Source organism: Mastigoproctus giganteus, chromosome 3, assembly GCF_048544385.1.
Source record: "Mastigoproctus giganteus isolate SK-2022 chromosome 3, ASM4854438v1, whole genome shotgun sequence".
In the NCBI taxonomy this organism is placed as follows: Eukaryota; Metazoa; Arthropoda; class Arachnida; order Uropygi; family Thelyphonidae; genus Mastigoproctus; species Mastigoproctus giganteus.
In genome coordinates this window covers 61,715,430-62,292,145 of record NC_143577.1, presented here as the reverse complement: position 1 = coordinate 62,292,145, position 576,716 = coordinate 61,715,430, and the positions used below count along the sequence as shown (strand labels likewise).

At 37.0% G+C, this 576,716-nt stretch overlaps 2 protein-coding genes across 2 annotated transcripts; one reads left to right on the top strand and one right to left on the bottom strand.

Moving 5' to 3' along the window:
- Positions 1 to 233,029: 233,029 nt before the first annotated feature.
- On the top strand, positions 233,030 to 234,369 carry LOC150088048 (trithorax group protein osa-like). The gene is given in 2 exon segments (XM_090369992.1): positions 233,030 to 233,337; positions 233,415 to 234,369. Coding segments are annotated over 2 exon segments (1,263 nt in total).
- Positions 234,370 to 331,930: 97,561 nt separating this feature from the next.
- Positions 331,931 to 572,780, bottom strand: LOC150088047 (glutamate receptor 1-like). The gene is made up of 16 exons (XM_090370548.1): positions 572,575 to 572,780; positions 459,823 to 459,975; positions 428,852 to 429,103; positions 393,226 to 393,476; positions 386,427 to 386,591; positions 379,770 to 379,970; positions 372,568 to 372,675; positions 371,771 to 371,881; positions 366,704 to 366,919; positions 365,014 to 365,369; positions 357,340 to 357,538; positions 353,781 to 354,031; positions 343,472 to 343,580; positions 342,927 to 343,064; positions 341,907 to 341,981; positions 331,931 to 332,136 (listed from the first exon to the last, which is right to left on the bottom strand). The coding sequence occupies exons 1-16, from the start codon at positions 572,741 to 572,743 to the stop codon at positions 332,056 to 332,058; spliced, it is 2,835 nt and encodes a 944-aa protein (XP_090226674.1). The 5' UTR covers positions 572,744 to 572,780; the 3' UTR covers positions 331,931 to 332,055.
- Between the last annotated feature and the right edge of the window lie 3,936 nt (positions 572,781 to 576,716).

Here is a 576,716-nt window from a genome sequence, read left to right as displayed (position 1 = left end):
GGAATCTGAGGAAGGACGCTATGGTTGACAAAGTGGAGTATAGAGTAGTGATCAAGTTCCTGCATTTGTAGGGCAAGACAGTTCAGGAAATTGACGAAGAAATAAATTTTCCATCCTATGACACTAAAAAAAAGTGGAAACGGAAAGTGGTAGCTAAAAAAAGTGGAAACGGGAGTTCCAGTGCGGTCGTACAAGTGTCTGACAAGCTAAGAGAGGGAAGGCCATCAACGTGGCGCCTCCGTAGCCAGGTGGGAAGGAGCAGCAGTGCTTAGCACACGCTTCTTGATTAGACCGGGGTTCGAGCCCGTCACCACCAAATACGGAGGATGCGGAAAGGTCAGGAAATGACCACCGCATATCCCGGAGCAAGATGGCCTTAGTTGCTAATGCTCCTAAAAACCAAATAACAACAACAACAGCCATCAACGTCCACAGACAGTGAGACGGTTGCAAAGGTTGAGAAGCTGGTGCTGAGTAATAGACGACACGTGACAATTCATTTCATCGCAAATGCAGTGGGGATTAGTTATGAGTCTGCCCACAGCATTTTACATGACCACCTTAATGTCTAATGTTTCCGCACGATGTGTTCCAAGATTGCTGATGCCTTTGCAGAAACAATGTTGAATGCAATGTTCTCGCCAACTGTTGAATTTGTGTAATGTGGATGTTGAGAACATCCGCATTTAGGATAAACCCACCCTATTCTCCTGACCTATCACCGTCAGACTTCTTTTTGTTTCGAGAAATGAAGAAACCATTGCGACGCCGCCGCTTTGATTGTCTCAGGAAGTCACCAATGAAGTTGAATCGTGTTTTCTGGCAAAAAGTGCGTACTTCTATGATCAAGACATTAAACAACATATCCATAGATGGGAGAAATGTGTTACTATACATAGGAGTACATAGAAAAGCGTTAACGTTCCTGGGAAATTTCACCTTTCTAGGGCTATTATTTCTAGGTAAGGGTACGAACTTTTTGATACCCACTCATAAAGTCACTTATGACAGTTGGACGAAAATCTTTGGATGCAGCAATTTATTGTTCTTTGGAATAGGATGGACACGAAAAATTAGTCATTCTGATAACTTGAGATATTAATTTACTCAACCGAGTTGCCTAGATTATAACTGGACGCTGATACAGACATGGTGCGGATATTTGTTTAGCACCAACGGCAGTATAAATGATGACTTTTATGAAACTTTTAAGCAAGACTCTTGATTTTTAGGAACTGAAGAGAAAGGGATGATCTACGAAATCTGTAGCAAAAGTGCATAATCTGATCAATCCAGGAGGGAATGTTGGAGTGATCGATTGTTGGCAGTCGCCTTGGTTTGGCACTGCTTCCAATTGGACATTTCTTGACCAACATTGAAACAGGTGAGGCTCAGCTAGCCTGAGAATATAGAAGGGGGGGGGGGCGTAATATCCCATTGGTCAATTCGAAAGAAAAAGGCAGCAAGCTTTTGAGATTTCGAGTAAAACACGAATTTCTTATATTGTGGATTAGAACGATTAGAAGGTGTTACTTAATTCTGGTTATAAAGTTAACCACGAAGGCAAAAGGGGTGACTAGAGAGTGACAGTAGATAAATGGATCAGTTGAAGGAGGTCCGTAATTTCTAGATTTATGACTATCTCATATAGGTAAGCAGGTATGGGGTAGAACATGGTAATATCGAAGCGACCAAGATCTTACATCTACTCATTTTCAAAATAAAGTGGACCAACCAAAGATGAAGAGAAGGTAAAATCCCAAAAATGATGGCATGGCCGTTTTTTGGAACTGAGAAGAGGAATCAGCCTTAGATACTATCAAGATTAGCGGAAATAACTGGTTGGACCAAATAAACGATAACAAAGGTGAACCTGAACCGATAAACAAATAAATTTGTTCATAGGTAAGATAATGTTTACATTTGAAACACTAATGCGATTTCTGCATTTTAATGTCGAATTTTTTAGTCCTCCAAGATGATAATTACTGTTTATTCAAGATTATAAATAGTGATGTAAACACATCTGCCTCATCCAGGAGGAAGAGGAGAAAGGCATGACTCTCTCCCACTCAAATAATCAGCACACAAAAACGTCCGAAGGATAAACAGGTAAGCTTCCAGGTTTGTCTTTTCTTTTTTAGTGTCGATACGTAATGGAAATAATACCTGTTCAGGTTGCTAATTAAGGGGAGAATTCAACGGGAGAACGCCACCTCTTCCGGGGTGGGGTTCTCCCATTGAATCCGTACGTCTGTATGTTCGTCCGTTATAACTCCCATTGGACGGAATTTCACAAATTTTTATCTTTAGCTGTCATAGAAAGGTTTGTTGGGCCATTCCAAATTTAATCAAAATTGGACAGATATAAATGCGGCCATTACTATTTTTTTCGTAGATATCACATAGACGGTATATTATGTTTGTTGTCATGGACTCATTGGTGATATAAATGGGAAATATGGCAGATTAGCATTAGTAGAGGCATTTGATGCAAGAAAGCAAGCTTATGCAGCATCAGCCAAAAAAAAAAAAAAAAAAAAACCCACTTCCACTTCACCCCTCTGTTCGTTCAAAATACCTGTCCAGCTGAGCCTTAAACTTATTTAGGCTATCAGCCGACCGGGCTAGCCGAGTGGGTAAAGTACCTGCCCGGCAACCCAAAGGTCGCGGGTTCGATTCTCGCCTCGGGCTTGGATCAAAGTACTGCAAAAACCTTGGGAGGTGCAATATGGCCACAGAAGCCGATGCGCCAACAACTATCAAATCAATCAAAAAAATTTAGGCTATCAACCTCCACCACAAGGGATGGAAGTCTGTTCCATTAACCAACTACCCGCTGGCTAAAGGCAAATTTCCGCACGTCTATCCTACATCTGTCTTTCCTCAATTTGAATTTATGCCCTCTCAGGTGATTTTTCTGAGCTAGAAGAAGAATCCCATCAGCATTGAGCACGCTTAAACCATTCAAGGCTTTATACACCTCTATCAGATCACCTCGCTGGTGCCTGATAGAGGTGTATAAAGATGCGCAGAAAAGAATCATTCTCAGGCTTTCTTTTGTTATTAATGCACTAAATACCTCAATCATGAATTATTACTATTTGCGATATTATATTAATCACAACAGGAGCTTGAAATGCGTGGTGTTATGTTTTAAATGTTATTTAAATCGAGGAAGAATTAAGTAAACTACGTTACAAAAATGTTGACCGCATATCTGAGGCACGTGTTGCTATTTGTTTATTTTTTAAATTATAGAAGATCCATGAAATATGTCTTGCACTTCAGTTTTTTAATTCCAGAAAATAAAAGTATTACAAAAGGGATGAGTGAATATAAGGTGTACAGTGAACTGAAGGCAATTTTTATTGTCTTTAGTTCACTATTATTAATTCTATTAATCACAGAAAAAAAAATACTTCAATTTATTTAAGAAATAAAAATCGAACGCTACAAAATGTAATGGATCTATCTACATTACCTAATTTATTTTCGCTGTATACCTGCTTGTTTTAGAGAATTTTGTGCCATTCACTTCCATTGGCAGTCTAGTCCTTACTCAATTCTGGAAGTTAGCCAATACTTTATAAACATTCTGAAGAGCACTTTATGGATGCTGTTTTTTTCTTTTTATTATTCATTCCGAATAAATGCCCATGTCCTCTTGGCTTTTATTTCATTTTCTAGTCATTTATATAAAAATGCGTAACAGGAAGGCTATATCTTCAAATTGATTTCGCAGTCATTTTTCAGGGGTGTTCACTATTTATGTAATACTGACGTCATCTTCTTATTTTTGTGTATCTTTTTATTCTGGTTCAAGTTGCTCTTTTACTATTACTGAGCCCAATTTATAAAATAGGGAAAAATCAATATTACCTGAAATATGAGAAGAAAATATAAAAGCCTCGAGTTTTTTATTTTTATCTCGCTTTCGTTAGATTGTCAGATAGATGATATGCCTTAAACTTCAATGGAATGCAATAGTATAGAAGAAGAAAGTAGTTAAAATACAATTTTTAACACACACTTCCATCATCAGTGTGATTTTATTTACCCATAAAGTTGAGTTTTTGGCTCTGTACGCTATTCTTCTAACCAGTCTTCAAATTTTTAAATTGCATTTTTCGGAGAATGTTTTGCCAATCAGTCATTATTAGAAAATTAGGTGAGGGTTTTGCTAAGTCATTAATATTTACAGATTCTTGTTTTAGTCTTTGATTTATTAATTTTAAATCAGGAAGGATATTAACAAAATGAAAATAAGAATAAAATACTATCAATTTAAATTCAAAATTTAATCGATGTAAATGTATTATCCAATGAATGACAATATCTTAGTAAATTAAAAGTTTTATTCCAACAGACCATTCACCTAGATCCATTAACAAAACATTCGGACATTTTCTTATAAAATACAAAATTATATTGACACTAATTGCCCAGGAAGATGGTGTCACGTAAAATTCTCAATGCAAATCTATCAACTTGGAATATAGTCACTGTTAATTCAAAGGATTTTGGCGAAATTTTAGTATCTAGAGCTCTTAATAAAATTCGTTGACTGCAATTGAATTTAATCCACGTAAGGTCAATTGGAATACCACTTTCCGAAATTTCCAATTATTTACGCAACTATTTTTCCAACCAGAAGAAATTTTCCTCCAACGGAAGGAATCTTCAATATGACAATTATGCGAATAAGTCAATTTTTACGGTTTATCTCCTTCATCCAACTGCATTGTGAGATTTTGAGAAATGAATGATGGAGCTTAAAAATTATATGTCCAGTATATAAATACCAGAACGAGTGTATATAAATTACGAGCCTGTCATTATCCTGGTTGTTGTTATTGGGTTTTAGGAGCATCAGCAACTAAGGCCATATTGCTCCGTATATAATGTTTATGAATTGCGTATGTTCTGTGGTAGATTTTCTGTTGGCTGGATTAAAACCCCTAGTTTTCGGGAGGGGGAAAACCATGCTACCCTAGCCTGATACCGATTAAGTCAGTCCCATTATTAAAAAAAGGCCCATAAACTCCTCTCTTCATCGATGGGACTCGAAATGAGGTCTCTTCCACCCGGTTTGTGGAAGACAGATTCTACCAACTGTGCTACCCATGAGGGCCATTATCCTGGTTACTTGTTCTTGGTGCCACATAAGTAATACTTTTGTGAACACAGCGGAGTGGTTTACTACTGTCCTTGCTTTAAATATTTCGAGCATAGCCTTTGAAGAACAGTCAAAAAAAAAAAAGATGAGTATAATAACCAACTAAAGTATGTACATAATAACGTAAGGAAACAAATGTGGTTATTTTCTTCACTTGCAAAATGGACAGAAAGGTGACTCCTCATAGCCTGAGTTCCGCTGTTGCTCAATTTAAACACACTCGCAGTTGCCGATAGATAAGTAGCTATTTTTCGAAATATTCACCGACATGTAAGTAAATTGACGACATGTTTGGTCCTTGAGGTTGTCACAGACATTCTCTCAGATATGCCAGACAAGCTGTTCTTGCTACCTGGGAGTCTAAAACGCTGATGGAACTGATATTCGGGTGACACTCAAGTCAAAGTGGACCCAATTTTGGCAAAGTCCGGACGGTCTATGACAGCCAAATCCTCTGCTTGCACCTTCAAGATGGTGGGACTGTTAGTAATCCTGGGTATAACCTTCATGCACAAGTACATGGTGGGTGACCACCCAGGTGTGAACCAACGTAAGCAGGGGTCGAGGTGTGGCGCCCACACCACATGGAGGAACGCCGCCCCTCTATGTTACCAGGCAGTACTAGGTGGTAGATGACTCTCATCAACCGGTGAAATACCACCACTTTGCTTATTGGAGGCTTGAAGTGGTGGAACCCATGTTTAGTCTCTAGAGCTAAGTTCCGGCCAACCCTTCCCTATCTCTTCCATCATACAGTATGATTGATGATTTTTGAGGTTATGATGAATGTCGTGGCGAGCTCCAATATTCCTTACATTTCGAGGGTACAGCTCTAAAACGGTGTTCGCAGGCCGGCCGCTAGTTAGTACACCGGACTGAACCTATTGGTAACTCTCTAGGAAGTTTCCGGATCAGCTAGTGTATAATCTTGCTACCTCTACTCTGCCAGATAGTGACTGGAGGGAGTCCGAGTAGTGTGTATGCGGGGAGCATTGTCGAGGCCACGTTATGTCAAGGATCTGGGTATATTCTTACCACATGTACGCCATATCCAAAAAATTTCATTACTTCATACAGCATGTCCCACCCACTTTTTCTTACTATTGAATATGCCATGAATTGTCAAAATAATAGAGCAAGCTTATCTGCGAAAAGATCTAAACCTCCCAAGGACTTCCTAATTCATTTCACAAATATACGTGGTCTCAATTCTAATCTCAACGATGTCCATTTCCATTTGCAGTCTTCCAAACCCCATGTACTTTTTCTGACTGAATCTCAGTTATCAGTTGATTCAACTACTGCTCATCTCAGATGTTCAAATTATTTGCTGTATGATTCCTTTCGCCTCAAAGGTGGTACTTGTGCATATGTCCGTTCTGATATTCCCTGTCAGAGACTTGGCAATTTGGAATCTCCTCTCTTTGATCTTCTCTGGCTTAAAATCTCTCTACCTCATTGTGTAAAATTCATCTGTTGTCTCTACCGTTCTCCCAACTCCACTAATCACTTGGAGCTCTTTGACTTCCTCTCTTTGCAACTTGACTTTCTCCAGTCCAACTTTCCTAACAGTGAGGTAATTTTCCTTGGTGATTTTAACGTTCACAACTCCAGCTGGCTTCCGTTTTCTAGTCACACCGACCCAGCAGGTCGAGATGCTGAGGCTTTTGCAATTTCTAATGACCTAGCACAGATTGTTCATTTACCTACAAGAATACCGGACAATCCTAATCATACAGCCAATACGCTTGATCTTTTTCTCACAAACAACCCTTCTAAGTATAAGGTTGAAGTGAGAGGTCCTTTAGGCACTTCAGATCACAACTTGGTGATTGTCTCTTCTCCAATGGAACCTTTATCTCATGGCTATTCCCAACATCGTATTGTTTGGCATTACAAGAATGCAAAATGGGATGACCTGCGTGACTTCTTTTCTTCTTTTCCTTGGTCTGATTACTGTTTCAAAACTTCTGATGTCAACGTTTGCTCAGATCGTGTCAGTGAAATTATTCTTGCAGGAATGGAATCCTTTATCCCACACTCCACTTTAAAATCTCGTCCTTTATCTAAACCTTGGTTTTCCAATAAATGTGCTAAGGCTGTCCAAGAGAAGAACGTTGCATATCGTAATTGGCTTGTTTCTAATTCTTCAGTTTCATTTTCTGCCTACACCAAAGCTCGCAACAATTGTAAAGCAGTTATTAATCAGTCCAAACTAGAGTTTGAACAGGCTAAGAGTAGAAAACTTGCTTCTTGCCCTAATGGTAGCCGAGCATTCTGGTCTCTTGCCAAAGCTATTGGCCGCAACTTTTGCCCATCTCTGCTCCCACCTCTGTCCAAACCAGATGGTTCTGTTGTCACTTCAGCCAAGGATAAAGCTGACCTGCTAGCATCCCATTTTTCTTCGAGCTCATGTATTAATGATCTTGGTAAAACACCTCCCACCATTCCTAACACGCTCCATTCAATGCCTCCTGTGGTCTTCCGTCAAAAGGATATCAGAAGGATTTTGATAAATCTTGATGCTAAGAAAGCTCCAGGTCCTGATGGTATTTCTCCACTTGTTCTCAAAACCTGTGCTCCTGAACTTACTCCTATTCTTTGCCGCCTTTTTTCACTTTCTTATTCCAAAGGTGTTTTTCCTTCTGCTTGGAAATTTGCTCACATCCAGCCAGTTCCTAAAAAGGGTGACAAATCCCTCCCATCCAGTTATCGTCCCATTGCAATTACTTCTACTCTTTCTAAAGTAATGGAGAAATCAATTAACCGCCAACTCTTAAACTACCTAGAAACCTTCCGTCTGATCAACGATCGCCAGTATGGATTCCGTCAGTGTCGATCCACTGGTGATATTCTGGCTTATGTTACCCATTTATGGACTAATTCAATGGAAAGGTTCGGTGAAACACAAGTAGTTGCTCTTGACATCTCAAAGGCTTTTGATCGTGTTTGGCATAAAGGTCTTCTAAACAAGCTTCCATCTTATGGTTTGCCAACTGTTTTTAGTAATTGGTTATCCAGTTTTCTCTCTGATCGCTCACTGAGGGTGATGGTAGATGGCTCTCTGTCTTCTAACTTCTCCACTAATGCCGGTGTCCCCCAAGGTTAAGTTCTTTCCCCCACTCTTTTCCTCTTGTATATCAATGACCTTCTCCCATTGACTGGAAATCCTATCCATAGTTTTGCCGATGATAGCACATTGCATTCAACTTTCCATTTTGAGAAACCTTGTCCAGCTCAATCAGCTTCAAGTTCTCGAAAATCTGCTGCCAATTCCTTAAATGCCGATCTTCAGGTAATTCTCCAGTGGGGCAAAGACAACTTAGTTGATTTCAACCCTTCTAAAACTCAATCTTGTCTTATATCTCGCAAAAAGGATTCTTCTGCTCCTATGCTTATCTTTAGTGACACTCCGATTTCTAGGCAAAATGATATATCTCTTTTGGGGATTACCCTGACTTCTAATCTCTCTTGGCACAAGCACATTAGAAATATTGCTTCCTCTGCATCTAAAAAACTTGGTTTTCTCTTTCGCTCTCGGCGTTACTTTTCTTCCAAACAGCTGCTCACTCTGTATAAATCGCAAATCCGCCCTGCCATGGAATATTGTTCCCACATCTGGGGTGGTGCCCCCAAAAACTCTGACACTGACATCCACAGGAAGATAGCAGTACAAAATTCCAGCTTCCAGCCAGACAATATGGAGGAACCATTCACAGAGGAAGAAGTCGATGCAGCAATTAAAAAAATCAAAAAAGGTAAAGCTCCTGGTCTGGATTTTATTGAAGGCGAGACTGTGCAACGTCTCTGGGCCATAGCTCCAATGATACTTCTTCAGCTCTTCAACACCTGTCTGAATGAGGGTAACTTTCCATCACGTTGGAAGCATGCTAACCTGAGGCTCTTACCTAAGGATCCCACAGGTACCTCCAAGGCATATCGCCCGATTGCGCTGCTTCCCATTCTCGGCAAGGTTTTTGAGAGACTGCTGCTCTCCCGCTTCCAACCCCGATATGAAGCCAGTGGTTTGGCATCCTCGCTTCAATTTGGATTCAAACAAGGGTGCTCCGCAATTGATGCTCTATCTAAAACCCTCAAAGTTGCAGAACAGTCGGATGCAACTTATGTACTGGCAATCTTCATTGACTTCAAAGGAGCTTTTGACACAGTGTGGTGGCCGGGCGTTCTTCAGAGGGCCAGAGTCTCTAACTGCACTTGGAATTTCTACCACTGCCTCAAAAGCTACTTCTCTAACCGCAAGGTCAGCATCAAAACAAAATATCACTGCATCACCCGACATCTAACCCGAGGCTGTCCCCAGGGCTCCATCCTGGGGCCAGCTGTCTGGAATATGATACTCGACGACTGGCTCCTGAGGGACTACCCACACACTACTCAGCTTTCTTATGCCGACGACATGGTTATTATCATTGAAGGCCCCACCCGCGCCACCATAGAAACCCAGGCTACGGTTGTTCTCGCTGCTCTGTCCGTATGGGCCACGGAAAATAAACTCTCAGTCTCCACTGAGAAGAGCAAAACCCTCCTATTAAAAGGCAAACTGGACTTCTCCAGACCTCCTACCATACGTTTTAATGGCCGCCCACTGAAAAACTACCGATCGGTGAAGTACCTAGGAGTAATTTTGGACGACAGGAGAACTTTCATCCCTCATATCCAAGCTATCAAAGAAAAGATAAAAAAATACATCAGTATGTTAACACGCTTTACCCGCAAGGACTGGGGTCTTAAAGGACCAACTCTACGCCTTTTATACTCAGCAGTATTTATACCAATTGTCACATATGGAGCTGCAGTATGGTACCACCGAATGACTTTAGTGCATGCTCAACGTAAAATTCAGCAAATTCAACGACTTATGCTACTACAAATGACCCGCGCATGTAGAACGACATCAACTGCCGCCCTACAGCTACTAACAGGCCGCCTCCCTTTGGACCTCCACGTCGCTTTTATCGGACTTTCTCATGCCATCAAGAAGAATAAGGAAGCTGAATTCCTCACTATTCAAACCCGTACCGATACCGACATCAAACAGGAACATAAACGTGTGTGGCTACAGTTCATAAACTTATGGCAAACCCGCTGGAATAACTCCACAACTGGTGCAACTACTAAACTTTTCCTTCCTGTGGTAACCTACATCAACAAGCAACGTTCCACTTGGTTCTTCCCTAACGTCTATGCTTCCTTCCTATTAACTGGCCACGGGTCCTTCAAGAGACGCCTTCTAGAGTTCGGCCTAGTCGAGGATGCCCTCTGTACCTGCGGAGAACCTGAAGACTGGGATCACGTAATGCACTCATGCAACGTATACCTAGATCTAAGAAACCAACTACTCCTAGACCTCCAGACTACATCACTTCGGCCAGAAACCAAGTTATTGGAATCTAATGATGCCTTCCGTGCACTGACCAGTTATGCCAACGAGGTCTTTCGTCGTCGCTGGCATCACCTGCAACTCCCGAACACTAATCCTGGATAACCTCCTCTAGACAGCAACTGATACCCAGCACCGGAAACTTCCAGACATTAAACTGCAAATGGCGGACAGCCCTGTCGACGCCGCTCCGTGATTCTCCATTGTGACGATCCTGGACTCTTTAATCTGAACTTTACCTATTCTCTTCTTCCTACCCACAGTCTTTCTCCAGGACTCCCACAACTGCACCTAGCACTCTTCCTGCTCCGTTTCGCCTGGGAGGATGCCTACGCTCTGTCATCCTCGCTATCTTGTCTGTCTTCCACTTTCCTGTCTCTTCTCCGCTCTTTCCTTGGCCTTCCCCACTCTCGCTCCTGCAAGAGTGTGGACGGCCCGTCAGATGTCTTTTACTCCCTGGTCCGGCTCCTCGTGCCAGTGGACGGATGCTGGGAGGCTCCTTCCTGGTGATCGCGCCTCCCAGTAACGAAGAGGCCAGTCAAACAACACAAACAACACACTACTCACACATAACCCACACTGACTGGCTTTACTATGTTAACAGAGTATTTAAGGCGGATTTGTGGGAAACCACGGGAACCGCATAACAAAAAACACTATGTCCACTATGTCCACTATGCCCCCAAAACCTCTTTCAGGCTTTTTGATTCCATTCAGAAGAGGGCAGTTAGGTTAATTAATGATTCATCTCTAACAGAGTCTCTCCACTCGCTTTCTCATAGACGTACTGTTTCTGCTGCATGCCTCTTCTACAGATACTTCCATGGGCACTGTTCTTCTGAATTGGCTTCTATAATTCCCGCTCTCTCTTTCAAAACAGTCCGAACACGTGCCGCCACCAGCCAACATCCATTTACTGTCCAACTTCAAACCCACAGAACCAACTTTTCATCTTCCTCATTTATTCATTCAACTGCCGTTTTCTGGAACAACCTTCCTTCATATGTATTTCCTGAAAATTACAGTCTACAGAAGTTCAAGTCCAATATCAACAAATATCTTCTTTTGTCTTCTCAACCTCCAACCCAAGTACGGTACTAAGTACTATAGGTTATAATACCTCTCGTGTTTGGGGTTCTCATAAAAAAAAAAAACGAGGGGATACTGCTCTTATTCTTTAAAATTAAAACGAGCAAACAATTTCTATAATTTTATTTCTTTTCTTGCCTTTATCACACTCCCTGCAATTACCCTGATTAATTGCGATATCTCGAACTGGGTTCAACGAATTAAAATAGTGCGCAGAATGCCATGGTAATAATTTTCGAAGTTTACTCTAAAAATTGAATTAATTACATCGCTATCAGACGATTTGCATTACAGAGAATGTTTAGCGAGTAAACACAGTGGTGTAAAATTTGCATAATTACATCTCTTTTCTTAAACCAGTTCGCTTTCTACAGTAACACTTGTAGTTGCCTTCATTAACGGGGATAGGGCAATCTTAAACGTTATTAACATAGGATAAACTTCTTAAAGATAATGTTTGTCTAACAAACTTGGGGAAAGCTGTTCGGTATAACACAACCCTGGAAACTAATAATAAAATCTCAAGTCTTTGAACTCAAGTCGATAGAAAAGAGAGATCGTTTGGTCACATAATCTGAGTGGATATAGAATTTACATACCATTATGAAAGGATATAGAGAAACGATGCGAAATATTGATTTTTATATTTTAATTAATTTTTCCTTATGCATTTAATTGTAAATTATTTACTTTTTAATGTAATCAATATACAAAATTATTGCTTTATTATTAATATAATTATTCGGTAATTAACTTAAATATTATTTTAAAATAATTCGTTACTTTGAACATAAAAATATTCGAAATGTGTATGGTGTTAAAACAAAACTTACAATAAAAACATTCGTGTAAGCAGAAGGATACAAGAAGCCAGGCTTCTTTTGCTATATCAGCCAATAATACCTTCCCACTGCCAGAAAGTGTCCATAGAACTTTTCCTGAAATTTCATTAGTTTTACCGACTTTGAACACACAGGGAGGCGTTTATTCCGATGGTCGACAACACACTGACCAAACTTCTTGAGGACCAGATATTAGTTTTACCCATCGGTTTATAATATTCAAGTTTAACTAACTTCAATATGAAAATTCTACCATTATTTCTTCCTCTGCTTTATGCGACAACGTTCACCCCTCCTCGAGATGCCTACTTTCCGAGCTCGCATCATATGAATATCCTTTTGATGTGCTCATCCGGCGGGTTAACCGTTTAACCCTTACAAGAGCATCACCAGCATCACAGTTTCTTTGAGACCCCCCCAGGACTGAACACTATATTTCAAATGTGCCATACCTAACGACTTCAATAATGCACTGTTTTCTCCTCTTCCCCCAGATGCAAAGGTATGGAACATCATTGATGAGACACCGTGTGCCTTCTTGTCTGCCTATTTGCAGTTAATGGCAACCTTCATTTCTGGCTACATCACAACACTCAAGTCTTTCTCCTTATATATGTCCTTCAGCTTCCCTTGAACCCAGAGTATAAGTTTTCTCTGGTTGTTATTTCTGAAATGAATCTTAAATATACCAATAGTAGAATCTTACTAGTAGCACTTTAAACGTAATTTATATTTCTCCCGCATCCTGCCGAAATCATTCCTAAGGAGCGTAGTCCGACTTGCATTGTTAACTGCCTTCCCAACCTTCTCATCTGCAAATTTCAACATCGTATTCTTTATTCCCCTCGTAGATTTCATTGTAGAAAATCAAAAACAAGAGATATCGATTCTTGACAAAAACTGCACATATAATCCTGTTCCACTCTGAATAGTGATCATTTACAACAGCTGCCATTCTCCTTCAATCCATCTCAGGTTCTTGCTCCGTAATCGCAGTATGCTCCAGTTTGTACAGCAACCTCTAAAGGACTGGGTCAAATGCTTTGATAAAGTCAAAATATATATTTTCAAAAGTGTTCGTCATTCACCTCGTGTGTGACCACGATTCAGTCAGTTCCCGAGGTGGCCTTGTCCACTCTCGAGGTAATTAGTGTTCCTCTTATCACTATCTCTTGGAGCATTATAGCCTTAGTTGCTAATGCGCCAATAAAATCTAAACCAAAACCAAACCAAATCTTATCACTATAAATCTCACTATTAAAGCTTATGTACCCTAGTATATATACTTCTACCTCAAAGAAATCTTCTATTGCGCAGATAATTACATGTCTATATAGCTCCAGCCACTATCTATACCACTGCTGCAAAGGTCTTCTTTGATTTACCGCCTTACTTTTCATATCTCCACAAGGATGAAATTCTTTGTCCACACATTCAATTCTTTTGGCTTGTGATCACTGTACCCAAATTTCGTCTGTCAGACCCCATCTATGTTTTTTTACAAACCAACTTGCTGTATAAATTGTTATACGAATCAGGTTCTTCCACCGCCGCAACTGTTCCATGCCGCCTTCTGTTTTATCAAGCTTGCTAAATCCAGTGTAATCCATCCTGGCATTCTCCTCATAGAATCAGTTGACCTAGCCATTGAAAGATTCTTTTAAGTATTGCTAATAATACATACTTGGCAAGTATGTATTATTAAGAAAGAGAATGGTGAGCCAGGCAAGTATTACTTGCCTGGTTCAACATTCTCTTTCTCCTCTAATGACAGATTTTTTTCATAGAAAACTTCGGAGCAAGAAGCGGTCACTGTATCTCTTTAAAAACATCTTATGGATATGCAGGTAATGTGTTTTTAGTTTTGAAAATGATGAGATTAACTGCAGTTCATGCTTCATAAATACAGAAAAAAATTATAGCTTTCCTGGTATTCATCCATCTAAAAACCATGGAACTGGCAAATTCTTAACATCCTCTTAAAAAAAGGAAAATAGCACCACCTACCTATCTAGCAGCAAAGAAGCTGCGAATTAAATAACTGAACATTACTAAATGAATTGAATAAAAAAACAATGTTTAACAACACAATTTATTAAAATCATCTCGAAGGAATTTTATACAAAGTTGGAAAATACTGTTCGATTTGCCTTTTTCGGTTAAACAAAGGAAAGAAAAACGTTTCTATGCACTCTTGAGACCAATCAACTCACACAAGAAGTGAAAAAAAAGCCCACAAGTTCTTCACTGTATTTATCGGATTCGAAACAGGATCTTTTTCCACCCGGTGTGGGGAGGATAGTGATTAAACCACGGTTTTTCTGCGTAAACAATAGTCTTATCCAAAGGGATAACAATCTTTTCCCTACTCGCAAATGTCCTATATGTCAAAGAAAAGACACCGTCATGTGCCTTCCTGCCCGACTATTTACGCTGCACTGTAAATTTCATGTCTGACGCATTGAACTCCAGTTGCGATTTTTAAACCACTTGCCCAAACGATCTCTCATTCTAAAGTAAATTGCTATGGCCCAAGTTGTTAACCACTTTTGACAACTTCCCCTGCACTCCCTCATCAAAATTATTAAGGAAGATTACAAACAGAATTTGCCCCCAGCACCGGTCGCCACTCGCTACACTGGTCCACCCTGAGGCATATGATTTTTGACTATTCTCAGTCTTTTTAGCCAGCCCTTTGATCCAGCACAGGATCTTACTGTTAATTCCAATTTGCTCCAGTTCGTATAATAGCCTTTCATGGAGAAATACTGAAGTCGTATTCTTATTCTCTTAGACGACCCTAAACTGTGATACATCAGGGGAAACTGCATTGTTTATATTGCTTCAAATTGAATTGACTAGCAAAGGCTTATGTACTTCATGAAATCTATCCTTCGCCCGGCCATTAAAATATCATTTACTGACTCAATTGAACTTATATCGTAATATCAGTAACCTATCCGTTCCTCAACAGTATCTGAAAAAGATCAGAAATTCTGTTAAAACCTTGGAGTTGTTGTGTTTATTCTAAAAGAGAAAATGGATGTTTGTAGAAGACTAAAAAGGCAACAAAAATTGTAATGTACTTGGGAAGGAATGTGATCATGGCTTTTCAATTTGTGATAAGGTTTCAATAATAAGAATGAGTGAAAAGAAGTATATTAGGCTAAAGTAGATAAAGTCTAGTTGCGAAATTTCATACTATTATAAAATGACGTAGGATCCAATTACTATACGAGTAACGCTCATGCACTGGAAGATCCAAACAACCGCTACCCAGTCCGAATTCCCATACAATATCGGAGAACTAGGCTCTTAGGGTAACAGATAACTCTAAAAAAACTTATTTAAACGGCAAAATAAATAAAATCTTAACATGTTTCAATTTTTCGATATTTAGTTAGTTTAACAATCAAGAAAAAGAGGACAAAAATTTAAATAGGAGAGAGAGAGAGAGAGAGAGAGAGAGATTAGGCGAATATATCTTAATAACTGTGACACGAATCACATGATTTATGGACATTTTTGATTATACATTTATTTCAGATAATAGCGGAGGTATAAATAAAATTGAGGACATTCCACAAGCTTAGCAAATCTGAATATGAAGTGCCGACAGGATACCGTAGGTGTTGCTGTACGCTACATGTCTCAATATTCCGAAGACATCATAGAGGAAGATAGTTGAACATAATAGGAAACCCCGCAGTTTTACGATAGACGATTGTCCACCAATTAGTCGTGTTTTCCAAAAAAAAAAAAAAAAACTGAACCTAAAGTTGACAATAAACTAATGGATGCTATAGACGTATTGTACGAGGGGGTATCAAAATGTTCGTACCCTTACCTAGAAAGGTGAAACTTCACAGGAATTTTAATCCTTTTTTATGTACTCTCCATGTATAGTAACATATTTCTCCCATCTGTGGATTAGTTGTTTAATGCCTTGATCATAAAGTCCGCACTTCTTTCCTGAAACCACGATTCCACTTCATTGATGGCTTTCTGAGACGAATCAAAGCCACTGCTTTCACACGTCTTTAGTCACTGGATCATACAGGTATGTCCAGCATTCGTCATTTGTCCCCAACCGATCAAAAGAGTTCACAATATCCGCATTACACAAATCCAACAGTTGGCGAGAACATTGCATTCGACTTGCTTCTGCAAAGGCATCAGCAATCTTGGAACCCATCGTGCGGAGACCGTTGACATGTGCAGATGGTCATGTAAAATGCTGTGGACAAACCCTTAACTAATTCCCACTGCATTTGCCATTAAATGAATTGTCACATGTCTGTCACTCAGCAACAGCTGCTCAAACTTTGCAACCGTCTCTCTGGATGTTGATGGCCTTCCTTCTCTTGGCTCGTCAAAGACACTTGTACGACCGCACTGGAACTCCTGTTTCCACTCTTTTATAGTGTCATAGGGAATATAGAACTAAACACACGGAGAAAACCGTCATTGAAGAACACGGAGTGAATTAATTTCCTGATTTCAGTCAAGCATGCCATTCCTTGAGAAATGCAATCCCATTTAATTTGGTCAGTATTGTTCGAATAGTGTAAGATATCGATTTGTATTATTATTATTGCAATAAAGATATATAGCAAAGAATATGCATTATTTAATAAATGTTTGTCTTTAAGACTAAGCGAAAATTGTGCATTTTGCCATTTAATGAAATTTCTTTCCTTCCACATTATTAATGAACATTAACTGAAGGGATTTAATATGTTGTAATTAATTCTCACTCCCGATGAATGTTTTATTAATTTTTCACGGTGTTTCCCTTTCTTTCGTCTTTATTTCTACAGATTTTACGGTTTCCAGTAAATACTAATGACTTTGTACTGATCAACTTTCAACAATCCGCTAATTTTCAAAGGAGATTGTGAAACACATTCAGGACTTGACGACCTTATTGGTAAGTGAAGTGATATCGCTGCCTTCCCTGCTTTAGCAAACACCCCGAGGAGTTCATTTTGTATCAACAGAAAAGCTGTAGAATTAGAGATGAGATTGCATCGATTTCTGAGCAGTCAAAATATTTCTCAAGCATGTTTAATAACGAATGGATGCTGTACGTGGTTTAGTTAGAATGTGCTAAGAATCGATCATGCATAATAAAGCTGTTCAGCAATAAATTACAAGGATGCTTGCATTTCACCACTGTTATACCTACTAAAATTAACTACTACAGTTTCAGCGTTATTGTTTAATGAAAGCAGCGGGTATGAATGCTAGTGCAATTGTTTCAAATGTTTATGAATGCATAAATAGTACTAGCGTAATAATATTATCATTCTCGTAAGTGGTATAAGCTTCCTGCAGATTTTAATTTGCTTTAAATGCGTAATACCAGTTTCAAAAATAATTAGCCAAGCTGCTCATTTATAAAGCTATATTCAATAATCGCATCTGTTGACTGCACATCTCTATTCGTATTTATAATGAAACTTCCTAATTAAAATATTAAGAGCTTGTGTTTAATACATTATAGATTACGAATGGATGCTTTCATGGATCTATCTTTCTGAATTAAGTATTTTGTCAAATAAACCAATTTCCATCATCCAATAGTGTTCTGTTTTATCTTATCGAAGTAATCACCTCGATAGAGCTTTAAAAGACTAAAATTGTTTACTAGGCCAACTGCATTTTCAAGGAGAATTCTTTCTAGAGCACTCAATCTTTAATTCTAATTTCTTTACAGTTTCTTCTAATTTTTGTCTGGTCATCGCATTCGCATTTTCTGATATGTCCCTTTGCCACTTTTTTGGTGCATCAGTGTTCACCATCTGCTAAATTTTGCGAACTGACCATAGAATACACGAATTTACTAAAATAATACACACTGGTAAATGAGAATTCTTGGTTGGTCCTAATATGACAGTTTTGTGCGGGAATTTTTACAGAAAAACACTACAAATCGTCCTTTGATGAGGACATGCTATGATACTGCAAAATTCCAGGAAAGTGGCCTGAAAGGTTGGGTGCTTTACAGTGTTGAAGATTCTGACAGGAAAGAGGTCTACTGCCTTTAGCTCGGCCGTTGAGATTTTGTGTATGGGAATAATATCCGATTATTCAATTTTCGAGCTTTTAATTATTTAATTTTTCACTTTTATAGAAAGAATTTTGATACCATCTTGAACCAATTTTGATTTAGTTCCTTCAGCTCAAAATCTCCCAAATTTTCTCGCATTAACTGCTATATGGCAATATTCTGGAAAGAATAACATGTATAGGAGAGGGTATCCTTACTAGGCGAATATAATCACATTTTTCGTCTATTTCTATAAGATGCTTTTCGTATATATTTCTAAAACTTCATGAAAAACAGTGCTATTTCAAGTTTAGGTATTTTCTTTTCTCTCTACATCCAGACCGCGCTTTGGAATAACTATAAGAAATATTTTCGAAAAATACAGTAAAAGAACTTCTAAGATGACTTTCTCCGGCTCTCCGAGGTACGGTTTGATGGGTTAATAGATTTTTACAAGGCTGTTACTCGGAGGTGCTAAGAATAATTACTCTAATAGACGCGCTATGATGAGGGTTGCTTAGCAGCTGTTGATGCACCGGGAAAACATTTAATAATTAACTACTTAGGCATCTGCTCTTTATCACATTTTGGTGACAGCAGATGGGAGAACCAACAGCGCTTCAGTGGTGAAAAGAAAATGTAAATACGTTCTGCAAGCAAGTGGTGCCGCTCCCGTCTGGAGTGTGTTCCTGCAAATTACGAGCATATCTGTGATATATCATTCCGGCAGTCAGTCGCTACAGATGGTGAGAAGATTAACGTCTCGAAATTAGGCTTTTCGAAAGAAGACCCGCTGAGTGATAACACCTTCCGAAAATTATTTTAGAATGAATGAATTTACTTTTCCTCCACGTTTTAGGGCACGAAAGATCCATGAAAGCTGATAACCACACAAATAGCAAGAATAAATTAAACTTGGTGAAGACAATTTAGCATAAAATCGTTACTTTTATTACACGGTCATTACCATTTAAATTAATAGATTCGCTGATTATTAAAAATTAAGTTCCTTTAATCAAAATTTCTTATTAATCTTAATGGTACTGTTATTCTTTCTGACAAAAGGTGTTCTGAAGTTTGAAGTATATTGATATATTCTTAGAGGATAAATGCTTAAATATTCTGATCGAAGAGACGTTTTTAAACAAAAAAAAAATCTCATTAGCATTATTGCTGTTAATAATTTTGTTTATTATTTGCAGTAATGGTATTGTGCGTGTTGCATTAAGAAAATACCATAACTTTACAGAAACAATTATTGCGCTTTTATTGATGTGAGGTTTCACTATTAATAAATGTATATTTTTGCCCCCAGAACTTTGTTATCCTGCATTTTAAATAAACTATAATTATTTCTGTTAAATAACATCCATTTTATATTTCAGAGAAACTTTGGTCAAGTAGACCTGTTTGAAATTACGCATTAACATGCACAAAGATCTTAATAACCGAATTAAATGCATTTAAGTATAATCTTTCAACTTCCCTTATTTAAATAGGCTCTTGACGTTGCTGTCCAAATGCTTCTAATTCAATATAGAATTTTTCAATAGAGTTTTAATACACAGTATTATATACAACATTCATGCTAGTGATGGATCGTTTTTCTTCATAATAGCAGAGGTAAAAGTTCTGTTTTCAATAAACGATAACACCGTGCTGTCATGAATAATGATATATAAACAATCATTGGGTGTATATAAATGAATTTGTATCAATTAACTTCGAAAACCGACAGTGTTTGCAACAATAATTCGTTGCATTAATTTCGCTCAGCTCTGAAATGTAGTGTGAGGAAACTTACAAATTCTTCCAGCAATCGCTCTACGGTAGTAGCACTAAATCCTTCAACTTCATAGTAAAGATAGAGCGCCAGGTTTAGATAAATTGTAATAACCATTTTTCTTCGTTGACAGAAAGGAGAAATTTATTAAAGAGGACAGCCTTCGTAATGATTAATTGCAACTGAAAGAAGATATATATTAAAGTTGAAAGGACGTCGTAACTTTTAGAAGGCCAAAGAAGTCTTCCTTCGTTTTCATCGATTGAAGAAGTTATGAAGCTAGCATTGGCTACTAAAAATAATTAAATTTGATACCTGCTGAATGAAGAGTTCTGAGTTTCATCGACTCTCGTGCATAGGAGCTAGCTGATAAAGAATTGTTTTAGAATAATATGAATTTCTTTACAAGAATGGAGCCGACCGGGCTAGCCGAGTGGGTAAAGTACCTGCCCGGCAACCCAAAGGTCGCGGGTTCGATTCTCGCCTCGGGCTTGGATCAAAGTACTGCAAAAACCTTGGGAGGTGCAATATGGCCACAGAAGCCGATGCGCCAACAACTATCAAATCAAAAAAAAAAAAAAAAAATCAAAATTTACAAGAATGGAAGTTATTTTCCATAAATCTGTTATGAACATAATATCCAGATACTTTAAACAAACATTGAATTTTTTTTAAGTTAAAAGCTTTAAAAAATTAATTCGAATTTCGGACAAACGTTATTAAAATCCTTTAATAGTCTTAACTTCTGTTTTTAAGTAGTGCAATACCGAGACAACTTGTTGTGGTTGTTGAGTACTGTAATTTCATATCGGTATCAGCGACATTTTGCAAATAAAATATAAATAAATAAAAACTTATCTAACTTAAACTTCAGTTTTAAGCGTAGGGCATAAGATGCATTTCTACTTGGAAAGGGAAAAACCAAAAAAACACGTTTAATTGCGAACGAACGAACCATATGACTGTTTTGTGGTGTTTATAAAATAAAAACAGAAACAAAAGACAGTAGCATCTGAGCGGAGAATAATAAAAAAAGAACGATAATGATGGCATTATTATTTATTATTCATTTTGTTTCATGTGATCAGTATATTTAACTCCAGGTATTAGTTTGTGTGTGTATGGCCCAATATTTGGTTAATATGCTGATATTAAACAAATTTTAAGTGTTTACACCATTTAGCTATAAAATGCCATCTTATCTTATACTGTTCTGAGTATGTTTTACGTGGAAGCTATCTATTTTTATCCATTCTTTTACACCTGCCGTTTAACTGTATTGATCTAGATTGAATTACTACACAGAGATAACCCTGCCAGTTTTGGGTTACTTTCTCTGATCTCCATAGACTATAACATTTTTTTTTAAACCAAATTTGGCAGTTTTATCCATCATCTCAAGCGTTAATCTACTCAATTCCAAATAGAGGCCGTGTGGGGAAAGAAGTAGGGTTGGTCCGTCGTTATTATAATTCTCTTACTGAATGTATTAGCAGGATCTAAACTTACCAGGAGCGAAATTCCATCGTCCACCTTAGTGTACGGCTTCATATGATCTGATATTATGTACATAAAAGGTATTAAAATATCTTTCATTATAAAAACTGTAGCTGTGGTTGCAATTAATACGATTGAAATGTGAATATGACAGCAGCATCATTTTCAACTTAATTGCATAACCAAAGAGAGGCCTGCTCTAAATGATCTTCAGCTTAATTAATTTATTGATTAAGCATGGTTCGAGTACGAAATATGTAGCATATACACATTAACATTTCAACGGTGAATTAGTGTAAGGTCGATATTAATTCAAATCAATTAAAAATTCTTCATTTAAAGAGTTAACTGAAACAGCTGTTTTCCCACAAGTTAATGGAATTGCATTGATTTTGATTGAGAAAACTAAAAGGAAACTTAAATCAATTTACTCGGGTTTAACTCGTAAATGCATTCTGTTTACGCAATCTGTTCCGCTCTGGAGAATTAGCTCATGCTTTCATATATAAAAATCTTCCCAATTTAAATTTCTTTGTAATAACACACTACTTATGATTATTCTACGCATGTACATTAAAATAAGATTTTCGGGAGAATATTTTTCAAAGTAATTTTAGTATCTTTTTAACGTTAAATTTTAAAACTTATGTTTAAGAGGGCCCTAAGTTTATGATGTAATTCTATATCTATAAGTAATGCGAAAACATCAGGAAATTTCGGAATTAAATGGAGATCCTAAACTTGTCATGGAGGATCATGTATTCGGTATGTATCTTGCAATATCGTGTTCTTAAAATTTTCAAGATCCACTTGGATTTCGACAGAAATGAGCATTCAGTAATTGAAAATGGACCCCTTAGAACTTTTAATAAGAGGTGATTGTGGAAAAATGTAATTTGTTTAATTCAATTATAAGGAATGGTCCGAAGTAAAACGTACGGTGGTGTTATGCTCTACTCTTGTAACTCGTTGATTTTTAATATCAACAAATTATTATTCAATTTGTGGACGTTAAAACAAATATCTACTGTTTCTAATCTCCCCTAGTACTTCATCTCCTTTCCTTTTTAACGGAGATTAAGTTAACATAGTATTGAATCAATCAAATGGAACGTATATGAACATTTCTATTTTTATTTAAACCGGACGGATTTATATCTGTTCATTTGACTTTATATATATCTTTCTTCTAGTGGTATATAAAATCAATTTATATGGATAAACATTCAACAACTGTACTCTTAATATTTACGATAAGTTTAGTATTTTATCAGCGCAATTTCATAAAACAGACGAATTTCCTCTGTTTGAATTCCTCTCACTTTCATTGTGTAGTTTAAATTTTATTAAAGAATACTGTGTTATTAATAAAAGAAGTTTTACATTTGGCAACGCATCTCTTATTTTCGTGCTTATATCTGTACACCGTTGTTACTGTCTAATTCGTTGGATTTCTCACCAGTTCACTCGTAATGTAGAGTTAATGAAATGTGCTTCAAGTTGGTTTATTTAATTTACTTCAATCTTTTTCTTACATATAATACATTTTACCTTATGAAAAGAATAAAATGCAGTTTTTATATTTGTCTCCCCAAAAAATATTGCGACTTAGCAAGAAGGGGGTTGAAATTTTTAAGAAACCAAAAACCAAAAAAATATATTTATTTAACCCAGTATATCAGGTATTTATACTTACTCTGGATGTTTTCAATACGTCTCATTCAATTTTTATGCAAGCTGAGGGAGGAACAAGTTCATTTCCACAAACATGTGGGTATCTTTATTTGAATTTGTGTGGTGACTTCCTTGTATAACTAGGATGTAATGCAGTGAACCTACATATCAGGTTTTATAATGACTAGGTTAGGGCTGCTCAATCTCAAGGCCATTAAGCAAGTCAATAAAAATTACGTGGAGCGAAACAGATTAATTTATCGGCTAACCCCTTATTTACATTGGTAGGGCAAATTAGTGTAAGGAAGCGCAGTTTTTCTGCATCAAAATAATAACAATAATAAAATAAAATAGAATATTATTTGAATCCCTCTCACTTTGAGAGCTGTATCAGAGGTAATCGGTCTTAAGTTCAACCTCTGCATTCAACTTAAGATCAATTACCTATGATACACCAGGAGACAATTTATTCTAGTGTTCTAAAATCTGCTGCCCATAGAACAATTGCATGAGATCTATCCTTCAGCTATTACCTGATATATTGCATTTCTGTTCCCTAATTTTTGGCTTATCTACAAGAGGGAACAGGGCCTTCCTTATTCAACCCTTTTAAGCACTTTATGCTCAATCAGATCTTCCTTTAGATGGCAATTTGTCGAACTGTGCAGTCCATACCTTCTTATCCGTTCTTATTTTATGCATCGACTTGCAATCCTCACTAATCAGATCTCCCTTCTTTGAATCCTCTGCAGAAGTTCTTTTAATATGGAGCTTCCATCCAGAAGTGAATACAAAATTCCAAATTCGGTGTAGACATCGCATGATGCAGAGGAATAATGACATCCTTCTCCGCTGCTTCCTATAATTTATGAACAAGACATTGTGCCTTCTTCTGCTGAGTGTTTAAACATTTCATGGCAGCGTGAATCGTAATTGAGAGGTATCAAAAGCTTTAGTAAAAGTCTAGATATATAATGTCAGAATTGTTACCTGCATCCAACTCTTTATTAACTATGAGGGCAGGTCAAAAGTTTTGCATTGAAAAAACTCCTCTTGCTTTTCCCATTACATCGATAATATTCCAGTGTGCCCTTTCCTTCTTTTGGTAGAAATCTGATTACTGATGTAGCAGACGCTTAACTCATGCAACTATTGATGGATGATGTTCTCCACAGACTCTGCACTAATTTGGAGACATGCTGCTAGTTCTTTGACGCTAGTACGGGATCTTCCAGAATAATGCCTAAATTTTTGCAACACTTCTATTATAGCAGTTGCTGAGCGTATTTTGAATTCTACTTTAACAATTGGACACTTCTCGTCATTCAGCGCTGCAAATAAAAAAAAAATTAATTGTTAGATTTAAATCAAAATTTGCTTGGTTGCTACAAAAAATTTCAAGGTTTCGACAAAAATATCGTCTTTCCATCACTCCTTCTGGGTGGATACAAATATATTAACCCCCCCTCGTACATCATAGCAATTTACCATATTAGTTATGAATGATATCCCCTTAACAGACTGGTGCTAGGATCTATTTAAGATGAGATTCTTGTCGAGTTGGTCTTGAATCGCATCCTTAACCATAGATCCCATGATCTTCCTTACCTTAGTGGCCAAAATCTTTAGCGCCCTATTTGTAGACTGGGAGACATTAGCACTTTGCCAGGAGAAGGAGTAGGAGATCTTTTCGAAGCCTAATAGCGCATTAATCAACCTTCCTATCAGTTTGATACACTGACGTGTGCAGCACTTTTAATTATTACTGAATATATACTATCTTTCTCTGGATCCCTGTCCTCCTTTAATTTAAGCAGTTTTTCTAACAGAAGCAGCTTGCTACAAACAGAGTTAGTTTATTTTCCAATAAACCCATCAAACTCCCATTCAAATTTTATACTACTAAAGTTCTTCAGCATTACAATGGATTTAATAAATTTCCATACTATAAAAGCCAGATTCATTTAAATGTTTTGAACGAAAATATGAATTAGTATCATCTTACGAAGTTTTAGAATTACTAGGCTTCTGCCGAGTGCTGAATGACTTTTCTTCTTGAAAAGTGAGAAATTCAGGCAAATATAATATAGAAAATTGGAATTTACATAGGTACTATACTGCTTCGACGAAAATTAAAAACTGACCAACGAAGTAATCCATTTTATTTGTTATATTTTAAAGACGTATAATACATGCATGCCGGTTGTGTAATTTTGGTAAACATAAGCAATTCATACAAATCCACATCGACAGAAACACTGGATTCTTCCGCATGCACTACAGTGGTTTCTAAGTTACACTCGTACAGATTCATCCATACTAGTTTGTTCGTAACGATGCCATCATGGCATATTTCCTGTTCCAAAGCGTATCTGTAGGCTTTTTTTCTCCTGATATTTGCTGTGATACTGTTTGTTCATCATAGTTTGGCTAATATAAATCGAGATGTTGCATAAATAACCTCCGATTAATTTTCTTTATGCGGCAGCTATGTTCAAAAACAGCTGCAGAACACTAACACTTCGTTGAGAAGTGGTATCATGCTTATGAGTCAGGATAGAGAGCACAGTGGTTATAATTACTGTCCTTCTAAACTGCATGAAAAACATCTAAGTTTGAATTTCGTCAATGTTGACAATTTTTATGGGCTGATTTTATAAAGTGGTTTTATTAGTCGGTCTCGGGCAAGGGTTGCTTGGTTTCTCTCTTGTGAACTCTGGTTTTTCGTCCAACAAACAGGCAGACTGATCAGAGAACACATATTATTTATAGAAATAAACATACGCCTAAAATCGTACAAATCCCTTTGTGATGAACTTGGGAAAATATGGGCGCTTCGTAATATTTATCGTTTTTATGAAGGAATCCTTGAGACAGTAAACACAAGTAAAAGACAACGTAATTTGGAATTCCTATGGGTTGCAGTGAAACATAAGAATGGGACTAAAAAGGCAATTGTTTCCCTTAATGAAATGTTCACGGCAATCCTTTTCCTGAACTATAAATAAAACGGATATTTGTCATCTAGATGTGCAGATAACCTTATAGCATCTACTGATTTCGCTCCACTAGAAAATCGTGATAGAATTATGTCGCTTTGGGCTCTCGATTAATATAGTGGATATAATCATCATCCTTTCCACAGCGTGTGAAAAATGCCCGGGTTCAAAATCTATAAGAGACGAAAGGAATTTTTATGGGCTTTTTTTCAACGTGGCTGAGTTATTCGGCCTGAAAGGTTTTCTCTATCCCGAAAACCCTGCTTTTTGTGCATAAAACTTACAAATCGATCCCAGAATACACCATTTAATTCACAGACACAATATGCTATGCACACTTAACACTCAATAATTTCGCTCCATATTTGATAATAGTACAGAAGTTGATGATACTAACTTTTCCCAACCAGAAAATCTCAGTTGTGGACCGCAAAAAATTTACATGATGCAAACCTCAACTATCTGCTGAAGGACTTGGATCTGCTGAAAAATTCTGCAGCGAGTTTTCCTCAGGAATATCCTTTCATCAAAACAGAAAGTGAGACAAGATTTATTCTATATTTTCTCAGTAAGTTCTATTTTAGTACCATTGGTGAACTAATGTGTAGTTTAGGAAATGTTTATTAATAGACTGAGTAGAGGAAACCCAGCGACAGCCAGAAAATCATTCTCCATCACAAAATTAGTAATGTGTTTCTGTATTCATCTTTTTGAAAGACATAAAACCTTGAACTCTTCTTGAAAAGACTATATGAGTAGGAATGAGTTATATTGGTAGATCTGGAAGTTTGGTGCATGCTGCTTAATCAACAATTGGTACACATAAAATACCGTGTTTTTCATGTTATTGCAAGACATTTTCTGTTTCAGCAATTAAATCGATGACGTGAAAAACTTCGTTTTTCACAATGTGGCTGAATTAGTGGGTCACAGACGAGGGTAGCATGGTATTTAATTCTTGAAACTTGTCTTTTTCGTCCAACAAACAGCAAATCGACCAAAAAATTAGACATATTATATACGGCGCAATATGGAATAAGTTGCTGATGCACCTGAAACGCAACAACAAAGAGAAAATTTGAACTTTATCGTAACTATAGCTTCCTGATGAGGTCCCAGAAAACCATTTTTAGGACTCATCTCATGTCCAACTAAAATTAATCTTCGAGAGACCCAGCGGGTTAACATTCTGGACGGATATTATCTGTATATTGTAAGTTGATTAATCGGATGGACTAAATTGAAAGATAGTGCTGTTCGTACCGAAAAGTTATGAACTTTTTTGGGGAAACAAGGATCCAAATTCCAAGATTATCATTGAATAAATGTCAAAAGTCAGATTATAAAATGATCTCCAAGATGTGTTCTTTTTAACATTCATATTTTGATTACTTTCCCGATGATTTTGGTGCAGTAAGCGAAGAACAAAGTGAAATATTTTATAAGGTCATCTGGAGAAACACCTTAAAAAGGATAGATTTAATTCCATGTAATTCATAAAATTAAGAAAAACATTCTCTTAAAATAAATCTTTTGATCATTATAAATGTTTGAGACGGCATTATAATAAACAGAACTTAGTCCAGGAGTTGAACTCCTGGACTGAGTTCACTGATGCAAATTGATTCACGGAAATTCATCGTACTTTGAAGGTGTGGTTGGCTGTCAAAATGCACTTCTTGAATAGTACAATTACTCTACAAAACTTGTCTCTTTTTCACGGTACAAAATCTTTTAAGTATGTTCTTTTTTATTTCTGTTTTTTGACAATTAATAAATCAAAACATAAATTTATTCCATACAGTTTGGGAAGAAAATTTATCAAATCCATTAAAAGCGAATATAATTTATATTATCAATAGTTATTTTCATATTAAAGTTTTTTTGTTTTTTGGGTATAGTTTCTCTTGAACATCTGTGCCTCAAAGTTTCAATTATTTTAGTTGATTGTTCTGGTATTTTTCCATTTCCAAGTTTTAGTGTCGTAACTGCGAACCAATTTTTTTTTCTGATTTATTAAGTGGATAGCTGTTTTATATCCCCTGAATTACGGAGGACAAGTCTAATTCATTACTAAAGGCTCTAAAGGGATTTCCACGGAAGAATGTAGGAAAAAAAATCGATGTCCTCTTTCATCAACAGAATTGCTTAGATGAAGAAAAGTAGGTCAGGTTGCTGCCTACTCCATTAACTGTGGATGGATGGAGACCAATCCATACTTGTTCCATAGTTTTTGCCCAGTAAATGTCGAAAAAGACAACTGTCCTTTCTTGGTATGGGGAGGGGGGTATGACAAACGATTTATATAATCAAGACAGCCTTTAACGATTTAATGTCCTGGAAATGTCTTATTCATGAGAAAATTCTTATTGAATTAATTCATTGGTCTCGACTAGAGTTAAATACGAGAATAACCTTCTTAACATAACAAAAGACACATATTCAATTACAATATCATGTAGACTTTTAAATTTTATTTACTACCTGATGTTACTAGGGCATATGTTAAACACCGGGGCTGTTTAGTTAAGTGCAAGAAGAGTGAGCGTGGGAGGTACACTACCAATGTCAGTCATATGAGCAACACAATATAAACACTAGTGTTGTAGTAACGGAAATAATGTGGCCAAAGTTCATGTAACTGTATAAGAGCACGTGCTCACACTGTAAAGGTGACAGGAAGTAGCTTGGTTCACTTTCCGGACTTTGTGCAGAGCTTTATAATCGTTCACTCTGAAGTGCACGCAAGTTACACATAAAACACATCATATTAACTTAGTTCTGTGGTAGCGCATTAAAACCATTGGGAAAAACTAAACAATTTGCAGTACGGGAAAGGCGATTGTCATAAATTTAAGTGTACTAAAGTTCAGTTAGTTAATAAGTCATCAGAAGCTTTTTCTGCCGTTTTTGAATGTAATGAATGTCTTCGCAGTTAATTAATTGGCATGAAACCATACTAAATCAAATCATAACAGTATGTAAAATAAGTGAACAGGTAACTGAAGTAGTTTAAATCTTAACTGATGTGAGCACCACAAAAATGGTTAAGGCAGGAGCTAAAGATGAAGTCGAAACAGTTGGAAAATAAGGGCAGACATTACGTTGACAGTTTCTCCAGATATCGTTTATCACGTTACAGTTCATACGGCCACCCTCAAAAACAATACAATTTCTAATTTTCCTTTTACGTATTTTGTTTATTTTTTTTAATGATAACGTTATTTTTAGATTTTTCTGTTTCCCTCTTTCTCATATTTATTTAAAGAGAACTGATTTTTATTTGTTTTTCTTTCTCTTTGCAAAGTTCTTTGTAACAGAAAATCGCATTTAAAGCGATCAGACCTCCACGACTAGCATTAAAAGATTCTTCATTCGCACTTTCGTTAAACTTTTGGCTTACACCAGGAGCTATCTAACCTTAGAGAACTCAATTTTAAATTTTCATGTGCGTTGAACAACTGGAAACTGAACAAAATTGGAGTTTTAACATAGTAATCATAAAAATAATTGTATAAGTGTATTTTTACTTTTTTTTCCAGAAAATAGGTAACAAAATTTTGTTTTTTTTTTATAAATTTGCACTTTTTTTGACGAAAGTGGAAACTAATTATGAACAATTTCGTATAACTCTGAAAGCGCACTGATGAAAACAATAGACTATTTATATTAACTTCATTAATAAAATAAGTGTATTAAAAACTCCTAAAGCTATTTTTGGGTTTTATATCACTTTTGAAATTTTTTTAAAATAATTTAAAGTAACATTAACGTTGCAATAAAACTTAAGAAATTGTGATATTTTATAAATAACAAGGCAAACTGATTTAGCAGCAATATGATCTGCTGTAGGCTATCACAGACTGATGTTTATGTGATAGACAAATAGAGAATTGAACGATGAACGAATTGAACAATGTGGACTTACTGTATACAGTATATGCAAAAACTAGCTGTTGCGCTTTAATTAGCTAAACTTCCTGGTGTGTAACGATTATAATTCAGTTATTAAAAATTGTATGACTCAATTAAAGAAAAGTATTTCGTTTTTATATTTGGTGGTTTGGGAGATCCATTTATTCCGTTAACGTAAAATCTAAGTTCAGCAAACTTGAATGCAGTGAGCAGCAGTCAAGGCGTTAGAATCTGTATTATATATATTTATCTTGATGAAGTAAATATGTTTAAACCAATTATTTTGTGTTAATTCCCTTTCAAAACTAAGCAGTTTTACAGTTCCTTTCCATAAGAATGGGTACATATGCATCATAACGGGAAAACTAAAAATTGGAAATAATTCAAATTATTATTTTTGTTAAACTTTTCTTGTTTAAAAAATTGGCGTAGTTTTTTTATTTATATATAACCATAAAATGCAATTGATATTATGTTAAATTTACAGAAGTATTTAGTAGAACGATTCAATAAGTAACGGACTGGCATCGAAGTTTGACCCTGAATTTAAACGTTTCAAGCTAATCTTTTCTTTTAATAAATCTTCAAGCTACGAAAGGTATGCAACTATATTAAATTTTGTGAATTCCATATGTGCTTACAAAGCAACCGAATTTCCGCATAATGACTACGCATGTAATATTTATTAATATTTTTTTATTATTAAATTCTTTAATAATAAAAAAAATTAATTAAAAAAATAAAGAATTCAATAACGCATTTCTGATATTCCGCAGTAATCATCAAAAATCTCAGTTACTTCTGGCATGTGAGTCAAATTACGAAAACTAGGAAGGTGAGAAACTGTACCGAACTAAATGCGATGGTCTTAATTCCTTACAGCAGAAGGAACACAAACTTTACTAAGAGCTGCCTTTTTAAGTATTGTACTACTACTAAAAAATTCCAGGTAGTTGCTAGAATTCACATCTGATGAGGGAACCGCTGGGTCATGACTAGGCTATAATAGCAACGTTTCAGCTTCTAAATAAATGGTAAATTAATCTTTAGACTGTTTTTATGCAGTACGAAGCAACTAGTGGTATTGTGCAAAGTTCATCTGCATATAATCTCTTTACTGCAATATAACATGATTAATAAAAGAAATCATTACGTATGGTTTCAGTAAACCCATAATGGCTAGTAATTTACTGTGCCATTAAGATCACGTTTTATAAGAGTTTTATTTTATACCAATATTATTGGTATTTTATTAGAAAATGAAATAAAAAAGCTTACTAAATGACCAGTGCGGATTTATTATTTTAAGAGTCCAAGAGGTGTTTCTAAACGGTGGGAAAAAAAAGTAAGTTTAGCGACTATTTACATACGCATAAGTGTCTGATACAGGCAGTTTAATATTTATAGTATTGAGACAGCAAAAAAATAGATTATTAAAACGCGAATGAAAATTAAGTTTAGCGGAGGAGGATTTCAATCGATCTTTCATCAGTACAAGATATATATATATATATAATATTTTCTTATATACAGAACCATACCATACGTGGAAATCTGGTTATGGAATATTTCTGGCGAAACCAGCAATATGGATTTCAGCAATATCTTATCTTAATCTCATTATTGCAACATTTAACATAAATATTAAAGAAAGATCCTTAAAATTGCGACATGTTCATAGCGGCTAAAAAAATGAATAAATAAGTAAAAATAAATAATTTTCAAAGCGAAAAATAAGGACAATGCTCTGGTATTTTATTTTTTTTAGGTAAATCTCAAACATAAAGGGTATCAAAACCTATAGTACATAGCACCATGCATTGGAGGGGGGAGAAGGATGCCATACGGTAAGAGATACGCTAAATCGATATATATTATCTAGTTCCTTAAACCATCGATACGGTGATGAGGGTGTTATAGTATCCCCAAACATTTGTCACTCAGCGTTTGCATCTTCTAACGGCAGAAAAAAATTAACTAACTAGATTCGAATTAGCGAGCCCACTGAAATTACAGTGCGAACAGTTTTTTTCTGCATGGCTTACTTCAATGTTGTTGTAGTATGGTTTTAGGAGCATCAGTGACTAAAGCCGTATTATAACCGTATATACTGTCCGTACATTGTGTGTATTCTGTGGTCGAACTTCTGTTTGTGAGACAAAAAAAACCAAATACCTGAGACAAAACCATGCTTCTCTCGCATGAGACCGACTAGCTCAGCCATGTTGTGAAAAGGACCCATGAATTCCTCACGTCATCGATGGTACTCGAACTCGGGTCTTTTCCGACTTGTGTGGGGAGGGCCGCAATTCTACAAATTATGATATCCACGAGGGCCCTGTCTTCAAAGAATCATCAATTATCGGAATACAGTCTGTGAACCTTATTTGCCATTTGGTCGGGGAAATTGTATGGATAGAGTTAACTGGGCTAGATTTAAAGAGTATCTGTAATCTACTTTTAGTGAGGAGTGTACTGAGGGTCTTGCCTTAATGTCTGTGACTGAGTGTTTTGATTATATCCAGTCTTCAAAAGACGAATTGTAGTGCGATCTACTATGCATTAAACCCAGCTCATTATGCTGGGTTTGGTTTGGATGTTGACCGGCATTCCAAATTTAAATGGAAGATAATGCGTCTGTCCTTGAGGACATTGATAAGTTAAACATGTTCCAGGAGTTTTCAATTGCTGTCTTCAAAAGACGAACTTTAGTGCGATCTGCTATGCACTGAACCCAGCTCATTGTGCCGAGCTTCGTTTGGATGTATTTTGAACTGTGATATTGATTGTGATCACTGAATTTTGATCTTGAACCTGGTTCAAGATCAAAATTCAGTTCTTGGTGATCTTCTGTCAACTGAATTTTGTTGTCATGTCTAGCCTCTGTTTATTTACCACCTTTTTTTGCTCTCAGGTTTCGGCGACCTGAAAGCGGGATTGCAGGCACCCACTGGTATTGCAGTACTTCCTGTGGATGCGGTATTCGTGCTATATGCACATACAGTGCTAGTAAACCAGGGCGCAGCTCATACTTTTATTCTCAATAATCCTCAGGCTGGCTATGTAGTTGTTTTTATAACAAAACAGGTTATCAAGGTGAAGATGGGTTTATGCCTGGGAGCCACCCCGATACAAGAAACCACACATACATGAATTAATAAGATTTATACAGAGAGCACATTAATGTGTGTATATAAATCTTGTATATAACATTGAGATTGTATAAATTGTGTGTAAAAAAAAAAAAATGAAGGAAAAAATTTTTTTTTCGGTAGCCTTAGCCTCAGCCTCAGAGACGTTGACAAAATGGATGGACAGGCCTTAGCGGTTGAAGGGAGAGGAACCTTGCTGGCATGCATTCCACAAAGATTATTATTAAAATCAGTTTATTCCCCAAGAAACCTTGGGTCACCCCGGGACGGCTCTGTGCCAGAAAGGTGTGAATTTTGACAGACTAAGGTGCGAGGAACACAATGTACAATAAATAAGAGTACATGCTCGACCCGAGACTTTTACAGGATTAAATATACAGTAATATACAAAATATGATTGCATGAAGACAAAGTCTTTGTAATATACAAATAGGCAAGTTTAAAAAAAAAAAAAAAAAAAAAAAAAAAGCAGTCAGTCCTGTCCAGGAGTAGGTGAGTATTATAGATTCATTATCTGGTAGCAGTTCTTGAGGATTTCCTTCCTGTAGGGCTTGTCTTCACAGAACCTATCAGGGTGGATCCTAAATTTATTGAAGATCCGAAGACAGTTGGCTGGAAACATGTTCCTCAGGGAATCAATGCTTGGCAGCGTAAGACGCAGAGGGAGACAGGAGACGGGGTGCTCTCCTCGGGCCAGAGATTAATGTGGATACCGATGGAGCATCAATTCGCCTCGTTATAAACCGTCCAAGCGTGAGAACATTTTTTGTCATGATGATATGTCTCCAGGGAGTGGTGCCCAGATTTGCTTGTAGGATCGATCTGGAGATAGTTAAGGGGTGGCCTACCACCCTGTTCATCCATCTAAGAAACCAGTACTAAACTGAGATACTTCTGAAGGTATGAGGCATGGGCAGGTGACCAAATTTCTGATGCATAAAGAGGAATCGGCGTAATACACCTCAGGATATGCCGAACAAGCAGCGCTGGCTTGATGCACACCAACGAGCTCTTGACGCACTGCCCAAAGAGCAACGTACGTCTTCTGCCTCACACTGAGGCAGAAGATAGTGTGCTGATGGCTCCTGTGAACGTATTTACCGTTGTTAAGATGCAATGGATTCTACCCAGCTATATTTGCAAAATTTGAAACAAATATATCCTCTTTATTAGCACGTGACCTTGTATTTCTTCTTAAAATATCTTTTAAACTTTAGTCTTTACTAAATTAAAAGCATTCAGATTAAATAAATAGTGTATTAAGTAGAGCATTTCTTAAAATTGATAAATATAGTTAATACTATAATTATCTTCTGGTAAATTTTATAATATAATTTTTATTCAATTTTGACGGCTATAACTGTGTAGCTCTTCAGTCATTCTTTTATATTATAGAATCCACGTTGAAGGATAAAAGAACTTACCAAGTACATAAATCACGAAAGGTACACTATTTTTATCATATAATGCGGTTACAACCCTCCCTTCTTTTTATGACGTTTATTTGCATTAAGCAGTGGTACTTCCCAAATAAACGGACATCAACTGAAAGAAAATTATTCACAGAGTACATCAACAAATGGGAAAACAAACATAGAATTCAATTGTTAAAATCATGTAGCCGTTCAAATATGAATGTTCTATAGTTAAATTCCTGAATAGCGAAGATTAGCGTTGCCTTTGTATAAAAGATTATTACTATATATTTTGTTTTTGTGATGACAGTTTCTACTTTTAACTTTCCTTTTAAACTACTCTCTTGAATGTAAGGGACAATTGTAACCCAAAACGAAAGCGACTAATTTCAATATATAATTTATCTTTTGAAATAAAAAAAGGCAAACAATTCTATAGAGTTTTCTTTTGAGAAACTGCTTTCCCAATTGGTATTCTATGTGCACGGGAAATTAATTCGATACCAAATGTGTGCAAGTTAGTGGGAAGACGGATGAAGATCATTTGTTGCGCCATTAGTTATTCCTTTCCCTGTACGGCATTTGTAAAATTAGTCAGCCAAGTATGTAGCAATTTTTCAAGTAAATGATCCATTAAAATGAACGAAACTACCTAATGTTCAATAAAAGCTTTTATTTATACGAACAGCAGCGGACGTGGGAAAGAAATATTTTACATTAAGGCTAAAATACAGTAGCATTCTTTGCATGAACTCTTTGAGCAATTGGGAAGCAGAAGCACGCTTTTTTCATTAAATAAAAAAAAGTTTAATAATTTTAAAAATTGTCTGAAAGTTCAAACCCCCTAACGTTCTATGCAGATTTGAAAATGAACGTATTTTTTCTTACTGGTTTTATTAAAACGTATATTAACCACACAGGTAGAGTTATGGAAACACGTTGGACATTTAATTTTATCGTGGAATAATGGGTTAGACTTGCAAATTAAAGGGATGGCTGGCTTAGACATAGCTAAGTTTATGGTAGGTATATATCCGAAAGGCAATGTTAAGAACATTTTCGGGGAAAAAACTTAACTATGCCATTTAGATCACGTTTTATAAGTTGTTCTTTATTGGTGTTTTTATTAGAAAATTAAATAAAAAAGCTTACTAAATGACCATTGCGGATTTATTAGCCACATAATAGGGAAATTTTAACGTCAATAAATTTCCTATGCAGTTTTAACGTATTGAAGCGTAATAAACCAGAAAGCTTATCCTTACATTAACTTAATCACATGTTCGACAATTATATTATGAATTTCCTGAAGAAAAAAAAAACCTTTAGGATACACTGATTTAAAATATTCCTATAAATAAAAATTAAGATAAAACATCTTAACGTTAATATATTGCCATTTATATTTATAAAGTGTAAAGAGACCGATGTAGCTGGATTTATGTACTGATGTTATTTCATACAACGAAAACGTACTAAAATGCCAACTGTATATAGTTTATTAAAAACGAAATATTAAACAAAGCGCGAAGTTTTAAAAATAAAATTATTTTGCACAATAGGTATATTTTTCAAATAACAAGAAATTGTTACACGAAAAACAATTTCGCTTCTTGATTATGTAAAACTTTAATTTTAACATTTGAAATAATACCGTTTTAATCAACTTCAAAAAGAAATAATCTACAATTTCAGCTAATAATAGACATTCACAAAATACTAGATATTCTATGTATTACGCGTCATTCTTTTCAGAATTAATTAACTGGATTTTAAATTCCATTCTGATTGGATGAACTTTTGCATACGTTTTATTCTGGGCCCGCAACGTGGAGAGTGCTGCACTAAATAAGACTTTATAAAAGCCATTCCCATTTCTAGTTGAAAAACAGTTTATGCCAGTAAGAGCCGATTCTAAAATATATATATATGGATACAGCCGGATTAAAAACTGAGTTATACTTGCATTAGCAAAACCTACATAATACCTCACAGGGCCACCTTCTGCCCTAAATTCAGCCTGTACACGTTTTCCATTCCAAAACGCACGGTGTGTTGTGGCAGTGCTAACCAGATGTTGCACGATGTGTTCAGTAATGCTCCCACAATTTCAGGTAGATGGTTGCAGCATGCAATGTTCTTTTCATTAAGTCGCAAACATGATCAGTTCGTTTGGGATCGGATATGCTGGGCGATCATGGTAGAACAGAGAATTCATTGTCATGTTCTTGTAACCAGTTAGCAGCTTTGTGACATGGCCCATTGTCTTGTTGACATACGTCAGAGTTGTCTGAATACACTGTGATTATAAAGGAAGGTACGTGTTCGGCGACGATAGAAAGGTCGGCGTTCCCATAGAGCCGTGATTAACGGTAATCAGATGACCCGAGCATGTCACAAAAAGTTCCCAAACCATAATACCATGACTTGTTAAATCACTTGCCAACCTGCCGGGCGCCTCCGTAGCCAGGTGGGAAGGAGCAGAAGTGCGTAGCACAGGCTTCTTGATTAGACCGGGGTTCGAGCCCGTCACCACCAAATACAGAGGACGCGGAAAGGTCAGGAAATGACCACCGCATATTCCCGGAGCAATATGGCCTTAGTTGCTAATGCTCCTAAAAACCAAATAACAACAGCCAACCTGCCAAATATCATCCTCTAAAAAATCAACAATGCAGTCAGGCGCGATGGAGTCATATTTCCAAATTCAGATACGCCCATCAGCATGATTCATCAGAGCAAGCGACCGGTTTCCACAAGCTGATGACGTGCCCGTTCAAGGCACGGTTTCTTGTGTTTGGCTGTGAGTATGGGTACCCGTGACGGCCATCGTGGAACACCAGTTCCCTAGATTAAGAGGCCAAATAGACAACGCAACCTAACACTGCATGACGCTAACCACACAATACGCACACTATCTGGCCTGAGTTTGATTGCGTCACAACGATACAATACGATTTTTGGGGGAACCTCCGGTACCGCTTCACAGAAAGGATAAGACTGTGCTGAATTAATGCTGTGCTAAGACAGGAGATACACGACGCTAACCATGAGCGTCGACGACATATCGCTGTCCCATGTGCGCCCTTTCACTGGTTGCTCGACTGCTGTTGAGCCAGTCAGAGTAGAATCGTAACAACACAGAACGGAAGCTTGTTGGTTGTTCTCGAGATAGTGCCACCTAAACGTCTTTTCCCCACAATCACTCCACGTTCGAGATCAGAAAGATCTAGAGACCAACCCATTCTTCCTCAGCTCAAAAACTGATTACCACGTGTTGAAACTTTATCGTATAGCAGCTGTCCCCGATTTTCAGCCTTCACCAGCCTCAAAGCAGTCCATTCCTACACAAGGAGTGTTGATAATGCCAAGCCAACTCGGTATAGCAGGCGCCTCCGTAGCCAGGTGGGAAGGAGCAGCAGTGCGTAGCACACGCTTCTTGATTAGACCGGGGTTCTAATCAGTCACCACCAAATACGGAGGATGCGGAAAGGTCAAGGAATGACCACCGCATATCCCGGAGCAATATGGCCTTAGTTGCTAATGCTCCTAAAAACCAAAATAACAACAACAATCCATGGCTAGGCGGGAAGGAGCAGCAGCACACGCTTCTTGATTAGACTGGGGATGGCCCCGAGTGCCAAGCGATCTTTCTAGTGCGATTTTCTAACGATTTTCCTAGGGCGAGTACTAGTGCTGTAATAATCCCTCCACCGCTCGCAACGTTACTGCCTCCCTCGCTGAGCAACGTTACTGCTAACCCCGCTTGCAACGTACTGCTCTCCTCTTCTGCTGATCGCTTGGTCACTGGTTGGCACAGCTGCTGTCTCCATGTGGCGGGGTCGGTAACCTGGGAGAAGGAATTCCTTCTTCCAGGGCTAAAAGGAGCAGCGATGGATTGTGATATATATCCACCGCTAGAGCCCACGGGCTCCAGACCTGTCAACTCTGATTCAGAGCGATGACTTGAAACGTCCGAAGAGACAGCGGACTGAAAAACAGTGCGTAGATATGCCAGCATTTCTAATAATGCACTCATTATCCACACAACCTGTCGGCAAATTATCGCCATTTCTAATACAGAAATGCTTAGAATCGGTTGTTGGATCTCCTAAAATGGTGAAGCGTCTCCAATCTGGAGACCTTCTAATTGAAGCTTCCAAGCCATTCAGAAAAATTGTTAAAACTGACAACGTTTAACAGCATTCCAGTGTCAGTTACGCCACATAACACTCTGAACACCTAAAGGCGTCATCAGCGAATGGGACTTACTGTCTCTGAACAAGAAATAATACAAGAGCTTAGTGAACAAAAAGTGACTCATGCACAGAGAATCATGACCGAAAAAGATGGAAACCTACTACCAACCAGGTCCATCATTTTAACATTCAGTACACCGACTCTTCCATCTTTTGTTAAAACAGGTTACCTAAATTGCAAGATTCGCCCTTACATTCCAAATCCCATTCGCTGCTTTAAATGTCAGAAGTACGGTCATTCTCAAACAGCCTGCCGAGGCGATGCTGTGTGTCCTCTTTGTGGTTCCAAGGAGCATTCTCAAGAAGACTGTACAGCTTCCACTCCTATTTGTCCAAACTGTAAGGAAAACCACCCTGCATTTTCTAAAGCATGTGACCTTTGGAAAATAGGCAAAAAAAATCCAGAAATATAAAGTGGAACATAAAGTCACTTACCCTGAAGCAAGAAAGCAAGTGCTACTAACCATGCCTAGCCGATCATACGCATCTGTCACCAGAACCAGTCGCTCAGCTGCAACTCAAACAGTTGTGTCCATAGAACCGAGCATTTCCTTTGCCACCTGGGCCAAAACTGTGTTATCATACAGTAAGAAACCTACAGTCAACGAAACCAGTAATACGCCGATCTGCATCCCAACTGATGCTATCTCAACCTTGCCCGAAACAACAAAATCAACTACCGTTGAAAATCAGAAAAGGGTGAAGCCACGAAATAGCAACATGGAAACTGATGTTCAATCAGAGGATGACAACACAGTACTAGAGTTACATGCTAGTGATATCATGGATACAGGACGCCCAATCTTTACCAGAAATGAAAAACCAAAACCAAGCAGACAGAAACCTTCTCAGAAAAAGGAGTCAGATCAATCTTCCTCAAACAAATCCAACCAATGAATAAATTCGTACAATGGAACTGTAGAGGATTACGCAGTAATATAGACGACCTCAATGATTTACTAACTCAAACTAATGCAGTAGGTGTGTGCTTACAAGAAACATTTTTATCACCACAAGCTTCTGTCAAATTCAAAAATTATGCAATGTTTAGGCGAGACAGGGTTTCTAACTCTCCTGCTCGTGGTGGGGTAGCTATACTTGTGAAATCTACAATTCCCTCAAGACATCTCCAACTGCAAACCTCCTTAGAAGGTGTAGCAGTCCGGATAGCAATGGAAATATCGTTATCACTTGCATCCATCTATATATCACCGAATTATCCTTGCTCCCAGACTGAACTGGACAGTCTTATCACACAATTTCCACCTCCCGTCTGTTTACTTGGTAATTTCAATGGTCACCATCCATTGTGGGGATCCTCCACCATGGATAGTAGAGGAAAATGAATCGAAACATTCCTGGATAACCATAATCTGAGTCTTATAAATTCTGGCTCTCCAACTCATATTCAACTACCTGCTGGTTCTTCATCCGCCATAGGTCTATCCATCTGTTCAGCATCTCTTTTTCCAAGCATGGAATGTTTAGTGCTAAATGATCCATTCCACAGTGACCATTTCCCTATCATCAGTTCAATTCAAACAGGTCGTGTCATACCCTAAAGGCCCTACTTCTTGGAACTTCCAAAAAGGAGACTGGAAAACCTATTCCAGTTGTGTTATACTTGAAAAGCAATATGTACAGCAATAGAATCTTGATGACGTAACTGACCACATTACCAGCCACGTATTATCTATCTGCAGCAGAAATTTCCATTCCAAAATCTAACCAGCGCAAGAGTGTACAGAAAAATCAGTGGTGGAATTAAGAATGCATGCTCCAAAGTATCATAAAAACCGAGCTTGGAACCACTTTCGCAAATTCCCAACTACCGCCAACCTAATTGTTTACAAAAAACTAGGAGCTAAAGCGAGGCAAATTAGAAAAAAAGCAAAACATGAATCCTGGATTAACTTCGCCTCATCCATTAACAAAAATACTGACACTAGAATTATTTGGAAAAAAATACAAGCACTCAATGGGAAATTTCTACCGCTGCAATCACCAATAATACAATGGAACGGGCAGGAATTATCTTCCCCTACTGATATTGCAAATGCGCTATCAGAGTCTTTTTATAACATTTCCGCCTCATCCTCTTATGTGACTTCCTTTCAACGCATTAAAACAAATGAAGAACGTCATAAATTGAATTTTAAAACTACTCTCTCACTTCCTTATAACCAGCCTTTTACTCTAGTTGAGCTCAAGGAATGCTTAAGCAAATCGTCAAATGGTGTAGCAGGACCAGACGGTATTCACTACAGTATGCTGCAGCATCTATGTGAAGCTGACCTGGGCATATTATTACTAATCTATAACCGTATCTTTTCAGAAAATACTTATCCTTTGTCCTGGCCGCATTCCTATATCTATGCTATTCCAAAACCAGGCAAATATCCCACTCTGGTCCAGAACTACAGACCGATATCATTAACAAGCTGTTTAGGCAAAATATTTGAAAGGATGGTGCATAAGACGCTCACCTGGTTTCTAGATTCTCAGAATCTTCTTTCTAATCACCAATATGGCTTCCGTAAAAACAGATATACCCTAGATTTACTTGTAAAACTTGAATGAAAAATACGAAATGCCTTCGTCATGAAACAGCACCTAGTGATGGTCAACCTAGATATTCATAAAGCATTCGATACCACCTGGCATCATGGCATTATTAAAGATATGCATCAGTTGGGGCTGAGAAGCTATCTTCCTCAAATCATCCAGAACTTTTTAAAATTACGCACCTTTCAAGTCCGATATAAAAACGAGCTGTCAGCAACTCACATTTAAGAAGAGGGTGTCCCGCAGGGTTCAATACTGAGTGCTACCCTATTTGCGATTCGAGTCAACCAAATATTGGAAGATCTTCCAAAAACCATTCAAATTTATATGTATGCAGATGACCTCACTATATCCTGCCAATCACAAAGTATGTATACTATCGAAAGACAGTTGTAAATTGCTCTATTCAAAATAGAAGCCTGGACCTTATGCAATGGATATCGTCTTGCTGAACATAAATCCACCACTACTCACTTCTGCAAACTACGATCACTTCGTCCTGAGCTAAAGATCAATAACATGCCAATACCTCTTACTCACACTGTCCGTTTTCTTGGCCTGGTGCTAGATAGGAAACTAAACTTTCAAGCACATGTGAACTACCTTCGGACTATCTGCTTGAAGAAATTGAATATCCTCCCGTGTGTGTCATCTATGTCATGGGGCGCTGATCGACATACCCTCATCCATCTTTATCGAGCTCTCATCAGGTCCCGTTTAGACTATGGCTCACCAGTGTATGACTCTGCTAGGAAAACTATTTTACATCGATTGAACACGATCCAACACAGTGCTCTGAGAGTTTCTCACGTTACTCAACTTCTAATTTCGTCTGTCATAATATACACTGATTCGCTCATTGCTGTCTCTGCCAGAGCCTTTACATTGAAGCCCACGAACCTCCCTTACATCTTCGGAGGAAAACATTGATTTTGATGTGTGCCGCAAAAATCCGCAGCCTTCCATCTCATCCGAATTGGAGATGTCTGTACAATACCGAATGGGAGTCATTTTTCAACAGTAAACCAAATGAAAACAAACCTGCTGCACTTAGACTTAAAGAACTAACTCAATCGTGGAATATAGAAATCGGCAATATATATCAGGACATGACACCGCCTAATCCACCGTGGACAAATATCCCTGCAATTTATGATGACTATTTCCAACAGTGGGGAAAAAACACTGTCTCCCTTCAATATCGCACAGTTACATGAAACTCATTCTGCTTCTAATTCACAGGCCTGTAAGATTTATACAGATGGATCAAAAACTGAGACCCAAGTAGGCACTGCGGCAATCTTCCCGTCATTCACTACTTCTGTATCATTACCTATAGAATGCAGTATCTTCGTTGCTGAATTTTACGCTATTAACTTAGCTCTAGATCACATTACTCAACTTCTAATTTCGTCTGTCATAATATACACTGATTCGCTCAGTGCTGTCTCTGCCAGAAATAGTAATACCACCTCCTCTCACCCTGTTATCAAACAAATCCATTCTAAATTACTTGTGTGCAATGAGTCAAACCAAACTGTGGCATTCTGCTGGATACCAAGGCATTTTGGTATAGCAGGAAATGAAAGAGCAGAACTTGCAGCCAAACAACCAGATACCTCTATTTTACAGAACTGTCAAGTTCCGTATTCCGATTTCAAACATATCATCCGTAAAGCATGTTACAATAGCTGGTCACTGATCTGGAGAGGTTATCCAGGAAACAAACTATACCAAATAAAACCAGAACCAAAGCTGTGGCTCTCCTATTTCCAGAAAAATAGACGAGAAGAAACAATTTTAGGAAGGCTTAGGATTGGGCATACTCACCTCACTCATCTGTATCTATTAACTAATGACAGCGCTCCCCAATGCACATCATGTCAAGTTCAACTGACCATTCGCCATTTGCTAGTCGACTGTCCCCACTTTCTAACAATCCGAGTAGACACCTTTAAGTCAATTTCTAATACGCAGTCATCAATAAATTTAATGCAGATTCTGGGAGATGATCCTAATAAAAAGGAACTCTTTACTTTCCTAAATCGGACAGGAATATATCATAAAATATAGTTATTGTTTCATATTCACCATTAGAAAGACACAAAATGGCCCCAGCAGCCTATGTGTCGTTAAACTCAACAACAATAGACCGGGATTCGAGCCCGTCACCACCAAATACGGAGGATACGGAAAGGTCAGGGAATGACCACCGCATATCCCCGAGCAATATGGCCTTAGTTGCTAATGCTCCTAAAAACCAAATAACAAATAACTCTGTATAGCTCACTGTTCGCATTTGTATATTCTCTTATATGATATATTTCAATTGGCAAAAACTTTAATTAAACCTTGAGCAAAAAGAACATTGAAAAATAAAGTAAAGCTTGAATCTCAGAGACTTGGACAAGAATCGTATATACTTGCAAAACATAATTTATTACTGTATTTAGTTCGAACACAGTATACTCAAAGATCTGTTAAAACCTTTAATATATCGAAATAAGTAACAACTACTCTGACTGAGCTGTACTCAAAATTGCAACATAGTACTTACAGCAGGTATTATAGCTTAATGCAAATTAAAAAGCTATTGCATACCTTTCAAAATGACTTCATTAACTCCTGTGGACAAGGAGCAAATAATAATGCGTTCATATGTACAAACCTTTATATTAGTACTTAAAAATGAGCTTCCATGAAGTACAACATAAAATGAAATTTGCCTAATAATAATACAAAAAATTAATAGCATTGAACAAAAACGTAACTTCCAGTAATAATAATTATAAACTTTCTTATGTATACTTCATTACAGAATTTCACAAATCGCCGGTTTCTTCAGATTTTTACTTCGCGTATAGACAAAGTAATAAATATGCCACACTACTTGAAAATAGCTTTATTTTAATGATAATTGTTATCATTAATATAATTTTTGTACTACAATAATATTTCAACTATATTATTATGGTTGTGAGATTTAACAGTGACCCTAGTTCAAAAATTACGCGCAATAAGATTTAGATACCATTGATAGCAAAGCATCATGATATGTACACCAGTTGTAAAAACATATGCACACCAATTGTAAGGAGCAGCGTTTTGTAATTTGATTCTGACAGGCTTAACTGCGTATAAAACACTTCTTTCTGTGGATTTGTTTTCACTTTTCTCCACTAAATTACTTTTATGTTTTGCTGCTAGCTTAGTATGCATATTTCGTTCCAATCTTCTGAAAATCGTTTTCAATAAATGTTTTTCCAGCCATTCTGTATACTCTAAGGAAAACTAAATATGTCGCATCACTTTATATAATTAGTACCTACAGTTTTTGTAATAGGGAAACTGTGTGCTTCTCAAGGATCAGTAAAGTGGAATACTCCACGATGGTAGCAAAAGTTATATTAACGCCATACAGCTATTTAGTTGGAAAAAATAAAAAACGTTAATGCATGCAGTGCGTGACATTTCCAGTCCATTCGATCTTTCTTTTTTAAATTAGTTTTTTTAATTTCTGTGAAGAATAACAAAGTAATTCATGATTTATATATTTAGTAAAATTAATCCAAAAAATAAAAGAAACGAGCTCATCAAAATGCAATAAAGTTTCATATGTGTTGAACCGAAAACATTTATTTATTGAAAACTTAAATGAGACCAACACAACAAGGAGATCAACTTTAACTGCATATTCCAGGATTAGTAGAACAAACATTTTTATGAATAGTAATTATAGGAGCAACTTTTTTGAAGAAAGCATGTTTTTTAAGCCTAATTTACGAATAAACATTTAGAGATCGAGAGAACCAAACGCATCATGTCAATGAAAGATGGCAAATATATTTGTAATTTCAAAGGTCCAATCAATAGAATTAATTTCCAAGCGATAATAAAGCCTTATAGACTTCTTGTGGCAGTCATAAGAAAGAATAAAGCACTTTTCTAAGTTCACAGGACTATTGGTGGTGGCCCAGTTCAACACATGTTCACAAGCCGACTGAAGATTCATGCAGTCGGACAAGGCAGATGTAGAGAAGAAAATTGAAAGATGCAGGGAATAAGAAGTGAGATATTAGGAGCCTCCCAATTCAAGAAAACACCATCCAAAATAAATCGAAACAAAAGTGAACCCAGGGCAAGAACGCTGAGGGACGCCCCTGCTTGATAGGCCGTAGCACTGCAATGTATAGAGATTACATACAGCTATCTAAAATATATGCCAGTCAGTTACGGGTCAAATCTTTGGTACTATAATGAGATAGTTTGGTTAAAAGAAGATCAATACAGAACAGTATCAAATGCTTGACTCAAATCAAAGTGTTAAAAGATTGTGTTAAACTGCAGGTTACAATCAATAGTGCGTTGCAAAATATTATCAAAATAAAGTAGATTAGTTATGATTGATCTTGTTAAAAAGCCATGATGTTCATGGAAAACAATATGAAAAAAAATTTCTTCAGAAAAGAAATTTGTACGATTTTAATAAAGACTGGGACGACTTGACCCTTTATTTTACCCTTTATTTATTTATTTGTTCAATTGATTGCTGGTTACAATCGCCCCTTGTACAGCATGCAAGCCAGAGGGAGACAAAATTACAACACAGAGAATAAACTTGCTCTTAGGTATTGACAGTTTAGTAAGAAAAAAAAAAGTTCATCGTGCTGGGTTTACTCATATGAAAATGACTCTAAAACCGTCTCCAAAGAGGAGTATCCACATGTCCCAGTTAGTATTGATGTTATATCAGTTATAATTGATGTGATTCAGTTGTTTGTTGAAAGATAGTCGTTCTGTAGGCCTTACTGAAGCATAATATTTCAGTTTACTTGAAACTGGTTCAGGATTTACACTGTATTAAGCGGGAACGTTCTTTTTATACTTTTCAAGGAGATTAGGTTGGAGCGAAATGGCTTGATTTGGAGACTGCATGATTGCCTCAGACTTCGTGGGTGCGAAATGAGGCTGAACAGGACTGGTTCGTCATATCTCCTTGTCAATAACTTCACCGGGTTATGTATATTTGTCCTGATAACAATAAACCTTCATGGGGTCCACTCCATATTTGCATACAGAATGTCTCTTGATACAGAGAAGGGAAATTGGAAGATTCGCTTTAACCACCTATGAAGTCAATATTCAATGCTTAGGAAGGTTTTAACATACGTTTCTGGAGTTAAGGACAAAAGTATATAAGGCAACCAGAGCAATGCATCTAGCAATGTATTCTTTCACCAGTTGAGCATTATGGACCCCAGCTAATCCTGACTAAAAGTGACAAATACAACATTTAATGAAATTAGGTTCACTGGGAGTCCTCTTGATATACAGGGTGACATTGTGAAGACATGGCGCTTTACTCATGTGAGAATGACTCTAAAACCGTAGCTATTTAATCGCGTTGTTCTATCTTCTGTGAAATACGTCTCGCGAGACATATCCATCATAGTTGAATTTGGGTTAATGCATTTCAAATATCAAATGAATTTATAAACTAACGATTGAAGTAAAAAAAAAAAACCTTTTTTTTTTCTATTAAAGGACAAAACATTATTTTCTGATCGAAATACGGAGTTTCTATTTATTTCGCATTACTCTAGATAAAGTCTGCTTCAGTTGAACAGTTCTCAAACATGTACATTAACGACTCTAACCGTCTTTGATTTAATAATACTCAGCTTCATTACGTTTCGAAGATCGAGCGTATGGTTTTTCGGTTGAAGATGATTGTTTCTGGAAATGCAGTAAGGAAAATAAAATAAACGACCTTTCGACAATTCCATCATAAGGAACGCATATTTCATACGACAACACAAGTCCATAATCGACATAACGAATGCTACGGTCCGCGAGCGCAACAGTACCAGCTGATCAATCATGAGCAGTGTACCTGTGCTATTGACAGATGCATTAGCTTCCTATCGATTCTCATTCATCAAAGGGGAGCAGCTGGTGACCGAGGTGAGATGAACTACGTGTTTTAAATTCTACTGGAGACATACCCATTTCTTTTTGTTCTTCTTAAAAGATAAATATGTGATGGTAATGTAATCGCTAAAATTCCACCATTAATTGGATTTTTTGAGAAAGTAATAACAAAAATCATTTCAGTTTTTTTTTTTTTAAATTGTTATTAAATTATTTGTTTAATAACAGTTGATATATTTTATAACAATTGTTATAAAACAAAACTATTGTTATGAATGTCTGTTTTTAAGGATTCGATCTTCAGCGATTTTATTAATTTTATTGTTCTTAGTTAAACACAGTACTATAGATCAACCAATTTGATAAAATTGTATTCTTATACATTAACACACCATTCAACATAAAAAAAGTCGTCTCTTAACTTTTAATTATATCATTTCTTCAAAAAAAAGGTGTAATAAAGATTGTTTAACTATTTAAATTTGATTTCACCTAATTTTACATGATATTAACTTTTATAACTAACAACATTTTTCTTTATAAATTGTTGTAAATTATATATAAAAAATGAGGTTGCTGCATTTTTTCTTAAAAATTGGCTCAGAATGCTAGAAAAAAATATTAGGCGTCCATTAATGGCTGGTTATTCAAATAGTTCTTCAGTGTTTGTTCTAAAACTTTTCAATTCAGGTTTAACAAATGTTAAACGGATTAAAAATAAAATATCAGAAAGCAGTTAAATTTCTGACGAAGGATATCCGCGAATGTATGCTAAAGAATTCCTTTTATTCTTCGCTGTTAAAAGATTACTTTCTGAACAATGTGAGCAAGGTTTATTCAAAGATGAGTATAGTTCCTGTTGGATGTGATTGATGTGTGTCGAAACTAACGAGATTCCTTTGAAGACTGAAGCATAATTGCTGTTAAATGGATTTTAAAATGTTAATGAGTCATAAGATAAAATGAATGATTTTGTTTTATAACAGCCCTGATATTTTATCAATGGATTTACCCAGTTTGCTTTTCTCTTTAAAGATAATCTGTTGCTCTCGTCAACAAAACAACAGATAATATCAAATCATATTTTGAATTGAATAACTATCGATTCATTTTCGAAAAGACATTCAGTAGAACCAAGCGGATTTTTCGAAAACGAAAGAAGCAGTGACATCTCCCAATAACCCCGTCCAAATTTCGGCATTTTTCATCGATAAACGTTTTGTTAAAGAGACGGTAGGCCCTCAGATGACTTTACTCTTCCGTGAACAGAATACCCAATAGGACTAAAATGCCCATCAATACGCGGAATCAAAAAAGAAATAAACTGATATGGGATGGTTCCAGTAGAACTCTACTTTATCACGTGTACGACAGTCAGCAAAGAATAATCTTTCTTCAGAAAGTACCTACAATTTAAATGAATATATTAATTATAATTAATAACTAATGAAATTGTAATTAATGAGTTCACTATCAACTCATAACGAAGATTTCAGAAAATTCATCATTATTCTCAGTAAAATAGACCATATCAGGTATGCATCATCATTTGTCCTACATAATACAAAACTAGCAACTTCGGGTTTCGAATCATTTATCCAAAGGGTAATTGAAATCTGTCTTATGTGAAAATTATTCCTTGGCTTCTATTTAATAGTTTCTTCAGGTTTGATTTTCACTCAGTTACCTGCTTAAGGAATAAGTTATGGATGCTGACAAGACGACAATTTGTCAGCAATTGCCGCGGGTTTTAAGATAAGAACTTCATACTTGTAAAAATGAATAAGGGAAGCTGAAATCGGAACCCACTTGTATGATGAGGTAAAAAAAAAATGACTGGTGTGAAAGTGGAGGGAACTTTGTGTTAACCAACCATTTTGCACCTTAATATCACAAATTTCGATATGCTTGCCTGCCAGATTAATTTCGGAGTTGTGATGGGAACTAAAGTTGAAGACGGCGACTATGAAGTCAGCGTTCTTAGAAGAAGAAAAAACGCACGGTTCGAGAAATCAGAAATTTCCGAAATTTTCATTTCGGAAATTAATCGATGAATTCATTAATTTATAATAGCTTCGATTGCTATTTTGGGACAAAATTAAGAGTTATTTTAAGTAAATTTTAAAACTAAAATAAGTATAATAAAAATAAATGAAAATAATGCAATAAAATATTAAACATGAGCAGAAGTCCTTACTCCTTTAATTGCATTACTATAGAAGTGTACTAATAAACCCTAAGACATTACGAGTAAATTCAGACTGTATTCGAAGTTTGTTGATAAATCTGTAAAATTAGATTCTCTTCTAGGTTAAGTATTCATAGAGAAATTGTATTCTATACATAACTGAATAAAGGGAAGGCTGCATTAAATTTATATTGATATTTTAGACAATAGTACGTACAGCAAGAAGTGGTGAAACCCACGTTTCACCACTTCTTCAGACCAAAGCTCTGGCAACCCTCATCCCTTTTATCATTCAGTATAACTGACGTCTTTTGAAGTTAGGATGGGCATCATGGTAAGATCCAATCTTTCAAGGGTACGACGCTAAAACGGTGTTCACTATCATGTCGCTAGATAGTCCACCGGACCTATTGATAGTACTCTACGAGGCATCCAACCTATCTTGAGAACAGAAATCCGGATGGGATTCTGTTCTTAAGCTTGGTTTTTATAGTCTGGAAACGACTGGATCTTGAGGAAGTACCTGAGTGGGCCTCAATTTACAACTTTTCTCAAAAGTCCAATTGCCTCTGATATAGCAACTTGTATTGAGAATAGAATTGTATTCATCTGTTAGGAGTAGCAAACGTTTTAAACCTAATCCGAAATCTCTTTAGATCAGATAAATCATGTTTGTTCCCTACTTATATTTTTCAGGTGGCACCATAACTTTCCAAAGAGCGACTGGAGCACAATGCAACATATCATTATACTTAATGCTTCGGTGTACTGCAGCTTGCTCCCTGTACGAGTTTTGTTTTAAACACTGCTTGTATTCTCCATACAGTTGGAAACATTCTTGAAATAGTCGCTATAATTTTCTCCGAAGTTTTTGAAGCTTTAGAGAAAGACTCTCTTAAAGGAGATTTTATTCTTGCTAAGTTTGATATTTCTGTAAATAAAGATGTTTTCCACATCGGAGTTGTGATGGGAACTAAAGTTGAAGACGGCGACTATGAAGTCAGCGTTCTTAGAAGAAGGAAAAACGCACGGCTCGAGAAATCAGAAATTTACGATGGAGCCTCCTCAATGAGAGGCAGTTCAAAATACTTTAATTCTTAGACAAATCAAAAGGCAAAATTCTGCTTGTCTTTCTAAGTGAGTAATCAACAGTGCAAGTGTAAAATGTAGACCATGAGTGTTAAAAAGCTAGATTCCTAGCTTAATTCTTTATTATGATACGTGCGATTGACTTTCAGTTCGATTCAATAATAATGTAGTTGTAAATTGATGTTAAAATATTGATATATAGCCTGTTTACTGATTTTCAAGAAGTAAGAATCACTGATACAAAACGTGACCAGTTCTGTTCTGCAATTGTCCTTCGTTAGGTAGCCTGGAGTTGTATACAGGTTGTTTGAATTAAAAGCCACCGGGATCTATCTCGTTTACTTTTAGATTTATGCTATTTGTTATATGGACCTTTTTTTTTTTTTCCATTTCAACCGAATTTTTGAATTTCGTAGTAAAATTGAACTAAGTGTTACCGTTTAGATTTTCCTATTTCTAAATTTAAATTTTGCTTAATCAACCGCTTTTCTTCTCAATGTCAAAGTTGTTCCCCGACCTTGGTTTAGTATTTGAATTTCAGGTCCCTAGTTCTTGATTCATTTATAACAGTGAAGATGCCAACTCATTCATTTCACTTACACCTCAATCATGTCTCCTATGAGGTGCCTCGTTACCAAGCATCATAGCCCATGTATTCGAAGTCTTTCCTCACATGTGGCGCATAATAGCCACTGCTGTTAATGCGCCATAAAAATTTTTAACCAAATCTTTCCTCATAAATACAGTTTTTGTGATCTCACTAGAAGATATGCCTGTCTCTGGATCTTTTCAAGAAGTATGATGTCTTGTATGGTAATATGACCTTATCTCTGCAATTAAATGTTAAATAAATCATCTACAGGACAACCTGGGCATTCCTTGCCTCCTTTCTGCAGTGCTCGGAGAAATTCATGTCCAGGCTTATCGTAACTCCCAAATCCTCTTCCTCTACTGCTTTTAGTCTAAGCTCACCAAATATATAATTTATTTTGGTGTCGCGATTCCCCAAGTGTAAGACAATTTTTTTTTAAAATTAAGATATAGTTGCTATTTCTCGGACAGTTCTGAAGTCGATCTCATTCTGATCAATAACCATCTTACCGATCTTTATATCATCTACAAATTTCGACATCACATCCTCTATTCCTTCGTCGATATTATTTAAGAAAATCGAAAACAACAATGGTTCTAGTACGGATCCTTGAGGAACCACACCACTTATTTCAGCCCAATCTGAAGAATATCCATTAATAACAATCTTCTGTCCCCTGCCCTCCAATCAGTCTAAGGATTTCAAGCGATTTCAAGATGTCCCAGCTTATATAGTAACCTCTCATTCTGGAATGAATCCTATACTTTGCTGAAATCCAAGTAAAAGTAATATCGAAATTATTTCCTACTTCCAGCTTACGAGTGATTGTCAACATACAATCACGTCTCCTGTGTAGATAACATAAATCATGTTTAGCCAACCGGGTTATCTTTTTGCAAACCCGTGCAGTGTTTAATTTGGAATTCCATTTCTATGTAAGTGATCTTATATTATACTCTTAATCATTGCATTCTGATTTTGCCTACCACTGAAGACAGACCGACTGCTCCATAGTTGCTCACTTTTAGAACCGAATGTATGTATTGGCGATACATTAGCACTTTTCCAAACCCGACTCCAGTGATCCTTTATAATTAACCTTAAAGGTTCAGTGAAGGCTCTTGTCACCTCCCTCAAAATTACTTGTAATATGCTATCAACTCCAGTAGCCTTACTCGCCTTTCAAAGTTTTTCTAATAAATCTTCTGAAATTTCAATATTGCAAATTTCATATTTTTTTCACTTCACTTGAGCAGTTTCTCTTCATGCTTTCTTTCGTAATTTTAGGTGGAAAAAAAAAATAAATAATGTTTGTATGCGATGCTCGTTCTTCAGTACGCGCATTTGGCTATGTGCAACTGCTTGAATACCCAAGGACAGTTTGTATCGCCTTTGCAAACTACCCTTGTAAAGGCGATAAAGGGTTGTTTTTTTCTTCAAATAAAACCAGCTTTCCATCCTTTTTAGAGGAACATAATGGTCATTTTTGCGTAAACAGGGGACGGGGAACAATTTTCCCATTGAAAAAAAAAAAAGAAGATGATTAGGTGAAATTTCTAAGATTTCAGCTTCAATACAACAAAAATGTCCAGACGACAAGTAGTCTAAATCTACAACCAATTCAGATAGTTCTCGGTTCCTTTTAATTCAGACATCCTGTATAATTTCTTTAGCGTCGAGTAGTATTCTCAATGAGAACAAATCTTTCAGGATCAATCTGAATAAATGTATTCTATTCTAGTACGCTGTTTGGGAATAATAAACTCAAACATTTGAAGTTTGAAAGTCTGCTTGTAAAGCGATGTTCTCTCCTTATTGGATCATATGACAATATTTTTTCCTGCAGATGTATCCAGGTGTTGGGTAATTTGTTTCTCAAATAAGTTTGAATTCTTAAAGACAACAAGATATTTCCTTGTGTATTAACAAGAAGCAAACGGTTTCATTATCGCGAGAGGACTGTCCAAACCCTGATTTAGATTTCTTGTGTTATAGTAGCAAGGCATATGCACCATTTTGAAATGTAGGTGCAGATGTCCAGACCACGATGCATAAATAATGGAGGGGTACACGTGCAAAAGATATTGAGCAAGTAGCTCCTGGTCTGTAACGCCTATTAGTTGGTTCTTGAGACTTCATCGTATGGCATAATTTTTCAGAGATCACAGAAATGATATTGAAATGTGAGGTTTTATTCAAGTTAAACCCAGATCGTTATGTCTATTTTTGAAATGTTTCGTCGTGATCTTCGGCTGGTATTTATAACTTTCCTTCCCAAAATAAGACGTCCATTTTTGTCCGCAAAAAGTCAAAACAAGAATGATTTACATTTATTTGTAAAGCGCAATTGTCTGATTATCAAATCAATGCTATAAATTCACTTGCACATCGTTTTAGAAACACTGCTGCGGTTTTAATGACTGAAACTCTTTTAATAATGATGGAAATTAAATTCTGTTTTTTTGTTGGCTGCTCTTACTTTCAGCATCTCTCAGTACACATGCAGTTTTGTTTATCTTTACTCTTAGTGATACAAATAGTGGTCAAGAGTCTGGGGAAATGGAAGTAAACATAACAAGAGACAATTACACGGTGAATTTAAAAACAAATTGTAGGAAGGAACATGCCGCAATGACGGCATTTGAGAGAAACGCATTAGAAAGACAATAAATCCCTTACAGTTATCTGGTGAAGTGCTTGCCAGAAACAGATGCATTACTTTTGTTCTTTCAGTTCATCATAAATCATCAAGAGAATTAGGAGAACAGCTCACTTAAGGAGAACAAGAATAGAAATAATTATCTTTAAAAGACGTTGTTATTAGCTAGGTACGCACTAGAAAGCATTCCTGGCTATGCTAAAGATTTGAATAACAGAGAAATCATTTGTAAAATAAACTATTTCATTTTAAAGAAAATATAGGAATTTTTTCCGATTAGCTTATATATTTTAAGTTAAAGAAAATAAATAAAATAAAAACAAATTTTATTTCTATCAAACAGCGTATGTGATTAATAGTGTTAATGCTTGTTTACTGAAGTAATAAAAGTTAGGTAATAATAGGGATTTAATGGATTATGTGAAACCAAAGAATGTTCCCTTGTGAATTATAGTATCTCATTAAAAAAAATAATAATAATACAACTTATACTGATTTATTATGCGATTGTGAATTATGTGATTGTCTGTATTCAAATTGAAAGCTGTTTGCAGGACTATCAAATATTTTCGTCTGCTTTTGCAGTATTTAAACTGAGTTTATAATGGAGTGGTCTTAATTCTTACAGTAGAACAAACTTGCTTTTACAACGATTGTCCTGGTATTGCCTACTTTTAAACAGGGGCCTTGCCAAAAGTTTAATTGACAATGCTATGATAAACTGTTTCTGGTCTAATCGGTCTCTCATTAGATAACAGGGAAACAGATAACTTTAGCTAAATTAAACTTTGAAATCTTTCGTACACCGAACGGCAGCTCACATTGAACAATTTCTTTACAGCTGTTAGCGTTGCTACTACAGGCCAGCTACTATCTGATGAGGAACCAGTTTGTTCTGAAACAGGCTGCCATAGCAGTCTAATCTTTTTATTCAAAAGGCGGTTAACTTTCAGGCTTGGTCTTCTGTTTGAAAGTGCAGTAGAGTGTCAGTTATTCGGAATAATTGATGCCAGACTTCTTCCGGATACCCAAGTCTTCTGCATAATCGAACCGGTAAATTTTTTCGGTAATATTAAATAAATTTAATATCTTACCTTACGATTAAATAAGATTAATTAAACAAAAAATATATATAAACCAATCTCGGAAAACAGAAGCATCCATCCAGGCATTTTTATGATTTTTATACAAAACAGGAAAATTAGAAAGATTTTTAACTGCTCTCGGTTTTTTAGACTTACCGATAACGAGCACGGAAAATTTGTGCGCCCCAGTGGCATTTGCACAAGCAATCGTAACTCGCTCTTTTCTCATCTTAAAACCTGATGCGGGCGTTTTTCTTTTAGTGGCCAGGGTTTTTCACGGTAATGCTTTTCATAATAAGCCCGTCTCATCAACATTATAAACGTTTTCTTTCTCATAATTTGCTATAACCAAAGCGAACTTACTTTTCAAAGGATACCGCTGCCGATTCGTCTTCAGAAAGTTTCTCGCCTTGAATATCTATTTCACGTATACAGTGTCTCTCAGTTTAAAGTTTTTCAGCCAACCTCTGCTTACCTTAAAAGCTTCATTACCTATTAATTTTCGATTAAAATCCAATGCTCTTTCACACAACTTTGGACCAGCACTGGTTCACCTAAACTTCGCTTCTAAAGAAACCACAAATAAAGTGCACTCTCTAAAGCCGCATTTTCAGGTTTCGACATCGTCCTTTTCCTGCTAGATTCTCCTTCACTATCCATAATCGACACAATTTTCTGTAATAACATTGGAATTTTTCTTGTAAATTGTTGAAGTTCCCACATTAAACCCCTTGGAGAGATTTCCTAAATTTTCACCTTTGCTAATTCTATTAATAATTTACGTTTTTTGTTGCAATGTTAAAACTTGAGTTTTTTTTTTTTTTTTTTTTTTTTTCCCTTTTCATTCACCTTTCACCGCAAAAAAAAAATGAGAAAAATAATAAATGGCACAGATTCGGGCTGATATTATTCTAACCAAATTTGGAGCTAGACTAATCTCAAGGGCCATTCTCTACTCAAACCTTAACATCACACCCTGGATGCAGCGGACAATTAACAGGAACATACACACTCTCGCACAAATGCTCACAGGCAGAATGGATGCTCCAGTCCTGGATAATATTCTAGTTAAACCGCGTGCCACTGCTAGACGTTGCGGAGAACTAAATAATCCACTGCGTTCAGTCCTGAACAATCTTAGTAGCCTGCAAAGATTCTTCCCATCAAATGCAGCGAGAATATTTAACTCACTACAGATAGATGCCGAAAAACTGTGTGAGGATGCAACATACCGGAAAGTGATCTTCCAGGATTCGTACAGACTTACTGAAATATGAATCGGCTGCAAAGTACTAAAGAATTGTGAATAAAAGTGAAGCTTTCTGCTTTAAGAACAATAATAATCTGTTGACTATAAAAATATACCTTCTGTAACAGTTATGTTAATATGTAAGTTATATGTGGAATTATTAGTGAATTGTAAATATATGAGCTGTATATTGTATGTACAGAATGATTAATGTGTAAATACTGTATATATTAAACATAAAATGTGTATAAAATGTATTTCGGGACGAGACTACGTGTTCAGTATATGTAACCCACTGCACGTAGTATCTCGTACCCTGATATGTACTTAGCACCCTCCTGGCACTTTGTCGTCCCGGGGTGGTTTCCTTATGGAAATAAACAGATAATAATAATAATAAAAAATTGACTCATAGTTTCCGAGAAAACCCAGGTCTCTGTGATATTTTTCTAAAGGACATTTCTGAAGGTCACATAGAATTCACAACCATAAAACAAAAACAAAGCATAACAACCTCTCCTACCATCCGCATTATGTTCCAGAATATCAGGTCCGGAACGAACTCAATACACTGGAAGAGGTTCTACTTTCAAACTCCTTTGACATCTTGTGCCTCGCTGAAACGTGGTTAGAGGCGAACCAGGCAGATATGAGCTGCTCCATTCCCGCAGGCTTTCATGTACTGGCTGCCTCCCGCGATAACCGCGAAGGGGTAGGGGTTGCTATAATCTTCAATACGGCAAAGTTCTCCATTGTACGCTGTCTCAAGCACGTCTCAAGACGTGGAAGTCTTAATGATAACTCTGGAACATCAAGATACTACTACAGACGTCGCATCCCTGTAACTTCCTCCAGCGCCAACTATAATGGCTATCGACGAAGCCACAAACTGGTTAATAAATAATATGCACCCAGCAGCCACTCATCGTATGTGGAGACTTCAATCTTCCGCCATCTACCCAACACTTCAAAAGTCGGCTCACAAAATCTCTGCAATCATTCCAAATTAACTACCTGCCAACGATAAACCAAAACCTGCTGGACATTTGGAGTTGACATATCGCCGAAGAATAGACTAAATCACAGGCGACATTTTCAACTAGACCACCAACCAATCATATTTACAGCTCTTCTACCCAAAAAATACTTCAATATCCCCAAAACCAAATCTGTGCAAAAGGTCACTGCCACAAAATTTCTGAATCCAATGCGCTGCATTGAAGCTGCATCCACAGTCCCGTGGAACATCTTAGATGGATGTGAACTGAGCCTCGCAATCGATCTAATGACCAAATGGATCAATACCATCGCCTTTCACACTGCAACCAAAATAGTCACCATCCCTCCGCGCTCCAGAGCGTGGTGGATTCCTCAACTCAACCAAAGTTTCCACTACAAACAATCACTACACGCGAAATGGAAAGCTTCTGGCAATATCCAAGACCGCAACGCATTCTCAAGACCCAGGCCGAATTCAACAGAAACAAATCAGCTGCAATTAAGAAGCGCCTCGAAAGAACCCTAAAAAAAGGGGGGAACCATTCTACAGAACAAAGGCTAGTTCTTCTAGCAACATTGATCCGGTTGACTGGCTCGACTACGTTGCGAGATTTTCTAAGCATCCTCCAGCTCTACCCAACCTGCCACTTTTCAGCCACCCTCATCCCACTGATAGTCTCACTACGATTCGAATTTCCAAGCAACAACTAATGCAGGCTATTAACACTCTTCCTCTCACAGCAACCACCGGTGACGATGGCATCCTCCAGTTCATCTTGTGCTTAAGCACCTTCAACATCGATCCACTCCTCAATCTATATATAAGAGATGCCTCAAAGTTCGTTACTTTCCATCACAGTAGTACAGGTACTCCACCTGGCCCCTTCCTAAGCACGAACAATTAACTCTGGGTCCAAGATGGGCTCAAACCAACATAGGCCCATCGCTTGCGCCACTGTATTGCTAAAAATTCTCGAAAAAGCACTGCTACCATCCATCACCCATCAAATTCTCTATGGCAGTCCTCATCAAATACACTATGGGATATAGGAAGGTCAACTGTAACTAACCTTGCAACAACCACACTGCACATCTTAGAAACCTTAGAACAAAGACAGGAATTGTCAGTTATATATCTTGACATCCATTTTGCATTTGATGCCATCTATATACCCAACCTCCTATATCTCTTAGAAAACTACAATTTTCTCGGCGATTTTCTCTGGCTCCTAGAATCTCTCCTATCCAAGAGGACCCTTGTGCTAAAGATTGGAACAAAGACCTTCCAGCGTCACATAACTGCCGCTGTGTCTCAAGGGGGGGTGGTTTTGTCTGGCGTTCTCTTCACGGCAATCATGGTGCATTTGTGGCCAACAAATGCAATTCGATAGCATATGCAACGAGCTGCTTACGTACTGCACTATAACGAGTTGCACTACGTACTGCACGATATCCTAGTAAGGAACTTGACGATGTCAAGCTCCTTACTAGGATTTCGCCATCCGAAACCACTCAGCAAATCAATAGCAAACTACAGGACCTTAATGCTTTAAACTTCCCAATTAACTCCCTAAAATCGGCACAAATAATTTATTCACTAAAAGGCAGCCCAACAACGTTGGAGCCTGTGCTCAATAGCTCCTCAGTTCCAAGTGTTCAAACGCACAATGATCTGAGGGTCGTTTTCGACTCCAAGTTATCCTTCAATGATCACATAAACTTCATACAGTCGAGACTGACTTCACTACGCTGGGTAGCCAAACAACAGCTGCTCCACAACACCGACCCAAACCTGGTAAAAAGATGCATCGTATCAAACCTATACCCGACAATACTGTATGTTTCAGAGATATGGGCCTCGGCTGCCGAATACAACATTAAAAGAATGTTGCGAGCCGAATTCTGGCTTCTAAAATGGGCTAACACCAAACACCACCTTCCCCCAGCTCTCGGATCAACGCAGTTAGCAGATGCCCTTCAACTGCGCAGGCCTCGATCCTACATCGGTGAAAGAAGGCTGCTGTTCACCATAATCTGCAGATTCCTGCCAAAGCAAATGCTGTCCTCACTGCAGCGATCGACGGGAACCTGCAAGAAGTGGTCGTCGACAATAAAAGAAAAAAAAAAATGGAAGGGAATCCTCGTCGAACTGAAAATGCAGAACTGCTTTGTTGCCTTCCAATAATTTGGATTTGCCATTACATATGTTTTTCTCACATGTATCTCTTTTGTAAATATGTATTGTAGACCCCTGGCACCACCATGCCGTTACGAGACTAATTGTTTGTACGTCATGCTGCAATTAAAGCTTCCATTCTATTCTATTATCAAAATTCGGTTAAAGTTTACAAGCTGGTACACTCCCGGTTGATCGTTGTGAGTAGCAGTAATCGATATGCCTAGCCCGCGCTATGGTTAGTCTTAGTTAGGGTGTTTATCCCCCGCCCTACCGCTGTTTTATTAGCATAAACCTAATTCCCTATTAAAACAGTGGTAAGGGGTGGGTGAAGATAAACACCCTAAGACTAACCATAGTTGGCTATTCATATGCAGTGACGTCACGCCTCCTCGCAACGATCAACCGGAAGGGTACCAGCTTGTAAAGATTAACCCAAAATTCAATTTGCAAACGTGATCACTATAACCGGAGCTTACTGTACTACCGTTAAAAAAAGAAAGATCAGCCTTTCAAATTATTTCGGATAACAGACGTTTTACTATAGTGCAGTATGTCGGCAACTCGTTGCAAAGTCAAATTTGTTCAATTGCATTGTCCATGCAGTTTAAACTGCTTTTGCGGTCAGAAAGTTTTCGAGGACGAAATAGTACTGAAAACCTCTGGTAAAGAAAAATGTTTTCTCCACCCCCACCTTATGCATGAAATCTTACAGACAAATGCGATTCTTAATAAATTTTGGATTCTTTATGTGCAGGATTTTAAAAAATTCCGTATTATAAAGTGATGGATGTTACAGTTTGCAGTATGCAAATGCTGTGCCGCTTAAAATATACACTCTATTTGTGGGAGAAAAAAAAAAAAGCCTGGATCCGCCATCGGGAACACCATAGTAGATTCCAAAAGGGCCTTTAAGTGTAAGACTCAAGGACATCCCATAAAGTTACTTGCCATTCCTTAGGGAAGACTGGGTATTGAATCTCTTGCACCTTCAATGACTAATCATTGTTTCACTTAAAATGTCACTCGCTGCCCACTAGTAGCATGCTTGAATGATGACATTTTCGAAGTGACTCAATTGATTCGAATCAACCAAATGCTCGTTTAGCCCCTAGCTGATAATACTTTTTATAATGCGAATGTAAATAATTCATATCCATAATTATTCGTCAATTTGCTTTACTAACCCAATAAATGCTCGTAATCATAAATTTAAACTAATTTTTCCGAAAGCTGTCTTAGCTAAACTAAGAATAATTAATAATGTACATAGATATTTGAGATAAGCTAAGCCAGGGGTGACCAACCTGCCGCCTATTAATCTGGAAAAATAATAACGTAAAAAATTAAACTATTGATTTGAAAAATCAGAGATTAAGATACATATGTATTTAACCTTTTCACAAGTGTGCACGTGTATGCGCACGCACGCACATTTTCTCCTGTGTCGAATACACACAAATGTATCGTGCGTGAAGTACATAGGTATATATACACGATTTAAGTTGTGACTCTGCACTTCGTGTAGAGTCGCAATTTTACAGAAGTGGAATATAGCGACTGACTCAGAGATGGCGAAAGTGCATAGAAGATCAGTGACTTTAAAAAAATAACACTGTGCATATAACACAATCCATTAATCCTCAATCATTGTGTATAACACAATGATTGAGGATTAATTGATGTAAAAGGCGTAGTGTAGAAATTAAAAATTCTGAGGATAAAAAAACAGATTATAAATATTTAAGTAGCTTTTGCCATATTATGTTTCCAAGTGATTGTAATTGTATAGACAGTTTATAATAGTGTAAGAAATATCTTTGAAAATCTATACAGAATTTCGAATCTGCTTTATTTGTCCAATACGGGTAAACAAAAGACGTAATAGAATAAATTACCTTGATTTCCTATCTATAAGTTGTTTAAACTAAAACAAATGATACATAATTATGTATAATTATATATTATTTGCTTATTATATAGAGAGAATATTATTTCATCAAAAAATGAATAATAGGCTTTTTATTTTTCATGCTTTTTCCCTAAAGATATTTTTTAAATTATAATTTGATTTTCGCAATAATCTGATATTGGACAGTCAGTGCGAGCCAAACATTAAAAAATTAAGCCTGAAATAGGTTTAATCGCCTCATTAAAGGCAATAAGTATATAAAAGGAAAAATATATGAAAAACGTACAGGGTTCTTATGTACACCTGTAAAATTACCATACATGCTACTTTCATATATTAAACTTCTTTTATAAAAATGTTTTCATTATTTTATTATTTCAAGAATTTCTGTTTAACTAGCATGAATTTAATTTACATAGCTAGCAAAATATAAGATACTTTTTGGATTACGAATCTGAAATTGCAGTCTGAAACCTTTTTATTTTGCTCTCCCAGATTATTTAATATTGTCTTGTGTGGCACAATACACATTTCTAATATACTACATGGCAAATTGGAAAAAAATGATAACCACCCCTCAGCTAAGCTAATATTAAAATCGCTTCATGATAAACCAATGGACAGTTACAATATAGCTAAGAAAAAATAAATTGCAGCTCTGTAGTTGACAACAAATAATTATGGTGCATAATGTTAAAAAAGGTCCATCTGTTTTATAAGAAAAGTGCCAGTTATATTCATTATTTAGCTGGGGGGGCGCGCGGTTAGGAAGCACGCAAAAATTTGATTCCGAGGGGATAACTGATAATTCCGAATTGTCTTATGGGTGTAGGAATTCAACATTAGGAGAACCAAGGACTTCTTAACATTGCTAGTTTGTAAACTAAAGAAAAGTCTTCTTCGAAATTGGAAGGGACGTGTTTTCCAACTCGTTCTCTACGTGCACTCCTGATTTAGCTGCTGCCAGTGAACATAATACTTTCCTGAACTCGTTTACTGTGGCTCCGCATTATTGCTCTGTAGATAATAGATATATTAACCATGGATATTCAATCCATACTGCCTGCCTAATAAACAGTAATGCGCTTTCCGTGCGTTTCTGAATGCTGCAGTTACCAGCGAACCTCTCTAATTTCCTTATAACACAGAAAATTCCGTACTATTATAGAACTGATTTTGTTTTGCATCTACAGATAGTTGGAAAGATCTACGCGCTTAAATGTTATGGAGTTACAAAACTCAAATTACAGAATCCATTTCTATAGTTTTGTGTTTAATAATTTACCTATTAAATGAACATAAATTTGCTTTCTGATTATTTAGCAGTGATTTGTTTATTCGGCGGGCCAGCGCTACAGTGGCGTATATATATATAATAGTAATCGCTGTAATGCATTCAACAACGAAACGTTGTGGCGAATAAATCAAAAGAGCTCGCTAAAACCGAATTATTGAAAAATATTAAGCCAAATTATTCCACTCTGATCTCATTTCATAATTCCACTGTCTTCTAAATGATCAAATTTCACTAGCAACATTTATATGCATTCTGTATCTTGACGCAACATAATATAATCAACTAATATAGAAACTATTCTAAGTGTAGCGCTGCACTGATTAGCATCATTTCTTCTCTGTTTAGGTCGCATTAATTTCATAATAGGTTATCGATAACGAAATTTGCAAGATGGAGAGGTTATCATTCAGCAACCTCCCCCTCCCAATTTTTCGTTTTATTTTACTCTAAAAACTTTGTTCAAGTGTGCCACTTTTGAGTTAACCAAGGAACTGAAAACGCATCCTACAAAGACCATGCTAGTTCTGAAATAATGACTAATTCTTGAGCGGTATCGCATATAAATACTACAAACATTTCGTGGCTTTAATTTGAAGTCAAGGGTATGGAATACAAAATTATCTGTTTTGGGTTCCAGTGGCAGCTCCCTCGCCTTATCAATTTCTACTATTTTGGTTGCATATTACTTAGAGGTAATTAGGATATCCAAACCGTCGAAAATAATTCCTGTTAGTATACATTTGAGATCTGAGTATTAGCTTAAGTATCATGCAATGGCTGCGGTATTTATTGCTTCTTCAAGTTGAAAATTCATAAACGGTTCCTCTTTAAGTACAGTTAGTACTGTGTACAGGATACAAACCACAGTACTGAAAAAAGGTATTCTGTACCCTTTTTTCTGTAGAGAGGAACACTGTTTTTCAGGTCAGGGCAGTAGCTTCAGTTTTATTCATATTTATGAGCAAGCAAGGCTTACTGCTAGATGCATTGGCCTGTGAAAGGAGGGCGCTGACTCTCTTCAAAAATTACAGCTGTGAATTACAGGTTCCGAAAGAGCGATAAGTGTTTGCCTTTTTATTTACCTATTTGTTATTTTATATTGTACTTTATACGTAGTCTTATAGTTATAGTTACGCTGGTTATTTTTATTTTTTATTTAGATAAAGAGTTTTTGTAGATTACTACTTAATATACATAAAACCGTATTCCGTTCGAATCTTGCAGCCATTGTTTTTGTATAGAGTAGTAGGGAATTCAAATTTTAATTGCGGTAACTAGGTGGCTCTAACGTATAATTATACAGCCTAATACGCATCACTGTTTCTATTAGATAGCGTAGTATTGATATTTAATAAATTAAATTTATTGATCTTATTAATTTGAAATATCATGCCCCAGACTAGAGCAGCAAATCAACGGACACAGTGGTAGCTGTGACTCGGGGGAGAACTGAGGGGGGCGATTCTCCAACGCATCACAGCCTAAAAAAATGTGAAACTTGTGAAATGTTTGCCAAACTCTCTCGAACGGAACATGATATTGCCATGGGGGATGTCTTTGTGTGTGTGCGCGCGATGTAAGGAGTGTAAGGAAATCAGGCGACAACTCAGCGTTGTTATGGGCCTATATGAGAGCTTGAAGGACAGGGTGGATGCCCTCGAAGGGTCTAAATTGAGGGGCCCATCAAGCTCTCAGCTGCCCACATCAACGCCAGAGCTTGCACTTGGTCATCGCGCGACACAGCGGCAACCCCCAAGGCAGAATGCGCTGGTACCACAGGAACTCGTAGTTGTTGGTGACTTTTTTGTCAGGGAAACTGGGAACATGCTTTGTAAAAAGGATAGGTGGAACAGGACCAGGGTATGTCTGCCAGGGGCAAAGGTTGATGACATTGTGGAGCGGATATCATCTTTTAAGGGCACAAAAGGTGATATAGTTGTACACGTTGGCACTAATGATATTAAGAGTAGGAGACCGGCAAAATTACTTAAAAGTACAGGTCACTGTTAAAAAAAAAAAAAGCCAAGAATTAGGGTTGAATTTGAAAGTGCCTGCAATTCTGCCCAGACACGATAGGAGGGAGTACATGATGAGAGCCTTGTCGATCAATTCGGCCCTGGAAAGACTGTGCAAGGCTCAAGGGGTAGAATTTTTTTCAGCTTGGTCTGTACTTGTTAACAGGAGAGACTGCTTCTACAGGGATGGGGATACACTTAAATAGAAAGGGTGCAAGAATATTTGCTGATGCTATCGAGGTAGTGTTAGGTGGGTCGGAAAACTGCTAGCTTGGGGGGGGGATACAAGGACTAATAGTTTAACAGTAGCCGCAGGCAGAGGTGAAGGTGATTCTTGCACAACTTCTATTAGAATAAGTAGCGACCTGGAGCGAGGGGTGTTGGGGATTTCAGGGACGGATGGCAGTCATCGTGAAACAGGTGGGTATATGAGATGTGTTAGGATTACTAGGAACAGGTGCATGTATGCTTGCATGTATACCAATGCTATAAGTATAGTAAATAAATTCGAAGTGTTGGTCAAGACATCAAAGGCGGATATTGTTGGGATAGCAGAAAGGTGGTGTCACAGAGAAATAAGGAATGCAGAACTGGAATTTGGGGAGTACAATGTGTAGAGAAAGGATAGAAAGGGAGGAGGTGTTATGCTGTTAATTAAGAAAAACATAAAATCAAAAGAAGTGCATCCAGTTGATATAGATGAACAGTGCACTGTTGAGTCAGTTTGGTGTGACATAAGCACTGCGAAAGCAAAAATAAGAGTAGGAGTGTGTTATAGGCCTAATGACTCGAATGAGTACAATGAACAATTGTACAGAGAAATAGAGTGGGCTAGTAAATCGGAATGTCTTATAATGGGGGATTTTAACTTCCCAGAGATTGACTGGAACTTGTGAGTTGGTCACTCAAACACTAGTCAGACTTTTGTGGATTTATTAGATTGTTTTCTGAAGCAGCATGTTCGAGAGGCAACCAGAGAGTAATAAGACTTGATCTGGTTATCAGCAGTGATCATTCGTGTATTAAGAATTTGCAGATACAGGAACCACTAGGTGGCAGTGATCACAGTGTACTGATGTGGGATTTACTTAAAGATTTAATTACCATCAGGGGTAAAGGAAAGGGTTTTTGTTTCAGTAAAGGTGAGTACAGTGGTCTCAAAGTTTTTAAATTCTGTACAGTGGGATCAACTGACAATGTTACCAACAGTAAATTCTAAGTGGAGGGCATTCAAGGAATTAATCGTGGAAGCTACTAAAAGTTTCATACCTATTAAGAAATACTGTTCAAGGTTTAGGCCTAAATGGTTATCAAATGAACTAATGAGACTCGTGGCAGAAGAAAAATGCATGGGATGCATATAAATTATCAAGCGACTCAGAAGCATATGGCAGATATAAGCTAGTCTGTAATCAGGTCACAAAGGAGGTTAGGCAGGCGAAGGCAGATTACGAGAAATCCTTGGCAAAAGATGCTAAGAAAAACAGCAAGGATTTCTTTATTTATATAAACTCTAAAAGGAAGGGGATGAATTTGATTGGTCCACTTGACATCGATGGTTCGACTTTTGATGATCCTGCTCAGATAGCAAACAAACTGAATGTGAATATTTTGCATCTACATTCACACATGAGGAATTATTAAGGTTTGAAAATGGCAGAAGGTTATCAAATTGTAGCAGGGTGTTTAATGATTTTGTAATAACTGAGAGCAAAGTGGAGGAGAAATTATTGAAGTTAAACATAAGAAAGGCACCTGATCTATCCAGTTATATTAAAGGAGGCGGCAAAGCAACCCCTTAGCCATAATTATGAGATCATCCTTGGACTCAGGGGAAGTTCCCACTGACTGGAGATGTGCAAATGTATCCCCAATTCACAAAGGGGGATCGAAGGGTGACACGAGTAATTACAGACCAGTTAGTTTAACTTCTGTTCCGGGTAAAATAAGCGAGTCGCTGGTTAAAGATGCATTGCAGGATCATCTAGACAAGACTGCAGCAATAATTCAGACACAGCATGGGTTTGTTAAGGGAAAGTCTTGTCTGACAAGTCTGATTGGTTATTATGATGTGGTTACAAACGAACTGGATGCAAAAAATAATTTTGATATCATATATTTGGATTTCAGGAAAGCTTTTGACACTGTTGCGCATGGAAGACTATTGTACAAATTGGACCAGAATGGTATTAAGGGTAAGTTGCTACAATGGATAAAAGGATGGTTAAGTGGGAGAAGACAGAGGGTGGTAATCAATGGGTGCTGCTCTTCGTGGACTAAAGTTATTAGTGGAGTCCCACAGGGTTCGGTGTTGGGTCCACTGTTGTTTTGTATATTTATCAGTGATATTGATGAAGGTATATCAGGCTTAGTGTCAAAGTTTGCAGATAATACAAAGATTGGCAGGGTTGTTAATGACATTAATGGCAGTGTGCTACTGCAACAGGATCTAGATAATTTTGGCAGATGGGCTAAGAAGTGGCAACTGAAGTTTAACCTTGACAAATGCAAAATACTGCGTATGGGTAGAAGTAACCCCAGAGAAACGTACCAACTGTGTGGTACTACACTTAAGGTGGTAGAAAATGAAAAAGACCTGGGAGTAATTGTGCAGTCAGATATGAAGTTTTCTGAGCAATGCAGACAGGCTGCCAGGGCACGTCATGGGGTTTTGTCAATGATATATAGGATTTTTGCTAGCAGGGAAAAGGAGGTGATTATCCCTCTGTATAAGGCAATGGTCAGGCCACGCCTTGAGTACTGCGTAGAGGTCTGGAGGCCTCATTTTAGGAAGGATGTAGATTTGCTTGAGCGTGTACAGAGAAGGGCAACAAGATTGGTGAGGGGAATGAAGGGATCCTCTTACCAAGAGGGGCTTAAGTTCTGCAAATTGCAGCGGCTGGAGACTAGGCACCTGCGAAGTGATCTGATTGAGGTGTATAAGGCCTTGAATGGGTTGAACACGCTGAATTCTGATGGGATTCTTCCACTTGTTCAGATTACGAACCTAGGAGGGCATAAATTCAAATTAAGAAAAGACAGATGTAGAATAGATGTGCGAAAATTTGCGTTTAGCCAGCGGGTGGTTAATTGTTGAAACAAACTTCCATCTGTCGCTGTGGAAGTTGATAGGTTGAATAAACTTAAGGATTTGATTTTGGTAGTTGTTGGCGCATCGGCTTCTGTGGCCATATTGCACCTCCAAAGGTTTTTGCAGTACAGTGATCCAAGCCCGAGGCGGGAATCGAACCCGCGACCTTTGGGTTGCCGGGCAGGTACTTTACCCACTCGGCTAGCCCGGTCGGCTAAACTTAAGGAGGAACTTGACAGGCATTTGAAGGGAATTGTGTGGTTTTTTTGGCTAATGCTGTATAAGCTCATACACTTGCTTTCTTGCATCACATGCGACTACTACGTTTCAGATCTGAGTATTAGCTTAAATATCATGCAATGGCTGCGGTATTTATTGCTGCTTGAAGTTGAAAGTTCAAAAACGGTTCCTCTTTAAGTACAGTTAGTACTCTGTACAGGATACAAACCACAGTACTGAAAAAAAGGTATTCTGTACCCTTTTTTCTGTAGAGAGGAACACTGTTTTTCAGGTCAGGGCAGTAGCTTCAGTTTTATTCGTATTTATGAGCAAGCAAGGCTTACTGCTAGATGCATTGGCCTGTGGAAACACTCGACCACTTCGCTATGAACTTTTGAATAAAATAACTGCTTTAAAAAGAGAAGATTATCGTTTTGCCTTGTCAGAATGTATTGTGATTACGGTGGGGTTAGGAAGGGATGGGATTGTAGTGTGGAGCTGTTTCTCAGGGTATAGCTATTAAGCTATACCCTGAGAATGGTTGCCGGGGAACACCACGCACACTGATACTCTTCAAAATTCTGGATAATTCCATGCATCCTAGGTTGTGGCGATTATTTTATTGCATAATAATATTTACTTCAACAGGATAATGCTGAAGCCACACAGCCATTGCTGTTCGATAATGTTTCATGGACATGAATGAACAGCGCAGCGGCGTCGTGAACTTTACAGGACGCCTACGAAATGGACTCTAATGACAGTTGAGGTACCAAACCAACACTCCCACATCATAGCTGAACTGGTCACTGTTCTGCAGGTGAGAAAGCCTACCCAGAAGGGTGGAGTATGTCATACCGAGGAAAGGGGACGCCACACGCCATGAAAGACGTGTGTCCCGATACTCTTTGGAGGACAATATAAACATTTTCCCCCTCCTCTGATTTTTCTCTCCATAGTAAGGCCATTCATAAAGTAAAATGTGTAAATGCATAAAGAGTACTGTTAGAGATAGTCTTTGCTTAGCATAATTTTTTTTATTAATATTTGTTATGTACTATCCCAAAACAGAAGACAAATACCACAAAGAAAGATTGGGGAGCATGTAATGAAGAGGAGGAATAAAGCACTTTACCTTGGTCCTTAGTGATCCCCGTTTGCATTATGAACACAGTTTTGTTTTGGATATAGAAGAAATATGTAAAGATTTGTTATGCTTCTACCCACTTGCCAACAAAGACATGGAGGGCGTATGCAAGTTCTAAGAGATAATTAATATGCCCCGAGGAACTGTGTCATCTGTGTAGACAGAATTGAGTATTACAACCATTTCCGAGTGTTATCAAGCATCTTATCATGCTCCGTAATGCTGAATATGATCCTTCAAAAATTTATTGGCAGAGAATAGCTTCCTCCACCCTTTTGCTGGATGAGTTCCCAAACTTCACATAATTGTTTTGAAATATTATTCTACGGAGTTAACTGAATCATTTGCATTCAAGATTAATTCAAAAATACAATTTTTGTAACAAATTATAATTTCCTCTTTGCCTACCACATTCTTTTCTCAAAATTCGGTTACAAAGTCAGAAAACGACAGCAAAAAAGCAGCTTAATCCAATCGCCCACCACACATTTATTTTCATAGACTTCATAAAAACCACCAGGAAACCTCAACTCTTATTCAAAATGAAAAGCGGTCATTTTGACTGTACAGAAGAAACAGTGAACTACTCATGAGGAATTTCCAGTAATATTTCATGTTGAAATTGCCCTAATAACATTTCCGAAATCCTCAAAGCGGTGGCATTAAAAAAAAAAAAGCACGATTTGAATTTTTCTTACGTAAAAAGTTTGATTCCCAGAATGCCTTATTGATTTTGCTTTTATATACGGCGCTATATAAGAAGTGTCAACGTTCCGGAGACGATGAATAAACATGCACAAAGTTTGTTATGTATCGCATTTTTTGTTCATTAGTGTACATATTTCAAGTAAACTGCACTAAATCTATCTAGAGACACAATTTACTATCCCATTATCTCAGTTAGATAAGCTTTTAGAACGAATGAATAACTTTGGCTAATGTACGCGCAAAACACAGGAGGTAATACCAAGGGGCACGGTGTTGACTCTGATAGTCGGAAGGGATCATAAAACAATTCTCCGGAAAGCGCGTGACGAACGACAACCCTGCATTCTTAGGACGCCCATAATAATATATTATGGCCGGTGTTGTGATGCCTCAGCAAGACAGCAGCTGTCAGACTGTCAGGACAGATGCATATTGATGACTCTATCATCAGCTCTTCTTTACTCTATTAAAAGATGACGCGGACCCGTGTTTTCCCTTACTATTTAGAGAAATTGGCATCAGGAGTAGTGTCGCCAAATGATAGACCATGCCTTATTGAAAGACAGACCATGCTTTCGTCCCAGCCTTAAATAGGTTCATGACTACGTCATTTTTGGATTTAAATCACGGATTCCTCAAATCATGAAGATTCAAGAAAAGGGACGGGAATCTGTACTGGCTTTACCAACGCCTGTCATATTGACGCTTGTCAATATGAGAAATGGAGATCATGAAAATAGTCATTCGTTTGTATTACTCGTTAAAGAAAATAATTGCTTTGCTAACTATATTTGATATAATATTAACAGTGCTTTTTTATACAAATAAAAAGGAGTAGGTTTGGGTCATAGCTATATTTCTATCACCAGAAAGTACAGGTATGTCAGCTCCTGAATGGAAACACTGTCCCAAAATAGATGGACTTATATTCTGGTTATCTTAAGTTCGGATTGTAATGGCGAAGAGATGGGCCAATTTTAGTTGGTGGACTTTTTGGGGTGTACAATTCCTTGGTTTGCTTTAACAGACAGCAGTAACTATAAAAACAGCAGTGGTGCGTAGAATCCTTGATAAAGGGTTAAAAAAGAATTTAGCCACAACAACAGGGTATGCGAAAAAAAAAATTAACACTTTCTCCCCTGAATCTGTGGAGAAGGAGAGAGAGCGCTCTAACGCCTCCTTCCACATGCCTATCTGTACATTTTCTGCAATTAAACTCCACCTTTTCTTCCTCCTTCATTTAAATGGGTAAAATACAAGAAAAAATTTAGGAAGCGGTCAACGATTACCTGTGATACCTAACTGTGTGTAATCGGAGACCATGTCATCTGTTGATGCTATTAGGTGAAAGACAGGTTACTGGAATGCTTCAAACATTTGGCGTAGTTTGACACCATAACAATCAGTCAAGAACCAATCAATGGTTCAGTAAAGCATGTACAGAATGTATTATCCATACGGTGATAATAGTAATTCCTAAAAGATTTACTCTATTCCCACTATTCCAAAACCACGGCGAAATACAGACTGTACAGCAGAAATAAAAGAACAAAACAAGGCTTGGGAAAGGATATTCCGACGATATCCCAAAACGGCCTGTTTCTTAGCTTTTAAAAGTGCTCGTGTCAAAGCATGTTATGTTCAACTAAAAGGGATCATGGATGCGCTTTATATATGATTCGATCGATCAACATAAAGGCCAGATGATATCCATTATCAAATAATTAAACATCTTCCATCAAAATCTGTGGATCTTCTGCTCTTTCTTTACAACAGTCTATCTTGAAGGGTAGTTTACGAACTCTTATCATAAGGCAATCGTCCTTTTCCTCCTTAACCAAGAAACTGTTCACAAAAAAAAAAAAAAAAAAAAAAATATATATATCCGAACAACTTCCGTCCTATGGTTCTGATATGGTAAAGGTCAATGCTCGCCTTTTCATTACACAATATGACTTACGAAGGATCAAGTCAACACTCGACCCCTTAATTCGACGGGACTCTTCTATTTGTGATGCGTGTCTCAAACGCCAGCACTTGATGTCTCTTTTCTTTGATATGGAAAAAAGTATCACACGGCTTGGAGATTTGGTATTTTAAAAGATGCATGATCTTGGTCTTAAGGGGTCTCTTTTTTTTTTTTTTTTTTTTTTGCTTTAACTTCCTCTAGTTGTAAAAACTGGGCTATTTGTTGATGACTACAGCATATTTTCCGAGTCATGTGCAACATAGGAATCATCAAAATACAACCATAGTAATTTATTGACCATCTCAACTTGTTGCAATATCAAATAGTTTCAGCTTCCCCTCTCAGAAGTGCGTTTACGTACACTTTTTTCGCAAGCAGAAACCTCATCCTCAATCAGAAATAGTTCTGACAACATTTCGATAAAAAATTCTTTTTTTTTTTCTACACATCTTGTGGGTAATAACTGATTGAGATGTCCCGGGTGGTTATAAAATAAGTTTCCCTATTCAGGAGACCCTAGTGTCAAAACGATTAGAGTTAGCGCTGCGAAAATCGGTGGGTATGTCATTTAGGGTATGAGGAAGCAATTTGTTGAAGAAAAATTAGTTAAAATTTTCGTCACCACGGGAGAACGGCGCTGCACATATGTAAAAGTTGTCATTTACTTCAAGACACGCTGCATACGCAAATGGCATCCTGTTAGATAAAAGCAGAAAGGACAACGCTACCGTTAATACCATTAATGGCTCTTCCAAAAAAAAGAAACTTGCTCTTTTAGTAAAACTGTTCTACCAGAATAATAGTAACGCTAATGCAGTGAAACTTAAAGGTTTGCGTAAAGGACCTTTGACATTGTCAATGGGGCTTCCAAAACTAATAAAGAAATTTGAAACGCCCGGGCGGGGAATTAGGTGTAATTCCAGGCAGGTGACGACCACGTATCGGAACGGAGGTAATGGACGAAGTGGCGGTTGCAGTGGTCAGAATGCGAAACACTACCAGCCAGTAGTGCCTGCCAGAGGTGTGTCATGAGATTTGATCCTTCCTTGGTCTACGGTAACTAAAGTGCTTCGAATAATTTTACGCTGGTTCCCGTACAAGATTAATGTAGTGCAAGAACTAAAGTCTTGTGATCAGCAACAGCCAATAGACTTTACTCTACGATTTCTGGCTTTTATGGAACTTGACAATGCATGGGCTCGAATGGTATTGTGGTCTGATGAGGCATATTTCACTCTTCATGGGGCTGTAGATGCACAAAACTGCCGAATATTCTTGTCCATCTACTGTGCATGAAAGACCACTACAAAGTCCATACATCACAGTATTGGGTGGGTGAGGAGAATTCACGGCGGAGTTTATAATCGAACCATTTTTCTTTGAAGAGTCTACACCTCATGGCACCGTAAAGTGTACGATAACTAGTGCACGGTACTGCGCTCTTCTAAGAGATCACATTATTCTCGGTCTGCAAGAAAGGTAATGCTTGGAGACCGTAGTGTTCATTCAAGATGGTGCTCCTCTCCACGTTGGTCGACAAGTGAAGCAACTGCTCTGTTCAAAATTCGGAAAATGATTGCATCATTTGTAGACACTTTCTGCTGTTCTGGCCAGCCCGATTAGCAGATCTCAATCCTCCTTATGATTTCTGGTTATGGAATACCTGAAAGACCGTGGCTGCATACAGACGCTTGTCGATTTGAAAGCAAGCATTAAACAGCATGTATCCAACATTCCCAATGAGATGCTACGCGAAACTTTGTCGCAAGCAGTCCTCCGTTTTCAGAATGTCATCTCAAGTGAAGGAAAGCACACAGAACAATATCTGTAGATTTCTACGTTTGATATTAAAATCATCTAATCCTAAGTTAAGTATTCCATCTCATGTTTACAGTGCCAATTTCTCCCCATGGTGGCAGAAATTTGAACTATTTTTTTTTTTCCTTCTACAGATTGCTTCCCCATACCCTAAACGACATACCCACCGATTTTCACAGCACTATATCTAACCTTTTTGACACTAGGGTCTCCTGAATAGGGAAACTTATTTTATAATCACCCGGTATAAGGACCTGAGGAGAATCAGTGAAATAAATTAGAGAAATTTGATTTCGCTGATAGGATAACAAAACCTAGGAGCCAGAAATATGAAATCTTAGGGTGGAAGAGAAGGCTGAATCGCTTGAAGATTTCATTGGAGAGTTTGTCGAAGGTAGGTGGAATAAATTACCGGTGATTGAGGCGGAAATTTTGATAATGTTATATAAATGAAGGAAGTGGACTTTCATTTTTAGCGTGGGGAAATTACGAGTGATTTCGGATATTTTTATTTTTTGGTGCATACAGAAAAACTTCCCCTCGTATTATTTAGTCATACTAATACCAATAATACCCGGAACAGAAGTTAGTTTAACTTCTGTTCCGGGTAAAATAATGGAGTCGCTGGTTAAAGATGCATTGCAGGATCATCTAGACAAGACTGCAGCAATAATTCAGACACAGCATGGGTTTGTTAAGGGAAAGTCTTGTCTGACAAATTTGATTGGTTATTATGATGTGGTCACAAAGGAACTGGATGCAAAAAATAATTTTGATATCATATACTTGGATTTCAGGAAAGCTTTTGACACTGTTGCGCATGGAAGACTACTGTACAAATTGGAGCAGAATGGTATTAAGGGTAAGTTGCTACAATGGATAAAAGGATGGTTAAGTGGGAGAAGACAGAGGGTGGTAATCAATGGGTGCTGCTCTTCGTGGACTAATGTTATTAGTGGAGTCCCACAGGGTTCGGTGTTGGGTCCACTGTTGTTTTGTGTATTTATCAATGATATTGATGAAGGTATATCAGGCTTAATGTCGAAGTTTGCAGATGACACAAAGGTTGGCAGGGTTGTTAATGACAGTAATGTCAGTGTGCTACTGCAGCAGGATCTAGATAATTTGGGCAGATGGGCTAAGATGTGGCAACTGAAGTTCAACCTTGACAAATGCAAAGTACTGCATATGGGTAGAAGTAACCCCAGAGAAACGTACCAACTGTGTGGTACTACACTTAAGGTGGTAGAAAATGAAAAAGACCTGGGAGTAATTGTGCAGTCAGATATGAAGTTTTCTGAGCAGTGCAGACAGGCTGCTAGGGCGGGTCATGGGGTTTTGTCAATGATATATAGGAATTTTGCTAGCAGGGAAAAGGAGGTGATTGTCCCTCTGTATAAGGCAATGGTCAGGCCACGCCTTGAGTACTGCGTACAGGTCTGGAGGCCTCATTTTAGGAAGGATGTAGATTTGCTTGAGCGTGTACAGAGAAGAGCAACACGATTGGTGAGGGGAATGAAGGGATTCTCTTACCAAGAGAGGCTTAAGTTCTGCAAATTGCAGTGGCTGGAGACTAGGCACCTGCGCGGTGATCTGATTGAGGTCTATAAGGCCTTGAATGGGTTGAGCACGCTGAATTCTGATGGGATCCTTCCACTTGTTCAGATTACCAACCTACGTGGACATAAGTTCAAATTAAGAAAGGAGAGATGTAGAATAGATGTGCGGAAATTTGCCTTTAGCCAGCGGGTGGTTAATTACTGCAACAAACTTCCATCTGTCGTTGTAGAAGTTGATAGGTTAAATAAATTTAAGGAGGAACTGGACAGGCATTTGGAGGGAATGGTGTGATTTTTTTTTTTTTTTTTTTGGCTGATGCTGCATAAGCTCCTACACTTGCTTTCTTGCATCGTGTGCCACTACTACTACTACATCCATTAACAGAGGACAAAGTGCTGAGGAAGTCTAAATGTTCTGCTTGCTGTTTCATCTAACAAGTGAGTTCAGCACCACCTTATAATTGCACCTTATAAGGTGGTACTGGACCTTATTTCGAGTCTACTGAGTACTCAAGATTAGATTACGGGTACCCAGAACACGCATAGGTTAGAAAGGGCGTATTGCGATGGCTAGACCCAATAAACCATTAGGGCATTTGTATCGCTACAGTAGCAATACAAACATCTGTCTAGAGACTATAGATCAAAGTAACCGAACCGCCTTTGTTGCTTCTACTGAGGCAATGGTCATTACAGTATGCTTATAAACCGAAATCCCTGTAAGATAAACTCACGTGGATATCCGTATTTCAGCTATGATGGGAAAATCTCTGTTTACTCGCTAGATGCCAACCGGCCCTTAATATTTGTATGCAAACTACTCAAATAGCTGCGCATCACGATAGGGAATATTGAAACTCTATACTCTCCATAGAATCGAATACTCCACCTTCTTGACTGTTTTCACTGATGGTTGAAATCGAAGTCAGAGTCATCAGTGGGATTTGATGCAGGGTTCCCATGCATTACTATAATCTGAGATGATTACCCGCAAATGCAGTATATACGCAACAAAGTTGTATACTATACAGTTAGCTTTGGTTCACTTCAACCCGTAACTTGCTAGGACACCCCAATTTCAAGACAGAACTTTTTTTTGATCACACCTTTTATTTGCATCCAGCTTTGTTAGCATGATTTTTAACGAGACATAATGCCCCTTCTAGTACAGCCAAGATCAGCGCCCGTACAGTGGGCAACCTATACTTTTTGTAATAGGATGATCTGCAGATTTTGTGGAAAAATCTGATGTACCTCAACGGAGGAAAACTCCACATTTCTCTGAGATTGACTAACTACAACCCTAAATGCAAACTCCTTTATAAGAAATTTCTTATTCACCGACAGAATTGAACCCATCTATTCCAGCTGATCGTTTCAGCGAAGTCTTTTGGCTGTTAACAGCCTACATTATGCTATAGTCCTATTGTATGTGCGCATTTTATTGATTTTAATGTGCAATTAACCATTTTAAGTAGTTGGATTTGTTTAAGGCGAAACGAATTCTAAACTACAGGAAATATTCGCATCATAGTTCTACATTAATACAGTTTGGTGGAACGTTGATTTTTCCCCTCCAAACTGCCTAGATTATACTGAATACATTTTTATGAACAAGATATACCTTCTGATGTTTCATGACCTCAGTTGCTTTTGCTCTTATTTAAAACGACGCAACCAAACTGAAAATGCATTCCTTTTTATATGAACTGAATTTCTTTAAAAACTCCAGCAGCAGTTTTTAAAACAGTCAGGTAATGCAGGTTTTAGCTTTTGACTTCTAACACAATAATTTATCTGATATTTATTGCTGATCTGAGTATCCACCTGAGAGATTAACTACTGCCTTCGTAATCGGGAGTTGGATTTCTCAAGAAAACGAGACATGAATTCCAATGAAAGTTTATTGAGTTGTATACTGGGAATAAGATTTAGTCTCTGTGCTCGGACGTCATTATTCTGCGTTTGTTTCGTCTGAGTAAACAAGGTCCCGCATGAGGAAACCAATCATCAAGGGATATCTTTAGTCAGCATAGGTAATTTAAAGTTCTGCGCTAGAAAACTGAATGCTTAAAGTCAAACACCAAGTTTTAGTTACAGTTTGTTTATCCTGCTCTTTTATCTACTTTATGGGGTCGTTTTCTTTAAATTCCAATAGCTCAGCGCAGGCAATTTTAAGGCTTATATTGAAACTGTATTGTCTGTTTTGTACTGAAGTAATTTAAGCATTTGAATTGCAAGCGGAGGAAGAACGACATTTCTAAAAGATATTATTTCATAATTCACTGCCTTAGGGATTCGTTTTATTAAATGCGATGGTCGTTTAATGAAGACAGTGTTTTTATATACACTCGTTAGTCAAAATATCGAGGACTCTTGGAAAATAAAGAGATCCCATTGCCTGATTGGGTTAATAGCTATGCCGAGATGACCGTCGATTTAGAAAAATACTGTCCACCAATTCCACACTATAATAGATTCTTTGAGTAAGTTAATAAGATGTTTGCTAATGAAGGATTTTGATGGGATAATGATTTTGATTATTCTATTATTACCATGAAGGAATATTGATACGTTCAGGATGATAATGCAACCTCATTAGGTTTATATAACCCGTGGCTGGCTTCCATCTCAATGGTCACCTTAATTTCAATCCTGAGAATGCACTTACTGGTTTCAAAAGTCGGATTATTATTTTTTCTTTTATTATTAAATTCATTTAAGTTGACAATTTTTCTGATAGAAAGATGACAGTCGACAAATAGTCAAAACCAATGTTTTATTGAATGTAACAACCTGCTTTTAGTCTTTTAAATTTCTCGCTAAATTATTTAAATATGATAGGTGAAATTTGAATGTATAGTTAATATTAATTTAAGTTTCTTTTCTTTTTTTTTTTTTTTTGTTCCCTGTTCCTTACATCAGTTAGCTGGAGAGAGGAGAGAATGGATTTCGATTTTTATTCTTTCCTCCCTTCCTGTCATGACTTCAAGATCCTCCCTCTAAGGGTTATTGATAAAAAAAAAAAAAAAAATAAAGAGCCTGAAGATATCCTGATACTCATCGATTCAATCTCCACCTTCCTTAAAAGGGAAAGAAATCGAAATGACGTGACCCGAAAACAGATTTTTGCTCTTGAAAATTGTGCTTTCATTCTATTATATCAGTATACGTTTCTTAAATTTACTTTTCTAATAAATCCATGCAATTCTAAAAAAATTATATATCATTTCCTTTTTGGCTAGTAGGGTGGTTACAGTGATCAAAGGAAAGCTTGAGTTAAATTACTGCCCAGATAAGAAAAAAAAAATTTTTTTTTTAAATAAATATAATGTGGCTGAATTAGTCGAGGGCACGGTTTATCATCCTGAAATTTGGCTATATTGTTTCCAGAAAGCAAGGCAAATCAGCCGAAGAATGGCGCCTCCGTAGCCAGGTGGGAAGGGGCAGCAGTGCATAGCACACGCTTCTTGATTAGACCGGGATTCGAGCCCGTCACCACCAAATACGGAGGATGCGGAAAGGTCAGGGAATGACCCGCATATCCCGGAGCAATATGGCCTTAGTTGCTAATGCTCCAGATAACAAACAAACAAACAACCGAAGAATACACGCAAATACAAACACAATATACTGACACATCATGCCCTCAGTTGCCTTGTCGCTTAATACCACACGCGCGCGCACCTAAAATTCTAGTGGTTATTCTCTCTGCTTTGATTTGAATTTCGAGCGCTTGGCATGATCTTAACCTTATGTCCTGTAATTTGTATTACATTTCGCCTCTCATTAAACAAACAAACAAACAAAAAAACTCATCCTTCATGGGCCAAAGGAAGTAATGTTCGTGAGTAACCCAGATTTATTGGGATCAGTGGCAATCTCAAATTCCAGTGGGGTGGTGACCAGACACAATACAACAGTGATCGTGCAGCCTACTGCTCTCTGCTTTGAAAAATTAAATAAAAGCCTTTGGCTTTCCCTTGTATTATAATACTGCCAAATCATAAAATAAAAAAAAATAAAAAAAAACCTTTTAAAAAGCGCTCAGTTTTGGACAGAAATCATAAAATTATACATTTTTGTCAAGAAAGGTAATAGAAAAGTATGGAATTTGATAGGTCTCAAATACTAAGCTGCACTACACCTTTGGCTTTTGACAAACTTCGAGGAATCTGGTATGGCTGCTTACCCTTCAGAGAACAAAGTGGTGTTCATATGTTCAATAACCTGACTGATAAACCACATAAAGACTTGCTTGGCGAACTGAATGGTGTGTAGGAATTAAGCATAACTGCGCACATTGATTAGTGTTACTAATATCTGAATCATTACTTTTGTTTCATACTGTGAAAAAAAATTTATCCAGCATCTTTCAAGAAAGATGGGAATTTACATAACCCAATACCTTGTTTACACCACCGGTTGAGCTAATAAATTTAGGCTTAACTAATTTGTTTTGTTTTTATGCAGTAACCAAACTATGAATTTTTAACAGCTGATCAAAAGTAACGTTTATTAATGATGTTCCCATCAAAATACTTTTACGTTTAAATTGGATTATGAAGTGCCTAGTGTTTATTATGTTTTTATTTGAACAACGCTGAGAGGTTTCTCTAGAGCCCGGGTTCCCAACCTGCGGGTCCCAAAGTGTAGTCCTGGGGATCGCCGCGGTTATTTTTAGTTGCAATGATGTAATTCAATAATGTCCGCGATAGGCCGTCTAATGCAAACTGGAGCGAACTTAGTTCGCCAATAGTCAACCACCATGTTGGCACCATGATAGAAACCAGCCACTCGCTGTCGAGCGCGGATTAGCTACTGCTTGCACTTTCTAAAATCTAAAGAGCGTCAGAAGGTCGTCATCTGTCCTTGCTAAATCCGTACCCATGGAGAAAAAAAGTAAATATTCAGAAGTTTATTTAAAATTTGGCTTTGCCACCTTCATCAGCAATGGCATAGAGAAGCCACAATGCGTTTTGTGCAATCTCATTCTCAGTGCTGAATCTATGAAACCTTAAACTGAAAACATCACTTAGAGACAACGCATTCAGAATACTAAAAAGGATTTGGAGTTCTTTCGACGCCATGAAACCGGTCTCAGACGTCAGAGACTTGATCCTACAGGAAGTTTTCAGCAACAGAGCACAGCAGCAGTACGAGCATCATATGAAGTCGCATTGGAAATTGCCAAACAGAAAAAAAACCCTTACACGATTGGAGAAACGATCATCAAACCCTGCATGTTGAAGATGAAGTTAATTCTTGGGGAAGCCAGCGAAATAAATATTCGACAAACATCTGTGACCAATTACACTATTGAGCCGCATTTCAGATATGTCCGTAGACGTGAAAGAGCAAGATTTGAATGAAATCAAAGTTTCTCCATTGGTTTCTTTTCAAGTTAATGAATCAACGGACGCAAGTTCATGTTCTCAGTTGCTTGTCTTCGTGAAATATATTCATTCAGATGACATCAAAGAACAGTTCCTGTTTTGTAGTGCACTTGAAACTACTACAAAAGGCGAAGATATTATGGAGAAGATAAATACATTTTTTTGAAGTTGGAGGACTACAGTGGAAAGTCTGTGGGGTTTGTACAGATGGAGTACCAGCTATGCTAGGGTCAAAGTCGGGCTTTCAGACAAAAGTGAAAGAACTTGCTCTGCAAGAAAAGGGCATTCACTGCATGATTCACCGATAGGCTCTTCCCAGTAAGACTCTTCCAGGTCCTCTGCAAGAAGTACTTGATTTTCTGATCAAAATTGTGAATTACATCAAATCTGGAGCCCTCAACACCCGTCGGTTTAAAGAACTCCGTAAAGACATGAATTCTGATCACGAGGTTCTTTTCTAAACTGCTGTACGCTTGTTGTCGAAAGGAAATGTTGTCGATCGTGTCTTTGAGTTGAAAGATGAAATCAAATTGTTCCTGGAAGTGCAAGGGAAAAATGAACTTGTGGCTTACTTTAATGATGAAGCTTGGAAGAAAAGAGTTGCTTACCTAGCAGACATTTTAAACCAGCTAAATAAGCTGAACCTGAAACTTCAGTGAAAGGAAACACACATTATCCAATTTCAAGACAATCTTCAGGAATTTGTATCCAAGCTGCAAAACTGGCGTCGGAAAGTAAATCTTGGAAACATTGCCATGTTCGAAAAACTCTGAAGTGTGGTAGAGGAATCTGAAGGAGAGCGTCCTTTACTACAGAAATCAATGTAAATAATAACACTTATGTATTAATAATACATTATAGTTATATAAATGATTACCACATTTTCAGTGAAATCATTAATTCTATATGAAACTGTTCCAGTTCAAGATGACTGTACACCAACTAGTTTTCCAGAAATGAATAAATAATAAATGTCACTAGATGAGAATCAAGAAATGTACCTTCTCCTTAAGATTTAATGCCTATCTACAAAAAGATCGATAAGGAAAGAAATTACCTCAGAAATGACATGTAAATGACACCTCTGAGACTCCTGTTCTGGAGGTATTTATATTCAACACGGAAATTTCCATTTCTTATTTCCCATAAAATATTAAACATCTTTCAATTCTATCAAGTCATTACTATTTTAAATATCATCTCAGACTGTCAGTTATATAACTCTAAAGGCGCAAAAACAGTTAGTGCTTGGTTGAGTTATTTTTGTTGTCATGCACGATGATAAATGAGACAAGAAAGAAACGCATAAACACCAAAAGGAAGTTGATTAAATCCATTGTAATATTTTAAAAATAGCAATTTATCATATTATTCAATTTATGTTTTTTATTATAACGATAATATTAGATTTCCTGTTTTGAAGAAAATTATTCTCGTTACTCGAAACTTATAAATAAAATATGTACTATGTGTAAAATATGTACGAAATTGTGAAATCCCGAACTTTACAGTCATAATTCTTCAGATTCTAGCACTGTTTTTTATAAAAAAAATTAACAGTTTGAAAAATTAACAGTGGGAAATATTAACAAAGAAATTCAGTTCTCGTATCATGTATAATGGTTGCATTTTTATTTGGAAATTCGTGCCAGACCAAAAAGGGTGATATTTCTCTCGATTACCGCAATCGCAAATTCTATAAACTTAGCGAAATGCTTTTACAAATTACACGCACTTGCGAAAAAAAATACGAACCTTTTATAGTAAGAAAGTCACAGACGGAATAAATTCAATAGATGCAAAGACAATTGTGACGTGAGGGGTGATGATGTGTTGACTCGTTGAGTTTAAAGACAGCATCTATTTGAAGCCAGAATGGGGAAAATATAGTGATCTATCAGATTTTGAAAAATGTCTTAATTCAAGAAACGAAAGACATAACTGGTTTCTCAAAAATATCCACCCAAAGGTTTTTAATGACTGGAAAGCAAGCGGTTCATCCACATCTCAAAGGCGTGAATATGGAAAAAAAAAAAAAACAATACTTGACAAGCGAAGCCGTTGGTGGCACCTAAATTTTGGATGGTAGTAAAATCAATTCTTCACCACGATTTTGCGACGCGGAAATTAGTCATGACGTAATTTCCGTTTCATAAAGAAAAATTGAGTCGGGAGGAGGGGATCGTGCAAAGGATCACGAGAGGTGATATTGGATGTGCTCAGAGCTGGCATAAACCAGCTGGTTGCAGAAAAACGTTTGATTCGGGTCATACCACTTAGGTGGCTTTGGGCTAACCATTGCCACCCTTAGCAGAAACCTTCTGATAAACAGAAATGGATATCTGGAGGGGCAGTGGTCTTGGATGTGCTTAGAGTTGGCATAAACCAGCTCTGAGCACATCCAAGATCATTACATTATAAGCGTTTCAGCCTTAGCAGTTGAAGCGTATGTAATGTAGGCGTTTCAGTACCCGTCTGTATCACTGAAGCGGTTGTATATTTCCGTCAAGAGGCGAATCATAAACGTTTTCCTGCAACCAGCTGGGCTGGTCAAGAATTGAATCTTTTCGCGATTGGGAGATAAGACTCCAAATTACATGTATGAGAAGAATCTTTTGTTTGTAATTGGCCATTCTCATTACGTTGCAGAAGTCGTCGTTTTCCTGTAAGGAGGAATGTACGAAAAAATGGGACATCCAGTATATAACGCTGAATTCAACCAAGCCCAGAACTGCCCTATTTAAACCAGTGACATGCGCAGGGAATTGATGAAATAGGATATTGGCAGTCCCCTTCCTACTCGGAAGCCACTTGTTTTAGAAAACAAATATAGAAAATCCGCTTGCAAAAGTACTGAGAACGTTGCGATTGGGCAGTGGAACAATGAAGAAAATCATGTTGTCAGAGGAATCACGATACACTTGTTTTCACTGATGGTAGGCAGAGAGTGTGACGAGAACCTCACGATGGACTCTGCTTGCCTTGCTAAGACAATCCAAACATCTGGAGATGGTATTATGGTATGGGGAATGTTTTGTTGGCACGAACTTAGTCTGTTGATATCGGTGGAAGGTCAAATATCATCCAGGGAGTACCTGAATTTTCTAGCAGATCTTCTGCGTCCTGCAATGTTACACTTTTATCCCGAAGGCGGTGTCCACTTAATGGATAAAAATGTAACAGCGCATTGCACCACAATCGTGCAAGAATGGTTTGGAGAACATAACACGGATTTCCACGTTCACCAGATTTCAATCCTATTGAAAATCTGTGCGGTATGCGAGAGAGAGAGCGCTATTCAGTAACGAAGTCTTCCTTCAAATTTTGTCGCAGTTACATGGAGGAATGGTTATAACTAAACCAAAATGTACTAAAACCAAACAAAATCCATGCCGCACGCACACTTTCTATTTTTCGAAACAAAAGGCGGCCCGATTCGATATTGAATAAAGATTCGTATTTTTTGGCCAGTGTGTTATATCTGTGGCTGACCACACAGCTTGTGAGCCGATGAGCAGTTTAAAGTCACTTCAGAGCAGATGAGAGCGAAGAGATGTAGAAAATTCCTAGTGTGGGTACAGTTGGAAAAGTGAATGCTTCATTAAATCAATGGGTAATCGCTTCCATAAACAGTCATTTACTGACGCGCATAGGGAATATGTTGTAGAATAGATTAATGAATTTAATACCAATAAAACGTTTGTCTCCGTTAAAACTAGTCATACAGCTCGTTCATCAAAATTTAAGGGGAGATATCAGATTTATAAAACAAAGCGTACTAAAATCATAAACCGGTTCAAACTTAAGTCCTTCAATAGAGCAGTCCTCTTTATTATAAATTTGTACAGAATTTTTGGATGAAAACTTAGGAAAAGATAAATTTTGATTTTTCTTAATTTATCATAGAAAATCGATTTTTCCCTTGAAGTTTGACGAATGAGATTTTTTCCCAATGTGCACCCAAAATAAATTATCTTTAAAACTAATGTCAGCAAGGCAATAGAATTCCGAAACAATATGCTGTTGCAGCATCGTAACATCGAAGGATAGCCAGGTGTTTGTGCCACCTGACAAACTGCCCATGTTCCCCATCAAAATGAATTGCTGAAAAGCAAAGGCTGGAAATTTCTCATTACTGCCTACCAATGGCTTTCTTATTTGTAACAGTAGACTGAATTATCTCATGATGGAGGTTCTCATTTTCGATTCTCCATACCCACATGGGTCCATTATCTGAACAGTGTCACGAGGTGACTCATCTACCGAGATAATAGACTGAGAATATCAGGTGATTAAGCATCCGTGTCAGCTGTTTGCTGTGCACTAGCAGAATATCGGTTTGTGTGATGAATGACTGCCACCGAATTACCTGTTTACCGACACCAACGCAAGAGGTGTTAATCGAAATACTGTCAGAAACATCTCCTGCCATTTAATGTGCACAGTTAGATCGTGGAGTTCCCAGGTGATGGTGCAGCTCTCACAATATGTGTCACCAAACCTGCTTCTCTCACTTAATAATCTTTTCGTTGATTGACTTCAGTGTTCTATTAAGTAGGAAAGTAAGCTATCAAATATTGTTAATGGTATTTTGAGCAGCTGATGAATTTATTAATGGTGAAATCGGGAAAAAAGGTGAAGTATTTTAAATACGCAAATTATTAATTTTAATTGTAATAATGGAAAGTATAATATTCTTAATAAATAAAATATTTTCGTTCTTTAAAGAATTGGAGACTATTTAAGTTAGCAAACCACCTACTTTTCTACATAAATCGAATATATATTACCTTTGTGCTGATGAATATGAAGTTGAATAATAATTCTTTTATTATTTGCTAACATAATAATTGGGTATGAATTCATCTCAAGAGAGAATAATTTTAAAAATATCTTTTTCAGATTAAGGAAGTGATTTAAATGAAAGTTAATTGCTGAATTAGCACAAACTGAACTTGAAGCAGGTAGTGCAATCCCTTTTTAACCTAATTTGTTTGTTTCTAAATTTAGCCTTTTGTGTTATGTGGACCTATTTCTAGCACACCTGAAGACTTGAAAAAAGATATTTTTAGGAGAATCCGTGCTTCCACTCTTTATTCGAGATAAGTGATGACAGGTGATGACAATTTAGAAGGAGAGTTACCGTATTTTGTTTTCCCCAGGAGGGTTGGCCTGAAAGTTATGAGAGAAGAGTATATAAAACATATCAATAAATTATGGAATAGGTTATTTTCATAGCTTAATGCCTTATAAAAATGATGTATGTCAATGTCGAGCATCTTTCAGAAATTAAAATTCACAAAAGAAGGCAGAAATGATAAAGAAATCCATGGACGAATGGCTAAAGTATTTGGAAAGGTATCACACAATTATTCTAGTGTTGCAAGATGGTCGGAAAAGTTCAAAAGTGGACGCAAGTCAGTTGATGATGATCCATATAGTCGGCCATCTGAAGCAAGTAATTCTGAAAGAATTGGCATCATTGAAGAAAACATTTTAGAAAAGAATTATCTGAATTTGCAAAAAAAAAAAAAAATTTAAAAATAATTTCCCATGGAAGTATTTTTACAATAATAGATGAGCATTTCGGAATGTCCAAAGTTTGCCAGATGAGTTCCCTGAAACCTTTCATTTATGACAAAATCAGAGGGTGGAGCCATCAAATGAAAATTTCAAATTAATTCTCGCTAATCTAGATTCATTTTATCTCTTTTTCTGAATGGTTACAAAATTGGGCTATATTTTTATGATCCTGAATTTAAATTAGAAACCATGCAGCGGAAGCATAAGGGATGATCTCCAATCCGAAAAATGCTTCGAACCCAACCATCAGCTGGAAAAGGGTTGGCCTAAATTTTCTGGGACGCAAAAGGATTGTTGTTAATTGTGAATACCTTGCACCTAATACCACAATAACAGGGGAATATTATGCCAAAGTTAAAAACTACAATTCGGAGAAGAAACGAAGATTCACTAATTCATCTGGTTTTGTTTTTCCATGACAATACGTTCACGCACAAGCCTGGGTTTACCAGGCTAAAATCCATGGATGTGGATTTAAATTTAAACCACTCCCGAATACATCCCGGATCTGGCCCCAAGTGACTGTTATATTTGTTCAGATATCTGAAGTCATGTATAAATCGAATGATACATTTAGAAAAAATCACAATCGAATGTAAATTTTCTGTGCGATGATTAAAAATACTTCTATATTTTCGAACAAAGATGAGAAACTCTGACTATCATGTAAGATGCTAACTACAACCCGAATCACGATGATAAACGAAAAATTATAATTTATAAAAATAAAATCTGTCTCGGAAAGATGTGGGCTTATATTCACTCCGTCTCTTCCAACATTTTATACTATAATATTCATGTTTAATTTCTGCGTGTTAATGAAATGTCAAAAGTTCGCTTAACTTCTCTCTCCTATAAACACGAGTATTATTTTGGATTAATGTGTCAAATGAAGTGACGTTCGCTTTTATTATGGATGATATTTTATCTTTAGAACCCTTCGGGCTTGCACTAGGGTACAGCTTTCTCTCTCTTAATTAAATCAGTCATATTATACACAGACGCAACACACATAAAGGAGTTATTTCTTTCATGTAGAGATTACAACAAAATGCTATTCGCTTCATTCGTCTCTAAAGGATATAATTAGTTTTTTTGCTAACTTTCTTTGGAATTCTAACCTTCCTTTGGAAATGCAATGAGATCATATATCACAAAATAATGAGCTGACATTCAAGTATGATTAAATGTAGATAGGTTGACTCTGCGAGTATGTTCATTGCACTTTATTCAGGGCCTCGCTGAGAATTAAGTCGATGAAGCTGTATAACTACTTCATCAAACAGTAACAACTTTCACAATATCAAATGTCCTACACCTTCGATATGCATCGCTGCCTAAAATTCTATTGTAATTTTACTTTTTATTTCAGAAACAAGTCAATTGACAAGCTCAGCGAATTTATGTCAATAACGGATGATTGGAAACCGCATTTCCTTCATCCAGTACATCTAAGGAAAAAGAAACAAAAATATAAGAAAATAAATGATATTTGGGTAATACTATTAAAGGCTAAGTAAATAAATAAGGTGAATTTTAATATTGCTTCGTTAAGGCTAATTCTATAAATATAAGAATGCCCTGCATTTCACTTTTGTTTTGTTTTAATTATCGCCTGCCTCTAGATTTATTGTACCAATTTAAAAGCTTTTTCGACTATGTATATAAAGTGCTTAGCATCATAGCTTTTTCGTTATAAGCTTTTTCGTTATAAGAGAGAGAAGAAAGTGTTTGGTAATCAATGTAGGCAATGATACATCGTATTTTGAATTTCTAGTCGTCCCTGATTTCAGTTTATAGCCAAAAGCAAGTCCCTCGACAGTCACTGTCTAGTGGATTCAAATTAACGTTAAAATAACTACTTCGGTATTTTTGCACAAAATTCTGCATCAAATAGTGTTAAAACCTTTTCTTATTATCAATAAAGTTCTGTTTATAATCCGTTATGACCACGAAGTCACAGAAGATCAGAGTTAATCCTTTCAATAGTCAATACAATGGATAACCGTGTTTAGCGATTATGCGAACTTGAACTAAAAACGTACAATCAGAATTTATTGTTACTATCAAGTTTTGTTTATTCAAATTAGGTTAGAAAATTTCATCCTCTTGTATAATCTTAGCGTAATTCTCAAAAAAGCATACGAAAAACAGCTATCAGTATAATTCTCCATCAGTTTTTACATAAGTAGACTAAGTTCGTTTAAGATGATATGAATTATTATTAATTGTCGGTGAGGTTGATTAAAAAGTAGGAATTACTAATAGTGTCGAACCTTGGTTCTATGTTTGTTTAAAACAAGAGACTTTTAGCAAATGAAGGCTAAAAACCGGAAACACCGATGGACTACGCGTAGCCATTCTCTTAAAGAGATAGAGGCTGGTTAGAAAGAGAAGCTTCAAAAGAACTGAATTAATAAAATAAATAAAGAAAAGGGCGACCACATTCGGAATGGAAAAAAATACATTTAGGCATTGGGCCAGAGGGATAAACTTTCGGCTGTGGATCGCCAGGAATGTGTGAAAAAACTCGGGCTCAAAATAAAGTACAACAGGACTCTTTAGCAACGTGGTTCAATTGTTTAAAGATTGATATCAGTAAGGCAAAGAAGCGGACTTTTTCTGCATCACGGAAAATAATAATTATAATTATTATCAATAAATAAAGTATAACAGCACATTCATTACAACCACAAAATCAAACGAAACAGCCTGTGGCGATTTGCATAACTGTGGCCGTTCAGTAGAAAGCTGGTCACATGCAAAAATTTGAATCGTGATGAGAGGGCTCACATAAACAGATAAAAGCAGCAGTTATGTGCAAATTACCGAATGGTGAGCACGATTGTTATAGACGTTCGATTGATTTCATACAGTGCTACAGACAACGAAATGGCCAGTAGACAACATCTGGATGACTTTACCCGAGGTCGAATAGTTGGGAAGTGCGAGGGTGAGGCTGCAGAGTTCGGTATCGCCCGTAGCATCGTCTGACATGCCTGGTAGGCCTTCAGAAAGACAGGTACAGCTGTTCGAAGGACCAGTGGTGGTCGTCCACGAAAACAACGCCCAATGATGACCGCTATATATCCGACAAGCCAAGAGGGACCGACACCAGACAGCGGGATCCATTGCAAACCAGCTGCACAGGACGCAGGATATCGCGGTTTACTGTGGCCAGGCGACTTCACAAAGGTGGACTGTTTTCCCGACGAACGGTACGCTGTGTCCCTTTAACACCTGCCCATCGGAGACACCGTTTACAGTGGTGCATCGAACACAAGGACTGAATAGCAGCGCAATGGGGTAAGGTACTCTTTACTGATGAGAGAAGATTGTCTCAACAGCGATTCTGGACGTCAGCTAATCTGGCGCTAGGTTGGCACACGGTATCAACCCGCAAGCATCACTGAAAGGATCGATATGGCTGTCGAGGTGTTCTCATCTGGGAAAGCATTATCTTGGATGGACGTACACAACTCCAGATGGCGCCTCCGTAGCCAGGTGGGAAGGAGCAGCAGTGCGTAGCACACGCTTCTTGATTAGACCGGGGTTCGAGCCCGTCACCACCAAATACGGTAGATACGGAAAGGTCAGGGAATGACCACCGCATATCCCGGAGCAAAATGGCCTTAGTTGCTAATGCTCCTAAAACACCAAATAACAACAACAACAACTCCAGATACTGGAAGGCGGTACTGTAACCGGAGCACGCTACTGTACTGAAGTAATATTTCCCCATCTGAGTCTGTTTCGAGGTGCCATTGGCCCTGAGTTCGTGTTTAAGGATGATAACGCCACACCCCATCGCATTACAGCTATTGTTATGCTTTTGGAAAGTGAGGACATTGTTCGTACGGATTGGATTGCCCGTTTCACCGATCTAAATCCCATCTAACACATATGGGACGCCCTGGGGCGTCCCATATGTGTTCACTAGCTGAAGATGGCGCTGACAGAGGAATGGACGATGTTACCGCAAGAACTTATCAACAACATTGTTATAAGTATGGACAGGCGGTGCAAAGCCTGCATCGACATTAGGAGTGATCATATCTCCTACTGAGGACCACCTCTTCCCTTTGTTCCATCTTTGGCAGTGATGCATCTGTATTATGGCAGCCAGTGCTATTTTTGCCATTTTTGAATAAAGTCCCTTTGTACCGTTTTGTTTCCGTTGTTCTGTCGATGTTGTTTCCTTCATCATTTCTGTACCTCACGAGGTTCCTTTGGTATTCTTTTCCCATATCCAGGCCACTCCTATGAGAAGCTACAGGTGAAAACCTGACTGGTCCTTAAAACTTGCACACCAGTGTACTATTCCATTCCCACATTGTAATCATCCAATTCAACGTTGAACTTAGCCAGACTCTTCTCTTCCGCCACGTTATGATACAATTTATTCGGGTATTTAACAACCCGCCTCCCATAGCTGAACTATGGGAGGCGGGTTGAAGATTTAATCTTCTGTGATTCTCTAATAATTTATATTTGTATCCCTTTGTTCCTGTCTCACAAAGGAGAAGAGACCTACCTCAATCATTTTATTCAGTCCGCTCAGCGAGCGCTCTATACATCTCAATCAAATCTTCCCTTAGATGTATAGTTGTCAAACGTTGCATTCCATACCTTCTAAGCCGTTATTCATATGGCCACCGATCTGCACTAATCACTATGATTGCCTCTCTTTTGAACCCTTTAAAGTTTGTCATAACGAATTTCTGATTTGAATTTTAAAGATAATCAATGTCCACACTGTTGATGTTTTGTAAGATATAATTCAAAATATAATAATACCTCTTTGCGCCAGATAGTAAGAAGGATGTACATTGATTAATATTTACATTAAAAAGTTGTACCATATGTACAAAAGGTAAACAATAAAAACTGGAGAAAATACAATTAACTAATTTACAGTACGTTCAGAGCACTTATTATTTGTGCAGTATGGTTTAACTTGAAAGTTTGCAGTGCAAAACGTTTTCTTATTATTTTAATTGAAAATAAATTAATTTACGAAGAATATTAATTACTGTTTCTCTAGAAATATCTGTAAACCATTAAATAGTGGCAAGACCTGTCTTATCGATCAATAATCCAACCTATCAGACCCGGATGGTGGTGTTAACCAACTGTCAAGACCGGACTGTTACATTCATCCTTTTATTTTTGAGTAAGCAACACCTCCTATAGTTCATTCGTTTGATTTCTCCATCTTTCAATAGAAGCATATCTTTCTGGCGTATTTCTCTTTGGAATAACGCAGTAATAAGTACAAAATATTGAAAATGAAACTAAATTGATTGAAACTGTTGCTTTCCTTTCTCATGAACTTTTTTCGCCCAAGATAAATATGACCTTATCTTCCAACCCAAAAAAAGTTTTTCGTATTTTTTTAATGCATGTTTCGGATACAACTGTCTTTGTTTGTGAAGACAAAAATCTGGCGACACTTCTGGAAATTACCATCTTGTGATAGCTCTGGGCGAACTTCATAGACTTCTTAAGCCTGTTTTAGAAAATCTCTCAATTTCAAGGAAGCAATTTGCATGCGTTAATAAGACATAAACTTCTAGACGGAAGACGTCTAAATCACAGCCCTATCTCCCTCATTGTCTTCTGAATAGAGTGGTAATGGGATGAAAGGTGTGATCATTGGGAGCCTTGCTTCTGTCAAGTCTTGAAAATTTCAAACAAATCACATGGAAAGCATTGGGACAACAGTCTTTTAGTTTTGCAAAGAAGCCAGTGTCGGATAACGACGCGGATAATGTATTCTTCGGGTCTCAAAACTTTGGACCGAAGTCTGTTGTGAAAAGATACGAATACGGTATTTTTACAGAGCGCTCTTATCTAAGGTGCAATTCCTATTCATTTCTTTTTTGTACACATTCTTTAGGCTAAATGATGTGCTGTGGAAAAGAAACTAATGAGAATTCTTTCTCTCAACGTCCGTTCACGTATGTCATCCGAGGCATACAAAGCCAGAAAGCTGTACGAAAAATCTCATGTATTATACATACAACTTCTTACCCTGTATTAAAATTTCTTTTGAATATATATATTCAATTTTACATTAAATATATGTTACTGTGGCGTGTTCTTCATTACTATTAATTTATACGATATTTATATATCTAAATGTATACCGTATTTTTAAATCATAACACGCATTTCTTTTTCAAAACAAAGAGGATAAAATTGCTCGTAATAAGGTTGTCAGAAATTCCCTCCAATGCCGAAATTACAGAATTTTTTCCAGGTTTCCTCAAAAACGCCTTCATTTTTAGTAATGATATGACGAAGCATTCCGCTTTTATCATTTTATCTTGACGTTAACCCTTTTTCTGTCGATTTTACCTTTCACTTTAATTTTAAGATTTTTTTGGTATTTTATTTATGCCAATATAATCATTATTTACTTAAGTTTTGGGTTTAATTTTTGTGTTTACTGATTTTTGAAGGAAATCTTTTAATTCCATGTATCCCGACGCCCACCGCCTTTCTTTGATGTTACCAGTAAGAAGTAATACCGAATTTACAAGGGATGGAAATATTTAAGTTTACTTACAGACTCCTAGAAATAAAGTTGAGAAGAATCACGAGAGTGAGAGAGAGGTGGGGGGGGGGGCAAGTAAACATGACATACTGCACATAACTATCTTAGATATTAGTGTTCTGTGGAACTGCTGTTGCCCAACGAAGCAGGTTTTCTTCACAGGTGCTTTTTAAACACTGCCTTTCAGTAATTTTCTGCACACAATTTGTCACAGGTCCAACTGCAGTTCAAAAGTTTTTGCCTGTATGCCTCATCTGTAGCGAACATTGCCTAATCTGCATCAAGATCCTGAATGTTCTGAACGAGTAGGTTTGGTTAGAAGTCTGTCTGCCAATGCAACCATGTCCTCACTGCAGAGAGTGATGGATCTGCCCTGAGAGGATCAGAGAATCTGCCAGCCACATTCCCATCCCAGCATTTATAGCAGAGATGAGCCCTGTCAGCGTTTTAATTGCAGTAAGCTTTCTTTTTTTAGAAGTTTGGGATGGTTAGTTGTTGTAGAGTTTTAGGCGCATCAGTAACTTAGGCCATATTGTGCCGAATATGTTATGCTGTGAATTGCGTGTGTTCATTTTCTGTTTGCTGGACGAAAAACAAGAGGTTTTTGGGGGTGGGAAGAAAAATAATGCTTCCCTCGCACGAGACCGACTAACTCGGGACGTTGGGAAAAAGACCCATAAAATTCATCGCGCCATTTACAGGATTCAAACCCAGGTCTTTTCTACTTGGTGTGGGGGAGGACGGTGATTATACCCAGAGCTAAATGGATTACCAGTGCTAAGGCGCTGTGAGAGTGTGCCATTGGTACTTGTATGCCACCCACCTCGTATTGTTTCATCTCTCACCTTAATCGATATTTTCACATCAAGCCCTTCTGGTTGCATCTGAAGACGGCTGTGAAACTGTTGAGTTGAAGCAAAGGTTAAAACCAGATCAGCATATTCCTTTGAGAAGTGTATTTGAGTTCCTTGTATTATAGGAATTGGTAGAGCTGATTTGGCCGACTGGATTTGTAGGTCAAAATGGACGAAGTAAGTTGGTATTTGGTTTCAGCTGATGGTTTATCTTTTCTATGATATTTTAGTTGTAAGACCTAGTGGGCTTTTCATTAGGCAAAATCAGTTTCATATCATCTGCGTAGACAGCATATGGTTTCTATTTTAAGCGACGAGACGTTCTTAACCGCATCCCAGTACGGCATCATTTTGCGTAATAAGGTTATTCTGTATTGATAATACAATATAAGTTTGGTAGCCTATAAATAGTTTTCATGTTGCTGAATTTCATTTCTCTTTTTTTTTCATTTCTGTGCGCGCGAGGCTTCTTAGTAGCAGTTTTGAGCTTCTGGGATTACCAGCTGAGAAACCGGGCAAATGTTTGACTGAATGGGATATTCATTTGAAAACAAAGTCCACGTTCTGAAATGTCAAAATATTTACCGAGATTAGAAAGACTGTCAGAAGAACGCCAATCAACAGAAGCAAGTTGTTCTATAATGTCTGACTAGTTAGGTTTCCTATAGTTAAGGCTGCTTTTTTTTTGGCTTCGTATTGCTTCTGTTTAAGAGAATTTCAAACTTTAGTGCTTCACAGTAAAATGAAACGATGTTTTTCCTAAATGAATTTCTGTTGTGACAAGTAAAGGAAAGTTTTGTAAGGTAATTGCTTCCAGGAGCGATTAGACTGCAGTGTTGTACGAGACGCTGTCAGTATTAACGGATTTAACACTCCGCGAGTGACTTTTCATTAGGCAAATTCACCATTATTTATCAGCATTATCTATCTGTTTCTGAATTTCTTGAACACTTTTTACACGCACGGATCAAGAGATTCACAGCTGACCGAAGGAGGGTATACAAGAATGGAGAATGCGGCCAGTTGATCATTCCACCCCACACTAGAACACCGCCTCCACCGTAAGTGTACTTTTCTCTGATGTTGGAGGAATAGTAACGAATTCCTCGTTGTCTCCAGATGAAATGACGACTATGATCTGTTTATAGGTTAAACTGGGATCGTCAGAGAACAGAACTGTAGCCCATTTATCAGGACTCCAAGTCACACGTTCATGGTACCACTTTCGACGTGCTCTGCGATGGTTTGGAGTTAATGATGGTCAATGGGATACAATCACTGGCTTCCTTGCGTAGAGTGCATTGAATTCAGTCTTCTTAACGCTCCATTCAAGAGTAAGTTGAGATGGCAGTACACTGTAAGGCTTAATTGTAGTCTCAAGAGAACAGTTGATGACAGGGCATCGTAACATTCCGTGTTGCTGTTAGAATCTGATAGTGGTCTGTTCTGGTTGAGGTAGCACTCGGGAAACCTTGGACAGCTCCTAATGGGTCCTGTCTCTCCAAACTGCTTCATTACACAAAAAAAAAGCATTAAACTATTATTTATGCTACCCTCGCATGAGACCGACTAACAATCCACGCAGTGAGAAAAGCCCATAATTTCTTTCAACGTCGATGGGACACGAACTGGGGTCTTTTTCAGCCGACGTTGGGAAAAAGGAAATTCTACCAACAGTGCTACATACGAGGGCAGCAATGAATGACAATTATATCGTGTCTGTAACTGCGCGTGTTCTTCGGTCGGTTTAATGGACGAAAAACCAAACCAGAGTTTAGTTTTTCGCAAGAGTTTCCGAGATATAAAACCATGACACTATTGTGTAAGACCGACTAACTTAGTAACGTTGTAAGCAATACTCATAAATTCGTCTCGTCACTGACGATATTCTAACCCTTTCCAATCAGTGTGCAAGGATAGTGATTATGAATACTGTGATACCCGAGGGAGCATTTTTATTTACGTAGCGAATTTAGAATAATTTTAATATACTAAAACAGTTACGCAAATCCAGAGAAAGGCTATTAGTAAGGAGCCAGCGAACTCTAACTTATCAGTGACTCAATTCATCATTCGATTAATTCTCCATTAAAAGAGATGAATTATCCAATACATCATAATAAAGAAGAATTAAAAATCCATCATTATTATTATAAAGATTAAAATAACATTAAGTTGAATCAACAAATCCATTTTAATTAATTTTTTGTGAAGTTTATAAAACAGAATTATGCCACATAAAAAGTGTTAAATGCAAATAATAACTGTGGAGTCTGGTGACGTACCAATCAATATCAAAGGTTTTCGCTTCATTCACAAAATAATAATAGTATGTTTTTCTTATTTTAATTTTGCGAATTGTATTGCGCTTTTTAATATGGGAATAGTCATGCAGTGTGGAGCAAGTTCAGATCATTTATATTCTAATATATTGTAGTATATTTAGGCCTTTAATCTGCTAATTTGAGTTGTTACTTTTTTGTGGTTTTTACGATGGACTTAGATCGCTCAATGATGAGAAAAATAGCTGACTTTAGCGTAGAAACAAGCACTCCTTACATTCCAGTTCCTCTAATTGCTTGTAACTGCAAGTAAATATCTGGAAATATTAAATAATGACAAATTTAAGGTTTATTAAAGGGGTTTAAAGTTTGTCCTTCAGGGACCAGGGTTGAAGATGATGTTACGTTTAGGGAACGTAACGGCCCATCCTTTCTGGTGAAAGTCATGGTAACTGTAAATAATGTAGTATTGGTAAAGATTACGGGGAGGACTTGTATTAATTTATTATAATTAAAGTAACGGGTATTAGATATGGGGGAAATTGCTCACCACTCCTACAGTTGCTCAAAAGCCGCTGATTGAATTTTATTATGGATTAATTTCTGTGCTTGAATAGCCGACTATTAAAACATTACTGGTGTCATTTATTATTTCGCTACAGTGTAATGAAACATTGAACTAATGTGGCACCTTTATTCGCATATCGATCTTTTTCTTTAATTAATTATAGTACAAATGACTATAACAGAATTAATTATCTGGTTCAGCGGTTGCTTCCACTTTTAATCTCTCTACGTATGTAAAGATAGCTTTTCGAAATTCTCGACTAATGCTTGAAATTATGTCCTTTTAACTCATCGTTTTCTCGCCTTTGTAAATCGGTGCCCTTCATGTCTTATCCTATTCATCACTTTGCAATCTCAAAAATCCCAAACAGTTTTGAAAATTAGTGCCTTATATGTCAATTCTTCAATGGGGAATTAAGGTAAACTGAACCTGCGGTGGAAAATCGGCATTTAAGGTATTTATCTACACTACCATTGCAAAATCACATTACCAACTTCCATTCTAGTAAAAGTCATCTGTTCACTCCATTATTTATATTCCTAGTTCGACTTTTCTCTGCCATACCAGTCAGAATACGTGTATCAGCTAGTTCACATCAGCTTTAATCTATGTAATAATTTGTTTATGTCCTTCTGTCCGGAGAGCTCTTTGAATAACTCAATGAATAAACAACCTTTTGACCTGAATTTGGCGAAATATTCGCTATGAGTACACAACCAGTGGGCCCTTCCCACTGAAATCTTCGGAAACTAGGTGGCAGGGCCTGCCAGAGTACTAAATAAATCTTCCTGCTGGGGGCCTGACCTGTCTCCTCCTGGCAAAGTGTGGCCAACGGTGGGTCCCACTAGGAGCCCAACGGCTAAAAAGGTCAGAGAAACAATAAACCACGACATTACACTACAGAACAAACCCCTACACTTTTTTGTAAAATATCTAGCATCCACAGAGTACTGTATCACACAGTGTATACAACGTGGAGATGGAGGAAACGTCTGGTGCCGTTAGACCCCAAACGCTTTACGAGTACACAGTTATCAAATAACATTTTACATTCACTCATCCCTATGTTTTCGTTTTGTTTAACAATTTCTCTTTATAGATATTTCTGAAAGTGGCCTTAAAAATTTAAATCCAGTGTTACAAAGTTCTATTTCCCCCAAAACGTCCCTGAATTATAGCTAAACTTGTACTCCTTGCATTTCGTTCGGTTACCTAGGACGGTGTGGGTTCTTGTAGTTTTTGAGGCGCATCAGAAACTTAGCAACTCCGAATTGTGCAGCATATAATATGTCTGTGAATTGCGTGTGTTCTGTAGTTAATTTATGTTTGCTGTAGAAAAAAAACTGGAGTTTCAGTTTCAAGGAAAAGAAACCATGCTTCCGTGAGACTCACTAACTGAGTCATGTTTTGTAAAAGGCCCATAAAGTTCCCCGCGTCACCGACAGGATTCCCTCGTGAATAGCACAGTTGGTAGATCGGCCATCCTCCCCACACGGGGTAGAAAAGACCTGACTTCGAATCTCGTTGATGACGGGAGGAATTTATGGGCCTTTTTCACAAAGTGGCTGAGTTCGCCGATCTCAGGCGAGGGTAGCATGGATTTTCTCCCTGAAATCCTGGTTTTTCGTCCAGCAAACCGAAAAACGACCTCGGAACACACGCAACTTACAGACAATATACACGAAGCAACATGACCTTAGTCGCCGATGCTCCTGAAACCCAACAACAACTGACAGGATTAGAACTGAGGTCTCTTCCACCCGGTGTGGAGAGGACGATGATTATACCAACTGTTCTACCAACGATGGTAGGGAAGTGTCCTGACGATTTTATGCATTTTTGTATTTTGAGCGTCTGCCATATTTAGAGAAAATTACGAAACTAACTCCTTTTGGATCTGTAATTTTGAACATCTGAAATTGCCTTTGGATTGAATTGAATTACTTAGAACAAATAGCGACAACCAAGACGATGAGTGATCAACATATCGTATATGTAAATGCGTGTATTTTCTATGATTGATTTTTTTTTGTTTTGTGGGACGGAAACTCGAATTTTCAGAAAGAAACTTCGAGTTTTCATCCCGCAAAACAAACTTATGCAACCGTCTGTCTTGAGCGATTAATTTAGCTAATCTTAAAAAAACAAAAAAGGTTAAATGTTTCTGCCATCCCAACGGAAGTTATTTTTCAACATCGAGCTGTGCTCTCCACACTGTACAACAGAGCAAGGATCTATTCAAAGGGGTCTTTAAATTCATACTAACGTGGACTGGAACAATAATTCCAGCGAGAAAACTTAATAATGAAAACAGTTAAATTCTGCATGGAGATCACGGTTTCCTGTTACGAAAAACAACTTCAAGTAAATGTTTCCTTAAGTATTACTCTTAGGCGTGACGATAGAAAATATCTGCAGATTAGTTTTACATTTTCTCTCTTCGACTGGCATGTTTCAGAGATCGTATACTGGAAATCCAGTTCTTGTAAAATAGGATAAAAGTCCCGAGATGGGTGAAAAACTCGATGTTCAGAATAAACGTGGAAAATACGAAGGAAATGTATTACTCAGGATAGAAAAAGAAAACGATCTAGTATGTGTTCGTCAGGTCCACAAGGACCTACGGGTCTATCACTTTGAGTAAAAAAGTGAAAAGAACTCAGAAAAAAAAACTTTTATCTGTCGATAGGGAAACCTACTGTCATGAGATAAATGATGAAAAATGATCCCTGTGAAAGTGGTGTGTGAGCTTGAAATGTACCCGGAACTGATAAACTATAGACAGATATAGACTAGATGGAAGGTGTCACAGTTTCCGATATTTCTAGGATAAAAAAAAAGAAGATTTTGAATTTAATTCAAAACCAAACTCAATTATTTTTAAAACTGAAAACAGGTGTTTTAATTTAATTTTTTTAGATTTTTCGCTCTTTCTAGTGAGCCATTTTGCGTTCTGTGATTTTTTTTCTGTTGTTAAATAGAGGATCCAAAGTCGTGTACATAAGCAGTGGTAGAACAAAACAAAGAGTTTTCAGAGGTTCTTTGAAAGTCGTTTTTGTTATGCACAATGGCGAAAGAAATAAAGGTTCGCTTAATACAAATACACCTAAGACAAGATTCTAGTCATTCAGACAGAAGAAATAGAAAGAACAGAAGGTAAGCTATCTTTGTTATTTTCCTTAGCGTAACTGTGGACAGCCTGAAGACATCTTTGGTTTAATGCTACTGTTCTTTTGCAATCTATTTTGGCTGGTGAATTAAATTGACTTAATGAGAACGTGTACAAACAGTGTGAAGTGGTTTAGATTATTATTAAAGAAAAAAAGGAACACAACCTCATGACTGACATATTTAAGTTCAGCAAATGTGCTGACATTATTTTTCATATAACCTACACCATTGACTGAAGATCTTATTGCCTGAAAAGATACAGCAGATAGAGCTTATAACTTTGCTTCAGCTATGTTTTATATACTTTTTTTAAGCTGATGCTTTATCATTATCCTCGGTAGACTCTTTTTGATCACGTAATTCTTGTCTACTGGCTTCTGGTAAGGGAATTTAGGGAAACCACAACAGGATTGTCTATTTGAGCTTCCATTTGACAGTTTGATCACACACACACACACACAGTTGCTTTGTTAAAGACATCAAAAAATTCAATGAATATTAACGAATAATATCCGTTCAAATACAGGGTATCGCTTGAGTATTCTTCTGAACTTCAAAACTAAAGAAATTTCGGAAAGGTTTACTTTCATTTCAAAGGATCGATTAAAGTTTCTGAGTAGCAAGATTAATGTCAATCGTCGTAGATGTATTTATATATTATTGTGTTTTTTTTATTTATTTAAAAAGAATAGTTTCTTTGAAAGGGATGGAGCTTAAATAAACAGTAGACATATTAGCTCTATAATACATTGATTTTGTACGTTAAGAAAAGAAGTTCAGTTGGAACTGTTATATCTAAGCGCTTATGCTTAATAACATATGCATGGAAAGTACTGACTCTGATTATATCCGCTGTGCAACCATTGCGGGTTGCGCAGGGGATATAACCAGCTTCTCCCCGCACCGTCTAGAAAAGGGCTAGCCTCCATTGCCATCAATGAAGACGTGAATTTTTGTAGGCTTTATTTCCAAATTAGCTGTGTTAGTCAGTCTCAGGAAGGGGTAGCATGTGCTCCTTCTCCCCAACCCTCGAAACTAGGATTTTTGTCCGGCAAATCAACTATAGAATATACGAAATTTACGGACCCAATATACTGACCCCTTATAGCCGTAGTTTCCTTGGCACATAACACTCACACAAAAGCGTTTCAAATATTCACATATAATAGAAAACGTATGTCATGTCTTCTTGCCGTTTAAAAACAATTTAAGGCCAACATTTACTGAAACATAAGAGGGCGAAAATAGAGAATCTCATAGAACACAAGCAAAGGAAGAAAACTGGTAGTCGTCATCCGACAGACCTATAATAAGTGATTGGGGGAGAGGAATTCTTTTTCATAATGTACGTTCTGCTGAACCCAATAGATCAATTCAAAGAAATCTTAACGGATATAATGCATTCTAAATGCTTATCCAAAGATTTGCTTCTTTAAAGGGTTTCGTATTATATATTAAAGCCGTTATTAAAAGTGATTGATTTAGAGGGGATTTAAAGGTGGCTGCTGCATACCTTCTTTTTCGAGAAGCAGCAGCAGCCACGAGAATCTTAAATTCATTAAAGTTTATAGCAAAAGTTAAGATTTCGTTACACATTTTAGCCAACTTTTTTTTTTAGAAAACGGCTTATCAATTTGCGCCTGCGAACTTGTTTCAAGACAGTGGACACTCAAACTGCCCTCATGAGCAAAAACATTGACCACCCCCTGTCTCCAAGAGTGGACGCATCTCAAGGCACCTAGGACTGATTTCACCGACTGAGGCAACATATACAGTGACGGCACGGGTAACACAGTCACTATATATGGGGGAAGGAACTGAAGGAGTTTGAACGAGAAATGACTTGCGGCACTACGAAAGCGGGGCCAGTTTTTCAGCAACTGCAGGCACTGTAAGCTGTTTGACAGTCGACATAGTGAAGATGTGGCAGGAGTGGCCCGAAGAGGTACACACACGATTACCCAACTTGCAGGGATGGGGGAGATTATCGCTGGTTGACAGACGGAATAAACGGCGGTTGGGGCGTGCTGTCCAGGACAACACACGGCTCATGTTCCCTCAATTAACGGAAGACTATAACCGTGGCGCACAGAGAAACGTTTCCGATTACACCTTAAAGAAAATACTTTTGAGTATAGACCTACAGAGTAGGCAACCTGTTCATGTGCCCATTTTGACCGACCATCATGGACACAAGCCTGCAGTGCGCATGGAAGCACAGTTCCTGGACAGTGGACGACTAGAAAAGAGTCGCTGGTCCGATGAATCAAGGTTTCAGCTCCATATCTATGGACAGATGTGTATTTGGTGTCAAGTAGGTAAGTTCTATGTGGTTATTTATGGAAAGTTTCTGGGATGCGGTGGAATGCAGCATTCGCCAGTATCTCGCTCCCTTTCCAAATTCCGGGACGTCCTTCTGTCCAGCTGATCCAGGATACTTGAGCAAGCTTCCGCGGTCTTTTGAAATCGATGCCACACCGGATGCAAGATGTTATCAAGGAGAAAAGGTGGCCCAACACGCTGCTAGATAAGTAATCATAATGTTTTGGCTCATGAGTGTACGAGTACGCAACCACACCTGTAGAACTCACGTTCACAATCTGAGCGAACCAAATAGGAAAGTAAATAGACTTTATCAATTCTACTTTTGTAGTCGCCTAGATACGGGGGTAGTGTGCGCCTTAGAAATTAAGTTGAATAAAATGAAAGAAATTTCAACATAATGGAGAAAGCGTTTTGAGTCGAATGATGTATAACTAAAAAAATAAAATTAAGAGAATATACATTTTTTTTTATTTTTGAACAATAGTTTCACCTTTTTCTTGTACTGTAGTGGTTCCACTTTGACTGCCTTTAAAACATTCTTGCTTACCAAAGACAACTTAAGCTGTAGCTATATTTATTTTCAACTTATTTTACAACGGAACTCATTTCAGATTCTTCTTTTTGGTGTTTTGAGTTTCAAAATTAGATTAATCAAATTGACCAGATGTATTTTAAAACTGTTATTGCTTATAGCTTCTTCAAACCATTCATTCAATCGAAGTACAAGTTCCTCCACCAGAAATATCTGTATATAGATTACTCTTGATTTGTACATTGCTAAAGAACAACCACTATTTCCCCTGATAAAATGAAATGCTATTAGTCGTGTGGAAGTTAGAAAAGAAAACAAAAAAAAACGAATCTAAACGAAAAATACCTTAATACAGATGAGTTTTTTATAAAAAAATATTTTGAATTATTCTAAAAGTAACATTTTATATTACTTTATCTTAAGATTCTTGTTCTTTTGATCTTAAATTTCTTTTGTATTTCGTATGTTTTATATTTTTATACGCTCCTGTATTATTACATAACTTTTGATGTAGAGAGTTGAGGGTAGCTGACATCTCTATCCTTTCTCTAAGAAAAATTGCTTGAGTTTATCGGATGATGCTGATGATAACCTAAGCATCTTAACAAAACGCTACCGGTAGTGCCGACACTAAGTGCTCGCTTGTTGATGTCTGATCTCAACCGGAAGGTCTGGCCTTTGTAAAAGAGTTTTTTTTTTAAATCAGGGCATGCACGTGCGATTAAATTACCTTCGCTTCGCAAATACAGACGAATTCTTCTACATCTCTACTTTCTCAGATTCATATTGCGCATTTTAGGGCGGATTTGTCAACATTGCCATCTTTAAAAAGCTGTCCTCATTACCTCAGTTTTTTATAAAATTAATTTGATCATATTTATAAAGTTCAGTAATTTTTCATAACACTAATCACTAAAGTGGTGTGATGCCACTAAATATGTTACAGGGTTCCACACTTAGGCATGCAATGAATTATGAAATTCCTCATTTTGCGACACTGTTCTTAACAGATATGACATTATATACTTTGTGGCACTTTCGGTGAAGGCCTCTGACATTTTCACTTGCTGTTATTATCGTATTTTTGACACCAAGGTATATGCGAAATTTGTTTTTCCTGAGATAATGTGCTCTGGCTGTACTCTCCTTTGCGAAAGAAAAATCCCTTCCCTTTACCATTGATGATAGTTACATCTTAAAGTAAATTCCACATCAATACTCTGTGATATCTCTCTCTCTCTCTCTCTCTCTCTCTCTCTCTCTCTCTCTCGTTGCCTCTCTTACGTGCTTCTGTAGAAAACAATCGTCCAAAGTCTTAGTAGCCTGTGAGTAACTAACCCATAAGTTCCAGTCAATATCTGGTAAGTTAAACTCCCATAACACATTCTGATTTACTGGCCCACTATATTTCTCTGTGCAGCTGTTCGTTGTAACCATCACATTCATTCGTCCTACAACACGCTATTAATAGCATTTTGTTTTCTCAATACTTATATCACAACAGACTGACTCGACATTGCACTGTTCACCCACAACTGGATGCACTGCCTTAGATTTTGTGCGCTTCTTAACTAAGATCTTAACCCCCCCCCCCAATCCTATCCTATTTCTCCTTTCTGTCTACACCATACTTCCTATATTCAAATTCTGGATCCCTTATCTCTGAGTGACACCACTTCTCTGATATCCCCAAAATGTCTGAATTTGATGATCCCTACTTCAAATTCATCAAATTTATTTTCTTTGTTCCTAACTTTGGGGCACAATGCAAATATACATACACCTGTTTTTGCCCTTAGTTAATACAACCTAACCTAACACAACTCATGTATTTTCTTATTCTGTGATGACCTACAGAAAGCCTTGAAATCCCCAGCAGCTTACCATGCTACTGCACCTTCCAATGGACAGAGTGCAAAATCACTTTCACCCCTGCCTGCGGCTGTTGTTAATATATTAGTTGGTTTAAGCCCCTCCCCCACAATCTAGCCGTTTTTTTGACCCACGTAACGCTGCCTCGATAGCATCAATATCCTTGCACCCTTCACATTTAACATGTTGGACAGACCCCTTGTGTGATCGAGACCGCTAATATTAGCGGGTCTCGATTACACAAGTTGTCTAACCAACATGTCTAGTAAAGTTTCGAGACAACAGGATTCCCATAATGTTTTTATACAATGCCTTTTCTATTTAAGTGATCCCATTCCTGTAGAAATACTCTCTCCTGTTAACAAGCGTAAACTAAGCTGAGAAAAATTCTACTCTTTGAACCCTGAACAATTTCTCCATGGCCGAATTGATAAATAAGGCTCTCATCATATACTCCCTTGTATCGTGACTGGGCAGAATTGTAGACACTTTAAAATTTAACCTTGCTCTCGACTTTTCCTTGACATTAACCTGTACTGGTTAAGTAAGTCAACAGATCTCCTACTCTTAATATCATTAGCGTCAACGTGTACAATAATATAACCCTTTGTGCACTTATAAGATAATCCGCTGTACATCTTTTAACTTTTGCCTGTGATGGACATATCCTGAACCTATTCCACCTATCTTTTTGCACAATGTATTTTACCCGTTTCCCTGACGATAGTCACTGACAATAGCTACCTTCCGTCTGACCAGCTCATTCTGTGTTGGGGGTCGTATGATGCCCAAGTGCAAGTTGTGGCTTTGAGGTAGGCAGCTGAGAGGTTTATGACCCCAACTTAATTCCTTCTAGGACATCCACCCTATTCTTCAAATTCCCAATAGAAATCTGTATTGACGCCTAATATCCTCACATTCTTTACATCGACCACACACAAAGACGCTTGGCTGTATTACGGCGGCCCGGTTCGGATCCTTTCGCAAACGTCGAACAAGTAGTACATTTCGTGAGGCCGTAATTTGGAGGACACTCCCCCCCCCCCAGTTCTTCTACGAGCCGCATTACTCACTTTGTGCCCTTTTTCTTTGTTGCTCTGGTCAGAGTCATGGTTTCTGTTCACAATAAATTTAATTGAGACTATTACACTAAAGTAATATACTTGAATCTAATATAACGCTATGCATTAGTTGTGCAGCAATAATACGTTTAACGCTGTAAAGTTTACGTTATTAGATACTTATTACGATATCGAGTTTGTGCTATACCATTAGGCTTGTAAAGCTATAAGTTAATTATAATTGCCAATAAATTTATCTATTAACGCCAATCTAAGTGATTCGAACTTTTGACATGCATGTGTTTATCACAATTAAGCCACTAGAATTTAAACTTTATTTAAAAATAAACTAACGAATGTGACTAGGACTATAAAGCTATTTATACAATATAATTTAATATGCTAATTAGGTAAATAAAACGATTAAAAAAAAACGGTCCCAACAGCTCAAACTTCGACTGGTATGTGTATACCTTGTCCCTGATATTACCTGCGCACTCTTAAGCTCGTTCCTGCTTTGTATACATCTTGTTCGCAATGAATTCTTTTTGGAGGGCAGTATGTGTAGTGAATCGATTGTTTCCCCACCTCGATGATGAGGAGCTGAATAAATGAAAACAGCCGATTTCTGCAAATGTGAAGTAGATTCGCGTAGAACTCCAATAGCAAATTCCCAATGACACAACAGGACATGACAAATATGCTTCTACTCTGAGTATCAAGCCCCGTCTCTTTTCTGTATCATGAAATTATGAACGTCTAGACTGCTAAAATAAAAGGGAGTGATGCAAGTAAACTTAACCGATAGACAGATACAGACAAAGTTGGTTCTCTTTCATATGCTAATGTGTAGATCTGTCAAAGAGGCTTTCGGCTCGTACAAGACAAACTCTTGGTTTCTGTATGCTAAGTTTCGAACTATTTATTTAGTACAGGTATAATTTTGCATTGCCATCTCCATTTCCACTAATTTTGGTAATGCATTACTATGATAAAAGCAAGAGAAGCAGTATTGTTAACGGTCAGACATCAACAAATTATACTTAGAGCTTTAGGCTTTCTCTGAATGTAAAATGCAGATTGTGAATACACACTCCCTAATTTACTAAAAGCGGACATGAAATCTTTTCCATAAAGTTCCAAATATCTCAGAGCTGTGAATAAAAAGAATACAGAACGTTTACAAACTTTATCCCCCAAAAAGGTAGCCTTTTTCGCGAATGTTTGTCAGCAGTTTTGTCATTTAGGTCACATCCTCCCCTCAGGAACAATAAATTGTTCTAAGAGATCTAGTTGGTGAACGGGGGAGTATTTGTGAAACTTTTCTCTTTGTTGACATGTCACTTTGAGTTTTGGATGCACTTTTACCAGTCAAAATTGAATCTGCGTTGTCCTGCAGAATTAAAGAGAGAATTCTGCAACATCGCTATCCTACAGCCAGGTATACATACACGCCCAATTTGTAGCTTCAAAGGATAGTGTAAATAGCATCTATTTGTATGGAATCGTCATACAAATAGATTTGACGACAATGGAGGTTCTAGACACTATGGCCATCTCTACCAGTCCAAACCACTATAAGTAGTTACCTTCCTCCAAGCTTTACTGTTGAAGAAATGTTCCAATAAGGATAAGTAGAGTCCGCCAAATTCCCATTAGACATTTTGCACTACTTCGAATAAGTAACACTTCACCGATGGAGAAGACTACTGTTACTTATTCTAGGCGGATACCACCACCCAGACGGCACCGTTAATATTGCCACTCGAACCCTTCTAAGCAATGTTTATAATTCACTACAGTTCAGTCGAAGTTGAGCTGCAGCTCTACTGTGGAAACCAAGGTCTGGCAGTTATCGATGGATAGCGGATCCTATTGGGGCGCTGCACTGGATATCCAAAGAGAATTGATCAACGAATCACTTGACTGCCAATTAAAAAAAAAAAAAAAAAAGACGTGGTTTCAATCTCCTTAAAAGATTAAAATTTATAGGAAGCTTCTCTGGCGTATGAAAAATCGAACGGCCTATTATTGCTTTAAATAGTTCTTTACTGGCGTTACAAACATGCATTTTTATAAATAGAAATGTGTATTTTACGAGATACAAGAAATAAACTCAAGGAATCTAACGTTAACTATGATTTGATAGAAATCATCTGTTTTATTTCGTGTTAGTAAGTTAGATAGTTCAACGAAACGTTCCAGAAATACTTCGGATACTGCTAGACCGGTAACATACAGGTTTCAGTTAGATCGTACATTTGTGACTTTATTTTTGGATTCCATTTAAAGGGATCAGTGAAGAAAGATCAGATAACCTAGAGAGACTGATGTGGGAATTCGGAATCCTTTTCATTTTATCCTTACTTTTGTTTCACCAAACCAGCGATGATTAAATGTGTTTTATTGTAAAAGTCAGCTCTCTGCGAAGTAATTTGATCGTAAGCTGAACACTCAGAAAAGACGTGAGAATGTTGGTTGTAACAAAAGGAATAAGTTTATTGAATTTTCTCTTAGGGTAAAGAGATTGCCTTGCTTCTCTCTCTCTCTCTACGCATATGCGCTGAAAGTAAATACCAGTTCATTGAAACCGCAATCGTTCATAAACTACCTTTAATGCATATGGTTTAAGATTTTTGTTTATTTTTAAAGGAACAACAAAACTTAAATTCAAGTTTGAATTAATTGTTATACGTTGCGCATAAAAACTTTAAAACAGAAGCGCATAAACAAATCGCGAGATTCGAGAATCACCTTTCTATCTAAAAGAATTAAAGTGAACCCTTAAAAGAAACCTTCGTTCGAAAATTGGGTATAACTGTGTTAATGACCACGTTGAGGATGCCGACATCTGTAACTATTAATATCATGTTATATAAATGTAATCTATCTAGCGACATATAAACCAGCTCAAAGCTATAAAAAAGTAAAAAATGAATTAATAATATAGATATTTCAGTTGCATAGCTTTGGTTTGCGTTTGCAAATCTAAACATTTTCAATTTCAAATACAACCATTTTAAACGAATTATATATATAAAAAAAGAAATTTTATGTCAATTACATGTGACAATAGATGCCACAGTTCTTAAAAACTAAACAAAATTATTTCTAATAGTGTAATTCAATTAATATTTCATAAATAAAAAGGTATTTTAAGTTTAATTTAAATGGCAGCTGAAAAGTAAGAACAATTTTATGTAGATAATTTTAAACAATTATAAAATAACTTCAAAAACATTATTTCATATGATTCTTATTTAAAACAGAGTAATGTTGTTCTTTATATAATTTTTCTCAAAACAAATGTTGGTTGTTCAGATGATTCCTCATAGTTAGTTGAGTCCATATATTATCGACGATGTACATTTTTTGAGGATCATTTTAATGATATGATCCTCATATGCGCCCCTACTTTTAAATAAAGATATATCAACCTAATGTTAACCATAAATGATTGTTTTGTCCACTGCTATATTATATAACTTAATTTGAACAGCTAAGAAGATTTATTTATTTACTTATTAGATCAATAACATTACGGAAGAAAATTCAAAAAAACAAAAAAAGGTGGAAAATATATGTAAATACCATGTTAATGATTTCGGATAAAGGATTAAGTGTGAAAATTTAAGATTTTTTTTTTTTTTAAAGTGTTCCCAAAGTCTAATTTTAGATTTTTACAAGCCCTTTTAAAAAACCAAATGGGAAATTTATCATTTGTTAACGGTCTTATTATTTTAAGATCTCTATTTTATATTGGGATAAGTTATTTTTGTTTGTTTTTAATTTTTTTCAATTCCTACTATTAGTTCACACTCTCCCTATATATATTTATATATCTTGTTCAAATTTTCAATCGTTAATAAAATACTTTTTATTCATCCACTCAAGTTCAAATACATTTTTTAAACTTGTAGTGGATGACACTTGATGTTAATATAGTTTTTTCAAATATTAATTAATTAATTTTAGTTTTATATGGGAGAAAAAAAAATTTATCTTATATAAGATATTTAGCAGGATATAAATTTAGGAATAAAATTGAAATCAACAGGCAGTAGCTAAATCGGTAAAATGCAAGGATTTCAGTATTTTTCACGTGAAGGTGAAGAATGCGAGTTCAATTCTTGCGAAAATCAATAAATTTTTGTTATTCATCCACTCAAGTTCAAATACATTTTTTTTAAACTTGTAGTGGATGACACGATGTTAATACAGTTTTTTCAAATATTAATTCATTAATTAAATTTAATTAATTAATTTTAGTTTTATATGGGAGAAAAAAATTTCTCTTATATAAGATATTTAGCAGGATATAAATTTAGGATTAAATACAGTCAGTGGCGAAGCGTGTAGATCGCTGGAAAAAAATTTCTTTTTCAGATTCTTTTTTCATTCTGGTTTCTAGTCTGAGTCAAGGAGGGAACAAAATGGAAAATGAAACATGTGAATAAAAATAATAGTCCAGCACCATATATAGAAAGGAAAATGGAAAATTGCAAGGAAATTCGCTTTCTATTTTGCCACTTAATATTGTGATTCTGTCATATGAATATACATATTTATATTAATTGTAATTATTTAATAAAAAGTAACTAAAATAAAATTTTTCTTTGTTGACCTAATTAGGAATTGACTTAAATTTTTTTTTTTTATTACTTGTTTTATAAAGTTATTTTTGGTTGCAAGTCATTATGTATTCAAACAGAGATGGAGAATTAGTAATTAATTAATTAATCAATCTATTTTAATAACGAATAGCATCAGTTTCAATCGTACCCATCTACCAAAGTAGTAAAATTAATTAAATTGGCATCGTTTTGATTATATCTCATATTGTGACTGCCTTCACAACGAGTTGCCATGGTATTGTACTACTTCGAATAAGTAACACTTCACCGATGGAGAAGACTACTGTTACTTATTCTAGGCGGATACCACCACCCAGACGGCACCGTTTCAAAGCTTCTTGACTTCTCCTTGGTGGGTGGGCAGGTACCCTGGTATTGCAATAGTGATAACGCAGTTATGAAATCAACCGGTGAAATACCACCACTTTGCTTATTGGAGGCTTGAAGTGGTGAAACCCATGTTTAGTCTCTAGAGCAAAGTTTCCGGCATCCCCCTCCCCCCATACTTCTCCTTCAACCCATGCACGGTACTAAGTACTATAGGTTTTGATACCTTTCGTGTTTGGGGTTTTCATAAAAAAAAAAAAAAAAACTTCACAATATGAAAGATGCCTTATGCTTTTGCACTAACCTATACGTTAGTCATTTTACCTCCTAGCATGAGACCTTTGTCCTTAAATATTTTATAGTCTACATCACTGTACACCATTAGGCATCTCTCATATTGTGAAATTATACTTCATAACTGGATTATCACTATTGCGATTCCAGGGTATCTTCCCCCCCCTCACCCACTGAGGAGAAGCCAACAAGTTTTGAAACGGTGCCGTCTGGGTGGTGGTATCCGCCGAGAATAAGTAACAGTAGTCTTCTCCATCGGTGAAGTGTTACTTATTCGAAGTAGTAAAATACCATGGCAACTCGTTGTGAAGGCAGTCACAATATGAGATATAATCAAAACGATGCCAATTTAATTAATTAATTTAACTACTTTGGTAGATGGCTACGATTAAAACTGATGCTTTTGCACTAACCTATACGTTAGTCATTCTACCTCGTAGCATGAGGCCTTTGCCCTTAAATATTTTATAGTCTATTTCAATAGTTAATGAAACTGTTTTTTAATTAATAAGAAAGTAGATAAAATAATAATATTTTTACAAATTTTATCCAGAACTACTTTCTATTCTATCTAGGGGTTTTCATTACTAAACAGCGCTCTCAATGAATACATAATTACTCTGTTGCTATTTGGAAAAATTGATAAAAAGAAACAATATCATCCTTCTCTCATTACTAGACTGACAACGTACCTTTTGTATTGAAAAGAGAAATGTGTTTTCGGTTTGATAAAGGATACGACACTGCAAACCAGGGCAGTGCTTGATGGAACTATCCTGGTATTTATATGCCACAAATCAAACTAAAAATAGTTCGACTGCCCTTCAAGAATTGTCAGCGTGCAATTGCACGCTGATGTTCTCTCTAATAGAAATGCAGTTAATACGGATTACCTTCGCACTTTGAATACTTCCCATTCTCAGAGAAATGTAATAAAGCGAAATAATTGATAGCAGATCTCAACTGGCATTATTTCGCTACTAATGTACAAAAGGTTATTGGTGTACTCATTTGTCAACACATTCGGATATGCTAAAACCTTGAGATGCATTAGGATGAATACAAGGTGTCCTAGTTGCCAGTCCTTCTTGATAAATGTTTCTCTCGTGATGAGATTATTACACTCGCTGCGATTCCCCAAGAGTGATTTGTGAGAGTTTCTGTTATTGGCAGCTTACAGTACAGAGAGAATGTTTTAGTAAGGAAACGGGAAGTTACTCGCACTTCACCTGTGAAGCATCTCACATATAGTCTAATATATGATTATAACACATCACCCTTAACCTACACCAGACATATAAGTGGAAACCTCTGTTCGTTACAGCTACTAATGGATGATAGCACTTTGCTCTCAGCTACCGGCGCATCGTTGTCATAAGCAAAGTGTGTGAGTAAGATTAGTTCAGATGGTTCGTTTCCACTGTCTCATCTCACGAGACTTTCGTCATCAGGATTTTTTTTTATGCAACTCTTTCCTGGGTGTGTGAATATGTGAGCATTATCCAATATATTTACATTAATTCTGACTTTTTCTGTCCACTTTTGAATAATTTGAACGGTAGAAAATGCACTTGAAATTTAAAATAATTAAGTAGTGTTAATTTAAAATTATATATATTAAATGTTATTTGTTTTAGATGAAACAGTTTTTTTCAAAAAGTCTAAATCACAGGAAGAAGTTTTAAAAACATAGGTTAAGGTCTTCCCAAGTACTTTCGGATCGCCATCAAAGTTTAGAGGCTTTGATAAGTTTGATGTTACTTATTCGTGATTTTCTTTCAGTTTTTGTCTACAGTTAGTGGCCACTGATTTAGGACCACTTCATCACCAAAAATGTTGAAATATCTGGTTTCAACAGGACAGTGCTACGGCATGTACAGCAAAATTTTCCAAGGACACTTTAAAGCAATGCTTCAAATCACACTATGCCCAATTTTGGTAACATAAATTTCCCCACGATCATCAGACGTTTGCGATTTCTTTATATGAGATTTGTTATAATCCAGAGTCTATGTAAACTATCCAAGGACACTTGGCAATTGAAACAGAACATTCGTGATGAAATTGAAAGAGAATCACCATAAATATTACGCAGAACATTGGATAATAAGAGTAGAATATTGTATTCGTTGTGGTGATTGCCATTTAAAGAGCATCAATTTCAAAAACTGAGGAGAGCAACGTAAATATTTTGATGTTTATTATTAAGAATTAGACGAACCAGAAAAGTAGACATTTCATTTATATATTACGACCATAAAGAGCAGTGGAATAAGATGAATCGCCGGCTAAATTGTTAAATTGGGAAATTAGTACAATTTAAGCGGTATATTTATACGTAATGCTATATGCAGCATCCTGTGTGTGTGTGTGTGTGTGTGTGTGTGTGTGTGTGAACGCACGCGCTGTCTTCACAAAGCGCTTGCATGTGGAAGACAATTTATTGACCAACGTCCTTTGCGTGGCAGATCACAAAAGTGAAAGTTTGCATGGTCCTTAAGCATGAAAGGTCAACTTACTTTAAACAATGTTAGCCATTCAAGAGTTAAAGTGAAGTTAAGAGGACTTGGCCTCGACTTTCTCATTGCTGTAAGCAACTGTTAAGTATACTGTGTTCGACAATTCAGCTCTGTAGAAAGCGGTTCCAGATGTAGTTAACTAGGTACACAAAAGGGGTTAATTTATTTGCACATGCGGAAAGCACTTAATTTCAGACGTATGCAAAAGCCGGAAATAGAACTGCATTATCCTCGTGAAAAGCGAAAAATCCAAAACGCCATTATTAAAGTAAACCAGTCTTGTCTGGTACTGTTTAATTTGGTTATCTGCAATCCGATTAACGAAATAAAATGTGTATTTTAAGTTCTACCGTATACCTGTTTTTAAAATTAATAATTAATTAAATCATGTATTTGATTCAGCAAGTAATTAATAATTTAATTTTTTCTCCTAGACACTTGATTAACACAAATTTTTGAATAAAACCATCGATTGTAAACTACAATCATATCCTGGAAGCGAAAGTTAAATACAGTAATTTTTATTAGTTTTCAGGCAGATCAGGATATATGCATAATGCCCCTGCTGTCTTCACGATATTCGTCTGTCTATCCGCATCCGCAGCCCTGCACAACCTTACCATTTCAGGAGAGAAAACAAAGTCCATACTCCTTAAAGGCAGACTACAAATCACAAGACCACCTACAATAAAATTAAACTTTATGCCCATACGGCTGCACGCTGAAGTCAAGCTCCTAGGTATCTTCTTAGACTCGGGGCTTACCTTCCACCACCACCTAAAGTATCTAGCCAACAAAATTCAAAGGTACAGTGCTATGATAAGGCGGGTCAGCAGGGCAGACTGGGGGCTGAAGCACAAAGCTCTTACTCTGATATACCAAGCGGCATACGTGCCAATTGTCTGTTATGGTGCCTCCATCTGCTACCGAAAAGCCATCCTAGCAAGAAATAAACGTAAGCTGGATTCAATCCAGAGGTTCATGCTCCTTTCAATTTGCAGGGCATGCCGCACCGTCAGCACCCCTGCTCTGCAGGTATTAACTGGATGTCAGCCACTATACTTAGAAGTGGTTAAAAGAGGGCTTTTTTATCACTTAAGGAAGGGAGTTCCAACCCAACTGCTAAATTTTCAACTTGACACCACAAACGGCACCAGGCAGGAAAGACAACGGATAACCAAACATCTACAAGAGATATGGCAACATGACTGGGACACTACAACAAAAGGGGCCATCACAAAACGATTCCTTCCATCCATAAGTTCAACTCACCCAGAACCTCCACCCTGGTTTTCGCCTGGCCTCCATGTGACCTTTATCATCACCGGCCATGGATCCTTCCAACAAAAACTGACCGCCATGGGAATCGAGAATGACCCACGTTGCCACTGCGGCGAAGAGGAGTCCTGGGGGCACCTCATGTATGAGTGCCCCAGCTACGACAACATTAGGCTTAAATTCCTCACCACAATACAGAGAAACCCTCGCAATCAAGAATTCACTCTGCTACTCGAGGAAGATACCTATAAGGCATTAACCACCTATGCACAAGAAACATTTGCACTTAGGCGAGCTAAGATTGCAGAACTCAGAGCCCAAGAACTAAACCGGACCGGCGTGGGATAACTCTCCATTCCCCCGGAAAAAACGCAGACATAATTATGCAAACCCTAATAGGGTAGGATCCACTGCAGGCACCATCCAAGGTGCGGGATGCTGGCACTCCTCGGAGTGCGGGATTTAAAAGTCATCGCAAACCCGAAATGGGTAGGATATACTGCTGGCACCGATCTAGGTGCGGGATTGCTGGCACCGATCTAGGTGCGGGATTGCTGGCACTGACCTCAGTGCGGGATCTACAGGCACTATGCCATTGACAATTACACAGGGGCACCTGTCCCCTGTGACTTTTAAACCCACACTCTTTCCTATACTTCGCCTAAATTAGGGTGGATTTATTCTCCCCTGTCAACCCACCCAAATTCATTCTCCCTCAAATCCTCTCTTTTTCTATGCTCCTCTCTCTCTCTTCCCTTTTTTTTTTTTTTTTTTTAATCTGTTACTTTATTTTACTTAATTTTTTAATTAATTTATTTATTATTTTTTTATTTTTATTATTATTATTATTTTTTTTATTTATTTATTTTTTTTATTTTATTATTTTTTTTATTTTTTATTTCTTTTTATTTATTTATTTACTTATATTACTTTTTATTTTTATTTATTTTATTTATTTTTTATTTTATTTTTTTTATTATTATTATTTTTTTTTTTTATTTTTATTTTTATTTATTATTTATTTTTTTTTTGGCTCCGTCAGGAAGCTCAGGCAACCCTGGCGGAGGCCAGCCAGAGTATAATGGGCAGCCTGGCTCACCTCCCAGTGGTGGTGGCGGGCAACGTGGGGTTCCCTTAGGGGCCTTGCGGCTAAGCAGCCAGAGACAGAACAACAGAACACAGCACAACTCTGTCACAAACCAGACACCACACTGTTTCTGGCTTTTACAGAGATTCTGTAAATTCTTCACAAAGTACCATGGCGCAGATGTGGGAAACCACCGGTGGCGCCTTCCACAAAACACTATGCCACTATGCCACTATGTCTATCCGCATGTAACAACGCGACTTCCGGTGGATGGATTTCCATGAAATTTTAAACATAGCTCTCTTGGACAGACATGTAAAGCCATCCCAAATGTCATTAAACTCGGACCAATAGAAATTTGATATTTATTATTTGTCTATCCGTCTGCATGTAATATTTCGATTTCACAGTGGACTGACCGATGCGCAGAAATGAAATTTTCTCTGGTTCGCGCATTAAAGTTGTGTTTCTGTTCTGTTTTTATTAAAAATCATGTATTATTGTTAACGCGTCTGAACTGTAACTTACCGCGTATATTTAATTAACTTATTTAAATGATGTGTAGGATTTGGAATAACTATAAATTCATAATTTTACTCTGCAAACTTAATGATTTCTGTATTAATTGACTAAAATTATTCATGTTTTAGCTCAATGAAAACAGTTTACAGTATAAATAAAGGAAAAGTGTATTCATGTAGAAATTGTTTTCATGTTACTTTTATTTCTTCTTCTTTTTTTATATTACTTTGTTTCTTTTCGTTGATCCATTTTGTTATATTAGTTATTCGGCCGTATAGAGCGTGCCACTTGGAGTAACACAGCAATGAAGTATCTTCCATAACAAGCAGGAGGCTAACAAGGTGGTATAAGATAAATGATCAACGGGTTATATTTTATTCTTCCCTTTTACTCTCGGAACAAGCGGATATGTACGTGACTTCCCCGATCTCAGTTAGGCTGGAAACTGTCGTGGCTTCTTTTTCCTTTTATGACTTTGAGTGATAGCATCCACTGCAAGTGGGTATAAACATCTTATGACACTAGCAGCTAACCGCTATAGAATGTTACACATCGCAAAGTGCCAAGGGTGCGGTACCGCTGTTTCCGCGTATGGCGGTTGAATGATTGTAATAAAAGCGTTGGCAACAGCCAAAGTGCATTCTCCCGCATTACCTCAATAGCAATTCCGCTCATTCCACCGACATCGTAAAATCGGATAATTTTATAACCAGCTACTTTTCTGGAAGGATGCTCCGAGCATCGCGTCTTAGAGTAATTTTAACGAATACAATTCTAATGTGATTTCGGGGTGTTAGGAGAGCACATTTAACAAAAACGTTTTCTTTGAATGGGAGGACGTGAGGCCGTGAAAAGGCAGGAATGATTTAAGAGGCAGGCACCTGTCCTCTAGGTGGCAACAAATGTCTCTCCAGCCGTGCTGCCTGAAAGTTATTAATTATTTTAATCATCAGATTCTGTCATTAAAATAGTTACTTCAATTGTAGTAAAATACAGTCTTGTATCGAATAAATAATTGTATGGACGGGAGACGAAGAAAACGGCTTAAATTACGGAGAAATTTGTTTGTCATCGAATCTGGAAATAATTGCGTGAATCCTTTATTAGAATTTTGCTGAACGACACGATTTTAAATAAATAAATTAAATGTAACGTTTAAAGTAAGCTGTTGTATATTCTGTATTTAAGCTCTTGACAGAAAAGAAACTACTCATAATAAAGGGTTATTAATATTTTATTTTCAATTTTAGATTAAACACATCTCCTAATAGAAGCCATTGCATCATATACATGTATTAAATATTTCTTTACAAGAAACTGTATTGTGTGGTGGAACGCTGCAAGATAATTTTTGTTCTGAAGTTTCTATTATTTTGAAATATTCTTATTTTTGTGGAATGTATTTATGACAATGTATACTGTCGTTAATATAATAAATTAAGTCTAAAACGCTTCAGATTGTGGATAAATTCAACTTTTATAAGTGTATTGATGTCTGGCGACACAAGGATTTCCCCCATCCCGGCGTTGCTTTCATTGTAGGTGTACCAGTTTGGTGGGAAGGCCACAGTTTTAAGAGTATATGGATTTTGTACATGTGTAATGTTGGGTATCGTTGTTCATCTGGCCGTTTAGCCGCTGGACCCCTGCTGAGGCCCAACGTTGTCCACACTTGGTCCCGTGGGGCAGATCAAATACCCATTAGTTGAAGTTTTCACTCTGGCAGGCCCTGCCACTTAGTTTCCTGAGATTTCAGTAACTAAGGCCTATAAAAAAAAAAAAAAAAAAAAAAAACGATAACGTTGAGCGCTGGGAAAAAAAAAAAAAATCCAAATTAGGTTTATGCAGTTTAATTTGGACAAAATTAAATTTTGCAGTCTCTGTGGGGTATACGCTGGAGTATTAGGCAGAGTAGAGGCCTGAAGGCTGCGGGGGAAAGACAAGAGGTATGGGGACGATAGAGAAGGCGATCCCAGGATTGTTCAATGAAGCAGGCCCGTGCTCCAAAGGAGAAAAATAAGGGAGGGCAGGAGACACGACTGGACTGTCTTCCCCCCGGCAGTGGAAAGGGAGTAAGGTACCAGCCAAGGGAGTCCCGGTACAGATTGCCATCAGGCATTGGCAGTAGCGAGCACGTTGACACTATTGGTGAAGAGTCCAAGTTGGGTATCTGGTCCAATCTGGTGTCATTCATGGAACAGAGGCCCCGTACGAGATAGATTAATGATTAGGGCAGTCTTCAAGCTCGTACAGGTGGGGGAGGATACGGAGAGAGGACCCCCATGCCAGGGCAAGGGATTTAGAGCGAACCAGGTTCGCTCTAAATCCCTTTCGGATCGCCAAATGGCGCTCTGGCAGCAAAGCTGCGAGGTATCTTCGTTGGTGATCATGTTCAATGTAGGAGTCAAATCCAGTCATAAGGTCATACGGGAGGCAAGTCTTGTCCTATGGGTTGGTCATGTAACTGTTCAGGTCGCCCATATGCATGTTATGAGGATTCTGCCTTGAATCCTGGTGATATCATTTTCCTGTGCACTTATTTCGTGCGTTGGTGATTTGGATTAGCCATCCAACTAGTGGTCCAATGCGGATAATTTGTATCTAGTTCATGTGAAGTCCTGTGCCAGTTTGGTGCAGACGTAGGTCTTCCTGGTTGTCAGTTCCATCGTAAACCAGGATAGATGATGGTCAGTGTTCATGATTGTAAGTTATTTTTATATGGTTTGTTTTCTTGCGTGTTCCAGTTTTCTCCAGTTCTAGTTTCGTGATTCATCATCATTTTGAAACGCTTATTATTTCAGTGCTTTAATATTTTACAATTGTTTTACAAGTTTAGTCTGTTAGTCGCTCATCTTGCAAACTGAGCTCTCTTCTACTGTTGTTGATTGCTCACTATTAGTCTTCGGCAAGTTGAATTATAATATTTTTCCGTCGAAGATTTTTTTTATTTTTTTTTTTTTTTATGGTATATGGTGAAGAATGGCGAAAGAACTATTTTAGATTTAAAAATTTTTAAAATTGGAATACTAGAAGCTGAGATTTTGCTATTTAAAACGTAAACATGACATGCGTGCGAGTTACACCGTGGCCGGGCTGTAGGGGGTACTGATTGCGTTATAATTGCTCGTGCCTGGTACGGAATAGTACAATGGTGGGGGCGATGAATCATTTTGGTGTCGCATTTTCGTGGCGATTTTTGTCAATCCCCGAACGCAAGTTACTCCCATGCGAATACTGTCTGGGTCGTGCCTAAAGAATTTCACTTCAAAACTTACCATAATTGTCTCTTTCGTGCAACAAACCAAACACTTCTCTTGTAATTTCTTGTTGTGTTTTTTTTTTTTTTTTGTTTATTTTCGCACTCCAACATTACAACTCTTTTGTGTAAGCGGAGCGCCTCCAAAAGTAGCTATTTTCGTGTTTACACTTTCCTTGCTAAATGTCGCCAAATTACCTAAAATTGGCCACATTAGCGCGATCTTTTTCGATGTCAACACCACATTGTCCCATCGCTCCCTGTTTTCGAGCTGCGCAGCTTACATCAAAGGTGCTTCATAACTTGATCCTATTGTTTCTACTTAGTAACCCTTTCTCGTTCGTTCGCAAATGACTACTCCTTCACTAGTATGAGCCACTGTTTTGTTTATTCTCAGTTCGCTCTCTTTGAATTACCTGTTTCTTTTTGTTTCTATTTAACTGCTATTTAATACGCACGTTTATAATCTCCCTATTTGTAATACAAAAAATACTGAAACCTTAATATTTACCACATTCAAACAAAATATTCACACCTTAATAATAATTCCCACTTTTCTCTGCCCTTCATGCATTTAATTCAGATAAGAAAAGTATTTTAATTATGAGACCGGCTAACTCAACCGCAGATGCGAAAAAGTTCCTCGCGTCATCCACTGGGTTCAAATTCAGGTGTTTTATGTCCAGTGTGGGGAAGACTATGCTTGTATACACTTCACTACCCGTGAGGGTCCGTACTGCTAGGTTATGCTAACTAATCCGCTTTCAGTTTTAATTATCATTGAAATATTACTAAACTACCGATATAAAGTACCACTGAACTGTAATATTATTTACAAAACTGTTCTGTTTTGATGTCAAAAATCAGAGCTAGCAACAGCTTAATTAATCCAAAAAAGTAAATCATCAGAAATATTTGTTTGCTTTCGGTAATAAATGCAGCCATTTGATCAAGGATATAAAAATTATAAGAGAAATAAAATTTAGATCAGATAAAGAAAAATGCCTTTAAAATTCAGCCAAAACGCATTATTTTGACTGGAATCGAAAAGGAGTACAAACGATTTCAGTCTCTATAGAGCGCCCTCTACTATCATCTCAATGTGTTAGTCAAAATTGCAACCAGAGGAAAAGAGGATTTCAAATCATTTACTTCCCTTGCAACTGCAGCCTTGTTAATAGTGCACTCATATGCGGGCCGTAGTGAATAGGATTGCATAGCACTTATCTGGGTTAATACCCAGACTATTGACAGTGACTCATTTAACGAGTACTTCGAGATCGACCTGGAGTTTGTGCGTGTGCATATATGGTACAGTTGATAGTGGAGTATAATTTCACATATTCGATAGGAGATTCATATTCCATAACCTGCTTATTCCGATTTACTCTGTTCAACAAAATTAACAGAACACGTAGAAAACGTGGTGTGACTCGTGCTGCTTGCGACGAAGCGGAACAAAATTTGGTATGGTAGGGTACCATAGAATAATGATGAAATGAAAAGACAGTGGGGAACTTCGCACAGGAATTATCAAAAAAGCCACATTACAGAAGTCGATGCATGCTTGAAAATATGATCAAATGATATCAGTACTGCATATGATCCCCTACAACGGCTATAAAGGCCTGATAGTGGTGAACTATGCTAAATATAAAGGTATCTATAAGATTCTGCGTCAACAGATCCCATTCTGCCACCAACGCAGACCTTTAGTTCACCAAAGGACTGAAGAGTCGGCCGGCGGCGTTCAATGCGACATCCCACACATGTGTGATCGGATTTAAGTCTAGTGATCGTACTGGCTACGGTCTTCGTTGGATTTCTTCAGTTTCAAGATATTCCTCCACCACTTGAGCTCTATGTGTAGTGGTGTTGTCGTGCATGAAAAGAGAATCTGAGTCAACCGCACCCCTAAAAAGTCGCACATAGGTTCTGTTCTCTGTACCTCTGTGCAAACAAAAACATGGAGTGTGGCCGTTGATTATTATACCCCCCCCTACAAGAGAACACCATCTTCACCGTAAATGTCCCTTTCTCTGATGTTGGAGGGATGGTACAGCATTCCTCCGTTGTCTCCAGATGAAATAACGACTAGAATCAGTTTGTGGGATAAAACTGACTTATCAGAGAACAGAACTGTACCCCATTTTTCAGGGCTCCAAGCCACATATTCATGGCACCAGTCTCGACGAGCTCTGCGGTGGTTCGGGGTTAAATGGATACAAATCAATGGTGTCCTTGCATAGAGTCTGCTTGAATTGAGCCTTCTTAGCAGAGTTCGGTTGGAAATGTTTCACCTGTCTCTGTCAGTTCGGTTGGAAATGTTTTCACCTGTCTCTTGAGGTGGCCGTGGCAACCTCAAGGGACAGCTGATGACAACATCGTAGATTTCCGTCTTGCTATTAGACAGATAGCGATCTGTTCATGTTGACGTAGCTGATGGGAGACCTTGACCGGCTCTTCTTGTAATATATACTGTCTCCTGAAACTGTTTCCACACTGCAGAGACGATACTTTGTGACACATTAAGCCAACTTGCCGCCTGCGACTGCCCGGCTTCAAGTCGTTGAACGGCCTGCCATCTCAAAGAATCATTTGAAGGACGATGACTTGCTATCCTCAGTACTGGAGATGTGGCTATCCCACTGAGCAAACCAAGAAATGGGGATGAAGTGATGTGGTCGCAACCTATGTTTTCAAGAGCATGAATTATTTGCAAAATGTGCGGCTGTATAAGGCAGTAAAAAAATTTCTCTTAGTCACGGAATTTGCATGCCATGCAGAATGTCTGTTATATCAACTATTTGCCTTCAGCCACACTGTTCACAATAAAATATTCATGAAAAACATTTGTTCTGTTAATTTTGTCGAGCAGTGTAGTTGACATTTCGTCATGTTGCTGTCTCTTCCGTCTGGCTTGTTTTCCATTCTCGCTGTTGCCTTTCTCATCAAGAACCATCTAAATGCCATCTTTTTATGGCAAGAGAGCAAAATGAAAGTGTCTTTTTAGCAAGGAGCTTCTTTGACCTCAGTGCCTGATTGTGGTGACTGAGCATGTACTCATTTTCGAATGAAGTAGAATAGTTTAAATAGATCTTCATAGCGAGTTTGCTGGACCTAAGTCTTATTGGAGATGCATAGAATACTACTGAAACAAAGTACATGCCTTCAACCACCTCTATATACTATTCATCTGGGATCTGTTGCCTCCCACCTTGGTTTAGAGCAGTACTTCATATTTACTTCCTCAAGGAGTATCAGCCAGAACACACTTTCTCGTTTCATGAATAATTATAACTCCTTTTTTTACTTCCTAAATTTATCCTTTTTATACACTTATCGATTATAAACTATCTCTCCAAAATTTTCATTTATAAATCTAACATTATTGATGGATAAAATTAACTGATAACTGCCTTTTGTAAGAGGATTCAAAGTTGCATAAAATGATGGCCGAGTACAAAGATATGAATAACATTTTTCTGAAGAAACATGAAGCATCGAATATCTAACACCCATCTAGAAGTATTATAGATCCACCCTGAAATACATTGATAATGAAAAATTGCATCATTCGGTGAGTGTGTGTGTTTGGTCATTACCCTCATTATACGCAACTTCCACAGCTAACGTTTGCTAATTATAAAGAGAGAATTAACCACTATTTCATTTTCTAAAGAATGATCCTTGAGAGAACTTCCAAGCTGTTGCCATGAATTTGTTTTGCTCTAAGCCATTTAGTTAATTATCCAATGTTTTCTTGGCTCATTATCGCCTTATGACTGCATTAAGAAAGTGGATTTTAGGCTAATCATTCTAATCAGCATGGCGTTAGAAAGCAAAACTCTGCAGAAAAATCTGAACCCACTAAAATGACTTTATTTCTCTCAAAATTTTATAATTTACTATAAAGGTTATTTATAGCAGTAAAGTCGTCAGATAGGAAAAGGGTGTAATTTTCAACAGTTAAACTTTTAACAAATCGAAATACCTCTTGATTTCTTCAACTTCAATCTTAGTTAAACCATGGTGTACCTTGAAAGTTGAATTTATTTGTACTATTTATGGATGCTAGATAGTAATAGGCGATAGACAGCAGATATGTGTTTATTACAGAATGATAAACTACCATATCCTGTCTATTCTGAAATCTCAAGGAAGCTGCCACAAGAATATTTCCTTGACCTTCTTTTTTTGCCTTATATACAAGGTCATTATCTTTATCTTTCGCAATTTTAACAAAGATAATCGCATAAACACTTCCAGCAAACATTCATTATCCTAGAAACCGTACAGTACTTAAAATATTCTAAATAGATTATCTGTTTTGTCAGTAGACAGCCAACATTTCCCTTTGTTTGGAAAACAAGCAGGAAGAAAATTTATCGCACTACATGTAGCATATCGATCCTACTTGAAGTTCAGCAAAACAAATCCGTCATAAATATGTTCTTTGTCATCGACCAATATAAGTGTCGTGCGTTTATTTACCAAATAAAAATGGAAAGCAGATTGTTACTAATATTACCTAACCAGTTAATACATTTTTGTTTTTTTTATTATTATTTATTGGTATTATAAAATTTATTCTTTCTTTTCGTATAATGTAAGCGTCTTAACTGCTATTTTAGCATTTAAATGTTTTCATTTCTTTTTTTTATCTTTATCTTCGGTAACAAACATGTTTCCATCTCCTACTGGTTCATTACCTTCTGATGTTGCGCAAGTAGCATACCTTATCTTGGCAACCGTTATTGGAGGAACAATGTTTCCTTCTGCTCCATTTCCCTCGAATGATTCTCCTTTATTTGCCTTACTTCTGCAGAGTTTTCCTTCAAAATTCCTCGACCTTTCAGCTATTTCTTTTAGCGAAAACTGTTTCACCATTGACTTTATTGTTTTCTCGTGTTCGCTGTCATACTTTGGCTCCAACGCCCTCATTACCAAGTAACCTTTTACTTGAAGTGTCTGGTTACTGGATCTTCAAGAATAACTTTTATTTCATGATGTTCCTTTGATATTTAGATTCAAAAGTCATTTGTAATTTCATCTCTAGAGAACTGTGGGTCGACTGTTTCCTATCCCCTTGGCTGCCCAATTGGATGATCAACTAGAATGAATCAAAACTTAAATGAAAGCGCTAAACAAACTTAGATTTGAGCGTACTTGCTTCCAAGAATTTTGTAGTCTGTCCTTAGCGAATTATTGCAAAGACTTCTGCGTGAATTATCTATAACCTGTATACGTTCTTAACATTAAAATATAATGTAATCTGCAAGAATAACATCAAATATTGATTGTTACTATCTTTAAGTTATTTCAATTGGAATTTAATAAATATAAGTTCCAGATTTTGAGTCTTTCCACAAATCTCTGATAATCTAAAGAAACTGAATAACTTCATTTTGCAGTTTCATCCATTGTGATTGTCCACGGATGTGGAAGTCCATGGTTGAAGAGACTGATTTAATGGCTATAAAAGTAAACTTTGAAGTTGCGTACGAGAATGGCAAGTAAATAATCTGTGTTTTGGTTAATAAAAATATATCAAGGAAGGATACCCTTTATGTGTAAGCATCGATTGCGAAAATAATGATAAATCTGTAAAATTATTCTCCGTAAATGCTGTAGAAACTTTAAGAAGTAGGTTCAAACTGCGGTACCGATTTAATAACGATTTTCAAGAGAAAAGAGAGATTTTCGATTACTATGTAGAAATGTTCTGGAAACATACTACATTTATCGATATTACGAAACAATGAGGAAAGTACCAAAACTTATGATTGTTTTTTTCGATATCTGGAGGACAAATTTATCGCCATCTGGAGTCATAGTTTGTAAAGAAGATAAAATGAAAAAGGAAAGACAATATCATTGGCCCAAGGAGTTCGTGAATAGTGTAACACCAAGTGGATTGACGCTATGAAAGCTGATATTGAAAAACAGGTTTTATCGAATTGGAGGATCTTGGTCAGGAACCGGAGTCCAGGGTAAGATTAGTGATCGGTGCAGTCTTATTCTCAAATAAATGCACGATGGAAAGTCAGGCCCGTCTCCTTCAACATGAAACTGCTCAAAATCCCTTATTTGCCTTGCCTTTACAATTTTCATCACCAAATCTTAGTGTAAATTCTCGAGAACGTATATTAATTATTTATTCGTTGTTATTTTTGTCAGAGCGGTGTTTTACGATTCACTGCATGCTGAAGTGTTAAGATTTTGAAGACTTACGTAGTTGTGACGAAGATGAAGACGGGCGCCTCTGAATGGCTAGCAAAGCATTTGCACGAAATGCAATCTAGGAAGAATTTTTATATTTAAGAACTATTTCAAGAAGAAAACTTCTCAGGGTGCAACCCTCTCTTTTCCAAACACTCCACTGTTAACTGACACATATTTCCTACCACAACTGAACTGTCCATGTTACTCTTCTTTTTACTTATCTCGACGAAAATCTCGACTGCTGTGTCCGCTGACTATTTCATTTTCCCTAGCACCAACAAAAACTCAACTTAGAATCCCACTAACCCATTTTCCTAAACACCCACATAACTCAACTCGGGGATCTGTCACTAACTCATCTTCGCAAAACACTCCCAAATTTTCAACTCTGTGTTCTTCTCTGCCCGTTCACTCACTTTTTGTTCATCTCCTTTTCTGTACCGCCTACATATGTCAAAGTCGCCCTAGTTTTCTGTTTAACCAATCTTACTCATTTTATCAACTTCCACTCTCTTCTTATTTGCCCATTTTATTTTCTCAAGCTGATTCCTTGTTGCTGGATCTAACTTCTTATTTTAAGAAATTTGTAAACTTTCTCAGGCTCTCAGTACCTTTGAAGTCAGCCGCTAATAGTTATACAGTAGCAGACTAATTTCCCACGATCTAAAAACTTGCCATCACCGAAGCCAGACTTAAATCTAATTCCTAGCATTTGTTCCGTTTTTACCACCTTATTATCCTCTTCAGGTGTTACCGATTAAAGAAATGTCCGGACAACACATGGTCCACCGCGCTATTGTTTACCAGAGTTGACCCTTCTACTCATAGCAGTTGCTACTAGTTTCTATTGTTTGGTTTGTTTGTGTGAGCTGAGAGTCCAAGTGTCCCTAGGTTGCTAATAGCTTTTCACTTACCGCTCTCCTTGTATAGACGTTGTCTAATTTAATCCCTTGGGTGATCTTAGTAATATTCTTGACGTATGGTTTCGCTCCCCCATATTGCCATATTATAAGTTTTACTTCAAATAAATCTCCCTCCTCCACAAAATATTATATTTGTAAGATTTTTCATCTTACAGACCATCCACCCGAAAACGTGCGAGCATTACTGGAAACATTGTACAACGCATTGCGAAGCGGATACCACAAGACAGCTTACAACACTTTATGGAGTTCTTCCAAGACGCGTTAAGTTTATGGGCTGTAAAGATATTAGGGAGGTGCTGCTAATGCAAAGCCTATTCAGTGTAGATATTGTAATAACCTACATGTAGTTGTATGTCTGGCCTTAACTCTCCAATCCATCTATCCCGTTGGATTGTAACAATTATCCAGCAGCTTATCGTCTCTATTGTACTTCGAATATTAAACACCTTAAGTTGGAAGAGCATGTCAGATGTGTACATATTAAACGTTCCAATTGGGTAAATATTTTTATTATTAAAGACAGTGGAGTAAATATTGCGCAGTTGAGTCGGAAGGGTCAAGAGGATCTGACTTTTGATATTCAAGTGCGGAGATGGCGTTTTGAAAATCCCCATACGGACACAATTTGTTGTTATTCTTCTAGTACAAATGTAATATAAGAAATAAAATAGGTTTAAACTTTAAAAGAAGAATAAAAAGAATAGTAGCGAACAAGGCAAACTTCCAGAGCCAGCCATTAGGGCAGCTTTAGGAATAGTTTATACAGCAGTCGGAATAAACTAAAATAAATGCATATGACTTCTGAAGGAACGGCTTTAGGGCAAGTATTGGGTGGAGAAATGTGCAGCAGCTTAGACACATAGTAGAAGAGACCGACGTAAGGATGTAAATAAACATAAGACACTTTCAACAAACAAAACACACAGTAAACAAATAAATCTGAATACTGCACTCATAATATTTACGATTTAGATGAACAGGAAAGGGAAACTTCTATCTAGCAATAGTTCTCATTGGGAAATTTGTAAGTGATAAGAAGAGGGTTATGATATTTTAAAATGAAGTAAATAATAAATGAAATGAAAAAAAAATCCCTCTGCGAAATGGAGCAGTGTGGAATATTCTAAAGTATAAATCTTGAAGAATGAAGACTTAGTAAGAGTGCAGGCACGATGCATGCACTCTTTAATATTCGGCCTTGCCTCAGGTAGAGAAAAGAAACAAAAAGCAGCATTTAATAGTTAGCAGTAGTGTTAATAATGATAGGCAGTACGTAATGGTACTTGTTAATAATGAATGAACAAATTCATGGCATGAATTTATTCATTTTCACAATCAGTAAGAGGGAAGAGAAATGTAGCTAAAGTGAATGGAGAAAGAGTTGATGGAAAGAGGCAATCGACAGTCAGAATCATGATGTAGCATTCCATTTGCAAACTGCGACTTGTTGCCTATTATGGGCATCATTGAACTAAAATTGCTCAAGCGTCTAGCGCTATCAGAAGATTTGGAAATGGAGAACTGAAAGTTTAAAAGTCTGTGTACAGATTTCTATTACAAAAGATTTACCTGATGAGGGGAAGTAGGCTAAACATTAGATAATAGCAGTTGATCTCCATTCAACAGTTATGGTAATTCCAATCAAGATTGTTAGAGAATCGTTTCTCCAAATTATACCTCATTTCAGGAGTACACAGATAGATGGAAAAACGTTCCTGTATTAGATAGAAGCAGTGAAAAGAAAATTGCAAATCCTCCGAACTGTCACTAATAGAGTAGTACGGTGAAAGAACTGAAGTAATTATAGAAGAGAATACGCTAATGTATATTTTAGTGAATCAGAAAGCGAATATTGTATCAGTTATCGGTTGACTGGATATTTTAAACCATAGTTAACATGAAAACTGTGTTTATAATTATATTTTTTAATTCACATTCTTGGCAATTTCAGACTGAAACTCTCCTTACTAATATAGTCAGAAAGGTCTAACGTTCCCATGGTCAACTCCTAATTATTCCGATGTTGTTTATATAGATGCCACTTACACAGCGACTAATTGATCAGAACTCTAGTCACGTAGTAATTAATTTTCCAAACAGCTGCTTAATGTGTACGAAGTTGACGCATACCTGTTAACTCAGGTCTAAATCCATTAGCGCCCTCACACACCAGCTTTCATTGCTCATATTAATAACTAAAATGAGCCACAGGTTGTATGCTAAGTAGTAATCGTACACTATATTAATCACTTAAATAATAATAATGGATTATTAATATTTTATCAATAATCAGTTAAGTATACTTTAATTATTAAACCTGTTTTTCACATAGGAGTGAATTAACTAGAAAATTAAAAACGCCACATTCATAATGTTTAATTATATCTTTAATCTTAATCCTTGTCTAATCCTTCATATGTTTAATTATCTGTTTAAAAGTACTAGATATTTCTTGCTCTTACTAGATGGGGACTATACTTTTATTCTTAAAGTTACTCTGCGAAAGATTTTTTGATGTGATATGAACAACTTGCAGAACTCGTCGACATGGGAAGCCTTCATAAAACTGGATATGTGGAAAGGTTTTTGACAAGACTTTGGTTCTGTTGCTGCAAGAATCACTCTAAGCAGTAGAATGGTAATTTATTTATTCTTCAGATTATGCTACTGGAAGGCAAATAGCTTGTAGACGCGATTAGCGTGAAATATTTCTTAGAACTGCGTAATCTAAAACATTTTAAAAAATTGATGTTTTGCGTAGAACTGCGTGATAAAAAAAAAAAAAAAATACAGTTGAAAAACAACTGTTAGTTAAGCCTTTTCACTCTGGAAGTTTTGAACTTTCTCTTTTTCCACCATAACAGGAGTTAGGGATTCTTTCGGCATTTTATTTTTGTTCCTGAAATCCAAGTTCCAGTCAGTGACCTGTCCCATGGAATCAAGGAATTATGTAACCCACAAGTAGTAGAAATCATGTGAAAAACCCCCTTGTATTTAAAGCAATATCCGATTGAGTATAAATTGTTCTTGGAAGCAACCTCAGGATTTTAATTTTGTGCTGAAAATGAGATTTAAAAAGCTGTCTGAATAAACTGCATTCTACTGGCTTAACTTTTTTTTCTTAATAGTTTGTCATCATTTTTCAAGACAGATAAAATGTTTAGAAAGAGAGAGAGAGAGATGCAATTATAAGTTTCATTTCCTGTGTTCGCTCTTTCCTATTTGTTGCAAATATTACCACTACTAAGATATGCATTCAAATTCCTCAGATTGATCCTTGCATAAACACTTCTAATTATTCACGTGTCTTAAATGCGCTCTGAATTATCTCCCACTTTAGCGGAATGTAAATCTCATTAATATGTCCATCAACTTTGTTTAACAGACAACAACCAAAGGCTGCAAGAATCACACTGAGCAGTGGAGTGGCAATTCATATATCCTTCAGAGAATGCTACTGGGCGAAATAGCTTATAGAACTCGATTAAGTAAAGTTTCCTAATGTTTCCTTTATACATGAACAATGCGGCTAAGTGAACCCATTCCTAATGTCTCGCTTTAGTCTGATTGAAATTGCCACTCATTTCATCTCAGAAGTTGGAGGCATTTAACAGCTGTATCGTTCTAATAAACTAAACTCATGAGTAAAATTGCATATGAACGTTAAATGATGGAATGTATATATGTAGTGTCGACGAAGTTTTCTTATTAGTTATCATGAGTATACTAATTTTAATATCAGTATGTTCACAAAAGTTTGGACTATATACTGAATGTCCATTTTATTAGGTACACCTTAATGATAGCAAGTAGGTCTCTCCGCCCTTTAGGCCTTAGAACACACTAAATGCGTTTCTTCCAAGTTTTCTTGTAAATGGGATGGTTTCGGATCTTCGCTCCAAAGAGATCGTTCCACCTCATCCCATAGTTTTTCAATAGATTGAGGTCTGATGATTTAGAAGGTCATCGCGATGAGCCGAATACCCTATCATGTCCCTGGAACTAATTCTCTAAAAGTATGGGCCTAGAGATGGCACTTCATTCTGTTGAAGAACCTATTCGCAGTCAGATATACTGTCGTCATTAAGTGTATACGTCTGTGAATAGGTGAATGCGCCTGATCGCAAATAAAAAAAAAAATCCAAATGACCAGTGGCATACAAATTTTGCTCCACTGGAATCAAGTTCCAGTTACTCCACACCATTATACTGCCTGCATTGTTGAAAAATACAGGATGGGTTCCATGAGTCCGTGTCGTTTTTCGGCATATTCTGATCCTCCCGTCGTTATGAAACGGCAATAACCGGGATACATCAGTCCAGGAAAAGTTTTTTTTTTTTTTTTTTTTTGTTCAGTCCTTCAATGGCAGTGTTGGTGTTCACTGTAATTGTACATTCTTGTTTTTTGCTGTCAAGAGACGAACCAGGTTCGGTTTTTGATTGTGATACGCCATCCTCGACAAGATACAACCAGTTGTACGTTCTGAAATGTCTCTTTCAGAGCTTTAGCTATAATTATTACACTGGATCGTTATTTGGTTGTCTGTAGCCTTTTTGGTACCCTGTATCTTATCAGCGCCTGTTGGCTTCTGCCATTAACCAGCTATTTTTGATCACAAGATCGCCATTGGATGTTATTGGATTTTGGACCAGTCTTGATACATCTGACACATTCCTACATGAAAATCTAAAAAGGCTGCATTTCCTTCCTAGTACTCATTCTGGCGCCGACTGCCGTGATACTTTCAACGTCGCTTAAATATTTATTCTTACCCATTTTCGTTCTGATTTGCATAAAAACAGTATCTGCCCACCTTCTTGATAATTAACAAGGATGAAAATAACTCCAGAATTGGCCGCCATAGTCGAGTGGTCAGGCAGAGGGTACATAAGTACGCATACCTTGAGCGAACGGGGTTCAAGCCCATGACTGCTGAATACGGTGCTGTTTGTTGTATTCTTTGTCTTGTGAACTCTTCTGTGTGGTCTTCCAGGAGTATAAAAACATAAAATTGTAAATATTCAAAATAAGTTCAAAATAATACACATCCTCAATTCCAGCTCGTACTAGGATTTCAGCCTTTTAATGTGGTCTCTAATGACAGTTTTGGTTTTGCAGAGAATTACACAAGGGCGAGAAATCTTGAGAAACTGTTGTAGATGATCAACTGTAGATAGTGACAGATCCAGAAATCATAGTACAGTTCGAGCATAATTTTCATGGCACACCGGACGCCTCTCAGCAAATTGAGCAGATGAATGTTTGACCCTTATTAAAGTTGCCATCTCGGTTTGCCATCTCGGTTTCTGTTAGTGCAGTAAGAGGTTGTTTATAAAACGTCATACTCCGAGCGCAGTATTATTTTTTTTTTATGAAATATTCATAAAGCTTACTCCTTTTTTATAATGCTTTTAAACCCTTTGAGAACTTACCATTAAGAAATATTTTGTACTGAGGATTTTGTTATGAAAAGATATTTTAAATATTTTTTAATCTTACTACAAAAATAGCAATGGGATCCTTACGAGCGAGATGTGGAAGAATACAAAACTGCAAAGCATTCAGAAGGATTTTAAAATGATTCTTTTAGGTTCTATTGGAATCCGATAATATCTGAATAGTATGACAAAAGGCGAAGTCAACAGTGTTGTCTCCTTACTCAGGGATTTTCACCCTTCCCATCATTACAAACATTGCAAATCCGTTTTTTTTTCTTTTTGTTTTCTACTTTTAAGTAACCAATGCAATTAACACCCATTCTTCTCTTGAACAATTGATATAACGACGCTACTTTTTTGTTACTTTTATTCTGTACATGTCAGCCTGTGGTCGTTATAGTCAGTGAGGCATATAATTTACTATAGTCGCTAATTAGGATCCTGAACCTTCTCGCAGTCTTTCGAATTTACTGATGCCCACCGCCTTTCTCATGTAAGATTAATTGTTTCTTCTTAAACAATTCCAGTCTTAATATATTCTAACTCATGTCTAAAGAAGGGAAGTCACCTCTTAAATTAATCTTTCCTCTGTGGTAAACTCTCTTTAACAGTTTTGGAAGACGGTTTCCATTTCAAACGCGCACTTGTACTGTTTTTCAAACCTTTGTGAGCATACATTGCACTTCAAAGTTGAGTAGTAGTACAGGTTTAAATAGATCTTGTACAATCTACAATGAAAGGATCTTTAAAAATTAAATAATTTTAGAGAAAACACGGAATTTTTAATTTAAATGACATTGGTAAGATAAGCGTCTTAGTAATTGAAATAATTAAACTGAGAATTTACAGTCTCTTGCTAAAGCACTTTAAATGCAATTAAAAGCTTATCCCGCAGTAGTTTGTTTATAGCGTAATGCATTACACAAAGAATTCAGAAGATTATGTAGTGAAAACTACGGCTTGGAAAATTATAACTACTTGAATAAGAATGTCTAAGCAAAAAGCCAGCAAGCTGTGAAACTTTTCTGAGTGAGTGCAAACAAATTTCTGACAAAACGGAAAATACGGAATCACTAACACCCAACAAAACAATTATAACGAGGTTTATTTTGAACTTTTCAAACCATCTTTAAATCTTGTATTTATGCTTAAATAATATCGTCTTGGAAAGAAGAAATGGCGTTTGAATAAATTTTTCGATATTTCAGTTATTAATTTACTATTGAATCTACGGTATACGCGAGGAGTCAACTCGAAGAGATAGGTAATAAATGTAGTGATATATGGTAAGGTGAAGTGACTAAATATGATATGAAAATGCGACAAATAGTTGGCAAAACAAGACTACATTGCAGTGTCTTTTTACAATTTCAATGTCTTCGTCAGAGGTCATCCACTGAAATTATGAGAAAGACAGCAATGTTCTTGCTTCTGTTTCCGACATGCTCTGTACGCATAGATGAACACGTGTTACGAACGAAATTTGAAAATTTGCGGCAAGCATAAGGCTCAATAAATTAAACTAATAAATGTAATTATAAGTAGGGCATACATATCATGGATGCCCTTACAAACGCAAGCAAAAAGAATTGAAAAAAAAAACTGAAGTAATGATATCGAAATGTAGGAGTAGGCAAGAAGGGAACTTCCGTTACCTTGTAAGACTGAAAATGGCGTCGCGCCTGTAAGTTTATGTATAGGTTCACTAGCGGTTCCTAGCGTTAGAAAACAGCAAAAAAAAATTGAATGCTGTAGTGTTTGTAAACTAGCTGGATGTATAAAAATCTAAACGATATATATGATGATGAACACTGTTAAATACATGGTGCACAAACTGCCTAGGATAGTTGAGAGTTATAATCGCTTACAAAGTAGCAGCGAAAAGCACCAAAATTTTAAGGCGAAAAATAGATTTGGTAAAAGAAGATGGTAGCATCCCGCATATTGCGTTCGTAAAACTAATGGCTCACAGGACATAAGAAGTAGGGATAAGTAAAGCAGAAAGATGAATTAAGTAGAGATAAATAGATAGGCTTGGTAGTTCAGAGATGCAAGTCCAAAGAGATGCAATTCAGAGATTAAGTTAGGACCTTGAACGAATGTCTGGGAGTGGTGTATACATCATGTATTTAAGGTCAGTTGTGTGTGAGTAAGAATAATAACGTGATAGATAATGAAAATTAAAATAAGTATAAATATACACAGAGTTAATACACTCTAATTGGTCAATTGGCAGGTACAGGTTTTCTAAGTTGTAAGACACCACAGAGGCCAACTGTATTCTTAATACACTATTTACAAACCTGATGGATGTGGGTTATTGACATCAATTATTGCTGATTATGTTTATGGCATCAAAAATAGAATGCACCCGAAATGTAAAGTACTGCGTACATTAAATAACTTATTTATGTACAGGTTTATAACAAATATTAGTCTGAACACAGCTGGATGCTACTCCAAGCGTCGTGTTCCTTTTAAACAATTTACACTATTTGAACTTTCAAAAGCAAGTAGATTAGTGGAAAGCTATTTTCCATAAAATGAGGTGGAATCCAAATACTTCTGTGTGAAAATTTTCATGGCATGTAAATTTTAAATGGAACAAATAATAATATAATGAAAAATCTTAAGTTCAGTTCTTTTAATTTGGAACATAAAGTCATGTTCTTGTATATGTAAATAATTACGTTGATATGATAAAAATTCAATTTCACAACCAGGAAGTACATAGAACTAAGGTAGAAGGTCAAAGAAATATGGCATATGGAAGAAGTAACGACCATCACGACCACCGATTTCGTGTCATAAGAGCCTACCAGCAATAGGACTCCCAGAGAACACCTACAAGGAATTCCAGAAAGAAGCAATACTAAACCTGTAGGATAGTCAGAGATTTCTTGGACCAACAGTAATAACGGCTAGACATAACAACCACCCTGTGCACTTGTTACCAGTACCCGTCATTTGGTGGAACCCTCCCTCATCAGGGAGGAAAAATAATATAATGATATGTTATCTTAATTATTTCCGAAGTTTTAATTTTGTGTCATTTTACTTCATTCTTTATTGGCATCTCACTAAAGGACGAACCCGTTAAAACAGTGATTTCGATCAAAATTTAAATAAATTTTGTTATTCTTGATTTTAAAACGTCTGCTATTTGGCTAATGGCATAGTAATATCAATTCCTCGCGGTAGCACACAGTAATTTAATCCCGTCATCCCCATACCTTGTGGAAAAGATCTGGGTCGAAATCCGTCAAATGATGTGAGGAATCTTTAAGTGCCTTTTTAAAAACCTAGTTGAGTTACTATCTTAGGCGAGGATAGGAAGTTTATTTTTCCCGAATTCCAGGTTTTTTGTCAATCAAAGCAAGAGAATAGAGAGCAAATACAATTCATAGTATAACACACATAGGTGTTTGAGTCTGTTCTTTTGGGTAAACCTAATATGAAATGTATTATTAATAATATTCTTATTGTTATTGAAATATCATAGAAAAATGTTCTACACCTATTAATTTTTGTTCCCAACTTTTCAAAGTTTAATTTGATAAACCGGTATGCAAGTAGGTCGGAATTCATCATCGTACATGGTCAATCGACCAACTTCGGAATATTTGTTAGGAATTCATTGTGCGCTTCTAACTATCGAGTTTCAATTTGTTTTCAATTTTTGATTAGTGTTTAACAAAACTGTTCCTGGCTAGATCAAGTTGTTTTCGCTGAGTGTGAAACAATGTGTTGCTTCTGAGGGAATACGAAATAAAATTTGTTCTAGAAATTCTGGTTCTTGAATTTTGCCTAACATTATTTGAAGAGACTTATGTCCAGAATAGCCCTTCTCAAGTGGCATAGGTTTACAATAGCGACAAAGCTGTCTGTCATAAAATATCGCTCCTTTAAGAAGGTATCTAACAAACCTCCTCGGTACCTTATAATTGCCAAAGCTTAAATGTGGTTGATTGTATTAGCTCCGATTGGACTCCAAATCTGGAGGCAAATTAAAGCATAGGTAATAGTAATGGTTTGAATAATAAAACTGCAAATCAAGGAGCTTTGAATTGAATTGTTTATTTTGATAGAGCTTGTTTACCTAAACTCTTCGTGTACCATATTTGAAACGTGTTTTGAAGCTCGCTAGAGCATCGAGAAAAATGCCAAAATCCTCTGCATTTGCAAACTTTTTTTTTTTTTTTTTGGAAGAAGTGAATGTCCTTATTATTTGGGTTCCGAGAAAGACATCGAAACTTTATTTTCTTAGGTTTGACTGCTACACCATTTTTAGCCCATTCTACGAAGGTATTTATTAATTGATCGAGTGCTCTTGAAACTGAATTAGTTTCGATGAATGTATAGAATTTGCATTGTCTGCAAACACAAATGGTCGTATTCTGCAGTCGATGTTTCCAAGGTCGTTGATAAAACTACAAATATTAAGTCTCAGAAAGAAGCTCAGTTGGATTCAACCCAACCGAGCTGAACCCATGGAAATAATGCTATACAATTTGTGAGGAAAGTAGTGGGATCCATAGGGGAGTACCTTGATTATTTATTATTATTATTATTATTACTTTTTTTTGGCAAGGGTTTGTGCAAGACATTATTAAATGCATGCGCAGGCGTTAGAATAACGTCCATTTACTAATTACCGTGTTCATTATTAAAAAAAAAAAAACCTGCCAGGCTGGTGGTAATTGACTTGACTGCTTTAGAACCCCGTTGGGCAGGTGTGATGAGTGAACTGATGAAATGTGATATGTGCAATTGTCAAAATTTTGCAATTAAGTTCATCGATAGGCATATATTTCCCATCTTTTCTTTCTTTAGCACCGGCTCTGAAGATTGAAATTGCATGAACAATATCGAACTCTTAAGAATTTGCCCTCTGCTGCAAAACATTATAGTGAAACTGTCTATAGACAACACCCAATGTTGCAAGGTAATCTCGATTGGAGTCCCTCAAGGGGAAGTAATATCTGGCCTTTTCTTCACTGTCCATATTGCCTCACTGGTAGTCATGGAGCTGAATACCCTGGTTTATGCTGATGACTTAAATTTATTCCCACCAATTAAGGCAAACCAAGATCCTCACTAAATCTTAGAAGAGCTAAGCTCCACACTCTCATCAATATCTACGTGCCGCAAGCAATTTGGTCTACGCATCAATCCTGAGAAGTCAGAAACCATAGTTTTCTCACTCAAACAAAACCTAACAAAAATCCGTCCCACCCTCAATGGAGCTTCGATCCCACTTGTTCAAAATCGCATTGACCTAGGGATCAGATTCGACCTAAAGCTTTTGTTTGGCCAATATGTAGACATGCTTCTCACAAAATCCGCCAGACTGAGATGGTTACGCAAGCAGGACCTGCAACAGACAAATCCCCCATGGTCAGATACATCACAATAGTTAATCCCCGCTTCTCTATGCTGCAGAGACTTGGCCATCGGCATCTCCCTTTACCACCAAATATACTGAGTACTGGCTCCTCGAGTGGGCTTGCCACAAGCTGAACCTACCTCCCCAGCTCCGAAACACCGCTATGGCCAACGCACTTGAAATCCCAAGGTTTACGTGGCTCATTGACAAAAGGAGCCTCGTCATTACGGTCAAGCTCATTACTAGCCTCATCTCCTCTCCTTCCTTTTGGGACAACTGTGCATGGAAGTTCCCAGTGGCGCATTTGCAAGCAACTCCACAGCCATGCCCTCTTCGAACACGCCTTCACCTGTCAGACCGGTTCCTTCCTCAGCAGATGTTAGCACGTGTCCAGGATCTAGATGTCGACTTTAACAAGTTCAGTCAGGATCGACAATACAGGAAAAGAATATTCAGTGATGGGTGGCCAAGGCTACCACTATTATAACCTGGCCGCTATTAATGCACTCTATTATTAAATTCAATACAATGTATACATATAATCATGAAACCCAATGTATATTATATGTAATGTTTTTTGTAACCAGGGGTGTGTATAATCACTTAATGTCTAGTATATACTTAATTATTTATTGTTAATAATTATTATTAGTTTATTCATTATTATTTTATGCTATTATCCTTTAGATTTATTCAGGCAACCTTGCCTTCATATTACTTTGTTAACCCCTGGCCACTGTGCAGTGACGGCTAGTCGCAACTACACTATTATGTAATCATCTGTGTTGCAATAAAGATTTCTCTCAATTCCGATTTGAAATTAATATATGGGTAAATTTCAAAAAGGCTTTATCATCGCTTCATTCCATATTGTCGTAATTACTTAAGATAGGGAGCGTTGGTTTTATTTAAAACAAGTGAGTTGCGTTTAGTCACATAAGCAAATAGTAATAATTAATTATTTATAAAAATAAAAAGAGCAAAAGGCAAAGAGTTCTATGCGTCAACTGAGAAAATTTCGTTTCTGCGCATGTCCAAACATTGCCCATTCATTCCTCCAACCAGCGCTAGGCAACAAATATAATATCCAGTGCTTCATTTATATATTGTATGTGGATAGCCTATGTAATATGTATGAGGGGAAAAAAAAACATACATACATATATATATATATATATATATATATATATATATATATATATATATATATATATATACACACACATCAGGTTTCCATTAGTAATTCAATTTGCGATGACTCAACAAATTAAAACTTCACAAATCTGTGCACTAAGAGTCAATTTATTATCTGAAGATTGAAAAAATAAATAATGATTGCAGGATTTTTATTGGTCCGATTTCAATGAAACCTGGGTTGGCTGAAGTTCCAATAGGAGCCGAGTTTTTACATGTGGACGGACGGATGCGGTGAAGACTACATGCGCATTATTCATGTATGATAATGCGCCTAAAATTGAGAATTAAAGTCAACCGAGTTGCCTTAAAAAATATATTTATAATTTTTTCTGACTTCATTATTTTCTACTCTCCTAAATGAAATATTATGTTAACCATAAAATATTCTTATTAATGAACTAGCAAAAGGTATTCTTCAATTTCTTTCACTTTGATACCGTATTTCAAGTAGAAAAGGGCATTTCCATCAATAATTTGTCCTTTCATTACGCAAAGTGGAACCGAATGTAAACTTAAAGAAATAAAAAGACATTTACTTTAACATGTGTTGGGAATGTCCAAACCTCCGATTCGATGACATGTGACAAAGCGAAGGAAGGCGAATGAACTCTGACAGTCGGTAAAAAAGAAAAGCGATTTGAAAGCAGAAGTGGCACTACTTGAAGGAGGTGGAACATCAGAATAATTGTTCCGGTGTAGAAAACTGATTGAATGGCTTCTCCTGTGAACGACCTCTATTTCAGAAATCTGAAACGACAAATTTAATTATTGAATTCAACGGTAGAGAGAATGCACAATAATTGCAATTTCGTTAATAAACACTAGGGGCGCCGCCCCCTGCTCGCCAACCATCGCGAACGCTTTTGTATAAAATGTAGAGGTATGACGTAGTAAGTCAAATGTTTTCTACATAAAAGATACACCTGCCAAAACTCACTGATCGATATCTAATTAGGAAATGACCTACTATGTATTTACTTGTGAATTTGTAGTGTCCTAATTTCCCCGCCCACTTGTATCACGTGACCCGTATCCCTCTTCTTCCACTGGCTACCCTACCCCCACCTTTGGGCATTCAGAAGGTCAAATAAAGATCACTATGAAATTTACCTGCGTTTACTTAGGTCACTTAGGAAAGGGCCTTTTGCTTTTAGTTCCATAATGAATGACGAATATTGTTGCATCTGCAAAATCAGGACTGAAATATTTACAAACTACATAAATATTTAACTAAAATATTTACAAAATACTAAACTATTTACAAACATTAAAACTATATCAGGTTCCTTAATCAGGATATCAATATACAAAAAAGTTACAATGGAACATCAAATGATGCCGAACGTGGTCATGTGTTAACGGAGCAATATGGCCTTAGTTGCTAATGCTCCTAAAAACCAAATAACAAACAAAAAACAACGTCGTGTGTTAAACAGCACAGCAAGTGCAAGAAGTTGTTGAACGTTATGGAGGCAGTTATCTTGGAATGCGTCCCACGTACGCACTCTACATTGTCAACAGCAAATGTCTGATTTTGCACAGTAACCCAAAGTGCACCTGCTTCACTGTCTAACACATCACAGTGGCCGGCATTATTTGATGTTCCATTGTGATGTTTTTTGTATATTAACATCAGCTGATAAAGGAACCCATTGCCCCGATATAGTAGAGGTATGATTGTAAGTAGTTTAGTGTTTTGTAAATGTGTATAATTTGCAAATATTTGCAAAAAACTAAAATTATTATTTTAGTTTTTTGCAAATATTTGTAGTTTGTTATTATTTTAGTTTTTTGCAAATATTTGTATAGTTTTGTTATTATTTTAGTTTTTTGCAAATATTTGTATAGTTTTGTTATTATTTGTGTAATAATAACATTATTACTAACATTAGGACGCACTGATCGAAATCTAATCAGAAATGACCATTGTATTTATTTATTTGTCCGCGCAATTGTAGTGACGTAATTGCTCGGCCCACTTTTCCCATTGGCTCGAATAAGTGACTTAATTGCCTCGCCCTCTTCTTCCATTCGCTCGAATAAATATCACTAGAAGGAAAACTTTTTTAATGTATAGATAGATAAACATTTGTATCTCTGTTCAGATATTTTTCCATTATTTATACACAATTAGAATGTAATTTACATTGAAGTAATAATTTTATTCCAATTTTGAAAAAAAAATTAGAAAATGCTAACAAGAATTAAAGAACACCACAGTAAAATATACGAAATTGTTTAATACACAGTAAAATATACGAAATAAGTTTAATTTTCGCGAATAAATTGTTCACCAAAGTACATTTGAAAATTAAACTCTCAGAATCGCACTCAAAATCTTTAAGAGTTGCAATAGGAAATCTTCCTATTAAACAAAATCAAAGAACACATTGAAAAGGAACTGCTAATAAGTACCTTGCATTAATTACTTTCCTTCACTCTACATTTTGATTCCAGTGAGTATGAAATTCAGTCGTTCATGTTAATAAGCACATTTGTTAAGGAACCTCGTATTCCATTAATGGGAGAGTTTCTTCAGGGTTATTTATCTTCTGACTAATTTTAAGCCTTTATTTGTGTAATGGCTTTCCACGAGGCTCAGTGTTTTAAATAGCACTTTAAGTACATAACCCACAAACATTGATCATTTTAGATTAATCAGATTTCGCGTAGTTTATTCTTTTTGGGAGAAAGAGTTAGTTGTACACCACAAATTTGTCTAGGAATAATTCGTTGAAATATAAAATAGACAAGAGAAAGGTATTTACTTTGTCGTAAAACAAAAGTTATAAGTTTGGGTTTCAGCATTGTGCTTGTTGTTTGACATGGAGAAACGAGACCTACTATTTTCTGAAAGAGAACGAAATCATAAATATTTTCTTTTCAGGCTAACGTCGAAACCATCGGAGGTAATATTTTATAAACTTTTTCTATTTGTGCAAACGATTGAAAGAAACTCTATTCTTACGTTTTGTGAAAGTAATAGTTTTATCTATTTATCCATGTGTCTAGAGCGAGGTTAGTGACCGACAAAGAAGACCAAAATAAAAGAGAGAGCCAGATCATTTATCAATGATCAACGCATATTATCATTAGTGGAACATCCTTTACAATGAAATCCATATACTATCTTATGAAAAATATTCGGACAACATTACGTTTGGAAGGATGAGAGTTTTAATTAACAAAATAATAAGATGTAGATCCATCTTTCATCTAAATAAAATTAGAGACACTAGTGTATTTTAGAAGCAGTGATCATAAATATATACTAAGAAGTACTTTAAAAATAGAAAAATTATTTTATTAAAAATAAGAAAATACCGACAAAAGCTAGGAAATTAAAAATACATTTGCTTGAAGATGAAGGCATCAGATTACTGTATGAAAGTATTGAAAGATAAACCCAAATCAGAAGTGGATGATAACGTTGAGGAAATCTGGTTTTATATATATATATATAAAGTCAATTCTGGGACCTATCAAAAATAAAAACTGGTTAAGAACTTTAAATGAAGAATTGAAACAAACGATTGATGAGAAAAAAAAAAAAAAAAGCCTATGAACTTTTCTAGAAACTAAAGACCTACATTTTCACATAATATATAAAAAGGTTTAGAGCAGATGTAAGAAAATTAACCAGAAGAATCCGACGAGACGACTGGGATCAATTTGTTAATGTTAAGAACTTGATATCACGGGCCCACAGAGAAGAGATTTCAAAATTTTTAAGAAAATGCAACTGGACACAAACAATCAGATAAAAAATAACTCAATTTAATATAAACATCAATAAAATTAAAGCGTGGAAACAAACAGTTAACAACAGAATACAGTTGAACAATAGGAATAAAATACAAACTTATATTATATGCTGACGATCAAGTTATAATTGCAAAATCGGAGGATGAAGTACAGATAGTAGTTAATGAGCTGAATAAAATAGACAAAAAAGTATGAAATGAAGATCTCCACCTCAAAATAAATCAATTGAATTATGTGGAAAAAACATAGTCAAAATTGTTGTTGATTACAAAACAATCGAAAAATATCCGATTTCACCTATTTGAGAAATTTAAGATAGAACAAAGGGAAGGACAGCCACACTAAACTGTGGCCGAAAATCAATAGATGAAAAATATATTTATCAAATATAGCCAGTTTTTAGATTAATGCATATTATGGAAATTGTGAGATATGATCAGTTGTTCAGTTCTTTTATTTATATGAATAAACTAAATTTCAATTAAATAAGTAGATGTAACTGAGAATATGTTTCGTGAATACTTTGTATAATTAAAATTTCGCTTACATCCAGTTAACTATGGGTCCTGGCCCATTCTAGGATCACCATTTTATATTACTACAATTTTAGAAGTTTTACAGAATTAAAAGAAAAATATGATATCACTGACCACATAAAATAAGGTTGCCGAATTATGCGAGTTAAAACTCGTTGTTCCAATTGTCTCAAATATCTATCACGATAATCAATATTATTGTAATTAGATCAATACACTCGAAACTTATTTTTCCTTGTACCAAAGTTTTTTTTTTCTTTGACTAAAACGCTAAACTAATAAAGGATCTCGGATGGGCAAAAGAAATACTCTCGTTAAGTTGGTTCTACGTTGTTATGGCGCTTTCGCCAATTACCATTCGTTTAGAAGGGTCTAAGTTCGATTGTCATCTATTACTGGAGGAATTTCTTAAATCCTCCTCAATAGGGGCTGTAGTCAGCCGCTCTCAGGCGGAACGAATAGAAATTTTAGTCTTGAGTTATTCCGGATTTTTTAGTCCACATCACACAAATCGTCGATAGAACACTAACTTTCACTGACAATATATAATTGGGCCATATGGTCTAAGTCATTGTGTCCAACAACAACCACCAAATGGTTACTGTTAAAATGTTAAATTATTTGAAATTCCTGGGTGATCCAACCAAGAACTGTCCAGTACAGCCAAACTTCCACTATCGATATATCTTGGAAATTAACCAACCATTTCAAAACACAAAAGCATTAAAGAAAATGGTGTCCAGAGAATATATTAAAAAGTAAATGTTATTAAATTCCTTTCATAAAATCACTCCTCACTATCCTCCTCGAAAAAAATTAGCAGCTCTGCCAGAAGGGGAACATAAATATTTCGTTTAATTTCCAGAGATAAATGAAGGTTTCAGATATCACTGTGTCGTAACCGTTTTTCATATATCAACGCGGAAACCAATAAAATTTAATCCATCGAAACTGTACAATAAATGAGATGCTTTTGTTTTGCAATTCAGATAGCCTTTATTGTTGATTCTGGCCTCCAGAACTGCGGTGCAAAGATAAACAGCATCTCTCACGAATAGAATAACTCATCAGCTTTCAGGTAAATGACGTCGCCACATTTTGAAGAAAAATATTATGCTACCTTTGAAAGAGATAAAGACAGAAAATCAATGCAATGCTGAAATGAAATCGAATTTTTAATCCGTTTATATTTACGTTTAATTATCGATGATATATCGCAGAAAATCTTAAAGGGTTTTGAGGTATAATCGATTTTTCTCTCTCTCCACTCCCTCCTTCCCCTCAGGTAGTTAGTTTACTTCTGCGAGATTTATTTCTCTCATACGAACAGCAGGTTTAAAAGGACTTTTTCTCAGTGAATACAACTTCAAGAGCTAGAAAAAGACACCAGGAGTCATTTTCATTCTATAACAACAATATTATTCCGTAAATAACATCTGTGTACAAAGATCCATTAACCCTAAATGTTCATTACATTGAAACTTTATATTTGGGAAAGAATATTATAAGAAACACCCGATGACATTAACTCACTTTTTTTTTCTGATTTGTGTAATTCATGATAGTGCAGCCTAACTATCAGTCTGTAATTCTTAGGATTAGGATTTAAACCATCTTCATATGGAATGCAGAAAATTGCAGATTAGCAACTGACAGTTTCTGTGCAAAAGAGTCCTCGTGGATGTAGCGCAGTTGGGTGAATCGCCGACCTGGCCACACCAGATGAAAAGATTGAGTTCGAATCTTGTGAATAAGTCGGTCTCAGGCAAGGATAGCATGGTTTTTCTCCCAAAACTCCGATTTTTCTTCCAGCAAACAGCAAATCCATCAAAGAACATGCACCTAAAAACTTCGAGCTTAATCTTTAATCTGTTTAAAAGATGGCACACGAGACGATTTCATTTAATATAAACTTAGGAATTTAATCATTCTAATCGAAATTTGATTAAAAGAAAACTATCATCGTACATAGTAATAGGGATATACACTTCTCTACCAACTTATTAATTCGATCCGATAACCACACGCCTATTGTCATAGGCAAACGAAATAACTGTGGTGACATGCTGGTCACATGGAGCCTTGCAGATTTACCATGGGAAGGGAAGCTCCCCATCACGACAGGAATGATCATAAGAGCTCGTGCAGCGGAATCATTAGTAGTTGGCAGCTATGGCATGAAACCACCAAGAAGAATAAACCAGTCTACTGGAAGTGAAGAAATTAATTAAGAAAACCCTTAAGGAATCATTTCCTTCATCATAGCACACGGTTTGCTTAGAACACTGAATTATGCAATTATATGGCACTCAGCAAGCCATTTGCATGAGAACAGATGAATCTGCTTACAGTGGGCTATCGGTAAAGTTTTATGAATGGTTGTTGGAGTACTAGAAACATGCAATGTTGTCAAATGAATCATATTTCGCATTGTCCAGCATCAGCTGATGCATGAGGATGTATAAGAAGCGGTATGAATTTGTCAACCACCACCACTAGCGGCTCAAACAGATGGCAAGCGGTCTCTTTTAGGGACTGTTTTTATTGGTATGGAATATGTCATCTCGTTATTCCAGAAGATATGTTTAAACATTATTGCTGAGTTGGTTAATTCTGTAATTTTGACTTTTTACCCTAAGAGCTGCAGATTGTTCCAGATTCTCCACAATATGTTGAATCTGCATGGGATTGCACGGTCGTCGGAATGAATCCCATTGAGAATTTATAACATCTTGAATGATGCATTCGTGATACGTGTCGGCAGTCAAAGGCTCTTCAAATCATCCTTGAACAAGAATGAAACAACACTATCAGGGAACACCTGTGCATGCCTAGTCCAATTCATTCCAAGTACAAGAATGAAATAGACTGGGTTCGTACCGGTAGCATTGTCATCTTCGGTGAAAGCTCAGCGATTTCGGTAATTATAATAGCAAACCAAGTGGAAGAGGTCAGCTCTGGGTTCGAAACTCGTCAGGACGAGATGAATTCCTAAGAGCTGTTTTCACAACGTAGACTAATTAGTACAGAACTTAAAAGCCGAACTTCCCTCTGCAACATTTCCCAGATATTTTCAATTGGATACAGATTTGGAGAATTAGGCGGCCAGGGTAGATATCGGAAATGTTTGGACTCGAACCAATCAGGTACAATTCTTGCACGGTATATATTTGTGTTGTCGTCTTGAAGGAATCCATTGCAATAAAATTGAAAATAAAGCATTGAGGCGAGAAGCTCGCCAAAAACCACAGAAAGATATTCATTGGAGGTAATACTCTAATGGTATGAGTAGGCTTAAGCTGTACCAACAGATTTTTTCGATTTTTTACAAAAAGAAGTCGCTTTCGTAAACCCGCACGGCTACCAAATATACTCCAGTCATAGCTTGGTTGGAAATGGGTCTTTCTTCGCCTAAACTGAATTTTTCATCATTTGTTCATACTGGACCTATTATTCTGACCCCAATAAATTCTTGTGTTGTCGTTTTTGGAGTACTGATTTTTTTTGTCGCTTTTCTTCCTTTTAGAGCTGCATTCTCTTTTCGTCTTCCACTCACCGTAAGCTTTTGAGACAGTTGCTTTCGACACACCAGTAATTTCCTTTGTTCTATCAATTGTAGCTCCTGCTAAACATGCTCCAATAATAACACCTGTCTGAAAATGGGATTGATCTCCTGTCTTCCTATGTATCTGATCGACTAAGAAGCCCAGGAAACCGTACAGCAGTTACCTGATACCAAAGAACTACTTGTAAACACACCATGTACCAACTCACATTTGCATACCAAAAGTTTAATTATCCGTTGACGACAGTTGCACAAAGTTTCTAATTTTTTGGCTAGTGACTGTAACACCACGTTCTCTGTATCTCTGTTTCTTTGAATCAGTCTCAAGGCGGGCGGTCTTCTAAAGAGAATTCTATCCACATGTTTTTGTCCCGTTCTTGTTGATGAGCGACTCCCATGCAGTCGTACTCTGCTTATTTCTGATGAAATCAATCGATACTGTATTTCCTGGGGCTAAAGAGATGGGACAGTGACTGAAAGGTCTGTCTGAAACACAGTTTCGAAGAGCTCTGTGTAGCAAAAGAACAAGCATTTCCTTCGTGTTCACGTGGTTAGCAATCCTACAGCATGAGACTATCTTCCGTAATCTAGAGATAACCACTTTTTCCTCTCACAATAATACAGTCTGCTCCTGTATGATTTTGCGCTGCCTTTCCTACTTTTTTTTTTTCTAAGTGAAACATAACAAAGGAACATGAAAAGAGGGTATTGAAGTTCTCAATTTATTTACTTTTGAAGCAGAATATGTTTGACAATGAACCGCCGTAGAAAAAATGAAGTAAGCGAAGTTTATTTACAAATTTCCTTCTTAAAAAAAGGTAACAGAACAATCTTTTCTAGTCATCAATACTTCAACTTCGCAAACTCATTGTTTGGGCGAATGCGGCTATAGGGGAGAGAGAGAGAGGGAGAGAGAGAGAGAGGGAGAGAGAGAGAGAGAGAGATTTGAACTAGTCACTCTGTAAGTGGCCCCTTGCATTCATCAGTTTGTTTATGGAAAATTATATTTCTGTGTTAGTAGGTTTATGTCTGTGCTAGAGAAGAACCTATACTACCTTCGCTTCAGATCGATTGCGCGTGATATGAATACGTGATAGAAATTTGTTACAGAGAAAAGAATTTTCGCTCAATGCTGTGGATAGCATCATACTTTTCCACATCACCACGGACTCTACCCGTGTGAGAACAGACAGATTTTAGGGCTGCAAAAGCCGAGAAGAACCGAAAGGTTATTATTATATACACTGCCCTACCATTAATATCCGGACACCCCTCCTTGGGTGGAGAAAAAGGTCCTATGCATGCAACACGTCACGTAACCTGCTCTAAATATGCTCACTTGCGCTTCAAATAGACAATTGCAAGATGACACGTTCAACAGAATCGCCTCATCAAATGCTAGACGCCGATTAACATGGTGTAAGGAGTACGAAACCTGGACTGTAGAGCAGTGGAAAACAGTCCTATGGACAGATGAGTCGAGGCTCGCACTCTCCTCCCAACAATGAAATTTGGTGGAGGCAGTGTAATGATATGGGGCTCCTTTCATGGTTTGGTTTGGGCCCATTAGTCGTTATCGACAAAACCATGAACACTGTGCAATACCAGGACAGCCTGGACGATTATGCACTTCCAACATTATGACAATTCTTTGGGGAAGGCCCGTACCTGTATCAGCAAGACAACGCGCCATTCAAAAGTACTCGGGTTGTAACAGAGTTGTTTGTAGGACATGGGTGTAAAAAAGTTGGATTGGCCAACCCAGAGTGCTGATTTGAACCCTATCGAGCATTTTTGCGATGTACTGGATCGTCGGATACGTGCACGTCGAGATCACCCAAAGAACAAGGCCGAACTGGTGGCTGCGTTAAAGGCTGAGTGGAGGAACATATCACCTGACATTTAAGAAAAGCTGGTTGAGAGTATGCCGCGAAGATTGAAGGTTGTCATAAAAGCAAAAGGTTTCAGTACAGAATATTAAATGACACAGCAGAAACTTTTTTTTTTTTGTCTAAAGGCTGGTGTCGAGATATTAATGGTAGGGCAGTGTACGTGCTATAATAACCGGTTATATATATTACATTAGGGTCACCTGGAATTTCTCCCGTGACCCGAATGTAATAATTTTTTTTTTAGACGAGTGAGTCACACTACACATTTTATTAATAAGAAGTCCAAACAGACCTTAGAAGTCTTTTTAGCATCTACTGCAAGTTTTTTAAGAAATTGTTTATTTCTTTTGGCTGCTGCTGACAGCATCGGTTGTCCATCTGGAAAAAAGAAAAAACTCCTGCCAGATTGCTTCTTAGTTTCCTAGAAGCATGGAACCGCAAGACCACAGATATCGTTTTGACTTTCATATTCTGGATGGCCGAAAAGTGTCTTGCTGAGTCATCGGAAGGTTGCTGTTGTCTAGTATGATGTCGAGATCTTTGTAGTGAGACGTGGTCCTGATACAAAATGACTCCTTCTGTCAAAAGTTCCTTTAATTTTGTTGGCTCATCGCGGACGGGCTTGTAAGATGTTTGAGTATCGAATCGACATGGCAGTTTCACTTTAAATGACACAGCAAAACCGCCTTAAACTCAAGGACAGAATTAGCTCCTTAGTTCTTTCGACATTCCTGAATTATTTTCGGCTTTTATGATCATAGTGTTTTCGATGAATATTGCATCGCTTATCTTACATTGTTTTTTTTCTTTTTTTTTTTTTTTTTTCAGTTTCGTGGGTCATCGAATGGTGCGCTGGAAACTATTTCCTGTTATTTCTTGTCATTGGTACGACTCCTACGTATTCATTTTGGACAGCATTTTCAATACTGCATTTTTTCAGTATTGAATTCATGGTAGTGCTGACCTGCCGATTGCTGATACCCGTCTCAATAACAAACTGCGCCAAATGTGCTGAATTACAGTATATCAGACACACTGGTCATCGAGAATGGTGTTATGTCTGATTACGATGGCTGTCCCATTTTAAATCTAAACCACAGATCATGCATACGAATTTCTTGTATTCTGTTGTCGGTTTCATCTTTTTTCCGGATGAAAACCTATGAGCTTAAAAGATTAAAAACATCGTTCCACCGTCGCCAGAAACGGATTAACTCTGCTGCGATATGTAAAACAGCCATATAGACTTCTTTCTTCTTCTTCTTTGGTCCTTAGCTGGCAGCTGGGGGAGGCGGTTGGCCACGCAACCAGTATGCTGCTGTAGGTGCCGCAGGGTTTCGGACTTGCTCTGTGATGTTCTTCCATACCTTACGATCCATGGCTTCAGTCCTGGCCTGGTTAAGGTCGAGACGTCGGCTCTTCAAGTCATCTTCCACTTGCTTGGCCCACGTTTTCCTAGGCGCGGTCCGTTGGATGCTCCATTGGGTGGGTCGTTGTCTCCAAAGGAGTGTGGATGGTATTCTGTTCGTGCCCATTCTACATACGTGGCCAAACCATCTGAGCCTTCGCTTCTGGATTTGGTCGGCAATGGTTGGTTGCTGTTGGCATCTGGCGCGGATGGTATCATTAGTGATGCGGTCGCGAAGAGAGATGCCCAAGATCTGCCGCAGGCATCGCATTTGGAATACCTCAAGTTTGTTCAAATCTAACTTGAGACAAATCCATGTTTCCGATCCGTAAAGAAGAATGGGCAGGATCAAAGTCCGGAAGAGTCGGATTTTAGTCTTTGTGGAAATGTTGGTCCTCTTCCACAGACACCATTTGAGCGAGGCGAACGCAGTGGCCGCCTGTCCAATTCTGCTGTGGATTTCCATGGTGGATGCAACTTTCTTCTCCTGGACCAGCGACCCAAGGTATTTAAAGTCCTGCACTTGCTCGATCTGGACGCCTTCGAGATAGATGGTGGCTTGCGACCCATCTGTTGTCAGGGCCTTTGTCTTACCAGCATTGATCTTCAAACCGTATGGCCGGGCAATGCGGGCAATGTCGTAGAGGATGTCCGTGGCTTCAGCGTCGTTACCGGCAAGGATAGCACTATCATCAGCAAACATCAGGTCAGTCACATAGTGATCCTTGTCATATTGTATGCCCTGTCTGTTTCTGAATGCTTGCCTCATAATGGCGTCGACCACGATGTTGAAAAGCAACGGGGAGGCTACATCCCCTTGGCGGACTCCAGTTTGGATGGTAAATTCCTCAGATAAATCATTCTGGATGCGCACCTGGCTGGTTAAACCGTTGTATGCAGTTTGGAGGAGTGTGATGACTTTTCGAGGTACATGTTCAACCTCTAGTAGTTTCCATAAGGCAGGCCGGTGGACACAGTCGAAAGCAGACTTAAAGTCAATGAAAACAATGACGGTTCGCTGTCCACACCGGATCCTCTCCTCCATCAGCTGACGAATGGCAAAGATTTGATCACAGCATCCTCGCCCGGGTCTAAATCCTGCCTCTTCTTCTCGACTGGTTTGCTCGCGATGTTTTTGCAGTCTTGACTGGATGATCTTCATAAAGACCTTTCCGATGATGGAAAGGAGGCTGATGCCACGGTAGTTCTTGCAGTCCCGGTTATCACCTTTCTTGTGGATCGGTACGATAATAGCTTTCCTCCATGTTAACGGAATTTGTTCAGTGCACCAGATGGTTTTGAGGAGTGAGTGTAGTCGGCGAAGCAGTACATCTCCCCCGGCTTTGATCGCTTCTGTGGTGACTTGGTCCACTCCTGGTGCCCTGCCATTCTTCAGGGATTGTATGGCTGCTTTCACTTCTTCTACTGTAGGCTCAACATCGACCATGGAGACCTCAGGGGGGTCGATCGAGAGTGCTGTTGCTGGCGGTCCCTGAGGTGGGTCGTGATTATACACAGCTTTGAAGAATTCACTCCACCGTTGCAGGCGTTCGGATGGTGATCGCACGAAGGTCCCATCAGCATTCTTGATGTTGTCACTAGTCAATTTGGTCTTTCCACTCAGACATCTGAGGGTGCGGTAGAGAGTGCGGTACTCGTTTTTGGATGCCGCCACTTCAAGATCGTCTGCCACTTGGTTCCAGTATGCTTCTCTTTCTGCTGTCATTCTTTGTCGGACTTCTCGGTTTAGCTGCCGGTACCGTTCAAAGTCGACCAACTTTGCCTGTTTTCGTTTGTCCACGAGGTCGAGGCACTCGTCTGATATCCATGGTTGCGTTCGACGTCGGGCAGGTGGACATAGGGGCTTGGCACATTCCAGGATGGCATCAGAGATCTGCTTTTCTTCTTCATTTATATCCTCGGGCACAGCCAGCATCTCGAAGCGGTTGGATAGGGCGATCTGATATGCCTGTTTGTTGGCAGCATTCATTAGCTGCCTCCAGTCCAGCTTGGCTGACCGAGATGATCTTTTTGCATGCCGTAATTTGAGCTGCACCTTAGCCCGGATGAGGTAGTGATCAGATCCGCAATCAGGTCCCCTCATGGCACGAACGTCCATGAGTGATGAGCGAAATCTGGCATTGATCAAAATGTAGTCCAGGATTGCTGAGTCCTTGCCAGATGGATTTCGCCATGTAAGTTGATGTTTTTGAGGGTGCTGGAAATGGCTGTTTCCAATGATCAGGTTGTTAGATGCGGCAAAGGACAACAAACGTAAGCCGTTGTCATTGATCTTCCCATGGCCAAACTTGCCCATTGTTGTTTCCCAACCAGATCTGTCCACGCCAATATGGGCATTAAAGTCCCCTGCGAGGATGATCACTTCTGTCTGCGGAATTGAATCCAGCGTATGTTGGAGCTGGTTGTAGAAGTCATTCTTGGTCGGATCCAGGCTAGTCTCAGTTGGCGCATAGGCGGAGATAATATGGGTCTTGATGGTGCCCTTGACAGTAAGGACTGCCAGGCGGTCCGATATTGGTTGGAAAGCGATCACACTACTGGTGGCCTGAGCATCGACCATAAAGCCCACTCCTGCTTCTCGTTTCTCACCACCAGAGTAGAATAGCATAACCGCTTCATTAGGTGCTGGTGGTTGGATGATCATCGTTCCAGACCCGGTGAGTCTTAATTCGGATAATGCCGCGATTGATATCTTGCACCTAAGTAGTTCTTGGGCAATGATTTCCTTTTGTCCAACGTGGTGCCCCGTTCGAACATTCCATTCGCCAATGTTAATTGTCCTTTTCGGCGTAGTAAGCTTATTGCTGTGTCCAGTGATCCACTTCACACCAGCACCCTGGGTCCCCAGTGCTGGCGCATCGGCTACCCCGGATGCGGTAACATTGTTATAACAGCTTGTTCTGTGGCCAGTGGTCCACTTCACACCAGTACCCTGGGTCCCCAGTGCTGGCGCATCGGCTACCCCGGATGCGGTAACATTGTTGTAAGAGCTTGTTCCGAATTTCATGCGGTTTCTTGCCTAGTTTCCCCGGTTTCCCGGTTCTGGTCATTTCGGCAGGATGACCACCCTCCTCCTTTCGCAGCCGGGCTTGGGACCGTCCATGGCGGAGTTAAATATAGACTAATCAATTCCATTGAGACAGGATTTGAATCCAAGAGTTGTCCATAGGGGATGGAACAATAGCGATCTCAGACACTTGACTAATATTTGCGCAACCTTCTACAACGGAAACTGAGGTACAGTTTTCATCAAAAAATATCACTCTGGAACTAGCTGCAGTTGTTTAGTCTGATTTAAATATCAGAGTGGATTTAGAAACGTAGCCTACTAAACATCTGTTGGATGTGATGAACTAAGTGTTGGGGAAACTTTATTCCTCAACACTTAGTTTAGTTCATCACATCCAAAAGTTGATTTAGTATCCGATAAACTGAACTAATTGATTAGATTATGCGATTTAACAGTGATTGGCACGTATATGGACATAACAGTTACCAATTCGAGCTGATTGGCGCAGTTGAATGTCCCATAGTGTGTCTGATACCGGCCTTACGTAAGAATCTGAAAGTGCTTAATAAGTGTTTCTAAGAGTGTGCAATGGCTTTAACATGCGTAAGGCGATATAGGGTACAGTTATTGGACTTGGGATGGAGTTGAACCATTCGGTTATCGACAGCCATATGATTACTACGGCAATTTTATTTTTATGTGCGTCGTGATATTAAAAAAAATTTTTTCGCAAAAAATGAATACAGGCAGGTATGAGGAGTCTCCATCTGAAACCATTCCATCGTCTGCAGTGATGCAAGGAGAGAACTGATTTGGGAGAATATTTTGGGTTATCGCATCGTCTTTAGTGAAGAATCAATTTATTGTTTGGACTCCAGAATAACTGTATGCTCTTCTGGGAACAGTCCAGGACCATCGTCAACCAGTCTATCAGGTAGTGGAATTATGTGTCACCAAGGATTTTAGTACACCAAAATTCTACGCTAAATCGCTGGTCATTATTGATAATACGTTCATGGCAAGACATTACGTTGAAACAATTCTAAGATCAGTGCTTCTGACTGACCCTATCTACACTCCATTCCAACGCTATTTTCGAGCAAGAGAGTGTCTGTCCGCATACGGCTTTCATGTACGGTTAGCGTCTACGTGATGTGGACATACTTCATTGGCCTGTAGGTACAACAGATTCAGCTCCCATCGAACATGTTTGAGACGTGATGGGACGTTCGGTGACCACCGACTCTCAGCACTCTACCACTATTACCGTGGCTCAATGTTCACGAAGATGATATTGAGCTAGGCTTAAGCCATGGACGTCCAGAAGGTGATATTCACTTGCTATTTGACCACATACCTCAATGCTTGACCACTCATCTGTTCGTGGAGGCCGTTCTTCTCGTTGACATGCACCTATTTTTTCGTAAGTAAATAATGCTAAATTGGTACATACGTTTTTGTCTGCATTGATATCTGTCACCCCACTTATTTTGGCCCAAGTCATACACTTGTTTTAAGTGGAGCGATATCTACGATGACTAGTTTAATCTTATGTCTTATAAATAATAAGGAAGTTGAATCAAATAAGGCCCACTTTCGATTCGAACATTTATTTTAAACATGTACGAGTCGAAATGGTACATATATATTTTAACCAATATCTATAATATATATTTTTTATCTACTCGTAGCATAATCTGCGTTTAGGGATATAGAATATAAAGACTATCTGGATTACTCAATTTTACTATGAATAGAACAAAAATGCATTAACCTAACACGATTCTCATATGCATATAAAACAGTGAATCCCAATGATATGCGCTTATAACTACTTACACTAATAGATAATCAAAACGCTGCTGTACCCTATCGGCCAAAGTGTATACTTCTTTCAATTGGAACATTTAAATGAAAATAAGAATGTGAAATGTTCAGAGTCCTATTGAATGAATGGTAGGGGAGTGGAGATGAAGTTTCATAGTAGGGGATGCGAAGGTGAATGTAGGAGTTCTAAGTTATGAAGTGCCATGGAGGTGCAGAGATGTCTTCGTGTTTATAGCTGATTGCAGTTGGCTTCTGTTTGTTGTAAATTAATGAAGAACTGAAAATCACTGAATAAATTATCAACTGTTATATCTACACCAGCAGTTAATAGATCTAATGACAAATCCAGTCGCATTGCTGGTCAAGTTCTTTTCCGTTGGTGCAAGCAATCTATTACACAATCAGCTGATCTGGATAGTTATTTTTCATGGTTATGTAATATTAAACATATGGTAAAAAGCACGCTGAGTGAGAAATAAAACTCAAATATAATTTAGATTCTGTATATACATGTAGGGTTTAACTCTTACAATGTTATACGTCAAATGGAAAATCCTTGGTATTTATCATGCTACAGATTCAGATAATCCACCCTCCAGAGTAATAAGTGAACGAATAAAGAAAGCAAAACAGAAGATTAAGTCTAATCTAGAAGTTCTGGAACGAGAGTGAGAGAGAGACAATCAAGAGATCCAAAGGAAACGGACGCAATCTTAGCTAATAAACGCTACCCTTAAGAATGTCAACGTTGGGATTTACACAATCAGGTGACAGCCAACGGTTTGGACAGTACGGATTATGTGACATCTGCCAGGTTCTCTTCTGGCCATTAGAAGGTTATCCCATCTGAAAACGTTTCTCCATCCCCAGTTAGAACGCAACAGGTGCGTTTTATTAACGAGGTTTTTTTTTTTTTTCAGAAGAAACCAGATGAACTCTGGTGTCGCATTCGTTTCCTACATATCTTTCTGCCGTAGTTGTTGACTGTGGCTTTAATTCGCAAGCTGAGGAGGATCACTTGCATCATTTTCTTTATTGAATAACTACTGTCTGTTACCAGTAAATAACTGTAAAGTAGAAACTCGCTGATCAGCAGCATCAATAAAAAAATTCAACCTGAACGTATTTTTAAGATTAAGGACCGAGATAATCTTAAAAGTAAATATATTCATCCTGTGTGCTTTCAGTGACATGGATTCCAATTAATAAACATCGCTATATCTAGAGTTTCCTTCTGAAGAAAAAAAAAAATTGTCTAAATTTTTTAATGAAAACCCTTTACTACTAATGTGGGTTGAAGTTTCAGAAGATGAAAAAAGATATTTGTGGATATATTAAACTTGAATTTCAGCAGATTGTAATTTTCCAGAAATACGCATGAAGGAAAGTTGAAGGGATAAATGAGGAAATAGAGAAGTTTGTGCTGTGAATTTGAAGTTGGACAATAAATAGATATTAATGATTGAGGCACGTGTTCAGATTGGTTTGGAGGAGAATCGCGGAAGCTAATTCAGAAGAAGAAGAATACGAGTGTCCATAGAAAAGCTGTACGTCAGAGATAGAACGTCAATGCGGCAGACAGTGGAAGCACTTTGTAAGAGATGGGTCATTATTAACCTAACTGCGCTGTTTTGAATGGAATCTGGAAGCCAGAGAAAGATTTTGGGAGCGCCCAAATTAGAGCAGATGGGGGAACAATATTCCATGGTAGGGCGGATTTGAGAATTGTAAAGAGTGATTCGCTGTTTACAAGAAAAGTAACGCTAACAGCTAAAGCGAATACCTAGTTGTTTGGATGCAGATGAAGCAATATTTGTGATATGCTTATGCAACAGAGATTAGAAGATAGGGTAATCCTTAATAGACACATATGATCTTGTCTAGAAATCTGAGTGGCATATAATAGAAGCAGATGAATCCTCTTTGCGCGATATAAAACAGGACTCAATTTCAGAAGTATTGAAATTAACTAGGTTACCTTTGTCCCATTGGAGAAGTACCTGGCGATCAGCATTTCAAGAATTATTAGTGGATATTCGCGAAGCTGTTTCTTCAGGAAGAGGTTTCTCGGACTGGAAGATGGAATGGATCGTGTTATCATCAACAAAACTATGAATAGGATTTACGGTCAACAGAAGGAGTAATTAATATACAAGAGAAAATAGTGGGACAAAGAACTGAACCTTGAACACCAGCATTAGCGGTGAAGTTAGAAGACAAAGGCATCTATCATCACCCGCAGTGAACGGTCAGAGAAAACATCATAGCCAATTACAAAAAAACTGACGACAATTCAAAAGATGGAACGTTACTTTGAAGACCTTTATGCCAAACATGATCATGGGCAACTGCTTGAGTTTCACCAAACTATTCCTTTGAATTTGCACACAGATGGTTAATAACCCAGTTTATTACCAGTGGATCGATCCTGACGGAATCCACATTGGCGATCATTGATCAGATTGGAAGTTTCAAGATTGTTTAGGAGTTCAGGGTTAACGGATTTCTAAAATTCTTTAGAAATAGTAGACGTAAGTGCAACGCGACGATAATTGGATGGGAGTATTTTTATCCCTTTGAGGAAATTGGCCGGATATGAGCAATTTCCAAGCAGAAGGGAAAAACACCAGTGGAATAAGAAAATGTAAAAAGACGACGCTGGAGCTTTCTTGATGGCAAGAAATGGAGAGACCTGAATGCGCGCGTACAGTTTGAACAACAAACAAATTTTCTGCTCTTAGCGTGTTCAAAATCCAGTTTGGACTGATTAACACCTGGCCTTATGGGTAACACAATGTATAGTCACACCGGGTAGAAAATACGTCAATTGCCGTTCATTTCGATTTTTTTTTAATTTTTTTTACTTAATTAGGTGGTTCCAGCCAACGTTTGGCAACCCCAGAAAACTAAAGTGCAATTTATAGTTTAATACACAGATAGTATGATACAATTTAGAATGTCATACAAAATGCAAAGTGAGGTACAGTATCTTACAAACTGACCATCCTAGATTGATATAACTTACAATTTCGAATAATATAAAAAGTGCAGAGAGCGACGAGTATTCTGTTCCCAAGCTCCCACCAGTTATAGAACGAAGTTACCTCTCTTCATACGCTTGTTCTGTTATCTTTAATTTTATTTCTTTTTCGTTTCCATTTATCGATTTCTTCGGTCTTTTTGCTCATATTCTAATAAAACTCTTCTTCTTTTTAAAATTTGTGTCACAAAATTCTTAAACGCAAAGAAACCCACATTGTTTTAACCATTTGAACCTTAGAACCTCTATTCATATCGTTATTCTTACTTGGAACACTACATTTCAACTCAATCCTAAAGTCTGCACACTCTTCACAATCGTATAAAACATGCTCCCGTGTTTCCAACTCCCGTAAAATACATTTTATTCTCTGAAGTGCTCCAAACTTATTCAACCTTTCAAAGAAAGATCCATGACCCATCATGAGAAACAAATTGTACAAGTCTGTTTGAATCGATTTACAACTTATATTCTTTCTTACATCTGGTAAAATTTTCTTGCTATTTCTTCTTTGTTCAAAGTCTTCCATCGACTTTGCCAAATCTCTAACAACTGGTTCCACACTCTTATTTTCTCCCACTTTGTCTTCTTCTAGATTTAATTCTATTTCCAGCCGCCTATATGGTTTCTGTCGTCGCAAATAATAGCACAGTGCCCTGTAGGCCAGCAATAAATCCAATTGCAGCTTCCACGCTTTAATGTGAAGCTCTTCATTCGTTACCAACATTTGAATGTTACCCAAACAACTTAGTGGGGACAGCAGATATATCCTCCTCAAAAGGGAAGGAACCAGAAATCTTTCGACTTTTCAAATAAGGGGAAATGTCCTGTCCCCGTAAAGCTGTCGGAGTAAAATATTCACTATATTCGAAGAACCTAATATACAGTACTTAAGTGTTAATGGCAAAGAATTTTTGTTAATGCGATCATCAAAGGGACTTTTACACGCAACTTTTAAATACTATGGTTTCCTATATCAGAGAATTAAAAGTCCGACATAAAGTGATACGTGTTGGAATTTCGGGCTTCATGAACGATATTCAGTTAGATAAAATGGACATGGTTCGGGTTTTACTAACGCGATTTAATAAATCATAGGATTTATTGGGTTTAGGCTTTTACAGTAACATGTGCAGTAGTGTAGTTGTTGCTGCAACGATAAAAATTTAAAGTTGGCAAAACTGGAATTAGTATGCATTTTTAAACAGGGAACTGGCGATAATTTCGCTGTTTAACAGCAAAGCGTCACTTTTATTCTCTGAAACAGTTAAAGAAGTAAACAATTGCTTGGAACGTGTGCACATTATACTGATTGTCATTTATTATCCCACAGAAGAAATAATAGCTGCGTGAAAGCGTTCAGAAATGCTTGGTTCTTTTCTGGAGTTTTATTGAGCAAGGCCATAATATGCCCGTATCCAAGGTTTAATCGTAATTCTGGTAGATCCCAAGAAGTAACAACTCTTTTCGCAGTTAAACTTGTTGATGAGCTTATTCCTAAGGACCCACGCATTCAATTTCGATAAATTCCATGATTATAAATATCATTTTAACCAGGATTTCGAACAATAAAGGCACCCTTACCAAATACTATGCGTTATCTTGCAACAGAAAAATTCTCGCCCTCAGATATAAGGGTTTATTTAAAATGTGATCAAACCCATTAGGGTTTGATCACATTTTAGACCAATATACTGTACTCTCTCTTGCAAATACCAATACTGGTTTTTGGAGCGCCATATGATTATCAACACGTCTAACCTAAATACCGTGCACGCATTTCAGGATGTATGAACGAACGTCCTGTTTCATTCAGAAAGAGGAGAAAATATTTTGTTCAGACAAAGGAGCGGATAAGGACCATAAATTCTCAGTCTGCCCGAAGTTAAGTTGAGAAGAATTCTCCTAATATTGAACTAAATCCCCGCAGAAACTGAATATACATTTTTGGATCAGTTAACTTCATTCCCCAATCAAAATTTCAGTACTTTCTGCCCAAATTATCATGGGCTGAATTAGACAAGGTCAGCTGTTCTCCCCTTATATTGTACATTTTGATTATTGGCAGAAGTATTTTGAAACTCTAGGTTGCATTTATATTGGATGGTGACTTCTGAACTTCGGAAAATGGCGATTGTGAAAGTATAAAGGCCCTCCAACCACGAAAGGACTTCAGAGAACATGCAGATCATCTTGTTTTATTTTTGTTTCCTTTTGTCATATGTTACTTTCCATTTTAGAACAGTCGACGTTTAAATTTTTTTTTGAATAATTTACCAACTGAGATTCTTTCTGGGAGCTATTTAGGTGCTTCTTCAAAAGAAGCGTTCCCTCACTCTCGCTTTTGTACTCTTGTTTTTTTTTCTTCCTTTTTTTCGGAGGAACAGTTTTATTCGCATATATCCTTTTCTATTCTGGAGCTCGTTGTACAGACCAGTGCCTCTCCGATTCCTCTGGGAATATCTTCCGACTCCTACGATGCAGAGGTGAATAAACAGAGAAAAGGGCTGTGCAAGATACCAGGTAACTTTTATCTTGTGAATCAAGATTTTTTTTATTTTCTACTACATGAAATAAAAACAGCCTTTAGAGAGCATTTTCTCTTCCCTTTCTGAACGAGAAGTTTTGGTTTTACTATTCGATCTTCTGTGCTGCGACAGGCTCTTTTGTGAGTGGAAATACATTAAGGCTTCTTAAGTTAGCAAAAGCGTTGCTGTACTAAAAATAACAGTGATAGGCTCAGGAAACACCAGAAAAACAGGAATTTGACCATTAGCAACTACGTAAGATAAAATTTTTGCAAATGGAATGGATCATTGTTTAATAATATTTACATATTATTAAATTTAATATGTGACAATTAATAAACGTTTTGCAGTTAAGATTCATATTCGCCATAGAATGGTGTGCGATATTATTGTTATGCTAACACAGAATGTTAAATTAATTATGAATAAACATTTTAAATATTGAGAAAAAGCTTTTGATGAAAACGGATTGTTACACGTATAAAGTTCTATGAATTTTTGATCCATTTTAAAAATGGGTAAAAATAACTTCAAACAAATATTAAATGCACAGGGCCGGTTTGTTTCGCTTGAAGAACAAAGAAAATGTCTGGTTTTTAATTTTGTTTTCATCTTGGGGAACTTCTGCGCTTACCCATTTTGTAGATAGATGAATCTCTCTCTCTCCTGTTAGGTATTCTTGAACATCTCGAAAGTCACATTTCTTACTTTTTTTATTATTCTTTGGCAGAGATCCAGAAGATCACGCACAGGTGTCGGATGCACTTCCTTTCTAACGAAATCCTGCAAGGAAAAATACATTACGGTTATATTTGATAAATGAATTAAACAAACCATACATGTATTTCTCCATGGGTATTGGAAAAAAGTGCAACGAATCTGAATATAATTGCAATTAATTTTATTGCAATTATATTCAGATATAACCTTACTCTTCAACGTAGTTCCCCGTTGGATTCAATACACTTTTGCCGCCGATGTTAATTCCGGCTGTGAAGAACGTTTTCGCTTTCGGCTCCAGGAATGTATCAGCAATGACGTCACTGTGGGTGGAAAAATGAATGCCAGCAAGTTATTTTGCTGAGTGTTTCTTGGCATGTGTCTTTGATGTTTTCACATAAATGTCTCAAGTAATGTGTGCTGATTGTCTGGCTTTCCTGAACGTATTCAACTAGAAACATTCCAGCATCCCCCAAAAAAAAAAAAAAAACCGATGCCATTATCTGTCCAACAAAAGGAATCGACTTGGCTTTCTTTAGAAGAGGAGAAGAGTCGAGTTTTCACTCTTTGGACTGCTCCTTTGTCTCTGGCTGAAAGTGATGGATCCATGTCTCATCCATGATCACAAATCCTTCAAATACATTAGCTGGATTTGCTTAAAAACGATGCGAATGTTCACTTGATTTGACAACTCTTGTGAATTTTTGATCTACTCTCAACAACTTTGGGAGCCACTGTGCTGACGCCGTTTTATCAAAGCGAGAACCTCTGTTATCATCTGATAAATACTTCGAATGAGATGGCCAAAATATTAGCAATGTAACGAACGGTTACTCCTCATCGCATTATGCACGCAATATAGACATTTTGGGACGATTGACGATAGAGATCTTTCAGGCTCTCTCTCTCTCTCTCTCTCTCTCTCTCCCCCCCCCCATTGTTTAAGTTCTGCTGCCCACTTCTTAACCATGGAATAAGAAGAGGCATCGTTCCCAATGTTGTAACCATATCTTTGTGAATTTCCTTTTGGCGTTAGTCTCTTTTTTCCTAAATATTTGATGACTGCACAGTGATTAATTTTGTCCATCTTTCCCCATTCGTGCAAATTTATTGCCTTTAGGACCGGGAATGAAAAAATTAGGTTATTGAAACTTGATGGGTTTGCTATTTGAAGTGTTATAGATTAAGTACTTTTAACGTACAAATTTCCTTTTGCCACCACCCTTTCATACTCAGACCACAAACTTTACAAACACTTCCCGTCCCCCCCTTGTATTTCCCCGTGAACGTACCATGACCAATCCAGACCGCTTTATCTGTGTTTCTCTATAATAATGTGAACCTACCAATAGCAAACGAATGATTCAAGTATACGTTAACTTCCACGCGTCCTCTGCCTCAAAAATTTGTCGTCTTACACTTGGAGAAAAACCAGTAGAGGGAAAAAAGGATTTGGGAGTTACGGTGCAGTCGGGCATGAAGTTCTCCGAGTCATGTAGCTACGCGGCAAGGGAGACCCATGCTGTTCTATCAATGATTTATCTGGCAATAACCTATAGAATTCAGATGTCATAATCGGACTGTATTAAGGCAATTGTAAGACCACACTTGGAATATTAGCATTAGTAGAGGCATATGATGCAAGAAAGCAAGCTTATGCAGTATTAGCCAAAAAAACCCCGCTTCCATTTATCCTTCCATTCGTTCCAAATACCTGTCCAGCTTAGCCTTAAATTTATTTAGGCTATCAACTTCCACAACAAGGGATGGAAGTCTGTTCGACCAACCAACCACCCGCCCACTGGCTAAAGGCAAATTTCCGCACGTCTATCCTACATCTGTCTTTCCTCAATTTGAATTTATGCCCTCTCAGGTGATTATTCTGAGCAAGAGGAAGAATCCCATCAACATTGAGCATGCTCAAACCATTCAAGACGGCTTTATACACCTCTATCAGATCACTTTGCCGGTGCCTAGTCTCCAGACACTGTAATTTGCAAAACTTAAGCCTTTCTTCGTAAGAGCAACCCTTTGTTCCATTCACTAATCTTGTTGCCCTTCTCTGTGCTCGTTCCAACAGCTCTACATGCTTCTTAAAATCAGGCCTCCAGACGTGTATGCAGTACTCAAGGTGTGGCCTGACCATTGCCTTATATAAGGGGATAATCACCTCCTTATCCCTGCTAGAAAAATTCCTGCATATCATGACAAGACACCATGAGCCACTCTTGCAGACCGTCTGCACTGCTCATAAAACTTCATATCTGCCTGCACAATTACCCCCCAGGTACTTTTCGTTCTCTACCACTGTCAGTGTAGTATTACAGAGTTGATACATTACTCTGGGGTTACTGCCTCCCATATATACTTTACATTTATCAATGTTAAACTTCATTTTCCACCTCTCAGCCCATCTGCTCAACTTTTCTAGATCCTGTTGCAGCAGCGTACTGTCATTAGTGTCCTTAACAACCCTGCCATCCTTCGTATCGTCTGCAAATTTGGATATACCATCATCAATATCATTTATAAATACAGAAAACAACAATGGACCCAACACTGAACCGTGAGGGACTCCACTAATAACATTAGTCCACGATGAGCAGTGTCCATTGATTACCACTCTTTGTCTTCTCCCACTCAACCATCCCTTTATTTATAGCAGCAATTTGCCTCCAGTGCCACACTGCTCCAATTTGTTCAGCAGTCTTCCATGTGCAACAGTATCAACAGTATATTGTGTTCAAGTATGGAGTGGCGCACTATGGCCATAGTTGCCGATGCGCCCAATAAATCCCGAAGCAAACAAACAAATCAAGTATGTAGACCGCACCTAAAGAAAGACGTTGAGTTTTTATAAATGGTCCAAAGACGGGCAATGCGCCTGATAAGATCGGTAGAGGGACGTCTATATGAGGAAATGTGTGGACTGCGCAGCTTTTTTGGGAACTAGGCATCTTAGAGGAACATTATTGAGCTGTACAGTCTGAGTGGGGAAAGTAAAATGAAGAAGATGAATATGTCACTGTTATAAATGATTTCAAAACTAGGGGGCGTAAATTCATATACGGGGGAAGGGTTTAGACTATAGTGAAAAAAAAGTTTCTTCTGGTGAGTAGTGGACTTATTACTAAAATAAGTTGCGTCTGTGGGTGGTTGAGGGCGATAGTCTGGAGAGATTCAAAGGTCAACTCGATAGGTATCTACTTGAGGAGAGTCAAATATGTGGTTATATTAATTAGTATAATAATGTATATTATTATATTGATTAATCATAAAAATTAATAAACCCTGTATATTAAAGAATTAATTAATATAACCACATATTTAATTAATTCATATATATTTTTCTTTTTGCTGGTGAAACACATCGTGCTTCCTTGCATTTAGTACTAGTATTATTTTAATAATAAGAATAAAAATAACTTTATAAATTTAAACATAATAGCATATGTTTTATTTACAAACTTTAAAAGAAAAAGTTTTAATTTAAAAAAGTGTCTTTTTAAATTAGTTATTTCTTTATTCTTGTTTTCCTCCCTAAATTCTTCTAACAGAAATAGGGTGCCTTTCGTACTTTATAAAGACGGAATGATTGAGTGCCAACAGAAGTAACAAAAGAAATTTCCATCAAGCATTTTAACCATGCTACATATCCACATATTTCTTTGATTAAATGCGGATTATAAATATTAACTTTTAAACATTTTATTGCGGTATTGATTTCTTCGAATAGAGTATTTTAATGAGTTTCATTTACACACTTTATATTCCTCTATTTCTTTATATATATTGAATGAATATGCTGTATAAAAATTATTAACTTTTTAAAGTAGTTAGGGGTTGGCGTTGAGGATCCCCTACTCCTCAAATGACGGTTGTGCCAACAGAACTTCTTGCAAATGTTCACTGAGAAATCTACGTATATGCCATTATCGAAACAAAAAAAGATTTCTCTCCGGGTGATGATCTCCGAAAGAGTTTCGCATTTCTTATTTCCGTGGCACGAACTCTTCTAAGTACAGCCTCTGCTTTTGTTCTATTTGGGTTACCAACCTCTGCCGGAAAGCAAATGGTCTTCGCCATCTGTTGTGATAGTTATCCTAGGCACTTGTGTGAGGAAACAGAAAGTAGAATGATCGTGGACATTAAGCTCTTGGCTCCCGCTATTCAAACAAGTGCATGCGTGAGAAACACAAATGAAGATGTGAACCTTCAGAGTACTCGCAAAAACATTAATATAAATGTGAATCGGTTACTGAATAATATTTTCGATGTCATGCAATCCATTAGAGCTGTACTGGTTTTTATTTGTTTATTATAAGCTTTACTGCATACTTATTTACAAAACTTTTATCGAACTTGTTTGTTCCTTCTTCTTGCAGACAAAATGTATTCTCCTTTCATTTTGGGAAACAAAGTTGTAAATACCTGACGAATTTATGTATATTGTTTCCGAATAGCTGAGAACAAGTATGAGACACATAGTCCAAATTTGCTTTTAATAACACGGCATCTAATCATAAAAGCTTGCAGTATAAATGATATCGGTTATATCATTTTATCGTAGCTCTTAATAAAAAAAAAAAAAAAAAAAACAATTTTAAAATAATTTATGTTAAAAGCGTATGTATTGCAATTACTTTTTTTAATCACTCAAAGGGCATATTGTTTTACTCGAACTCAAGTTGGTAATTTAATTCACGGAATGAACCCATCTTAATTCTAATCTTCGCCACCGAGGTCTGTCTGCTCTTTCTCTTTTTAAAAATAATCTCCTTCAAAATGTACCACTCGGAGAAACACTCCCGGAAGAGCCCTTGTTAGTTGCACAGTTGATAATTCGAATTCACACCTTAATTCGAATCCAGCCAGTGACACGAGGAATTTTTAGGGCTTTTGTCACAACATCGCTGAGTTAGTCTGTCTCATATGGTGAGGGTAGCATGTTTTTTATTCCTGGGAATTCGGGTTTTTCGTCCTACACACAGACGAATTTACAACAGAACAAACGGAATTGAAAGACATTATGTATGGTGCAATATAGCCTAAGTGGCTGATGCACCTAAAGCCCTACAACAAACAAAACAAGCTACCAGAAACCATTTCTTGATAAGTCCTTGAGACGTTATTGCCATGGATTCTACTTGCTTTAGTGGTCTTGCATCACTTTAAAATTAAAGTTTTCTTCAAACACTTGGCTCCTTAAACCTCAGACATTTTTCTCACCAATATACCACGTCAAACGCAACAGCAAATACCAAAACGTTGCTCAATCTTAAAATCTTTAATTAGTCACAGAATGGTTCACTCTAACAGAACTTCTTACACAACGTGGCTGAATTAGTTGGTCTCGGATGAGATTGGCATCGTTTTTTATCCTGGAAACTTCGTTTTTCGTCCACCAAATAGAAACTCGACCTGAGAACACACGCAGTTTACAGACAATATACACAAAGCAATATGGCTGATGCTACTAAAATCCTACTACTACTGCCGCAAGTTCATAGGGACCATGTGAACTCTACCGCGTTGCGGTTTATCCCGGATGGAAACGGGATATTTGAAGACGACAATGCGCAGTATCATTGAGCCCACAGTATGCACGAGTGGTTCGAGAAATACATTGAAGATATCACTCATCTAGATTGGTCTCCAAATTCGCCTGATCTCAATCCAATTTAACACCTGTGGGATGTTTTGGAAGTGAAGCGTATGGACACGCAGCCGTGATCTATTCCGAAACTGTGGAGTGCTTTACAGACAGCATGGCTGCAGCTCCTTATGGACGTCCTAAGACATATGGTGGAGTCAATACAAGCAAGCGAGACAGAAATACGCATGAATTATCGTTATAGAAAAGTATAATGCATGGAGGAGCCTGATTCAAACCTGTGGAAACAACAACCCCTGCGGATTGGTATAGACTGTGTAGTAACAATTTACGGCACCCTATTGGAGGAGTTGTGCATTTAATTCAAGCTGCAAAAAGCATGACTCTTACATGGGAGGAAAGTATAACACTGATACAGGACCATGTTATGGGAGATTTGAACCATCACAATGACAATGAAACTAATATTTCAGTATACGATTGTATGATATTGCTGAATGAAACCAAAGTTTTAGCATATGTAGATATCATGTTGCTTATTGAGATCTACATTGGCATTTGAAATGAGACCCAATTTCAAACAAAGGATTTGGAGATGGCAATTCATAAAATTAAAATAATAATAATAGATATCCTAGTATGGATCTGGTTGAGGGTGAGGTAATTAATTGAAGTTTTCGTGTGATGCCTATCCCCTTACTCTATATAATGCCTTCATGATAGGCGGGAGTTGACAAAATATTTAGAAAGAGGCACCGTTGAAATTAATTTTGAATTCGCAACCGAAGTCTTCAAAATTGGTGGATTCATATCGTCCGATAGCATTCCTGAACGGATTAGGAAAGTCAGTGAACATATATTGGTTGTCAGAATAATGAGATATATCTGCGACAGTCGCGTGCTATCAGATGCACAATACGGTTTCACTCAAGGCAAGGAAATGGATGAATCTCTTAGGCAGCTACTGACTATAGTGCAGCGATCACGACGAAATACTATCTGGTTATCTTCATTGATTTTGCAGGAGTACATACAAGAAACTGGAAAAGCGTCTTAAAGGTATTATGTGAGGCTAAAGGTTCCCCTCAGATTTATTCTGTAATCGTGGATTACTTCAACAACAGGAAAGTATTTATTTAAGTCTTCTTCTAGGTCAGTTACAGTAATTGTTCAGAGCAGATGATGTCCACAAGGATCGATATTTAGGCCTATGATGTGGAATCTAGTCTTAAATAACTTGCTAAAACGCAACAATATCAATGTAAATATAGTATAATACACTGACGACCTGGTTATGATAGTGAAGGGAGACTCGATCATAATTGGAAAAGCGTTCTAATTTTCTTTTATGTAGAGCTGCAGAATTGGTGCGATTTGCACAGACTTCAAGTTTCATAAAAAAAGGTAGTCTTATTGCTCAAGGGCCATTTATCAGTGACAATGAATCCGGTGATTGTGCTAGGAGGAATCCGCCTTCAATCAGTTAAAACTCTAAAATAAAATATCTGAGAGTGATGATTGATAAGGAGATGCGTTTCATAAATCACATCACGTACAATGCGGACAAAATTTGAAAGTTTGTGGGCATGATTGCTCGAATTACAAGGAAAGAAAGGGGCATCGAGGGTTAAGCATTGGCTTTATTTTATGACTGCATTTCCCTGCCAATCGTGGGATATGCATCACATATCTGGTTGATCTTCGCTTTGCAGAAATTCAATGTGCGGAAGAGCTTTTCAGTTCAGCGATCTATTCTATTAAAGATGTGTATGGTCTGTCGAACTGTGTCTACTGATGCACTACAAGTTTTGACAGTTTGTCGACCACTGGATTTACACTTGGTATTTTTATCAATGAGTTATCATATAAGAAAGGGGCTGTCATATAACTGTTTTTCACTTGAAATAGTCGTGACTCGAGTTACCAAGAGGAAAGGGAGCATCTGTGGACAGAATTGGTAAAACCGTCGCAAGAATGTTGGAGCAATTATGTGAAAGGAGCGATAACGAAAGATGTTTTTCCGATGGTAAATACTAATGGTAAACAGTGGACAACTTGGTGGTTTAATGCCAATCTCCATACAACTTATCTTTTGACTCGACATCGTTCCTTTTTTCACTGCGCATACTCTGTGTAATTGCAGATTCCCCGAAGGTTGGAACCATCCGTTCTATGAATGTATTAAGTAAAACTGTATAACTAAGTATTGTGACTTGAGGGGACAATTCATCGAAGTAGCTTCTAATCTCCACTCCCTTACTCCTGGATGTGAACAACTGTTAGTACAGATGATTTTTACGCACATCGAAATTTTGCATTCCAGCTATTCAGAAGCAGCAGCAGCATTAGTCAGATACTTAATGATGGTTGAAAAGGTCATGGCATGCTACATCAGAATGGAAGAGTAATATGATAGACAGGGTGGACGCAAGAATAATAATTGTACGGTTCTGATTATAGGTGGGAGTCTACTCTGTGAACACTACGGCTTCTGAAGGACCTCACGATACATCCTTAGCATGCTTCTTCCACTAACAGGTAATTCAGACCAGTTGTTGAGGAGACCGCTGATGCTTTTCAAATAAGCTTCTATCAAAGAAATTGGGGCTCCAGTGTAGGGTTAAATCACCACAATGAGGATTGCATTGTGGTTACTTCATCGATGGATGACCTGTGGTTCCATGGATTGTACTTGGAGACTGATTGGGGTATTCCATTTTGTGGTTAACTACTGTACTTTGAGAATGTTCAGATTTAAGGAAAAGTTGATTTCTTCATAGTGACCATAATTAGTTTAGACGTCTACTTCCTTAGAGGGGAACAGGCATTCTGTGTGTTATCAGACACTCAGTCTAAAGCACTGATGGATCCAATATCTTTCTATTTCAGAAGATTTAGAAGTCTGGTTGGCCTGCCTCCATAAAATCCACTCATGCACACCTTCTCGATGGTAAGCCCTGTTACGTCAACGAACGTGTAGAGTGATTCTCTTCAAGACGCCTGGTCAGCGTGAAGAGGAAAAGACCAAACCAGCACATGACAGTAATTAAGACGAAACAAATGGCGCTCAGTCCCCAGCGGCTTTCACTCCCCCTCTTACGGCAGCGAGAGGATCAGTGTGGAAGCAGAGGGCAATAAGAATCTCTGGGTACGACCAGTCTACCATGCACGGAAACTGAACTTGGTCTGTTACAACGTAAGATCGCTCATCGGTGAAGACAGGGTATTAGAGCTGGAAAAGGAATTAGAAAATGTGAATTGGAATATCATCGGTTTGGCTGAAATAAGAAGAAGAAATGAATCACTTATAAGTTTATCAAGTGGAAATCTGCTTTTCACCAATGGAAACAGTGAAAGGAGTTAAGGTGGAGTTGGCTTTCTGGTCCATAAAGATATAAAAAACAACATTTTGGAATTCAAAAGTACATCACCAAGGGTGTCAAGACTACTACTCAGGATTTCTAAGAGGTATAAGCTAAAGATTATAATCATTTATGCACCAACATCGAGCCATGATGATGAAGAGGTCGAAGAAATGTACACCGAAATTAAGTCTTCTAGATGAGCAGAAAACCCACTACACTATTATTATGGGGGACATGGAAGAGCCCAAATGGATTAACAACTAATGAAATCGACTTCATCCTCAGTTACAGAAGATATATCGTGAATGATGTTACTGTCCTGAACAAGGTAAATGTTGGAAGTGATCACAGAATGGTAAGATGCACACTTGATATAGATGTAAGAAAAGAAAGGAAAAAACTGACTCGAGTAAATAATACAAAGGTCTTTGAGATAACAGAAGAGGAGAAAAAGCAGTATGTACTGGAACTTAAGAACAAGTTTGAGCTTCTGCAGACTGCTCAGAACCAAGATGAGAAATATTACAACTTTCTGAAAGTGATAAAGCCCAAGAAACCTATAGGTAAAAAGAAATCCAAAGAAGAAAAAATTAGTCTAGAAACACTTGTCATGATGAACCGGGGACGACAAATGAAGAGCATGAAAAACACTGACAGGGAGAAAATTGAATATACTGAGTTATGCAAAACCATTAGAAAGAGACTCAGAGAGGACATAAGAAGATTTAACAAGAAAAGTAGAACAAGCATTAAGGGAAAACAAAGGATTTAAATCAGCAGCCATGAACAGTAATACAGAAACACAAATGATACTGAAACTGAAGAATAGTGATCGTGTACTTATAAATAGTAGAGAAGGCATAATTCAAATAGCAGAAGACTATTATAAAGAGTTATACAAGGAGCAAGGGAATGATGCCAGCAGTGGGGAAGATGAATCGCGAATTAGTAACACATACAACATACCTGATATCCTTCCTGATGAAGCAGAACATGCGTTGAAGAAAATGAAAAATCAGAAAACCCTGGGGGAAGATGAAGTTACTGTAGAGTCATTAAAATTGGGAGGAAAAGACATGACACAAAAACTGGCAAGACTCTTCACAAAATGCATTAGAAAAGGTGTGACGCCTAAGGAGTGGAACAATACAATCATAGTTTTGCTGCATAAGAAAGGAAATAAATCAGAAATTGGAAATTATAGACCAATTAGCTTGTTATCCCACATCTACAAGTTGTTCACAAGGGTCATTACTAACAGATTAGAAAGAATACTTGATGAGAATCAACCGAAAGAGCAAGCTGGCTTTAGGACAGGATTCTCAACTATGGATCACCTTCACGTAATGTCACAGCTAATGGAGAAAGCAAATGAATATAAAACACCATTATGCCTGCCATTTGTAGATTATGAAAAGGCACTTGACTGCATACAGCGTAAGGCAATGTTTCCGGCACCGGAAAGACAAGGCATTGATACCCCATATATTATGATTTTGAAGAAAATATATGAGAGTGCTACCTCCTTTATTAGACTAGACAAAGACAGTAGGAAATTTAAAATTGAGAAAGGAGTTCGACAAGGAGACACAATATCTCCGAAGTTGTTTACTGCTCTCCTTGAGGAAGCTTTCAGAGGATTAGACTGGTCGCAGAAAGGAGTCAATGTGAATGGAGAGTACCTAAACCATTTACGATTTGCAGATGACATTGTGATCATCAGCCACGATCCCAAAGAATTAGGGGACAATCTGAATCACTTATGCACAGTTAGTAAGGATTTAAGACTAAAGATGAATATGGCTAAAACAAAAGTAATGATGAACAAGTATGCCACAGAAAGGGAAATAATGATTGAAGGAGCAGTAATTGAAAAGGTGGAGTCATATACTTATCTGGGACAAGTCATTAGCTGTAATAATGATAAGTGGCTGGAAGTCAAGAGAAGACTAAATTTTGGATGGATAACATTCAGGAAATAGTCACATACTGAGGAGCAATATCCAAATTTGTCTGAAACGTAAAATAATGAACCAATGTATACTCCCCACCACGACTTATGGAAGTGAAACTTGGGCACTCACCAAAAGAATGGAAGAGAAGTTCAGAACTACACAGCGAAGTATGGAACGAATTATATTGAGAATCAGACTGTTAGATAAGAAGAGAAACACATGGATTAGGCAGCAAAATCAAGTAAAGGATATTCTTATCAAAACTAAAGAACTAAAATGGTCTTGGGCAGGATACATAGTTCGAAGACATGATGACAGATGGACTAAGAAAATAACAGAATGGTACCCAAGAGGAGCTAAGAGAACACCTGGAAGACAACGGAGATGGACAGATGAAATTCATGAGTTTGTGGGTAGTAAATGGATGGCCATTGCACAAAACAGAAGGAACTGGAAAGTTGTTGGAGAGGCCTTTATCCTGCAGTGGATTGAAAATGGCTGATGATGATGATGCCTACTTCCTGAATTTGACTTCTCATTTTGAATCTTCATAGTGTACCTAGAAGTGCCAATTCGATCCTTGGAGATCATCACAGATTATTTTATGTAGGGGCTTTATAGTGTTAGATACTTTCATGGTATTGCATTATGATATGGACATTACATTGAAAACAAACTGATCCTCTACAAGGGAATCTGAGATAATTGTATATCAACGTTATTAGTGGTTCAACATTGCAAATATAGGCGCCTCCGTAGCCAGGTGGGCAGGAGCAGCAGTGTGTAGCACACGCTTCTTAATTAGACAGGGGTTCGAGCCCGTGACCACCAAATACGGAGGATGTGGAAAGGTCAGGGAATGACCACCGCATATCCCCCGGAGCAATATCGTCTTAGTTGCTAATGCTCCAAATAACAAACACATTGCAAATAGATTGCTGAATTGTCAGGAAAGATGTCTGGGACCGCATAGTACAATAAAAAATGCGTAGACGAATAGCAGTTGTTATCCTTGAGAAAGGTACCAAACACGGTTTAGATAAATGGTCATAATTCAGTAATCATTCAGTGTATAACGATAAAAATACTTCAAAAGTTTTTATCAACGTAAACTTCGTTGATATATAACCTTGCGCACAGTTACACCTATTGTTTTTACTGCTATATGTAACTAGAAAATCATGAAACACGTAAGTTTTCGAATAAAAAAGTATATACTTTATATGAAACGAATCTAAATAAACAAATTGTTGTTTAATTTACATCCTTTTGCTCTCAGTTATATGACTGCTAACCTCATAACGGGTTTCAAGTATTTATCACATTGGTACTAATTTTTCCCATAATTTTTTTATGCATTATTCTTAATGCGTAATTTTAAGTAATTTGAAATCCAGACGTGAGTGTGCTTTACCCATTGCTGAGCATAACACGATAGAAATGCATTTCTGAACAGCAGCTAGTATAGCTAACTCTGTAGGGATGATGACGAAAGCTGAGAGTTGCTTCATTAGTAGAACTAAGTACCGAGCTCACTCCTTGACCGCCTTTAACCTTCTGTTATTCCCTTGCCAGATGTCCAATTTATGGCTGTTTGCTTAGGGAGGGGAGGTCAACAGGATTGAGCACTCCGATAACGAAGAGCAGGCCTGCGTTCTTTGGCACGGAAAGTACCTTCGCCATTAACAGGTTGCTCCTAGGTATTGGCTGTTGTCCATAGCTTAAATCACTGAAATCCGCTCTTGTATACAGCAGAAGTATAAGGTTTGTGAAGAATAGTTTAAACATTTTGAAAATCGTTTTATGCCACCAGCAGAAGAGCTGCTGGCATGATGTGGGAAATAATGTGGGAAAATTCCCAAAATTATCAATAATTTTGGGAAATTTCCACAGGCCACTTTAATTTCAGTTGTAATGAATATTCATAAGGACAAAAGGCAAAGTATTCTGCTAAATTCGAAGCCTTATTGACGCCAACGGATTACCCACTTTAGGTTTATTAATTCTACATCCAAAATTCAGGCATTTTTGCTTATTTATGTTGTCTTTTGTGTGCTTGCTCCATTTTTTTTTTTTCCTTTTTAAAACCTCATCTATTGCTCTAAAGTCACATAAACCCTCGATGCACATTTTATCACGTCATCTTGATATATAAGATCACCTGTATACATAAGAAATACAAAGCAGTCCGCTATTTTCTAAGATTTAGTGGGATTTCAGGCACGACCGTATCTTGACAAGTCGCCATCTATTATCTTGAATGATTGTGCTCTTTGACATTTGTTCTTGGAAGCAAATAAATTATTATATGAGCAGCGAAACGGCAGGCCTTGACAAGGGTTACATCGTTACGACTGCATTACCAGATGTTCTTGTATGGAAGACAATGCTATCTTAGTAGTGAAGAAATAGAACGAGTCAAAATGTGATATCCGTAAGATATTGGAAGAAACTTGTACACGATTATAACAGAACGCTTGTTTAGAGTCTTAAAGGGTATAATAGCTATGTTATTTTAGTAAATTCTTTTTTCTGAACTGTTTGATCAGATGCTGCCTTTTTTCCTAAAGGTTGCAGGATCCAGAAAATGTTTATTATTGAGTTAAGTCAATATTTGAGAAGAAATACACTTTTATTAAGGTGAATTAAGTTAAGATGTATCGTGTGTTAGTATAAAGTAAGAGAGAATATCTCACATTAGGTCTTATACTTTCTCAGTCTGAAAATTTAGCACGTACATAAAAATATAATTTTCAATTTAAACGTAGTTTAATAGAAATACAATACTAATGTATGCTTTTTTTTTAAAAAATCAGTTACAGTAGACAACCGCATGCTATTGAAGAATTAAGCTTTTACAAGGGATTTATTCTTAGAGGTACAGGGTGATTCACTCGCTGCAGGCCCAAACTTTTATTAATATATCCTTCATTCATGAACTGATTTTTCATAAAATTTGGTGTAATATACATCACTGTATAAGAACCTGATCCCGGTTTCATTGAACCGGTGGTGATCTCCCTCATTGTCTAAACATAATTGAACTCGATGCTCCCGTTTAACATGATGCAATTGAATTTGACTACCTCTTGATCTTTATAGCCATTTAAAAATTGGGCGATTATTTGCATAAAGGAAAATTTAAGTCATCGAATAATCAGTGTGTGACATGATCTCACACCCAATAGAGTTTCAGGTCTTCACTGATACGTGTATTTTATTAATCCAAAAGGACAGTAAAAATTTAATATAGTATTATTATTATATTTGAAATTGTTATAATATTAAAACTACTTGAATTGTAGAACATTACATTTAAGTTTGTTTTTCTTTCCAACAGTTAATTAAACTATGCATTTCTGCAATTATACTTACTATTTAAATACACTTTGGAAAGGTTCCGAAAGTATAAATCCAATACTGAAGTAGGAATGGAACTCTTGATAACCCAGCTTTCACTATCCGCTGTTCTTCAATTATTACATAATATGAAATAAAAATATCAGAACTTTCCTATGAGTGCTTAAACGATTCTATTCCTAGATACATTTACTCGCAAGTTTGCTTCTTAATATCTTTTGAGCTAAGAATTTATAGCTTTGCTAAACCTTTCACATAATTACGACTCAGCCGGATAGGTCAGGTTCGTGAACATCATAATGCCCCGCTCTTCTGAATGGTTGTGTGACTTCACTCTGCTAACTTGATCCAGAAGGTCTTCCTTCCTTCGTTGTCACAGGCTAACGAAGCGGAATGACCCAAACTTCTTATCTATAAAACCGTTGATCGGATCAGGTGAAAGAGGATTTAGTGCTGGAGAATTTCCGCTCAGTTACTACTAACACTGGAATCTGAAAAGGCTTCCCGAACCTCAGTTTGTATGGCCTTGCGAGTGATTACATAAATGGTAAGAAACAAATAGATCAAAATTCCCAAAAGACTCAGTAATCGATAGTGTATTATCAAAATAATGAGTTACAACATTTTTTGTACTATTATGGAAAAAATAAACTGAACGATAATATCAAAATGCATTTAGATTTCTGGTAATATTTATTATCTTTATTTTAATGTAAATCAAATATTATATAATTATAACGTTAGGCTGTACTGCAATTGGTATTACTGCTTCTGATTAATAAAAAAATTAGTTTTTATCCTTAATTTAATTGGGAGTAATGTAATTTACAATTTTCCGTTTACTTTTAAATAATATTTTGCTTTATTCATTGCAGCGCTTCACCATAAGTAATTTCATTACCACTATTTTGCCAGGAAATTGTCCTTGGAGGCCACCATTAGAGGTCGCATGAGAGGGAAAAGTAGCAAAATAGATTGACTCAGTTTTGAATGAATGACAGATACCCTCTTGGCGATGCAATTTGTTCAAAAGTAATGCACTCTCACTGCAGGTTGTGGTAAAGGCGATATTTGTTCTGCTGAGAGAATTACGATCTCGGCAGATCATTTATTGGATTTAAAATCTATAAAACACAAAGGACGAGAAAGTTCTCGTCTTGATATTACAGAAGAATTTGGCAGTGCTTCTGTTTCAAAATTATTGATAATGAATACGATGAGCGAGAAAGGAATCTGGAATAAAGACAGACTGTCTCAATAGGTTTCTTATGACATATGGTCACTTTTATAAAAGGTACCAACTTTCTATAAAGTGACCATTTTATAATTAATTAATGCGGAAATTCTCACCCAAAAATTTTGTATTAACTCAAATAGTCTCTTCATTTTAACGGTGATTTAAAAATTAATTTCAAAATGAGCAACTATAAAGTGGTGATTATAGTTATTCATCGGGAAGTTATAAAATGATAATAGTAAAAAGAAAATTCCTTAAAAAAAATAAAACGAATGAAACTAGAAGAATAACGTGAATAAATGCAATCTTAAGAGAGTAATACCACACATCCAATGGAAACAGTAACTAATTTTAATAAGTAAGTTAAGGCTTACGGTACACAGTGGTTTTCAGGCGTGGGCCCACTGGCTTCACTAGAACATCCAGGAATGGAAGGTACGGCTATGGACGCCCATGTCAGCTCCGTCGTTGCTATCATCGCAAGGGAGGAATTAGAGGAACAATATATTCATAAACCCGCCTGTATCGATTACAATGTGGTGCAGATACGTTGATGTCTTCACCATCAACATCACATAGTTCAGAGGCAACACTGTTAGAGTACCTGAACTCCTTAACTCCGTTCACCTTAGAGTTAGAAATGAACGGGTCCCTTCCTTTCCTTTCCTGGATGTTCTAGTGAAGGGAGTGGGCCAACGCCTCGAAACTTCGGTGGACCGTAAGCCAATGTGGTGAGGGAAATTTACTAACTACAGATCAGTCCATGCCTTTTATCATCTAAACAGCACTGTACGCCCTCTATTCTCTCGTTATTCTTTTGTTAGTATTCTGTATGCGTTTATTTTCACTTGCTGAAGAAGGGGCTGCTTACCGTGAAAGCTACTTGTATTAATCTTAACTTAACTTACTTATTAAAATCTAGTTACTGTTTCCACTGGATGTGTGGTATTACTCTGTTAAATCATGGAATCCAGTACCACAGGCCCATTCTCCTTTAAATGCAATCTTTAACTCATTAACTGTAATACTAAATTTTCAAAGACGCTTCCTGAGGATCAGAGAAAATCTAAGTTAAGATTATATACAAACTGTTATGAAAGTCCCAGTAAGGGAAATTCTGGTGATCTAAGTCTAAAAGGTCAAATCTATACATACTGTATAAATTGCCATTGAGCTTCAATAAATTAGCACTGTTTGATTTTGAAATGCAAATACTGCCATAAAGTGAGTAAAAACAAACAAAAAAAGTGTGGTGATAATTTTGAGTCGTTATGGATATTTCCTTCGCGTTTGAAGGTGGTTATAAGGATTATATAGGTTATAACGAGTGTAGAATGCCTTGAGAGATATATAATCAGCTTCAAATACAAAGTTGACCCCTTTTCTTGCCACGTAAGGTGGTTTCTGGAGGTAGCTGATAAAAATCGTATTTAATTGAACCACATATAGTTTTGAATTATCTGATGCGTACCTGTAGAGATTTGGGTTCCAATCCCAGTTTGCTGTAAATACTAGTTAATTATTAAGATTAAGAAATTAACATTCGCTCTCTAATTACCATACATTTATATTTGGCCGTACGATATATGAGATTAATTAGAATTAGTAAAATTGTTATTGGGAAAACAGAAACAGGTCGACATGGGCCATTTATTTCGTTAGGCTATCTGTCCGTTCAAAGCTCCTGATGAGTAGTGGAGAGATGTCCATCTGAATGAATGGTTTTTTCCCTCTTGTTTTTCTCTTTCCTTTTTTGTTAATTCCAGATATCTTAGATATAAAAGTGTAGCTTAATATATGTTTAACATCGTAGATTAAGTATTTTAAGCGGCAAATACGTTGCCGCTAAAAGCTCTAAAATTTGTTAGTCAGCTTCATTAGGCTGAAATGCACCATTTTATACCTAATTCTCTACAAAATCGGTTCCATAATAAAACAAAATCAACTCATATTATCAGTTGATTTTGAATGTGTTATCAGCCCAATTGCACATTCCCAGCAATCCATAATAAACAGAATTATTTCTTTTTAATCATCATCTTTAGCCATTATCGTACCACTGCATTATGAAGGCCTCCTCAACACGTTTCCAGGAACTGTGATATTTGCTTTCTATTGCCATTGTTCACCAACAAATTTCAAAACTTCATCGATCCACCTCATCTTTGATCTTTTCGTTGGGCGTTTACATTCAAGCGGTATCCATACCAAAAGTCGTTTGGACCATCTATCGTCAGTTCTTGATGTGTAACCTGCCCATTACCAAGAGAAGAACAAACTGCTTAAAAAAAACGTTGTTCTTTTCATTATGTCACAGACATTGGTTTGTTGGCTAATCCATACATATGTTTTACAGTATATTTTGGTTATGTTTAAAATTGGGCGCTCAATACTTTGTGTGAGCACCAGTCTTTGTAAAGCTTTGGCATTCAATGTCCATGTTTCACAACTATGTGTTAGGATAGGGAGGGTGCATTAATCAAAAATGTTTCGTTTGAGAAAGAGTGGCAGGTTTGTCTTAACGACAAGGTAAACATACCTTTCTCATTCTTCTAGCAATTGCCCATCAGCCATGATTTCGTTATGATAATAGAAAATATATAATAAAGTATATACACTGAGTGATCACTGAATTATGACCACAACTATGAAAACTGAATGCGACCCGTTGACCACGTAAGGGAGAGTGTGCAGTTAGTCGACCTACGTAGCATAGATAAGGTGTCAGTGGGTGGTTCAGTAGGTAGTAAAATTCCGAGCGTGATGGGTAAAAGGAAGGATTCATCGGACTTTGATAAAGGACAGATTGTGGGTGCTCGACGAGCTGGTGCCTCGATTTCCCAAACGGCTGAACTGGTGGGGTGTGGGAGAGCCGCCGTAGTTAAACTTTACCAGGACTGGTGTCAAAATGGTCAAACAACGACCCAATGGCAAAACTGCGAAGGTCAGCGAAAGATTGATGTTAGAGGTGAGCGCCGGGTCAGGCGACGCGAACAGGAGCAGCACTGTTGAAGAGTTGACTGCCACAACATGGGCCAACCCGGAACAATATCTGGCATGACCATACGTCGCACGTATGGGCTATACCCGCAGACGACCCCTACAGCATCCTCTCCTAACCAAGGTTTATCGGCGTAAAGGACTTGTCTGGTGCAAAGAGCATGCAAATTGGATGGTAGAAAACTGGAAGATGTGCTGGTCGGATGACTCACGTTATTTACTCCATACCGTGGATGGTCGTGTACGGATTTGGCGTCAACAACATGTGGCTCTTGATCCATCATGTATGGTATGAAAAGTGCAGGTTGGTGGAGGCGGTTGTATGGTGTCAGGCATGTTTCACTGGCAGGAACTTGGACCCCTGGTGCATGTGGAACAACGTATCAGTGGTCTCCGCTATTGTCAACTGCTTGCTGACTGTGTACACCCGCTATGTTACACTTTTTTCCGAATGGCGATGGTGTCTTCCAAGATGACAATGCGCCGAGCCATCGGGCACTTGTGCGGGAATGGTTTGAAGAATACAGTTCTGACTTCCAGCATATCGAATGACCTCCGAACTCCCCCGATATCAATCCCATAGAGCACTTGTGGGACACTATGGAAAGCCATATCAGGCGTCTGAATACATCAATCACTTCCGTACCTGCATTGCTGACCGCATTACGCATTACACACAGCTTGGTTGGCCATACCTCCTGAACGCTTCCGACATCTTGTTGAATCAATGCCGCGTCGGATAGCTGCTGTACTGAGGGGAAAACAAGCACCTACGAAGTATTAGGTAGGTGGTCATAATTCAGTGATCACTCAGTGTATATTGACGGTTACTGTTTTACGTTTTACTTTATTGACGGTTAATCTGTTTTTGCGGTCATCTGGATTTAAACTTCAGAGATTCTGACATCTTGAATAAGTGAATTGGCGATTTGTTTATATGATAAAGCTGTTATGACAGCCTGTTTGAGGGGTAACTGGGTCCTCATTCGATATTAGGTCGTGTCTCTTGACAGTAAGCGGGCAAACAGTTTTAAAGAAGTTGTTTGATAGGAGCTGTGCGGTATACGAAATCAATTCTGAAGTTGCAAAATTGTAAACACTGTCTGCCATAAGTGATACAATACCAGGAAAATTTGTTATAAAAATAAGTCTGTTCTGCTGTGAGAATAAAAGCCATTTCACAATTCATGCAGTTTAAATTCTGCTGGAGGTGAAACAGATGAAAAGTTGTCATTATAAACGTTTACAGGTGGAAATGAAATTAGTTGTTTATGATTAATATTTATTCAAATGCACTCCTATAAATCTGCTCAATCCCGAGGTATATCTGTATGAAATCCAGAAAAAAATTTAAACCTGATACCTGTCAACCTTTTAAAGCTTTCAGTTCCCCGGGATGTTTGATTTTAAAGACTTTAACGTGCCGATCCGCCACATATAGTCCATTTTATTTTATTTTTAGGCGCTATAGCATTTATGCACAAAAGCATCAAATGTATTCGCCATGTCCATTTGACCGTCCATCCTCATGTAACAACTTGACTCCCATTGGGTGGATTTTCATGAACTTTTTATTTGGGTCTTTAAAGATATTTTTCGAACCATCCCAAATTTCATTAAAATCAAACCAATAAAAATCCGGCAATTATTATTATTTCTTTTTCCGTCCGTCCGTCCGTCCGTCCGCCCGCATGTAATAACTAATCTAAGTAGACAGATTTTAAAAAGAAGTATTATATTTGTATCTATCAGGAAGATTTGTCGAGCTTACTGAAATATCATCAAAATCGGAATAATAGAAATCCGGAAATTATTATTATTATTATTTTTTTTTTCATACATATCACATAGGCCATTACATACTGTGCATTGTAGTTGGAGCACTGATATTATGCTTGTTCTTAGCGTTTCAATCGCAAGAATGAAAATAAACCGAAAAATTATATAACTATAGATTAATTATTTTAATTTAAGTAGTTTATTAACTTCTAATATTTCGACTTGTACAGTGCAGTAAAGATTTATAAATTTTGATTGTAAATTGTTTTTGTGAATAAAATGTCCTTTCTTATACTTTCATCGTGAATTTATTAATATTCTAATGGGAAAATTCAAAATCACCTTGGGAAAGATCTGTGTTTTATTGGAAACTTCATGATATACGATCGGTATGTGGAATTTTTAAAATTTAGAACAGCGATAGCATATTCCAGCCATGTTCATAAAATATATATTCCGTGAGCTCTGTTCTACAAAACACCTCTTCCTTTCAAGTGTCTCTTTTTCTTAACTGAGAAAGCGGATTTATAGCTCTGTTTATACCAGTCAAGTGGTTTCGAGAGAACTGATGCGAGAAAAACAGTTATGCGTAAAGAATGACCCACTAAGGAGAGTTGTTTTATGCCCACCTCATACATCTCGTGAATTCCTAGTAGCCTTTCACTTTTAGAATCTTTAGTACCAGTTAAAATGCATTTTTACATATTTAGTGAATAACCTCCTCGCTGCTTTCTGTTATTCATAAATTTGAAGTGGTAGAACATAAACCAAGTTCGAGATTACTTTTTGTTTACGGGTGAGAGACACCTAAAAGGGAATAATCTCGTGTGTATTCGGTGAACACGTTTACTACCGATGATTTTCTTATTTTATATATATTTCTTTCCTTTTTTTACGTATACTGGTTGCTTGTGCAAAGAATGCATCGAGAAATCACAATTTTACAGCAGTGCATAATAAAAGAGGACTGTTTTCTGCTATGATATATCTTTAGTCTCGCCTGAGAAAGCTTTGCTAATATATAAAGTGCGATCTTTCATTAATCGGAATTTATTTTGGTTGTAATGAAACCAGTACAAAATATAATAACATTATTTTCAGCATAGTCGATGAGATAATCCGCATTATAAGGAGCAATAGAAAACCGTACAAGTCATTGCACATAGATGGTTCTGTAAACCAATGTCTGACGGGTGGTGAAGCCAAATTGGGTGATTTTATACTGAATAAGGAAAATTATATTAAGGTTTTCAATTTCAAGTGGGAAAATCTTCCCATTTGAAATGGTAAATAGTACACGCATTTGATGTGACCGTAGTTCAAGCCCGCATGATCGCTAAATACGATGCTGTTCTTGTATTTTCTCTCTCTATCTTGTGACCTCCTCTGACCTTATGTGGTCTTCTCGAAGTATAAGCAGGAAATTTATTATTATTTATATATTTTATTTATTTTTGTTCATTTAATAGCAGAAAAAATTCTGGTTACTTAGTGAACCTCATTTATACATAAATTTAGAAAAAGAAGGTAGAGAAAGGTATATGGGTGTACATTACTGTCGATATCAGGTGGTTACTAGCACTGGAGTTCTTCAGAAGCAGTAACAGTTATTTGTGATCATGGTATTTGGAATAGATTCTTTCCATCTTATGCAGATTTTGTTTTTCTTGAAAGCTGGTGTTCAATGCTGGTGTCCACCAAGCTCTCGAACGGGGAGTGAAGCAGACAGTCTTTGTAGCACCATAACTTGCAATGGTTCGAATCCATCTGGTCATGAGATCCACAGCTAGCTCGAGATCACAATTATTGAGAGCCTCGCAAGGTATCGAGGATGCAGCTTCGAGACATCGTGGACTGTCCTATTTAAAAACAGTACTCATTATGTGTTTGTTAATTTAATAGTAAAAATTGCATTCCTCTGTCTTACATAGAAGACCTCTCTTTGGAGAAGTTCAAATCCGGTCGGAGACCACGGAAATTCTTAAATGCCTCTTGACTCGATGGGCGAATAGGCTTTTCAATGTGTTAGTCAGAATTTTTCAGCCTCTCTAGACAATACACGATTAAGAACATATCAACGAAATGAATTTTTGAGTTAATTTAATTCGTATTTAGTTTAATAGAAACTATTTAATCTTAGAGTTTCATCTTCCCTATTTTATATCTCATCTTCAGTTACCAGTTGATGGGATTCGAACTAGGAGCATTTACCGCCCATTGTGGGAAAGATGGCAATTATATCCACGTGCTACCCAAGAGGGTTTGGAACTTTGCGTTTTCTAGTACCGTATGAAAAATGTTTAGAAAATATATGCATATTAATCATATTAATATACATATATATAACAATGGAATACTATTAAAATATATTAATAAATTATTAATTTTAGAAAAGGGTGCGCTGATTACTGATATCTTTTTAAAGTTCATTTGAAAAAAATCAAAATATTGGCTACGAATCATTTGGAACACAAAAAGGAAGGGTGCTAATCTTTATACAGATTTATTAATATGAAATCATTTTCCATTTGTAAAAAAAAATATAGTAATAAATAATAGAAAATCATCCAATTAATTTCGAGGACAGAAAGTTTCCATTAAGCATAAAAAACACTTAGCAAACCCTTAAATAACTTGGCATTATTTAATAATAAAAATCCACGAGTGGATTGTGGAATTTTCCATTAAAAATTTCTGCTCAGTTTATTATTAACACAGATAAATTTTAAATTATAAATATATTGTAAAATTGAAATGGCGATTCTGTTTGTTTCCATGGGGATTTCTGCAATTATAATAAGTATAGTTATCCTCGCCTACTACTTAGTTTCCAGTTTATAAATAAGTATAAGAATAAATAAGTCTAATTTTCAAGTTATCTGAGTAATTTTTCATATGTATAATCTACAGCGGCTTGGTGAACTTTAAATCAATGTGCTACAGTTATTTTTTTTGTTATTCAATAATGTTACGCAGTTGCTCGACTAAAGAGTCTCTTTGGGTAAAATCTCTTGTGATTGATTAGTGAATTATTGCATTATCTCTAGAAAAGATCAGTTTTTCAAAGGCAGATTTTCACATTTTTACATATAAACACGCAAGGTAACATACTAAATTCTATTTAGGATTAATTCACATGGTTTCGTATTTGTATTTTCAGTACAACCTGTTCACAAAGTTATCAAGCGAATTTGAAATAAACTGTCGATTATCAGACAGTTACATTTTGATGATACAAAAGGGATGTTTTAGGAGATCGAGAATTAAACGATAAAACGAATGGTGTGTATTTGCTGAGCTATACGTGTTGTTAACTGAGTTATGTATGAAGGTATACTGCATGCGCCTTGAGAATTTTATCTGACATCGGCAATCTCAACAAGAAAACAACTTCAGATCAATAAGACAAATGATGTGATTTGTTACAAGCAGTTTCCAGCATCCCATGGTGTATATCGATAGGAAAACACCCTTTTATTTTAAAGTCAAACGAACTTTCGCTGTCAAGAATTTAACTGTAATGGAGACATATTGCCGGCACAAGAAGTACTGTGTACATAGATTGTTCAACATGTTGCCATTGTGGGTTACCTCGAATAAAACTGGTATTCGTGGATGCCTGTGTGCGTATTCATCGTTTTACTTTTCGTTACCTGTGTCCCTTTTTCATATTCGTCACTTTAAAATAATGCATTTCATCTACATCGTCCATACTAGGAGAACATTATTTTCATTTGCTAATCATTCCTTAAAGGCTGTTAGGAATGATTTATCCTTAATGCGTATTATTTCCTGGGCCACATTCTTGTGTTCTGCATTGGGAAATGTTGATTTTTTTCCCGTTCATTTGATAGTTATTCTAAAAAGCAGATGTTGAGAATCTCTGGTTTTTGAGCCATTTACACCCGTCTTGTCAATATACAAACCTTGTGCAACCATAGTGGACTTATTAATGAATTAGACCCGTGTCTTCTAATTCTCTCTCTACACACACACACACAAGTCGTATTCAAGAGCTGTCTTATCTTTCCATATATATTTTGTCCATAAATTGCATGTGTTTACTGTTCGATTTGCCTGGATTCATGAAGCCGAGTTTCGAAGGGGATGGGGGACCTTGTTATCTACCTAGACTGACTAACTAAGCCAGCCCATAAAAGCTCATCGCATCATCTTTGAATCTGTGCGGCACAAGTTCAAAGATGATAACTAGTAATATGGTTGTGGTCGTTGGTGTTGCTGACATATTTTTCGTTGCACATCAATAACTGTCCAAAAATAGCTAATTATTGTGATGTCAAAGCAAATTTAGCTCTCGAGTTTGTCGGCTGTGATTTTATGTGAAATCCATTTGCTCAGTTTGTACATCTTTTCCAGTCGATGATAATGAAAGGTTTCATCGTTCACATTGAATCTTTCCGCAAGCACCTGGAATACGTGGCTTGAATCCGTTTCGAGGGCGGTCTTCAGATCGTCGCTATCAATGAGGAGTTATTTAAGATTTTCACAAGATACTCACTGTATCTTCCTTCGAATGCCTTGCATATCTTAAGGGCTGCTTGTGGGACATTTGTACCCAGTTCATACTCATGAAGTAAACAGGTGAGTAACTGTAATTGGAGAAGTCACTGTTCACTATTTTAACTTAACTTGATCTGCATTGACTGACTCAGTGTCACGTATATTTTCGAAGTGCACCGATAGAAAATCGCCAGCCAACGATGGGTTCCACATAATTTTTGTCGAAATATTAGCCTTGGAAAAATCCACACTAACCAGTTCACCTGATAACGGCACATAAAACTGAAATCCAATATCTTAATTTTGAAATTTTTATTTCAATTATTATGCTTCACTGTTTATATTTAACTATCCTCTCTATTGTTCATTGCACATAATCGTCTTATCTTTTCCCATAAATTAATTTAAATGTGCAAAATCGAAAATAATTTAACTGATTCCAGGTAGGGACGGTCTCCGAATTTTCAAAAGGAGGCGGCTAAAGATGTGTTCCAGGGAATCATTAAGCCTTAACGTAGCGGAGAAAACATCCACATCATTTTGACCATAAGGGGGAATAGCCCATTTGGTCCCTATCTAGAACCGCCCCTTGTTTCAGGAACACAAAAAGAAATCTCCATATACCTAAAACTGTATTTAATTACATCCAAGAGAAGCTTCGTTATGCATTCTTGATAAGAAAATCACAGAACCTTCCACAGATCGATTGATCACTTATATCGCGTTTAGATACGTACTTTCTTTTACCAAACTTCAAAGAAATCCAAGACTTAATACGAAGCAACCTATTTATAGAAGAACAAGCATAAGCTAGGGATAGAGTACGGGCGAGAATGAAAATCTGTCGAAGAAAAACAGCCTTTCATCATTATACGAACCGAAAAATTATATTCCACTTTTGCACTCTTGATGAGAAAACCGCCAAAGAAAAGAAAACCACGATACTTATTGTGCTTTTTGCAGTCAAAGTAATTGCTTCTTGACAGTGATAGATTATTCCTCTCCTGATAAGGTGGATAAATAGAAAACACCATTAAGGCTAAATTGGCTCAAAGATATAGGATGAACGATCACCGTTAACACCATTATTCACAAATAATAGTTGCTCAGTAAAACAACGATCACAGCGTTTTCAGGACACAAGCGATATAAATCATAGCGGTGTCTCAGCTTTTCGTGTATTCTAGTCAATGAAAGAGACAACTGGCAACAATAAAATTAGCCATCACTTCACTACCAGAACCATCACAGTGGAAGCAATGTTCTTCAGTTGTTGCAGATCGAATTATGAGCATAATGAGTTTTTGCGAGGCGATTACCAGATAGTATGGTCGTCTCAATAATTGGATCCTATTCAGTTATTTACAATGCATTTTGTGTGCCCGTTAGAAATTTGCAAAACAAATAGAGTAAAATCCACTCGTGTCTTTTTATTTTACGAAATGCGTAATAGGATTTAGTCAATAGAGTGTGATAACAAATAAATCGGCCATTTTGTTCTTTACAAAGGAAGCAAATGATGCAACTACTGTTTAGTAATTAAATTTATGAAGACGTTTTCAAGCTCCTATTCAGTTTGTTCCCATTTTAAACGAGTCCAGTATCAAATTATCTAGTTAAATTACATACAATTGCTAAAGAAATCTTGGAGCATGACGGTCGAAAAAGCACTCATTCAACAACGTGGACATTAGTCGTCATTTTCAATTAAATATAGTATAAATTAAGATGTCGATATGGCATTGTTTATCTGTATTTTAAATATCTGTTTTGAATTTAAACCAGCTTAGAATAGTTTTTTTTCCTTTTTTTTTTTAAAGGGAAACTGTACATGATCAAAATAAAACAATTATTTCTCTATTTCATTGAGTATTTACCATGAATATCTCCTATCCTGACTGTTGTTTCAACTACGATGGAGGACAGACCCTTCATTTTGTTTAACTCCAACTTCAGTGCTTTATACACCTGCGTCAGATATTTCCTTAAATGTCTAGTTTTACTTTGCAGTCGACATCTAAGCCGTAATTTCTTTACTTAATTCTATTTTTTTTTATTTTATAAAAGAACTGCCCAGTGCCTATAATCTCCACAGAATAATAGTCATCAGCATTACCCCAAAATGTTAACCCGGATTGGTGCAGTTGGTAACATACATGCCTAAAAATAAATGTGGCGGTTTTGAATGCTGTCCCCGGCATGGATTCTATTGTCCAATATTTTTTAATATGAGGTATAACTAGTTCGATATGAATTTGCTGTTTTTGTAATTATTTAAGGCTAATGCCTTAAATAATTACTTAAATAAATAATTAAATAAGTGCGGTTAAGGCTAATGCCTCAGGCTGCAGGAAAGTCTAGACTATGTATAAGCTAAGTGCAAATGCATCATTATTACACAGCCAATTCTAAATTAGCAAAATATTTGCAAAGGCGGCATCGTTTTAAGTTATCTCATTTAGACTAAGGTGCATTTAGGGCTAAAGCCTCAAGCTGCAAGAAAATTTAGACTATGTATATATTAAGTGCAATATCATCATTAATACACAGCCATTTCTGAATAAACAGAATATTTATAAGGCGGCATCGTTTTAAGTTATATCTCATATTGTGAATACCTTCACAACGAGTTGCCATGATATTGCACTACTTCGAATAAGTAACGCTTCACCTAAAGGAGAAGACTATTGTTACTTATTCTCAGTGGATACCACCACCCAGACAGCACCGTTTCATGGCTATTTTGTATATGTGTGGGATAATAACTCGACTATCCACTTGTCACTATTAGATTTAGAAAAGCAAAAACAGTAGAGGGAAAGTAATAGTAAGAGTAGAAGAGGAAAAGAAACGGTGTAGAAGAATGAAAGGGACAGTAACTCCTTCAACTCGCACCACTCAAGCTCCTCGAATAGGCAACACTTCCCCAGTGTGGATGCCTGTTGTTACTTATTCTTGGAAATTCCAGACATCATCATCAGGCTCCCCTGGTGCCGTTTCAGGGCTATTTTGTATATGTGTGGGATAATAACTCGACTATGCACTTGTAAGAACCATTCTTACAAATATATATTAGGATATTAAAATTTATCATTTTTTTTTTTAAATCACTAATGTTTAAAAACAGACAATCACTCAGCAGATTTGCTTGCGCCGTGTACATTTCAATAGGGACCGGATTAGTATAGCAGCAGGAGGGGGAGCTGACCGAACGGTAATACAATGGGTAGGCCAGTTTTGATGCGGTTCTTGTTTACAGAAAAGGGGCTGTGGCCAACTTACGGTAGTAAGGGACAAAAGAACGCCCACACCTCTAGAGCGGTTTCGGACGCCATCCAAAGGGAAGACCCAAGATCAGAGAGCACACCGTGTTGGAGTGATAAACAAAGTACAAACGGGCCGACACGGAAGGCACTCTCAACAATTTCAGGGGCGGTGTCTCGAAAGGAAGCGTGACTGAAGGGAAGTGGGTAGCGGTCGTCCCAGAGAAAATTCTAGTGATGATGTAGCGATGCTCTCATCACAAAGAAGGGAGTTTGACCTACCAGAATCTGGTTAAAAACGATGGAATAAGAGGAGAATGAATGAAAAAGAAGAGAGTGATGGAGGGAAATGATTGGACGAAAAATAAGGGAGTGAGGGAAACAAAAAGGTGAGGCAGAGGAGAGGCCAAGAAAACAGAGTTCCAAAACCGGAAAGGAAAAGATCCGGGGAGAGGTGCGCGAGCATGGCGGAAAGAAATTTAAGGAGTGCGGGAAACGATGTACGAAAAGTCCGATCATGATAGTTTAGTGGGTAAAGGTAATAGCGAAAGGCAGAATGATCAGCATAAGGAAAGCCAGTTCCAGCTTTTAACGGAAGGCTAAAATGAGACAGACCCCTGGAGAAAGTCCTGAGTATGGGAAGATCGACGTGGAGGCAGAAAAGAGCCATAAACCTAGCGGATCAGCATAAGCCAAGCCGGAGAGGAAGCACCTGTGAAGGACCAGAAATCAACTACTCTTCCAGGTAGAGTGGGAAGAGACCAAGTAAGTCAGTTTAGAGAATTTTACTAACGAGAACTGTGTTATAAAGAAATCCAAGAGAGAAAATTGGACAGGACTGTTTGAGAAGTATTGTAACGTGATGACTACTATATTGTAAGGATAGGAATAGGATATAATAGAAATATATATAGAGAAAGAGTGAGTGAGTACGTTACTCATCTGTGATTAGAGGTATTTGTATGAAACTTAAAGAAATGTGTTAAAAGTAAAAGAGTTGGTGTCATGAATTGTCTAATTACTATTAACAGAGTGAATTGCATTCGGTAGAAATTTCCTCCTTAGAGTATGTAAGAGAGAGTGAAAAATTATTGGAGTTATTCAGTATATGTTGGAAAGGATATATATATATATATATGACCATATAAAAGTGTATAGGATAGAATATGTAAGATTTTGTATTGAAAACATAGTGGAAGTTTATGAATTGCTTAAGAATAGTGATTAAGGGAGGACACCATTTCATGTATAATAATAATTACTGCGTAATAAAATTTTGATATCATGAATAATTTAGAATGTGTAAATAATTGTACAAATACTCAATAAATCCTTATGTTAATACCCCTTGTTTCGTCTTAATAGACTGACACGTCAGAGCTATAGTAAGTAATGAGAACTATCTAAACAAGGGAAGCTAGTATAAAGAGAAAAAATAATAAAATAAAGTCCTCAGTACTTGGATCTTCTGATTAACAAACAAGATAAAATTAATGGAAATAATATATTATGCAGCAGGTAGCATGCAGGCCTTGGAAGGGAAGTGAGGAACCCCCCCCCCTGCCTTGTTTAAAGAAATAAAAATAACAGCCTTTGTGGTTCCAAGGTAACGGGGGAAAGAAATAGCAAGGGGTAGATTATAGAAAAAAAAGAATATATATAGATGAGAGAGAATAATTATCAGTATTATTCTCCCCCCCCCACAATTTTCAAGCTATTGAGGGATAAGAAAACCCCGTTCCCACACACTTGTCCCTATTATACTTAGAAAAGCAAAAAGGTAGAGGAAAAGAAACGGTGTAAAAGAATGAAAGGGACAGTAACTCCTTCAACTCGCACCAAGCTCCTCGAATAGGCAGCGCTTTCCCAGTTGAGAAGGCTGTTGCTACCTATTCTTGGAAACTCCGGACATCATCAGGCTCCCCCTGGTGCTGTTTCAGGGCTATTCGGCCCTTCTTCGGTGGATGGGTAGGTACCCGAGTGATGCAATGATGGCAAAAACAGTTATGAAGTATAACTCCACAATATGACAGATACCTGATGGTGTATGATATATTAAGACTACAGTGCGTTCAGGGCTAATGCCTCAGGCTGCAGGAAAGTCTAGACTATGTATAAGTTAAGTGCAAATGCATCATTAATACACAGCCAATTCTAAATCCATCAGGCATCTCTCAAATTGTGGAGTTATACTTCATAACTGTTTTGCCATCATTGCATCACTTGGGTACCTACCCACCCACCGAAGAAGGCCAAATAGCCCTGAAACGGTGCCATCTGGGTCGCGGTATCCACTGAGAATAAGTAACATTAGTCTTCTTCTTTAGGCGAAGCGTTACTTATTCGAAGTAGTGCAATATCATGGCAACTCGTTGGGAAGGTATTCACAATATGAGATATAACTTAAAACGATGCCGCCTTTGCAAATATTTTGCTAATTTAGAATTGGCTGTGTATTAATGATGCATTTGCACTTAACTTTTACACACTTTTAAAAATATAACATTAATTAAACATAACAGTAATATAAGTTTAAAAAGTAACTGGTTGATTATAATAATTAAAAATTAGATATTGTTTAGAAAAGCGCATTAAATTTCATTGCTCAGATAAATCGCCTTTCAGGAAGTTTGCAGTTTAGGACAATAAAGACGGACATGTATCAGCTAAGTTAAAAATGCAAATAAAAACACATAACCCTGCTTTCTTTTACTGAAAATACTGTGAATAAAATTGTAGACAGAATTTAAAATTTGTTTGTGAAATAAAATAAATAAAAGCAAGGTATTTGAAATCAAAGAGTGAGTGTATAATCAGATATAAAACTAAACTATCTGTAATTAAAAAGAAAAATCTGCTTGAAGTCCAGTGTAATCCAGTGACAAGGGCATTATATCTGCAGTGGGGGACAAAGAAAAACTGCATAACTTGTGAATTTTGCAAATAATGTGTTTTGCACTGCATTGTGGGTAGCAGAAATGTTCAAAATGCATTTGTTAGATGGCGTATATATTTCTGTGAATGAAATCCAATAAAAGACTCCATCTGATATACATAACTGCCATAAATATCTTCCCAAAGGGTAAAATGCGTAATTAATGGAAATATGAGAAATCATGCAAATTGCAATCATGACAACCAAACATACATTTTCAGATACAGATATATACAGTTACACCCAGTTATTTATTAACAAATAAAGTACAAATAAAAGTACAAAACCAGTAGCTTTCGGAACGCGTGTCCCTTTATCAACTGATAAGTTAATATAAAATTTGAATACATTACAAGCAAATGTGGCACGTTAATCATGCGTCATTGTTGTAGCACGGACGTGTGCTGCTTTACGCCAGTGATCATCCATCAATAAAACGGTTGTTTCTAGGATGGGATGTAGACGCATGCCTTTCTGGCGATTTAATGCCTTAGGATTGTTTATTATGTTTAGTGACTCTAGCCATAGGCGGTGGCAAAAGTGTCGCGCGTGGTCCACTATCTCAAAGTCGCGCTTGGGGTCAAGATCGTGGTTGGTCAAGATCGCCACCGCCTATGGCTAGAGTCACTAAACATAATAAACAACCCTAAGGCATTAAATCGCCAGAAAGGCATGCGTCTACATCCCATCCTAGAAACAACCGTTTTATTGATGGATGATCACTGGCGTAAAGCAGCACACGTCCGTGCTACAACAATGACGCATGATTAACGTGCCACATTTGCTTGTAATGTATTCAAATTTTATATTAACTTATCAGTTGATAAAGGGACACGCGTTCCGAAAGCTACTGGTTTTGTACTTTTATTTGTACTTTATTTGTTAATAAATAACTGGGTGTAACTGTATATATCTGTATTTGAACTATGGACCCCAGTACTCCAGGCCCATTCGTTACTAAACATACATTTTATTTCAGTTACGTGTACAAACTGAAATGATAAATTAACGTAACAGTATTATGCACTGCAAATCAACAAAATAAGTCCACAATATTTTGTTTTTCCTCCTCGAACTGCAATTACAGCCTTGCAACGATCTCGATCTGGCATACAGTTAACCAACTTCTTGATATACCGTTGCCCAATTTCGTGGTACCACACCCTTACAATACTCTCGTGCAGCTGGATCTTACTTGTTTGCTTCTTCTGAGCAATTTTAGACGATATTATGTACCAGAAATTTTCAATAGGGTTCAAATCTCGACTGTTGCCGGGCCAGTCCAGTCCAACGCTGTAATGCCAGCATTTATGAAGTATGACTGTTGGGGGGGGGGGATTTTTAATGTTATTTATTATCTTTTTTATTTACCTTATATCTCGCTTTCTTATTATATTTTATCTCACAGAAGGTTTTTCTTAGGTGCCCTCACACCTATCAAGGCCCCACCTGACTGCTATACTCTGTATATATCACAGAAGATTCTCAAGATCTTGAGGGTAATTTCTTTTCATTCCCCTTAATCAGTGACCAGGATTCTCTCGCTAAATTGTGAGAGAGAAAATTCTTAACTAGGCAAGCAAGGCGTGTGTTATTTAGAATAAGCTCAAAGTGAAAACAAAACATGAAATTTATTACATAAACATATACAACATAATATACAATTGAATTAGAAGCATACAGTCCTAATATACAAAGTCGACTCAGAGATACCTTGCATATATTATTCTAATTACAGTTTCCATTTACTAGTTATTCTGATTTGACAATTATATAAAAAAAAAACACCTGATTCATTCTACTTTCCTTATTCCCCAACTAACTCCTAACACTGTACATTCACTATACCTATTTAACTTACTCCTGCATACAATACTGTTTCCTATATTAATAATCAAATATGCTACAATCATCTTTCAGCTCGGTGTTCTCACCATCCTGTTACAATATACTTGTAGACCAATCTTCCGCATACTAAAGTCCCTACTTGTTATTAATCACTCAGATAAACCAACAAATCTTCATCAATAAAAACTGTTTTCAGAGTTGCTCATATAACTTAAATTTCTATCATTTAAAACATTCAGAATCCCTCTTTATAAACTTTACTACCCTTCTAACACATTATAGTTATTTGTACATCAATTTCATCTATTACTCATTCCTTCGTTTCCCTTGCATTATACATTAACCCTTTTTAAAATAATAAACTCTGTTAGTATATCTACCTCGGAGATAATTTATCTTTCACTTTACTTTCTAGTGCTACCCCCTTTTCATTAATTACCCTACTATTTCACTGACAGTCCATGTGAACTTAATATATCGCTCACCTACTTCTATCCTTTTTTTTTTTCCTTTTCAAGAAGGTTTCAAGCTTCAATCTTAGGCTCTCCGGGCTATCTTCTAAGGCATTACTTCATCTGCTTTCTCCTGAATCTGTTTCAGATAATTTCCCAGAACTCTTGGCTGCATAGGTCTGGCATCCTTTCTCCTGCTTTGAATACACAACTCCTCCTTTACTACGGATCATTCAGATGTATCTTTCTCCAAGAGGTCGTTACCTTTCCTGTTTCACTTAACTGTCTTTCATAACCTTTTTTCTTATCATCCTTAGCCTTCCCGTTACCTTTCCCCTCTTAACTATTTTCCTCATTACTGTCTATGGCCTGTTTTTTTTGCACTCCATACATTTCTGCACTGCCCGACTTACTTCTCTCACTCTCCGTCTCCACGATCACCCCTTTAGCCACACTCCCTCTTACTCTTGCCACTTCTCTTCTTCAAGCCATCCCTCCCCTCCCCTCACACTCACGACCCCAATTTTATCTCCGTCGTTTGAACCTCGTTCCCCAGGAATTCACCTAATCGTTCCCTCTTTTCTATTCGTTAAAAAAACTTACCCTAACTATTTGCCCCGTGTGCAAACCAAGCCATTTTCTTGTTTATTTCTCAGGGTAGCACAATCCTTTCATGTCTGCCGTCCGTCGTCTCCCAGGATAGCCATTTTCGTCTTTTCCCATTTGCGAAAATGTTAACAACTTACCAAAAAGCCACCACAGTGACCTGGTCTTTTTCGACCCAAACACTAGCCCATTGGGACTTATGTCCACATGCCGCATAGATCAGACGTTTCTTAATCACCTGCATTTCACCGACCCACTGTTCTTTTCCCAGTAATCCCTTTCCGCTTGTTCACTAATGACCACTCCTTCCCTGGTATGGCAGCTGCCTTTGTTTACTGTCATTTCATCCCTTTTTCTCTCAAGCATATGCATTTATGTTACTTTCTCTTCCATTTGAGTGCTATTCCATTTACACATCTACAAATCGCTTATCTCTAAATCTAGTATTCATCCCATATATGCTTCTGTTAATGTCAAAATTTCCCTTCCATATCAAAGCTTAAATTATTCCCAAATTACAAAAATTTCGCATAACCTCTCAATCTATACATTTGTAAGATTTCATCTTATAACTGCTGCACCTTAAGGGAGAAAAAGGAGGGAAAACATTGGTGTAAATATGTTTAAAGCCTTGAGAGACAAGAATACAAACTCATCATTAAATCTAAATAGCATAAAACTTACCAATTTTACTGTGTAGCAAGGTGCTGAGTCGTGTTGAAAAATGCAGTTTTGGACGTCTCTGTGGTGATCCCTAATAACGGGTTTCGGGCATTCCTCAAACCGTTCCGTCAATAAACTTAATTCGCCCCAGTCCTTTGCTTGTTAGGCATCCCCAGACCATCTGACCAACAGGGAACTTTACAGTCGGTGTTATACAGTCAGGAAGGTACGCCCCCGATTTCGTCTTCTGACATATCGCTTCCCATCCGAGCCATGCAGGTTGAATCTAGATTCGTCAGAAAAGATAACGGTGTCCCATTGCTCTTTTGTCCATGAAAAATGCTTTTAAGCCCTCCTTTGTCTGTCAAAAAAGGCTTCTTCGGCCAATAAGCATGCAGACCACATTCTGAAAGCCATCTTTGGATAGTTCGTGCACTTGTTTCAACATCAGAAGCCATCTCCAAGTCCAGTTTTAGATCAGGAGCACAAGCATGGCGATTACGAAGGCATAGCCGTTTCAAATATCAATTTTGGGAAGGCGTAGTCACTCTCTTACGGCCTGATCCAGGTCTCCCCTTCACATCGCCGGCTTCACGCTTTAATTTCAGCGCCCGGAATACTATTGACTGATGGCAGCCTATTTTATCAGCGACAGCGCGTAGAAAGCCCTTTCTGGGACAGAGCAACAGCTACACTTTTTTTTAATTTTTTTTATTATTTTTTGGTGTCAACTGAACATATGGAGCCATGCTTACACCTTCGCAAAACAGGATACATACTAAGGAGCGTGTGTACCCTTCCAACGCCGTATTTGTAGAAACGGCTGATGCAATACCTTGCAATTGCTGTCTGATGCAGTAGAAGCATTATTTGACGCAATATCTTTACTTTGCAACAAAAAAAGTGACTGTAATCAAACAATATCTTATACGTTTCATTTATTCCAGTGTCAAGCCCTTATATAGGCGAATTATGTTAGGATCGTGTGCTTTCTAATGTAATGTACGAAAACAACAATCATCTCCAATATTTCGTATTCTCCATCCTTTCCCTCCTTCTCTTCTGAAATTGCGTTGTAGTATCAAGGATTGGGCAAATCCCGACGCACTCAACTCGATTAATGATAAACTTCTACTGTGAATATTAATCGGCTCCCTTGCTGGCTGGCCATTCCATAACTACAATGACAGGGCCACGATTACAGCAAGCTCGGCCATCACTGATTCGACTAGCGAGGTTTGCATTAAAGTTTAAGGACGTCACTTCGCTCAATTACTGTAAAATCAGTACATGAACCGAAACGATTAAGAATTGTTAGTTTTTTTGTGAGCCTTGCAATCATTCCGAATTGAACTGTTTTCGTACACATGTTGTTGGATTTTTTTAAACTTATTTAATTTACCCGGAACCAGAGACCTGTTCAACTTTATTTTGGATCATAGAATACATTCAAGAATTTTTGCTCCTGCTTTTCGCTTCTTCATTAGACCGAGGTTCGAGCCCGTGAACACTAAATACAGAGGATGCGGAAAGGGAATGACCACCGCATATCCACGGAGCAATATGGCCTTAGTTGCTAATGCTCCTAAAAACCAGACAACAACAGCTCCTGCTTTTGAAGCACTGTATATCAATAGGTAAGCCTATTTAATATCTAAGCAGTGTATATTTATATATTTAAACTCTCATATAGTAGTATTAGGGTCAGGCGCCACCTGTGGTTTCCCACATCTGCGCCTAAACTCTGAGATAGTGCATAACATCGTTAAAATTTTAATACACTGCACTTTTTTTTGTGTGGGCCACTTCATCTCGTATACCGAATTTGCACACACGGCCATAGAATTCAAAGGCGATTATGGCTAAAATCTGTTTATACAAGGAAAGTGTGGATAAAAATGTTCTTAGATTGCTGTGAAGTCTGTTTGTTTATATATATATAAATATATATATATATATGAAATCAGTCTCTGAAATAAATTAACATAAAATCATCTTATCTCAAATGTTAGATTAATGAATTAAATATATCTTCGTGATAATATAACGACAGTCTCAGCTGCACCACATCGGTAGTTCTGGTAGACCACCAGAACTACCGATGTGTCAAAATCCAGTAGCAAACTAAAATTTGAATATTTAGCTAATCGAAAACAGCCATATAATTCCCCACTAATTCTTTAATGAAAATAAACTTGTGCTGAAAGAATGGACTGAAAATAAACTTGTAGGAAATAGCACTGAAATTTTAAATAAAAACAATCCGAAAAATTTGGCCAAAAAATTAGCAAAAAGTACTTTATGTGCACGATACATTCATTTTATGGCCTGAGTTACCTTGGATATAATTAAAATGAGTCCTCCTCCAACCGTTTTGCCATTCCTTGTTTATTATGTGTGATGCTGGCAGCTCTTATGAGTTTTTATTATAGTGTGACTTCTAAAGATTTCCATATTCTAGAGAGGTATTCGGGTTGCATCACGGAATGATTTATTTATTGTTACCTATTTTGTATTGTATTATATGCATTGTATTACAGGAAACAAATTCATCAAACTCTATATGACTGGCTTGTAGTATAACCAGAATATTTTTATTTACAAAGGGTACTAGGAAAGTTTTGAAATACAGCTTTGTTTATTTAATTTTTTCAAAATAATTTTCTCTACATTCAATACACCTCTCCATCCTCCGAAACCAATCTTTAAACCAGTTCTGCCAAGTTTCACTAGGGAGTAAATCACACTCGTTGTCCCAAGCCCGTAGAAGGTCCTCATCACTGGAAAACCGCCTCCCTTTTAGCTTCATTTTCACATGCGGGAACAGTGCAAAGTCGCAGGGAGCAAGGTCTGAACTGTAGGGAGGGTGCTCGAGAAGTTTCAGTCCTGTCGTGGTCAAATATTCGGTGCAGGCTTTGGCGCGGTGAGCTGCAGCATTATCGTGATGGAGGTACCAGGTGTCCATTCTTGACTTTGGCCGCAGGTTCTTCATAGATCCAATGACTTTAGGCAGACATTGTTCAGTATACCACTTAGCTGTGACTGTCTTCTGCGTGTCCAAAACGACACGTTCCACAATTCCACTCGATTTGAAAAATACAGCTATCATTTTATTCTTTACAGATCGGGATTTTCTGACAATTACGGGTGTGTCGTCATCATCAAAGACCCAAACTTTGTTTTGAGCCTTGGTCGGCAGATCGTAATAGTACAGCCAAGTCTCGTCACCTGTCACGATGTTGTTCACATACCGAGATTGTCCCTTATCAAACTTTTTTAACATCTCCCGGCACCAAGTCACACGTCGTGTCATCTGCTCTTCAGTCAGTTGATGCGGCACCCAGAGAGAACAAAGTTTCTTCACGTGCAAATGATCTTGCAGAATCGAACGAATTGCTGGTGCATTTAGGCCCAAAGTATCCTCTATCTGTTGGTAGGTCACTCGCCTGTTTTCGTCAAGCATTTTCCTCACAGCAGTAACGTTTTCCTCCGTAACTGACGTTCGTGGCCTTCCCGGCCTCTCAGAATCCTCCAGAGTGAAATTTCCCCTTTGGAATTCTCTATACCACCTGAATATCGTTGTACGATGTGGACAATCATCATCTAGTGCAAGAGTCATTTCTTCTAAGCACTGGTCTATGGTTAAACCACGCACGAAATTATACCGCAAAACTGTCCTTATCTCATTTCGTGACCACGATGCCATTGCAAGCACTTTACACTCTCACTACTAATGAATAACTGAGCCCATCGACTTGGCGCGGCGGCTACTATGCACGTATGAACATGCAGCAACAAGCAGCTTCCTGTGATTCATTGTTGCGTCATATTGCAAAACTTTCCTAAAAATAAACAATTATGTTCATTGAACATAATTGTGATTTTAACCTGCACTGAATTCGTCAATATAAGTATTATACATATGTTTCCACCAGAGTGGAGTGTTACTATTATTACTCTTAAAATAACTTTTATTAATATTAAAAGACCCAAAGTAACAGCAGCACCATTATGTGCTTCTAAAATGCATTTTGGTTTCTAAAATTTAAACAGTCGATTGATGATCCCAACTTGAAACTTAAAGTTATTTTCGCATTCCTCAATATATTAACCATCATTCTTTATAAAATTCACAGCATGAATTAATGCACAGTAATTTATTACATTTCATTTATTGTTTGTCTTGTAGTATTTGCGGAGGAAGTTATCTAGAAAATGTCTCTACTCGCACGACTCTTTCCTTTAATTAATTATGAGAAATTAGCTGAACACAAGTACTTCATATTTCCAAAGGAAATTTTAGGCATCAAGGGAGCGAGGGAAGTCTCGTCTTTATTTGGAATATTAATCTGCAGAAAATTCTAATAAGTATTGCCTAAAACGTAATTATTCACAGATAAAAAAATAGTTTCCCCATTGACTGTGCTAAAGTAGAAGCTGATTAGCAGGAATATTTGACATATTTTATTTTTGACACAAGGAAATGCCATAAGCTTAGATAAATTTGAACTTAAAAAATTACCTTTCAGTTTGTCAGTGCTATCTGCTGCATAAGGTAGGCAAGTTCATTAGTACGGAAGAAATAAATTATGATCCTTAACATTTTGTTTCTGAGGAAGATAAAAATACATATACATCAACAGCGTTGTTTGTGCTAATGCATTTTTCCATATAATTTTTCAGAATTAAGTCTTCCGTGTGACTAAATCAGTGATCAATGGGCATGTGCATTATTTTCCCCCTATATATTTTAACACAAAGTAATAAACGTGTTTAAATTTTCATTTCTTCATTGGTATTAATTACTCTACTACTTTTATATTATTTTTAGGCTGACCCACTTAAGACAAAAAAGTTTGCTTTAAATGACATTGAAGGTATTATGGGAAATTTTGTTTTATGAAAACCCCAAACACGAGAGGTATTTGAACCTATAATACTTAGTACCGTGCTTGGGTTGGAGGTTCAGAATACTAAAGAAGATATTTGTTGACATGAGGAAGGTTGTTCCTTCCTTCATACGTATTAAAAGAGAATGTTTTTAAAGGGAAATTACAGAAGCCAATTCAGAAGAACAGTTCCCATGGAAGTATCTGTAGAAAAGGCATGCAGCAGAAACAGTACGTCTGAGACAGAGAGTGGAGAGAATCTGTTAGAGATGTGTCATTCATTAATCTAACTGCCCTCTTCTGAATGGAATCTAGAAGCTTGAGAGAGGTTTCGGGGCCACCGCCCCAGGTGTGGGAACAATATTCCATGGTAGGGCGGATTTGCGATTTGTGCAGAGTGAAGAGCTGTTTGGAAGAAAAGTAACGCCGAGAGCGAAAGAGAAAACCAAGTTTTTTAGATGCAGAGGAAGCAATATTTGTAATGTGTTAGTGCCAAAAGAAATTATAAGTCAGGGTAATCCCAATAGTAATATATAATCTTGTCTAGAAATCGGAGTGTCATCAAAGATAAGCATTGGAGCAGAAGAATCCTTTATGCGAGATATAAGACAAGACTGAGTTTTAGAAGGATTGAAATCAACTAAGTTGTCTTTGCTCCACTGTAGAATTACCTGGAGATCGGCATTTAAGGAATTGGTAGCAGATTTTCGAGAAGTTGAAGCTCATTGAGCAGGGCAAGGTTTCTCAAAGTGGAATGCAATGTGCTATCATCGTCAAAACTGTGGATAGGATTTCCAGTCAATGGAAGAAAGTAGTTAATATACAAGAGGAAAAGAGTGGGGGAAAGAACTGAACCTTGGGGAATACCAGCATTTTGGAGATGTTAGAAGACAGAGCCATCTACCTTCACACTGCGAGCGATCAGAGAGAAAACTGGATACCCAATTACAAAAACACAGTTGGCAAACAATAAAATGGAAGCTTGTTTAGAAGACCTTTATGCCAAACACGATCGAAAGCCCTTGAGATGTCAAGAGCAACTGCTTGTGTTTTACCGAACCTTTTCATTCAATTTGTCCATAAATGGGTAACATAAGCCAGAATATCACCAGTGGATCGACACTTTCGGAATCCATACTGGCGATCATTGATCAGACGGAAGATTTCTAGGTAGTTTAAAAGTTGGCGGTTAATTTCTTTCTCCATTACTTTAGAAAGAGTAGAAGTAATTGCAATGGGACGATAATTGGATGGGAGGGATTTGTCACCCTTTTTAGGAACTGGCTGGATATGAGCAAATTTCCAAGTAGAAGGAAAAACACCTTTTGAATAAGAAAGTGAAAAAAGGCGGAAAAGAACAGGAGTAAGTTCAGGAACACATATTTTGAGAACAAGTGAAGAAATACAATCAAGAACTGGAGCTTTCTTAGCATCACAATTCGTAGAAATCCTTCTGACCTCCTTTAGACGGAAGGCAACAGAAGGCATTGAATGGAACGTGTTGGGAATGGTGGGAGGTGTTTTACCAATATCATTAATACATGAGTTGTAATAAAAATGGGATGCTAGTAGGTCAGTTTTATCCTTGGCGGAAGTGACAACAGAACAGAACCATTAGGTTTTGACAGAGGTGGGAGTAGAGATGGGCAAAAGTTGCGTCCAAATAGCTTTGACAAAGAGACCAGAGTGCTCGGCTACCATTAAGGCAAGATGCAAATTTCCTACTCATAGCCTGTTCTAAATTAGTTTGGACCGATTAATAACTGTTTTACAATTGTTACGAGCTTTGATGTAGGCAGAAAATGAAACTGATGAATTGGAAACAAGCTAATTAACGATATGCAACATTCCTTTTCTTGAACAGCCTTAGTACATATGTTATTTATTTATTTATTTTGTTAGTTGTTGGTGCATCGGCTTCTGTGGCCATAATGCACCTTCCAAAGTTTTTGCATTTTACTATGATCCAAGCCCGAGACGGAATTCGAACCCACCAACTTTGGGTTGCCAGGCAGGCACTTTACCCACCTGGCTGGCTCGGCACATTTATTGGAAAACCACGGTCAAAATAAAGGACGAGATTTTAAAGTGGAGTGTGGAATAAAGGATTCCATTCCTACAAGAATAATTTCACTGACACGATCTGAGCAAAAGTTGACATCAGAAGTTTTGAAACAGTAATCTGAACAAGGAAAAGAAGAAAAGCAATCTCGCAAGTCATCCCATTTTACATTCTTGTAATGCCAAACAGTACGAAGTTTGGAATAGCCATGAGATAAAGGCTGCGTTGGAGAAGAGACAATCACCAAGCTGTGATATGAAGTGCCTAAAGGACCACGCACTTCGACCGTATACTTCGAAGGGTTGTTTGTGAGAAAAAAGATCAAGCGTGTTGGCTGTATGGTTAGGATTGTCCGGTATTTTTGTAGGTGAATGAACAATCTGTGCAAGGTCATTAGTAATTGCAAAAGCCTCAGTATCTCGACCAACTTGGTCGGTGGGACTAGAAAACGGAAGCCAGCTGGAGTTGTGAACATTAAAATCACCAAGGAAAATTACCTCACTGTTAGGAAAGTTGGACTGGAGAAAATCAAGTTGCAAAGAGAGGAAGTCAGAGCTCAAAGTGATTAGTGGAGTTGGGAGAACGGTAGAGACAACAGATGAATTTGACACAATGAAGTAGAGAGATTTTAAGCCAGAGAAGTTCGAAAAGAGGAGATTCCAAATTACCAAGTTTCTGACAGGGAATATCGGAACGGACATATGCACAAGTACCACCTTTGAGGCGAAAGGAATCATACTGCGAATAATTTGGGTAACTGAGATGAGCAGTAGTTGAATCAACTGATAACTGAGATTCTGTCAGAAAACGTGCATAGGGTTTGGCAAGCTGCAATTGGAAATGGCCGTCGTTGAGATTAGAATTGAGACCACTAATATTTGTGAAATGAACTAGGAAGTGTTTGGGAGGTTTAGATCTTTTCGCAGATAAGCTTGCTCTATTAGTTTGGCAATTCATGGTGTATTCATTAGTAATAAAAAGGGGGGGGGACATGCTGTATGAAGTAATGGAATTTTTGGATATGGCGTACACATGATAAGAATATACCCAGATCCTTGACAATGCCCCCCACATACACACTACTCGAATTCCCTCCAGTCCCTATCTGGCAGAATAGAGGTAGCAAGATTATACACTAGCTGAACCGGAAATCTTCTGGAGAGTTACCAATAGGCTCGGCCAGGTGTACCAACTAGCGGCCGGCCTGCGAATACCGTTTTAGAGCTGTACTCTCGAAATATAAGGAAGATTGGATCTCGCCATGGTGTTCATCATAACCGGGAGTTCGAGTAGGTTTTCCACTGTGCGGTCGCATGTTTTCAGGCTCCTGTTCAATGAATAGTTTAAAGGATTATGCTCAACATCTTGTGGAGTTTCTGATATCCAGCGAATCAGTTTTTGGTGTGCTTTTTCCTGAGGCAAGTTGTACTCACTAAATGAACAGGTAAAGAACTTTATTCTCAATTTAAAAACTTGAATGCATATCTTATGGCCGCCGTAGCCTAGTGGTCAGGCGCGCGGGTGCATAAGTACACGTGCCTTGAGTGACCGGGGTTCAAGCCCGTGACTACTGAATACGGTGCAGTTTCTTGTATTCTATCTGTCTTGTGAACTCCTCTGACCGTTTGGTCGTCCCGGAGTATAAACAGAAAATTTATTTTATTTTTATTTTGTTCAGCCAAGCATATAGCCAGCGGAATGCTTTCCAGCACAAGGTCACGTTGACCAGCATTTTAGAGATCACCTAAATTAGGTCAACCGGCAGGTGGTCTGTATACTTTGTCTCACTGCAGCGGACATCGGCTACCCGCTGTGGCACTTAAAGAAGGGAAAGTCGTGCTAACGCTAAATATAACTGAACACAAACACTCCTCACATAGTAGGAAGTGCTTTTATTGCCTAGCAGTTGAACACTTTAAAAATAAGGAACTTGAGAAACTAAATAGAATTTGCAGTAATTTTTCTAATAAATTATAAAAAAAAAAAATAATAATAATAATAAAAAAATAAAATAATAATAAATAAACAAAAATAATAAAAATTGCAGAAGCCTTCCACCCCAACTGTAGTGCTACCTTAAACATTTGTTCTTTGCAAATTCTCCCTCCTTTTAATAATCATCATCATGCCTGGTCGCGCAAGCCAACAAACTTGTGATTGCTGCGGCAAAAATGTTAAAGTCTTTTTGATCTGTAATGGCCCCTGCAAAAGAACCCTAGGGGAGTGCTGTTCTGGAAGTTCTGCGATTCCAAAGATAAGTTCCACGCCTCGATCTAGATACTACTGCAGCCAATGCAAAAGCGGCATTTCAAGTGCTGGAAAAAACAACGCAGAGAGAGACAGCACTACAACTGACCAAAATCACTCTATGAGCAATATGTCGTCAGAAGATTTTTTACACACCTGTCAGGCCTGCCTGAAGAAGGTAAAACACGTAATAATCTGCAATGGCGACTGCAGCCGATCCCTATGCGGAAATTGCTCAGGACGGTCACTAATTTCTAAAATGACAAAGGTAGCTAAAGAGCGTTACTTTTGTGCCCGATGCCAGTGCAAACCTGCCCCGAGGGTCGCCACAGAAGCTAACATGCTGCCAGAGCAGAATGACGACCCCAAAGACTCTACATCACTGAATACAGATGCTAACACCGTACAGTCACTAGATGGATCTATAACAGAACAAATTCATTCACTGCGCCTAAACCTGGAGGCAATAATGGCAGAACAGAGCAATCAAATCACTACCATTGTCAGAGGAGAAATCATAGAAGTATGGTCCCGAATGGAGCATGTTCTGGTAAATCTTCATGTAGAACATGAGAGAACGAAGGCTAAGCTAGAAGCTTACCTTGAAGGAAGGGGGAAAGAAATGCCACAGCGCCCCCTATCCTATACCCAAGCGCTGAGGACAACTCCAGATACAACCGCAAGCATCAAACTACCATCAACAAAGAAGAAAACACTACTCAGCACGCCACATCTGGTCATAATAAAGCCAGTGGAAAACTCGACAATAGACAGTAGCGAAGCAGTAAAAACTACCGTTGTCAAGAAACTGGCCAAGGACTTTAAAACCACAAGAATAAAGTCCATCCGAAAAACAAGAAATGTTGGAGTAATCATTGAAACAACAACCAAGCAAGAGGCTCACTCTATCATCACCAATCCAACAGTCAGTACCCTAGGTCTTACAGCAGAAATCCCTAAAAAGAGAGGCCCATCCATACGTATATTTGATGTGGGCAAGGATATCAGTCCAGATAACATCACAGATGAACTCTTCAACAGAAACTTCCAAGAATTAACTGACATAAGTAATGCCAAGGAACACATCAAACCAAAATATCACACTAGCTCCAAGTCTCCCCAGCTATACAATTGGGTGGTGGAGCTTTCTCCACAGGCATGGAACATCCTCAAACTACAGGACAGAGTCTTTATGGGTTGGAGCAGTCACCGCTTCAAGGAGCACGTGCCTGTTCCAAAGTGCTTCCGATGCTGCCATTTTGGGCACACCACCCACACATGCATGCAAACCGTGTCTACCTGTGGGCACTGTGCCCAAAAAGGGCATGACTATAATTCTTGCCCAAACAGATCTACAGATGCAGTTTGTGCAAACTGCAAAGCAGCAAAGCTCAATGCAGCACATTCTCTCAGGGACAGTAAGTGCCCTGTTTATCTAAAAGCTAAGAGGAACCAACAAATAAAGACCGATTATGGCAGCACGCCCTAAATCATTCAACAGCAATATCATAAAGTTTATCCAACTAAACGCCCAGCGAGCCCGTGCAGTAAGTGCCCAGATTAGAATCAGAGCCGAAGAGGAAAATGCTGACATATTAATTCTACAGGAGCCATATACCCATTCAAAGCAAGTCAGGGGATACCCCCTGACTTTCAAAATCATACATACAGATGAAGATACGCCCTGGGCTGCCATAGCTGTCCGTAACCCTAACATCATGGTTACAAGGATTTCTTCCCTATGCACTGCATGGGCGGCGTGTGCCCATGTAATTTGCCCGTTGGGAGCCTTCTACCTCATCTCCCTCTACTGCAGACCTGGCCAAAATATCACTCCAACAATAAATTATCTACGTACAGTCCTTGCTACACTTCCCAACAGCAAGATTATCCTTGGGGCAGATGTAAATTGCCGCTCTCCTACCTGGTACAGCCTGACCACTGATCGCTCTGGGTGCCACAATGGGCAGCTTCTTGAAGATTTCCTGGCCACTTCTCCCTTCCTGGTTCTGAACAAGCCCAATAACCTGCCTACCTATTCCAGCACTCTGTGGGAATCCACAATAGATATCTCCATAGCTACACGATCCATTTCCAGCAAAATTTCTGGGTGGCAGGTCAATGAGGCCTGGACCACCTCAGATCACAGAGCTATTACATTTCAACTTACAAGATCCATTGATCCAACTCCACCACCTCACTACAATATTAGTCGCTATGCCATTAACAAGGCCAATTGGGAAATCTTTTGCTCCACGCTGCAGACCATGATCCAGAACCACAACTCTTCTGATCTTCCAGCACTGGACCACAACCAACATCAAAAGCTCACAACAGAAATCATCATCCAGGCCTGCAATCAATCAATTAGAAAGAAAAGACCAATGCCTAATGCCGTCCCATGGTGGTCCCCAGAGCTGGAGCACCTTCGCCGAATTGTACACTTCAAAAGAAAAGCCTTTCAGAGAGCTCGTACCTCTTGGCCCCCAAATGAGGTCAACACCCTCTGTGAAGAATATCGAAGAGTCAGAAACGACTACACCTCCCTTATAAGGCAGTGTAAAAGATCATCTTGGGAACGACTCGTCAAAACGACTGGCAATACTGAACCCTGGGGGGTGGTGTACCGCATCACCACCAACAAGCTCCCGAGGGGCGAAGTTATCCAATCCACTCTCACACCAAACGGCACTATGACTACATCGTGGGAGCAGTCTATGGCCAATATTCTGGACACACCTTTTGGTACAGATACTGATCCTCTGACAGTACAACAGCAAGAAATATGCCAGGCAAACAACATGTACTTCAACAATGCTGTAGAAGACCAATTTACCACAGATGAACTGCAGCAGGCTCTTACCAAAATGAAAGAGAGGAAATGTCCCGGACCAGATCTCATTGAACCCGAAGTCCTTAAAAAGACCGCCCAAATTAACATCCAGTTTCTACTCGACCTCTTCAATAAGTGCTTGTCCCATGGATCTTTCCCAGAAGAATAGAAAAACGCGAATGTAAAACTGATCATAAAAAATCCGTCTAAACCACTCCAACAACCAGAGTCATACCGACCCATTGCCCTTTTATCCATGGTCAGTAAACTGTTTGAACGACTACTCCTAGTACGGCTCCAAGACCATTACACCAAAGCTGGGCTCCAGTCCAACTTCCAGTTTGGATTTCGACCGGGGCGTTGCACAGAAGACGCACTGCAAAGGATCATCTCTGCAGTCTCAACTTCTACCTCCAAATACTACCTACTAATAGCAATAGATTTCGCAGGAGCATTTGACAGGCTCTGGTGGGCAAGTATCCTTCGCAGACTTAGGCAAGCAAATATACCATTAAATTTATACAAATGCATCGAAAACTACTTATCAAATAGGAAAATTACAATCTCCTCAACGTACCGAAGAATTACCAGGTCAATCTACAGAGGTTGCCCCCAGGGTTCAGTCCTTGGTCCTTTTTTGTGGAACATTGTCCTGGATGAGCTCCTTGGACTGGACCTAGGTCCTGTAGGTATACAAGCCTTTGCTGATGATGTGACCATTTCGATTGAGGCTGACAGCAGAGCTTCTCTGGAAGCCAGAGGAAACCAGGCACTTCAAATCCTTCAGAACTGGGCAGCCCTACACAAACTAAGACTCTCACCCCAAAAGACACAATCCATTCTCCTGAAGGGATCACTGCAGCCTACTAGAAACCCCACTATCAAACTTCTAGGCCAAACCGTCAAGCTAGTTTCTACGTTAAAACTACTGGGAATAGTACTTGACTCTAAGCTCACTTTCTCTCCGCATCTTGCACACCTCCACGCGAAAGTGAGAAACTACACTGCTCTCATCGCACGGGTGAGTCGTCGCGATTGGGGATTGAACCGACGCACCCTTAAGATTCTGTACAAATCAATCTTCCTTCCCTTCATAACGTATGGATCAGGGGTCTGGTTTCGCAGGGCAACTCTTTACAACAACAAACGTAAACTGGGAACCATCCAGCGCACCATCCTTCTTACTATTACAAGGGCATGCTGCACAGTTAGCAACCCAGCCCTTCAGGTTCTTGCGGGCGTCCTTCCGCTTGATCTGGAGGTTATTCGAAGGGGCCTCCACTACTGTCTATCCAGGGGTATACCAGCAACTATCCTTGGACACTCCATCAATAACCTGAATGAAATCAGGCAGGAAAAGAAAAAAAATTGCCATCCTACTACTTCAGACCTGGCAGGACAGATGGACTGCTACCGACAAGGGCCCAATCACCAAGAAATTTATACCTTATGTGAATGCCGTATTTCCTAAATCTCCAACTTGGTTTTCTCCTGGTCTTCATACCACCTACCTCATCACTGGACACGGATCAATAAACCATAAATTAACATCCATGGGAATCATTAACAACCCCTACTGTGCATGTGGTGAAATAGAAGACTGGAACCATCTAGTATATACCTGCCAACACTATGAGGACCTCCACAGCATCCTGTTTACTCGTATACAAGATAACCCTCAAGGAAACGAACACTTATTCATCACAGAAGAAAACTACTACTATGAGTTTACCAAGTTTGCACAAGCCCTCTTCACAAGACGGAGCACCCTATTGCCAACACAAAATAGGAACAACCCAAACATCTGATCCTAACCTAACTGGCCAACCGATCTTAACCTGGATAGGATCAACTGACGTATGGACCATCTCATTCCTCAGTGGCAAATTGCACACGGCTCTCTTGCTGCCTTATTTATTGTCCTTCCCGGGTTCCCCTTTCAACTGATGGCGCTTATTGCTCCATTGATAATCTGGAGGATACCTTCGCCTACATCCTCCATATTTCTAGCTATACCCTCCTTTCTTGCGTACACTCTGTACTTCCCCAACTCTACTTTTTTTTTTTTTTTTGTCTCCGTCCAGGAAGCTCTGGCGACCCTGGCGGAGACAAGCCAGAGAATAATGGGCAGACTGGCTACCTCCTAGTGGTGTGTGCGGGCAACGTGGAGTCCCACTAGGGGCCCTGCGGCCAAATGCCAGGACACACAACACTTTTCTGGCATTTACAGTAGCACTGTATTCCTTCACAGCGAACATATGGCGCAGATGTGGGAAACCACAGGTGGCGCCTGACCCTAATACTATGCACACTATGTTCATCATAACCTCAAAAGTTATTAGTCATACAGTACGAAGAGAGTGAAACCTGCCAGAGTGAATCTACAGCTACTGGGTTCCTGGTCTGCCTCCACGGGGCGTAAGTGGGACAACGTTAGGCCTCAATAGGGGTCCAACGGCTAAATGACCAGATGAACAACGGTACAGAACACAACACATGAACAATTCCCACACACTTTTAAATCTCTGGCATTTCCCAGTGAACTGGTTCACCACACTGAAAGCAACACGGAGATGGGGGAAATCCCTGGTGCCGTAAGACAACAACACACACTTACACACACTTAGTACGAAGAGATGTACCGGTTGAAGAGATACAGTACTGCATGATGGAAGAGATGGGCAAGGGTTCACCGGAACTTAGGCCTGTAGACTAAACATGGGCTCCACTACTTCAAGCCTCCAATAAACAAAGTGGTGATATTGTACCGGTTGATGAGAGTCATCTACCACCCAGTATTGCCTGGTAACACAGAGGGATGGCATTCCTCTGTGTGGTGTGGGCGCCACACCTCGACCCCTGCTTACGTTGGTTCCCACTTGGGTGGTCACCCACGGCGTCCTTGTGCATAGGGGATTACTAACCCAGGATTACTAACGATCCCGCCATCGTCAATTGCAAGCATAGGATTTGGCTGTCACAGACAGTCCGCACTTCGCCAAAATTGGGGCTCCACTTGACTTGAGCAGCGTTTTAGACTCCCAGGTAGCAATTGCAGCTTGTCTGGCATATCTGAGAGAATGTATGTGGCAACCTCAAGGTCCAAAATATGAGTAAATGTAGATAATATTTCAATTAACAGTGATCAGAGTAATTACAAAATAAAAAGGGTACTCAAGCAGTTTCTGTTGGAAAATGTGTATGTAGAAATGACCCTGATATTCCAATAATCCGAACATGAAACCTTTCTGCTCAGAAAGTGAGAACTTGCTTTTTCTTTTTTCTTTACATACATGCCTGTTCACTTCACAGTTCGATCTTCACATTTCAATTCGAAATTATTTTCTTAAAATCAAAACACACCGATTTCATGTGTTTCTGACTGTAGCAAAACATTATGCACATCACTTTTTTTTTATCAATAGCTCACAATTACTATAATCGAGAACTTATAACATAAAAGGTATCTAAATGAGATTTTATTTTCTTAATGAAAATTTTAAAACTAAAAATGTTTATTTTATTATTTTGTATTTATTTAAATATTAACATATTGTTCTAATAAAATTTACTTTGTGTATACAAGACTACAGCTTAATGCGCATTATAACGAAGTTCACTTTCAGTATTTATTTCACTGTTTATTACCAGTATATTACACCAGGTTGTATTCGCACATTGGCCATAAATTTTACAGAAGTTCCTTGGTTGTAGCTTTATTTCTTAAACTCATAAAATTCTGACAATTCATGTTCTTAAAACTTGAATTTTTAAAACTTGTCTCGTGATCTTTCTATGTATCTTCCGGCAAAGATCAGATTTAGCTCTCGAAGCGCTATATCCCCTGCAGTGGCCATCAGGCGAACTAAAGTTCATTTTGCATGATAAAATTCCCAATTTATTTGCTATCTGTTTGTGTGAACACCCAAGATCACCTTTTTCGAGTTAGAAATTTTTAAATTTTCTTTAGACTTATAACCGTTCTATTGTTCTGGAGAAGTCTGCACTTCATGCATAGAAATTTTCCACGTTATACCGAATTTAACAGATAATCACAATTTTAGTACTTTCTTATATTTTTGAAATGTTGTTTTTTTATATTTCTATTTTTTTAGGCTAATTATCATGTTTAATAGCTAATTTGACTCGTCATAATTCAGATAAATATAAATTAAACATTTGTTGCTTTGTCATTGGGTTAATTAGTCCACTTAACGAATATATCATAATCTGTTGAATTTTTATTCTATTTTTTTTTCTGAATATGTTATATGGAAAATGTCACACGATATAAGTAATAAGAATCATACGCAATTCCTTAGTTTAAAATTTATTGATCTACTATCTGCATCTGAATGACATTGTTTTAAAAAGTCAAAATGTTTTGCTACTACTATTATTATCATTATTATTATTAGACTAATCGGAAACCACTCCAGCAAAGAAACAGTTATTGCTACACTAAAAAAATAAGCTTTTTTCCCTGTAAATGAATTTTGTTCATTTAAATTTATAAAAGAAATAATTTAGTTTTGTATTATAATAAATTTATAATAAATATAAAAATGTATTCGTAATTTAATAATTTATAAAATTAGTTATTACTTATAAATTATTAAATGTAAAATAATTTATTAATTCTAAAGCGTTTAGTGCATGCTGAAAATGCCAGCAACGTATTTGTCGAGAAGCAATTTGTAGAAGCAATTAGCCACGTGACTAAGAATGGCCATAAAATTAGGAAACCGATTTATGCTCCGATAAAGTGCCATCTATTAATCTTTGAGCTTTCGACATTTTTCAAGCACAATTTTTTTCATTCAGCGAATTAGACTTGAGAAATGCGTTAGCTGTCACATTAAATATTAATTCGAAAAATATTCGTGCTGTATAAAATTGAATTGGCTATAGTCGACGACTATTTTGAAACATTTATTCCATTAAATTGCTAATTTCGACCACGTAATTCGAATTTTCACTTGGTTATGGCCTAGAAAATTAGAAACGTTTGTAATAATGATTTAATTAGTTTTACTAAGAGCACGCAACGCCTATAGTTTCCATTTTCTCCGACATCTTCCTTAAAGCTTTCAAGAGGGCTGTCACATAAGGAGAAACCTTAATTAAACTCCTGTATTTTTTGTGACATTTTATCCTCAGTACGTTATTAGACGTGGAAAACTGCCAGTAGGATCGTCACTAAACTGTCACCTTAGAGTTATAAAGCATATATATGCATTTTAAAGCAGACATGAAAATAACATTCTCCGTTTTAATGTATTTATTATGCATGGAAAGAAAGTTCTAGGAGAAGGAGATTGATGAGTGAAGTGGAAAGTTCGGGTCAGCGCATTAAAGTAGCCTTTATGGGTTATATTCATTCACTGACCGAGTTATTGTCATACGAAAAATTACTCTAGAAATTTAGGATTTTTTTATCAAGAAAAGAGCAAACCGACTGAAGAATACAAATCGCGTAGAGAAATAAGAAAAATCAAATGTTGCGATACATTCACGTTTCATCGTTTTCGACCTGGATTTTTTTTTTTTTTTTTTTTTTTTGCAAATTATAGAATGGAAAATCAGGCCACATGTTTATCTTATGTTTAATGTTCTAATTTGATATAGTGGCTGCATTTTTCTCTGGAAGTTATCCTTTGTTTCTTTCAACGAATACGCATCACAGTTAAATAAGAATGTAAGGAGAAATGCATTTTCATTTCTTGATGTGATTTCTCAGTTAATGAAACTAAATTTTATATTTAATATTAAGTTTTTTTAATTTATATAATGTTACTAAAACCACGGGGAAGATACTAAAAGAAGAAACAGCAGAGGTTTACAGATGATGTTATTAGGGTGTAGGCTCTTTTAAAATGTAGCTTTTAACTCTTTTAGCATAAGAGTACTAAGTCTTTTCATGGACCGCCCACCAATTTATAACCTTTGAAAACCAAATAGTTCTCCATTCCTCCAATAGAATAGTTTTTAACTGGGTAAGTGACACTGGTGTCCATGAACTAGTCCTCTCGCGTATTTCGATCCCTGCCACTGAGGTCCTCTTAAATTCAGATTTTGGAGGGGACCATTCCACCATTGCCATATTATTCTTCCCACACTGAATCGTCCTACAGTGAGCTCTGCAAGAGCGCATTTAGCGTGAAAGATGTAAGTTTTGTGTCACTAAATTATTCATTCTGTTAGATATCAATTGTGAAAATCATTGACCCATGCCGTAAACATGAAAAGCAGTGTCAGCCGCCAGCGTTGCCCTTTCCGTATCTATCGCAACTCCTCTCATTGATCGTCATTGTGAATTTAGGCTGTCCCTACTTGTACGAGCCGATAGACGGAAAACGATGGAACAGCTGACCATGGACTTTGTCCGCGCAGCTAGTTTTTTTTTTTTTCCTTTCCACCACTGACTTTAACCACGGGACGAGTGGTGTTTCCAAGATAGAGGCTCAAAGACCTCTCCTCTGTATGGGCGTTAGGAGTAGGCACTCAGTCAAGGTACCCTTACTTTCGGCCACAGATGCCTGAAGTTCGCATCTGAATGGCGTCGTTGGACTATTGAGGACTGGAAAAACGTTGCCCTCTTCCGACGAATCACATTTTCTGTTATTTTGTGGACGGTAGATGTAGGTTTCGGATAATCAGTCCGATGCCAAGGTCCAACAGAAACAGGTGTCAGAAATTTTTTTTGTTATTGGAGGATGTTTTTCTGGAATCTCTTGGGCCCCTCATAGCACTATACCGCATGCTCAATGCTAAAAAATACCTATCCAGTGTGGATAATCAGGTACATCCCTTCATGGCTACTCTCTTTCTGAATGGACACGTGTGTTCCAGCAGGATAATGAGCCTAGCAGCTTTGCTGGTATTGTCGAGCGTGACTTTCAAGTGCTACTCTGGCTACCGAATTGGCCGGATATGAATCCCAAAAAACATCTTTGGAATTACATGAATCGACAGATCCGGCTTTTGGATCCTTCACCACGGTCTCCAGTCCTAGCGAACGCAGTCCTAGCGAACAGAGTATAACATACTACCGGCATAGTTCACAGACCTCATAAAATTACGTCTCACTATTTGACAGCGGTTCTGGAGTCATGAAGAAGACATAACCACTGTTTAGAACTGTGAACAGTAACTGGACAGCATGTTATTCGGCTTTGTTGTTTTTCTTCTTAGTGATCAAATATTTGTGTTAGCTATCAGCGAAGTTCCAATGGCACATTATCCAAATCTTGTGAAATTCTGATACGTTGGAGAGAGACAAGGGAGAGAATTTGGCAATGATCCTGAAATGTAGTTTAACTATTTTCGAACTAAATTTTCTTCCCATATGTTTGAAATTAATAGTCTACAACATCATAGAAAGTAATACGAAATGGCACTAAATCTTAGTTTTACATTGTAAAAAGCGAGCACCTGTTTTTCATAAAAGTTAGAAAGTATATGGAAAAAAATTAAATTAAAACTCAAGATTGATGAACTAATCATGTTAGTAACCAACTATATTGAACCATGGACACAACTTTCAATTGCCCGCAGACATATGGTGATTCATTCCGATTTGTTTATTGATTTAATTTTTATGATTTATTTATTTAATAAATAAGGTTCTCCAATTCCATTTGTAAATGCGATGCTTACAAACTTCAGTTCATAAAGCATCCGAAGTCCTATTATATAACGATATACTTTATTTTGGCACATACTGTACATTAGTTTCTCATGTTCTGAAAGGATGCTCTAGCTCCCTTTTTTATAAGCTTACAATTGGCCAAAAAAAAATTCCGACATTGAAGAACTTAGTCCTTTCCTTGCGCACTTTATCTCTTGTAACGAACCGCCATCTCCTTATAGCTTATGACAAGTGAGTGGCATATATTGTCCCCTCCTTCTGTGTCACCCATTGTTGTACAAAGGGACACAAGGAGAAAGGAATATTGTCACTACTTTCGCACTACCCATATTTTATAATCCTTTTGGATCCCCTATTTTTAAAGAAGTTCGCCAATTATCTTTGAATGGCTAATACACGAAACATAAAACACCATAAATATAAAACATAAACCTTGAAGGAAGAAATATTTTTGCAATGATAATGTGTACTTCTTTCAGCACCTGTGTTTTTGAATGTTAGGTCACAAAGTAGGGAACACTGTAGAATTTCTTAAAAGATGAGCAGCTGTCAGGAGCATTAAACCAGCTGTCCATCAGAAAGAGCCCAACGAGCTCGTCATTTTTCACCAAGGCACCTTTGTTATGGACAGAGGTATTAGGTCAGAATCGATTCTCATCTATCACAGGATAACAGCTGGAGGCGAAGGTAAGCGCTTGGTTCGCACTTTAAATTAAGATCACTCTTCATACCGGTTACTCTAAACGTGACGCGAAAAACGTGTCAGGAAATGTGGAGAATTGTATGTTGCAAGGCATTTCGAGATGTCTAATGCAATAGCTCTGAAAGGGTAGCTAAATTCAGGGAACTGTGTTGCAAAAAAAACCAATGTCTGACAGATCCGTAATGGTAAAAGTGGATTTATTCTTGTCGGGAAGCAAGGCACCAAGAACACATCTGTCAGATGCCTGGAGATTATTATACAGAAAATAGAGTTCCAAAAGTTGGAAGAAACTATCCGTGACATAAGAAATGTTCACATTTAAAAGCAACGACGAAGTGTAAAACTATGTAGTAAGAACCGATAATCATTTAAATCATATTTTTCGGCATTCGCTTATGATAACATTGCAGTATATTTAGCAACTTAATGCGAGAATTGTAGGAAAAAACAGAACACGTTTGGAATTTTTTTCTCTTTTGAAAATTTCTTATCAGACCCTTTAAGAATTCTACTTTCTTTTTTAAAAAATATAGTCACGCTGAAAGGCTAGAAGTCTTTTCCATTGATTTCGAACTTTAAGCAACCAAAGTTTCTATTTATTGCCATTTCAGCTGCGAATTTTTATCTGTGAAAGGCAGTGTTACTATCGTAATAACAATGTAATTAATAATACTCAGAATTAATTAGAAGCTGTTGTTTATACATTAAATTCTTTCATAAACTCAAACGTGAAAAATTGTTCATAAATTAACCAAAAATTGGTTCCCATTCGTGCAATTAGTATAGTCGACTTTAACCATTTTTTATAATTTTTAAATCAAATGTTTTAACCTTAAACATTTGATTTAAAAATTATTTACCAAATTAAAGATTATTTGAATAATTATTGATCAGTAAGAAAAATTAGCAGTTTATTACAAAATTACTAATAACATCAAGACGTTGGGTACATTGCCTGGATTTTAGTTTCATTTGATGAATTGCACAGCATTTCTGTTTTATTTTTATACTTCGACACGACTATGGAAACAGAAGAGTGTGAAACTATTCAGTCTAAAACGAATGCAATCATTAACCATATTTAGTAGTCATATGGGCTTGAACTATGGTCAACTCCAACACGCATGAGACTGTAGCCATGAGCTAACCACTTCTCGGTAGAAAACATTTTCGGTGTAGATTTCTTGGTGGAGGTTGTGTGGTATCGTCAAACAAAATTTTAATACCATTTCTAAAAGTTATTTTAAAAAATTCAGCGTAAAGTTGGTCATGAGAAAACAGGGGGTTTGGCAGATATCGTCCAGCTTGGAATGACTAACCTTGTAATTCGCTAATTATCACTGAAAATGTAAAAGACTTAACGCTCCCGTAGGCAGGTTTGTGGCTAGCTTGGCTGTTACTTCTTCACACCAAATGGAAATATTCTTGGTTCAATTCCCAGGATATTTTCATTGGAAGCGTTAAGAACCTTGGGCTAATTTTTTCGTTTTTCACTCTGTGCCTCTGATCATTCCACAAGAAAATTCCTTTTTTCTTTTGTCCAGCACAGGCAAACTGACCATCGGATACATAATACTTTTTTTGCAGAAAATTCCATTTTCATGGTTGACAGTGGACCGATATTTGTGTTATTCCCTTCATGTTCTAGAATTTTTAACCCTTGCAATTACCAGTAGGATTACTGTTAGTACAAGAGCTTCCCACGACTTTGTTCTGAGTTCTCTAATAATTTGAATATATGCACCAGGACTCAAAACCTGGCATTGCCTCTACCATGAACACTGTTCCACATCTTAAATGTACCATGAATAATGTTTTTGCTTATTATTGAGATCTACATAAACACCACAATAGTGAGAGGTCAATTTGGACAATTTGGTGACAAACATGACTCTTAAATTGAGTTCACATTTAAAAACGTTTATTTTTTTCTGATTAATATCATAAATCCGATTCTTTTGAATTATTTATGGTACGTCTGTAGATGCAAAATTCAAGGGCAAGGCCATGGATATATATTTATTTATTTATTTAAAACGTTTATTGATAATGGTTAATAGATTTTATATGACGAGAAAAAAGTTTATTTTTTAAACTAATTATAATTATTTTATTGCTGCAAATTACTGTTTGAATTCAGATATTAATGACAGTGCTGGGGAAGCTGAAGAAAGATTCACGAAATGTATTTTTAATTGATATAAGCGTAATTTAATTTTGTGTTCTTAAAAATAATTGTTAACACAATTTGTTTCTGGTATCACATTTTTATCAACCAATATACAAACAGTCGTAGTTTTCTTCTTCCCCTTAGGAGTAAAATTCCATTTATTTCATGTTTATCGTGTGATGCCCTGATTTTGTCACACGTACTTTCTCGTTGATCCATTGCGCGTATTAGGTTTCAAATGAAATAGAAGATCTCCCGTGGGAAGGCAGATACAGATGCAACTGTGACAATGCATTTAGAAAGAGAATGATAAATCTAGATTTGGACAGAGATAGGAAGTCGAAACCTTCGGGGGATCAACTAGGAAATCTTAACAATTGTGCTCCTATCTTCCAGCTGAACCATATGACAAAGTGAACATATTAAATTCGTTTGTTCAAGTCACTGTTATCAGTAAGCAATACTCGAATGTTGTATGAGAACCAATCGTTTTTGTCCCTACAGGCATTTTTATAACTGTTTACTGTTCCATACATTGTGCAGTTAAACGAATCTATTTTCACGGTTGACAGTTTACCGATTTTAGTATGATTGCCTTATGTTTTTGAATTTTTAAACCAACTGAAGTGTATGGGTCATTAAAAGAGGCTTATGGTGAATTTACGCTTCTATATAACAGAGATCGCAGTGGGTTTAGAATATTTAAAAAATGGACGTAATTCGGTCATAAAAGTCGGCGGACCTGGTGCCCCAACCACTCCTGTCACCACAGAAACCATAAATACTACTTCTGTAATCATGATCGATAAAAAAAAAAATATGATCATAATTTTTACTTTGAATTGTTACGAATGTGATATTGCATTAAGAATCAAAAGTAAATACTGTATATATATTCTGTGGTGGTTGTACATTTTGTTTCTACACTTTTTTTCGAGAATGCGAGATAACTTTTATATTAACTTTCGATTGCTATAACTATTAAACTATGATTAAACTTTCAAATCCATAACAGTTAATTAAATTAATTTTCTTTCATTTTAAAGCACTAACAACTTTTTAAACTTGTTTTAATTAACTTAAGTTTATAAATTTCAATAAAGTGTAATAAAATTTTCAAATAAAATGATACATTATTAACGATTTATAAAATTAAAACACTATTATTTAACAACGTATAGTTTGATAAACTAATGCTACGCTAGACTTTATTTACCAGAACACAGTCAGAAATTCCAATGTACAGCAGATAGAATACACGTTCATCCAATCTTTGATTTAATGAGATTTAAAACCTATAAACAATAATGGAATAAAAGTCAACTTCTGGTGTTGATCACTATGAAATCATTAATATTTAAGGATAAATATTAATTTCTTTAGTAATGAAAGAAATCTCGATTTCGGTCTGTTAGGGACAGTAATATATATTTGACTAAGGTAATGCCAATAGATTATTTCAAACATAATCAACGTGATTGTTGTTCATAGTTCACAAAGAGAGTTGGGGAAATTAAGATTACCTGAATATGCCACAATACACTGATTGCCATCCTGGTATATTTGATTAGCAGTTATGATTTCCATAACCTAGATGATTAAAGGAAGTTCACTCTACTCAAAAGCAGCGTAGTCAATTGCTGATGAAGATAGCCACTGTCGCATTGGTCTTGATGGTAAGAAGGAATGCCATCATCGTGGAGCTGATTATTTATGTATGGCCAATGTTCGCGCATTTTAATATTTAAGCAGACGGTTAAATTTCTCTCACATTTTTCGAAACGATTTTAATTATAAAAGAAATAAATATTTTAAGACTTTTAAATAATAGCTTGACAAAAAAAACCAGAAATAGAGCACATTGATGTAATTTGTATACTAAAGCTCTACAGAACTGTGGTACAAAAAGTTAGTTTTATTTTGATAGTCTTGATACATATAGAATTTCGAATATTATTGTAAATTATCCAATTTAAGTTCAAATAGACAGATAAGGTGGACTATTTAGATTTATTAATGTACAAATCTCTAAAACAGTAGCATAATGTAGCCAAACAACGTAAGCTGGAGTTCGGATGTTTGTTATATAATGATTTTTAAAACAAATCATTCATTATTTTTTATGTAAACTAATTTGTTCTTTAAATGCATTTAAATTTATCTTTTGATTTTTTAGCTATTGAATTTAAAGTTATCTACCACCATTTCTTTCTTGATTGTAGGATGTCATCTTTAAGCCACAGAAACCGTCCGAATCCAAGTGGTAAGAAGTTCCAATAATCGTGGAATCGTGGAAATATGTGACCATACTTCATCGGAAACAGGTATTTCAGTATTTGTTATTAACTTTATGTTGCACAGATGTTTTTGGGACGTTTAGGTGTTACAACGATTTAAAAATGTAAGACGAATAGTCATTGTTCATAAATTATGTATGGATTTTCTTACAGTCTATTAATGAAATCTTGAAAAGGTAAGCGAATTCACAAATTTTACATTTCTATTGTGTAGTACCTGTGAAAAATTAATGGTACTTTATTAGATATTCTTATATTATAGCTGAAAAACGGACTGCCGTATTTAATAATGTGTATAAATAAATAATTCTTCTGTAACTTCACATTCCTTCTAATAATTATAGGCTTTCTCTTGATAAAGATGATATGCACAGCTGATGTCATTGTCTAGATTCTTGGTGTGAGCCTAATGAATTTTTATATGTGTATAAATATTTAAAATCCTTTAAACTGGTGGCGAGCTATTTCTGTTTTGAGATTAAACTAAACCGATCGATAAACTTTTGAGATTTAACCAGCATGTGATCGTATACTGATGCATTATGCAACTTTCGATTTTTTTTTTTTATTCTATGAAAATGAACTACTAATTTCCCTTGACTGTAAAGAGATATGATAATATAACCTCCAGTGTTTCTGTGCTTATTTTGTTTCTTTTCTTGGTAATCAGTCAATGGCTATTATAAAAATCTCCCAGAGCTTTATTTCATATTTCAGGAAACGGCTGATGGTGATTGATGCAGTTGGATTTGCAAGCAAAAGGAAAATATACTTTAATTTCCCTTGCTTTGTCCGCATTACAATTATCATCACATGTTTTTGATAACCGAAATCAGTTCCTTAATATATCAACCGCTCAGTCCGAACAAAATTTACAATGGATCTTAGTTCCTTGAAAGAAATGTAATTAACCATGTAAGTTCTCACGATTATAAGAAGAAACATAGAAAGTAGTAAAAATTTTTGTATTTGGCATGCCAACCAAATTTCTTACAGGATGACAAATTTTTGATTTTTGTTTATTTTTTGTCTAAATACCCCCCTAATTTCTAATCTCCTAATTTCTCTCTCGGTATTCCTGGATCTTGGAAATTATTCTTACTTTGGCTGCACAGATTTTAAGCTGTCCGCAAAATCCAACAAATGTTCATCCAACTTTAAATTCCCAAATCTGGCATCAAATCGGTGAATATCTGACGTTTGATTTTCAATGTTTATGAACTGAACTGGTGATTCCTCAAAATCTACGTTGATTTTTGCACAATGGTATTTAGGCTTTCGAGGGCCCACCCGTTTGCCTCTGAGCGGTTTCACGTACTCTTGAACTCTCTCTTCAAAGTTCTTTGCAACTTTCCCTCACGGTACTTGTTTGCTATCGGTCTCACGGCCGTATTTAGCCTTAGGTGGAGTTTACCACCCACTTAGGGCTGCACTCCCAAGCAACCCGACTCCAAGGAGATCGCAACCGACGGAGACGGCATCAGCTATGGGCCACCTTTTATTTCATTGTATGCAGTTTAGGGGCTGCTATAATAGTATATGATTAATGAATATCATTTCTAAAGTAATGATGCACGATTTTACTCAGTTAAATATTTATATGAAAACGTTCCGAATAACCTTCCAGTTTATTCATAAAAATATGGTTAAGATTACATCGATTTCCATTATATGAACTTTGATTTATCAGTCTGCTGTCTGCGGCTGTCGTTTTCTGTATAAAATATGTGATCTAACACTATAAACACCAAGAAGGAGGCCTCTGAGAGCAATATCGTATATCTTCTGTACAAACTTTATTACTTCGTAGCTATTTTGGGTTATTTCTAACAGAAACTATTTTATGATAATCAGGTTAAAGATAATATTTCATTTCTGAGAATAAATGCACAAACATTTATTCCCCAACGTATTCAGGTCAGGATAATTAAATTTTCTGATGTTAAATATTTGTAAAGTCCCAAACAAAAATCATTCGGCTCTTTTTAAAGAAAATATCATTTGCCTTAGGTTATTCCGTTTCTAAAATCGAACGAGCCTTCCTCCGGTATATTCGGGTCTTCTAAAAAAAAAGCACCTGCCTTAATTTCAGACTTCAAATAGTGTTAATATATATAAAAATGACAAACCACCATTCGTCAACAACACGTCGAATTACATTAGACAAAGAATCTTTTCAACTTTTCCAGAAGAACGATTTTTAAATTCAAACATCTATAAGGGCATTTTTCAAACACCAGTATCTGGCCTAAGGTTGTACGCTTATTGTAGCCGGAGAGTCGAAGTTTTCAAAGAAATCAAAGTTTAATTAAATTCAGGGAATTAAATTAGCTTAATTCAAAGCGTATATGTATATGACTTCCCCTCTTCCTTTTTTGGATGAAGTCGTAAGCATTTAATTAAAATGAGTTTTGGAAATTTTTGCATTTTCAGTTGCCTAAGCAACAATAATACTTCCTGAATATTTTCTGAATAAATATCGACATTCCTGACTATACCACAATCAAAGGTAAAACATCATTTCCATACAAATTGAAACTGTATTGTTCAGTTGATCTACATGCAAAATCGGATCTGCAGTTTAAATCAAGTACGTAGAAGAGGAATGAATATTTATACATTGACTGGCAACTTTGTTAGATACACCTTCTACTAGCAAAGTAGGCGCACCTCTTTTAGCCCTCCCTCAGAATATCCTGGATTCGTCGTGGCATGGACTTAGACGTTGAAGACGTGCTACAGGAAGGCTGATTCAATTGCTTCCCACGGTTGTTGTAAATTGGATGGTTGCGGATCTCTATTCCAAAACGCTCGATCCGCCTCACCCCACAGTACTCAGTTGGATAAGTTCCTGCAAGATGAGGCGCGAATCTCTCCGTAGGAGCTCTAATCAGATATATCACATGTTATAAATTATTGTATTTTTTTTCTGTTCAGTTCTCAAGAACTAATATGTTGTTTAGCTCAGATGAATTTCCATCCCTTAGTTGCATCAGTACAGAAAATAAGTGAAAGGCACTGCGAACCATACTTTTATAATATAAGGTAGTGAGTCAGTTTAAATCTCGCGTCTCTGATGACTGCCGTCAGTATCACTGGCCTTTTGAATGGATGTGTTGCTCTCGTGAAAGAGAACAGAAATCTTCGTTTCTGAATATCCAGATAAAGCTATCGAATTAAGTGTGCATAATAGTTTCCATGGCTGGGTGGGAGACCACTTCCAGTGTAAATCAAAACATCATAATACCCTTAGCCTCTGGATTACTTAGAAAATTGCTGGCATGTATGGTTTTTACTTGCAAAGGCCGTTGTACTAAAAATCTTTGGAGACAGAGATGATATACGTTTCGAAACCATACTTGTTATTTGAAGCAAGAAATTTAATGGGCTTTTTCACAAGCGAGGAATTACTGTGGGCTTTTTTGCACAGCGTGGCTTCTCTAGTTCGCCTCATATGGGGGTTGCACCTTTCACGAGATATTTTTATCTCGTGAAATTGAGGTCTCTTCTCCAGTAAACAGCAAGATGACCGAAGAATGCATATCCTAGATTTCTTTGCTTCGGCACTTAACTTTCGCACGAATCCCACATAAAATGTGTATGAGTTAGGAAATTCATAAAATTTGGTAAATAATCCTAACAGATCTATATTGTAGTACCTGGTTACTTTATTAGTGGAACATGGTCCATTTATGTAATGAAACTATTGTCAATTCCCCCAGTGACACGGTCAGAGGATTGTGATGACGAAAGCATCTTTTCAGTTCTACAGATGGAAAGGAAAGGTTGACATCAGCAATCATCATTGCCATCTAGAAAGTACCCATCTCTCCCGTGGGGAAGTAATGGTATTGTGCATGTGTTCATGCATATCGTCATTCTAGAAGTCTGTTGTGTTCGTTAAATGTACAACAGACTGCATGTTCAATGAATTAGACGATATTGTGCAGAAAATACCATGCCTGCAACTTGCGTGTGTTCTGAGATCGATTTTTTTTGTTTTCTGACGTTAAAACTCGTGTTTCTGAAAAAAGAAATACACCTACACATGCTATCCTCTCCTGAGACTGAATAACTCAGCCACGTTGTGAAAAATTCCTATAAAAATTCTTCTGATCATTGACGGTATTCGAACGCGCACCATGCCATCCAGGATGGGGGGGGGGTGGACGGTGCTTATATGCTCTCTGCTACCGCGAGAGCTGAGCAGTCTGTACTATCACAAAGCAATGGCACCATTCCTTCTATATGTGTATTTTTCGCCCTGTGTAGTGCACCGCATCTCATCGGATCACATGACTTTCTTCTGTCTGTCTTTTGCATTCTTAGAACCAATGGAGCGGTATTTTTCAGTTTATGTCCGAGATCTGTAGTTTCCGTGGAAGTCTTTGTATGGTACGGATATTGATGCCCTGTGAGGTAGCCATTTTAAATACAAATGTTAACAGTTCTTTTCTTTGACGATGGTTTTACCTAGATAACCCGCTCCAGTTGGCGCACATCTCGTTACGTCCGAAGTGGATTATTAGTATATCATACCTCTTTGGCAGACTGTGAGATTCTTTGTTCCCATTACTGATGAGCTGATTTGGGCACTAGTCGGCAGGGTTTTTAGCACTTTCCTACCCACGTTTCGCACCGTATAACCTCTTCGATTTAAATATTTTTTTTCATCGGTTGTTGCATAGAGTCCAAACGACTGTGGTCCTGATAAAGTTGCAAAACAGTGTAACTGCCCATAAAATTAGAGCCACTATATTAATCCCTTAATAAAACTGAGAATTTTATGAGCAATTTCCATAAAATGCATCTAAAAATGATGTTTTACAGATAAATATATAAAATACTGAATTTAGTTTATAAATTAGAGATGCATTAATCTTGTCCAATTATAATGCGCAGTAAAATGCATATATGCTGGAGGATCCGTTCTTATCGATATAGGCAGTTTCTTCGTCTTTTTTCTTCTAATTAACAGCTTCTTTTCATCGGCAGAATATAAATTAACACCCCGTTCTAGAGACGGTGCAGAGACATTCGATAAACTACCTCTTTTGTGTGCCGTGATGGAATTTGCCGGACATAGCACAATGTAGAAATCTTCTTGTGCGGTGCTTTCAATTTTTTCGACGTATGCTTTTTTTTTTGTCGTCTGAAACCTAATCCTTGTTAAAATCAACTTCATTAACATTAACATCGCAAGACCTTGTCTTCTGTTTCAAGACACGCGAGATGCGTGCTTACATTGCATAGATAATCGTATGTTTGGTGGGTCCGATAATTAGAACATAACACCCGTTCATTATGATGCATCCAATTAATTTTCTTTGTAGCCTTGTTGGAAGCTGCACTTAATATACAGCCAAATGGTTTTAACGAGCACGTTCATTTATGCCTCGAGAGGAAAGACATGGGCCAAAAAAAAGTGTTAAATATATTGACTCTTTCTTAATTAAACAGCAGTGTTGAATGCACTCCTACGTACTAACCGGCACTGATTATTCGGGTACTAAATTATTTGCTAAGATATTCACTTTATCACGAAAAATTGGGCTATAAAATCAATAGAATGAAATACGTTGTTTTATATGATAGTAATGGTGACTATGCTGTTATTTCATAATCCATAAGTAATGTCTAACATTCAAGGAAGCCTTCGAACCATAAAAAAAGACATTTGGGAAGGCGGAGTAATCCCAAAAATTCCTTGTATTTTCCCTTAATTATTTAATAATATTTCATCATGTTCTAAAAGTATGGCTACTTAATTTCCACTCTGAACTTGCTCGATAACTCATATTCAAAAAATGACAGGGCAACATTAAAATGTCATGTTAATAAATTAAACATTTAATCTTAATTTACGATTTTGTGACTCAATGTTTTGAAGCATCTGCTCAAAGAGAACTTTAAATATTGGATAAAATCTGTTATCGATGTTTAGATAAGCCTTAATTCTAATTTTTATACATTTAACCCGAAAAGGACAGCAGAATTGTTTATATAAATTTTAAAAGGCAAAAATAATTATATTTATTTTGATATATGCAAGGGAATATTAGCAAATAGAAAATCAACGAAGTTGTTAGATTAATTTATCCAACTTTTATTTCTAATTAACGATGATATGTCATGATGGATAGTTATCTGTACATGGATCCATTGCAACATGCATAGATATATAGATCTATGCATCTCTTGAAATTGTGCATGTGCGTGTCATGCCGCGTTTTCCCATTTATTTCTATGGGGTCTAGCGACTGATTTTATCCATCAACTGTATCCCAATGTCGTTTGTGCGATGATAAGGATTCTTATCATGAAAAACCATTTTAGTCATGGAGTTTTAAAATCTAATATGAGATAGATTCAGTTTCTAAATATGTTTTCAAATACCTTTTAAAAATAATATAATGAAACTTTGTAGCATATTTTTTTTTCTGGGATGGATTATTAAGCAGAAATGAAGCCTATGGCTTGATTAACCCAGCTCAACACTGCACGTGGTGTACAATTGCCATAGTAGATCTTGTTATGGCTCCTAGTGCCAGGCAAGTGACTATAGCGATCTCAGAGTGATTTTCAATAAATTTTAGTAGCTGATTGAAATATAGTTCTCATTTTCTAATTTCCACAGTTATTTCGTTTTTCACTTCTAAAGTAAATAAATTAGCTCGGTTAATGGAAAGTAAAGACACCTTTCCTCTTGTATATCGACAAACTTAATATCGCACTAACAACTAATGTTCCCTTATCCCTTGAGTGACACCCTTCAGGATACTAGCATGGAAACCCAACCGTGGCAAATCTCCGATACATATTGATAGATGTTTTCAGCAATGACGAAGAATAACCTTCCAGATATCAACATTAGATAATTACATGTAGTTAACTTCACGCAGATTAGAAGTTTCGTTCAGCTGTATACAGATAGATCCAAGACCCATTAAGATTGAGCAGCTGTAGTCCTGCCAAATGCCATCATCTCCGAATCATCCCTTCAGAATGTAGTACTTATATCTCAGAGTTATATGCCATCGTACTAGCCCTGGAGAATATAAACCAAGCCTCACATACTCAATCCATCATATATACTGATTCATTGAGTGCTGTAAATACGCTGCAGTGTAAATCCTCCTTCACTCATCCTCTAATACAAAAAATTCTGGTACAGTTAATAGAACCCCATGCATATGGTCAGCTGATAATTTTTTGTTGGATTTCTGGGCACGTTGGAATCTCAGGAAATGAACAGGTATATTCAGCTGCCGAAAGTTCTTCAAATGCGATCTCATCTATTTTTAGGACACCCTATATTGGTCAAAAGTCCATTATACAACGGACCTATAAGAACAGTCGATATTCATGTGGCAAGAACAAACAGATAATAAGCTTTTTGAAATCAACAGAGAACCCAAAGTGTGGTAATCAAGCCTGATAGTAAAAATAGAGAAAAAAAACCAAACCAGCCAAATTTCGCATTGATCATACATACCTTATTCACAGTTGCCTACTCACAAACAAATACATACCACAACGCAGTAACTGTTTATGCTCACTCACAGTAAAGCAAATCATCGTAGAATGCCCGTTATATCTAAGACTATGGAAAATTACTTTCTCCTTGCATCTTTATAATTGAAATCCATTAACACTACAGAGTGTTCGAAGAGATTCACAAGATATGGATGATATTTTTGTGTTCCTAAAACTAATTTATAAACGTCACCTTATCTGAACTCCTGTCACTTGTAATATAAGGCATCAATCAGTACATTATAGCCTCAGCTGCTGATGTACCACCACCACCAACAACAGATCTTATTTTTGCACAGACGGACTAGAATATGTACATCATTAATCAGCGATCTCATGAATGTCTACTGTGATTTGTCAGCTAACATTAAGTTATCTCAGCCAAATAAACGCACATTCTGCTCCTTCTTTGTTTTAGTTCCTTAAAATCTATTACTTACTTTCAGGATCCAATTTCCATTCAGACTCATTCTTATGCAAAATTTTGAATGGATGAAGGGTACTGGCTACTAATGATGTCGGGCTTTCAACAACAGTTGTAGCAGTAAATAGATGTAGCGGTCTTGAGAAGTAGACTTTCCCATTGTACGTTATAATGCAATGCATACTTGGAGAAGTTATGTAAATTCTTGTGAGAAACGCTCGAAGACAGTATTTAAGTCAGGGGGAGTCTTTTCACAGCCTTAACCAGCATTTTTTTCCTTTGGCAATCCTTTATGTACGAATCCTATGTACATTCCATAATATTGCTAGTATATCGCAAGTGTCCAGTAGTGCTCATCACCAAGACGACAAAATCAGATCAATATCCAGCAGTGTTGGACTAGTATAATTCACGGTACATGTGTGGCTTGTACTTAGCCCACACATTCGGATTGGTTTGTAGAAATAGACAGTGCCAATGATGATCCACTATCGAGACAGTCATGATGGCTTCATTGGTAGTTCGCAATTATAGAGATTACTTTCATTTCGGGGAATATTCTTTACTCATGTCAATAGGGTAGAGGGTTGGGTTGTTTAAAATGTCTGCAGAAACAACGTGAGAGGTCAGTATATCGTGCTGTAAGTATGTTGTGGGTAGTTGGTTGTTTTTCGTGATACAAATCATAAATTTCAAAGAGTGTCCTTACAGCATTTATAGCCTTTCTTGTCCACGAGATTTACTCTGTCTTGATATGGCTAAGGTCTTTGTCATATTTTCTTTTTTCAATAATGTACTATAATGGAAGTGAGCATAGCTTTTCGCATTCTGTCTTGTGTTTTACTTTCTTTCTTTTTTTCCCTTTTATTTATTTATTTATTTATTTTTTGTTGTTGTTGGCATATGGAAGTCATCAAATGTCGAAGGAATCTGTCTTAAAAGACATTCTTAGAAAGATCCATTGCTGGTCCTGACAGTTCCACTAAAGATTAATGTCAAACTGAGGAAACGCTACCGTCATAAATTTGACCTAAGTCAGCATTACGAAAATTTTTAAATATGTGGTTTTCTTATCTAATTTAGCTTGACATCATTGTGGTCCACTTCAAAAACTCTTAATACAGCATAAAATTTGAAAATGGTAAATAATCAAAGGAAGACAAAAGTATTTGATTTAACAATTATTTTATACAAAGATAACCAACGTTTTCATTTATGTAAAGGAAACTCGAGTTTAGATCCAACGAATCAGGCAAACCAATCATAGAATGCACATAATTTACTAACACGACATATTGGTGCATATAGTAAAAAACTGAAAACCAGATTTGAAGGTGGCAATGGTCTATGCAACTGTAATCTCTTTGCATATTATTCTTAAACCTTGTGCCACCGAAGTGCTACTCCTGATGGAATAATTCTGTAAATCAGCGAGTCCATTTAGCTTCATATCTAATCTCATACAGAAAGATTATAACTATTTCAGTACATCCATTGTGGAATTTTCATTTTGGTCTTGATCCACATATGTAACAATACTTTAGCAGATTTCAATTCGTTGTTCTAACGCTGTGCTTGTCACTTTTTTTTTTTTTTTTTTTTTTTTTGTTTTTGAACAGAATGGATGCTGCTGTCCTTGTCTAAACCATATTCCAGTTGTGACAACGGTAAATTTAGTGGACTAACGTCCTTCAGAAAGAGACCACGAATTCAAGATACGTGATCTGAATTGATATGCATGTGCTGTAGGAGATTAATATTACGGACATCGAGGTGTAGACCAGTGCTAATTAGCAGCTTTAGCTCAACTTAACATTTTCATGGCAAAGATACCATAAAAAAATAAATGATTCATCTTATGGTATCGTTTATATGAAAATGAAATATTGTAATACTTGTAATTCAAAATCACATCGGCACTGCAGTAATGATTTCGCACCAAATGTAGCTTCTCGTCATTTGGTTCTAATGCTCTCCCCCTTCCACTTTAATGGGTTACCGAACTAACACTAAATACTCCCTTTTTCAGTGGTTAATCAGAAGCATTTCCTGGATAGTAATACATCTACATCTTTCAAGAAAGTTTCTGACATTACGGCCTTACTCAGCTCGATGGACCCATTAATATTCAAATGGATGCCAGCTTCGCAGAGTTTCCGCCTTTGTAGGAAACGTAACCACCCATAATAAATGTGCAATTATTCCTGAGAGGTGGTCTACCTCAAGATCAGTTAGCCTTCTCGATTTTCGACATTTTCTCTTCCCTTAACTTGGTAACTTCAATAAGTGCCACGCAAACTACACTTCTGACCTCTTAAACAACGCCATTTTTAAATGCCACAAGGAAAAAACCTTAGCATTCTTTCCATGTTCTTTGCATAGCACATTTTTCACATGCAAAGCCCGTGCTTTAGGAAAATTATCCGCATTCTGATGGTAATTAGCCGTGAAAGTCATGAGCATCGAAGTTCTCTTTTTCAAGGAGGGCTGGACACACTCGCCTTTTTTTAATAGTTTTTCTTAGTGATTTTTTGCGGATCTTTATAAACGCTATTAAAATAGTTGTCCTTCCATTTAACTCAGGGGAAAATGAAAAACCAGAATCAGAAGTATTTACAAATCCTGTAAGCTTTTGTTCCCTGTCGTCTGTGATCCAACCAGTGTCTCTTTATGTTATATTCCTTTAAATTGCATAAAGGAAAATTTAATCATTCAGCACCCTTCTGTTTCATACATAAATTGTGAGATTTTTTCCTAGCTGGGTAAAGGCGATGAAATTTGGGAATCATAGGCTACATTTATGAATTCGTATCCAATCTCCAAGCTTCGTTTATGAATTAACATCATGTTATGAAAACTTTAATTTAAAATAAAACTTCCGACAGCCATAGACCAGGTGTAAATTAATTACTAATTTTTATAAATTCAAAGCTATTTTTCTTAGAGTGGTTGATTTCTTTCTGTACGCTGCTGTTCTGCGTATTTATAATGGAAGCTGTTCCAGCACTGTGTCGCCAAATTCCTTTGAAGGTACAATTCAGACTTTTCATCCTACCATTTAATGCAGGACATGAAATACTTCTTTGGTGATATGAAATCTGTCCGAGAGATTTCCAGCGCTTGTCATAAAACTGACCAAAAGTTTAAGTTTTTTTTCGCTCTTAACTATGACTACTAGTAATCCCTTCACTTTCTTCTGGATCTTTGCCAACTAAGAATCAATCCACGTCAAGCCTCTAGGATTCCAAAGTAGGCATGAATTCCAGTCACTTCCACATTTTGGTGTCGTTTTGCTATCTTCCGCAGAATAACATCATTATTCTCCCATGTCAGGTTTCATTCAGTATTCCTTCCCCGTACACCTTCGACATGTATTTATCTGGTAGTCCGGAAAAGAAGCCGGAAAACCATGTTCCAATTTAAAAGACGCTGCTTCTGCTCACTTCGCGTTGCAGCTGTTTCTCTGTGATGGATGACAATCGATACCAGACTAATGCCTCTGTCAATAACACAGGTGTACTGTTGATGATTGATCTGTCCGTGCTGTTGCGCATTATGGACCGTGGTCTATTTGCGGATGAGAGCCTCTCACAACAGAAGAACCGCAGGCACTCTTATTGAACTTTCTACTATAGGGATTGCGTAAAACCCGTACCATAAGAAAGAAATAAGAAGTTACTTTTGAGATAGAGATAATATTATGAACTTTAATCTAAAGGGTATCAACCCTAATCTCCAACACTTTTCAAAGTTTGAAACTGCCATTGTTTTATAAAGTCGTTTAACGATTCTTGCTGAATTAACCACGTCTTCAGGGAGGATGAGAATTCAGCACTCTAAAGAGAAATTAAAGTTAATCCGCGTTCACAAAAAAGTTTTTCTTAAATGATTAAAGTGTCAAAACAAAAATGTGATGGAAAAGTTTATTCATTCTGTTTTTTTAAGACAAAAGTGATGTGGGCTTGCACTGGAAAACGAATGGAACTCAATGTGAAATCGGATGCTAAAAAGTAGTACACGATAGTGTCATCTCTCTCTGATTTCTTTTAAACTTTGTTAAATGTAGCATTCCTCAAATTGAGGAAAATGAATAAACAATTTTTATCTCCCGATATCAATCCTCGTTGTTATTTTTACACCCCGTGACGGGTACTGGTACCCTGTGAATGAAGTGGTTGGTAATGTCCGATTACTGTATTATTATTATTGGTCGAGGAACTTTGTTAGGGATCACGGCTTTCTGGAGTTGAATGCAAGTGTTCTTATGGAGGCTCTTTGGCACCATGTTTCTAGTTGAGACAGTGATTGGGATGACCAACACTTGTTCCATATAACACATTGTGTTTACCTTGATCCAGAAAAAAAGTGGGACTTTCATAAAGGGTTTAACAATGGATCTAATCACTGGAAACTGGGAGGTGGTAACATTACCACTTACATTCAGAAACATTTTGAGAACATCATCACATTTGTAAGGTTTGTGCGAATTATGAATGACATAAAGAATTGTAGTAATGGAGAAAAGTGTTTACACGATACCTGTGAATTTGTTTCTCAAATTAACTGCTCAATGAAAAGGATACCTTGTGAATATTCTGAATGTTTTAAAGAAGAGAAAAAGCACATTAAAGAAAATTCGGAAAAAAATAAGGATGAGGAAGAAGAGGAGACCTTCTGTGTTATTTCTACAACAAACAATTCAGCAGAAAAAGAAAAGACTGAGAAATGTGTAGAAAACGCTAACCAGGAAAATCAGAAAAGAGATACTAATAACACTGAAGAAAAATCAAGTAGAATGTAGTAATATTATGGATAATGTTGAAGAGAAAGATCCATTTACCAGATTACGAATTTTAACACCATCTCGGAAAAAGGGTTCGTTTAGAGGATTTAGAAGAGGAAGCTTATAACCGCGATGAACCATCCTTGTGTACTACATGCGATTCTCAAGAGTCTTTGGCTAGCCGATGTATTTGTATATCTACCTTGCTTCGCAATCTGTCTTTTGTTCCAGGAGACAATGCAGAAATGTCTAAACATGCCAGTTTTCTCCTTGTAATGGGAAGGTTACCCTTGCTTCTGCATGTACATTCAGCTCAAAAGCCACCCCAATATCATTATGGCCGTGAAGAAGAAGGAGAAAATAATTCTCAGGCAGATTCTTGCAGTAGTTTAAGTGGAGAACGAGAGTGGTGGAGGGATGTGTTTCACACTCTTTGAGAAAATACTCTTGTTATTCTGGCAAATGTGACTGGCCAGCTGGACTTGTCCCCCTATCCTGGAGAAATTAGTCTACCTCTGCCGGATGGACTTCTTCACTGGGCTGTGTGTACTTCATCCTATGCCCAGGATCCACTCCCTACCCAGCCACCCAACTCCATCCTCTCTCCACAGCGGCTAGCCCTGGAGGCTCTCTGCAAACTTTCCATCTTGGAAAGTAATGTTGACTTGATGCGTGCCACTTCACAGTGGTCTTGAATCAGGAGATTTTTCAGTGTATTAACCAAGTTGCTTGGCCGAAATGAAGATCAAGTTTTGAGAGAATTTGCTGTTGTGTTATCATTTAATTTATCCCAAGGAGAGGAGAATCTGGTGCTGCTAGAGCTATTGCTTTGCAGGATTCTTGTATCCCACCCCCAGCTTATTACATTTGTGGAGCAGGCAGAACAATGCGCATTGCAGGTTGCCAATTCCAAAGGTATAAATGCACTAAGAGAAAATCCAGCATTAATTGGTACTACGCTAGATGTGGTCAGAAGGGCGGCTGGTATATTACGATGTCTTGCCCGTGTGCCGGAAAACCGAACTATTTTTCTGCAGCACCAATAACTTCTTGCTCTTGTAATATCACAAATCCTGGATCAAGGTGTAGTGGCCATTGTAGCTTCTGTTATATGAGTGTTCCCAAGGAGACATACAAATAATCTTCAAACAAAATTGCAACAGGAATGCCACAAGCACCTGCAACATAGTGATAACTACCTTTTTGTTATAGGGGAAAAAACCTGAACAGCCTTCATTGAAGAAGCCTCATGCCAGCCACCTGTGAAGGTTGTCCTTCATTCACTGCAGTACAAGTGCAATGATTTTTTTTTTTTTTTTTTGCTGCAGCTGGATCCAGTAAGTTTCCAGAGCCAACGTTTGTGATCTACCAGTTACAACAACATAACATTAAATGTGACAATGTTCACCTGGAATAGTGCCATAAAAGTTGCAGTACAAATATTTATTACAAAACGAATAGGAATTGTCTGTTTATTGTTACGGTGCATTAGAGTAGTGCCATGTGATGTTTGACTGCCTCCTTATCGAAAGCCAGACCTAACTGGCATGGATAGAAAAACATTCACCCAGTAACTCTGTTGTCATTTGAATTTCGGAGAGCACACGAACTTAACCTGTGACTGGTGTATTTAGGAATGTTAAATGAGCGCACTGCAGTGAAAACTGTAGATATTTCATTGCAATTTTAACCCCATCACCTCATGGGATAGAGAACCGCCGCTCCCCTGTTCAGAACCGTATTGGAGAATGGGCAGTCTGTCCCTCTCTCCCACCCACCGAGAAGTGAATTTGGCCGTTCTTAATGTAGAATATAACAAACAACTATTGCAGGGTTGAGTGCTATAGTAGCTCATTATCCAAATTCGTGGAAGTGGGTGGAGAGGGATCATCTGTAACCAACACTTGCAAATGGTTACAAACAACAATTGCTGAACTAAGAGTCCAATAAGGAAATTAGTGGCTGTATAACCTTGTTGCAACATTCTTGCAATGAATTAGTTTAGAAATATTATAAACAAAGAAAAATTAAATTAAAAACGAAACAAACATAAGAGCATAAAGTGTCATAAAGCAAAGATGGCCCTGAATAGGTGATCTTCGGTTCATAAGGCTATCTTTTAACCCCCCCTCCCCAAAATCACAACAGCTGATAAAAAAATTTCAACAGTGATGATAAGGAGCAAGAAAAACCTTCCTCAGTTATCCTGGGGAGTTTGACTACTGGGTGGTACTGTTCGGTTATCTTTATTTGATTTTTTAAATAAAGAGAAGAAACAAAAAAGCAGCAATCAAACTATGGGGCTATCATCCAATGTATCTTGTTTTTCGCCATATCCGAAAAGGTAGCCTTTCCAAATATATCTTAAAAATATAGCTAAAACATGTCAGTATAGTGGAATGGGTTTTAGAAATTATTTAAGTATCGGATATTTTAGAAACTACTTATATATGATTTTTTTCAATAGCCTTCTTTATTAATAGGCATGAAATTTTAGGTCCGTTTATGTTGTGTTATTGCTAAAAATAAAACCACGCACTCGTAATACTTATAAACCTTAGCAGATTATTTGTACTAGTTTAACAGTATTAATGTAGGCAAAAACCATGCAAGAAGGCTAAGCTTAAAAGAAACATTTATTGTTATCCAAACTCTAAATGGCATCTGAAATTCATTTTTATCCTTTTATTATTGTTAAGACCTATTTAGCACGTGAAATGTAAAGCCATTAATTAGGAATTTGAAAATATAAATCATCAATAAGAAAACAGGATAGTGAAAAGTTAAAGCATTTAAAACCATTTTTACAAATATCAAAATATTTGGGGGAAAAATAAATCGGTATACAAAACGGCAGCAAATATCACAAATTGTCAGAGCTGTATAGTTATTTCAGATATATTCATATTAAAATAAACAGTGAGAAAGGTAAGCTCTACTGATAATTAAAATGAGTTATTTCAAGGATGTTTCTAAATGGGGTTTAAAAAAAAAAACATTACATGGGCTTCTGTCTAAATGCTTTACTATCTCCAACAATAAATATAAAAAGAGAAGGATTTTCTACTACTAAAACTTTTGTAAGACTTTCTAACCTGCTTTTTTGCTCTAAAACGATCAATTTCGATGACAACACCTATTTTCTCTAGAAACACTGAACTTTTATTTTCTAACAAGGGTATTTTTCAAGCTTAATCGAGGCAATGCGCTGTAAACAATATCCATTATTAAGAAAAACTATAACAGAAAGTTGAACTTCTCTCCCAAGTTTTTGAAGTGTTTTACCTGACTAATGACGCCACTTGCAATTTCATACAATTTAATTTAAAACATCGTGTTCAGGTCGTGAGGCACAATTTTAGTAAACTTTGTGTTTTATAGGCCTACACGAAACAGTCAGCCACATTACTGCGACCTATTATTAGAAACGCGTTATTTAATTTATTATTTTGGTTAAAATAGAGAAATTGGTGTTTTTAAAAATACAACAGTAATTATAATTAGTAAGATATTTTGGAAAAACCAAAATAACGTAATAATCATGTTTATCATATAGAATATCAAATTATTTCTTTAAAATTGCGTTCTTTAATAGCAACTGAAAGATTATTGATAAGAAAGGGATTAAAGTATTGAAGAAAAAAGCCACGCCACTATCTGGTCTAAAAGTTATGCTTTCTATTTCAAAAAGTTGAAATAACGTTTTGAAGCAGAGCAGATTTTTTAAAATTGTAAATAAACTTTCGCACAACAGCATTAGCTCACTCACATTCCCGTTCAGTTGCCGATCGCCATACGAATTCAAGATGCAACTTCAACCAGATTAAAATCTGCACTCCTTATTATCTTCGAACCGGAATTCGCCCTTAGGCTCGTTTTATTTAGATAAAAAAATACTTAATAAATCCCTACGTATTCTGTCTTTGTTATATACGTTTAATATCAGTAAGTTTTCTCAATCAAAAATATAATTAGCTTTGTGAAATTCGCTTGTCATAGAAAGAAAAACAAACAATTGTCGAGAATTAAATTGTAAGCTTCGGGCAGACATATGCTGTCAAACTTTTCTCAGCGCCTATTGTCTCTGCTATTTTCCGGAAATGTTCATTTAGCTTCTCTATCTCTGTATATCTCTCTAGCTGTCTCGCAGTTCCTGAGTAATTTAAGTCGCTAATAGAAGTCTAAACTTCACAATACGTCCTGCAGCCCTTTCTTTCGTTAATAATCCGTAAACTTTTGTGTGACCTGGAGAAACTGAATGGCAGCGAGCGGTAAGTTTACCGGGAGCGATTGACAGCGTTAACCTTCCTTTAGATCGTTAGTGACTGTGAAGAAAGGAAGAGAAGCTAAATGAATTCACCTCATTACAGAGCATGTTTCCTACGTCCCGCTATTTGAGAGATAGTGGGGTGAACGTACCGTCACATTTTAACTTCTTAAGGTGCAACTGTGTTCATTGAGACAGAATGGCAAGCTTCATTTTGCTTATAATCGATAAAAAAATTTAGTTCTGGTTTTTTCCCTAGTAGTAAGTCTCCGCGCTGTGCTCTTTTGTTTCTCAAATATTAATTTAAATTAAATGATCGATGCAATCTATGAAGATCACTTCTCGTAATATATAACAAATTTAGATGGTACTGGCATGTAAAACCGTGTATTTATCTTGGTAGAAAAAGTCAGCAGTTCGTATTAGACTTGGATTTATTGACGTTAAATAATCTTATATGAACTAAGTGAAGATTAGGTAGTCCAATATTAACAAAGGAAGCGTTGTGTGATCTAACATCAATTAAAGTTGTTATTACTTGGTGATCCAACAGGAATTACTTGATGATTTAACTGGGTGATTTAAGTTTAATTATCACTAGATGATTTAACATTAATTAAGTCATCATTACGCGGTCTGTTTTATCGTGTAATTTTAATTATGCACGGTAAAGGACGGTTCATTTTAGTGATATGCAGGCTTAAGAGTAAGGGTGGATCCCATGAATGAATTCACTTGCCACTTTCAGCCACCTGCCCAATCGTATAGCAAGACGAAATGTATCATCGGTGTAAAATTCTGCTTGTTGCTCGAGAACCAAATTGTTACAGCTTCCTGGGAATTACTGTCAAAGTGAAAGCGACTATCTTTTAGGGCCTTTTTCAGCAATCTGAAGATTTTGTAGTCGTATGGGTAGAGTTTGGGAACTGTTCCACGTAGACCGGTGCAAATGTGTCTACGTGACAACTGTAATGCAGATCATTTATTGTAACACAACTCTTTGGAGAATGTCAGCAAGGCTTCCGAGCGCTGGGAACGGATCTACTCTTTCTGGATGGGAGGAGCGCACATATTTCCATTCATTGAAGTATTTAGCTAGACAGGTCGCCCTGAGTATACGATAATCAGGCACTTCTGTAGCTTAGTTTGAGATCGCTCGCTATTTCACTAGGGTAACACGTTGATTACCCAGTAATCGCCGCCTCTCGAATGCCTGCATACTCACCGACTACTCTGGAATAGTCAGGCTGTGCAAGTCCCGAGTGGATCAGCATTCCTGTTTATATTTCTTTCACCAATGAAAAACTTGCCCGCTTAAGTACTCGTCTAGCGGCGGTAAATATCCACTTTATTTATTTTTCCCCAGCACATAATAACTATACACGATCCTCGCCCTCGTGAGTAGCACAGTTGGTATAATCACCTTCCTCCCCACACCAGGTGTATAGTATATACATATATACTGGGAAATGGTGTTTCTATCTCATTCAATGGATTACGCGGAAAACCAGGATATCAACCATGCCTGTATATTTAGCAGACTGGGCTAGCCAGGTGGGTAAAGTGCCTGCCTGGTAACCCAAAGGTCGCACGTTCGAATCCAGCCTCTGGCTTGGATCACAGTAAAATGCAAAAAAAAATTGGGAGGTGCATTATGGCCACAGAAGCTGATGCGCCAACAACTGAAAAGAAAAAAAAAAAAAAAAAACATGCCTGTATATTATATCGATGTATTCTGTGGTCAGTTGTTGATAATTTCCCTGTGAATTCAGGAAACAATCACTACGCAGCTACCTAAGACCGGGTAACTCGGCTGTTATAATAAGGTTGTGGGGGGAATGGGATTTTTTTTCTTTTTTTTACCCTTTTATTATTATTATTATCTTTCTTTGTCTTATTATACATTTAACTCAGGTTTTCTTAGGTGCCCTCACACCTACAAGACACCACTCTTTGCCCCTGACTGCTATGCTCTGCAAATATCACAGAAGATTCTCAAGCTCTTGAAGGTAATTTTCATTGATTCCCCTTAATCAGAGACCAGGACCCTCTCGCCTAATTGCGGGAGAGCAAGCTCTTAACTAGACAAGCAAGGCGTGTGGTAATTAGACTAACAGACTCAAGTGAAAACAAAACATGAAATTTATTACATACACATATCCAACATAATATACAATTGAATAAAAGAAAACATACATTCATAATATACAAAGTCAAGTCAGAGGTATCTTGCATAATCATTCCCATCATATTTCCATTCACTAGATAATCTGAGCTTACCATTGAATGAAAACACCTGATTCATTCTTCTTGCTCTAATTAACTCCTAACACTTATACATTCACTATACTCATTTCATTACTCCTGCACACAATTCCGTTTCTTATATGAAAAATCAAATATACTACTTTCATCATTATGCCCTGTGGTCTCACCACTCTGTTACAATATACTTGTAGACGAGTCTTAACTTTCCTAAAGTCTACTTGTCACTAGTCATTCAGATAAACCAACCATCTTCATCAACAAAACATTACATTCAGAGTTTCTCATACAACTTACTTGTCTATAACTTTAAAACATATTCAGAATCTTTCTTTGTAAGTTTACTATCCTTCCAAACACATTATACCTGTTATACCAATCTCATCTACTATTCATTACTTAGTTTCCTTTCCATTATACACTAACCCCTTTTAACATAATAAACTCTGTTAGTATTTCTACTTCAGAGATAATTTTCTTTCTCTTTACTTTCTAGTACTACCCCCTTTTCCTTAATTATTATACTATTTCACTAACAGTCCTTCTTGCTAACTTAGTGTACTTAATATATTGCTCACCTACTTCTATCTTTTTCTTTCCTTTCCAGGGAGGTTTCAGGTTTCCATCTTAGGCTATCTTCTATGGCTCTCCTTCATCTGCTTTCTCCTGAATCTGCTTCAGATAAATTTCAGGAACTCTAAGCTGCATGGGTCTGGCGTCCCTTCTCCGTTTTGAATGCGCAACTCCTCCCTTACTAAAGATCATTCTGATGCATCTTACTCCAAGAGGTCGTTACCTTTCCTGGCACACTTACTGTCTTTCATAACTCCTTTTCCTTATCATCCTTGCCCTTCCCGTTACTCCTACCATTAATTATTTTTTCCATTACCGTCTTAGGCTCCTTTCTATCACTCCCTACATTTTTACATTGCCCGACTTACTTTATTTTCCCTCCTCCGACTTCTCCCCCGAAACTCCTTCTTTCTTGTTTCTCAAGAGAGGACTCTTTATTTCCTGCGTTCTCTCTTTTTGTTCCCCTGAACTCCATACCGCCCCTTTTTACTGGCCCGCCTCCGTTCGGGACTTCAACCAATCTTCCCCTTTCTATTTAAATTTACGTTCCGTTTCATTCGCTAATATCATTTTCCCATGCTGTCCCTTTAGCGCTCGATCCAACCTCCTTTATGAATATCTTTACTTTCTTCCCAGCACCTTTGATATCGACTGGCCACCCCCACAAACACTCATTTCCATTTCGCACCTTGCCTTCTAAAGCATCGGAAACTTCCCATTACAGACAGTCAGACTCCAGTCTTAATTTGAAACCGAACGTTTGAAGTGCACCTACTTCCTGTTTTGGTCTGACGGTGTCACCGATCAAAGGAAACGCCTTGACTAATCCGGTCTCCCGTCCTATTGTTTGCTCCCGAGCAACCCCTTTCACGCCTATTCACAAATGACCCCCACTACCTATTCCTGCTGTCCCTGTTTGTTTTCGTGTATATGGGGAGCTGAAAGTTTATCCGTCTGCTACTAGTTATTCTCACGCTTACCCCCATCCCGTCATTAAATTTCCTTCTGATTTAATCTCACCTCGCGAAAAACCCACTATCTTTATTTTATTAAATTTGTAACATTTTTCATATTTCAGTATCACTATATCTAACGTTTTTTTCTAATTAATCTCTTAGTTTGCGAAAGACAACCCCGCTATCGTAATTTAAATTAACTTGTAAGATCTTATATCTTACAATTGTCATCGTTCCCCTAAAAGAAATTTATATATGTATAATTTTTTCTTTTTCTATACCCCTATCACCCCCAAAAAATTCAACCTTTGTACATATAATGACTTATGCTACACTATCCTCTAATGCTGAAATCTCCCTGATGAAGCCTTCTATCTTTATAAAAAATTCTTTCCCCTTTATCCTCCATTCCACCTGCGTTATTCTTGAGATCATTGCAATAAATTTCTTCACTTTCTCTGATATATAATTAATATGCGAGATAAAGTTCAAGCCACTAGCCATACATATTCCCAAGTATTTAATCATTAACACCTTCTGTAGAGAAATACCATTCAACCTTACGAGCGGAGGTCTACTAAGAGCCAATTAACCCTTCAACATCATGATTTTAGTTTTGGATATAGAGATTATCAACCTATGTAAATTACACCATTTGCATAATTCTTTCAATATGCAATCAGACCTCATTTCAAGCTCCTTTCTGGTGTTTCCGTGGACAAGTATTACCATAACATCTGCATAAGCTATTGTGTGTGAGTGGTCAAATTCTCTCTTGAGTCAATCTTCCAAAATCAAGTTCCACATTAAAGGACCAAAGACAGAACACTGCGGAGAGCCACGAGTCACGCGACGCGTAATTTATCCCAAATTCCACTTAACTGTTACTGTGCGATCCCTAAAGTAATCTTTAATTATAGAAAAAATATTAAAAGAACATTTAGCCATGCGCAACATCATCAGTACACTGGTCCAACTAATGGAATCAAAGACACTAGCAAAGTCGACATAAATTCCCAAGGTATATTTATGATTTGATTCCCGAACATTGCGAAGTAGAGTGATGCGCATCCTCAGTACCTACACCAGGAGTGAAACCATATTGTTTATTAGAAACGCCAATATTACTTCTTTGGTAGAATAGCAATCCACATGGCTAAAAGCTTCTCATAAACTTTACCAAGACCAGGAAGCAGTGCAATAGGTCTATATGAAGGAGGTGAACTGGTTGGCTTGGTTGGAGATTTTAGGATAATCTTGAGCAGTGCATCCTTCCAAGGAGACGGAAATACACCATCTCTTAGACAGTTATTAAAAACTTGTAACAATTCGTTGGAATAAAGATAAGAGAACTTTTTGATCACCTCTCCCTCCAGTAGGTAGGAATGGCAATCTCATTCCAACCCGTAGTGTAATACTCACATTCAATACTCCAAACTGAACGAAATACTGTTAAAGCTGGTTATCTAAATTGCCATATCCGCCCCTATATACCAAATTCTATACGGTGTTAAGTGTCAGAAGTTCGCACACTCTCAGACAACATGTCGAGGAAACACAATATGCCAAAATGTGGATCCCAGGATCACACTCAAACAGACTGTACTGAACATCTCCGGTTTGCCCTAATTGGAAGGAAGATCATCCTACATATTCTAAAAATTGCGAGTTATGGAAACTTGGAAAAAAATACAGAAATTTAAAGTTGAAAATAGTGATTTATCAGGAAGCGAGACGACAAATATTGAAAGATACTCCTGCACGTACATATACAAATGTTGCAAAGAAATATCGTTCGGTTGCTACACAAACCAATGCTCAGTTCCACCTAACATATCACTTGCAGAATGGGCTAGAGTTCAGCTGTCAGTTCTTCAGCCATCTTTGAAGCAAAACAACAGAGACCAGACTTGTAATACTCCAATTTTCAACCCCTCTACTAGTGGCATCAAGTACCAAAGTGAGACCAGGATGAAATCTGAATCTTCTACTAAAAGTCAAATTAATACTGCAGAAATGGATATAGATGACAAAACTCAACAAGAACCTATATTAGAAATTTATGCCGAAGATATGGACACTGGACAGCTTACCTAAAAAAGATAAAATAGATCGCAGTAAGCCTACTGAACCTAAAAAAGAACCGGATCATCCTACCACTAAAGCTGATTTTCCTACCACTAAAGTGCATTTTACAATGGAACTGTCGAGGACTAAGGACTAAGTTCATACAGATGAACTTTATGACCTAATCCGAGATTTCAATTCAGCAGGCATTTGTTTAAAGGAAACATTTTTAACTCCACAAGTGACCCCTTGATAAAGAAATATACTTTGTACAGGCGTGACAGGAATACAGCAACTGCAGCCTATGGAGGTGTAGCGGTTTCGGTATCCATTACTAATCCGTCTAGACAAATCCCCTTAAAAACTAATGTAGAAGTTGTTGCTATAAGAATAGAAATTGGAATAACTTTATCACTTGTTTCTATTTATCTTCCATCGAACCAAACATATGTAATCAGAGACTTTGATGAGTTCCTTGCCCAGATACCACCTTCTATTTGTTTGATGGATGACTTTAATGGACACCACCCATTACGGGGAAGTCTTTGTATGGATAAAAGAGGGCAACTAATAGAAACATATTTGGACACATACAACCTGACTCTGCTGAACACCGGTGCACATACTCTGTGCATTTTCCCACTGGAAATACTTCTGTCATAGAACGATCTATCTGCTCCCCCGGCCTGTACCCAAGTATACATTGGGCAGTATTAGATAATCCCCTGTGGGGGGTGGTTAGTTAGAGAATAGATATTCTGGGGGATAATACTTTTTCTTTTATTATTTATTTATTTATTTCTTTTATAATAAATCTCGTTATCCTTCCAGACCCACCTCTTTTAATTTTGTATTTCTCAATTAAATTTCCCCCTTAATTTACCTCCCCTCCACGTTAACACCTGACTTGTATACTGCACAGAAGATCACAGATTCTGGGGGAATAATAGTTCGTGTATGTCTCCTCTGGACTGGCTGAGTATTCAGAATGACTCAATACTACACATGATAAACATATACAAATTTGTTTATTTCACAGTATATACATTAAAGAATTGTATCATACAACATCAATTGGTATAATGTTATAACATTATATGTGTGTTAAGATGTAAAATTAATAGCAAATGATATAATATGTCTCTTCGTGTCTTTCTGCTTTTTCTCCTTCTGGTTTAGGTTACATCTCATAACATTATTTTTTTTTCTTTCTAACAGTTAAACTTCCCAACTGGAATTACCTCAGTGGGCTTAACACCTCTATGGATATTGTCCTAGATTTATAAATCCCCGCTATAATCTTTCATTAATTTATCCCTTCCAAAATAATTCAATCTTAATATCTTGTAACGTTTCAAGTACATAGAACACCTTTACTTCTTAACTTAGAACATACCAGTCTCAAGTACATGTATCTAAATCTTCCTTGCTTTAACTTATCCTTGAGATGAAGTACATACATCTATGAACCCTTTTCTTCCTTTTATACTAATCAATACCAAATCTACTATCAACTAAATAAACATTTTTCTAAAGTCCTTCTCTTCAAATCTACTATCAACTAAATAAACATTTTTCTAAAGTCCTTCTCTTCAAATCTAGCTTAAAATTATTATCTCGTACTTACATATTAACTTAGGGAATCACTCTTTACACTACCTTTTCTCAGTTCAGGGGCGACTCATCATCAACAGCATAGGGCATCATCAGGCTCTAACTGGAATTTTTCATCGGCAAAGTACTGCTGTTCATCTACAGGGATTCTCCTACGTTCAGGAACTCGCTCTTCTTTCCATACGGCTATTAAATAAGTTGCTCCGGCCTGCTTTTTGGGCGTCTGATCAGTTCGACGAAACTGGGAAGCATAATAGGATTATCAGGACTCTTCTTACTGCTTTATTAAGAAGCCTGGCTATGTAGCTCTTCCTTATCGTTCTATGGTGAGGCTTTTCGATCCTTTTTTCTCAGCTCCAGCATAGGTGTTTCCATCGTTCAACGGTTATCTCCTTCCTATTCCAAAAACTCTTAAACAGCATCTCCCACAACTCATTACTCTGGCCGCTACTTTCTGGCGATTCTCCCGGCACTTCTCGGGATTTCTTTCCAGCCGCACATCACTCAGGCATCTCCACGGGAACTCTCCAAACTTCCACACTGCCAAAAACTCACAACTCTCCCAAGAAAAACTCTTTCTCTCCCAATAAAAACTCTTCTCTTCCCTGTCTTGCATTTGCCTTTTGTTTCAGCCGCTCATTCTATTTTAATCCAATCGTCGTTCGTTCTCCATCATCTCATTATTCTCATTCGCTCTCTCCCACTTCTTCCGTTTTTTCTTGGCCCTCCCTCTCCTGGGGTAACTTCCTGTTTACGAAATTTTCATCAACTTCGATGAACTACAGGGCGTCTAGCAATTTCTAGATATTTCCTTGTGATCATTCCCGATTCACTTACCGCCATTAGTCCACTCTGTTTCTTCTCTACCGCTCCTTGAAATTAATAAGTACTCAAGGAGTCGGTCTGTTTCATCTATGGGCTAGCTATTTCTACATAGTGTATGTCGCATCCAGGGTCTCCTTCACCCTCTTAGTTCTTAAAATCTTTCTCTCCACAAGGGGGAGTCGGTTCCCTTGTTCTTCTTCTTCCAAAGAGTTGCTCACTTTCTGTTTATGCGACCATGAACTGGCCTTGCGGTGCTCCCTTTGTACTAGTGTTCCAGTGCTCCCATTGTCTTGTGTACCGTCCTGCTACCCCCCGTTGTTACGTTAATCCTCCCCTACTTGACCGTATGGTACAGAGCGATCGCAATCTGAGCTTAAAATCATCCTATGTAAATAATATTATTTAATATATATATATTTTTCTTCCTGTTATGTTATTATATTTATAACATAACCTTCGCTAGGATAAGTGTAAGAATTTTGTTCTTACACCCCACAATCTTCCAACTACTTGTGAATTCCAAACTACCTCCCCCTATCCGGAAACTCGCAGAAGATAGAAATTTACAAAGGCAAAGTGGATAAAATTTTCCTTAAGTACAGTTTTAGATAAAAACTTCATTCTGAACCACCCATCAATAGATGAAGTTAATGACTATATCACTAAACAGGAGTGGCACCTCCCTAGCCAGGTGGGAAGGAGCAGCAGTGCGTATCACGCACGCTTCTTGATTAGACCGGGGTTCGAGCCTGTCACCACCAGATATGGAGGATGCGGAAAGGTCAAGGAATGACCACCGCATATCCCAGGAGCAGTATGGCCTTAGTTGCTAATGATCCTAAAAACCAAATAACAAACAAACAAACTAAACAGGAGTAGTTGATTCACATTCAAGAAATGTAAGCGGTCCTCAATCTGTTCGGTTGTGTTGGGTTTCGTGAAATTATTTATTCTAGTTTTATTCGGCACTTTCTTCAATTTTATGCTGTCATTTTTTTAGTGTTGTCTGTTCTGATTAATAGGGAATTCCATGAATTGTGGCTAATTTCTTGTCCGGACTCCATAATTTTGATGGCCGACATTTCTGAATATTTAAGTGGGCTTTGTTGCCTTCTTTCGGTTCAGGCGTAAGGCTTGCATTTCGTTTCAGAAGGCAAATGGAGTTCTGCTTTTTTGCCTATCTTTGAATTTTTATACATTTTAAGCGCATGGAATGTTTACAGTCCTTACCGATATAAGTCTTCCGTTAAGGAATTACAAAAAAATGTATTGGCTTCTTGAGTTTTGTGGCACTCTAGCTGTTTTAGCCATTTAAAATTTTTAACATTTTATTAAGACATGTTTAACATATTCTGAAACGTTAGAGATCAGATTTAAATTCCTTTGGTGGAAAAAAATTCAGCTTTTGTTATTGCAGTCCCAGTGGAGAGGAAAAGAGGAGTAAATCTCTCTTCCAGAGTATACAGCCTTCACTGATAGGCAATCACTTTAGGCGCAGAAAATACTTCATTTAGGATCTATGATTAAGCAGATAGGTGAAATCCATCAAATTACATTTAGTGGTAATAACTCGGCTTTGTGTGAACTCTAAGCTTGGTAAGGCTATTAAGAAGAATACTGTACAGTACTCGAGAGAGTGTGGAAGTTATATTCTAGGTAGACAGCTTAAATTAAAGACCATAGAGGGATTTTTAATTATAGCTGGACAAAGCTGGCGTGCATCGTGACTGTTAAAGTATGAATCTGTATGATAAAGCAGAAATTCAAAAATAAAAATATAAAATACGGGATTAGCTCTTCGTGTGGCGGCTAATTTATAGTGGTCTTTTTACGTGGGACAGTGAGACGAATCCAATGGTACTTAAAACTCATCGCAACACATAAGTGGACACTAAATAATTGCAATAAACCGGAACAAAATACACATGCGTCAGCACGATAACCGTGGAACAGACCACTGCAAAACCAGCATACTGGTGGTTCATGCCCCGAGTTCTCTGACTGCACATATAGCTCAAATTTGCGAGTAAATTTAAGAGCATGCACTCGCTGTTATAAAAAAAAAAAAAAAATAGATAATAAATCGTACCTTGTCTGAAGAGCTTAACGTTAATTTTAATTTAAAGAATAAGATTTTCATACATATTTCCCTCATTGAAATGAAATACGAGAAAATATTTCGCTAAAGTAAAAGGAATTTATTGAGGAAATAGTTGAAATACTTTATAAAATATTCCTCGGTTCAGAATGGATGTACAAGAACACTGCATAAAATCTCCCGTTGTGAATTACCCTCGTGGAATAATTTTCTTATCTGACATCACCAAAAAAAAAAAAAAAAAAAAAGGACAAATGGAGCTTAACAGGTAGACGTTATAAATCACCACATGACAACAACCACATTTCATATACGAGAACTACAGCGGCGAAAGAAATCGCATAAAACGATTCTTCGAATAGACGAACCTCATCGAGTCTAAGGAAATTTCAAAGCAATGCAATTTAAGGAGACTCGGTTATTGCGTGCCGAAAGATCATCCATTAAGATAAAGGCGAATATATATTATTATTTTTCCTTCAGGAATAAATAAGGAAAATTCCGAAGTATAGAACTTACCTCGCGTCTCAAATAAATTCATAACACAGAAAACGGTTCTTCATTTAAGTAAGTATACGTTAGTATTTCTTATAACAAATAATGCGTATTGTTCGGAAACATTCGATATCCCTTATGAGCAACTTGCAAGTTTGAAGTACTAGCAGCGCAGTAATCTATCTTGTAATTCGCTTCTACCATTTTAAATACGGAAGAAGTTGTTCATACCAAAGAAACCTACAAACATTAGTTCTCTTCAAAAATGGATGTATTCTAAAGAGAACGTTTGGCTTAGTCGGTAATCATGAGAACCGTCGACTTGAAAGGCATAGGATTCCTCCAGCGTCCCATGATAGGAGGAATTGGCCCACGGAATTTGTCAAGCGCTCAGTTAGTATCGAGTTCAAGTATCAAAACACCAACTACAACACTTGTAGAATATGAGCAATATGGTAAGACCGTTCAAATGCTGTATTTTTCTTATAATTTATATTTTTCTGTAATATAAATTGTAATGTCTATACATGATAATTTATACTATCATTGTCAATGCGTCGGTTACACAGAGAACTTGCGTAACGCTGGGAACCGAACCAATAAAAAATCAACTACAATATCCGATTCTGAGGCCTAGTATTTGATACTAAACTTGCCTTCCAGAAGCATCAAATGCAAACATGAACTCAATGTATGAAGAAAATGAATATACTTAAAGTTATCTCTCCTATGACATCGATCCTTAATCAGATACCGTTTGGACTACGGAACCCCAGTTTATGACTCCGCACGTACGACCTCATTGGCTTGGCTCAGTCCAGTACAGTGCTCTCGGGATTGCCCCTAGTGCTTTCAGGACATCTACAGTGCAAGTTTATACATAGATGTCAATGAACAACCACTAGATCTTAGGAGAAAGGTATTGACTATGCAGGCCAAATTACATAGCCTCCCTTCTCATCCCATCTATACATCCTCAACGAGTAAATATATATGGAAACAAACCCAATGAAAATAATCCTGCTGTTATTCGGTTACAAGAACTAACACAACAGCGGAACATCCATCTTGCAAATATCTCTCAAGCCACAGACATAGAACAACTACCATGGACAATGTACGTACCTCCGTGCAATAACTGTTTTTATCAGTGGCGGAATTCCCTGTCAAGCCAACAGTTAGATGCAGCTCACGCTTTGGCCAATGTACAAACTTTTGAGATATATGCAGCCGACTCAACAGATATATCTGTTCGAGCAGCCGTAAGCTTTCCTACATCAGCTGGAATTCAGTGTTTTTACAGCTGAACTGGATGCAGTCATGATGGCTTTGACTTTTCTAATTGACCTTTTAAGTTCACAGGTCATAATACACATTATGACCTGTGAACTTAATGCACTTAAGATGCCTTAAGCGCAATAATAGCCCTGCAAAATAAATTGCGGAATTTCCTTCACTTCTGACAAAAATCGGGAAAATAAACTGACTATCAAACTTTTGCTGGATACCCGGGCACGTTAGAATTCCAGAAAACAAACGTGCAGATCAAGCAGCTAAGGCATCCCGCTGATTTGGCTTTGATTCTATCCCACTTCGTTATACTGATTTACAAGCCAATCAAAAGAGAAATATGTACTAACTTGTAGTCTCAAATGTGGCATACGAAGATATGTAACAAGTTTCTTGGGATAAAACGGAATCCACAGTTGTGGAGATTTTTTTTTTTTTTCATGGAAATTCCGGTTTTTTATCCTACAAATTTGGAAATCGTGCCAGAATACACACAATTTACAAACGCAATATACTTTCGCTGGTGGCCTTCCTGGATATATACAAATATCCTGGAGATGAGGATCTGCAATAATTTAAATCAGTATCAACATATTTCTTCTTGGTTTCTTTATCTTCAACTCATTGAAGTTGCTATAGTAATAGGTTGAAGGACTTGTGAAATCAGTTTACTCAGCCCCACACAAAAAATTTCCTAACACACAGTTTAAGGAGATAAATTTTTGAATATTTCCTTTTATTTTCTATTCTAAAATATATATATATTGTTCGCTGAACCAAAAGTAAACTATTTCATTATTTATATATATTTTTTTAACATTACAAAATATCTCAGAACTTTATGTCGAATTTTGTCCTCAGAGCGATTACTTTGTGTGTTCATGGCAGTATTTAAAAGAAAACGAAAAACGCAATATTCTAATGGCCTATTTTGCTCAAATGATTACGTAAATAAAATAGCTAGGCAGAATTGGCAAATTACTTCGCACGAATCTCGATTTAAATCTGCATAAAATCTGATCGCTCAATATTTTCATGTTTGCGTGCCCATCAGCCATTGGTGGCAGCAAAGGATTAAATTAAGACCGGGCTTTTATCGAAAAATGGCTATAATTAATCACGGAAATAATTAATTATGATTTCGAGGATTGCCATTTGGTCAGTTGCAGCGCATTAAATTCAAATCATATTTCACCATTAATGCTGGGTGAGAAGCGACTAATATGAGTAGGAGATAACGCTAACCACCGCCTAATAGCAAGAAAAGACAAATGTGTCGCCAAAAACACTTTTCCTTTGGCCTGTGACAATGTAATTAGTCATTTGACTAATTGGTACTCCAAGGCTTCATACTGTTCATTTCTTTTTTGTTATTCGTTTTTTTTTTTTTTTTTGATTAAGGTGATGAACATAAGAATTATGACTTGAGAAATCCCCGTTCATGTTACAGAAAAGAAAACAAAACAGTATTAGCTTTTTTTTTTTTTTTTTTTTTTTTTTTGAGAATTAGAATTTCTGCTGTTTTATTATACATTTTACTGAGGTTGGTTATCGAAATTTTTTGTCATAACATACTAACACACAGCATTGCATTAAAACACTCCGCCTTAATATTAAATCAGCATCCTAGTTTTACCATGATAATCCGAACCGTTTAACTTATAGGAATCCTAAATCGATCCCCCTAGTATAGGAAATGATTTGACAGAAAGGATGAAAATGAAGATTTTCATCCTTTTATTTCATTTACCCCAGTACAGCATATGGCAAATATCCTGATGGAGGAATAGAAAAAAGTCTGGAGCTGAACTACCTCAAACACCTAGAGAGATACATCACTACGGATAAGGCCTGTAATTCGGGCGAAAGGTGACCCTAGTTAGGTACCGGATATAGGTGTCCACTTTTTTGACCAGAGAACGTTATAATAATTAGAACAACAAAGATTAGGGGAAGTAGAGGAGTGAAAAAGCAGTACAGCCGAAGTGGAAATGCACAAAGTTTGAATTTCCAAAATAGAAGATTAAACCGGGGTTCGAGCCCGTCACCACCAAATATGGAGGTTGCGGAAAGATCAGGGAATGACCACCGCATATTCCCGGAGCATATGGCCTTAGTTGCTAATGCTCCTAAAAACCAAAAATAACATAATATAACCAAAATAGAAGACAATTGGAAGAGGTCTGCGGAAGAGGACTGAGCTATGCGGACGATATCAAGATACTCACTCCCATCATCCCCGGTCAAGACCTAGATCTGGTAAAAGTGGAATTAACAACACTCTCACCACAATCACATCTTACCGCTGCCAGTTTGGGCTCAAGATCAATCCTGCTAAGTCCGAAATAATGGTGTATTCATTGAAGCAAACTCCTTCTCTCCAGCCTTCGGTCGGCAACACCTTCATCCCAATTGTGTCCAGCCATCGTGATCTGGGCGTTGTATTCGACCCAAAACTTCGATTCAACGCCCACATGGACATGTTCCTCACACGTGCTTCAAGACTCCGGTGGATAGCAAAACAACATCTCCTTCATATCACAGAGAGGCGCCTCCGTAGCCAGGTGGGAAGGAGCAGCAGTGCGTAGCACACGCTTCTTGATTAGACCGGGGTTCGAGCCCGTCACCACCAAATACGGAGGATGCGGAAAGGTTAAGGAATGACCACCGCATATCCTGGAGCAATATGGCCTTAGTTGCTAATGCTCCTAAAAACCAAACAACAACAAAACATCATATCACAGATAAAAAGATAACCGTGAGGTACATAAGAACAGTTATCTTTCCACCTTTACTCTATGCTGCTGAAATTTGGGCGTCAGCGGCACCGTCAATAAAGAAACCACTCTTTGCCACAGAATTCTGGCTCCTAAAGTGGGCCAACAGGAAGCACAACCTTCCAGCTCTGATTCGTACCACGCAGCTTGCCAACTCTCTCGAAATTCCACGGCTTCCCACCTTAGTCGACGACCAACGCCTCCTAGCAACAGTCAAGATGATAACAGGCATAATGGCAACACCTTCATTCTGGGATACCTGTGGCTGGAGGATTCTCCCCCTGCTGCCCTTAGGGCCAATCCCGAGCTCTACTCGCATTCAGCACGACTCCATCTCTCGGACAGGTTCCTTCCTCAGCAGATGCTTAAGCAAACCCAGGCACTGGACGCCGACCTGAACAAATTCGCTGCTGACCGGACTTACCGGAAAAAAATTATGACGAGTAGGACTAATCAGCAATGACTGATGTGTACCTTGCATCTGTTCCTGTCTGATTGAGCTGGCGCTCTTATCTCGATGTTAAGCCAGCTCAATCAGATTTAACTCTCGTAAGGAGTTCTCTCCTTTGTATTATAATGTTTTCTTTGTAAAATTACCTTTTTGTAAATAATTGTTCAATTTTCCCGAAAGTTTGGGAAACTGTAAGCCTCTGGCTTTATGGCCGTGAAGGGTAATACAGATTATCTCTCTCTCTCTCTCTCTCTCTAGCAGAATTCGAGGAAATGGACTCAATAATGACACTCACAATATCGAAGCATAGATCAAACAGAATCCTGTGGTAAGTCACAAAGAAATCAAATTATTATATTATTGTCACTCGTAATTCATTACATAAACCCATATTCTGTAAATTGCTTGTGTTCTCGGGTCGATTTGCCTGTTTTTTTCTGGACGAAAAATTATAGTTTCTGGGGGGGGGGGGGAATCTTACTATCTACGCCTGACACCAACAAACTCAACCATTGAGTGAAAAAAGACCATTAAAGTTCCTCGCGTCATCAAAGGGATTCGAGCCCAGGCCTTTTCCACCCGATGTAGGGAGGACAGTGACGATACCACTGTGCTCCCCCTCGCAGACGTCTCTCACAGATAGTTCTAGATATTTGGACCGAAAATGGCCTCACAATTCTGGTGAGGTTTCACACTGAAAACTGCTTTGAAAAGCCTGCCTTTATTCACCAAGTTGCCGAACAAGTCATTCTTATGAGCTGGAAGTTTAAATGTTTCAACGTGGGAGACAGCAGTGAATATATTCCAAGTGCAGTTTCTAGTCGCAGCCAGCCCTAGAAAGTATTCCTTTGTTATTTTATCTTATATTGCGGCATTGGGATATATTTTATGCAGTCCTTTCCAGTCCACATTAAAAATTAATCGTTAACTAACCGGAAAATCTCGTTTCCTTTGCACAGATTTTTAGTGATGAGCATAATGAAAGTAGTTGAGCACTTCACCTTCAAATGTATACCGCCCGTAGTCCAAGAGGTTATTCATACTGTACACATCAGTGTTTTCGTCCAAGTGTAAATCGAAATTTTCACACAAACGTCAGTAACTGCTCCTTTACATTGTGTGGCGTTGCACACTGTTATTTGACAAAAGGAAATTTGTAAATTAGCTCACCCTGCTTTGTCTCAGAGAATAATATTTGTCATTAACTTTGGGGTTGCCTTTACAAGTTACCTTTTTACCTGCTTTTCCTACGAGGAGTTCGACTTCGAAACGAGACCTCTATTTTTTTTTATGTCTTCTCAGACCCTTAAAGACAAAAAGGTCATTAATTTCTGGGTGAAAAGCACTATTTTGCGATTTCTGTGGAAAAACGCAATTGGTTTTCCAGAGCGCTCAGCGCACTTTGAAAATGCCACGAAAGCTTTGAGAGATTCATAATATCATTTGACAAAGTTTCATAACAGAGGTCGCAACGCACACACTACAAGAGTCAGGCGGATCATAGATCCAATAAAAGTCCAATTTTCAAATATACACTTGTTGGCACTTTTCCGTTTTGGCTGCCTGTAGGAGATCATTGTACTTGTGGATTCACTTGTCACAGCGCAGCTACATAAATAAAATAAATAAATTTTTTTCTGTTTATACTCCGGGACGACCAAACGGTCAGAGAAGTTCACAAGATAGACAGAATACAATAAACAGCACCGTATTCAGCAGTCACGGGCTTGAACCCCGGTCACTCAAGGCACGTGTACTTATGCACCCGCGCGCCTGACCACTAGGCTACGGCGGCCCCTCTGCATACTTGCATTCAATATCCCCGCTGGTTTCCTCTTTAGGTTTACATTAATATTCTGAATTTTAATGCTTACGTTGCCATTCACATCACTACTTTTACATTTAAATGAATTAATTTTAAGCCATTGATCCAAAACGGATCAGAAGCTCGAAAACTGGGATGAGTAGCTCTCAAAAACTTCAAATTTAATTAACATAAACATCAAAATTAATGATGTTTATTTATTCAATGAATTATTACTAAAAGCGGGGAAGTAACAACAACAACGTGGAGAGAGAGAGAGCATAAGCATATAAACTTTATAAATGTATTTCCTGAGCTAATAAAATATCAAATATATACATAATTATCATGCATAATTATTATATATCCATTCATGCATATAATAATAATAATATTATTATTGTTTAATATTAGACAAATATTCAATTTATATAATCTATATATTTAATATGGAAGCCTTTTTTTTTACTCCATCAATGTGAACAATAGGCTTAACCTACAACGCGGAAGTGGTCTCAAATTGAAGCTATTTCTTCGTAGGTATGCACAAAATTGTTAAAATTTAAAAATTCCGAATAGTTTTTTATTTTATGGAACGGGCCAGTTTTGCAGTACAAACAAGAATAGTTGAATATTCACGTCATAGATGGAGCCACAGGAAGAATGTTAACTGTTAAACAAACAGTTGTCTAAATTGATAAGGCATTTTTTTTTTTCTGATTAACAATTTGCACGTTCGCACAGCGCAATCATGTCCTTTGTTCCGAAAACAAAATAAAATAAATAACAATAATAATTATCCACTAGCGCTGCCTACATTAAAAGAAAGAACTAATCCATTGCACTGCCAGCTCACCACGTTGCACACGCGAGCTCATACACTCATTGCCATTCGTTATGTTTAAAATGACTCGTTATCGTTATCAACTAATAGGCAGAAATTGTTTAAAATATTCTAATTTGAAGAATTCTTTTAAAAGTATTTAAATATTAGTTAAAAACCATTCACAGCAAAACATGAGGGCTAATTAAGATGAAATAGAATTTGACGCTTTCCTGCTTGCAATCGGAAATGGAACATATCCCACAGTGCCTGGAACTTGAATTGGATGCTAATCTAATAGTTCATGACACTGATTTCTTTTGATTTTGGCCACAACCTTACTTATGTTTCGTTGTTTCGCCATTTTGTCGCGTGCTATTCTTGCTGCAAAAAAAGTGTGAAAGAATCAATTTAGAAATTTTACAAATGACGACTGGTGATTCATTACAATATAAGAGTGTTAACACAATTATACCTGAAGACACTGAAGAATTTTTGCGATATTCAATCGAATTCCTGGACACCCTCAGTTCAAAATGGTTTACCACCAAACATTTTAGAGTTGAAAGTAGGCACACCTGTTATGTTACTGCAGAATATGGCAATTTCAGAAGGACTGATCAATAGTCGGTACTTATAGTCAAAGTTATTCATCAGAATTGTTTGGATCTATAAATAATAACAAGAGAAGCTAAAGTAAACCAGGCACTCTTACCTCGTGTAGATTTCACTCCATCCCATTCTCATTTAAGTTGATATATTCGTTTGATATAGTCGGACTTTCGCTTACTGTGTATTTAGTCATGGCGAATTGTATGTAGCAATGTCTCGGGGTAGATCATCCCAGCATGTTAAGATAAGGTTACCAGAAGGGCACAAGAATACAAAAAATGCTGTTTTCAAAGAAGTATTATAGAGACTGTACTACATTTTAAGAAGTTGGGCAGCAACATGAGTGTCGCGGTACATATTTACGCTTCCACATCGACTTTTTCAAGAAAATGTAGAAAGTGTAAGTGAAAAATAGTGAGAGGTTTCACCTGGACATTAAAGATATGGAGATGAGGTACCAGGGGAGGTGATCAGTTTTTAAAATGAAAGGGGAGATTTTAATGGACTTTTTACCATTCTGTCCTTTTTAGTTGTATTTGAAAATTGCAAAATTTTCACAATGGGTACTGCTGATAGTTATATAATTGTTTAATATTATATAAAAATAAGATTATCGCATTCTAACTGGTTGTTATGAACGTTTCGTTCAAAAGTCTCTTGAACTCATTCAGCAGCTTCCAGTAATTTGTAATAAGTAGCCCTCCTGATTTGCATATTCTCCTTGAAATCATGTTTTGACTGCTACGTGTAGATTTATGTTATGTTATACTAGGTTGTCGAATGCTGTATAAACATTATTCAATTGCACTTAAAAACAAAACACGGATATGTAACTGAATTAGGTGAGGTGGGTTTGTGTTTTATGGTGCATTGGCATCTAAGGCCATAATGCGGCAAGTCGAGTTTAGGTGAGGAAGAAGATTTTCAAATTTTTGCTCCTCGAAAAACGAAAAACATTCAGAAAACGCACACGGAGGACGACGCATAGAATGAGTCGATTAGCAAAATTGTCTTTCATTTCTCTAAAATTTAGCGAATATTAAGGAATTTTTCCTCCTTATACTTTGTCGATACGGACAAATTCCGGGGAAGCTCGAAAATAGAGCAGACTCAATGATTTAAGATAGTATTAATCCTGAATATATTCTTCTGGCTTGTTGTTCTCCCATGAAAAAATAGCATACATGAGATGTGGCTGGATCAGGATCTAAAATAATTGTCTGAAGACTATCTGAATAGACCATGTTGTTGTAGTTGGGGTTCAGGCACATCGGCTACTTCGGCCACTGCGCCGTATATAATATGTTTGGTAAATCGACTTTCCCTACTTGCTAATGAAAACTCAGTTTCCAGAAGAAAAACTATGCTTTCCTCTCCTAAGACTGGCTAACTCAGCCATGTTTGAAAAAGGCCCATAAAAATTCCTGACGTTATTAACGAGATTCAAACTCGGGTCTTTTTGAACCAATGTGGAGAGGATGGCGACTCTACACACTATGCTATCAGCCGACCGGGCTAGCCGAATGGGTAAAGTACCTACCCGGCAACCCAAAGGTGGCGGGTTCGATTCTCGCCTCGGGCTTGGATCAAAGTACTGCAAAAACCTTGGGAGGTGCAATATGGCCACAGAAGCCGATGCGCCAACAACTACCAAATCACCACCACCACTATGCTATCAGCGAGCGCCTGAACGGAAGAGAATTCCTGCGAGAATTAAACTAAATTTGGGCAAACAAATAATCACTATCCGTAAAAAGACTGCATGAATCTTCTTACGGTTAGTGGTTATCTGTTTTCCGCAATTTAGTTTACTGTAGAGCCAGATCCCTAAGAATTTTGTATCCATGACCGTTTTCTAGATTATTACCCTTGTAACATATTGAAGTCAGAGTCTACGAACTTGTCCCTCGTCTTGAAGATCGCGTATTTTTATTTGTGGAGATTAAAAAGGGTAATAATGACCCCCAGTCCGTTTCTCCAGTATACTGACTACTGCATTTGTTTTGATTTGAATGGGGATATCCGCTAGCACATAAATAGTAGCGAATAACACGAAAATAAGAAACAAACATGTTAGCCGAGCGAACTGAACACAACCGTATCCCGACAGCAACTAATTAGTTTATTTATTATTATTTTTTTTCGTACATATCGTATAGGCTGTTCATATATCTTGTTGCCCTGCTCTGGTTGGGCAATGTCGTGGTTGGCTCATAATGGCCTTTAGCTGCCGTTGCGCTGTAAAACCTCCAACAACAACAACAGTATAGTGGATGCGCAGAAACAAATTTTTCTCCGTTCGCATATAAAAGTCATTGCTTTGTTAATTTTCTTATAAACCATGAATTATTACTATTTCCTAACGTACGTGAAATGTAATGCACTACGTAATTAATTGATATGTTTCTCTCGATTTCTCAATTACGTTCAAGATACATTAAGTTCGAAAAGAAATATGCTCTGTTTTCATGAACTATAATCATGAGACACGAGTACCTAAAACTGAGGTGGAGAGTGTCCTGTGTGATTTAATTTAATAAGGAGTATGACTAACCCTGAGAGACAAATATTTCTCACCATGTGATCTTTTGCTGTTTACAAGGATGACGACAAGTCCTTGTCATGAAAAAGACTGCAATAGCCGAGTAGTCAACGCACGGGTGCATAAGTACACGTGCATTGAGTGACCCGTGTTCAAGTTCATGACTGCTGAATACTGTGCCGTTTCTTGTATTATCTCTGCCTTGTGAACTCCTCTGACTGTCTGGTCGTCCCGGAGTATAAACAAAATTTATTTATTTATTTATAAATCCCATTCGTGTGCAAGGGCAGATCTTAATGCATGGATAGTTCAGGGAAGAGGTAGACTTGCCTCAATTAGCGTCCCTTGAGCCTTCCACACATGACCAATCGAATTAACGACGGTAGATTTGACTAGCAACTCTGAAAAAACGGCTGGGCCGTTGGTCTTTCCAGAGACAGACCAATCTACAAAAAACCAGTGGGATCGCCTATGGGGTGGAGGAGAGAGAGCACGCCATACTCGCTCATGGAAACAGCCCTTCTTATGAACTGAGAAATCCATAGAGGTGGCTGACTGTTTTGCATTAGATTACTCATAAAAGTAAGTAGTGCTATTTGTAGTATTCGCTTTTATAGCCCTCCTGATTTGCATATTCTCCTTGAAATCATGTTTTGATTGCTATGTTTAGATTTATAATGTTATTTGTTACACTAGGTTGTCGAATGCTGTATAAAGGTTATTCAGTTGCACTTAAAAACAAAACATATGCAACTGAACTTGTAGAAATCAGTGTAATTATCTCAAACGATAATTATGGGAATGCATTTAATTTTCTATAATACTTATAGAATTTCACATATTTGAAACGCTTATTTCGAATTTCGCTTAGTTTTCATTGTCTCCCCCTGTCGTTCTTTCTGCTATCTCTTCACAGCTAACTCCACCTGCTTCAAGTAGCTGTCAGATAGTCGGCAACCATCAATTTCTTCTTTCTCCATCTCTCTTTCTTTCCTCCCTTGGGATTGCAGTTTATCACGTTCCTAGACGTCTATCCGATGGACATTCTCAACATGTGATTATTCACGTTCGCTAATCTCCTTTTCCCATCAGCACGTGTAATTAGGGGTCAAGCTGCCATTCCTTCTTTTTCTGATAAATCGAATGTTTCCTGTTATACAGATTTTTTTCTTTTTTTTTTTTTGCTGCTGTACATCCGCTGTACTTGATATCTTCACCCAAATATAATATAAAATGTCGCATTTATCATTCTAGTTTGTAGGAAATCACCGAAGTAGGAAAAAGCCTAGTAAATTTCCCGTAGTCTGAGGCTTTTAAATGAATGCCACGATATATTTGCATCCATTTAAAAATGCATTTATTTATTATTTTTATCTTCTATTAGTTTTATTCTTAGTTTATTTCATAAAGATAGCCTCGTTAATGAGAGGAAAAAATATTTGCTTAACCAGGCTGCGTATTGAATTAAATATATCATTCGCAGTCGTTCCATTATTTTATTGAAACTGTTATTCGAAAGCTTACACGTACTTATTGAAGTATTTTCCTGTTATTTCTTTGTAACCAAAATTGCTCTGTATTTTCTAATAATCCTGTATTTGCAGAAAAGCTGACCAGCCAAGCTAATTACAGAATTTCTCTTTCACTCAAATTCCACTCTTGCTTTATTTCCTTTGCATTGGAACTTTTCTCATATCTAGCCAATTCTTAGGAGGAGAGAAAAAAAACTCCTGTCATCCAGTTACTGCCCTATTTTTCTTACCTCAACCATTTCCAAAGAGATAGAGAATCTGGAGAGGTTCAAGAGCACTTGCACTCAGCATTTCTAAAGATTATCAAAGACTTTAGCATATAAAGACCTTCCAAAATCGCATTTGCATTTTATATATCCGGTTTCCTTCCTAGCCGCTCAATACGTGTAATTGTAGATGGTCTTTATCTTCTAACTTATCAACTGATTTAGAATCCCCAAACGGCTGGTCTTTCACCTCTTTTATACCTGTACAATAACGATTTTCTCTCTTTGATGGAATTCCTATCCACAGTTGGGAAGAGGATAATACACAGCATTCTACGCTCTGGTTCGACAAAACCCTGTTTTGTAAAGAGCAAGGATTGTAGAATTTCTTCTCAACTGAGTCATAAATTCTTTAAATACTGATCTCCACAGGAAAGGAAGTCAATTAACTAGTCTTTTAAAAATCCATCCTTATCACGAAAAAAATTAAATAAAATCAAATCCGTTGCTCCATTCTAATTTTCAGTCGCATTTACAGAAAAGATTAAATATCTTTATTGAGGATAACTCTGACTTCCAACATTTCTGAGTATAAGGATATCAAAAATATCGTTTCCTGTACATAAAAACATTAGGAATTTTCTTTCGCTGCCGGCTTTGCTTTCTGTACAAACCACAAAGATGGACGGCAACGGCATTTTAAATCTAGGTGATGCCTTCATCACATTTTGTCTCTGTTCAAAGATAAAACAGTAAATCAAATAACGACCTCCCACGTATTAACACGTTCCAATTCCTATCACAAATACATTCAGTTTCTGCTGCATGCCACTTCTATAGATATTTTTACAGACTATATTTCAATGGATATTTTCGCTTCTAAATTTACATTTTTTTGCCTTTCAAACAACTGCATCAACAACCATAAATTAGATAACAACCACTTCCAAACAACCATATCCATTTTTCTTCTGCGTTTACCCCTTATGCTCTTGGAGCAGCGTTCAGCCTGACTTCAGTGGTAGGGATAAATATGAAGCCAATGATCGAAGCGCAATGTAGGGATATTTAGATAGAAAGGGAATTCTGAAGTACACAACAAGGTGTTGTTAACGGAAAATCATATGTAACTAATCTAGTTATCTATTTTAACTTGGTCGCTCATGAGTTTGTTGTAGGAAATAATTTTGGAACTGTTTATTTTGATGGGTGCGAAGAATTTGGCTCTTATTTCCGCACGAGGGGTTATTGTATAATCTGGAACTTGTTGAGATCACTGGTAAGGTTCAAAGATAGATCATATGATGGCTGCAGGGTGTGATTTATGATTACTTTTCAAATTAGTGCAACGTTAGAAGTAGGGTCCCAAGAGATTGTTCTGGTTGTTTTTGGTTTTTGAAAAATGACATCGACGAACAGATAGAAGGTGTGATGTCAAACTTTGAGGATGATATGACGATTAGAAGAGTGATTAATGAATAGAGGAGGAGGCAAGCAGCGCCCCATCAAGATGACCCGAACAGCGTTCAAGCATGGTTTGCAGTGTTTTAAAGAATAGAAATGCAAGTCTTATATTGGAGAATTGCTCTCATGGATTGCACAGTTGGTAGGTTCGCCGTCCTCCCTACACCGAATGGAAAAACCCTGAGTCCGGTCGATGACGGGAGGAATTTTTATCCGCCATTTTAACAAGTGGCTGAGTTAGTCGGCCTCAAAAGGGGGTAGTATGGTTTTTTCTCCCATAAACTCAGGTTTTTCGTCCAGCAGACGGAAAATCGACCTCAGAAATCACGTACTTTACAGATAACATACACGAAACAATATAGTCTTAGTCGCTGATGCTCCTAAAATCCTACTACAACAACTACTATTTGGAGAATTGCAACCCCAAAATTACTTATACAGTTGATAGAGCTGAATTAAAACCAGCACTCCGTGCAGTGCAGAGGGGTAGCAAAGATGGCTCATAGTGCCATATAGAGGATTTATGAAACATTTCAGGAGGTAAATGCTTTATTGTAGAGATAGGAGGTCATAATTTCACTGCACGACTTCAGTTGGAATACTGTGTCCGAGTATGGGGGTCGCATCTAAGGGAAGACATCGAGCTTCTTGAAAGGATCAAAAGGGAAACAATCCGATTAGTGAGTTGGGAAAATGAACACCTAATGAGGACAAACTTGAAATACACTGCTCGACAAAATTAGCATAACTCGTAGGAATACTAGAGATGTGCCTGTCCCACTGAGCAAGCCAAAAAAAAAAAAACAGGAATGAAGTGAGGTAGTCGCAACCTGTGATTTTATAGGCGTGAATAATTTGATAATGTGCGGTTCTGTAAGGTGATAGGTCGATCTGTATTCAACACTCAGAATTTGAATGGCAGGATGCCTATTATATCAAATATTCGCTTTGGCCACACTATTCATAATAAAATATGATAAAAAGCAATTTGTTCTGTTAATTTTGCAGAGTAGTGTATTTGGGCTACAGAGCTTAGAAATTAGGCCTTTTAGAGGGATCTGATTGAAGTTTTTAAGAATCTGAAAGTGAGAGGAAAATGAATGAAGGCGTTATTTTCACTGTTATAAATCATTTCAGAATTAGGTGCCATAACGTCAAATCACGAGAGAAGAAATTTAGGCTGGAACATCGGACGTTTGCTTTCAGCGAGAGTTGTGTCGTCCTGAGTTATCCTCTGTGGGTAGCTGAGGTTTGAAGAAATTTATGTCAACTTCAATTTGTTTCTTACAGAAATTCAGCTGGATAGCTCCGTATGAAAGGAGGGAAACACATAGATAGTGTATTGTTTTATTTATTATTTATATTATTATTTATCTTGTTATTTATTTTATGGGGAGTACAACAAAGCCTGTGGCATTCCTGTACTACATTGCTAATAATAATACTAATTTTGTAAGGTAGTTCTGTGTTTTCCCCCAAACGTGAGTATTGTTTCATGTAACTGCAAGAATGGAATATTAAAATGAAATAGTCATTGAACGTTTTTTTTAAAGATTGTGGAAAAACAGTGAGTTGCACTAGCTGCGGTCGGCCCTGCAGAACCCAGATTTCCGGGAAGGTGGGGGGGGGGGGGGAGTACGAGAGAACACGCAACTAAAGGGAGTCCACCTTTTCTGTTATAGAAAGTCCCTGATAAGTTTAGAGTTCCTCGATTTTCTGCTACGCCTCTGATAAGTATTATAGTACTAAAAGTGATATTTAAACTGGTATTTTGTAATTTTTAATGAATTTGAGCATTCATATGCGCTAGAATATATGCTTATATTTATTTGTGTGATATTGCATATAGAAGTTGTATATTAATAATAAATATAAAAAAAAAATACAGGACAATCATACGATGTCTTACTTTTCTGGAAAATGCAACGCACAATTTTGTTATTCTGAAGTAAAGCGTAATAACTTTAATATTTAAAATTAATATAATCTTTAAAAAAGTCTCTGAGAAAGTTATATTTCAAATTACGAAAAAAGCCCAAGTATAAGAGAAAGGAAAAGAAAAAAAAAGTGATTGGATGATCTCCATTTTCCCTGTGTGTTCATATCATCCCCATTCCCCTTAGCTTTTCATTCGTTCTTCATGATACGTTCCGAAGCACGTGAGCATTATCAATCAAGTGAGGCCTTGTTTGCAACACGGAGAAAACGCGTGATATTATTCTACAGTTCCGGTAAAGTAAGTGGAATTGGATTAGTAACGACGTCTTCTTTTACATCTTCTTTAAGAAATAAAAAAAAAAGAACTGTTGATTTGAGGGAAATGAAATTCTCATCTTGTCACAAAGAGAATAGAAAATCTCCCTGTGTAATGTTGATTTGCTATTCGGTGTATGTGTTATCATTCATTGTGTGCACTAAACCTTGTTTCGGGACTACTTTAGAAATTCAAAAATTTAAGAAATAGAGTAGAAAACGAAAGAAAAAGAGATAAAAACGAATTTATGCCTCTTCAGAAACAAGCGAGAAATTTTTGAAGATAGGAAAATGATATGCGCTACAAGTTATTCGTTTTTATCTTGTTTCTATATAAAGATTATATATCGGAATTTATCCATTTTCGGTATGATAATAAAATCGTCCTGATGATACAGCTACGCTATTCCTTCTTTATATACCGACTTCATTAATTTATCATATTTCCTAGGAATAATAAGCTAATTTAATGTTCTCTAAATGTGACGATTATAAACCGTAAATTTATTCAGACACCTTTTTGTATTTCAAAGAATGGACCCTTAAATAACTTGATTCGGGAATACTTTGTAGTAATATTTTAAACAATTCAAAATAATAATTGCAAATTTAAATAATTATAGGTATTTAAGTACGTGGGGCGAGGTTGAGAATTGCTTAGTTTTTATCTCATGGCCTTAGTCAACTTGCGCAATTCAAAACTGCTCTGAATAAGTAAATGTTTTACTTTTTCCTTAGACACGTCATTATGGGTGATGGCGTATATAAGTAATGATTCATTTAATTATAATCACAGTTTGCCAAAAAATTATTATAGCTAAATGCTTGTCTGTTTTCTAAATCTCTACGTTAATGGAAATTAAATTTTCTTTTCTGTAAACTGTGCTTATTCACATTGACATCATTGGAAATGGAATATCAAAAAAAATCTGTACCGGGATTTGTTTTTAAATTACTTCAAACAAAAAATATAAGGCCGACCGGGCTAACCAGGTGGGTAAAGTGCCTGCCTGGCAACCCAAAGCTCGCGGGTTCGAATCCCGCCTCCGGCTTGGGTCAGAGTAAAATGCAAAAACTTTGGGAGGTGCATTATGGCCACAGAAGCCGATGCGCCAACAACTAACAAAAAAAAAAAAAAAAAAAAAAAATATATATATATATAATTATAAGGAATTTCGAAATCGCCCTCCCCAGGCAGAGTCGATTTCTACTCTGCCTGGGGAGGGCGGTGATTATACCAATCTTAAAATAGATTGCGTTGATAAATTTAAGGTCACTTTGCTTTATAATGAGAGTTCTTTAACAAAGTTTTGAAAACCATTCTTTTAATTCTAATTTGGAATGAGAATATATTTTTCGAACAACATAGCGCAGAAATCAAAATTAAATAGAACTCCTTCTAAAGAATGGATTCTCCATGTTTTCTGTTTCGTTTACTCTTTGCATTTTAATCAGGCGAAAAACTAAAACTACTCAAGAAATTTATTTATTTAGTTGGACTTGATGATTTAAAAAAAGCCGCGGAAATTAATTTTCTCTCAAAAACACTTTGTGTATACTCGTAACTTATTCAGTACATTTTTCATTCGGGTTCCTTAAAAAAAGACATGGACTCTCTCTCTCTCTCTCTCTCTCTCACACGCACACACACACGCATGGGATTATTCATGTTATTTCCGAAAGACCTACAGATCTCCATCTAGACTGCAATGCCCTAGTGTTCCCAAGTGTTTTTCTACAGAGGTTTCCACTAATACTTAGCCGGAGTATCTGCTATTTTTGTCCTGCCGTTACATGGAAAGTAGCTGTTGTTCACTTAGTAAGCAGTAAACTCCCTGACGTGTTAATGTGTTCCTTTCTTTCAGAAAGGTAGTGAAGTGTAAACTCCTGTTTCGTTTAGGTGAAGCAATGACCGCATTTCACGCAGACACCTTGCGTTACAGACTTCGAGTACAAGCCAAGATAAGCGAAGACAGGTGGCTTTCTTCAAACTGACAGAAATGGAAATTATTTCTCTCCAAATGTTTTTTTTTTTGTTTGTTTTTTTATAACTTTAATATATACGTACTATAAGTGTCGGTCATAGGAAATCTCTATATTAATTTCTTCGTCTTATATAAATAAGAAATACATATCCATGGTATGATAAAGTACAATAAATTAGTACTACTTTTAATGAATTTTTATAATTACTTCCTTTTAAATAAACTTTCTAATTTTAAATAGAAAAGCTTAAAAGTAAAATATCGAACGTCTAATTTTCATAACAAAAACCACGGACGTTCGAGATTACTTCTAGTAATGTCGAACTGGTGAGTTTTGTTATGTTACCATAAATTTTAGAATTTAACTGTAGTTAAGGCAGTGTTGAAGTCCAATTTTGCTTCAGTCGTGGGATATGTCAATCACTTGGTATGAAGATTTTATAAGTTTTAAGTGTGTGGTGTACACGGGTGGGGATTGAGTTGTGTTTCTGTTCTTAAATCTTTTATCTAAAATTTCGCTTCGATGTTTTCCGGTGGTGTTCACGTGGATTGAAGTGAAATTTAGTATATCTATAGTCGAGTTAATGTGTCATATGGGAAAGAGATTGGCAGAAAATTATTTGACATATTTACGTTTATACATACGTCGGTGGCATTTCAGCCCCTGGGATATGTGTACGTGCGCTATCTGCGACCTGTTTTGTACGTTATGGATGTGCAGGTGGGTTTTAAAGAAATGGAAGAAACTCATAACGGTAAGTAAGCAACACGAGTCTCTTTACGAGATCGCATACTATTCATGAAACTAATTTACGTAATAGCAATGTTGAAGCGGCGCTTTAGAAATGTAAAAATCAGAAAATCATTCAGAAGGATCGTTAATACCATGTGCAGTCCAACAGATAGGAAAAAAATGAAGAAACGAGAAGCTTCGGCATAGACGAGGGCGGAAAGCCTTTAATGAAGCACATATGGATCAGGACACAACCGACGAGGCTCATTTAGCACAGTGTGGAAGGTGTTTCAGTGTCATCATTAGAAATTCACATATCGTAAGAGCTCAAAGAGGATGATGCGGCAAACAAAAACATTCACCCTTACATTCCTGGTACATGTATGGCAGGAATGTTAAAAGGTGACTTTGGCTATGGCAGATACTCTGAAGGAGACCCGCTACAGTTCACTTTTGACGTCAGTTTGAATACTCATATCTGCCACATACGGGCATCGAAAAATGTTCATATGGTGCCCCTAGTTCTATTGACATGTGTAAAGGGCGGCTCCTAGAACGTTTATTGAACTCCGCCTCGTACCTCTGTGAAAAACATTATCGCTACAGTGGACCAGATATGTGTGTGACGTAGGTTTGTGTGTGTTCTGTTCTGGCCTCTTGGCTACCCAGAAGCATCAGTCACCTGGACAGATAATTCTGGATACTCGTCCACACCACGGGAAGGTGGGCCAGTCCATGTAAAGTACGTACTGTCTCAAGAGAGACTCTGACCCATCTGATGTGGCCACAAGGTAGGCCAGGATCCTCTTGGGAGCCCATTCCAGAGGGAAAAAAAAAAACGATCACCCATGGTGCTGGATATGGAAACGAAATGAATAAAAATGAAGCAGAAGAAAATAAAATAAGTAAAATGGAAGAAAGTAGTGGTGCTGCTTAAAAAAAAAAAAAAAAAAAATTCAAATAAATTAATAAACAAAAAAAAAAAAGAAATTATAATAATAAATAAATACATACAAGAAAGAAAGTAGTGATGCTACTAAAAAAAAAAAAAAACGAGAAAGAAAACACTTAATTTTGTCTGCAGGCCGAGAAAAAATTTCACTTCTTGAGGATTTGATTTTATATATTATTAAAGGAGATCTAACCAGCTATGCATCAGCAGGACCATTGTGCTGCATCCTATTTAGAACTGTCGACACTGAACGCCTTCGAAAAAATACGCCTTGAGTGAAAGCCTGAAGAATCAGATATGACTCCGAGCTTTGAAGCAGAAACGACTCCTGTCCTGGTTAAAAATTAGTAAGTGCATGAAGAGGAATTCTGAGATCGTCATACAGGGAGCAATGATACAAGATGTGATCCCAACTCTCTGGTGATCCACACCAACAGAGGTCTGTTTGTCATAAATTGAACCTAAAAAGACTGGTTCATCGATCCATGCCCTGTCAACAGGTAGGACGTGAATATATCTATGCAGAACCACAATCGGACACGTTTATCAAAGAGAAATGAAACTTTTGGTATAAATTTTCTCGTTGTTACACCAACAGGAGCTGTATCCCATCGAGACTGCCAGAATTTAATTAACTAACTCGTTCCACAGTCTCCTTTCTCTGTTAGTATCATCTTGAAGGTTGACGGTTATTCCAAGGAATTCTGTCTCAATCTTGTTTTTCAGTTTGTATGAAAATCCTCTATAAGTAACTTGCAAGTCTAAAGGTAATGTTCCGGCTACTACTTGCAGAGCTTGCGTCGAGACTGTCCTGCTTACTTTAACTAAACATCGCAAGATGGTTCTCTGCAAGGAGGCGAGTTTTGCTTTGAAGTGTTTGAGCCGTGCCCTGTGAAACCATGCATCGGCAGCATACGTGACCAGAGGAAGGAAAACTGCATTGTAATAGATCCTTAAAGTTTTTCTGGAGAGTTCCCATTCAACACGGGACACCCTAACAATTGCACCAGTAAATCTACATATTTTAGATAAGTTTGTCAAGTGAGGAATAAAATTGAGACTGGAATCAATTACCACTCCTAAAACCTTTTTCTCTTTAACTATGGGGAGACCAATGTTGTTGATCTTGACCAACGGAGGACGAGAGATATCCAACTTTGATCCAAGAATCATCATCTTTGTTTTTGACAAGCTGATTTTAAGCTTATTGGTCACAGTCCAATCGTAGAGATCTTGGAGAACAAAATTTGAGGTAGTTTCAAGATCGGCTCTAGAGTTACCATTTACCAAGATGGTGACATCGTTTGCCTTCGCTATTATTTTGATGTTATCGAAAGATCGGGAAAGCCACTCCTGTAGCACATGTTCCATGTAAAAGGACCCAATATAGAGGCCTGTGGGCATCCTCTTGATACTTGGCTATATTTAGCCTTGACTATTATGGTTCTATTGACAAAGTAATTACGGATTAAAAAGTAAAGGTGGTTGGAGCACCTAGCCGATCACAGACGCTCCAGGACGCTCTCCCACCAAAGGGAGTCGAAGGCGCCTTCGAAGTCGATGAAAACGGCCAGGGTACATTTATGTACCGAGTTTTGAACTGAAGAAACAAAGTCCACAAGAGCGTCCTCCCAGGAACTTCCGGGACAGAACCCATATTGACTCCTTGAAAGCAGATCCTGTTCTACCAGTAGGGTATTCAATCTAATGGCCATTAGTCGCTCTAGCAATTTACCCAAATTAGCCAACAGAGCGATCGGCCTGTACGATCTAGCCGCTCCAGAAGGCTTATCCGGCTTTCTGATCAACTTAACTAGAGCGACCTTCCAAATTTCCGGAAAAGTTTCTTCCTGCAGGCATCTGTCGAATAAGTTTAGAAGAACATAAGGTTTTAATTTCACGACTCTGAAAATAAAAATGGTTTCTACAAGATCTGGTCCTGGGCACTTCTGAACATTAACTTTAGGCGAGACAGCCTGCAGTTCATCCAACGTAAAAGGTTCGGTAGTTGTTGAGGACACATAAGATTCATTGCCTGATCAGATTTTAGAATGAGCAGCTAAGTCTGAGATAGGATTATCCAACGTAAAAGCATCTAAGGTGCATTTGCAGATTTAATGCCAGTTCAGTCATTCCACGGAGTCCGCCACAATTGATCCAAATATGTTAGTACCAGAGGTCTTTCCTCTTACAATCTTGTATAGAATACCCCCCCCCCCCCCAAGGATTAGCATTTCCAGACGTGTGAACGAAATTCATCCACGTTTCACGCTTTCGAGAGGCAATGACCTTCACGTAGTTTTTCCTCAATGAAGAATACTGCTGATAAAAACGATTAACGTTGGCTTGGGGCCAGTCTCTATGCCTTTGGTAATACCTACGAGCTCTAGTTCTACTGACAATATCTGAATGAAACTATTTGGTGTAGCTTCGCTTTTTCCCTCATTGAACCATTCTTCTTTGAGGAAATTCGGCCTGGAGAGTCTACCACCTGCTCCACTTGCTGGTCGGAGACGTTGAAACATGTTGGAAATTTTCGTCATTACTTCACTCCAACAACAGGGATGCTTGGAATTCATGTTATGCAGGTTGAACCATCACATCGTATTGATCAATTGTTCAAAATGTGTTTTGATGACATTTTGCCTATGACAAAATGATCAGTCGGTCATGGCCACGACGTTGTCCAGCACAACAACAAGCTTAAGCTATTTAATCTTGTTTGCTTAGCATTAATTTTCCTATTCATTTGAAACATCACTATCCTCGGCTCGCCTTGCGAATATCGACATCTGCGGGCACAAAGAGGAACTCTTGAGACAGATGCTCTTGTGGGTAATACAGTTGGTAGAATCGCTGTCCTCCCACTTGTGGTGGAAAAGACCTGTGTTCGAGTGCCGTCGATGACGTAAGAAATTTTCATAGGCCTTTTACACAACGTGGCATGAGTTAGTAGGCCTCATGCGAGAGTAGCATGCTTTTTTTCTTCCGAAAACTCTGGTTTTTCGTCCAGCAAATTGACAGATAGTGTACACAGAGCAATATGGTTTTAGTCGGTGATACTCCTAAAACCTTGCTACAACAACCTGTGACAGGTGCAAGCGTAACTTTCAACCATATCATATGATAAATGCATCTGCATTAACCTATTCCAAACTACCAGCTTCCTTTGACCCTTAAGTCTCCATAATGATATCGGCAAAGACCCTTGCCCCGCCATTCGAATGTATTCCATCTCGACAAAACAAATTCCTTCTACTGTGGCGAACCACTCTGATAAAATTTCTCTATCCCTAAAAGTCCTGCATATTTCCTCACGTCTTGAGAACACACAAAGCTTTCAGCATATAGTCTGTCCCGTCGTGACTGGACAGAATTGCAGACCCATAATTTATTCTGATCTAACTTGCGACATTTTTAGCATTATCCTCTATGCATTCAACAACTGAAAAGTTAGTGTTATTTGAGACTCATAATAGGTAAAAAAATATTTGGAATGATTCGAATAAGAGAAGGCAATTTTTGTTAAAATATAAATTCCTTTATCCAAAACTGAAGTTAAATTTAATTTTGAAAAATTTGAATTATTTTTGAGTTGAATGAACAAAGGAATTTTTTACATAATTAACTTAATAAATATAGTGAACAATTTTTCGAAGAAGAACAATGTGGGTTCAGAAAAGGGAGAAGCACAATAGATGCCATTTTCTCATTACAACAAATTTTGGAGAAAAGAAGAGAATTTAATCTACCAACATTTCTGCTGTTTATTGATTATGAAAAAGCATATGGAAATATAATCTCGAAAAACTTTGGCACGCTGTATGTGAAGAAAATATCCGAACCCAACTCCGGAAAATTATAGAAAACCTATATAAAAATTTAAAAAGTTTGCATAAAATATTCTAATGACCAACTTTCATACCCAATTAACACCAATAAAGGAGTCAAAGAAGGATGTGGATATCACCAAATTTATTTAATATCTACATCGATAAAATTATTAAAGAATGGAAACAAACAATTAACAACGGAACACAGTTAAACAACGGGAATAAAATCCAAACTACATTATATACTGATGATCAAGTTGTAATTGCAAAATCCGAAGATGAATTACAGATAGCAGTTAATGAATTGAATAAAAACGAGTACGAGACGAAGATCTCCATCGGATTATGTGGAAAAAACATATACAAATGACAAAATAATAGAACAAATACTCGATTTCACCTATTTGGGAAATTTAATATCAAGTGAAGTGATAAACCATCCAAACTAAACTACAAAAATATAATAAAATGAGCGGAAAGTTTAAACGCTACTTCGGAAAACAAATGACAAATGAAACAAAATTACGATTGCACAATATCATCTCAAAATTAGCCCTCTTCTACAGTTGTCAGACTCGTGTAATAAATAAGAAAGATGCATAAAAACTAGAAGCAGCACAAATGAGATTTTTATAATCATTATCGGGCTTTACAAGGCTAGACCATCACAGAAATTCAGATATTCATCAGAAATTAAACGTAGCTAATACAGTAAATGACAAAACGGTATCAAGAAAAAATTTATCAGTCACGTAGAAAGAATGAATCCAAACTGGATTCCAAAATTACCATTTAACTACACTCCGGCAAGAGAGATGTGGGCTGGACAAAACAACGATGGCGAGATTAAGACCACCTCCGAGAGCTACAACGGAACAGGTCTTAAACGACCTAAGCCGGATCAAGTTCATGATGATCATCATTATTATTATTATTAATTTCTTAATAATAATAATAATAATAGTGATTTCCATCTGAACGATTCCTCTTATTTTTAAAATTTTATTTTTATAAAATCCTAGCATTCATAGCTGCTTTTCAATCCTTCGCTCAAATTACCTTTCTCAATATTTCTTAATGATTCTTTGAGTATTAAGTTAATTCTTTGCAATTCATTGTCGCACTCTCATCCACTATCCTTCCTTTACTGAACCACTCCCCTATTTTCTTGTTAAACCCAGCTCCTTCCTCTCTTCAGATACTGACATTGATGCTGCATCTTCTTTTCTATGCATGCTGGACGGCTTTAATTAATTAAATCCACAGCAGTTTCTCGTAAGAGCGCCGGAAATTTTGCGACAGAACAGTGACGAATGCATTTCCGTCACCAATTTCTCCAAGGTGTCAGCTGGTTCTGGTGAATGTCAATTGTGCTAATTAATGCAGAGCATGTCTCGGAGCAGCTCCCAATACCGCCTGCAGTCAGTCGGTTTCTAGTGAGATACATTTTTGGTATGGCTGTCTGTATTCTTCAGGCACACCCTTTTTAGGTAGTCGCACAATTACGAAATTAAATTTTCTGAACTATCAAAGAATTTGTCGTATTCAGGCCCAAGCTGGTAGCATCTCATCTTAACACTAAGAGTGGACAAATATCATTTTAAGTGTGGATTTAATGAAGCGACCATCGCGGGCAGCACGATGGTTATAATCGCAGAACTTCCACACCAAATGAAAAGGGCATTTTTCACCCGGAAACACGAGATTTTAGTCCAGGAAACAGTAAACCGACCGAGTATAGATGCAATTTCAGAAAGAATATACTACCACTTTGCCACTCCTTATTTATGGATACTATATATATAAATTTTTTGCGTATACATTGCCCTACCATTAATATCCAGACATACCCTCCAGTGATAGCTAGTCATATTCTACCAATGCTCCACGTGTTAGATAATTATAAATATGCTCCTAGGCCTTTCTAGAAGACATAAGTACGATTGTGAATGCAAGATATCGCAATCGATGGAGTTAACATACTTTAAACGCATGATGATAATTGCTGCATAAACAATGGCTGTTTACATTGCGTTTCAACAGCAATAAAGATATCTAGGTCGAAGATTGGTGATGTGATCTACAAACGGAAGCGCTCTGGTTCAGACACTTTACGAAACGACCAATAAAAGCTCCAAAGCTGAAGGCAGGTGGTAAGAGAGAACTTCAAATAATCGTTCACTCAGAACGGAGATCCAAGTTTTCGCAGCGCGCGCAGACACACACACAGGACCATTAGGAGATGATTGGGACACAGTTAGCACCACTGCAATGTGCAGAAGAATATATGTTATCAAGGTTTTGAAGCGTCTACAAGCTTCTAATCGCCCAGACTAATACTCGACACCGTTACCTTCCTGAAAGGTTCACTTTTCATGGACCATAGACCAGTCGTAAGCTGTACTTTGGAATGACGAGTCACGATACATGGTCTACCAGCCTGAAACTATGCCTGGGTGTGGCGATGCCTGAAGAAAAGCTACTGCCGTACTGTATCGTCCTGACAATGTAGTTTGGTGGAGGCAGCATGATGGTCCGGGGATGAATTTCATGGTTTGACCTGAGATTTGGTTGTTTTGGACAAAACGATGACTGCTGAGGTCCTGGACGTTAACACCTTACCTACGTTGTGACAGCACATCGCGGAAGGTACGTACCAGCAGGACAATTCTCCATGTCAAACTGTTTGCCTTGTGACACGCTGATTTGAGAACATGCATGTCCAAAAGTTGGAATGGCGAGCTCAGGATCCTGACTTCAGTCCTGCAGAGAATTTCTCGGATGAAATGGCTCTCCCCGAGCGTGTGAGGGTAGACTACCCAAAGAAAGTCTAGTGGCGGAAAACATCGAAGGACATTCATTTGCAAAAATGTGCTAGAGAGTGTTCCATGGAAATTACAGCCCCTCACAAAGGCTAAAAGTTTCAGCACACTTCATTAATCTTCCTGTAAATAAAGTTTATTATCCAGCAGGCTTACAGGTTGCAAGTAACAACCAGCTTTGTTAGTAGAGTTAATATTTTGTGTCGCGATTTTGCAATAGAGCGATGAACAAATATTAAATTTTGCTTTAAATTGGGAAAGTCTGCAAAAGAAACATACGGAATTTTAAAAACTGTTTATAAACCTTACTTGCTTAAAAGAGGTTTAACTGTCTAATATTGTATCGGCCGTTTCATAATTGCATGCATCAGCAATCAGTATGGACTTGACTGGTTAACAAGGTGCCAAAGTATTAAAGAGATGAAACTTGCACTCGTCCATAATTGATAAGGAATATCACAGTCTTTGTTTCCATGTATAAATGCAGCTTAGAAGGATATCTAAAAAGCCACCCGAATATTTAAATTCATATGCCGTGCTGTGTGTGTTATGTCTGTTAATTGATTGTGTTCTCTGATCGATTCGTTTGTTTTGCTGGACGAAAAACCAAGTATAAGTGGGAAAACCTTGCAGTCTACGCCTGAGACCGACTAACTCAGCCATGGAGTGAAAAAAGCCTATTAAAGTTCCTCGCGTCATCGACGGGATTCATAATTAGTCGGTCTCAGGTGAGAGTAGCATGGTTTTTTTTATCCCAGAAACTGTGGTTTTTCTTTCAGCAAACAGAAAATCGACCACAGAATACACGTAATTTATAGACTGTATGTACGGAACAATATGGCCGTAGTCGGTGATGCTCTTAAAACCCTACTATTACAACAACGTTGCCTATGGTCCATGGATTGTGGGTCCGTGCAAAGCGGTTCTGTACGGCTACATTTGTCCTTGGCGCACTATAGCATCGGTTGCCTTTGTGCCAGAAAAACAAAAACTAAACAACCAACCGATGACTTAATTTTGCTCCAAGTACGATTCCTATTGGAGGACTGATTGTGTGGTTTGGCCTGAAGCTAATTGAAATCCATTAACTTATACGAAATTTTTTGGCATTCATGTAAAATTAGTCGACAACTTTTTTAATTTTCTAAAGAAGTGGTTTTCGCAAAATTTTGAGATTAGATTGTTTGTTTTTACACACGTCTTTTTGGGTATAAAAGTAAATATATGTGTAAACCCTGACTACAACTTTGGCAGTGCTTTTCATTTCGAGTAGTCATTACCGAATTTCTTCATAATATGAGATCAGTGTATTAGGAAGTAAGTCTAGTTTGCTCATTGTTAGTACAAAATAAGGCACACTACTATTTGTATAGTAATAACAGGCGTTCTTAAATATTACTTTTGAATAACTTCATTGTGCAGCGAATAATGTTTAATGAGAATACCACGTCGATGAGTCAGTGTTATTTAAAAATGTCCAAAAACCTCTTATTATAAACGCTTCTTTTGTCCATGAATGAGACGAAATGCCGGAGGGAAAAAAATAAATCTGTGATTATAAGTAGTTTTAAAATATTTCCCACAAATGTTTTCCATTCCTCTTTTCATGCATACAAAACAGTTTTCCATTAGCATTTTTAACAAATCTAAAAGCCAATCTTCTTAATTTTCTCAGCTTGATTTCCATTAAAAAACGGAAGTTAATTTAACCTGTGAAATGTTTGGGAGCTACAAAGGAGCATCATTTATTTTAAAAGCCTATGAAAGGATTTTAAAGAAGGTTTGAGGAAATCGATTCTTGATCTCATCAACAGAATGGGAGAGGTGAAGAAGTAGGTCAAGCGACTGCTCACATCGCTTTCCTGGGCAAATGAAATCAATAGTGCTAACTACCGGTATGAGAAACTGCCTTTAAGTGGGACAATTGATTGGTTTCTCTTTATGAATTTTCAAACAGTAGCAGCCTGGTATTGAAATCACTTTTCTCTCGTACTGTGTGTATAACACAATTCTGATAAATATCATAAAATAAATGACAACCTGATGACCTTTATAGTTAAGACATTCCAAACGATACATGTTTCAGAAAAGAATATTAAAAAAAAGAAAAACTAAGGACGCAAATACTGCAGAATTAGGCGCTGAAATAAAATAAATAAATTACACCTTTTAATGGCCGCGATCACATTACAAAGCGTGCTTTGGATTTACGTGATCTTATAAAGCGATGATAATGGAAACCACCGCGACTTAAAACGCATGCGCGATCGCAAATGCACGAGTCATCTCGTTTTAACAGTACCGAACAAGCTGAATGCAAATTTATTAAATAAGATAGATTATTGTGGGGACATAATTTTCTGTCAAACAAAAAAAAAATCGAAATGTATCCTGAAATATTTTTGTATTCCCAACTTTCGCTATTTATTACGCATCAAGTCATCTTTCCACCCTACGAAGATGGGAACGTTTAGGATTGAATATAGAACAAAGGAACTTTCTAAAAGCACCTTAAATATTAATTAACACAACAAGGAAGATCAATCAGCATGGAATGACTGGCATAAGGGGAGGACATTAGAGCAACGTTCGTTTTGAAAAGACGCTGTAAACAAAGAAAGTTGAATAACTCAAATTTCAGTTATCAACGGTTAGGAAAAATGCATCTATTCAAAAGTAGCGCTCCTCATTGGACAGTTTATTACGGTTAAGGGGGATTTATGATATCTGAAAGAGATACGTATGCAAATTTGTGCGGAATGACAGGTGCGGAACCCAGTTGAGTTTCGCACATGCAAAAAAATGTCGGTGTTCCAGCAGAACTGCCAATAAACATTGATAGTTGTAAAGCGACATAATTATAGTAAATAGGTTAATAGGTTGTATTAAATTTACCTTCGATTGTATTTAATGTATTAAATTACCTTAGATTGTATCATTTAATGGTTGATGGATCTTTCAGGCTGTTATGTGATAGAGAATTAAGAAAAAAAAAAAGAGAAAATATATGAGCGGTAGAGAAATAAAATTAGAAATAATTAAAGAAATAATTGGTAACACGTGTAGTTAAAATAAACATCACAGTAAGATGAGTTGAAAATAAAAGTTGTAAGTAAAGATAATTAGAAAGTAAATTTCATTATTAAGATTGAATAAAGAAGGTAATTAGAGTAGGATATATGGATTTAATGACGGATTCCTCCTTATGAATAATAGGTATTGCGAATGTCAGATTTATGAATAATAGGTGTGATGTTATTTAGTGTAATAAAAACTGAAAAGCAAGGAGAATCGATTTGTATGAATTTATGATAAACTGATTTACATTCATGTAGAAGTACTGAGTGCTGTCATTAACAACCCTGCCAACCTTAGTATCGTCTGCAAACTTAGACATTATGCCTGCTATACCTTCATTAATAAAAAACAGAAAACAACAATGGACCCAACACCGAACAGTGGAGGACTCCGCTAATAACATTAGTCGACGAAGAGAAGTGTCCATTGATTACCACTCTCTGTCTTCTCCCACTCAACCATCCCTTTATCCCTAGCAGGAGTTTGCCCATAATGCCATACTGCTCCAATTTGTACAGTAGTCTTCCGCGTGCAACAGTATCAAAAGCTTTCCTGAAATCCAAGTATATGATATCAAAATTATTTTTTGCCTCCAGTTCCTTTGTGACCACATCATAGTGCCCAATCAAATTGGTCATACAAGACTTCCCCTTAACAAACGCATGCTGTGTCCTAACTATAACCGAAATGTTGTCTAGATAATCCTGCAGTGCTTCTTTAATTAGTGCCTCCATTAATTTATCTGGAACAGAAGTTAAACTAACAGGTCTGTAATTACTTGTGCGTGTGTCACCCTTTGATCCTCCCTTATGAATTGGGCCCACATTTGCACAAATCCAGTCCATGGATATCTCCCCTGAGTCCAAGGAAGCTCTCATAATTATGGCTAAGGGTTTGCTTGCTTCATTTGCTGCCTCCTTTAATATAACTGGATAGATCCCATCCACCCCAGGTGCCTTTTTATATTTATCCTCAACAATTTCTCCTCCACTTTGCTCTCAGTTATTAAAAAACCATTTTACGAGGGTGGTTCAATAAAGAATCGCCCTGACCTAGCTGCAAAGGTGTTAATCTGTTGAATCTTGGCACAGGTGTTAGTCCTCCTCTACATAGCCACCGTGCAGATTTATACATTTTCCCATCGATGGATGAGGCTACGGATACCGTTTTTGTAGAAGTGGTGAGGTTAGTCTTTGAACCATGACTCTGTTGGAGAAATGAGTATCTCTTCGTCAGGGAAGTGGGTCTCCCGAAAAAATGATTTGATGGAAGGAAACAAGAAGTCCGATGGTGCAAGATCGGATGAGTAGGCTGGATGGGGCAGTATTTCATATCCACAAGTGGCCGCTTGTGTGAACTGGGGCATTGTCTTGAAGCATTCTCACACCTTTGGATAGCATGCCACGCCTGCATGTTTTGATTTTCTCCCGTAATTTTGTGAGTAAGTTTGCATAATAGGCACCTGTAATTGGTCTGCCTTTCGGCATATAATCAGCCATTATTACGCCTTTCTCATCCCTAAACACTGGATGTGTTTTGGGATGAAAGAGCAGCAAGACCTTTCCTGCTGATACTTGGACCCTTGCCTTCTTGGAGGGTGGGGAACCATGATGTCGCCATTCCATGGACTGTTTTTTACTTTCACGGTCGAAATGATGTGTCCAACTTTCATCCTGATTGATTAGACCAAACAAAAAGTCTTCCTCATTTTTTTTTGGCACATGGCTAGCAGCTCTTGTGATTTCTGTTGTCGATCAGCCTTCTGGAAACCAGTCAGTAATCGAGGGATCCATCTTGCAGCCAATTTCCGCAAATGGGGTTGGTCATGAAGGACTGTTTCAACAGAGCCCACACTAAACTTCACCTCCTGGGACAATTCACGCACAGATATCCGGCGATCTTCCATGATTAACGACCACTTTTTTGATCGTGCTGTCATCAATGGCTGAATGGGGACGACCTGGAATTGGGCTTAGATTCTACCGATGTCCGTCCGGAAATCAGGCAAAATCGACCAGAGAACACACGCAATTTACAGACAAAATAAATATGAGTAAATGTAATCATTTACAGGGGAACCTAATATCATATTTTTTTTTCCTACCGATGTCCGACCACACCTAAACTGTCTATGCCAGTGTTTCACAATGCTTTATAGGATGGGGCTTCATCCTTATATACAGCAGTCATCTCTGCGTGGATTTCTTTAGATTTCCCCTTCGCGAACAAATACCGGATTACAGCTTGGCTTCAACTTTATCCATGATGCTACTTCGTCACACGTTCAGCTCTGTAAGAGAAAAACAAATTAAGACACAGGGCTGAAATTTTACACCTTTAGTACAGAGATAAGTATGATGCTACACACAAAATATCATGATGACTCTGCGATATGTGTAAGCAGGTGAGAGGCGATTCTTTATTGAACCACCCTCGTAACTCACTACCATTGGTTAATACACCTCTGCTATTCCTCTCCCTGAATAATTCATCATATGTAAATGCAAAATACTCATTCAGTTTGTTAGCTACCTGAGCAGGATCAACAACAGGTTTTTTTATCAATAGGATCATCAACATATTTTTAGATTCAGCAATAAAGGTAGGGAATAACGGATTATGGAAGATATCTGTGTCAACTTAGCTTATGTTGTTTTCACGGTAACATTTTATATTAGAAAAAAAAAATCGAGGGCAGGTTTATTATTTTCAGAACCAGCTGAATGCTCACTCATGAACAGCCATTGTGGTTCATGTAATGACTACACCTATTCTTCTGCCATACTGAGTATAAAGGGCAAACTGTTGCTATGGATAAAGGGATGGTTGAGTGGGGAAGACAGAGAGTGGTAATCAATGGACACTGCTCTTCGTGGACTAATGTGCTATTAGTCGTGTCCATCAGGGTTCGGTGTTGGGCTCATTGTTGTTTTCTTTATTTATTAATGATACTGATGAATGTATATCAGGCTTAATGTCTACGTTTTAAGACGATACAAAGGTTGGCATGGTTTTTAATGACAGTACGCTACTGTAAGAGGATCTAGAACCGTTGAGTAGATGGGTTGAGAGGTGGCAACTGAAGTTTAATTTTGACAAATGTAAAATACTGCATATGGGAAGCAGTAACCTCAGAGTAACATATCATCTGTGTGGTACTACATCAAACTGGTAGAGAATGAAAAGGACCTGGGAGTAATTGTGCAGTCAGATATGAAGTTTTCTGAACAATGCAGACAGGCTGCAAGAATAGATCGTGGTGTCTTGTCAATGATGTACAGGAATTTTTCTAGTAGGGATAAGGAGGTGATTACCCCCTTCTAATCACCTCCTTATCCCTACTTAAGGAAACAAGAAGTCCGATGGTGCAAGATCGGATGAGTAGGCTGGATGGGGCAGTATTTCATATCCACAAGTGGCCGCTTGTGTGAACTGGGGCATTGTCTTGAAGCATTCTCACACCTTTGGATAGCATGCCACGCCTGCATGTTGTACAAAATGTACAAGGTCTCAAGACCTCATTTTAGGAAGGATGTAGAGCTGTTGGAACGAGTACAGAGAGGGGCAACAAGATTAGTGAATGGAACAAAGAGTTGCTCTTACGAAGAAAGGCTTAAGATTTTCAAATTACAGTGTTTGGAGACTAGGCACCTGTGAGGTGATCTGATTGAGGTGTATAAGTCCTTGAATGGGCGCTTCTTGATTAGACCGGGGTTCGAGCCCCGTGATCACCAAATACGGAGGATGCGGAAAGGTCAGGGAATGACCACCGCATGTTCCCGGAGCAATATGGCCTTAGTTGCTAATGCTCCTAAAAACCAAATAACAACAACCTTGAATGGGTTGAGCAAGCTCACTGTTGATGGGATTCTTCCTCTTGCTCAGATTATGAACCTGAGGGGGCATAGATTAAAATTGAGGAAAGAAAGTTGTAGAATAGATGTAGGGAAACTTGTCTTTAGCCAGCTGGTGGTTTATTTCTGGAACAAACTTCCATCTGCCGTTGTAGAAATTGGCAGCTTAAATAAATTCAAGGCAGAAGTATACAAACATTTGGAGCGAATGGATGGGTGAAATCGGAAGTTTTTTTTTTTTTTTTTTTTTTGGCTGATGCTGTATAAGCTTGCTTTCTTGCATCGTATACCTGTACTAATGCTAATATTAATTTTGAATTTTGTCTGGAACCAGTTCGTTATTATTTACCACGTTTTTAACGAGTGATAGCTATAATCGCTAAAAATGAAAACTAATCCGATTATAATATTTATATTTTTCCCTTGAAAATATAAATTTATAAATTCCTTTGCCTACTTTTGAAGTTCTCATGAAAAAAAGTGCAATTGGATTCGTTCAATTTATATCCATCTGTGCATTACCAGCGACATTTTCTATATCGAATTTTCAAACAACCATTAGGTGCTCCTTGGGTGAAAATAGCACAACGTTTCTACTCGACACGCATACCATACTCATGGATATTGTACTGCCATCTAGTGGCCACACTTAGAATATGACGAGAAATTTTGTTTTTGTGGTAACTCGAAACTCGCTATCCCGTAACTCAAAATAATATTGATCAGGATTACTAGATTCAATAAGCTTCTAGCATGCTAGTTTTAAGCAGTATACTAATTTAAAGAGACTAATTTAATTTGCGCTTGGTAACTTTGAGCTAAATTACGACTATTTTTTTATTTATTATTTATTATTTGTTTAAACTTCAGCATAGTGACACGTAAGGAGTGCACTAAATTTCGTAATCGATTCATAAAATTCCAAACCCGAAAGTTCGTTTGTACATTCATCATTATAAGTATTGCATATAGTGTTGTTTAAAATAATCTGTATTTTATTATAAAAACAAATTTAATAAATAGTGATTTTAGAAAAAAATAGGCGATTTCATAAACAAATGTAAATTCGAATTCAGATAAACAGCTTATAAAATACTGGTGGGATACCTTAGTGGAAATATGTGTATCAACGTGGTATGCTCGTACGATATTGTATGTTGTATTCCTGCTTTTCGATATCAATTACCGTATTTTGGATTTCATTCTAAAGTTACATTTTATAATCCTGAATATCTCATAGGCGCCAATTGAATTCAATTAACCTCTATGAATTAAATTTTATTTTGAAAATTAAATACCTGAAAACCAAAATGGAGATCGCGGCTGATGGATTCTCACTGTCCAGACAAATGGAGACTGCAACATCTCATCACAATGCACCCAGAGTTATATCATGTTCAGATGGACTCTGCGTCTGTGTCGTGCAAGATTACTCAATAAAGAGTAGGTGATAGTCTGAGTATGTTGCAGACCGAAAAAATTTGAAAACTATAACAAAAATCTCTCTGCGGGACTTGAACGGACATTTCCATTATCTAATCCATTATCTACCCCATTATAATTTCCATTATCTAAGATAATGGAAATAGTGGACGGATAGTATGCAATGGGGAAACAGATTTTTGAGCCATCTGGATGATTGATATTTATTTCAACATGTAATAAAAAGTACAAAGTTCTCCAATATCCTCGATTTGGTTCTCATCAAGGTTCCAAACTGTATACAAAATTTGTCAATGCAGAAACCAGTCGCAAGTAATGTGACTACAATGTCATGAAGCGGGTAGTGTCGAAAGCGATTTCTGTGGTCAAAGGAATCGGTGAATCTTCAATTTTAAGAGAGGAATCTATAGTGGACCAAGGTAAGTCTTGAGATCTGTCAACTGGAGCTAATTGTATCAGTTCATTATGGGAAGTATTCAAGGATTTATCCTTGTAACTACCAATGCATTCATTATGGAATGTATTCAAGGGATTTATTTTGGTAGCTACCACTGCAAAAGAAAGATGTACAAATGAACGACAATCGAGGTCAAAGGTTTTTAACTGGACTGTGCGAACAGATGACATAATACATCTGTTCGCCCAGTACATAACAGTACAGGAACCAGTAGCAGGGAGTGATCACGGAGTTCTACGGTGGACGATGAAGAGAGAAGTAGCAGTAGCATTTTTTGTTCAAAGGAATGGGTTATAACTCCAGAAAAGGAAAATACGACGGCTTAAGATGCTACATGGCCTCTATTAACTGAGTAGATATCTCACAGAGAGCGAATACAATTGGATTATGGTACACCTTTAAAACATTAATCACATAAGCCTTGAAAGCTTATATACCTTTAAAACATACTCCACGAGGAAAATTCCAAGTTGGATCAATATGAAAGTTGCCAGATTACTTGAGCAGAAAAAGGCGGTATGGAAAAGTTAGAGCAATGAAAAGTACGGAAGCCTTATAACAGCTACAAATTGATCTGTAATATTGCCACAGAAAAGGTTAGGCTGGCAAAGGCAGATTATAAGAAATCGTTGGCAAAGAGTGGGGATAAGAAATTATTCACATATATAAATGCAAAGAAGAGAAGGACAAACCAGATTGGACCCTTATGTAATGGACGTGAGATAGTATTAGATTCCCCAGCTGATGTTGCAGATGAACTCAACAGTTACTTTGCATTGATATTTACAGAAGAAAAACCCTTTTGTGTCAATGACAAATTATGGGACTGAAGTTGAAAAAATGTAATTAATGATAGTGAAATTTTACATGTTTATTTGAAGAAAAAAAAATCTTCGTGCCTACAGGTCAGTAAGGCTCCTGGGGTTAATGACATATACCCTATAATCTTAAGGGAGGCGGTAAGTGAGTGCATTAAACCATTGAGGTTAATCCGTTGGATTGAAAAGTGCCAATATATCTCCAATACATAAAGGCGGTTCTATGAGTGAAGTGGGAAATTACTGGCCAGTCAGTCTACTTCAGTAATAGGCAAAGTCATGGAGACAATGATCAAGGGTAAAATTAAGGATCATTTAGATAGAAATGGAATTCTGCAGGATACTCAGCACGGTTTTGTAAAGGGAAAATCATGTTTAACTAATGTGGTTAGCTACTTTGACAGGGTCACTCAAGAGCTGGACTTAGGGAATAATTTCGACATAGTTTATTTGAATTTCAGCACTGCGTTTGATTCAGTCTGACGTGAGCGGTTACTTTATATGCTGAAACAGATTGAAATCACAGGGAAAATCCTTAGATGGATAAGCCGGATGGCTTCAGGGCAGGAGGCAGAAGGTTGTGATAAGTGGTTATTCCTCAGATTGGGTTGATGTAAGAAGTGGGGTTTCCCAAGGATCAATATTAGGACCACTGTTGTTTTTGAGTTTCATAAATGACATCGATGAACGAATAGAGGACTTGATGTCTAAATTTGCAGTTTATGTAGAGTAGATTGAGTAGATGATTGGTAGAGTAGTGAATGATCACCGCGAAGCAGGGCTTCTTCAGAGTGACTTAGATAGACTAGACTTCAGAGATGGTCAGAAAAATGGCAGCTATGATGTAATCCAGCAAAGTGTAAAGTGTATTGCACCTGGGGAACAGTAACCCCAAAATAACTACACTTGGTGGAGTTGAACTAAAGCCAGTAGTGGAGGAAAGGGACTTGGGTATTACGATACGGTCAGACATGAAGTTCTCCGAGCATTGTAGACTGGTTGCAAGGAGTGCCCATGGTGTCCTATCGATGATTTATCAAACAATTGCTAGTAGAGATAAGGACTCATAATTCCATTATATAAGGCTATTGTTAGACCACACTTGGAATACTGTGTTCAAGTATGGAGATCCCACTTAAAGAAAGACATTGTGCTTCTTGAAAGGGTTCAAAGACGGGTAACTCGCCTGATGCGATCGGCAAAAGGGCGTCCATATGAGGAAAGACTTCGAATATGTGGGTTGCAGAGCTTGGAAACTAGACACCTTAGAAGAGACTTGATTGAGGTGTTTAAGGATCTGAGAGGCATAAGTAAAATGAACGAGAGCGAAATTATTAGAGTTACAAATGATTCTAGAACTAGGGACCATAATTTCATGTTACGGGGGGAGATGTTTCAACTGGATTGCAGGAAGTTTTATTTTAGTCAGCGAGTTATAAATTACTGGAATAAGTTAGCCAACATGTGTGGTAGAGGCTGACAGTTTGGGTCAGCTGGATAATTACTCACGGGGGGAGGGAAATGCATAGGTTGTTTATTTCCTTTTCTCTTATTAATTATTTATTAATTATTATTTTTAAATTTAATTTAATTTTATTATTATTATTTTATTGTAATTTATTTTATTTATTTTTTATTATTATTTTTATGGCTGGTGCAGCATAAGCCATAGGCTTCCTTACACCATGTGGCCGTTGCTAATACTAATACTGTAATAAAATAGTATGCGGTGACGCTCCATTCTGGACGCAAATTGCTTCATCCAAGTGCACCTTAGCTTGAAGACTAGGAATAACTTGCCGGTGTAGAAGTTCATGGTATTGTTCACCACTCACATTATGCATACTGGGCCATGTGGTTGAACCGTCTTGAAGATATGTCTTATAATGATTGTAATGGTAAAATTGCTTCCCTAACAAGGGAAATGCAGTCGGATTTCATCGACCATGTGTAAATGTGATGCTCGTAACATCATATTCTGGGTATTTATATTGCCATTCAGTTTGATATGAGGTGTTAGTCCCCAGAGAACGCTCCAAGGACGGTTACCTCTACTGTTCATTTCCATCCTAGCTATGAACTGAATTGCAAAATTCAAAAGTTTCTCAAGATCACTTGTAGGCAGCTTCTGCCCAGTGTGCAATTTATATAGGGATGCCAGTGCAGCATATTCGGCAGAATTTTGCTGAAGTCTGAACACTAAAAGATCAGTTATGTAGCAGCTACTTTCTGTGCATGGCAATTAACCGTGTACCATCTACAGATTCTCAGAGTAACTCGCTTTAGTTATATTTACCCTAAATTAATTATTAGAGTTGCGACACCATTAATAGAAACATGCAAATTAAAGATAAGTAGTTTAGTTAAGACACTGTCTTAACAAAAGAAATGGAAACGGGTCCCATGATAACCGGACCAAATTCGTGGGACTGTGTCCCATGATTTTGGTAAGATAATATACATACGTTAGTATTTTGCACGCGAGAAATCCTACTATAAATCACATGCAGTTTACAACCACTATAATTATTTTTCTTTCTCATACCCTTGGATTATTGCATAGTATAGTACGTTCAGTGTTTATTTACCAGCACCTCCAACGGCAGCGTTCTCCATCTGTTTCCGTCTCTGTTTTTATAGCACGTATAGAGAGGACATCGTGTACTGAATGAAATATGATTTTGCATTCAATTGCAGCATTAATTTTAAATAACCTGTTTGGAATATTAAATTGATTAAGGTATATGCGTGTTGTGTCTAATGCATTTTTTAAGCGGCTTATGTCTGAACAGAACGTGACAGTTATTTTTAAGATAACATATTCTTTTCGGAATAAAACTTCAAAAGAAGATTTATGTTGTTCTCCTTTTTGTAGTAAAATCGATATTGATAACTAACCAACAGTGATATTTGCATACATTATGTTTCTAGCATGGTTTAATATCTGACAGGGTGTCATTTTTCAATTTCGTCCATTGGTGAAGGTTTCAAAGAACCTTGTGTTTGAGAGGGATATATATTCTTTGTACCACAATCATTTTCTGCCTTTGAATAATGATTCACCTTACATAAATCCGATTTCATACGCCCTGTTTTCCCTGAACTCATCAGTAGGCCCTTTTTTCTGTAGAATTTCTTGGTAGTCTTCTAGCCCCGGGTGATGATAGATACTTCATTGTTGCTACTGCGAGAAAGAACAATTCATCAATCTTGCTAAATCTGTTTGTACCTTGCAGTCGGTGCTAGCTACGAAAAGGATATGGACAGACGAGGCTGATCTAGGAGGCATTTATCATGTTTCCTGGACAAAATCGGATGTTATCTATCTGCGCTGCACGGTGGCTGTCTTTTATTATTTGTCTTTTAAGAGGAGAGGTAGAATTCCCTAGAAAACTTGAACTATTAATGGAAAAGAAAGGATACACGTTTGTCTTGATGCTAAAATGAATTATGATGCACTATTATGTATAAATTTCACGCGGTTTCATCAATAGTTAATGCAATATTAGAGATTCACCTCTCTTAAGAAATTAGTTAAACAATTACTGCATTTATTATCGAAGGGGATTAAAAAACTTTAAAAATGTACAGCTATCTTCGAAATATATGTAAAGTAATGCAATCTATTTTATACAAAAAGGGACTTAGTTTAATCACAAATGGTGTATAATAGTCATTAACATGGAATTTGTTATTTAGAAATGTAAAGAGATTAAGAAGAAGCAACTTTTCATGCAAAATGTAAACAACATAAGAGTATACTTTTAGATAAATTTTATGAGAAAATAACCAGTACAACGTCTAAATATCTGTGAGGAGGGCGTAATAGTGGAAATTTAATTCAGTTTACAGTGTAATTTTTATATTCCAGTAAATGAAATGAAATAAATAAATACATCAGAAAGGAGATAATTTTATTTTGAATTATATAATATCTAACTGATGTTAACGATCTCCACTAGGGTCATTTGTTGTATTCAATCCCAATAACTTTGAAAAAAGACACCGAATTTTTTTTAAATTGCTGCTTTATAGAATGCGTTTTTGTTTTTGTGGCATGGCAAAAAAATTATATCTGCAAATATTTCAACGAATTATTCTTAATATATTTCAATTCCAAATTATTTTTTGACTTGCACTATATGTTTTTATATTTGATTCGCAAACTTCGGTATCTACACCTGATTAATATGTAGGTAGTTCAAAAATAATTTACTTCGGTTTCAAATTTTGGCTATTCATTTAGTTATATTTGTATGTGTTTTTCTGATTAATTTTTTTGTAACTTTTATTTAAGGATTTGTCTTCGATGCTATTGCTTAGTTTTAAGCTTGACATGCCTTTCTCGTGTAACTTAAATTATCTTTTCGTTGCTCGAAAGGATTAATATTTCGCTTAATTAATTCATCCACTCTGAGAAATTTCAAATGATCTTGCTTGAAGTGCATAATGACAATAATGAAATTTCTTTCAAAATGTCAATAATGAGCACGATGGCTGAAAACATGCTTTGCTTAAATCATTTTACCACTGCAGAAAAATTTTAGATATTTTTGAAATCTCTTCATTTTGCTTTACCAGCCAAAAAAGATAAAACGACTACTTTTAAAATTATGCTTCTGAAATGTAAATCCTCCGTGTTTTTTATTTCATTTCAGCTGAGAAAGTTATTAATTCAGAATTAAACGTTGATATTTTTAATCAGAATTTGAGGTTAATTATTTGTATATTTTGGAATTTAATTTCAGTTTGCTTTCAAAGTAGATTTTATTTTATTATTTTTTTTTGTTTGCTTCCTTTACTAGGAGAAAATAACATCAAACATATGCCTTGCATATGTTTAAAAACAATGTTTGTTTTTTATACGTTTATTTCTCAAATAAAAATTATGGAATAATTGACGTCTTAATTGCAAACAGCGCATATGTTTTTTTTTAACAAAAAATGTACAAAAAGAAGTTTTATAAAATAGCAACATCAGTTATGTTATCATGTACCAGAAAAATATAATTTAATGGTTGTCCTCTTAGCAACTTTAGTCTTTTTTTTTCTTTTTAGAAAAAAGATACTGCAATCATATAATGAAATTCTCGACTGAATTTTTTTTCAAAAAAAAACACTGCCTTAAAGGGATAGGAAAATTCTGCATCGCAAAAGACAAAATTAAAAATCATAAATATCAAGTAATGTTTTGTTTGCGCTTAGCTCATTAATGATGTTTTTGTTATTAAACTCACAAAAACCACAAATAAGTAAAATGCACTTTTTTTTTTTTATTTCGTGAAATTTCTCCTGCTGGTACCAATTCACTCGATATTTTGGCAGTGTGTTAAGTTGACGATGAAGCAAGTCCATCTGAAAACATCTTTAAAATTACCCAGTTTTGTAATTTGAAATTTTTTCTGAATTTGTAATTGTAAGCTTCTGTTCATACTCTTAATACTTAATTTTATGATTAATTTTTCCAATTGTAAATTCACTACCTTAACTAAACCTCGTTTTAACGGTTTTAATTTACATATTTTTTTAATCCATCCTCATTTTAGCTAGTTTATTTTTGTGCTTGGTGTTTTACTAAGGAAAAAAATATCAAATAGCTGCATGTTTAAAAACAAATTTCAATATTTTGTGTGTTTTTTTTTGCTACCCACTTTTTATTTCTCAAAAATAATAATGCAAAAAATTACATAATAATAACAGAAATAATTGACTTCTTAATTAAGAACATCGCAGTATGGCTTTCTTCAGAAAAAAAAAACTATTAAAAAGAAATTTTTGAAAAACATTACTAAACTTTAACGAATAATTCATAATTTCTAAATCCTTAAATTCATTAAAATTTAATGTTAATTACTTCATCTTAATTACATAATCTGACCTTCGCAGATTTTTACTTCACTTCCTTATGAGAATATGCATGAAAATCTAATTACTTGAGGCTGAATAAGGTGATGTATTCCATGTGTCTCAGTGAAATGAAACTACGCTGCTTTCCAGACCTCAGGAAAAGTACAAATCCAGAGCAAAATTCTTATGGCCCCGAGCCTGATTCCTAGTTATGAATTAAATCATTGAGTTTATCCTGTGCTTTTTTTTTAAGCCTGAATTATTAAAGGGAGATCGGGGTTATCTTTTAATGTTCATTTCGCTATGCCTTTGGAGTTGTCGCTTTTTTATTCTTCCTGATTAGTAGGAGCAGAAATAAGAAGTCCATCTCCATGTAATAAAGATTTCAACGCAGAACCACCATCAGAATATTCTTAGAAAATTGCACAAACGTCTATATTCAGTTTGTCTTTGAGAACATTGTATCTCCATCAGTAACAAAAACTGGATGCAAAGTTCATATTTTGAAATTATCTCAATGCCTGCTTTGAAATGGAACGCTTAGTGTACTCTATGAATGATTAACCAGTGCGCGGAATGACAAATATTAACACAGGAATTCCAATGTTTGGAAACAAAACCAAATAAAATATAATATTTGCCAAAACTACATAAAAATCGTACCAATTATCGTTGGTTTTGACATTCAAAATTGTTGTAAATGTTTTTGAATTTGCAATCGACATTTGACAATCTTAATATTTTGGAAATTTCTTTGGTAAGTCTCAAAATCAGAAAAATTTGAGTTTAATTTTTAAAAAATAATAATAAATAAGGTTATTTTCGGAACTATATTCAGGTGTTTTCGACGAGATTTGCATAATGATTTAATCTCATTCTTATAAATGCAAATATTTTCTAATTATTTTTAAAAAAATGTAGGATGAAGTATAGCATTTTGTATTGTTATAATTCAGCCATTTGATATTCGTATGCTGTTCAGAAGGGCTGTTCTTTAAGACCTTAGTAAAATTGTTTTCGTGGTCGAAGCCATGAGATATCTTTAGTGTGTATGTGTGTGGAAATATTTTGTGTTTTGTACTTAATTTTATAATAAAGGAGGAGCTATTCTTCATTGTGAAAAACAAATAATGAAGTGGAATTATATTTTTCTGACAGCTGTTAATCTAAATATTGGTCTAACTAAGTAATTTTGTATTGTATAATTTAAATCCGATGTTTGAATCCAAATTACCATAAAATATGGTTAATGATAATGAATAATTGTACGGAATATAACCAGACTTTTCTTTTTTTTTTAAACTCAATTATCTGTGTAACTTTACGCAACAGACAGAATTCATTATTAAATTAGTCGCGGTATCGCATACTAGATGGCAGCACTAGCGATTATAAGCAAAAAATTTTTTTTATTTTTTTATCAGCGTTATTATTTTCTTGTTGTTGGTGGTAGTTTTCGATTACAACCTAGGTCATTAAGGCCATGAAAAGTCAATATAATAATATCCGTTGACTGCATATTCTCGGTATTATATTCGCTAATAAATATTTTTTGAAAAATTGACTTCATTAAAAAGAGACATTTCAGATTGCGTGTTATTGTTCACAGTTAGTATGTGCACATTAGCCCTTTTACTTTACTCAGATGTACGCGGGATTATGATCAGCTTGCCTCTGATATTTGCGATCCAAGTGGATCGCACAGTGCCGTGGAGGATGGTTATCAATGTCAAAAATACGATTACAGTTTAATTTTCGGTAGTTTATTTAAGCAGATTAATCCTTTCAGTATGTCATGTTTATATATTTAAAAAGCCGACCTTTGGATTTGATTGCGTGTATTCGAAGTAATAAAAGTACATGAAATTGCTTTATATATTACATCCCTTGCTCAACTAGTATAAGTGTGCTTATAATAACCTAATTTGCAGCCCTAGTATGTAGCACAGTGGGCATAGCCGCCTTCTTCCTCACACTGGGTAGAAAAGGCTTGATTTCGAATTCTGTCAATGACGCGAGCAATTTTTATGGGTCTTTTTAGCAGCGTGGCTGAGTTAGTCATTTTCAAGAAAGGGTAACATAGTTTTTCGTCCAGCAAACAGCAAATCGACTGCACAAATACAAAACTTACAGATACCATATATACGATGCAATATGGCCTAAGTTGCTGATGAGCATTAACAAAAAAGCTACCCTAATTTACAATATCAGTTGTACATTTACACAACCGCGTCAATTATTTAATTCCGTATTTAAAAAAATAAATTAAGTAAATTCTGGGTAATATCATAAACTGGATTCCTGATTGGGGCTGTTTAAATGAAATACATTTATGTACCAAAACACTATGAATACTTTTGTCTCCAAAAGTGGACGCATCCTACAGCACATAGGAGTGATATCACCATCCGGCGCATCGGCACGGTAATGGCTCTCAGTTCGTCAGCACGAAGCCCATGCAATGCGGAAGGGAAGAGAAGGACCTGACGGAGTTCGAGCGGGGATGATGTGCGGCTCTAGTAAGGAGGCCATCATCACCTCAGCAACCGCAGGCGTTGTTGGCTGGTCTAGAGCAGTAATAGTGAAAGTGTTGCGGAATGTTCAGAAGAGGGACATCACCACATACCGAGCCGTGACGGGGAGAACACAGTTGAAATGAATGGCAGTTGGCATGTGTCTCCGGGAAAACAAACGGATTACGATCCCTCATTTAACGGCAGAATACAACTAGAGCGCACAAAAAAAAAAAACAAAAACGTTTCAAATCACGCCAGTCAGCGGTCGCTTTTGCGGATAGGCCTACGGAGTATGCGACCTGTTCATATGCCCACGTTGAGCAACCGTCATCGACACTTCCTCCTGCAGTGGGCACGGGAACACCAAATCTAGATATTGGACTACCGGAAAAGAGTCGCTCGGTCGTCTCATTAATCTACGTTCCCCCATCCCCACCGAACTCATCCTCACTGCCAAATCCTACCTGCTGGCCCTGTATCCAGAGGACACTGTACTCTTTCAACAAGACAACGGCCCGTGTCACAAGTTCATATTGTGCAGCAATGGTTCGACGATCATATATAAGTATTTTGTGTGCCACCCTGGCCACTAATTCCTACACCATCCATCCCATCGAATATTTGTGGGATCCATGTGTATATGTAAAGGCAATCTCCTATAACTAATGTTGAACCGACTCGTGTTTTTGTGAAGAATAGTACCACTGCAAAAGGGCTCAGATATGTAATTAGTGTGGGGTTTTGCGTGTTCTGTCCACTTGATAACCCAGAAGCATCGGCCACATGTAGAAATTATTCTGGGTATTCGTCCAGACCATTTGCGAAGTGGGCCAGTCCGAGTAGAGCACATGCTGTCTGAATACGAGACTCTGACCCACATGATGTTCCCAAAAGGCGGGCCAGATTGCAGTTTGGGCCCATTCCAGAGGAGTAAAAAAAAACTTTCCGTGGTGTTGATAAAAGAACTGATAGATACACTTACCCAAGAAGATCTAGAAGATTCAATGCATTGTAACTTTTTTGCATAAAACGTCATATTTAAATAATCAGAACAGATGTATCAATACTGTTAAATAAAGCAAGCACTGGGAATATTCCATGGCAATGTTCAACTTAACTGTAATTTCCCGAGACTGTTCTAATAATATAGCTTATTATCGTTTATGAAGATCAAGGACTCTACCAATGTCCTAAAAACTCAATACCTTGTAATCTTCACTTAAACAAAACATTTTATTAATGAAAACTGGTACGGAAGTGTTGTAAAACGAATCAAGCTTGGAAATGTTCCCAGTAACCGTAGTATTCCTGAGAATGTCTTATATTCTTATATTTTCCTGGCTTCCACAATGATTTCCTATAATGATATAATAAAACAACTATTATAATTCAAAACCAGTGTCTTAAAAAGAAGTAGAAATTAATAGTATTTCTGCAGGAGTTAAATTGGCATAACGAATCAGAAGACAACCAGACTAAGGCTTAGAGGAAAATTAATTGGTTATTACATGAAAACTTCATATTACACATTAAGTAGTCATAAAATTGATGAAATGTGAGATAGCATTCATATTATCCCTCTATATAATGTCAGTGCAAGTAGCGATCAGGTTATATACGTTTTTCCAGCTCCTAATAATAAGAATACTGTAAAAATCCTAATTATTATCGATTGTAATCAAAAATTTGTAACTGCTTATCACTATTGATGACTATTACTCAATTTAAATACTGTATTTTCTTAAGTAATTCTTCATAAGTGTGCAATGCTAAACAGTACAGTAATCTTAACATATTCATCGGATAACAGCACTAGAATAATAATTAAGGTGGATAGAATGCATAGTGCATAAAGTGTCACCATTAGGTAATCAGATTGTTGTCAGCTGAATTTGCTGACATTAACTCCACAATGCCATTTGAAGGAGGATTATTATTCACTGTTAATCTTTGTAAGAGTACATTATGTGCAAATTCTTGTAAAGCTGCCAATTTCCCTTCATTTTCAATTAGCAGAAGTTCCTGACTGGAAGATAAGTAACCCACAGAATTAGTCAACACCTGACGTAAATCATTATACAAAGAGCATTCATGTGAAATGTGGTTCCAATTTACTTTCAAACGGCATAGACAGAGATCAATATGGGAAAGGCCAAGCTAATGCAATTTGTCGTTGAGAACCCGTGACCTGTAAGAATAAATGACAAATGCTTGCTCATTGAGAACCATCTTTTTGGTTTTGTTCATTTAGAAAATATGTAACTTCAGAGATAAACTGCTTGGTGACCAAAGAAATTGGAAAAGTATCTCATTGGGATTGCCAGTAGTTAATAAGCTCGTTAAAGCACTTCTTCCTATGCCCTTTTAATGTCATCCTGGGGGTTAACGGCTAATCCAAGGATTTCCGTTGGTATTTTTATCTAATCCTATAACTAAGCCCTCTGTATATAAATCCAAATCCAATGGCAAAGTCCCAGGCAGCTCCTGTAGTACAGCAATAAATATGGTTCTACAAGTTTTGACCATTACTAATAGCATTGTTCCTTTTATTGTAATCAATTTGGATTGAAACATCACGATGCCCACCCTATGGAACCATGCTCCATAGGTAACCATAGGAGGGAACAAAACGTCCTACACGTGAAACCCCATTCAGTTCTTAATATTCTACTGATAGCTTTTTAAATTTTTAAAAATTTTAATAGATAACTGATTTAAGTGGGAAGTAAAATTGTGCTGATCTATCGTAAGGCCCAGATATTTTATTTTAGTCACTAAAGGTAGCTGAGCGTTATTAATTTTTATTTGCAGAGGTCGATTGACATCTAATTTTGAACCAACCATCGCCATTCTAGTCTTCGTAGGATTCATTATTAATTTGTTAGCATATGGCCACTGTACAAAGTCAGCCAGAACCTTGTTTGCTGAGTTTTGAAGAATTCGATGGGAATTTCCATTAATCAGTATTGTTAGGTCATCTGCATAGGATATTACTTTTATATTTTCCAATGTTTTGGATAGCCAATATTGCAATACTAAGTTCATTTTCCGGGGGCCAAGGATAGATTCCTGGGGACATCTCCATTGGATCCGTCTAGAAACTAGCATGTGTTTGGATTTAGTTATTACGGTTCGGTCGCTGAAATAACTTCCAAAGAGACTGAACAATTGCTGAGGACATTCCGCTTGTCTGTCTGTCGAGGGCTCTTTACTACCAAAGGGAATCAAAAGCGCGCTCGAAGTCAATGAATAAGGCCAAAAATATATTTGAACAACGAATTTTTAATGTAAGTTACAAAATTCAATCTTTGGAGTCTTCGTGGGATCTCCCTGCATTGAAACCGTACTGATTTAGTGAGATTAAACCGTGGGTCTTCTATATAGTTAATAATCTGATGGACATAAATTATCTAGGATTTCCCCCAGATTTTCTAAGAGAGCAATTGGCCTATACGATCCCAGTTCAGTAGCTGGCTTTCTTATTAACTTTAACAATGCCGTCTTCCATATATTCGGGAAAATTCGCTCAGAAAGGCACTTACTGAATAGAAGCAAAACCAGTTTGTCTTATTTCTATTCGTCTTAGGATGAAAATGTTCTCAATCAGATCTTGGCCTGGACATTTGTTAGTATTCACTTCAACTGTACCTTCTGTCCAGATGGTACAGGATACCTGAGGACACCTTCCTCGGTCTCGTGGAGTCTTTGCCACGTCGAATTCAAGTGGTTATCAGGACAAAAGGCGACCCAAAACCCTATTTGATAGGTGGTATGGATACTTAGGTAAAATCGTATATTTATGATCCATTGTAGAAGTTAACCTTGAGACCAATATCGTCAACAAACATATATTCAACAACTTTTGATAATGTAATGTATAATGAAAGTGTACATTGGACAGTCCAGTCAGAATATATTTTCTGAGCCATAATATTCCAGTATATATTTGTTTGAAGAATTTGTTTGAGATTAACAAGACTTGGAGGTAAATTGAAGATACCGCAGACAGTAATGGAAATGTAAATACCATACATTGTCTCATAGCAAAGATGCTTTGTTGGATAAATTCACATTTTAGTAGTTTAGTCGGGTACGCAGTTAAAACATTCCCGTCTCTTACATTAAAGTGTAAACTTTAAGTTGGATTATCGAAAGATTTGGAGGTAGATTGAAGGTGCCACAGACAAACTTTTCTTGCAGATGGATGTAAGTTTCAATCCAGTTAGCAGCATCAAGTATAAGTTCAGTTGTCGAAGTTAGAAATATTTCCTTGATGATAATATGAATCAGGGAGGTACTGTTTTTGAATGCGACAGGAAGAGGATTTTGGTTGGACACTTGAGCAAAGAGGTTGGGTAAGGATTTTTTTTTTTTTAAATACTGCACAAAAACTATAAATTCTTGGTGGGGCTCTTTTAAAAATCAAGGAACTTGTTGAAAGAGTGGCAGGAAATGGAAGCAGTACCATACATTTTCTCATAGCAAAGGTGCTTTGTTGGATAAATTGAAACTTTAGTGGTTTAGTCGGATGCGCAGTTAAAGAATTCCCATCTGTGATTATGATTCAAACCAAAGCTTTAGAAATTGCTAATGAAATTAGTACCATTGACTTTAAGCGTCTAATTTTTTTTATCAAAGTCTACCGATTTACCAAAGAGTCTATCGATGTTAATTTGGAAACCGTTGCTGAGTGGAATAAAAGGCTGCCTTAAATAGTTTTTGCATGCTCACTAGAGAGCATATTGAATACTGATGAAACGTGTCTGGAATTTTTTTCCCGCAGTTCCCGATAAAATAATACGCCTTGAGGGGGACATGGGCTGGAGGTAGAGTGGCAGAGGATTGCCTTTCGTGTACAAGCATGGAGGACACTCGTGAAATACTTCTTGTTATAGCTAAATCTATGAAAACGAAGGTAATTCGAAGGTTTGGATTTTAGGAAACTCAATACATGTATACATTGGAAAAGAAACAGTAAGGCTTTTATAACTAGGAAGATAATGACAGAATGACTGATCCAGTTAAATAAAAGAATGATTAGCCAGAAGGGTAAATCTATTTTATTTCTGGACCATGCCACATCTCACCCGCACATTAAAATGGATAATGTTGAAAAGGTATTTCCTCTTTCCAATGTCACCTCGCTTCTCTTCCATTAGATCAAGGAATAAATGCAAACTTTAAGGTGAAATATCGACAAATGGTTTTTAAATATCTGATTTCAAAACTTAAAGAAAAAAATGTTGAATACTTTGCAAAAGTACAGATGTACAACAAGCTATAACCTGGAGTTAGTGTAGTATGAAATGCAGTAAGACCTTTTCACAAAGCAGGATTTGATTTGCGTGTTAGTCAGTCTGAATGGTGAATTATTCTGTACTTATTGGCTTCCGATGGACACTAAGAAATTCTTCACTGAGCGATGCGATGACGAATGTTTCTATGTACTCTAATGTAATGGTGGGTGGCATAAACTGTGGATTAAAGGACATTGTACGTGAATTTATGAACAATGAAAACTTATAGAGGAAGATGAAGAACCTAAAAAGGATGAACAACAGCATAACCTCAAATTAAAAAAAAAAAAAAAAAAATATATATATATATATATATATATATATATATATATATGCACATGCTGATGCATTAGATTACTGAAATACATTAGAATTCTGTATGAGCAAACACGAATATGGGGTAAAACACAAATATAATAAATAACACAAATTTGGTGAGCGAAGGATGCAGCGCTTTGTAGGGGCTCGATGGCAGGTGACTGTGCTAAAAGTGGCCGCGCAAATACATATGGGGAATTCAAGAACAGTATTCCAAATGACGCCGCAAACCCAGACATATGGGTTTCTACAGCACATGACCCAAGAGATACGCTCTCTTCACCGCTGATTACCGTCGCTGGCGAATGCTGTTGTGTCAACACAACGCTATTTGGATACTGGAGGACTGGTGCCTGCTATCGAGGCAGGTGGCGGCGATAAGAACTAGGACCCTGGTGCGTATGGACCAACATTTCAATGGTGAGGTCTACCGGCAGCTCATAGAGGACCAAGTGCACCCTTCCCCCTATGCCACTGTGGGTCCCTAGAAAGCTGGAGTCAATGTATGACTGTGAGCTCTATGAGGACCTAAGATGTACTCTCTTCACCAAAATCCACTATCTTCCAAAAAACCAGGAACAGCATATCCTTGATAACGCCGAAGACTACATTGCCTTCACCCGGCGTAGGGCGCTTCCACGAACACAAACTTGAAACTGTTCGGTACCACCCACAACTCACGATGCAGCTTTGAATCACTGACTGGAGCCTCGACTGAAAGAGAAGTTCCATTAACGCATAGCGGAAGATAAGGAAACTGACACACTTAGACCCCATTAAGCGCCATCTGGCGATTTGGACTAGGTACCTAACCTTAGTTCCCTTTAAATCCCCTTCCCTAGGCACAATGTCAAAATTCAACAACGTTCGAAATTAAACCGTATTAATATAAACCTCTTTCGGCCTTACCTAAATTCCAGCGTCTCCCTCCCTCTCATTTTTTTAAGGTCCTAGCCACTGAAATCTCAGGAAATTAGTGGGAGGACCTGCCAGAGTGAAATTTTAAAATTACTGGGTACCTGGTCTGTCTCCACGCGGCCTAATATGGACAACGTTGGGCTGCAGTAGTGGTCTAGCAGCCAGAAGAACACCGATAAATAACTCTACACTTACAAAATCCATACACTTTTAAATCTCTGACCTTTATAGTGAACTGTTACACCTACAATAAAAGCAACGCGGAGTTGGGGGAAACCCCTGATGCCGTTAGACACGAACACACTATACAGTGAAGACCTTCCATGTTGCATTTTTTTTTGGACAGAAACGGGACATTTCAAGACAATAATGCGCCGTGTCATCGGGCCCATAATGTGCTCGAGTGGTTTGGGGAACACAGTAAAGATATCACTCATCTAGATTGACCTCCAAATAGGCCTCACCTCTCTTTCCAAAACACCTGTGGGATGTTTTTGAAAGATGTTCCGAACGATAATGCGTAGGTGGTGACAATTCATCGATATCTCAGTGTATATTCCATTGCACTGACCGTCCTGCAAGTAACTGAGAACATATTTTTCTTTGAAGTTAGTTGATTTTAGAATTTGGTTCACGTTAGTGTAAAGAATATTCCTTAAAAACCTTTGAAGATATTTGATTAATAGAAATGAGGAGACTGAGAAAATCATTTCAAGTCTCTTAAGATGATTTTTAATAAAATCAAACATCGTTTCATCCTAGTATTTCTAGGTTGGGTATGTCTTGTTAAACTGGTCCAAATCGAGTGTGAACGACAGATGCTGTAAAATTTGCGAAAGGAGGGAAGATATTTTAACTGAATAATCCTGTCAAGAGAAGAGCAACGCAGACTACTATGTACAGATCTCAATTCTACAGAAAAGTACAGTTGAGATCTGTACATAGAATAGCAATAACCTCATTAAGTTTATCCATTTCAATAGTCGGTACTCGGCAGGGATTAGCGTCTTTTATTAGATCCTGAAGCACCGGCCTAGATTTCAGAGTCGTATCAACGCAAGTACTTGTAATTTACAAGCATTTAGGAATTTGCGAACTCTTCTCGGTGGTCTGACTGGCCAATAATGGATGGAGTGGGATGCTTAAAATCCTCTCTGATATATAAATAAAAGGTGAGACTCCTGCATAATCCTATGGATGTCTTGACATGTCTTCTAACCACTTCTTTAAATTTATTTTAAAATTACTCTTTCATCAACGAATGTGCAAATTCAATAGAGAACTCCAACTTAATTTAGGATGTATAAATTTAATTTAAGAAGTTAAATTCTATATTTGTGTTTCTTTTTTAATTTTTACATTTGAAATTATTAAACTAAATAAAAAAGTAAAACTAATTTATTAAAGGCTGTGAATCACTCTTTCTGTAATATCTGTGATACAATTGATCTCTATCAATTTTCCCAACTGTTCTGCTTCGATTGGAGGGTCCATATTTTGAATCAAATATAGACAAATATAAATCAAATATGGATTTCTAAAATCAAGGTTTGGAATAATTTTTCAATAAAATCTTTAATTTAACGAATATCGAACACGAATTTATTCATTTAAATCACATCGAAAAACGCCTTTAGCAAGAAGTGACTTGAGATAACAGAAGAGATCATAAGATTTATTATGGCAATCCTTATGGAGAAATTGAACCAATCATAATTCTTGGGCTACTTGGTATATTATGTTGTTCATAGATGGCAGCACTATACGAAGATCAAATGCTAAATATTGATGTTGGTGCAGAATTTGTTTTTGTTTCCTTCCGATAACGCGTTATTAAAAATTTAAATTCAGTACAGTAATATAATCCTTTATTACATTCACGAAATTTAAAACGACGGGTATCTGCAGATCTGAATTTGCAAATTCTTTAATTTACAAGAAATTTTCTATAAATAGGATTTATTGCAGTTTCCTTTCGATTCTAACTAAACGTGACATTATCTATCCTTATTGTTAAAACTGATTAAAAATACCTGTTTTTATGTCATTTTAATTTCCGATAATTTAAAATGATCCCCAAGTAGTTATGCTTATAAAAATTCGGTCAGTGTATGTTCTTTTATAAAATATTTCCTTTTATGAGATTTAAATTTCATAAGAATTTTTTTCCATCGATATAACACAGTGCGTAATTACTTAATAGCCTTTCATTCAGAGGTTGCTGTGTTTTATTTTATCTGAAAATAGTTTATATTGAAAGAAACGTATTTTATACTTAAATAGCAAATTTACAACTGCTCGATCAAAATTTGTTTCCTAAATTTAACATACGTTTGTAATTTGTAATCTGAATGTAAACATGGGAACAGATTTGCGACTGCGCACTGCAATTTATTCAGATTCGTTTGCATTCCATGTTAGCAGTTTTATTTTAAATTGGAGAAAAATTGTTACCGATGCATGTATTCAGTTTCATTCTTAATGGTATAAGGGCTACAGAACAATTCACTTCTGTGGGAAGGCTTGGGTTTGATTCTTATCATGGACTGGGGTCGTTTCTTATTAATGGGGTAAGTCTCAAAGGGTATTCTAGGTATTGCCACTTACCATATTGAATTAACGACTCTAGAATGAAGAGGAGAAACTGAGCTAGTAGTTACTAATAAGGGGTAATGAAACGGTTGAGGACTGTTTGCTGGTAAATATATTAGACGTAAAAAAGTAGAAGAACAATACTCTGCCTTTTACTTCTAGTTTTCTCAATGTGATTGAGAAATCAGCGCTCTGAAAGGGAACAATTGGTACAGTACTTGCTTAGAGACATTAATGTTAATTAAGAAGATTTTTAATAAATCCGTTTTAGATACATATTAGAAATAAGGGCAATGTCTGTTTCTAAATACTATTGTAATTCGATGTACTTATGTATTTATTTATACGTAGTCAAAATAAACAAAACTGGAAATAACGAACTTCATGTATAAGAGTCGCAAGTGCTGCAATCTATTACACGATACCACCATTATTTAAAATAATTCAACTGTTCTACGATTCTCTACCTTCATTAAGGAAACCCCTTCTTTTTTTGAAAGAACCATGCAACCAAAAGAACCAATTTCGAAACCATGCAACTGCTCCATGATAATCTTGGCTCACGCCACGTCTTCATTTGTGATTCTGTTCCGCGTACTTTTAATTTATTATAGTCCTTCGCAAGTACTTTCATCCAGAATATACTTCCATAACCGCTGATTTAATGGATGTTTCAATCCCATAAATGTGTAAAATACAAAAAAAAACAGCAGTCATTTAGATACCACTCAACCAGGTAAAACGTTTTCATTGATTGTCATTTGCTGTCCCAAAACAACAAAAAGTTTTACATCTATTAATGGGGTTCCTTTCCACAGTTAATAACTTCAGATCATATCGGATGAAAAGTTTACATTTCTCTAAAAGATTCGACAACAATTCCCATTATGGCAGTGAAGGTCGTCCATTACCAGTCCAAATTCTTCTCACACAACTACTATTGCAGAGAGATTTCATTAAATCAAGCAGCAATCTAAGAAGATGAGTTAAGTTTTTAACTCCATAAAACAACTACGAACAGCAGAGGGAATACTGAAGTCAACATTTGACTCAAAAGTCGATTTCATTAAGAAATCCGGGTCAAAGCCTTTGACCTGGATTACTTACTGGGAAATTTCACGAAAGTGAAATCGGATTATAACCGGGGTGATTCAGGAGGAATAGTAAATATTTTGGGAGGTTACAGTATCGATTATTCTGAGTAAAAGAGTTCATATAAACATGTGTCAATTCTCAATGGATACGGAGATACAGCTGTTTTGGATCTGGCGAGCACAAAACCATTATAAGAGGTATTAAAGAACGATAAATGACTTATCGTTTTTATTTATTGACTTTTTGAATGATACAAAACACAAATAATTGGAAAATTTTTTACAGTTCAAAATAAATGTTCGAAAATCCCACCGCCATCCTCAATGCACTTTGCAGCTATTGTGGTAATTTGACGTGTTGTTCTTCTGAGGCCGTCTTGGGGTTCCTTTATGAGGGCAGCAGTATCCAAAATGCGAGCGAGCAACTCGTCTCTTGTATTCACCTTTTCTTTGTATTGCGCTTTTCATCCAACCCTACAAACAAAAATCGAACGGAGTGAGGACTCTGAGACCTTGGTGGCCAATGAACGGGACCATCGCGGCCGATCCATCGTTCAGGGAAAGTTCGATATAGATATTGTATCACCAGATGGGTATAATGTGCGTGAGCTCCGTCATGCTGAAAGTACATACCAATCCTTGTAGCCACGGGAACATCCTCCAATAGTGGCGGAGTTCGTTTTGCAGAAATTCTAGTAAATGGGCCCTGTAAGACGATTTTGTAACACAACAGGCCCAATCAACTGATTGTCGATGATACTGCACCACACGTTTACAAAGAAACGATGTTGAAAATTTGTTTTTACAGTGACATGCGGATTTTCTTCTGACCACCTATGAGAGTTATGGGTGTTGTTGATACCCTCACGGGTGAAAGTGGCTTCATCGCTGAACAGTATTAATGGAATTAATCGGCGATTAGCATTTACTCACCGACAATATTCCAATCGCTGGGCGTATGTGAAACGAATACAAGCCATGCTCGCCTCCGTAGCCTAGTGGTCAGGCGCGCTGGTGCATAAGTACACCTGCCTTGAGTGACCGGGGTTCAAGCCTGTGACTATTGAATACGGTGCTGTTTCTTGTATTCTGTCTATCTTGTGAACTCCGTTTGGTCGTCCCGGAGTATAAACAGAAAATTTATTTATTTAATGTTGGCCATACTCTTTTCTGTGGAACACCGATACACGTAGAAATTCTTCAGGTGCTAATAGTAGGACTACGTTCCACCGACTGAAGAATGTGTTCTATTTCATCCACATTTTGTTCATTTGCACGTTCAGAAGAAATATGAGCTCTGGGAACTACACCAGTCTCATGCAGTTTGATGTAAACGCTCTTGAATCCTGTATTCTGCGGTTAGGGAACCGTCGACGGTATTCTCTACAAGCAGCAGTAGCACTTCCACCACATAAAAAAAAAAAAAAAAAAAAACGTTGGCAAACACCATATCGGTATATTCAGCATGTGTGAAGATGTTCGGCATTCTTAACAACACTTCTAACACCAAATAGGGTCAGGTTATAACTGCTTATTGGTCACATCTGATTCACGGAGTTGTGTGCGCCAGTTTCAAACAGCTGTATCTCCATATCCATTGAGAATTGGACACACGTTTATATGAACTTTTTTACTCAGAATAATCGATAATATAATCGCCCAAAATATTTACTGTTCCTCCTAAATCACCCTGTATAAGTGCGATTGCGTCATGCTACGTTTTGAGTAACTGTCCAGCCGGGTCTTTGGCCTTGGGTGCGCAGTTATTTTGTTCTGCGAACTAAATTTGTACTGAATTTATGCCCCTAGCCTAGTGCTGTGATGGGCTTGCTGTAGTTGCAATAAATGAAAATTTATTTATTATTTATTTAAATGTGTCGCCGTTGTCAGAGGAAATGGCAAGAGGGTCTTAATCTAATATTGTACGCATGCGTTGTTATATCTGTGTAATATCCCTGAATTCCTTGAGTTCATGGATATTACAGGTTTAAAGTGTTTATATCACAATTACAGAAGAAACGTTTGTAGATATGAAACCACACACGTCTAAAACTTTATTTGGTATACCAACCTGAAAAGAAAAGAAAGTGGGGTTCCCGCTTTAACCTGCAGAACAATCTGGATTCGTCGTGGCATGAATTCAACGATGTGGCGAGAGCATGCTACAGAGGTACAAATCCATGTTTACAGAAATGCTTCCCATAGCTGTTGCAAAATGGATGGTTGCAGATCTCAGCTACAAAGTGATCGTTCCATGTCATCCCATACGTGCTCAGTTGAAGTGCAATTTATTAAGTGGGGAAGTCACCGCAGTAGATTGAATTCACTCTCAAGTTCCTGGATCCAGTTTTGTACAATTCAGGCCTTGTGACATGCGTCATTATCGTATTGGAAGAACCCATTCGCAGGTGGATATTCTGCAACTGTGAAGGAATGTGACTGGTCAGATATAATTTCTAGATACGCTATATTATCCAAATGTTTCTCCACTGGTATCAAGGGGAACCCAGTATGAACCATGAAAACACTCCCCCACCACGAACCTACATCGTTAACATCTAGAAGGATGAGTCCATGGACTCGTACTGTTTTCACCATATCCTGTTCGTCCTGTCAGCGTAAAACAGCAGGAACCGATATTCGTCAGAATTGCGGTTGCTGAACCCAGTTCCGGTGCAGACACAGGTGACAGAAGCGGAACCCGTTTTTATCAGCGGCTGAGATATCTCACGCTTAAAAAAGTACACCAGTTGTGCATTTTAAAATGCTTTTTAGGTTAGAAACAAAATCATATGTTCCCCTACAGCAGGATTTCAGTTTCCGAGATACTCATAGCGGCACATAAAGCGCCGGCGCCTCAGTAGCCAGGTGAGCAGGAGCACACGCTTCTTGATTAGACCGGGGTTCGAGCCCGTGACCACCAAACACGGAGGATGCGGAAAGATCAGGGAATGACCACCGCATATCCCCGGAGCAATATGGCCTTAGTTGCTGATGCTCCTAGAAACCAAATAACAAACAAACATAAAGCACCGACCTCCATATCATGTTCAAAGGTTCTTAATTCCTTCGTTTCTCATTGAACTACACGCACGCACATACGGCATCACTGCATGTCTGCCTGCCTGCCTGTTTTATATCACATGTACGAACGTGTGTTGAAGGAGCGCTCATGTAAAGGTTAAGCGTACCTGATAAAAGACCACTCAGTACATATAACGGGAAAAAGTTTTAGAAAGCATGTACAGTCGGACTTCTATATAACCAAACCAATCGTTCCCTTGAAAAATTCTTTATAAAGAAATATGACATTTTCAGCAATGAAAAATACTGTAGATTCATAAATATAGTAAAAGATGAGAATGAATAAATTTTCTAACATTTTTAAACGATTTATCAATGCATACACATTAAGAAATGAATACTTACATGATGCGCACAATGTATTAGTACACTTAAGAATTACTTCGTAAAATGTTTGGTTATTTTTTGTTGTACACTGGATTCTACTCTACACCGTTCAAAAAATGTTCGCATTTGTTTAAACTATAAACACTCAAATATATTTTATGTTACGTTTTCTTCCTACTTGAAGGCCTCGATGCAAAGTTTCAAATGCTGCCAACATTTGTTTGGAAGGTTTAATATTGCCCTCATTTTCATCCAACTCATCGTCGATATTGTCACTAGTTCTTTAAATACGCTCCAAAATGTTGACATCACTCGGATATTCAGCTACTATGACATCTTCATCAACTCGTAAAAATTCGTCAAGAAAAATTTGTCCACTGATCAAACCTCGCTTGGAACTCTTCATAAGATTGCTCAATATCTTCTAAGTAGTTCATCCCTCTCATCTCTGTTAATTAGCATTTTAGCAAAACCTGCTTTTGAAAAACAATTCTTAATCGTTGTTTCCGTCACGTCTTGACTCCACACTTTCGCCAACTCTGATATGCACATCCACAAATCTATAACAGAATCTGTAGGTTGGTTTCTATTCTTAGCTTAATTTTTTTTCAGTATTCGCTTTCTGTAGTGCATTTTCAAATTCTTGATAATGCCTTGGTCCGTTGGTTGCAGTTAAGACGAATTATTCAGAATGAAGAAAACAAGTTTCACACTTTCAAGTTTCGAAATTGCAGAGTAAAGGTGGGTAGGGCAGTTGTCGATAATCAACGCGGTTTTTCTGTTTTCTTTCGTCAACTTTCTATCGAAATTTAGAATTCACTGCTCAAAAATTTCGTTTTTTATTCAAGGTTTTTTGTTGTAGTCCAACTCTAACTTTATTCCTTTGAAACATGGGGTTATTTACTTTTGCCTGTTACTAAAAGCTTCAGTTTTGCATTACTAGCCATATTTGCACCCAACAGTGTAATTCTCTCCTTACTATTTTTACCACCTACACATTTATCGCCTTTAAAAGTCAATGTCTTGTTCGGCAAACATTTAAAAAATAGACATGTTCCATCAAAATTGAATAAGTAATAGTAATAGTGGCATGTGATGCAAGAAAGAAAGCATATGAGCTTATGCAGCATCAGCTAAAAAAAAAAAATTCACACAACCATTCCCTCTAAACGTTTCTTCGGTTCCTCCTTGAATTTATTTAAGCTATCAACTTCCACAACGACAGATGGCAGTTTGTTCCAGCAATTAACCACCAGCTGGCTAAAGGCAAATTTCCGCAAAACTGTCTTTCCTCATTTTGAATTTATGCCCCCTTCGGTTCGTAATCTGAGCAAGTGGAAGAATCCCATCAGAATTCAGCGTGCTCAACCCATTCAAGGCCTTATACACCTTGATCAGATCACCTCGCAGGTGCCTAGTCTCCAGCCGCTGCAATTTGCTGAACTTAAGCCTCTCTTTGTAAGAGGATTCCTTCATTCCCCTCACCAATCTTGTTGCCCTTCTCTGTACACGCTCAAGTAAATCTACATCCTTCCTAAAATGAGGCCTCCAGACCTGTACGCACTACTCAAGGCGTGGCCTGACCATTGTCTTATACAAAGGGTTAATCACCTCCTTTTCCTTGCTAGCAAAATTCCTGTATATCATTGACAAAACCCCATGACGTGCCCTAGCAGCCTGTCAGCATTGCTCAGAAAACTTCATATCTGACTGCACAATTACTCCCAGGTCTTTTTAATTTTCTACCACGCTAAGCGTAGTACCCCACAGTTGGTACGTTCCTCTGGGGTTACTTCAGCCCATATGCAGTATTTTGCATTTGTCAAATTTAAACTTCAGTTGCCACTTCTCAGCCCATCTGCCCAAATTATCTAGGAATCCTATTGCAGTAGCACACTGCCATTACTGTCATTAACAACCTTGCCAACCTTTGTATCATCTGCAAACTTCGACATTAAGCCTGATATACCTTCATCAATATCATTGATAAATATACAAAACAACAGTGGACCTAACACCGAACTCTGTGGGACTACACTAATAACGTTAGTCCACGAAGAGCAGCGTCCATTGATTACCACTCCCTGTCTTCGCCCACTCAACCACACTTTTATCCATTGTAGCAACTTACCCTTAATACCATTCTGCTCCGATTTGTACAATAGTCTTCCAAGCGCAACAGTGTCAAAAGCTTTCCTGAAATCCAAGTATATCATATCAAAATTATTTTTTGCATCCAGTTCCTTTGTAACCACATCAGAATATCCTATGAAATTTGTGAGACAAGACTTACCCTTAACAAACCCATGCTCTGTCTGATTGATTGCTACAGTCTTGTCTAGAGGACAAGACTGTAGCAATATGTAGCATTGCAGGATCCTTGTCTAGATGACAAGGATCCTGCAATGCATCTTTAACCAGTGACTCCATTATTTCGAGATCTAAAGTTTGAGAATCTTATCTTGTGAGGTGTGATTATGATTTTTACCAAGAAGGTGGAAAGATTGGAGGAGTCAGATTTGCTGAAGGAAACTATTGGTCGTAAAGGGTGGTCGAGTTTATGTAGAAGGTCCAAACACACGTAGAAGGACATTGCTGCGGAAGCCGATTAATTATAGCGTGTGGAGTTTGATTTCCTTGTTTGATCTTAGTCTCCTCAAAATATAAAGTAAACATCGGTCTCTTAGTCTCTTCCATTTTCTAATTTCAAAGACAATGAAATGGATGAAATTTTAAACTGCATGCTGACCTCACATAAACTCAGTAAACTCAGTTCCATAGACTAAACCTTCCTTTGTTGAGGTTGTTAGGCAATTATTGTTAAAATCTTCCTCGCCACACTCTTCACAGAAACAAGCTACCCATAGTACCTCTCATAAAAATCGGCTGTTTACCAATAGCAACAGATTATCCTCACAATCCAAACAGTTAGGCAAAAACTGTTAATTTAGCCTTGGCTCATAATAGCCTTAGATGCTAATGCGCCAATAAAATCACAATCTAATCTAACAGTTAGTTTTTAAAGCAAGTGATGGAAGTCAGTAAAATTCTAGGTAGGAAGTTAAGAACGTCATACCGAAAGAACCGAAATCTTATCACAAACTGATCTGGATCAAATCGATCAAACGTACTAAGAATAAAGGCAATTCAATGAAAGCTATCCTCGAGATAGCTTTCATGGAAAAACTAAATTTTATCTCCTTCTGCATTAAACCGGAATTGTATCTCCTTCTCCAACTGCATTAAACCAGAAATGGATAACTTCTGACCAACAATTTACCATAACAAAGCAAGAGATCCTTGAGGATATTCACCGCAAAAAAAATTTAAAGATTGCGAATTCTCCCCGGAAGAATTTGAACAAAATGTTAATATTAGGTTTAGCATTTCCTCTTCTCCGGGAAATTCAATAAATTGGTAATCGGATTCACGCCAAACATTTATAGCAATATAAAAGCATTAGAAAAGATCTGTTTGATGGATAGCCCACAATTGGAAGCCATTTGTAGTCGTCGTGAAATGTTTTTCCTATCTCGGGTACGGGTACACAACGCAGATCTGTTCGCAGGGCTCTGCTTTTCTGGTTACTATACTGGGATTGGACATATCTTTGCCGATTATCCCAATAAAGATGAGCTCCCTGGAATTGCAAACGCAAGAGACGTGATAACGAACCCTCCGTTAGAGCCCTGATAGTTGGTAGAATCGCCACCCACCCCACACCGGGTGGAAAAGATCTTAGTTCGAAGAGGTGAGGACTTTTTATGGACCTTTTTCACAACGTGCCTGAGTTAGCCGGACTCACGCAAGGTAGCATGTTTTTTTTTCTCCCGGAACCTGGAGGTTTTCGTCCAGCAAACAGAAAATCAACCACAGCACACGTGCAGTTTACAGACAGTATGCAGGATAAAATAAGGCCTTAGTCTCTTCTGCTTCTACAGCATCAACACCGTTACAGATAAAAACTGCCATGAGATTCTGAGCTACAGAAACAGTAAAGAATATAACTAATTATGGATTGCATTCCTGTACAAAATTTAACTTGAGGGAATTCCCTAACTAGAGTTGTTGCATATAAATGCTCAAAAACACGGACTGTTGCAAACGAACTTCATCAGATCACACAAGAAAAATTCATAGATGTGCTAATTTATGGTCTGTCCATCAAACATAACTTAAGGAGCTATATTACTTGAAAGCAAAAATCACAGGCGACCTTCCGGCTTCGCAATATAAACTAATCATAATGACCCCATACTGCCATAATCATTTTTAACAAGGAGTTGGTGTCATTACAAAAAGTCTCTGCACGCAACTTGCGACTTCTATTTCCTTACATGATCATTTTGCAACATGTGTATAATTTCAATTTATGTTCACCTTCTGATGACATTGAACAGTCTTCAATACCTTGATCCTGCCATCAGCATGTTTTCATCTATACTTATCCTGTGGAGACTTCAAGTCAAACGTTATGCCCTGGTTTCATTCAAATTGTCACCCATTGTCCGATTCTTGAGGAGTTCACCTTTCAACAATGCAGGAATTATTTTTTTTATGAACATTTCGAACACGATACGTGTTAGAACCTGTAGTACTTAGTACCGTGCATGGATTAAAGGTTGAAAAGCTGAACGAATATACTTGTTGATATTAGACTTGAACTTGTGTAGATTTTACTTTTCAGGAAATAAGTATGAAAGAAGATTGTTCCAGAAAACGAAAGTTGAATGAACAAATGAGTAAGAAGAAAAGTTGGACAGTAAAAGTATGTTGACCGGTTGCAGTACATATTCGGACTGCTTTAGAAGAGAGAGCGGGAATTATAGAAGTCAATTCAGAAGAACAGTGCCCATGGAGGTATCTACAGAAAAGCAGAAGCAGAACGTCTATGAAACAGAGTGGAGAGACTGTGTTAGAGATGAGTCATTAATTAGCCTAATTTCCCTCTTTTGAATGGAACCTGAGAGAGAGGTTTTTGGGACACAGCCCCAACTGGGGGAACAATATTCCATATTAGGACGGATTTGCGATTTGTACAGAGCGAAGGCTGTTTGGAAGAAAAGTAACTCTACTGACTTGGTTGTCGTGCCGGAGTATAAACAGAAAATTTATTTATTTATTTATTTAATTCCGACAGCGAAAGAGAAAACCAAGTTTTTTAGATGCAGAGGAAGCAATATTTGTAATATTCTTGTGCCAAGAGAGATCAGAAGTCAGGGTAATCTCCGATAGAGATATATGATCTTACCGAGAAAGAGTATCATCGAAGATAAGCATAGGAGCAGAAGAATCTTTTATGCGAGATATATGACAGGACTAAATTTTAGAAATGATTGAAATAAACTAAGTTATCTTTGACCTACCGGAAAATTTCGTGGAAATCAGCATTTAAGGAATTTGTAGTGGATATTCCAGAAGCCGAAGCTGTTTGTGAAGGGCAATGTTTCTCAAATTGGGAGTGGAATGCAATGCGATATTATCAGTAAAACTATGGATAGGATTTCCAGTCAATGGAACAAGGTCATTAATATACAAGAGGAAAAGAGTGGGGGAAAGAACTGAACCTTGGGGGACACCAGCATTAGTGGAGAAGTTAGAAGACAGAGAGCCATCTACCATCACATGCAGTGAGCGGTCAGAGGGAAAACTGGATTTCCAATTACCAAAGGAAAAAAAATAACATTTGTAAAACTATAAAATGGAAGCTTATTTAGGAGACTTATGTCAAACAAGATCAAAAGCCTTTAATATGTCAATAACAACTGCATGGGTTTCACCAAACTTTTCCATTGATTTTATCCATAGATGGGTAACATAAGCCAGTATAACACCAACGGATCGCCACTGACGGAATCCATACTGGCGATTGTTGATCCGGTGGAAGGTTTCGACATAGTTGACGGTTAATTTACTTCTCCATTACATTTGAAAGAGTAGAAGTTAGTGCAATGGGAGGATAATTGGATGGAAGAGATTTGTCACCCCTTTTTAGGAACTGGCTATAAATGAGCAAATTTCCAAGCAGAAGGGGAAAACACTATTGGAATAAGAAAGTGAGCAAATGCGACACAGAACAGTAGTACGTTCAGGAGCATAGGTTTTGAGAAAAAGTAGAGAAATACCATCAGGACCTGGAGCTTTCTTAGTAACAAGCTTCTTCAAAATCCTTCTACATTTTCACGGAAGACCACAAGAAATATTGAAAGGAGTGTACTGGTAATGGTGGGAGGTGGTTTACCAAGATCATCAATACACGAGTTAGAAGAAAGATAGCATGCTAACAGGTCAGCTTTATCTCTGGTTGAAGTAGCAATACAACCATATGGTTTTGACAGAGGTGGGAACGTAAATGGGTAAAAGTTGCCGCCAACAGCTTTGGCAAGAGACCAGACTGTTCGACTACCATTTGGACAAGAAGGAAGTTTTCTGCCCCTATCCCATTAGAAATCTCGTTTGGACTCATTAAGAACTGCTTTACAATTGTTGCGCGCTTTGGCTTAGGCAGAAAATGAACATGGAGATTTGGGTACACGACAGTTATGATATTGCAGCTTTCTTCTCCTGAATAGCTTTAACAGATTTATTGGATAACCAAGGTTTTAGATAAAGGACGAGATTTTAAAGTGGAGCGCGGAATAAAAGGTTTCATCCCTACAACAATAATTTCTCTAGTAACGAATGGGCCTGGTGTACTGGGGTCCATGGTTGAAATAACAAATATACACGTATAATTATAACCCAGTTTAATGTAAAAATATATACTAACAGGCAGTAGCTTTCGAGACTGGCGTGTCTCTTTATCAACTGAAATTCAAATACAAAAATACAACGGATAAGTGCAATGAGCTGAGTGGCTCACTCAGCTCATTGCAACTTATCCGTTGCTCTGGTGGCCAATTATACTACGAAGATTCAGAGAAGATAGCGTTCCAGCAAATCATTACAGCTGCATACAGGACTATCTACACAACAGAAGTGTTACAGTCAGAAATACCTATCGACAAGTCTTCAGAAATGTCTAGAGAGGCTTCCCCCAGGGCTCTGTCCTTGGCTCGTTCCTATGAGATGTGGTTATGGATGAGTTCCTGAATCTAGACCTGGACTATGTTTCTACCGAAGCCTTCGCAGACGACTTTATTCTGACAGTCACTGGAAACTCCAGAGCTTCCCTGGAAACAACAGCCTATGAAGCCCTAACAAAGCTATAAAAATGGACCATCGGGCCATCCTCCATAAACTCCATATATCCCATGAGAAAACTACTTCAATTCTACTCAGATGAACCCTTTAAATAAGCAGGCCGCCGCAAATTAGAATTGCTGGTAAAACCATCAAACTGGCAACTGAGATGAAGTACCTTTGCGTAATTCTTGACTCCAAGCCCAAGTTTTACACGCACCTAGACTACCTTCATCGCAAAGTCAGGAACTACACCGCAATAGTAGCTAGGATCAGCAGGTCTGACTGGGGTCTCAATCGCCGCTCACTGCAGATGATATACAAAGCTGTATTTATTCCCACTATAACCTACCGTGCAGGTATCTGGTATCATCGTGCACTCATTGTTCCTTCTCACTATTACCCGTGCCTGCTGCACGGTAAGCGACCCAGCGCTTCAAGTCCTGGAGGGAGTTCTCCATCTGGACCAGCAGGTAATTCGCAAAGGCATGCACTACCGGCTCTCAAAAGGACTCCCTACCACCATCTTGGATTTCACTACAAACTCAGCAAACACCATCAAAGAAGAAAAAAAGCGCCTTGTAGTCCACATTTTTAACGCCTGGCAAATCAGATGGAACACAACCCCCAAAGGCTTCATCACTAAAATATTCTTACCTCAAATAGGTCAGATCTACCCTAAAGCTTCAGCATGGTACAGCCCGGGTGTATGTACCACTTTCCTGATTACAGGGTATGGATCCATAAATCACAAACTTGCTTCTATGAACATCTTGGATGACCCTCACTGTCTTTGTGGTGAAAACGAAGATTGGGATCACCTATTCTAAGTTTTCCCACTCTACGAGGACCTGTGAACTCATAACAAAGATACATGCCTTGCCTCGAGGAAATGAACATCTTATGATCAATGAGGAAGACCAGTACCACGCTTTCTGTGCCTTCGCCCATGATCTCTTCACCAGAAGAAGATCACTGGTACTGCGTCGTGGAACCAATGCACACTGATCGACACTCTTTTTCTTATATACTCTGAACACCTCCACCTCATATTCTTTCAGATTCAACTGTCTTACCCCGACTGTGAACATCTTCACCTAGATTGTGACCACTTCTACCTACTGGACCTGACACTCAGGTTGCTTGAATTGTTTCATCCGTGTGTCTCTTGATACATGACTGTCTTTCCACCCTCTCGAGGACCCTCTTCTTCCACTTTCCGCTTAGGTGGGAGAAATCTCATCCAACCTGCGGAGGATGCCTTCCCTTACAACCTACTTCGCTCTATCTAACCTCCTTTCCTTTACTTTCTCCAGTACAGTACATCCTGTACGCTCTGTATTCTATCTTATTATTATATATATTTTTAATTTGGTCTCTTTTCAGGAAGCTCAGGCGACCTGGAAGAGCCTAGCCAGAGAATTATGGGCAGCCTGGCTACCTCCTAGTGGTGTGTGCGGGCAATGTGGGGTCCTTCCAGGGGCCCTGCGTCCAAAAGCCAGCACCCCAACAGAACCCAACACAATACTTTCTGGCTTTCACAATGATACTGTTTGTCTTCACAGATTTTATATAGCGCAGATACGAGAAACCACTGGAGGTACTTTTCCCCTAACACTATTCACAACTTTGTTTATTTGGCTTGACATTAGAGAATCGTCTGACATTCTATCGACACATAACACACCTAACTGAAAAGATTCAGAAATTTTGGAATTTTTAAAAAAAGAAAAATATCTTTTCAAGAAATTTAGGAAATTTTTCAAAATTTCAGACATTTTGAAGAAAATTATTTTCATCAAAACTCATGAAAATACCTAAAGAAGAATAGGCCCACTGCCATCGGACTATGAATATCTTGTACAAGACAGTTATCCTTCCTTTTGCATCGTAGGCGACAGAGTTTACGAGACAGGTTTACGAGAGCCATGCTGTTAACTTTTCAAATGACACTAAGATCGTTACAAAGATGTTTTCTGTTAGTTTTAAACGGTGTCTGCAGAACGGTATTTACTGTGTCTAAATAAGATTACTGTACTGAAAAATGGCTCCTTCCCGAGTCAATCAACTTAAAGGTTTTTTTTTTTTTTTGTTTCCTCATCTGTCTGACTCGGACAATTGCTTTTATGGGTTCTAGAGGATTGGCAGCATTTTCTGTATTACTGCCGATTTTTGGAAAGCTCAGACAACCATCGCATTCTGCAACGCAAATATTTGATAGAGGTCAAGAGCACAAGTTCGTTGAAGACACAACGGCATTACGGTATTTTAAATATTACGATAAAGCTTTATTTACTTTACGGAAGTCAGTCCTCTAACAGCTGAGACAAACTTAATGGCAATAGTTGATTAGGAAAATCCTGATAAGCGGTTTTGCAGGCGTGGTGAAGTCGCATCGCTTGGCGATAAGTAATTATAGTTTAAAATATCTGCTATTGTAAATAGATGCAGCAGGTATGCTGGACACTGATTGTCTACCTCGTCTTCGCTTAGAGTATCAATGAATTATACTTAGATTGATGATATTTTAGCTTAAATGAGCTGCCATCTTTACGATGTTATGCAATTACAGTTCCACTGCCTTTGAAACTCCCATTTTTATTTACTTATTTTTTTCCCTTTCTATTATTATTACATTTCATCTTATTTTTATATATACTATATTTATATGCTAGCCTAACTATGGGAGCTGGATTTATGTGGCCATCTTTCAGAGCGGCATTTTATTTTATTGATTTTATTTATTTTATTTTATTTTATTGTATTGAGCTAGCGTTCAGACACGTGTCTGAACGCTAGCTCAATAGAATAAAATACACGTATCCACGTGTCCATGCCATACACGCTCCATCGTGAGTTGAAGATCCAATCACACAGTTGGTATAATCATTGTCATCCCCACAACGGTGGTAAAGACCTGAATTCGAATCCCATGGCGCCTCCGTGGCCAAGTGGGCAGGAGCAGTAGTGCGCGGCACACGCTTCTTGATTAGACCCGGGTTCGAGCCCGTGACCACCAAATATGGAGTGTGCGGAAAGGTCAGGGAATGACCACCGCATATCCCCGGAGCAATATGGCCTCAGTTGATAATGCTCCTAAACACCAAAAAACAAACATCGAATCCCATCAATGGCGTAAGGAATTTTTATGGACCTTTTTCACAACGAGGCTGAGTTAGTCGGTCTCAGGCGAGGGATTCTTTTTTCTCCCGGAAATTCGGGTTGTTCTTCCAGCAAACCGACCACATAAAACCCCAATTTACTGACATATATAAATGGCGCAATGTGCCCTAAATTGCTAATGCGCCTAACCCTACAGCAACAATCGACCTCTCTTGTTTTATCTTTCTAAATGATAGTGATGAGAGAATACAGGGTAAACTGTCAAAATATACTGTTTTTTAAAGGTTTGGAGGGTGATTAATAATCGTGATTTCCCAATAAGGAACGACTTAGAAAATGTGATCTGCAGAGAATAACGAGACACATTGGTGTAGAGGATTTGATTGAATTATAAAGCACTGAGAAAAATTAGTAAACTGAATGAGGGAGGAATATTTCATTGGAAAGAGGTGAGGTAAAAACCAGAAGATCCAAGTATAAAATCCTTGGGAAGAATTGTAGACCAGATATTATAAAGGTTACCTTCGAACAGAGCAATAAGAACGTTCTTATTGATAATTTATACTTCTATTTGTCTCGATCATGCCCTTGTTTTTTTGCATGATATTTATTTATTTTTTATGTTTTCAATATTCTGAACGATATTAAATCAGCAAGTGTGTTTTTCAATCCGTTCCAGGTCAAAGCTATGATAGGTGATCCAGCGCTTTATTCGGCATTGTAATAATTCATTGATACTCTTGGCTGTGTATATCCTCGGTCTTATCATTAACAGACTAATGCCCTGGCTCAACAACTCATACATTCCGTGACATGACTTTGAGTATTCACACACACGAATATTTCCGTTGGTGTTCCATCTACAAGAAGAAATCGAATCGGACTGAGCAATGAGTCCTTTGCCTATTTTTGTACAAGCTAAAATTTCTTGTAAGTTTTGTTGTTGAATCAAGATGTAGTAGTGGTCAGCTCTAAGAGTCATCGAAGACAGCATACGATAAGTCAAACCACTGTAATCCATCAGCTCCACTGATTAAATTCATGCCCTGGATGAAGGGCATCGTTATCATACTGCTCGAGACACTCTCGTACATGTAAACATTTTAAAACTTTATTTTAATATTTTCTTTATAGAAATGTTTTCGTAATTATCAAGACCTATCGCTTTTCTATGGCGATGACAAAAATACCAGAAATTGTTGTAATCTGGTATTCTAGTATCATTTATTGTTTAAGGTTTGGGAAGACAGAACAAAATGTTGAAATTGAACTTGTTGTCTAAAAGCAATGCTGTGGAGGAGTAATGCTTGTTCAAAAGAAAAAAAAAAATTGGGGGAATATGTTGGTTTGGTGAATTTGGAGCCATACCTCCAAGAGAGATCTGGCTGGTTAGTGCGTCAATTTTTCTGGGTTTATTGTTACTTTACAAGAGATAAAGGAGTGTACTTAAGCTTAGTGGTAGTTATATTCACTGCGAAGTCTTTTAAAGGTTTAACGTCAGATTTCGTTCTGTGTGCTGTGGGTCTTAGGAGGTTCTTCCCCAATCTTTAGATCTCACGATGGTTCCAGTCATAATTTCAAAAATATCACGCATTCAACTTTATAAAAGTTGGAGGTAAGCCGGATCTTTGCTGATATGCAAACATAGTGCATTATGCCAGACCGGAAACGAATACTGTATTTATTATATAAATAAATGATTCTAGAAAACAGATAGTCGCCTCCTTCTTTTAAGATTCTTTATACTCTTCGGGCAGAGACATCTTGAATGATGACTTAAACGGAAAGAGAGCATTAGGTGAAGTAGAGTTATTAAAAAGGAACATCACATCTACAGTATACTTATGCATAAGCGCATATATGCATAAGTATACTGTAGTTATAAAAAAAAAACAATAACTGAGCAGGGTGGTTGGTTGTTTCCGTCATTACTTAAAAATTTCTATTGTGTGTGGTTATGTAATATTAAAGAAGTAAACGTATATGGAGATAAAACAAGGAGCGTGACTAGTTCGTTTGATTTATATTAAATAAATGGAATATACCTTTCAAGTAGCAATCAATATATTTACTTTTCAACAGAAATCATTATATATTTACAATAGCGTATTAAATTATAAACATGAAATTATATCTCAGTAACAATGAACTTCAACTTAAACATCTAATTTACATAAATTTATCAACTTCCAGTCTACTGGTTTGCAATACGTATCCAAAAAATAAATAAGTTTTATTCTTAACAAAAGACACAAAAGGGTGCAGAGAAGAATTTATATATTGCTTACAATAATAAACAGTTCTCTGGAAGCAAAATTTTACAGATAGAGAGAGAGGAGAGGTTGACTGTGATAAATGTGTTTAAGATGGAATTTAATTTTATGCTCGTTGTTCCACTCATATAAAAATGACATAAGGAGTTTTAAAAACATTTTCAATAAATTTGTGACACACATTATATGAATGATTAATAAGCAAATTCCTTCCTTCTGCTTTGGTCCCTTCATGATTTGCCAGAGGGTAGCTACACAACTCACTCTGCTTTCAGTTGACTCTCGAAATGTCTTTGAGCAAAAAATTTTCTATAATACAGAAGAAAGTATCCCAACGTGCATATATTAAGCTCACCAAACCCTAGTGCCCAAGATGATCAAGAAACACAAATGTTAGCGACTTCATTAAAATATTATTCAGCAGCCAAAACTATTTATTTTTTATTTAATACATTTCAAACGTGTATCTCCACGAACTTAAAATAAACGTATAAAAATATTTGAAATATTACTATTCCTTCTCTTTTGGTTTATATAAATTTATTAAGATATTACTAAGGATTTTTTTAAGAAAAAGTAAATATAATTAACAACTAACGTACTGTTAGTGCTTTGCATCATTTAGTATGTAACTAAATTATATAAGCAGATTTGCATAAAGCGGTATCATTATACAACATTTCCTAATGCGAAAATCTTGCACTTCGAATAAGTAACACTTCCTCAATTAAGAAATTTATTATTACTTTTCTCAGTTTAGTTCCGCCACCCAGATGGAACAATTTCAGAGATTGTCTCCACATCGTTGGTTAGGCAGATACCCAAATTAAGGCATGACAATCCTTTTTTGGATTATTTCCACAGGATGAGAGATGCCAAAAGGTATTTGATTTCAAATCCATAAAATTTAGGGTTCAATCCGGCTGCAAATTCACAGATCTGAAGGATTTTTACAGTATAAGATGGCGCCTAATGATGTTCTTTATACAAACTTCGCTTAGATATATAATTTACCTATGTAAAAAAGGGTATAAAGCACCAACCATACGCTAGTTAAGGTTACCATAACTTTAGACTCTAATATGTAGTTTAATAAATAGTTTTAATAAAGTATTAAATATGATTTTTGAATTGTTTCCTGGTTAACTGAATATCAAAGATGGTATGTGCAGTAGGAAACGTGTGGTAAGTTATTTTGACAATAATTATATCATAATTCACGTGTTAATCCTATAGCCACATGTAAATGCAAGATAGATTTTAATGTGTGCAGTTGTGAGAAATGAATTACTTATTTTAGACATTTATATAATGTCTAAGCATCAACAGCTGATGGACAGTGCATCCTAATATATCTAATTTCATGACGACAATGGTATAGCTTTGAGTATATTTAATGCGAGAAATTACAAGGTATCGATGGTAATATAGCATAATTTATGGTCAGCTAAAATGGAAAATGTTTTTATAAACCACAGATTGAAAGCGTAAAGAAAGTTGTTGAAAATAATTGGTGAAAAGTAAATTACAAAATATGTTAATTGGAAAGTTGTATGGTATACCACAATATTACTTCGTTTTACATTCAAATAAATTCGTCTGTTTTTCTCGTTCCTTCTGTTATATTAACTCTTTAAAATTCAATGTGTGGTGTGGAAGAAGGAAATTCTTATTTGTAGGACTAAATTTTTAAGTTATTATTTAAGAAAAATAACAAAAGTGTTACGATTAATATATATATTAACGAGAGCACTTTTTTATTATATATATAGTTATTTATTTAAATATACATTCTACTAATAAAATGTGCATATTATTAGTAGAATGTATATTTAAATAAATAACTGCATATAAATGCTTTGATGAACCAATCACTCTTTTTCTTAGATAATATGCTTCTACAGGTAAATAAAGAAAATGAAAATATGTATAAAAGTTTTGTTGCACTTTAAGTTACTTTAGGTGAATTGCAACCTTGCAGTAGCGCAGTGCCTATAAGAGTCATCTGTACACCGCTGAAAAAAGGCCCAGTTTCGAATTCCGTAAGTGACACAGGAAATTTTTATGGCGTTATTCACAATGTGGCTGAGTTAGTCTGTGTCATGCTAGTGCAGCATGGGTTTTTCATCCAGCAAACATGCAAATTTACTAGAGAACATACGCAATTTACTGACATAATATACGGTGTAATTTGGCCGAAGTTGCTGATGCGACTAAAAGACAATTAAGAAACTGATTATACAATCAGTACTGGTAAATCAAAAGTGATACGTTTAGTTTCTTGAGAAGCTAAATACAAAAATACAGCGATTCATTTTATATTATCAAGAAGAACTGGAGTGTATGTTAGCATTTTCTGACTGCACCTTAGTTATAAAAGTCTAAAAATTTATGGTAGCAATTAGTCAACAATCATACATCTGTAATGAAACCCATGAAATATTAACCGTTTATATAATTAAGTGTAATGAGAGATATAATATTTAGGCAGGGCCAATCTAAATTCAAAAATTCACTCTCGGAAAAAGGAAGCAAACCAATTCGCCCTATATTTCTTACTCCTGCAGGCAATACGACTTTATCGGAAGGAGAAAGAAGAAGCCATAATCTTAGCTTATAAAATTTAAGTTGCAATTTCATTCGCATAGTTCTAATTCATTGATAACCGTTATTTAAATTTTTTTATATATAATTTTAGGCAACAGCTGTAATAGCATACAAAATTACATTTCTAGGTCGCTGCAGTCTTTCTTAAAAGCAAAAGCGAACGAATCCTTCGTTTCTAGCTTATTTCATTTCCAATAATGAGTTTACATTCCTAAGTAACATTAATTATTTAAAATTAACTTCTCGCTTCATTTTCAGAATGATTTTGAATGCTGTTAGTTTTTTTTTTTTTTTATGATCGATCGACATAAATTTGGTTGAGGCAAAGAATCTTTGTGGAGAGCGAAGTGGGTCGGAGAAAATGAATGATTAATTTCTTTTTCTAATCTTATTTAAGAAATGTAAATATATGTTATAGTGCTTCTAGAGCTTTAACTAATTTAACTATTTATAATATCTACCTCCTTTAAAAAGAAGAGCCGTTTTTAAATATAATACTCCGGTAACTGCCAAAGACTTGCTTATTAAGTAATTCAAGAGTTGACACATCTAATAAAATGAGAAATCTGAAAGTAGCATTACAGGGGCACTGCTGCATTCGCATTTATCTTATAAGGAAACAGGCAAACCAAACTGAACAAAAACATTCCTTCAATAGCTTGTAATGACATGAAAAACTGAAGATGGGAAAACATTCTGGAAAGAGGAAATGAGAAAAATCGGTTCTGTAAATATTATCTTTCCGTACTGAAATAAATTAGCACTGAATAAAAAGCTTATTCCGTCTGTTGTATTATTTTATAAATAGCGCGAGTTCACTTACGTAATATATGATGGGTTTCAGACCTAATGGAAATATTTTATGGAATTATTAATTACTAGAATAAGTTACTTCCACGGATGCTTGAGGCTGACAGCTTGGGGAAAATTCAAAGTTCAGCTAGGAGACATCTACGTGAGAAGGGAGAAAAAGATGTAGTTCATTTTGTTTATTTTTAATTGATTAATTAATTACTTTTATTTGGATAGTGCAGCAGAAGCCTAGGGTATCCTTGCACCATATGACCAATACTAATACTAAACGCTTTCAAGACCCTCGTAGGTAACACAGTGGTTATAATCACCATCCCCACTTTACCGGGTAGAATAGACCTAGTTTCCAATCCCATCAATAACTCGAAAACATTTTTGGGCTTTTTTCACACAACGTGATTGAGTCAATCTATCAGGCGAAGGTTGCACGGTTTTCTCTTCCACAGAAACTCTGATTTTTCGATAAGATAAATAGGTAAAAATGGATCACAGAATAAACTCAATTAACATGCACACTATACTGGCGCCTTAGTTGCTTTGGTGGTTAACACACACACACACACACACACACACACACACACACACACACACACACACACACACACACACACACACCCTCTTTCAAGGAATGTTACAGCTTTGTATAAATAGGAAAAGACCACCCCGGAACAGTTTAAAGAACCAGAAAAAAAAATCTCAAAGAAAACCCTGATAAGGTTTAAATCAACAAGATCTTACATTTTATATAATGTGGTTTTATTGCACTGTTTTTTCCCTTTTTTTTGCAGATAATTGCTTTTGGATGGTGGGTTCCAAATCCGATTTCTCTATTTTTAATATGCTTACAGCCCCAATTAAAGTGAAAGCTAAAATGAGCTGACGCATAAATTAGCTATTATGCCTGCATACATTATTGACGTGGATTGAAGTATGAAATGGAGATAAATGTAACAGCCTTGTGCTACTGGGTAGATTTAGCTTAATTTTAGCAAATATATTTTTACCTTGGCCTGTATATATGCAGCATTTATTGCGTTTCCCTCTGGCCGTCATTATACCGCTTGGCCTTTTTAAAATTATAAATATTATTCCTAAAATGCCGACTGTCCAAACGAGGTAGTACCAATACCTCTTACCTGTTTATTTTTTCATAAAGTATAAATGCATTGTCACATTTTTCAAAGCAGACAATACATTTAATAAACTTACACTGTTACTAAATCTAAATATGTTGCATAGTGTACATAAAATTGAGCAGATCTGAATAGTAATAACCATAATGACTGATTTATAATAACTTTCTTATACTTGGTATATAAATCCAAAAATGCTGTTCTGGAATTATTTATTAAGTGTGTACATGTGTGGTTTAGAAAAGTGTCCCTTTTTTCTCGCATATCTGTAATGACCATTCGTTTTGATAAATTTATTTCCATCCTCCGAATGAAATAGAATATTAATTTTTGAAAGAAATTACGTTGGTAGTTTTTGTATTCAGGGGGAGATAATTTTGGCTGCCTAAATAAGCGAACAGGATACGCCTTAATCATTAAAGTAAAAAGAAATCAATCATAAAAGGTCGAGTGCAGCTTGGAAGCATTATTATGTGAGAAGAATATTTGCTATACAACTGAAAGGTTTATTTGAATTCTGAATTTCTTTGTCAGCATTTTAATATGCTAATTTATTCGAAATACTAAGACCGAAATTAGTTATTTTCATGAGGTTATTTTCATGAGGCTACTTAAATTAGAAATCTTCATATACAAAAATTACAAACGGTTTCTTTAACGAATATCGACGTAGATTTAAATTTTAGTTTCATTTAGAATAAAATCTAAATTTAAATTATCTTAAATAGATGGAGTTGTCTTTGTACTTGAATTAAATAAGTTATTCTATAACTCTAATCGACATTAATTGTTATAAAAGAAAATATAAATAAAATATAATAAGAAAAAATTATAAAACATATAACAAAATATATAATTTATTTTACAAATATAAAATAAACTTCTGCTTGATTAGCAAGGAATTCATGTGCACTACATAAACAGAACGCTGAAAAATTTAGTGTCAATACAATGCTTACTTTTCCAAGTACAACAAATTGTCAAGCCTTTCTCTTCACCAACAACTAGTATGGAATGTAGTGGTCAAAGAGCCTTCCCGACACCTCCGAAAATTATTTAGCATTTTATCAAAATATACTTTCTTTTCCACATATTATGCGTAAACTTAATGGATTGCTTTTATGCGTAATAATATAGCAAAGTAGGAATAAACCAGCAATTACTGTATCAAAAAAATGCAACACTTAAAACTAACGGATGTGTGATTGGAAAGAAGATAATAGCTAAGGTGTACGAGTATTGAACCTTCGAATTAAGGCTGTCGGAACAGCTCTTCCGTTTTAATCACTAGTGGATTTTCAGTGAGCTGTTCCGGGATTTTCGGTCCAAGCATGCATGCAAATCGGACCATGAACACACACAGACATAATAAGCACAATAAAGTGCATATAAACTAAAAGACTATGACTACCACCCTCCACAAAGTATCCGTACATATGCTGGTTTCACTCTGACTACATCATCATTCGCTTCCATAGAATCTTACTCCTCTTTTGGCTACTAAGACAGCTGGTATAGCCCTCCTGCAGAACAGCGACCAGTCGAACGTGTTGGTCGTGGTGTTCTCACCCTACGTCCTGCTGCTCGCGCAGGTGTTCCATAGAATTCAAATTTGACTCTGTGCTGCCTATTTCGACTTTTGTACATTTATGTACATGGTCCTATCTTGAACAGCGCTAGCGGTATGGCATAGAGCATTATTCTGCTAAAACAATAATGGGTCTGTACCAAACAACTGCCACATCGTAGGAAGAATGGAAATGTCTGAAATATTAAGGTCGGGTTTCCCCGAAAAACCACCAAAAGCCCTAGGCCACATCATAACTTCAGTTCTTCCACTACCCTATTGAACAATTATGGAAATAGTTGCAAAATGCAAGTCGAGATTGCTGATTGAGGCAGGTAGTCCTCCTTTCCAACTTAGTCGACAATGGGGGGTGGGGGGCTACCAGCCCGTGATCTTACCGGTAGGTGGTAGTTTACATCCGTGTGCCACTCCTTTGGAGAGGTCTGGATCCGATTATCGTCAAGAAGTGGAGGAATTTCTATCTAAAATCCTCTTCAAGCTGCAGTTAGTCTATCTCAAGCAGAGGGAATAGCTTTTTTTCAACCCGCAGAGCAGGCAAATCGGCCCTTAAATACACACTTTTATAGACATAACGCGACACTCACTTCCGATTATAAGTGCATTCTTAGGGCCATCTAATACCAATATACACTTAACTTTCTGTTCCCAGTTTAATAAAAATGGTGACAATGGATGGCACTTGATCTCTTCACAATCTAATATTTGCGGATAAAGCAACGTTTTACATTAGTGGCAAAACAAGTGGCAAAGTTAATCACCATAATTACATATTTGGGCTAAGAGAAGTCACAAGAAGTCTGAAAACATGAAAGGGATTCCGTGAATTTATGATATGTCTGAGAAACACGCGCTTAACTGATCCTTTCTTTTTTCAAGAAACAGTGGTTAATGGTGATAGTTTTCATACAGTGAAAACTAAGACATTCCTGACCTAAGACAATTAAGAATTGAAGCCAGTACGATTTTTCAGCAAGGTGGAGAACCTCTTGTCTCTTCGCTCAGAACGTTTCACAAATATTAAACGAATTCTTCCCAAACATCAGTATCAACAGATGTAGACTAGTGGTTCGGCCAGTTCGCTGAGCCGATTTGTTCCTATTGACCATTTTTCTATTTGAGAACATGTAAAACGTGAGGTATAGTCCTCAAAACTTGGCTCTTTAAACGATCTTCATACCACGATCACAAATGCAATTAATGCTGTATAACTGAAACACAACTGGAGAACACTTTTATGAACTTCAAAAATCGTACTACAATTTGTATCAGTAGCGATGGAAGTTATGTTCAATCTTAACAATCTTATAATTACATACGCTGAAAACTAGAATAAACTGCCTATTGAACGAATTTCACATTGTTTTTATTTGGTATAGAACCTAAGTTATTGCAGCTGTAAAGTGCCTCAAGACTTTACACACACACACACACACACACACACACATTTTGGCTGAAGATGTTCGCTTATGGGCCACCGGTGGACAGCGGTGGCCCATAAAATCCCGGCTGTGGAATTCCGTACGTAGTATGCAAGCCTTAACCCCCCCCCCCCTGTTGATTTTTGCAAGGATATGTGGCAATGTAGGACCCTTCCAAGTACCCTCTAATCTCATGGAGTGCACTTCTGTAGTCTTCTTGCGCATTGCTGGGTGATGGTGGTGCAGTCGCCAACGGTCGACTTCGTTTCGCATAAGTAGTCAGCAATTGCACCATTCAACAAGTGTTGAAACGATTCCAGCAAAGTGACATCTCATAATAACATCCTCTCGAAATCGGACAACTCGGCTCTACGCGCCACGACTTGGTAAACTTAAGCTTTGTAGCTCATATAGCTTCCTTATATACCCATCTGAGTGACTTGTTTATCCTGGAAAGTCCAATAGACTGTGAAAACAGGTGTCCAAATACTCTTTGGAGGGTGGTATATAAACTATGATCAAAAATAGTCGATGGGCTAAAGATCTCCAAAAGAACAAAATTCTAATCAGTAGCTTATTTCTCGTGCTTTGATGATGTGGCGTATTTTTCGCCAAATTTTTATTCTAATTATTAATAAATAAATTAATTAATTAGTTTTATTAATTTATTACAAGCAGCACATTCCAGGCTATTGTCAGATAAGTATGTCGAATGAATTGCGAATATTTTAGAAAACATTACAATAGCATTCTGTAAATTCAATTTATATGTAATTGAAAGATTAACCCGTATAAGTAGAGTGATAAGAAATTTTGAACTGAAAAAATAGTGATGCACCAGAACTGAGTTGTATATAAACGTAATAATGATCTGAGATACAACAATTCAATTAATAAAATGTGTAAAAGTGACTTACAATTTGAAATATACTTAGCCAAATATAATTCTAAAATACTAGAACATGTGTATAATACTCGCAGAAAAATATTAAAAATGACAATATAATTATATACGTTTAACTTGTTTATTAAAATTTGAATAATTTCGAATTGATAAAAAGGATCAAATTTATATTCATCTAAGAGAGGTAGCAGGTTGTGTAATGGACCATATTTAGCGTAGTTAGAACAAACAAGGAATTGTTACGAGTCATTTTATTAAGTACTCTGAAGTTAATCTCTTTATAATGGTAAAGTTTACTTTTTAAATATTTGGAGATGAATATTGTGCATTGTAGATGTATCCGTTATTGTGTTGCAGAAACGATGGCTTTTTCTACAACCCCGCTGGCTTTTTTGTCACAATTGCATTCACGAGAATTACGGTATAAATTGAGTAACTCCACACAATGCCTGTGAATAATAATGACAAGCCACCTTTATGGGACACTCAGTATAGCACAATGATACCTTTTAATGTTTAAAACGTGTATCAGCACGGCCTTTCCTGCGGAAAGACATATCCGGTCTTTGATCGTCATCTCTTGTCGCTTTTACAATGTCTCCTCGCCTAAATAAACGTTACCCTACTTAATTTATCCATGCTATAAGTTTTCTGGATAAACTCCAGCGTCTTCTAGCCACTGTTTTCCAGCTTCACACAAATTCGATCAAACATCTCTGCCTTAAAAGTCTTATTTAATAACGTTTGAATTCTTTACAACGTAGTTTACTTTATTAACCCGACTGCGAATACGAACAAACAGAAACCAACGAAAACCGATTAATACACTGTTGCACCGCGATTATTATCTTTTATAACAACATCATATTCTGAAACTTCTGCCAGTCCCTTAGTGTTATTAACTACTCCTCTCAATAATCAGAATATTCAGGCTCCTAATCATGACTTATTTATTTATTCAGTTTAAACCCTGCGCTCGAAAATATACACTTCCTTCGCTGGTGAAGACAAACCTCAACTCTATTAACCAACGATTAAACCCAGTTTCCACTAATATGTTGGACAGTTCCATATCCTGGCAGTTTTGCGAAATTGGTCCTTCAGGTCTTGATTATGCTCCATTCTATACAGCGAGCAGAGTAAAATCCTGGTTTGGGGAAAATGCAGTCAAACAACTCCTCTAGCAGACCTAGGTCTTATTCCGTTCAAACCTTTGGGATGAACAGAATCACCAATTCGAAATGCGGCCAATAAGCTCCTCTTTTACTGAATTGGCAACTACACTGATAAAGGAATGGACACACATTCCTGGCCCACGGGATTCGTAGAACGTATTCCACGATGGATAGATGCCGTCACTGAGGCCAAAGGTGAATACACAGTTCATTAATTTGTTCATTAAAAATCGTATTTTCCAAACGTGATGTTATCCAAGTACTTTGGTAGAGAAGTATTTGCGTATGCAAATCAGCGATAAGATAATAATATGAAGTGTTAAATTATATTGTTAATAAAAGAAACGTATACAGCCAACTTACATTTTTGGGTATTTCTGCCTAAACTTATTTATTTATTTATTTATTTATTTTAATCAAGGCGTTCCCGATTACCTACTTCAGTTCATGCTCTCGCTTATGATTTTAAATTAGCAATTTACGATAATTCCATGTATGAACGACTGATTCACACTTCGAAATTCATAAAATAGAGAAAATAGTGATTCAAATATCTTTTAAAACTTTGAAATATCTAACTACCCTTGCAACCTATATCACTCATATTTATTAAAATATAAAACGAATTCCTTATATCGTTCTACGTTTTGAAAAAAAAAAAAAAAAAAAACGTAGAAAGATATAAGGAATTCATTTCATATTTTAATAAATATGAGTGATATAGGTTGCAACAGTAGTTAGTTATCTGAAATATCACTACTGTATCTACACGAAGCACCAAAAATTTCAGTTTATTTTTGTTATGCTTCAGAACAAATTTTAGCAGATATAGTCCAATTAATTATCTCGCACACTTAAACGATCAATACAAACTAGACCCTTCTTATCGATCGGACCAATTTCAACAAATAACTTAAAAAATATATCCAATTTCCGATAATTACAAGTGATTTCTTCTACTTATTTAAAATTGTTGGTTTTCAGTATCTGCTTAGCGTCTAAACTTTTAACGTTTTATAATACATTTTGGTTGAAATTTATACAAACTCTTGCACACTGTTATCGGGCATAGTCCGTTTATATGCTGTATAATAAATAAATCAAGGCATTATTCGTGCTTATAATATAGTGAGCATCAACAAAAACTTTTCATGGGTGCTAAAGTAGCAGAAATTGTACCCAAGATTTAATGAGTAACGTTAAAAGTTGTCACGCTACTGGCATTAAATATGAACTGTTTTTGCAAACAAATATCGTTAAAAGAGAAAAAAAAGGGCCTTTCAATTAGCTGCAAGTTAAATACGCTTTATTCTTATATTTTAACGGATGCAAAGTAAACTGATGTATGCAGTTCATACATGGGCGACGCTATCCACAGTTCTTTGGTTCTGATAATCGGCCTTCTACATTATATTATAATGAGTAGCATCACCCACACTGCCATTTCGATGGTTAATACCATGTTTATTAGCGTGGTCCTGATACCAGATCGAATCCACACATTATACTGTAACACAAACTCGACTCATTGCATCAGCCTCACAAACCAAGATATTCGTACAATTATACGTACATATTCGTACAAAAAAAAAGAATCTTTTCGATTGAAAGCATTACACTTCTAAGATGGTCTTCCAGGTGGTCTGACCAAAAGTACAGAATTACCTAAGTCCATGTTCTAATTCATGAAATAGTGTACTATTCTTTTTATCCAGATTGTAAACTCCTCTGATCCTATGTACGTAGCATGTCGGTTTAACTAAGATGGGTTTGAGCCGTAATTATTATTAAAATTGCTAAACTGAAGCTTCTATATTAACGAACTGAAATACAATCAACAACTTCTGAAGCAATTCCTCAAACAGCTAAATTAATCTCCAGATTCTTTTATCGGTTATATACATCAGCATTATGCTTCAAGAATATAAGATCTTTCTATATATTAAAGAGAAAGCTGTTTATAAAGTTAGGTGATTTTATAACTAAAATATGATTAATATTCTTTAGTTTTCTGTTTCTGTATAGTCTGCATATTTTAAGTAATCAATTTATTTTATTGAAGGCAAAAATATAGAAAAAATAACAACATATACCAGTAATAACTACAACTTTATCCTCGTTATCAAAAAGAGTGGGCCGTTTGTGCGATTATTAAAACATGAACATGCGAAAAGCTGTTATCACGATAATATAGTGAATCTAAGCTTATGATAAGATGAAGGTGCGCACATAATAGCATTTACTATTTTTCTACATCATAATACTAAATAATGGATACACAAATAATTAATAGGTTCAGTCCAAAAAAAACAAGGAAGTTTTAAAAGAAATCGATTTAAATTTTTAAATATCATTCCATGGCGAAATGTTTAGTTGAAGTATTACTAAGATGGAGTATACAAACACCCTGAAAGACTGAGGGCTTTCTCTATACATTAATGGTATGCCACTGTATAAAGTAGTTCTGTTTAAAGAAGCTCTCTATGGTTTGTCAGATGATAAACTTAATCTCATATATTCATCGAATTGCAGTGATATAACTTTGTTTCATTAAATATTCTCATTTGGAAAGATGTGCTGTATCTTAGAATATGGACACATTTAAAACAAGTCAGATAACTGTTGCAGAAAGCTGTCTGATTTCATCATATTATCACAAAATATTTGCTTATTTTAGTGGATTTTAATGCGGATTTAAAATTTTTAATGAAATCTAAAGTGTAACAATTGCTGTAAAATTCAACCTCTCAACGTTCTCTTTACTAATTTAAAGCTGTTGATGGTTTATTATGTAATTGTCGGAATGGTTTATTCGGCCTATTTTACAGAAACAGTCTTATATTTAACTCTGCACATTAATATTACAAAATGTACTGATTATTCTTTATCAACTTCCAATTACTTTTATATACTATGTCACTTTATATATATATACAGGAGGTACAGATTAACTTGAACAGGCAATTACTTCGATTCTCTTTATTTGTCAGCTCTAGATGGTTGCCTCTCCAGTGATCTTTCTCCCGCATTTTCCAATTCCACGGTGCGTTCATGTAGGTTATTTTTGAATGTTAAAAAAAAAAACACCTAATTATTATTATTATTATTATTTGAATAATTCAAATTGTATTTGGACATTAGGATTGTGCTATACAGCCAATTATTGAATTCTCTCTTATCTGTCATCTCTGATATTTTGGTAAGTTGAAATATTTTAAACTTATTATCGAAAATCATTCCAATTTTCCTTAATATTTCCTTCATTGATATTTTTTTGATAAATCAGAATAATCGCCTATTCAAATTTATCTAAAATACTCTCTTATGGTGTGCATAAAGAATATTTATCACAGACGTTAGCTAACCATGCATGTCGGTGAATTTGAAGTGCACAATTTCACTTCAAATGAAATTTCACTTTTTTGAAGTGAAGAGGAATATTTGTGTTTAACAAAGTGAGTTGAAGTTCTGTAGGAAAATGTGGAATAGAACCCAAAGAATATTGTGAATTTAACAAGAAAACAATATTGAATTAAATGCGTGGATCACAGGTTTTTCTCGCATAAGCTGACATCTTATTTACACAAAGTTTAGGTGCTGCAGAAGTCGGTCTTGATTTTTCTTTTCAGCTCCTTTAAACTTGAGTGTGAGTGTTGGGATTGATCTGATCGGAGATTCCGTCTACCGTTATCAAATGGGCTGCAGGCGTGTAGAACTGAAATAAAGATAGATTTGTATCAATAAGATATATTTTCATCACTAACCTGAAAAATTAAATTACCAGCATCTATATGTAAAATTTAGATTATCAGAGAACGATAGGCGAAATAATAATATTATTAATGACCGCTAAGTCGTACAAAAACTTTGAATTGTTCTTTACTTTTAGCAAAAAATGCAAGCTGTTTATCGTAAGCAGTTTTAAACTTTAAAGTACGATGCTTCTTTCTCTGACTATTCTGCTGAGGATATTGATTAAATTCTGCTTTATGTATTTTAACATATCTTACGCTAGAAATCTGATGAAGATATTATTGGCACTTTTTGCAGAATGAAGAGATATTTTAACTAGAAGGCACACAGAAACAATACGATTGCTATCGTGATAACTACCACGACCCTTTGACATCCGGGTGCCTCCTGATCTTCTCACTAATTTACATCTGTCAATAGTCTGTCACGCCATCATCTTGGCAACCACTCCCATCCTGGAATCAATTTCCGTCTTGTAATTCCTCCTTCTGGAACTGGAGCATGGCAACACCTGTTTATTAGCATCTTTTTTTCTGCACGTTGGTTTTTATATTCTGTATTTTTGTAAGTTTATATCAATAGTTCAAAAGCCGAGGTAATTACGAGCTTAGCTGCAGTCTTTTCGGATTGTACCATCTCTGAAAAACCCTCTTAAATGTAGCATGTATACTGAAGAGCTCCAGGTCCTTGCTTTTAAACACATACATGGAAAGCAGTACCACAGATGCTTCCTATACATTAATTATTTCAATGTTTTACGTGCTTTTGCAAGTAAAGCTTGATCGTCTATTCCTGGTTCGCATTCGAGAAATTATGGAATTTCGGACAGGTTTTAATTATCTGCCCTCAATTGTTTAACGAGAGCCGTACAGCTTATACTACTTGTAACCAAGTGCCTTTTCTCTCTCTACAGTCAGACAGAGGTATCGGATATTTTCATCTTTTAGCAATTAACAGACTTCTACCACAGCATATAACGTGTAATCATAAAGTGTATCAATTATGCTGGCTTATATATCATATACTTACACCGTAGTCAAGGAGCGGGAGTGCAGTAGCACACGCTCCTTGAGTAGACAGGGGGTTCAAGCCCCTGACTGCTAAATATGGTTGATCTGCCAACCCCCACTGGACCAGCGTGGCAGATTATGGTCCATTTCTCTCAGCATGAATTGTTGAGGAGGGTTCTATCCTGCAGTGGGTTGATAATGGCTGCAGTTTACCTTTTTTTTTTTTTTTTTTTTTGACTTACACTTATTATACTCTATACAGGTTGCCTGTATTTTTATAACTTATATTTGTAGTTTTTTTACCTTAGAGAGCTTGTAAGTGTACTCCATTACCTTTTGTTATTTATTTTTATGCTTTTAAATACTGTATTATACGTTTTATTGTTTCCAACCGTAGACTTGGCGCATTGGGTCACAGTTGTTGCGGAACCATAAAACTAAAATCCAATCGGTTACTTTGAAAGTCGCAGAGTGCTAGACACTTCATGATGGAAATTTTTTTACAAATGAAAATTTACTTAATCTGTCAACTTCCATAACAACAGTTTGAAGTTTGTTTCCTCAATCAACCACCCGCTGGCTAAAGGCAAATTCCGCATGTGTATTCTGCAACCGTACTTGCTCAATTTGGATGTGTGGTCTGAGCCAAAGGAAGAATTCCATCAGCACTGAGATTGCTCATTCCATTCGAAGCCTTAAACACCTCATTCAGATCAATTCGCAGGTCCCGAGTCTCCAGACTCTGCAATTTGCAGAACTGAAGCCTTTCTTGGTAAGAGCATCCCTCCGTATCCCTCACCAATCTCATTGCCCTTCTCTGTACTCCTTCCAGCAGCTCTGCATCCTTTCTATAATTAGGCCTCCAGACCTGTGTGCAGTACTCAAGGTGTGGCTTTATCCCCGTTATAAAAATTCTTCCTGTATATCATTGACAAAACCCCATGAGCTGTCTTGGCAGCCTGTCCCCATTGCTCAGAGAACTTCATATCTGAATGCACAATTACTCACAGGTCTCTTTCATTTCCACTTCTCTGAACGTATTACCATAAAATTGTTACATTAAACTGGCGTTATTACACTGGTGTGCAAAATTTAAGGATCAGTTAGGTTTTCACCTGTAGCTTCTCATAGGAGTGGCCTGGTTATGGGAAAAGCATACCAAAGGAACCTCGTGAGGTACAGAAATGATGAAGGAAACATTTCAGATGAATCAGATGCATCACTGCCAAAGATGGAACAAAGGGAAGAGGTGGTCCTCAGTAGGAGATATAGCCACCCCTAATGTCGATGCAGGCTTTGCACCGCCTGTCCATACTTAGAACAATGCTCTTGATAAGTTCTTGCCGTAACATCGTCCATTCCTCTGTCAGCGCCATCTTCAGCTGGTGATAATTTTCTGGTGGGTGTGGATGTGCCACTAGGCGTCTCCCCAGAGCACCCGAGATGTGTTCGATGCGATTTAGATCGATGGAATGGGCAGGTCAATCAATACGAACAATGTTCTCACTTTCCAAAGGCATATCAACAGCTGCAGTGCGATGGTATGTGGCGTTATCATCCATAAACACGAACTCCGCACCAACGGCACCTCGGAACAGATGCACATGGAGAAGGATTACCTCAGTACAGTAGCGTGCACCGGTTACAGTACCGCCTTCTAGTATCTGGAGTTGTGTACGTCCATCCAAGATAACGCTTCCCCACACGAGAACGCCCCAACCGCCATATCGATTTCTTTCGGTGATGTTTTCGGGGTGATACCGTGTGCCAAACTCTCGCCAGATTAGCTGACGTCCAGAATCACTGCTGACACCGAATTTACTCTCATCAGTAAAGAGTACTTTAAGTAAAGATTTTGTGGTTGTAACCTTTAGAAATAGTGTTGGCCCTTAAGTTTTGCATACCCGCGTACTACCCATATAAACTACTATGCATTTATCAATGTCAAAATTCAATTGCCATTTCTCAGCCCATCTGCCTAACTTTTCTAGATCCTGTTGAAGTAGCATACTGTCATTACTCTCATTAACCAACCTGCCAACCTTTGTATCAACTGCAAACTTGGACGTTAAATCTGATATGCCTTCATCAGCATTATTGATAATTACAGAAAACAACAAACCCTGGTGAGTCCTCTAATACCTCAAGGGGCCTTCGTGAATAGCGCAGTTGGTATAATCACTATCCCCACACCGGGTGAAAAAGACCTGGGCTCGTACCCCTCAATGACGCGAGAAACTTATGGCTCTTTTACACAACTTGGCTGAGTTTGTCGATCTCAGGAGAGAGTAGCATGGTTTTTACTCCTGGAAACTCGGGTATTTCGTCCAGCAAACAGCAATTGACTACAGAACACACGCAATTTACAGACATATTATATAAGGCGTAATATGGCCGAAGTTGCTGATTCACTAGAAACCTACAACAACAACAATAACAACATTAGTACCTCAAGAGATGCTTGAAAGGTTGAAGAAAATTACTGTTTTATGAGAGTACAAACAGACATCCGTTCCTTTTTATCAATAAACTGCTTTACTTTGTCGAATAAATGATATGTGCAGATGGCTAGATTACTGCATTTTTTTTTTGCTAAAATGATACGTTTATAAGATAATTTGATGTTTATATTTTTATGCATTAAAAAGAAAATAAGAATAAAATAAAGTAAACCTTGGAAAGTGGAGATATATGTTTAAGAATGTCGAAAATACATCCTGCGGAGTATTTTAAATAACGGTGATAATTCATAATCATGATCACAATCGTACCTTTACAGTGTATACCGGGTGGTTATAAAATAAGTTTCCCTATTCAGGAGACCTTAGTGTCAAAACGGTTAGAGATCTCTCTGTGCAACTCGGTGGGTGTCACTTAGGGTATGAGGAAGCGAATTGTAGAAGGAAAAAATAATAGTTCAAATTTCACCACCGGGGAAGAAATTCGCACTGTAAACATGAGATGGAATACTTAACTTAGGATTAGATTTTAATATCGGAACTTAGAAATCTACAGATATTGTTTTATGTGTTTTCCTTCACTTGAGATGACATTCTGAAAACGGAGGATTGCGTGCTACACAGTTTCGCGTAGCATTTCATTGCGAATGTTGGCTACATGTGTTTAATGCTTGCTTTCAAATCGACAAGCGTCTGTATGCCGCCACGTTAAACTCTCTTTCAGGTATCCCCATAGCCAGAGATCACAGGGACTGAGATCTGCTGAACGGGCTGGCCAGAAAGTCTCTAGAAATGATGTAATCATTTCCGAATATTGAACGGAGCAGTTCTTTCACTTGTCGACCAACGTGGGGATGGGCACCACCTTGCATGAACACTAGTCTCCAAGCATTGCCTTTCTTCAGAGCGAGAATCTCTTAGAAGAGCGCAGTACCGTGCACTGGTTACCGTACACCTTACGGGAAGCATGAAGTGTAGGCTCTTCAAAGAAAAATGGTCCGATTATAAACTCTGCTGTGAATCCACACAATACTGGTATGGACTTTGTAGTGGTCTTTCATGCACAGCAGATGGACGAGAATATTCGGCAGTTTTGTGAATTTACAGCCCCATGAAGAGTGAAATGTGCCTCATCGGACCACAAAATCATTCAAGTCCATGTATCATCAAGTTCCATACGAGCCAGAAATCGTAGAGTAAAGTCTATTCGTTCTTGGTGATCACAAGACTATTTCTTGCACTACGTGAACCTGGTACGGGAACAAGCGAAATACTTTAAGTAAAATAGACCAAGGAAGGTTCAACTCTCTTGAACCACCTCTGGCAGGCACTGCTGACTGGTAGTGTTTCCCATTCTGACCATCGCAACCGCCATTTCATCCATTACCTACTTTCCGATACGTGGTCGTCTGGTCCCCTGCCTGGAATTACACCTAACTCTCCGGTCGCTCGCTTCAAATTTCTTTATTAGTTTTCGAAGCCCCACTGACAATGTCAAAGGACCTTCACTCAAACCTTTAAGCCTCCGATATTCACGTAGTGCTGCATTAGCGTTACTATTATTCTGGGCGAACAGTTTTACTGAAAGAGCGCGTTCCTTTTTTTGAAAGAACCATAATGGTTATTGACGGTGGCGTTGGCCTTTCTGATTTTATCAAATACGATGTCATTTGCGTGAGCAGCATGTCTTGAAGTAAATGGCAACTTTATGTGCACCGTCGTTTTTACCCTGGTGGTGGAAATTTGAACTATTCTTTTTCTTCTACAATCGCTTCATCATACCCTAAATGACATACCCAACGATTTTCATAGCGCTAACTGTAACCGTTTTGACACTTGGGTCTCCTGAATAGGGAAACTTATTTTATAACCACCCGGTATATATGTTCAAGTGTAATAAATTAGAAAAAAAAAATCGGTAATTATAAATTTCATATATAGTAATACATTTAAAGAGTATATTTAAATATATTATACGTAATATACAACATGTCAAACCTCATTAAAGTCTCTCCAAATAATTAATTTAATATTTTTTGTGATCTTCTGTTTTGTACTTTTCCGAAGTACAAAACACAAAAAGCAATTCGCTCTCATTTGTTTCATTTCGTCCACAGAGTACTGATGTGCAGGAATGTGGGAACTACAGGGGAATAAAGTTAATGTCTCATTCCATGAAGATCTGGGAAAGAATTGTGGAAGGAAGGATAAGGCAGCAGACGGAAATAGGAGAGAAACAGTGTGGTTTCATGCCGGGAAGAGGAACAACAGATGCGGTCTTTGCTTTAAGGCAGGTGATGGAAAGATACAGGGAGATGCAAGTAGAGTTGCACATGGTGTTCATAGACCTGGAAAAAGCATATGATAGAGTGCCCAGACAAGAGGTATGGAGATACCTCTTATATCCGTTTGATCTGGTAATGGATGTGTTGGTGAGAGAAGTGAAGAGTAGAGCACCATGGAGTATGCTGTTCGCGAATGAAATCGTACTGTGCGAACCATCCCAAGGAAAGGTAGAAAAGAAATTGGAGGAATGGAGGAAAGCGTTGGAAGGGAAAGGCATGAGGATAAGTAGAATAAAGACAGAATATATGGTATTGAATGGAGAAGATGAGAGTTCTATAAAACTGCAGGAGGAAAAGCTACCATCAGTTTCGAAATCTAAGTATCTGGGATCGAACGTTGAGAGGGATGGAGGATTGAGTGCAGAAATACAGCATGGAGTGCAATGTCGATGGTTAAACTGGAGAAAGATGAGTGGGGTGCTGTCTGATAAGAAAGTAAATTGTAGGATGAAGGGAAGAGTGTATAAAACTGTGGTTAGACCCGCACTGATGTACGGTGCTGAAACATGGGCGATTACAAGGGCCCAGGAGAATAAGATGGAAGTGGCGGAGATGAGGATGCTAAGATGGATGTGTGGTGTGACGAGAAAAGACAGGATAAGAAATAACTACATCAGAGGTACGGTTAAGGTGGGACCCCTGAATAAAAAAAAATGCAGTAATTTAGGTTGAGGTGGCTGATACATGTGGAACGAAGAAGTAAGGAGTATGTTGGGAAGAGGTGTGAAAAGTTGGAGGTGATGAGGAAGAGGGGGAGACCTAAGCTGAGATGGAGGACAAAGTGGCAGAGGATTTAAAAGACGGAGGAGAGAGGAAGCCCAAGATAGGGAGGAATGGAGGAAAAGAATTAAGGACGGAAATGCCGACCCCATATAAACGTGGGAAGAAGGCAAAGACGAAGAAGAAGAGTAGTGATCTTGAGAGATTTAATTATTCACTAGAAACACAATATAATCCCAAATAGGTATTGCTTCCTAGACTAAATTAATTTTTCACTCACGACTTTGAACTCTTATGACTTCATATTGGTTAGAGATTTGAATAAATGTGTTTCCACAGGCTGTAGCAGAAGGGACAGTCTATGGAAATGTATATTTACCAACTTCCCAAATAAGAAGTTATACGTAACTAGCTTTGCACTTAGCTCACGTTGAATGATGCTAAAATGTCCTATGGCCCTTCCCATCTCCATTCAAAACGTTTCTCCTGAAATCTGCTGAATGGAATAGGATTTGCATATTTTTCAGGAATGTCACTTGGACTGCTGAACTTAGAAATACATTTCTAATACATTAATACGTTAGTAATACATTTCTAACCTTGTAGTGCAAACATATATTCCTAATCAGTTCACTCTCATATGTGACGTCTAGCATCATTCATCGGCTCCCTAATCCTACTAAAACTGATTCCCCTTCTTCATCACTAGAATGCGAAACGAACAGCCTCTACAGGTACATTGTCCTCCAACCCCTTGTTTTCGTAGGCTACTGGACCTTCCCAGATATATAAATTACCCGCAATTGGATATAAGGAAGACGTTTGAGCCTCTCTTATATACGAGTATATAAGAGTTTTCTACATCGCTGTTTTAACCCTTACAAGAACGCATTGGATGATTAGTTTTCTAAAATATTTTATCTTCCTCTCAATCCAAACTCTGCATTCACTGTACCAATATTTTGTTCAGAGCCGCTGTCACCGGGTGAATGGTAAGCAATCCATGATCCTCTTGTGGTCTCCTGCCTATCTGGTGTGGTCTGCTAGTGAATTACGCCAATTGGACATTAAAATTATACAGAAATATATATTTAAAAAATGATTATAGCAAAATTGCAAATATTAGAAACTTATTAAGTGGACGACCTTATTAATGAATCAGATATTCTATATATACACCGATGAGCCAAAACATTATGACCACCTACCTAATGTGATGTTGGTCCTCCACGTGCAACCAAAACAGCTCGTACCCGGCGAGGCATGGACGCTACAAGATTTCTAAATGTATCTTGTATTATCTGGTACCAACATTTAACCAGCAGATCCTTTAACTCCTGTAAGGTATGTGGTTGAGACGTCGCAGATCGGAGTTGCTGTTCCAACACACACCACAGATGCTCGATAGGATTGATGTCTGGGGAATTTAAGAGGCCAGGGCAATACTTAGAAGTCTTCCTCATGTTCCCCGAACCAGTCTCGAACAATCCGGGCGATTAATGTGCAAACTGGACCCAGGTTTTCCCAGCAGAACATCGCCCAAAGCATAACACCGTCGGCACCGGCTTCTGTTCGTTCCCACGGTGCATCCAGGCGCCATCACTTCCCCAGGTAAACGACGTCCACATGATGCAACAGGAAACGTGATTCATCGGACCAGACTACCTTCTTCCAACCACTCAAGGTCCAGTTTCGATGCTGGCGTGCCCATTGTAGGTGCTATCGCCGGTGAACCGTGGTTAGGATGGCCACTCGGAGCGGCCTGCGGCTACGCAGCTCCATTTTCAGCAGGGTTCGATGTACTATGTGTTCTGACATATTACCCCCGTCACCAGCATTCTAATTACCGGCGAGTTGCGCCACAGTCGCCCTTCTGTTTCCACGTACCATCCGGTAGAGTCTTCGCTCACCTCGCGCATCGATGAGCCGTGGTCATCCAACACCTCGCCAGCGGTTCGTGGCTTTTCCCCTCCTCGGACCAATTCCGGTAAGTACTAACCACGGCTGACCGTGAGCATTCCACCAGCCGTGCTGTTTCGGATATGCTCTGGCTCAGTCGCCTGGCCATTACAATTTGGCCTTTGCAAATTTGACAAAGCAAGTTTGACAAACTTTCCCATCTGAAGAACAAGAGTAACACTGATTAACGGAGCTCAGTATCAGGTGTTTTTTATACTGTCCCGACCCACGCACGCGCTGTAGTTCACCTGCAGTTGCTTCGATTTGAATTACGACTCGCTGGTGATAATGTTTTGGCTCATCGGTATAATAGTTAACAGCACGATTTGAAAAAAAGAAAATCTAAAACAAAAATTATAATTTGGACAACTTCCTTCAAGCGAATATTATTTATGCTTTTCTCCTAAAGCATTTATCTTAATTTACCAAGGAGTTATGTTTTGCACTCACAGTTCACCTGGCTAAGTCAGCGATTCTTATGATATCTCATCAACCTGCTTCAATTTGCTGTTGTTAAAGGTCAACGTTTTAGACGATACGTTTTTAAGTTCCTTAAGGAGTGTAATAAAGTCTCCTTTTTCATTTTCGTTAACTGCATCTCTTCTCTCTGTGACAACTCAAACACTAGAGTCTGGCAAGTGGTGAGAAACCACTAGACTCTCGTTTGGAGAGGTCTAGGTAAGACGTCGATTACTGGAGGAATTTCTAAAGGCCTCCTCAATTGCATTTGTAGTTAAGCAATCTGAGGCTGAGGGAGTTATTATGGATTTTTCATCCTCACAACAAGCAAATCGGGAACATGGGTAAGACATAGCTCTGCCCTTCGTGAACACTCACTTGTATGCACAATACCGGATATGGTCAAAGTCACTGATGCGCCTGAAATACAACGACAACTCCTCTGTATACGAGCTTCTTGAATATATAAATTTAAATATAATAGTTAAAAACAATTATTTAATTAGGGTTTATAGGATTCTTATGCCAATATGCAGTTATTGTATACTTCTCTCCAGTATCCACTGTTCCATTTCACACTGTGGGAACATCTGTACCATTTCTACCAGCCCATAATGAGATACTCTGATTATGGATTAAATTTGCGTCCTAATAAATTAAACTGCTTAAATGTAAAAGAATATCCGGAAAATGCTCTTAACTAAATGGAATCAGCTTTTGGGAAAATAAAGCAGAACAATAGCTAAAGTTTTGTACCAATTAAACAGAGCCTGTCCGTACCCTTCCATGTTCCCTGTTCTGGTCTCCAGTGATGGATATCCGAAGCTTTGCTATCATTGCTTCGCATAAACTCATCTGAAAAAAAAATTAAATAGCATTTTTTGAGCTTCGAATATCCAATTATTTTATTAATAACAAGTCATTAATAGAACATTAACCAGTACAACCCTATTTTTGATATACAACAATGATGAAACATAATTTTAAAAAATATATTTATGTTTTTGCAATTTTACTTTAAAATTTTATTTCATTTAATGTAAAAACCCTCGCATACATACAGGATCTGGAATTCCTGAATTACAATATAAACTGATGCTAAAATGCTAAGGAACAAAAACAAATCACAAACTTCGTACTGGATTATGAGAGAAGGTTTGTGAAATATTGGATTTAATGCTCATTAATGTGCAAAGACTGGACAAAGTTCGATCTAAATTAAGAGTTATACAAATGAGTTAACCACGGCCCGAAGTGGCACATAAATTAGCAATAGAAGCGTGAAAACCTCAGAAGGCGTGAGATCTCCCTGAGTATCAATACAGTAGTGGAAAGAAAACGTTAACTCGTGCTGGTGGAATGAATTTCCATTAGTGCTTAAGGATTTACGCAAGCTCAGTGACGTTTATGGAATGGTGCCTAGAGCATCCGAGGCATGCTCAGTTGGATTAAAGCATGGAATCTCACGATAGAACTTTGTGTTGGTATGCATTAGCGTCCATTAAAAAACGTCTGGACTAGCCTCTACTTCAAAAGGGCGAATATTCGATGAAGGATCTCATCAGCCGTGAGAGGTATTCCTGACTCGGTTTTATAGGGTCACACAGAGACTATTTAGTTCTAATAATGACGAATATTTAGGTCTATTTTTATTTGTATTTCAAATTTATTCACGTTTCTGTCTTTTCCTTAGCGTTTGAACTTCAGTGTACATAACAAAGGCTCGCAATTTGTATTCAACGATTATGAAAATTCAAATTATAAGAATATTTTCTTTGTAATTTTGTAATATTCTCGCACCTTTGATCGTGCTGCTTCCATTTTTGATTTGTAACAGAATTCTATTACAGCCACTACTAATGCTAAAACACAGCCTCCTACCAAGATGTAGAAACAACCAGCTACATTATTTAGAGTCAACTCGTTCTGGGACGATTCCTATAGGGAAAATATATTGTAGTATACGAATGGTATAACATAAATATCGTTGTTTATATTATCAATTTAATTTATAATGTTTATGATAATGCTACACATAGATATAAACAATACAAAATGTATGATTTTTTTTTAACTTTTTAATATTACACAAATTAATAATTGAAGTCGAATTAAGGTTAAGACTAACACAGCACTTCAGTACTGAAATCACAATTGAACAAAAATTGGCTAAATCATAAGCCTAATTTTTCGTTTAGTATTTTATTCGTATAAACAATTCTGTAAAACAATAGAATAGGAATACCAAAGTGAATACCATGTTTTCATTATTTGCCAAGCATATGTGATTCGTAAAAATAAAACTGGTGTTCATAACTTTTATCAAACTTAAATATCAGAATTACCTGCATCGCTCCGTTTCTGCATTCGCTCCGGTCGTACCACCATTTATTTTCTAATCGAGCCAAGTCTCCATTTTCCTTCATAGTCAAGACTGCCAAATTTAAGCGATCCCTTATAAAAAGATAATACATTATAAATTAACTAATGGACTTACTTAATGAAATTCGTTTTTTCCCTACAGTTGCTTTTATAACTTGTTTTAAAATGGATTATGTTTAAACAGTAAACAAATATAAATATGTTTCTTTATAAAAAACATTAAAAAAATGCATTAAATTCAGTGTTGGGATAGCACAGGTGGTCCATAAAGATTTTTTTAAAAAATGAACGAAGTTTGCAGTATTTAGAAAAGCAAAAAAAAATGGCTAGTTATTAATATGAATCTGCTCAGTTCATGTATTTGGTGATATTATCAGATTGGGGAATTTTTTGTCCAGCCTATTCACCTCAAACAGGTTTTTAGTGGCGAAGGTAGCAAATTCTGAAAATATATTCAACGAATTATGAGAAATAAGAAACATGCGACACAATTATAAGGAGGGATTTCAGTGGTTCTTTTCAAACTAAAATTAGTTTCAAGAGGGGCAATTCAAAGGTCAAGGAATATTAATGGACCCACGCATACACACACTGGCACACATACGTAATATCCCGGCGCAGTATAGCTAATGTGCCGTAACACCAACAACTACATATCATCAAGGAACGTGTCACAAACAAAATGCATAAAACACGTGCTGAATATTTTGTTGCAGTGCCAGCGGAAATACTGAGACAAGTAGTTTCACCCTGTTAAGAACAGAAAAAGGAGTGTTCAGAATTGCAAAGTAGCATGTGGAGGTGGCGGCGTTATTACCAACAAATTCCTACATGCATTACGTCTAATAAGATTAACAAAATAAGAAGAAGGCATGAGAAGGTGAAACAGGACAAGGAGAATTCGGAGGTGGAAGAGATGAAAGAAAATCGCCCAGAAGAAAAGAGATTATGCGGGTTAAATATGGAAGAAATTAGTGGCGCACTCTTAGGAGGTAGGTGTGAGTAAAGCAAAACGAGAGCAAATGGATGAAAGATAATAATGGAATGAATAATTCCAAACACAGTTAAGAAAATAGCAACATTTTAAAGTGAAAAATAAGGAGAAAAAAACGAAACCTGTGGAGAGAGAAGGAGATTAATGAAGAATGGAAAGTGGAAAGAAAAAATTCTAGCTTATATGATAAAAATGCGTTAAGTATTTATAGATAAGAATAAAATATGGAGTAGTATAATATATATGAAAATAAAATATGATGCGTGCAAAATGAAAAAAAAAAAACATGAACATGGAAGGATACCAAGAAAAAAAAAAAAACTCAGGTGGGAAACGAAAAATGTTTGTTTATTTATTTATTTACAAAATTCTCACCCACAGTGCACACAGATCCAAGATAATGGTGACAATTACAGAGAATCAATACAAAACTAATATTGAAATATATACAAAATTTGGATTAGCAAAACAGAGTAAAGAGCAATTTCTTATACGAACACGGTTTAAGTGTAAAATCAATATTGTGATTATTAAATATACAGGGTGTCTCAAAAATACACGGCATTACTTCAGGAATGAGTTCCTCATATGTAGACAATAAAAATATTTTATATCAACATAGTTCCGGAAATGCTTGGTTTCCGAGTTTGGAAGGTCTGTCTATGACACTTAACTGTTCACATCACCTTATAGTAATTGTTCAAGATGTCCACCTTCTGCCTGAATGCAGGCATCGACTCGCGAAGACGATGCCAAATTCCTGGCATGTTTTGTATTGTCTCACAACCTGCCACAATTCGATTCTGGAGAGTTTCCACATCAGCTACCGGAATCGAATACACCATTGGCTTTAAATGGCCCCACAAGAAGAAATCTAGTGGGTTTAAATCAGTTAAGCGTGGAGGCCAGACACTTGGTCCACGTCTACCTATCCACCGACCAGGAAACCTTTCCACCGACCATTTGTTTGTTCAGGTAATTGCGGGCTAGGTGGCTGAAATGTGCGGGAGCGCCATCGTGCATGAAATGTGCTTGTTGACGAATGATCAGTGGCATTTTTTTTTTTTTTTTTTTTTTTTTTTTTTTTTTTAGGAGCATTAGCAACTAGGGCCATATTGCTCCGGGATATGCGGTGGTCATTCCTGACCTTTCCGCATCCTCTGTATTTGGTGGTGACGGGCTCGAACCCCGGTCTAATCAAGAAGCGTGTGCTACGCACTGCTGCTCCTTCCCACCTGGCTACGGAGGCGCCTATCAGTGGCATGTCGTCCAAGAAATCAGGCATGTTGTTTTCCAGCAAGTTTCTGTACGCCTGCCCTGTGAGTTTGTTTGGAAGTACATAGGGGCCCAAATAACTTATTACCAAAAACACTTGGCCAGATGTTGAGGCTGAACCGCTGTTGGTGATGTGACGGAAGAATTGCATGTGGGTTTTCCTCAGCCCATACATGCTGATTGTGAAAGTTTTGGATTCCGTCTCATGTGAACTGTGCTTCATCTGTGAATATCACTAAGGCAGGAAAGTGAGGAGTTGTACCACACTGCTGCAAGAACCACTAACAGAACATTACTCGCGCAGCCTAATCTGCTGGTGACAAGGCCTGTACCCCTTGCAGATGGAAAGGATACAGTTGGTGCTCTCGCAACACTCTCCAAATAGTCGAACGTTGAACAGCCAGTTGCATTGCTATTCTGCGTGTGCTGATTCCAGGAGTGGCATGCACAACATCCAAAATCTCCTCCTCTACTTCAGGAGTCGTAGATCTTAGTCGTCCTCTGTCGGCAGCACGAGGTGTAAAGGTCTCATGTTCACAAAGGCGGCGATGGATACCTTTAAATGTTTTGCTGTCTAGACATCTTCGATCTGAGAACCTTTCGTGGTACAAACGATGAACCTTCAGAGCATTGCCGTCCGCCGAACCGTACATAAAGTGCATATCCGCTTGCTCCTGATTTAAGTACATAGTCGGAATGGAAAACATCAGATTCTGTCAGTACCTTATGATAAAGGAAATCACGTGCGGGAGATAAGACATTCCGGTTAATAACTCGGGAACCAAGCATTTCCGGAACAATGTTGATATAAAATATTTTTATTGTCTACATATGAGGAACTCATTCCTGAAGTTGTGCTGTGTATTTTTGAGACACCCTGTATACCTGAAGGAAATGTAACAAGAATTCCAAGTAAGTGTTGAGTACGAAGGATAGGCAGTCAGAAATTTAGTTTTATAACGAGAATTCAAGGTGTGGTAAGCGGGCGATATCGCAAGCATAAGAATTTAATTAATTTAATTTGAATTCTCTGAAGTCTGTGAGAAAGGTTACTTTTTTTTATTATGAAAACCTCAAACAGTTGAGGTATTAGAATCTATGGTACTTAGTAGCGTGCATGGGTTGGAGGTTTAGAAAGCGAAAGAAGATATTTGTTGACATTACACTTGAACTTCTGTAGAGTGTAATCTTCAGGAAATACGTATGAAGGAAGGTTGTTCCAGAAAACGGCAGTTGAATGAATAAACGAGGAAGATGAAAAGTTGGTTCTGTGAGTTTGAAGATGGATAGTAAATGGATGTTGGCTGCAAGTGTTTGGACTGTTTTGAAAGAGAGAGGGCGAATTATAGAAGCCAATTCGGAAGAACAGTGCCCATGGAAGTATCTGTAGAAGAGGCATGCAGCAGAAACAGTACGCATATGAGACAGCGAGAAGAGAGACTCTGTTAGAGAGGAGTCATTAATTAACCTAACTACCCTCTTCTGAATGGATTCTAGAAGCCTGAGAGAGGTTTTGGGGGTACCGCCCCAGATGTGGGAACAATGTTCCATGGTAGGGCGGATTTGCAATTTGTACAGAGTGAACAGCTGTTTGGAAGAAAGGTAACGCCGAGAGCGAAAGAGAAAACCAAGTTTTTTAGATGCAGAGGAAGCAATATTTGTAATGTGCTTGTGCCAAGAGAGATTAGAAGTCAGGGTAATCCCCAAAAGAGATATATCATTTTGCCTAGAAATCGGAGTGTCACCAATGATAAGCATAGGAGCAAAAGAATTCTTTTTGCGAGATATATGACAAGACTGAGTTTTAGAAGGGTTGAAATCAACTAAGTTGTCTTTGTCCACTGGAGAATTACCTGAAGATCGGCATTTAAGGAATTGGTAGTAGATTTTCGAGAAGTTGAATCTGATTGAGCAGTGCAGGGTTTCTCAAAATGGAAAGTGGAATGCAATGTGCTATCATCGGCAAAACTATGGATAGGATTTCCAGTCAATGGAAGAAGGTCATTAATATACAAGAGGAAAAGAGTGGGGGAAAGAACTGCACCTTGGGGGGACACTGGCATTAGTGGAGAAGTTAGAAGACAGAGCCATCTACCATCACCCTCAGTGAGCGATCAGAGAGAAAACTGGATAACCAATTACAAAAAACAGTTGGCAAATAATAAGATGGAAACTTGTTTAGAGGACCTTTATGTCAGACACGATCGAAAGCTTTTGAGATGTCAAGGGCAACTGCTTGTGCTTCACCTAACTTTTCCATTGAATTTAGCCATAAATGGGTAACAAAAGCCAGAATATCACCAGTGGATCGCCACTGACGGAATCCATACTGGCGATCGTTGATCAGATGGAAGGTTTCTAAATAGTTGGCGGTTAATTGATTTCTCCATTACTTTAGAAAGAGTAGAAGTAATTGCAATGGGATGATAATTGGATGGGAGGGATTTGTCAACCTTTTTTGGAACCGGTTGGATATGAGTAAATTTCCAAGCAGAAGGAAAAAACCTTTGGAATAAGAAAGTGAAAAAAATCCGGCAACGAATGGGAGTAAGTTCAGGGGCACAGGTATTGAGAACAAATGGAGAAATACCATCAGGACATGGCGCTTTCTTAGCATCAAGAATGGTCAAAATCCTTTTGACAGAAGACCACAGGAGGCATTGAATGGAGAGTGCTGGGTATGATAGGAATTGTTTTACCAAGATCCTTAATACATGAGTTGGATTAAAAATGGGACACTAACAGGTCCTTTATTCTTGGCTGAAGTGACAATAGAACCATCCGGTTTTGATGGAGGTGCGAGCACAGATGGGCAAAAACTGCGGCCAATAGCTTTGGCAAGAGACCAGAATGCTCGGCTACCATTAGAGCAAGAAGCAAGTTTTCTACTCTTAGCCTGTTCAAAATCTAGTTTGGACTGATTAATAACTGCTTTACAATTGTTGCCAGTTCTGGTGTAGGCAGAAAATGAAACTGAAGAAATGGAAACAAGCGAATTACGATATCCAACATACTTTTCTTGAACAGCCTTAGCACATTTAGTTTCACACCAAGGGAAAAAAGAAAAGAACTCTCGCAGGTCATCCCATTCTGCATTCTTTTAATGCCAAACAATACGAGGTTGGAAATAGCTCCATTGGAGAAGAGACAATCACTAAGTTATGATATGAGGTGCCTAAATGACCACTAATTTCGACCGTGTACTTAGAAGGGTTGTTTGTGAGAAAAAGATCAATGGTGTTTGCTGTATGGTTAGGATTGTTCGGTATTCTGGTAGGTAAATGAACAATCTATGCAAGGTCATTAGTAATTGCAAAAGCCTCAGTATCACGACCAGTGATACTGCGGCTTTTGTGTGACTTTCACACAAACGTTTTCTAGTCACACAGATATACTCTGTGTGACTAGAAAACGGAAGCCATCTGAAGTTGTGAACATTACAATCACCAAGGAAAATTACCTCACTGTTAGGAAACATGGACTGGAAAATGTCAATTTGCAAAGAGCGGAAGTCAAAGACTTCCAAGTGATTAGTGGACTTGGAAAACGGTAGAGACAACAGATAAATTTGATAGAATGAGGTAGAGATTTTAAGACATTCTGGCTTATAATGAATCAATCGATAACTGAGATTCTGCGAGAAAAAGTACATGGGGTTTGGCTGACGGCAAGTGGAAATGGACATCATTGAGATTAGAACTGAGACCATGTATATTTGTGAAATGAAGTAGAAAGTGTTTAGGAGGTTTAGATCTTTTCGCAGATAAATTTATGGGGATCAAATAATATCACAATTATCAAAAATGAGAAGGATAAGCTGCTTGTAGTGAAGAATTATAACTTTGTCCCTTTTGAAAATCGTTGAAGAACACTTAATTAATTCAATAAGGAAGTCTGAGATATTACGTGATCAACATGGGAAGAGGAATGGCGGTTAGATCGAAACAGTACACTCAAGTACTTAAATGTATCAGTGCTTGCAATTAGACCTTTTCCAATATAAGAATCAGTAAAAAACCAAGGGTCTAACTGCACGATTCGAGCGAAAGCGACATAATTTACATTTTAATGAGTTTAGAAACAAGTTGTTTTTATTGAGCCATAGTGAGATGAATTAAGACAGGACTGGAGTTCATCGCTGCCAGTTCAACAATAAATAACTTTGTCAAGTTTAATAACTTCTGCATATAGTTGCCACTAGGTGGTAGATGACTTTCATCAACCGGTGAAATACCACCACTTTGCTTATTGGAGGTTTGAAGTGGTGAAACCCATGTTTAGTCTCTAGAGCAAAGTTTCCTACATCCCCCTCCCCCCATACTTCTCCTTCAACCCATGCACGGTACTAAGTACTATAGGTTTTGATACCTTTCGTGTTTGGGGGTTTCATAAAAAAAAAAAAAAAACTTAACATTAACGAGTTGAAATAAAGTTCACAGATCATTAATGTAAACAATAAAGAGTGAGCGGACCCAAGAGTGAGCGTTGAGGAACACCTTCCGAAACAGTAAACGGAGTTCATGAAGTACCATCAATTATTACGGGTAGTTTACAATTTCTAAGCAGCGAATCAAGCAAATATAGTAAAGGGCATCGTAGACCATAAGGTGAAATCTTGAAAAGCAGAAAATCGATGTGGTCAGAGTCAAATGCATGTGAAATATCAAGGAAAACCGAATCATTTGGTTTTCTTCGTTCAGAATAGTTTGTAGGAAATGAAAGAACAAGGCCAGGTTTGAAACAGTTGATTTCCTGGGAACACTGATGATTATTGATAAAATGGTGAAGGTAGGAACTAAGATATTTATAAAGTAGGATTCAGAAATTTTAGCAGTTGTATTCGGTATAGTAATAGATCGGTAGTTATTAGGCATAGCTTTCTCACCCTTTTTTTTTTTAAATATATCTGGATGATATGGACCAATTTGAACGCTGAAGAGTAACGGCCATGAAGAAGGCAATAACTGAAGAGATTGGTAAGGACTGCAGCTAGAGACGAACTACTTTTCTTGAAGAAAAGAGCACGGAGGGTATCAGGATTAGGAGAAGTGAAATCTTCATGCAGAGAAATGGCTGCCTGGACATCATCAGTAGTGAGAAGTAATCTATCAAAACAGTCATTGGTATTATATAGAAATCGATAACAGGGCATAGAAGGTTGCTGTTCAGGAGAACAACGTTTCGAAAAACTTTGTTCTCAAAAAGGTTATTGAGATATTCCAATCATTAGTTAAATTAGTAATTCTAGAATATCTCGATAGCTGTTTGAGATAGCACCATAGTGGTCTGGAATCGAAATTTCGAATTCAACTGAGTGAAGATAATGAAAATATTCAGATTTCGTAACTTTCTTAACATGACGTCTAAGGGAACAGAAGAAAAAGTAGCTAAGGTTACTTTTGAGTTTTAAATACCTTTTATGGAGGTAATTTTTGCGGAATTAAATACAGAAACTTGTTCGACATCCAGTGAAGGAAGTTACTACGATTAGTGGTAGAGAATTTCATGGGAACGAACTCAAAAATTGAAGAATGGAGGATTAAGTACAGATAATCAACTTAATGATCAATCGATTCAAAATTTTGCAAGGGAATCCAATCAACGTTGTCCATAAACCGATTCAAAGAAGTCATGAGGAAGGTTCAGAAATAGAAGAAAAGAAATCAATGATAACAGGGAAGTGATCCGATCGAATAAATTTATTACCCTTAGAAATTGTGAAGAGAGTTGATTCATTGGTAAAAACTAAATCAAGAGGAGTTCCTGGCGAGAGTGTTATAAACTTGATTTAAAGCATTACTTAGCCAAATACTGCAAAATTGCTTAGCCAGTGAATTTGGTTAGTGATTCGGGTCAAAGGCAGTTGGGACATTAATCACCCAGAATGAGTGGTATTGCTTTTGGAGGCTTTAAAAAGATTGCTGTATCTATAATATTCTCTAATTGTTGAATGGTGGCTAAATAAACTGGGGGGGGGGGCAAGGTAAAAACGCATATGTAGAAGAGGCTTTCATGCATAGTTAACTAATAACGAGATACCTTTAGTGGAAGAATGTTTAGTGAACTGCAGCACTTTGACCAGATGATGGGTAAAGATAGTAACTTCGAGTCTCGATCCGAACGATAGACAGTATATGAGAGAGATGAAATTGTACCGTTAAGTAGATGTAGATATAATCAGGTTTCAGTGAGGGTGACTATGGCAAAAGTTTTTTTGCAGAAGAAAAAGACGAAAAGCAATGATATTTTTACAACACTTCTACAATTGATATAAAAGAGTAACGATGATGATCTTGATGTACATCGAGAAGATAATTTCTAGCTAGGATAAGTAGGTCTGGCAAAATGGGCAGCAGTGCCAGAAGATGACCTATATGGCTTAATAATAGCGTCAGTTGGCCAAATATCCGTATCTAAAATATGAGCTTGTTCAGATGGATTACTTAAGGTTAGAAAAGAAACATAGTCTGGATAACGGGTGGATAACTTCCTCACAGAGGGATGAAAACCTAATTCAGTGTTGAGAAATTCCTCAACATCTGAAAGATCTTTGGAAGGAGCAAGCCGACTGACAAAAAAACCGAGCTTGAAATCTAGAGCTGTTATTGGTTCCGAAGGCGAAAAGTGGCGCTTTACTTATGTTAAATGAAGAACGAGATAGTCCACCTGGTAATGTTGGTTGTTTATTAGATAAACGCTGATTAAATTTGGTAGGTCGAAGACTTTTCGTAGGTGCCGAGGACAAAAACTGAGCTACCAAAGCGACGTGCTGAGATGCTTGCATATTGCTATTCACATTATTCGGGGTGCATACTCCAGAAGAGAAAGTACACAATAATCGAGAAATATAATTAAAGACGTGGTGGAGAACTTAACTTTTGTCTGACGGAGAACAAATTAACTGTGCTGCATCCAATGAAGGGTGAACAACTTTATTGAAAGCAGCTTTGCCTTCCAAATAAGATGATGATGACATATCAGGACTTATATATTTAGCTGATGAGCATCATTATAGGAAACCTGCTTAAGATGTAAGATAGAAGGAACTGGAATAGGTTCTGTGCGATCAAGCAGGATGAACTATTTTACATTCAGAAGAATCGGCGATGGAAGATTGATTAATAGTATTTGTTGGGTGAGGGTTAGGACCTTCGGTAGTCCTACAGTTGAAAGATGTGAAGGACGAGCTTGGAACGCCACATAGTATATCATGAACTGGAGAGTGAAGCCTTGGAACTTCCCAGTGGGTTCAGTGTTAGACTGTAGCATAGAAAAGTCTGAAGGGTGATAGTTTGTACAGGAAGAAGATGAGACCGAAGCAAGCTTAAATAATTTCAGGATTAGCCGCTGGTTTATTTCTGGGAGTCCCGGAAAGAAGAATTTTGCAGAGGTATTCAGTTCTATTCAGCTGGGATGAAACAGATGAGATTGTAGAAGTAAGCAGCCCATTGGAAATATGAATTGAATTGCATATACTTGAGTGCTGTAAGATTGGATATATCAGGCAGAAATAAGTACTGTTCTGCTTAGATAATACTGATAGTTTAAAATTGTTGTTAATGGATTTGATTCCCTCCTGCTTAAGGAGTTATTCCTGATATCTTTGAATATTACAATACAGGTAATTCATCGTTGCTTTCTTTTTCTGTTTCAGATTTGATGTATTGGTGAAACGTGTTTAATGATATGAAAAATATTGAAGCTCTTCCTTCCCACTTAGCCAAATATCAAAATTTTCATTAATGTATCTTTCCCTTAGGGACTATTTTTTAATGTGATGCGTTTTCATACGCGAAATAAAGCACGTATATGCATTAGTGCTGAGTGAATAAATTGGGTGGATTGAGTGCATTCAGAATTAATAATGTCATTATCCAAGGCAGCCAAGTAGATCGTAAACATTCTGTACTAATTTAGGAACAAACACATATCAGTTAGTAATACAATTAAGTCTGCAGATTCTTCTTGTATGAATTAATACAGTAGCAATGTATGTTGCGTACCTTAAATTTGACCCTACTGGCGTAGCTACTCCATAACCTTTGGCATCCAAATTTCTCCCGACCTTCATCGTATCACACGGCTGCCTTTCGTTGATATATTCGTTCTTTGTTGATTCCATAAGGAATGCGTACTTTCCTTTAGATTCTCGAACCCTCCTAATGCCCTCTTCATAAGACGTTACAAACACGTGTTTCCTTGAGTTCATAAATTCCCACATTCTTGCATATACCGGGATCTTCGAGCTTTGGAGCTGAAAAATTTAATGCAGAAATATAATTTTAATCTCATAATATACAGTACAGTCAATGCTGGAATATTTTTCCTTTTTATATATCTCGTTCAATAAATTGAATTAATAATGAAACTGAATACTAACGAAGTACTGTTGTTCATCTTATTCGTAGAAACAGAAACTGAAAAAGGCTCCGGTTAAGGAAAATAATTATAGTCTAATTACTATTGCTCAAATTATTTTGGGAATTTGTAAGACTGGCTGAGATAAGTCAATATTCAACTTCCTCTAATGCTCAACAACACGAATTGCTCACAACTGATGGTCGAGCATAGAATATTTCTGTTTTTTGTCGCAATTGACTCCCTTGCTTTTGTTCATTCGAGAGTGAATTGTAATATACCCTGAATTATCAGAGGTATTGGGATACTGATGAATAACGCATTTCCTGCAAGTTGGTGGTTATGCAAGCACTGTAGAGAGCAGAGCATTAGTAAAAAACTGAAGCCATTATCAACCCACTGCAGGATGGAAGCCTCCTCAACAATTCATGCTGAGGGAAATAGACCATAATCTGCCAGGCTGGTCCAGTGCGGGTTGGCAGATCAACCGTATTTAGCAGTCAGGGGCTTGAACCCCGGTCTACTCAAGGAGCGTGAGCTGCTGCACTCCGGCTCCTAACCACTCGGCTACGGAGGCAACACAGATATAAATGGAGCTACAGAATATAAAGGTGCCGTTTTCATTCGACACGCCATGGAATCGATGGCGTACAAGAGGCATTGGTCCTTGAGAAGGTGAAATATCAACTGCGGAATACGCACATTTATTAAACAAGGGATATCCAAACAGTAGTTGTGGTGCTCTTTGAAAAAACAGCTCAGTATTATCAAAGAATTTATCAGATGCAAGAATGAGTGAGGTGCGCCAACCAAGCGAATATTTTGCAAAAGGCTTTAACGCAGTGCTATCAGTTTAAAGGTTTTACCTTCCTTTTTATGGTATGGTGCTGCACTGGCAGCCTTTGTGGATGGTGCATTGTAGAAATAACGACTGTAACATTCTTGATAATGTCGTTCTTCCAACACTGATGCTGTTTCATGTTGCAAGAACTTACTTAGGTTTAGGTTATTCTGAAGTTAAAAAAACCTTAACAGCACAAGGCCAGTTTACAATTCCTTTGTCATAATGTTATTTGACGGTTTGGTCTATGACCAATAATGCCTTGCAGGAGGAACGCCCTGCTGAGACCGCCGATCTTAGTTCAGTAGTATAACTATGGAAGAACGCGAATCTAGTCCATGCAGTTCAGTATCACTTGCCGAATTAAATTGTATTGCAGGAAGAATCGAGAAATATTTCTGTAGACACGTGCGTTAAACTGGGGGAAACGTTTGCAAAGATTTCGTGCTATGTTACAGGCAAGATGATTTCTATGCTCAAAGGTGGACAACCTTTTTTCCTTGTAAATGCCATAATTGTTCATTAAAACTACTGGAAAATCTTTATGCTTGCCATTTGGACGAGTGTATGACAACATAAATAAGAAATTCGAAGAATAATCATACCATCGGCGTGACGCAGTAAAATTTTCCAAGTACCTTCTGGTTACATGCATCCTAGAGTTGCATTTGTCTGCTATATACTCTATTAAAATAAATAATCTTTATTGTACAACAAGCGACATAAATTTGAACAGTACTGGTGGACAGGCGCTCACAGTTAGAAGGCCAGTGGTTTGCCTTTTTCTGGTGAATAAACTGATCGATAAACTGTGTTCATCTGTCTTAGTGCCCCAATATTTATAGTATCATAGTGTATTTTACAATCGAATTATTCTGGTTGATATTATACTGATGGATTTCTGTGAGGCTTGGTTGCACACTTAATCGTCAATCCGGTTTCTGAGCAACCTCTTCATTATTATACTAGATTTAAAGGAGCCCTTTATAGCTTTGAGGGTTAAAATGTTTTGTGGCTCAATGGAAGTTTTACCTATAGAACAATGTTTGGTCGTCCACAGCTCTTTCAGATGTAAAGATCCTGTTTAAATGTTGTACACTGAGTAACAGATTAGACGACAGGATTCACTTGTGGCAATTCAAGACCTGGATCATCCCGAAGAACGATTTAGTGCAAAGCAAAGACTTGTCATTTTAATGACTACATAGTGCGACCAACTGTTCATTACAGCTGCACTGTGTTTAAGTCATTAAATCTCGAAGCTGATTCATAGAATTGATTCTTTTGTCGTGTCCACATTAAAAGGAAATTGTGTGTTGTTATTACAAATTTGTCACTAATTTTGACTGATTTTAAATCCCTTTGATATTTCTTGTACTTGGGTACCAACTGTATTTTATGTATATAATATTAATTTTATAATAAAATTATTTTTATATATTTTTTTGATCGGAACAACAAATAATACTTTTATTGAATTCCATGTATGGTACTGGTTTTAAACTAGGCTCAACGATTTTCATCATGTCTGGATTTTTGGATGTAGAACAAGCAAGTAAGCAAGCAAAACATCCACATCATTTTTATCTCCTTCAATAAACAGTCCAATCCTCCCTTAAATTTATTCAAACTATCAAATCGACAACAACAGAGGAAAGTTTGTTCCAGCTATCAATTACTTTGTTGTTGGTTGAAATCAAATTTTATCACGTCATCGGGCAACCGTCCTGTTTCAATTTACATTTATATCCCCTACTGTGCATTCGAGAAAGAGTATGAATGGCATCAGCACATAGTTTACTCAATCCATTTAAAGCCTTAAACACTTACATGAGGTCTCCTTGCTGGCGCGTAGTTTTCAGAACTGAAAATCGAAAAGTTGTACTTTTGGAAGTTATTTTCGCTTGTATAATTCTGAAAAATTTTGTTCATCTGTGGAAGTTTAAAAATCCACATTTAGATTCTTAATTTTGGTTGGAGGAACCTTTTAAACAGTTTTTTTTAAACCGGATTGATTTAATCAATTTGCAATTTATTCTCAGGCTGATTAACTGAGCCTGAGAATAAATTGGTATTTCAGCTGAACCCGAAGATCAGAATATAGATCGAGCCTACATTTATGCTGTGTTTCTGGCGAAATAAAATCTAGAGCAACAACTGATCACACGATATACATTCTGAAGGAAAAACACTATAACCTGAACATCGTGCTTGTTTTTTTTTAAACCAGTGAAATAATGCAATCGTTAAGAAGTAATAACGCGATTTTACTTATTTTCCAAAGAATTCAGCTTAAATTATCGATATAGAAATCAGAAAAGTTATATCCATGTGTAAAGCATAATTTTCTTTAAATGTCTCACTTTGAAAAACTCTTGTGTTGAAGAGAACATCAGAGTTCCGTATTCCACTTCGGTTTGTTTTGCTAAATCCTCCGCAGAATTAATAGGAGTGACCATCCTCTCCACAGTTAAGAAGGCAGCAAGATTTGCTGTGTAGGATGATATAATGATGAGCGTAAAGAACCACCAAACACTGCCTACAATTCGCCCTGCTATAGACCTGACAAAATATAGTAAGCAAAATATGAAACATTTCGAAATAAATAAATTATTTAAAGTCTTTATTTCGATTTCTCAATTTATTACATTGCATTTTAAAATTAAGACAACAATATTTATGTATTTTAAAATCTATAATAATAAACAGTTTATAATTTTTAATAAAGACATTTTTATTTTAAATTGAATCCTATATGTTAAAATTCAAAGAAAGTGCAGTAATTGAATATCAAACAGGCATTTTAGTGACTATCTAAAATATAATAAAGCACAATTCCATAAGCTTTCTAATGTGCCGTTGTTCGCAAAGAAGTCCTTAAAACCTTAAAACCATCCTTTACTTAGAAATTAGGTTAAAAACTACTTCTTCAGTTCATTTCAGAAATTAAAGTTCCCGTTTATATCTAGTAATGGTCTAGAAATCCCTTAATTAGGTAATAATTTCACCATCCTTCTTGCTATTTCCATCTAGAACAATTAAGATTGAAAATATGAGTGAGGTTGTACTGAATATACAACTTTATAATAAGCGAAATCTTTTCAATGTAAATTAATGTTATATTTATTATTATTTAATTTCTGTATATTCATTTAATTTTATTATTATGCCTTATTTATTTAAACTCATGGAAATAATGTGAATATAGATTGCAAATATATACTACATAATGATGTTTCCCTAGTTGAAAATTCTGAAGTTTTTACGTTTTATGGCAATCTGCCCCCTTCCCACCCCCTTCATATATGACAAGATATTTTCTTCCGAATTACATGATTTCCCTTCAGTTAACATATTCCAAGTACTTATTTTCGTGTTGTCACAAAATGCACAAGTGTTCTACAAGACATCATATAGGTAATCTCTTTTAACTCTAAAAAAATTAAGAGCGAGTCATTGCGTAGGTAAAGCTCATCGCACATCTACAACCTTGGTACAGTGTCTCTATACTATATATACTGGTGCTCCCAAGTTAAAAACGGACAAAAACGAGATTATATTTTTAAATATAAATACATATTCATCATTTATCAAACAAAACTGTATGCACAGATCGATAGTATTTAAAATGAGCCTAAAATATTTATTAAAACTTATTTGAAAATGCTTGAAGAGTTTATTGGAAATTTATTCGAAAGAAGCTTTCGGCGATTTGTTGTTTACTCCCTATATGTTGCTGCAGTTTAACCACCCTAATACTTTTGCTGCTCTTAACAGTCTAGTTTCCTTTACATGGGGTGGCTCCTGTACGTTATCTTCCAATTTCTTGGCGGCAGCCTTCCTGTCATCGATCTTTTCTCTTTCCTCTATTGTCCAAGACTTCAATTGTCAACCCTCGGCTTTCATCCAACAAAACTTTATATGTATATATATAGGGGCCTCTCTACAAGCTCAGGAGCGCCAGGGTTCGCCCAAACAGAGCACTGATACACTATTACCTGTCCCACCTCTTCGTGGTTGTGGAAGAGCAAGGTTGACCTTGGTTTTCCAAGGGCTCCACTGCCAAGAAACCAGATGAACAACAGACCCTACAGAACATTACACAACTTACACGATTGCAGACATTTCCTGGCCTTCAGAGTTTGTATTGCGTCACCACGTTACATCGTGGAGTTGAGGAACCCCTGGTGCTGCAAGTATTGGGACACTATGCACTGTACTCCTCCAATACCTCTTCATTATTCATCTGGTGCAATAGATATGTATTCTCAGTATTCTCAGCAGAAAATGCGCTGTGTATAATTGAAGACGCCTTTCAACTTCGAGATTTTTTACGCGGATGAGAAGTACAAAACAGAAAAAAGATCTCAAACAACATTTATTATTAAATATCAATCATAGTATAAATTTTAAGGATTATAAATTTAATTACAGCCCTGTGTGTATGTTTGAAATATTAAGTTTGTTCCTCGCCCACCCTCCTGGAATTTAAGTTCCTTGGAGGTATATGCATGTGTTACTAGTTTGTTTCCTAGTTAGATTTATTAAAACAAAAAGTAATGAATAAAATCAATAGGAATTTAATCAGACTCATATTTCAGTTAATAACACATAAGAGAGTGATGGTTTAAAGGGATGAATTTTTGCCTCCAGTCGCCCATAGGCATATAGAAAGTGAAGTGAGATAATTGGAAGCAATAAATAAGAGCATATTAATATGTATTAGCTGATATTGTACTACTAAAGCGTCTCTGATCTTTAAATTGTTTATTGAATATTTTAAAATAACTATTATTAAATATCATAAAGTTTTATAATTTTTTTTATATCAGGACAGTTTTTCTGGCATTTTCTTATACGCTACTGCAAAGATTATACATTATTCGTTAATCTTTCTTGAAATGTTGAAATAAATATCAGTGCACAACATTCCATAATATTCGTGGATATTAATTTAAATAATAAGATAATGTGTATTATAATATTGAAAATAATTTTTCCTTTGAAGCAAAATAATTTGTTTCACTTCTCAGAAAACATACACCACTTCTCAAAAAAAATATACATACAACAAATGAATGTTCAATTTTTACTAACAAGTCCATATAAGAGAAGAGAAACACTTCTTGTCTTTAAATATTTTTTTAAATGACGAAAATCCCATTCCTTCTGAATCCAATTAACAAAATTAATAATAAGAATAATTTTTAAGACACCATTTTCTAAATCGTATTAATAATACTATTAATAATCTCTATGTTGCAGGATTAGGAGAACTGGCACGCTGGTGATAGCTGGTGCTGGCTAGTGATAATAAAATTATTAATAATAATTATTATGCTGAAAAGGAAAATACAGTATTAGCAAATATTAAAGAAACAGTTCTTATCTTTATTACGAAGGCTGCGGATGGCTCTTCATAGATGATGCTAGTATCTCTTCAGAAAATTCCTATTTATACGCTTCCAGCTTCTCTGTTCGTCAACATGTAACTAAAGGCTGTGACGTTTGCCCCGAAATACACTGGGAATTCATAGCCCCGTGGATGGAAGTAAGCTACACTAATAGCAACCAAAGCCGACAATAGTTATTCACAACAGAGGTCAGCAACAGGGTATTATACAATGGACACTCGTACTTACCTCGCTTATTCCTTATATTCAGAACCGAACTTGCTGGTTACTTTATCATTTTAAATGAAATATTTCATACAATTAATATTTAAAAAGTTTTGTTTTATTTTTAGCGTTGTTCATTCAGTTTTTTGCTTCTTGTTTGATTCCGAGTGACAGCTAATAAAGCTCATTTTTCAAATCGTTGATTATCCGATCGAAGATCATCAATTGAGCACTTCTAAGGTAGCCCAAACAGTGTTTTTCCAAGGGACAGAAGGGAATTGAAACTTTATAAGGGGAGGCATTAGGTTTAAAAACTGACGGTACAAAAAATGCATGATACAAAACTGGACATGGCTAGGCTATTTTTCTGAAATAGAAAGTCAAATTACACTACACTGAAAAAAAAATATTTTATTTTTTTTAACTTAAGAGCTTTTTGCTCGGAGCTATTTATATTAGGCATTGCTTTTATTAGACGAATAAAGACAGCTCCAGACTACATAAATTTAAAGAAGAAACATATCTTATTACTAAAAGAATAAGTTCGGTTTGGACAAATACACGTTCTGGCACATGACCTCTGCGAGACTCCCTTTGTGATATAAATGGCTCAAAGAACAGTTTGGATGAATACATTCCATTTAAATGAGTAGACTATCTTATGATTTAAATATTTGGTACACCATTTGGTAAGAAATTGATATATTTCCTATGATCATGCAACTTAGGTGGTAGTCGTAATGTTCATTATGTACCTCAAACCCTAGTAAGATGTGTAGCGGGATGGGGACTGTGTAATTGCAGATTGGGTTGGTCAGATTGATATGTAATTACCTTTATCGTGGTCTTTACATTTCAGATGACAGGTTAACTATAATGCAATTGACAATTTATATTTGTAAATGGCCGCTTTCAGGAAGAGTTTTTCTTAGATACAAAAGACTCAGAAACCAAGAAAAGATGAATAAAATATTTAATACAAATATTTTATTCGTCTTTCATTGCGGACATGAGCTTGATTTAGAGCTACATCAAATAGAACTAATACTTTTCCAATTCAGTGACGAAATGAAGGCGAATATTTACCAAGAAATTATTATTTAGTAATTATATCGTAGCCAACCATATCATTATCCTATTTATTAAAATTTCTATTAACTTCCGATATAAAGCGTCATCATCGATTAACACATGCCTTCAGGCAGCATGTTTCTCTTAACAAATTAAACATATTTTATTATTAGTACTGACAAAGTGATGCAAGAAAGAAAGATTATGCCGCATCAGAGGAAAAAAGACTAATCTCACTTTCACTCACTTCATTTCCTTTGAAGTATTTGTTCAATATCTTTTTATTAATTTAGATATAATTCATCCGCGAAAATTGTGGGTGGGAGTTCATTCAAATAGTAAACTTTTTTAACAAGGTAGGATAGGTAACTAGGGCCATTAGGAATCAGTATCAATATATATCGTGTCTATAAATTGCGTGCATTTTATAGTCAATTCGTCTGTTGGTGGAATGAAAACTGAGTCTTAGTCAGAAAATAAGCTGCATTTGCTATCTTATATATGGTAAACTTGAACGAATAGGTTTTTAATATTTAATCTAGTAATATTTAAATATAGATAAAATTATGCAGAACGACAGATCGGAAATAAAGATTTCTGATGTTTTATTTTCAAAACTTAGAGAAATATAGAACTGGAATTACGTGTAGTTAAAAAAATAAGACGTGTAATCTATTTCTCAACATAATCGTCATCAGTGTTTGACATTTTCGAAACTCTCTTTTTCAGGAATGTATAATGAAACTTGTAATACCAATGAAACTTACTTCATTATTGTTAAAGAAATGCTTTCCTTATAAATAATGAACGCAAATCTGAGAGTGCTAATAATGAAGAATGCTGTAAGGAAAGTTTTTTTTTTTTTTTTCAATCAATCTTCTATCATTTGTGAAGTCTGTAGTCGTGCATTATCGTGAAACATTATGACTCTATACTTTGTAGTTGCCTTGTCATGCAAGATTGACTCCTTTATCAAGAAGTTTAGATTGAGTTCTTATTATTTGCTTTGTTCAATACCAAGAGATATAATGGCACGTTCAACTTCAGTAGTGGCTGATGTTAGTATTAATAGTGGAAAATAATGCAAGAAAGCAAATTTTATAGAGCATCAACCATAAAAAATTGCCCACCTCAACCTTCCGTCCCCTTCAAGAATTAGTCTGTTTTTTCCTTCAAGTTCTTCAAACTACCCACTTCCAAAACAACAGATGGAAGTTTGTTCCAACAACTTTTCCTTCAACCAGGTGGTGGTTGAAGGAAAACTTCTGCACCTATATCCTGCAACTATCTTTAATTTGAATTTATGCTCCTCATGTATGTGTAGTCTTTAACAAGAGGAGAATGTCATCAACGTACAGCTTACTCAATCCATTCAAGGCCTTAAACACCTTAATCAGATATCCTCGCAGGCGCCTAGTCTCCGGATGCTGCAATTTGATAACTGAAGCCTTTCTTGGTGAGAGAACCATTGTGATCCCTTCACCAATCCCGTTGTCCTTCTGTGCACCCTACATCCTTCCTAAAATGAGGCCTGCTGACCCTTCTTAAACAATCGGCACCTCCTATGAACATTTTAGCCATAAGAAATGTCTTCTTTTGTGTACGTGTCTGTGTAATTTTATATTTTTAATGCTGTACATCACTGTGCAGTCACGTTTGAAAGCAAACTAATCATTAGTTTTATCTTATCTATTTTAGCGTTCTATAATTTCTCAAATTTGCATATGTATACCATATTAAACTTTCAAATTAAAACAGTGAGACCTTACTTTTCGAATCGCACTCGTGTTTTGAGGTAGATATACTGACAGGATTGTTTTATTAAGACTGTGTTCTGATAATACGTTGGGCAACTTTTCCCTCTGATTTCTGCTCTGATATGTTTGCGAATGATCACTGAATTTCTTAAAGATGTTAAGAGAAATAGTGTCTTGCAATTGCGAGACGTAGGTAGAAGCGATATGTCCAGAAGATGTCGTTATGTCTCAATTTAGAAGTACTTAACTGGACTGGGATCTGGATTTGTGCTGGTCGAGGTACACGTGTAAATTTTCTATCATGTTCTATAAATAGTCGTTTTGGAACACCGTTAAGGGTATCTATCTACGTGCTGTAGCGTTCCCCCGGACCTTCCCGGTAGCGCAGTGGATATAATCAGTTTTCCTCACACCGGATGGAAACGGTCTGAGTTCGAATCCCATCAATGATATTAGGAATTTTTTTTTAGAAGCTGTTTAAAAACGTGGCAAAGTTGAATGGTATTATCTCTCAGAAACTCGCGTTTTTCGTCAAGCAAACAGGCAAATCGACAGCAGAACACAAGAAATATACAGACACAGTATACTAACTCCTTATAGCCTTTGTTTCTTTAGAAATTAATATAAAATAAACAAAAAGAATCTGTACGACCAGCAATCGATAATCGTACTCGTTTGAAAATTTGAAATTCTTTTCTTTCTGCACGACTAGTGAAAAAAAAATATATGCTGTCGGTATCCCCGCAGGTCAAATTTTCTTGCATACGTCAGATATCGGATGGTTGCTTTCATTTGCATAGATTTGCATAAACATGTCCGAGCGCAGTGGTCCATTTCGATCATAATAATATGACCGGGCTGTACAATAAGAGAGCATAACGAATGTCGACTATATTGAGTTCGAAAAATGTTATATTTCGATTACTTACGATTATAAATCAGAATTAGCTGACTAATTCTGCTCTCGAAATGGTTTAAAACTGTACACCGATTGATTGATCGTACAGAAACAAGTGATTCCTATGGTTAGTTTAAGGTGTCATATAGTGGCGCCCTCTCATAACATATACATGAACTAAATACTGAATTAAATATCTACTATTGATAAACATCAAATATATTTGTGCAAATATTAAAGTAATTTACTATGCCATTGCTCAAATTACAAGACAGCCATGAACGAGGGAATTTAAACATATCCATTTGCATTTTTTTGATAATCAGGGGTGAAATATTTTCGATTATCAATTCAAAATAATTAACTTATGTTAAAGGCTTCCAAACCGGCTCGCTTCGTTCTATTTTAATAAATCAATATTTGAAGGAGAAAGTAACGTAATTATGCATAGTAGGAAATCTGCCCTTAGACTTATTTACTTACCTAACCTATAAATATGACTTTGACGGAACGAACCGATTAAGAGGAATTCGGATATATCAAATATTACGAAAAGCAGGGAATTAACATATTCTTATTATAAACATTAAAACAGTCTGCTCAAATGGACATGGCATACACAATGAAGGAAAGAAGAACATTCAGTTGCACATTTATGGTATCATGCAGCCGTGCACATTACTCCCACCGTACCTGGGGCAAATGTCACAACCCTGTTGCATGAAGGCGCCCAAAGAAAACCAGAGACTGTTGTGTAAAGAAAAGTCATTGTAAGCCGAAGGACCCATCATATTATCTTCATAACGCCATTCGTGTGGAGAGAAACGGCTAACGAGAAACAACACAACGCTGACACCTACATATGCGAAGATAATGCACATCCAGATTTCCTCCGATAACGGATTCATGAAGGAAAATACTCCGGGTTTTCGATTTAGAGGCTTCTTTATCATGATGCTAATCCCCAGTGACATAAATGGTTTGGTAAAATCAATCACCTTTTCTCTTGCTGAAGTAATTGTGAGTGGAGCTATTGCCATGTCTGCTTCCTAATTCGTAAAGTAAAACAAAAAGAAAAAGAAATACATTTATTCCATTGACAAGGATGTTTTATCTACAAAGCGATAAATTCTGATTAATGATAAATTAATAAAAAGATTTACTTTGAAAACAATGGCAAGGCACATTATTTAATTTGTGAATATTTAAACAGAAAAGGTAATAAAAACATTGAAATTAAGTTAAATACACAAAAATAATAATAATATAATAATCATTTATATTAAATATAGGAATATATATCTGGCCCTTCATTTACGAAATGAGAGATCAGTAAAATATTACCTCGAGAGAAATAATTACGCGAATTATGTATTAAATGTATGAAAGAAATAAAAATATAAAAATAGTAAACTTTTCTAGAATTAAACTGAGAGCTTAGTTCACGTTCAGGAAATTTTGTTTTAGTAAAGTCATCAACAATTTTCTCATTATTTAATTCTGATATAAACTACAAGTCAGAACACCATATTATATCTAATATATTCGATATACTAATTACATAGCGAGAGAAGTAGTAAACTTTCGGTACAGGCACGTGTTTGTTAGTGTCCAAAAACTTTTGAACACAGATATCACTTACAGAAATTGCTGTAAACAAATAGTTTAAATAAAACAATCAGCAAAAATAAGAGGATTTAACTGAAGACGGAAATAATTTATTTCCTTATCGATTATGTGACCATAGTTCGATATCGACTATTCATTCTCCACAGCAAGTAATAACCGAACACTTTAATCCAACGTGACTTTAATTCTTTATGAAGTGTATAAAAAGAGAATATTGATCTGAGAAAGAAACTGTCTGGTAGCAGCTAACCATGTTAGCTTGGCGGAGATTCTCTATATCCTGTCATGGGTCAAATAAATCAACCCTTCCGATCTAAATGTATATACATTACTCTTGATCCCGCTATCAATCTTCATGTATGTAAAGTCCAGTAAGGGATATGAAAACCAGACATAACGCAGCCAGCACGGAATTTTCTTTTTCGCTACACGTCGCTTCGATAGTTCAGAGCTTTTATTTCGATATGTCATGTTTCAAGCAAGACAACAAACCAAACAAAAAACCTAACAAAAGCAAAGATAAAATACTTAGGATTATGTTTCATGATAAAGGTTAGACATCTTGTGAAGCTTACAAGATATGCGTTTTGAATAAAGAGACTTGTACACAAATATTCCTGTAACTTCCAACTTTTACGTTATGACTTATTTAACTTCTGAAATTTCTTTTACCTTGTATTGAGTTTTAAGCAGGTTCTAGTAAAGGGGTTTTAGTTTCTTTGACAATAGGATAGAATGTTTAAAATTACCTTACCTTTCGAATTAATTCTCCAACCATTCCGTTCCATCCTGCTGGGGAATTTGGATCTTGTCCTCCATAAGCAGAATCATTAACCAATTTCAAAACGTAGTTAAATTTTAAATTCTCTGCAATCAAGTCAGCGAGATCTTTGCAATAACCCTCAAATACATCGTTTCCGTCAAGAATTTGACCTGGTTCGGCACGTTTGTACATCAAATAAGGCTCTTCCTAAATTTAAAATGAAAACGAATAATGCTGTTATAACTTAATATTTATGACTGGCTGCTTAGAATCATATAGAGCGTGTTTTGAAAGTCAGTGTACACCTGTATGGCAGCAATGTGAAAAATGATATGAGTCACCGTACCCTATGATGTGTATATGAGACCCCATGCACCTAGTGGTGTGTGTCATGGTCAGGTTGGCTGTGATAGCTATTGTGGCAGTCGATTATGCAGCGCGTTAGCGATGGTTTTGTCATTGGAGGAGCATATTTTTTGGTTGATTAACGAGGGTGGGGAGTATACACAAAGCGTCCGAGGAAAGTTTATTCTAAGAAATTTCCAAATATGCCAGATGGTTCTGGCATGCTGCGCAGCATTAATATACAAATTTCAGGCGCTGTACATGATGCGGTGCATAGTGAAAGGCCATCGAAACTGACAGAAGAGAAACTCCTAGATATTTCAGATTTAATGCAACAAAGTCCTTCAAAATCAATACGAAAATTGTCTTGCAAATGCGCGTTTATTAGTAAGGAAGAAGCTATGCATTTTCCCATACAAAATCACAGTTGTCCAAGAATTAAAAGCAGTAGATCAATAAAAGCGAGTACATTACTGCCACTGGTTTCAAAAGTTCATAATTGAAAATACCGATGGTATTCTGGATCTTACATTCTTCACTGATGAGCCGTAGTTCCATTTGTCAGAGTATCTGAATGTTCAAACTAACTGATTATGGACATCGGAAAATTCACACAGTCTACATCAAACACGTCTCCATCAACGGAAGCCAAGTGTTTGGATTGCTATCTCCACAAGAAGAAGAATCACCGAGCCCATCTTCCTCAATGAAACGATAACCCCTGAACGTTACTGTTCCAATGTTCTCTACCAATTCATCGGCGAACTGGATGAAGATAAAATCAGGAATAGGTGGTTTCGCAAGATTCCGCCATTGCCCATACTGCTACAAAATCGATGATACGCCTACGCGAAATTCCTGCTTATCGAATAATATCAAAAAATCAGTGGCCCCCTCGTTTACCAGACTTCCATCCACTTGTTTTTTACACAAGTGGATGGAAGTCTGGTAATAAAACACAAAACTTCCAGTAGGAAGTTTTGTGTTTTATTAAAAACACAATGAATTGAATTTTCGTCCATTTTTTTTACAGGGCAATTAAAAATAAGATGCGAAGTCCAATGAAAAGTCATTAATTATAAACATTTTATTAGCTCTCATCTCAGCTTTAAACATTCTTTAGAATGGAAACTTACTGATGCCTTTATATCTTTTTTGGTACTTATATATTGGTTTAAATAATCAGTAGGGTGTGAGATATTATACCGATGTGGTGCCTAACTCCCACAGTTGCAAACAGAATATACACCTAAAATATAAATACAGCTGCCGCCTATCAAACCGCCTACTTCTACCATAAGCAGGAAACAAACGGCTATACTCTACACCGAAAAATATTTGGACATCCCTTCAACATAGTGAAGTAGATCCAGCTATTCGTAAGCAAAGCCAGAACAGCTAAAATGTCAATAAAACAGTACTAATATAAATAGCAGCAAATATGAATCGTAATATTAGGCCCATCAGGTTTCAAAGAGATTTGTTGTTGAATATTTTTCAGCCAATTGTTTCTGCATACTAATACACTTTAAACTTAAAACCTAAATTTCAGATGTCGTTATGAAAAAAATACAAGAATGCCACAGTTTACCGTGGATATTATGCCATAATGGCTGGCATCATTTGAAGCAGTGAAGTTAGTGACTCTTTAATCACTTCATTTAATTAATTGATCAGAAATGGTCCAGTATCAGTAGACTGCGCATTTCGGTTTTATCCATTTCAAAATCGCATCTAACAAGCCCAACGTAACGTCAATAAACGGCCAACATCGTTTCGAGTGGCGCGCTGGACATCGTCCTTGGAATCTAGAATGACGAAGAGACCTCATGGAGCGGTGAGTGACACTACACGTGGCTCGGATCAGACAGTCGGATTTAGAGAATGCCTGGAGGACTCTACTTATTGGAGAGTATTGTCTCAACTATGTTTGCTTCCCTACTAACAATCTGAGCGATAATAATGTGTACTCGCATATCCGATCTCTCTCTCTCCATCTACGAAATGGTTGCTTAAGAAATTGAGCCTGCGTGAAAGTGGCTACAGAATGGTTTCAGAATACATATACATCCACCTCATGTTTTAGTGTTTTGTAAATGGAAGCAATAATAATTATTAATGCTGGTGATGTTAAGATTTTAAACACTTTTTATGATTCATTATACCATAAACTGAATTCTAATATTGAAATACTTCATTCGAAGAATATTCGTTGTTGCAGGTAATAAATACTTCAAGATGCACCTTTAATATTATTATCTTTCTAAGAAAACTATACTCTACTCTAATCCTAGAAAAAAAGACAACCGATCAGGAATTTCTGTAAAATCAATTCAGCGAACTATTCTATTATTTGTCCCCACAGTATGTGCGAGGATGGCGATCTTAAAAACAGTTAAGATCACTAGTGATCTTGACAATCTAATTTAAGATCACTATTCTAAGTGTTTAACTTAGGATAGCGATCTTAAATTCTTTTAGATAGCGATCTTAGCGATCAAAATTTCTTTTATTTTTCCACACAGTATGCGTCAGGATACCGATTTTAGCAACTAATCTAATCCTGGAGGATAGAACAGTCGTTAACATCGTTATCCTCACACATACTGTGTGGAAAAGGATCAAGTTTCAGTACTCTCAAGATAGGAGAGAGATTTATACGTTTATATACCGTGGTAGACTTATTTCATCTTGAAAAAGAGTTGCGTGAGATTTTGCAGCGAAGCAGGCATTCCTGCTATAAAATATATGAAATTTACAGACATGATATGTTGGTGCCTCTTGGTTTCAGAATCAAAAACAACCAACAGAAGCCACGAGGGGCCATGTTTTATAAATGGGATGGACGGGTCATATCTTCAATGTCCGTACCTTCAGTTTTAAACAGCCTGCGCATTTAAGAGAAAGACTAAAGTGCATTAGTTATTTCTCAATCGTGTCGTTCACTTCCGTTTGTTTTCTTCTGGGTCGAATGTTGCAAGTTTCCTGGACAGTGGTTCTTTCTGAAGACATTATTTTCCTTCAGACCATTTAGCTGAGTTATGCCCATGACTGAGAGTCTTTGAAACAGCCTGTAAAGCTTAATATCATGAAAAATAAATTCGGTGCTGTGAACATATTTGCATTCGCCCACGTTCGAACATCTGCAACTCATACCACAGTTAGATCACTGCAGAGATAGTGGAAGATTCTATATGTAGTCATTTGGTGGTGTTACCGAACATAATGAAATTGTAGTGTTGGTAATAACCTCCAGCACATTTCCTGTTTCATTACATTATTCTAGGTGTAATGTTATTAATAAAATGACTTTTATCACAAATTTAAATTACCCAGAGTACTTCAAAACTTCACGGAGAAAATCTAGGAGAGTATTCTACACCACAATAAAAAAGAAAAGAAAAAAGGTTCATGTACACATGTCTCAAAGTCTTTATTTCCGAGATACTAATAAACCTTAATCATAAATTACAAAACTATGTAAAAAGGTCAAAATATTTTGATGTTAAAATTTGTCGTAAAAATATGACTGTGTAAAACGGGCTTTACACATTACAAAACAGTAGTACCAACATCGGCATGAATGTTATTCTATTACATGAATCATACCATTTCTCAGTCGAGTAACTCGTTTTGCGGAGGACATACTAGCAGTGTCAACGTGTCTGTCGCTTGGTATTTTGATTTTATTTTATGGTAAATTCATAAGAATTCTGTAGCTGCTCTTCGCAGATGCGCAGAAAATCCAGCTCGACGAGTACCAAATCGTATAACATTTGATGCTGAACATAGGTTGTCAGTACTCATCAATGTACATTTTTTTAAAAATATGTTTTGCGTTGTCCTTGGCAATATTATTGGTCATTATGAAATAATGAAAACGTATAAATCCAGAAAAATATCTTTAATTATAAATATTTCTACTGGATTTATACGTTATCATTATTTCATTTCACCATGGATCACAGTACAACAGGCCCATTTGTACTTATTGGGCCTTATAGTTTACCAGCAAACCTTTCAGAAATAGCATATTTTCTATTAAACAATTTGTGGGAATTATTGGAAGACATACCCTTTAAAATCGGCAGAGAATATTTTGTGCAAAATTGTACCAGCTCATTTATTCCGTGTTGTTTCTGACTTTTTAAATATGGAATACAATAACTGGTAGATTCGTCGGGGTGGCCTTGCAATGGCCACCACGATCACGTGACCTCACACTCATTACTTTGTATGGGATTACATGAATATGGGTGTTACAACGCAAGAGGAAAGAATTGAGAAATCGGATTTTGGAAGCGACTAACTACTAAGAATGGTCCCGATTCGGTGAAGACATGCAGGGAATTCGTGGATTCATCACGCTGAATGCTGCATTTAACAATATGGAGATCACCTTGAACAGAAGTTTTAGAGGTTTATTTTGTTTTGTTTTACATGGTTTTGTAATTTTATAATAATTATTAATAACATAATGCAAATAATACAAAAAATAATCTATAATACATAATGGAAAATACAATGTTATATTAAACTAATATTATATTGATAATATGTTAGTTTATTAATTATATATAATTAAGAGAATTAATGTTTATAATTAATATTTGGAGAATAATAATTATTAATGTTTATTATATAATTATTATTCCGTGCAAATAAGAAACCGTGTTTAGCAATGTGGAAGAGAAAACCCAAAGTCCTACATACCTGTATGCTTGTAACGATATATGTTTTATTTTCAAAACCAGCGTTTTGTGGAACGCGCCGATATTTCGGTGGAACCAACTGGAGTCCATCCATTTCTGACCACTGAGCAATCTGTTTCCAGATAAACATAATAAAAAAATATATATAAAAAATTAGAAAGCAAACCAAAAAAGTACTTTTAATGTATGCTATTATATTTCGTATACAAACATATCATTCAGTTGAATCCATTGAATTTGCTAACAGATCTAGAGCTGAAGACGTTTTACAAGTAGTACATAAAACACCAATCTTTCTTTCAAATAAAATAAATATATATATTTATTAGTTAAAATCAACTTTATTATTCATTAAAGTATGTTATTTGCATTAAATATGAACATCACAGCTGTGGTTTATACTATTAAATATGGACTATGCGATTCTACAATTTTTGCCATAAATTCTACGTAATTTATACTAATTATATTTGAATTTAAAGAAAATAATTTTAATTCCGTTTCTAATCTTTTCATGTCAGGCCTATATTTTAAATTGAAAAAATTACTTCTTTACTCTTCCATCATTTATAAAAGTTATATAATAGTTAGCATATTTGTCCTATTTAAAAAAGAATTGTTCAAAATGAGAGATTTAAACATTATGGTTTGAGTTTATTATGAATCTAATTATAACATTTTACATCTCACATCTTAGGGTTTAATTAAAGAGTTGAAGGTCAGTCATTAAAGAGTTAGGATTAAAAAAGAATAACAGTTTTAGCTTTTAGACTGCAATAACCATATAAACAAACGTACCTTAACCATTTCGCTGTTCATAGTCATTTCTACGATGTCCACCGTGTAGTTTTTTCTCCAGCCAAAGTCATCAAATGATATATTCCCTGTTAATCCACGTATTTCTGTCTGGTTAATTAAAAAAAGTATAATTACATTTTCATTGATTTCATAGCTATACAGATTGGTCAGTTAAAATGTTATGTATGTACTTAAATAAGGAAACAACAGACCACCTTGTTAAAAGGACGAAACATTGCTTTTTTTTGGGAAAGATTAACTATTTTAATTTTAATTATTTATAATCACTTTTCTGTAATTTTTGTTATATTCATCTTTTGATATTTGGTCTCTTTTTTTTCTCCCCCCTTCAAGTACAAATTGTTTTCTACGAGTATTGTGATAATGCGCTGCATGTGTAACATGATATATAAGCCGATGATTATCTTGAAGATGAAAATTCCTCGGTTAGGAAGGGAATTTATCTTTTCGGAATTTCACGTGTCGCATTTATTAAAATTATAATCTGTTGTCGTGGCTTTTCTCTTTCGAGATAACCAGCAGATTAAATATATCGTCCGCATGTCAGCTTATTGTCATATTAATCTGCTAAAGCATTATACATTCATTATCGCACAAGAAAGCAAATATCAAAATATGTATGAATCTTAGAAATTCAATTAAATGGAAGCATTTCAGAAAATTACCATGTAATTTAAAATAAGAGGAAGTCATCCTTTTCTGAGAAACGTTTCTTTTCGTATACACAAGCTACAGTCACAAAATATTTTCGTTTTTTTATTAATAAATGTTTTGCTATTGCTTAGATATGTGTTACATTGATGAATGCCTACTGACAGGCTGAAGAAACGGCAACAAAATCGAAACAGCTGTAACATTTCTTATGTCATTTGGAAGGGTTTCTTATTATTGCATCCAAGGCAACAACTCTTCATTTTCAGTGCACGAGTATAGGATTTCAGCGTGAGCGATCACTGCTTCCTTTGTAGGAAAAATAAATAAATATCGGTTTATTGATTATAAGAATTCATAATTATTATAAAATAATCATAATTTATTTATTAATTACGCGAGATCATCTCGTGAAACTGAAGGAATTCAAATCCCTTCAACGACATGATTTTATACCCCTCCCGGAACTGGGGTTTTAGTATTAGTATTAGTAACGGCCGTATGGTGCAAGAAAGCCTATGGCTTATGCTGCACCAGCCAAAAAAAAAAAAAAAAAAAAATCCGAACAAAACAATGATAAAAACAAAAATTAAATAAATAATAATAATTAATAAATAAATAAAAATAATAAAATGAAATTAAAAATTAAATAAAAAGGAAATTAATCCTATGCGCTTCCCTTACCCGAAAGTACTATCCAGATGACCTTTGAATTTCCCCAAACTGTCGGCCTCTACCACCCATGAAGGCAACTTATTCCAGTAATTTATAACTCGCTGGCTAAAATAAAACTTCCTGCAGTCCAATCTAAACATTTCCCCGCGTAACTTGAATTTATGTCCCCTAGTTCTAGCATCATTTATAATCTTGAAAATTTTGTCCTCATTCATTTTACTGATGCCTCTCAGAGCCTTAAACACCTCAATCAAATCTCCCCTAAGGTGTCTAGTTTCCAAACTCTGCAACCCACATATTCGAAGTCTTTCTTCATACGGACCCCCTTTTGCCGATCTCACCAGGCGAGTTACCCTTCTTTGCACCCTTTCAAGAAGCTCGATGTCTTTCTTTAGGTGCGGTCTCCATACTTGAACACAGTATTCCAAGTGTGGTCTAACATAGGCCTTATATAATGGGATTATCACGTCCCTATCTCTACTTGCAAAAGTTCGATAGATCATCGATAGGACACCATGGGCCTTCCTTGCAACCTGTTTACAATGCTCAGAGAATTTCATGTCTGACCGTATCGTAACACCCAAGTCAATTTCCTCCAGTACTGGGTTTAGTTGAACTCCACCAAGTGAATAAGTTATTTTGGGATTACTGTTTCCCAGGTGTAATACCTTACACTTTGTTGGATTAAAGCACAGCTGCCATTTTTCTGACCATTCTTGAAGTCTATCTAGGTCTCGCTGAAGAAGCTCAGCTTGACAGTGATCATTAACTACTCTACCAATTTTAACATCATCTGCAAATTTAGACATCACGCCCTCTATCCCTTCATCAATGTCGTTTATGAAAATTAAAAACAACAGTGGTCCTAATACTGATCCTTGGGGAACCCCACTTCTTACATCAACCCAATCTGAGGAATAGCCATTTATCACAACCCTCTGCCTCCTGCCCTGAAGCCATCCTTCTATCCATCTAAGGATTTTTCCAGTGATTCCAACCTGTTCCAGCTTATAAAGCAACAGCTCATGTGGGACTGAGTCAAAAGCTTTGCTGAAATCTAAATAAACAATGTCGAAATTATTCCCTAAATCCAGCTCGTGAGTGACCCTTTCGAAATAGCGAACCAGATTTGTTAAACATGATTTTCCCTTTACAAAACCATGCTGAGTATCCTTGAGAATTTCAATTCGATCCAAATGATCCTGAATTCCACCCTTGATCAATGCCTCCATGATTTTCCCTACTACTGAAGTCAGACTGACAGGTCGATAATTTCCCACTTCACTTTTAGAGCCACCCTTATGTATGGGAGATACATTTGCACTTTTCCAATCCAAGGGAATCTCCCCAGAGTCTAGTGATGCTCGCATAACCAGCCTCAGTGGTTCAATGCACTCGCTTGCCGCCTCTCTCAAGATTATAGGGTATATTCCATCAACTCCTTTTTCTTCCAACAAAACAGGCAATCCGACTTGAGAAGACACGCAATTTATGAACCTATTACACATGGTGGATTGTCGATTGTGATTTTTTTTCTGCTAAGAAATCAAAATTGTTTTAAGGAAATATATTTTAACTTGACGTCCCACGACGGATTTTCATGAAATTCGTCAAATTTTATTAAAATCGGACCAATAGAAATATGGCAATTAATATTTCTTTTTTCCCCAATCTCTTCTGCCATAAGCACATCACAAATATTGCTTCCTCTGTATCAAAAAAAAAAAAAAAAAAAAACCCGCCATTTCTTTTCCTCTAATCAGTATTGATTCTACTCACGTCTCAAATAACCGTATCTCTCTCTCTCTCTCTCTCTCTCTCTCTCTCTCTCTCTCTCTCGGGCGCCTCCGTAGCCAGGTGGGAAGGAGCAGCAGTGCGTAGCACACGCTTCTTGATTAGACCGGGGTTCGAGCCCGTCACCACCAAATACGGAGGATGCGGAAAGGTCAAGGGAATGACCACCGCATATTCCTGGAGCAATATGGCCTTAGTTGCTAATGCTCCTAAAAACAAAATAACAAACAATCTCTCTCTCTCTCTCTCTCTCTCCAAACCTCTCTCAGACCTCTCTCAGATTGCTAGATTCTATTCAAGACCTAGTAGTCAGGTTAATTAAGGGCCCGTCTCTTGAAGTCTGCCCACTCTTTCTCATAGACCTTTAATTTATGTTGCATGTCTTTCTATAGATACTTTCATAGGCACTGTTCTTATAAATTAGCATCCTTAATTCCGCCACTGCCTACCAAAACAATCCGAACACGTTCCGCAACCAGGCAGCATTCATTCACTGCCGAGCTCCAAACTCACGGAACTAACCCTTGCACTTCCATCTCTTCTGTTCTCTGGAACAACCTTCCTTTGCCCGTATTTCCTGAAAATTGCAATCTATAGAAGATCAAATACAATGCCATCAAATGTCTTCTGTTTTCTCAACCTTTTTAACCCATGCGAAGTACCAAATACTATAGGTTCTGATACTTTTCTTGTTTGGGGTTTACGCACAAAAAAAGTAAGTCGTAGAATTTTTTATTAAATTGTCATTGCACTTGATATTAAGGTTTTGTTTCTTTTAAAGTATAATAGGCTGGATTGAAAATCAAGACGTTTGCACATAATGTGAATTGATAGCGATCATACCAATTATCTTAATTGCAACAGTTCTTTTTCACGAGAGTTTGTGATTAGAAGAAATAACCACCAGCCTCCAGAAAACATTCTGAGTTCGAACAATTTTAAGATGGCCAAGCTTAATTCTGTTAAGAAAACTAACAGATAATTCGTTGTAGTGTGCAACTCCAAATTTGAATAAAGCACTCAATTCTTTATACACTATTTAAATAAACGTGGAAAGCAATTAATTTATTCTAATGATGTCAGTTACAAAAAGAGAGGTGTATTATAAAATTATTAATAATTTTATAATGCATCAATTACTTCCATTTTAAAATTTAATTACGGATAGAGTACATTTCAAATATTTATTTCCTTTAATAATTTTATTTAAAATAAATGATTAAATGAGGTTATTCAGGTGATTCAACGCCCAGTAACAAAAAAATAATAATAAAAAAAAAATTTTTAAAAAACCAAAAACGATGAACATTCTAAATATTGAAGTCTCAGTGTCAGGCTATCCTTTATCAGTCTCAGTTTCTCCGAGGAAAAAAGAACTTGAAAGTGTTCTTTATCGATCGGCAGTACTTGGAAGGGTAAACGAAAACAAATAGGTATGCTGCCAGTGTGTTTATAATATGGGTGAGCTAGAAAAGGTCATTAAACTGGCTACCGTATGATATAAATGTCAGATGCTCCGAAGTCACAGTCCAAGATAGAATATTGCAAATATTCTTGAAGGGAAGCGTAGACACATGGAGCTTTTCTCAAAGTGAAGGAAACAATGTATGTGTTTTATTCCTGAAATGTATGTTTAATACAATAATTGTTTCGATCGAGCAATTTCCTTTTTGGTTCGATGGTTGAAAAGAGTAACCTTATAAAGACAACAGAGGTATTAACAAGCAGTATCGATGCTGAAATTAAATTCAAATTTTCGTCAACAGTGATGAAGCAGTAATGATCCATGCATGCTCTTTCTCCATTCTTTTTTTCCAGATTTCTTCATTTTTCATAGTAAAGATAGAAACATTGGCTTTCTTTAATATCTGCCGATAATCAATTCAGTACCTCCTAATAATAATAATAATAATAATAATAATAATATATATATATATATATATATATATATATATATATATATATATATATATATATATATATATATATATATATTAAATTATTTAATTTAAAATACACTTAATTTAAATTTGGGTTTATTTTTCATACAGAGGTCACCGTGGAAAGTACTGCTCTGCGTAGTAAATGATTGTGCTGGTTTTTGGTTGACTTTTCATAAGGATACGAACCTCTCCTTAACCCCAGCAGCCACACATCGAGATGAACAGTCCATTATCTGTTCTCATCACTTTGTTACCTTAACTGCCTTCCGTACGTGATACTACACATGCCATTCCTTTAATAAATGGAGAAATGACGCATTCATGCATGCACGAATTGCAGGTCAGATTGGGAATACACGTATCAAAAGCGATTCCAATATTTGTGTGTGAGAGAGACAACATTTATTTTGATGGAGTACTGCATACTTAATAGAAAACTGAGCTAGTAGTTATCTTTGTGAAAGCTTATCAGCTTTATTTTCCTTATTCAGTGTATGAGTGATGAAAGAAAATAGACCGACCCTTAGGTAATATTCTTATCTTGGCAAAACCCTGTCCACAGAATGGCAAACTAAGCGAATATAACCGTGCTCATTGAAAAAAAATATATATACTATTTTTTCTTCTTCATACTGCGACAGACATGAATCTCTTGCAAAATGCGGGAAGTGTTCGGTCTACACTTCACAAAATTGTTATCTACGAGGCTTAGCAATTAAATTCCAGGACTGACTTCATTGCACGCATGTCAAAGTACATAGGACCATCATGCAATGTGGTAGCAGCTGATTTACATGACTGCTTTTCTCTGTACGGTCATTTGCACATCGTAAGTCGTTCTCATGCAATCGTTACAGTGTTGAGTTGTTCAAGACGTCGTTTGTTAGGGATGGTACAAAGAGCGAACATTAAAATGATAGTTCTTAATCTTTTGATATTGTCACCTCCCTTTTAATCTTGCCCTGTCTCCTCTCCTTTGTTATTCTAGTTTTGAAAATTGTAAATGAAAACAGAGTCAGAAAATTCAGTTTTGGAAACGCCTTTTTTGTTTAGTCACATTTTATGCATTACCTTATCTTTAAAATGAGCATATGAAGGAAAAAAAAAAAAGAAATGGTGCATTTTGAGAGGACTCTTTCACCTTCCTGGTTAAGAGCCTTTTAGTTATTCAAAGAATCACCTAGTAATTCTTCGGTTTCGAGTGTTTTATTTATCTCTCTCGGACTTATTGTTCCCAAAATTAAATCCACAATTATATGAAGACAATTTGACGGTTATAAAATGTTTCTAATTGCTCTAGGGGCGATCTCAGAAGTGTGCAGCTGCATAGGGCGATTACTTTGAAAAATACTGAAGCTTATTTTCATTCTAACATTCGATTTTCTTTAAACTGAGTCAGTACTGGAACTTAATTATCAAACTTTGTATCTCTGTAGGTTGGGTTGGTACTTTGCAGAGTTATTAATGAGAATAATTATTAAATAATTTAAATTTGCGGAATCATATTCTATAAAGTAATAATGGTAATAATACTTGTATATTGGAATAACGTCATAAACAATCCACAAAATAATTTCTAAAATCTGTGTTATAGCTCTTTCGACAGCAATCCTACCAACAAAGAAAACAGCATTGATTTATTTCTTTTGTCTCAACGTTTGTTGTTTTTTACATATTTAAAATATGAATAAAGCATTGCATGTAAATTCGAAACATCGTTATGAATAATGCATAGCATTACACGAAAATCGAGTTTCTGCTAGTGACGTATTGGAAATAAATGCAAAAACCTTTATTAATCTGTAATAGTAATTACTAGAGCTGTATCACTTGCAGTTAATTTCTGATATCTTCATATAGTGAAGTGAAATTCTTGAGATTCGAGTTAAATTAAAACTTGAATTCTTCTTGGCAGTAGAACTTGTATCATAATAAACAAATTTATTATAAATAAAATGAAATAAACTTTACCTAAAGTTCACAGATTTGTGTACTGTAGAATGTAATGCTAGCGATGCTATTTAAAAGATAATTAAAGTCTGTGGAACATTCCTTGATTTAAATAATTAATATTCATCAAAATTATAGCAAATATCTAATATATATTTAAATATTTACCTTTTTAAGATACCTGATGATTCTTTCTCCATGTTCCCATGGCATTACTGGAACTTTTCTACAGTCAATACCCTTTGTTCCATTGTTATAAACTTCTCCTCTTCTAAAATTGTTTCGGAATATATCCGGTTTCTTTTTTAACAGTCGACTGTAGGCATCCAGAATTACTCTTGTCCCATCGTACATTAGCGCAATGTCCGCCTTTTGTGAGGAAATTAGAGAAGGCCAACTTTAATCAAAACAAACCCATTCTATTACTTGAACTTCCTCTCACACAACAAGAAAACATAATTTGCAGAAAACTATTTAAAAAACAGTTAGCTTATAGAAATTACTTTTTTCTCATAAAAACATACATTACCTTCGTAATTAACGATACCTGATTTTTTATTATATATTTATTTTTCTTTAAAAGCTAGTGTGTGGCGTTGAAAGGGAATTCATTAAATTCGGTACCTCTAGTGGAAAATTTCAATAATTAATTATTTTTTGTATATCCATGTACGATGAAATAATTTAACTTAAATGCAACTGTATGTAATTAAACTGCAAGAGTTGTTGTTAATATTTATGTAAAGGTATAAATAAGATGTGAATATTCTCAACGCAATGCAGAACTGTACAGTTCCTTTTTATACAGCACTTTAAATGTAAATAAACTGGAGTTTTCGTATAATAACATAGTAACTACTTTTGTTTCTCTCATCCTGCTTGAAATGTGGTTTCCGTACCTGGATAGATTGTTCAGGATATGGGCTAACTTTGTTTTATTATACGGAGAAATATTATTTGTTTATTCCTATTGGCAAAAATCCTGTGTGATCTTCGCTATACTACTGAGACAACTTCCAGTCCGATTGCAGAATTGAGACGTATTGAATCTGAACGAGTTGAAACAGTAAAGGCAGAGGAACATACCTCCGGGTAGCTTATACTCTTACACTAGATTTATCCTGTCTGAAAGAATAAGCTACCCGGAGGTATGTTTTTCGGCATTTACTGTTTCAACTCGTTCAAATTCAATACGTTTATTCAAACAAGTCGCTAACTGTGAAGCACACAAAATAAGCTCAGTTTCAGTGACAAAAACAAAACTGATGGTCTTTAAGGGAAAACTAAATTATGCCAAGTCTCCTTCAGTGTTAAAATATCAAGGAAAGTCACTTTCTTTAGTATCCATACACAAACATCTAGGTGTTCTCTCTTAGGTATTTTGACACTTAAAATGTCTCTCTAAAAGGAACTGAGAACTTCAGTGATGCTCTTCAGAAATTTTAGGAATGAATGGGACTAAATATCAATACTCTCCCTATCTTGTATCATACTCTCTTTATCCCAATTTCTATCATATGCCTTCTGTATTTGGTTTCAAGGAACCAGCCATCTTACTTTAAAATCCGGACTGGAAACTATACAAAGGTCTTTTCTCTTGGCATTGCTAAGAACATGTACAGTCTCCACACCTGCACTACATGCTATCGCAGAGACTTGACCCGCTGACCTTCATATTATTTATAAAGGTCTCTACTATTATATTAGAAAAGGATACACATTACCTTCCAATAGATTATTGTACATCTAACTGCTCACCCAAAGGAAGAAAAAGAAAAATGCTGGAATCTACTCACCAACTGTTGGCAATTCGGGTGATTTTGTCTAACAAAGGTATTTACCTGTTCCATCATTGAACAGCAATTGTTTATTCCCCGGTCTCTGCATATCATATGTACTTAATAACAGGACACAGATAATTGAATACGAAGTTCCTACAGTTTAATCTCACCTCTAGAGATTCTTGCTTATGTGGTGGCATCGATGACTTGTAATATGATTTATTCTTGCGCAATCTACCAAGACCATCGGCAATAAATCTCAACTATGCCTCATCATTTGCATGCCTAGAATCAAGATATCTGCCTTATAACTCAATACAATCTCTTATGATATAGTTACATGTCTCAAACAGAACTTATTATTGATTGACATTCATGTTTCTACCCTACTTTGTACAGAACCTATCATCGTTGACTACATATGTTTTTTTTTCCCATTGCTCATGTGATTCTGGCATCAACCCGACTGAGTCTTCTGTTTTGTCATGTGTTTATCAATTTCGTCGGGCCAAGTGTACCTGAAAATTTTTTTTTACACAACGACGACTACCAGGCTATACCTTTTGATTATCTCCAAGGACGAGACTTCTGATTACAACCCATGGACTACGCTACATGACAACTTCTGAATAAATCTACTTGTTACCGTATCGCACTTCTCTTTTGAGTATTCCTGAAACAACAAAACACAAAAACGTTCTACATAACACATGTTCTGATTCATAAAGTAATAATGAATTCATCCTCTTGGTGATATTATTCAATTAAAAACAATCAGTAACTTTAGGTCAACTCGTGGACAGACGCAGCTCTTTTGAAGGTTGTCTGTCGCTGGTGGGACCACAGTGTCCCAGGCAGTAAAGACAGAAAATTTCAACTCAGAGAAGCGTTATTTTCTCAAAATGTTATTAATAACTGCGTTGAGATAGTTAACAGTATCTAGTTAATATATAATACATTTGCTTCGTCCAGCAGAACTAATGCGATTAATCACTATTACAATAAGATACTTAATATTAATAAGACGGTAAATTCATTAAAGTACTATATTATTTTTATAATAATGGTTATTATTATAAAAATCTACCTCACATTTTGGAGAAACTTCACGAGTTTCTCGTTATTACATTACTCCATGCCCAAAATAAATATAGTACTGCAAGAGAAAAATAAATAACAATATTTATTGCAGCACTGTTTTGTTTAGTTGTTTGGCTTTTCTTAAATTTAAAGAGCGTAGCACAATACCGAGGCAACTCGTGGCCAAGTGTCTCCGAAATATGCGATCGATGAAACAGTGAGCCTTATTTTTGCTTAGTGCGATTTACAAACTGAGTTTATGACCTACAATCTTTCGTAGCATGCGTTCTTTATCTAAATTCCTTGAGATATTGTAGTGACTAACCACCACATTTTAATCATTAAATTATTTTCTTGCTTGTTATATTAGAACTCTATCCAAAAACTAAATAGCTTTTGTATGAAACTCTAATAAAAAAAATAAAGTAGAATGATATAAAACCATAAGCAAAATAATTAACCCTGCTGCAGTCCATGAAGTCATTTACACATATTTCTATTATTATAATGATTTTTTCTACTTATTGAATTGTTTATGAGGCTAGGTGGCATTGCGACATATGTAATCTGTCGTTGCCGATGTATTTCCTGTAGTTCCTGGTTCTCGGCCCTTTGGTTGTTCCTGGTCCCAGAAACTGGAGTTTTTCGTCCAGCAAAATAGGAAAATTGACCAGAGAACACATGCAATTTACAGACACAATACATAATATATAATTACTTACCGGGTGACCCTGATGTAATAGGTTTTTTTTTTTTTGTAGTTCCTGGTGTTGAATGGCGAGCATGAAACCTTCGGTCTCGTGGAACATCCTTCCGTTCTTGAGTCATGCGTTCGAAGCTATCTTATCTATGTAGTCTTGATAGGGCTCATTGTAGTGTTTGTCGTGGAGTGCCATCTTCAACTATATTTCTCTCTTTGTTTCTTCTGTTTGTGTGTGTGGGGTCTCTTTTTTGGTGTTGAGCGATGTGTGCCATATGTCTATCTTCCTTATGGCTTGATGGATCGGCACTGTTTTTTTCCAGAAAGTACTCTCTCATCTTCTTAATTGTCTTCCTTTGTTATTCAGTGAGGTCTGTCAAACCCTTCCCTTCTTTCCGGGATATGATCAGTCACTCGACGGCCGACTTCGGGTGGTGTTGGCGTCTCTTAGTCATCATTATCGTAGTCGATCTCATTCTCCTACAGCTCGGTATTGGTTCAATCAATAATCCCGAAAGAATATGTTAGTACTGGAACTGCTAAGTATTAATGGCTGTAACCATGTTCCTGCCATTCAGCTTTGTTTTCAGCAAGCTCCTCTGTATCTGATAGTATTTCTCAGTCAGTCAGGCAGGCAGGCCTTGATCTCTTTGTTCTATCTGTTAAGCCTGAATCATCCGCAAATGTTTGTAATTCTCTCCCTCTGTCATAGCTTCAATCTCTTTATTGGTATTAAACTTGTGGTTTCGATCGACTAGATTCCCCTAATGCATTGCATGGGTATTGTATTTTATTGGGAAATTTTCATTTCGATGTCAATGATAAACTCTTCGGTGATCCTGAATAGCTGTTGGAATTGATTCAGTTGCAGCATAGAGTTTTATGCCATCCATGTACATCAGGTGAGAGAGGGTATACAGGCTCTTCCTCCCTTCTTTAAGGGAGGAAGAATCCATACTTGCTGTTGTCGTTCATGGTGGACAGTGTATTGGGTGTTAGGCAGAATAACACTGGGCTCAGAGCAGATTCATCTTCTGATGGAGTCGCTCTACTCTTGATGTTCTCCACCTCGTTGGTAGTTCTCCATTTTTACATGATTGCTTCTATAAAGTGCGTCAGTGTCGGGTTGGTTTATTACAATTTGCCCTTATACTATTTCTCCCTGATGGGGGGTTCCAACTCGTGACGGGTATTGCTACCAAGTACACAGGGCGGTTCTTGTTATGTCTGGTGTTACTGTTCGTCAAGGAACTCTCTGACTATCCTACAGGTGTTTAGGATTGCGACTGTCTGGAGTTCCTTGTAGGTGTTCGCTGGGAAACATATGCTGCTAGGATGTTATGTAGGGACTTTGACACCACACCAGTGGTTGACATGATGATCGAGATAGTCGTTGCTTGTTACATATGCCACATCTCTTTGATCTCTTGTCTTAGGTTCGTGTACTTCCTGATATTTTCCTCATGAGTTTTCTGGAGGTTTCCAGTGTTGGGTACCGCTATGTCAATCAGATAGGTAGCCTTTTCCTTCTTGTCCACAACAGTTGTGTCCTGTTTGTTGTGGGGGATTGTCATATATTAGAAGTTTTAGTTTTGAGTTTCAGTACGGTACACTTATTATTATTAATTGTACCGTGTTACAATTATACCGTACTATAATGCTTATTATTATTTTGTAATGATGACTTTTGTAATTACAGACCAATACAGTCAGTTATAAATAAGATAATAGAAAATTATATATTTACCCATATAAGTAAATATCTACATCAATATGGACTGTTAAATAACTCTCTATTCTCATATCAGAAGGGTAAGAGCACATAGACATTATTAGAGAGTTTAGTAGACTCTTTTAACTTATATTTGAACAACAATAACTTCATAATGATCTTATTTATAGATTTGACCAAAGCATATGACTTAATTGATATCTCAATCTTGAAACAGAAATTACTGAAATATGGTATAAGGGGAACAGTCAATCAACTCTCAACATCTTATTTAACGAAAAGAAAAATCAGTTTAAGTAGAGAATACAAAGGGAAAATCATACAATATAAAGAGAGGAGTACCACAGGGCATCCATGCAGGGCCAATCATGTTCAACATCTATATAAATGAAATATTCGAAGTAATTAAGAACTCCTTTTTAAATATTTATGCAGATGATTTAATCTTATATACAATTGGAAAGAACCTTACAAAAATGGCATTAGATTTACAGCAGAATGTAATACATTTACAAACTTGGTTGCATGATAATAAATTAGCACTCAGTTTTGAAAAAAAACAAATTCTTGGTAATTAGACCCCCTCACCAAACCCTGCACATTCACCCCTCTATTAAATTACATAAACATGAATGCCTACATGAACAGAACTTCCAGAATTGCAATTGTCTAACAGTTGAAAAAGTTTCGAATCACTGTTATCTTGGGTTATGGATAGACTATAATCTAAGTTGGGTAATGCAAATAACAAATTTGTACAAAAAAATGAGATCTTATGTGTACTTTTTTACTACATTAAGAATAAGTTAAATCTTAGAACAAAAGTCACCTTATATTATGCATTAGTGGACTCCCAACTCAATTATTTAGTAAATGCATGGGCAAGAGCAAATATAACTGAAATAAGGGTTATAAACAATTTACTAAACAGGATTCTGAAACTGTTAATGGGGACAAACTCTTGGAATGATCTGAATAAGAGAAGGCAATTTTTGTTAAAATACAAAATACTATATCCAATTCAAAAACTGAAGTTAAATTTATTCTTGAAAAATCTTAACACTATTTATGAAGAGTTGAATCTTCAAAAGGAATGTTTCACAAAACTTAAGGAATCCAAAAGTTGTTTTGCCTCACCCTAGGGTACTAAATAGATTTGGAGATAGGCATACAATGAACGTATTAAATAACATGTTGGAAAGAGTTAATTTCAGGCTCAGGAGAGGTTATTCAATCTCCAAATTAAAATTCCTAGTAAGAAACTTTTTGATACTCAGTGATACAGTTGAATAGATTTTAAATGCGGATCAATCACTACCTCTGTTTACAGAGTGGAATGTACTATGTGCGATGACTTCATGTCTTTTCCGTTAGCTAACAATTTTGTATGCAAATAACTGATGAATTGCAACTTGTTGTCAAGAAATTTACTTTTCTTAACGAGTTCTTGTATTGTAAACAAATTCAAACGATAAATAAATTTGTATTTTTATTATGAAATATAATATATAAAATTAGAGAATTATTCAGACCGTAATATTCTTATTCCCTGCTCCTGGCCATCTGAATGGGTCGAGATACTTCCATATCGTTAAAAATTGACGAACCTCTGGCCTGTTCTGTTGTAACATCTGAAATCCAGTAACGTTTATTGCACCATATTGTAAAATGTCGTGGTTCCAAAACTCATCCATTATCTGCGAAGAGAAAAATTAGTCTAATAAAAGGTTACCATCAATATATTCAATCACTTTTCGATAAACAGTACATATATGGAATTTAAATTCTCTGTGTGTGTACTGCGTGCAAAGAATTAAGGAAAAGAATATTTTGACTAAATTCATATAATTGAAATTGTATATATTTTCTGTTAATAATAACGAATGATAAAAACTCTTGATAATATAATTTAACTAAGCAAATAGAAAAACTACGGATTAATAAAATCACATATTTTGAACTTTCTGAATGCAAAAAAATATGAAGTATATATTAATCAATTTTATTTTATGTATAATAACTATTTTTCACTGTTTACTAAATTGATAAGATTTTGTTGGGAGACTCGTCATATAACTAGAAATCCCACTAACAGGGTCAGCCTGAGATCATGGACCTTAGGCTCCATACATACGCGCATTTACGGAAGTCCCAATTCCATAATTATGAGCTCATTTGGAAGGAGTTTTATTTAGCAACCAGGCACATTCCTTTCCGACGAGGAAAGGAGTTTGCTGCTTTCTGACCATTACTTGAGCCAATCCAAGTCTCTCTGAAGGCTGGCGCTGATCATTGACAACTCTTCCGATGTCCTGATAACCATCTGCGAATGCCATCTTACCACAGATGGTAAGATTACCGTCCTCCCCACACCAGATGGAAAAGACGTGAGTTCGAGTTTCGTCAATGACGTGAGGAATTTTTATGGGACTTTTTCACAGCGTAGCTGAGTTAGTTGGTCTCACTTTGGCCAACATGGCCTTAGTCGCTCATGCTCCTAAAACTTTACAACTACCATCTGCGAATTATGGTATCATGCGGTCATTTAAGAAACTCAGAAACAAGGGTCCCAGTCTAATCCCTAAGGAATTCAGCCAGTTCTATTCCATTCTGAAGATTAATTATCAATTACAACCCATTTCCACCAGTTCCGTAGCGATTCCGAAATCCATCTAAGGATTTTTTATCTGGGATCCCTGTGTTCCAGCTTATAAAGCAATCTCTCTTCAAATCGTCTGCTGAATGGCGCACTATGGCCATAGATGTTGATGCGCCAAATAAATCCCCAACCAACCAACCTCTGCTGAAGTCTGCATAAGCAATGCCCAAGTTGTTTATCAGCATCCATTTATATGCCGATTCACTGTGTAACTTACCTGCATTTATACTGTCTGAACTAATCATGGTTATAACTAGAATGAGGTATAAGTAACCTTTTCGGCACACATAATTAATTTCTTATAGGAGTAATCACTGTATAGCATCCGTTAATGTCATGATTTTATACCAAACGGTTTTATTTAATTATTTTATTTTCGAATTCCAACTAAATTTCTTTGTGTGAATAAAGCCAAGTACTCGTAGAAGGTTTCGAGAGTTTTTAGGTGCATTAGCATATATGCGTAAAACAGACAGACAAACCGACAGACAAATTCTGTGAGTTTCTCTGTCCGTCCGCATGTAGTGTCTCCTAGTAGATTTTCATAATTTTTTTTTTATATTTTGCTCTTTTAGAAAAACTCGTCGAGGCATTCGGAATTTCCTTAAAATAATACCAATAGAAATACCGCAAATATTATTCGTTTTCCGACCGTCCGCGTGTAATTACTTAAAATTTCTCAATGGGTCCGTATTCATGAAATTTTATATCTGCCTCTTTTAGAACGATTTGTCTAGAATTTTAAAATTTCAGAATTGGGCAAATATAAATCCATAAATTATTTTTTTCGTACGAATTAATAAGCCATTCATATATTGGAAGAATGAATGGGCAAAAACGAAATGCTCTCGGTTCGTGCATAAAATTCAGGTTTTTTGCTCGTTTTTCTTTCCTAGTTTTTTTGTAAATCATGAATTACTATTATTGCTAACGCACCTGAAATTGTTATTTCTTTGCACTACAATGGTTATGACTAATTACGAATCATACTTAGAAGTATGTTGATAGGAAACTATTATTAAAAAGGGCATAACACTATTTTCGTTCAAGGTTAAAACGGAGATTGATTTTTAACAGTCGGGTGGCATTCTGTGAGGTAAAAGGTAGGTGGCACCACTGCTTTTAATTAAGTTAATGGTTTTGATATAATTGGCTTGGAGCTTAATGATGTAGGAAAACTGAGAGTGAAGAAGTAATCTAATTGTGGTGTATAAATTAACGGTAGGAAAATTTAATTTGAATTTCCGGAACTGTTACAAGTGACGAAACCTGGAACAAGAAAGAATACATGTTAGAGCATTAACCAAGGAAAGAATATGACATAATTAATAATTATTTCTAAGCAGTTCCAACTAAAATCTTTGAAATAACAACATGTAAGCGTGATCTGAGAGCTGATTTAACGTTTACACTATTTTTACCCCCTTTCCTCTTAATGTACTTCTTCGCACGATTCCTTACTGCTGAGAAGGAGTATTGGTGTTGCGAACAGACCCTTTAGTGAGAAATCGGCACGGTTTGCATTTCTGATGGCTACAGTCTGTCCTTTGGTAACTTGCTATATCTGTCACTGTTCAATGCGTGCTATTTTAGCAGAATATCTGTAACTTGTGGAGCCATTAACATCCCGATTGTAGTTAACATGATATTTCCAGCTGATCGTGCTGCTGAAACTTTTTGGGCCTACCTCTTAAGTCACACACCGACATGATCTTCAGATAAGCACGTCACCGGAGACGATTTTATTCTGTAGTGGATGCTCTCTGATTAATAACGTTCAGTTGCTAAAAATCTTCTCCCATCTCTACCGTGGAGAAGGACACTCATTGACATTTTGAAACTATGATGTATTGAGCATGCGTTTGCCTTCAGCATTATTTTCACTGGCTAAGGACAGAAAAAAATATGTTTTGTGCGCTGTAATATCAAAACAGCGGTTGTATTTACCCTATTGCATGCATAATGCAGAGGCACGCGAAAAGGGAATTTCATTTATAAGCTATTAATAATATTAAAAGGTTCATTTGTTTCATGGAAAATTTTATCCATCCCATAGATTTATGATTCCAATGATATCAGATACTCGTTATATGTTTGAGTATAGTTTAATAAAATAAATCAAAAGATGGGCATAACACCATAACGGTCCAAATTTAGAAATTCTCAAGTGAGGCCTTGGGAATTCCTAAATTCGTGTCATCTAAGACAGATCGGAAATAATGAATTCTTGATAGGAATTCATTTTTGTCGATTTTTGATATAATTTCACCACTTTCATGTCAAAGAAAGTTGACAGACATATGCCTCATCACGTTATTTAGACCAAAAAATCCGACATTTCTACGAATACCTGCCGTTAATCTGAAGTTTATTTAATTATGCAATTATGAATACAAGTTAACCTAACCAAGTGCATCGCCCGGAGATGGTTTAAAATACTGCCTTGTGATTATTTAATTTGGTATTAAATGTTTTTTTAAAAGTCAAGTGTATTCAAAGATATCTGAAGATGCGTGTTGAGTTAGCGCTATGGTTACATATTTAATATACCTCTTACAACATGCAAAATAGTTATTTTACTTCATCGGGATGAATGTAGGGTTCTGTGGCTCATATGTCTGGGGGTATTTGTAACCCAAAAGGATCGCGGAGCGCCGTGGAGATTTGTTACAAAAGAAAAAATAAGGTTCCAGTTAACGTTCGATTTGTTAAGTGATTAATTTTATATTTTAAATCTTAAATAGCGAGTATTTATATCTAATTAAGAAAGGAATAACTTAAATTATTACACTACTGCATATTGCAGTACAGTACGTACCCTTTAATTGCCATACTGATGAGATCGTCAACTGAATAGTTGTTTAGTTTAATAAATGTTCAATTGCATTTCTGGCAGCATTATTTTTTTAAATCACTTTTTTTATTTATTTATATCACTTCGTTCAAATTTTCGAGAAACAGGAGAAGAAGAAAAATAATCGTACGGTTTGCACAACTGAACCACAAGTGCATGGATAGTAGAACACTAATATCATTCCTGAAAATGAGAGAATTAGTTGCATACATCGTACCATAATATGCAATAGCATCTTTTGGGTAAATCATTTCTGCAAAGTATTTTTAAATTCTTATAAATATCCGTTGGATTTTTCAAATAAGTTACCCTGGAGCCAAAATATCTTCATTTGGATCTAACTATATGATGGCCATTAAAAGCCAAATAAATAAAAACCCCTAAAGCGTGCTGTATTTATAGGGTGCTCTAAAAGTCAAAGTAAAATGTTATTGTAATGTTCCTAGAAAAGGGAAAAATAGAAAAAAGTTGTAACCGGAATTAAATTTTATTATTTGAGAAATGTAGAAAAGGACTTTTCAAAATGGTGACCTTTAGATTCAATGCATTATAACATCTTTCTTGGCATATTTTTTTAAACTTTAGAGCTTAGTCAATAGGCTAAAAAACTCATTGTTATAAGGGTGGTTATTTAGAGAGAAAATGTATTTCAACAAACAAAAAAATTATTCTTCTCTATGATTTTCCATATTTTAATATATATCCTGACTGAATATATTTGTCTTGCTCTTTATATTCAGTAAATACAATGCACAATTTGTAAGCAAGTTCCGTTCATGATCTGTGGTACTTTTCTTTCCACGAAAGTATCAAATAATGACGGAAATATTATATTTGACTTAAAACTAGTCACACCAGTTAAACAAGCGCTGATAGTAAGCACGAGAGAATCAATGAAGCCCAAAATAAAATGAAAATAAAATTAAGAAATCCAAAAAAAGCTTTTGGATCAGGCTGTTTTGTCAAGTCTGTGATGCAGAAAAGCGATTTTAACGAATACTGATGCAGCATTACACAAAATCGTGCCTGAGAAGCAATGTATTTTACTAATGAGCATACGATTTTGAAAGTAGCGGTTAATCAGTAAGAGATCTTGCGGGATATACATTGCTCTGATGAACTGAATGTTCAGCACGTGAATTATGACTATCATCGCATACTTTGTGTGGTAAAATTTATATACACCAAAATGGAAAAATATGTACAGACCTTATCCAATAGTTAACAAACCAGCAAATATGTTCCTTAAAGAACTACTTCCTAAGGGATCATTTGACTTCAGAAAACTATCACGCCATAATCTCCCTGTGTAATACAACCGATAAAGCAAATCAGAGAACTCTTGAGGCAAATTCAAATCATCCTAAATCCCTCCAATCTTGAGACATTTAAATCCTTTCAATCTTGAGACAAATTCAAATCATCCTACATCCCTCCAATCTTGAGACAAATTCAAATCATCCCAACCAAACTCATCACGCGAAAAAAAAATGTAATGTTTTGTTGGATTTCTGTACACTGAGGAATTAAAGTAAATGAACAAGCTGACCATGCAGCAAAAACATCAATTAATAAATTCAACCTTCAAAGTACCATGTACGAAGTACAAATATAACATCCCGGTCAGGTAAGAGGCAGTGACAGCGCATATGTAGTGAGCAAACTGATAACAAACTCTCAGGTATTAAGCCAGAATTAAAGCAGGGGAAATCCAGTGAAAGATCTGTTAAAAAGGAAGAAGTAACCCTATACATTCTGATTTACTTAGAATCAAAGAATCGCCTGAGTGTAATCACTGCAATATTAAAAAAAAAAAAAAAAAAACTGTTAAATATTTGTCACCAGATCGTCCACTCTTTTCAAATGAAAACGAACAGTAATTTTTAAGTCCATGACCCAAATTTTCGAAGACGAAGACGAAGTCGAAGACACTCCTACCTTGAAAGCCATCATAGGTGATGAAAAAGCAATATCCCACTTGAAATTCATAGGTTTTTATAACAAGGGATACATCATCTGAAAATCAATGAATACGAATGAATGAATGAATACAATACAATGAAAACGAATGAATGAATACAATGAGAATATTTTTACCTATGAAGAATTACCTATTATTTTTTCCTCAAACCTATCAAGCAATGAAGTTTAACTACTGTATTGCAAAACATCAGACTTGAGACAACGAGAAATCCATGAGAGTTGCATTATAGCTCCAGAAGCTGACGCGCATCAGAACTACAAATATATAATATTTGCAAGAAACTAAAGAGGGACTCTGCCTTATATTTGGCTCCTTTCGAAACCAAAGTTATGATGAAATCAACTTGATATCTTAAAATAGCTACCCATTCTCCATCCAGAGAATTGAACGGAAACGATGCTGCGTCCATGCAGGAAATGTGTTTCACAGTAGAAAGAGAGCATATCGAATTTACCTCAGTGACACAGCTGCGCCTAGAGTATCTAGATGACACTGTGTCACTGAGGTAAATCACGGTGCCATTTTTGTTTTTAAGAAACAGAAGTCCGCTTAGACTTTGAGCATCATATGCCTCCTAGGATGACTCAGGAGGGGGACACCTCACTAGTTTATTTACAAAAGAAAACTTCACAGTATTTAATGATTACAACCATTTTTGCCCTTTTCAGTTTTACTGGAAAAAAATTATATTCAACTGTTCTTAGACTAAATATAATTCTCTAGGTAGGTATAAAAGTGTTTGTTCTGTTTAATTACCGAAGTTAAAAAATATATATTTATTTCTCAATTTATATGGAATACAGAACAAAGTAACTTCAAGAATAAAATACTTACTAGATTTGTTATGAAAAAATGATAATTTCTTCTATTCATGTAAGTATCCTTCACGTGAGTAACTACAACATTTCTTGCTGTTTGTGAAAGACAGTCCAGGATGACAAACTTCTTGCCGTCCCTTTCGTGTTTCTCTAAAGAACGCAGAAAAAGATTTGCATCTGTGGCATTGCTAATACGTTTAACTACCCGCATTTCCAACTTATAGGCATCGGCTGTGAGGTGGAATATGTGTTGAAGCTTTAAAAGGCCTGTGAAGAAAGAAAATTGTTTAAATTCATGTTTTATTTTTTAAATCATTTGACTTTTAAATATATTTTTCGACCTATCCCTTTTGATTAAAAATTCACTACAAGATAAGAAGCATATACTTTTGTACACTACTCACAACATATAGTACATTTAAAATTTCCATGAAATGTGCGTAATTTACTCAATTTCGCTGAAATGCGCATATCTTTAAACAACGTTGCTTCAAAGCAGTGCCCTTATAGTGTACGTTAAAAAGGATGTACGCTACACGATAATAAACGATGCTTTACGTTCACTACTGGAACACGGAAAACTAGAATCCCACGCGGCGTCACTTTGAGCACTTTAACATGAACTGAGATTGCCAGCCACAAATTAACATCTAAAGGAACAAGGACTTGTTTACTAAGTAATTCCAGACCAGTACATTGAACGTGGTGTAGCGTGTTTCATTATTTTTCATCTGCAGAAGATCCATGGTACAATTGAAGAAATTTTTGAATGTATCTCGCAAAAATTAACATTTGGCTATAAAAAATATTCGGATGACATCCACTTTTATGTGGATGTTACTACCACTCACTTTAATAGCGTATGTATCCTCTTTTGACTGCAATGGCACACCATACCTTTCTGGACAAGCTTTCCACAAACGAAAGATAGACTGCTGAGGATATAGTTCTCTATTCCTCCTGCAGAACAGTGACCATTTCAATAGGCCCCGGGTGCCAAGCGATTGACTGAGCGATTTCTCTTTGTGCTTTCACTGCGACTTTTTCATAGGTGAATTCTGCGTTCTCTTTTACGTTCCTCTTGTTGAGAAATCCTTTTATTTAGTAGCTCTTTTATCAAAAGTACTGGTAGAGAGCAAGGAAGGAAAGTAACCTTTCTTTATTTTTCATATTTAATAGACTAACTCCTACTAATTTCGCTTGGTCACTCCAGGCACTGATCCTGCCTCCCCGTGGCGGGGCCGGTAACCTTGGCAGAAACGTTCATCTGCCAGGGGCTAAAAGGAGCCAAGGTGGAACAAAATATGTTTCCTTCTTTAGAACCGACAAGCAGTCGGCTAGACACAGAACACGATCATGACTATTCACAAGCAAAGAGGTTAAAAATCATTTCCTCTGCGGCCGAGTTTCCTGCATTTTTAATAATGCATTCATTATCAGAACAGCCTCTTAGTAAGCTATCCCCCTTTCTAATCCAAAAACACTTGTAAAGTATTGCAGGGTCTCCCAAGACGGTTAAGAGATTGCAATCGGGGGACTTACTAATAGAAACTGTCAACTGCAAGCATTCTGAAAAACTCTTGAAAATGACAAACTTTGCTAAAATTCCAGTAAAGGTAACTCCTCATGCAACCCTAAATACATCTAAGGGTGTTATATCTAGTTGGGACCTTTTGAATGTGACAGAAGAAGAAATTAAAGAAGAGCTAAATGAACAAAATGTAATTGCTGTCAAAAGAATTATGACTAAAAGAGACAATATACTCACACCCACCAGAAATATCATTCTCACCTTTAGCAGTCCAAATCTACCCTCATCAATAAAAGCAGGATATCTAAATTGTCGTATTCGTCCTTATATTCCTAATCCGTTGAGATGCTATAAATGCCAAAAGTATGGCCATTCTCAGACGGCATGCAGAGGGAACCCAGCCTGTCCCAACTGTGGATCTTCTGATCACAATCAAAATGACTGTTCAGCAAAAGAAATGACTTGTCCTAATTGCAAGGGTAACCATCCTGCTTACTCTAAAACATGTGAGAAGTGGAAAATGGAGAAAAAAATTGTAAAATATAAAGTCGAAAACAAAGTTAGTTATCAGGAGGCAAGAAAATTAATTGCACCCAGTATACCTAACCGTACATATTCCAGTATTGCAAAAAAATATCAAACAATAGCCACGCAAACTGATGTTACTGTTCCATCCAACATATCAATCTCCGACTGGGCTCGAGCTGTCCTTTCTCAGCAGCAGTCCAATATTCTGAAGCACTCAGACCAAGCAAGTAACACGCCTCTTACGATTCCAGCAAAATCTCCTCATTCGCCAGTGATTGCTACTACTCCAAATAATGCTAGTTCAACTTCAAAACAGATTATTCAGGACACTTCGATGGATCAAGAGTACTCATCCAAACAGGAAGATCCGATTCTTGAAATATTTGCAGAAGAAAAAGAATTAGATATGGACACAGGTCGCCCCACCTTTCCAAAAAGAAATAAACCAAAGCCAGAACGCCACAAGACAGCCGCGTCAGGTACAGCTTCTTCTAAACTCAAATAATGCCTTATATTTTACAGTGGAATTGTAAAGGCTTTCGAGGCAACATCGACGACATTCAGTACTTAATTAGACGCTACTCTCCAGTGGGTTTCTGTCTGCAGGAAACCTATTTAACAGCTCAAATTTCTGTTTCTATAAAAAACTACACAATCTATCGAAGAGATTGGAATACATCCGATTCTGCTCGTGGTGGTGTAGCTATTTTGATTAACTCAAAGATCCCTGCTAGTCAAATCATTCTTCAAACCCAAATTGAAGCCGTTGCTGTGCGTCTGATTACTCAGATTGCGTTTACGCTAGTCTCAATCTATCTCCCACCAAGCAATACCTACTCTTATAAAGATATCGAAGAACTTCTAATACAGCTACCCTCCCCAATCTGCTTGGTAGGGGATTTCAATGGCCACCACACTTTATGGGGATCTTCAAAATTAGATAGACAGGGCCGACTGATTGAAACTCTACTAGATAAACAGAACCTTACCATTCTTAATAGTGGTACACACACCCACATACAATTACCTACTGGACAGACTTCTGCAATCGACCTCTCTTTTTTTTTTTTTTTTTTTTTGATTTGGTAGTTCTTGGCGCATCGGCTTCTGTGGCCATATTGCACCTCCCAAGGTTTTTGCAGTACTTTGATCCAAGCCCGAGGCGGGAATCGAACCCGCGACCTTTGGGTTGCCGGGCAGGTACTTTACCCACTCGGCTAGCCCGGTCGGCAACCTCTCGATTTGTTCCCCGATACCGTTTCCAGTCATTCAGTGGTCCGCTATGGATGATCCAATGGGAAGTGACCATATTCCAATTGTCTGTAACCTGCTCACTACACAATCACCATTAGACCAACCCTGCAGAAAATGGAAATTTTCTAAAGCCAAATGGGCCAAATTTCAATCAGCAATAATTCTGGACAAAGAAACTATTCAGTTACAACCTATAGACAAAGTCACTGATTATATCACATCCCGTCTTTTAGTTGCAGCAAAATACTCAATTCCATTATCAAACCCCCAAACCCGACGGCATCAACTACTGGTGGAACGAAGAGTGCACGAAAGCAAAGAAGGAAAAAAATAAAGCATTCAGTTTATTCCGTCGATTTCCAACGACAGTTAATTTAATTAGTTACAAGAAGTTAAGGGCAAAAGCGCGGTTCATTCACAGGCAAGCCAAGAAAGATTCTTGGACTCGGTTTGCATGTACTATCAACAGAAATACCGACTCCAGGTTAATATGGAAGAAAATTAGACAGCTTTCTGGGAAGTTTCCAAACATCCCTTCCCCAATTCTTTCATACAATGGGCAAGAACTCTTTGGTCGTCTAGATATAGCCAATGCCTTGGGTAAAACCTTTGCCGAAGTCTCTGCTACATCAAATTACACTCCGAAATTCCAAAAAATTAAGATCTCCACCGAACAGAGGCCCATCAACTTTAGAACCTCACTATCACTTCCGGATAATCAGCCTCTTGAATATCGTGAACTTTTACAAGCCATCAGAACAACACGAAACAGTGCAGCTGGGCCAGATGGCATATATTATGTCATGCTGCAGCATCTCGATGAGCAAAACTTACAAATGCTGCTGGTCTTCTTTAACCGGATCTTCCTGGAAAATATTTATCCAACCTCTTGGCACCATGCTACAGTTTTGCCCTTTTTGAAACCTGGAAAAGATCCTTCCAATCCTAATAGTTACAGGCCAATCTCTCTGTCAAGTTGCCTTGGTAAAATTCTTGAAAAAATGAACCACAGTCGACTCAGCTGGATCATTGAAACTGAACAACTACTGAGTAATTGTCAACATGGCTTTCGAAAAAATAGGGCCTCTCTAGATCTGATGATCAAGGCCGAATCTGAAATTCGCAATGCCTTTGTGAAAAACGAACACCTTGTCATGGTCTCCATTGATATAGAAAAGGCATTCGATACTACCTGGCGGTATTGGCATTTTCAGTGACCTACATAATCTTGGTCTACGAGGCAACCTGCCTATATTTATTAGGAACTTCCTCCAGAGCCGTTCTTTCCAGGTTCGATAACAAAACTCCCTTTCTTCTACATTCTTGCAGGAAGAAGGAGTACCACAGGGGTCGGTTTTGAGTGCAACCCTGTTTGCCCTTAGAATTGATTCCATTTCAAAAGAACTTCCAAATACTGTAGAAGCCTATCTTTATGCTGACGATCTATCCATTTCTTGCCATTCTCAGAGCATGAAATCTATTGAAAGGCAATTGCAAATGTCCCTCAATAAAATTCAAAAATGGGCTGATTCCAATGGATATCGGCTTTCCCATCAGAAAACAGTTGCAATCCACTTTTGTAATCAACGTAAATTACATATAGGCCCTGAACTTCGGATATCAAATTCCACCATCCCGATTGCCAACAATATTAGATTCTTGGGATTAATATTAGACAGCAAGTTAAATTTCTTTGAGCACATCAAAGTAATACGTTCTACTTGTCTGAAAAAGCTGAACATGCTAAGAGCTCTATCTGCCCAGTCTTGGGGAGCAGATCGTACAACTTTGCTGCTGTTATGTAGAGCACTGATTAGATCCCGTTTGGCTTTTGGTGCCCCAGTTTGATTCTACCCGGAAGAGTGTATTGCGCTGGCTCGATCCTGTACAACACAATGCACTGAGGATTGCTCTTGGTGCTTATAGGACTTCACCAACCTATAGTCTATATATTGAAGCCCATGACCCCCTCTGTACCTCCGCAGAAAAATGTTACTACTTAAATATGCAGCCAGAATACAAAACTGTTCTCTGCACCCCATCCAACCATATCTCTTTAATCCACCATTTCATAATCTCTATAGAAATAAACCAAATAAAATACGACCAGCAGGCCTACGGCTCCTTGAAATAGCACAAATTGGAATGTTCCTCTCCAGAGTAGGCAGCACAGAAAGAATTATTCTCACCCACCATGGATTCCATTTCCTCAACCAGCCTACGATAATTATTTTCTCCAATGGGGAAAGAATTGCTTACCGACTCAATGTGCAACAACTACATGCTAGCCATATTCAAAACTATTTTGACTTCTTACCGATATATACTGATGGTTCCAAATCTCATTCAACTGTTGGAGCAGCAGCAGTGTTTCCCTCTGCTATCATATCAGCCTCTCTTCCACCTGAGTACAGCAGCTTTTCAGCGGAATTATATGCAATACAATTAGCTCTTGAAAATTTGACTCTTCACCCCTCTGCAAAATATTTAGTTTACACCGACTCTCTCAGCTCAATTAGAGCAATGCAGAATCTCTCTCATAAGGATCACCCTGTATTAAATCAAATCAAGAATTTGCTGTTAAAAATTAAAGATCATCAGCAACGAGTGAACTTTTGCTGGATTCCAGCACATTAAGGCATCAAAGGTAACGAGCTGGCTGATATTTCTTCTAAAAATCCGTCAACACTAGACTTAACCTCTATTTTTATTCCTGTTTCTGATTATAATATTATAATTCAAACAGCATACCATGCACAATGGACAGAGCTATGGCATAAACAAACAAATAACAAACTTTTCCAGTTGAAACAGGACCCAAAATTTTGGCACTCATGCATTCAGACATTACGGCGAGAAGAAGTGGTACTCGCACGGATTAAAATAGGACATACCCATCTAACACACCTCCATCTAGTCACAGGCGATGATCCCCCTCAGTGTTCACAGTGCTCTGAACATCTAACCGTCAAACATATTTTGATAGATTGTCCACATTATCAACAACATCGAACTTCAACATTTCATTCTCTGGCAAATCTCCGAGAGCGGATAACATTAAATGATATTATTGGTGAAAATGCAAATATTAATGAAATTTTCTGTTATTTGAAACAAATAGGAATGTATGAACGACTATGATTAGTTTCTGACAGGAAATGAGATTGAACTGTCTTCACATTAAATATTTATTTATTTGTATTTTTTGAACATTCCTATGAATAGGCGCAATATAGCCACAGCAGCTTGTGCGCCATTAAACACCCATACCACACACACACCATTTCAATAACGATGCTCAGGTTCCTTACGTTGTGGGATATGTTGTTCTGGCCTTCTCCCCGATGTTCCAGTTTATCTCCAAGTCTCATAGTGTACAAAGAGATAAGGATATGAATGTAAAAAATTTGGAATAGCTGGCGCTGTGTCATCAGGAATTAAACTGTTGAAATATGGATCTGTATAATAGAAAATCGCCACATCGTAGGGTGCACGGAATTATCCGAAATGTCAAGGTGAGCGTCGGTGTTCATGGTGCAATGGATATCAAGGCTGTGGAGCGTACTTAGCATATTCGTACAGACTTCAGTCCTTGTTGACGTCTTGAACTCCTCGTTGATGTTTTGCAGAGATATTTAACAAGATTATCTTACCACTGTTTTTTTTTTGTATCCTCTGGTTACATGGAATGAGCTTTCGTGGTCTTCCTGTACATTGCTGAACGGTGGGTGGTATCATCATGCTTGGATTTCATGATAATATCTCCGACAATCGACTTCAGATGGAGTGAGTGGTCAACAATTTCACAAGTCGACAAGCCAGTAGTGTGACATTTGGCAAAAACATCCTTCTCAAAATCAGTCAGGTAGGCACTATGAAAACAGGGATATATATATATTTTTTTATGAAAACCCCAAACAGGAAAGGTATCAAAACCTATAGTACTTAGTACCGTGCATGGGTTGAAGGAGAAGTATGGGGGGAGGAGGATGCCGGAAACTTTGCTCTAGAGACTAAACATGGGTTTCACCACTTCAAGCCTCCAATAAGCAAAGTGGTGATATTTCACCGGTTGATGAAAGTCATCTACCACCTACATATCAGGATACTTTTGCAACGACAAAGTAAATATACAATAAGTTAAAGACAGTTGCAATTCATAGCGTATAAATTGTAATTCATGTAACGATAATAATGGGAAGATTAAGGTTCCATACGTTATAACCATTTATTTCTTTATTTTTCAAGGAACGTTTTCAATATATCATAGTGAATAGGAAATACAATATTTAAAAAAAATATACATTTTAATTAAAATATAAACTGGAACAAATGGCGAGGTGTTTTGTATTATTTGATCTGTAAAGATCTGATTAAAAATAAAGTTGGCTTGCACTGGTAGATTACAACCTACCAGCTACCTACGAATCGCAAGGTATCTTCTGGATTGTTAAGACTCTAGTCATAAATCATGATAACAGCCATTAAGACCTAATTAGTCGGTCTCAGCCAGAGGATAAGATTTATTTTGCCAATTTTCATTCACAAATAGAAAAATCGACCTTGAAACTCTGGAGTTCGTAGACACTATGCACTGGCGCCACAATGTTCGTCGCCTTGATTCAAAAATTATATAGGCTTCCTTAGAGAAAATTTACCGTGACAGGACAAATTCTTGCATTTGTGCGAATATGTCATTACTTTTTCCTAATACTTGTGTTTTTGGTCATGTAGTTATTGGCTTTAAGTTGTAAACTCCGTGAACAATTTTTTTGTTCATATCATTGTGGTAATGAGGCCTTCCGGTTTCCTGCAGAATATTGGCGATTGTCCTCGAAATTAATTCTGATTCTGCCATCTTACCAAGAAGATGTTTTCGTGATGAGACGTATAAGTATCAAGGTTCCTGCCGTCTCCGAAGAAAACGTGTCCCCCACTACTTCCTTACTGCCAACAATCTGCAATATCTCCATCAACAAAAAGTGATAATCTTTCCTTTATTTTAGATGTATTTGGTCACCGGTTGTGAGATTATTTCAATATTTGATTTTACTCGTAGATATTCAGTGGAAAATATTGGAACCATACACTTTCCATATCGAACACATCATACGAAATAATATTACAGTTATTCAATTCAGTGGCATCATACATTGGGTGGCTTTACTAGCTACACTTACCTAATAGTGCGTAGATCTCTCCCTTCAGCCTCAAAATACCCTGATTTAGTTGCGGCATGGGCTCAACAAACTGTTGAAAGCTTGCCACAGAGATGCTGGTTCATGTTGACTGAATTACTTCTCACAATTACATATTGGTTTGTTTCGGATTAATATTCTGGAGAGCTCATTTATTTTCATTCCATAGGTGTTTTTTGGATCGAGATCTAATATTTGTGTGTGTTAAGAGCAAATCAACTAAGGCTGTCAGGCGTCAGTATAATGTACCTGTAAATTCTGTGGTAGAGTTTCCTGTTTGCAACAAAAAACCTAAATTGCTCTACTCAGTGGTGGGGAGGACGGTGATAATATCCAGTGCTACCTGCGAGGGTTTAAGATCTGCTGAATGGGAAGGCCGCTGAAGGATGAATTCACTGCCACTTTTCTGGAACTACTTTTCTGCAAATCTGTTCTTCTGACATGACACGTTATCCTATTGTAAGAACCTTTTGTAGATGGGTACACTGCAGCCATGAAGGGGTGCATGTGATCTGAGGCAATTTATAAATAACCTATGGAATCCAAATAATGCTACACTGGTATTGGGGGGCCAAATCTGCACCACAAAACACGCTCTCCATACCCTTTATCAAGTTCTAAGGATGGTCCTCTGATCAGTGTGAAACAACAGGAATCGGCATTCTAGAGGCCATATGTTTTTACAATCCTCTAATGTCCAGCATTATTCCTGAGCCTACTGAAACCGCAAATGCTTGTTTTTAATCTGATATGAGTGGAACCTCGTCTACTGCAATATCACATCCCTGACTGGATACGATAAGCTGTACATTCTGAAAAGCCTCTTTGGTTACGACTGTTGTACACGGTTGCTGTTTCACTAACTGTAGCTTTTCCGTTATCCTGAGCAAGCCTTATCAGCCAAAAAGAAACATGTCAAAAAATTAAGACCTTATTTTTGGAGACGGACTTATTAAAATGTTTGTTTATCAGAAGTCGGTACTGGCCATCCTAAAGGAACACGTACCCATGTCAAAAGTCAGTTCTCGCATTGCTAGGTACTAAGAATGCATATACCTATAGAGAAAGAATGCAGAGCTGATTTTTTTTGAGGAAATTTACACATTCGCGCATGATGCAGATTCAAGAAGTGTGCCTCACAATGAACCGTAATTTCAGGAGTCTATGAGATAGAAACACTATGGATCGCCACCATTTTAAAAATTCAAGATTTAACCTTCCATCGGGAAAATCATGTCCACCATTTAGGGAAAAGAAAGGATTCAATTGATAGTCTTCATGCCACATGAGAAAATGATCGGTGAAGTTTGCTATGCAGCTGTTCTCAAAAATTTAAGAAGGGACCTTAAGGAACGAAGAAGAGGGAAATTAATAGGAGGTGACCTGCTTCTTAATTACAGTGCTCCTATAAACCTGTCATATAAAATGCTCTGAAAGATTGCGTATTCCGGGACTCAAACCACTCATCTTGGAGTATAGATCTGGTCTCCTCATTATTTCTTCTTCAGAAAGCTAAAGAAACACCGGCATGTGCATTGATTTTCAAGTGATGACAATTTTCAAGGACAATAAATGGCTTTTATGATAATCGGAACACAGATTCCTTCTCCTAGTTAAAAGGTAGCAAGCAGAGGGTTGTCATAAATGGTCAGTTTTCATGGTGGATCAGAGTAATGACTGGAATTAGGAATCTTTATTGCAATAATAATAATAATACAAATCGATACATTGCAATATTGACCTTCACGGTCACCAGTTTCTAATTTTTTATGAATAAAATTGACGAAGGTATATATGGTAAGCTGCCAAAGGTTGCCGATAATTTGAAGGTGGGAAGGAAGGTTAATAATTAGAGCCAGGCCATTTCTTCAGAAAGCCTTGGATCGGTTGTGTATGTGTTCTGAAAAGTGGCAACTAAAAGTGGCCACTCAGTAGAAATAATGACTGGACTGGAATATCCAGGCTCTATAATTAAAATTATATCTTTTAAGAATTAAAATTATAATTTCAAAAAATGTTTAGCTGACTTTTATGTTTCAGTCGCTTACAGCCATTGAGAGGGATTTTATAATATTTTTATTCTAATATTTTTTTTAAAATAAACATACCTCTTCATTGCGCAATAAAATATTTTTATATTACATATAATGACTTTATTTATCATTGTCAGTAAAACACTCGCTGCAACAATCTTTTCTTTTTTTTTTTTTTTTTTTTGCGTATATACAAACTCGTGCAATTTTAATCAAGGGTAACTCTTTTTTTTTCCCCCCTCGTCTTTATAAGCGAGAATCCTGTCTTGTGCACAAGTTAATCTTCCAAGAAGCAATAACACGCAGCATTTTAAACATATCATCTTTCAGAGTAATCTATTACTTGCTGTGGTTCGAGATGAAGGGAGTTTTAACACAAACTCAAATGCTTTATTTCGGAGATCTTAGGCCATTTACTCACGCTCTGTTTATTAACTATTGTGTTGGGCACGAAGGCGATTACCCTTCGATTCGAACAGTGTGTGGCCCATTTCTCGTATCAAAGATTTTGGCCAAGTTGTGGTGTTCTTAAGCAGGCGAATTGCTATCAGGAATGAAGTGAACCTGTCAGGCGTCGAGACATAAAGCCATAATTTGATAATAAAGTCCTTTCAGAAGAGAACTTTTATGCCAAAAAAATTGCCTTTTTAGAAATACAATTATATTCATGGATATGGAGCTTTTATTATGCTTGCGCAAGCAATTTTATGTGGTTCACCATGTGTGTTCATACTCAGAGTTACAAGTTCCTTTTAAGCCACAATGATAATAAAAATAATAACAGTGGAGATAAAAGCATGTTTTAGTCGAATTCCATAAGAAAAGAAGCTAATGGCGAACAGTTTCAACTCAGAAAGAAAACTACTTTGCTAACAACATGAATTGTTTAACAGTTGTTCCTAAAGGAAAAAGAAGACATAGCAACATTTTTGTTACCTCGATTTTTCCCTTATCGAAGGTAACGATAGAACTAATCCAACTAATGAAATCTCTTTCCTTTCATTCCGCCCTTGCAGCTTGTTGGATGAAAGAAACTTGACGATAATATTTATCGTCCTTGAGAGACAGGGTGGATGCTCTTCCTTCTTTGGGAAAAAAGTGGCGATTGCGTTTCAGTACCGAGAATTTCAGACATCAAGAAAACCTGTTCCATAATGGTTCTTGACGGCAATAACAACAAACCACTCAACGATTTCTTTTTATCTTTAACCGTTCGAGCCTTCTCTACCTGATGGTCCGTTAATGAACATGTTCCATTATGGATTCGAGGTTTATTAGATTAAGACTTTTATGAGTGTCGTTCTTCCTCGATCTAAAATGCAACTTGTAATAGATAAGTAGTGCAAATAAAACCAAAATATTCTTATTTTTCAATTTTTGGAATGAAATATTCGAGAATAAGAAAACGAAAAATTATATTAAAAACATAAAACAGCCATTTTGCTTATTCTACTTCTAATGTGGTTTTGATGGAGATAAATTGTGATGATACTGTGTAAAATTCGTTTTTATAAGACGTGCTGCCGAGTTGATTTGTGATATTCTAAAAATGGAAACTACATTCTTTCATCCAAATGGGTATAATGGTTATATACCACTTATTTTCTTCTTAATTTATTAAGGACCTCTTAGATAACGTTTCTAAGGTTTAAATGCAATCACTGCTGCTAAGTTAGATTTGTTGGCATTTTCTGAAAGACAGCAGTATGCAATATTAAATAATTGTGGAATATTTAACAAAAAATGGCTTTCATTGAATTAGATTATTTATGTAGTTGGCGCGTGCGCACTTGTCAATTAGTAAACGAGTCTTTTGTTGACAAGGGAAAGACTTCAAACCAGTAATTATCTCATTAGGGTTTTAAAATTCTGTCGACACTGGAGACTTGAGTTATTTATAATTAACTTATCAAATAATGCGTGAAAAAATTTTCAGAATTTTGTGACTTTCAAGGGGCATCTGTGTTTTATAATTTTACTCTTACTAAAATTCTCAAGTGGATTTTGTTTTCACAGCTACTGAAGTAGCTTTCAGTTATGTTAACGTATTAACTTAATACAGATACTCCGGAATGTTTACTGTAAGTGTTTAATTTAGGTTAAGCTTCTTTAGCACGTACAATTTTGCATTTTTGACATTCGAAAAAAAAGGAGCTTTCTCATGAAGCTCCTTTTTTGTTAATTTTTTCTTAATATCAAGAAAAAGGTTAAATTAAACATCGCAGGTTTATCATTAATTTGGCCAACTGGTAATTTAAATATAATAAAAATTGTATAAATTATATAAACAAACATAAAAAGCAATAAATAAAAATTGAAATTAAAAAAAAAAACGGAATAAAAACAAATATATTAGCGTATCTGTAACAATCTATCATTACGTTACCTGCTCTTTATTGATGTCAAGATTCTATGTTTATCTTTCCTATTCCACTTCGAGCCGTTCTGTATAAGATTCATCAATCTAGCAACAAAATTTATATCTTTACAAAGCTGTTTAACTCTAATCTTCATTTTTCTGAGTTTATGCACGATGCCGGTAACCATGCACTTCTTTTTTAAATAACAAAAACCTCGTTAGTAGTCAGACAAGATTTGATCGATTAAAGTAACAGAAATAGCAAAAGGAATTCTATTGCTACCTCTACACATTGCCAAATTAGCATTAATTAAAGGAGCGTTCACAATATGTATCACTTTGCCAGCTTCGACTGCGAATTGCATGATGGGAACTCAACTTTGTAGAACGCAAAAAAAAAAAAAAAAAAAAAAAAAGGCTATCAGGCATTTCATCAAATATTTAAAATTTGCTATTAGCAAAATGGGACGGACTATTTGCAAATGCGAATTATATACTAGTTTGTTTCAGATTCTGACATATAAATAGAAAATATCTTAAGACATACAAAATAACCTAATTATTTACAATCGGTTGATATTTTTATTTTCAAATGAAAACAAAAATCTCAACCTCCTTTAGATATCACAAATAAGTACACCAAATCGCAGAATTTATCAACTCATCAAATGTTTCGCATACACTAAAATTAGCCTTCTTTCATCCACAAATCATATCCTTGACAATTTTCGAACCCACTGTGTGCGGATGTAGTCCACGGAGAAAACCTTTACTTTTCTAATAACGCTTTAGTTATTGCAGCTACGCATGACTCGCGAACGTGTTTTATTAGCTGCAAGAAACATAGACTTCTCGGTGACAGTTTTGCTTTACTTTCCACACCCTTGGATATTGGCTAACGGATGCTCTTCGTGGTTTAATCTTGTCACGACCTGCTTTTCTCTCGTTCCTGAGCACAGCCTTAGTACATTCGAAAGCTTAGTGACATGCAGTAATCGCGTAGAGCGTTGAATGCGTCACAGTTCCTTGTGAGCTCAGAATCTTCTCTCCAATTGTAGAAGGGAACAATGGAAATAAAACAGCAGGTATCGGGTCTAGTCGAGTGTACGTCTAGTAAAACGCAAGGGCTTTTCTTATTTGTTTCCACTTTTATTGACACTCCTTTAGAAATGTTCTAGAAAAGCGATATTTAACCGATCGGTTGCCTGGCTATTTACGCGTTGATTAAATTTTCATTGGAACAGAAAGAAAAGGGAAAAACAAATGAAGTTCTTACCTGACTGACTGGTTTAATTAAGATAGTCTGCAAGGGTGGAATAGCCATATTGATTAATTATTTCTATAGGGCGGTTGTAATTAAACTGTTGTAATTAAACTGTGTCACTTTGGCAGTCCAGTTGGAATTGCACTGAGCTGAAATTTGAAATGGACGTTATCCAGACCATACGGATATGAAAACGATGACAATTAATATTAATTAGTTCTTAAACGTGTCATAGGGTGAATTTGGCGGTAAAGATGTTGCTAGTAGAGCAGGATTGCATTTTTTAATTTTTCTCTGAAAGAAAAAAAAATAAAAAACCTTTTTGTCCACCGACTAAGGTCAAGTAAGCGAAGTAACCAAACAATTTGTGAGTACCTGAAAACTCATTGAGAAATGGTCATGAAGAATCTGTGTCACTGGACTAGTAATATGGGACGGTGTCCCATTCTGTATGAAAACAGTTATATCCAAGCGATCTGTAATTTAAAGATTGGGAATAACAAGCTGGATGGTGGATTCACAATGACATATACTCAATACTCTCATCTTGAGCTCGATCCTCCTGAAAGAGTCAAGAGTTGCAGAGAATGAATATGAAAATGCAACAGAAGTTTGGATGATAGCCTCTATTTTTTATAGTTATGGATGGTTCACACTGCTAATCTGTGCAAATGCCTTTAGATCTATCGAATGTTCCAAAGATGTGAACTGCAGAGTTTAGCAAAGTTGAGGCTGCTAGACACCTCGGTGGGGGGAGATTTGATTGAGGTGTATAAGATCTTAGTTGGATTAGATCTCATGAGAATTACCTTTGGTCAGCGTTTTGGGAAACATCGGAATATATTTCCAAGAGTGCCGACGAGGTGAAGAGTTTTGCAAAATTCAGTCAAGATTTGCAGAGCAGACCTTTTTTTTTTTTAGCACAATTCTATCATTAATACTAATACCGCATGGGTGCACGTTTTCGGGAATAACATGCATGGTGTTAGCTACTGTACTATTTCAGTGTTTTACAGACACCATTTCAAAAATATTGCTGGCCGAAATGATTACGAAGAGCTCTTCACAATCCTTGCAGTATTTTCAATTCTTACTGTAATTTAGAAATACAGCCAGGTTTAAAGTTCACTGTTGATATTCTGGTAAATGAACTTCACAAAAATCCATTTAGCAAAGAAGTCAGTTACATGTCATTTGTATATTACCTGCGCTAATTTCACCCTGGTATCATTGGAAACCCTTTTTCGTGGTTTTAATATTTGCATGCTATAATTATTGCCATTCTAAAGCTGAGTGCGCTGTATAATGAACCATTTTGTCTTCTACATGCCTTCAAAGTTCCATTAATATCATATCACTGGGAATTAATATCATATTAGTTAACGAGATGTAGTATCCCTCTTTATATACTGGAGAAAAACGTTTACTGAAATTGTAATTAATAAAACTTTTAATTAAATACAATTTAAGTTTAATAAATTGAAAACGATACCATTTTTAAACGAAGGTGGAGATTAAGCTTAGTATGACTAGCAATGGGATCGCAGAATTTGTTACGCCCAAAAAGGATATGCGATGAGTAGAAAGTTGAGAAACGCTGTGGTAATAAAAACGCTTCTATTCATGGATATGATTTCTTTACTACACACGTGTATTGAAAAAATATGAATTTTATTTCTCTTCGATTTATAATTATCAAAATTTAATAGTAATAATGATATATGATCAGTGACTCTTCACTTACTCAGCGATTAAATCCAGCTTTTCTTGAGGAAAACTGGCAACCCAGTGTTCCTCAAGAACTTTATTGCCAGAGGTAAACCGATAATTGCAATACATTCCGATCTGTTTGTCGATTATGAGATGACAAAGAAAACATCGCTCACCGAACTGAGATCGATAAAATAGCGATGAGGGAGCAAGTCCCGGATTTCTGTAAAGTAATCGTCTCGCCGAAACATCCGACCTTGCACTGTAATCCTGGGGCTCTTGAACATTAAACTATTGGGGTTTATAAAGATTATTCAAATGGTATATAAATATTAGAAATACTAGAGGCAAAACCAGTCAAAAACAGCTTAATTTCTTTTGTATTTTAACGTAAAAATGCAAACTGAAGAAAAGCATGTCACTATGAAGTGGATCGAAACTAGCGTGATGAAATACAGGTTTGCATCCCACCCAACTGCCATCTCAGATAAAGTTATTTCTAGTTGCTTGTAGATTAATATATTCTGATTTACTATTTTTGTGCGAATCTATAAAATATTCGTTTTATCTATTTTTTATATATTTATTTTTTTGTTGGCAAGGCTAATAAAATATAAGATTCATTTCTATCATATCAAGTTAATATGGTTATACATATGTTAATTCTAACTTTTATTTTTTCTGAATTTACGTTCTTATCATGCGCATCTAAACTATTATTAGTTGCTACCTACCTAGATATTTAAAACTACTAAATATGACATTAAATGTTCTTCTCCATCTTGATGATATTCACACGTTTAGTTTCATTCTATTTTTTTCATGGTATAATTGTTTCACAGTTTTTTTTTCCAGCAGCAGTGATTAACAATTTGGACCGGGTCGTATTCCGGATCACCCATAAAAACAGTTTTTTTTCTATCTCTCTTTTGTGGAGTAGCTCAGGCGCCACGAATAATTAAACTATTTGATGTCTGTGCATGTGAAGATACAGAAGATAATCATCCGTATCTGATGCCTGGCCCTAACTGTGAATCACAAGACTAAGTCAAAACAGTCACGTGTATTGCAACCGTTTATTAAAACAGAACATTAAAAATAACAAAATGTATATTGTTTTACTAGTCATTCCCATTACAATAAAGTCCCAAAATAATATTGTTTTTGTAGGGTTTTGCACTGCAAACAAATAAAGTGCCTTGATTGCGTTATTTCTTAAGCTTTGACAGGTGTGGTTGTATCGGTTTCTTCAGCCAGTTATTACCTACGAATCTGGGCGTCGGCAACGAAAACCATGCTAAAAACCATCTCACCTGATGAGTACTGGCTTCTTCGTTGGGTGCTCTTCAAGCACAAACTTCCACCCTTCACACACACTTCAGATATTACCAAACTTCTAAAATACAGAAAAGTCTCAGAGCGGATCTTCACACTATGCTTACTCGTCTCAAATAAAATGATAGCGGATGAAATCAATATGCTAAGGTTTAGCGGATATGTAATTGGAGAATACCCCCGAAACTCTTAAGAGACCTCCCTTCTTTACAGTCTGTGGCGTGGAGGCTCAGGAAAGGCGACAGATTCCTGTCCATGGAGATGCTCCGAAACGTACAGGAGATGGATGTTGGCTACAAGAATTCATTGAGGACAAACCCTACAGAAGACTTATCATCAGGGAACAGCTCTCGTCTTCAGCTTAATGACTGTCATTATTTTTCCTTGATCGGTATGTTGCCATTGTGAAAAAGAAAAAAACAAAAAAAAAAAAACCACTGTTTTCTCATTTCCCGTGTTTACAACTTATTTTTTGTTTTTTTCCTGTTTTAGTTCCTTTTTATGTTAAACCTCTAGCATTGTTGCTGTTATGATATTGCATCAGGCATCCATGTAAAAATTTTCACTGATTGCATCCAAGTTTCGCATTTGAGTACCTTTTCAAATAAATTTCTGGAAAGGCAGCTTTTATCAACATATTTCTTCAGCTACTCTCTTTCTCTCGCTCAAACTCCCCCATTTTCTTGTCTCTTTTTTTGCTGTAGGGTATATTCACCTATACCCTACATGAGTATAGGTGAATATATTCTATTAAGTAAGAAACTGAACTATAAACAGTTGAGACTAAATTCGAGCAACACTAAAGCAATATAAATTCGATAATATTTCATCATTATATTCGTCTCATTAACAAAAGCAAGATCTATCTTTATTAACCAAAAAGCTTTCAGAAATTTAATTTTAAGAAACTTCGAAGTTAAAACCGAATCGGATATAGGAAAAAAGAAACTGTATAGGATTACATCCAAAAATTGAAATTCTTAGGTACAATTAGCTAATTACTATCCAGAGATATTTCTTTAAAAAGTCTCTGAATAGTAATTAATTATATCAGTGTTTTCTCTCGGTTCGACACACCATTAGTATAATTTGTTGGGGTGCAGAAATTAAAAAAGTAAAAAGGGGAGAAAAAAATCTGATAAATTTCAGAACAAGATATGAAAGGCTTTTTGCACAATTGTCGAAATACAAAGATTATAAAGGATTCGTTTACTCCCTTTTAATTTCAATAAAAAAATGTTTAATTAAAGTTAACTAAAACAGTTTAAAAACTAGAATTAATTCCATTTCGTGAGAAGCTGTTAATTTCTATGGACATAATAAAGGACAATAAAATATACCAAAATGAATTTTGAATAGATCCAATATGAAAACAATTTGCCATTATTCTAGCACGAGCATTTTTTCTTATGTATTTGGACCTTAGATATGGGTGAAGGACATCAGACCCGTACATACTCTTTCTTCTGTTGTTTATCGATACTGTCAGCGACCAAACATGTCTCCAATTCCTTCTTTGGTAGTATTCGTGTCATTCTGATTACACTGATGTGTCATTTTGATTACATTGATGTCACTTCCACCTTAATATACGCTTTGTAACTCCTATTACCGGGACCTGCACATGCAGTAATTTCTCTTCTTGAATTCTATTTTTGTATTCCTCCATTGGGGATAAAAGCGGTGGAAAAGAAGAAAAATCGGTGACAGGTTGCGTTATATGGCTGTGATAATAACTCAATTTTTCAAACAAAGCAACTTTTTTTGTTTTCACTACATCAAATTTATAGTAGGCTCGTTTCCTCATTCTTTGTGAATTTCATACTTTATCTCGCTATGTCGCAAGGCGTCCGCCTCTTACGTTGCTGCTTTTACACACACACACAGGGGACAGTAAACGAGTTGAGTTTGCTCACATCACGTTCGTTGGTAATGAGTTAGTGAACATGAAACATCGACATCTACTTACATCCAAGACGAAGCTTAATGATACGAAGTGCTCTAGCAGACAGAGGAAGGAAGGAAGGAATTTAGCAAGTGTTTACCATCCAGGCTGAAATCTTTACGAAAGACATCAACAGTTCCTTTGGCATTCATGTTCATATGAAAATGTGATTTATACAGGGATGCCAGCTCTTAAATTACAAATGAGATTTGTGTTAAGAAAATTCTCGTTTTGTTCAGCTTCGACATCAGGTTACGTTTTCTTTTATTTCTAAAAAGTAATATATTTTGAACTTTAAAATTGCCTGCATACGATGAACTTCGAATTTAAAAAGATATTTTAGGAATCCGGTTGTGAAAATTTAGGTTTTCAGAATGCAAATTTTGTTGACTTCTGGTATTAAGCGATTTTTTATTAAAAAAAAAACTATTCGTTTACATATTTTTCCCTTTCTCCCTTCGGTGGATTCTCCTTAATTTTAGGAAATAGTTCGTCTTATGGTGGGATACAAAGTTTCAAATAAAAGGCAAACATTTTCTGATCTTCATTCTCGATAGCTTAGAAATATTGTCAATAATGCATAACCTTTCTGGTAATTTTGAATCCTAAGCAAGTGTATGCTTTGAAGATGAAAAAATAAGCCTTTAATCTAAGCAATAACTGGAAGAAATTTCAGTAATTCTTCCTAAAATTAAGGTTCAATAGGCCGCTGCTAGTGAGAACCTAAATGCTTCCAATATGTGAAACATTTACTGTACTATTTTTTTTTTCGAAATATATAAGACAAATGTGGCAAAATGGGTATGGGTATTAACCAGTGATTAAATACGTCAGTTATCGAAACGAACAACCACATATAGTTGTTTATTTATCCCGCAGGTTTACTCGTATTTGCTTCAAAGCCATGTGAATGAAAAGAAATATGGATTCGAATTTACTATTTAATCCAGTCAAGTTTTATTTCATTCAAGGTTGAAGTTCTGATGAAATTTCATTTATCGCTTTCTTATCCGCATAATTAATATAACTACGATATCACCTAACAAAGAAAGATCTGACATTTGAGTGATCATGATGCGCTGATTTTCATTATTATTTCTAGTTGTGTGAATAAAGAACCAATGTTCTTCTTTATTTACACCAATAGAAATAATAATGATCGCCATTCTTGCACACCGCGTGGAAAAATCTCTAGGTTCGAATTCTATCTAGACAAGAGAGAAGTTTAATGACTTTTTCATACCATGGCCGAGTTAGTCGGCATTGGGATAAAAAAAAAGAAAAAAAAAAAAGAAGGTTTTACATCGGAAGCTCTGGTTTTTCATCCTTAAAACAGGAAAACCGACAGAATTCAACAAGTACAAGCACGCACGCAAAATAGTATGTTATTATTCAAAGACAAACTTGCCTACCATTTTTGAGAGTGTTTCAAAGCCAGCAAGCATTCACTGTTCAAGATCCGGGCTGAAAGCGATCACGTCTTCATTTTGCTTTTTGTTTCTGTGTCCTGTGCACAAACCCTTCCTAAAGGAAAAAAATTGGGTCATTGGTCTTCCGTCAAGGCAGAGAAGGCCACCACGAGGAGTCAGTATATTATGCCTGTAAATTATGTGAATTCTATTGGTTTGCCTCTTTCGAAAATATCGACTTTCCGAGTAAGAACCAAATCATTTAGTGCTTAACTCCGAATTTCTTGAATTAAACGATCACTGTATTAAAATAAATACTTGCATACATATTCTTACATGGGTCCAAGTGGGTAGCATGGCTGCTTTGGTTTTTCAGGCTTTGTCATGGAAAAAAAGGCTGCCTGTATTCGTGGTTTAGCTCAAATAATAATGAATTTCAAAGAGGTCGGCTGTAGGTTCGATATATCACTGACCACAGTAGGGTGCATGTGGTGGTTTCTTGTACAGAATAAATACATAACACTAGTCTGGACCGCTTCTACGTTAATTAACTTACCAAACTCCACCATTACTGAGATCCTGCAACATTCGTTTCATTTTAATTATCCTTCTCGCTCATGCATTCAGTGCTTTTCCTTAATTGCAGAATATTTTGTCTTTAAAGATCCAGAAATTTCCTTCGAAAGAATGTTTGGAGCTTAATTCTTTCTCGGGAAAACTCCGTGAGAAACTAATTTTGATGAGTCTTTCGTGGAAGCGATTATTTTACAATAAAAATACCGTTTCACTTTTGTAGTGAATATTCCACGCGATGTCTTTAAATATCCCATCATCTGCTTGATACTGTAGCTCTTTTATTTCTAAGAGAAAGTGTATTAACAGGGTTTCCTCCACTTCTTGAAACGGTAGACGCATTAACCATTAATTCTTCGTACCGTAAGACTTTTTGTAACTTCCCAACTCCCCGATCCATTATCTCCACAAAAGAACAAAGCTGAGTATCGTGGTGGTAGGCGCGTGCGATTTGGCCAAAGGTTTAACGTAATTCTCTCTTTCTCGTATCCCCGTTAATTTTCGTTCTCTTTAGAAATTAGACCTCTCTGTTATTCTCGCTAATGATTTTCTAATGGGATTGGAAATGTTTCCTCTCCGAGGTGCTAATGATCGTATTCTAAGTAAAACAGTTATTTTAGTCACATGTACTTTCATAGCTAGGCTGTAACCAATAAATAGATCATGGAGTTTCTTGATTTATTTACTTTCGTTTCGCTATATGACCAAAATGGCTTTCGACTATCTCAACTACAACAAAAAGACAGAGAGCGAGTTAAAACGAATAAAAGTTTGTTTATTACCTATGGAAATTTAAAAATACGTGCCCGTAATTCCCTACATGGTCTTCTGCATATTATTTTTTTATACACTACCCTAAAAAGTATCCGGATAGATGTTGGCTTTTCATTGACATCGCCTGCTACTCATTTCTATTCATCAAAGTGAGTCAATTTATCAATGTCACTTCGATGAATAGGCTTTCCACCAACGGATGATAGACCGCAGGACTATAGTGACCCATTGGCCTTTCAGAATGGTAAGCAGTTGAGCTAACGAGGGGACCCGTTGAGCTAACGAGGGGATCGAGGGGAACCAGATCAAGGTCTACCCTCCTTGATCTGGTTCATCTCAACAGATGTTTAGTAGGGTTCGACTCGAGATCCTACGCTAACCATTCTAACTTTTTTACCTTCATGTCCATGAACTATTCTCGAGTCGTTGTTGAATATAACTCCCCATGCCGTATCGGTTCTGACAGTAACGATATGGCATGGGGAATCCTGTTGAAGCAAAAGCTGGTCTCTACCAAAGAACTACTGCTTGCAGGTTGCATAGAATTTTCCAAAGGGTTAAGAAAGAGAGTTGTTTCTCTTCACAACCACCGAGTTCCTAGCCCGCGACAAACATCCCACACCATAGTCTAACCCCTCCAAACTTCATTGCTGCCACAACTCGTTCCGGCATCACTCGTCCTTCAGGCATCCTTTATACCCGCACCCTCTCGGAAAAGGAATTAGAATCGATTTTAACCCTTTGTGTACCAACTGTGGAGTTTGTTGTAGCAGGCAAGAAGAGACTGATGATTGTGGTTAGTGATGTTTGGCTTATGCGTCGCCACTCTCCCATTAAAAACGAGGGCCTGGCGCCCCGTACATAGTGCATTCATGCAAACTTCAATCGATCCCTTAAACTCCTTGTGGATGTTTTGCAGGAATGTCTGATGATATTTTCATACTACCCTTCCGAGCATCCTCTGGTCGCGCGAAATGGATTGCAATAGTTTCCTGTTCATTGCTGGACGGTGGTGGCACTGTCTGTCTTCCATTTCACGATAATATCACAGATAATAGACTCTGGATGGCGTATATTGTCCGAAAGTGTACGAATCAATACTCCAGCATTGTAACATCCACATCAACCCTCTCAGATTCGGCCAGCTCAGGTCTATATGCTCTGCCGGGAAAGACTATATTGTGTAGCTCATAAGCCGCCTTATATACTGGTGTAACTCACTTGAAAATAGGGGTGCTTGGATTTCTTTACACATTTGTAAAACTTATTAAATCAATGAAAAAAAACTTGAAAACCCGTTTTTAATAAAATTTTTAGAAATATTTTTTTTCAAAATCATAAAGTTGCAAATTTGGAATGATATGTTTTGAATAAAATATTTTTATTCTTGAAGATTATTCATAAATTGTAAAGTGTCAACGTAGGGTACGCTTTATTTTTTAATTTATAAAGTGTAATGGCGTATTTTTATTTTAAGAAATACTATCCAGAAGTTTCAACGCTTACAATTTTTAAAGTATTCTCATTAATTTCAATTTTGAAAATAACATCCTTCTGGTTAATACTTTCAACTTGCTTAATTTTAAACTGAGTGCATTATTCTGGTTAAAGTTTCAACTTAAGATTTCCAGGTTAAATTGAAAATCCCTCATCTGCTCTCGACTACCCTATGTTAGCATTTTCTTTTCAACGCTTGTGTTTTTACCTTCATAAAATGGACACAATTTGCTAGATAATTGGTGCAGGCTGATTCACTTTAAAATATGGAGGGAAAGAAAGCATATTTTGTTTTAGGGGACTAGTTATTATCAGCACACATTTTAAATGTAAACTGTAGATTACGATTTCAAAATGAATTTAAAAAATTAAAAGTTATCCTACTCTAACAGGAAGAGTGCGTGTTATGTGAAATTAGGATTAATTTTTAAACCCGTGTATAAGGAACCAAGAAATGACGTATTCTTGACGAGAGTGCGGGAAAAACTACTCTAAGATACATGGAGAACGAAATATAAATTTATTAACATTAATACAGTCACGTAATGCAAGGAAGCCACTGACTTTCGCTGCACCAGATAAAAGAAAAGAAAAGAAAAATTAGATAATAAAATACAAAGAAAATTATGCGCTTCCCTCTTCATATAGGTAACTTGCATTATGTGGCTGTACTAATCTAGCTGACCTTTGAATTTCTTCAAACTGTCAGACTCTGTTACCTGCGGAGGCAACTTGTTCCAGTAATCAACGACTCGCTGACAAAGAAAACTTTCTACAATCTGGTTTAACCCTTTCCCATGTAATTTGAATTTATGGCTCCTAGTTCTGGAATGCTTTATAACAGTGAAAATTCTGTCTTCATTCGTTTTACTAGCCCCTCTCCGAGCCTTAAAAAACATCAATCAGGTCCCCTCGAAGGTGTCTAGATACCAAGCTCTGTAGCACACATAATCGGTCTTTCCTCGTAAGATCGCTCTTTTGCCAATCTCACCATGCGAATTGCGCCTCTTCGGACCATTTCAAGAGCTCAATGTCTTTTTTTTAAGATGAGGTCACCATACTTGGAGTCAGTGTTTAAAATGCATCTTTAAAATTGCCTTACACTTGCAATTATCACCTCCTACCTCTACAGGTTTGATAATTATTGATAGGACACCATATCCTTTCTTGGCCCCCTGTTTACACTACTAAAAACTTCATACATATCCGTATCGTAACTCCCAGATCCCTCTGTTTTTGCACTGTTTTTAACTCAATCCTACCAAGTATATAAAAAGTTATTTTGGTGTTGCTATTTCCCAAGCGTAGGACCTTGCATTTTGCAGCATTAAAACATAGCTGCCAATTTTCTGACCATTTTTGAAACTTGTTGAAATCATCCTGATGGAGCGCTGCATAGCATTGACCATTAAAAATTCTCCCAATCTTTACGTCGTCTGAAAAGTTTTACATCCCGCCCTTTATTCCTTCGTCGATGTTGTTTATGAAAATCAAAAACAACAGTTGCCCATGAACCTTGGGGCGCCACATCTGCCGTTACACCAATCTTAAGAATATTCATTAATTAATTACACCCCTCTGACTTTTGCCTTGCAGCCACCGTGTAATCTCTCTTAGAATATTTACATTAATCTCCACATGTTCCAACTCATACCGTAATTTATCATGAGGGACTGAGCCAAATGCTATCCTTGCTAAAATACAAATAAACTGTCGAAATTGTTCCCTACGTCAAGTGAATAATTACCTGTAAAAATAGCTTAGCAGGTTAGGTAAACACGATTTCCCTTAAAAATGTATTTTAAGGGAAATGGTGTGGAAAGCACATATTTCCCATTCTGAAAGGCACACAACTCCAGGCACACATCTTCAATCTTAAAAGGTGTGGTGTTGTTTGCCCTCCAGAATGCCATTTCAATTTAAATGTCCCTAGATTGCACTCGTAAACATTTGCTGGTAAGTTTTCTCTTCTGCTGAAGTCAAACCATCTGATCTACAGCTATCAACTTCACTGTTATTAGCGCCTTTATTTATTGGTGATAGTTTGGCACTTCTCCAATCCAAAATACTCATTCCCGAGTCCAACAATTCTCTCCTAATTAACCTCAGAGATTCAACACACTCTCTGGACGCTTCCCTCATAATTATTGGGCATATGCTATCAACTCAGAACTTACCTTTATGTTCGAAAGATTTCCTAATAAACAGTCATCTGTAATTTTGAAATTACTAACTTCCGACGGCTCAGCTTCATTCGTACAGCCTCTCCTCATCAAGAAGGGTCTTTTCTTTTTCAGCAAAGACCGATGTGAAATACCCATTAAATTCGTCAGCAACATCAGCTGCGTTAGCTAAGACTTTACCATCCGCAGTACAAGAGTTCGATCTGATTCTTTTTCTTCTTTGCATTCATATTCATTAAAAATTCCTTTTCCTCATTCTTTGCTTTCTTAGCCAGTATTTTCTCATACTCAGGTTGGCTGCTCTAGCTTTATATGGTACTGTTACAGATCCACTTGTAGCTGTTGTAGGCTTCAAATTGTCTTCCTCACTCTGTAACCTTACCATGCTATCTTATGTGATGATGATTGCATTAAAGGTATTCCATGATTCAAATGCATTCGCTCTCCCTCTGCAATCCGCCCAATTAAATGGATGCCATGTGGAGCTTTAAAGTGTCACATTCCCCTTTACTGAAACTAAAACCTATGCTTTACGGTTTATCTTCTGTTGTTACAACAAAAAGAATTCTTGAGATTTATTTCATTTTTTCCAAGGATTATTTTTCTGGCACATGCAAAACATTACGTTTCTGTAGATTCGAAAAAATCACGACCACCAAAAATGTAAAAAGCTGATATGCTCAATGATTGTAGCATCTTACATCCATGCTGAACTCAATATTTAACCTGATTTCTAATAAGTTGATTTATTTAAAACATGAAAGACAATACACTAGTATAAATATCTGCATCCGTTGACATCAAACAACATATAAAGGAACAATATAATCGCAGAAACGCACTCAAACATGAAACTCATGTACCTTTAACCACAGCACGTCAATCAAAAAACATTAAGATCCATATATATCCCATTGTACATATTCATATTCAGCAGACCATGGTTTAAAAACAGATTATCCATATATTGAAACTTTATACATATTCTTGATTTCCATTCGTGTTAGCTCTTGTGTAAAATCGGATTTTATTGTATAAGAATGAAGTGTTTAGAATAAACAGACTTTCAACCATTTTTTCCGTGCTTGTTCACAACCGCTAACAGTAATACGTGCAAACATGAGAAACATACGCAACACACACGAATTCCATTCGGCTCAAACCATAGTCAAAAATCGATTTGTGAATAGACCTACGACTGATGTGTCCAAATGGGACTTGTGTATCCAAACATCAATTTATTTCGATCTCCATTTATTATACATGCTACAATCTGCCATTGGTTCGTTATATATGGGTTTAAATGTTAACTCGTGCACGAATGATTTCACACACTTTTCCTGTGAGAGTTGGATAACTTTTTATTTTTTAAAATTAATTTAAAATTAATTTTAAAATTCCCTCCAATAATTTGTCTATTTCTTCCTTGGATTTATTCAAACTTACGAACTTTGTTGTTATGATATCACGGATAACTAGAAAAGAAAGGGGGGGGGATAAAAAGAAAAGCGTTAAACTTATTTTACAAATAGGTGTTCCTGCCTATATTGAGTTACGGAATTCCAGGGTAAGATTAATTGTGCATTTCAAGAGGAATGTCAGTAAGTTATGCACTATACAAAGGAACACGTTTACAAAATTAGCATTGTGCTGCAGGATAATTTTTAACGGATGCACTTCAGGTAATAACGGGCAAAGTGCCATTAGACCTATATTTGGCATATAAGGTAATGTATTACCATATCAAAAGAAAGGCAAAGTGTGAAATGTATGGTAATTCAAGTGAATTTGGCTATTGATTAAAGACAAGAAAAGAACCTGGAATGAGTTAGCAAACATCGCAAGCGCGCTGGATGAACAGTGAAAAAGGTACAATAACAAGAAATTTTTTGCCTAGAGTAGATGTAATACCATACAAAGAGATGAAATGGTTTGAAACAAAATTGCAAACGTTATTGACTGGGCAAGGATCTCTTTCTGAAAAACTGTATGAGTTGGGAATATCAACAAATGGCAGGTGTCATTTGAGCTAAGAAAACAAAACATAGATCCACATTTATCGAAAATAATTCTCAGAATAAAAATGCATTCTATTGCAGCTTAGAAATGAAAACAAAAATATGTTTTTAGATTTATTGATTTTATTTAAAAAGGTTTAAATGAATTCGCTAAAATTATTTTACTGACTTTGATAAACATAATAAATAATTCATTTTCATTAATAAGAGTAAACGTCTCAGAAGCCCAGTGGATTAGGGAATTGTCCAAACATGTGTATAAAACTGCCTTGTGTTCAAAACTGCCATAAATATATATATATATATATATATATATTTTAAATTATGGAGTGCCGCCCAGTAGCAGATAAATGGATTTTCCCCTAGATGCGCGTCTGAAACAAGTAGGCTAACAGGCAGTTGGCTGAAAAGCTCGCAATAATTTAAGGAGGAAGACCCCTACTGCATTCGCCGGAGATCGGCTCTCTATAGTCCGATTGCAGAGACCCTCAGGAGTTCCTCCAGTCTACGATGGGTCTCGAACACAGACTTTTCAAACAAGTGACAAGTGGCGAAGCCATTATTATAACGGACTGATTTTCTTAGCATTTTTCGTTAAACGAATGCTACAATTATAATGCCAAATTAATTATTTTGGGCTTCTTTAGTGTGGGCCATGCTACATTATTTATGGATAAAATAAGATGTTTGATCCAAATTTAAATTTTATCTTCACATAGCTTGGGGGGGGGATTCATAGACTAAAAGGTGAAAAGTAACCGCGGGCAGAGGTGAAGGTGATTCTTGCACTACTTCTATTAGAATAAGCAGCAGCCTGGAGCGAGGGGTGTTGGTGGTTTCAGGGACTGATGGTAGTCGTCATGAAACAAATGTATTAGGGTAACTAAGAATAAGAATAGGTGCATGTATACCAATGCTAGGAGTACAGTAAATAAATTTGATGAATTTGACGTGCTGGTCAAAATATCAAAGGCGGATATTGTTGGGATATCAGAGACATGGTGCCACACGAATATAAGCATTGCAGAAATGGAATTTGGGGAGTACAATGTGTACAGAAAGGATAGACAGGACAGGACAGGAAGGGAGGAGGGATTATGCTGTTAGTTAAGAAAAACATAAAATCAAAGGAAGTGCATCCAGTTGACATAGATGGAGAGTGCAATGTTGAGTCAGTGTGGTGTAACATAAGCACTGGGAAAGCAAAATGCAGAGCAGGAGTGTGTTATAGGCCTAATGAGTACAGTGAACAGTTGTACAGAGAAATATTGGGCTAGTAAATCAGAATGTCTTATAATGGGGGATTTTAGCTTCCCAGATATGGACTGGAACTTGTGAGTTGGTCATTCGCACACTAGCAAGCCTTTTGTGGATTTATTGGATGATTGTTTTCTGCAGCAGCATGTTCGAGAGGCAACCAGGGAGGGTAATACTCTTGATCTGGTTATCAGCAGTGATCATTCGTGTATTAAGAATCTGCAGATAAAGGAACCACTAGGTGGCAGTGATCACAGTGTGTACTGATGTGGGATTTTCTCAGAGGTAAACTACCATCAGGGGTAAAGGAAAGGGTTTTTGCTTCCGTAAAGGTGACTGCAATGGTCTCAGACAGTTTTTAAATTCTGTACAGTGGGATCAACTGATGATGTTACCAAAGTTAAATTCTAAATGGGAAGCTTTCAGGGATTTAATTTTGGGGGCTACTAGGCTTTTTATTCCAACTAAGAAATACTGTTCAAGGTTTACGCCTAAATGAAGGTCAGATGAACTAATTAGACATGTGGCAGAGAAGAAAAATCCATGGGATGCATATAAATTATCAGGCGACACAGATGTCTATGGCAGATATAAGCTAGTCTGTAATCAAGTCACAAAGGAGATTAGGCAAGCGAAGGCAGATTATAAGAAATCTTTGGCAAAGAATGCTAAGGTAAACAGCAAGAATTTCTTTACTTATATAAACTCTAAAAGGAAGGGGATGAATCAGATTGGTCCACTTGATATCGATGGTTCAACTGTTGATGATCCTGCTCAGTTAGCAAACAAACTGAACGAGTATTTTGCATCTGCATTCACACATGAAGAGTTACTAAGGTTTGAAAATGGCAGAAGGTTATCAAATTGTAGCAGGGTGCTTAATGATTTTGTAATAACTGAGAGCAAAGTGGAGGAGAAATTGTTGAAGTTAAACATAATAAAGGCACCTGGGGTGGATGGGATCTATCCAGTTATATTAAAGGAGGCGGCAAAGGAAGTAGGCAAACCCTTAGCCATAATTATGAGAGTATCATTGGACTCAGGGAAGGTCCTCGCGGACTGCAGATGTGCCAATGTATCCCCAATTCACAAAAGGGGATCGAAAGGTGACACGAGTAATTACAGACCAGTTAGTTTAACTTCTGTTCCGGGTAAAATAATGGAGTCACTGTTTAAAGATGCATTGCAGGATCACCTAGACAAGACTGCAGCAATAATTTAGACACAGCATGAGTTTGTTAAGGGAAAGTCTTGTATGACAAATTTGATAGGATATTATGATGTGGTTACAAAGGAACTGGACGCAAAAAATTATTTTGATATATTTGGATTTCAGGAAAGCTTTTGACACTGTTACGCATGGAAGACTACTGTACAAATTGGAGCAGAATGGTATTAAGGGTAAGTTGCTACAATGGATAAAAGGATGGTTGAGTGGGAGAAGACAGAGGGTGGTAATCAATGGGCGCTGCTCTTTGTGGACTAATGTTATTAGTGGAGTTCCACAGGGTTTCGGTGTTGGGCCCACTGTTGTTTTGTATATTTATCAATGATATTCATGAAGATATATTAGGCTTACAAAGGTTGGCAATGATAGTAATGGAAGTGTGCTACTGCATCGGGATCTAGAAAATTTGGGCAGATGGACCGAGAAGTGGCAACTGAAGTTTAACATTGACAAATGCAAAGTACTGCATATGGGTAGAAGTAATCCCAGAGGAACGTACTAACTGTGTGGTACTACACTTAGGGAGGTAGAAAATGAAAAAGACCTGGGAGTAATTGTGCAGTCAGGTATGAAGTTCTCTGAGCAGTGCAGACAGGCTGCCAGAGCAGATCACGTAGTTTTGTCAATGATATATAGGAATTTTGCTAGCAGGGAAAAGGTGATTATCCCTTTGTATAAAGGTAATGGTTAGGCCACGCCTTGAGTAATGCGTACAGGTCTGGAGGCCTCATTTTAAGAAGGATGTAGATTTGCCCGAGCGTGTACAGAGAAGGGCAGCAATATTGGTGAGGGGAATGAAGGGATCCTCTTACTAAGAGTGGCTTATGTTCTGCAAATTTCAGCGGCTGGAGACTTAGGCACCTGCGAGTCGATCTGATTGAAGTGTATAAGTCCTTGAATGGGTTGAGCACGCTGAATTCTGATAGGGTGCCGACCGGGCTAGCCGAGTGGGTAAAGTACCTGCCCGGCAACCCAAAGGTCGCGGGTTCGATTCTCGCCTCGGGCTTGGATCAAAGTACTGCAAAAACCTTGGGAGGTGCAATATGGCCACAGAAGCCGATGCGCCAACAACTACCAAATCAAATCAAAATCTGATAGGGTTCTTCGACTTGCTCAGATTATTAACGTAAGGGGCATAAATTCAAATTGAGGAAAAACAGTTGTAGAATAGAGTGCGGAAATTTGCCTTTAGCCATCGGGTGGTTAATTGCTGGAATAAAGTACCATCTGTCGTTGTGGAAGTTAATAGCTTAAATAAATTCAAGGAGGAACTGAACAACATTTAGAGGGAATGGTTGTGTGAATGTTGTTGTTTCTTTTTTTTTGGTTGATGCTCATACGCTTGCTTTCTTTCATCACATGCCTCTTTTACTATCATACCAATAATAATACTATTCAAGTCAAACTCAATGCTGCAACTAAGAATCAACATCAACTTCGGATCACTGAAGAGTTCAACAGACATCACGATGGAATTTCGCCGAGATAAACGCAAGGCCATGGATTACATCAAGGACATCCAGTCGCACGAAACTACCAGAGCTGAAGACCGGTGACGAGATTGAAGACATGACAGAGGAAGAGATATAGAAAACTCTGGGGATGAAACAGGCCCACACAGGGATATCGAGGCCCGCCTGATTGAGAAATACCATCGAGACTGAGAAGCCTGCCAAAATCAAATCTGAATGCTGGGAATATGGTCACTGCCATAACCACTTACGCACTCCCAGTACTAACGTACTTCTTCAAGATCGTAGATTGGACTAACACCGAGATGGAGATTATGAGAGCAATCAGCATAATAATGACCAAGAGCTGACAACACCACAAGGATTCGGCCATGGAGAGACTGGCTAAAGCCCGTAAAGGAGGAGGGAGGGGGAATTGACTGACCTCATTGAAGAAGAAAAGAAGGCGATTACCAACCTGCGAAATTACTTCTAGGAAAACAGCACCAATCTACCAAGTCAATAGATAGACAAACGGCACACAACACCCATCGTCAATAAGAAGACCACTCATACAGACGGAAGAACCAAAGCTAGAAAAATAGGCGAAGAAATTATTCCATGGCAGACACTACAGTGACCTCCATCAAGACTACATAGATAAGATGACTTCCATCGCTTGGCTCACGAAAGGAAAACTTTTCCCGGATACCGAAGGACTCATGCTCGCCATCCAAGATCAGATAATCAATACCAGGAACTACAGGAAATACATTTCCAAGAACCAAGGAGTAACATAAGGCACATATCGTCGATGCGACCTAGCCACAGAATCAATCCAGCACATCACCACAGGATGAAGGGTGATCACGCAGACGGAGTACATTCACAAATACAACAAAGTGACCAGGATAATACATCAGAAGCTAGCTGAAAAATATTAGCTTTTCATAGAAAGTGTACCGATTATAAGTACGAACCCTAGGCCGTACTAGAGACCCCAACCCACTAGGTGTACTGGCACCGTGCCATAATAACGAGTAACACAATTCCGCACAACAAACCGGACATAACTCTTGTCGACAAGAAGGAAAATCTACCTATCTGATCGACATAACCGTGCCCAACACTGGAAACCTCCAGAAAATCCAAGAGCAAAAAAATTAGAGACCTACGACAGGATATGAAAGAGATGTGGCATATGCAAAAAGTAACGACCAACCCAATCATCGTGTTAACCACCGGTAATGTGCCAAAAACCCTACACAAGAGCCTAGCAGCAATAGATCTCTCAGAGAACGCCTACAAGGAGCGCCACGAAATCGCAATCCTGAACACCAGTAGGATAGTCAGAGTTCCTTGACCAAGAGTACACCGGACATTACAACCGCTCTGTGCACTTGGTACCAGTATCCATCACTGGGTGTAACCCACCCATCAGGGAGAAATAATTTAATTATAATATTCATAATTATTAATTATAAATTAAAAATATTATGGGTGAATGAGAATACATTTCGGATTAATCTGTAATTCTTTAATCACCCATGATACTAATGATTATAATCAATAGTATTACATGCCACATGTATGATCTGATACTTCGTATGGTTTTAGAATGTATATACAGTAATTATAGCTGACGTCATTTTTTTTTCTCTGAATTTATAAAATGTTAATTGCAGTTTTTAAATTTAACACGAACAATCAGTAAATTCTAAGACTGATGAGTATTCCCAGAGGCTAGGTTCATTCAGTACAGGCGCCTTAATTATTGCAATACAGCATTCCTTTATTCTAAAAGGAAGCTGAAACGCAAGTTTCTGACAAAATGGGTCACGAATTCTGGGTAACATGAACAAAACCGGCGAAGAATTTCAGTCTTTATCTCAAGCAGAGTTTGAGACGGCAGCAACCTTGTGCTGATAACTATCTCTTGATGAAACATCTGTCTTTAAGGGTGACCCATAAATATATATTATTATATTCAGTGTAAAAATTCCTAATCACAGTGAAAAAAGTGATTTTTTTTTCTTTAACTTTAAGGGTTTTCTTCATTTAGCTCTCATTCCCTATGGTGAAAGAATTAATTCACGCATATTATTTGGAAATTCTGAAACGATTAAAGGATTATATTCGATGAAATGAAAGTCCTTTGGTGAACTATGTCTTTCACAATGAAAACTGGCCAAGTCGCATCTCATTTTAGGTACTGGAGCTTCGGCAATTAAACGAACTTTGTTTATGCACCTTATTTAGGAAGTTAAGTGTCTCTTTTAACTTCCTTATTTAAAAAATAACAATAAAAATATTGAAATGAATATGACGAGTGTTGGGAAGAACTTTTCGAAAGAATGGTTTAAGAGGTATTTCTGATAAAGTATATATCTCCAAAAGGAGCGTACTGTAAAGGAGATGAGGTTTACAGACGTATAGCACCAATGGTATGTTTCTTATTAGAACAATATATTCCATTTTAAATTTAATCGTGAAATTGATGAATCCTAACTTCCCCTGCTGAATTATTCGGGAGATACAGAAAACGTGAGTAAGAAGCGTTTAATAAAATTCATAAATTCTGAATTTATGAATTTGTGATATTTAAATTTATTTTTTTATGGTAAAACGTGGATTTTCTGTAATGGTGTACAGCAAAACTATGCAAGTCCTTCCACAATTAATGTTCTTATACCTTTTCTAGGCTCGAGCCCTTGCAGTTAGTACTGTTATTGCGAATGCTGTTCTTGGTGGAAAAGACGAGAGTTGTTTTATCTCCTGGAAACTCCAATATTTTTGTTCTGCAAAACAGCAAACACAAGAAAATACAGTCAAAATATACTGATTCCTTTTGGCTTTATCTTCCTTGAAGCACGCGAGCACCCACTCCCCAAAACACACACACATATCCCCAGGCTCGAAACATTTTAGTCCTTTAACGACGTCCCAAGTTTATGATGCAAATCCATTTTCTTTTATGAAAATATGAAATAAAGGAAACATAAAAAGAACGGACTTGAGTAAAATGCTGAAAAGATATTTCATAAAAATTAAAAACAACAAGCATTATTTGTTTCTTTTTAGCTAGACATAAACAACAGTTGTAGTGCTTTAAATGGGTTGGGGGACAGGTTAGGCCAATAAGTATATAGAGTCTGTATTTGATGCTTTTGACATAAAAGAGCATCCCAAATCCTTTCCTTTACACAGTACTTCGCTCAACTTCAAGTAATTGTAAGTACAGCGATGCCACTTTCATTATTTTCGGAGGGGTTTACGCCAGGTGTCAACATGGTAGCGAGAGTGCTGAAGTGGCTGTCATAGTGAGTAATCTTCCGAACTACTTGGCGATCTCTCTCTCTCTACGTTTCCGAATAAGACCGAAGATTAAAAGGATCCATTAGCTTTGCCGACAAAGAGAAGAAGGTCTTTGAGGTATAAGATGACCTTATAGTAAAAAGAGAAAAAAAAGAAGAGATTTTGGGACTCTAACAAAGATTAATAAAACCCTAGAGAGAAAGAAAGAAGAGAAAAGTTTCAGAAAGAGAAGAAAAAATGGTTAACATTTTGGGAGGGTTAGAAATTGTAAGGAAGGCTTTAAAGGCCGAAGGTTATAAAAAGAAAACGTGGTTTGTTTTCGCTCTTCAACGAAAAGAGGTCTACATTCTTTAGGACACTCAATCGCAAATTAAGTCTAAACATAGCTGCTAAAGCTCTTCAATTGCAACATCGATGAAAAAAACTATCCCATAAGATTTCCTATTAAAATTAGAAAATTACAACATGACTGCCTCTAGAGAAGTAATGCAAATTGTTGTTTATCTGATGTCTAAGCTCTCTTACACCTTCCTGATCTGAATAAAATTAACAGGATATTTATTTTGTTGTAAATATTGTGATATAAAAAAAAATCTTTCTAGATACGTCTCTCCTAATTTTACTTTGCACTTTTAACCATATACAGAGATTTCGCCCTCCCCTTTCAAGTAGTTTCTGCAAGTTATTTATTCAGATAGACCCAATAAACTTTAACATTTCACATAAAAAAAAAAACTTTTTTTTTTTTATCTAAAAGAAAAATAATAAAATGTATCTTACCGTTATCCGAGTCGTAGAGATAAATAATGGTCTTCCACTTATAAAACTTAATGACATCAACAATAGCTTGAAGGTATTTTGGTCTCATGCTGATACCAAATAAAGCGGGTCTCTCTGTCCCTGTTTGTTGTGGGAAAGCTGGACTGAGGAATGGCATCTGAAACATGTTGCTATAGGCAGTAAGAGTGTCATAGGACGGGTCGCTGGTAGGTGCTACCAAGGTGAAGATACCTCGATTCATCTGCAGGCACACTATAAAAAAAAAAAAAAATCAGAAATATTCAGTTATTTAATAATGCACTTATCTTTAATAATACAATTACCAAGGCATAACTGATGTCGGTCCGAACACAGAACTAACACGATAAGTTGGATCCGTGAGGCTCTCGAAGCAGTCATTATAATGCTCAACATTATATGACGCTATCAATGTTATTTTAATAAATATCAGTTACATTGATACTTCATTATACGAGCTACCACAAAGAGTTCGCTCGGTACTGCATTACAGATAAACAGTACTGTATTTCTCATGGCAGAAGTATGACGCTGTTTTGCTTGAAGATAATAAAGCACTCAAAAACTACTTTGGTATTACTATTTTATTTCCGAATTAGAAATATGTACATAATGGAGTAAAACGTTTCTGTGACAGAAGTGATCTTTTGTGATGGTAATATTGCAAAGCCAGCTTTCCCTGAAGAAGTGGAAAGAAAATACCACGAAATGTTTGACCGCATTACGTATATATTTCCAATTCGAAAATAAATATAATAATACCAATGTAGGTTTTTGAGTGCTTTATTATCTTCAAACAACAGTTTATCTAATCATTATGCCGCTCAGCCTTAGATCATGCTGCTTGTTTGAAATTTATAGCCAGATCATTGTAAGAAATCATTTGCGGTATGACATCGTAACAGGGAACTGTTTCCTGTTCTAAAAGAAAAAAATTCATTATTTGCAAATATACGAATCATAAATCCAACCCGAAGTGACCTTTTACTCGATTTTTAAATTAAAAGATAAAATATGCTAAATGGCGTTTTTTTTAAAATTAAATACACAAAATTGCCTTATTAAAATACTTCTTTCCAAGATAATGAAAGTTTATTATACTTCATTACTTAACATTAAACTTAACTTTCATAACCCGTGAATAAATTATATTAATGTAAACTTTAAAATACTATACTGTTAATGACTAAGACTATTATACAACAATTAACGTATAACAAAACTCATAAATAATAAATATCCCCAAACCTCTGACTCATTTCTACTTTGGCATATACTATAAATAATTATTTTTTGTTTATTTAAGGGACCCATTCTACTTTTATATTGTCAATACACTACTCTTTCTAATACGTTTTCTAGATATTAAGGAAATGTATAATTATTGTAGAGGTTAAGGCAATAGTCGCAGTTTTATACATAGCTATGAACAAACTAGGTTTATTATGAACTGTATCAGTATCGTATTGTGAAGGAACTTCATTACGAGATGCCTCGGTATTGCACTAAACTTTAAATAAAAACCACTGCTCCAAATTAGAGCAATGCTTTTTTTAAGCGTATTCCATTACCCGGACCGTACTAATTGATAATACATTTTTAAAAAAATTAAATTCCATGTTGTCATATCTTAAAAGAGGAGATCATGATAGAATACTAGACGTTATATAGAAGAAAGTTTTGGGTTGAGGAAATTTGGGTGTAGCTTAAAAATAAAGCATGCACATTAATCGGTGTACACCAAATAAATCTTATAACGATTAAGGGAATTTGGTACGAAGTTAAAAAAAAAAAAAAAAACATGACTCCACATGGCTGAGAAGAATGGATTTAAAATAGCATTATGTTTTAAGATTTTCTCTCAGATGTTATTCTAAACTGCCATGCTATCAAAGCATATTATTTGGAATTCTCTGAATAAAAAAGAAATGTTAGGATTTTATTTAATTAAAATGAATTGTTGACATTGAGTGAAGAAATTAAGAGCCGTGCAGCGAGACTGTAGTGTTTAACATAACTAATTAATATTAATAACTACAGTAATAATTCATTTAAAGTACCGGGCTCACTAATTATAATATTATAGTTTTTTTTTCTATTAACTTGGGAACAAATGAAATCAAAGGATATCTATTTCATTCATTTAATATATTAATAAATGGCTCGTAAGTAATTTAGTATTATTTTTATTACTTTTTTTTCATAAACCGAACATGAAAAATATGTGTATCATGAGTTATTTACGATATTTCTCTTGTGTTATTAACAATTGTATAACCAAACCAACCCAATGCCCACTCACGTAACTTCCCCATATATATATTATTCAAAACTCAGCCGCTTCCATTTATGTGTGAGAAACACTGAGATCTGAATTCTTTGCTTTCTTTATCCAAAAGTTACGAAAGAAAGGGGAAAAAATCTTGCGGAATCTATCTTTGTTTGAAATATAATTCTTTGTAGGTGCGCATTATTGGAAAATCAATCATTGCATTTTCTTTTGTCTTTCTTTTCAAAGATTTCCTTTTTTTCCTCGTTTATCTGGTGGGAATCAACAGAGCGAAATTTCAGTGAAATGCGATGCACGCCACAAAAGTAAATTTTCTTGTTGAATAAAGCTTTCTGCAGGAATATTTTACGTCTAGAAAGTTTTCGTTAAAGTGAAGTCTAATATTTTGCAAATACTGTGAGCAACTGAAAGAAAAAAATTCTTATTTTTAAAAACTCTGTTTTTTAAACTACGTTGGGTTATAAATTTACAATAAACCTAGTGCTTATGTTTGCATTTAGAATACATAAGGTAAAATAAATTATTTGACTTTTTACCAACAAAGTTTAAACAGCGCGTTTAGATCTATCTAGACTTGTTTCTTTTTCGTGATCCCGAGACAATCTTTCTCTCTTAATACGCTTGTGTGCAACTCTGCAAAGTGTTGATGGAGAGCATCTGCGTTCGACTTTTACTTTACTTTAGCGTAATTTCCAGTAATCAGCACCCTACCAATGGAGGAATTTAGGTTGATACGCGGTTCATGACTTTTGAGAAGGAAATTTCCTGGATTTGACAGATCCATTTATAACACCTACCACAGTGAAATCACAGCATGACATTGTACAACTAAAGATAAAAAATAAAAAAAAGAAACTTCATAAATCTTATAAATTTTTGTATTTTTAAATAAGATGGCACTTAGAGATCTTTCTTACAAACAATGAATATATCGAAATTTCCGGTTTCTTTTTCTAATAAATCCCGAAGTAAATATTATGAAGAAAACCATCTCATATTCATTAGGGATTGTGATGAAATACATACTTATAATGATAACAAAAAACAAAATTTCCGGTCGTTTCCATTGTATATTAGATCTAAGCAATGCGTGCTTTTCTCTTCAAAGAAAATCCACTTTCTCTTATGGATTTTTGTAAGTGCACATTACTCATGGAAATGTTGCTAGAAATAACTAAAATAACTGCAGCAGAATCATTATTCAAAAGAATTACGGTGCGCAAAAATTTATATCAGGGAACAGTTCAGTTTTATATAATTTATAATAAATCATCTTTTATGTATTATTTATACTGATAGAATGATTGTGATATTCTCGTAGGGTTTCAAGAGGAAATATTCGGAATTTATATGTGGATGCTACAGACGGCATCTACGTGTTTTTATAATAATTAAAGAATTTAACTCTGCAGTACTCGCAGAGTTCTGTAAAACTAGTTAATTTGACTTATTTTAAAATTTTTCCTGTGTGTTTTGGATTGCCGTTTTCTAGACTTTATAATAGTTTTATAATTTAAAGTATAGTATTCATAAATAACTACAATAAGAGAAAGTCAGTCGCTAGTTATTATTATCTTTCATTATTCCTAAAAAAGTGTCATGTCTCTTGTTTATATTTTTGAACTTAGCTGTTTTGTTTCTTGAACTTCACGGTTTGTAAGATGAAATCCAACCCGCAGGAAAACCGCTTTGATAAGAACCAAATGAACATATGTCAGCCAGTTAGATAGTTTGTTTGCTTGCTTCTGATGGGAGTTCTGCAGAGTTTATTTTCTACATCCATTTCTCTTCCCCAGGATGATCCGGAAGAGTAAACATACCTGACGCTGGTAATATTCTTTTTTTCAGTTTTATCCTAAACAGCGGCATCAAGAGAAATATTAAGCGCATCTTACTTTTCAAAACTTTCCATCATAAACACACTTTTTAAATGAAAATATACGTTCCTGGAATTTTTTCCTGTTTGGTATTAGGGTTACTGTGATACCAACATTTATGAGTTTTTCTCAAATTCAGAAAGCAGCCTTCATTTAAAAACTTTGAACTAAAGAAAGAATCTGGATCAAAATAAATTTTGCGATTTTCTTATTGTATATTTTAATATACATAAAGTCACTTAACTTTATCACAAATATACGCATTTCATTAAGAAAGTTTGATAATTTTGTTATCAAATATGAAATATATGTTCCATTTGCAGTATATAACTATGCTTTTATTTATCTAGGTTTAACTCATTAAGAATTTATTAATAAATTATATTTATTTCTAAATTTTGGGCACCAGCGTATTGATGTGTTTCTCTTCGGCAAAGCAGATCTAAATATAAACCAGGCTGCCCAACTGTGAAGATAATGCATCTACCTACAAACCTCACATAACTCACTGAACAACAGCACGCAGTTTATTTGCATAGTATATTTACTTCCTTCAGCATAAGGTTATTGGATACAAGGAAATGATAGAGCTAATACGTGACAGGCATTCCATAGCAAAATGGTCGCAAGATCCTGCAATCAGCTTCTCCATAGACATGCAGTAATGGCAACGCTCATGAGTCTGACCATTGCAGTAATTGTACGCGTTGATTAAACGCAGACCTTTTCATAGATTTCATCTGCCCGCTCATTATAAATATTAATTACGAGAGTGATGCAAAGCAGGACTACTATACATTTCGAATGTCTGCTTTAAAAGTTAACTGCTAACAGAATAATAACTGTATTAATGATTAAATACCTCGTTCCTCTTCCAGAATGAGTTCTACATACACGGTATTGTTTCAGTACTAATGCTAGAAGCGAAATAGTTTGAGATATCGTTTTGAGTTTACTGAGTTATTTGAGAGAGGGAGATCACAGAAGTGGAAATATAAGGCTACTAAGCAAAGTGATCATCTATATGAACCTTTCTGCATCTCGCCTGTAGAATATGCCATAGTTTCGCCAAGGACATTGAGTTCTCACAGCCTAAAACTGCACATTTTTCGCAGCTGAAAATAACAGATTTTGAGAGTACCATTGCCTCCATTACTAAGCTTTATGTAAGGATTTCGGGTTAGAAGAAATGAAAAGTATTAGCTCTCACCACGTTGAATGTAATAATAATTCTACAATATGAGAAATGCCGAATGGTGTATTTAAATCAAGCTTCTAAATGTTTACAGAAATAACTTGATGAGAGATATAAAATAGTAAAATAAATGATGTCACAAAAGTCCCGTTTTTAGTTTTTTTAAATTATTATTTTGTTTAAAAATTTAAGGGTTGTATTATTAAAAAAAATTTCATTATATTTCAGCGTTATTAAAACTTGTAGACTGATTTAAGTTTTTATAACTTCATTGCACAAATGTAAATTTATTCCGAAACTAAAATACAAATACATGTGTATCCTTCCCTAGCATATATGAACCGATGCCAGGATTAAAAATGGTGTATAACAGATTTAGAATACTACATATTTAGATGAAAGATCTTTAATTCTATTCAATCAAAGAGCCTTAAAATTTCTGAGAGGATCAGTGATTACGCATAATTCACGCATATAATTTTAAGGGTGCCATTTATATTTATTAAACCACAGACATTTGTATACAGGCATGCACTGCGTATTCACGGTGAGTCATTTTCTAAGCCAACTTGTGGTAAAGAACCTTCACAGTATGAGAATGATACGCTTCATTTGCTCATAGCTACATGCAGAAAGAGGCTATGACCGACATGTATAATAACTCTTTAAAGCTTTCATTGCTTGTAGCTTATGCCTTGAACCTAATTATGTCTACCTCTTTTCAGTTAAAGCTGCAAAAATTTCAGTTTTATTCAAGTTATACAATTATGAAACTTTATAACCGTGATAATTTATACAGTTATAAAGCTCTGTAGCTGACATGCGTGTATTCAAGACCTCTCCTCATATGGGCGCCTTTTGCTGATGTGACCATCCTCGATAACTTTTTATTTATTTATATTTTTTCAGGTATGGCTTCCATACCTGAAAGTGCTTGCTGTCCAGTTAAATTTTCAATAAATAATCGACAGGACAGCATGGAACTCTTCTTTCTACCTGTCTGCACTGCACGGAGAACATCATGTATATCTGGATAATAACCGTCAAATCCCTTTATTCTTCTTGTGCTATTTTTATTGCAACCCTTCTAAGTGCAAAAGGTTATTTTGAAGTAATTATTTCTGAAGTGCAAAATGCGTTTTAATTTGTCTAAATTAAAACACTTATCTTCATTGTATATACTATACGAATTCGCGGATTTCTCAATGGTAGATTTTAAGTTATTCTATAATTGACCTGTATTCGCCCACCCTACACTGTCTTCTTAGCTGACAGATGTAATGACATGATGTTTTGTGAATGAAAGGCCAAAGAAACTCAGGCTATGTGGAGTCAGTATGTTCTGTCTGCAATTGAATTTATTTTTCGATCTGTTTACTGGATAAAAAATCCAAGTTTCCATGAGATAAAACTATAAAACATTGCTGGAGACCAAATAACACGGCCACGTTGTAAAATGTGCCCATAAAAACCTCATTTCATTGAGTGAATTGGAACTCGGGTCTTCTCCACAATGTATCGGATGACTGATTATAACTACTGCGCTACACGCGAGAGCCTAGTTGACAGACACCATATTGTGTTTTTAGATTACTATAGTTCCCTTGCTTGAAATTGAAAGGCACCTCAACCTATATATTTAAAAACCGAGTACTCATTCGTCATTACCCACCTTTTATGGGCTTTTTCAATCATGGCCAATTTAGGCAGTCTTATACGAAAGTTTCACGGCTTCTCTCCTCAGGAACTCTAGCAAAACAAGAAAACCAACCAGATAATACGCACAGTTTAGAGCAGTAATACATCTTTGGTTATAAAATCTTCCCGGTAGCAAATTTCTATCTTCCTGTCAAAAATTGTAATGAAATCCTTCTAATGGTGTCTGTACCAATAAAGTTATGTTCTCAGATGGGGTAGGACTTAATTTTTTCCTCTCAGGATCTCAGAAAAATAATTTGGAAGATTTAGTTCACTTTGTTTGAACTGCTGCTGTTCACATACATTTTCTTGCTGGGAAGAATCGCTGTAGCCATATAGATTGCATTCATAATCTGATGAAATATCTACATTCAGAATTTATAGCTAGATTCAAACACTGTGTATAGAATACACAATATATGGATTTCGGTGGCATGAAACAAAACAAATAGAGCCTCTAGTGAAATCGGCTTTATAAATAAACGGAACTGTGGCTATCCATCCTGAGTAGGTTTTACTGGCGGAGTTCTTTATTTCTGAAACAGCAGAATCAAAGGACTTCGTGAAAACAATCAGCGAGGCAAAGAAACATTTATAGTGACAAGAACATTTCCCCTAATCTCAAGGGACTCCCAACATGCCGTTACAATTATTATAAGCATGTGAGCTGCAGACGTGATCTACTTTCATAACAAGACTTCTTAGAGGGTGTTAGAGGAATGTCAGTGCCTCTTAAGTAGTCGGTAATCAGTGCTAAGAGGAGTTAAGCAGATAATATCGATATTTTTTATTATCATCATTTGAAATTATACTGTCTATTATTTTTTTATAATTAGATAGCTAATGCAGTTTCATTAGGCGAAAACCTAATTAAATTGCATCAATAAATCGATAAATAATTTAAATCGTGTGTCATTGTATATTTTATCGAGCGGCTGATATATTATCGTTTCCGTTATAACACTTTGGTTTCTCTTATAAATCAGTTGATTGAAAAAAGACTGAACACCGAAGAATTCCTGAGATAATTTTCAATATCCAAGTGAGACTACGTTTTTAAGATTGTTATTGAGAACTGGTAACAAACTGTCAGACGCCTTTATATTTATTTGTGATAATTGAAAATATGATCAGAAATTGTTCATATTTCTGTGAACTGCGGATTTCAAATAGTGACAACTCAGAATAATGACTTCTCTGTTCTATCATTGTTAATGATGGAGCCCTTCTGAAATAAGAAACTTCCTGAAACTTGTAATTCACTCGATATCAATCCATGCAAATTGGATTGATATCGAAAAGAGTTATCACCAAGAAAATTACATAGACTCTGAGGAAAACCTTAGAAGTAATGCTTCACTTTTGTGAAAAAAAAAAAAAAAACACTGATCCAATTTGGCTGTGTGCCCCCTCAAATATCTAGAGATCAACCTCTGAGGTTCAACTTTGTAAATCACCTGCAAATGAACCCTGATTGTTGAGAAAGCTGCACTGGAAGGTAGATTTCTCTTTTCTTTAATTCAGGTCTAGTATATACTGGACGACTGTTAATATCTTGACACACTTCCGTTAATGATTGATTACGTCATACTCAAAGAACACGTGTCAGACACTAAATTTTCTCGGAAGCATTACAGGAGACAGCAAGACGATTGTGAATGCAAGATACTGCGATCTCTAGAGTTAACAGACTTCCAGCGCAGAATGCTAATAGGATAACACATAAGCAATGGGTCTGTACGTCTCATTTCAAAGGCAGTTGAATCTGCAAAAGGTCCATAAACATGTTGGCGTAGGTTTGCGTGTGTTCTGTTGTTCTGTTCTGACCTCTTGGCTATCCAAAAGCATCAGTCACCTGGACAGATGATTCTGGGTACTTGTCCACACCACGGGAAAATAGGCCAGTTCCAGTAGAGCATGTGCTCTCTCAAAAGAGACTCCGACCCACCTAGTGTTGCAAAAAGGCGGGCCAGGATCCTCTGGGGTCCATTCCAGAGGAAAGGAAAGGAAAGGAAAAAAAAAAGAAAAACAACCCGCGGTGCTGATTATGAAAGAAAACGAGAATAAAATTAAATATAGTTAAATGAAATTTAAAAAAAAAATAAATAAAAAAAAATACTGTAATAATAAAAGAAATAATACATTGGTGCTAGTTGGGATAAAAAAAAATATATAAAATTAATTAATTAATTAATGTAAGAATAAATAAAAGACAGTGGTGCTGGTTAACAAAAAACCCAAATAGTGCTGGTTAAGAATAATAAAAAAAAAAAGAGAAGTCATCTTCAATAAGTACTCTTGTATCCAGGATACTTTAGAAGTCTAACTGATGACCTTTAAAGGATCAGTGCAATGACAATTCTTGCATGCACGACGCATAGAAGAAAATATAGCTAATTTTGGTGCCCAGAACTACACAGAAATTTCTGAGTGTCCTGTGAGAGTACATGCTTTGTTATCCAGGATAGCAGAGGAGCAGACTGTTTTACCACTCACACAGGTGTATTTGGTGGACTATTTTGGTTCGCTACTCCGGCGTTGATTCTATTTCTGCGAGCAAACACCTCGGAGACAAAGTTCTGAAGAGCTGAAAGATGGTTCTTATTCTGCATAAGCACCTTCTGCCGCCCTGGAGAGGGATTTGGCACGTCAGTTCGGAGCTTCATCCTAAGATCGTCGTAGATTACACAGTAAAAGAGCAGGTGACTCCAATCTTCTATATTCCGCAGCGGCAGAGATCTGTGTTATGCAAGGCAAACTGATAAAGTTTTTGATAGAGAGCCATGTCCATATATAATATCTTTATTGCAATCGGCGAAAATAAGTAAATTTTACACGGATGCCTGATGCAATGCCCATAACAGCAAAAGTGCTAGGGATTTTACATAGAAACGAACTAAAACTCTAAAAACAAACAAAAAAATAATAAGTTTTAAACACATGAAAAATAGTTATTTTTTATTTTATTTTTTTCACAATATCAACAAACCGATCAAGGAAAGACAGTGACAGTCACTCGGTTGAAGACGAGAGCTGCTCCCTAATGATATGTCTTCTGTAGGCTTTGCCCTCAATGAATTTCTTGTAGTCAACATCAATATCTTGGACGTTTGGAGCATCTCCGTTGGCAGGAATTTGTCGCTCTTCCTGAGCCTCCACATCACAGACTGTAAAGAAGGGAGGGCCCTTAAGGGTTTCGGGAGGATTCTCCAATTACAAATCTGCCAAGAAAAAAAAAAAAAAACTTGGCGTATTGATTTCACCCGCTATCATTTTAATGGTGACGAGTAAGCGGAGGGCGAAGATCCGTTCTGAGACTTTCCTGTAGTTTAGAAGTTTGGTCATTTCTGAAGTATGTGTGAGGGGTGGAAGCTTGTGCTTGAAGAGCACCCACCGAAGAAGCCGGTATCCATCAGATGAAATGGATTTTGCTGCCGACGAACAGATTTCAGATCCATAGGTAACGACTAGCTGAAGAAACCGGTAATTATATTGAAGAGTGAATTGAGACTCTATGACATGAAGGAGGTGTTGTTTGGCAAGCCATCTGGATCGGCAGACCTTGCTGTGAATATCTGTGACATTGTGTTTAAAGCTGTGCTTAAGGTCAAAGATGACCCCGAGATCTCTGTGCTTGGTTACTGGAGGGATGGAGGTTCCATGGATTTTCAGGTTTAGTTCCGTTGGGTGTGATTTGAGTGAGAACACCATTTGTGCAGATTTATTTGGGTTAATCTGAAGAGAGAACTGTGCTAAGTACGAAACAAGAGATTTTAGGTTGTTGATGATGGTGTCGGAAGCAGTCTCAGGTTGGTCGGTCTCATGGATCTGCGTAGCTGCTATCCACCGATTCCTGTGCCATTTCCTGGCACAGAAATCGGTGGATAGCAGCAGTAAAGAGGAGCCCAGAAAGAACTCCGCCCTGGAGAACGCCTAAACTGCGTTTTCTAGTGAAGGATTTTTTTTTTTTCACAGTCAGGTGAAGAACACTCGTTGTAAGAAGCGATTTTAAGATTTCAAGGATATTTCCTTTAATTGGGCATCCCTCCTCACATAGCTGAAGGATGGGCTGGACGTCAATGCAGTCGAAGGCAGACTAAATATCTAGATACACAATTGCAATCGCCTCCCTGTCTTGTAGAGCCTCCAGAATGGTGTTAATGATTGCCAGCAGGTTGGTGATGGTGGACCTGCATTTCAGTGCATAATGGATAAATTGTGAATTACATGGGAGAACCTGGTTGGTTAAGATGGGAAGAAGACACTTCTCCATAACTTTGAGGATGCATGACGCTTTCATAATTGGCCTGAACTGTGATACTGAGGTAGCTCCATGTGTTTTTGGAATTTCCCGAACTATATATTGGTTCCAGGCAGTTGGGAAATATTGAGTTGAGAATTCCATTTAGGATTCGTAGAAGCGCATCTATGATGAAAACACTTACGCTCTTAAGGATAAATTGTGGGATTCCAGCACATGACGTTGGTGAGATACTATTGATGGCCCGGATGAGTTCTCCTTTTTTAATGATGATGGATGCGAGGGTATCTCGCTGACAACTGTTGTGAAGATTCTTACGGTCTAACGCAGACTTGAGCTTAAATCTTGTAATGCAGTCAAGCCATTCGATCGGATTAATTTGTTGAGGGAAATCATCATGTCGTGCCTTAAACGGTGTCTTGCCTTGCGTGTTTTATGAATGTAGGCTTTCATGGCTAATGCTTTTATGCTATCATGTCTATAGGGTCTGATGTGGCTTTCCATTTTGCATGAAGCCTTTGTTTATTCTGAAATTCGAGGCTGAGCTGTTGGTTCCATCATGCATTGCTCCGGAGAGAAATTGACACGGTTTCTGACGCTGCAGATCGAGCAATGGAATTCAGCCAGCAGGTATAAGAAAGTGTCCCAGTTACCAGAAAGGAAGCTTCCATAGTTAAGGAGCACCAAGTTTTAACCGATTCAGAGAGCAAGATCACATCAGGCAGGAAATTTCTTGTGGAAGCTCCAAGTGGGGTGGTGTGGGCTGGATACCAAGTAGGCCTGAAAGTATTTGTTTTTTATATCGCTAGCAGAGGCCAATATAGATGACAAATAGATCCAAAGGAAAGGACCCCGCAATAACTTGCACTGCAGCGGTGGAAACTGTTCTACAGACTCTGAGAATAGAGATGAGCATGCTCAGCTTGATGGGATTCAGTTTTAACTTCATTTTGGAATTTCAAAGGCAGTGAATATTATAGGCCGACGATTGGCGAAGGGATCTCTAAATGGAAGCGGACTGGTGCTGAACCGTCACTAAACAATCCTGAAAACCGCCGAAGCTGAAGAACGTGATAGGAGAGCCCTGAAAAGAATCGTTCACTCTGAAGGTAGATCAGTGTTGCCGCAGCACGCAAAAGCCGTCAGTGAGACGATTCGGACATGTCAACACCAGTACAGTACACAGAACGTTACGGTCATGTAGCTGCCCGCAAGCCATTATTCACTCCGACTAATGCCGGATGCCATTTAATTTGGTGTAAGGCTCGCCCTTCTTAGACCGTAAGTCCGTGGATAGCTTTGAATTTGAGTGACAAATTATGGGATATGGTTTACCAGTCTGATCATCGCGCCTGGGTGTGGTGGATGCCAGGATGAGGCTATCTGCCAGACTGTATCATCCCGATAATGAAGTTTGGCTCAAGTGGCTTTATGTTCTGGAACCTTGTTTCATGGTTTGGCCTGGGATTATTGATTGTTTTTGGTGAAACCATGAATGCTGAGGTCTGTCTAGACCTCCAGTACAATAATGCGTTACCTATGTTTGGGCAACATGTCGGAAAAGGTCTATACCTACATCAGCAGGATAACGCTCGATGTCATACTGCTCCCTTTGTGATGGAAAGGATTGAGGTCAATGTTTTAGGTTGGACTAGCCAACCCAGAGCGCTGATCTCAATCCTATAGAGGATCTCTGGGACTCATTGGATCGTCGGGTGCGTGTGAGTATAGATTGCCCAAAAAAGATGAACTGGTCGCTGCTTTGAAGGTGGGATGGCAAAATATATATGAGGACATTTGCAAAACAACTTATGGAGAGCTTTCCACCGAGACAGAAGCTGTGATAAAGGCTAAAGGTTTCACATGTCAGCTTTCTTGAAAATAAATGTTACTTTAGATGCGCAGGTGTCCGGATATTAATGATAGGGAGTGTATATCTTGTACCTAACATTATATTTGCCTTTAAGAAAAAAAATATACATAAAAATTATTATGGCGACACACCTATTAATAATAATGAAATTGTCTAAGGGATGATAATATAATAGTCATTTTCTTTTCATATACTCGTAATTATCTTAGATATTTCTTTCCCGTCTTTAAATATTTAATAATTTCTCTACTCATGAGCACACAGTTATGTTCACCAGTAGAAAACTTTAGAAACTTCATAAAGAAACTTCACCTTACCGCAGGAACCATCATTAATCAATTGTGTACTGATAAATTTGAGAAAACGGAGTAAGGAACTTCCTCATTTGCACGTTAATCTCCATTTCGATCTATTACATATTCTAAGTGATTCTTAAGTATAGCTACTATTCCACTTTAAACAACTGTCTTAAACTAAATCAATTAGTAAAATAATTAGCTAATTACCTTAGATAGCACGTAAATATTTTGAAAACAACACTTAGTCGAATTCTAGCTTTATGCATATCATCTCTTATTCTTTTAGAAATAGAAAATATTTTATGATACCTAATAATTACAGTATTTTATTTAAAAACTGTAAATTTAATAAGGGTAAATTTATAAAAAGAGAATCGCTGATATCATTATTTTGCTGAAAAAAAAATTAAGAGAAAAGATGTTTTCTGTAATTGTGAGGAGGGTGAAGAATTACAAATAACCACCTTCACACGCCATAAATAAATACCATATAATAATAGCAAAATCTGTAAGCAAGTTTACAAATTTTGCTATTATTATAAAATTGTAAACCGGGTTTACTGAACTAATTCCGTTAAATTGGCTTTATCGTACCAAAACACAAAATCGGCAGTTCAAGCAGAAACGAACTGATCAAATCTGAAGACTGATTCATGTTTCCTGAAATGCAGTTGTCAGTTTGCAGACTATAAGTAGTTCGTTCCATCTACAGAAATCTCGTAGAGCTGTTTCCTCCTTTTCCAGTAATCCTTTCTTCACGAAAGATAGTGCACAGCAACGGGTACAGTGGTGTCAATGTCGGGGGAACTAGCATCAGCACGAGTAATACTGTGACATGGTTCATAACGGCAATACCAATAAAATATTATGGTGCAATACGCCATACCTCTCAGCAGCGTAATTTGGCCTGTCATAAAGCTTTAGCTTTGTTCATGATGGCTTGGTTGGAAACAAGTAATGTGAAATTGAAGGAAAACTTTCAAATCACTACTGAGAACTGTGATTTCAGTTCAATAGAACCACTGAGGGGCGAACTAGAAAGACCGAAGACTCTCATCCATGGAGAAAATATAACTTGTCTAGTTAAGACTGTTCTGCTGGAGGAATGGAGAAATATTTATGTAGACATATAAGAAATTGGTGGCAAGTGCTTTATGAAGACTACGTGCTGTATTGGAGACTGAAACAACATGTATACCCACTCGTAATTTTACTAGAAAGCCCTGCAGCCTATCGAATCTCTTTCATAAACTGGTTATATTTCCACTTAATGTTCTAATAATTTTGGTAGTATAGCATATACATTCAGCACGTGTGTGTGGCGCTGTCTACTAGTTTCATGACTGATCCGGATAATGGACGGTAGGATAACTGATATTCTGCAGTATTTGGAAAGATCCTATAATAGCAGTACCACTAAGTAACTATTGAAGTTATATTATGCTACATAACATAAGCAATTAAATTTTCTTTGAAACCCAGAAATGATTGATGGATTACTCATGTTACAAAATTACATCTGTCAGCAGTGAGGTTTCCGTGCATACAGATAGTTTTCCAGAAGGCATTTTGCCAATGATACAATTCACTGTCCTGACTATGAAAACAAATTTTGCAACATAATATTGCTGTTTAAAGGAACTTCGTCGAAATTAGAAAATTTAGGACATCGAGGTTTGTTGTCTTATTCTTATTATCCCACAGTTTGAGAAACAGAAAACGTTAATGAATTCATGGCAACACAGATCTCTAGAGATTACATTAACAAAATAATACTGTATTTTGTCTGTATTCCGGAAAACCAAAAAAAAAAAAAAAAAAAAAAAGACTAAATGCTAAACTGAATTTTACCGCTCATAGGACGTCTCCAAATCTCCCAACCACTCGGAATCCCAAGAAAAGTCTCCGTGAAGCAACAGCTTGAAAATTGCTTGCAATAAGCTAACTTTCAATGCTTAGTTAAGATGTTCAAATTGGTTAAGATATATTGTCTTACTAGTGAGACAGAAGTCTAATAATACACTGCCCTATCGGTTTATTAGAAATTTTGGCCATCTGACATTCGCATTATTTTTGCTGCATGCAGTTTAATAGCCTGTGAACTACAGACCTATATGATATAGAATTCATCGAGAGTAATTGGAAGAAAGCGCAGGAAATCCCGTGAGATGTGTGCACGTGAAGGGAGAGCACCATTACGTGCAACAAGAAGTTCATCCATCTAATTTGGTGGACAGTGTTCACGATCTGAACTCACAGATCTCACATCCTGCAGAATATGCAGAATCCACAATTCTTTCTTTATTTACCTTAACCTGACTTATTGAGAGAACAAAGCCATACAAACCAGAGACTGATTAAGTCAACCATAATGTAGAAAAAAGCCTATAGAAATTTTTTTACTGATTGACAGGATTCGAACTCAGGTCTTTTCCATCCGTTATGCAAGAGCAGTGATTATATCCAATATGCTACTCTCAAGAGTGAGCGAAACAGAAGAATCCGTTTAAATAGTGACGGGAACAGTGGAAATAGTCAATGGAGTATTGAAAACGTGTAACTAGTCAGATGAATTACGGTTCATATTGTTTAGCACTGATGGGCATATAAGAGTGTGTGTGTGTGGGAGGCCGCCTCTCGTTAGTTTTAAGAGTCTTGTCACTCGGAGTGTGTATCAAAGCTTCCTTACCGATCAGGTTCATCTCACAGTGCTGACATAGTTCCCAATGTCAACAGAATATCCCAAGACAATAACAGAAATCCACACCATGGAAGAGTTATTACTTTGCCATTTTCACTTTTGCTGTTCAGTTAACTGACGCTCCGCAATCCATTTGCTAGGTATGAATGCCATTAAATCTATATAGGATCACCTGGAACAAGTCATTCAAGACGGATCTCAACAACAAATGAATCTGAGAGATCTATAAGACCTTCTCGGACAAGAATAGCATCGCCTGGGCCACTTCTGCACAATTGGTGGAGTCCATGTCATGAATAACTTTGCTGTCATCGTCGTGAAACGTGAATATATATGCCATTAGGTCCACCTTTAATAAGGACATTTCTTTAAAAAGTCTTTTACTTTTATGAAGGTAACTCTGAAAAACAAGAAAAAAATCGGAACACAGTGTAACAGAGTAATTCATTTCTGAAGTTATAAAACAGTTGGATGCGCAAAACAACCTTGATATTATATATCTGGATTTTTGCAAGGCTTTTAATGCAGTTCTTCATGAGAGGTTATTGCATATTTAGAGGGAGATTCGGATAATAGTGAAGATTCAGGAGAGGGATTAGGGATTGTTTGAAGGATCCGGATCCTGGGACATTTCAAGAAAAAAAAATTGGAGACAGAATGGTAATAAATGGGTGTTCTTTAGTGATGATTGTAGTAACAAGTAGATTTCCTCAGGATCAGTTCTCAGACCTCTCTCTCTCTCTCTCTCTCTCTCTCTCTCTCTCTCTCTCTCTCTCTCTCTCTCTCTCTCTCTCTCTCTCTCTCTCTCTCGCTCTGTGTATTAAGTGATATTGATGACAGAATACATGAGAAGCTGTCAAAGTTTACTGATAATTTAAAGGCTGAGGGAGTGGTTAATGATAACACTAGGATCTGCTGAACCATGAGGGTTAGAGCCAACTGAAAGTATGGTTTGAAAAATTGCAACTCTGGTAGTATTAAACTGTGCTACCAGAGTTGTATGTGTTGGCAGCAGGACGCATAGTGTTCACTTCTAAAAGACGATCATGTGACCATACTTATTATTGTATCCAGGTCTGGCGCTGCCTCTAAACAATGATATATCATTCCTAGAGCAGGTGTGACAAGGGCGATTGGATTGGTGGAAGCGATAAGCATTATCCTTATGAGGAACGGTTTGGAAGATGTTGATCAGCAGAGCTTAACAAATAGACAAAACAATGATACAGTGTTCCTGTGAGGGGTGATTGAAGTGTATAAGGCTTGAGGTTGATTAGTAAAATGAATATTCTCACTGATGAGCAAGACAAGAACCAGATGAAACTATTATGAAATCAGAGGGGAATACAATAGGGTATACCCAGACCCGCGTTGTGGAACACTGGAATAAATTGTCTGCAAAGTTGGCCGAGACAGTGAGTTTGGAAAAATTCATGGAATTGGATAGATGGTTCAGCTCACCGTGGCATGGAAGGATGCTGGGAGATTCCTGCTTGCTAATCATGCCATCCAATAACTAAGTGAACAGTCAAATAACACAAACAACACCCTACTCACATGACAGCACTACCACGCCCACTATTTTTGAAACGTTGCACAGAATCATGAAGTTCTTAACCCGGATTTGTAGGAATCCTCAGGAAACGACTAGCAATCACGCTTTGCCCACTTTTTTGAAGACAAAAAATAATATCAGAGTTTTTCTCCCCCCCGACAGGTGCAGAATAAGTTCGTTTTCACACATCATTATGCCATTTTAATAATATTAATACTAATATTGTCCACCTAATGCACCAAAACTAATAAATTGTTATCATCACCATCCATATAAAAAAAAATAAGACCAGATTATATTCAAATTCTCAAGTGGCATTATATTTCAGATTCATCATGAGAATTGAAAATACAAATTCATCCTGAAAATGGAGGTGCTTTCAGTTTTCTCCTTAATGGTATTTTACTACCACATCGCATACACATTTTTCTGTTATTTTTATTAATAAACCGAAAAATTTGAAATATACTGTAAAATTCGTTTGGATTGCATTTTTACGAAAGAAAGTATACGAAGTTCTTAACTTAATAGCAATACTCTAAATAATCTAAAATAATTTAACTGTCACAGTCCTATGTACCATTAAGTCAGCAAATAAATATATTCATTCATATTTGAAGCCATAAACGTCTATAAAGTAATCTGACCACCGCAATATATGATTACCACCGCTTCCATAGGTCATTCTGCAATTCAACCTCAATGTCCAGTTATACGTATACCGTATGAATTAAGTCGAGTTTGTATTCAGTATTGCTTCAAATTAAAATAAAGATTTTGTAGCTTTCCAAAAAGGCCAAACACTGTATCTCTATCGATTGACGAACTAATTTTACTGTATTCATTTTCTGAAAGTAGATGAGAGTGCTTTAAACGAAGGTACTAAAACAAAATTCTATGATTTAACACCGGAAATAACTAGATTTGGACATCAGTTTTCGACATTGATCCCGGAAATTATCAAAAGTCGACCCATCTAGAAATAAGACCTAGCGATCTTTCAGAACCGCGAAATTTTTCAACGTATCCATTCTGTCTTAGCAGCTGCGTACTTAAGTAGCCATCAGAAAGCACAAAGTGTATGAAATCCAGAAAAACATAATATAATCCAATTTAACAGAACGCTATCTAAAAACCCGAACAGACGCTTCGGTTCTTTCGGGAAAGAACAGCTGTTTCACAAAATACTGTCCACACGTTAGCTAGTAAATCACGGTCCTGTTGTGATTCGAGAAATAAATCACGAGTCGTCTTAAGTTTAAAGGCTGCGACAACCCATGTTTACTTTCTCGTAAGGATTCTGATTACTTTTTCATGAATACAGGCTTGTAACTTCTTTTTGCTGGCGAGGACGTATGGATGAATAAGATAAATATTTAACTCCTTTTCCCTCTTTTTTTGCTTCCAAAAAAAACAAAGTTAAATTAGTTCACATGAATCAAAAAATGATTCTACTTATAGAATCAAAAGATTTTAACGATTTGCATTTTTTTTATTGATCGCACTTTAATCCTTGGTCTAATTCGTGTATTGATTTCTTTCGAATTAGAAGAAATCTGAAACAGAATTCAACTGATGTGCATGAATCTAGATTATTATTTTAATTTCTAAGAGAGAGAGAGAGAGATAATTATAATACCAAAACTGGATGTTCGTTCATCCTTTGGTCACACTTGAAACTCATGAAATATTTATGGGATTTTAATGAACGGCGCAAACCTTTCAGAAAAATCATTCTCCACGACGATTGAAGATTTTTTTTTTACCATGTTTCAATGACTTGGTGTTCGACTGAAGTGGATTTGTTGCCATGGAAACTAATCAAGTGTAGGCTTCCATAGGATATGCTGAAAAAATATTTGAAATCATTAAAATTTGCTAATGAGGAAACATGGTTTCTAAATCATCGAGCATTTTTGGTAAGATGAAGGATGACATTAGTAAGAGAAAATTTGTGGACTATTTCTCCTTCGTAAAGTTTGTGCAGCGGTGACTAGGACACGAATTTTTACTGAAATTACCATGGATGGTAATCTTTATGATTAAAACAGTACACCGGAGGTATATCCATTATACATAACAGTAATAACCGGCCATAGCATTTCGGTGTCCGTTTTATTCAACACAATAATAGTTCTTGTAGTACCAATGTAACTGTATTCTTAAATCGGATTTATTTACATTATATTTTCAAAAGTAACTGGATGGTTGCATGTTTTTTAAAAGAGTTTTTATTGATACATTATTTAATAAAGTGCCTTTATTGTTAAATATTCATTGTATCCTCATTGGTAGTCTCCAAACCATTTTTGATTTAGGAACGGCTGTATTTTGATCCATTCCTCCTTCAAGACAGCGATCAACTGAGTTACTGACTGCAGGCTTGTTAGCCTGATTCGAAGCCGACGTTCGTTCAACTTGTTTGAGTGTAATTAAAGTCTGGGCTCTGGGCAGGAAAATGAAGAGTTAGTTCGCATATGGCTTCTTACCAAGACATTATAGGCTGTGAAGTGTGATATCGCGGATTGTAATGTTGAACGAGAAAAGATTCCTCCCTATACTGCTGCCGTAGTGTAGAATAAACGGGATTGTCCAAAATGTTGATTGCATAGCATACATCGTTTCAAGAGTGACGATCAATGGTCCCACACCACGAAAATAACTTCGATCAGTAACAGAAAGTCGGCAAATTTTCATATCGGAGACCACACTCTGGTAAATACTGTTCTCTGGGCATCTTGTGGACACAAATATGGCCATCATATCGGAAATCTTGTACCGTTATTCGTCACTCTATAACACAGATTTCCCCTGTCCACAGACCAATTACGATGGGTTGGCACCAAACAAGACGACGCTGTGCATTTCGCGTTGTGATGTTGGTGGTATTCTACAGTTCTTTCGTAAGATCCAATGGTATACTGATCCCAACGTATCGTTCTTCTACTTAGATCAGTTCCTGTGGCCTCCATAACTCCAGGTTGGCAATATTCAAAGAGCATTGATGGGGACTACTCTGCTAAGTGCCCTCCGGTTAATTTCTCTTAATTTGTGCAGCTGTAGTACTATGATTTCCATTCTATTTGGTGATTATCACAACTACATTTGATTTTGGGTCCTTCAGTTGCGCTGCATTGGCACCCGACAGATTGGTTACTTATATGGCCGCTAGCGAAGATTTTTTTTCACCCTCAATAAAGTTCATTCTCTACGAGTTTACAAGGATTTCAATCTGCATTGAAAGCTAAATGCATTGGAATGAAATTAAATCATATTTTGTTTTAAGTGACAGGAGATGAAAGGCAAGGGTCACGTGAGTCAAAAGTAGTTTTGAAATTAAATTATACTGTTTTTATAATATGTAATGTTATGGCATTTATTATATCCCAATTTTTCAAAATTCATTTCATTACGTTTTTAACTTTAAGTGTTTACATTAAACTGTATACCCGAAAGATTTTGGCAAGGTTACTTTTATAAGTTACACGGAACTAATGAATGCTTCGTTGTTCACAGTGTCCGAGATTTATTAAGTTGTTTCCGATTTTGTCATTTTGAGTAATATGATTACGTAACTGAATTGTGTTTTGAATTATTAATGAGCCAAATACCATAAATTGCGGATTAGAAAATTGTGTTTAAAAGTTCTCGATGAAACCATGGCTAGCGTCCATATTTGAAGACAATATTGATGAGGAAACAATAAAGATTGCAAGCAAAGAAAAATCTTAACCAGCAAAGTTTTTAAGCTTGTTAAAACGGTTTCATTTAGTGTTCTCTCAGCCCTGTTTATTCCATCCTCCAAAAAGAAGTTATAGGCAGTAGATCTTTTTTGTTGGATTTAGGAGCATCAGCGACTAAGGACATATTGCTATGTGTTCTGAAGTCGATTTTCTGTTCGATGGGACAAAAATCCGAGTTACCGGGAGAAAAACTATGCTACCCTCGCCTGAGACCAACTAACTCAGCCACGTTGTGAAAAAGACGTATAAAAATTCCTCTCATCATCGATGGGACTCGAATTCGAGTCCTTTTTCCACCCGGTATGGGAAGGACCGCGATCCTATCAATTGTTCTACCCACGGGGGCAGTAGATCTAAATAGATAACAATTCTGTGATAATGCCCTCAGTGGTTGGAGGACATGATGTGTGCGCGTGCATGTGTGACATAACACCGAAGAAAGGAAAATTTATATTTCCTCAAAATTTGGATATTATAGTTTTTTTCCTAACTTTATAGATTGATGTAACATTGAAGTTATTTATATTCACTAGAAATGCTTGTAAATCAACAACCATTATACTGTTTGCTGTTTCCTAATTTCCAAGGTAAAAGCGTCCTCAACTCTTCCTAGTTCATTTAAGAATATTAATTAAAAAAAGGACAATCATCCATAATCTTGCTATATTAATCAAAAAGACAGGAGTGGTTCAATATTCATAATCGTATTATGGAAAAAAATTCTGAGAGGTAAGATTTAGGCAATAGTTTAAATAATTTGGCTTTCTTTAATCAAAAAAGGCATTTATGATTAAATTAAGAGGGGTTATTTAGGTCCAGAAGGGTCTGAAAAAAAGGATTTTCTTTATTTTATTAATTCTCTTTTACAAATAATAAATAGATCAACCTATTTACACATTTTTAATATTAAAAAGTTAAAATAGTATTTTTTTTTTTTTTTTTTTTTTTAATTTTCACTGAAACTCCAATCCCGGAAAGTATTATAACTTGTACGTCTTAATCCCGAGCATCGACTGAAGGATGAAAAGACAGATGATACTTATTGGGATTAGACTTAAATTTCTGTAGATCATCATTTTCTGGAAATATATATGAAGGAAGGGTGTTCCAGAGAACAAAAATAGAAAGGCAAATGAAGAAGACGAAATGTTAGTTCTCTGAGTTGGATGGACAGTGAATGGGTGTGTAACTGAAGCACGTATTGGAACTGGTTTGGAAGAGAGCGATGGAATTACCGATGCCAATTCAGAGGAACAATGCACATTGAAGTAGCTGTTGAAAAGGTATGCGGCAGAAACTAAACGCCAATGAGACACAGAGTGGAGACACTTCGTAAGAGACATGCTATTGATTAACCTGACTGCTGTCTTTTGAATAGGGTCTAGGACGTTGAGAGAGGCTTTGGGCACATCGTCCCAGACTGGAGAACAATATTCCACAGAAAGACTGTTTTGAAATTCCTACAGACTTAGTAGCTGTTTTTGGAAAAGTATTGCTGAGAGAACATTAAAATCCACATATTTTATACAGATGAAACAATATTTGTAATGTGCTTATGCCAAGAAAGACAGGAAAATCAGTGTGTTAGGAACCCTAGCAATCGGAGTATAATCTAAAATGAGTATAGCAACAGTAGGCTCTTATTCGCGAGAAATGGAGTTCCGCATTTAATGAATTGGTGGTGGTTATTATAGAAGTTGAAGCTGTTTAGGAAACCGGAAGTGGAATATAATGTGCTGTCATCAGCATAATTGTGGATAAGATTTCCAATAAGTTGAAGAAGATCGTTAAAATACAAGAGGAAGATAGTCGTAGAAAGAACTGAACCTTGGGGAAGGCCACCAATATTGAGAAGTTAGAAGACAGGGAGAGCCTTTTGCCATCACCTACAGCGAGAAACATGGCTGTCCAATTAAATAATAAAAAAAAAAAAAAAAAAAAAACGGTCTGCAGTCCACAATATGGGAGTTGGTTTAGAACACCAGTATGCCACACATGATCCAAAGCCTTGGAAGTGCTTAGAGTAACTGTCCGCGTTTCTCTGAACGTTTCCATAGCATTTTTCCAAAGATGAATAACACATGCCAATATACACCAGTGAATCGATGCCGACAATATCTGTATTGACAATAATTGATTAGATGAAAGGTTTCAAGATAGGTTTAAATGTTTCAAGAGTTGACGGTTGATGAAATGGAAAGAGCAGATGCTTACAGAAAGACAAAATTTGGAAGGGTGGTAGATTTGTCACCGTTTTAGGAAATGACTAGTTAGGAGTAAGTTTCAATGCAGAAAGAATATAATTAGTGGAATAAGAAAGTGTAAAAAAGGCAACACAAACCAGAGGAAATCTTTTAAAAAAATTCACATAGTAAAATAGCGAAATCTTATTTTAATTGTTTTAACTTCTGTGAATCGTGTGCAATAAATTCCATACAGAAGGTAAGCAAATGAAACATGTTCTCTTCTCCGGGTAATAATGGATGTGTTGGGCGACGCAGTTCAGTCAATGATTTCTTTGCTTTGGAAGACAGACGGGTTTATGACACACATGCGGCTCACCTAATGCCGTGAAATTTGCATACATTGAAAACTTTGTATAGTACTTTGTTACGGCTTCAATAAAAGACATGCGGGTATTACTAGATCGATTCCAAAACGGCGCCATTGTGTCGGAAGGCACTCCGGCATGCATTCTTTGCTATGACTGAGGTGTAACGGGTAGATGGACTTTGGGGAAAATCAGACAGGATATAAGTCAGCTTAAATATCATGAAACTATTCCACATTCAGCGGCGGGATAAGTCTGATTGTAGTGGTTTGTAAAATTGTAATACCAATTGTGGCCTTTTACTTTTGGAATAGTGAGAGTTATACCCACCACATTATTCCAAACATTACCAAAATTATCATTTATACTGTATCTTGTCTTAATGGTGAACATTCGTATTTAACAAGTTTCTTTACACATTATTTTACTGGCATTTAACTTCCTTGCCGGTTTCTCGTACATTCGTAATGGCATGTCTGGACTTTATTTTTCTTTGGCGCCAAGCGACGTATATCGTATTCTAATATACGAACGGGATGACCCAAATTATCACCGAATACTGTGTTTCTAAAATGGTTCTGTGAGGATATCCCCACGCTGTCCCGTTCATCGCATAGGGCAGTTTAACAGAGTCGGTTCACTGTTTCTGTTTGTGCGTTGCCTGTGATTTCCTTTATGGAGCAGTTTTCAAGAAGTAGTAAAATTTTCTGATGATACTAAATTACATTCCACCTTCCAGTAAGTACTGTACTAACATTAACTGGCTGGGAGGTTGGAAGACCTGAGGACAACACCATCACAATCAATAAAAGCCAAATGCCATAGAAGAAACTAACCCCCCACTTGCAAATACACTGAACAATAGAGAATGAAAAAAGTAAAAAAAAAAAAAATTAAAATTTGTTGTCCAGTGATAGCAGAGAACTATAAAATAGAAGCTTGCACAAAAGACCTTTATTACAGAAGAATAATATTTAACAGGGTTTAATACTGCTAAAGAAGAATATCAAGAAGGACTTTAAAGTCCGACATTAATAAATCCAGAAAACAACAATGGGCCCAGCGACGAACCCTGGAGGACTCCACTAGTATATTAGTTTATGAAGACTAGTGTCCATTAATAACAACTTTCTATCTTCTCCCACTGAACCTTCCATTTTATCATTGCAGTAACTTGGCCTTAATGCAACACCGCTCCAATTTATACAGCAGTCTATTATGTTCAACAGTATCAAAATATATCCTGAAATCCAAATATATGATATCAAAATTGTTTTCTTGCATCCAGTTCCTTTGTTACTGCCTCATAGTATCCAATCAAATTGGTCAGACTTGATCGCCCCTTGACAATCTCATGATGTGACTAAAGTATAACTACACTCCTGTCTAGATGGTCCTGCATTACTTCTTTAACAAGTGACTCCATTTTGATAATATTTTATCCACCTTTGTGAATTGGGGATACATTCACACATCTCCAGTCCACAGGGACTTCCTGTGAATCCAAATATGCTCTCGTATTTATGGCTACAGGTTTGCTTACCTCCTTTGCTGCCTCTCTTAAAATAATTGGATAAATCCCATCAACCCTATATGCGTTTCTTAAATTTAACTTAAACGATTTCTCTTCCAATTTCCTCTCAGTTATTACAAACATCCTGTAGCTCCCTGGTAGAGTTTGATAAACTTCTGGCCTCCACTCCCTTAAAGAATTCCTCATGTGTGATTGTAGATGCAAAATACTTATTCCGCTTGTCAGCAACCTGAGCAGGACCATCAATAGCTGAACCATCGACATCAAGTGGAGCTATGATTCCTTTCTTTACTTCTAGTGTTTACATATGAAAAGAAGTCTTTGCTGCATTTCTTTACATACTTTGCCAAAGATTTCTCATAATCTTCCATAGTTTTCCTTAGTATCCTTTGTCTTTTGATTGGAGACTAGTTTAGATCTACTATACGCTTATTTGTCACCGGATAATTTATATGCAGTAAATAGCGCTATCATTATTTAATCTCAACAGGTAACATAAGGCGCAATTGTAAACTCATCTCTTCTTTTACGATTGCACACATGAACGGTAACGCAGATAGAAAACGAAAAAAAATCAATAATCATTTTCATTTTCGAAGAATAATTTCTATTTTTGAATTAAAAAAGAACAAAAAACTAAATTATGGATTTATTTTTATTTGAATAATTATCACACACTTCCATGGCGCTCGGACTTCAAATCCATGCATGGTACTAAGTACTACAGGTTCTAATGCATTTCGTGTTTGAAGTTTTCAGAAAAAGTTTAAGCTTGTTCTAAATTGGAAGCAAATAATTACATTTTGTGATTGCTGTTTCACCAATTCGCAAACTTTATCCAAAAACTGTTCATTCCTCTCGCCTTTAAACAAGATTATACGCGGTGTACAGCACCGAAACCGAAAATGGATTGGTATATGTGTTTCTAATTTACTGTGCATGAAATAATGACCTTCTTACAGATAAATAAAAGCTTCACGCATAGGCTTCGTTGGATACGGGATGAAAGTAAGGAACTCGCTCTCAAACTATTGGTTTTCTCATTTAGTAGTGATTCATGACTTTCTGTAGTTCTTGCGGAAAAAAATCGATATTTCTAATAAGTAACGCCTTTTTGTTCTCCAATTATTCCCTAGCATGTATCAGACTATTATTATTTAATAAAAGTCTTGAGAAAATGGGTATGAGCAAAGCACACAAAATTATGGAAACTTGTGCATGCATAATTCATGTGTTTACGAAATATTTTCAGTTTAATTTTTCCTTAAAGTTTAATCAATTTTTTTTCTATTCTAAGCGTATCACATTCGGTTAATTCTGTCACGATAATGCATTCAGAAAAGGGATCAAAATGCACGGTTCAGTTCATGTAATTTTCTACTTCAATGTTTTCAAGTCTAGTAAATTATACCACTAATATGTTCTTTTTCATTATTGGGAAAGACATACAAAATATCTATCAATATAATTTTCTGTAGTAAAAAGAATTGATTTAAATGGCACCAAATTAGTACGTAATTTCCTTTAATTATCTAAGATTAATGTAACGGATAATCATTCTAGGACCAATTTTGTCCTATGGAAAATATTCCACTTTTTTGAGGTATACGAGTATTTTCAACATTAAAATTCTTTCTAAGGAATATGTTATAAAAATTATTTACTATATTCATAGACTATTACTTCTAAAAACAATAAATACGATAACATGGTATATATAATATAATAATAAGTTTTATCTAAAACAATAATATTATTTATGAACTAATAATAATATAAAATAATATAATGTACATACCACTTATAATAATATATAATAATATTACGTTAATTATTAGTAAAAAATGTTTGGTTTAAAAATAATCAAGTTTTTTCTCGTGAAAGAAAAACCACTTTTGCCTTGAATCCACAGCTATCTTTCAAATCTAACTTCATAACCCGGAAATTAGGCTAAACGTAAAAGGAAAAATATGGTATGAAGGTGGCGCCCTCTTTGAAAAAAGTAAAAGTTCAGATCATAGAAAGAGTAATATTTAATATTAGAATTTTTCCTGGATATTCTCCAGAAAGAAAATTTGTTTTACACACTGATATTTGGTTTAGTGGCCACTTGTAAAATTCGTGTTTTTGATAGGTGCAATGATATATTTTAATAAAATAAATTCGAATTCTAAGACCTAGGTAAGTCTTGTAGTCGTAAAACATGGTAACTTAGAACATAATAAAACAATGAATATATTAGTCTTCATGAAAACAAATACAAAGTTAATATTTTAGCTTCATCGGATGTATAATATTAAACTAATGCTGTTTCAACTTACACTAGTTCTTTGTTACAATTCCTCGCTAAAAGATTCAAATTTTTCTCACGTTTCTTTAGTTTGCAGCAGTTTCAATTTCACTCGTGAATGCGACATCAGGGACAAAAAATAATTTATAGAATTTGAAATATGTCATATGACCCACTCGTCTTTCGCTCCGAACATTTCTTTACATGATTGTAACTTCAGAAAAATCAATTTTATTTATATATTCCATTGTAATTTCTTGCATTTTATAAGGTTCGACCTTTAGTACCCATAAGAAAATGAATTTTGTTTTCATTTTTCTATCAACATCAATGTCGTGTCAAAAAGGCATGTCCCTAACAAAGAAATCTTCTTTGAAAAAGAAATATATGAAATCGATGCATTTCCATTTCCTGCTAGCATTTCATGTCTTCGCTTCTTTGTAATCCCCCCCTGCCAGTCTGCAGAATTCTCTAAAGAGCAATTTCACTTTCTCCATTGCAAATTTTTAATTCTACTTTGTCTCGCGGACACATCAGCCTTATGTATTCTTTCGAGGAAGATGGAGAAAACGTACGTGTCGTTATTTTGAATATCGATTTTCCGTGATTTGTTTTCTGCTCTGCTTAAAAGTTTTCTTGCTTATGGGATTTTTCGCGCGAACTTTAATAAACATGAACATAAAATTTTTGTTCTTATTCCAAAATAATATTTGAATTTTAGAATGAAATCGTTGCAGCGTGATTCTTAAAATGTTCGCACATGATATGTATGATGATGAATCAAATGAAAATAATGTAGTTGTTTACAATTAGTTTAATTCTGATGATGCATCCATATGTTAAATTGGACAGTACTATTCTGTTTAACTCAGTTAATCAATAAACAACCGTGTATTTCGAAATTTTCTTCTTTGCACCTTTTCATTTTCTAGTATTGCTTTACATTTCAGATGTATTCGAACAACTCGTTTCAGGGGCCAAACATTTCTATAACGTACCCGTGCTTCCTCTGAGAGTTGGAATTTGTTTTTCTGGTTAAGGGGAAACGGGTGAACAAGGAAATATTTACCGATATAAAATTTGTTACAAAGGTTCCTAAGAAAGTGAAGAAGGTTGCGTTTGCTGTTCGAAATTTATAGCAATGTTTCTGTAGGGAGGGTGAACTGGGACTATGAAAGGGGAATTAATTTCTTTCCAAGAACTAACAGAACATACACTCAACTTGATCTAGAGCTGACTTTTTTTTTAACGGAATATACCTGAATTTTAGAAACATATTTTAATTTATGTTTAGAAAACTCGAGGTATGTGAAATAAATGATTATGAAATTTCTAATGGTTCGATTTTATGAATTTTAAATGAAATGGCTGCGATTATTTGAAAATAATCAAATATTTTTCAAAGATTCAAATATAAAATTTTATAAAAATCCGTTTACTGTGATTCGAGTTCATACATGCAGATGGGCATAAAGGAAACTGGCCCTTTACCCAGTTGCAAACCTTCCTAAAAACAGTGAAAAAACATTAATTTTGAAAAACACTAATTTAAAGATTTTAGCCAAGTTTGCAAAAGTTATCTTAAAAACATTTTTTGAGCAATAGAAATATAATCGGTTCCACTATCAAAAACAACTTCCTCACTGCCCAGCTTCCTAACATCTTTCAGGATACCTACCTACCTTCCTTTTTGGATGGTCTACGAGTAACATTATTCATAATTCCTTAAGACCTCAGTTGGGCGGTTCCCCTTCTGCAAAACTATTTGGTGGGCCAAGATTTCGGAGTTGGTTTCCTACAACCAAGATACTCCACAAGCACCTAAATACGTTAAGATGATGGTTGGGATAGTCCAAAAAGAAAGGATAGCGCTTTAATTTTTTTTTTTTTTTTTTGAAATGGCTAGTGGCCTCAAAGAGTAAAATCCTATTAAAATCCTATTAAGTTCTTATTTCATTTATGTCTTGAGACATAAAGGCAGATGCATTGTAAACTACTGCAGCATGAGTGGTATCAGAAGCATTACAACTGGACAGCCAAAGACTGGAAATAGTGGGCTGCTCTGGAGAATAATCTTTAATTTTGGGTCAGGCTAATTGGTCAGGTGAAAACAACATTATGTCACTCAATATGATACACGTGATTGAAACAGTGCAGATAGTGTCACGGACCGAGGATTGTCCTGCTCTGAGTCCATGGGTGTTTTCTCTGATACAAGTGCAATAAAGTGCGAAAATTATAAACTCTACATTGTTGAGAACTGTTAATATTTATATCATTCCACAATGGGAAATAACATCTTTCAGTAGAATAATGCACCAAGTTAGAAATGTGGAAATATGGTTTGCTGAACATTCAAAAGGTTTTGTCCTCATTCTTTGGATTTAAAGGAATCCCAACCCCATAACGCTTCTGTGCAATAAATTCAAATGGATTGTATACGAAGTGTTGTTTCACTACCGTGAAATTGGGGAGCTTTCTACAAGCATCGTGACAAGTCATACCTCGACTTTTTTTTTTTTTTTCAGAATTCCGTGTTTAGTATACTCATAAAACTGTAGGAATAGAAGTCAGCGATTTTAATGAGATCCTCCACCTTAAAAGGATGTGGCATGGCACAGCTTCAAACACGGTTGTTTGATAAAAAAAATTCAAATAGAGTGTTTTGCAGTCTTTTTTTATATCAAGAATACAATTCATTCTTACCTCTGGCTGTAACTGTGGTCCATTCCTTTTTCTAGGGTTGCTTTTCTTAGTGACCCTGAAACTCACCACATAGTAACCTTGAAATGCATATTTATTCTCTCCACAAAAAAAGCAAATCTTTCTGATTTGTTTCTTTTCTGGAGAGAATAATACGATTAAAGTCAGTTCCTGTTATTTATTGTTAATAAATATCTGTAACCTCGCTAGATATTTAAAACTTTGTTTCCCAAACTGAGCCCGACGTAAAAGCTAGTACAAAGAAAATTGTTGAATAAACGATATTAGTCAAAAATTATACTTTTATTAATTTATAACAAATTAATTAAATCTTTCTTCCAACTGTATTAAGTGCACCCCACGTTATTTAAATATTTACTTACGGGTTCTTCCAATTTTATAGGAATCATCACTGTCCAAGATTTCTATAACAGGATCTACTTTAAACCTAGCTTGGCTTTCGTTTGTGTTGTGCAAATATAAAGCATATTTGAAGGCGGTTTGCATTTCTTCTGTTCCTGGTGTAAAAATTGCTCCTGCAGATAAAATAATGCAATTGTATTAGAAATGAAAATTATAGGAAATAATTTTTAATGAAACTGTAATGTGTACTACAATTAACCTATTTCAATTATATCAGAAAAATTAACTGCTCCCATTCTTTTTAAACAAAAAAAAAACAGTATTATTTAGTAAAATACCACTCGCCTAATACGGTTTTTTTTTCTCAATATCAATACTATATTGTCATTGGATTCGATTTTTTTCTTCACACTTCAACCAGGCTTTAAATTTTCTCTCTTCTCTTCTTTCGCCTACTTATCCTCTTATGCATTATTAAATAAGTTCTGTTGACTAGAAACTCAGAGAGTATTCGGTTACTTAAATGTACCGTGGTCCTATATATTTAATCCGTGAACAAAACTCTCTCTCTCTTCATAAAAAGATGATATCCCTCTCAACCACGGTATCCAGATAATGGGATTCAGAGTAGAAGGGTATGTTACAAAACAAGATACAAAACTACCCCTCGTTTCCTTGAAAAGCCGTAACTTATGTGATATTGGCCTACAGCGAAACGAATACTAATATCGCACACCCTATAAACAGTTTATTGATTGCAATAGGTACTTCTGTAACTTGGGCCCCAGCCATAGGAAGAGGACTACATATTTTCTCAAATATACAATCCTCTTGCTCCAGAGAAGTGCGAAGGATATGAGATGCACCCGGACATCGCTTCATATGGGACAGTTAACGATCGAGCTTAAGGGCAAGAGACCCGAGCTCGTATTTCTTGAATGGAACGTCTCAAGTTAATCGGAAAGCTGTACTTATCGTTGATATCAGTGCACCGTGACTCGATAGAAGATATGGTCTGGAAAGCTATGGACAGGTTACAAACTTGTAAAACTCGGGGTGACCTTTATTTACGCAAGGCTTGCACCGTTATAAAGCATCCGAGTTACAGGTAATATACACCGTTAAGTTTCCACATCTATAAATAGTGCAATAAATATACGAAAGTCTGAATATTTCTTCCTTACAATATTTTTTATGTTATTTCAGGAACTGAAAATCAAATGTAAGATATATTTCGGTATTTTAACATAAAAATTTGCTATTTTAGCATTAAAATTTGAATTAGGGACATTGTGTACAACTAAGAATTTTTAAACATTAAAATTTCAACTGGCAACAGAAAACTAAACATGCATTAATACGTGCCATTTCATAAACAGTGCGCGTGCGCGCACGGCGTAAAAATTGAATTATTTAATTATGATCTTTTTAGTGCCTATTTTGGCTTTTGATGAACTTTAATAACAATTATAATGCAGGATGAATTAATCAGTTTGTTTTCGATGAATTTCGCATGCCTCCTCCTCTCTTTCTTATCCTTTTTTTTACTATAAAAGAAGTCTGGTGTTCCAATTGTGTACTGAAATCTCTTTAGTATATCAATGTTTCATAATTGCTAATTCCACAGGGAGGAATTTAGCTCCTGAACATCTGCCAGTAGTTCTCACTCCATCGTCTTCTTGAACACTTGCCAACATTCGGCATTTATTAAGGGAAAATATCAATTTTGTTTTATTATGCTCAGCTTGCATTAGTAGCCATTTATCTTGTCTCAATGGAGTTTACACGATCAAGAATTTCCGGAAGTTTAATTATACCTTAGCCGCGTTTGGAATTAGAAATTTCCGGATAGTTAAAAACCTCAAAGTGGAATTCAGTTTAATAAGCTGGTCCTAAGTTTGTAAACTTTGCAGTTGCTGATTAACCTGGAAAAAAAAAATCTTTATTTTCTCTGATAGTCTTTCAATTTGTGAAGCGGAAAATTTCTTCATTTTTGGAATATTCAAAATGAGGAGTTATCTATTTATCCAGAAACCCACTGCTCAATGGTGTGTATTGGAAAAACTATGGCAAAATAACACGTGATATTATCGTATGTTGAAAGATTTTTTGCAGAAAACGATCAGCGTTTTATTAGTGCTGTGAGTAAATGATTTTCTCCCCAGATTTGATTGGATATTTTATTTGTGGGAATGCAGTGAATGGTAAGGGTCACGTATTTACGTTACCTTGCATTTTTCCAGCTACCGAAATGATTGTCTTAGTTCAAATAGCTGATTTCACCAAACAAAAGGAACTGTTGGGCAAAATTCGTGTTCTCCGCGCATGCAATTTATAAGCTGTAAAAGAGGACGTCAGACTCTCTCGTTTCGAGTATAGAACAGCGTTATATCATCAAATTTCTCTTTAAAGCGAATAAGACTAACATTCTCCCCAGGGTAAGTGCTCAATATGGGAAACAGACATTTCACGTACAAATGGTACCGTATATGACCGTGACAAAAGAGTTGTCTGAAATAGGTGAAAAGTTGCTAACCTACTGCATGTGGCTGACAGCTGTCACAGCTGTGTCGCAGTTATGTCACGTTGGTTTGCTGATTTTGAAAAATAGACAAATTATAGTGCGTGATAGCGCATGTGATGTATGTATACGTGTTCACAGAGCTGTACAGGGGTGACTGAGGAGGAATAGTTTGGGAAGTTATAGTATCGATTATTCTGAGTAAAAAAGTTCTTATAAACATGTGTCCAATTCTCAATGAATGTGGAGATACAGCTGTTTGAAACTGGAGCGCACAAGGCCATTATGAGAGGTATTAAAGGACGATAAATGACTATTGTTTGTATTTATTGACTTTTTGATGATACAAAACACAAATAATTGACTTTTTTTTGTAGTTCACAATGAATAATTGAAGTTATAATTGCTTCTTGGTCACATCTGATTCAGGGAGATGTGCGTGCCAGTTTCAAACAGTTGTATTTCCGTATCCATTGAGAATTGGATACGTGTTTATATGAATTTTTTTTTACTCAGAATAATCGATACTGTGTCGTCCCAAAATATTTACTGTTCCTCCTCTATCACCCTGTATAAGTGAATATTTCATCCAGCAAAAGAGCAAACCAACTACAAAGAACAAATGTATTGACAAAATGCATCGATACCTCAGCGTTAGTTGCCTTTATCATTAAAAAAAAAATAATGTTCACGTTCTTAATTTTTTCTTAATTTTACGTATGCTGTAATTTTGCATCTAGCATAACCTAAATAATTCTCTTTACATCCCATGAATAATGCAATGCACGATGGGAATGAGTCCTTTAAATACAGAAGCCTTGATCGCAGCGGGTCTGGAGCTATTTGCAAATATATTCTCGATTTTTTAATTGTTTAATTTTCTTTTAAGAAACACAATTTTCTGTTACATTTGGAAGACCCAAAATCTTTTATTTTTCAAAAGAGAATTAGTTTTTAATAAATAATATATAATCTTCAACTTTTTTAACGAAAACCCCAAACACGAAACATATTAGAGCCTACAGTACTAAGTACAGAGGATGGGTTGAAGGTTGAGAAGTTGAAAGAAGGTACTTGTTGACATCAGATTGGAATTCCTGTGGATTGTAATTGTCAGGAAATGTGTGCGAAGGGAGGTTTTCCATAACATGGAAGTTGAAGGAATAAATGAGGAAGAAGAAGAAAAGGTTCTTCTGGGAGTTTTAAGTTGTGTAGTAAAAGGATACCGTCTGCTTGCGCACGTTTCGAAACGTTGTGCACGTGTTGGACTTTTCGTCGAAGATGAGCGTAGGAGCAGAAGAAACTTTTTTTTTTTGCAAGATATGAGACAGGACTGAGTTTTAGAAAGATTGAAATGGACTAAGTTATCTTTGTCCCACTGGATAATTACCTGGAGATCAGCATTAAAGGTATTGGCAGTGGATATTCGAGAAGTTGAAGCAGTTTGCGCAAGATAAGGTTTTTCACAGTAAAAGGTTGAATGATATGTATTATTATCAGCAAAATTATGGATAGGAAAGGACTGAATCAACATTAGTGGAGAAGTCAGAAGACAGCGTGCGGTCTATCATCACCCGCAGTGAGGGGTCAGAGAGAAAACTGGATTCCCGATTACAAAAATCTTTTGGCACACCATAAGATTGAAGCTTATTTAAAAGATCTCTATGCCAAACATGACGATCAAAAGCGATTTTAATCTCATCTTAAGAGAAAATGCTTGAGCTTCACCAAACCTTTCGATATAATTTGTCTATAGATGGGTAACATAAGCCAGTATATTACAAGTGGATCGACGCTGGCGGAATCCATACTGGAAACTATTGATCAGATGGAAGGTTTGTAGGTAGTTCAGGAATTGTCAGTTAATAGAGTTCTTCATTACTTTAGAAAGAGTAGAAGTAAGGGATACAGAAAGATAATTAGATGGAAGGGATTTGCCATCCTTTTTAGGAACTCTCTGGATATGAGCAAACGCCGGAATAAGAAAGTGTAAAATGGCGACAAAGAACAAGAGTAAGCTCATGAGCAGAGGTTTTGAAAACAACTGGAGAAATACCATCAGACGGCGTTTTTTGGCATTAAGACTATTCAAAATTCTTCTCACATCATTTTTACGAAAGACTACAGAAAAACATTGGATGGAATGGCAGGTAGTGGTTTACCAAAAGTTAGAAGAAAGAGTTAGAGGAAAAGTAGTATGCTGGCAGGGCGGCTTTATCTGTAGAGGAGGTGGCAATAGAACCATCGGGTTTTAACTGAGGTGGGAGAAGAGATGGACAAAATTTGCGGCCATTAGCTATGGCACGAGACCAGAATGCTCGACTATCATTTGGACAAGAAGCAAGTTTTATAATCTAAGCCTATTCGAAATCTAGTTTGGTGTAATGAATAACTTCTTTACAATTGTTTCGAGCTTTGATGCAGGCAGAAAATTAACCTGGAGATTTGGATTCAAGTCAAATGCAATATGCAACATTCTTATCTTGAACAGCCTTAACACATTTATTAGAAAACCAAGGTTTAGATAAAGGACTGGATTTTAATGTGGAGTGGAATAAAGGATTTCGTTCCTATAAGAATAATTTTACTGAGACGATCTGAGCAAACAGTGACATCAGAGCCGACCGGGCTAGCCAGGTGGGTAACGTGCCTGCCTGGCAACCCAAAGGTCGCGGGTTCGAATCCCGCCTGGGGCTTGAATCAGAATAAAATGCAAAAACTTTGGGATGTGCATTATGGCTACAGAAGCCGATGCGCTAACAACTAACAAAAAAAAGTGATATCAGAAGTTTTGAAACAGTAATCCGACCAAGGAAAAGAAGAAAAGAAATCTCGCAGATCCTCCCGTTTTGCCTTCTTGTAATGCCAAATAAACCGAGGTTGAGAAAAACCACGAGAAGAAGGCTGTACTGGAGAAGAGACCATCACCAAGTTGTGATCAGTGGTGCATAGAAGACCACTCACCTCCATCGTGTACCTGGAAGAATATTTTGTGAGAAAAAGATCAAGAGTTGGCTGTGTGGTTAGGATTGTCTGGTAAATAAATAAATAAATAAATATTCTGTTTGTGATTCGGGACGACCACGATCAAAGAAGTTCAAGATATATAGAATAAGAGAAACAGCACCGTATTTAGCAGTCACGAGCTTGAACTCCGGTCACTCAAAGCAGAAGTACTTATGAACCCTCGTGTCTGACCACTCGGCTAAGGCAGCCGTGGTCAAGCGTGGTAATTGAACAGTCTGTGTGAGGTCATTAATAATTGCAAAAGTCTTAGCATCTAGAACAGGTGGGTCCGTATGACTAGAGAAAGGAAGTCAGCAGGAGTTGTGAATATTAAAGTCACCAAGGAATATTACTTCACTCTAAGAAAAACTGATCTGAAGAAAGTCAAGTTTGAAAGAAAGGTAGTCAAAGAGCTCCAAATGATTAGTGGAGTTGGGAAAACGGTAGAGACAACAGACGAATATGACTGAATGAAATAGAGAGATTTGAAGCAAGAGAAGATCAAAAAGAGGAGATTATAAATTACTAAGTCTCTGACAGGGAATATCAGAGCGGGCATATGTACAAGTACAGTACCACCTTTGAAGCAAAAGGAATCATGCAGCGAATAATTAGGACAACTGAGATGAGTAGGGATACAATCAATGGATAATTGAGATCCTGTCAGAAAAAGCGCGGTTTAGCAGAGTGTAAACGGAAATATATATCATTACGATTGGAATTGAGACCGCTTATATTTGTGAAATGAACGGGGCAGTGTTTGGGAGGATTACATCTTTTCGTAGATAGGTTTGTTCTATGACGTTGATTGTTCTTGATGTATTCAGTAAAAAGAAAATATGGGGAGGACATGTATTTCATAATGGAATTTCTGGATATGGCATACACACGAGAAGAATATACCCAGAATATGACATAACGTTTCCTCAATGCCCCACCCGGGCTCTCTCAATTCATAATCTGGCAGAGTAGAGGCAGCGAAATTACAGTATCTGATCACATATCTCCTAGAGAATTACCAATAAGTGGTGTCCGGTGGACACCACCTATTGGTAATTCTTTCTGTATTCTTGAAATGTAAGGAACATTGGATCTTGCCATGATACTCATCATAACCTCCAGAGACATTAATCATACTGTATGAACGAAGAGACGGGGAGTATCTCTTTTGAGTCTAAAACACTACATTCAACTTTTTATAATTTTAAGTGTTCCCCATTCTGATGCTAAAACAAAGTAAAGATTATAAAAAAAATATATCTCTAGGTTGGATGCATTAGAACCTAAATTCTAAATTAGAACGCTGTTAGCTACTCCATGTGTTCCCAAAAGAATCAGAAACGGAATTAACATTTCATGTATAATACGCCCCATTAATTATTCCTTTGAAGGAAACGTAATGGACCGCTTCTGTTTTTATTTTATTATTAGTTGGTTTTTTTTTTTTGTTCACACTTCTCCGTCACGAGAAAAAGTCGTCTTAAAAAGGTTTAAAAAATATATCTAAGAAAATTGAATGAAAGAGAAATATATGCAAATTATAAGACAATATTATTAAAGTTAAATTCAAGCAGACAATAAGGGGAAACAAAATAGAGACTGCAACTAAAAAAACAAAACACGTTATTCATTTCTGTACGTTAGCAGGTAGAGAAATTATATTAAAACCTTTATGTCGACAGAGGTGTAAAAAATGCACTTAAGAGTGCCTAAAAAAGAAAGAAAAGGAAGGTGTTCGCTAAATTTTGTGAAAATAGGAAATAAGATAAAATAGGTAGTAGAGGAATAAAAAGAGAAATTCCGGGAGCAGCACATTTGTGGTAACAAAAGAAGGAATGATATCAATTTCAAAGATGACTGGAATATGGAAGGAATATTTTGAAGAATTAATACTCTGCGTTTCTTCACCTCTTCTAATGCCCAGGTGCCTACTGTGGCATGGAAATTCCCCATATTGTGTCTATTCGAAAATAAAAACCATGAAGTTTTGCATTCCACTCACTCGATGGTTTCAATTAATAGTCTAATTTTAAACTGCATTGAAACTTTCGTGCCAATTAATGATTGCCAGTTCACAGCTTTTAATTAGTAAAGTTCCAGTCCTGTGGATAATCTGCCTTTTGCATCTAGTTTGCTATTTTCCGCTTTCTGGGATCACTGCTTCTCTTGTTGATGACTTTTTCTCTGACGACTACCACCCACAAGATTATGTTTTTAAGCATTCAACTTTCTTCTGAATATCAATAATCTGTTCCATCTGCTATAAATCCTGTTTAGTGTTTCTGATACCGTACGATGTACGGTATCAGGGTACACTCAGTACAAACAATCACAAGTAGTCTTGGTACGACCTCAAGAGACCTCAGTTCGAGTCCCGTGGATGACATGAGGAATTTTTATGGGCCTTTCTCACAATCTGGCTGAGTTAGCCGGTCTCGGGTGAAGGTAGTATGTGTTTTTCCTCCCGAAAACTCAGGTTTTTCGTCCAGCAAACAGAAAATTGACCGCAGAACACACGCAATTTACAGACAGCATATACGGAGAAATATGGCCTTAGTTGTCGATGCTCCTAAAATCCCATTACAATAATAATAATATACTACTGGAAAATTGAATTGACACTAGATATCAAACAAACATTGCTACTTCTTGAAATAGTCCTCTTCTTTAGCTAAACTTTTCTGTCATCATTCTACTACCTTCCGACTGTCATTTTTCTTTTTCTTTTTATGGTGAATTCAAAGATGAAAGGCATGCGTTGAATTTTGAGAAGAGAGACGATAATTGTTGACCCTAGACTTGGGTTTCTGTAGATTGTAACTCTCAGAAGCAAATGAAGTTTGTTCCAAAAATGGATGAATGGGAAGTAAGAGAAAAAAAAGGTAGTTATATGAGTTTCGTGTTGGACAGTGAATGGATATTGACCATCTTCAGGCATGCCTGGGGCTAATTTGAAGGAGAAAAGTAGAATCATAGTTGAACAGTGCCCATTGAACTATCTATAGAAAAGGCATGCAGCAGAGAATAGAAAGAATGCGTAAGAAAAAAGGGTGGCGTTACTAATTAACCAAACTGTCTTCTTTTGAATAGAGTCTAGAAGCATGAGAAGGCTTTGGAGACACCAACCAAGATGTGCAAACAGTATTCCATGACAATCGCCCACGGCCTTTGGCTAAGATCAAAGTGTAGTATTCCATGGCAGGAGGGGAATTTGAGATTTGTACAGAGTTAACATTTCAGAGAAAAGTAACGCAGAGAGAGAGGAAAAATGAACCCACTTTTTTGATGCAGAAGTAATATTTGTGATCTGCATATGCTAAGAGAGATTAGAAACTAGACTAATTTCCAATATATCTCTAGAAATTTAAGTGCCGTCGAAAATCAAAACGAGAGAGAGATTATTTTCAGCAAAAAATAACGCAAGATTGAATTTTAGAAGATTAAAGTTTGCTGAGTTTTCTTTTGCCCCATTGAAACACTTTTAATGAAAATCTCAAACACGAAAGGTATTAGAACATATGATAGTATTGTGCATGAATTTATGTCTAAAAGTCAGAAGATACTTGTTGATTATTTGAACTTTTGTAGATTGTAATTTTTGAGAAATACACGTGAACGCAGGTTATTCCAGAGAATAGAAATAGAAGGGATAAATGAAAAAGAGAAAAAGTTGATTCTGTGCATAGGGAGTTAGAAAGTAAATGGATGCTGACTTTTTTATACCTTGTTCAGGCTGGTTTGAAACAGTGGAGGAATCACAGATGCTAATTCAGTAAAACAATGCCTATGGAAATATCTATAGAGCAGGCATGCAACAGAAACTGAATCTGTAAGGCAGAAAGTGGAGACATTTTGTAAGAAGCGGATCATTACTTGAAATTATTACGCTCTTTTGAATAGATTCCAGAACTTTGAAAAGTCCAGAAGTTTCTAGGTCACCATCACAGATATGGGAGCAATATTTGATGATAGGGCAGATTTGAGATTTGCACACAGTAAGAAGCTGCTTGGAAGAAAAGTAACGCTGAGAGTAAAAAGAAAACACATATATTGATTAAGAAGAAGTAATCTTTGTGATGTGCTTTTGCCAAGAGAGATTAGGATTCAAGGTAATCCCTAATAGACATGTGATCTGGGCTAGAGAGTCTTGGAAGGTGAGTATAGGAGACTTTTTTTGCGAAAAGCCAAACAGAATTGAGTTTTAGGACTTAAGTTAGCTCCGTTGAAATAATTACCTGAAGATCAGCGTTTATGGATTTGATGAAGTATACTGGAGAAGTTCAGGCTGCTTGTTCATTACAAGAGTTCTCAAATGGGACCGTAATGTGCTATAAATAACACATTGCATTACAAATATGCGTCAAGGACAGTGGTTTCAGGATATCAAAGAGAAAAATAGCATCGATGCGCTTTTGCAGAAAATCAAAATGAACACTCTTGAAAACAGCCACTTTTCTTACAAAACAGTGTTCACTTTATCAGCTAATTGTTAATAGTAAACTGGGTTTCTGGAACATATCAAATACATCCGCACAATCTCTCTAAACATTAAACATTCTCCGAGTGATATCCGCAATGACACGGGGAACTGACCGTTATACCAATTACACCTGTGTTGCGTAGTTATCTGATCTAGACTAGATTATGGTGTCCTATCTGCAGCTCTGGTAAAACCAGTATTTTGCAGTGCCAGATCCTACATATAATAGTGCTAGGTTCTACAGAACATCACTCGTGCACAACTTATAAAGAGAAGCTCACGATCCCACTTCACCTCCGCACACCTTTGCTGTAAATAACCTGTGATATGAAAACAAAGGCTTGAAAAAAAATATATATCCAATCTACAATCGGATACCTTATATAGAAATAAAGATACGACGAATAAACCCACTGGAATAAGATTATAAAATGTTATATCAGATTGGGGTTTGGATCTTGATAGAACATATCAAGAGACCAATGTTGCGCATGGAAGACTACTGTACAAATTGGAGCAGAATGGTATTAAGGGTAAGTTGCTACAATGGATAAAAGGATGGTTAAGTGGGAGAAGACAGAGGGTGGTAATCAATGGGTGCTGCTCTTCGTGGATTAATGTTATTAGTGGAGTCCCACAGGGTTCGGTGTTGGGTCCACTGTTGTTTTGTGTATTTATCAATGATATTGATGAAGGTATATCAGGCTTAATGTCGAAGTTTGCAGATGACACAAAGGTTGGCAGGGTTGTTAATGACAGTAATGGCAGTGTGCTACTGCAACAGGATCTAGATAAATTGGGCAGATGGGCTAAGAAGTGGCAACTGAAGTTCAACCTTGACAAATGCAAAGTACTGCATATGGGTAGAAGTAACCCCAGAGAAACGTACCAACTGTGTGGTACTACACTTAAGGTGGTAGAAAATGAAAAAGACCTGGGAGTAATTGTGCAGTCAGATATGAAGTTTTCTGAGCAATGCAGACAGGCTGCTAGGGCAGGTCATGTGGTTTTGTCAATGATATATAGGAATTTTGCTAGCAGGGAAAAGGAGGTGATGGTCCCTCTGTATAAGGCAATGGTCAGGCCACGCCTTGAGTACTGCGTACAGGTCTGGAGGCCTCATTTTAGGAAGGATGTAGATTTGCTTGAGCGTGTACAGAGAAGAGCAACAAGTTTGGTGAGGGCAATGAAGGGATCCTCTTACCAAGAGCGGCTTAAGTTCTGCAAATCGCAGTGGCTGGAGACTAGGCACCTGCGCGGTGATCTGATTGAGGTCTATAAGGCCTTGAATGGGTTGAGCATGCTGAATTCTGATGGGATCCTTCCACTTGTTCAGATTACGAACCTAAGGGGACATAAGTTCAAATTAAGAAAGGACAGATGTAGAATAGATGTGCGGAAATTTGCCTTTAGCCAGCGGGTGATTAATTGCTGGAACAAACTTCCATCTGTCGTTGTGGAAGTTGATAGGTTGAATAAATTTAAGGAGGAACTGGACATGCATTTGGAGGGAATGGTGTGATTTTTTTTTTTTTTTTGGCTGATGCTGCATAAGCTGCTACACTTGCTTTCTTGCATCATGTGCCACTACTACTACTACTACACTACGATAAAAAACTGTGGCATACTTATTCACTGTATTGCGATAACCAAGAATGGGGGAAAAACAATTTTGCTAATCTAAACATCAAAGATACATGAAGCCTACTCGTTACATTAATCTTATTACTCGCAGGTAAACGCAGACAAATTTAAGTTTGGTGCTCCAGTAGTTCTTCCTAACGCCATAATTTCTAAAGCTGCTTGTTGAATGCAGTAACTACACCCGGCTGAGCTAATGCTGATTGCCCTGGACCACATTTAGAGACTACCTCGCCGAAATGTCTTTTGTTTACTGACTCATTATATGTAATGGATACTCTTCAACGGAAACTTTCCAGTTACTCGTCCAATACTGTATCAAATTTAAACTCAGTTTACGCGACTTAAAGATAAAGAAATATAAAGTTATTTTTGTCGAATTTCTGGGCATATACTCCAGGTAATGACTGCCCTGAGAAAGCTGCGAAAACGTTTAGCAGACTTAAATTCCTCCTCGTCCTCGCATCTGGTTCCACACATTGATTATAAAATTATGATAATTATTATAAGCAATATTCTCGACGTCCTTATTATTAGCGCTTCTTAAGTCTCCTTAGAAAGAAATAATTCTGAGAAAAATTTAGTACCAATGATTTTATCCACTTCTGCAATGAAATTCATTGGTTTACAAAAAAGAAAAACTCTAGCAGTAAGCGGAATGAATAAACAGTATGAGTTTCTTTCGATCGTGCCGTTTTCGTTCTTTTCTTTATTAAAGAAACACCAACAACATTTGCTTCAAGGTCTAAAAAAGTAAACACTGATTTCGAAAGATATGGCAAAGGAATTCGATAACACGCCCCTTACGTTTTCCACATTTCCTCTGTCGTGCTCAAATCGAGTTACTTGTAACGGTTTTTTTTCACGGTGGTTTTCTTTCTCTCTCCAGAAAAAAAAAATGCATACCGCTAAAGTCGAAGAAAACGCAAGAAGGCTATAAAATAGATATTAAGAGACAGCAGAGCCATGAAATTTTATTTATCTTGTACATTTATCTAAGCAAACATTCACAAAAGATGATGTAAATATTCTATATTCTAGTATAGGCACGTAGGGCTGTGATGACATATTTTGCCCTGTGTGTGTGTGTGTGTGTGTGTAGGTAGAGATAGATAAGCTCTAAAGCTACGAAGCGACCGTGTATGGTGTCTGTAAATTTCGTGTGTTCTGTGGTCGATTTGCCTATTTGCTGGACGAAACACCTGAGCTTCTTAGAGGTAGAACTATGCAGTCCTTACCTGAGGCCGACTAACTCAGCCACGCTGTCAAAGAAGCCCATAAAAATTCCTTACGTCATTGGCAGGATTCGAACCTGGATATTCTGCTTCTGATGTGAGGAGGCTAGTGAGTGTATCTACTGTGCTACATGTCGCATGAGCGGATTTTCTATTTCTTATATGTGTAGTTCAGCTGACGGATGGAGGAAACTAAGCCTCATCTCAGAAAAATGTCTTGTACAGAGTAGCTCAAGCGCAGTATGTTTCAAACCACAAATTTTTATAGGATATTCGCTTTCCTTTTTCTGTTTCTATGACTACGTACCTCCTCATCCACTTTATATACGGGTAAACGTGCATTTCTTATCTATCCTCTAGCAAACTCTGTATGAAAAACAAAATAATTTGATCAGCTATTTTAAGGGATATGCGAAGGCTTCTTTGCAAACTGATTTTCACGTTCACATATAACTACAATTAAAAAAAAACACTGTTACTCCGATATTTACCTTCATGATGAGCATCGCGTCCTGGAACTTATATACATTAATAGATCATATGAAAACTCCTCTCAGTTGTTAGCCTGTCCAAGCAACTACTCGTTTGAAGTAATGCTGTTCACTTATTAAACACATTCCAAATCAGATAACAGGGGAAGAAATGCAGATATTGTTGAAGAAAAGACGAGGTCATGCTGATTTTCTCCTCCAACTGGCTGACAAATAGCCAGATGGATGACCAAAACTTCCAGATAATATATGAAATAGGTTTTCAGGTAATTTGTTAGACAATGCTAATGGTCTGTTAATGCGAACATCTAGTTCCCCATTAATAGACTAAAATAATAAAACAGGACTCGGTGAGAGGTAGAAATCGACCTAAAAATCTGGATGCCCATAAACTGGCAACGATCCAGTCCTGAATCTCAAGTGCCGACTGTATTCTATGGAGAAATTTTACATTACCTTTATCAACATACCACCATCTCCCTTCCAATCTCATGTCCTCAATAACAAAGTCGTTTGGTGATAGCATCATAATAAGCCTGCCGTACCATCAGAATACCAACCTAATCCAAATGAACACATCCGGAATGTTTTGGAAGATCGATTAAAACCAGGAAGAAGACTTAAATGAATATACTCACCACTGCATTCTACAGGGTGTCTCAAAAATATTGATACAAATATTTAAGGAAGGCATTTACATTTATTTACACACACAATTCTATATACATTCTCAAGATTTATATACATCCATTTATATATACATGATACAAGATTTATATACAATTTATATACATTCTCACATATATATCCATCGCGACATGTATACAGATAAAGTGTATTTGTAAGTTATTAGCGGCTTCCAGGGTTCCCCCTATATCCGCCGTTTGTTAGGCTTTTTGCCAAGTTGCCGGCTCAGAAAAGAACTTAAAAGAGCATCAAAATTTCACGTATATATTTAACACAAAAAAAAAAAAAAAAAAAAAAAATTTCTTCAAATTTTTTAAGTTTTTGAATTTTGAGAAGAAAAAAAAAAAAAAAAAAAAATGCATCTGATAGATGAAATATGTAATTAGGTGTGCATTAGTGTTGTGTTTGCGTTGTATGTTAGCCGGCACCTGGCATTTAGCAGTAGGGGGCTGTGGCAGGTTTGTGTCACAGCCCCTCACTCCCATCCCTAGCCTCATGGAGGCAGCCAGGATCTACTTTATCTTAAGAGGACATGGACTGATCCAGTCCTGTGGTTAAGTTTTTGGACGTCTGATGTCCCATCAAGTTAATCCTGTGTGGCCGGGTAATGCATCAGGGAAGGTCCCCTCAGAATTACCAGGGCACACTTTTTGGTTTTATTTCCCCTTAGATATGAAATAAAATAAAATAAAATAAATAAAACAATTAAAATAAAGTAAAGTAAAATAAAATAAATAAAACAATTAAAATAAAGTAAAGTAAAATAAAATAAGATAATTAAAATAAATAAAATAAAGTAAAATATATTAAAATAAAATAAATAAAATAACATAAATTAAACTATAATAATATAAGGACTATCATTTACTTTTCGATATCCCTATACCCCATCTCTCACAGGGCTCAGTCCTGGCCAAGAGTGGGAGGGATGTACTATTCCATCTCTTGCAGGGCTCAATCCTGACCAAGAGTGGGAATGATGTGATCAGTTCATATTGGTACGCAATCTGGCATGGTAGTGTTCATTTCTTCTTGTCTTTCTTTTTCCCCTCTCTTCCATTTTCCTTCTTCTTCTTTCTTCCCTTCTTCCCTCTCTTTTCTTTCCTCCTGGATATGTCCTTGTGTGTACCTTTTCCTATGCAGTCTTAAGCATGGGCACTGGGTATGTTGTTCAGTGTTATGCCCCTTGGTATTAGTCTTTTCTTTCCCTTTTCCTCTTGTTCTTCTTCTTTCCCTTTCCCTCCTTTCCCCTTCTTCCTTCTCTTCCCTTCTTCCTCTTTTCTCCTTCTCTTCCCCTTCCCTTCTTCTTTGTTGTTGTTCATGTCTCAATCTTTGCTTGTTGTCCATGTCATCCTATTGTGACCTGGGAATTTCACCCCATTACCTCTGCTCACTTGATGTGCCTTTGGCTTTGGCAATGTTAGGGTTAATTGGCCTTATTGTGCCTGGTACTGTTGATGTGAGGTACAAAGTTTTTGGCCCTTGGTGTAATTTGTGATGTCAGTGTTGCAGTCAACCTGCTTTGTTCTCATTGGCACTTAACTGCTTGCAGGGTGAGATGTCTGAGGCATGGGCACTGGGAATGTGATTCAGTGACCTGCCCCTTGATTTTATTCTGTCTCTCTTCTTCCCCTTTTCCTTCTACTCTCTTTCCTTCCCTTTCCTCCCTTCTTGTTGTCTTCTATGCCTCAATCATTCCTTCTTGTTCTTGCAGTGCTACTGTGATCTGGGACAAATATTCACTACTTCCTATACCTACCAGATGAGCCTTGGGCCCAGGCACTGGCAGGGTTAACTGGTCTTAGTGAGCTTGGCACTAATAGTTTGTGGTTCATACTGTGATCTAGGACACTTATTCACTACTACCATGATCTAGGACAATTATTCACTGCTACCTATACCTACCAGATGTGCCCTAGGCCCAGGCACTGACAGGGTTAAGGAAGGCAGATAATATCTAAAGGAATGTGAATCGCAAATGTTCATCAGTTTGCGAGAGGGAAATTTTCTGCTGTACTCATTCAAGCAGTAGTCGCCGCGCGAAGAGCATGCATCAATATACGAACTGTGAGCTGGCAGACATGCACCTAGTGTATGGATTAGCAGAGGGCACTGGACGAGCCGCTCAACGAATTTATGGAGAACGCTTCCCAGATAGACATGTACCGGACCACCGTTTGTTTGCGTGTGTTTCAAAATTTGTGCGATTATGGGTCATTTAGAGGTAACAGGAGTAGTGGAGGCAGACTACGTTCGATGCGAACTCCCGCCATGGAAGAAAGTGTGTTGAATGCCGTCCAGAATAATCCTACTACCAGCACACGTACCGTTGCCTCTGCCTTAGGAGTGACTCGTTGCAGTGTACAGCGTTTCTGGCACGACGATTCCTTACACCCCTTTCATCTCCAAAGGGTTCATTTACTGCTCCCCCAAGATAATCCTGCACGTATGGCTTTTGCGCAGTGGTTTCTCCAAGAAAGTGCTCAAGACTTGAATTTTCCAGCTTATGTTTTTTTCACGGATGAGACTTATTTCACTCGGGAAGGCTTATTCAATCAACATAATGCTCAAGTGTGGGGTCACGACAACCCACACAGTGTGCGCCCCCATGCGGCACAACATCGCATCGCAATAAATGTGTGGGCAGGTATGGTCGGTGACTGCTTAGTCGGCCCATACCTGTTACCATCCCGCATGAACTTCGCTAAATATCGGGTCTTTCTTGAACAAGTTCTACCACGGTTACTTGACGATGTTCCAGCAAATGTGAGACGCAACATTTGGTTTCAACATGACGGGGCGCCTACCCATTATGGAAGGTGTGTTCGTGACCATTTGAACAGGTGTTTTGGGCGTAGATGGATTGGCCGTGGATGACCCGTTGCCTGGCCTCCACGCTCACCAGATTTATTGAACCTTGATTTCTTTCTGTGTGGGGTGGGGGGGTCCTCGAATCTATCGTGTATGAATCGCCTGTGGATACGGAAATGGATCTCGTGGCGAGACTCGTCTGCGATGCTGCTACTGTCAAAGAAACTCCAGGTGTGTTCGACCGTGCCCGCCAATTCATGCTGCGTCGGTGTGACGCATGCATCGCGTCTCATGGTGGAATATTCGAGCATCTGTTGTAACATCATGAAATGCGTCCATCTCATACTCCATTGTTAATATTATGTCAAATAAATGTTTGCCACTAATTACTGTCTTGTGCCTCTGCTACTACTTTCCCGTGACGTTTCCGGTTATGGGTTCCTATGCGATTCACATTCCTTTAGATGTTACCTACCTCCCCTAAACGTTTGTACCAATATTTTTGAGACACCCTGTAGAATAAATAGCGCAAATGTCAGTGTCTGCATAAAGCAATGGAAGTGTGCCCGATGATATTGCTGCAGTCATTAAAGCCCATTAGTGTCATATCAGATATTACATTTTGCTTGCTTAAATCAGTTTCTGTTTTTTTTTTCAGTGCATGAATGCACTATACATAATTGTTTCCTTTTCCATTCGTAGGACGGAAATAACGGGTGAATATAACCAACTGATGTTGCTTTTTTTATTTATGTTTCCGGTTTGGGTGGATTTGTTTTGTCAGCTTTAATTCTTTACCCTTCAAAAAGAGACAGTTTTTTTTTTTTCCCAGAGAAGCACGTAGTGCCAAGTCCTTCGTGTTGAGGGGAATTCAGATTTTTCCAAAAGCTTACAGTAATCTCAGACAAGCCAATACCACATAAACTCGAGAAACACGAATACATTTTGAAGTCGATGTCAGTTTAAGTCTTACATTTTTTCTGCTTTTCCATCAAAACTGCGTAGATTACCGTATACGCACTACAACATAAGCGGGCACTGAATAAACAAAATCAGTGTATTACGACACTGTATATTTTTGTGGCTAAGAAACGCGGTAGTTCTGATGCTTTCTCATCACTTTGTGGGATTATACAGTACACCGCAGCCAAGGCCTATTCAAAGTGAAGAAAAAAATTGCTCAGGATAAAATTTCTTATTGATATATTATTTTTACTGAATTCACCACGTACTATTGTGTGAATTAAACGCAATGAATAGAAAATATAATGACTAATACATATAGGTAATGGAATAACAGGAATGGAAGGAAAAGCTTTAATAAAATTAGTAGACAATATTTACTAAATTACGTAATGCGCGAACATTTTAATGAAAAAAGGTTCAGTTCACTCAGAACTTATTTTCTTGTTTTTCAGGCATATTCTGCAACAAATGCAGAATCAAATTGGCCGTGAATTCTACGCTTCTACAGACATAATAACACAATAAACTATATGAAATGTTGCACTTTTGTTTTTTGCAAAAATAGTCAATGTCTTAAAAAAGAACAAGTTCCCCAAACAATACACCCTTCATAATTCAAGTGTCGCAGCACTAAACCAGGCACTGACTGTATAAAAGTACCATTAATAAAAGTAAGAGTAGTCTTCATGAGTACGAAGAGATAAGCTCATCGACACACCCTTATGGGGGGAGGCTTGCCAGCTCAAAGATTAGTCAGCTAACGACTGCTGTCTGTACTGGAATACTCTCCTCGATTGGGCAGATCATACTTTCCTAGGGTTGGCTTCAGATTCCCCGGCTGTGATGTTCAGTTTATCCTGGTAACTAATAAAATTTCGCTTTCCTCCATCAGCCTACTTTGGTAGGCTGATTGAGGAAAGCAAACCAGGCTACCAAAGATAAAGTCTCAAACTTCCTCAAGACCTTCTGTGGAATCTAACATTCCCTAAACAGTAGAGGATATATGGATATACTTTTTCTCTTCATTTAGTTGCATAAGAACTTTATTTCCTATGAAAATGACCTCAAGCCGTTTGCCCCCTACTAGACGGCCTCCTTTCTCAGTCACAACACACCGATTAAGAGTGAATGGGGAAGATGGGCATCTCGCCTTCTCGCAGCACTCGCAAACACCAAGAAAAAGACTCTTGCAGCCCAAGAGTTATCATCCGAGCTTCATAACTCGATATGTTCTGAGACAAGTCTACCCCATGGCACTCGACGCATCCGTTGTTTAGAGAGCGTCATATAAAATATTTAAAAGCCTTTTACAATATCAAGAAGCATCCTGCATACCACCTTTAACTGTACCCCTTGGAAATGAATCATTCCCCTCGAAAATTTTCTCACATCAAGAATAGACGCACCTTTCTAAAACTATTTTTCTTTCTCGTAGTCAAATAATAACACACGGAACCGAGGCGAGGCCGCTACACTCCAATCATCATCAGCTGAGATGCCCACAACGGATATTCCTTTCCAATACGATAAATTTAATGAACCGGTTCGTCATTGATATCGATAAATATATACCTATTCCTATAGATCTGCTATCTTTCAGCAAACCTACTACGTGATGGGCTCCTACCTGTAGCCCTAGAGAGCTTAGTAACATCTCGAGTGCTGCAGTCCTCGCAAATGTCAATTTATAATGTATATATTGTATATAAGTCATTGTACATAATTCACTCGTCCATTTACATTTTATCAACATGTTATTTCTTGTTTTAGTTACCCCACTAGTATATACTTCCGTATCGAGGTCAGTTCAAATAGAAAAAATAAATAAATTTTCTCTATTTGAATAAATAAAGAAAATAAAATAAATCTACACTTCAAATAGAGAAAATAAATAAATGAACAGATGAAAGTATAATGTCCATTTTCGTTATTCAATAGGAATGTATTTTTTATATTTCATGATCACGTACATGGGGCAACGCGCTCAATATTTTTCGAAAATAAACGTATGGAATATTCTGTCACTAAATGAGACTGACCGCATAGGCGAAAGACAAATGGATTAAGATGTCTAACGTGATGAAATTGCAGCTAGATAAAACATAAAAGTACCAAATAAAAGGATATTTCATAATTCTATAAATTTATAGGGAAAATCCCTCTTTCCATAATCATAAAGAACAGTTCCCTCAACGAAATTATTTTAAACGCACCTTGCATAACAAAAGTATTTCCACCTTCTGCTACTAAGTCACTGAAGACAATACTGATGTTTCCGATGAAATGGCGCAGATATCAGAGCTGAAACACCTTTTAAATAAACAGAAAACCACTATTGGGAAGTGACATTTATTTAAACGTAGTACAGTACCAAGGCAACTCGTTCAAAAAGTAAGTGTATGTTCAGCGAGAGAACTGTGGCTCATTTATAAAGACTTTTTTTTTGTAGGACACAAAAAAAGGACGGGTAATATTTCAAATTCTATATATTTTCATGGTCAAAGCTGGTAAAACTTTCATATTTGTCTTTAAATCGGTATTTAAAGAAGAAAATCTTTATTGTACAGTAAAGATACAATAATGTGCCCGCCACAGCCAGGAGGCCAGGGGCTTGACAATGATATAGAAATATAAAAATATGTACAGTATAAAAATTTGTGCAGTATAAAATATTACATAACAATTAAAAACGTAGCATTAGCCATTCAATAGATATGAGTATGTACATAGTTGTGAGGCAGACAGTACACCAAGGTATGTACACGTTCATATGTACAAAGCACATATTTAAGCATATTCACACAAGTCAGAAAATTTCACAGTGCCACATTATTGTTCGGTATTGCATTTTCTTGTGAAGACAGTTCGTCGATTTTCCTGCGACGTGCCGTTATGCACCTCATAGGAGATAGAAGATGGAGATATCAGTATGAGTCGACATCAGGGGCCAAACAAAAGGGGAACAAGTTCGGCCAACGAGCGCCTGTAATTGCGATCAGAAGCGAATTTCTGCAGGTCAACTCCGATCATTAGCAGGGCTTGTACTGTAGGAAGTACTTGTCCAGGTAGGAATCTGTCACTGATCTTCAGCCTGTTCCGTTGTAGCTGAAGAAGAGGGGTGGCTCGTAAGGACGGAAGTGGAACATGCCACTGGCATATATCCCAGAAGTCAGGGGAGTTGATTTTGCCAACCAGCATTTTGACTGTGGTCACAGTTCTCCTCATGCTGATTATTTGAGGCAGCCGTGGGATTTGGAGTTGGTCGGCCATGCTGGTGGTCCTCTGCTGAGGGGGGAGTCGATGTTTGTGGGTTGCCCACTTCAATATCCAGTATTCACTGGCGAAGATGGGCTTCATGAGAGAAGGTACTGCGGATGCCCATATTTCAGAGGCATACAGAAAGGTAGGATACACAATGGTTTCCAGATATCTGATTGTGGTTCTTGCGTCTGTGTTATGAAGAAGATGTTGACGGGCAATCCAGCGCATTCGGTTGATCTTGCGTAGAACACATTCGATGTGACAGTTGAACCTAAGGTTTGGGTCGAAGGTTACACCGAGATCTTTGTGTTTAGTAACACTTGGAATAATTGCGCCCTCCAGTGAGGGTTGTATGAATGTGGGACACTTCTTCAGAGAAAAAACCATAATAACGGATTTTTGGGGGTTCAGTTTGAGACCGAAATGGTTGAGATGGCTAGAGAAAGCTGTGATCTTATTACAGATTTCCGATGTGATCACTCCCCTGTCGGCTGATGGTGGTATTTCCGTTAGGAACTTTATATCGTCGGCGTAGGTAATGACATCATCTCTGTTACACACAAACGGAATAAGGAGGGCTGTAAAAAGTAACCCCGATAAAACGCCACCTTGCGGCACACCAGCATTGATGGATCGGGTATAGCAGAGGTTACGATGAGTGAAGTACACTGTTCTGTTCCGGAGGAGCGAGTGCAGAAAAGCGAAAACGTCACCTTTGATCCGAAAGAAATTGGTTAGGAGATTCAGAAGGGCTGAGATGTTGAGGCTATCAAAAGCAGCTTCAATATCGGCATAAACAACCGCCATTTCTGATTTGGCCTCAAATGCATTTAAAATTTCCGTTTGGACTGCCAGAAGGTTGGAGACAGTTGATCTATTAGGGAGAACATAATGGAGTTGTTTTGATGATTGTGGAAGAAGATGGCGTGTTATATGCGGAAGAAGAACTTTTTCCAGTAGCTTTAGGAGCGTGGATGCAGTGGAGATCGGTCTATAGTGCTTCGGCTGGCTTGGTAGTTGAACTTTAGGTAGTGGGGCAAGACTGTATTTGCTCCAGGATGCCGGAAACACTCTATGGGAGAGGATGGAGTTGAACTAGTAGAGCAGAGGATCAAGGATATATGGACTGAGGCACTTTACGATGAAATGTGGGACATTATCGATGCCAGCGGTGCATGACGGACGCAGCGAGTTGATGGCTTGACGAAGCTGCTGTCGATCGATTTGAATAGAAAACAGCTCATCATCTGGACTTGAAATGGGGTCTGGTTGGTAATCATATGGTTGTGTGATGTTGTCTTGGAATCTGGCTACATAGTTGATCCATTCAACTGGATTGAAATTGGAATCTGGTTCAGAGTTATGGGTATATGGCACTTTGCCTTTGGATAAGGTCTTGTCAGTGTATTCTTTAATGGCTTGCGATTTCAGTCTATTAAACAGTGCTCTAGCTTTGGAGTACTGAGTTCGGTCATATGCTGTACCAGACTGTTTCCATTGTTTATGGAGGGACTGTTTGCACTTGAAACTGTGATTTAGCTCCGAAGACCACCAAGCATTAGTTCTAGCGGAGATACTGACCTGTTTAGCTGCTGAGAACATAGTAACAGTGTGCAACCATCTAGTTAATATGTCTAGAGCCAGTTCCGGATCTCCTGATTCGAGAACTTCCCAGGGAATTAATCTTGTTGCATAAAGGCATCTGTTCGGTTGTAGGAAGGTGGGAGAGATGATGATCTTCCTTTTGACGTAGTGGGAGACATTAAAGTTGGGCGTTGGGAGCTGCAATAGGACTACGATGGGTTCATGATCGGATTCAAAGTGAGTTTCGGGTTTAATGTCGACGCTACAGGAACCAGACGATAATATGAGATCCAGGCGATGAAGACCTCTAGTTGGGCCTTCGTTTATGATCCTGAGGCCACTAGGTGCAATCTTAGCCATAAGTGACTCATGAAGATGTTGGAGATTTGGTGGTAAGTTAAAATCCCCACAGATGAGGTGGATAGCAGATGTGTGAAGCGTATTTATTAGCCAGGATGCAATATCATTGATTGTCTGAGCATCGGGGGTTGGGGGTGTATATATTGCACCGAGATCTAATAAGCAAGAGTTGATCTTGACCGTTACTATCAATGCTTCGAATAGATTGGATTTGCTGGAGACTACATGTACGAACTCAAGTTTACTGGCATTTATGAAAACAGCAACGCCCCCACCACAGGTATGAGAGCGGGAGGTGAAGAAAGATTTGTAACCAGCAGCTTGGGCGGAGGCAATTGATTCTTGTTGTGGTTCCAGCCAGGTTTCAGACATGCAGATGACGTCAGCCATTTGGGACAGAAGCATCTGCTCAAGTGTCTCGAGCTTATTCCGAATACTACGAACATTTTGATAAAAAATCTTGAGTGTAAGGTGACACGAGACCTTCACGAGTGCTGATTCGAGGACATTATTTATTTTCTTTGTTGGCTTTTTAGCACGGTTAGTTACAATAGTTGGTATGAGCTGAGGGTGGATTTCATTGTAGCTGTGGTATTGCAGAGATTGATGAGAGGTTTTGTCATCGGGGTATGTATAGGGCTCATCATCGTGTGACCCTGATTCCTGGTTTTGGGGCTTCTGAGAATAGGAATGCCTATCAAACCGTCACGCTTGGGAGCAGTCTTGGTGGGATAGCGCATTAGCCATGGCTAGGAGTGGGGTGATATTGGATTTAGGTTCATAGTATGGCCTGAGTAGTGATCCAGACGGCCAGAGAGCAGTCGCTGATATGGAGCTGAAATTCTGTGCATCGCACTCAACTTTGAACGATGTATGCAGGGGTGTTTTCTTAAGAAGTGTGACGGACACAGTAAAGTGCAGCTCATGCATTATGTATGACGCGATATCATCTGGAGTTGTATTTGGGGCCAGTCGGGAAACGAATAGACTTCGTCGAAGACGGACAGTTGGTGGATTCATCGCCTGCAGCCTGGAGGTGGCCGAGGTGCCCATTTTAAACGATCGCCTTCTCTTTAGTACATTTGGGGTTCCCGTTTTACCTTCTTCAGGATGGCGAGGCTTACTGCAGTAACTCTGGGCCACAAGTGTAGGAGGAGGTGCAGCTACAACTTCCGCCCGGGATGGTTGTAATGTTTGCAGTGGGGGGCCGCAATTGTGGATTTCAGGTTTCTTCGGCATTGTAGGTTGATACACTCGGCTTGAGTACGAGTAAGGCTCGACGATAGTTTCAGGATTGGGTTTCCATTGCAATGTAGTAGATGGCTTCTGTGATTTGTGGAGTGGGACACTAAGTGGTTTATCTGGATTAGCTGATTCTTCCGTAGGATTGGCAGGGTTTCTGGTCTGGTTTTCCTGGCAAGGAAGTTCTTTGGCTATCTGGATCTCGGGGCAATTTAGTGTTTGGCCAGAATTCAGTGCATTAGTGCTGTAGGATAAGTTATTGTGATCCTGATTAGTAGCGCAGGTCTGAGTTGTAGCGCATTTAATAGCTGGACCACCATCATTACATGTACACAAACTTGGATCTTGAGAAAAGTTATCAGCTATGGCGGATACGTAGTTATTAGTAGTGCAGAGCATACGGTGTTTGATATCTTCAAGTATTGATGTTATAATAATTTCAAGTGATTTACGGTTCTTGAAGAGGCACGTGGAGTGGCTAGGAAACAAAGATTCAGCAAGCGAAAAGTCAGTTTGTGTAGACACATTAGTAAACATGATAGAGGGTGGGGAGTTCCTTCTTTGGGGATCTGCATGCATTGTTGGCTGTGCATGCGGGATATTGGCGAAGTCTTCTGTTTGAGTTGCTACAGTGGCGACACTGCGATGGTGGGACTTATCCTTTGCGTCTGTTAAGTTAGAGAAGCTAGAGTCTTCATCATCAGGGTCAACCGAACAGGTTGCGGCGTTAGTGATATCACAATGGGAAATAAGCCGTTCCACGGATCCGGCCCTTATATCTGGGAAGCAGTTCGTTGGATGAAATGTATCAGCAGCTGAGGTGCTGGAAGTGGGTGATGTATCATTATCATCTGCTAATGGAACTGCGATCGCTTCACCAACTTGATTATCTGTGCAACTGGTAAACTGCTCGCAGGACCTAAATTTTTTCGGCTGGTTGTTCTTGCAAGGAACGCACGTGAAATTCTTGCGACGCGGGGCATTTAATTTATGTAGGGATTTTAGGCCCGAACATGATTCGCAAAGCAGGGCGAAACATAATTTACACGAGACCACTTCACTGACTTCTTTGTTGCAGCGGCTGCAAACGACAGTAGTCGTCTTTAGTTGATTTTTGGTGTTCCTGGACGGCATTGCAGTATGACGGAAAGCGACAGTAATGATTTTAGTAGTTACCCTACCAGGGCGGAAAAACGAAGGCGAAGCAGAACACTTTTGACAATTGCTCTAAAGGGATTAGGCGGTGTTTGTGGTAGCACAACTCCCTAGTTTATTTCAGGCGAAGTCTTTAAAACAGCCGGAGGCAATGACCTAGATACCAAGAGGTGGGAGCACTCACAGTCGTCGAACACTGGTTGTCAATAGCCAACTGCTTTTGTTCTACAGTTGGACAATGGAAGTACTGTATCGTATTGATACAATCAGTCAAGAAATAATATATTAAAAAAACATTACCTGAGGAAGATGTAAGCGATTTGGCATCATTACCGGACAGATCATCACCAGAGGAATTCTTTAGAACATCTTTCTCGAAAATCAAAACAGTATAACCGCACAAATTAGTAACTTTAATCGGAGCTGATTCGCATGCTGCCACACACTATACGCGCACGCGCTGAAGTGACCAAGTAAAGTGCAGCCATTATCAACCCACTGCAGGATGGAAGCCTCCTCAACAATTCATGCTGAGGGAAATGGACCATAATCTGCCACGCTGGTCCAGTGCGGGTTGGCAGATCGACCGTATTCAGCAGTCAGGGGCTTGAACCCCGGTATACTCAAAGAGCGTGTGCTACTGCACTCCCGCTCCTGCCCACTCGGCTACGGATTTCTCAATAACCACCATAAACTCAGGGATATTCCAGAATCTAGACCGTGTGGAAAGACTTCAGTCTAAAGTTCATAAAATTGGGCTTTTGACCATGGCTTATCTTTCCATTTTAAGAGATTTGAAGTCAGACATGTCTTTAAAGGAGAAATAAAATAGCGATCGTAGGTACTTGGATGGCCACGAGGTTACAGTTATATCCGCCGAAGATGAACAAAAGAAAAAGCAAGGAAAAAATAAATGAATAACTTTTTATCCGTTTAGTAATCTGCTTGGACTATAAATTCAGGAAGTTAATCGATAGTGATTTTTTAGTTAGTGTACATACACTGTAGTTAATTACAAAATTTAGGACTAAACTCAATCCCATTTTTTTAAAACAGAATTAAGTTTAATATTATTTTAAACAGTATTAAATTTAATTAATAAAAGGATATGCATTGTATAAATCTATAAAGCAGCATTTTAAATGCTTATTAAATATTGTTTGCATTTTCTTGAAGAGATAAACTCCAGAACTTCTTCATTTTCCTGAACAATCGATCGCTGGAATTATGGGCTATATTCGTAGTACAGGAATGCCAATATTTTGCACCTCGTTAAATAAAATCACAACTTCTTTAGCTGTCTTAAAAAAAAAAGGTTGGAAAATAGTCCCCATCCCTTTCTCTACGAAACTCGTTGAAGGAAGAACGTCTTCCTTCTCAGTGCGAGTAGTCCTCTATCGTGTGCGTGAATTCCTTTCTTAAGTGTGTCTGTCGCTCCATAAAGAAAGTTTTGCCATTCGGTGAATGCACTTCAGGGTCTACCTCTAGCGTTATCGTGGCTTCAGGTGGCTGTGACGTGTTCAGATAGGAGACTGCACTGGCTTATGGAACGATGAAAGTCAAAAATTAAGGCGCACTCAAGAAGAAAATACGGAGTTATCCGAATTCTAAAAAAATATGCAGCTTAATTTTACACAATTACTTTTTAATGCTTAGTACCATAAGTTAATTTTCAATAAACAGCGAAATAAATGCAGGAAAATTTCCCTGATCTTCCTGTAGATTAAGGGAAAAAGTGCCAAGTTTGATATTTAAATATGTCCAATGCAAATGATGAATTACAGTTGATCTACAAACTTCAGTGATCAAATAAACGTTCATGGCGTGTTGTAAATTGGCAGTATATAAAAGCTAAAGCAGAAAAGATAAAATGGAATATGTGAACACCGTTACAAGCAAGGTTCCTTATATTATGCCGAAAATTTATTGAGGAAAAGTTCTGCTGCTAAATATTAACCCCATATTTCATTCTAATAATGGCTTCAGCGTGATTAAATGCAATTTTACATTTATGTGAAAAACATTAAAACTTAATTTAGCTCATGATCAATTAACTTTCAGACTTGAATTGATGTCTATATTTGGAAATAATATATATCACGGGAACGTTCGTTTAAAATACCTATTTAACTTAGGATTTCAATTATTTCTTTAACTTGGCTATAAGAATTTGTTTTCTTGAAATCGCGCATTAAATTGCATTTCAGAAGGTTATTGTAAAATGATTGAAAGCTAGCATTAAGCAACTGATGTGATTTGGAAGTACTCTCTTGCCAGTAGCGAATACTTGGGCTTCAGAAAATTTAAATACCTCTTATATATTTTATCATACAGTTTCTTTCATTCATTTCAGTTTCTTCTAGATCTTATTTTAATCTTATATATAAATATTAGTAACAGTTTTTAGATTTTGAAGAATTCCATAGTCAGAAACTTTATTAGAAAAGAAAGATCAGAAAACAGAATTCAAAATAGCATTTAACGAAGTTAGTTGCAAGCATTGCACTATCTCTAGTGGATGCGGGATTCTTTGTGATTTTGACCGCGGTAGGGGATTTTTTCACCCATAGGATTGTGTTTCTTCTTATGAGTGCTGTATGTAACCCACTTAGGATATATATATATATTTTTTATTTATTAATCTAGGCAGTCCCAGTCAACTTTTCTGGCAAAGCCGCCTACCTGTTTACAATACCATACATATACCAAACTTACAATGCCACTAGTTGGCCATAATCCCTGGCACGTGGAGGCGGTGAGGGATCCACTCTCTGCGTACCAATAATACCAAATAAAGAAATAGAAAAGAACAGCAGTAAAGACCGCAGATGAAGAAGAAAGAAGTAGGCGAGGAAAACAAACTCAGTTCAGAATTTGAAACAACAGCAATCAGTAGGTCCATGCATACCAAAGCAAAAACTAAAAAAGTCTCTGTTCTGCTTCTGACAAACTGCAGTGCGTTCCGGAACGATGAATACAAAGTGCTTCGATCAGAATGCGACGAACGACGATTCATAGTCCTCAAATTCTTAATCACAGACAGGCCTAAATTTTTTAAACGTACTTTGAATTCAAGCAACTGAACATCCTTACATGTACATGATTACTTCTACACTCGCTAATCCTCCTGACATTCAATGAACGTAGTGATGACCCTGATTCACTAACAGAATACGCCTGATTTCAGCACTACAGATAGTTTTCACAGTATTTTCAACTTTTAAAACCGTAGTGGAAGTAACTGCATTCCGAAAGTCATTATTGTGACTACAAAAATCCACAATGAACAATATTCTTGATTTATTACGCTTAAGTTCTTTTAAAACTTACCTGATCTGCATCAGCAGAGCTTTACAATTGTCTTTCGCTTGTTAAATGGATTCGTTATTCTCTTTATAGAATCCGCAAGAACCTCATTAGAATGTTCTGAACGCTTTAAATGCGATTTAATGGAATCTTGAGACTCAAATGTTGAAGAAATCTGCCCACCAGCCGTTGGAGAGGATGAAGAAAAAGAAACCACCACGATTGAAGAAGGCTTTTTAACCAAGAATTGTGGTCCATCTTGAAGTGCAAACTGAAGGTGAACAATAATCACTTTGAATAGTCGGACAAGAACACTTTGAATAGTCGTACTGTGTTTCACATCTGCTTGCACCCAGCTCTAAGTTTCCAAAGTTTTTGCCGTCCAATTTTCGTATGGAATCTTCCCTTTAGCCTCCAGAACACCAATTTACAATACCATTCACACATATTTGCATGTTGATTGTAGGAACTTCAAAATAAGTACGATTCCTCTCAAATTTGAATCACAACTTGACTTCCATCTGCTAAACAAACAATAAGTGCAACTTCTCATTTCCGATGCATCAATATTCAACAAAACCATCGTATTATCTTGAACTGAACCCAATATCCTGCTATCGTGGGTAGCACAGTTGGTAGAATCACCGTTTTCTCTCCACACCGTCTGGAAAAGACTCGAGTTTGAGTCCGGTTGATGAAGAGAGGAATTTTTGTAGGCCTTTTTCACAATGAAGCTGAGTCAGTCGGTCTCAGGCGATGGTAGCATGGTTCTTTTCACCCGGAAACACGGATTTTCCATCCAGTAAACAGAAAATCGACTTCAAAACACAGACAACACACACTGAACAATATGGCTTTAGTTCCTGATGCTCCTAAAATCCCTACTACAACACAACTCAATACCTTGTCCAGCGGAAGCTCATCTAAATCCCTAGAGTCCAGTGCATTATCATTCCATAGAGCTGTAGTCACGCATCTTCTTTTCCTCCTCTGAAAAATATATCCATAGTCAATGTACACAGAAAACAGTAAACGTAAAACTGTAACAAGATCCAGCGTAACACTATTAGTTGGTTCAGCTAGAGAAATCTCTCTGTCAGGTAGAGAAACACCTCTGTTAGGAAATCCATCAATCTGCTTGGGTAAATCCATAATAGACTTCAGTCCATTATATTCAGTCACAACACTGTAAAACCAAGTCAGAGTAGTTAGAAAGTTAGTTTTAATTCCACTAAGCAGACAACCCAATCATATAAAACGTACAGTTTACAGACACAGATACCGACGCTTCGTAGCCTTAGTTGCCTTAGCCCAAATTCTAAACAACCCAATTTAACCTTTAGACCAGAAGAATTGCGTAAGTGTTAAGAAAAGGCAGTGGACTCTAATGTTTTTTGATAAATTTTGGAGTCATCTTCGGAAGTTGGAGGGGCTCAGAAACCGAAATTACTCAATTGATATAAACGATATTAGGGGATACTCGCTCTCTTATTCAACTTTGAAAGCACCCCATCACAAATGTGCGCCTAAATTGTATTCAATCCTTTAATCCGTGTGCAATTTTACTTCTTCGAATTTAAGAGTAACTCCCTTCCGCAAAAGATATTCGCCAAAATGTAAGAAACAAATGCAGCAATCTAAGAATACTGGAAAGCAACATTACTTGGCCATGATACTCCCGCTGCTGGAATAGTGCACTGGAAAGCTATAAACTCGCAGCGTTCAGCTTCTGGCGATCCATTACGCTACCTATTAAGGAGCATTCCCAGAATTAAAACATAGGTCATTTTTTTATGAGTGGTTCCAGCACTACAAATTGCTCAGGTACCACGGCCACACATAAAGAAATAAAATAAATGCACTGATAGCAATAAATAAAAATTATATATCTGACTTAAGTTCAGATTCCCACCTCCCACTCACACACCATCCGCATCGTGAGTGTGGCATTGACGATTAACAGAAGGTTTAAGCGTCCAAAGAAACAAACTCTTTGGCATTATGCAAATAGTAGGATCGTATATGTCAAAGATCGGTCAGTAGATTATCTGCGAATTACAAAAAACAGAATGCTATTTAAGTCTGGTCAAAATGACCAGACTTAAATTGTAAGAACCACCAAATTGTGTTTGGCATACGCAGGCATGAGACAAGGAAACTCAAAATTGTTTTTTGAGCAAAATCTGATATCAGGTAATGAAAAATCGTCGTGACAGCGATGTTGGAATGATTACAGAATGACCCAACTTCTTAATAATATTTTCCATAAAGGGGAATGTTGAAAGAAGGGTGACCAGATGAATGTAAATCGATATGCATATGAAAAGCGGATTAGATGGTATGGACTGCAGAGTTTGGCAACTATTAGGTGAGATATAACTGAAGTGTATAAGGTTCAAAGAGATTGGGTAAAATGACCTTTCAACTTTATTATTATTATTATTATTATTAACAGCTACAAAACAGCAAACAACGTGCCTGAGGGTGCAGCTACAAAGAATTATTACATAGCTTCAAAAAGCTTGGAGTATACATTTCCCAAAGTAAAGAAAAAAGTATATGTACAGATAAAATAAAACTAAATAAATAAAAGGACTCATCCGTCCTATTTAAGTGAACAGGCAGAGCACTGGTATTTCTTCACACACAATCAGAGTCTTAGAACTTAAAAGAAGAGTCTATTTTAAGTCAGGTACCGGATGAGGTTAGCAATTTCAGTTGCCTCTTGAAGTATCCGGGGGTACCAAATATCTCAATATTTGCTTTGTTCATTGATCTTGCAGTCCTGTTGTAGAAGTTGTAGTATCCATAATTTGTTCTCGCATAGGATGGTTTCAGCAGTGGATGGTTTCTTAGCGCTCTTGTCGGAGCGTTGAAATTTATTTGTGAGACGAGATGAGGGCAATTCAGGGTACCATTTAATAGTTGGTTAAGAAGGAGTAAATCGGCTTTATCTCTTCTTTTTTCCAGCGTTTCGAGTCCAAAGAATACACACCACTCTTGGTAGGATTTCTCATAGTATTCAAGGCCACTTTTAAAGCAAACGTACTGGATTGCTCTCTTTTGAATATTTTCAATTTCTAATTTTTGGTACGCAACATGTGGGGACCAGACCTGTGAGGCAAATTCTAGGGCTGGCCTAACATAGATTTTGTAAAGAAAGATGAAAAGTGCCAACTGATTGAAGTCTCGGTTAATTCTTTTCAGGAAACCTAGTTTTTTGCTAGCTGCCTTTACAATGTTAGCGACATGGACATCAAAGGAAAATGATTCTTTAATAAAGATACCTAAATTTTTGGCTGTACTAACTTTTTTGATTGCCTTGTTGTTGATACAATAAGAAAAATTAAGTTTGTTTTTCTTGTGTGCATTAGCAAAGCTCATCAGCTCACACTTGTTTTCATTGACTGCCATTTTGTTCTCCTTCAGCCACTGAATAACTCGTTGAAGAGCTTCGTTTAGGATGATGCAGTCATTGGTACTGCGAATTGCTTTATAGATTTTTATGTCTTCTGCAAATACGTTGATTTTGATTTGGTAGGCTCCAAGGGTGTTTGGCAGGTCGTTGATGTAGATAAGAAATAATAGCGGGCCTAAGGATGTGAACCCTGTGGGACACCAATTTCAGGACTGAAAGGTTATGAGGTTTTACCTTTAAATGTCACGGACATTTCTCTACCTTCTAATGAGTGAAGGTATGCTCTCGCTTGTAACTTAGACAAAAACCAGGGGGCCAAATATGAAATCCAGGGCGATTAAATCACAGAAGATGAACCTCAACGCTAGAAAGGAAGAGAGTGTGGCTAAGTTTAAAGTGGAACTGGATGGTTACGTTGTGACAACGGAAGTAATATGAATATTCTTTTTTTTTTTTTTATTGTTATTATGGCATTTCTCCTTATGGGATTTTTTCCACTACACGACGGGTGATGGTGTCAAGTGCATGGGACAGTTGCTTGTGTCTGGTTACTGCTATTATTAATACTGTTGGTCTAGGAGCTCTCTTACTGTCCTACAGGTGTTCAGGATCGCAGCTTTCTGTAGTTCCAAGGAAGTGTTTTCTGAGAAGTCTATTGCCGCTAGGTTCTTATGGAGATTCTTTGGCACCATGCTAGTGGTTGACATTGTAATCGGGACAATCATTACATGTTCAATATGCCACATTTCTTTTATTTCCTGTCTTAGGTCTGTGTACTTCCTGATCTTTTCATTGTAAGTTTTCTAGAGGTTGCTGGTGTTGGGCACCGCTAGGTATTTCCTTCTTGTCGATGACAGTTATGTCTGGTCTGTTGTGCAACTATACTGGCACGGTGTCCCAGTATAGGCTGTGAGTAGAGGTCTCTAGTACCGCCTGGGGATCGTTCTTGTAACGTGGTAAACTTTCTTGGTTCGGCTGGTATTTTTGCACTAGCTTCTGGTCTATTATCCTGGCCACCTGATAATTCGTCTGTAAGTGTAATTCGTTTGGGTGATCAACCTGCATCCTGCTATGATGTACCTGATTGTTTCTGGGAACAGGTATCATCGTCGATATGTGTTATTTTTTACTTCGGGGCCCTTGGCGATATATTTTCTGTAGTTCCTAGTGTTGATTATCTAGTCTTGGGTGGCGAGCATGAATCCTTAGGTCTCGGGGAACAGCCTTCCGTTCGTGAGTCAAGCGTTAGACGCCATCTTATCTATGTAGTCTTGAAGGCGGTCATTGTAGTGTCTGCCCTGGAATTTCTTCTTCGACCATCTCTATTTCTTATGTCTGTGTCAGTGTGGTCTCCATGTTGGGGATGAATGTTGTGTGCCGTTTTTCTGTCTTTCTTATGGCTTGATAGATTGGTTCTGTAGTTTCCTAGAAGTATTATTATCTCTTTCTTCTCCTAATTGGTTTTCCACTCCCTCGACGGGTACTAGTACCAGATGCGTGCATGGTTATTTATGTCCTGTTACTATTATTGGTCGAGGAACTCTCCGACTATTATTATTATATTTTTGGCTATTCCGGTAAAAAATCCGCTTCGTTGAATCCCTTTGGCCTTACTACAAGTAATTCTCCCACATATAATACACTTCGTCTATCAAACATTGATAGTGTCTTTTATGAGTTATAAGTTACTTTATGTAACAATTAACAAAAGACAATGTAGTACTTATATTCGATGAAATTGAGATCGCATTTTTTCTCCGACTAAATTATAACGTGATCTTCATGAGAAAATCAAATGATACAACAGTATCTCTCAGGGCTGTAGAATAATTTCGTAGCAGCAGCATGAAGGTGGCTGTGTTTATTGCTAGAAATTGATACAGAAAGTTTTGCAACATCCGCAAAAATTAAGTAGAGCGTTCCATTAGTTTTACGATACCGTACTCAGGTAGGTTATTAGGTCAGCCCGGAACCCGAAGGAATCTGCCCGTCTCGTAATGAGCATAACTAACGATTCTGCAGCAACTCTCGCCCGAAACATGCGCTTGTTAGGATAGCTTTCTATCTACTTTAATATAGGCTCACCGATTCCATGCCTCTCCTGTTTACTCGATAGACGGTTGTGCTTCGCGTAGTCAAGCGCTTTCTTAGAAGGCAAAATAAATGATATCGGTGTACTCGTTTGCATCCAGATAATCCGTAACTGTGCACCTGAGCGTGAAGATGTTTCTTTTAGTAGAGCAGTATCTCCTGAAATCATGCTGCTCGTTAAATGCAGTTGATTAAAGAAGTTTATCCGTTTATTGATTCATAAACAGATCGTTCCTAAGACAACCAGGAGGGAGTGAACAATCTAGCTACGAAGGGGAGTCATATGAAAAAAGATTCCTGAAGATAAATGAGCTGCCTCCACGGATGGACATATAGTAGCAGAGGAACGATGCCATTCATTGTAATAGGGACCTCCAAGTGGCCATAAGGGATCCCTGCGCTATCGTCTATGGAAGGCAAAGAGTGCAGTGTAGAATAAAAACATCCGTTGTCAGTAGTTAGAAAAAACATTCATGAATTTTGAAATCGTTGATGATAATGCTTGTGGTCTACTTCGATTCGTAGGCCCACTGCTCTATCATTTCATGTATCAACGTGTCAGGAGGAAGTATTCTGTTGCAGTAAATTGGTGCATTACACATGGTAGAGTACAGATCCTTTAATTTCCTCAAGAGGAGAAGGACTTGATCACCCTCCATATATTCCGATCTTATTGTTTTGCAATTTGTAATTTTGTGGAAAACCAAAACGTGATCTTGAGATGGTAGTGTATTGTAAGTGTAAATAGTACGTGTTCTACACTGAGCGGCAACTTTATTAGGTACACCTACCCAATAGCGGGGTTCGAGCCCGTGACCACCAAATACGGAGGATGCAGAAAGGTCAGGAATGACCACCGCATATCCCCGGAGCAATATGGCCTTAGTTGCTAATGCTCCTAAAAACTAAATAACAACAACAACCTACCCAATAGCAAGTTGATGTCTCTTTAGTCCTAAGAACAGCAAAGGTTTTTCGTCATATACCCTTAAAAATGTGTCGATAGCTTGTCACAGATGTTGGCTTCATTGCTTCCAACAGATGGTGTGTATCTGTAATCCGAAGAGCTCGTTTCACTCCATCCCACACATACCGATGTTCATTTGCAGTGGCGCATTGCAGCCATGAAAGGGATAGCCTAGTCGGAGACAATTTCCAGTAAACTACCATACAAATGCTAATTTACTTTATAAAGGGACTCAATGTGTTTCACGAAAATAGTCCACGCATCATTACACAGCCATCACTAGCTTGCTTTTCTGACACCCGACAGGATGGATCCCTAGACTCGTGCTGTTTTCTGGTTCTCCCTTCAACTAGAAACGAAGGAACCGAGATTGACAATGCAGGCAAATTTTTTTCAATCCATCACTAGAGTTCCTCTGTTTTTGCTTAGGAGTGTAACCAGTATTGTTACTGCTTTGATACTCCATCCGTGACAATGTGCCAATTGTGCGTTCTGAAATGCCTCTTTTTTAAACTTTTAGTACCACTGGTTGTTAATCGAACTGATTGTAGCTTTTCTGTTATGCCGAAGAAGTCTTATCAGTCTCCATTAGCGTTTCTCATCAACAAGATATTTCCAATCACAGGATCGCCATTGACTGGTTGTTATTTAGTTATTGGACCAAACTCGAGACGCGATCGTACGTGAGAATCTTAGCAGCGTTGCAGTTTTCGAGATGCTTGTGCGTCTGGCGTCAACTACCATGCCACGTTCAAAGTCACTTAAATTTCTTCCTACATCAGTGTTCCTAGAATCAAGTTCATTAGAATACGTTTACTTAACTTGAGTTCCTGTTATTTTATCTTGCTATCCAAAAACGCCTTAATCGCAAAGGATTTAAACATGCGCAGTGAACTATTTTAGAACTTTCTCACTCAACATTTTTTTGGATTCTTGTTGGTACTCTTTTTTTTTGTAGCTTATTTTTCTGTGCTTGCATTACATAAATTCTATATGAATGCATATTTATAATAGTATAAATTGATGTCATGCTATAGACATAACCCTTTTCCTTAAAGAACATTATAACCAATTAAAAGATGAATCATTAAAAAATCTTAGAAAACTAGTATTTATTTTTTTCGTTATTGCAATATCAATTTGTAGATTTATTATAGAAAATTAGTGTATGCCATAAATTTAATTTTTTAGTTATTTATTTTTGATTTTTAATTTCAAGTATTTTTCCCTTATCTTTTATATCTTTAAAAACACCTTTTTAGAATTTTTTATTAAGTTATATATATAGATCGTGGGTGTTTTGGTCTTATAATTGTAACGACGGAAATGTTTCCTTTACATTTCTTTTAGGGCAAGACTGAGTATTTGGATTTTAGTAAAGTAAAATAAAATAATAACTGCAGTGTTTGTGAAGTTTCTACTTATTTGCTAATTTAATGCGTATTTTCACACACACACACACTGCAATGCTCTCTCTTTCTTTGAACACTTTAGCAACAAGATCGACATCGCTTTAAATATTTATCGATAACAAGAAGAGAGACCCCAAAACCAAAATGACTTTACTTTCGTATTATAAATTATGCAATAATATTGTTGCGATTCAGAATTGTTGGGTACACCACCCGTTGATATCCATAGCTGATTCTATTTTTATCTAAACTTTCTCTACTTTGTAATATTAAGTGAACGCTCGTGCATTCAGTTTTATCCTTCTTTTCCAGTGCATGTTTGCTACTGTCAGGTGTCTGTACCAGCTGTTCAATTATTCTTTTGAACTGGATTATTCTGGGTCTGCTTGCGAAATATTACTCTTGAACAATTTGGAAGTTCTTCTTTAAAAGTCAAATATATAGTAAGTAGGGGAAAGATACGAAATTGGAAATGCAAACGCAAACCTCAACAAAAATGCGATGTAAATAAGCACACAGTTGGATCATTGAAGCAGCATATTGCTTCACTTTCATCGAAGAAAGCCAAAGTTACTTCTTTTGAGCCTTTCTCCAGCAAAAAATCGTTCAAAATGGAGGTAAGAAGCTAGCCACTTACACTGCAGCATCTTAGTGTAGTAGGATTTCAGAAAGTGCGGAAACGGCGCGGATTACCGCTGTTAAATGACTTGACGAGCCCAAACTGTATTACTAGCTACGTGTGAATCCTTGTTCAGTTTTTCACAGCATTTTCGAGTGTCGATAGACCGTAATTTGATATCTCACCCCAGTAGTTGCGCGTTTTACAATTTTTTAGAGGAAGGTATGAAACACAAACATTAGGTTATTGATTAAGATATTATAGAATGTAGGTTTCCATGGAAAACCGGCTGTAAAGAAGGAAGCATTCGTAAATATTGTCATTCTGCGCGTATAACCGTCAGCAGGCTAAACTACAGTAATAGTCTTGTGCCCAGCTACGTGATCTTCCAGATTGTAGCGCAGCAAGTCCTACTTACCATCTACACAGGGCTGCAGCTATCCTCCATTGGGACCATCATAGTAGGCTGTTGTAGACAATTCCGAGAATCGATAGTCAATTGAGGATGTTTCTTTTCTCATGACACTAATATCCAAACTGTCGAAGTAGTATTACGTGCCACCTTAAAAGACGTTAGTTTGGATCCTCAGTGAAGATTAAAAATGGCTCCATGTGGAACTAACCGGATACAGTTTGATGTAATATAATAAAAAATAAAATAAATTTTTGCACAGAATCTTCCCGGAAAATTGGAGGAATGCTGTAACGCCTGCGAATGCTATTATGATTAAACGTGTATATAAACTCTGAGGGTCTACATTGCGTAAGTAATGTAGTCCTTCGGCGCATGTTGTTGTTACAATGAAGATTTCTTAATAGTGTCCAGACCAGTGCACTGAGCTGCGTTTAGGCGGTGCCACTTTTCGTACAATATGATGCCAGCTACTGATTGCTGAAAATAGCAAGCAATGTCCCTACGCACTTTTATGGAAAATGGGGGACACAGGGTTTCACATGTTGCTCACTCTCGACAAGAATATTTTTATAAGTTTACAGGCACTGAGTTCTTCGTTTATTTCTGTGATGCAATTTATGTGATCCCCTTAGCTCTCGAGAACTATTTATAAGGGTAATGGTCACTTCTGAGTGTTATTCTTGTTTCAAATCCTCTACGAGATAAATACTGGAGATATTCAAAAACTGTATTCAAACGTTAACAGTTTGCGAACATAGTTTCAGAAGGAGCATTCCAAAGATGTCAACAGAAAGGTGGATCCTTTCTTAATGATGATACGTACACGTCTATCTGGGTTTCTTATAAAAGTTAAGAATACTTATTTTTAACCTGATAATATTCCTTAGGAGATCAGCATTGAATGCTGACATTCTGATAAAATTCTAAAATAATATCAAATTATTTAATCGTACTTCAGTTAACAAGTCAGTTTCATTTCGTCGTTTTAAAAATCACTCATACAAATAGTTCATTTTATTTTCCGGTTTCTATCAGTTATCACAAACGCGGCGCATAATCTGGCAATGATATGTTTTGAACTAAATCGAATAGACTTATTGCACACCTTGAAACACGAAGTGACTTGCATCTTGTGTCAAGCAACGCTTGTCTCTTGAGGCTTGCAATGCTGCTTAACACAAGATGAAACTCACCACTTCGTTTGCAGTATTGTCTGCGACATTGCACGAAAAGTGATATGCCTAAACAAACCTTGACTTTCGATGAAACCTGGTGTCCTCGAAAGGGTTTTTCAGGTTAGATCTTCCCATAGGATTTATAATTCTGTAATTTTGGGCTGGAGGTTCTCTGCCCTATGGTGTTTACAGGTAACATCTATTAGGACTTAAAAGGCGTTGGACACATCTTAAATAGCTTAGATGGTAGTAACCTACCTCCTCTTGGTGGGGACTGTATCGTGGTGGAGGTGTAATGATCCTTCCTCGTCACGAGGCCGACGGTTGCTCTCCTGATTGAATCTCTTTTATTTTCTTTTACTTTATGTTTAAGTTGACTCGATATGTGGTGTCTCTGCTTAGTTACATAAAACTGCTGAGATTGATAACTGGTTATAAGCAGATGGGATCTAATCGCATATGTGCGAAAGCACAGGGGCAACTTGCTTACTGGCTTTCTTAAATATAAAATGTAAATGTCCTCGAAAGGGTTTTCATTGAGCCTGCCTCATGTTCTTTAATTTTGCATTGCTGTTTTCATTTAAGCAAATTTATTTTAAGTTAGCCAAATGTTAATGTCATTCTTTTATATATCTTACCAGCCTATTTATTAAAATCCTGATTTTGTAATAGAACTTTTGATCCTCTGAGGCTTTCTTCTTTTGCACAGCGTGGAAAAGTTTTGAGTTCGAATTTCGTTGAGAATGAGAGGAATTTTGATAAACTTCACACACTCGATAGTGTTTGTGTGAAGAAATGTCTCGCAAAACAGACAACCGCTCACAGAATAAATATAATTTATGGATGATAAAGCGACGTGCCATGACTAATTTCTTTGGTGCAGCTTAGACCATGAGGCGTAAAAAATTAAAACGCAACACAGAAAGGACTTCATTCATTAGAATGTCTTGGAGAATCTTACTGCTGTGTTGTTAGCAATGAAATTTTTGCCATAGCTGTGAGATTAAGTCCCAATACCGACTTAGTAATCCTGTAAGGGCATTCATCACACAGTCTTAATGCCAATTTCCTGGCCGTTTCTGCTGAAAACTTTTAGCATCCCTCTTTGTTTGTCCAGTCAGTAATATACTGTAAGTCGATAGGTCTGATTCAAACCTCTTAAATCATAGTGCAATCTGCATGCACCACTTGGAATCCGTTTTTATCTGTAAATCCCATATTGATTTTTTATTGAAGAGCTGGACCAATCGCTTTTCTTGTTTTGCGCATATTCTTCTAAAACGATTTTTATTTATATGGAAAGTATCTATAATTCTTGCTTGTTTAACACATAATGAAGACACTACACATTTATGCCTGGAATAATTTAATGTGACAGTCCGATATAATATACTCGTAAAATACACGTTGTAACAGTACATTATACGGTGAATAATTTGTATGAATGAATTACCCGCATCACTAAATTCGCCGAAGAGGAGCTGGATCTCTAGAGATCAAATTACATCGAAATAAATGTTGTGAAAAATGCAAAAAATAAAACTGAAATATACTCATTTCGATTTGTTAAAACTTCCAAAATCTTTTGCTATTAACAATGACTTTGTGACTATTTTTAAATTGTATAGCAAACTTACTGGTAAAGAAATTTTTAAATTAAAAGTCAGCGACACGCCTCCATAAGAATCGACTTAGTTTCTTCACCGTATCGTTCGTCAAGCCACTGTAAATTCTGAGTTCCTTAGTTTGACAAATATAAAGAAAAAAGTTCGCTTTACAATTCCAATTGGTTACACGAATTCTAAACAGGTTATTTATAGTATTTAAGATGTCTCATATGCACGTTTATAAATTGCTAAGGCAAGAAAAGACAAACTCCATACATTGTGGCCGAGATCACCCAAACTGCGATGAATTTTTTAAAGAAATGATGCAACACATGTTGCAAGAAAAATAATCAACAATTCCATTTATTAAAGTATATTCAACAGCGAAAATATCGTCCCAAAAAATTCATTATACTATTAACAACACCAAATTTCTGAATCCAGAAGTTAATAAGTTATTCAATCCTTAAACGTTTTATTATAATTTTTACTTTTAAAAACCGAACGGTCTATTATTTAAAATCAATTGAACTTTGTATAACTTTCTAAAATTGCTTGAGATATTTTATTTTCTCCACAGTTTTACTTTTTTATTTTATATTATCTTACAAGGAAAAAATTATACAGCATAATAAAAAATACATATTTTTTATTATAATGTTAATTTGATCTAAAACGTTGCTGTTAAATTTCTGACCGTAACATGGTACTAACTAGAGCACCGCTAATGGAGTGAAATTAAACATCGTCAAGTGAGATCCTTCAGAAACAGTTCATATTTCAAACTCGCCTGATCAATAACGTGCTTAAAGTATATTGGCCGATAAAACTTTACTCTTAGTAGGAACTGAGTGATAGGAGGAAGTACTTCAGTTGCAGGTTTTCCGAGGCTCATTGCCTTTTCCACAGTCATTTCTATAATCATACTGGGCATCTTTAGCAAACATCTGCTAGCCTTTCGTGATAACAAATATTCTCTAACTAGATTCCAAGGTTGGGAAATAATAATCGCTGTAGTAAATTCTGCAGTGCTCGTGTAGAAATTTTTCTGTCGCTGATAAGAATTACAACTTTGCTAATGAGCAATTATATAAAATGTGATTTGGTGATAACTAGTATAGAACGAAAGCTCTAATTAGCATAGCAGGTGCGAACTTAGGTTTTATTATTGCATTATTTAATCCATAAAAACTAACGTGTTTTTTTTTTTTTTTTTAGCCGCGCTAGCATATATACATAATGTGCCTGTTGTCTTCACCATATCTGTCCATCCCTCTGTCCGTTCGCATGTAACAACTCGACTTCGAGCGGACAATTTTTACTAAAATTTGATATTTAGTCCTTGTAAAACATTTATAGAATTTAATTAAAATCGGACCAAAATAAATCCATTAGTTATTATTTATATATTTATCATTTTTATTTCGTATATATCACCTAGACTATATATGTATTGTATATTGTAGCTGAAGCACTAGATGTTATAGTTGCAAAGCGCAAGTTGGGGAAATGAATGAATGATTGATTACGCGGTTGCACACAAGCGAAATTTTCTCAGTTTGCACATAAAAATTGTTGATTTTGCTTTTTTTCCCCTCAAAAATCATGAACTATTACTATTTAAATGTAATGTACTGCGTACATTAACTAACTTGTTTTAAATTAAATGCACTGTATCAATTAAGTGATCACTGTAATCAATTAAGAAATACCGTAAATAATACTGTATTTCTTAAGATTGTTGTTTTGCTTACAGTATAAGTTGTTTTACTTACTGATGCTGTTATTACTGTTTATTTCTTACAGCACCAACAACTTAGGTGTTGTAAGTAATACAGCACCCAATATTGCACCGCTTTCAACAAATAACTTTAATTGTATTACAACTTTTAAAACAGATTTCGTATATTGGCGAAACGTGGAACAATTATTTACACCTCTTTTGCTTGCGTGTTGTCTCTAAAGACCACGTGCTATCTGATGAGGGACCAGTTTGTCCTGAAATTGGCTGTCAGAGCAGCATTATATTTAAAACAAATGGCCGGTTAACTTTTATGGAAACCACGTGTTTGTAAGTAGTGTAATACCAGGGCAACTCGTTGCAAAGGCAAGTTTGTTCTGCAGTGAGAATTAAGGCATTGCATTATTTATTTATTATTTTTGTATAATGTGGCGGATTTTAATAGCCATATACAGGGTGTTTCAGTTAAACTTTTCAGAACTTCTAAGAGGGGTAGGGTACATCCTGACAACTCGAAATCATATAGCAATGTGGGGTCGGAAATGCTTTCCTGAAGCGGTGTTGTACACAGAAGCATCATAAAGAAAAGAGACCGTAAGTGAGAAATCGTTTTAATAATACATGAAAAGAAGCAAAAGGTACATGGATTAAAGTAAGTGTTCGAAGTTTCTTCCACGGGCTACAATGCACGCCTCACATCTCCGACGCATGGACATCCGAACATTCTGGAATACTCCAGGCGAATTTCGAATTTCTTCGGCAGCTACTGCGATTCTTGCAACCAGCTCCTCAGCATTGTCAACAGGGGTGTCATAAACTAGCGATTTCATATGACCCCAGAAATAAAAATCAAGACATGATAGGTCGGGTGACCGAGCAGGCCAACGCACGGGACCACCACGTCCGATCCACTGCTGACCAAATGTGACATCCAGGTAGTTACGAACATCTCCGCTATAATGGGCAGGGGCTCCATCGTGTTGGAACCACATTGTCTGTTGCGTCGATGCAGAAATCTGTTCATCTCTCAAAAGTTGTGGCAATACTTGCTGCAGAAAGATCAAGTAGATAGGTCCGGTTAGACGACACGGTAACAGGTAAGGTCCGATGAGGTGATCTCCCATAATACCGGCCCATTCATTGACCGAAAATCGAATCTGTGCTGCACGACGTCGCACGACGACTTCTGTGTACAATACCGCTTCAGGAAAGCATTTCCGACCCCACATTGCTATATAATTTCGAGTTGTCAGGATGTACCCTACCCCTCTTAGAAGTTCTGAAACGTTTAACTGAAACACCCTGTATAATTACTAATATAGAGTTTACTGTATACAGAAATTGAAGATTTATAACGTGGACGAAGATCCACAAGCAATATAGACAAGTAATTAATTATTAGAGAAAATTAATTATTACAGAATACTGAAAGATAATTATTACAGAAAAGTATTGGAAAGAAAGGTGATACTGTATTCAGAAAACAGAAACTCACTAAGAGATCCACCACAGCGAAATAAGAGAACATCTTTATAGGCATTTTCTTGTAATGATCTTTTGTATTTTATACACTCTAGCAGGTATGATCTTAAGATTATATGAGCACAGTTAACTATTCTTTGGTACTTGTTATTCGCACCGCAATCGCTAAAATTAGAGATGAAGTTTGTTTTCCCTTTAATTAACGCTAAGTATAGGTTCTGGAAAGAATTTTCCCGAAAAATTCCTCCAAACCTATTTCGAAAATAGGTTACAATGTTCGAAAATAACGTATATTGTGTTTTTTACTTGCAAGCATGGTACATATGCACGTACATTTTATTTACGCCTATATAAACAAGCCTTTTGAATCAGATAAAATTCAGGTACCGTATACGTCTACGAATTATAATGTATTAGATTTGTACATCCTGACTGCTTCTACATCTCCCTCCCCTATATAAGTAATTATTTGGTGTGGGGCCCCAGGTTCCTACACATGGCAGGGTAGTCCTGAGAGTACCCAGGTCAATCCGGTTTTGTCGTTTCAGGTTCCTGTCAGGGTGCAAAATACTGCTATCCTGACAGTTTTTAAGTCATCGTCTGGGAGTGGTGGGAGATATTTGCAATTTTAACTATTGATTATTGTTTTTAATTGCTGGGGGGCTGAATTGCCATTCTTTGGATAGTTCTGCGCATTTCGAATACTTTCTGTGTGAAGTGTGTAAAGATTTTATAGTTTTCCTCTTCTATAATAAACAGCTGTTCTTCTCCCCTGTGAAGGAGGCCAATCTGTGCTATTATCTGTGTTCTGGGGATGTCATAAATTATACTGCACATTCATATAGAATGTGTGTCCAGTCTTCATTGCAATCATACCTGCATAATTTCTCATTTTCTTCGCCAAGTAGGCCAAATAGGGGTTAAAAGTTAATTTTGAAACAAAGACCACTCTAAGATATTTTAGTTATGTTACCATTTTTATAGTAGTTGTGTTAATTTTGATTTGTGGATGTCTTCTAGGGTCCAAACTGAGTTTTAGAAGTATTTGTTTTGGTTTTTTACGGCGACATTTTGAGCATATGCATTTGTGCCCACTCCTGCAGCTGCAGGAGGGCGGCATTTGATCTTTGCTCGACAACCACTCTCGTGTTACCTTTTACAAGGAAAATTGTCATCTGCAAAAAAGGACAGGCTTTCCACGGGGTCTAGATCCAAGGCCAGAAATTCGTCCAGAACAATATTCCAGAAGAAAGGGCCAAGGATTGAACCCTGCGGGCAGCCTTTATTCACAGGGTGTGTCAATTCCTGGAACTTTGTGCGTACTGAGACACTTCTTTCTGTAAGGTAGCTGTTTATTACCTTATAGAGGTTTTGTGGAGCATTTGCCTGGCGAACCTCCTGTGGACACCAGGCCACCAGAGTGAGTCAAACGCCCGGCAAAGTCAATAGAGATTGCCAGAATATATTTCTTCTCTGAGTTTTTAACTGTGGCCAGTAGGTGGTGCATGGCATCCTCCGTAGAGTTGTTCTGTTTAAAACCATACTGATTGTTGGAATGTAAACCTGCTTCTGTGCAGTATCGAGCTAATCTGCTATATATTAGTCTTTCGTATATTTTCCCTAGTACAGGGAGTAGGGCTATTGGTCTATATGATTTGGGATCAGTAGGAGGTTTCTCATGGTTTTTGAGAATTATTATATAGTGCTATTAATTTGTCTGGTGCTATTTCCACTATTTTTTTTGATAATCTCAACCTCTAAGATATCAAAACCTGGGCATTTATTGTTTTTGGTTTTAGATGGTGCTATTTCTAAGTCTTGTATAGTAAACAGAGGTTCAATATTGGCATTGTCATATTCAGTGTTTTCTTTTATGATGTCCAGCTGGGTGGGTGAATGATTCCCAGTTTCAGTCTGAATAATACTGTCTGGGATGTTATTTTCAGAATCCGCCCAACACAGGTTGGGGTTCCATCTGTTTTGACAGTAGTTTCCAAGACATCTCCTCTTGGCAGCTTGTTGGTCACTATTCTGTAGACAACTCTCCAAGGGTTATTGTTTTCAGTAGTTCTCACCAAGTGCCTCCAGCATTCCTTTTCCATGTCGCTTATGAGGGCTGTATACTAATTCCTGAGAGTTCCATAAGAATCTCTCAGTGCATCCACCTCATTTTGTGGCCAAGATGGTCTCGCTCTTTGAAAATAACTCCTCGCCTGATGCATCCTTCTCCTGAGTATAGTCAGTTCGGTGCACCACCAGTGCATACTCAGGAGAAGGGTGCACCGAATCATGAAAATATATAGATTGTGTTAACGAAACAACGATTCCGATAGCCCCTTTTTACTTTGTAGATTGTTTATGTAGGGTAAAAGTAACACAGGCTTATTTTTCAAATCGTAGAATAATTAAGAAAGATATGCTGCTTTATTCCTATTGTAATAAGAGAACTAACTTTAAACATCTGTTGAAATCAATGCCAGCTGTGTGAGATATATATTATAAAAAATATCTAAATAATTTATCACACGACCTGAGTTGTAGATGCTGCTGTCATTTTTGGCTGTAATTCTCTGAACAATTAATCCACGATTTCCTTCAAAAAGCGTGGATCTAGATAGTTAGTTCGGAAGAAGAATGCAAATGAAGCAATGGGATCTCCAACCCCCCCACACACTTCCTGCTCTCTCTCTCTCTCTCTCTCTCTCTCTCTCTCTCTCTCTCTCTGACTTAATTTGTTATTCCAAATTTTTCTTTGCAAGGAAAGAGAAATGGGGAAACTGTGCAAAAAATATTGCGTAAAAGCAAAATAGTCATTAATAAATTATAGTAAAATAATAATTTTAATAATGAAATGAATTTTGTTTTCAATTTTTATTTTATATCTAAGCTCTTTAAAACACCATTTCCTTTTATCTGAATTGTAACGTTAAAATGACATTTGATAGGAAAAAAATGGTTTCAAGCTACTGTAACATATTGCTTTTTTTGGTATTGAAGGATTTGGCAGCGGAAGTTTAAATTTACTGGGTATTTTATGTTCCAGTTTTTTTGAAGATAGATGAAAAATAAATAAACTTTACAAAACCATTTTATGTGGCAATTTTGATGGCATTTCGAAATCCTTCTGAATATTATTGTTTTCAAGTCTGCAAGCCCGTTAGTAACTTCGCACGTAATATTTCGGTAGACTAGTGACAGTTAAACTGGCGTGTTTACCTTAGTTCCAAGAAATCTGTCATCGTTCTTCGAAGTTATTTAATACTTCAAATTTCGGTATCTGCGTTTCGAAAACTATCATTATGCAGTAGTCATGCGTCACTTGAGCACAGGCAATGCAAAAAATTGAATTTAAAATGGTGTCAGTGGAAGTAAAGGTGCGAGCTCTGCTTGTCACATGCCTAAATGGTCGTGATGCGTAAGTTCCTCCATAGTCGGACATGCAAGGTTACTGCAGTCTGGAAGCCACAATACTTATCTCAGAAAAAAAATTAAAGCACTACCCCCTCACTGATCTTCTCACTTTCATATTACCCAATTCTCATTGTTATTGGGTTTTAGGCTCATCGGGGACTTAGGCGATGTTGCTGTAAATTGCGTGTGTTCTGAGGTCGATTTTCTGTTTTCTGGAAGAAAAAACCTGAGTTTCCTGGACGAAGAACCATACTACCCTCACTACCTGTGACCTTGATTGGGGACGGCAATTCCACCTGTGAAACCTTGAACTGTGATAACGTCCAATATCTTCAAACTATGTTAGGGAACAATTTTCGGTGAAATCATGATTTCAGTGACCCCCCCCCCCCGCTGCAATAGACTTACCATGGACAGCTTTTACTTTCGTTCCTGCTTGTATAGTGGAAAAACAGACTTTACCATAAGCTTCTGCGGCTGCGAAAACGCTAGAAGAAAGTAGCACAGGTTCTCCAAGGCTATCTTACGGCTGTGCGTCCCCCCCTCACGTTACAGTGGGGGATAGCCCAAATCGACATCCGTGCACTATCTGGCTTCAAATTTAGCCACAAACCTGTGGTTGGCACCAAACTTCGTCATTCCTCAACCTCTATCAAACTGTGCAGCAATAATCTGTTATCCGAATATTCCCGATAAACCGATATTTCCAACTAATCTGAGAATATGGATACACCCAGTACAAATCCCACTGAATTGATTTGTTCATCGAGCGCTCAACAAACCACTGATAATACAAAAAGTGACCAACCTGACATTGAAATCACGGATAATTTTGAGGGCACCGTTAATGAGCAGGTATTGGCCCTGCGAGTTGAACTAGAAAATAAACTAAAAGAGTCTTCCAGCCGCATTACCTCAACCCTTCGGGGCGAGATTGTTGGTATCTGGGCAAAGCTTGAAACCATCCTGCGCAACGTTCACCTTGCTTCTGAGAGGAATGAGGCCAAACTCGAGGCATACCTCGAATGTAGGGGCACACAAATGCTACAGCGCGCCCCAACTTTTGCTGATGCGCTGAGGAACACAAAGCCAAATACGAGAACGGACCCGCCACCAAAAAGAAAGACATTACTACCAACACCACACCTGGTAGTTCTCAAGCCGGCCACAGCCAATGCACCAAAAACAAGCGAGGAGATTAAGAAGACTGTAATCGCTTCCCTTACTGATGACCTGAGAAACACTAAAATAAAATCCATTCGAAAGACCCGAAATACTGGCATCATCATAGAAACTGACTCGAAGGACGACGCTGATATGATATTAACAAATGCTAAGATACCTACCCTGAGCCTTCTAGCTGAGCCCCCAAGGAAAAAGGCACCCTCAATAGTAATTTATGACATCGACAAGGGCCTGGACCCCAACAACATACGAGATGAATTGTACAGGCGCAACCTCCAACATGCACTCCCAAAAGAGAACCCAGCTAACCTAATAAAGCCAAAGTATCAAACAAAGTCTAGAAGTGGCACTTCCTTCAACTGGGTTGTAGAACTGGCACCAACAGCCTGGCACATACTGACCCACCACAATCGAGTGTACATAAATTGGGGCTCTCACCGCTACAAGGAGCATGTAGCTGTCCCAAAATGCTTCAGATGCTGTCGTTTCGGTCACACGACCCACACGTGCACCCAGACAGAACAGACCTGTGGTCACTGTGCCGATAAAGGCCACAGCTATGAAACCTGTCCGAACAAGGCCAATGAACCAATCTGTGCTAACTGTAAAAGCCAGAAACTACCTCATGCCCACTCACTTCGGGATAATAAATGCCCTGTCTACATCAAGGCCAAGAGCACGCTCCAACAACGAATAAATTATGGGGACACTGCATAAACAGTATAACAGCAACAAGATAAAATTCCTGCAAATAAACGCGCAGCGGGCAAAGGCCGTTGTGGCGCAACTCCGACAGAAGGCAGATGAGGAAAACATCGATATTCTCTTAATACAAGAACCCTACACTCATTCAAACAAAATAAGGGGATACCCTTTGTCCTACAAAATTGTCCAGGCTCCTGGTGTGACACCCTGGGCGGCGATCGCTGTGAGGAATCCTCACTTGACTGTGATGCAGATATCTCATCTCTGTTCTCCATGGGCCGCCTGTGCCCACATCATCTCCTCTCTGGGCGACTTCTATGCCGTTTCTCTGTACTGCAGGCCGGGAGAGGACATTCTACCTGCAGTCCAGTACCTACAACATGTCTTAACAGAACTGGCGGGTGCAAAGATTGTCATTTGTGCTGACGTAAATTGCCGCTCTGCCCTCTGGCACAGTGAGACCCCAGGGCGTAGAAGTGCTGCAAATGGACAGCGGTTGGAGGAGTTCCTGGCCAATAGTGGTCTGGAAGTCATAAATAGGCCCAACAGCCTGCCAACGTTTTCCAGCTCACTTTGGGAATCTACGATTGACGTGACTCTCTCCACTAGGTCCTTTGCTAGATTTCTGTCGGATTGGTCCGTACGGGAGGGCTGGTCCACCTCAGACCATCGGGCCATAACTTTCAACATGTACAGATCGATTACTCAGTCCACAATTATCAGACAGAAGCAACACAGATACGCTTTGAACAAAGCTGACTGGAACCTGTTTAAAGAAACACTCATCAATGGGATATTGCACTTACAAACCGAGAATGTGCAAGTTCAGCATCCAGACTCCCATCAGCGCAAGGTCACGGACATAATTACGAACGCTGCAAACACAGCAATAAAACGGAAAAATCCCATCCCTGGAGCAGTCCCCTGGTGGTCAGGAGAGCTTCAGGCCCTCAGACGTGAAGTAAACCAAAAGAGGCGTGCATTACAACGAGCCAGGCGATCCTGGCCCCCTGCAGAAATTGAATACCTCCGGCAGGAGTACAGAGAAACTCGAAACGCCTACAACGCGATGATCAGGCAGCGTAAAAGACTGTCCTGGGAGCACCTGGTATCAACAGTTGGTAACTCTGACCCCTGGGGTGTCGTGCTCAAGGTAACAACAAACAAACTGCCAAGGGGAGAAGTTATTCGCTCCACAATCACCCCACAAGGCCACATGACCTCCACCTGGCAGCATTCAATTTCAAACATACTTGATTACTCTTTCAAACAGCCACCAGATGACAACTCACCAGAACAACAGCAGCTTTGCCTCGACAATAACAACTATAACTCAACACTCGTGGAAGAGCCTTTCACCGTCGAGGATCTCTCTATGGCCATTGGGAGACTGAGAAATAACAAGTCACCAGGCCTGGACATGCTCGAGCCCGAAATAATTAAAAAAGTTGCTGAATTCGCTCCAGAAACCCTGCTAAACCTCTTCAACCATTGCCTGCTAAAGGGATGGTTCCCAACTGATTGGAAAACTGCGTCCATTCGGCTCATACTCAAAAATCCAACTAAACCGTATGATCGCCCTGACTCGTACAGGCCTATTGCTCTCCTTCCTGTGCTGAGTAAGGTTTTTGAGCAGCTCCTTAGACGGAGACTGGAAAACCATTACAATACTGCACAGCTACCAGAACGAAATCAATTTGGATTCAAACCGGGCATGTCTACGGTCGATGCGCTGGAGGCTATTACAAATGCTGCCAGGAACTGCACCCAGAAGTACCTCCTTGTCATCTCGATCGACTTTGCTGGGGCGTTCGACACCTTATGGTGGCCTAGCGTCCTCGGACGGCTGAGACGCGCTGAGCTCCCAGGAAATCTCTACAACTGCATTGCCAACTATTTCACCACTGGGGCAATTCTACTTAGTTTCGATATACTGTCGACCGGGGGAAGATATTCTTCCTGCCACCCGATATCTACAGACCATCCAGCTACAAATGCCAAATGCTAAACTCATTATAGGGGCTGATGTTAACTGCAGGTCCCCAGCCTGGCACAGCCGAACTCAAAATCACAGAGGAAATAGAAATGGCCAACGTCTTGAGGACTACTTGTCTAACAGCAACCTGGTCATTCTAAACAAACCTAACTGCCTGCCAACTTTCTCCAGTACCCTGTGGGAAGCTACAATAGATATCACCTTAGCCTCAAGCTCCATTGCTCAGCACCTTGCTTCCTGGACAGTCCGTGAGGACTGGACCACCTCTGACCACAGGGTACTAACCTTCCAACTACACCGTTCACTAGTCACACAACCAACCAACCGAACTCAACAAAGAAGATATGCCCTGAATAAGGCTGACTGGAACCTTTTTAAGGAGGAATTGACCAGTGCAGCCAGCCGCTTCAATCCTAGCGGCCTCAGCCCAGACCAGCATCAATGTGCAATTACACAGCTCGTCAGTAATGCTGCAAACAAGGCTATCAAAAAGAAGAGATTCACACCTGGTGCTGTCCCCTGGTGGTCACCTGAACTCCAGGCTCTTAGACGCGAAGTCATTTACCGACGAAAACGCTATCAACGTGCAAGAAGAACATGGCCTCCAGAAGAAACAGAGGCTTTACTGCAGCAATATCGAGTGACCAGGAACCAGTATACCACAACAATAAAACAGCGCAAAAGGCGCTCATGGGAAGCCCTGGTAAGCACTGAAGGGAACGCCGATCCCTGGGGGATTGTGTACAAAGTGACCACTAACAAGCTTCCCAGAGGCGAGGTCGTGTCAACCACAAAATTACCGAACGGACTGTATACCAGATCGTGGCAAGATACTATCAATAATATTTTAGACGCTATATTTCAGCAGCCTGCTGACCCACACACACCGGAACAGCTACAGCTCTGCATGGAAAATGAAACATATCACACAACTGCAATTGAAGAACCCTTCACCACAACCGAGCTCAACTTAGCTGCATCTAGAATCAGAAACAAGAAGGCTCCGGGCAGAGACATGCTCGATCCAGAAATCGTCCAGAAGGCCATTGAACTTATTCCCACTACAATACTCAACCTGTTAAACCACTGTCTCCACCAAGGATTCTTCCCCACACAATGGAGGACTGCAATCCTTAGACTTATATTGAAGAATGCAACCAAACCACATGATCTGCCACAATCTTACCGGCCCATTGCACTGCTGCCAGTCTTCAGCAAACTTCTCGAAAGGATGATCTCCCATAGAATAGAAGCCCACTACAATGACGCTGGTCTCTCCTCACCTAAGCAGTACGGTTTCCGGAAAGGACGCTCCACGATTGATGCACTGGAAACAATCATTGAAGCTGCTACCGACTGCAACTCCAAATACTTTCTACTAATCTCCTTTGACTTTGCTGGTGCCTTCGATTCCCTCTGGTGGCCCAGCGTCCTGGGCAGACTCCGAAGAGCGCATGTCCCAGAAAACTTATATAGATGCATCAAGACCTATCTCCAGGACCGGCGAGTTGTCGTGTCTGCTCCCCACTGCAGTGTCTCCAGACCAGTCTTCAAGGGATGCCCTCAGGGATCTGTCCTGGGGCCTCTCCTCTGGAATCTGGTGCTGGATGATTTCCTGAACACCAAACTCAACAATGTACAAACCCAGGCCTATGCAGATGACCTGGTCATGCTCTTTTCTGCCAATAACAGAACCCAACTAGAAGCAACTGCCAACCAGGCCATCTCCACCCTTCAAGCTTGGGCAGAGCATAACAACCTAAAGATCTCCCCAGAGAAAACCAATTCGATCCTACTAAAAGGCACCCTTGATTTGAGAAGACCACCCCAAATCAAGGTCAATGGTGTTACAGTAAAACTAAAAACAGAGCTTAAATATCTAGGTTTGATCTTAGACAAAAACCTTTCCTTCACTCCTCATCTAGACCAACTCAGGATTAAGATCAGGAAGTATGCTGCCCAAGTCTCAAGAGTTGCCCGGAAGGACTGGGGCTTAAAGAAGAGAACGCTGTCACTCTTCTATAAGGCAGTTTTCATCCCGGTTATCACCTATGCTTCTGGAGTCTGGTACAAGAAGGCCAATACCGTAGTAAACAGATCGCGCCTAGGAACTATCCAGCGCTCTCTTCTCCTTCTGTCCTCGCGTGCTTGTCGCACTGTCAGCACCCATGCGCTACAGGTCCTCACTGGATCTCTTCCACTGGACCTGGAGATTGTTCGTCATGGGTTGCTCTACCAAATAGCCAAAGGAAGAGCAGTTACTTGTGCAGGTTTCACCACTGACCCAGCAAATAATAGAAACGCTGAAAAGATGAGACTTAATGAACATCTAACAGACACCTGGCAAGAAAGATGGCAGACATCAACTAAAGGCGCTGTCACCAAAAGATTCCTCCCTGATGTCAGGGCCTTCTACCCCCTCACACCTGTCTGGTTTTCACCAGGACTCTATGCTACCTACCTCCTCACTGGACATGGCTCCTTCCAGAAAAAACTACATGACTTCAGAATTTCAGACTCACCCCGCTGCCACTGTGGAGAGGATCAGACGTGGGAGCACCTTGCCCACAGCTGTGAAATCTACGAGGACTTCAGGAGGATCCTAATAACAAAACTACGCTTCAACTACCAAAATCAAGAACACCTCACCCTACAGAATGAAGAAACTTACCGAGCTCTGACTCAATTTGCAATGGACTTATTTACCAGGCAGAAAGCACTACCACCACCTTAGTATCCGAATCAATAGGTCATAACAACCATGACTGCCAATTGTTGCTATTCATCATTGAGCCATGAATGCTAATGCCTTGGACCAACTTGCACAAGACTTGACCAGCAGTGCAATCAAAGACAGGGTCCACACATACTTTGACAAATTCCTCATCATTGATTCCTGGACAAACTTTTCTCGACCAGACGTGACACATCTCATCAAGAAGAGGCCTAGCATCGATCCCTGGACTTGACCATTAATCTTGGACTCCCGGTTTTGACCACCCCCACTGTTCGTTCTGATGGACTACTGGACCAGCCTTCAGTCTGGATGCGACAAAGACTCACCAAATGGAGTCCCAATGACGACACCTGAACTAGACCTTACTGAACATGACCCATCCACCATAGCAGCACTCACACTGCTGGATTTCCAGCAAGTTGTCGGCTCCAACTGACTGGCCGTGCTAGCTGTACCTACCCTGAACTTGCGGGGTATATCTCTCTCTCATTTTTTTTTTTTTTTTTTTTCCGGCTTTCTTCTGTTTCCTGCCATCCGTTCTTTACTCCCCCCCCCCCATTTTTCTCTTACAGAATGATTTTTTTTTTTTTTTTTTATTTATTATTATTATTTTTTATTTTTATTTATTTTTTTTTTTTGTGGGGAGGTGGTTTTCGTCCACCCTCCACCCCACTCTTCTCTCTGGTGAGGCGTTGGGCATGCCACACTGTCATCAGGGGCCATCTTCTCTATTGGCCCCTTTCTTCTGTTTCCTACCCTCCAGTCTTTTTGCCTTCCTCCCTTACTTTTCTCTTGCACAACGTTTTTTTTTTTTTTTTTTTTTTAGTTTATATATATATATGTATATTTGTGTGTGGGTGTGTGTGTATATATATTTTTATATACACACACACTCATGCCCCCACAGGTCTAAATCTAAAAACATCAAAATTACTGCCCGACCTATTTGGCCCTAGAACAAGTTATCAGCGAACAACCCTACGCTCTGTTAAAATTACAACCGTTGCTCAAGAAACAGCGATCATCTCATTCTTAAATCTGGTCCTAGCCACTGAAATCCCAGGAAAGTAGGTGGCAGGACCCGCCAGAGTACTCTAGCTACAGTGGTACACCCGGTCAGCCTCCCCGTGGCATGGTGTGGTAACGTCGGGTCCCACTAGGGGCTCGGCGGCTAATAGACCGGAGGAACAAAGGGCACAACACAATATACAGCACATGACCCCCACACACTTCAAATCTCTGGCCCCGATACAATGTACACCCGCGGAGATGGGAGAAATCCCAGGAGCCGTTAGACACTAACATACCTTATACCTTATACCTTTATCTCAGTGACAGGAGCATTGTGGTTCAGGCTCCCTTCTCCAGCGTGGAACGTCGTGTCCACCGAGGTTGCCCTCAGGGCTCTGTCCTGGGCCCCCTTTTCTGGAACTCTGTACTCGACGAGCTTCTCAGTACTGACTTAGGCGATGTCCAGACCTTGGCATATGCTGATGATCTCTCCCTGATCCTGGCAGGGGACTCCAGGGCTCAGCTTGAAGTATCTGCCAACAGAGCTCTTACCACCCTTCAAGCGTGGGTCCGGAAAAACCATCTGACCATCTCATCCACAAAAACTCAATCCATTCTCCTGAAGGGCTATCTTGATCCGCAGAGGCCGCCTCAAATCAAGATACATGGCACAACCATCAAGCTTGTTACTCAGCTGAAACTCCTTGGCATTATCATCGACAGCAAACTAACATTTCTCCCACATCTCAACTATCTACAAAAGAAAATTAGAAATTACATTGCACTGGTTGCCAGGGTTACCCGCCGAGATTGGGGGCTCAAAAAACGCACTCTAGCCTTACTGTATAAAGCCATATTCATACCAGCTGTCACCTACGGTTCTGGCATATGGTTCACCAAAGCCTCCACTGTGGTAGGACGAAGAAAGCTGAACATCATTCAACGGCCAATTCTCCTTACGATAACCAGAGCATGTTGCACCTCCAGCACGCACGCCCTACAAGTCCTCGCCGGTGTACTGCCCCTAGACCTTGAGGTGGCCCATGTGGGGATGATGTATCAACTCAGCAGAGGAAAGTCTACCACCTTTATTGATTTTACCACGGATCCTGCTAACACCTATTCCAGCGAAAAAAGCAGACTCCTAACCTACTTACAACAGACCTGGCAAGCCAGATGGTCTGAATCCACCAAAGGGGCCATCACCCGCAAATTTATACCAGACATATGCAAAGTATATCCCAAATCACCATCCTGGTTCTCCCCAGGCCTTCTAACCACGTACCTCCTAACAGGGCATGGTGCCTTTCGCAGCAAACTGAACCTTCTTGGACTTTCCGACAGCCCCCTTTGCACCTGTGGTGCCCAGGAAACCTGGGACCACTTGATGCATGACTGCCTACTATATGATGACCTCAGATCTTCTCTCATCACACAAATTCATTTCATCCCGAGAGATCAGGAGCAACATCTCCTGGAAGACCACCATACCTATACAACCTTTTCGAACTTTGCTCAGGGCCTCTTCACGAGGCGGAAAACCCTACCACAACCACAGAATCAGACCCAACCAGACAATGAAACGGCCTAAACAGCCATGTGTTAAGACCACTACTTGCTTCAGCACACTGCAATCCCCGTGAAGACTTTCAACCTGCACAATAATTGTGCCTTTACAATGTAGTCTCAACATCACCTTCATCTACCATGACTGCCGCTCCGGCTTCGCCTCCCACCAAGTTGACTCACCACTGAAATGACTCTACTATCTGGACGGGACTTCTTTGTCCCAGGATTGACACTACTCGGATTTGATCCTCTCTGATTGACTCTACCAAATACATCTTCATGCAGCTCACTACTGAAATGACTTCACCACCCGGCCGGGACCTGTCTGTCCCAGGACTGCACTACTCGAATCTTACCTTCTCGGAGTGGACTCTGCCAACTATGACTTCACGCAGCATTGCTGCCAATGCCACGTGGCGATCCTGAACCCGTGCTCCCTTGCGCGGCCCTGTTTCTCCCCTGTCCTGGTGGGGAGGAGGTGAAGGTCCCCTTGTCTCCTCCCCGCCACCCCCCCTTTCCTTCTGGTGTGGCATGGGCCTGCCTCACTGATTTTGGGGTCATCTACTCTATCGACCCTATACTTCTGTCTCTCACCCCCCAGCCTTTAGTCTCCCCTTCCCCCTCTAGCTTTCCAACTAGCGTTCATTCCATGTCAAAATTATCCTAGCCCTACACCCAAAATTCTTAATTCCACACTGTATAACTTAAAACTCCTTGGCCTGACCCAACCTCTAGCGCACCCCCCATTTTTTTTTTTTTTTTTTTTTTTTTTTGGTCCTAGCCACTGAAATCCCAGGAAATTAGGTGGCAGGACCTGCCAGAGTACTTATTTAAAAATACTGGTGTACCTGGCTTGCCTCCACGGGGCTAAGTGTGGGCAACGTTGGACCTCAGTAGGGGTCCAGCGGCTAAATAGCCAGATGAACAACGGTACACGACACTACATCCAACAATATCCATACACTTTTAAATCTCTGGCCTTTACAGTGTTCTGTAACACGCGACAATGTAGACTACACGGAGATGGGGGTAACCCCTGGTGCCGTTAGACCCTAAACACACTTTACACTTTACTACCCTCACCTGAGACCAACTAACTCAGCCATATTCTGAAAAAGACCCATAACAATTTCTTCCGTCATCGACGGGATTCGTACTCGGGTCTTTTCCACCCAGTGTGGAGATGATGGCGATCATACCGACTATGCTACCCACGAGGGCCCAATTCTCATTACCTAGATTTTTTTAAAGAGGAGCCATATTAATGAAAATTAAGACGAAGCAGGTTTCCAGGATTTTGCTCTCTGTTTCTTCCACACAGTCAAGTAGACCCATCTGGAATACACTGAATTTACATGTTGAGGATTTACTGCCAGATTTACCTTGTTAATTGACCTTTACTTATCGACGCAGCAAGACTTCTTTACTTGAATACGCAGTAAAAGGAAGTGATTGCATGACATTAGTTCATTTGATATTGATGGTTTAACACTTGATGAATCTGACTTGGTAGCTGACAGTCTAAATGGGAATTTTTCATCTACATTTACAATGAAGAATTCTTCAGGGAAGGGGATGCCAGAAGTTTATCAAACTTTAACAGTGAGCTGAGTGATTTTGTTATAACTGAGAGGAAAGTGGAAGAGAAATGGTTGACGTTAAACATTAAAAAGGCACCTGTGGTGGATGGGATCAAATGGCGATGTGATTTTGTCTCCAATAATTATCAATAATTAGCAGTAATTATGAGAACGTCTTTAAATTCAGTGGAAGTCGCTGTGGACTGGAGTCTTTGATTCCCCTTGTGAATGTGTTCCTAATTCAGAAAGGGGATCAAAGGGCGGCATGAGTAATTACCGACAAATGTGATTGTATATTGGCTTGTCTGACAAATTTGATTGTATAATACGATGCGGTCACTAAGGAACTGGATTCAAAAAGTAATTTTCATATCATATGCTTAGAATTCTAGAAACGTTTGATGCTATTGCACATAAATGGCTGCTGTAAAAATTGGAGCCGTATGGCATTAAGGGAAAATTACTGCTGTGGATAAAGGGATGGTTGAGTTGGAGAAGACAGAGAGTGGACACTTATCAATGGACACCACTGCTCTTAGTGGACTAATGTTATTAGTGGAGCCCCACATGTGTTCAGCTGGATTCCATTGAGGAGGGTATATTAGGCATAATGTCTAAGTTTGCAGATGATACAAAAGTTGTCATGGCAGTTACCGACAGTAATGAAGGTAGGTATGCTACTGCAACAAGATCTGTAAAATTTAGGCAGATGGGCTGAGAAAGGGCAGTTGAAGTTTAACATTGACAAATGCGAAGTACTGCATATGGGTAGCAGTAATCTTAGAATAACTTATCAACTGTGTGGTAGTATACTCAGGGTAAAGGAAAATGAAAAGGAACTGGGGGGGGGGGGTAAGTGTACCGTCTAATGTGAAGTTCTGTGAGCAGTGTAGACAGGCTGCCGGGAGAGCCTATGGGGTTGTGTCAATGATATACGGGAATTTTGTTAGCAGGGATAAGGATGTGATTATTCCATTATATAAAGTAATGGGCAGGCTACATATTGAGTACTGCATAGAAGTCCTGAGTCTTCATTTTTGGAAGTATGTAGAGAACGGGTACAGAGAAGGGCAACAACATTGGCGAGGGTAAAAATGTGGTCCTCTTACAAAGAAAGATTTCAGTCCTGCAAAGTGCAGGGTCTGGAGACTAGGCACCTGCGAGGCGATCCGATTTAAATGTTTAAGGCTTTGAATGGCTTGAGCAAACACAATGCCGATGTGATTTTCCCTCTTGCTGAGACTAGGCACACGGGAGAGTATAAATTTAAATTGAGGAAGGATGGGCGCGGAATAAACATGCGGAAATTTGCCTTCAGCCACATTTCCACACGTCTTGGTTGATTGCTTCCATCCGTTGTTGTGGAGGTGGATAATTTGAATAAATTCAAGTAAAATTAGGCAAGCTATTGAAGGGCCGACCGGGCTAGCCGGGTGGGTGAAGTGCCTGCCTAGCAACCCAAAGGTCGCGGGTTCGAATCCCTCCTCAGGCTTGGATAATGCACCTTGGGAGGTGCATTATTGCCACAGAAGCCGATGCGCCAACAACTACCAAAAAAAAAAAAAAAAAGCTATTGAAGGGGATGGTCTGGTGAAATGGGATTTTTCCTTTTTTTGGCTGATGCAGTATAAGCTTTCTTTGTTGCATCATTTTACCAATATTAATACTAATATTAACTACTTAATGCTTTTCTCAAATAGATAAAGAAAAGGATTATAAAATGCGCATTCAAAATCACTCTGAATATAACTTTTTATGCTATTCTGTCTATTTTACACACGCAATTCCTGTCAACGTGCTTTTCTCGAACCCTTGGAAAGCCAACAGAGTCAGATAAAAAGCAGCACAGATTAATAATAACTTAATGGATCGTCTTTTTTGTACATTAATTTCGGTTGTTCACATTATTAAATATATAATCTTATTATTATTTAAAACTATGTTAAATTATTTTGTTTGAACCATGTCATCCCAATGTAAATGTTTGCATGGGAGAATATGTAGACAGAAATGATTACAACACACTTACATAATAAAAAGTGATAATTCAGAAAGTAGTTTAACTGCAAAAAAAGAGAGTTCAGATGCATTGATAACGATCCATCACGAAATCGGTTAATATAGTTAATTACACGGATTTTCAGGCACACACAATTTATGGCGTTCAGTTGATTCAAAGACTCAGCTGTAGCCAATGAAGTTTTATGTTTTTGAAAATCTTGCTTTGCGATCTCTGACGGAAGGCGTAGGGTTTCCCCACAGCATGCAAATCAGTTTGCGGGGTTTTCGAATAACATGTAAATCCACGCAATCTATGCACATGTTATACGGGCCCTGCACCTATGGCAAAGCGCTCGATTAGCAGGAATAAATGCCACCTTAAGCTATTCCGGTCAGTATATCCTCTGAGCTTACTATTTCATTTTATTGGCTGCTTTTATAGTTTCAAAAAAAGAAAGGAAGATACAGAAATTTACTTTTTTTTTTTGGTATTATATTTTGTAGAGGTATGCGTCTTCGCAGACTGATTTCCATATGGTGTAAGTTAAAAATCTTGGAATAACTTGAGAGCTAACAACCGTACTCCATCTACCTCTAGTATGTAGCGGGATTTAAATCCAAATGCTTCCAACCACTTGAAAAGTGATAAATCCTCTATACTGTTATGGAGAACGTCGATCATTGGCACTCATAGCCAGTTATGTTGTTTGTTATTTGGTTTTTAGGAGCATTAGCAACTAAGGCCATATTGCTCCGGGATATGCGGTGGTCATTCCTGACCTTTCCGCATCTTCCGTATTTGGTGGTGACGGGCTCGAACCCCGGTCTAATCAAGAAGCGTGTGCTACGCACTGCTGCTCCTTCCCACCTGGCTACGGAGGCGCCTATAGCCAGTTATATTAAAAGGTAATGAAAACTACATTAATTAGTAGCTAGAATGTCAAGTCTAAGGTTATCAAGCAAAATCTGAGGAAAGTTAAGATTAAGGCTATGCGTCTTAAAAGCAACAAATGAGTAATTTTTGACACAGACTCCGAGATTGATTCTGCAAAGATTGTTTCTCTTCAGCATTATCCTCTGCAGCTATCTCCATTTTCCCCTTCCCACAGAGATCAGATCTGGCTATTCTTGTCTGCGACTTAGATGATGATCTTTCCCGGGAGGATATTATACAGGACTTATTCTGTAAAAATGTACAGGACTCTGCTGGAAGCACTCTCAAAGGAATTAACTTTTAAATTCGCCAAAAAGCCTTTGAATAAAAACTGTGTTCATTGGGTTATTTGGAGTCCCTTCTGGGCTTATAAAGCTTATTTTTAAGCAATAACCTTGGTTCCACAGTGCACAAATTTAGATATTTCATTGTGGTAAGCCACATTGCAGCCTGCCAACAGGAGTCACCTAAATGTGGCCATCGTTCACGCAAAGGCCATGCATACAACGACTGTCCAATCAAATTAAATCCTGCAGTATGTGCTAACTGTCATTCCGGGTGGAAAGATTCTAAACTTGTCTAGTTTTATCGTTTGAATTACACGAAAACACTGAGAAAAACATTTTACCATACTTTGTTTTAGCAAATGGAGTAAATTAATAAATTAAACTCAAAAAATCATGGTAGGTCCTCCATTTAGGCTTCTAATAAAATTTCTTTCCAATGAGGTACTTCCAGGTACAATGAAATAAAAAAATAATAAAAAGTAAGGAATATAAATAGTCTTTTCCAAATGAAAAAGAGACATCTTGACACTCGCTGCAATCCATTATATAAGTGCATTCTTGTGTACCACATGCCGCAGTGTGAACCGGGAGAAGAGTAAATTGAGGCACGTCTCCCACATTTGTTATCTTTTCGTGTATAAAGGCGATACCTTCTGATTCAGGTCGAGTTTTCAAAGTACCAAATAAACTTTTAATATGCAGTTTCCCCTTGCAATGGGGATTCATGAGTCACTCGAATATTTATGAAGGGCGATTATATTTTATTATTTCTGTTTCCACAGCAACTGTAAGCTCGCTTTATGTAAATATGCCGCTTGTCCTAAAGTGCATGTCGGATTTAAAGGTATAAATCACTCAGTTTACACAAATCGTATTTTTCGAAGATAATTCTATGAACTTAATTATTTTTTTTCTTTTCTTTCTCTGTGCGTACGCATCGTACCGCGCATGAACGAAAATATGCACGAATTATTCCGTTGATATTTATGTACATTATTGCATAACACTTGCGAAAGTACTCAAATGAGTCAATAGAAGAGAAAAAATTACCTAAATCATCTTGTCACGAAATCATAATTTATAAATCCGTAGTTCTCATAGATGGCAGATCCAATTTACATTGGTTATATACATCTTTATAAATTTTGATGCTGCGAGTTATTATAATACTGATAATTGCTATATTGTATGAGATTATTTCATATAAAAACGAAAATAAAATGCAACACCTGTCATCTGGTAAACGTACCACAAAGATGGTCTAGCGGAAATACGTGTACTAACTTTGGTTTCATCACAGAAGGGCATTTATATACCTCATACAGAGTTTAAAATGGAGAGGAATTTATACACAGTGGACTGAAATCGAAGTTTTCATTGATCGGCTAGATCGTCCAAAAGGAAGAGCAGCAGCTCTGAGGAATGGCACAGGTTTTTTTTTTTTTTTTAATGAAAACCCCAAACAAGAGAGGTATCAAAACCAATAGTACTTAGTACCGTTCTTGGGTTGGAGGTTGAGAAGACGAAAGAAGATATCTGTTGACTTGTAACGAATGGGCCTGGTGTACTGGGGTCCATGGTTAAGAATATATATACATACAATGATAACCTAGTTTAATATAATATAATAAAATATATAATAAGAAGTAGCAATATTGCTACTTATTATTTTATATTATATTAAACTGGGTTATGATTGTATGTATATATTTTTCTTAATATCTGTTGACTTTGGACTTGGACTTTGTAGACTGTAATTTTCAGGAAATACATATGAAGGAAGGTTGTTCCAGAAAACGGCAGTTGAATGAATAAACGAGGAAGATGAAAAGTTGGTTCTGTGAGTTTGAAGTTGGACAGTAAATGGATGTTGGCTAGTGGCGGCACGTGTTCGGACTGTTTTGAAAGAGAGAGCGGGAATTATAGAAGCCAATTCAGAAGAACAGTGCCCATGGAAGTATCTGTAGAAGAGGCATGCAACAGAAACATTACGTCTATGAGACAGCGAGTGCAGAGACTCTGTTAGAGATGAATCATTAATTAACATAACTGCCCTCTTCTGAATGGAGCCTGAGAAGAGACCGGAGAGAGGCAGGGCGGATTTGCGATTTATACAGGGTGAGCAGCTGTTTGGAAGAAAAGTAACGCCGAGAGCCAAAGAGAAAACCAAGTTTTTTAGATGCAGAGGAAGCAATATTTGTAATGTGCTTCTGCCAAGAGAGATTAAAAGTCAGGATAAGCCCCAAAAAAGATATCAACTTGCCTAGAAATCGAAGTGTCACCAAAGATAAGCATAGGAGCAGAAGAATCCTTTTTGCGAGATATAAGACAAGACTGAGTTTTAGAAGGGTTGAAATCAACTAAGTTGTCTTTGCCCCACTGGAGAATTACCTGAAGATCGGCATTTAAGGAATTGGCAGCAGATTTTCGAGAAGTTGAAGCTGATTGAGCAGGACAAGGTTTCTCAAAATGGAAAGTCGAATGCAATGTGCTATCATCGGCAAAACTATGGATAGGATTTCCAGTCAATGGAAGAAGGTCATTAATATATGAGAGGAAAAGAGTGGGGGAAAGAACTGAACCTTGGGAGACACAGGCATTAGTGGAGAAGTTAGAAGACAGAGAGCCATCTATCATCACTCTCAGTGAGCGATCAGAGAGAAAACTAGATAACCAATTGCAAAACACAGTTGGAAAACCATAAAATTTTAAGCTTGTTTAAAAGTCCTTTATGCCAAACACGATCGAAAGCCTTTGAGATGTCAAGAGCAACTACTTGTGTCTCACCGAAACTTTCCATTGAATTAGTCCATAAATGGGTAACATAAGCCAGAATATCATCAGTGGATCGACACTGACGGAATCCATACTGGCGATCGTTGATCAGACGGAAGGTTTCTAGGTAGTTTAAGAGGTTGCGGTTAATTGATTTCTCCATTACTTTAGAAAGAGTAGACGTAATTGCAATGGGACGATAATTGGATGGGAGGATGTGAGGGATTTGTCACCCTTTTTAGCAACTGGCTGGATGTGAGCAAATTTCCAAATGAAGGAAAAACATTTTTGGAATAATAAAGTGAAAAAAAACGGCAAAGAATAGGAGTAAGTTCAGGAGCACAGGTTTTGAGAACAATAGGAGAAATACCATCGGGACCTGGAGCTTTCTTAGCATCAAGATTCGTCAAAATCCTTCTGACATACCTTTGACGGAAGACCACATGAGGCATTGAATGGAGCGTGTTGGGAATGGTGGGAGGTGTTTTACCAAGATCATTAATACATGAATTGTAAGAAAAACGGGACGCTAACAGGTCAGCTTTATCCTTGGCTGAAGTGACAACAGAACCATCTGGTTTGAACAGTGGTGGGAGCACAGATGGGCAAAAGCTGCAGCCAATAGCTTTGGCAAGAGAGAGAATGCTCGGCTACCATTAGGGCAAGAAGCAAGTTTTCTACTCTTAACCTGTTCAAACTCTAGTTTGGACTGATTAATAACTGCGTTACAATTGTTGCGAGAGCAATATTATACACTAGCTGATCTGGAAGCCTCCTAGAGAGTTACCAATAGGTTCGGTACGGTGTACTAACTAGCGGCCGGCCTGCGAATACCGTTTTAGAGCTGTACCCTCGAAATGTAAGGAAGATGGGATCCCACCATGATGTTCATGATAACTTCAAAAGTCATCAATCATACTGCATGATGGAAGAGATGGGGAACGGTTGACCGGAACTTGGCTCTATAGACTAAACATGGGTTCCACCACTTCAAGCCTCCAATAAGCAAAGTGGTGGTATGTCGCCGGTTGATGAGAGTCATCTACCACTTAATACTGCCTGGTAACACAGAGGGGCAGCATTCCTCCATGTGGTATGGGCGCCACACCTCGACCGCTGCTTACGTTGGTCCACACCTGGGTGGTCACCCACCGTGTGCTCGTGCATGGTGGTTATACCCAGGATTACTAACTGTCCCACCATCGTGAAGGTGCAAGCAGAGGATTTGGCTGTCACAGACCGGCCGGACTTCGCCGAAATTGGGTCCACTTGACTTGAATGTCACCCGAATATCAGTTTCATCAGCGTTTTAGAATTCCGGGTAGCAAGTACAGCTTGTCTGGAATAACTGAGAGAATGTCTGTGACAACTTCAAGGACCACGTGATATCTTATGATTACTCAACTATCGACAGTTTTTCTTCCAGGATAATTGAGCTGGTGACAAGTGTATAGAACTCGCTAATGGCATGCAACTACCAGGGACAGAGCCCCTTAACCTTAATGCTCGATTAGATCTGCCTTTGAACAAAAATTTTTCATATATGGTGGCAAAGCGAATCAGTTTAAGGAGTTGAAAACAGTACACAATTATATGTAATTGAATGTTTCTGAAAGTGTTTTGAGTGGCCATTTTATTAGGTTTACCTTCCGTTTTCGAAATGGAGTTCTCCTTCAGTAATTGTATCACATTCGCCTCATGCAGTATAAAGCAGGTGGGCAGATACCTATGAATCCAGTATGTGGACAATTCGGTGCGATATGGTCAAGAGTAATGATGTTTTACTGTGGCACAGTAGTCACTCCAGGCGCACCAGTATCCCAAAACTGAAACCGGGATTTTACAGGTACGACAACGTCACTGGTGTAAAGAGATTTGTAAAATAACCAGTTAATCTCCACGAACGGCGACATTGTGATTAGATGCAGCGCATTGCTCCGTGTACTAGTAGAAGTTAAAAACGCTTATGCAGAGTAACAGAAAGGATACAGACGTCGGGTCATATGATATATCATTACAACGGTGTAACTAAGAAGACATTTCAGAACGCAGGATTCGTCTCAGAGATTGGGTATCGTAGACGACTAAACCAGATTCATTTCTGTTGGAAAAAAGCTAGAATGTACGGTTACATTGGCTTCAGGAATACGAACACTATTCTTACATGAGAATCCTAATACGTTCATTTCAGGTTGATGAAAGGATAAGAATATGGCGAAATCAACATGACTCCATCGACCCATCTTTCCAGGTGTCAGTAATGGCGGTGTAATGGTGTGGCGTAATGACGTGGGGAGCAATTTTGTTTTGAAGATTATGAGCCCCTTGATACATGTAGTGAAACATTCGAATGGTTATGCAAAAATTATTTCCACCCCTTCATGACTACGGTGTATCTATCTGCAAATGAGGTCTTCCAACAAGATAATGCGGAAATATCATAACGCAAAAGTGTGCAGAACTAGTTCCAGGAGCACGACAGTGAATTTAGCCTACTGTGATGACTTCTCCATCCACCAGATGGCAATCCAATGAGCATTTGTAGGATGAGATGGAACGCGCTCTTGGGAGAAAAGGTCCACATCATACCAATTTGCAACAACTGTGGTAGGAAATTTGGTCAGCATTGACCAGCATCCTTGTGCCATGCTTCGCACACCTCCATATGGTCGAGTGTTATGAATATTTCAGCAACCTCTGGAACGTAGTTAAGGATAAGATATCCATTAACTACGTTCCAGGAAATTTAGTCAATGCTGACTAAATTTCTTACCACTTAATTCGTATTTCTAAATTTCTGTTTTTATAACATCACGTGTGAGAACCAGACTCATTATATCAGTGGAGTTAATATTCATTGATTACAGGCATTTTTCCAGATCGACTATATTCTGATTGTAAACGTCAATGCGGACTGAAGGACATCTTAAGAACCGTCAAGAGACCTTGAGATAGTTATACCACTCTCCTGTCCTATTCCTTTAGACCCATATTTTGGTAGATCCTGTGTATTTTCTGTAATTTTCCTCGAAACTGCGAGGGATTAGAACCTCGAAATTTCAAGAGTTAGTTTATAAAAACAAGTCGATAAGCAAGACTTGTTCCTTGACAATATTTAATTTATATAGGTAAATAAGTGATTTCATTTCTCTGTGAATAAGAGAATGGTGCCTAGCAGTCCTTAAATAATTAGGATTGATTGAAAGTAATCACGAATGGAAACTAATTAATATAGGCTACTAATACATCCTTCGTAATGTTAGCCTCCTTTTGGGTTTCACTGATCGTGTGGTAAAGCAGAACGCTTTATGGATACACATTTCCTCTGAGTCGCAGCGTCTTTCGATGCCATAGTAACCGGTAACCATAGCAACAGAGCAGTGCTTTGCCTTTGTTTTTTTCCTTTTTGGATGGAAATATAAAATACTGTCAATTTTAAGAGAGCAGGCTGAAGAAAGTGCAATATTTTCTATGGTTATTTCAAAGGATTATTTAAAAAAACAACTTCAAAGGTAAGCTCATTCACATAACCATAAAAATGTAATTTAAATTGGAAAAAAGTTATACTGTAGTTTTAATTTCTGGTTTTTGAGGAAAAGCCACTTAAAAAAAATAAAATAACACCTTTATCTCAGCTAAAATTCCTTAAATACTCTTAAAGAATTTATTAGCAGACCTTGTAATCTATAGGCGATTTGGACTTTTTAATAGGCCAGAAGTTACGTAATTGGTGTCCCTGAGAACACCAAAATATTCATGCTGATATATAAAATATCCATAGTTTATTTCTTATAAGGCGACATTTAATGAACCCATCAGCGAAAATAGCAAAAACATTTTTGTACGGTACATTAAATTTCAGGTACTTGGCTTAGAAATTATTTTCAAATAATTTCTATTAGCTATTTTAAGTACATACACTTGGCTGTTGTCATCCCAGCACTGCCTTGGAATGATTGCATAAAATACGCGAAATTTGAATATTCTATGGATAATATTTCCAGGTAGAAAAAGCTATTAGCTGAAGTAGTGAATAAAATATATGTGGAACTGCGATAGGTATGCAATCATAATTCGCTCTGGATTGCAATGTATCCTTGCGAAAATCCATATTAAAAGAAAATAATGACCACCAAATGTATTTATTGATTAAATAATTACAATTAAATTAAAAATAAGTAATAATCAAAATTAATTGTTTATATTTCTTTGGCCACCCACTCGCTCACTACGAGCAGTTTAAAATGTTCAGTACAATTGCTGAGTTAGAAATTATTTTTGTGAATATACGCGAAATAAACAACACTAATTTAATACACAAAAGTAAAGTAATGTAAACCACTGGTATAAATTTTTGAACGAATACTTAAATATTAGTACAATATTTTTACAGTTAATTAGTACAACATAGGCTCGAAATTATAGAAGTACTCATTATATTAGAAAAATTGAGGTATATAAAAATCACTAAAGGAAAGGCTACAAGTAATCGTGAAAGTGAAAATCTATACAGAGAACTTTGAAAATCTAAACAAAAATCAAAGCACTGATCTTCATATTATGCAACTTCCATTATCTCCTGTGACCATTTCAAAAATCTGCAAATTAGTTTTTTTTTGTTATCTTTTTAATGGATTGATCATTATTTTCTTTACTCCTAATACTTTGAAAATATCATACAGTATATGTAAATGAAATTCTTGTAATCATAGACATAAAATTAATTAATCATAAGCTTAAAATTAATTTTAAATTCAGTAATACCAAAATTTACGAGAAAAAAGGAATCTACCCTTTAATAAAGTAAACTGAGTAATTAGAAGAAGAAGAAGAGGAAGAAAGATGCCAGCAAGTGGTCTTTCAGACATAACAATTTAATAATGAATTAAACAAAATAACTGGCGGAAATGTTCAGAAGTTAAAAACTTTGGAAAACCAGTGAAACCATGTATCCTTTACTGGTCTATGTGCTGTACACAAAGAGAAAATTAATATATATATATACCTGGGAAGACACAGAAAGAAAACTTCAGGCCACCGACATCCCATCTCTTTAGGAAGCTAGGCAGTATACGAGTAGCGGAAAAAGAATTGTATTTCGATGACTCTTCACACTCAGAAATGCTTCAGTTGAGCTGCTGTAGCCCTTACACTACGGCAAGCAGTAACCAAATACATTCCTGACCAGCACAACAACAAAAACTAAAAATAAACTAAGAAAACGTGCGCATACAAATATAAATACCTGCAAACAGAGCCTCTGGTGAGGATAGAATATAAATTAGCTTTCGAACTTCAGATAACGAAGACAGCCTTATAGTTATATAAGATATAAAATAAACTAAGATAAAAGATAACTATTTTAAACCTTGTAACTACTAGGTAAAGATATGTTGTTTTTTACTGTTCAAAGGGTTTAATTTCTTTTTTAATGTGATTATATAAGATTATATAAGCATGCACGGTGAATTCCCATTAGCATCTGAAAAAATAAAAATCGGACAACTCGCGATTTACAAACACAAGCGAAATAAATTACTCCGCGTATAAGCATTTGATCGAATTACATTTAAAAAAAATAGTGGAGTTGAAAAACATAATTATATAAGTCACGATACATTTCAATGATTATAATTAGAACTCAGACTGTGTGCGTTGAATATCAATAAAATTATAGAATTTGAATAAAACAGCACTGGAAAATCCTAAAGTATTTAGCAGTTAATAATGGCGTTCACTGACCAAAACAGTTGTGAATGTGGAAAATCTGGTAAACATAAATCCAATCAATCCATGAAACAAATATACACAATTAAACAATTGTGTATATAGTACGCAATCAAACATAGGTTCGAAATTATAAAAGTACGCATTATATTAGAAAAATTGAGGTGTATAAAAATCACTAAAGGAAAGATTACAAGTAATCGTGAAAATGAAAATCTATAGAAAGAACTGTGAAAATCTATACAGAATGGTGAAGGAATGTGTAGCTTGTGTAGCTATCAATGAATTTTGGTGACTCTTTGACAGTACTTTTCTTTATTTTATGGTGTTTTTTCCCTTTTCTTCTTTTTTCTTTCTTTATTTAAGGAGTAGGAGATTCGTCAACCGACATAAACAAGCCCACCATCTCTGTCTGCCTAATCTATTATATAATTATTTTTAAGGGGTTCAATGATTATTAAACGTTTATAATACCATAACCCACGAAATGTTTTTTGTTTTGAGAAGTTTCTGATCACCTAGAAGCACAACTAAAGTACGAAAATAGACTCCAATAAACGCCTTTTAAAGATTAATTGACACTTGTTATTTTAAACGCTTTATAAATAAAGAACTTCGAGACTCTCAGTGAACTTAATGTTTTTAATGTACATAATGCTGCATTTCAACGTTTCCATTGTTAACTTTTCAATTCAGAGTTCATTTACTATAAATAAAATGAAAGGCTCTCATTTTGTTCGAATGACTTTGTTAATTAAGCAGAACAGTATAATTTCCACATATGCCTACATCTTTTGTAACACTTCAGCTTTATTCTTTTTTATTTATTTTATAAGCGAGATTTCATTGTTTCCATCCAGACAGATTGATCCTTGTTTCCGTATCTTTCCATTATCTGTCACTGTGATTAAAGCAATTATCTATGGTTTTATCTATCAACAGATTTCCAGTTGCCTACAGTAATTTTCTAAAATAAAAATGTAAAGTCTGTTTTCGGTGATGCTCTATTAGAAAAGAAATTCAGACAGATGAATAAAGTCCATGAGAATTACTAAACAGTCACTAGTTCTTTTCTCGGATCATGTGTTCATATGCTATCACACTCCGATTTCGTTTTCATACAGAATTCATCGAATGCAAATGGATAATTAACAGAACCTCTGGTGAGGTTCTGTTAATTATCTGTCATTAAACCATTGACGAAAGAAATTTATTGTTATCGAGTATCTGAATTTCTTTTAAAAGATTTAATTTAAAATTTTATAATGATTAATTTCTTTTAATTAAATTAATAAATAAATGCATTTGAAATGTATCTGCCCTCTAGAAATTTTTACATCATAAAGGAATACGCCTATCCTTGTCTTGAATGCAGTATTCATTGTTCAAGTAATATATTATATTAACTTAATCAGCCATAATACAGTACATTAATCATGCACACACGATTATGCTTTATTCAAGAATTTCCATTTCTGTGGGTAGAGAATCTTCAAAAAGCTTTAACAGCCGTTCTGTGTATTAAATGTTAAATATTTCTGTCCTGTTCCTATCACTTAAAGGACGTGTCCATTTACCAGGGCACGTTTTTGTACGATATATAAAAGTATACGAGAAACGTTTTCTCTTGCTCTTGAGAAAAAAAAAACATCTCAAAGCAATCTATTTCTCTGATATGCTGCGAAAACATTCAAGTAAAATTTCCACAGAAGGTGACGGATGCGGTTTTAAATTTCCTTTTTTGTATTTGCTCAGCAATTCAATAATATTTGAACAATAATAACAAATGAACTCTGCACTTAAAAATACGGATATTATTTGGCACATCTGCCTTTAAAATCATTATTAGTCGGGTTAAGGTTTCTGACTTAAGCGGCGAGGTAGCTAAGGTCTTGAGGTCAATTTGTACTCAAATAAATCATGAAGAGTAAAACAATTGGAAAAAGAACTACAACAAAAATACATAAATTTTGTAATTATCATCACAAACAGACGTTGACTCAACCATGACCTCAGTAAGTCTACTCTTTCCTGAGGAATCTTGGCAATGGATTTCTTCAACCACCGCTCATTTCACTTGCCCCATTTTCTTGTCCAATCATCCTGTCTGATATAACGGGGAGAAGGATGTACATACTTTGACTGAGACCGAGTAATTCTGCAATAGTATGAAAAAATCCAATAAAATTTCGTTTTTATAGAGTTTTAACTAGGATCTTAATAACAAATTGTGCAAAGAAAGAAGTTGTAATTTATTTATCGTCCTCTATAGTAACAAAGTGAAGAGCACGTTTTTAGGGAAGTGAAACCTTGATAGCAGCGATCTTTGTTTTTTAAATTTTACAAATAAAATAAATTTAATTAATTAAATCTCACTCAAGATCAGTCTTCGTGGTCTTATTTAAGAACTGGTAACGAAGATAACTGTTCCTTGTTAATTTTTGAAGTGCTTGAAGTCGATGAGTGGCCTTTTAGGGCAGTAGAAATCGACGACAAAATCTGAAGTTTAGAATTTTGTAGAGAACTCTTAGATCCAAGGTCTTCCATCTAGTTGATGACATCGTTAATTTGATTTTTGCCAGTAAAATTGTGCACCAGAATGAATAGAGATGAATAAAGAGCGTTTGTGTGTGTTTTCTAATTCCTAAATCTTTAAATGGAGGTCTGTGCCAAGATTATGCCAAAAAATACTTGACTCATAACCAACAATTAAGGCGAGAACAGGTTTACATCGATCTGAATAAAATTCAAGCAGAATAAAACTTTATGGATAACGTTGTCATTCGGACAAAACATTCAACATTATCACGTAACGAAAAGGCCGAGCAAACGGTGGAAAACAATTGGCCGTTCAAGACAAAAACACAAGGAACTGAAAATCAAAATTTAAGACTGCTCATTATTTCCTTTGATAAAAAGTGTTCTGTCCAATTATAAAACATTTCAGGCTTATGTTACCCATTTATGGACTAATTCAATGGAAAGGTTCAGTGAAACACAAGTAGTTGCTCTTGACATCTCAAAGGCTTTTGATCGTGTTTGGCATAAAGGTCTTCTAAACAAGCTTCCATGTTATGGTTTGCCAACTGTTTTTATTAATTGGTTATCCAGTTTTCTCTCTGATCGCTCACTGAGGGTGATGGTAGATGGCTCTCTGTCTTCTAACTTCTCCACTAATGCCTGTGTTTCTCAAGGTTCAGTTCTTTTCCCCACTGTTTTCCTCTTGTATATTAATGACCTTCTTCCATTGACTGGAAATCCTATCCATAGTTTTGCCGATGATAGCACATTGCATTCCACTTTCCATTTTGGAAAACCTTGCCCTGCTCAATCAGCTTGAACTTCTCGAAAATCTGCTACCCATTCCTTAAATTCCGATCTCCAGGTAATTCTCCAGTAGGGCAAAGACAATTTAGTTGATTTCAATCCTTCTCTAAAACTCAGTCTTGTCTTATATCTGGCAAAAAGGATTATTCTGCTCCTATGCTTATCTTTGGTGACACTCCGATTTCTAAGCAAGTTGATATATCTTTTTTGGGGATTATCCTGACTTCTAATTTCTCTTGGCACAAGCAAGCACATTACAAATATTGCTTCCTCTGCATCTAAAAAACTTGGTTTTCTCTTTCGCTCTCGGCGTTACTTTTCTTCCAAGCAGCTGTTCACTCTGTATAAATTGCAAATCCGCCTTGCCATGGAATATTGTTCCAACATCTGGGGTGGTGCCCCCAAAACCTCTCTCAGGCTTCTAGATTCCATTCAGAAGAGGGCAGTTAGGTTAATTAATGATTCATCTCTAATACAGTCTCTCCACTCGCTTTCTCATAGACGTACTGTTTCTGCTGCATGCGTCTTCTACAGATACTTCCATGGGCACTGTTCTTCTGAATTGGCTTCTATAATTCCCGCTCTCTCTTTCAAAACAGTCCGAACACGTGCTGCTACCAGCCAACATCCATTTTCTGTCCAACTGCGAACCCACAGAACCAACTTTTCATCTTCCTCATTTATTCATTCAACTGCCGTTTTCTGGAACAACCTTCCTTCATACGTATTTCCTGAAAATTACAATCTAGAGAAGTTAAGTCCAATGTGAACAAATATCTTCTTTCATCTTCTCAACCTCCAACCCAAGCACGGTACTAAGTACTATAGGTTCTAATACCTCTCGTGTTTGGGGTTCACATAAAAAAAAAAAAATTGTCCTTCAAGTTCTGAAAAAGAAAAGGTGTTACGACAAAAGCGCGAATTGTAGTCTGAAAAGATGTGCTGCATTACGACAATGCATCAGCTCACGATATATTTTCTGGCAGCGAAACGGATCGTTCTCCCTACTCATATGTTTCCATCTTTCAATCTCAAATATAAAAAAGGCTGAAAGGACACAGTTTAGCTCTTTGAAATTAGTCCAGCTGTGCACTGGAGGACACTCAAATCGATATAAGTAATCTAGTTCCAGAAATGCTTTCAATCATGACAGAAGTGAATAATTTCAAGTCGAACTGCCCAAGGGAACAAAATCAAAGAATTGGGTAAGTTCAATTTTAATTTACTTATGGTATTATTCCTGGAGGATTCCTATCGCACTTCTTGTATGTAACTTTTTTGGGAAGGATAAAATAATTTTCAATTGTCTGGTCTTAGGGCAGACAAGTGAATAATTGTTTTACTTAAGCTTTTAAGGATTAAACTATAATATTGTTATTAAGCCATACGGACAAATTTACCAAGACTTTCCACGAGCGGAACAATTTTTAATCATTTCAACCAACTGTACATTTTGAGATCATCGGCATAATTAAATAGCTCTGTGTAAAGTTCGGTAATAATTTTAAAAATACGCGTATCATTTAAAGATGCAAACTAATTGTGGGCCATGGGATGCTTCTTGTGGGATACCCCTCCAAAATGAAAAATTTTCTATAATTATCCTACCAAAGAACGGTAAATCTTTTAATTTTTGGCAATGATCCTTCAAATTACTTTTTTTTTTAAGTTATATTTGTTCCATTTGAATGCTGCGCTTGATGTGGGTAAGTTATTGATATCTTCAAGTGGCAAGGAGTATGCTGTCACAATGTATATGCAAGTGGTTTCGCAGTTTTCCTTTTTTATCATTTATTAATATATTTTTATGGCAGTCAATCAACTAGCTTAGAACGCTACTAAATTGATATCTACTAATCTGATTTGTTTTGGAGATAACTAATAAACCTCAACTTCAAAGCATTGCTTTGGATATTACGTTTTGTATTATTTTAAAATCATACCCAATAAATTCATTAGGTAGTGCATGTCATGTCTTTAAATTTAAGATTCTTGCCCATTACTCATAAACGGATTAACATATAGGAGCATTATAATTGTGATTTGCATTATAATTCTTAGATAATTCATAGGATCGGAACAAAAGAAAAAACTACCTTTGGGTGCAGCTTGAATGAAAGTATTTATTATAAATAAAAAGACAGTTAATTAAATATATCTTTTATCTGGGCTTCATGAGTACTGGACTAAAGTTCACTTTTAAAATTACTTTATAAATAATTCTACATAGATCTTATAAAAAATTAAAAAATAAATAAACATCAGTTTTCTTTAAGGGGAATTAGGGTTAAGTTTCCAAATAATGTGAGTATATACGAAATCTAATTCACGTTTTCTGAATTTAATTAGATAATTAAATACTCGCTATTAATCATTGCCAATTAAGCAAATTATTACGGGTGAGGTAATCACAAATTTACCGAATCCGTTGCCATTGACAGATTACTATTATCGATTTTTGTTCCATTTGCGAGGAAGTAAATTAAATCATCCTGAATAAACTGGCACACAATCAGAATTCGATACGTTACGCTGAGAGAAAATACAAAGCCATGTATCAAAAGAGAGTCCTTTTTTTTGCCCAAAAAATTTATAAGTAAGAGGACATTCAAATTTTTGGGGGATGTGTTTTGTTTATGCCTAATATTAAACTTTCCCATCCATTTTTCTTAGTTGATAACCTATCGCTGACATGTATAACACAAAAGCGTCGAAATTTGACTGTAATCATCCTCCTGAAAGCGACACCGGATCAGATTAATGATCCTGCGTATGCATGTCTGGAAAGACACAGTGCTGTATAATCTTCTCTCTACCCAGTTTGTGACAATAGTATCTCAATAGTCAACACATAAATAAAATAAAGGAAATAAACAATAAATTGTAGTAGACGCGTTATAATAAAAATATACTTCACATTCGCATTTAAAATATGAATTAATTTATAATATACGTGCACCAATATTTATCCTATATACCGGTATGTATTTAGTTAATAATAAAATATATTTTTTAATAAAATAATTAAAATAAATTTACATTAATGGTGTAATGGAAGGCAGTTATGGAATTCTCACATATTCTCACATGCTTTTAAATAAATAGTCCAAGTATTATGCATTCATTTTTTATTGATAACATTGCGTACACAACACAAAAACTCTCGCGTTATCACAGCGGTTACGATCTCTGTTCTTTCACATCCTGTAGAAAAACGCACGGGTTTGAATTTTATCAAAACGAGAGAGATTTTTTAAAGGTATATCGAGTTAATGGTTCTGTTCTCCGCCCTTCCTCCCCTCCAAACATTCGGGATTTTCATCCAACAAATCAGACAAACTGAACATAGAAAGAACCAGTTTACTACACTGACACGTAATACATTTAATTGCTTTGTTAAAAAAGCAGTAATTCACATTATTGCCATTTACGTTCAAGTACAACAGCCAAACTTTTACTGGTGAATGGAAGAACTATATCTGGCAAGGTAGAGGTTATGGATCCCATTGCAGCTTTAGTATGTTAGTTTTGTACATCTGGGATTGATACAACGCTAAAGAAAGAAGTTAAATTAAAGTATGCGGATGACCTGAAGATAACCGTAATAACTATCACAGGAAAAATAGAATGAATGCAACCAAGCTTGGAGAGCCATAGCTAGTCAAATGTCTCTCTAAATATCTGAAAAAAAATATATTCAGTCTCATCCTCAACGGTAAAAAAAACAAAAAAAACAAAACAATACAATTGTCTTTTCTTATAAAAATAATAATAAAAAAAAACAATCAAGAAATTGATCTTTTGACATTTTCTATTCAGATATATCCATCTTAAGAATGGAATGTGTATTTATTCGTCACTGCAATAACATGTTAGCAAAGTATTATGCTGCATTTCTTCGTTTGTGTGCTAAATCATGTATTAGAGTTATGCGGTCGAGTTCGAATCGTTGTATACGTTAGCCATGCCCTCCTATCGTATTCAGTGTCTATCCGATCGCAGTGGGTCCAGTAGCTATCTCTCTTCTCTTGTGAGCTTTTCAAGGATGCCTTTGCGATTTCCTGATATAATTTCTTATAACTGCTGTAACCTTCATGGCGCCATTAATGGCCACCGAGCTTAATTTGGACGAAGGCTAGTCTCTGGCTTCTGCTAATAGTTGACTGGGATAACCAAATTATTTCCTAATAAAATTCCTCTTTAAATGGTTTATAGTTGCTTTCACCCCCATCCCATTTCTCATTTCAAGCTCTGTTGTGAATTAGGTGTCATATGGACTATAGTTTTCTGATTTGTCTCAATATATCAGTGGGGAAAAGAAATGTGTTTGGTGCACTTTGAAACCCTCACTATATAAGTATTATTCAGCGTGTAAATTGTATAAAAACCAATATGCAATTAGATGGCATAATCGTCTAGTGTGCTCCAACTTAATTTTAGCGTCTGCACATTAGGAATCGAAACTAGTGGACCGTACATGATTTAATATGAATTCAGATACTTGTAAACAACAGGCCTTCAGAGCAGAAGAAATAGCCAGCAGAGTATAACACCACCGAAGCATGCCTCTTGTAAAATCAGAAGTTAAAGGTCCTTATGCAATTATATAAGCTGCACGGCAACCCGGCCCTACACGGGGGTTTGGGACTCCTCGGAGTCTGAATTGAATCTTCCTTAAGATAATAAATTTGCATTAGTTTAATGCTCTGGGCACCTGTCAGCAACTTGATGATAAACTACTGTACTGTCCCATATAGCCGTATAATTCAGGAAGAGATAGTCATTTTGGAATACAAGACCGTTGTACTCATTCGCAACATGATATGAAGTTAATTTTTTATCTCCAGAAATAATCCTACTCTTCTCCCCAAGGTGTATTTGTTATTAGTTATTTGTTCGTATTTGTTTTTAGTTAATAAATAAACCCATGTTTCTCAGGAACACCGAACTGACTTAATGAGAAATTGACTGTCTTTCTTCTCCCTGTCCTCCAAGTTTTTGAAGAGCTTCACTGAAGTAAAACTTTATTTATTTTTTCTTGAAAATGCACACCTCTCATGACAAAATTCGATTATGTGTAAAATAAATCTGACTACAAAAGTCAACATTTTGGTTACAACACTCTTATTATAAAAGTAGTGCTTTTATTTGACAATCCCTTATAGTATAGTTAGACGTTACGTGGCCGTTATCCGTTAAAATTAATTACTATAATTAATAATCACTCTTATACTACGTGAAAGTAATAATTATTAATTACTAAGTTCACGTGGTATATTATTAATTATATTAATCTGTAGGTCATGAAACCGTAGATGTAGCTTCACTGCAGCGCTCAACAGTTCTACAGTGAAGTCCATCGTCGATATGCTCTTCGTGCTGATTGTTTTTTTTTTTTTTTTTTTTTACTTTGTTATTATTATTACCTTGTTTGTTTAGTGTTTTAATAACATTAATCTCTGGAGACCATATAACGTAAAGTGAGTGCAATATAAATTACTTGTTTGGAATGTTTCCCATACGTAAATTATAATGCGATTTAATTTATTTCTAATGTGTGCGCGATGTAAATACGCCATCATATTTTTTATAACAAAAAAGCTTAAGCTATATAAATATAATTCATTTGCTATTTATCTATTTTACGTTGTTATTTTAGCAAGTATTTATAATCAGATAAATCGAGTCGATTTTCCACTTGTTATTAACTTATCGTGTAATGAAAGCCGTTTCGATCTTATTTTAATATCATAAGATGTGAGATTAATCAAAATTGTTCCTTTCGACTTTATTTACAATTCTAGTGATGACCATCTAATTTCGAGATGGCAAATACAGATAAAATGCAGAGTGTATTTATCATGCATTGGATTGTAAACATGGAAGATATAACAACACGCACTCACACATTGTCATCTTAGTTAACCTATTTCCACTTTGCTAAAGTTGACTTAATTTTAGTTGTTCTTTTTCTCGATAAATCACGAATTTATAACAAAATAAATCCATAATTAAGAATAAAGAATAATATTTAATTTAGATGGTATTTTTTAAATATTGAAATTGTTACCTCCAATTATTAAACTGTTTGGCTTGTTTCTTAGAGATTTTTTACTAAATTAATTATATTTAATACAAAAGACCTTTTATTATTTTTTGAAGATTTCATTTTATTTTTAAATTACAAGATCACATTAGTTGAATTTTTTGAAGGTTCCTCCATTCGTTCTTTGAATGATTTTATTATACCGTGTGTGACACTCACAGAAGGACTGTTGGTCACAGAGAAATGAGATTTAAAAAAAAAGGTCACATTACAGAAGTCGATACAAGATGCTCGCATATATGGTCACATGACATCGGTACTGCATATGATACCCTCCAAAGGCTAAGCAGGTATGACAGCGGTGAACCATGCTCGATATAAGGGTGTCTATAAGATTCTGTTGCAATAAACCCCATTCTTCCATCAGCGCAGACCTTAGCCAACCAAGTGTCCGAGAAGTTGGTTGTCGGCGAGCAATGCGACGCCCAAGGGTGTCCCACACATGTTTGATCGGATTAAAGTCGGTTGATTGTACTGACCACGACAGTCTTTGGATATCTTCAGTTTCAAGATATTACTGCACCACTTGAGCTATATGTGCAGCGGCGTTTTTCGTGCATGAAAAGAAAATCTGGGCCAACTGCACCCCTAAAAAGTCGCACGTTTGGGTTCGAGGATGTGTTCCTCGTACCTTTGCGCAGTTACGGTACCCTATCAAAAATATGAAGAGGTGCGGCCATTGGTCATTATTCCGCCAACCACAAGAACACCGCCTCCACCATAAGTGTCCGTTTCTCTGATGATGGAGGGATGGTACCACATTCCTCATTAAATCCAGATGAAATAACGCCTAAAAAATACTCATCAGAGAACAGAACTGCACCCCATTTGTCAAGGCTTCAAGTCATATGTTCACGGGACCAGTTTCGATGAGTTCTGCGGTGGTTTTGGGTTAAAGAGATACAAACCATTGGTTTCCTTTAGTAGAGTCCACTTGAACTGAACCTTCTTAACATAGTCCGGTTGAAATGTTTTCACCTGTGACCGCAACAACCTCAAGAGGCAGTTGGACCTCATAGGGTTTCGTCTTACTGTTAGAGCAAGGTAGCGTTCTGTTCTGTTTTTTATTTATTTATTTATTTATTTATTTATTGTACTAGGTGGTCCCAGCCAGCTTTCCTGGCATCCCCGCCACTAATCGCAATACGGTACAGATATTTACAGACTTACATCACTAATTCCCGTTCCATTACAAGATATTGAAGTTCTGCATTTCATGTTCCCGCAATAAGTATAATCTATTGAAGAGATGCAGTTCATATAAAATGAATTCGGAGTCCCTGCTACGGAAAGTAGCAAGTGAGAAATTGCTTCCAGTGCATACAATTTCAATGCAATATCCAATCTGAGAAAGAAAAGTCTTTTTAATAAATGAAAAATTACCTGGAATGCTGAATTCCATACTATGGAAGTATTCCCCAAAGTAAATTGCAGTCAGGCCGGAAAAGTATTCTCATCTGCAAATTGTAGTCAGAAGATGAACACAGATCTATTGAAAATGCATCATCTTCATAAACGTTGAAATATGTTTAGTTAGAGGTTGACGTTTCCAATCGACTCGGCTAGTACACCGACTTAAAAGACCAATGCACAACCTGAATCACCTATCCTCGTCGAGTACTCGGACTTGAAGAACTGTCCTCGAATACTCCGCCGTGAAAGAGCACTCAGCGATAGAATGTCGACTAACCAGGGATGTTTGTCTGGCATATTTTACTAGTCCTCTTGAATCATTAGTGATTATCTAGCAGCTGCCAAAGTTCATACCTGCAGTATCAGGAACCGCATCACACAGCTGTCGTCCGCGGCACAATTAGCCACCTTGCTGTAATCTAATGATCGGCAAATGAAACAGCTCACCTTAGGACATGATGTTGTAGTAACTGGTGACACCTTGGAATTACAATTTCAGTATGATTTATCTGGAGAATCAACTCATGCAGCAAGGATCATTCAAGAAAATTTTATAGCTGTCACAGCATGGTTGAAATTGTTTTCAGTATGATGTTGCATGTTTCAAGGAAGAAATAGTCACCTATCACTGAAGAGGATGTTCTGGTTGATGTGTCCCTCGAGCGATCTGAGAGCCAGTTCTTATTGTCCAACGGCCCGCCATCTCAAATAATCATCTAAACGACAATGACTTTCCATCCTGAGTACTGGAGATGTGGCTATTCCACTGACCCAGCCAAAAACGGGAATGAAGTGATGTGATCGCAACTGGTGTTTTTATCGGCTTGAATAAATTGCGGCTCGGTAAGGCGGTAGATCGATTTCTATCGTCTACTCGGACTTTACATGCCAGGATGCTATTATATCAACTATTGGTCTTCAGCGACAAAGTGATTTCGCAAATAAAATATTTGTGAAATCACTTTGTTCTGTTAATATTGGCAGTGTATTAACATAACATATTCCTTAGAACTTCCGCAATTTTAGGTATATGGAATCTTTCGTCAATGGAACACAGAGATTTCTTCAGTATTGAGGTATCGCCATAACAAAAAATTGATTGCTTTCAATCTAGGAAGTTGGATGAGAAGGGGGGGGGGTAATTTATGAGGACATTCTCTGTCAAGTAGTCAATCTGCACGAAAGTTGGACATAAAATTGTAGTTAACGCAAGAGTGCAGTAGCGCACACTTTTGACTCGACAGTGCTTCGACTTACCCGTCTGCTATACGGTTATTGAGTGTATTTTGTCAAAATAATTTGTTGTAAACTCTTGTGAGAAATGTATTCGTATCGGAACATAACCATAACATTTATTTAATTATTTTACTGGAAGTTCAATATAAGATGGTGCGCTATCGTGTAGGAATATGGCAGTGTGGCGTAAAAGGTCAACATATCGTTGATTTGTGATGACGATGCAGGTTTTCAAACTGGTAAGGCAACATTTCCAAATAATTCAATCTAATCATGAGGCATCTGTTGTCCAAATGGAGCAGCTGGTGTTCCTCCTCCAGTTAAACAAAAAATCTTCTTAGTCCGACCAGAATGGGTTGAACAACACGTTTTGGTCCTGTTTACTGTAAGCAAAAGCGCTCCTAGCGAATGTATTTCGATTTGGTAAATCTTTCAGTAGCAAATACTGCACATAATAGGTTTTATAATGGAAACTGTATAACTAATTCTTCTTTCTTGCCACACTGTCGCGCTTGGAACGCCTGATTTCATGAAACCTGCACGATCACTGGCTGTTCCATCTCTCAATAAAACCGCCGATTCATTGGCGTGTTCTTCAACAGTAAGTACGACCGCAGTTGATGTTGATACTCTCCAAAATCATAGATAACTACGAAACGTCCTGTTTCCTCAAACCTTTTAATAATCTATATGTTGATGCTGTTCCAGTTGTTCCTCTTCTCTCCGAATGAAACTCCATCAATGCAGCTGTCACAGATTCAGAATTTTTATAGTACAGCTTAATCAGCAGAGTTTGGTAGAGCTAGAATAACTTGTTGATTAATGGAAAATGAAAGATAACCATAACCCTTTTAAGCAATGTATTCATCCTTTGAACCTAACCTTGTACAACGATTCTTTCCGGCGATATTTGGATTAAGCTTTTGACTCGCTAACAGTCCCATTACTTCTAGATTATTATTGTAGTTTGGGCAGTAGAATCTCACCACGAAAACAGAGACCCAATAGAATCCTATGGCAAGCCATAAACCAACTCAATCGAAGAATAGTACCAGTTTGTCTCGACAACAGCGAAGTAACGATGGCGAACATCCGCACAGCCATATATTGCGTCTCTCTCTGTGGCAGCTACCTGGATGAATGGAAGAGAAACTGTAGGCCAGGAGAACAAGAAACACAAAAACAAGGAACCACTAGCATGGGAAAGAAGGCTTCAGCAGAAGCTAGAAGAGCTAACAGTCATGATAGGTCAGCTAACCCAGTACAAACAGGAAATAAGCAACACTGAAGAAAACTGTAGAAATCTAAATCTGACTGAAGAAATCACCTACCTGAAGGCTTAAGACAAAGATACGAAATACTCAGAAAACTACAGACCAATCACCTGTCTCCCAAAATATATATATACGATCCTGACCAGATGCATAGTCAAGAACGTATCGGAACACTTAAAGAGCAAGAATATCATGACTGAACAATAGAAGAGATGAAAGCAGATGAGCAAAGGATTCACGGAGCAATTGACTATCGATGCAGCAGTTATGGAACAATCTTACAAGAAGCACCGCAACCTGTACACAGCCCTCAAAGCATTTGACTCCGTGCCCCGTAACTGGCTGAATATCTACAAAGTCACCCGACAGTAACAAACTTCCTAGAAGTAACCATGGAGGATCGAAACCAAGGTCGTCACAGTTTGGTTACAAATAAACTGATCACCATCAGGAGAGAAATCTTCCAGGGAGATGCGCAGAGCCCACCGTGGTTCTCTTTAGCACTGAATCCGATACCCATTGTGCTTAATACCAGCAACTCGTATATATCCTAAAAGAAGGGAGGAACAACTCATACATCCATTCCCACCTGATGTACATGGACAATATAAAGTTCTATGCTGCCACAGAGAAGCAATTCCAACAGTTACTCCGGATCACTGAACTGTTCTGTACTTTTATATCACCATTTTATACATCAGATTACATCCACGACGATGTTGCATATCTTTTTGAAACATGCTGCATAACATGGATAAATTTCGTAAAGTTGAAAACGAAAATCGTAATAATTCGAGTCGATTTAGTATGTTCCATATTCATCACTTGCTGAGCGAATTTGAAAAGTTCATTTATTACGGATGTGTAGAAAATAAACGTGTTTTGAAGTTTTATTTAGGAAAAATTCAGTGATGGCACAAAACTGTAGTCTTTTTGGAGGCGCAATAGCTATTTTTTATACATTATCAAAACATTTTGCATCTACAAAGTTAACTCACATGTTACTTAAAGAGTCTCAACCAGGAATCTGTTTATGATTTTAAGTAAAATTTATTCAGTTAATTTTTAAATACGAAATTAATTAATCGATGCATGTTTGCAAATGACTAACTAACTTTGTAAATTAGGATTTTATAAACACAAAGATATGAACTAAACAAGTAGCGTTAAGAATAAGAGTTCCAGAAGTATACTTTTTTATTTAGTTTTTTATTCTTCTGACAGAAAAAATTAATAAAGTGATAAATGAAAGATGTAAATAAAAATCATGTCACCTGAAAGAGAATTTACTGATTAAATGAATGTTAAACTGAAACACAATTTTGCCATTTATATTATTTATTTGCAATTTGATAAAATATTTTTGAAAGCCGACCTCTCCGAAAATATATTTGAGAATATGCGCTGGTGAGTGTTAGTAATATATACACTGAGTGATCACTGAATTATGACCACCTACTTAATACTTCGTAGGTCCGCCTTTTGCCGTCAGTACAGCAGCTATTCGGCGTGGCATTGATTCAACAAGATGTCGGAAGCGTTCGGGAGGTAAGGCCAACCAAGCTATGTGTAATGGGGTCAGCAATGCAGGTATGGAAGTGATTGGTGTATCCATACGCCTGATATGCCTTTCCATAGTGTACCACAAGTGTTCTATGGGATTGATATCGGCGAAGTTCGGAGACCGCTCCATATGCTGGAAATCAGAACTGTGTTCCTCAAACCATTCCTGCACAACAAGTGCCCGATTGCTCGGCGCATTGTCATCTTTGAAGACACCATCGCCATTCGGGAAAAAGTGCAACATAGCGGGGTGTACACAGTCAGCAAGCAGTTGACGATAGCGCATACCAGTGAAACGTTGTTCTACATGCACCAGGGGTGCAAGTTCGTGCCAGTGAAACATGCCCCACACCATACAACCGCCTCCACCGTCGTGCACGTTTGATACTATGCATAATGGATCAAGAGCCTCATGTTGTTGACGCCAAATCAGTACACGACCATCCACGGTGTGCAGTAAATAACGTGACTCATCCGACCAGCACACCTTCTTCCAGTCTTCCAACGTCCAACTTGCATGCTCTTTGCACCAGGCGAGTCCTTTTCGCCTGATGAACCTTGGTTAGGAGAGGATGCCGTAGGGGTCGATTGCTGGTATAGCCCATACGTGCGAGCGTGCGACGCATGGTAATGCCAGATATTGTTCTCCGGTTTGGCACATTTTGTATTGGGTAGTCAACTCTTCAACAGTGCTGCGCCTGTTCGCCTGTACGAATCGTTGGACCCGGCGCTCACCTCTATCATCAATCTTTCGCTGACCTTTGCAGTTTTGCCGTCGGTCGTTGTTTGACCATTTTGGCGCCAGTCCTTGTTCACTTTAACAACGGCGGCTCTTAAATACACCACCAGTTCAGCCGTTTGGGAAATCGAGGCACCAGCTCGTCGAGCACCCACAATCTGTCCTTTATGAACGTCCGATAAATCCTTCCTTTTACTCATCACGCTCGGAATTTTACTACCTACTGAACCACTGACACCTTATTTATGCTACGTAGGTCAACTAACTCCGCACTCTCGTACCTCACGTGGTCAAGGGGTCGCATTCAGTTTCAATAGGGGTGGTCATAATTCAGTGATTACTGAATTCAGTGTATACAGGGTGATTCACTACCAGTGCGACAAACTTGCAGGAGGTGTAGGGGGCACAAAGACGAATGCAAGGTCCGAAATGCCTTCGTCATGCGGTAGAGGACATTGAACGAGGTCGCGTGAACAGCGATCCCGCTGGAAGTCAGCATTTGCGAACCGGTTCCCGAGGCAGTAGGATGGACGAGTTTTCAAACGTTGAACTGGCCGACATGCACCTCGCGTATGGAGCTGCGGACTGTAACGGGTGCGCCGCTCTGCGCATGTGCCAGGAACGTTTCCCGCACAGGCGTGCTCCTCATCATACGATTTTCGCACGTGTGCACAGAAGGTTACGTGAGACTGGTTGTTTCACGAGAGGTACCATGAATCGAGAGCGAACGACGAGGACGCCAGACAATGAGGAGAATGTCCTACGTCTTGCAGAAGGTAATCCGAGTACGAGTACTCGAGCGATAGGCCAACGATTGGGTATTTCCTAATCCACTGTATGGAGGATACTGTCAACAAACCAAATGAGTTCATACCATCTGCAACGCGTCCAATCATTGGAGCCTGCGGATTATCCACTCCGGAGGACTTTTGCTACTTGGTTTCTTCAACAGAAACGGTTCGCAAATGCTGACTTCCAGCGGGATCGCTGTTCACGCGACCTCCCGTTCATCGTCCTCTACCCCATGACGAAGGCATTTCGGACCCTGCAATGCTATGTGATTCCGATTCGTCTTTGTGCCCCCTACACCTCCTGCAAGTTTATCGCACTGGTAGTGAATCACCCTGTATACAGAGTGTTTCAAAAAGTGATGATCAATAATTTAAAGGTGAACTGTACAGGCTACAACATGAAAAAAGCCTAGTAAACATGGGTCCTTAAGTGAATCGTTTTCGAGATATTACACATTTCTAGTTGGGATCCACCACTGACAAGGTGAACTGTACAGAGTTGGGATCCACCACTAACTTGTTTGTTTAGGTTAGGTTAAGCTCATTCTCTTCCTTTCCCCTTTCTCTGGGACGTAGCAGGCATACTAGTACTTGTCAAATGATAGTCAACATGGAAAGAGGTTACAGCAACGAAGAGTATGCGGACATGCACTTAATGTATGGTAAAGCCAACGGCAGTGCACTCGAGGCTGCACGTTTGTACCAAGAAGCATTTCCCCGCCGAAGGCGGCCCAACAGGCGCACATTCATCAGGGTAAATCAACACCTTAGAGAACATGGGCGCTTCGCACATGGAGTACGAGCAGCCTAGGCCCAGAATCATAACACCTGGTGTTGAGGAAAGGGTGTCAGAAAGAAACTGTGCATTATCTCGAAAACGGTTCATTTGCGGCCCGATGTTCACTGGGACTTTTTTGTTTATTTTAGTTTGTACTTTCCACCATTAAATTATTGATCATTTTTGAAACACCCTGTATATATAAACAAATAAATAAATATTTATTTATTGCAAATATAGCATGCCCGTCACAGCACATGGTTAGGGGCAAACAATAATACAAAGGAAATAACATAAAATAATCGAATACATAGCATATTCCATATAAACATTAACATTTACTAGGAATTATACTTAAGAATTAAAAAAGAAATTGCAGAACAGGACATTTGGCTTTCAGTTGCAGTTACTGGGTTGGAGACAGGCTGCTCTTTTTGTTTCTCTTCATTTTATCGGATATCTGACTCCTGTAGGCTTCAGAGTTGATTAACCTGTTGCAAAAAATGTTGTGATGATTTATGAGGCGAAGGGATGTATTGGGGAACATCCTGTCCATTTGTTAGAGCCTGGAGAGGTTGGATTTGAATTGCTGGTTTCTTGAATTTTCCTTGTTTGGTGGAAGCTATTATATTGGCTAAGTTTGACGAATCGCATGCAGAAGTGATTAACTTTGCAAGAAGCATGACTCCTGACTTGTTGATCGTCTGTTCCAGAGGCTTTGTTTTTAAGTTTTCATAAAGCTGTTGCCTGGATATTATATGGGGAAAACGAAGCTTACTATTGAGCCTTCTAAGAACCCAATATTTTAGGGCAAGGAATTTCTCGACGGTTACTTGAGGAGCACCAGACCAGATTTCGGAAGCATAAGACAGAATGGGAAAGATGCATCTCTGAACATGCTTAATGACTGTTTCCTCGTCTTGAATCGCTACTGTTTCTTCTTTGATTAACCATTTTGCTTTTTGAATTTTTTGAGCAACATATAAATAGTGGGCATTAAAGAGTTTTTTTTTTTTTTTTTTTTTTTTTTCAAAAAACAACTCCAAGGTCTTTGTGAGCATAAACATTAGGGATTGAGACATCTGCAATTTTTATTTCTATGTGGTTGGGTTGTTTCTGAAGAGAATAAGTAATTTGAGCAGATTTGCTTGCATTTATAGTCAGATTGAGATCTTTCAGATACTTGATGAATTCACAAATCTGTGAATTCGCATCATTAATAGCTTTGCGAATATCATCACTGACCTTGGAGATTATAAATAACTTTAAATCATCGGCGTATGCCAGTAGATTTGGGTTTTCTTGTAGAAGTAGTTGAAGAGATGCTGAAAATATCGTACTGGAGAGAACGGCTGCTTGAAGAATGCCTGTTGAGGTTGACGAGAATATTGTCAGTACTAGTTGGGAAAAGGAGAAATCGGCGATTTAGGCTGTACTGAAGATAGGAAATAATCATTGTGTCAACGAGAAAAAGGTTTTTTTAGTATATCAAAAGCTTTTTTTTGAGATCTGGGTTGTCGAAAGCACCTTTTATGTCAAAGTAAAATACATCGCATTATACCTCATCTTGGAACACAGTTTGGATGCGCACAATGGTGTCAGTTAGGCTTGTTGTTGTGGAGCGACCAAAATGCATGTTGACTAGTGCATTAGCGAAGATTGCATGTCGAAGGTATAGGAGCATGATTTTTTCAATAATTTTAATAATTATTGACGAAACAGCAATTGTTCGATGGCCGGGATGGTTATTACTGCAAGCTTTTTTTTACGAATCAGCGTAATCCTGAAAGTTTTCCATTGTCTTGGAAGGAATGGATGGGAAATGCACCTGAAAATGATATGCACTGCCAAATCAATGATGTATACGCTGGACAATGTAAAAGTAAAAATAAAACCAGGGGTGCCGTCACGGCCTTCACTGCTATCAGGGCGTAATTGGTTAACTGCACGCTGAACTGCATTCTTGTTCACCAGTTGGTTAATTAGCAGGGCTTGAATGGAAGACATATCACATTGCACGCTGTCTGTTTGTTCACAAGAATTAAATGCTATAAATCTATTTTGTATACCTTCAGTGCAGATGTCGGAATTGCTTGTTTCCATATTGCATCTCATCCATTCGAAAACTAGATCGTGCTGTAAGGTAGCTGTTGTTTTTGTAGAAAGTGCTCTTTTTTTGCGCTTTAGCGTGAACATAACATAATTTTTGTACGACTGAATGTTTTGAGTTAAAACAAAGCTCTATTCTTTTTATATTTTATGTGTACTGTATTTCTTTCACAGTCTGTGGTGTTTTTGTTTACTTTTAAAGTATGGTTTCAGGTGGGACGTGAACCAAGGTTTGGAGTGAGAAGCACTCTAACAAGTTTGGGTGCCGCCTCTGTTTTCAGTTGATTCAGCCATTTTAGAAGAAGAAAGGTGACGTCCTGTATAGGAATATTTTTGAAAGAATCCCATCGGTAGTATTTTAGGAGCTGCAAAAACTTTTCTTTCTGAAGGAATTTAATTGATGATATTCTTTGGTGATTTCAAGAGGGAAGCGAGGATACCCGCAGCAAATCGCTGCTTGTAGTTCTATATATTTATTTGTGGTCAGATTTAAATGTAATGTTGCTGCTAAATTTTTCATGCAGTGGAAAATTAGAGTATACAAGATCAAGCGCTTGATTACCTCTTGTAACAGGGACGTTGATTTTTTTAGCTTCTAGAACTAAAAATGAGTCGGGCAGCAACTTCATTTGTATATATATATTTAATATAATAAAAATATTTGAATAAAACTATTCAGAAATTAAAATAAATTATGAGAATTTTCTTCAGCAATGATTTGTTTCTTAATAAATGCATTTGATATTAATGTAAATAAATACAGCCACTGATTATTTTTATATTGTTTTATATATTTATTTAATTCAATACTTTTAGCTAGTAATGAATTTTTATATTGAGACAAATTTCTCATTTTAATTCCATTTATTGGCAGTTATAAAAAATTAAAACGAATATTCTATGTAATGGAACTATTTATACTCGTGTATATACAAGATCTGAAAATAATTTTAAATACATTTTTTAGCTATGAGTATGCCTTCTTTTGCAAATATGCAAATTATCTATTTTTGTATCCGTTTCGCTCTGAACAACAGTAATTTGATATTAATATTTAATATGCATTTCCATACATTTAATATCAAAGATTGAATTAAAATACGCTTCATATCTGGATTAGTGGGATGGTTTTGTCCATATTTCGTTAAAAAGTGCTTCGCAAATATAACACCCTCCCCAAAAAAGAAGAATCTGCCCACTGCGAAGTGCATCTCTATGCTTTGAGAAACTCTCGCTAATATATTTTGAGTCACCATATTGTCTATGAAAGATGGTTCTTCCATTTTTTTTGTATTATTTGAACTTTCTTAATTTTTAAAACATTCTGTGAATGATCTCAATATGATATTGAGAAGATCATATGCGGTTATCCCTGCACAAAAAAAAAACAAAATAAAACAGTAAAATCCAAGTTTCAAGAATGGTTACGTTTGGAGCTCATGAGGTTGATGTGCATGGCCTGTCAAGTGAGGCACCGATGCCGATATAGCACAAACGTGCATCAAAGGAAGGTGTTGAAGAAACGATAGAAACGAGATAAACACATCTAAGCAGCTACCGCCAAACATTTCTTTGATTTGTCCTCCCTTCTTAATGTAGCTAAGGAAATTGCAGCAGGGAATGACCCCAACTGGGAACTTGGTTGTTCCGTTTTCAGGGGATTAAAAACTTCACTTGCTGCTCCAAGTGAAGATAAAAGTAAGAAGGCTACACAGCCATCTTTCGTTAATCTTTAAAACATGTACAGAGTTTAACCAAGAAGTTTAAAGAATTTTACCTGTTGTCTTCAGAATATTGCTTTATATTTCGAAAAAGAGAAAGCCAATTTTTATCTGAATAAACAATAAATTCACTACCAAATACAGTACTATTTGGAACAGTCTGTGACAATTGTACAAAGGCTATTTTTATACATATTAATAATAAGTTATCACACTGAGAAAAAATAATTCATATTCATTGCTAATGTGAGCATTTTTTTTCCAAATAGGCCACATATGCATTCCAGTAGCTGGAGTCTATTTTTTTCCCCCAAAATTTCTGAGTGAGGAAACACATCACCAGGATAATACATTGTGGATAAGAAAACCGGATTCATATCTGCCAAGTAAACTGAGGACTTTCTCAAGGTGTTCTCAATTAAGAACTTAAGGCTTAATTCATCTGTAAAGACCCAATAATCAAGAAGAAAGTTTTATAAGTGAGGGAAGAGAACATTCTGACCGTAATGTATGACTTACATTATCTCCTAACCAAAATGCGAACCTTCAAAAGACTACTTAAGCACATTTTTCTACTTTCAAGACGGAATTATCTTCTTGAGTTGCTACTTGAAATGCGAATACGTAAGTATCGTCTTAATTACATCATTGAAAATTATAAAGATAAATTCTTATTACACCATACGTTTTAGTTTCTGAAAATGTCTCTCTGAATAAGAAAGAAAAATGCATGTAAAAGGCATTTTACTTTGAAAGTAGTGCAATATCAGAGCAACTCGTTACAACGAAAACTTCATTTTTCTGTTAGAATTAAGATCCGGGTATTATCAATGCAGTTTAAAAGCTGCTGGCTGCATTAGCGGATGAAAGAACAAGATTTCCCTGCAACAGTTTACAATTCCTCTGAGTCCATATAGTTGTAGCTGCATTAGAACTTTGAATTTCTCACTTTTAGGGCTAAGTAGCGAAGTGTTTTCAATAAATCTTGTAACTTATCATAGGGCAGCTGAGAGCAAAGAGAGATTGAAAATATCCAATGTGAGTACAGCTGTAAAAATATATGCTTCATTAAATCTGTGGTTTATCTCTTCCATAAAGAACGATTGATTGAATCGCACAAATAATAGATTTAATTCCACACAATGGTTTTTCGAAATTATAACCAGCCGTACAGATAGTGAGAGACCCCCGTTAGTTTTCTCTCTGCTATAGTTGCTGAAAAAATCAAACTTAATAGTCTTTGTTATTACGTGCAAGAAATAACAAAGACTAAGTTTCCACAATGCACTATTTAAAAGCAAAATATCATGCAAACTGATAACGAGTATCTCGTTATAATATTATTTCATAAGAAGAATCGTTATTTTTTTCCCTATTCTCCGTTGGGAAAGTATTTCTGACAATATTTTGTATAACTGTGTTTACTGTCATTTATTCGTATCTAACAAATTCAATTGTTATTTACATTTAAACCACTAATACTGTCTTTTAGTCTATATAATCTTTCATAGATATAAATTCAGTTGTTAGTGTTTAATATTCATTGAGATGTGCTTCTCTAAAACTGCTCCACTACTAGGTATACCTTTATAAAGTCTATTACCTCGCAATACCAGAGGGTGCAGGATTTTAAAGAGTTTATGAATTTCAAAAAATATACAGTCGAAGCTGTATATAACAACCACTTAATGAGAAAATGGCCGGAACCCACCACATAGGACGTTTTAACGTGTGAGACGTTAAAAAGAGGGTCGCTATAAAGAACTTCGACTGTCTGTACCTTGTCTGAATTTAACAGCTGTTGTTAGCAAACATTTTTTGCTCGAAATCCCATCGTCGTATGAAACATTTCTTTGTATGCTTATAAATAACATTTAAATGAATATAAACAGGCCCACGTGAGTAGTACAGTTGGTAAGATCGCTGTTTTCATCACACCAGATGGAAAAGACCTGAGTTCAAATCCCATCGATGAGTGGAGGATGGATTTTTTCTGGGTTTTTTTTTCACATCGTGACTGAGTTAGTCGGGTCAAGTGTGGGTAACATGGTCTTTTCTCCGGGAAACTCGGGTTTTTCATCCAGCAAACAGAAAATCGACCTCGGAACACAGAGAAATATGGCTTTAGTCGCCGATGGTCCTGAAACTTAATAACAATATAAACAGTACTGTAAATAATATTATAATCTCTGGTTGGTAAGCTTAGTTTTACATTTAGATAATTATTTGAAAACCTTATTATTCATAGAACTTTCGTCATTAATAAATTTGGTAGAAAGCACACGTAAGTCTTCTAGATTGGTGATGAGTGCGAATCGATGCACATATGGAGATTGGATTAGAATGTGTGGACTACAAAGTTTCAAAATTACACATACCACGAGAGATCTAACTAAAGATTATAAGACGCTGATTTGTTTGAAAAATTGCATGAGAAAGATCTGTTCTCCCTCGTAGGTGAGACGAATCAGGGGGACAACTATAAAATGTCAGGGAATAATAGAAGACTGGATGCCATGAAGTTCGCCTATGGGCAGCGGGTTGTAAAACATTGCAAAAAATTGCCTCCCAATATGACGGAGGCAGTGGGTTTTGCCAAGTTCAAAGCAGTTGGATGGTAATCTTGTGGGAATGGGAATTGTATGAATATTTAATTTTGTTTCATTTATTGAAATTATTATTGTTCCTAAATGATACAGAAAACACCTTCTTCCTTGTATCATTTGGCCTTACTAATACTAAATTCACATTTAGTCGTTTACTGCCTTAAGATTTACCAACAATAGAGGCTGTCATTCTTTCATTATTCCAAAATGTTACGACAACCTTTCTGTTCTATTTGTAAAGAACCATTGAAAAAGCCTTTGTGGAGAACACGTCATTTACTCATTGTCTATACATCGAAGCTGAAAATGGGAACAACTTTGTGTTGCTTGAAGGTATTTAATGGTAATTCTAGACGACATATTTCTGAATACAAAGTCGCAACTCCCAAAGCGAAGTAAAAGAAGAATTTTTCCCAGAATACTAAAATGTAAATAAGATATTTTATTATTAGCAATTAACTTTAACGTCGCTTTAACGTATATCAGTGAAAGATAAAGAGGGTTGGTGGTGTGGAAAGACAAAGAAGGTGGGCGGTGTAAGAGAAAATAAATATTGATTGTTGTTTTTCTTCAATCTTTTTTCAAAAAATTTCTAAAGACAAAGCGTTTTCTTGCTATGAGAGTATAAGTTTATGATGCACCCACTGTGTGTGCGTGCGATACGTGCGTATTAAGGCGGCGAACTTGAGAGAATTTGCATTTTTCGCAAGAGCAGTCTATTTTCTTTAAATGCAACAAACGGTTTTATGGATTGGAAATCCCGGGTGATCATGGAGAAAACTTAGTTCCCTCGAATTCAAGCAATGAAGTAGCTGATTCTGGACTAGAGGCTTCTTCTAGAAACTCGGATTCTTTAACTCCCCCCCCCCCCCCAAATCCTTGCAAATTGGCTTAGAATACGAATAGTTTACACATACCATCTGGAGATGCGTCATTGTCTTTTGGGTTGGCGCTCAGCTAAAACAACTCCAGTGTAAGGGTCTGTAGGTTAAACCAGTGATACTAAATTGGATAAGGCAGGACAGATAACCTCGTATATCAATTTGGGGGAAAACGGTTTGCTATAATTCCACAAAATCTATGTAAATTATAGCAAATCGAAAAATAATGAAACTCTTCTAGCATTAAAAACAAATAACGATTTCCTTCAGCCTTGAAATGACAATGGAACTGGCGGTGGTTAGCTTCCAATACTTTTTACAAAACGTTTCCAACAGCTCTACAAGGATCTCACGTCTACAGCTGCAAAAGGTAATCTATTTGCGCGTGCTCTGTCCATTCTGATACGTGGTTTTCTGAAGTTGTTCAAAGGAACTTGATTGTCCAGCCATGTAGTTTCTAGCTCTACAGATAAAGTAACACATTTTGAATTTCAAATTAAATATCATCATGGCTTCCACAGCATGGCTTCCATTAATGAAAATTATACTTTTGCAGATTCCTGAAATACTAAAAATCCTTTAAAGATGTGAAATTATAAAGTAAACTTTTAATCTGTAAATACATAGGCAATAATTTATTGTATCGATTTTAACTCCTTGAAAAATAAAATTTAAAAGGTGGTAGCTTTAAGAAAAGAAATTTCATCCCTAATTTTTCCTCTCGTGAGTGGCTGGCAGAATGTTTGTCGCCGATAGAAAAATAGCACAAAGAAGTACAGAGATTAGAAAAACAGTTCTTCAAAAATAAAGAGTTTTCCCTTCAAAAATTGCCCAATATACTACAGCTTGTTTTGGCTGTTAGTGAAGTAATGGGGTATAAAAATTCATATTAAAAACTTCAACGGAAGAAAGTCACCCGTGAAGTTTCTGAAAGCTGATATCCTCATTCATTAAATAAAATAATCCAAAAATTAAAAACTGAATCGATAAATTTGACTTATAATGTCTTTAGCATATGGAATTGATTTTTTTAGAAATTTTATTTCCATGATAATCAAAATGAAATTAATCCTTCGTTAAAATACATTAGTTTAATTCTGGATCGCTTATTGCGAAAATTTTTATATGCAAAGTATGTTTCCCTGAAGTAACTTTAAAACTTTGTTCTTTGGATAGTTTCATTTCCATTAGTTGAAGAATTTCAAGACACTTGAATGGCCTTCTTTTAACTGAAATATTTTTGTTTGCTTAGTTTTCAACTGAGTCAGCAAACATACTTGTTGAAGCATAAGATTAAAGCTGTGTCCCCAGCTGAAAAAAGGGAGTTAATGATATCCTTTTAAAAATAAAAATTCAGTATCTCATCGTGTTGATTTAATTGGTGTACAAATTTGTGAATTTTGTTTGCTGAAGATTGTTTTGTTCTTTATATCTTAATGATGTGGTTTAGGTTTTATTAAATAATCTACGCTTATTGGGTTATTGAAAATAAAATATATTGAAGTATTTCCGATGCTAAATGCTTAAAAACAAAATTTAGAATGTACAAAGTTAAAGGAGAACAGGGTCCTTCTGCATGATGCGAAGGTACAATTTTATATTTAATGACTGATTAAACTTATATTTAGATTTAATATAAATATAAAAGTAATATTTCTATTAAAATAGTTAAAAGTTATATTCATTGACTGATTTAACAAATGCTATTTATCGATTCTTTACGAATAACCTCTTTTACGAATTTCGAATAACTGCTTGTTGCTAAGTCTTGAATTCGAATCTTATCGAGTAGGAAAAATGTCTTGAAACTTGGTCAAGCTCATGCAAGGAGGAAAAGGGTTTTTCCTCGTGTTTTTCTGAGTTATTCACCCATGCAACCTGCATATTTCCCGTAAAACATACACTCATTTATAGATATAATACACAGTATAGACCTTTGTTGTATCATTTTGGCTGAAATTTTAATTTAATTCGACTAAACATTATCGGGTACTTTGCGTTTCGTGCAGATGCAAAGTAAACTACCCCTATAAAGCCAACGTCCTCCCCATACTGGGTGGAAACGGCTCCAGTTCAAATCCCGTCAATAACGCGAAGAGTTTCCTTTTTTTTTAATTTTCACAACGTGGCTGAGTTAGTAGGCCTCGGGCGAAGGCATGATTTTTTCCTTTGGAAACTTGAGCTTTCGTCAAACAAACAAGCAACTCTACCACAGAACACACGCAATTTATAGACAGTATACACGGACCAACATGGCCTTAGTCGCTGATGCTCCTAAACCCTACTACTACTACAACACTGAGAAAGATTTTTGTCAAAACCAATGATGGAAAACACCTTTCGCATTGAGAAGAAAAACGTGTGCTGCTATGTTTGAATGTGTTAACTGTGTGCTTTTCCCAAAGCACTGCTGGCCAGTTTCCGAAAGAGGGATGACATCCACTTCATTTATGTTTTTTTAATGATATTGCAAGAGCTGCTGTTGAGAAATAACGGCTGCTATTTCCCAACTGTACTGTCTTCAGTAAACAAGTTTTATTGATGCTCACCAAGACCTATGGTGTTGTGATCTCGTAAAATTAATCAGGAGGTTCAAAATAATGCGATTTGAGCAGTGCAATGCAGTCCTTCAACAAGTTCGAATATCTTCATGATTTGGATGGTGGTAAGAAAGAAGCTCTTAATTACGTCCATTTTCAACAAGTACAGCATACCTTGACGAGACGTTTTATGAGTGGCCCTGAAGCGTTTCTGGTTGGATACTTCGTAATCCTGATGTGTACAGGTATTTACTGATGAAGTGACCTTTACTCCATGGAGTAAATAAACCTTGTAATGAACATGTGGGCTGTGAACAATCATTATGCAACTGTTGAAACCAGTTTCAAGCGCTAGTTTTCGAGAAATGTATGGAGCAGAGTTGTTGGGAGCCAACTAATCGGATCATGAGTGTTCACTGATCATCTCAACGGGGAAGAATGCCTTACTTTTTTGGAAAATGAACTTCTTGGCCTTTTGAAAAACGTTTATTAACGCGGTGGTGTACATATTTCATCATAATAGAACTCCATCTTCTTTTTTTTCCTGACAGGTTTCTTGTTAACTGATGTTACAGTCCTAAATGTTGGATTAACCGAGGAGATCCACCTGGCTATTGTAATCCACGGTCATTTAGATCTCTCATCCTGAACCCAACGCACTATTGCATCTAGAGTAACTATGCAAGCGTTGGTGTATGCACAAAAAGTTAAAGATAGGGGCGCTTTGCCAGAGATAATTTTGGATGCTCAAGCCACCAGTTGAAGTGACCAACCCACCACAGAGAGAGCAACACAATAATTATTACGACGCACAGATATGCGTTTCCAAGTAGAATACAAGCATGTTGTACACTGCTATAAGAGCTTTTTTTTTTACGTTCATTCCCTAAAATAATTGATTTTAAAATTAAAGAGTAAGTATTTCTGTTTAGTTGTAAAATGTCTTAATTACTGGTGATTGCTTATTATAAAAATTTTTGAGCATAAAGGCACGTAAGGTTCCGGAGCTGACGGCATATATACCCTGTAGTTTTTGAGGGAGAGCGCCAGCGAATGTATTGACCCATCGAGGTTAATTATTAAGGCATCTTTGGACACGGGCGCCTCCGTAGCCAGGTGGGAAGGAGCAGCAGTGCGTAGCACACGCTTCTTGAAAAGACCGGGGTTCGAGCCCGTCACTACCAAATACGGAGGATGCGGAAAGGTCAGAGAATGACCACCGCATATTCCCGGAGCAATATGGCCTTAGTTGCTAATGCTCCTGAAAACCAAATAACAAACAACATCTTTGGACACGGGAAGGATTCCTTTGGATTGGAGAAGCGGCAACTTATCGCCCGTACATAAAGGTGGTTCTGAAAGTGAAGTTAGTAAGTACAGACCGGTTAGCCTAACTTCAGTGGCAGAAAATTCTTAGAGGCATTGATTAAGAGTGCAGTCCTGGAACATGTAGACAGATATTTCCTTCTAGGGACACATAGCATAGCTTTGTTAAGAGAAAATGATGTTTAACAAACTTGGTAGTCAATGTTGACACAGTTACTCATGAGCTGGATTTAGGGAAATTTCGACATAGTTTATTTGGATTTTAGCAATGCGATTGACTCGTTCTTGCATGAGAATTTATTGTTTAATTTTGAACAGTCTGAGATTATGGTACGATTCTAAGATGGATGGTTGGGTGTCTGCACGGCAGAGGGCTGTGATTAATGGATATACTCTCCAGATTGGTGTAGTGTCAAGAGTTGGGTCCTGAATGTATTAAGTTATCGTGGAGAACATTAAGAAGGAATTTTCACTGTTGTAGAGAATTCCAGAACTCGGGTTTAAATTCAAATTATAGGGGAACAGGTTTAGACTAGATTGCAGGAAGTGTTTTTTTTTTTTTTTTTTTTTTTTTTGCCAGCGAGTCGTTGATTGCTGGAACAGGTTGCCTCAAGGCTCGGCTCTTGGACTACTGTTGTTTCTCATTTTCATCGACGAGGGGATACAAGGCGCGATGCCATATTTTGCAGATGACGTAAATATCTGCGAGTCGTTAATGATCGGTGCCAAGCTGCGCTCCTTGAGGATGACTTGAACAGACTTCAAAGATGGTCAAATTAGTGGCAGTTGTGTTTTAATTCTGCTAAATGCAAGGTCTTACACTTGAAGAACAGCAACCTCCAAATAAATTATACAGATATGAAGTTTTCTGAACAGTGCAAAACAGGCAGCAAGAAAGTCCATGGTGTCCTATCGATGATTTTTCGAACATTATCCTGTAGAGATATGGAGATCATAATTCCACTGTATAAGTTAATTGTAACACAACATTTACAATACCATATTTAGATATGGAAACCTCATCTGAAAAAAGACATTGACCTCCTTGAAAGGGCTGAAAGACCGGCAACTTGAATGATGAGATCGGAAAAAGGACGACCGTACGAGGAAAGACTCCGAATATGAGCTACAGAGGTTGGCAACCAGGCACCTCAGAGGTGACTTTATTTAGGTTTATAAGGCTCTGAGAGGAGTTATTAAAATGAATTAAGGCAGAATTTTCATTGTTATAGAGAATTCCAGAACTTGGTGGAATAAATTATAGGAGAAGAAGTTTAGATTAAATTAGAGGAAGTATTCTTTTAGCTCGCGAGTCGTTGATTGCTGAAACAGGTTGCCTTTAGTATTAGTATTAGTAACGGCCGCATGGTGCAAGAAAGCCTATGGCTTATGCTGCACCAACCAAAAAAAAAAAAAAAAAATCCGAACAAAACAATAATAAAAAAAAAAATAAATAATAATAATTAATAAATAAATAAAAATAAAAAGGAAATTAAACCTATCATCCTATGCGCTTCCCTTACCCGAAAGTACTATCCAGATGACCTTTGAATTTCCCCAAACTGTCGGCCTCTACCACCCATGAAGGCAACTTATTCCAGTAATTTATAACTCGCTGGCTAAAATAAAACTTCCTGCAGTCCAATCTAAACATTTTCCCCCGTAACTTGAATTTATGTCCCCTAGTTCTAGCATCATTTATAATCTTGAAAATTTCGTCCTCATTCATTTTACTGATGCCTCTCAGAGCCTTAAACACAATCAAATCTCCTCTAAGGTGTCTAGTTTCCAAACTCTGCAACCCACATATTCGAAGTCTTTCTTCATAAGGACGCCCTTTTGCCGATCTCACCAGGCTAGTTACCCTTCTTTGCACCCTTTCAAGAAGCTCGATGTCTTTCTTTAGGTGCGGTCTCCATACTTGAACACAGCATTCCAAGTGTGGGCTAACATAAGCCTTATATAATGGAATTATCACGTCCCTATCTCTACTTGCAAAAGTTCGATAGATCATCGATAGGACACCATGGGCCTTCCTTGCAACCTGTTTACAACGCTCAGAGAATTTCATGTCTGACCGTATCGTAACAACCAAGTCCCTTTCCTCCAGTACTGGGTTTAGTTGAACTCCACCAAGTGAATACGTTTTTTGGGATTACTGTTTCCCAGGTGTAATACCTTACACTTTGTTGGATTAAAGCACAGCTGCCATTTTTCTGACCATTCCTGAAGTCTATCTAGGTCTCTCTGAAGAAGCTCAGCTTGACAGTGATCATTAACTACTCTACCAATTTTAACATCATCTGCAAATTTAGACATCACGCCCTCTATCCCTTCATCAATGTCGTTTATGAAAATTAAAAACAACAGTGGTCCTAATACTGATCCTTTGGGAACCCCACTTCTTACATCAACCCAATCTGAGGAATAGCCATTTATCACAACCCTCTGCCTCCTGCCCTGAAGCCATCCTTCTATCCATCTAAGGATTTTTCCCAATGATTCCAACCTGTTCCAGCTTATAAAGCAACCGCTCATGTGGGACTGAGTCAAAAGCTTTGCTGAAATCTAAATAAACAATGTCGAAATTATTCCCTAAATCCAGCTCGTGAGTTACCCTTTCGAAATAGCGAACCAGATTTGTTAAACATGATTTTCCCTTTACAAAACCATGCTGAGTATCCTTGAGAATTTCAATTCGATCCAAATGATCCTGAATTCCACCCTTGATCATTGCCTCCATGATTTTTCCTACTGCTGAAGTCAGACTGACAGGTCGATAATTTCCAACTTCACTTTTAGAGCCACCCTTATGTATGGGAGATACATTTGCACTTTTCCAATCCAAGGGAATCTCCCCAGAGTCTAGTGATGCTCGCATAATTAGCTCCAATGGTTCAATGCACTCGCTTGCCGCCTCTCTTAAGATTATAGGGTATATTCCATCAACTCCAGGAGCCTTACTGGTCTGTAGGCTCGAAAGTTTTTTCATTAAATAATCTTGCGAAATTTCAATATCATTAATTACATATTTTTTAACTTCGCTCCCACAATTTCCCATTGCCACAAAAGGCTTTTCATTTGTAAATATCGATGCAAAATAACTGTTGAGTTCATCTGCAACGGCAGCTGGTGTATTTAATACTATCCCCTTTCCCTTACGTAAAGGTCCGACCTGGTTTGTCCTGCTCTTCTTGGCATTTATATATGTGAAGAATTCTTTATCCCCCCCTCTTTGCTCTGTTTGCTAGTGATTTCTCATAAACTGCCTTTGCCTGTCGAACCTTTTCTGTGGCTCTATTACACATCACCTTGTAGCTGTTATAGGCTTCAGTACTTTTTATTGCTCTGTAACCTTTCCGTGCCACCTTTTTCTGCTCAAGTAATGTGGCAACTTCACTATTCATCCAACTTGGAACCCTTCTCGTGGAGTATTTTTTAATGGTATATATGCATTCAAGGCATCTGTGATTAATGTTTTAAAAGCGTACCACAGTTCAATTGTATTCATTCTCAGCGCGATATCTACCCAGTTAATAGAGGCCATGTAGTACCTTAAGGTATCGTAATTTCCTTTTCTGAAATTAAAACCCATTCCTTTGCCTTTTACTTCTGCTACCTCTCTCGTCATCATCCACCGTAGAACTCCGTGATCACTTCCTGCTACTGGTTCCTCTACTGTCAGCCCTGTTATGTCATCTGATTCATGTGTGATGATGAGGTCTAGGATATTCTTTTCTCTAGTACTTTCCCTGACATGTTGATACAAATAACAGTTATATAGTTGATTTAAAAATTTTGTTCGCCATGTCGAGTTTCCTTCCCATTTACTCCAATCAGTCAGAGCCAAATTGAAATCGCCCATAATAAGGTATTGACGCTTACTTGCCCATTTCATTTGCATGTAGAGGCTTTTGTCATAATCTTCTCAATCACCTGGTCTGTAAATTACTCCTACTCGCATTATACCTTTGTTTCCAACTATCTCACACCATACAGACTTTGTACTAGCATGTGAAATGTCCGAATCCGGGAAAGCTATCGTCGCACTCAGGCTGCTTCTGATAAGAAGCATTACCCCACCACCCCTTCTATCTAACCTATCCTTCCTAAATACATTATACAAGCCGTACCGAAACTCATCATCCCCAATTTCCGGGTGGCACCACGTCTCTGTAAGCCCTATTATGTCCGCGTTACTTGTTTTAACCAGCAGTTCGAATTCGCTCATTTTATTGACGACACTTCTAACGTTACTGTATAAACAATTAAGATTTACTGTTCTTGTATATTTAACAACCCTAACACAACCCTTGAAGTTTTTTAGGCTCTCTTCCCTGATATTAGCTACCCGCTCACGTGAAACGTCTTTGCCCCCAGAAAATTTAGATAATACCTCCAGTTGGGGTAACAGATAAGAACTCTTAAGGTATGTGCAAGAGTTACATTGACCAATATTATCAGATAAACGCGTGTCAGTATTACCCAAAAACCACCCTAACTAGCAGTTTCCCTGAACCTTTAAGGTATCCTCAATAATACTGGCAAAAACGTTTGCACCACCTTTGTTTAAGTGTATCCCGTCTCTACAAAACAAATTCCTACTACCTACAAGTGTGGGCCATGCTGATAGAAATTTACCCCCTAAAGCCTTGCAGATTCCTTCAAGTCTTGAGTTAATCCACAAGGCTCTTAACATATAATCCCTCCTATCGTGTCTGGGCAGAATTGCAGACACATAGACATTATGGCCTAGCTCGCGACATTTCCTCAGCATGGTCCTGTATTTTTCCAACAAATCGTCAGATCGTGTACGTTTAATATCGTTTGTCCACACATGAATAATAATATTTTCTTTACCCCCTTTGAAATCTGACAATCTGTTGGTGACATCATCAATAGTTGCTCCCGGCAGACATACCCTGGTTCTGCTCCACCTATCTTTATTACAAAAAATTTCCCCGTTTCCCTGACAATGGAGTCTCCTAATAAAACAATGTCCTTTTTAACCAGAGTAGTTTGCACTTGGGTTTTCTGTTTTGAGGCTCGAATCGGGTGTGCATCACTTGGTAGATTGCTGGAGTTTTGAGTCCCTGACGAGCTCCCAGATGCATTATTTTCGAGGGCAAGCACTCGTTTTTTCAGGGACTCAAATTGTTCCATCAGTGCACCAAATTGTAATTTAAGATCGGTGCACTCCTTACATCGCAGGTATTTGAGGTATTGGAGGCTTAGTAGTTATTTGAGGATTCGTAGGTATTTAAGGATGAGTTTTAATAAATTAAGAGGTCAACTGGGTTAGTAATCTGTGTGAAGAGGGAAGCAAATAATTTGTGTTTTTTTTTTTTTTTTTTATCTCTACTCGTTTTCTTTTTTCCTTTTCAGTGCAACAAAAGCCTGGGCTTCCTTGCACGATATGACTGTTTCTATTACTATAATGAACTCTACTGTTTTTTATTTATGAACAGTATCTCGATGAATGTAGTAAGTTACCGTGTAGAACATTAGAAAAAGTGCTTGGTACGCAACAATTTAAACTTTATTTAAAATTATACATTTTAATACCAATTTCAGTTTCAATACCAAAATAGTAGGTTTCCCCTTCTTGAAAAGGTCCAAAAACAGGTAACGCGAATGGTGAGAATGGCAGAAGGACGACCGTATGAGGAGAGAAAGACTCCGGTTATATTGGGTACAGAACTTGGCAAGCAGCCACCTCAGAGATGGCCTCATTGAGGTTTATAAGGCTCTGAGATGGATTAATAAAATGAATGAAGGTAGAAATTTCGCTGTTATAAATAACTCCAGAACCAGGGGCCATAAATTCAAATTACAGGGTTTGTTGTTTAGATTAGATTATAGTAACTTTTCTTTTAGCCAGCGAGTCGCTGATTGCGTTGAACAAGTTTCCCTCACAGATAGATGAGGCTGACAGTTTGAATAAACTCAAAAATCAACTGAATAGTTACCTGTGTGAGGAGGGAAGCATTTAATTCTTATTTTCTTATCTACTTGTTCCTTTTTTTTTTTTTTTTGCTAGTGCACACAAAGGCCTGTGGCTTCCTTGCACTGTATGGCGAATACTGTTACTATTCAGATGATTTTAAAACATATTGGAACCCCCTGTTACTGTTGTTGTTATTTGGTTTTTAGGAGAATTAGCAACTAAGGCCATATTGCTCAGGGGATATGCGGTGGTCATTTCCTGACCGTTCCGCATCCTCCGTATTTGGTGGTCACGGGCTCGAACCCCGGTCTAATCAAGAAGCGTGTTCTATGCTCCTGCCCACCTGGCTACGGAGGCGCCCTCTGTTTCTTAGAATTGACACATCTACATACCAATTCGAAATCAAACCAACATACGTTGATCTCTTTTTTTTTTTTTTTGCTTAAAATCAGCCCAGGATTCCTCCTAGTACACCCCTGTATATATCGGCGTTTCGATTCTAAAAGGGCCAATGCATGCTGTGTTTATAATACGATCAATTTGTTATTTTGTTCTACATTTCTTATGTTAAAACTACCAATGTCTACTTCTTTTAGGAATGGAAGAGAGCTAGACAGTGACATTTTTTTATCAGCAGAATTATAAGTTCAACCAAATCTTAAACACATTATGCATAAACATTGTGGAGATATCTGAACATGCAATAACTGTTGTCCCACGTAAACTCAAAAACTCACACAGCCATTAAAACCGGGCTCAGCTGCAACGATTAAGATGGAAAGTATAACAACATTCAGGCCACTATTTTGATCTATCGTCCTAAAATTACCACGATTGGTTTTTCTTGCAGCCAGCCGAGTTTCGTTGCTCGAATCTCTGATGGCGAACCTCTCCAGGTGACACAACTTCACAACTGCTCACAGTTAATGGGATGAGTCTGAACTGTGAATTCCAGAATGCTGTGTTTCATTTCTAACATCAATAATATTAACTGCAGTTACGAGTACTATTATTAACTACAGCTTCCATATGTTGTCTGAAATTGCATTTTCTTTTTCTCTTTTCATTCTCTTGTCTATTTTTAATCCCCTTGAAGCGATCAATAAAGTCTGACACGGCTCATAACAAAACTGCTTCGATAAAATATTTCCCCAGAGCATTGCAAATGACACACGAAAATTCATCTTCAAAAGTGGGTGCGTAACTAACGAAGCAGTTGCACGCTAATTCTCCCGTCAGCAGTTTTACAAGCTATTTTTGCTTATAGCGTCGCATTATTTAGTAAACGAGAACACATTAAACATTTCGAAAATAATAAACATTTCATATCGAATGAGAACATCAATAATTCTCAGGATCTCTAAATTGGCGGTTAGAAAGAAAAAAGAAACTTAGAGACAGCAGTTAATAAGTACCTGAAGGATATTGGCAATTTATCTCTCAGGTGCTTATTAACTGCTTATCTATGATCACATCAATAGTAGCTGCCGTTCCCTCGCAATACTGATTTTTGAAACGCCTTGTCAAAAGTATTCGAACAGTACCAAAGAACATATTTCATGCAAGCTGTTAGTTATAGAAACGTTGTAGTACAGAGGTGCAAATAGCTACAGGATAGATATTGTCTAATTTAGGATGAAAATCCATTAATTATCCATTCGGCTCCTTGATCCATTATGATGTTTTATAAAACATCATATACTTTAACGCATGTTAAGTTCTAGTGAATGGAGTTTCATGAAATTTTGCATTTGGCTTTTTCAGAACAATTTGCCAAGCGTTCCCAAATATCACTAAAATAAGGCCAATAGAAATCCGACAATTATTATTATTATTATTTTCATATGTATCGCATAGGCTATCCATATGAAGTATATTATAACTGAAGCACTGGATATTATGTTTGCTGTTTGCTGATTGGAGGAATTAATGGGAACATGGCGGATGCGCAAAAAATGAAATGCTCTCTGTTTGCGCATACAAGTCGTTGCAATTAGATCTTTTTTTTTTTTTTTTTTCATATCAGTTTACTAAATACATAAGTCATGAATTATTGATATTTAGCTGTTTATTATATTAATCACAGCAGAACCGTTAAACACTTGTTATACTATATTTTATGTTTTATTGAAATCCAGGAATAATAAATAAATGAACTGTAATATGGAAAAAGCATTGACAGCTTACTATGATTGTCTGAGTTATTAAATCTCGGACGGATATACGTGTTGCATTTCGGGAGCTGTTGATTATGGAGTATTATAGCCATAGAGTGAATATTACGTTGTAGAAGAGGGTGTAGTCAGATGATAAACAATTGCTTTTATATATTATTAGTTAATCAATTGCTAATCAGTTTTTAACAACATAATTTGATATCTACTTTTCGCTGGTATTAATCACAGAAAAAGAAAAAAAGTCAATTAATTAATTTAAGAAATAAACTAACGTGCCTGAAATATAACACACTGACTTTAACTAACTTGTTTGTTTAACTATAACGTGAATTTTGGACATCTATTCTGCAATTAGCTACTCTCATTTTAAATATACGCCTCCTTGTTCAAGTCACGTGATTAAGTGTAAAGATTCCCTCGGCATACAGTTTGCTGAAATGTTTCAAGGCCTTATCTGTTATTTCTGAATGATGAATGACGTGTATGGAGGATTTTCAGCTTAAAATCTGGAGATATTGCATTTTTTAAAAAATGTAATACCACCAAAGGTAGTGTTCGAGGTAATAGAATTAAATGTTTTATTTGCCATAAATTTCAAAATATGTAATTAGTATAGATTAAACAAAATAGATTAAACAAAAAATTTCTGTTTTTAACAAATGTCTCTCAAGTTATCTGAAAATCGAAACGACAAAGTGGCTAATGTTATTACAAGGAATTTTCCTATTAGAGAAGATTAGAGAGAATGAGCTCTTAATGACAATTTAGAATGTCGACCGCTCGTGAATTAATGTAAACTTAAAAAAGCAATGAAAACAAAACTGAATTCGCAGTAATAGTTAAGAGTGTAAAAAATAACAATAAGAGATAAGAAAAATAAAAATAACGGCTTAGGGAAGGCTCGCAAAGAGGAGGTAACTGTGATTAATCTGGTCGTATATGACTTAGAGGACAAGAAAGTGAAATACGTTGCTTTCAGCAACTGATGTCTTTCTTTTCTTATTTCGCACAATAACGATCCTCGATCTTAAGTAATTTGTTGTTTTAATGCACTTTCTGTTTAGTGTGCAGGACAAAGGCGTGTGCCGTGCATCCGCCTCGTTTATATATATTTTTAACGTCTACATAATGTGAAAGCTATTAAAATACCGTGGGTGCTTCTCAAAGAAAGGTTTGACTATATGAAAGTGCTGACGAAAGAGTTAAAAGCGATAGTTCCATTAGATGAGCTGCTTTATCCGAGAAGCAAGATTAACTTTTTTTTGTCGTTAAAAAAAGTCTCCCTCAATATTTCTTCCTCCAGTGCTTTCTCCATCTTGTGCTCTCTTAGTACAGTAGATAAGAAAGCATCTTTTTATTTTCTCCCTTTGGCAAGCGCATATCAAAAGGTATCTTCCATCTTTTTCGCCTCTTTTCTGTCACAGATAATAGAATTTGACCCGCATCTTAGGTGGATTTCGTTCGATATAGGTATAATTCATTCGTTTAACCTTTATTAATTTATAAAAATAATGTAAAAATTATTATCGTTATATTTATATAATTTAATTTCCATAATTTTTAATGTTGCCATTAGAATTTTTCTATTACAAGCTTTATAGAAAATGCAGAAATGTAAAGGCTATTGTATAGTTAACGTGCTTCAGTTTTCTGTATTTTACTTCAAGTATTTATTCATTATTTAATTAATTTTTAATAAACTAATTACATTTATCATTATATTGATTATTAATTAATTTAATTAAATAGTGCATTAATATTTATTCATTTAAAATTAAACTTTTTTTTTTTTATCTCTGTTTATATTTCTATATTAGTCCATTCCTTTTCGTAAGTGTTTATTTCCAGAATCAGTCCACCTTGGGTTACATTATGATACCGATCAAAATGTTTTCTCTGGAATTCCACCTACTCAGCTGAATAGCATTTCATCTAGGAAAACTGTCTATTTAGGCATGTACTCATTTATCATTTACAACACTAAAAACCAAGTTCATTGATCTGTAAGAATTTTATCAACACATCACTCCAATAATTTTTCATAACTTCTGGCTCTACAAACGCCTTCATTGACCAATTAAATTTTGAGATAGAGAAGAGTGTACAACGAACAAACAGGCTGTCTAGACGTAGTAGATTCTTGAGGGACTAGGATAAACTGTTTCATGCTGCTTCTTTTCAACTGATAAGCAATATGCCACTGTAAGCTAATAATCTAAATCGATTCTGAAAACTTCTAGAACCAGTACAGTAAACAAAAAAAAATAAAAATAAACAAAAATTAAGTATAGCAATGAGAAACTGAAAGAAATGCCTTCTTTTACTGTTCAACTATTGTACAGTAGGCTGGTTTACATCGTATGTGGGAATAAGTGTTGTATTGTTCATATATATATATTTTTTCTATTTCTGGAGGGTATCATACGGAAGTGTTCTACGTACTATATTGAGGTAAACTCCTCTTATTATCTTACTAATATATTTTTTTCAAATAAAGAGCCACCTGTTGTCCAACACATTCAAATGTTACTTCCTCTACTCGTACAAAGTAGCGCATCGGATTACATGAGCAGAAAAACCTTATTTTGAAACTAAGGTGCTCCAAAATGGATCTAATATCATAAAAAGTGCATGCAAACGACCATGATGGCCATAACCTTTTCTGCAGAAGCCATAACTTTTGCTTTTTTTTGATGTTGACATAGATGATGACGTAGACTTCATTTACATCAACATCGAAAATACACTTTTGTTACTTTTAGAATCTGAACAGCAAATATTCGAAATCTGTTATGGAGTGTTTGGAGATCTATTAGTATATTGCTATCAGTTGATGAGAGAAAATAAAACATTTTCTTCGTTCTTCAGAATTACTGACTTAATTCCTATGACAGCTACACACCACGTTCAATTAATGAACCACTTGATTCTGCAACCTCGTGCAAATTCGAATGCATTTTTGCTTGCCCGACCCTAAGAACGAAATATATTTTCGAACACGCTCTCTACCAAAGGAATGATTTTTCGGCTCCAAGGATATCTATATATATATTTTGTCTCATTGTTCTTGTTTTTGGCGCCCCTTAAAGAATGGCGCCCCGGGCAAGGGCCCTGCTAGCTTGTAGCTTAATCTGGCACTGGTTTTGACATTTCATGAAAACTATAGAGCGTTTTTATTTCATAGGATTGATTGATTTTGATTTTTATGACATATGACCAACTGAAGTGGTGAAGCACCAAGTCCGTATCTCATATGAGAGATGAAGGAAGGATTCATTGGACAGATATTAAATAAAAAATTTCCGTTGTTTCAACTTAACACAATTTTCTGTACATAAACATTATACCGAAGAATGTACTACGAACTGAATATTTACAAAGTGAATATTTCTAATAACATCTTATACATATTCCAGTGGGGTTTAGTCCACAATATATATATATATATATATATATATTTTTTTTTTTTTTCAGATAAGTGCATAAAATTTTGACACTTTTAAGCGAAAGAATCCTAGAAACATTAGTGAGAAACATAGATTTATTTAATATAAATTATTTAGTTAAGCTTTCATTCATTTGTTTGTTTCTTTTTTATTTTAATTTTCATTATTTATTGCATTACTCATTTCTAAAATTCGGGTTGTATTTAAATATTTCTGCAATTATATTTGTTGTTATAAATTACAAATACGTAGTCGAAGACGTTACTGCATCTAATTCAGAATGAACAGTAGGGTGGTAACTATTAATTTCTGCGAAAATCTATAAACGTAGCTTAGTCGATTACGAGGATTTGGTACTGACCGATGGCAAAAATGGTTAAAAGTTCCTAGTCTTTCTAATATATGAACAGAAGTAATAAAAGTCCCATAAAATCGCTACTAAACGAGGCAAGTCCAGTTCCAGAATCACTCTTCTGCCAAGCTGGAACATGAAACTGGAAAACACGGATTTCTTTCTTCTCTCTCTCTCTCTCTCTCTCTCTCTCTCTCTCTCTCTCTCTCTCTCTCTCTCTCTCTCTCTCTCTCTCTCTCTCTCTCCATTCTTTGCGTAATGTTGCACTTATTGTTGAAATAAAAAGAAATACTTTAGGCGACGTGGGCAATGATTGTCCTAGTCGGAGCATTAGAATTTTTTTCTGTATCTTCCGAAGGCGATTAAGTATAAAGTAGCTATTCAGAACTTAACTAGATGCAAGATAATTCACATTTTCTAGGATAACAGTTTCTATTATATGCATTAAGGAATGAATTGCATACTATTAATTAATCTGTATGAAGGAATGAGTGAATGAAAATGTGGTTCTTATCATATATGATTGGTTCTTTGTGTAATATCCAAATCGCACAATGGATAAAATTCTTCAAACGACCGTTGTCGCTGAGGGTTGTAGGAACGAAAATAAAAAGAAAAAAACAGTTACTGTTCACTTTGACTTGGTGAAGGTGAAGCAGAATAAGGAAGTTCCCAAAGAAATATAGGAAAATACGGTTCCAGAAATAATTTCCGGTCCTCGTTTCCGTACCAAGATAATTGAAAATTGAGGTTATACAGTTTCGATTTTTCCCTCCACGCAAAAATAATATAGTGTTGTTGCGTGCGGATGCAGGTATGTGAATTCATATTGGCCCACTTAGACATCTTTCCTCAACTTGGTTATCATTTTGATAGCATTTTAAATTTTTTTCTTTGTTTGGTTTCTTAGGATGCATTCTTTTCAGGAAATGTACATTTATAAAATGATGTTTATAAAGGGTGGGTTATTTATTAAAACTTACATTGTACGCATGAGAATGATATAAAGAGGCTGTTATACATACGTTTTGCTTTTCTAACGTATTAATTGATCTACTGTTCACAAAGAGACTTATTTTTCACTTTGACTATGAAAGAGTTGTTCAATATAAATGAATTACAGAGCGTGTCCAGTTAACAAACAGCAAATAATAAGCTTTATTGTGTACTAATTTCGCTCTTTAAATAATTAGAGTATTTGTGGAAAGCTTTGTAAGCGACATAAATCAAAATACCTACATTAAATCATGGAATAGATTGTGCACGACACTTGTAGAATCGTTCCAAAGAGCTTCACGATGCTACTCTTTGAAAAGGTCCACCTAAGTTTCACTGATTTTACATACTACAAGAAGGGTTCAGGCTAATAACTAATACTACCTAATTAACGGAGGCCTTTCCATAATTGCCTCAGAAATACCTAAAGAATGAACTACTCTTTCATTATTAAGTAAACGAGTATATGGAATATTAAAAAGTATATTAGTAAATGCAATTGGGAATATGTTTAAAAAATATTGATAAGAAATCAAAATCAAAATAATAAATTATTTATTCACTGTATATTTGTTTATTACCTTTTCTCTGATAATGCTTAACTTTTACGCTTTTCTAACGTATTAATCGATCAAATGGTGCATGTATTAAGATTGGGCTAGTTTATAACGAGTAACATATGTTTAATAACATACATGTTCTCTTGAATTTTTGTAATTTAAGTTCTTTTAAATTGTAATTAACACTTAGAACAAGATAAATTTAATGTTTCTTTTTAAATTGGCGTAAATTTTCTATTAATATTTTATCGTTAATATTTTGTAACTATCAATTATTTTAATCTTTGATTATTTGATGTTATTATCATATATAAATGGACGTAGACTGCGCTTGAGGTAATAAATATTGAATAAGTGATAAACTTCACTTGCTCTTAAAAGGACTCCGAACTTTGATCTCAGAGGACTCAGCTCAAGAATGACATATTGCTTTCTAATTCTAATGACCCTAGAGGTAAAGCCACTTAGCAACAATTATCTGCTGGTTTAATTAAAACTAAATGTTGCATTCATAAACAGACATCTTCGGGAATATTAAAAAATAAGATCTTAATTACCACAAATAATTAAATTTTCTAAAAAAAAGTTTCATTTTTTTTAATTATAGATACATAATTGCGTTTATTGACTGATAAATATTAATAAATTTTTTCAAGATCGTGTTTCTAAAATGTTTCTTCTATTTCCATAATTTAATATTTTCCAAATTATTTTACTTCACCGTTTTTCTAAATTAATTTCTATATACACACTCAAAATAAAATATAAACGAACTAGCAAAAACTCTGAACTATTTTTTTATAAAAAATATTTTAAAATATCGAAATTCGGAAGCATTGGAAAGCGTAAATTGAAATATATATATATATATATATATATATATATATATATAAAGAAACAAATAATTTGATAAAACGCCATTGCTGTTATTCATTCGACATATGTCTTAATATTATCGTTCCGCGCTAGCAATGAACTTTGTGACGATCCTGAGCATTCCTGAATATATTACTCCACTCAAGATGGACAAGTCGCTTTACGACAATCTACTTTTCTTTAAGTGGTAAAGAAATATCTGTCGGTATGCGTTGAGATAAACGATCGATACTTACTAAGTACACCTGTTTGATTTCCTCATAACTGTCATGGATAAGTTGGTGACCATACATTATGCTAAATACATTTACCGATGTATGTTTTCTGCTTACAATTAAATTAGCTTAATTTATTATAGTTAATGATAAATTATGAAGGAACAGTTATTCCATTATAAACATAAAATGGTGAACTTACCAACTGGAATCTTCTCTGGCACCGGTCGAACTAAGGCCAAAATGGAAGTAAAACATATTAGTTTTAAAATTAATACTATCCCTTTCATAGTCCTAGTGTTAAATGATACAGTGAAAGACTGGTGTGTGCATTGGTAATTAAACCTAGAGCTCTCAGAGCACGGATTCATGAAAACCACGAAGCTAAAGCTAACACAGCATTTCTGATGTCTGATATCGAAGCTATGCGAATTCACCGGATGGATCTATATTGCGCATGTGCATGGGATGCTGAGTGCAAGAGCGAAGTGGAAGCGGCGGTAGCTTCGCGGGAGATCTCATTTCGCGTTTATGGTGTGTGGTCATTATGCAATGCATGCTGTTGTGGAGGCGGCATAATTCCAATATTTCCAGCTTCGTGTTAATCAGCTGGAGTGTGCAATTCGAGCTAAAATATTACGGTGTTTACATTGGAACGTTTATTCGAGCCAATGGTAAAATAAAATTTAAAAAAATATGTACATGTATTGTTCTGATACTACCTAACAGTTGGGTACACTGGCTGAAATGAATTGATTGGCACTTTCTTCGACATTAGCTGATTAGTTTGTATACAGTTTTTACTATTTTACGAAATTTATTTATTTATTAATGATTTTTTAATACAGTTGGGATACTAAACAGCCTTTTATTTATTGTAATATTAAATACCCATTAATTGTACATATATGGTACTCCTAATTCAAATACTATATTAAACAATCGTATTTTAACGTGCATTGTTTACATTCAAGTAAACTTTCGTTTTCTGAATAAAATAGCGATGAGTTATATGAATAAAGCAACATTTAAAGGAATATCAGCTGATAAGCATTAAAACATAATTTAACGTTGGCTACATTTTATCATGTGTGATTGGCAGAACAAATATAGCAGAATCATTAGTTACAAAAGAGTGTATTGTGTGATAAATACAATAATTTAATAAAAAGCGCTTGCTGTAAAAAAAGGAATTCTTCTTATAAGTCAATTTTACTCCAGATTTAGGATTTCCAAAAAGAAGTTCTAAGGAAATCAATATGCCAAGAAGGCTACTATTTCAGGTAACTGGGTTACACATAACTCAATTACCTACAACAATAAACAAAACGCTGTGAATTACTGGTAACATTAGCACATTATTTTGAATAGACCACACCACGAGAAAAATTTCTTTTCTTAATTTTATAGACACACCACACAATTGCCTGTAGGAAGATTAATTATTTTATTAGAATATTAGCACTCTTTTAATAAAGAACTTACCAATAACTGCAAATTCATATGGATAGATTGTCTTTCAATCCGAGAATTATTTCTTGTGAAAGAGAAACTTGAAATAATTTACCCAATTGAACGGAGAGAAGTTACTATAACTCCAATAAAAGCACACACTCTACACATAAATACCGTATATATATTTAACACATATGATATAAAAAAGCAATACATTCCTTTTGATGATATAGATTTTGTAAGCCCCTGAAATTTTTGAACAACTGCACTGTTTATGTATTAGTGCATTTAAAATAACAGTCGGTTTTGTTTTTGCTCTATTAAATAAATATTTCTCAAAGGTATATTATCATATCATTGCGCTTATTATATGAATAAATTCATAATTATCTATTGATTAAAATATAGGATTTCAATAAACAGTGGGCTGGTTGTTCTACTTCAAAAATTATACATATCAAAAAATGAAGCCCGTAAGGCAGACAAATTCTCTTAGTAACGCTTTACACACCATCCACAATGGTGTGTAAAGTAACGAACAAAATATATTTAAACACTGCGCTCGTTTTCGTTTCCCGCCTAGCAGAGACGAATTAAAATCGAAAACGCTCAAACTTTCTCTCAAAGGTCTGTTTGAGACCGACTTCTTATCACTTCCACGCAAGAAGATCATTATTAAATCTTAATAGCAAGATGTCTTAGAGAAATCACACTATGGCAACTTCTTTCAGAGCTTGTTCTAAAGAATGCCTTCTAAAATACCTCATGAGAGAAGGTCTTTATATATAACAACCTATATGCAAAAGAGCTAGTTTTAATTGGTGACAACAGCACATCAGTTGGAACAAAGAGGAATAGATGACAGTTTTTCCTTGATGAATAGACATAGTCTTCAAATAGGGTAGATATCATCAGATAGGGTAGATATCATCAGTTTAGTTACTGACCGTCAAGGCAATGGCAAGCAATCATAATTCCTCTTTCTTCCAAGTCCTGTCAATATCGAGATCTTATTAACCATAAATATCGCAAAAAAAAGCCACTAATCAGAATCTACTTAACTCCGGAATTTTTCTCCCGAAGAACTGAATGACTGAAGAGGACTGATAATTCATTATCAGTCCTCTTCAGTCCTAACATCATCGACTCCCTCATTAGTATCATCAGTAGTCTTCCTTGTCCTCAGCGGAACACTTATAAAATCGAACCATCAACAAATGAACCTGCCTTCGGGGATAGAACAGTTGATATAAACACCATCCTCCCAAAACTGAGTGATAAAGACCTGAGTTCGAATTCCATTAATGACGCGAGGAAATGTATAGGTCTTGCTCGCAATGTGGCTGTATTAGTTGGTATCAGGCGAGGGAAGCATGGTTTTTCTCCCAGAAATTCAGGTTTTTCGTCTAGCAAACAGCAAATTGATAACAGAACACACGCAATTTACCGACAAAAATATATACGGCGCAATATGCACTAAGATGCTGATGTGCTTAAAACCCTAACAACAACCAACAAATGAACCCTAATGTAAGTCTTTTCAGGCTCATCTTAGAGTCTATATTGCGCCGTATATAAAATAATTCCATGGAATAAGCATGCCACACGAGTCAAATTCTGCCAGATGCACATTCTAGAATTCACTACTCTGTCGCTGCAAAGTCCATTGTCAATAACCTACAAGCGACCATAATCTATATATTAACCACTCTAAAAAGAAATACTGAAGTTACAATTGCGTATATTAACTTGGAAGATGCTTTTTGGCTCAACAACTGTATGGACAATAATCGCGTAACAGGTGTCCAATACACAGACAATGATGGTGCTGTGCAACATGTTTGCACACATGTTGGCACACCTAAGATATCTTAGCAAAACATTCCTCACACTGGAAACTGGCATTGCACTGTGTGCCCTGTCCGCACCAAACGTGTGGGATATATCGTCTCTTTGCCTTCACACACGTATTCTTCCTCAGGCATGACACAAAAGGAAGGGCGATTTGCGTGACTACTAGTGGCAAGTGTCTGCGAAGTGTGATTGAGCCATGACACTGCCACATTAAAACAGAATATTGTATTTATTATTAAGTTGTATTTATAAATTTGCATTATATAATGTTTAATAATATAGTTTGTTTAATAAATAATTAAATTTTATATAATGTAAACAGAACTAAACGACGTGCCACTCAAAAATTAGCTATTATGGCTTACATATAGCAAGTTAACCACGCATGCGCAAGTGGCCGATTTAGAACTTTCATGCTAACGATCATTAAACTGTGCTACAGATTCCTATGGATTTAATTTTTTGTATTTATGCACGTGTAAATAATTAATTTATTAAAAAAAACATAGTTATCACTATCATATGATTATAAACTTTAAACTAAGTGCTTGGACAGTGCACTGTGTAATTTAATTATTGATGAAAGCAGTGTTCCATCAAAATGAAATTTTATTTTGATTTAGTTTTCATTATGGCATCACCATTTGAAATCTGGTGACAACCACAAATTGTTAATCAACCGCAGCGTTCTCAGTTCATCAACACATAATAAGGAGTACGTCAAACAGGCCAGCTGTAGACTTCCTATATTGTATTCTGCAGTCAGCTGTACACTGTGACCATCCTATTATTTCATACGAATCACTTCAATTGTCTCTCAGTTCCGCTAATCCACGTCAGTTTTGCCTCAAACGCTTTACGTAAGATGGATGTTTTGTCCATTGTCTGCCATCCTTAATATACTTGCCCAGCGGAGAGTCGAAACATCCTATTCAACGCGCTGTCATGGAGATTGGCACACTTTCCCAAGCACCAATAGTCATGCCTCGTTTAAAGCTCGCCATATCGCTGCCCTTCCCATGCTTTTCACCTGTA

Excerpts from the sequence above, each read along its gene's own strand:
- LOC150088047 (XM_090370548.1), bottom strand. The coding sequence starts at position 572,743 with ATGAATCCGTGCTCTGAGAGCTCTAGGTTTAATTACCAATGCACACAC. Across the intron at positions 366,920-371,770 it reads ATATCGTTACAAGCATACAG|GAAGAGCCTTATTTGATGTA; the intron begins GTATGTAGGACT and ends TTTTAAATTTAG. Across the intron at positions 343,581-353,780 it reads CCAGTAGGGTCAAATTTAAG|GGATCGCTTAAATTTGGCAG; the intron begins GTACGCAACATA and ends TCTTTTTATAAG.